The 576716-nt window shown below is 47.2% G+C and overlaps 2 protein-coding genes and 1 long non-coding RNA gene across 5 annotated transcripts; 2 read left to right on the plus strand and 1 right to left on the minus strand.

Annotated features, from left to right (window-relative positions):
• Positions 1 to 487: 487 nt before the first annotated feature.
• Positions 488 to 45711, minus strand: LOC135057546 (neuropeptide Y receptor type 4-2-like). The gene is made up of 3 exons (XM_063963391.1): positions 45414 to 45711; positions 43547 to 43609; positions 488 to 2394 (listed from the first exon to the last, which is right to left on the minus strand). Exon 3 carries the CDS (start codon positions 2384 to 2386, stop codon positions 1283 to 1285), a length of 1104 nt encoding a protein of 367 aa, XP_063819461.1. The 5' UTR covers positions 2387 to 2394; positions 43547 to 43609; positions 45414 to 45711; the 3' UTR covers positions 488 to 1282.
• Positions 45712 to 94380: 48669 nt separating this feature from the next.
• On the plus strand, positions 94381 to 94953 carry LOC135057547 (uncharacterized). Its single transcript, XR_010244195.1, has 3 exons — positions 94381 to 94442; positions 94532 to 94582; positions 94912 to 94953. It is a non-coding gene; the product is annotated as an uncharacterized LOC135057547 (long non-coding RNA).
• A 21627-nt stretch (positions 94954 to 116580) lies between these two features.
• Positions 116581 to 438155, plus strand: RAD9A (RAD9 checkpoint clamp component A). 3 transcript variants are annotated; one of them, XM_063958518.1, is made up of 12 exons: positions 116581 to 116726; positions 119292 to 119386; positions 125651 to 125721; positions 126822 to 126941; positions 127077 to 127191; positions 211739 to 211838; positions 266639 to 266748; positions 357612 to 357718; positions 385991 to 386055; positions 431211 to 431309; positions 434786 to 435002; positions 437567 to 438155. In XM_063958518.1, exons 2-12 carry the CDS (start codon positions 119341 to 119343, stop codon positions 437648 to 437650), a joined length of 1134 nt encoding a protein of 377 aa, XP_063814588.1. In that variant the 5' UTR covers positions 116581 to 116726; positions 119292 to 119340; the 3' UTR covers positions 437651 to 438155. The 3 variants fall into 3 exon arrangements, with proteins under 3 accessions (XP_063814588.1, XP_063814589.1, XP_063814591.1); XM_063958519.1 differs by lacking the exon at positions 116581 to 116726 and adding an exon at positions 117021 to 117123; XM_063958521.1 differs by lacking the exons at positions 116581 to 116726; positions 119292 to 119386; positions 125651 to 125721; ... (1 more) ...; positions 127077 to 127191; positions 266639 to 266748 and adding an exon at positions 155006 to 155392.
• The last annotated feature ends 138561 nt before the right edge of the window (positions 438156 to 576716 follow it).

The raw sequence follows: 576716 nt of genomic DNA on the forward strand, positions 1-576716 counted from the left end.
GTATGTGACTGAGTCACTGTGTATCGTTTTTTTCAGGCAGAGAACGGATATATTAAATAAAACTGCACTGTCTGGTGGTCACTGTGGTCAGTCACTAGTAAACTCTGAACTCTCTACAGTTCTACAGTACTCCTAAGCTCCAGTAAATCAGGTCAATCTCTCTCTCTCTCTCTTCTAATCTAAATGGAGAGGACGCCAGCCACGTCCTCTCCCTATCAATCTCAATGCACGTGTGAAAATGGCGGCGACGCGCGGCTCCTTATATAGAATCCGAGTCTCGCGAGAATCCGACAGCGTCATGATGACGTTCGGGCGCGCTCGGGTTAACCGAGCAAGGCGGGAAGATCCGAGTCGCTCGGACCCGTGAAAAAAAACATGAAGTTCGTGCGGGTTCGGATTCAGAGAAACCGAACCCGCTCATCTCTAATTACAATATGAAATGTAAAGCAAATGACAAAGATTTTGTAGTTATTAATAAAACTGTATTTTACATAATTACTGTACAATGTTTCAGTAAATGCAGCCTTTTCGTACTGGTATGGAGATGCTAATTTTACGACTTCCATCCACCTGAATGCTCTAGAAAGCAGGTAACATTACCGCAACCACAGGGGATGCTGTTCCTCATACCTGCAGATACGGCCAGGCATGGCACATGAAAGAAGTCTTAAAATAACTTTACTAATAAATGACAGCCATACACTTGCTATGTTTTGCTGTAGATATTGTATGTGACAGTGATTGTGAAACCATGGAAAAGCTTCTAGAAGTTCCAGTTTAAGACAATCCTGTTTTTCCTCCCACTGCAAAGCTCAGAATGATTATTTTCCTATAATTGAATTTCCTATTACACCTTGACAACAAGATTTGTTTCCAATAAATGCTGCAGATGTGAGCGAGTGGTGTCTGAAGTCACATGAGTAGCCTAGATTTCTGCTGCAATGTATGTGAGCATCCATGACTGGTAGCACATCAGTCCACCGCTAGAATGTAGTTCTAGAATGCATTATACAGCTTATACATGGTATGGTACACATCAAATCAAGAAGAACAGAGGTGTGTGCTGTCATTGTGTATTCAAAGAGAGGACCCATTGTTCAAGCCTACTGCCTGCACTTGGTGTGTCCTTAGCTGTCATGTCCACCAAAATTTCAGAGACCGGGAAGCAAAAGACGCCTTCTAAATCCCTTGTAAACGTGCCTGTATTCTCTTTGGCTTCTGCGTGAAGTTTTTACAGTATTTATATTGATTGTCCACATCGGTTTCCTCTTCACTGTTGCTGTTAACATATGTCTTGCCCAGTATCTGAACTTGGTGATCCAGGCAATACTGGACCATGCATGACTGATAGTGGCTTTTTCTCAGGCTCCTCCAGAACCTCTGGACTATTTTTTTTCTGCCCTGTGCACCTCTGTACCCATAACTTCAATTCTCGTTTCACATTGTTGTTTAGGAGGCCATAGATGACTGGGTTAATACATGTAGAAATCATGGCAAGCAGGTGACACAATGAGAAGATAAGATCGTGGTAGCACACGTTGATTAGACTGTGGTCCCATTCCACCATAATATTAAAAATTTGAAGTGGCAAGTAACAAACTGCAAATGCTCCAACCATAGAGGCTAGCATGAGATTAACCTTTCTCATATGACTGTAGCTTCTTCCAAATAGACCCTCCCTGTGACGCAAGTGCACAGAGATACGGCAGTAGCAGGCCACTATGAAACCTAGCGGTACCACATACTGCAGGAGCAGTAGAGTCACAGTGTAGGCTCTCCTCTGCTCTACTGACACCCAGTACTCAACACATAAAGACTTGTCTGCAAGGGGGTCCATGGCCACTGACATATTTTTGTAAGCACTATTATTCAAGTCTGCAGAGTAGACTAGTGGCAAAGCTAGAAGGCAGGCCAGACTCCAGACAAGCAGTACCGCTGTGTAAGCTTGAGGGACACTGGGTTTCCAGCCTGTGTGGTGTAGAATTAGTTGATGCCTCTCTAAGGCAATTAGCACTAGGATCATGATGGAAACAGTGAGCGATGCACATTGAACAAAATTAGTTATCTTGCATAGCCACCTGCCAAAAATCCAATAATCCATAATTGTGTAAACAACTGAGAAAGGCAAGCAGAAGATGCCTACAAGAATGTCTGAAAAGGCCAAGTTAGCTATAAGGATGTGTGTAACATTCCCCTTCTCCTTTCTCCGGCAGATGACATATATCAGGGAGCTGTTTCCTAGCAGGCAAAGAAATATTAGCAGACTGTATGATGTTACTAGAAAGGGGGTTATGTCAGGAGAATGCCAACATTGATTCTTCATTGAATTCTCAAACAGGAGGGCAGCAGAAGACTTGTCGAAGAATACTGTATAATTCATTTTCATCCTGGGCACTGTTTAAAAAAAATAAAAATAGAATGTATTAGGTACAAGCTTGCAAAAACATTTGTCTAATTAATATTCATCCTGCATTATTATAGTGGGATCAACCTTGCAAACGTGCAGCAAATGATTAAATGAATAATTAAAAAATCAATGAATAGCAAGATTAATGTTGAACAGTTGATCCCAGTTTACCCATAAAACCTGATAAATGACTTTTAGGCTGACAGAAGACTCGCATTACATTTGTTTTTCGCCTTTAACCTGAAAATGTTCATTAGGGTTCCTAGTGCATCCAGTACTGTGCCCCATGCAGTATTAGAGTGGGAATAGAACCTGTGGCGAGCCACCGAGCCCGCTGCATGGCGAGCTACCGAGCACGCATTTATGGCGAACGCAGCAAGCCTGCAAGGAGATTCTTTGTGCTCACCCTCCCCCGCCGGCCATCTACCAGCCAGGATTCCGGCGTCGGTATTCCGCCGGTCATACATACCCAACCCTTTGAAACTGTAGCAAATGTAAATTTGCTTCCGCCACATATACTTGCTTTGGGAATGTGTAGCTTGACCTTCAATGTTTAATATGTTTATATGCTGTTTATAATATTTATTAAAATAATATTGAAATTTACTATTTGCGCTTCTAATTGAGAAAAACATTTTATTGCCCTTTTATACAGCAGAAGTTGTCCTGGCAATGAGTAGTGGCCAGGAAGAGACAGGGGTATAATCAATTGCGGTAGAATTGCCGAAATTGTCGAAAAACGGGTCATTTTCGACACAAAAAACCTGTTGAATTTGATTCGACAATTCAATACAGTACTTTTCGACAAAAAACCTGCCGTTTAATTTTCGACTTTTTGTAATTCGACATTTTTTCAATTCGACATGTCTGCAATGTTAAAGTGCGGCTTTTCGACAAAAGTATATTCAACTGAAGAATGTCGATTCGACAACAGTGCTTTTCGACAGTCATTTAGTCTATTTCATTCCGCCTCATTTTTCTGTCGTGATCTAATACTTGGTTTGTCTATTTAGGAGCCACAAGTATTATTTCATCGATTTTTTAAAAGAATATTTTTTTTTTTTTTACTAACTACAATAACATGGAGAGATCAGTTTTTCAGTTGGAAGGGGTGTTGAAAGTATTAAAATTCCTGAAAAAAATTGCGTGGGGTCCCCCCTCCTAAGCATAACCAGCCTCGGGCTCTTTGAGCCGGTCCTGGTTGTAAAAATACGGGGAAAAAATTGACTGTGGTTCTCCCATATTTAAACAACCAGCACCGGGCTCTGCGCCTGATCCTGGTGCAAAAAATACGGGGGACAAAAGATGTAGGGGTACCCCGTATTTTTTACACCAGCACTGGGCTCCACTAGTCAGAGAGATAATGCTACAGCCGGGGGACACTTTTATATAGGTCCCTGTGGCCGTGGCATTAAATCCCCAACTAGTCACCCCTGGCCGGGGTACCCTGGAGGAGTGGCGGCCCCTTTAATCAAGGGGTCCCCCCCTCCAGCCACCCAAGGGCCAGGGGTGAAGCCCGAGGCTGTCCCCCCCATCCAAGGGCGGCGGATGGGGGGCTGATAGCCTTTTGTGACAGAAAAAAAAAATATTGTTTTTTGTAGCAGAACCACAAGTCCAAGCAAGCCTCACCTGCAAGCTTGTACTTGGAGAACCACAAGTACCAGCATGTGGGGGGGAAACGGTCCCGCTGGTACCTGTAGTTCTACTACAAAAAAATACCCCCAAAAAAACACAACGCACACACCGTGACAGTACAACTTTATTACATACATGCACACCTACATACACACATACTTACCTATGTTGACACAAAGCTGTCGGTCCTCTTCTCCAGTAGAATCCAGGGGTACCTGTAAATAAAAATGATACTCACAATAATCCTGTGTAGATCGGTCCTCTTGCTGTTTGTAAGCCACGTACTTGGTTAAAAAAAAACAACGAACAACCCGAACCACGCACTGAAAGGGGTACCATGTTTACACATGGGACCCCTTTCTCCGACTGGTGGGATCCCCCGTGACTGCTGTCAAAGAGGGTCCCTTCAGCCAATCAGGGAGCGCCACATCATGGCACTCTCCTGATTGGCTGTGCACGCCTGAACTGTCAGCCAGGCGGCGCACTCGAGATACAATGTAGCGCATTGGTGCTCCATTGTATCCAATGGTGGGAACTTTGCGGTCAGCGGTAGACCGCGAGGTTATGTGGGGTCACTCTTGTGGTCTACCGCTGACTGCAAAGTTCCTGCTAATATCACTTCCTTCAAAGTATGAGAAGTCTTTATGGAAGAAGGACACCTCCACCTAACAGAAGTCCCCTTTTCAGAAGCTACCTGGAACTCCGCCCACACAACCGCGTAATCAGACAGCGTTATAGGCTCGATCTCAGCCCTAGAGATTTGCAGAAGTAAAGCTATAGACGATAATATGTAGTCTATTCTAGACAGCCGGCCAGTCGCAGGCAACAGGCAGGAGTATTCCCTGTCAGTCGGATGCAACGTGCGCCAGGAAACCAAAAGTTGGAGCTTCTGTGAAAACTCAGGGACTCCTAGTTTAGGAAGCTCAAGTGTCGGAGGGAGTACTGTGTGTCTATCTAGTTGCGGGATAGAGACAAGATTCAAGTCTCCACACAAAACAATAGTTAAATGCAAGTATGGAAGCAGTATGGAATTAATTTTCATCAAAAATGCTAATGAATATACATTTGGTGCATATATGGAGACACAGACAAACCTCATCTTTTCATAGTTCAAATTGCACATAACATACCAACCCATTGGGTCTATAATTATATCAGAGACTTCAACCTGAACAGAGGATTTGGCTATGATGGCCACCCCTCTTGCTTTTGAATTATAGGAAGCTGACGTGAGAACCTTCCAACCCAGAATATTCAATTTAAGGATCTCGCTCTGGATAGGGTGCGTCTCCTGTAAACAAACTATGTCTAATCGCAACTTATGTAAGTACATGAGGACACATTTACGCTTCTTATGGGAGTTAAAGCCTCCCACATTCCAGCTACCTATTTTCATAGCCATGGTCCCATCTCCGGGAATATGCACAGAAACACAATGACGTATTTGGCAATATCTCCATAAAGTACAATGATTTTGGAAAACCATTAAGCCTATATTGGCTCAGGGCTGGCAGTATAAACCATGGTGGTAAGATGTGTGGGAAAAGAGAGGGAAAAGCATAAAAGGAACGCTCGCATAGAAAAAAAAGAAATAAATACGCAACAGCAACAAGAACATAATAGGTAAAACTTCAATACAAATTAAGCAGCAACATTCTGCTTAGAGTAGGATCTGCAATGCAGTTGCTCCCGCAGCCGGCCATCTATCCAGCTTTACGGAGACAATAGGGGTTGGCAACGGGTTTCTAGGGTATCTGTAGGAAGAAAAGTACAGCTGAGCCTAGAGCCTAGCAAAAGACAGTATGGGGGGAAGGGTGTAAACCCACTTCCAAAATATATCTATGTCACATATCACATATAAGCTGAAAATGGAAAAAAGGATTAGCTTCAAATTCATATATCCAACATTTAGAGATAATAAACCTCATATATTATCTTCAAAGAGAAAATGTCCGAAAGCATATGAAACAACGGTCATCATCACATGGGTAAGACATAAAACCGCCTAGGGAACGTCCCAAAAAGTATCAAGAAAAGTCAAATCGGACATCTCGTGAAAAGACCCTAATAAAACTTATCCAGCAGTGTATGAGAAGCAGCCAGAATCAGCTAGGTCCGAGGTATGCCTCTGGATCAATTATACATAGACATATAGATTGGTAAATGCTCAATTAGCTTAGTGATATCATTCAGGTGCTCGAAAGGAAGGGGTATTTCTGAGCAAGAAAAAAAGCAATTGTTTCCCCAGCACACTGAATGGATAACAGTAACCAGATATAAATCCCACATGATAATAGAATTCAGAGATCTTCGTTACACATATTTGCGCAAATGTGTGGTTAAGCCCCAAAGCCGCATCAAGGCCTCTCTGTTTATTTGGGGTCCCTAGCGCTATATCTAGGTGCAGGGTGTGGCACCCCAAAACACCAGAATGAGCCAGAAAGCACAGCGTGACATACCAGTGTAAAAAACTATAGTGTTAATAAATTAGTATTTAGGAAGCCGAAGCTATAGAGGGGGTGATACAAACATGAAATGTAATTAAAATAGAGAAATAGTGTTAGAAAATTAATAAGTGAAAAGTGTTAATAGAATGTAAAGGTATGCCACACTAAAGCCATCCAGCTCAGCCAGTCCAGAGGCACCACACCTCACACCTCCATTACCCCAATCTGGGTCTAATATTAACCAGCAAGGAGTCACATGATAATGGTAACCAGATATAAATCCCACATGATAATAGAATTCAGAGATCTTCGTTACACATATTTGCGCAAATGTGTGGTTAAGCCCCAAAGCCGCATCAAGGCCTTTATATCTGGTTACTGTTATCCATTCAGTGTGCTGGGGAAACAATTGCTTTTTTTCTTGCTCAGAAATACCCCTTCCTTTCGAGCACCTGAATGATATCACTAAGCTAATTGAGCATTTACCAATCTATATGTCTGTTGTGAGAGGCAGAGAGGTTTCTGCATTAGGAGGAGGTGCAGGCCCTGACATGCCACATGGAGCATTATGGGGTTGCTCCAAGGTAAGTAGCTCTTAGCTTAGACATATTTTAGTAAGGAGCCATTATCATGTGACTCCTTGCTGGTTAATATTAGACCCAGATTGGGGTAATGGAGGTGTGAGGTGTGGTGCCTCTGGACTGGCTGAGCTGGATGGCTTTAGTGTGGCATACCTTTACATTCTATTAACACTTTTCACTTATTAATTTTCTAACACTATTTCTCTATTTTAATTACATTTCATGTTTGTATCACCCCCTCTATAGCTTCGGCTTCCTAAATACTAATTTATTAACACTATAGTTTTTTACACTGGTATGTCACGCTGTGCTTTCTGGCTCATTCTGGTGTTTTGGGGTGCCACACCCTGCACCTAGATATAGCGCTAGGGACCCCAAATATACAGAGAGGCCTTGATGCGGCTTTGGGGCTTAACCACACATTTGCGCAAATATGTGTAACGAAGATCTCTGAATTCTATTATCATGTGGGATTTATATCTGGTTACTGTTATCCATTCAGTGTGCTGGGGAAACAATTGCTTTTTTTCTTGCTCAGAAATACCCCTTCCTTTCGAGCACCTGAATGATATCACTAAGCTAATTGAGCATTTACCAATCTATATGTCTGTTGTGAGAGGCAGAGAGGTTTCTGCATTAGGAAGAGGTGCAGGCCCTGACATGCCACATGGAGCATTATGGGGTTGCTCCAAGGTAAGTAGCTCTTAGCTTAGACATATTTTAGTAAGGAGCCATTATCATGTGACTCCTTGCTGGTTAATATTAGACCCAGATTGGGGTAATGGAGGTGTGAGGTGTGGTGCCTCTGGACTGGCTGAGCTGGATGGCTTTAGTGTGGCATACCTTTACATTCTATTAACACTTTTCACTTATTAATTTTCTAACACTATTTCTCTATTTTAATTACATTTCATGTTTGTATCACCCCCTCTATAGCTTCGGCTTCCTAAATACTAATTTATTAACACTATAGTTTTTTACACTGGTATGTCACGCTGTGCTTTCTGGCTCATTCTGGTGTTTTGGGGTGCCACACCCTGCACCTAGATATAGCGCTAGGGACCCCAAATATACAGAGCGGCCTTGATGCGGCTTTGGGGCTTAACCACACATTTGCGCAAATATGTGTAACGAAGATCTCTGAATTCTATTATCATGTGGGATTTATATCTGGTTACTGTTATCCATTCAGTGTGCTGGGGAAACAATTGCTTTTTTTTCTTGCTCAGAAATACCCCTTCCTTTCGAGCACCTGAATGATATCACTAAGCTAATTGAGCATTTACCAATCTATATGTCTGTTGTGAGAGGCAGAGAGGTTTCTGCATTAGGAGGAGGTGCAGGCCCTGACATGCCACATGGAGCATTATGGGGTTGCTCCAAGGTAAGTAGCTCTTAGCTTAGACATATTTTAGTAAGGAGCCATTATCATGTGACTCCTTGCTGGTTAATATTAGACCCAGATTGGGGTAATGGAGGTGTGAGGTGTGGTGCCTCTGGACTGGCTGAGCTGGATGGCTTTAGTGTGGCATACCTTTACATTCTATTAACACTTTTCACTTATTAATTTTCTAACACTATTTCTCTATTTTAATTGCATTTCATGTTTGTATCACCCCCTCTATAGCTTCGGCTTCCTAAATACTAATTTATTAACACTATAGTTTTTTACACTGGTATGTCACGCTGTGCTTTCTGGCTCATTCTGGTGTTTTGGGGTGCCACACCCTGCACCTAGATATAGCGCTAGGGACCCCAAATATACAGAGAGGCCTTGATGCGGCTTTGGGGCTTAACCACACATTTGCGCAAATATGTGTAATGAAGATCTCTGAATTCTATTATCATGTGGGATTTATATCTGGTTACTGTTATCCATTCAGTGTGCTGGGGAAACAATTGCTTTTTTTCTTGCTCAATTATACATAGTGCAGGTTAGGCCTAACCTGAACAACGTAGCTGCTATGTCAAGGAAAGTTATTGTCAGGACGAAAAAACATAGCAAGGAGAGTCAGGGTATCATTCACAGTCTGATATTCCAGATGTAAACATAGTGCCAGAAGACGATTATCTGAGGTAAGCTTCAGCATCCGCGGGGGACAAAAAATCCACAAATGAGATGCCATTATAGAGGCGCAGCCGTGCGGGATATAGGAGGGCAAATTTTGTATTGTCCAGGATAAGACGGGAGCATAAAGGAGCGAAATCTCTCCTGGCTTTGGACAATTCTGCCGAGTAATCTTGAAACAATAAAATCTTGTGGCCATCCCATGTAAGCTGCTTGAGTTTGCGGAATGCAGACCATAGCAATTCTTTGTGAAGGAAATTCAATGGTTTGAAGACCACAGTTCTGGGCCTGGCTCCCTCTTGTGGCCGCACTGGACCCAGTCTGTGAGCTCTCTATAATTAAATCAGAGCATCTATCTTGCACATTTAACATTTTCGGCAAGGACATTTTTATAAAATCAAACAGATCTTGACCATTATCAGTCTCTGGTTGTTAGGTGCCGCGGTCCGCGGCGCCGCTCGGTCTGCTTCCGAGCGACGCTCACGGCCGCCGCACCTCCCTTCATGCCCGCCCGGCGCCTAGCAACGCCAGGACGCCATGCGCGCTGAGCCGCCGGGTCCCTGGCAACGCTGGGACGCCGTGCGCGCTTAGCCGCCGGACTCTTAGCAACGGGGACGCCACAGACGAACCGCATTCCCCGTTGCTTCCTATCAATCAATACACCTGTCAGCTCTGGTCGTGCAGCGGGGCAGCTGCACGACATTACCAATTGAGCTTCGCTGCAGCTATTGGAAGGCTCCCTGTTATATTCTCCCTCATTTCCTGGCACAGACGCCGGTGATAGCTTCCTGTATGCTGTTCCTGCCTTGTAACGTCTGTTCCTGGTCAGCTGTATCTGGTCGATCCTGCTCCCTGTGCTCCTTAGTCCTGGAGTTCTGAAGCCGGTCCTGGGAATCCTTCTGTAACCCTACCCTCAATACCTTGAATGAGAGCTGTCTATGTATTCTATTAAGGGATGGTTACCTAATAGCTGTGCCTCCACTCAAGCTATGTGTAGTATTTAACTACCGTTAAGGCTTGCTTGAGTAAGCCTGATCTCTATCCTTAGGGGATGATTCCCTTATATCATAGATATATTATCTAATATACCTGTCTCTTTCTTCCAGGATCTTCAGATCAACTTCCAGATGGACCACACACACATGGAAAGTATAACACTTTAATGACCAGTACCAAATGGATTAAGTATACATTAACATTTCATCAATTACACATTCCCCTTTAAGTCATTAATCCATGCTAACCCCCTGTCAATTAGGCCTATACACAGTACCTGCATGCAATACAACAAATCCTTTTTCTTTTCAAGACACCCTTAGGTGTTAGAGTGACCCGGGTACTCTTAATATGATAGTGCACTATAAGGGCCCATAAACTTCCTAAAAATAACAGCAGTTAATACAGAATGCCTGACACTATGTTTTAGTATCAACTATCAGTTCTCCCTTCAGTTAAAGAGAAAGATGTTTGGCTCAGCCTACTTATGGTAGCGATTACTTTCTCCTATAAGGTTACTTATAGTTCCTCCTTGGCAGATAACAGAAAGTATCTATTTAGCTCATAGATAGTAACATCAACAGTTGATTACCAAGGAATCTGTATCCTTTCCTCAGTAAAAATGTTACCGTAGTTGTCCAGTATTAAACTAAACTCCTAAGAAGCTGGTATGATAAACCTTTGTTATGCTGCGTCCTTGTGTCCATTTGAAGTAGCTGATGCTTTCTATATTTCAGAGCATATATAGCTTTTCGATTCCTGTATGCCTCAAATTATTGTTGTCTCTTAGGATGAGTCTATATTAAATATATCTGCAAGAGATGGTTTCTCTTATCATAGTCACAGCGAGCTCAAATCCTTTAACTTTAAAACTAATAGTCTCTTACGTGTCAGTCCTTCTTACGGGTTCACGAATATACATATAACACAGTTGTATTAAAGTGCCACAAGCTAGTCCTTGAATCGGGATGATATTCTAATCCTTTGTGGCTAAGAGGCTTTAACATCCATCCAATGTCACTGTAGTATGGCTACCTTTAATGTCCTTGACTCTAATTCTGCTAATTCAGGGGCATAAATACACACATTAGGTGGCAGCTTTAGGGTGTTACTTTCTATTTAGCGCTGCGGAACAATGTCTCTGGCTCTCCTTTGACTGATGTGATGCTGATATATGGGGGAGCTTTAAAACTATTTATGAAGCGTTAAACAGTTCAAGTTTCACTCCACTCCTCCTGTTACATATATATACCCAGTGCTTTCTACCTTCTCCTTAGCACTATGATTAAGCCATACATGGAACTGTCATTATAGGTCACTCTGACTACTGTGACCTATTACTATCCTCCTGCTTAATAGCCATTATTGCGGCCTAGCCCTGGAGTCCTTAGTCCCAATATGAAATTGACTATGTACCATAGTCACCTATGGCTTGCTGTGCTTAGTGTAGGGGTAATATAAATGGCTGGATTATGCACTCACACTTCTACGATCTAGTGATGCTGCAGCAGGATGCTCCCCCGACTCCTCCCTTACACTTACAGCCACACAGAATGGAGCCTCTGCTGCTGGTCCTGGCTTCTTTGTTGTGGCTGTCAGAGTCTGTGCCGGTAATAGGAGGAACCCTCTCTGTCTCCCTGTCATAGGTGCGCCCTTCCAATACTGCTGGGTGAGTTGACTAGCCCTGATGCCGGGTTCTATGAACAGTGCTGAGTCTCAATGCTGCTGTCACCACCTTTACAGTAAGGAAGCCCTGTTCTGGCTACACACACTAAGCCCCCTCCGGCCGCCGCAATGTATACCGCTCAGCTCTAATGTGGGCGACGCCCGGAGCAGCCAAAAACTATGTCCTCTCACCAAGGGATATGCAGTCTCTCTCCCAGCTACACTCACAGCACCTCCCCACCCCTCTCTAGTAGTCACATGACCCACTCTGAGGTGATGCCCCGCCCACTGGCAATCACCCCACTAGGTGATTGACAGTTAGGAGCACAAGGACATTAACTCTTTAGATACAGTGTGAAACCATAAAATAAGCCTTAATTGTATTCACCACTACATTTACATCAATGTACATACAATTATATACATGTGAACTGTATTATTTACCTCAAAACATGCATACAGTATTACAACATCCATTAACTTTTATATGAATAATATATATGCTTATACTCCATTTTAGTCACCATATTATAACTACCTCAGTATAAGTGTTGTTTAAACCCTAAATCAGGGTTACATTTCTCCCCCTGGTGCATTGTCACTGTTTAACATCTTTAGGTGCCAATGCACCATCTACCTTACTCACTATGCTAAAATAGTATATATTCATTCACATCCATTAGCAAGCCACCTCATCTCAACCATTTTAACTGTTGGCCAAATAGGGAGGGATGGAACTACATAGCCTTCATGCCTCCCAGGGATAGTGTTCTCTGATCGTGCTGGTTTCCCTAGCTCTTCTACACCTGATTTATTGACTTCTTTTAGTACTGGACTTCGGATGGAAGATTTAAGAGATTGTGCTAGGGTAAAGTTATCATGTACCTCACTACGATTGTCACTGTGACTAGTTTCTTTCTCTGACGAAGCTTCTAAAGTTATCAAGTCTTTAGCATCTGAATTTTCCGTTTCTTGATCCTGGGACTGATTTACTCTACCATTGAATCTCGAGAGAGGTCGGTAATGTAAGGTTGTAGAAGGATGACATGGAGCTGGATCTCTCCCTTGCCTTTGTTCTGAATATGCACTTCCTTCATCAACCATTTTTTCTCGTGGTTGATAACAATAACTGTATGATCCTCGTCGGTTTGGAGCAAATCGACTCCCTTTCACTGGTACTCCACCAATGCCAGTCACATTTGCTGCATGTACACCCTTTTCCCCTTCCAACACTTCAAATTCTACTTTCTCTCCATCTCCTACACTGTACAACAGTTTTAGGGGGTTATTCTTCGTTATGGATGTCCAATGTACAAATATGTCTTCTCCGGTGTCATGCCTTTTAATGAAGCCATAGCCTTTCTTCACATGGAACCATATTACTGTGCCAGTCATTTTAAGAGACATATACTGTGTCCCTTTACTATCAACTTTATTCATAGAAGATTGTCTCAGCAATATACCATCCACTACCTCAGTCTGTAATGCTATGTCCTTAGTATCCGGTCGCATAGAAAATTCATGGATACGGTCTTCAGGACAGTTGTTTAGGAAGTTGGCATCCTTGAGTATTTTATTCTCAGATTCTAGCTGAGACAGTCTTTCTTTCATTTCATTCAGACGAATATGATCCTCCTTTTCAGTTTCTTTACCCACTTCCAATAATTCAGACAACTCAGTTATTTTTGATTCCAGAGAATGAATATTGTCTTCCTGCTGCTGGTACATTATCAACTTTTGTTGCTCCTGATCCACTCTGGTTTGTCTTTCATCAGATGCCATGGTTTCCATCTCTCTCTGTATAAACCAAAGTTCTCTTTCAAGCTCTTCGTTCCTCTCATCAATTTTGGTGTTAAACATCTGTTCTTCTTTTAGCTTCCATCGGGTTTCATCTAGAACCTCCAACAACTGATAAATATGTTTAAACCTGTCCAGTGCTATATGTCTTATCACCTCTATCGGGGTCTGTAGATCCACTGGTCTATCTCTTCTTGTTGGTTCCTCAATGGAAGTTGGAAACAGGGAAAGCAGGTCCTTCTGTTGATCTTTTGGCAGAGCTAATACTAATTGTCCATGTTTCTTATAATCCTCAGCTATTTGCTTTAGCACAGTTTCTAATTTCTGTATACCTACATCTATCTTCACTTCCCCTGGAACTCTCTCTTTCAGTGGTAGAACATTCTTATCTCCTTTCATTCCATAATCCATGTTAGCGACCAAAGTATGAGCAAGGTTGTCACTAACACCTCCCTCACTATCCTTTAGGTGGGGATCAAGTCTGACTTTCTTGTCCTTTGATTTTTTCTTTCTCTTCTCCAACTCTACAGGGACATCTAATATTTTTTCATTTTCCACACCTAGGTTATTTACAAAAGTTCCCACAAACTTGCATGTCACCTCTTCCTTTAAGCCTGGTCCCTTACGGTACTCTTGTTTGTCCATACTTTTACATTCTCTAATGGCTTCAACTCTCCCAACTGATACAGCAATGGCTTTATGTCCAACCTTCTCCCTGTTCCTTTGCTTCTTTCCCATATTTGTATTTTATTTTTAGGGATGTGAGGACTTTATCAATAATAATTAATGGCAGCTGACACCTGTGGTGTAACAGGGCCTGAGTGTAACTTCTATCTCACGCGGTGCCTCCAAATGTAACCCTACCCTCAATACCTTGAACGAGAGCTGTCTATGTATTCTATTAAGGGATGGTTACCTAATAGCTGTGCCTCCACTCAAGCTATGTGTAGTATTTAACTACCGTTAAGGCTTGCTTGAGTAAGCCTGATCTCTATCCTTAGGGGATGATTCCCTTATATCATAGATATATTATCTAATATACCTGTCTCTTTCTTCCAGGATCTTCAGATCAACTTCCAGACGGACCACACACACATGGAAAGTATAACACTTTAATGACCAGTACCAAATGGATTAAGTATACATTAACATTTCATCAATTACACATTCCCCTTTAAGTCATTAATCCATGCTAACCCCCTGTCAATTAGGCCTATACACAGTACCTGCATGCAATACAACAAATCCTTTTTCTTTTCAAGACACCCTTAGGTGTTAGAGTGACGCGGGTACTCTTAATATGATAGTGCACTATAAGGGCCCATAAACTTCCTAAAAATAACAGCAGTTAATACAGAATGTCTGACACTATGTTTTAGTATCAACTATCAGTTCTCCCTTCAGTTAAAGAGAAATATGTTTGGCTCAGTCTACTTATGGTAGCGATTACTTTCTCCTATAAGGTTACTTATAGTTCCTCCTTGGCAGATAACAGAAAGTATCTATTTAGCTCATAGATAGTAACATCAACAGTTGATTACCAAGGAATCTGTATCCTTTCCTCAGTGAAAATGTTACCGTAGTTGTCCAGTATTAAACTAAACTCCTAAGAAGCTGGTATGATAAACCTTTGTTATGCTGCGTCCTTGTGTCCATTTGAAGTAGCTGATGCTTTCTATATTTCAGAGCATATATAGCTTTTCGATTCCTGTATGCCTCAAATTATTGTTGTCTCTTAGGATGAGTCTATATTAAATATATCTGCAAGAGATGGTTTCTCTTATCATAGTCACAGCGAGCTCAAATCCTTTAACTTTAAAACTAATAGTCTCTTACGTGTCAGTCCTTCTTACGGGTTCACGAATATACATATAACACAGTTGTATTAAAGTGCCACAAGCTAGTCCTTGAATCGGGATGATATTCTAATCCTTTGTGGCTAAGAGGCTTTAACATCCATCCAATGTCACTGTAGTATGGCTACCTTTAATGTCCTTGACTCTAATTCTGCTAATTCAGGGGCATAAATACACACATTAGGTGGCAGCTTTAGGGTGTTACTTTCTATTTAGCGCTGCGGAACAATGTCTCTGGCTCTCCTTTGACTGATGTGATGCTGATATATGGGGGAGCTTTAAAACTATTTATGAAGCGTTAAACAGTTCAAGTTTCACTCCACTCCTCCTGTTACATATATATACCCAGTGCTTTCTACCTTCTCCTTAGCACTATGATTAAGCCATACATGGAACTGTCATTATAGGTCACTCTGACTACTGTGACCTATTACTATCCTCCTGCTTAATAGCCATTATTGCGGCCTAGCCCTGGAGTCCTTAGTCCCAATATGAAATTGACTATGTACCATAGTCACCTATGGCTTGCTGTGCTTAGTGTAGGGGTAATATAAATGGCTGGATTATGCACTCACACTTCTACGATCTAGTGATGCTGCAGCAGGATGCTCCCCCGACTCCTCCCTTACACTTACAGCCACACAGAATGGAGCCTCTGCTGCTGGTCCTGGCTTCTTTGTTGTGGCTGTCAGAGTCTGTGCCGGTAATAGGAGGAACCCTCTCTGTCTCCCTGTCATAGGTGCGCCCTTCCAATACTGCTGGGTGAGTTGACTAGCCCTGATGCCGGGTTCTATGAACAGTGCTGAGTCTCAATGCTGCTGTCACCACCTTTACAGTAAGGAAGCCCTGTTCTGGCTACACACACTAAGCCCCCTCCGGCCGCCGCAATGTATACCGCTCAGCTCTAATGTGGGCGACGGCCGGAGCAGCCAAAAACTATGTCCTCTCACCAAGGGATATGCAGTCTCTCTCCCAGCTACACTCACAGCACCTCCCCACCCCTCTCTAGTAGTCACATGACCCACTCTGAGGTGATGCCCCGCCCACTGGCAATCACCCCACTAGGTGATTGACAGTTAGGAGCACAAGGACATTAACCCTTTAGATACAGTGTGAAACCATAAAATAAGCCTTAATTGTATTCACCACTACATTTACATCAATGTACATACAATTATATACATGTGAACTGTATTATTTACCTCAAAACATGCATACAGTATTACAACATCCATTAACTTTTATATGAATAATATATATGCTTATACTCCATTTTAGTCACCATATTATAACTACCTCAGTATAAGTGTTGTTTAAACCCTAAATCAGGGTTACACTTCCTATTCAAGTGAACCTGTTGCAGTCATCTGGGGGTTCTCGTTTGTTGGGGTTCTCTCCCGGTTTCGTGAGTAGCGGCTACTGCCGCGTGTTGCGGCCTAGGCCGCTTAGTCCTTTTGGTACTATTTTTGTATTGGTGGTTTTTGCGGAGGTTTCCGCTTTTCACCGTCCTCCCCGGAACTCGGCGGTGCCGTGTGAGGGAGTGGACAGTGATATCTTTTGTTGTTCTTTTCCTTTGGCGGCGTGCCGCACATATATTTAGTTTTAGGGTAGTTAGTAGCCCCTAGCTTCTGTTTGCTTTAGTTAGAGGTCCCCTTGTTATTATCCTGTCTCGGTTCACGCTTTGTCTCACTCTAAGACCTGGGGGCATCGGAGTTGGGCAGACCTAATCCACCCTTCAAACGCGGCTGCCGTGGGCCCAAGAAACCATAGTCACTCAGGCGTGAACTGACCACACGGGTAAAACAACGGAGGTAGGGTGCTAGGGGCTATTCCCGTTCCATCCCTATTTCAGCGTCACGTCCTGGTGCTCTGGACTCACTTCGCAACATCTTTCTAGTTCTGAGCATCAGGAACGTAACACTGGTAAACCAATAATCCTGAGGTTCCCCCTGTGTGACCTATTTTCTAAGTCTTGTATTTTATTATGCAGTTGCAGGATATCTTTAGTGTTCTGGGAAGTAGATTTTTTAAGATTTGCGACATCTGCAAAAGTCTCCCCTAATCTTTGTTCTATGCCAAGGACCCTCTGGGTAAATTTGGACAAATTGACTGTTTATATCAGCTGTCTGTTCTTTGAACATGGGGCTAATAGCCAACTTTATAGCGGTTACCATATCACTATGGGTAAGCTGTATGGCTGCAGGGTGTAGTGCATTGTCAGGTAATGGTAACTTTGAAGCATTTGTTGTAGCCTGTGAAGCATGGAGGGAGTCCTCCTCCGAGAAATCATCAGAGTCAGCCGTGTGGGAGCCATCCCCCTGGGTGAGGGGAGCTGAGACATGCTGTTGAGGATGGGAGACGGCGTCCCGTGCCATCTTGGATAATGTGCGGCGCAGCTCCCTCTCCATCTGTCTGCGAGATTTTCCCCCAGGCATAACGGGGAAGTACCACTTCATGCGGCGGTAATTCTCCCTTACGGTCTCCGGCGGCGGGATTCGCTCAAAGAGGCTTTGCAGCCTTGAAAAAGGTGTAGGGCCGCCGGTGCTGTGGAGCTCTCAGGCTCAGCGACCGCTCATCAGGCAGCCGGAAGCAGAAGTCACCATATGAGTAATTTTTTCTAATTTAATTGTTGACATTCTAATTTGTTTGTATTAATTGTGTAACAAGCGACCTTCCACCAGACAAGACGCTGACACAGTTGTATGAAAGAAAAGCAGTCTGTTTACTTCCACAGCATAGTAAACAGACTTTCCACAGCAAGTTTCAATAGGTACCTTAATTAGGCACCAGATCACAAACAGCATGTGCACAATCACAGGCTCCCTGTCTCTAACCCACTGGCCCGCCCTCTATCACCTGGCCACTTGTTGGCATCAGGAGCCCTGAGCCCTTGCCTTAACGAGCTTTATAATAGTGTGGCAGAGGTGTGCCTGATTGCTGGGGGCGTTTGCTCCAATACCTGGACCGGACCTGCATGGATGGGATCTCATGTATGAAATTGCAGGGTATTTCTGTGTAGCAACAGCAAAACAATAATATAATTTCCAACTGCCAGATAACATACCTCCCAACATGACCCTCTCCAGGAGGGACACAATGCTCTGCTCCTGGACTTTCCTCTTAATTGATGATTGCCCTCACCTGTGTTGAACAAAGTAATGGATAGGAAAGGTGTTCCAGAACAGGTGATGGCAATCATCGATTAATAGAAAAGTCCAGAAGCAGAGCATTCTGTCCCTCCTGGGGAGGGTCATGTTGGGAGGTATGAGATAATCTTTGACAAAACATTAAATAGACAACCTGCTATATCCCAACACCTCCCTGGGCTTCCTCTTGGTCCAGCCCTAAACCCAGGTCACCTTAGCTCGGGGCACCCGAACTGTTGTGCCCTGTCCTGCAAACACCCGGGGTGGCATCCGGACTGGACTGCCACAATTGTATTATTCTTTTATCTTCAGACAGTCAGTGTTACCATGTGATTCAGTATTCTGTGCAAAGTGCCCCTGTTGCATTTAAGAACACAATCCTGGGTGCCGTCTGGATGACTAATGTCACAATCCCCCTTCAAAGTAACAGATGATTTAATTACACTATTATATTGGATGAACTTCCTCAGAACCCTTAATAAATATGAGTAAATATTTTGCAGTAATCACGTTAATAAAAAGGTATTTGTACCTAGATAGTGTTCAGTATATTTTCAATTATGTTTATCTAGAAGCACTAGTTTTCTATCAGAAGCATCCTTAACTGCATCCGACCTTATTTACTTTTAATTATAGGGTAATATCCTGTAACCAGTGTTTTCAAAATAAAATACCGAAGTAAATGGCATTCTCTTTTTCCATGCCATTCACAACTGAATAATGAAGCTCTTTTGAGTACTTAAGTCATTTTCTTTAGAATTTTTTTATTTTTTTTGCTTGACATCATGTTTTGTGCCTTTATTAACCTCTTTGTATTACAGCCAGAGGCGGAACTGCCGCCTGTGCAACCAGTGCGTTGAACTGGGACCCGCCACTGTCCAGGGGCCCAAAGCATGTAATGAGTCAAACTGACTCATTATTGCTGCTGTGTGCTGCGGGCAACCGCTGCCCGCAGCACACAGCCGTCCGCAGGACACAGGAGAGGAGCGCAGCGGTCACGGGGGTAAGGAGAAGGAGGGAGGTGGAGGAGGGAGCCGCAGCAGCACTTTGTTACTGGTTGAGGCGCTGCTGCTGCTGCTGTCCCTCTGCTTCACTATAGGCTGTCTTCCGCCGCTGTGAAGCGCATCCCAGCCATTCACAGCGGCGGATAACAGCCTATAGTGAAGCAGAGGGACAGCAGCAGCAGTGCCTCCACCAATAACACAGCGCTACTGCGGCTCCCTCCTCCTCCTTCTCTCCTGCCCGGGAATCGTGATCCATCTCTGCCAGAAGCTGCACCTTCTTTCTTTCTTTCTTTCTTTCTTTCTGCCTGCCGTGATGTGTAAAAAGGGCACACTGCCTGCCGCTATGTGTAACAAGGGCACGCTGCCTGCCGCTATGTGTAAAAAGGGCATGCTGTCTGCCGCTATGTGTAAAAAGTGCACGCTGTCTGCCGCTATGTGTAAAAAGGGCACGCTGTCTGCCGCTATGTGTAAAAAGGGCACACTGTCTGAAGCTGTGTGTAAAAAGGGGGATGCTGTCTGCCGTTATGTGTAAAAAGGGCACACTGTCTTCCGCTATGTGTAACAAGGGCACGCTGCCTGCCACTATGTGTAACAAGGGCACGCTGCCTGCCGCTATGTGTAACAAGGGCACGCTGCCTGCCGCTATGTGTAACAAGGGCACGCTGCCTGCCGCTATGTGTAACAAGGGCACGCTGCCTGCCGCTATGTGTAACAAGGGCACGCTGCCTGCCGTGATGTGTAACAAGGGCACACTGCCTGCCGTTATGTGTAACAAGGGGACGCTGCCTGCCGCTATGTGTAAAAAGGGCACGCTGTCTGCCGCTATGTGTAAAAAGGGCACGCTGTCTGCCGCTATGTGTAAAAAGGGGGACACTGTATGCCGTTATGTTTAAAAAGGGGGACCCTGTCTGCCGTTATGTGTAAAAAGGGCACGCTGTCTGCCGTTATGTGTAACAAGGGCACGCTGTCTGCCGTTATGTGTAACAAGGGCACGCTGTCTGCCGCTATGTGTAACAAGGGCACGCTGTCTGCCGCTATGTGTAACAAGGGCACGCTGTCTGCCGCTATGTGTAACAAGGGCACGCTGTCTGCCGCTATGTGTAACAAGGGCACGCTGTCTGCCGTTATGTGTAAAAAGTGCACGCTGTCTGCCGTTATGTGTAAAAAGGGGGACGCTGTCTGCCGTAATGTGTAAAAAGGGGGACGCTGTCTGCCGTAATGTGTAAAAAGAGGAATCTATCCGCCATAAGGTGTAAAAGGGTCTCTACCTGGTGTAGTGGTGCTACTGTGCGGCGTAATTTGAATAATGGAGACTACTGTGCATCGTTTTATGAATTGGTATTATTTTGTGGCCACACCCCTTCCCCACGAAGCCACGCCCCTATGTATTTTTGCACGCGACTACGGCGCGCACTACCCCTGTTTTGCATGCAGGGGTGGGGCTCCGTTGCCGTTTCTTGCACACAGTGCTAAAATGTCTAGTTACAGCACTGTTGCTAGGTATCCATTTCTCTGGCCCTGAGCAGGTCCCCCTCACCAGATCCTCTCCAGGGGTGAGGGGGTGGACTTGGATGGGATGGGGGGGGGGGGGCAAAGCATTTTGTCGCACCTGGGCCCACCGCTCGCTAGTTCCGCCACTGATTACAGCAATATGACAGAATCTGTGAAGAAACACGTTTGCAAGTGATTTACAGACAGCAGGACAGATTTCAGCATACCGCCCAACATTTAGATATCTACTTCATTTTTGTGGCACAACTGCGGCTATTGAACAGCCCCCAAAGATTTCTATGGGGCTGCAATATGGCTACATGTATCATATTGGGCCTAATTGCTAATGCCATCATTAGATGGTGTTGGCTATTATAGCCTATTACAGCCAATGGCCATACATGCACATTTCAAACATCGAGTCGGAGACCCGAAAGCAGCTACATCACCGGGACAGCTGTATATCAGAAATTGGTTGGGTAGGATATCTCATCTTTGACCATTCCGATGGTCTCAATATCGTCAGCAGAATCCTGATGGTCAAAATCCCAATGCGTATTCAAGCTCTAACCCAAACACACCCCTACCGCAGCCTAACCCTAACCGTCTCCATCGGCAGCCTACCCTTCCCCTAGTGCCTACCCCTAAATCTAATCCTAACACCACCAGTATTTCAACTGTCGGGATTCTGCAGCCAGCGACGGATGCGTGATGTCACATGCAGCCGCTGTGACCCAAAAGATGGCAGGTAGTCATCTGCCCAGGCTGCGCATGGCAGAGGGCTACCCTTATAAAGCGAGAGCTCTGCTGCTGAGTGAAGCATTCACATAATAGCGAGGGGGAGGGTAGGGCTTTACATGTGGGGTGGACTTGCCCTTCCTAGTGCTGAATTAGGCCCTACATCCCATCAGAACAAATGCTGACAAGCTGCCATTGACAGAGGGAAGATGATCGCAGTATAATCAATTATAAACACCCACCCCTGTGTATGAAGACGTAGGGATGTTCATATGCAAGAGGCATTGGCGTTTCTATAATGGTTGCAATGTGTGCAGTGCACACGGGCTCCTGGGTCCAGAGGGGGGGGTCCACTCCGCACACATTGCACCCATTTTATTACTTACCTTTCCGGAGTCCAGCGTCGGGCGCTGCGATCGCAGAGGAAATCGCCACCAAAGTGGCCACCGCACATGCGCAGTAGCCAAATTGGTCTCTGGATCATGGCGGGCGCCATGTTTCCGGAGACCTGCGCATGCGCGTAGACTCCGGCACAATGCACACGGGCCCCCTCCTCTGTTGAAACGCCCTGGCAAGAGGAGATGTTCATGAGTATGTAGAGATGGGTATAAAATTTGTCTCGTATGATGATGGTGACTACCCTGATGTTTTGTAAAATGAAAAGATAAGGGGCATATTTATCACTATTCCATACTTGCCTACTTTTGAAAAAGCATTTCAGGGAGGTTGTGAAAGCAACATCTCTAAGCGCAGAGGTAAAGTGGATGTGTACTGCTGCGTCTGAGTGGCATATTATAAAACTGATTTACATCTAGCTGTTACCTAGTTTGGCATATATATTTGCCATGAGAAACCTTATTTGAAAATGCGTGTGGCTATGGGGATCATTGTGCCTTATAATAACCAATGCAGGGAAATAGCACTGATGATCCCAGCAGGAGCATAGAGACCAGCTCTCGGACTGTTCTCACTGAATCACCAGCTCTCCGGCTGCCCTCACCGAATCACCAGTCCCTGGGTGTACGTAAATATTATTTTTATCTCTTTTCTAACTTTTTTTTTTTTACCCAGTGATCAGCCTGTGATCAATCAGGTACACATGACTGATCACAGGGGCCAGATCCAAACTCTGCCTTCACTGCTCAGCGAAGGCTGAGTGTCAGGTTCTGTTTAGTTTGTGTCCCCGGAGGGGGCGCTAGTGGGTCAGTGGAGGTAGGATGGAAGAAGTGAGGAGGCCGGATTGGATTCCTGCGCATGTGCGCAACGTTGTTTATTGAACAGTAGGTTTAAACATTATGGCAGCAGGAATACTTGATAATAACAGTAACAAATGCAATTGTGAATGTGCAGCGTGGAAGCTGAGAGTCTATGGCAAAGTCTGTATGATAAGTTCAATCGATCAGGGGATCAATGTGTCGGTATGGAAACCGATAGTTGTTGGACCGTGGAGCCAGCAGAGATGTTGGTGGGAATAGCAAGCCTGGTAGCAATTGCAGGAGACAAGTGTTAAAGTTCTCAGTGCAGTTTGAAATAACACTGGCAGCTTGCAGGCTGATGAACAGGTGTAGATGACGAGATGCACCTGGAGGAGAGTCTCTACTGCAGAGGGCTGGAGCACACTGTAGCTGGTTAAGGTGTGAAGCTTGATCTCAAGTACAAGGGTTGCTGGTGCTTGTGGTTCCACGGTAGTACAGGAACAAACTGGAAGGCAAAGCAGGAAAACGGAGGAACTGGAGAATGGAGCCAGAGACACAGGTCATAGGAGTGACACGAAGTCCAGGACAAGGACTGACTCACCCTGCTGCTCCTGATATACCCCCCGGTCTGTAGGCATTGGTGGGAAGTGAATGAGGAGGTGCGGCCAAGCTCCGGATTGGCTGGTGCGGTAGTCTGATGGAAACTGTCATGGCGGCGCCCATGCCGCGGCCCGGCGGGAACGCGGCGTGCGTGTACGCCCGCCGACAACAGGAGTGTTCCTAGGCCCAAGATGACGTCCGGCGACAAGGCGACCAGTGACAGCGAGACGTAGGGATCCCGGACGGAGACCGCACCGATGGACAGATGCAGCTGTGGTAAGTCGATTCCTGACAGTACCCCCTCCTTTACGGGTGGGCACCGAACACCCACGTGGCTTGGAAGGATGAGTTCTGTGGAAAACATGGACCAACCTTGGAGCATGAACATCTGTAGCATTTACCCAACTCCTCTCCTCAGGACCATAACCGGACCAGTCAATGAGGTATTGCAGACGACCGTACCGGCAACGGGAATCCAGAATCTTCTCTATTTCGAACTCAATGCCCCGTTGGGTTCGTACTTTGGGGTCAACTGGAAGAGCTCTTTGGAAACGATTCAGGATCAAGGGTCTAAGGAGAGACACATGAAAGGCATTAGGTATCCGCAAGTAAGGAGGCAATCTGAGCTTGTATGCTACAGGACTGATGACTTTGTCAATGGGAAAAGGACCAATGAAGCGTGGTGCAAACTTCATCGATGGCACTCTGAGACGAAGGTTCCGGGTGGAAAGCCAAACCCTATCATTGGGTTTTAGGCTGGGAACTGCACGTCTTTTGCTATCGGCAAAGAACTTGTATCGACTCGAGGCCTTTTTAAGGGAAACATGAATTTTCCTCCAAGTAGCTGAAAACTGACTTAGAACAGAAGTGGCTGCAGGAACATCGATGTTTGGTAGATCTTGGAAATCTGGGACACGAGGATGTTGCCCATATACAGCGAAGAACGGGGTGGTCTCCGTGGCAGTATGATAGTGAAAGTTATGAGCAAATTCAGCCCACGGGAGCAGGTCTACCGAGTCATCTTGGGAAGAGGAAACATAAAGTCTCAAGAAGGTCTCCAGTTCTTGATTCACCCTTTCCGTCTGTCCATTTGTCTGAGGGTGGTAGGCTGACGAAAATTTAAGCTTAACTTGTAGGGCAGAACAGAGGGCTCTCCAAAACCTTGCTACAAACTGAACTCCACGGTCAGATATGATTTCAGTAGGTAGTCCATGTAAGCGGAAAATCTCCCGTAGGAAGACTTGAGCAAGTTTTGGAGCAGAAGGAAGACCTTGGAGTGGAACAAAATTGGCCATTTTGGTAAACCTGTCGACAACTACCCAGATGGTATTGAATCCTTGAGAGGAGGGTAGATCGGAGATGAAGTCTATGGACAGGTGAGACCAGGGACGGCTGGGTACGGATAATGGTTGTAACTGACCTGCCGGAGACTGTCTGGGAGTCTTATGCTGGGCACACTTGGGGCAGGATGCCACGAAGTCCTTGATGTCAACCTTCATTTTCGGTCACCAGTAAGTTTCAGACAGGAACTTGAAAGTCTTTAGGACACCAGGATGCCCTATGAACTTAGACTGATGAGCCCAAGACAGCAACTTAGAACGAAGCTCAGGGGAAACAAAAATCTTGCCAGGAGGCGGAACAGGAGTAACTTGAGACGAGGCAAACACAACTGGATTCAAAATAGAATGCGGAACTGGATCGGAAATCTCTTCTTCGGATTCCATAGAACGAGACAGAGCATCAGCTTTGGTATTCTGAGAACCTGGACGGAAATTAAGCTTAAAGTTGAAACGAGAGAAGAACATTGCCCACCGGGCCTGGCGAGGATTAAGACACTGGGCTGCCTTTAGGTAGAGGAGGTTCTTGTGATCCGTGTAGATGTTAAATGGGAACTTTGCTCCTTCCAGGAGATACCTCCACTCCTCAAGAGCCAGCTTGATCGCCAGTAATGCTTGGTCACCGATGGAGCAATTAGCTTCCGCAGGAAGGAATTTGCGAGAGAAGAACCCACAAGGGTGAATCTTTCCATCAACCCCTACTTGGGAGAGAACAGCTCCAACTCCCACTGTAGAAGCATCTACCTCAAACTCGAATGGCTTGTTAACATCTGGTTGTGACAGAACTGGGGCGGACATAAAAGCCTGCTTGATTTTCTGAAACGCAGCCAAGGCATCTTCTGACCAGTTGGAATGATCTGCCCCTTTTCGAGTTAAGCTGGTAATAGGAGCAATGAGAGTTGAGAATCCTTTGATGAACTTCCTATAATAATTAGCGAACCCCAGGAATCGCTGAATGGACTTGAGAGTACTCGGAATAGACCAATTGGCAATAGCTTCCAATTTTGTCGGGTCCATCTGGAGATCCGATCCAGAAATTACATACCCTAGGAATGGTATGGAAGAAACTTCGAAGGTACATTTAGACAACTTGCCGTAGAGACGGTTCTCACGAAGACGTCGGAGGACCTCACGAACTTGTAGGCAATGCGAGGAGAGATCTTGAGAGAAGATGAGGATATCATCCAGATAGACTACAAGATATTTATACAGAACATCACGGAAAATTTCGTTAACAAAGTGCTGGAACACTGCTGGGGCATTACTCAACCCGAATGGCATTACTAGGTACTCGTAATGACCATCCCGAGTATTAAAGGCCGTTTTCCATTCATCACCACTTCGAATCCTGATGAGATTGTAGGCACCGCGGAGATCTAACTTAGTGAAAATGCGGGCTCCCTTGACTCTGTCAAATAATTCAGTGATGAGCGGTAGTGGATAGCTGTTTTTGACGGTAATATCGTTGAGCCCCCGGTAATCGATGCACGGACGTAATCCTCCATCTTTTTTTTTAACAAAGAAAAAACCCTCTCCGGCGGGCGAATATGAAGGGTGGATGAATCCTTTCTGTAGATTCTCCCTGATGTACTCACTCATTGCCTCGGTTTCAGGTACAGATAACGGATAAGTACGCCCTCTAGGTGGCTTCTTGCCAGGGATGAGATCGATGGGACAATCCCACTCTCTATGGGGCGGCTCTCTATGGGGCGGCAGAACATCGGCGGCCTTTTCGCTGAAGACGTCAGAGAAATCTTGGTAGGCCACAGGAAGACTTGACTGAACTTTAACTTCTGAAGACCTCACAGGATGAACTTGGGCTAGGCAGGCAGTGAACCCCAGGAAGTCAGCTGTAACGTGGACCAGTCAATCTGTGGATTATGTAGCTGGAGCCAGGGCATACCCAAAACGATCTCCTGGGTTGCCTGAGGGATGACTAGGAACTTAATTAATTCAGAATGCAGGAACCCGACTCCCAGCACCACTGGCTTGGTTTGATGAGAGATGTAACCCTTGGAAATTCAGCTACCATCCACTGCAGTGATATAGGCTGGATATGTGAGTTCGCAGATAGGCAGACGGAACTTATCAACTGCAGCTTGAGTAATGAAGTTTCCAGCAGCTCCACAGTCCACTAACGCGGTTACAGACTGGAGTCCAGCCGTAGTCTCTAAAGTCACAGGAAGGATAAGGTCTTGGTTTGAAGGAGCTTGTCTAGAAGATCCCAACTTGACTCCTCCTTTACAAGTCAGGATATGGCGTTTCCCGAACGCACTGTACAAGAGTTAATTTGGTGACCTGTAGCCGCACAATAAAGACACAGTCTCTCTCGAAGTCTTCTTGACCGCTCCTCAGGGGTTAAGCGGGACCTATTAATTTGCATAGGCTCGTCAGAAGGTGGAGGCTGAAATTGTGCCAGAGGTACCATTCTCGGCTTGCGAGGCTCACTATGAGCACGCTCACTGTTGCGTTCGCGAATGCGAGAGTCCAACTTGATACACAAAGAAATTAACTCTGATAATTGCTCAGGAATGTCACGGGTGGCTAGTTCATCTTTAATCCGATCAGAGAGTCCATGCCAGAAGGCTGCTACCAGCGCTTGGTTATTCCATTGAATCTCTGCGGCTAACGTCTGGAACTGGATGACGTATCGACCCATGCTACGGGTACCTTGACGGAGTTGGATAAGATCTGCAGAAGCTGATGTTGCGCGACCTGGTTCATCAAAGATGCGTCTGAAGGTTGACACAAATTCGGTATAGTTATTCATAAGAGGGTCAGCACGTTCCCACAGAGGAGACACCCAACTCAAAGCTGATCCAGAGAGCAGTGATATAATGTAGGCAACCTTGGATCCTGGCGTGGGGAAATTGTGTGGTAACAACTCAAACTGGATTTCACATTGATTAAGAAACCCGTGACATAGCTTGGGGCTGCCATCATATTTGCTGGGCACGGGCAGGTGCAAGCGTGACACTGGAGTTGATGCAGCCGGTGAAGGAGAACCCGCTGCACTTGCAGGAGCAGGGGTGACTGGAACTGAAGAAACGAGAGCACTGGGCAGAGATTGTTGTAGTGTATTGAGACGGGAGGACATTCCTTGCAGGAACTGGAACATCTGCTACTGCACAGCCTCTTGACCATCCAAGCGGGAGACCAGATTTTGTAAGGCCCCTGACCCCACATTCTGACCACCATCCGAGTCCATCGGTCCTGGACTTACTGTCAGGTTCTGTTTAGTTTGTGTCCCCGGAGGGGGCGCTAGTGGGTCAGTGGAGGTAGGATGGAAGAAGTGAGGAGGCCGGATTGGATTCCTGCGCATGTGCGCAACGTTGTTTATTGAACAGTAGGTTTAAACATTATGGCAGCAGGAATACTTGATAATAACAGTAACAAATGCAATTGTGAATGTGCAGCGTGGAAGCTGAGAGTCTATGGCAAAGTCTGTATGATAAGTTCAATCGATCAGGGGATCGATGTGTCGGTATGGAAACCGATAGTTGTTGGACCGTGGAGCCAGCAGAGATGTTGGTGGGAATAGCAAGCCTGGTAGCAATTGCAGGAGACAAGTGTTAAAGTTCTCAGTGCAGTTTGAAATAACACTGGCAGCTTGCAGGCTGATGAACAGGTGTAGATGACGAGATGCACCTGGAGGAGAGTCTCTACTGCAGAGGGCTGGAGCACACTGTAGCTGGTTAAGGTGTGAAGCTTGATCTCAAGTACAAGGGTTGCTGGTGCTTGTGGTTCCACGGTAGTACAGGAACAAACTGGAAGGCAAAGCAGGAAAATGGAGGAACTGGAGAACGGAGCCAGAGACACAGGTCATAGGAGTGACACGAAGTCCAGGACAAGGACTGACTCACCTGCTGCTCCTGATATACCCCCCGGTCTGTAGGCATTGGTGGGAAGTGAATGAGGAGGTGCGGCCAAGCTCCGGATTGGCTGATGCGGTAGTCTGATGGAAACTGTCATGGCGGCGCCCATGCCGCGGCCCGGCGGGAACGCGGCGTGCATGCACGCCCGCCGACAACAGGAGTGTTCCTAGGCTCAAGATGACGTCCGGCGACAAGGCGACCAGTGACAGCGAGACGTAGGGATCCCGGATCGAGACCGCACCGACGGACAGATGCAGCTGTGGTAAGTCGATTCCTGACACTGAGATAGAGTGGGGGAACCGAAGGGAAGCCTCGATAACACTATCTGAATATTTTTTATATAATAGAATTTTAGTAAATTTAGACAGATCATATTTGCTTTTTTCGATTACTAGAAAAAAATTTAATTTAAAGGCTTGGAGGAATATTTTGTGAATTATCCTCCAATTGCCCATTGGTACATTCAGGTTATACCAAAATAATGTGAAAAGTGTGTGAAACACCCATTACCACAATATTGTAGTGAAAATAATTTTGATTAATATGCCTGTAGATAAATAAAAATGTGTGCCCCCTTCCCTAATGCTTATACAACCCCAGTGCTAGACGCTCTGGACTGGTTTTAACCAACAAAAGAACAACCATGGGATCCCCTGCAAACATGATAATCAGCCCTAGTCTAGGACAGGCTGGAAAGGTCCCACTATATCAGGGAAACCCAGAGTGTAGGGCCTCCCAGTCCTAACCAGACAGGGAGGACTAGATAAATTCCTAATTGAGATAAATAACCAAGGACATAACATTAAATGATATAACATTTTATAATACATGTTGAACTTAATGGACATTTGTCTTTTTTCAACCTCAACAACTATGTAACTATGAAACCACTTGCCTGGCATGGTTACATCAGATGCGACCATGCCTGCAAGTGCTTTATCTGAACTTGTCGCACAGGATGCGACCAGCCAAATAAACTGTGTTAGCAGCGGCAGGGAAGGGAAATTTCCCTCCGATGCTGCTGTCAGAGGGACCCCTCTGCCTTCCAGCCCCCAGCCCCCAGTGTTTCCGTTCTGCCGATCATTGCTGATCACTCAGCACCGCAGGATCCCCCACCCCCAGCGGCTGCAGACAATAGCAGCTGCTGGTAAGTGTACATCATCGCCCCCAGGCCACCCCCAGACCCCTCCTGTGTACCTGGCAGCTGTCTGGGCTCTAAAAACTAAAGTTGCGATGTTACCGATGGTTGCAATGTTCCCGATCGATGTTTTGATGTTTGGGGGGGAAAATATTTGGAAAAAAAATATATGTATTTTTTTTTTTAACTAAAATCATTTTGGATAAGGTAAAATTCATGTTCTTCACCTAATTCACTCATAAAAAAAACCCAGACAATTTCTGAGTGTTTTTTGGGGGAAAAAATCATCAGTTAAGTGGTTAATGAGTATCAGTCCGAGCCAAGTCAGTTTGGGGACTATAATGTGGCTCTCCCATTGTAATTTACAGAGTGGTTATTGAACCTATTCCCTAGTCAGTTGAGGATTATGTCATTTTAAAGCAATGTACCAAAAGGAGGATATAAATGTGTTATAGGTTTATTATTTTGTATTTTATTTTCTCTGAACTAAGTCATGAACATTATTTTTAGCAAAGTAATAAAAAAGGGTTTCAGGGAGTCTTGGTTTTAAATAAAAGTTTATTTTACCCTTTGTGAGTATGAATTTATTTTTTCTGCTACTATTACCCTGCTACTCATCTATTACTTTTAGCTACAGGGCTATTCAATACAGGTGGCCTCTGTAAGCGGAACCTGCTCACTCATTTCTGGGATCAGGCTGGGACTCATTCTGATTTTCTCTTCTCTGTGGTTTCAAAGCTGGCAGACCATCTCCTTAAGAGGATATCAAAGGTTGCCTAGTGCTGGGACTGGTTAAAAATGATCCTTTTGTTCTAAATGATCATTATACTACACATTGGGGATATTCAATTGTTTGAAAAGTCAGTTGGGTATCTGTTTTTTCCTGCCTAGTAGATAGGAAAAAACAGACACCCAACCGACTTTTCAAACATTTAAATTCCCCCCATTGAATTTTAGGTGAAGTGTGTGCAGGCTCGTTTTTTTTATTTTGGTGTATTTTTGTGTCCAGCTGCAAGGGGTCAGGGCCGGCGCTTCCATTAGGCAGCTTTAGGCAGCTGCCTATGGGCGCCAGAACCTGAGGGGGCGGGTCGCTGTCGCTGGGGCATGTGGCTGTCTTTGAAAAAAAATTAAGTATGAGTGAGCGGCCTCCCCGGCAAATGTGACGGTCACATTTTCCGTCAGCTCCGCCGGCTCCCGCTCTACTGCAGTAACTGAAGGGAAGTCCCTCAAGCGCCGCCTCTGCCGTGTGAGTTAAGAGCCCCTGTAATCTGCTCTGGGCTGCTCCACTCACGCTTTCCCGGGTGCCGCTGTCCGTGTTCGCCTGCTGCCGCCCGTCTCTGCGTCCCGCTGGTAACATCTCCGGAGGGGGTGATCAGCTTGAGCTGCTCTCGGTAAGTGAGAGACAGCGGCTACAGAGGAGACTGCAGGCGGCCTCCTGCTGTTGTTGTTCCATGCGTGGATCACCAATTCCTGCAGCCTGCAATCTGTTCTCCTTGGCCTGGCCCCCACTATACATGTTCATGGGCTGATTGTAGTGATTTTGGGTGTAATATATATATATATATATATATATATATATATATATATATATAGAGAGAGAGAGAGAGAGAGCTGTGGGGATATACTGTACACACACATTATATATATATATATATATGTACAGTACATCCCCACAGCTCTATATATATATATATATATACATACATACATACATACATACATACACACACAGTGGTCGAAGTGGGGCAGTATACAGTGGTATGGTATGCCGCCACTTCTTCCACTGACCCGGAAATGAAAATGTGCAGCATGAGGCGAGGGAAGTCGCCATCCTGCTGCACATTGTGCTCCTGTCCCTGCTCGATGGCCAGCGGCTGTGTAGAGTGCTGTTGTAGCTCACAGCCGCCCAGCCGCCCTCCACCCGCCGCCGCCAGCCCGGCTCACGCGTGACACTCCACGGCTCAAAGCTGCCCAGCCGCCGCCAGCCTGGCTCCCGCCACCCTGACAGCGCAGCTGCCCAGCTCAGTCTGGAACTGATGTAAGAGAGTGTCAGTGTGGGGACATGTGTGTGTGCGTGTGTGTGTCTGTGATGTGTGTGTGTGTGTAAATCTGGCTGCGTGTGTGTGACTGTGAGTATGTAGATATGTGGCTATGTGTGTATAAGTGATATAATGTGTGTGTGTGTGTGTGTGTGTGTGTGTGTGTGTGTGTATATGGCTGTGTGTAAATGTGGCTGGGTGTGTATTTTCTCTGACGTCCTAAGTGGATGCTGGGGACTCCGTCAGGACCATGGGGATTAGCTGCTCCGCAGGAGACAGGGCACAAAAGTAAAAGCTTTAGGATCAGGTGGTGTGCACTGGCTCCTCCCCCTATGACCCTCCTCCAAGCCTCAGTTAGATTTTTGTGCCCGGCCGAGAAGGGTGCAATCTAGGTGGCTCTCCTAAAGAGCTGCTTAGAGTAAAAGTTTGTTAGGTTTTTTATTTTCAGTGAGTCCTGCTGGCAACAGGCTCACTGCTACGAGGGACTTAGGGGAGAGAAGTGAACTCACCTGCGTGCAGGATGGATTGGCTTCTTAGGCTACTGGACACCATTAGCTCCAGAGGGAGTCGGAACACAGGTCTCACCCTGGGGTTCGTCCCGGAGCCGCGCCGCCGACCCCCTTGCAGATGCCGAAAAGTGAAGAGGTCCAGAAACGGCGGCAGAAGACTCTTCAGTCTTCATAAGGTAGCGCACAGCACTGCAGCTGTGCGCCATTGTTGTCAGCACACTTCATAGCAGCGGTCACTGAGGGTGCAGGGCGCTGGGGGGGGCGCCCTGGGCAGCAATGATAGTACCTTATTCTGGCTAAAAATACATCACATATAGCCCCTGGGGGCTATATGGATGTATTTAACCCCTGCCAGGTCTCAGAAAAACGGGAGAAGAAGCCCACCGAAAAGGGGGCGGGGCCTATTCTCCTCAGCACACAGCGCCATTTTCCCTCACAGAAATGCTGGTGGGAAGGCTCCCAGGCTCTCCCCTGCACTGCACTACAGAAACAGGGTTAAAACAGAGAGGGGGGGCACTTATTTGGCGATATGTATATATATATTAAAATGCTATAAGGGAAAAACACTTATATAAAGGTTGTCCCTGTATAATTATAGCGTTTTTGGTGTGTGCTGGCAAACTCTCCCTCTGTCTCCCCAAAGGGCTAGTGGGGTCCTGTCCTCTATCAGAGCATTCCCTGTGTGTGTGCTGTGTGTCGGTACGTGTGTGTCGACATGTATGAGGACGATGTTGGTGAGGAGGCGGAGCAATTGCCTGAAATGGTGATGTCACTCTCTAGGGAGTCGACACCGGAATGGATGGCTTATTTAAGGAATTACGTGATAATGTCAACACGCTGCAAGGTCGGTTGACGACATGAGACGGCCGGCAAACAAATTAGTACCTGTCCAGGCGTCTCAAACACCGTCAGGGGCTGTAAAACGCTCATTTACCTCAGTCGGTCGACACAGACACAGACACGGACACTGACTCCAGTGTCGACGGTGAAGAAACAAACGTATTTTCCTTTAGGGCCACACGTTACATGTTAAGGGCAATGAAGGAGGTGTTACATATTTCTGATACTACAAGTACCACAAGAAGGGTATTATGTGGGGTGTGAAAAAACTACCTGTAGTTTTTCCTGAATCAGATAAATTAAATGAAGTGTGTGATGATGCGTGGGTTTCCCCCGATAGAAAATTATTGGCGGTATACCCTTTCCCGCCAGAAGTTAGGGCGCGTTGGGAAACACCCTTTAGGGTGGATAAGGCGCTCACACGCTTATCAAAACAAGTGGCGGTACCGTCTCCAGATAGGGCCGCCCTCAAGGAGCCAGCTGAGAGGCTGGAAAATATCCTAAAAAGGTATATACACACATACTGGTGTTATACTGCGACCAGCGATCGCCTCAGCCTGGATGTGCAGCGCTGGGGTGGCTTGGTCGGATTCCCTGACTGAAAATATTGATACCCTTGACAGGGACAGTATTTTATTGACTATAGAGCATTTAAAGGATGCATTTCTATATATGCGAGATGCACAGAGGGATATTTGCACTCTGGCATCAAGAGTAAGTGCGATGTCCATATCTGCCAGAAGATGTTTATGGACACGACAGTGGTCAGGTGATGCAGATTCCAAACGGCACATGGAAGTATTGCCGTATAAAGGGGAGGAGTTATTTGGGGTCGGTCCATCGGACCTGGTGGCCTCGGCAACAGCTGGAAAATCCACCTTTTTTACCCCAAATCACATCTCAGCAGAAAAAGACACCGTCTTTTCAGCCTCAGTCCTTTCGTCCCCATAAGGGCAAGCGGGCAAAAGGCCAGTCATATCTGCCCAGGGATAGAGGAAAGGGAAGAAGACTGCAGCAGGCAGCCCATTCCCAGGAACAGAAGCCCTCCACAGCTTCTGCCAAGTCCTCAGCATGACGCTGGGGCCGTACAAGCGGACTCAAGTGCGGTGGGGGGTCGTCTCAAGAGTTTCAGCGCGTAGTGGGCTCACTCGCAAGTGGACCCCTGGATCCTACAAGTAGTATCCCAGGGGTACAGACTGGAAATTCGAGACGTCTCCCCCTCGCAGGCTCCTGATGTCTGCTTTACCAACGTCTTCCTCCGACAGGGAGGCAGTATTGGAAACAATTCACAAGCTGTATCCCCAGCAGGTGATAATCAAAGTACCCCTCCTACAACAAGGAAAGGGGTATTATTCCACACTATATTGTGGTACTGAAGCCAGACGGCTCGGTGAGACCTATTCTAAATGGGAAATCTTTGAACACTTACATACAAAGGTTCAAATCAAGATGGAGTCACTCAGAGCAGTGATAGCGAACCAGGAAGAAGGGGACTATATGGTGTCCCTGGACATCAAGGATGCTTACCTCCATGTCCCAAATTGCCCTTCTCACCAAGGGTACCTCAGGTTCGTGGTACGGAACTGTCACTATCAGTTTCAGACGCTGCCATTTGGATTGTCCACGGCACCCCGGGTCTTTACCAAAGTAATGGCCAAAATGATGATTCTTCTTCAAAGAAAAGGCGTCTTAATTATCCCTTACTTGGACGATCTCCTGATAAGGGCAAGGTCCAGAGAACAGTTGGAAGTCGGAGTAGCACTATCTCAAGTAGTTCTACGACAGCACGGGTGGATTCTAAATATCCAAAATCACAGCCGTTTCCGACGACACGTCTGCTGTTCCTAGGGATGGTTCTGGACACAGTCCAGAAAAAGGTGTTTCTCCCGGAGGAGAAAGCCAGGGAGTTATCCGAGCTAGTCAGGAACCTCCTAAAACCAGGAAAAGTGTCAGTGCATCATTGCACAAGAGTCCTGGGAAAAATGGTGGCTTATTACGAAGCGATTCCATTCGGCAGATTCCACGCAAGAACTTTTCAGTGGGATCTGCTGGACAAATGGTCCGGATCGCATTTTCAGATGCATCAGCGGATAACCCTATCTCCAAGGACAAGGGTGTCTCTCCTGTGGTGGTTACAGAGTGCTCATCTTCTAGAGGGCCGCAGATTCGGCATTCAGGATTGGATGCTGGTGACCACGGAGGCCAGCCTGAGAGGCTGGGGAGCAGTCACACAGGGAAAAAATTTCCAGGGAGTGTGATCAAGTCTGGAGATTTTTCTCCACATAAATATACTGGAGCTAAGGGCAATTTACAATGCTCTAAGCTTAGCAAGACCTCTGCTTCAAGGTCAGCCGGTATTGATCCAGTGGGACAACATCACGGCAGTCGCCCACGTAAACAGACAGGGCGGCACAAGAAGCAGGAGGGCAATGGCAGAAACTGCAAGGATTTTTCGCTGGGCGGAAAATCATGTGATAGCACTGTCAGCAGTGTTCATTCCGGGAGTGGACAACTGGGAAGCAGACTTCCTCAGCAGGCACAACCTCCACCCGGGAGAGTGGGGACTTCATCGGGAAGTCTTCCACATGATTGTGAACCGTTGGAAAAGACCAAAGGTGGACATGATGGCGTCCCGCCTGAACAAAAAACTGGACAAGTATTGCGCCAGGTCAAAAGACCCTCAGGCAATAGCTGTGGACGTTCTGGTAACACCGTGGGTGTACCAGTCGGTGTATGTCTTCCCTCCTCTGCTTCTCATACCCAAGGTATTGAGAATTATAAGACGTAGAGGAGTAAGAACTATACTCGTGGCTCCGGATTGGCCAAGAAGGACTTGGTACCCGGAACTTCAAGAGATGCTCACAGAGGACTCATGGCCTCTGCCGCTAAGAAGGGACTTGCTTCAGCAAGTACCATGTCTGTTCCAAGACTTACCGCGGCTGCGTTTGACGGCATGGCGGTTGAACGCCGGATCCTAAGGGAAAAAGGCATTCCGGAAGAGGTCATTCCTACCCTGGTCAAAGCCAGGAAGGAGGTGACCGCACAACATTATCACCACATGTGGCGAAAATATGTTGCGTGGTGTGAGGCCAGGAAGGCCCCATGAAGAAATTTCAACTCGGTCGTTTCCTGCATTTCCTGCAAACAGGAGTGTCTATGGGCCTCAAATTGGGGTCCATTAAGGTTCAAATTTCGGCCCTGTCGATTTTCTTCCAGAAAGAATTGGCTTCAGTTCCTGAAGTCCAGAAGTTTGTCAAGGGAGTACTGCATATACAACCCCCTTTTGTGCCTCCAGTGGCACTGTGGGATCTCAACGTAGTTCTGGGATTCCTAAAATCACATTGGTTTAAACCGCTCAAATCTGTGGATTTGAAATATCTCACAGGGAAAGTGACCATGCTGTTGGCCCTGGCCTCGGCCAGGCGAGTGTCAGAATTGGCGGCGTTTGTCTCAAAAAAGCCCATATCTGATTGTCCATTCGGACAGGGCAGAGCTGCGGACTCATCCCCAGTTTCTCCCTAAGGTGGTGTCAGTGTTTCACCTGAACCAGCTTATTGTGGTACCTGCGGCTACTAGGGACTTGGAGGACTCCAAGTTGCTAGATGTTGTCAGGGCCCTGAAAATATAGTTTCCAGGACGGCTGGAGTCAGGAAAACTGACTTGCTGTTATCCTGTATGCACCCAACAAACTGGGTGCTCTTGCTTCTAAGCAGACGATTGCTAGTTGGATGTGTAGTACAATTCAGCTTGCACATTCTGTGGCAGGCCTGCCACAGCCAAAATATGTAAATGCCCATTCCACAAGGAAGGTGGGCTCATCTTGGGCGGCTGCCCGAGGGGTCTCGGCTTTACAACTTTGCTGAGATGATACTTGGTCAGGGGCACACCCTGACTGAGGAGGACCTGGAGTTCTCTCATTCGGTGCTGCAGAGTCATCCGCACTCTCCCGCCCGTTTGGGAGCTTTGGTATAATCCCCATGGTCCTGACGGAGTCCCCAGCATCCACTTAGGACGTCAGAGAAAATAAGAATTTACTTACCGATAATTCTATTTCTCGTAGTCCGTAGTGGATGCTGGGCGCCCATCCCAAGTGCGGATTGTCTGCAATACTTGTACATAGTTATTGTTACAAAAATCGGGTTATTATTGTTGTGAGCCATCTTTTCAGAGGCTCCGCTGTTATCATGCTGTTAACTGGGTTCAGATCACAGGTTGTACAGTGTGATTGGTGTGGCTGGTATGAGTCTTACCCGGGATTCAAAATCCTTCCTTATTGTGTACGCTCGTCCGGGCACAGTATCCTAACTGAGGCTTGGAGGAGGGTCATAGGGGGAGGAGCCAGTGCACACCACCTGATCCTAAAGCTTTTACTTTTGTGCCCTGTCTCCTGCGGAGCCGCTAATCCCCATGGTCCTGACGGAGTCCCCAGCATCCACTACGGACTACGAGAAATAGAATTATCGGTAAGTAAATTCTTATTTTTATATATGTAAGTGTGTGTATGCGTGTATATGTGGTTTTGTGTGTATACCTGAACTGGACCGAGTGGGGGGGCAATATGATCTTTTTCGTCTCTGGCCGTCCGCCACCAGCCACTCACCGCCACCAGCCAACAGCCGCCCGCTGCTCACCGCCGCCAGCCGCTCACCCGCAACAAATGGCGGTCAGAGGGACCTAACCAACCAAAGGCCTCCTTATCACTGCCGCTGCCCATGGGTGCCTCCGCCGACCACAGTCAGGTAATGTTCCCCTGCTGTCACCCTCTCTTCCTGCTATCACTGTCGTCACTCTCTCTCCCTGCTGTCACTGTCGTCACTCTCTCTCTTCCTGTCGTCACTCTCTCTCTCCCTGTCGTCACTCTCTCTCTCTCCCTGTCGTCACTCTCTCTCTCTCCCTGTCCCTGCTGTCACTCTGGCTGTCACAATTTCGGCTCATTCAGTGTGCTACAATGTGATTTTCGTCTCATTCAGTGTGCTACAATGTGAATTTGGGCTCATTCAGTGTGCTACAATGTGAATTTCGGCTCATTCAGTGTGCTACAATGTGAATTTCGGCTCATTCAGTGTGCTACAGTGTGAATTTCGGCTCATTCAGTGTGCTACAATGTGAATGTCGGCTCATTCAGTGTGCTACAATGTGATTTTCGTCTCATTCAGTGTGCTACAATGTGAATGTCGGCTCATTCAGTGTGCTACAGTGTGAATTTCGGCTCATTCAGTGTGCTACAATGTGAATGTCGGCTCATTCAGTGTGCTACAATGTGACTGTCGGCTCAGTCAGTGTGCTACAATGTGACTGTCGGCTCATTCAGTGTGCTACAATGTGACTGTCGGCTCACTCAGTGTGCTACAATGTGACTGTCGGCTCAGTCAGTGTGCTACAATGTGACTGTCGGCTCATTCATTGTGCTACAATGTGACTATCGGCTCAGTCAGTGTGCTACAATGTGACTGTCGGCTCATTCAGTGTGCTACAATGTGACTGTCGGCTCAGTCAGTGTGCTACAATGTGACTGTCGGCTCAGTCAGTGTGCTACAATGTGACTGTCGGCTCAGTCAGTGTGCTACAATGTGACTGTCGGCTCAGTCAGTGTGCTACAATGTGACTGTCGGCTCAGTCAGTGTGCTACAATGTGACTGTCGACTCAGTCAGTGTGCTACAATGTGACTGTCGGCTCAGTCAGTGTGCTACAATGTGACTATCGGCTCAGTCAGTGTGCTATAATGTGAATTTCGGCTCAGTCAGTGTGCTACAATGTGACTATCGGCTCAGTCAGTGTGCTACAATGTGACTATCGGCTCAGTCAGTGTGCTACAATGTGACTATCGGCTCAGTCAGTGTGCTACAATGTGACTATCGGCTCAGTCAGTGTGCTACAATGTGACTATCGGCTCAGTCAGTGTGCTACAATGTGACTATCGGCTCAGTCAGTGTGCTATAATGTGAATTTCGGCTCAGTCAGTGTGCTACAATGTGACTATCGGCTCAGTCAGTGTGCTATTATGTGAATTTAGTCTCGTACCGTGTGCTATAATGTGAATTTCAGGTCGTACCGTGTGCTATAATGTGAATTTCAGCTCGTACCGTGTGCTATAAGGTGAATTTCAGCTCGTACCGTGTGCTATAAGGTGAAAGGGGCACCAGTACTAGATAGTATAAAGCAGGCATGTCCAAACTGCGGCCCTCCAGCTGTTGTGAAACTACATATCCCAGCATGCCCTGACACAGTTTTGTTGTCGGAGAATGCTAAAGCTATGTCAGGGCGTGCTGGGATGTGTAGTTTCTCAACAGCTGGGGGGCTGCAGTTTGGACATGCCTGGTATAAGGGGTTCTACTACACTGGACACGCCCCATTTTAGGTGACCACGCCCCCTTTTCCTGGAGCGCGGGCGCCTTTGGCGCGCACATAATTGCATCCTTGACTTTTGCATACCCCCACTTCAAAATTTCCACTTCGACCACTGTATACACACACACACACACACACACACACACACACACACACAAACTCGCCGCAAGTGGGAATAGTCCCTGCTAGTCGGCATGCCGACTGACAGGATTTAGAGGGGGGCGGGATGTAGCCGTCGGTAATGTGATCGGCAGTCTCGTGACCACCGGTCACATAACTACATCCCTATAAATCTATCTATCTATATATATATATATATATATATATATATACACATATCTCCATATAAAAATCTGAATATACCCCCCAGTTCCTGCACACATATCTGTCTGTCTATGTATGTAATGTATGCATGCATGTATCTATCCACAGTACATATCCTGCTGAGTTGTGTTCCCCCTTTCCTCCCCCATACACCACTACTACCTGCCTGGAGTCACCGCAATATGTCACACATAGTGTGGTTTTTCTTCCATATATTTTTGGAGGGGCAGTTTGTGGGTTTGGGCAAGTGGGGGGGGGGGGGGGGGGCAGTAGGAAGACATTTTGCCTAGGGTGCCGAAAAACCTTGCACCGGCCCTGCAAGGGGTTGCAACCAATCAGATTCTGTTTTTCATTTTAAGACAAAATCTTTCAATTATAGACAAAATAATTGGTTGCTGTGAGCAACATCACCACTTTTCATTTTTAGCAGCTTTAATAAAATTACCCCTAAGGGCGGGATGCATCAAAACTAAAATTACAGTCAAACCTCTGAAAATTCAATTTTATGCGCTTTGGAAGCATTTCTCATATGCTTAGTGCATATGAGAATTGCGTCCAATACGTCTGTAGATGGTGTTGCCTAATAAAAGCCTATGGGCTTCTTATCACAAATTTCACTGGATCCCTCCCAGTGTCCCATGTAGTGCGTGTATCAGCCGATGCATATGCAGAAGGACTCCCGGATCATAAACCCAGAAGTCCTACCATCGGAAAGAACAACTCTTACTGGGAGAGCTGTCCTTTGAGATTTTATTCAAGCATAAAGCGTTACTAAATGCTGTTATGCTTGCGATGAATGGTGGGATGCATTGCTTATGTGATGCTTGACGCATCATACTTTAAATCAAGCCTACTGCATGCATAAATCCAATTCTACTTAGAACTCACAGACCTTGCTGCCTGGATTATATTTACAGGGAGACAAGGGCAAAGGTTTCAGTGGATAAGAGTTCCTCTTTTGACTCGGCAAATTATGTTTTGTATATATACTGTATATAGAGATAAGTTATTCTAACTGAAAACAACAAAGTAAACGATTTGTGCATGGTACAATATGTCTAATTGCTTATATCAGTCATTTCAATTCTATAGATTGTGATTTAATAACCTTATAAAGGATTATGTCACTTAAACAGTTGATATCTGCTTTATAACATGAATAACTTTTAGATATTATTTGGGTGTTCACAGAGCCGGCCTTAGGCATAGGCAAACTAGGCAAATGCCTAGGGCATTTGGTATGCTTAGGGGCACTAGCAGCTTCTGCTGATTAAAATGATATGCGGCATGCCTATATTCTGTATGTGACTACAGCTGTATCGGCATACGAAATACTACGTTGCAGTGTATTCCTGGAAATCACTGTAATGTAGCATTTCATATGCAGATACAGCCACAGTCGCACACAGAATATAGGCATGCTGCATATCATTTTAATCAGCAGAAGCTGCTTGTGCATCCTAGCTACATAGTAATGCAAATAATATGATGCATTTTCATAAACAAAAGGCACCCTACGTTAGCAGAGCTGCCAGCTGACTCATGTCAGGCATCTCCTGCAGAACTAGCGGCGGTGCTAGGGGGCACCAGCCAAAATCTTGCCTAGGGCATCATATTGGTTAGGGCCGGCTCTGGGTGTTCATTGCATTTATTCAATGACAATACTGTAACATACGTTTCCTATTCATATACAGTAAGACGCTTGTGGAATGACTGTTATCTATGAGTGAACAGGCGCACAGACCTGCATAATACAGTTGTCCATTAAATATCTTTTGTTCATTTTTATTCAGTCGCACGCTGTTTGCTCAATCTAGGTACACAAGATAAACCAGACGCACAGTTCAGTACAACAACACCAGTATATATTTATACAGATAATACATACGTAGCAGGGTCAAACTGGCTGCATATAAAATGACCTAGACCCTAAGCTGTTCTATTGCGTTGGGTTTGTTTGACTGGCGGCCGGGATCCCGGGGGTCGGCATACCGATGCCGGGATCCCTGCTGTCAGAATGCCGGCAGGGGGTCGAGCACAACAAAGCCCGTTGCGGGCTTGTCAAATGTCCTATTTCCACTCTATGGGTGTCATAGACACCCACGAGTGGGAATAGCCCATGGCCCCCTGCCGGCATTCTGGCGCCTGGGATCCCAGCGTCGGTATGCTGACCGCCGGGATGATAACTACATCCCGTTGTATTGCATGCATTTTAAGATGCATAACTGATTCAATCTATCTGAAAATATACGTTTTCTACACCATTCCTAATATTCCAGTTACCCTACAAAGCCGAAACTTAATTGTAACCATTTTTCAGTGTGGTGTAGTCAGTACATTTTTTCAGGACACTAGATTTGCCATTAAGGGCTAGATGTGTAAAAAATTCTAAACATGACAAGAGGCCAATTTGCTCAACCAATCAGCTTCAAATTCATTCTATAAAATTATATTCATAAGCTGATTTGCTGCTATGGAGACTTCTCCACCTGTACTCTTCAGAAGATCATAGACATCACCCCTCAAAACATAACAAATGTGCAAATTTAGTGCAAAATGAAGAAATATAAATAAGAGCTACTGATGATGTTATAAGATAACTATACTGACAGTTAAAACATAACTCCAATGTAATTGTAGTCGCCACACCACAACCTGATGTTAGCTACAGTATCCTATCAATCACAATTCCCTTGATTGCCATTTGTATAAGCACCTTTCTCCTTGTATCTAAATAGCCATTGTACCAGAAGGTCACTGGATGGCTATTTCCATTTCAGCTGGGTGCCTGGCAGGGCATGGGAAATTCTAAGCTGTGGTCACAAAATTTACGTTACTGACCCCCGGTGTGGGGAAGGACATGATGATGATTTTATGCCAACGGCAGCAAAATAATGAGTGTTCGGGACACGGTCTGGAAAGTATGATGGGAGGAGGCCTAAGATTTCAGCATATCCCAGAGGCCACAGGACTTTCCGTTTGCCAGTGACTACAGAAGTTGCTTCCCCAAATTTACTGCCCTTTCAGTACTACAGTATACTGTTCCAGAATAAGACTAGTAGTAAGGATGACCTCCTGTAAAACATGACAATCTCCTTATATTTAGTTATTACCAGTTATTTAAATAGCTCAAACATATTAAGCAGCGCTTTACAGAGAATATTTGGCCATTCATTTCAGTCCTTGCCCCAGTGGAGTTTACAATCTATTTTCCCTAATACCCATGTTGTACACACACACGCGTCTACTGCGGTATGTTAAAAGGTATGAAGCCACTGCAACACAGAAGGATTCTGCAACTTTATTATGTTCAATGTTAATCAAGAGGGAGACTATTTTGTGTGCTGCAAGAAATGTCCTTATATCTATGCAGCACCATTGCATACAGTCTGCTAGAGATTGTAAGGTAACAGTACATGAAATTGATTGAGTGCAACCAACAAGTTAAATACAGTTTTAAAGTAATAAAACATCCCAATACTGTACAGTAAGTGTCCATTTCCTTTACCTTGCTGACTGCCCTTCACTGTCAGATCCCTATCCTATTCCAATAAAAGCTGTGGATATTGACCTGTGGGAGAAGAAATACGGGATCATCCTGGTTATTTCATTTCCTTGTGGATGGTTACAATCTATGTAGCAGTTAGGATTAAAAACATTTAATAACAAAAAAGCAGAAGTTACATTTGCCCATGTATTATAATACTAATACTAATAATAATACTACTACTAAGAATAATAATAAGGGGAAATGCAGGAATACCGCAAGATCATGGTACTACAGTATATGTATTTTTAATGTAGAGCAAGGACATCATGAGAAAATGCCTAAAATGATGTTGTGCATGTATTAAATTGCTTGAATAGTCATAACAACTCTGTATCTCCACAAATAATAAGTGGATGGAGTATGTCCTCCATCCACTGTTGTCATGCAACAGGCAGGTCCTGCTATTACCATTCAAAGGAAAAAGGGGATATATATATATATATATATATATATATATATCAGGAAGCGCTCTAGTCAAAATTAATGCTTTATTACATAATATTTTAAAAACAATAATAGACAATTTAATATATCAATAGGGTAGACATATAGTTAATGTACCTATGGTAAATATCTCTCTCATTTACGTCTCCAATATTAATCCGGACTTGTATTTTTCCGGTAAGAGTGACCCGCTTTTCTTGCACCATACGACACTGGACACTGTCAGCCGAGGTCGGACGGGGGTGTAGCATAGCGCCGGGACATCACCGCTTCGGCGCCCTCCCTCCGCCCATTCCCACAGTGTGCACACAGCATCAATTCATGGAGGAAATACTGCATGTTGGTTTGCTTGCCACTACAATCCTCACGTTGTTGCTAGACTGACAAGATCAAAGGAGACAAGTGCAATACGGGCTATTTATTGTCTTATCAAGACTTCACGGCATATATATCTTCATTTCTGATTATAAGGAACACTGCTATTAAGGACTCATGGATTACTATTGGAGACGTAAATGAGAGAGATATTTACCATAGGTACATGAATTATATGTCTACCCTATTGATATATTAAATTGTCTATTATTGTTTTTAAAATATTATGTAATAAATCATTAATTTTGACTAGAGCGCTTCCTGATATATATATATATATATGTATGTATATATATATATATATATATATATATATATATATGTATATATATATATATATATATATATATCCCTTTTTTCCTTTAAAAAATAATTTTTGGTATTTCAGTAGTACCGTGTGGGAGCAGCTGTAATCTTATTGATATTATTATTATTTATTTAATTGTAGAAACGAGCAGGATAATTGACTATAAAAGCGCCAGGGAATTTTTTAGTATTGTTTGTATTACCATTCAAAAACGTTTTTTACATCCTGCCCTTTAGATCCAGATGTGATGTGCGTGTACACATATTATATTTATCATTGTTCTGCATTACGATAACCTATAATACTGCACACATCTGCTAGGTTTAAGTTCTAAGAGCTACGTCTATGTGAATTGCTGCCTAATTAACCTGAGCGTGGTAACATTGCAGATAAGACCAACAGAAAATTAAGAATATCTCATTTATTTATTAACATTTACTTATATAGCGCCAGCATATTCTGCTGCTCTTTACAATTGCAACAAAAGAGTGCTCCAAAAACTACTCTTCTTGGTAATTGGAAAAAACCTGACACTTGAGAATATAACACTGGTAGCATAAGAACAAAGTTTACTTTCAGCCATAAGTTCAATAAAGCAGAATTGGTAAAAGTCGTGTTCTGTACAAATGCATTACAGGGTGATAGGACTCTTTTAGTTAAATACAAAAATTGACTTACTGTAATACTTATTTCTCTTACCTTATAGCTAGACCAGTCTATGGATCCAGAAGACAGAAAACTGGAGAAGATTCTGGTAGATTGCTGACTCCCTGATTGTGTGTTTGTTTATACAGAGCAAGTGGGCGTAGAGCTATCAATCCCTGTCCGTCTCCATTTGTGCTATTTGCACAGTGGTAGAGCACACTCTGTTGGTGGAGACAGAATGTGCGTGTTGTGGCTATGTGTGGGTCTGTGTGACTGCGTGCAAGCATTCCAGGGACCCAGTGCTGCTACTGGATGATATAAGAGCAGGAGGCAGGTAGTGCCTTTCACCAACTTCCGAGCAGGTGTCTGTACAATATTGATCCACAGGGTGAATGTATAGAATTTTCTATGCAAAGTACAAATAAATAATTTTAACCCTCAAAGAGATCACATCACTAATTCCACCTATCAACCACTTATATTACATACATTCCCCAAATACATTCCCCAAATATTTCATTTTTATGTAGTTGAATTTTAGAGCGTTACAGAAAGATAGGCCAGTGTGATATACATATTGGTGTTATTGATGGTCATATAGCCTGTGTACGTTATATTATTAATTTATACAATGTGTAGTAGGACCAAATAATGATTACACAGTGATTTACTGATTATGGTTTGGAACAGAGGCAGAATTCTGGGAGGCAAAGGAGTCATCTGCCACCGGGCTCCTGCTCTGAAGGGGGGCACCTTTCCTGCCATTCTGTGACACCATTGAATTAAGTTAATTGATAGCTGCCGCTATCTTTTCAGTGGCCGACTTCCTCACTGGTCCCTGCACCTTACAAATCACACCCTCTTTACAGGGGTGTTTTAAGAGAGGAGGAGGCCCGTGTGCAGCCTTCTGCTTCAGGGGCCCCCTCCTCTCTGACTGATGCACAGCATTTAATACTTACCTCTCCGGAGTCCCCCGGCGGTGCCATCCTTCTCCACGGCAGCGGCAATAGAGTCGGAGACCAGACTCTATTGCGCATGCTCAAACCTCCGGGAACATGGTGCGGCGGCCATTTTCCCGAAGATTTTGCTAATGCGCACGCGGGAAACTCCGGAAAAATGGCCGCCATGCCATCTTTCCGGAGTTTTCAGCAGGCGCAATAGAGTTTGTTTCCCCTAGTGTTCAAACTCTATTGTGCTGCCGAAAAGGGATGGAATTGACGGGGGACTTCAGAAAGGTATGTATTAAGCAAATGGGTGCAGTGTGTGCGGGGTGGGCCCCCATGGACCTGGGGGCCCGTGTGCCTCGCACACACTGCACCCATTATAGAAACTCCAATGCCTCTTTATTATACTGAATACACACATTTTACAAGTGTCACACCCAGTATTGGAAACTACAACCTATTACTGGAAGCAGACACCTTACTGATGCAGCTATTTGTTCTGTATAGGAAATATGAGAATTCTAACTATATGAAGATACTTCTCTGACAATTACAAGTAACTTCATATAGTTAGAATTTTCATGCTTCCTATACAGGAGCAAATTGCTCCATTAGTAAAGTGTCTGATGTTAGTGTAACAGGTCATGGGTTCTAATCATGAGTATGACTGCTAAGAAATGTTTTATTTAAAATAAAAGACAATTAAATGTATAAATACAGTATATACAATTTTTTCAGAACACTCCACACACACATACACACACACACACACACGCGCGCACATGTGTGTGTGTGTGTGTGTGTGTGTGTATATATATATATATATATGTATATATATATATTCGCACATCTACATACATATATTTATCTTAATATAGTAAATAGGGGGGCACCAATATTTATCTTGCCTCCGGGCAACTGGGACGAACTTACGCCACTGGTTTGGAAAACTAAAACAGGAACTGATCACAGCATTTTGGAGTTTAAAGCCAGGATCCTGCACGTGCACAAAAAGGGTGTGTGGTCTCACATGAAGAGGTGTGGCCTCACATGAAGAGGCGTGGCCTCATGGCACATACCTGTTTTCAGTACTCTGGGGCGTGCCCAGAAATCGCAGAGCTGTAGGGCTGCTCCAAGCTCTCCCTGCACTGTGAACAGACGATGTGCGCATGAGCCCGGCATCCAGGGCCGGATTAACAATGGGGCTGATGGAGCTGCAGCTCCAAGCCCACCCTTTAAAATAGGCCCACTGCATCTGCAGATGTCCTTGTGCTGTAGACAGGAAAAAAAAGAAAAATCCTGCTACTTCAGCCTGCAGCATCCTAGGCCCCGCCCCCTCCGGCGTCAACAACACCCACCCCCATAAACACCCACTATCAGGCCAACTTCTCACTGCCATACCATATTTTAGCCTCCTGCTGCGGTCCTCGTACTAAGCCCCGCCCCTTCCAACATTTAGCCACGCCCTTTCGAGGTCCGCGAATCACGTCAAAAGTGGGCGGGGCCTAATGCCACAATCATGCACTCGGCGCCAGTACCCGTCAGTGGCTAAATTCTACGCTTGGCTCATTTGCTGCTGCTGCACATGCAGCACAACTATTGGTGAGTGCTCAGGTTTGTGTCCTTATTACTTTAATTCTTGGGCCAGCAATTGCCCCTTCCCTTCAAGTCCTCACTGCTAATGCGATGCGATCTCCATTATGGGGGTCATTCCGAGTTGTTCGCTAGCAGATTTCGGTCACATTTCTGCTATTAGGTGAAAAATCGGCATTTCTGCGCAGGCGCATGGTTCGCAATGCGTATGCGCAGCGGACTTTCACAACATTCTTGGTACTTTCACACATGCTCGAACGACGCTTTTCAGTCGCACTACACGCCGCAGAGTGATTGACAGGAAGTGGGTGTTTCTGGGCGGAAACTGGCCGTTTTCGGGAAGTGTTGGGAAAAACGCAGGCGTGCCAGATAAAAACGCAGGCATGCCTGTAGAAACGCAGGCGTGGCTGGGAGAACGCTGGGCGTGTTTGTGACGTCAAATCAGGAACTGAATGGTGTGAAGTGATCGCAAGGAAGGAGTAGGCTTGCAGGTACTCAGAAAATGCACAGTCTTCTTTTGCTGCCGCACTGCGATGTTTTCGGTCGTACTTTTACAATGCTTAGATAGACTCCCAGAGGGCGGCGGCTTAGCGTTTGCATTGCTGCTAAAAGCAGCTAGCAAGCGAACAACTCGGAATGACACCCTATGCCTTTTAGGGCCAGTGTGCAGTGCACGTGCAGGTCCCAATCTGCGCGTGCGCAGGCTGGCCATTGCGATCACATTCATGCAAACGCCACTGCCTGATTGACAGACAGAGGCGTTGGGGTGGTAATACAGCATTGAGAGGGCGGCAACGCGGGGGCATAATGTCGAAAATGGGGGCAGGATCGGGGGGGACTGCCTTTGCAGCCAGGCTGCGCAGGCAGGGGAGCTTCCCTTAATTAGCGATGCGATCACAATTGAATTGCGATCGTATTGCTTCCCCGCCATTAGCATGCTGGGCACTGCTATATGAACAACTAATGGTCCCCATACATTTGTGCGATGCCCTGCGACGCGACATCGCGGGACATCGCACTGGCAGTTCAAGTGCGATGAAATCACACCTGAACTGCCAAAGTGATTAACATGCGATCATGCGATAGATCGCATAGTAATCACGTGATGGGCATGTCACCGCCGAGTGGGAGCGGCCTCTGGACGCTCCCGGCAAGTGCCCATCGCAGTGCGATATATTGCATGTGTTTTTAAAAACACATGCAATCGCACTGCGATGTGATAAATATTGAGTGCAGCACTTTATATCTTGCAACGCGACATTCGACCAGCGTGCCCGCGCATCGCGTCACATGGTACCTAAAATGTGCATACATGCCTTCGATTTATCGGTCGAAATCGAAGGATTGTACCTGATATCTCACAAGTGTATGGGCTACATTAGTCCAAATGGGTATGAGTCTTGCATGGTGCCCTCCTTGGTATATCTTCATGGGTGCTATGGGGCCGATTCAGCATGATACGAAAAAGTGCTAAAATCGCTATTTGCCGATTTTAGCAGTTCTGCGTTTGCATCTGAATGCAGTCTAAGTCCCGGTGTGGCGGTGAAGGGGCGTCGACATAGCGTTTTCTGGGTGTCGAAGCACCGTTTCAGGGGCACAGTCCAGACAACGGAGGCATGTCCGGACTGTTTGCGGGGCGAGCCGCAGTGGCTGCGTGTGACATAAAATCATGGCAGCCTACCGTCTCCCTACGTGACCACTCTTATAATGCGAGTGCTTCACCGCTTAGCAAATAGTTCGCATGTTAGCGGGGGGGAACCCGGGATGCGGGGCGGACTTTACTTGTGCTGGGCGCCCCCGCATGCTAGAGACATGAGTTGTAGTTTTGTGATTTCTCGCAAAACTACAATCATTCTGAATTAGGCCCTATGTTCTGGAGGGCCGACGTACCCCTCTGGTGCATCAACTTACTCTTTCCGATGTATGTTGGCGCTTCTCCTGGTGCGCGTTGGTGTCTATGTTGCTATGGAAGGCAGTCCTCCCTTCTTTGCTATCCCAGGCTAGGTACCTGTGTGGATCGGTAGGTGCAGGATCATACACCCTGTCGGTAACCTGGGGGACCATCGGGAGCTACGAGACTTCGGGCACCTGGCCTCGCAAGATCTCCCAGTACCCGTAGATTTCTAATTTCCCCATCGACCAATCAGCAGCTCTGTATCATTTTATAGTATGCAAATTATAGATGTTACTTCAGTGCTGATTGGTTGCCATGGGCAACTTCTCCACTGGCTCACTTCTCCGCTCTTATCACTGCTTAGTAAATGTACCCCTAAGTTGGTGGGTGGTTTGCTGCAGTGTCCCAGTATGTGTAGGACGCATGTGTCTATTGATATGTCTGCTCCCTGCAATCCTTCTGACCTTTTTCAAGGGTAGCACAGTAGTCAGAATAGGAATGTCTTTATGGTAGATGCTAGAATCAAGTGGGCTAAGGGACCTTTTCCGTAAGGGGGAGGAGTTACGACGCAAGGGGGAGGAGCTAGGCCAGCGGGATAGTTCCTCTACTATCCACGCCACCAACTATTACCTTTAGTAATTAGGTGGTGAGCGAAGCGGAGCGAGCCACCGTGCCCGAAGCGTGGCGAGCGAAGCGAGCCCGCGAGGGTACTTTTCGGGTACCCTGTTCGCCCGTAGCTCCTCCCCCTGGTGACGTAGCTCCTCCCCTCAATACGTCACAAGGTCCCTTCAGCCCCTCCGATATAGAACCAACCATGTCTTTATGGGAAGTGGTATCTCATCAGGTGGCAGTGGGCGTTGCTCTGCTGAATGATTGATAGTCCCAGATGTTGGGTGCCATGTTAGAGCTAGCCTCGTATATTTGTTTTTAGATACAATGTTGGCTAAATCATCCATACAAGTTTGGCTTATATCACAAATAGTAGGTGGCGGTATTGGATAAATGCTTCTTAGGAATCTTGCCATGAGTCTTTATATTCCGGGCAGGCAATGTACCAAGCAAGCTTTATTAAGGAATGTGCAGAATAAGTAAGGGTATGACTGCTAGATGCTGGTGTGTGTGATATTAACCCTGTCTGGGTCCCTCTGGGTCTTCATATCTTCTCCTAGGTCTATAGATGTATTCAGGTCATAGGATCTGGTCATATATATTAGAGATGAGCGGGTTCGGTTCCTCGGAATCCGAACCCGCCCGAACTTCTGTTTTTTTTTACACGGGGCCGAGCGACTCGGATCTTCCCGCCTTGCTCGGTTAACCCGAGCGCGCCCGAACGTCATCATCCCACTGTCGGATTCTCGCGAGGCTCGGATTCTATCGCGAGACTCGGATTCTATATAATGAGCCGCGCGTCGCCGCCATTTTCACACGTGCATTGAGATTGATAGGGAGAGGACGTGGCTGGCGTCCTCTCCGTTTGATTAGAGTACTAGAGAGAGACACAAATTTTGGGGAGCATATTATTAGGAGGAGTACTACTTGCTGCTGATAGTGTGACCAGTGACCACCAGTTTAATTAATCCGTTCTCTGCCTGAAAAAAAACGATAGTCACATACCATATCTGTGCTCAGCCCAGTGTGCTGCATCATATGTAATACTGTATATTATCATTATCTGACTGTGCTGAGGGCTCACTGCTCACACAGCTTAATTGTGGGGGAGACTGGGGAGCAGTTATAGCAGGAGTACATATTTTAAGTACAGTGCACACTTTTGCTGCCAGAGTGCCACTGCCAGTGTGACTGACCAGTGACCACTGACCACCAGTATTGTGATTGTCTGCTGACCACCAGTATATTGTGATTGTCTGCCTGAAAAAGTTAAACACTCGTCGTGTGGTGTTTTTATAAACGCATTCTGCAGACAGTGTTCAGCAGGTCCGTCATTACATAATATATACCTGTCCGGCTGCAGTACTAGTGTGATATATATATATTTTAATTTTATCTCATTATCATCCAGTCTATATTAGCAGCAGACACAGTACGGTAGTCCACGGCTGTAGCTACCTCTGTGTCGGCAGTCGGTCGTCCATCCATAATTGTATACCACCTACCCGTGGTTTTTTTTTTTCTATCTTCTTGATACTAGTAGCTTACTTTAGGAGTCTGCAGTGCTGAGTCTGACAGACAGTGTCCAGCAGGTCCGTCATTACATAATATATACCTGTCCGGCTGCAGTACTAGTGTGATATATATATATATTTTAATTTTATCTCATTATCATCCAGTCTATATTAGCAGCAGACACAGTACGGTAGTCCACGGCTGTAGCTACCTCTGTGTCGGCAGTCGCTCGTCCATCCATAATTGTATACCACCTACCCGTGGTTTTTTTTTTTTCTATCTTCTTGATACTAGTAGCTTACTTTAGGAGTCTGCAGTGCTGACAGACAGTGTCCAGCAGGTCCGTCATTACATAATATATACCTGTCCGGCTGCAGTACTAGTGTGATATATATATATATTTTAATTTTATCTCATTATCATCCAGTCTATATTAGCAGCAGACACAGTACGGTAGTCCACGGCTGTAGCTACCTCTGTGTCGGCAGTCGCTCGTCCATCCATAATTGTATACCACCTACCCGTGGTTTTTTTTTTTTCTATCTTCTTGATACTAGTAGCTTACTTTAGGAGTCTGCAGTGCTGAGTCTGACAGACAGTGTCCAGCAGGTCCGTCATTACATAATATATACCTGTCCGGCTGCAGTACTAGTGTGATATATATATATATTTTAATTTTATCTCATTATCATCCAGTCTATATTAGCAGCAGACACAGTACGGTAGTCCACGGCTGTAGCTGTGGGAGGGCCCAAGGACAATTCCATCTTGCACCTCTTTTTTCTTTCATTTTTCTTTGCGTCATGTGCTGTTTGGGGAGTGCTTTTTTGGAAGGGCCATCCTGCGTGACACTGCAGTGCCACTCCTAGATGGGCCAGGTGTTTGTGTCGGCCACTAGGGTCGCTTAGCTTACTCACACAGCTACCTCATTGCGCCTCTTTTTTTCTTTGCGTCATGTGCTGTTTGGGGAGTGTTTTTTGGAAGGGCCATCCTGCGTGACACTGCAGTGCCACTCCTAGATGGGCCAGGTGTTTGTGTCGGCCACTAGGGTCGCTTAGCTTACTCACACAGCTACCTCATTGCGCTTCTTTTTTTCTTTGCGTCATGTGCTGTTTGGGGAGTGTTTTTTGGAAGGGCCATCCTGCGTGACACTGCAGTGCCACTCCTAGATGGGCCAGGTGTTTGTGTCGGCCACTAGGGTCGCTTAGCTTACTCACACAGCTACCTCATTGCGCCTCTTTTTTTCTTTGCGTCATGTGCTGTTTGGGGAGTGCTTTTTTGGAAGGGCCATCCTGCGTGACACTGCAGTGCCACTCCTAGATGGGCCAGGTGTTTGTGTCGGCCACTAGGGTCGCTTAGCTTACTCACACAGCTACCTCATTGCGCCTCTTTTTTTCTTTGCGTCATGTGCTGTTTGGGGAGTGTTTTTTGGAAGGGCCATCCTGCGTGACCCTGCAGTGCCACTCCTAGATGGGCCAGGTGTTTGTGTCGGCCACTAGGGTCGCTTAGCTTAGTCATCCAGCGACCTCGGTGCAAATTTTAGGACTAAAAATAATATTGTGAGGTGTGAGGTGTTCAGAATAGACTGAAAATGAGTGGAAATTATGGTTTTTGAGGTTAATAATACTTTGGGATCAAAATGACCCCCAAATTCTATGATTTAAGCTGTTTTTTAGTGTTTTTTGAAAAAAACACCCGAATCCAAAACACACCCGAATCCGACAAAAAAAATTCGGTGAGGTTTTGCCAAAACGCGGTCGAACCCAAAACACGGCCGCGGAACCGAACACAAAACCAAAACACAAAACCCGAAAAATTTCAAGTGCACATCTCTAATATATATATCTTTAGTGTGCTTAGGCTGTGTTGAAACGGCTTTATCCTGCCATATACGGCTATGTCCTGGCTTATGTGCATTCTGTGTGGAATACATATGTTTTACCGGCGGCCGGGATCCTGGTTGTTAGGATCCCGACAGCGGGATCCCGGCCACCAGTATGCTGGCAGCGGGGCGAGCGCTAGAAAGCCCCTTGCAGGCTCGCTACACTCGCCACTGGATCTATTCTCCCTCTATGGCTGTCGCGGACACCCATAGAGGGAGAAAAGTCTATGGTGCCAGTATTCCGGCAGCAGTATTTCACCGCCTGTCGGGATTCCGGTGTAGGCATTGTGACCACCGGGATCCCAACAGGCAGTCTCGTGAATGCCTCCCTTTTGTGTGCCAGATATTTTATCTGATGTGGTATGGTGTGCTCTATCGTTTGGCATTACACTACATCTATGTTTTAAATCCAACAAAATGATCCATGATGCATCTAATATAATGATTTGCATGACATGACAAAAATAGCATTAGTTACAAGAGTTATGAGCTAGCAGTCAATAAGGATTCTAGACTTTTCCATATTGTGAGCAGATTTCAGATGTGTGTGTATATATGTATAGAGAGAGAGAGAACAGGAACACTCACCAGAAATTTTGCACTTAAAAAGACATTTAATTCATACTTAACAGCATGATGATTCAAGTTATTCATTCATTCATCGACGTTACGATCCAATCCGGATCGTCATCAGGATGCACAACATATGCAGCAAATACAGCATATCTCAGCTGCCCATGTTCACCAGTACCAAATTATTTATGCCTGACGGGCCCCCTAAAATACCCCAAACAATGTAAAAAACGGCGCAAATACTTATGCACCAATCACCACGAGAATAAACCATGATGATTTAGGGGGGACACACCTTTAGTCAACATTATCACAGAGTATATCATTAACCCAGGTAACCAAAATAATCTCCCCTCTCACGCTGGTACTCACCGCTGGGTCCGGCGCCCGAGCATCCTCACACAGTGCCTGTAGCCAGCGTGCGTTCCACCGCTATCCGGTGGAACGCATAGCATTTCCTGTGACGGGCGCAGCTATGCGTCTACGTCACTTCTGGCAATCGCGTCACACATAGCAACAGCATCTAACAATAGCCGCTGCATACTAAAAGGGACCGTAATAGCGGCTCTAATGATAATACCATGGGAACCAATAACAAATGTGTATAGCAACAAAACAATATTTCCAGAAGTAATATTGTCTTCGAAATCGTTGGGAGCTTCAGGAAGCCCGTCAGGGAGAAGCAGCTTATGTAAACACATGCATATCAGGAAAATTGAAAATGGTTAAAAACTATATACATACAACCACAGACAATATAATATACTTATAAATACCACAAATGTAGACAAAAAAGTTGGAGAGTGTGCTGGCCAAAAAATCACAAAAAACAGAAAAATAAAAAATCACAAAGCTCCACTAACGCCCAGGTTTAACCCTATCCAAACTATTTACTAATGGAGAGGGTCAATTCCAGGATCAAAACACGGCAGACAACGTGGTGCAAAATCAACGAAGGAAAGCACTGAGAAAATTATTTTCATTTAAACCATGAGGTGACACAGTTCCTTATTGGAAAATCCATCTTGCCTCAAATTTCTTAAGGATCAATGCCCTGTCTCCACCTCTTGATGGTGGTGGTACCCAGTCAATGATACGGCATTGTAAAGCAGAAATTTGGTGTCCAAGTGTCATAAAATGATGGGCAACTGGTTTATCAGTTACTCCAGTGGATATAGGCTGGTGAATCGTCATCCTATGGTTGGCCATTCTCTCCCGGAAAGTGCATGTGGTCATCCCGACATAGGACAACCCACAGGGGCACGTGAGTAGGTAGATTACAAACTCCATACGGCAATGGAGCTTATACCGAATCTGAATCGGCCTTCCCGTTTGTGGATGCGGAAAACTCGTGCCTGACACCATCAAGCGGAACGTGGTGCAACCAACACATTTAATGCAGCCAGGTTTCTGTGTCATTAACCAGGTGTTATCTTTGGTATTGCTTATTCCACTGGGGTGCATCAAAAGTTGTTTCAAATTTCTGCCCCTTCTATATGACATCATTGGCGTCTCTTTACTATATAACGCTGAAAGAAGAGTCCGTAGACAAAATTGACCAGTGCTCCTTAATAGATCTAGCAACCAAAGGTGGTTTCTCATCAAATTGAGTTACGAATGTCAACCGATCACCTTTCTTGTTTAGTTGTCTGCATGTCTTTTTCCATGCTTTGGTGAGGCGACCCTCTATAGTCCTAGAATTATAGCCCCTATCCAAAAAAACGTTGTTTCATTTCTGATAGTTGAATTTCAGCAGTGTCTCGATCAGAATTGTTCCTTATCACCTGCATAAATTGTGAAATGGGAAGGCTATTTTTTAGGTGTGGAGGATGGTTATTTGCAGCATGCAATAGAGTGTTCCTGTCAGTTTCCTTTTGGAACAAGGTCGTTTTTAATCTTGAACCATCACGTGTGACGGTCACGTCCAAAAATTGAATGGATATATCTCATATGGAAATGGTCACTCACAGTCTACTCAATCAGGCAGAAGTAAATACAGACACATGGCCTAATTCAGACCTGATCGCTCTTGTGCGTTTTCGCACAGCGGCGATCAGGTCTGAACTGCGAATGCGCCAGCACATGCCAGACAGCCGACAGTCATCTCAGCTCTGCGATCGCCTCTGCCTGATTGACAGGCAGAGGCGGTCGCTGGGCGGGAGGGGGCGGGCCAGCGGCATTTGGCCGCCATTTTAGGCGCGCGGTACGGGCAATGCAGGCGTGCCCGGACCATGTGGGGGGCGGGCCGTGGCAGCTGTGTGACATCACACGCAGCCACTGCGACCCGGACAGCAACGAGTAGCCCCCTGCGAGCTCGCAGGAGCTGCGCTGATAGGGAACTACTCTTCAAGTACAAAGCATCGCCGCCGTGCGATGCTTTTGTATTTGAGCGGCGGGGCAGGGACTGACATGCGAGGCGGACTAGCCCTGTACCCCCGCATGTCAGGGAAGCTGATTGTAGATGTGCTAAATTTAGCACATCTATGATCAGGTCTGAATTAGGCACACATTCTTTACTATTGCCAACGTTGCCGATGAGATTTTGGTAATTAAAAACGTACGGATATCGCGGTTAATGATCAATGGTCATTATCACGGTATCCAATTAGAGGCCATTTTTATCGACCATAATTATACCTACAATTGCACGATAACACATGGGATCAGGGATAAGTTCACGATTCCCTTGTGTTTTCGTGGCTCTGGCGGCTGCTTATCAGAGATTATGTTGTGCGCGCCTGAAGCATACGAAGCATAGTCCACAATAAGTGACGGCATTGGGGAATAAGGATGCTGGGATCGGGGCTAGTAAGATCCTATTACGCTACCATTTCCATATGCTATTTAATTCACTGTATGGCCACCGAAGCATGTTGGTCAAATATTGAGGAGTGCCGGCCTGCAATTGTCTATATACTTTATATATAACCTCAATAACATTTATTTTATTAATAACCATAGTTCGTGTTTTCAAAAAAACAAACATTTATTCAGTGGTTAATAAAATAATAGGTGGTCTATGCTTCATATAAGCAAAGAGAGGAGGGAGATTGAGGTGGGTGAAGGAAGGTGGGTAGCTATGCCCTCCATGGCGCTAGCCACACACCACGGCATCGACCACACCCCCATATCAGTAATCACACCCCCACCATGCTGGTCACACCCCCTGCGGCAGTGCACAATAGGCCTTTTATATATTTCAGCTCCAGGCCCATCAGGACCTTAATCTGGCACTGCCGGCATCTATGCACCCGCTGCTCTGCAGTCTATTCAGAGTCTGCTGCATTAGCAAGTCTGTAGCTGCAGCTCTGACTTGTGCGTCTGAAATGTTAAGTGAAGCAGAGATGCAAATAGGAAATGTTACTTTTTTTAAATTATAACACTTGAAACTATACTGTATGTGCAAGCCCTTTCCCCAACTGAGCATGAAGCATTCTTAATTTGTGTAAAACAAGTGTGCATGTGAGTGTAATGTGACTTTTAAGACACCATTGCAGCAGTTTTAGTGCTTTTGCATAAATGGGTGTGTTTTTAATACATGTGACCAATCAGACACAGGAAGTAATCATCATCAGTGTGTAACACATACCCTCAAACCTACCTTAGTCTTTTAGGTAAAAAAATTCTCTGCTTCTAGTCTTTCCTCTTAATCTCTGATTGCCATCACCTGTGTTGAAACACCTTTCTTATGACTAAACTAGTTCAACATAGGGTATGGTAATTATAAATTAAGAGGGAAGTCCAGGAACAGAGCATTTTGTACCTAATGGAATGGATTAGAGATGAGCGGGTTCGGTTCCTCGAGATCCGAACCCCCCCCCCGAACTTCACCTATTTTACACGGTTCCGAGGAAGCCTCAGATCTTCCCGCCTTGCTCGGTTAACCCGAGCGCGCCCGAACGTCATCATCCCGCTGTCGTATTCTCGCGAGATTCGTATTGCTTATAAAGAGCCGCGTGCCGCCGCCATTTTTACTCGTTCATTGGAGATGATAGCGAGAGGACATGGCTGCGTTCTCTCAGTTTCTGTGTTCAGTGTGCTGCAAATATCTGTGCTCAGTGTGCTGCAAATATCTGTGCTCAGTGTGCTGCAAATATCTACGTTCTCTGCCTGAAAACGCTCCATATCTGTGCTGCATTGTAGTTGTGCGCAGTATATAGTAGGAGGACAGTGCAGAATTTTGCTGACCACCAGTATATATATAGCAGTACGGTACAGTAGTCCATTGCTCTACCTCTTGTGTCGTCAAGTATACTATCCATATCTGTGCTGCATTGTAGTTGTGCGCAGTATATAGTAGGAGGACAGTGCAGAATTTTGCTGACCACCAGTTTATATATAGCAGTACAGTACAGTAGTCCATTGCTCTACCTCTGTGTCGTCAAGTTGCTATACATATCTGTGCTGCATTGTAGTTGTGCGCAGTATATAGTAGGAGGACAGTGCAGAATTTTGCTGACCACCAGTATATATATATATAGCAGTACGGTACAGTAGTCCATTGCTCTACCTCTGTGTCGTCAAGTATACTATCCATATCTGTGCTGCATTGTAGTTGTGCACAGTATATAGTAGGAGGACAGTGCAGAATTTTGCTGACCACCAGTATATATATAGCAGTACGGTACAGTAGTCCATTGCTCTACCTCTGTGTCAAGTATACTATCCATATCTGTGCTGCATTGTAGTTGTGCGCAGTATATAGTAGGAGGACAGTGCAGAATTTTGCTGACCACTAGTATATATATATATATATATATAGCAGTACGGTACAGTAGTCCATTGCTCTACCTCTGTGTCGTCAAGTATACTATCCATATCTGTGCTGCATTGTAGTTGTGCACAGTATATAGTAGGAGGACAGTGCAGAATTTTGCTGACCACCAGTATATATATATATATATATATATATATATATATATATTTATCTCTGCATCATGTGATGTTTGGGGCTAATTTTTTTAAGTGCCATCCTGTCTGACACTGCAGTGCCACTCCTAGATGGGCCAGGTGTTTGTGTCGGCCACTTGGGTCGCTTAGCTTAGCCATCCGGCGACCTTGATGCACCTCTTTTTGTCTTGCATCATGTGCTGTTTGGGGACTATTTTTTTAAGTGCCATCCTGTCTGACACTCCAGTGCCACTCCTAGATGGGCCAGGTGTTTGTGTCGGCCACTTGGGTCGCTTAGCTTAGCCATCCAGCGACCTTGGTGCACCTCTTTTTTTCTTTGCATCATGTGCTGTTTGGGGACTATTTTTTTAAGTGCCATCCTGTCTGACACTGCAGTGCCACTCCTAGATGGGCCAGGTGTTTGTGTCGGCCACTTGGGTCGCTTAGCTTAGCCATCCAGCGACCTTGGTGCACCTCTTTTTTTCTTTGTATCATGTGCTGTTTGGGGACTAATTTTTTAAGTGCCATTCTGTCTGACACTGCAGTGCCACTCCTAGATGGGCCAGGTGTTTGTGCCGCTCCACTTGAGTCACTTAGCTGAGTCATCCAGCGACCAAGGACTAAAAATAATATTGTGAGGTGTGAGGTGTTCAGAATAGACTGGAAATGAGTGGAAATTATGGTTATCGAGGTTAATAATACTATGGCCTTAAAATTACCCCCAAATTCTATGATTTAAGCTGTTTTTGAGGGGGTTTTGGGGAAAAAAAACACCCGAATCCGACAAAAAAATTTCAGGGAGGTTTTGCCAAAACGCGTCCGAATCCAAAACACGGCAGTGGAACCGAATCCAAAACCAAAACACAAAACCCGAAAAATGTCCGGTGCACATCTCTAGAATGGATCGTGTTGGAGGTCTGGTATCTAGGTCAGGGTACAAGCACCCGCCAATCAGATCTTTCCAGGGAAAAACATTTGGGAATTTTTGTTGTCTGTGTTAGTTGTAATACATGACTACATCCGTATACCACGATCTTAATGTAGTTGCTCACTTCTGCACTCTCACTGCCCAGCCCCCTAGTCATATGTAGTGAAACATCAGGCATATAGTGATGATGAGCATATTTACTAAGGAAAAATACAACTTTGGCTGAAAAATAGCCAGGAATCCTGCCTATGTCTGACTCTGAATAAGGCCAATAATCTTAAATTACATAGTAACATAGGGGTATATGCAATTGCGGTCGAATTGCCGCGTAAGCCGAAAAACGGGGCATTTTCGACACAAAAAAAATATTCGACAATGCAATACAGTACTTTTCGACAAAAAAAAGGACTTTTCAGATTCGACTTTTTAGAATTCGACAGTTGTCAAATTCGACATGTCTGCAATGGTAAAAATGCGGCTTTTCGACAAAAGTATATACAATTGAAGAATGTCGATTCGACAACAGTGCTTTTCAACAGTAATTTCGTCAATTTCATTCCGCCTCACTTTGCTGGCGGAATCTAATAAAAAAAATTTAAAACATGTTTTTTTGTGTGGTTTTTTTTGTTGCTAATAGCATATCTATTTTTTATATTAGAAGGGACTATCTACTTGGTTTGTCTATTAGGAGACACAACTATTATTTATATATTTTTTTAAATAATGTTTTTTTTTAACTGACTAAAATAGAGAGAGCATGGTTTTCAGTGGGAAGGGGTGGGAATGGGTTAAAATCCAGAAAAAAAATGCGTGGGGTCCCCCCTCCTAAGCATAACCAGCCTGGGCTCTTTGAGCCGGTCCTGTTTGTAAAAATTTGTGGGGGAAATTGACAGGGGATCCCCCATATTTTTAGAACCAGCACCGGGCTCTGCGTCCGATCCTGGTGCAAAAAATATGGGGGACAAAAAGCGTAGGGGTCCCCCGTATTTTTCACACCAGCACCAGGCTCCACTAGCTGGAGAGATAATGCCACAGCCGGGGGACACTTTTATACCGGTCCCTGCTGCCGTGGCATTAAATCCCCAACTAGCCACCCCTAAGCGGGGTACCCTGGAGGAGTTGGGACCCCTTAAATCAAGGGGTCCCCCCTCCAGCCACCCAAGGGCCAGGGGTGAAGCCCGAGGCTGTCCCCCCCCATCCAAGGGCTGCGAATGGGGGGCTGATAGCCTTGTGTAAAATAAAAGAATATTGTTTTTTGCAGAAGAACTACAAGTCCCAGCAAGCCTCCCCCGCAAGCTGATACTTGGAGAACCACAAGTACCAGCTTGCGGGGGAGGCTTGCTGGGACTTGTAGTTCTTCTGCATAAACCAATATTCTTTTATTTTATACAAGGTTATCAGCCCCCCATCTGCAGCCCTTGGATGGGGGGGGGGACAGCCTCGGGCTTCTCCCCTGGCCCTTGGGTAGCTGGAGGGGGGGACCCCTTGATTTAAGGGGTCCCCACTCCTCCAGGGTACCCCGGCCAGGGGTGACTAGTTGGGGATTTAATGCCACGGCTGCAGGGACCGGTATAAAAGTGTCCCCCTGCTGTGGCATTATCTCTCCAGCTAGTGGAGCCCGGGCTGGTGTGAAACATACGGGGGACCCTACGTCTTTTGTCCCCCGTATTTTTTGCACCAGGACCGGACGCAGAGCCCGGTGCTGGTTCTAAAAATACGGGGGATCCCCTGTCAATTTTCCCCCCGTATTTTTACAACCAGGACCGGCTCAAAGAACCAGAGGCTGGTTATGCTTAGGAGGGGGGACCCCACGCAATTTTTTTTAGGGTTTTTTAACCATTTTTGTGCCGTCCGAAAGGTCGAATCCAGGACGCACTTATCCGTCAATTGGTCCGTTTTTCGACAGCGGGACTGTCGAATCCGTTTTTTTATTGAATATGTCGAATTCCGGCACCCGCCGGCCGGGATTCGACGGTCGAATTGTGTTGAATTTAAAAACGGGCGAAAAAAAGACGTAATTCGTCCAGAATTGCATATACCCCATAGTATTTGAGGTTGAATAGAGGCAAATTGCCCATCCTGTTCAACCTGTTTTAAGTTATGATGATTCTACATACTTGCTGAATAATGTTTTATGACTAGTTAGCTACTATAACTCATGTTACCCCCGGATTAACCACGTTGATATTTTAAGTATTATAACCTTGGATAGCTTTTTCATTCAGAAATGTATCCATTCCTTTTTTAAATCCAATTACAGAGTCCGCCATTACCACCTTCCCTGGCAGGGAATTCCACATCCTGATTGCCCTAACAGTGAAGAACCCTTTCCTCTGTTGCGTTCGGAACTTTCTCTCCTCCAGTCGCAGTGAGTGCCCATGTGTCCTAAACTGTGTTCTTTTAATAAATAATTCCTCTGATAACTCTTTGTGATGTCCTTTTACATATTTGAAGATATTAATAATATCTCCTCTTAGGCGCCTCTTTTCTAGTGTATACATATTCAACCTAGTAAGTCTTTCCTTATAGTCCAGTTCTTCTAGGCCTTTACACATGTACATACATCACCATCTAGTGGTATCAAAATATATTGCAACTTTAATTTATAGATTGAATCTGTTGCTTATAGAAATCTCTTTCTGCCCACTGTAAATTTCTGTGAATAGCGGCTTTGAACAGTAGGAGTTGGGGCATCAATCTCAGGTAGCCTCGCCCGCCATTGTAAAATGCTTTAAACAGCCAGGGAGGGGGGCAGGATGGTGGAGACCTTCCACTCACTGAAATGCAATTTTCTTAGCCCTGAAGGCCCTGGAGACTTTCGGCTGTCATGCTAAATTCAAAAACAGCAAAAAAGGATAGAGCACTTGAAGCGTTTCCATTGCAAATAACATGAAAAATATAAGGCAAACATGTAACTAGAACACTACTATGAAGCATAGCATTAACTAGGACACAACTGTGGGGCACAGCATTAGCTAGGACACTACTTTGGGGCATAACATTAGCTAGAACAGTACTATGGGGCAAAACAGTAACTAGTACACTGCTATGGGGCATAACATTAACTAAGGAACTACTAAGGGGCATAACAGTAGCTAGGACACTACTTTTATTATTATCATTTATTTATATGGCCCCATATAGGATTCGCGCCCAATTACAGAGTAAACAAATAAGCAAAACATAAAGACAGTGACTTACAATTCAATACAATATAGGACAAGTGCAGGGTATATAAACATAGCTGTGTTAGTAAATAGTACTGGAATAAGTATCAGGGTGGCAGAAAACCGAGGGATTTGATTCCGTCAAAGGGAGTACTGAAAAGAAGATAGGTTAAGTAAGAGACATAAAAGCACATAAGGGAAGAGGACCCTGCTCGTGAGAGCTTACATTTTAAAGATGAGGCATAACATTAACGAAGAATCTACTAAGGGGCATAACATTAACTAGGTCACTACTATGGGGCATAACATTAACTAGGTCACTACTAAGGGGCATAACATTAACTAGGTCACTACTAAGGGGCATAACATTAACTAGGTCACTACTATGAGGCATAACATTAACTAGAACACTACTGTCTGGCGTAAAATGAACAACTGCTGCAGAGAGAGGTGCCTACTACAAGAATTGGGGTTTGGGCACATTCAAAATGTTACTATGAGGCCCATAATGTTCTGGCTATGCTTTTGTAACAATACTTAATCCCCTCTCTCCCCTGAAGTGGTATATTCTCCCCTCTTTCCCCTATAGCAGTACAGTATATTCTCCCGCTGTAATACTCTCCTCTCTATTACCATGTAGCAGTATATACTGCCCTACTGCTCAGTAGCAGAATACATCCATTCATCCCATTCATAAGCACAATTCTTACCTGTCCTCCTTAAACTGGGCATACACTATACATTTATATGGCAGATAATCTGTGGTTGCAATGAAAGCCTGGTAATGGTTAAGAGCAACTGACAATCGATCATTTGCTACCAAACACTGGAAAATGGACAAAACTTGTCATTTATTCAAATTGGTTAAATCACGGACCATTTTGGTCATTTACCAGTATTTGGTAGCAAATGATCGATTGTCAGTTACTCTTATCCATTTCCAGGCTTTCATTGCAACCACAGATTATCTGCTAGATAATTGTATAGTGTATGCCCATGTTAAGTCTCTCTTGCATGGTTGAGCTCCACAATTGGACAGGGTCAGCCAGGAAGCAAATCAGACTGATCCTCGTCAGATTTGGTGTCAGACTAACCTTACTGATGAATGCCAGGTCTCACAGGTGCAAGACCAGGTAGAACAAAGGAAAGGGGTACCCCAAAACTAAGACAAAATTGTGCAGTAGTGTTTTCTGTCCTGGTGTCTCAGGCCTCCCTACATCTGCCTGTACCGATTACTACAGGCCACAAAACTTTGTAAGTCACATGCAGACCACATGCTTTGTTTTGTGCCGTTATGGTCTACATAATGTAAGGAATATGGGTGCAATTAATAGGCCCTACACACTGGCCAAGTTGCCCGACGGCCAATATGGTGGGAGGGGGTGACGGGGGCAGTGAAGTTTCTTCACTCCCTGACGTCACCCGGCCCCATAGCCCTGCATGCTGATATGGACGAGATTGTCCATATTGGCTTGCATGTACTATAAACGAGCCGGCACCAACGATGAATGTCCGCGAATCGTTCATAGCTGGTGCCTACACACTGAGCGATATGAACGATATCTCGGTCATTAATGAACGAGATCGTTCACATCGCTCAGTGTAATCCCTAAGTGTTTAGGGCATAAAAGCAACAAAATATCCTAAAAATAATGAAACATTTTTAATATTTCCACATCACAAGTGGAACGATTTTATTACTGATTATGATTATTAATATGCCATTCTGTGTTTTTTTCATCAGCCTAAGTTAATTAAAAGTAAATAATGTCTGTAGGACCATGGGGGAGATGTATCAAGCAGTGTAAAGAGTGGAGAAGTGGACTAGTAGAGAAGTTGCCCATAGTAACGAATCATCTTCGATGCATAATTTTTCAGGTAGATTTTATGAAAATGATACCTACAGATGTGTCCTTTTAAACTTGCCTGCAATGTGCTGTATCTCTTGGTATTGCGTGCCATAGCGGGGGCGTGCGTACACAGAAAAGAGTTACAGTCCATGGGGCCGCAGGCAGTGGGAAGTGATGTTCCCTCTGACCTTAACATGAAGGGGCTTCCACCACCCGTAGTTTACCATGGGACTCGGGGGCGATAGCAGAACAATAGAAAGCTGTTGGCTGCATGAGGCACACACATGCCGCGATCGCGGCAGTGCCATGGTAAGCTGCCTCCCGCAGCAACAGCATAAGAGGACACATCTGTAGATGTTGATTGGATTCTATGGGCAACTTCAACACTGGTCCACTTCTCTACTCTTTTCACTGCGTGACACATCAACAACCATGAATCCCCATATACTAGAAACTCACAGCTGTCACGATCCGGGTACTGAGACGCCATTTTCTGCCCGTTAGGTGCCTCCTGAGGTTGGCTCAGCGGGCCAGGGCCAGGCTTTAACCTTGGTTGTGGCCTGCAGCGCTGGTCTTAGCATTCACCCGGGTATATGTACTCACGGAAGTGCGGTGCTCTCAGCCCGCCGCTGCCGTCACCGCCGCATCCGAGGACCTCTCCTGGATACACGTCCTCCATGTGTCTCTGCCGTTCCTGTGGCTGCTGTGTGCGCCTGGGCGCGTGAAGCTCTGCTGTTGCGGCCTCGGCCGCCATTGTTGCATGGCTAAAGTACTTTGTTCCCCTTCTGTGTGTGTGTTCATGGGCGCAGCCATTTTGGACTTCATCACATCACATTGTTCCTCCTATCCGCAGTGCTGACAGTGCTGGAGCCTAATTGCCCACCAATCCCTGCTAAGCTGTGGGTATAAATATCCTGGATCCACACCCAGAAGAGTGTCAGTGCTTCTGTTTCCTTCAGCTACTCCAGTGTGCACTTCTCTGGGGACTCTCTCTGCAGCTCAGCCTGACTCTCCAGTGGTTCTCTCCTGCGGTGTATTCCAGCTCTCCTGTATCCAGCTTGTGGAGCAGCATGCTTCTCTGTGTTCCCGCATCCAGTGCTAAGTAGTGTGTATACTCTGGCTTCCCAGCGAACCCCAGCTGCATTTCTTATTTACCAGCGAACCCCAGCTGCATTTCTTATTTACCAGCGAACTCCAGCTGCATTTCTTATTTACCAGCGAACCCCAGCTGCATTTCTTATTTACCAGCGAACTCCAGCTGCATTTCTTATTTACCAGCGAACTCCAGCTGCATTTCTTATTTACCAGCGAACTCCAGCTGCATTTCCTATTTACCAGCGAACTCCAGCTGCATTTCTTATTTATCAGCGAACCCCAGTTGCATTTCTTATTTACCAGCGAACCCCAGCTGCATTTCTTATTTACCAGCGAACCCCAGCTGCATTTCTTATTTATCAGCGAACCCCAGTTGCATTTCTTATTTACCAGCGAACCCCAGCTGCATTTCTTATTTACCAGCGAACCCCAGCTGCATTTCTTATTTACCAGCGAACTCCAGCTGCATTTCTTATTTACCAGCGAACTCCAGCTGCATTTCTTATTTACCAGCGAACTCCAGCTGCATTTCTTATTTATCAGCGAACCCCAGCTGCATTTCTTATTTACCAGCGAACCCCAGCTGCATTTCTTATTTATCAGCGAACCCCAGCTGCATTTCTTATTTATCAGCGAACCCCAGTTGCATTTCTTATTTACCAGCGAACCCCAGCTGCATTTCTTATTTACCAGCGAACTCCAGCTGCATTTCTTATTTATCAACGAACCCCAGCTGCATTTCTTATTTACCAGCGAACCCCAGCTGCATTTCTTATTTATCAGTGAACCCCAGCTTCATTTCCCATTTACCTGCAAACCTCAGCTTCATCTTCTGTTTACTCACGAACACTTACATTATTTACAGCTTCATGAATCATCCTCATCATCACGTTAGTCCTCACCTGAGTCCTCAAGCTTTATACAGAACTTTTTATTTATTTCGGATTACTGGTCTCAACCAGCAGTATGTTCTTTATCCCTGGTGACAGTATTATTTCAATGCACCTTATATGACTTTTATTTAATAAAAACCTTCAAAGTTATTTCAGTTGTCGTGGTCACGCCTTCGGGCTTCTATTACTACTACTGTGCGCATGTCTAGGAGTCCACTCTCTCCTCCTAAATTCCGGTACCAGTCAGCCCCTACAACTGAGGCTTCCAGTCACCGTCATCAGCCCTCAGTTGTGACAACAGCATTCTGAATGAACCAAATGGCATAATATTTCATGGACAATACACCTTTATTGGGGGGATTGGTCACTATGTCCTGGCGAGGATCAAGCTGAGCTGGAAAGTTGCACACCCTGGGCGGGATGTACTAATGTACATCGCCGCCCATCGCCGCCCTGCGCCACGATGCTGTTCGCATATGTACTAACATATGCGATCAACATTGCGGAGGACAGCTCTTCCAATAAGAGCTGTCCTCCGCGATGCACAGCGTCAGCCTGACTTCCGGGATTCGGACCCAGAAGTCAGTCTGCGCATGCGCGGGGTGACGGGGGCGGCCGCAGGGCATGCTGGGAGGGATCCGATCGGATCCCTCACACAGCGCTGCGGAGAGAAGCCCATAGGCTTCTATGGACTATCGCCAGCTAAAGCTGGCGAACCCCGCCGCGGCGCTGACCTGGCGGCCGGGGGATAGTACATCAGGAAAATGCGGTAAACGGGGTTTACCGCATTTTCCGCTTAGTACATCCCGCCCCATGAGAGAGATTGCTATGCCACGCCCTTCTCTGACTGACCAAGCAGTATTCTGAATACAAACAATGAAGCATCTAAAACATCAGATTCATCCCCATTTACTTCATCCAGAAACAAACAAATATGTTTGGTTTTTTTAGCGACGCTACAGTGACATTTACAGCAGACAGATTATCAGCCATCGGCCCACTATTTTACATTAATCCCCTTGCTAATTTTAATCTATTTTTTTTTTATTTGCTCACTGTTTACCTTTTTTCTTGTTTAGTTACTAATGTTTGTGATCAACCTAAAATGGCAAGATTGGCTATGATGAGTCACCTTCCGTGACTCATCATTTAGTTTTCGTCGTCTATAACAGTAGGTTTTTTTTCGTATAAGAAAGAATTTTTATTGAAGAAGGCCGATAAACAGACATAGATAAAGTGCAAAATAGGTTACATACATCAGCGAGAAAACAACAGGAGAGTACAAAAAGCTGCCAACTAAACAACACATCAATATTATAAATCAGTAAGGCATTGATATGTCTTTAAAAACAAAAATGCCCATATGTGTGAATGGAGTAGACAAATTAAGATAAAACAGATGGATGGAAACTAAAGAGACACAGGAAGAAGAAGAGAAAGAAGAAAAGATAGAATTATAAACGTTAGGAATCAGCAGATAACGGGGATATAAAGAGAGTGTGATATGTACCAGAGGGGACCATCGCCTGAAATTTAGTAACAAAGTTATTTTGCAAAAACGTAATATACTCCAACATAAGTAGCCTTGGCCCCAATGGCGGGCGGCAGGAGGGAGAGTTGGTCCCTATTCCTTCCAGTGTTCAGCGATTAAGGATTTAACAGCATTGCAGATAAGTAGTTGTTTTATTTTTATGGTTGTAATTTTATTATTTTAACTTTAAAACTATTTTAGTTACAAATATTTTTTTATTGCCACAATATGAAATCATTATTGGGACCAACTCATAGATATTGGTTAATATGCTCATAAGCCATGTAACCTATAGCTGGAAACTTTTTTCTCTTACGAGCCGTCACATTTAAAATTAGTTTAAAATTCTTATTTCATTTTCAAACAGAGGTGCTTATCTAAAAGCAAGGTAAAACTTCAATTGCTCCTACAGTATTTAACTCAGCTTGATTACTTTCCAAATTAGGCCCACAGAAAATGTATTACAGTTATAGCATATAGATAGATAGATAGATAGATAGATAGATAGATAGATAGATAGATAGATAGATAGATAAAAGTGACTGTTAGGCCACAGACAGAGCCTACTTCATGTTTGTATGCACATGCCTATGCAGTTGTGATTTTTCAGGTTACAGACTCGCTGATGATCACAAGTGTAGCTTCTGCCCAGAAAAGAATAGAGACACCCACTGGAGTCATCGCAAAGTCCACAGCAACTGCGTACACAAACAGATGGAGCCTCCCTCATCTTTGCCGTTTCTCTGCCTAAACGGAGGTTTGTCGCACCTAGGCGATAGCTTAGGTTGCTGAGTTTATGCACGGACAGGCACGTTAAGGGACTACTACATACTCAACATGCAATACACATCACCACTGAGTGGCTAATGCTCCACTAATCCAGTACTTTAGAGCGAATAGCGGAAGATTGATCTACAAGCTCTGGCTTGTATACTGTACACACAGACCAATGGCTAGATGGAGTCAATAAAAAAAAAAAGTTTATACAGGCGCAAACGAACGTGTTAAAACACTTGTCCATTGCCATGTTACTTTATGTGAGTGTCCAAGTCCCAATAGTCTATACAGACGCAACTAATGTGCTAAAGCTATACTGTAGTGCATTGACGTTAAAGTATGCACAGTATATGTTTTGTACAATATGAGCATCCAAGTCCCGTAACAGCATAAACAAAAACCAATGAGAAGGAATCACTGATTACAGTACATTTACACATGAGCTTGTTTATAATGAGGTGTCATGTCCGAGTGGTGAAGTGTGCTGCTTCCCATGCTAAGAGTCCCAGGTTCAATTCCCAAAGTGCAAATGCATGTTTGTTTTTTCCTGACCTTTATTAAAAATATTTTTTTTTATCTATGGTAATATACTGCACTGTCACATTCAATAGAAGTGTGCATGAGCATGTTATTTCATTATCTAAAATACACAGCAGCTATGGGGATAAGCGAGCTCTATGCACCGTACGGTACACATACAGTACAGTAGCAGGCCAGACTCAATCACAGAGCGGGTTCACAAAATGGATGCCGCTCATGACCCAGTCCCTCACGGAATCCCACAGCTATATAGCGAGCGATGGCATCGGTTTTGCAAGAATCAGGGCAATGCTAAAGGAGCATCTCGATACACTAGTTAAAATATAAACAGCAGCAAGGAGGTCACGTAGAATGACTAATTAATAAAAATAATACAGAGGTTGAGGTTGAGAATGGGCCGAGAGGACCCATTTGGTTTCGGGACTAGGAACAGCGGTGAATAGTACCCCTTGCCTCTCTGAGCCAAAGGCACCTGTACTACCACTCCTGTGTCAAGTAGGGACTGTACCACCGAATGAAGAGTTTTTGCCTTCATCTGATCCGAAGGGACGTCTGTCAGGCAAAATCGATGAGGGGGACGATTCTTGAAGGATACGGCGTAACCTCGAGTGAAGACTTCCCATACCCAGGCATCGGAAGTGGTCTTCAACCATTCCTGGGTATACCCTAGAAGTCGGCCCCCCATCCTTGGATCCCCCAGAGGGAGGCCCGCCCCATCATGCGGCATCATAGCATCATAGTAACTAAGGTTGAAAAAAGATAATTGTCCATCAAGTTCAACCTATTGTTGGTCTCCTATGCAGTCTTATTAAAGGACTAGTTATTTTTATGTTAGGACTAGTTATATTAACTATAATGCATGCCTACGCACCATAACCCTGAATATTTTTATCCAATAGGAATTTATCTAACCCATTCTTAAAGGTGTTGACCGAGTCCGCCATTACTACTCTCTCAGGCAGGGAATTCCAAACACGTATTGTCCTTACTGTGAAAAAACCTTTTCACCTCAATGTGCGGAAACTCCTCTCCTCTAACCTAAGCAAGTGACCACGTGTCCTCTGTGCTGATCTTATAGAAAACAGGTCCCTCCCAAGCTCTGTGTATTGACCCCTTATATATTTGTAGATGTTGATCATGTCCCCTCTTAGTCTCCTCTTTTCCAATGTAAACATGCCTAGCCTTGCAAGCCTTTCCTCGTATTCCATCGTCTCAATGCCCTTGATTAGTTTGGTCGCCCACCTCTGAAATCTAGCTCCAGGATATCCTTTTTGTAATATGGTGCCCAAAGTTGCACACAGTATTCAAGATATGGCTTCACTAGTGATATATATAATGGGAGTATAATACTCTCGTCCCTTGCATCAATTCCCCGTTTTATGCATGCTAATATCTTATTAGCCTTCTTTGCTGCACTCCTACTTTGGGTACTGCTGCTTAATTTGTTATCTATGTGAACCATAGGTCTTTTTCCAGTACAGAATTCCCTAATATTACCCTATTTAGTATGTAGTTGTTATTTTTGGTCTTGCCCCCACAGTGCATTACCTTACACTTGTCTGTGTTGAACCTCATTCTCCATTTTGCTGCCCATGCTTCCAGTTTAGTTAAGTCGTTCTGAAGAGACTCAGCATCCCCGTCTGTATTAAAAACCTTACACAATTTGATATCGTCTGCGAAAATTGACACCATGCTCTCTAGATCTACTGTTAGGTCATTGATGAAAATGTTGAACAAAAGTGGTCCGAGTACAGACCCTTATGGCACACCACTTAGTACTTTAGTCCAATTTGAAAATGATCCATTGACCACAACGCGCTGCTCCCTATTATCTAACCAATTACTGACCCACGTGCATATTGTGCTCCCTAGCCCTATTTCTTGTAGCTTATAGATAAGACGCATGTGTGGTACAGTGTCGAAAGCTTTGGCAAAGTCTAAAAAGATTACATCCACCTCCTTACCCTGATCAAGGTTCGCACTTACTGTTTCATAAAAGCCAAGTAAGTTGGTCTGACATGATCTGTCCTTCACAAATCCATGTTGGTTCCTTTTAATGACCTATTTTGCTTCAAGGAACTTTTGAATGCTGTCCCTTAGAATACCTTCCAATACTTTCTCCACTATAGATGTAAGACTAACTGGTCTATAATTACCTGGTTCAGCTTTGCTCCCCTTTTTGAATATCGGCACTACCTCCACTATACGCCAGTCTTTGGGAACCATACCCGATTTAACCGAATCCATGAAGATCAAAAATAGAGGTCTTGCTAGTTCAGCATGCAGCTCCATAAGAACCCTTGGGTGAATTCCATCGGGACCAGGTGACTTATTAATCTTTAACTTTTTTAATTGGTCACAGACTACCTCCTCACATAAATAAGCATTTAGCAGTGGGACATTATCTTTGTTGAGATTTTGTGTTAGACCCAGCATTTGGTCCTCTCTGGTAAATACCGTTGAAAAGAAACTTGTTTAGTTTGTTTGCTATGTCATTATCATTTTTGATTAAGACTCACCTCTTGCCCTTTAAAGGGCCTATACTCTCCTTCTTTAGTCTCTTGCTGTTGATGTACTTAAAAAAAATGTTGGGATTCGCTTTGCTTTCCTTTGCTACTAGTTTTTCAGTTTCTACTTTAGCCACTTATTCCTTTTTTGCATATTTTGTTATAGTGCTGAAATGACTCCGCATCCCCCTCAGATTTGTATTTTTTAAATGCTCGTCTTTTTTTGTCCATTAATTCCTTTATATTTTTGTTAAACCACATTGGTTTGGGATTTTTATTATTTTTTTTGCTGCTGGTGGGAATAAATTTATGAGTATTATTAATTAGCACTGTTTTTAATACATCCCATTTCTCTGTAGTATTTTTTCCATGAAACAGAATTTCCCATTTAATGTCCCTTAACGCTTCCTTCATCATGTCAAAGTTGGCTTTGTTAAAGTTTAGAGTCCTAGTTGAGCCAGTATAGAACTGCTTATGAAAACTGATATTGAATGTGACCATATTGTGGTCGCTGTTACCTATGGGCTCTCCTACTTCAATATACCAATTCCCCATTGTTAGTTAATACCAGGTCTAAGATTGCATTGTACCTAGTTGGTTCCTCAATTAATTGAACTAAGTAATTATCATTTAGCGTGTTTAAAAACATATTGCCCCTAGCAGTATCACATGAATTGATTTTCCAGTTTATCATCACTACTATGTCTCCTACTCCTGCTGCTCTTTCAATTTGATTCAGTAACAATTTCTCATCAGACACATTAATACCAGGCGGCCTGTAGCATAATCCCAATAATAACTTCTTTATTCCTTTACCCCCGCATGCAATTTCTACCCATAACGCCTCAATAGTATTTACAGTCCCTTTTTGAATATCATCCCGTATAACAGGTTTAAGAAATGGCTTTACGTAAAGACATACCCCTCCACCCCGTTTATTTAGTCTGTCTCTCCTGTACAGCGTGTAACCCTCTAGATTGACTGTCCAATCGTGAGATTAGTCCCACCACGTTTCAGTAATGCCTATAATATTATATTTCTTGCTTGCTGCGAGGATTTTCTAGATCCCCCTTTTTACCTATAAGGCTTCTAGCATTTACATACATACAACTGAGATATGTATTTCCCCTTATGGTAGGGACATCATAATTCTTATGCAACAAAGATGACCCGTAATTGTCATTGGTTACTGTTATTCTAAAACCCTTTTTAGTTCCCATGTTACTACCCTTGCCGTCTGCTCTATTCCTCCCCCCTACTCCCCCCCCATTTTGTTCACTAACGCCACCCCTGCTATTCTTACTGAATGACCCGTAATTTCTTGCTAAACCCTCCCCCCAGGCACCTAGTTTAAAATCTCCTCCAACCTTCTAACCATCCTTCCCCCCAGCACTGCTGCCCCCTCCTCATTCTGGTGCAATCCATCACGACAAAAAAGATGACGCCTGATTGAGAAGTCCACCCAGTGTTCTAGGAACACAGACCCTTCTTTCCTGCACCAATCCCTAAGCCACACATTTACCTCCCTAATCTCCCTCTGTCTCCCTGGGCTAGCTCATGGCACGGGTAATAATTTGGAGAATATTACCTTAGATGTCCTTGGCTTAAGTTTCTTGCCTAATTCCCTATAGTCTTTCTTAAGGACATTCCACCTTCCACTAACTTTGTCATTGGTGCCAACGTGCACCAAGACCGCTGGATTCTTCCCAGCCCCTCCCAACAATCTATCTACGCGGTCCGCGATGTGCCGCACCCGAGCACCAGGGAGACAACAGACCGTACAGCGATCACGGTCCCGGTAGCAGATTGCCCTATCTGTCTTCCTAATAATGGAATCCCCTACCACTACAATCTGACTAGGTACCTTACTAACTTTTATCCCAACTGTGCCAAAGGGACCGCTCCTCTGGTTGCTAGATGGAACAGTCTCCTCCATCTCCGTCATTTCCTCACTATCATCCTCCGATTCCTCGTCCAGTCGTGCAAATTTATTCGGGTTTGATAGTTCAGAGATGTCGAGCCTCCCCCTCTTTTTCTTCCTTCTAACTGTGACCCAGCGAACTGCCTGGTCATCCTCATCTACCAGTGACTAAACTTCGCTCGAGATTGGGAATGTCCCTCAGTCGCGTAACGATTTGCTCTAGTTCAGTTACCTGGGCTTCCAGGGCAACCGTTTGCACACACCTCGTGCAGATGTACACTGGGACGGTTGCTCCAGGTGTGCAAACATCTTGCACGACATGCACTGAGTGAAATCCTCAATCCCAGCTCCACCCATATTTTTGTAAGGTCTAACTCCGTTACCCAAGAAGAAATAGAGAAGCAAAACAATCTAAGCAAAACACTCACTATACAATAATGAAGTTGGGCTTATACTTATCTATCCTTTGCGTCCCCTAGTCCTTCGCTTTTATGCAGCAGTAGTCACCGGTTCCTTCGCTTGTATTCAGCAGTCTCCGTCCCCTTCCGTACTCTCTTCTGATGTCTGCAGCAGCAGTCTTCCTTGCCCCCTTGTGCAGCTCAGCACTGGATTCAGACCCCACAGGCCGATTGTGGGTCCCTGTTAGTACCTGCTGGTGGCAGCAGCAGTAGACTCTTCCCCACCGGCAGTGTCCCTGGGCAGTACCTAGTATGCTCACACACAAAATAGAACAAAAACAAAGATAGAAACAAAGGCAGCCCTATACCCTCAAAATATCTGCCCCTCACACCCACACAAAATCTCAGCCCCTCTGCTACTCCAAGTTAGAGACCCTCTCACTCACTCACAAGGTCAGCCCCTTGCAGCCTCACCAGAGACTTAGGGGTATATGCAATAGCGGGCGAATTGGCAAAATAGGCGAATTCCGGGCCGTTTTCGCCTCCAAAAATCAATTCGCCTATGCAGTGCAGTCATTTTTCGCAAAAAAACGGCCCGTCAAAATTCGCCTTTTCTCAATTCGCCTTTTTCCGAATTCGCCTTTTCTGCAATGGTACAGATGCTGCAATTCGCCTCCAGCATATTCAATTCAAGTTTGGAAATTCGCCTGCAGTGCTTTTAGACAGCAAATTCGCGATTTTCACTCGGCCACACTTTGGAGGGTGAAAACAAATAAAAAAATTTTAAACATGTTTTTTTTTGTGTTTTTTTTTTTAGGAATAGCAGATCTATTTATATTAGAAGGGATTAGGTTTTTTTTTTTTTTTTGGGGGAGGCACAAATATTATTTATATATTTTTTAAAATAATATTTTTTTTTTTGTTTTTTTTTTATTGCTGGAACGGTAAAATCCGGGAAAAAAATGGCGTGGGGTCCCCCCTCCAAAGCATAACCAGCCTCGGGCTCATTGAGCTGGTCCTGGTTCTAAAAATGCGGGGAAAAAATTGACAGGGGATCCCCCGTATTTTTAAAACCAGCACCGGGCTCTGCGCCTGATGCTGGTGCCAAAAATACGGGGGACAAAACGAGTAGGGGTCCCCCGTATTTTTAACACCAGCATCGGGCTCCACTAGCTGGACAGATAATGCCACAGCCGGGGGTCACTTTTATACAGTGCCCTGCGGCCGTGGCATCAAATATCCAACTAGTCACCCCTGGCCGGGGAACCCTGGGGGAATGGGGACCCCTTCAATCAAGGGGTCCCCCCCCCCCAGCCACCCAAGGGCCAGGGGTGAAGCCCGAGGCTGTCCCCCCCCATCCAATGGGCTGCGGATGGGGGGGCTGATAGCCTTTGTGTTCAAAAAAAAAGATATTGTTTTTTCCATTAGTACTACAAGTCCCAGCAAGCCTCCCCTGCAAGCTGGTACTTGGAGAACCACAAGTACCAGCATGCGGGAGAAAAACGGGCCCGCTGGTACCTGTAGTTCTAATGGAAAAAAAATACCCAAATAAAAACAGGACACAGACACCGTCGACAGTAAAACTTTATTACACACTGCCGACACACACATACTTACCTATGTTCACACGCCGACATCGGTCCTCTTCTCCATGTAGAATCCCGGGGTACCTGAAAATAAAAGATCAATTATACTCACCTCAACAGGCTCCAGAGATAAATCCACGGACTTGGCAAAAAAAGAAAGCGCATTTACCCGCACCAAAAACGGACTGAAAGGTGTCCCATGCTGACACATGGGACACCTATCCACGATTAAGATCTGTCAGTGACAGTTGTCACTGACAGGTCTCTAAGCCAATCAGGAAGCGCAACTTCGTTGCGCTAACCTGATTGGCTGATCGCTGTGACAGCGCATCGCACAGCTCCCTCCATTATATTCAATGGTGGGAACTTAGCGGCTAGCGGTGAGGTCACCCGCCGGTCAGCGGTGACCGGCGGGTGACCCCACCGCTAGCCGCTAAGTTCCCACCATTGAATATAATGGAGGGAGCTGTGCGATGCGCTGTCACAGCGATCAGCCAATCAGGTTAGCGCAACGAAGTTGCGCTTCCTGATTGGCTTAGAGACCTGTCAGTGACAACTGTCACTGACAGATCTTAATCGTGGATAGGTGTCCCATGTGTCAGCATGGGACACCTTTCAGTCCGTTTTTGGTGCGGGTAAATGCGCTTTCTTTTTTTGCCAAGTCCGTGGATTTATCTCTGGAGCCTGTTGAGGTGAGTATAATTGATCTTTTCTTTTCAGGTATCCGTGGATTCTACATGGAGAAGAGGACCGATGTCGGCGTGTGAACATAGGTAAGTATGTGTGTGTCGACGTATGAAATAAAGTTTTACTGTCGACGGTGTGTGTGTCCTGTTTTTATTTGGGTATTTTTTTCCCAGTAGTACTACAGGTACCAGCGGGCCCGTTTTTCTCCCGCATGCTGGTACTTGTGGTTCTCCAAGTACCAGCTTGCAGGGGAGGCTTGCTGGGACTTGTAGTACTAATGGAAAAAACAATATCTTTTTTTTTTAACACAAAGGCTATCAGCCCCCCCATCCGCAGCCCATTGGATGGGGGGGGACAGCCTCGGGCTTCACCCCTGGCCCTTGGGTGGCTGGGGGGGGGGGACCCCTTGATTGAAGGGGTCCCCATTCCCCCAGGGTACCCCGGCCAGGGGTGACTAGTTGGATATTTGATGCCACGGCCGCAGGGCACTGTATAAAAGTGACCCCCGGCTGTGGCATTATCTGTCCAGCTAGTGGAGCCCGATGCTGGTGTTAAAAATACGGGGGACCCCTACTCGTTTTGTCCCCCGTATTTTTGGCACCAGCATCAGGCGCAGAGCCCGGTGCTGGTTTTAAAAATACGGGGGATCCCTGCCCGATTTTTCCCCTGCATTTTTAGAACCAGGACCAGCTCGATGAGCCCGAGGCTGGTTATGCTTTGGAGGGGGGACCCCACGCCATTTTTTTTTCGGGTTTTTCCCCGTTTTTTCCCGTTTTTTAAAATCGCGGTAAAATCCGCAAAATCGGCCGATTTTCGCCCGCGACTCTGGCGAATCCGTTTTTCATTGCATATGGTGAATTCCGGAAGCCACCTTCCGGAATTCACCTGGCGAATTTGGTCGAATTGAAAAAACGGCGATAATTGCCGCGATTTCGCCCGCTATTGCATATACCCCTTAGTGGTAATGCAAATATTTGTGTTCCTGATTGCGCATTATAAAACTCACCTTTTTCTGTATTCTAACTCACCTGCTGCTGTTCCAACTCACAATTCACTTCAAAAGCCAAGCTTCACTTTACAATGCAAGCCCTCACAATGAGCAAGCTCAAATGAGTCTAGTCACTGATTAAATAGATTCTAGGCAGCTGTTGTAATCAGCCCCTCCTCCTAATTACTTCACACCTGATTACTTCACACCTAGATTCAACCCCCTCCTCCTGGTTTCTCCTCACACCTGCTGCTGTTTTCAACTCACAATTCACTTCAAAAGCCAAGCTTCACTTTACAATGTAAGCCCTCACAATAAGGCAGGCTTGTCAGTTTTGGAAGCATGCTGACATGCAGCCCAGGCCCGCTTGGGTTTGGCTTATTGGGTTTGGAAGTGCGATCCTGTTTCGGGTACCAAAAATAACACTGCTTTACGCGCCGAAATTCAATAAGATGTCAAAGTGCAATAACTCCTAGGCGCTGCCAGATAAAGCACTGTGTATGTGCTTTAAACAGATATTGAAAAGAAAAGGAAGAAATGGCTGCGCTCAGGGTATTGCAAATGGACCATACATATGGAGAGCTGACAAGAATGTAGTATAGAAAATATTATTTATTTGGTTAAAATAAAATAAATAAGACAGTACAACAATTAAAATAATCAACTCTGAAACACCGTAGATAATATATAGACAGTATGCGCATTTGACTTGTCTAATTTAAAATGTTAATTCAATTCAGTATACAGAAGAAATACTAATTGAAGATATAACTCTAGTGTAACTGATTAGTTACGATATGTATCTCCAGAGTTTTTCACTCCACATGGATACCAGGGGAAATTGAAACTTTGTATGTAAACAAGGCAGCAAGTACTTCAGAATATTTGAAAGGGTCCCGACAATGGGCTGGTATAGCAGTTGAATTACATATAATGTTACCTCTCCTGTGGGCTAATTAACACCGAGCGTCCTCGGTGGAGTCCTCTGCAGGGCCCACTGATGTGCTGATGTAGGAGAGGAATATAGCTCAGACGCACTGGCTGCATTTGCTCCTTATAGTGGTATGTGTTTTTTAAATAGAAAAAAGGGAGCATTCCTGTACTCTCCCTAAGGGCTGGTAGATATACTTGATTGTGCCCTCTGTATTGGTGAAGGAGAAAGATGCTGGCCACTCACACTGATTGGAGGAGCTGTTGGTGACCGCTGGATAGCGGAGGAGGCGCTGAACAACGCCGCTGTTAAGAGCCGCTAATAGCGGAGAAGGTGCTGATCGGAGCCGCCGCTGGCAGCGGGAGAGGCGCTATACAGTAGCGCTAGCTGGGATCATTGTTTATGACGGAAGGTGCCCTCCAAAAGAATTCGGGGTATTAACCCGTGGATGGTGACCGCTGTTTGCGGAGGGGGCACCGGTGCAATAAAGTCAATTAGTGCTGCCGTGAATAATGGTAGAATACTCAGGTATACACGTGGAGCATCCCCATGAATGGTATAAAACCGGTGATCAGAGTCTGAATAGCGGGAGGAGCCTAACACGTTTCATCACGATTACGTGACTTTTTTAAAGGAATACCTCCTCCAAACAGTTTCCAATATTTATAGTGATTACAGGCCAGGTGAGGCTAATTCATAATAAAACAGTTAAGAAAAATAGTCAGCTCTCCACAGTTTGACATGTGTGCTTATTAAATGTACATAAAATACGAACCTAATACGTATATAAATAAATAAATAATTGAATACATCTTAAATAAGTTATATAGAAGGAAAATGAGCAATATAAAGTAAAAAGTAAAGCATGATAAAACAAATAAATAAATAAGTATTGTGTGTGTGAACTGCAATCAGCTGCAGCACAGTTAGCAGAGGAAACAGTTGATGACAGGCAGGGCCGGTGCTAGGGTGTTCGGCGCCCTCCTGCAAACTATCAATTTTGCGCCTTTTTACAAATACAAATGTGAACGATCTCATCCTCAGAGCTGTAACTACACATTTTGGTGCCCCCCTCAAGATCCATAAACATACGGTCATAAAAAAATTACCTAAAATATAGGGGCGTAAAATAATTATGTTGCACAGTAGTCTCCATTATTCAAAATTACACCACACAATAGTATCACTTACATACATTACGCCAGGGAGTGCCCCTTATATTCATTACGCCAGATACAGCCCCCTTTTACATATTGCACCAGGTAGAGCCAGTCACACATTATTCCAGATAGAGCACCCTTTTACACACTGAGCCAGGTAGAGTTCCCTCTTACACTTTGCGCCAGGTAGAGCACCCTTTTACACATGCCACTTCCCCCAAAAGGAGGAAGAGCCAAAAATATAGGGGCCGCAGAATAGTACCAATTCACATTACACTGCACAGTAGTGTTCGCTAGTCACATTACACCGCACAGTAGTGTCCGTTACTCACATTACACTGCACAGTAGTGTCCGTTACTCACATTACACCGCACAGTAGTGTCTGTTAGTCACATTATACTGCACAGTAGTGTCTGTTAGTCACATTACACCGCACAGTAGTGTCCGTTAGTCACATTACACTGCACAGTAGCGTCCGTTAGTCACATTACACTGCACAGTAGCGTCCGTTAGTCACATTGCACAGCACAGTAGCGCCCGTTAGTCACATTACACCGCACAGTAGCGTCCGTTAGTCACATGACACCGCATAGTAGCGTCCGTTCGTCACATTACACTGCAAAGTAGCACCCGTTAGTCACATTACACCGCACAGTAGCGTCCGTTAGTCACATGACACCGCATAGTAGCGTCCGTTCGTCACATTACACTGCACAGTAGTGTCCGTTAGTTACATTACACTGCACAGTAGTGTCCGGCTGGTTGTCCTTGAGCATGTGCAGAGGTGAACGCAGATCCAGCTGCATATGCAGTGATCTGCGTTCATCTCTGAGTTACCCCCTATGCCAGGTACAGCCTTCATTCCCTCCACAGTGCGGCCCCGGTACCTGCAGGAGGTCCCGACTCGGGCGCTGCTCATCCGCTCCCTTCTTCTCCGGTTTCTCGCAGGCTCCATTACTCCAGTGGCTCTGTAGGATGTTGTCAGTGACCCCGAGAGGGGGCGGAAGCGGGAACTAATTACCCGGGCCTGGGACTGATGGAGGGGTCCTGGTCCCCTGCACTCCCAACCCCCTCCCACCTTACTGGGCAGCAGCAGCTCTCATCTTGGCAGCACAGCACATGCTGCAGTGTGCTGTTCTGCAGTGGGGCAGAGAGGCTGCTGCTATTGTTATTGTTCATGTATGGGTGGGTGGGGGGAGTGTGATCACAGTGATCACACTCCCCCCTCGAATTGACCATGGCTGAGGGGCTCAGGGGCTGAGTGCTGGGGGCTCAGGGATCAGGGACTACACCTACCCTGCTCTGAACAGCCTAGACTTTTTTTTGACAACGATTTTCCCCATAAAGGGGCGTGGCCACGGCTCCCGCGATTAGGCCACGCCCCCAACCCTCTAGGCCTCTCGTGAATGGCAGCGGCGCTGTGTGTAGGCTGAGGCCACACAGGCACACACTGTGTGCACACTTTCTGGGGAGGAGGGGGAGCCGCCGTGCTGCAATCTGCCAGGGCCGCTACCTGTCATCCAGGGTGACAGGCGCAGCGGCAGCTGGCAGCAGCAGGGATGCAGAGCAGGGAGAGGCTGAGCGCCTCTTCAGTTTGGCGCCTCCCTGCACTGCATCCCTTTGCTGAGCGGCTAGCGCCGGCTCTGATGACAGGTTTACTCATGCTAAATAGTATGAGTCAGATATTTTACTTAATTTAATTAACAGAGGAATATTAAAAAATAATAAGAAAATTATAAATGTACAAATACGGAATTATTTATATTGATTACTTTAATCTATTAACCCATTATGGATTTTACAAAATATAAATAAATGGAATTAGCCTAATTTTACCCTAAATCTAAAGCAAATGTTAACCATGTTAAATGGAAACTGGGCTATATGAGAGGGATCTAATTCAGAAGATAGATTTCATTCAGAATGTTATGAACCACAGGTAGTGGTTCATTCCTATTTTATGTTTATAAGTTGTCTTGCAGGCCAGGATTTCCCGTTGCTCTGTTTAAGAATACTCTTGTTTGCTGCCGCTGGTTAGTCTGTGTAATTGCAGCTTGGTCCCATGTGTTCAGCCTCACCTGGCTGCTAATTGCATCTTGTCAGTTTGGAGTCATGCAACAGGGCAGCTGCATGACATTATTAATTAGGCCTCTCTGTTATATGCTGGCTCAGTGCAATTCACAGACGCTGGTGATATTTCTAGGTTTCCAGTCTGCTTGAAGTCTGAGCTTGTTCCTGCCAGTTCCTGAGCTCCTGTGTAGCAGTGTCTGTCGAGCTTGTTCCTGCCAGTTCCTGAGCTCCTGTGTAGCAGTGTCTGTCGAGCTGCTTCCTGTGTCGATTCCTGTTTCAGTCCCTGTGTCGATTCTGTGTCTGATCCCGTGTCCTGCCGTGAAGCGTTCCTATCCAGAAGTCTTGTGGCCTTGCCTATGCCTGGTCGAGTTTCTGGCTTCTTGGTGTCCACCGGTCTGTCGTTTGGGATTCTGCCTGTCCTCCAGTTCTGAGAGTCTGTGTCGGCAGCATTGGGGGTTCCTGTCCGTTTGCCAGTATTCGTACCGGTTCCGTGAGTAGCGGCTCTGCCGCGTCCGTCGGCCTAGGCCGCTGTATTCCGTTATTATTTCTGTCACTGGTGTTTTGCAGAGGGTTCTGCTTATGCTGTCACCGCCGGTACACAAAAGTATTGTGTCGGCGTGTGGTCAGCATTTCCTTTGTTGTTCTTTTCCTTTGGCGGCAAGCCGCACATACTTTGGTTTTAGGTTTGTTAGTAGCCCCTGGCCTTGTTGTTTAGTTAGAGGGCCCCTTGTTATCACCCTGTCTCGGTTCACTCTTTGTCTCTCATTAAGACCTGAGGGGGCATCGAAGTTGGGCAGACGTAATCCGCCCTTCAAACGCGGCTGCCATGGGCTCAAGCAACCATAGTCTCGCAAGAGTGTACTGACAGCACGGGCGAGACAACGGAGATAGGGCGCCAGGGGCTATTCCCTTTCCATTCCCCTTTCCCAGCATTACGTCCTGGTGCTCTGGACTGACTTCATAACATCTCCCTTGTTCTGAGCACCAGGAACCTAACATTATCACCAGCCCAACCACAAAAAATAAATAAAACTTTTTTTTCTTTTTTGGCCCAGTCCAGTGTCTAGTCTAGAATCCAGTCCTGTCTAGAATTCAGTGTGCAGAATCCAATCCGGTGTTTAGAATCCAGTCTTGTCTAGAATTCAGTGTGCAGAATCCAATCCGGTGTTTAGAATCCAGTCCGGTGTTTAGAATCCAGTCCGGTGTTTAAAAAAAAGATCCAGTCCGGTGTTTTTAAAAAAAAAAACAGTCTTGTTTTGTCTAGTTTAAAAATTCAGTCTTGCCTTGTCTAGTCTTGCCTTGTCTAGTCTTGCCTTGTCTTGTCTAGTTTTAAATCCTCCTATGTCTACTATGCAAGCCCTGCAGGCATCTCTCGCAGCCCTGAACTCTGCTTTCAGTGCTTTGAGACCAGAGCGACTAGAAGTTTTGCAGCAATCCCTAAAGCAACTGCAAAACCTTCTGACTAAAATCTTGCTCATCTTGCCAAAAGTCGTTGAGAGTACATCTATCTCTAAAGAGACTTTTGTTCACAGTATGGTGACAAGAGAATCCTCTGGTTTAATTGAAGAGAAAAGGTTTAAAAGTTTTCTGCGGCCCAGGCTCTCAGAAGAGGAGCGTCTGCGTCGCAGAAACTTAAACTTATGCCTATATTGTGGGGGTTTAGGCCACTATCTGCAGACCTGTGAGTTGCGCAAGCCAAAGTGTGGTGACGAGTCTTGCCCTCTGGCCAAGTTGAGTCAGGATACAAGACCTACTCCTGTCTCTACTGTGGCAGAGGTACTTGTCACACAACCCACACTAAAAAGCTCTCTGTCCTATAATTGGGGTCCTTGGGCAAGGGAGCCCCATTATAGATTCAGGAATCAAAAGAGAATGTTTCTCTCCTCTCTTGAGGTTCCTGTTGAAGCAGAGTTGCAAGCCCCAGGAGTGGTGCCCAATGCCCAGGGTCCTGGAGTGGTGCCCGATGCCCAGGGTCCTGGAGTGGTGCCCGTTGCCCAGGGTCCTGGAGTGGTGCCCGTTGCCCAGGGTCTTGGAGTGGTGCCCATTGCCCAGGGTCTTGGAGTGGTGCCCGTTGCCCAGGGTCCTGGAGTGGTGCCCGTTGCCCAGGGTCCTGGAGTGGTGCCCGTTGCCCAGGGTCCAGGAGAGGTACCCGATGCCCAGAGTGCTGGAGCGGTACCCGATGCCCAGAGTGCTGGAGCGGTACCCGATGCCCAGAGTGCTGGAGCGGTACCCGATGCCCAGAGTGCTGGAGTGGTACCCGATGCCCAGAGTGCTGGAGCGGTACTCGATGCCCAGAGTGCTGGAGCGGTACCCGATGCCCAGAGTGCGGGAGCGGTACCCGATGGCCAGAGTGCTGGAGCGGTACCCGATGCCCTAGCTTATAGAGGGACATCAAATATTATAGTTCAGGTGTCCATACCAGAAGGGGTCTCAGAAGCTGTTACCCCAGGTAGGGACTTGAAAAGCGCAACCCCAGAAAGGGTATCTAAAACCATAGTTCTAGAAGGGAACTCGAGAAGCAAAACCCCAGAAGGGATATTTGAAGTAATATCCTCAAGTGGGGTCTCGAGAGACGCAGCCTCTAAGAAGGGTCTAGAGGTCGCTTCCCCAGGAAAGAACTTAAGAGGCGTAGCATTAGTGGAGGTGCTGAAGGTTATAGCTTCAGCAAAAGTCCCGGAAGTCATAGTCCCGGGAGAAGTTTCGATAATTATCGACTTAGAGAGGGAGGCCGATGGCTCGGTCCCAGTGGGGGAGGCCGACGGCTCGGTCCCAGTAAAAGAATCCGAGGTGCTGACCACAGCGGGGTTCCCGGAGGCCTCTGCCCCAGAGGGGTTCCCAGAGGCCACTGCCCCAGCGGGGTTCCCGGAGGCCACTGCCCCAGTGGGGTTCCCGGAGGCCACTGCCCCAGCGGGGTTCTCGAAGGCCACTGCCCCGGGTGGTGTTCAGAAAGTCACTGCCCCGGGTGGGGTTCAGAAAGTCACTGCCCCGGGTTGGGTTCAGAAAGTCACTGCCCCGTGTGGGGTTCAGAAAGTCACTGCCCCGGGTGGGGTTCAGAAAGTCACTGCCCCGGGTGGGGTTCAGAAAGTCACTGCCCCGTGTGGGGTTTAGAAAGTCACTGCCCCGGGTGGGGTTCAGAGAGTCTCAGCCTCGAGTAAGGTCAATAGTGACCAGGTCCTAGCAAAGCACTCCAGTCAGTCAGATGGGAAGGAAACAGATCCTGACTCTGTTGATATCTCAACATCCATAATCTTTGATGGGGACTTAGCCCAATTTCTGGCGCTTTTCAAACACTATTACATTATTATGTTGTCTAGACCATTTCTAGGCATCACTTTAGAGAACCTTGCGCTCTATCTGATTTATTCTTTTAGAGGAGAGCCTTTTGAGTGGGCGACCAGCCTAATGAAAGCTGAAGATCCCATTCTTCAGGATCCCCCAGCATTCTGTGATGCAATTATTAAAAGATATGGTTCCAAAGAAATTGGTTCAGGTTCCTCTAAGTCACCCGTCTTGTCTGCTGAGAGTCCACCAAATACTGTAAACTCGGCACAAGAGTCTCAGCCCGTTGTTTTGACTACAGGATGTGCTTTTCTGAATTCTTCTTCTAATAGGAGTACTTTGCCAGAAAGTTCAGCTCCCAAGGGTAAGAAACCTATCTCTGATTTGAACGCAGCCTTGCTGGGTGGTACCATCAGTTCAGACAATGTTTGGGGAATTACCTTGGTCAGACCTAAAGAGCTTTGTAAAAAGAAGAAGAAGAAAAAGAAATAATTTTTGACTCTTGCCTTGATAAAAAAAAAAAAGATTTTTTTTTTCCTTGTCTTGTGTCCAGTGGCCACCGTCAAGGGAAGGGCACTGTTACAAGCTGTTGTTGCAGCTTGTTTCTGTTTTCTTGTCTGTTAGACCAGTGTGTCAGGTTTTTTTTTGTATCCCTTGTTTTGGATAGTCTGTATTTTGGGGTCCTTTGACCCCTCCTCAAGGGGGGGGGGGGTACTGTTATGAGCCACGGCTGTGGCTCATTCCTGTTTTGCATGTCGGTTAGGTATTTTATGTTATTCTTCTGTTTATGTTCCCCGTGGGTGTCATGGGGTGCTCGGAGCTCACCCTTAAGGAGGGGATACTGTTATGAACCACAGGTAGTGGTTCATTCCTATTTTATGTTTATAAGTTGTCTTGCAGGCCAGGATTTCCCGTTGCTCTGTTTAAGAATACTCTTGTTTGCTGCCGCTGGTTAGTCTGTGTAATTGCAGCTTGTTCCCATGTGTTCAGCCTCACCTGGCTGCTAATTGCATCTTGTCAGTTTGGAGTCATGCAACAGGGCAGCTGCATGACATTATTAATTAGGCCTCTATATGCTGGCTCAGTGCAATTCACAGACGCTGGTGATATTTCTAGGTTTCCAGTCTGCTTGAAGTCTGAGCTTGTTACTGTTAGTTCCTGAGCTCCTGTGTAGCAGTGTCTGTCGAGCTGCTTCCTGTGTCGATTCCTGTGTCAGTCCCTGTGTCGATTCCTGTGTCTGATCCCGTGTCCTGCCGTGAAGCGTTCCTGTCCAGAAGTCTTGTGGCCTTGCCTATGCCTGGTCGAGTTTCTGGCTTCTTGGTGTCCATCGGTCTGTCGTTTGGGATTCTGCCTGTCCTCCAGTTCTGAGAGTCTGTGTCGGCAGCATTGGGGGTTCCTGTCCGTTTGCCAGTATTCGTACCGGTTCCGTGAGTAGCGGCTCTGCCGCGTCCGTCGGCCTAGGCCGCTGTATTCCGTTATTATTTCTGTCACTGGTGTTTTGCAGAGGGTTCTGCTTATGCTGTCACTGCCGGTACACAAAAGTATTGTGTCGGCGTGTGGTCAGCATTTCTTTTGTTGTTCTTTTCCTTTGGCGGCAAGCCGCACATACTTTGGTTTTAGGTTTGTTAGTAGCCCCTGGCCTTGTTGTTTAGTTAGAGGGCCATTTGTTATCACCCTGTCTCGGTTCACTCTTTGTCTCTCATTAAGACCTGAGGGGGCATCGAAGTTGGGCAGACGTAATCCGCCCTTCAAACGCGGCTGCCATGGGCTCAAGCAACCATAGTCTCGCAAGAGTGTACTGACAGCACGGGCGAGACAACGGAGATAGGGCGCCAGGGGCTATTCCCTTTCCATTCCCCTTTCCCAGCATTACGTCCTGGTGCTCTGGACTCACTTCATAACATCTCCCTTGTTCTGAGCACCAGGAACCTCACACAGAATTCCATTCTGACCCAATACTTAAAAATAAGATATTATGATATTAAGATATTAAGGTCAGATGGTAAACATACTAGACTAAAATTATTCAGCAAAACTTGAACCGACTAGGAGGGATCTATAATAAGAATGTTAAAGGATGGATTATATAAGTGATCACCTATTAACCCAGTACTTGAAATTAAGATATTGTGAAGGCACTATAGAATCCTTATGGCGATAAGGCCTTAGGATCATCCGATCGAGCCCCACACTCTGAGTCTGACAAATAATCCCATGTGGAAAATCCCACTAGGACATAAAACCAAAAAATGTTATAGGTACTGTATATATTCTCACACATTCAGAATCTAGCAAATGTTATTATATAAATAACCACTGAAAGGACTGAGTATATCAATAGGCTACATGAAAACATTGAAATATATTATTGTTAGTCTGTATATATTGATTATGTATATAATTAGCCTATTTGAATGGGAAAAAAGAAAAAGGAAGGGACCAGACGGAGGCCATGAGATTTGCGGACCAAAAAGACAGATTGTAAGGTTTGCTTGTATGGTGTTAGAGGTCAAGTTCTATTGTTTCATTGAGTCCCTCGAGTTTTCTATATCTGTCAACCCCCCTCGGTGTGGGTGATATAGGTTCAATACCTATGAGGTGGACATCTTGTGGATTTTTTTGATGACATGCCACAAAATGTCTTGAAACACTATGAAGAATATAGCCCTTAAGGATGTTACGCCTGTGTTCTAGAAACCTGGTTTTGAGTTTATGTGTTGTGCATCCCACATACATTAATTTACAGCTGCAGACTAACATGTATATGACGAATACACTGTTACAATTGATAAAGGAATTAATGGTGTGTTGTATGTTATCTGTCGAGAAGAAATATTTGGTTTTATTCTGTATTTATGAGCATGTTAAACAGTAATTGGAACCGCATTTGTAACAACCTATTGTTTTAGTTAGCCACTGTGAGGAATTGAGAGTGGTATTAGATTGTACCGATTTTCTTCTATCTACAAAAAAACTAGGGGCAAGATGCTGTTGTAGATTAGTAGAACATTTAAAAATAACCGAGGGTTTTCCCCAATTTCTGTTTTGAGGATATGGTCCATGAGTAATATAGGAAAGTTAGCAGAGATTATGGGGGTAATTCCAAGTTGATCGCAGCAGGAAATTTTTTAGCAGTTGGGCCAAACCATGTGCACTGCAGGTGTGGCAGATATAACATTTGCAGAGAGAGTTAGATTTGGGTGGGTTATAGTGTTTCTGTGCAGGGTAAATACTGGCTGCTTTATTTTTACACTGCAATTTAGATTGCAGATTGAACACACCCCACCCAAATCTACTCTCTCTGCACATGTTATATCTGCCCCCCCTGCAGTGCACATGGTTTTGCCCAACTGCTAAAAAATTTCCTGCTGCGATCAACTTGGAATTACCCCCTATATTTCTTATTTTGCAAGAAGAGTTGTTATATTGTGAAAACAAATGTGGTTTATCTTGTTCATATTTACGATTGGCTGGTCTATATTCTAAGAGATCTTTTCTGTCTAATTGGTCAACCCGTGCGCGGGCTGATTGGACAAGTTCCAAAGGATAGCCTTTATCACATAATGAGTGAGATAGTTTGTCTGTTTGTGCCCTATAATTGTGATATTCGCTACAATTACGTCTAAGGCATCGTAGTTGGCCATACGGAATGTTTGTAATCCAGGGCTTATGATGTGAACTATTGTAGTGCAAAAAGTTATATTTATCTACCTCTTTTCTAAAGGTTTTGGTTGAGATAGCCCCATCTATTATGGTGAGGGATACATCGAGAAAAGAGATGGAAGATCTATCTAAGGTGCAAGTGAAACATACATTAAATTCATTGTTGTTTAAAAGTGAAGTAAAATCAGAAAAAAGAGTGATGTCTCCATCAAAAATTAAGAAAAGGTCATCTATGTAGCGGCCATAGTAGACGAGGTCCGTGCCCAAGTTCCGCCCCCAAACGTGTGCATCTTCAAACGCCCCCATGTATAGGTTGACAAAACTGGGCGCGAACCTTGTCCCCATGGCCGTCCCCAAAATCTGTAAACAAAAAATGGTGATTGAATAAAAAATAATTATGTGACAATATGAATTTAGTGGGAATCAAAATAAATTCTTGTAAATCCTTAAATAGGATATTTGTTTTAGACAGGTACTGAGCAATGGTAGCAACGCCTTTATTGTGCGGAATATTAAAATATAATGCCTGCACATCGCAAGTCATAAAAAAATACGAATCCTTCCATTTAATCCTTGCAATGGAATTTAAAAAGGCTGTAGTGTCTTTAATATGTGAAGGAAGAGTGGACGCTAGAGGCTGTAAAAAATAATCAACAAAATGTGATAAATTAGACGCGAGGGACCCTACATCAGAAATTATGGGTCTACTAGGGGGTGCAGTGAGTGATTTGTGGATTTTGGGTAAGTGATAGTAGGTTGGAGTGATAGGATGGGTGGGTATAAGATACCTCATCTCTTCCCTCGATATTATTCCCCCCTCAAAAGCATTCTCAATAAGTCTAGTGAGGGACTTGTGAAAATCACTAGAGGGGTCTGATGGTAACAAAGTATAAAAATATTTATCACGTAATTGTCTATAGGCCTCAGATAGATAATCATCTGTATCTTGTATTACAATACCCCCTCCCTTGTCGGCCGGCTTAATGACAAGGGAGGGGTTATCGATAAACTTACGTAGAGATAGTTTTTCTCTTACTGGTAAATTATGCTTATACTTCGATTTTTTTGTGCTCTTTACGACACAAAGTGTCTATTGGTGGACTTCTATGGTGTAGGGGGAAAAGTGGGACCTGTTTTTAAACCGTGAGCAACGATCAGTTATCTCTACTGTGGTATAGATAGGAATAGAATCTGCCAAAGAGTTACTGTATTATCCAGTAGTAGAGACTCTAACATCTCTATGCCACTCTTGTAACCGTCATCTAAGATGATGGGTATACTGTCTAATTTTTGCTGAGTGAGTTTTTTGGAGGCGAAATATCTCTTCCGTGCTAAAGTACGTATATATCTATTAAGTTCAACAAAAAGGTTGAAAAATACAGGTGGTTTTCAAGGAGCAAATTTCAGACCTTTGTTTAATAGTTTTATGTCGTTTTTCTCCAATTGGACAGAAGACAATTTATGAATATTATTATTTACGATATCAGATCTTGCTTTTTTCCTCTGTATCCGACGTCCTCCTCTGTGTCCTCTATGCTGCTTTCCCTTCCCCTTTTTAGGGTGTCTATTTGAAGGGATTCGTATTGGTTCTGTGTATGATGATAAGGTGGCGGAGTTTGGTGTCTCCTCTGGCCCTTCTCTAAAAAACCTGAGGTGACTGTCTTGAAGGTTGAATGTGATGAGTACATATTAGATAGATTCCTTAAATTGGAATCTTTGGGGCTCACTGACATATCCTCATGAGGGATAGTACATATTGTAACTAATCAGTTGCACTAGAGTTATATCTTCAATTAGTAGTTCTTCTGTATACTGAATTGAATTAACATTTTATATTAGACAAGTCAAATGCGCATACTGTCTATATATTATCTACGGTGTTTCAGAGTTGATTATTTTAATTGTTGTACTGTCTTATTTATTTTATTTTAACAAAATAAATCATATTTTCTATACTACATTCTTGTCAGCTCTCCATATGTATGGTCCATTTGCAATACCCTGAGCGCAGCCATTTCTTCCTATTCTGTTTCTGTTTCGGGTACGCCTTACCTTTTGCTTTCGCTAAGGGACGAAAGGAGCGAAAGGGAGTACTCTTAGCCTTCGGCTCCGAATGAGCAGTGCTAGGTAGACATGTTGTTTTAGCAGAAGCTAAGTCAGCCACTATCTTGTTGAGGTCTTCTCCGAAAAGAATGTCCCCCTTAAAAGGGAGTACCTACAGGGTTTTTTTAGAGTCCATATCCACAGACCAGGACCGTAACCAGAGAATCCGGCGAGCCAAAATGGACATAGTAGAAGCCTTGGCCGTCAGAATACCGGCATCAGAAGCAGCCTCCTTAATGTAAGGAGACACTGTAACAATATATAACAAGCATTGTCTAGCATGATCAGAAGTGTTGGAAGGCAACTCCACCTCCAGCTCCTGAGCCCACGCTTCAACAGCCCATGTCGCTGCAATGGTGGGCCTATGTGCAGCACCGGTTAGGGTGTAGATAGCCTTCAAACAACCCTCCACACGCTTGTCCGTCGGCTCTCTCAATGACGTGACGGTAGTTACAGGCAGAGCTGAGGATTCCACCAGTCACGCCACCTGCGTAGCCACTGGATGGGGTGTTTCCCAATTCTTACTTAGCTCCACAGTGAGGGGGCAGTGAGCCAGCATCTTCTTGTAAGGTGTGGATTTCTTTCCTGGATTTTCCCAGGACTCCTGACTTATGTCAACTAAATGGTCAGAGCGAGGTAAAACTTGTTTAACCACTTTCTGACGTTTAAACCTGTCCGGTTTCTTAGGGGCAGCATCAGGCTCCGGTTCATCATCCACTTGAAGAATGAGCCTGATAGTCTCCAACAAGTCAGGAACAGCCGCCTGTTAAACAGCTTCCCCATCAGAAGCATCGGGATCAGAATCTGTGGGGTCAATGTAAATGCCATCCTCATCAGACGAGGTGTCTGGGACATGGGTGGATTGTGAGGAAGTAATTGCCTGCTTAGAGGACCCCTTGGTCTTAGGCGGGCGAGAGTTAGACTTCTGAGTAGTCAGTGATTGGTTCAATTGCTGTAACTGAGCAGACAGTTGATCTGCCCATGGCGGGTTAACCGTGAGGACCATAAGCGGTTGCACCGGTACAGGAGGTCCCATAGGGGGCTTTAGTATAGTTACAAGTGTATTCAATAGCGTATAAAAGGTAGCCCAAGGTGGGTAATTTTTAACCCCCGTTGCTACAGTCCCACTGGGGGGTAAGGAATCCCCAGAACCTGAACCCTCAGCTGCTATGTTTTCCTCAAATGTGTCTGCAGCGTCAACACCACACAATGTGGGATCAGCCCCAGCACCGTTGCCCTTTGTAGCTGACATAATCAAAAGCTCAATGCAAGGCAACACAGTACAATATCAGCAGCACAATACCTGACAAGAATCCCCTGTGCAGTGTATTTCAGCACAAACAAGGAATTTCAGAGGTATATGGTGACTAAAAATCACAGAGAAAAATACACGCTGAGTATATCCTGTGAACTACCTATATTAATTGATAAACCTGACGCACTTAGCCCCCTCATGTTATAGAATATAGGGATAGCAATCTGAGTGAGATACACGAAATGGAGGTCACACAGCAGCTATATGCATACACGCAGTCACATTGTACAATGCAGAAATTATGACATGCAATAAAACTGCACTGGACTAGCAATACAGAGTAGTACTATGTATAGCTATACACTCAATAGATATAACAATGCACAGTAAAGACTGGATGTATGTCACTGGGTACTTATACTAAATAACCCTGACTGAATGCACTTTTTCTTAACTAACACTGTCAGCAGACATGTAGAATACTTAAGTCTCCTGTAAAATGCACAGCGCTGACAGGCAGGCGGCTTTACAGAGGAGGATTTGCCCAAACAGTCCCAGGATCAGCTCAGCTTGTCCTAATAGCGCCCAAACACTGACAGGGAGTGAGGGAGAGAGATATGCAGCTCCAGGGTGGGAACATTTACTCTAAATGGTGCCTTGGGGCTGTGGAAGGGGCTACAGGTCAAAGCCTTATCCCCCTGCTGGACTTCACCACTGGGTACTGTGGGCTTAAATAATCGGTTTTATGAGAGAAAACCGACCTGTGCCCATGACCCGGTGATCTAGTGGGGTCCCTGTACTACCACAGTGTCCACGCCAGCACGCGCCGCCCGTCTCCCACCAGCCGCGTGGGGTCGCGATTTACCTCCTCCCTGAGTGCGGCCCCGTGATCCAGGAGAACAGCGGTCATGTGTGTGACTGACATGAAGAAAACCGGAGCCTCCACTGTAAGTACCCAGCAACCAGGGCGCGGGAGTGTACAGCATCCCTGGGGGAGGTGATGGAGCTGCAGCAGGAGATATCTGACTGACATCTAGCACTTACAGTGCCTCTGCTGCAGCCCTTGAAGTCTTTATTTTTCTTTAAAAAGCTTTTTCTTAGGGCTGCTGGAGCAGCCCCCCTGTTGTATGCCTGCTTACTGCATGGCACCAACTCCAAAACTAAGCTCCTGTGCACGGAGGCGGGGTTATAGAGGAGGCGGCACTATGCATCTTTGGAAGAAGGTCAAAGCTTTGAGCCTGTTGGTGCCTTGGATCAAGATCCTACTCTATACCCCGATGTTATTTCCTGTGGTGCCCAGTGTACCCCGCAGCAGAAATGCCCCTTATAAATTATGCCCCAGTGGAGGGCTGATGGTACTGCGTACCACCACCAAATTTCTTAATGGTACTCCGTACCAACCCGTACCACCCTACTTTCAGTACTGGGCCCTATACAGTACTTAACGAACCCCTGTTGAGTTCCCGACAGACAGGATCCTGATCCTAAGGACGCCGGATGAAGTGAGTACTGCATACAGCCAGGGAAGGGAGAGTTTGGTTTAGGCACCAACAGGGGACACTTAGGGTTAAGCACCAAAGAGGAGGTTTAGGCTGCAGGAGGGGATCTTTTGGGTTAGAGGGGAGGGGGGTACACTATAAATTTTTGCATTTGGGGTGCCGTCGTCGGGGTACTGAGCGCCGGCATCCCGAATGCCGGCGATATCATATATCTTCTGCTTTATTGTTTTCATTATTTACAGTACTGTATTTAATTGTACTGTAGCTTACGTTACAGTGTTATTTTTTCCACAGTACCTCATGCCCCACCCCTCTAGGAGCATGCCGGCCAGGAGGAAGGGAGCTCCGGCAGTGGTAATCATTATTATTGTTACATACACACTATTTTCCTACAGTATTACTGTCTTTTTTATTTTACAATACTTGTTATCTTTTACACACAGACTGCCTGCTTATCGACACAGAGGCAGAGGAGGAGCCTTCTGCCAACCTCGGTAAGTACTGTAATCTACAGTACTGTACTGTACATTGTGTTCTACCAATGGGTTGGGTTCGCTTGACCCACAGCGGCATTCTGAATGCCGGGATCCCGACAGACGGTATTTTAAATACAGGTACAGTACTGTACAGAACGTCCCCTACCAATGGACAGTCATTCTGCTCCTATTATGAATGTCTCTCTGCCTCCTGTACTCTACTTCCTGTAGCACGGTACTACTGTAAAGTACTGTACAATACAGTAGTACAGTAGTACTGTAAATAACAATGTAAAATGTGACTTTTTGTTTTTGGTTTATATATATATTTTTTATATTCAACACAGATATTGTTTAAATGGAGCCGGAGGAGGAGGAGCCCCAGTGTAGTAAGTACAGTAGGAATTTATCTAGCCCATTCTTAAAAGTATTGACCAAGTCTGCCTTAACTACTCTCTCAGACAGGGAATCCCAAACATTTATTGTCCTTACTGTGAAGAACCCTTTTCTCCTCTGTGTGTGAAATCTCCTCTCCTCCAACCTTATCGGATGTCCACGTATCTTCTATGTCGATCTTATTTAAAAAAATCTTCCGCATGCTCCATGTATTGTCCCCTTATATATTTGTAAATGTTGATCATGTCCCCTCTTAGTCTCCTCTTTTCCAGTGTAAACATGCCTAGCCTTGCAAGCCTTACCTCGTATTCCAGCATCTCCATCCCCTTGATCAGTTTGGTCGCCCGCTTCTGAACCTTTTCTAGTTCCAGGATATCCTTTTTGTAGTATGGTGCCCAAAATTGTGCACAGTATTCAAGATGTCAGAAATCCATGTTGGTTCCTAACAATAACCTTATTGGCTTCAAGGACTATCTGTATACTATTCCATAAAATACCATCCAGTCCTTTCCCCACTATGGATAGGAGTCTATAGTTACCCGGCTCAGATTTACTTACCTTTTTTGACTATCGACACTACAGTACTTCTGCTATATGCCAGTCTTTGGGAACCATGCCTGATGTACTGTACTGTGAGTCATTAAAGATCAATAATTGCGGTCTTGCTAGTTTGGAGTGTACAGTACAGGTAATTCCATGAGAACCCTAGGGTGAATTCCATCTGGACCAGGTGACTTATTAATCTTATCTTATTAATCTTAATCAGTCACAGACTACTTCCTCTCTTAACTACAGTAAGCATTTACAGTAGCAGTGTGACATTATCGTTGCTGAGGTTACTGTTATGTGTTAATCCCATCATCTGGTCTTCTCTTGCGAATACAGAAGAGAAAAACTCATTTTAATTTTTCCACTACAGTATATCATTATCATCTTTGATTAAGACGCCCAACTTGTCTGTTAAAGGGCCTACAGTATACTCTCCTTCTTTAATCGTTGCGGTTGATATACAGTATTTGTAATAACTGTACTGTACAGTATTTGGTTTATAATATTTTTTTTATTTTCCACTCCACTAATTATCAGTGACACCAAGGAGGAAGCGGAAGAGGAGAAGCCTTCTCCCCAACTTGGTAAGTAATCTACAGTACTGTACTGTACATTGTGTTCTACCAATGGGTTAGGTTCACGTTACCGGTGGTCAGGATACCAGCAGTCAGGTGACCGACAGCGGCATCCTGATTACAGAAATCCCAACAGGGCGAGGTACAGTATCCTAACCTTTCTCCAATTCCCCCTAATTCCTGCCTTGGCAATTCTGAATTGCCGGGATCCCGACAGCCGGTATTTTAAATACAGGTACAGTACTGTATGTACCAAAAGCCATCTAGTGTTTATGTCTAAACTAATGAAAGATTGGGGTACTACTACTGTGTGGCATTTTTATAATTTCTAAAAAGCCACCCTGGAGTTAACTCTTGCTTAAATTAAAAAAAGAAAGAAAAAGCCTTACGCCTTATTTTTCCCCCCCACAGCTATCGTCAAAGAGGAGGAGGAGGAGCAGATGCATCCGTCTGGTGGCACCCCACTCCTACACAGTAAGTACTGTACTGTACAATTTGGAAATAGAAATACTGTACACAGTGTAAACAATGTGCAATGTATAGCACTGTATGTATATTTAATATTTTTGGAGGCTATTGTCTGTTTTAAATTTTTAGTCCATTGGGCTTTATTTAGTACAGTATGTACAGTACATTATTATTTTATTAAATGTACTGTACTTTACAGTATGCAATGTAGGGCCACAAATCCATTGTGCTTTTCAAATACTGTACAACATCAGTGTTAAAAAATGTACAGTATGCTCACACAGCAATGTGGGCCGGGGGGGTCAAGATGATGTGAAAGTGAACAATGCAAAAACGGGATGCAATTGAAAGTTTCATGTACAGTACTGTAATGTATTGTGTTGAAAAGAGTATTGAATTTACTTTTTTTGTAATTAATTTTTGTTTTCACAGGCCCTGAACTGCCAAGGCTCCAGGCGCCTCTGCACCCCCCCCCCCCCAACCAGTAAGTAATGTACTGTATAATTTGGAAATAGAAAGAGTGCTACAGCATGTACTGTACAGTATGTACTGTATACTGTATTTTATCTTTATGGGGTTCTATTGTGTGTTTAATTTTTAGCTCCATTGTTTTTTTTTTGTAACAGTATGTACAGTACACTATTAAGTTTTTTTTTTTTTTTACTCTCCTTTATGCACTGTAGTGCAACACATTTTGTTGTGCTTTTAAATTACAACATCAGTGTTAACAAATGGGTAATAACATGGAGGTGGGAGGCCCTGCTCACAAGTTTACAGTCTATAGTAAAAAAGCCATTGATTCTGTTCAAAAGGAACGGTACGGTAGGAGTTACTGTACCTATAGTACTGTATGTTATCAAATTGCAAATTTTTCATGGGCTTTATGATTGAATATGCTCACACAGCAATGTGGGCCATGGGGTCAAGAGGATGGTAAAGTGAATGAGAAAACGCGAAAATACTGTACAGCATGTGTGGACTTTACAGTGGGGATGCAAGTGAAAGTTTCATGTAGTGTACTATACTGTATTGTGTCAAAAAGAGTACTGTACAGTATTTCATGTAATGAACCTTTTTTAGAATTCAATAAACAAAACAGAATAAAAAACAGCGCTCCAAGTCAATAGTTCAGCATACAAGGCTTAAGGTGGTCACCCCCACCTCAAAAAGTCCACCGTTTCATTCAGGGCCGGTGCTAGGGTGTTCGGCGCCCTCCTGTAAAATATAAATTTGCGCCCTCCCATACTGTGGGCCCCTGAGCTGCAGGAGATCCGTGCAAGCCTATGGATGTGAACTCTCTGCCCACACACACTCTGTGCAGCGCGTTATGGCCCTGCACACAGACAGTGCCGTAACTAGACATTTTAGCGCTGTGTGCATGAGAGGGCATCGGCGGCGTCCCCCCCCCACCTGATTGTAAAATAGGGGTAGTGCGCGCCGCTGGCGCGCGCAAAAAATATAGGGGCGTAGCTTCATGGGGAAGGGGTATGGCCACAAAATAATACCAATGCATATTACATATTATAGTAGTCTCCATTATTCAAACTACGCCGCACAGTAGCGCACCTACACCAGGTAGAGCCCCTTTTTACACATTACGGCAGACAGAGTACCCTTTTTACACATTACTGCGGACAGTACCCCCCTTTTTACACATTACGGCAGACAGCGTCCCTCTTTTTACACATTACGTCAGACAGCGTCCCTCTTTTTACACATTACGTCAGACAGCGTCCCTCTTTTTACACATTACGGCAGACAGCGTCCCCTTTTTACACATTACGGCAGACAGCGTCCCCTTTTTACACATTACGACAGACAGCGTCCCCTTTTTACACATTACGGCAGCCATATACACCACAACCCTCCACCAAGCACACATATAGTACACCACAACCACCTCTCACACACTCATGTACACCAGCCCTGCACACACTACCTGGCACACGTACACATACATACATATATACATAAATACAAACACACACATACATATACATATACACACACACACACACACACACACACACACACATTTTCTCTCACACTGGCCCTCATTCCGAGTTGTTCGCTTGCAAGGCGATTTTAGCAGAGTTACACACGCTAAGCCTCCGCCTACTGGGAGTGAATCTTAGCTTCTTAAAATTGCGAACGATGTATTCGCAATATTGCGATTACAAACTACTTAGCAGTTTCAGAGTAGCTTCAGACTTACTCGGCATCTGCGATCAGTTCAGTGCTTGTCGTTCCTGGTTTGACGTCACAAACACACCCAGCGTTCGCCCAGACACTCCCCCGTTTCTCCAGCCACTCCCGCGTTTTTTCCGGAAACGGTAGCGTTTTTATCCACACGCCCATAAAACGCAGTGTTTCCGCCCAGTAACACCCATTTCCTGTCAATCACATTACGATCGCCGGAGCGAAGAAAAAGGCGTGAGTAAAAAAACTATCTTCATAGCAAAAATACTTGGCGCAGTCGCAGTGCGAACATTGCGCATGCGTACTAAGCAGAAAAACGCTGCGATGCGAAGAAAATTACCGAGCGAACGACTCGGAATGACCCCCACTCTTTTTACATCCACTTACCACAATCTTGCTGGCTAGATCTTCACAGTCTGCTAGCCTGGTCCTATGTAGCTCCGCCCCCTTTCAATAGAACGAACACTGAAACTCCTCTCACTGTCACAGGGGAGAGAGGAGAAGGCTTCCTGCTGCCGGCGCTGCTGCGGCTGCCTGTCAGTGTGACAGGCACAGCCGCAGCAGCAGCAGCAGGTGGGACAGGACGGCGCTTCAGCAGGGATGCAGAGCAGTGAAGGCGCCTCTCCTGCCCGGCGCCTACCTGCACTGCATCAGTCCACAATCGCCTATACGCGATTCAGTCCACAATCGCCTATACGCGCACCCGCTGGAATAGCAGGAATTCAATAGTTCTTCTCTCAATAAAATTCTTTGTCAATCGCTTCCAGTCATCAGTTAATTCTCAATAGAGTTCTCCTTCTCTCGTATTCCCTGTGGTGGTATTTGGTATCAATAATCTCCGTAAACACCCACCAAAAACAAAAGTGAGAGCATATATAGTGTAACACTATTTAAACAAAAATTGCAATTCTAAAAAACCTCTTCTAAAATTCAAATAGGTATATAATCCACCATACACTCAGCTGTGTGTACCAGAAAAAATTGGGGGCCAGTGCGTGCCCACCCTAATAAAGCATGTGATGTCAACACAGGTACCTCCCAGGCAGTGACGTACGGTGAGGTCAGTGGCTGGGGAGGCACGTGCAGCTAACACCCAAATCCCCCCCCCCCCCAGGGTAAAAAAAAGAAAGAAAAAAAAGTGTAGTCCCTCACACATCACTAAAACCAGCACCAAGCAGAACCAACTAGGGATGATAATGCCATAGCAGGGGAGACACTCAGTGTCGGGTCCCCCTGCCATAACATTAATCAGCCCCCAAGCCAGTCAACCCAGGACTGGAATTCCTTGGAAAGTGGGGACCCCAAAAAATAAAAACGGGGTCCCCCCTCCCGAGCAACAACCAGCACTGGTCTGATAGCTCAGTGCTATGCCCCGCACCCCTGGTGGCGGTGGGTGCGGGGTTCATTGTATGTTAAAATTGTTCTTTACAGGTGGCCTACAGGTCCCAGCAAGCCTGCCCCAGCATGCTAGCACTTAGAGAACCACAAGTGCCAGCATGCCCAGACATAAAGGGCCCGCTGGCACCTGTAAAGAAAATATTAAAATAAAACACCACACTGTCTCAAAAAAAGTTTTATTAGTCAGGATCTTCACCTGGGGGCGGCAGCCTTTAGGCTCTTTTGCATGGCCACCGCCTTCCCAGGGCTTCCGCCGTCTTCGCATGGCGGGCTGGTGGACAAATGGCTCTTTTGCGCGGCCGCCAACCCACCAGGGCTTCCACCGTCTTCGTGTGGCGGGCTGGCAGCCATATAGCTCTTTTGCGTGGCCGCCAACCCACCAGGGCTTCCGACGTCTTTGCCTGGCGGTATGGCGCCCACCAGGACTTCCGTCATCTTCGCCTGGCGGGCTGGCAGCGAAGTATCTCTTTTGCGCGGCCACCAACCCACCAGGGCTTCCGGCATCTTCGCCTGGCAGGCTGGCGGCCATATAGTTCTTTTGCGTGGCCGCCAACCCACCAAGGCTTCTGAAATCTTCGTCTTGCTGCCTGGCGCCCACCAGGACTTCCGACGTCTTCGCCTGGTGGGCTGGCGGCCATAACGCTCTTTTGCATGGCCCGCCAACCCACCGGGGTTTCCGGCGTCTTCGCCTGGCAGGCTGGTGGACATATAGCTCTTTTGCGTGGCCGCCAACCCACCAGGGCTTCCGACGTCTTTGCCTGGCGCCCACCAGGACATCCGTCATCTTCGCCTGGCGGGCTGGCAGCCAAGTATCTCTTTTGCGTGGCCACCAACCCACCAGGGCTTCCGGCATCTTCGCCTGGCAGGCTGGCGGCCATATAGCTCTTTTGCGTGGCCGCCAACCCACCAGGGCTTCTGAAATCTTCGTCTTGCTGCCTGGCGCCCACCAGGACTTCCGACGTCTTCGCCTGGTGGGCTGGCGGCCATAACGCTCTTTTGCATGGCCCGCCAACCCACCGGGGTTTCCGGCGTCTTCGCCTGGCAGGCTGGTGGACATATCACTCTTTTGTGTGGACCGCCAACCCACCAGGACTTCCGGCGTCTTCGCCTGGCGGGCTGGTAGCCAAATAGCTCTTTTGCGCTACCGCCAACCCACCAGGGCTTCCTACATCTTCACCTGGCACCCACTAGGACTTCCAGCGTCTTCGCCTAGCGGGGTGGCGGCCATATTGCTCTTTTGCATGGCCCGCCAACCCACCAGGACTTCCGACGTCTTCGCCTGATGGGCTGGCGGCCATATCGCTCTTTTGCATGGCCCGCCAACCCACCGGGGCTTCCGGGAACATCTTCGCCTGGTGGGCTGGCGGACATATCGCTCTTTTGTGTAACACGCCAACCCACCAGGGCTTCCAGCGTCTTCGCCTGGCGGCCAAATAGCTCTTTTGCGCTGCCGCCAACCCACCAGGGCTTCCGACGTCTTCGCCTGGCGCCCACTAGGACTTCCGGCGTCTTCACCTGGCGGGGTGGTGGCCATTTAGCTCTTTTTCACGGCCGCCAACCCACCAGGGCTTCCGACGTCTTCGCCTGGCGCCAACCAGGACTTCCGGTGTCTTCGCCTGGCGGGCTGGCAGCCAAGTAGCTCTTTTGTGCGCCGCCAACCCACCAGGGCTTCCGACGTCTTCACCTAGGAAGCAGCAGCCTGTAAGCTGCTGCCTCTCCCCAGGGCTTCTGTTCGGATGTCTTCACCTGGTGGGCGGCAGCCTTTAAGCTCTTTTGCATGGCCACCGCCCACCAGGACTTCCTTTCTCTTCTATCTTCAGGAACTCTTCCCTGCTCCTCCCCGGCCGACGAACTGAGTGCAACGCCTCGTGCTGGCTTCTATAAGCCAGCCTCAAGGGGCAGGTAGATGACGTGGTGAGCCGTGATTGGCTCACGGTGGCCATCTTGGATTTCAAAAATGGCGCTGCTACGCCATTATTGAAACTGGTGAATGCTTTCAAAGTGTGCTTTCACGGCTGACAGGGACTGGATCCATGATCCTGGCCTGCCACCGCCCGCCCCCGCCTAAGTCCCGCCACCATGTCGCATAAGTCCCGGCTCCCGCCGCATCAGTCCCGCACCCGCCTCCGTCCACTACCGTCCCCTATGCCGGGTCTAGTGTGGATATTAAACTAAAATAGAACTCTGCATGTGTGGAACGGGGGGTGGTGGGGGGGAAACATTAATATATAATATTGCTGTCCAGGGCTTCCATCCAGTAACTTAATAGCGCTGCGGGTGCGGCGCTATTAAGTTACTGAAAGACCTGGACAGCAGTATAGACAGTTGTACTGTAACTGTGACAGTGTGTGAGTGTACTGTAACTAAGCACTTACATGCACTGACACACTGCAGCTGACATTAACTCTCTCTCACTCCCTGTACAGCACTGACAGTGATAGCCGGATGCAGTCACTGTCAGTGTTGAAGCTGCTGCCCAGTGCCCAATCCAGTGACAGTGGCGTGCTTTCATATGGCTGAAAGCACGTCCCTGCTGCTCTGAGGCACTTTATTGGTGCCGCTTCCAGTGCTTTTTTTAATGGGCTTTTGCAGCCCTCTCCTTGTCCCCGCCCCCCGCCCGTCCCCTGCTTTCAGCCGTTTATAATGAGCAGCGAGAGGCACCGCTCTCGGTGCCGCAGAAGATGACAGAAATCAGCTTCAACAGGTATTTTCATTCTAAAATTATTACCATAATATAAAGAAGATACTTATGACACAGAATATATGTGTCATAAGAATATTCTTTGTATTATTTTAATCATTAATGACAGGGGAGGCACTGCCTCCCCTGACTGCACGTCCCTGCTTCCGGGTTATTCATACGATCTCATCACCGGATGAGGAATTCATTTTTGTTTTCACAGGCCCTGAACTGGCTGAGGCGTATTAGTACTGTGGGGATCATTCCGAGTTGATCGCTAGATAAAAATGTTCGCTGGGCGTTTCTGGGTGTCAACTGACCATTTTCAGGGAGTGTTCGAAAAAATGCAGGCGTGCCCGGAAAAACGCAGGCGTGGCTTGAAAAACGCAGGCGCGGCTGGGCGAATGCAGAGCGTGTTTGTGAGATCAAATCCGGAACTGAACAGTCTGAAGTGATCGCAAGCTAGGAGTAGGTCTGGAGCTACTCTGAAACTGCACAATATTTTTTTGTAGTCGCTCTGCGTTCCTTTCGTTCGCACTTCTGCTAAGCTAAGATACACTCCCAGAGTGGCTTAGCGTTTGCACGGCTGCTAAAAACAGCTTGCAAGCGAACAACTCGGAATGACCCCCTGTGTTTGATCTGTTGCGATCGGAGGAGCTATCCGATGTGACACTTTTCATCAGATTTTTCGTCCAGATGCGTCGAAATCGGATGAAAAGTGCACAAATCGGACTAGAGGATGGGGACTTTAGATGGGTGGTTCTTTAACTGGTGATGTTGCCCATAGCAACCAATCACATTCTACATTAATTAACATTTACTGTATTTAACTACACTTACAGTAGATAATGCTGTAGATATAATTTGATTGGTTACTATGGGCAACATCACTGGCTGTAAAAATAAGATTTTACTTACCGATAAATCTATTTCTCGTAGTCCGTAGTGGATGCTGGGGACTCCGTCAGGACCATGGGGATCAGCGGCTCCGCAGGAGACAGGGCACAAAACTAAAGCTTTAGGATCAGGTGGTGTGTACTGGCTCCTCCCCCTATGACCCTCCTCCAAGCCTCAGTTAGGATACTGTGCCCGGACGAGCGTACACAATAAGGAAGGATATTGAATCCCGGGTAAGACTCATACCAGCCAACCAATCACACCGTATAACTTGTGATCTAAACCCAGTTAACAGTATGACAAACGTAGGAGCCTCTGAACAGACGGCTCACAACAATAACAACCCGATTTTTTTGTAACAATAACTATGTACAAGTATTGCAGACAATCCGCACTTGGGATGGGCGCCCAGCATCCACTACGGACTACGAGAAATAGATTTATCGGTAAGTAAAATCTTATTTTCTCTGACGTCCTAAGTGGATGCTGGGGACTCCGTCAGGACCATGGGGATTATACCAAAGCTCCCAAACGGGCGGGAGAGTGCGGATGACTCTGCAGCACCGAGTGAGAAAACTCCAGGTCCTCCTCAGCCAGGGTGTGCCCCTGACCAAGTAGCAGCTCGGCAAAGCTGTAAAGCCGAGACCCCTCGGGCAGTCGCCCAAGATGAGCCCACCTTCCTTGTGGAATGGGCATTTATATATTTTGGCTGTGGCAGTCCTGCCACAGAATGTGCAAGCTGAATTGTACTACACATTCAACTAGCAATCGTCTGCTTAGAAGCAAGAGCACCCAGTTTTTTGGGTGCATACAGGATAACAGCAAGTCAGTTTTCCTGACTCCAGCCGTCCTGGAAATCTATATTTTCAGGGCCCTGACAACATCTAGCAACTTGGAGTCCTCCAAGTCTCTAGTAGCCGCAGGTACCACAATAAGCTGGTTCAGATGAAACGCTGACACCACCTTAGGGAGAAACTGGGGACGAGTCCGCAGCTCTGCCCTGTCCGAATGGACAATCAGATATGGGCTTTTGTGAGACAAAGCCGCCAATTCTGACACTCGCCTGGCCGAGGCCAGGGCCAACATCATGGTCACTTTCCATGTGAGATATTTCAAATCCACAGATTTGAGCGGTTTAAACCAACGTGATTTGAGGAATCCCAGGACTACGTTGAGATCCCACAGTGCCACTGGAGGCACAAAAGGGGGTTGTATATGCAGTACTCCCTTGTCAAATTTCTGGACTTCAGGAACTGAAGCCAATTCTTTCTGGAAGAAAATCGACAGGGCCGAAATTTGAACCTTAATGGACCCCAATTTGAGGCCCATAGACACTCCTGTTTGCAGGAAATGCAGGAATCGACCGAGTTGAAATTTCTTCGTGGGGCCTTCCTGGCCTCACACCACGCAACATATATTCGCCACATGTGGTGATAATGTTGTGCGGTCACCTCCTTCCTGGCTTTGACCAGGGTAGGAATGACCTCTTCCGGAATGCCTTTTTTCCCTTAGGATCCGGCGTTCAACCGCCATGCCGTCAAACGCACCCGCGGTAAGTCTTGGAACAGACATGGTACTTGCTGAAGCAAGTCCCTTCTTATCGGCAGAGGCCCTGAGTCCTCTGTGAGCATCTCATGAAGTTCCGGGTACCAAGTCCTTCTTGGCCCATCCGGAGCCACGAGTATAGTTCTTACTCCTCTACGTCTTATAATTCTCAGTACCTTTGGTATGAGAAGCAGAGGAGGGAACACATACACCGACTGGTACACCCATGGTGTTACCAGAACGTCCACAGCTATTGCCTGAGGGTCTCTTGACCTGGCGCAATACCTGTCCAGTTTTTTGTTCAGGCGGGACGCCATCATGTCCACCTTTGGTCTTTCCCAACGGTGCACAATCATGTGGAAAAAACTTCTCGATGAAGTCCCCACTCTCCCGGGTGGAGGTCGTGCTGAGGAAGTCTGCTTCCCAGTTGTCCACTCCCGGAATGAAAACTGCTGACAGTGCTATCACATGATTTTCCGCCCAGCGAAGAATCCTTGCAGTTTCTGCCATTGTCCTCCTGCTTCTTGTGCCGTCCTGTCTGTTTACGTGGGCGACTGCCGTGATGTTGTCCCACTGGATCAATACCGGCTGACCTTGAAGCAGAGGTCTTGCTAAGCTTAGAGCATTGTAAATTGCTCTTAGCTCCAGTATATTTATGCGGAGAGAAGTCCCCAGACTTGATCACACTCCCTGGAAATTTTTTCCCTGTGTGACTGCTCCCCAGCCTTTCAAGCTGGAATCCGTGGTCACCAGGACCCAGTCCTGAATGCATAACTGTGGCACTTTAGTAGATGAGCACTCTGCAGCCACCACAGAAGAGACACCCTTGTCCTTGGAGACAGGGTTATCCGCTGATGCATCTGAAGATGCGATCCGGACCATTTGTCCAGCAGATCCCACTGAAAAGTTCTTGCGTGAAATCTGCCGAATGGAATCGCTTCGTAAGAAGCCACCATTTTTCCCAGGACCCTTGTGCAATGATGCACTGACACTTTTCCTGGTTTTTGGAGGTTCCTGACTAGCTCGGATAACTCCCTGGCTTTCTCCTCCGGGAGAAACACCTTTTTCTGGACTGTGTCCAGAATCATCCCTAGGGACAGCAGACGTGTCGTCGGAGACAGCTGCGATTTTGGAATATTTAGAATCCACCCGTGCTGTCGTAGAACTACTTGAGATAGTGCTACTCAGACCTCCAACTGTTCTCTGGACCTTGCCCTTATCAGGAGATCGTCCAAGTAAGGGATAATTAAGACGCCTTTTCTTTGAAGAAGAATCATCATTTCGGCCATTACCTTGGTAAAGACCCGGGGTGCCGTGGACAATCCAAACGGCAGCGTCTGAAACTGATAGTGACAGTTTTGTACCACGAACCTGAGGTACCCTTTGTGAGAAGGGCAAATTTGGACATGGAGGTAAGCATCCTTGATGTCCAGGGACACCATATAGTCCCCTTCTTCCTGGTTCGCTATCACTGCTCTGAGTGACTCCATTTAGAATAGGTCTCACCGAGCCGTCTGGCTTCAGTACCACAATATAGTGTGGAATAATACCCCTTTACTTGTTGTAGGAGGGGTACTTTGATTATCACCTGCTGGAAATACAGCTTGTGAATTGTTTCCAATACTGCCTCCCTGTCGGAGGTAGACGTTGGTAAAGCAAACTTCAGGAACCTGCGAGGGGGAGACGTCTCGAATTTCCAATCTGTACCCCTGGGATACTACTTGTAGGATCCAGGGGTCCACTTGCGAGTGAGCCCACTGCGTGCTGAAACTCTTGAGACGACCCCCCACCGCACCTGTTTGTACGGCCCCAGCGTCATGCTGAGGACTTGGCAGAAGCGGTGGAAGGCTTCTGTTCCTGGGAATGGGCTGCCTGCTGCAGTCTTCTTCCCTTACCTCTATCCCTGGGCAGATATTATGGGGACGAAAGGACTGAGGCTGAAAAGACTATGTCTTTTTCTGCTGAGATGTGACTTGGGGTAAAAAAGGTGGATTTTCTAGCTGTTGCCGTGGCCACCAGGTCCGATGGACCGACCCCAAATAACTCCTCCCCTTTATACGGCAATACGTCCATGTGCCGTTTGGAATCTGCATCACCTGACCACTGTCGTGTCCATAAACATCGTCTGGCAGATATGGACATCGCACTTACTCTTGATGCCAGAGTTTCGCATATATAGAAATGCATCTTTTAAATGCTCTATAGTCAATAAAATACTGTCCCTGTCAAGGGTATCAATATTTCCAGTCAGGGAATCCGACCAAGCCACCCCAGCGCTGCCCATCCAGGCTGAGGCGATCGCTGGTCGCAGTATAACACCAGTATGTGTGTATATACTTTTTAGGATATTTTCCAACCTTGAGGGCGTCCGTATCTGGAGACGGTAACGCCACTTGTTTTTATAAGCGTGTGAGCGCCTTATCCACCCTAAGGTGTGTTTCCCAACGTGCCATAACTTCTGGCGGGAAAGGGTATACCGCCAATAATTTTCTATCGGGGGAAACCCACGCATCATCACACACTTCATTTAATTTATCTGATTCAGGAAAAACCACATGTAGTTTTTTCACACTCCACATAATACCCTTTTTTGTGGTACTTGTAGTATCAGAAATATGTAACATCTCCTTCATTGCCCTTAGCAAGTAACGTGTGGCCCTAAAGGAAAATACGTTTGTTTCTTCACCGTCGACACTGGAGTCAGTGTCCGTGTCTGTGTCGACCGACTGAGGTAAAAGGACGTTTTAACGCCCCTGACGGTGTTTTAGACGCCTGGACAGGTACTAATTGGTTTGCCGGCCGTCTCATGTCGTCAACCGACCTTGCAGCGTGTTGACATTATCACGTAATTCCTTAAATAAGCCATCCATTCCGGTGTCGACTCCCTAGAGAGTGACATCACCATTACCGGCAATTGCTCCGCCTCCTCACCAACATCGTCCTCATACATGTCGACACACAAGTACCGACACACAGCACACACACAGGGAATGCTCTGATAGAGGACAGGACCCCACTAGCCCTTTGGGGAGACAGAGGGAGAGTTTGCCAGCACACACCAAAAATGCTATATTATACAGGGACAACCTTTATATAAGTGTTTTTCCCTTATAGCATTTTAATATATATATACATATCGCCAAATAAGTGCCCCCCCTCTCTGTTTTAACCCTGTTTCTGTAGTGCAGTGCAGGGGAGAGCCTGGGAGCCTTCCCACCAGCCTTTCTGTGAGGGAAAATGGCGCTGTGTGCTGAGGAGAATAGGCCCCGCCCCCTTTTCGGCGGGCTTCTTCTCCCGTTTTTCTGAGACCTGGCAGGGGTTAAATACATCCATATAGCCTCCAGGGGCTATATGTGATGTATTTTTAGCCAGAATAAGGTATTATACATTGCTGCCCAGGGCGCCCCCAGCAACGCCCTGCACCCTCCGTGACCGTTGGTGTGAAGTGTGTGACAACAATGGCGCACAGCTGCAGTGCTGTGCGCTACCTTCATGAAGACTGAAAAGCCTTCTGCCGCCGGTTTCTGGACCTTCAATCTTCAGCATCTGCAAGGGGGGTCGGCGGCGCGGCTCCGGGACGAACCCCAGGGTGAGACCTGTGTTCCGACTCCCTCTGGAGCTAATGGTGTCCAGTAGCCTAAGAAGCAAATCCATCCTGCACGCAGGTGAGTTCACTTCTCTCCCCTAAGTCCCTCGTAGCAGTGAGCCTGTTGCCAGCAGGACTCACTGAAAATAAGAAACCTAAAAACTTTTTCTAAGCAGCTCCTTAAGAGAGCCACCTAGATTGCACCCTGCTCGGACGGGCACAAAAACCTAACTGAGGCTTGGAGGAGGGTCATAGGGGGAGGAGCCAGTACACACCACCTGATCCTAAAGCTTTAGTTTTGTGCCCTGTCTCCTGCGGAGCCGCTGATCCCCATGGTCCTGACGGAGTCCCCAGCATCCACTTAGGACGTCAGAGAAAAACAATTCCCATCTTACTAAATTTACCTGTGTCTCTCTCCCTGACACGGGGGTTCATTGAGATCTGATCGCTGGGCTGCTAATTTTGCTGTCCTGCATTCAGATAGTTGCCGCCACCTTGGTGAGTGTAACTTTGCCATGCAAGTGTGCGCTCCTACAGTATGTGTACACCGAGCTGCTAAAATCCACTTTGTGCAGTGAGTGCACAGTCCAGGACTTACTCCTACAGTGCAATGACACCAGGCTGATCGGGGCCGGAGCTGACATCAGACACACTCTCTGAAAACGCTTGAGAACGCCTGCGCTTTTGCCGGACAGTCCCAGTTAATGGTCAGTTACTACCCACATTATAGAATGAAAATAGAGGCGCTCATGAGAAACACACACCAAAATATCACAGGTTCAGTATCAGCCAAGGAATAATGCAGAAAATATAAAATATATATATTTATTAATAGTGATATAAAAATACTATTTCATAATGGATATTCACAATTGATATTCCTTATGATTTTAGCATGATATATAAGAAACAAAAGTTTAAAAATTACATGAATTTTATCTGAATCTTAATAGTATATTAATATACTTGAGAAATCACTGAACTATACGATTCAAGAAATGTGTATCAGAATGTTGCAGTCTCTTATAGAAAAACTGTTGCCACAGCTGTTAAACGTGATTCCTGAATGTGTCACATTGACTGCACGTATTAGTGATAGTCAGCATAAATTGATATGTGAAATACCTCTCCACAAGGGCTGGTGAACCCGAGCGTCCCCGGGTAAGTCCAAAAGTTGCCCAGTAGATAAAGAAGCTGGAGGGTACGTAGAATATCTGAATCTGTCGGCCGGCTGCACGGCTTGTTTGATTACCCTGCTTGTTTCACCTTGCAAGTGCTGTGCAGGTAAATTGTGAGCGGCAGATGTATAGCTGCTGGATCGGGTGGTATCTTAAGCCCGGGTATATGTGTGCGTTCCTTCCGAGCTACCTGGACGTGCACTACCCACAAATTGCTTCCTCCTGTCAATCACCTTGCAAATGCCCAAGCAATCAGATTTTCCGCACCATCCTGTCGCTGACCAGCGATGCCCTTTGTTACTGTGCGATGCGTGTGCGCATTGAGGTGCATACGCATGCGCAGTTAGTACCTGATAACCCACTGTGCCAAAACGCACAGTAGCGATCAGATCTGAATGACCCCCACTGCGTATGCACCTCAATGCACACAGGCATCGCACAGTAACAAAGGGAATCGCTGGTCAGCGACGGGATGGTGCGGAAAATCTGATCCCATGGGCATTTGTAAGGTGATTGACAGGAGGAAGCCATTTGTGGGTGGTAACTAGTGATGTGCACCTGAAATTTTTCGGGTTTTGTGTTTTGGTTTTGGGTTCGGTTCCGTGGTTGTGTTTTGGGTTCGGACGCGTTTTGGCAAAACCTCACCGAATTTTTTTTGTCGGATTCGGGTGTGTTTTGGATTCGGGTGTTTTTTTCAAAAAACCCTAAAAAACAGCTTAAATCATAGAATTTGGGGGTCATTTTGATCCCATAGTATTATTAACCTCAATAACCATAATTTCTTCTCATTTTCAGTCTATTCTGAACACCTCACAATATTATTTTTAGTCCTAAAATTTGCACCGAGGTCGCTGGATGGCTAAGCTAAGCGACCCTAGTGGCCGACACAAACACCTGGCCTATCTAGAAGTGGCACTGCAGTGTCACGCAGGATGGCCCTTCAAAAAAATACTCCCCAAACAGCACATGACGCAAAGAAAAAAAGAGGCGCAATGAGGTAGCTGTGTGACTAAGCTAAGCGACCCTAGTGGCCGACACAAACACCTGGCCCATCTAGGAGTGGCACTGCAGTGTCACGCAGGGTGGCCCTTCAAAAAAATACTCGCCAAACAGCACATGACGCAAAGAAATAAAGAGGCGCAATGAGGTAGCTGTGTGACTAAGCTAAGCGACCCTAGTGGCCGACACAAACACCTGGCCCATCTGGGAGTGTCACTGCAGTGTCACGCAGGATGGCCCTTCAAAAAAATACTCCCCAAACAGCACATGACGCAAAGAAAAAAAGAGGCGCAATGAGGTAGATGTGTGACTAAGCTAAGCGACCCTAGTGGCCGACACAAACACCTGGCCCATCTAGGAGTGGCACTGCAGTGTCACGCAGGGTGGCCCTTCAAAAAAATACTCCCCAAACAGCACATGACGCAAAGAAAAAAAGAGGCGCAATGAGGTAGCTGTGTGACTAAGCTAAGCGACCCTAGTGGCCGACACAAACACCTGGCCCATCTAGGAGTGGCACTGCAGTGTCACGCAGGATGGCCCTTCAAAAAAATACTCCCCAAACAGCACATGACGCAAAGAAAAAAAGAGGCGCAATGAGGTAGCTGTGTGACTAAGCTAAGCGACCCTAGTGGCCGACACAAACACCTGGCCCATCTAGGAGTGGCACTGCAGTGTCACGCAGTATGGCCCTTCAAAAAAATACTCCCCAAACAGCACATGACGCAAAGAAAAAAAGAGGCGCAATGAGGTAGCTGTGTGACTAAGCTAAGCGACCCTAGTGGCCGACACAAACACCTGGCCCATCTAGGAGTGGCACTGCAGTGTCACACAGGGTGGCCCTTCAAAAAAATACTCCCCAAACAGCACATGACGCAAAGAAAAAAAGAGGCGCAATGAGGTAGCTGTGTGACTAAGCTAAGCGACCCTAGTGGCCGACACAAACACCTGGCCCATCTAGGAGTGGCACTGCAGTGTCACGCAGGATGGCCCTTCAAAAAAATACTCCCCAAACAGCACATGACGCAAAGAAAAAAAGAGGCGCAATGAGGTAGCTGTGTGACTAAGCTAAGCGACCCTAGTGGCCGACACAAACACCTGGCCCATCTAGGAGTGGCACTGCAGTGTCACGCAGGGTGGCCCTTCAAAAAAATACTCCCCAAACAGCACATGACGCAAAGAAAAAAAGAGGCGCAATGAGGTAGCTGTGTGACTAAGCTAAGCGACCCAAGTGGCCGACACAAACACCTGGCCCATCTAGGAGTGGCACTGCAGTGTCACGCAGGATGGCCCTTCAAAAAAACACTCCCCAAACAGCACATGACGCAAAGAAAAATGAAAGAAAAAAGAGGTGCAAGATGGAATTGTCCTTGGGCCCTCCCACCCACCCTTATGTTGTAAAAACAGGACATGCACACTTTAACGAACCCATCATTTCAGCGACAGGGTCTGCCACACGACTGTGACTGAAATGACTGGTTGGTTTGGGCCCCCACCAAAAAAGAAGCAATCAATCTCTCCTTGCACAAACTGGCTCTACGGAGGCAAGATGTCCACCTCATCATCATCGTCCGATTCATCACCCCTTTCACTGTGTACATCCCCCTCCTCACAGATTATTAATTCGTCCCCACTGGAATCCACCATCTCAGGTCCCCGTGTACTTTCTGGAGGCAATTGCTGCTGGTGAATGTCTTCATGGAGGAATTGATTATAATTCATTTTAATGAACATCATCTTCTCCACATTTTCTGGAAGTAACCTCGTACGCCGATTGCTGACAAGGTGAGCAGCGGCACTAAACACTCTTTCGGAGTACACACTGGAGGGAGGGCAACTTAGGTAGAATAAAGTCAGTTTGTGCAAGGGCCTCCAAATTGCTTCTTTTCTGTCAGTATACGTACGGACTGTCTGACGTGCCTACTTGGATGCGGTCACTCATATAATCCTCCACCATTCTTTCAATGGTGAGAGAATCATATGCAGTGACAGTAGATGACATGTCAGTAATCGTTGGCAGGTCCTTCAGTCCGGACCAGATGTCAGCACTCGCTCCAGACTGCCCTGCATCACCGCCAGCGGGTGGGCTCGGAATTCGTAGCCTTTTCCTCGCACCCCCAGTTGCAGGAGAATGTGAAGGAGATGTTGACGGGTCACGTTCCGCTTGACTTGACAATTTTCTTACCAGCAGGTCTTTGAACCTCTGCAGACTTGTGTCTGCCGGAAAGAGAGATACAACGTAGGTTTTAAATCTAGGATCGAGCACGGTGGCCAAAATGTAGTGCTCTGATTTCAACAGATTGACCACCCGTGAATCCTGGTTAAGCGAATTAAGGGCTCCATCCACAAGTCCCACATGCCTAGCGGAATCGCTCTGTTTTAGCTCCTCCTTCAATGTCTCCAGATTCTTCTGCAAAAGCCAGATGAGGGAAATGACCTGACTCAGGCTGGCAGTGTCTGAACTGACTTCACGTGTGGCAAGTTCAAAGGGTTGCAGAACCTTGCACAACGTTGAAATCATTCTCCACTGCGCTTGAGTCAGGTGCATTCCCCCTCCGTTTGCCTATATCGTAGGCAGATGTATAGGCTTGAATGGCCTTTTGCTGCTCCTCCATCCTCTGAAGCATATAGAGGGTTGAATTCCACCTCGTTACCACCTCTTGCTTCAGATGATGGCAGGGCAGGTTCAGGACTGTTTGCTGGTGCTCCAGTCTTCGGCACGCGGTGGCTGAATGCCGAAAGTGGCCCGCAATTCTTCGGGCCACCGACAGCATCTCTTGCCCGCCCCTGTCGTTTTTTAAATAATTCTGCACCACCAAATTCAATGTATGTGCAAAACATGGGACGTGCTGGAATTTGCCCAGACGTAATGCACGCACAATATTGGTGGCGTTGTCCGATGTCACAAATCCCCAGGAGAGTCCAATTGGGGTAAGCCATTCTGCGATGATGTTCCTCAGTTTCCATAAGAGGTTGTCAGCTGTGTGCCTCTTATGGAAAGCGGTGATACAAAGCGTAGCCTGCCTAGGAACGAGATGGAGTCTGCAGGCTTTAAAATATCATCAAACTATAGAAATCATTAAATTACCCATTAGTGCATTAGACTAATTTATTATTATTATTTTTTTAATAAATACATAAATTATATTATACACTTGACACACACTAAAAGGTGCATACACACTTGCCGAGAAAGTAAACATTGTCGCTCATTTTCCACTTTCCTGAGCGACGCTGTTTACTTTCTCAGCAAGTGAGTATGCCGCCGCGGAGCGATGCACGGCCCTGGGGGTCTTTAACAACCCTCGCTGTTGGCCGTGCGTGCAGCTCAATTTGGACATCCAGGAGCTGCCTCCACAACCCGGCCGTGGCATGACGTCACTGAGCAATATGGTCATATGTGTGTATGGAAAGTAGAGGCGCTGATATGAGAATATTATTAATACACACGTCTATGACAATATATATATATAATTAATAATTTTTTATTTTAAGCAATAAAAACAATTATTTATATTAATATTAGTACCGGCCGGTAAATACATTAAATGCTTTACATAATTTGTATAATTCTTAAAACTGAGTGATATAAAACAAATTCGTTCCTATATAGAAAAAGAAATATTTGTCAGAATGTCCTTTATAGTAGACAATTATCAAGGCATTTGGGATCTATTGCACTGATGTATATACCCAGCTCAATGATAATAATCCCTCTTCCCGTCCGCTGGTAGCAGTTCCTTTTAGTGCGGACCTATCTGGAAGTGGGGTATATTCAAATACTGGGCTGTCTTGTGTGCAATATTTAAACTGGATGTTGGTATACCCAGTACAGTTCGCTTATAAGGCAGTCTCTTTATTTATTAAAGTGCAGGGGAGGCACAATTTTGCTTTTTTGTGCAAGTGGTGGTTTTACTTGATAGTGGGAGAGCTGTATGGCAATAATTCCATTTCTATGAGGTATATAATGAAGTGCTCACCTCGTCCTCTCCTCCGGAACACACACCACTTCCAAGCTTGGGTGCCGACGCTGCCTCCAGCGCTAATCTCTCCCACAGCCGCTTCACAGTCTGCTCCCTCTGAACTGCGGTATACATCAGTGCAATAGATCCCAAATGCCTTGATAATTGTCTACTATAAAGGACATTCTGACAAATATTTCTTTTTCTATATAGGAACGAATTTGTTTTATATCACTCAGTTTTAAGAATTATACAAATTATGTAAAGCATTTAATGTATTTACCGTCCGGTACTAATATTAATATAAATAATTGTTTTTATTGCTTAAAATAAAAAATTATTAATTATATATATATTGTCATAGACGTGTGTATTAATAATATTCTCATATCAGCGCCTCTACTTTCTTTTCACTTGTGGAAGGAAATTTTCTAGTCTTTTTGTCATTTTGTGGGAGGAGCATACCCACTTTAGAGGCTGCAGATATTTGAATATCATCAGCTTGCGCTGGGTTATCTTTCTTTTTTGATATGTGTGTATGCACTGCCGCCGACCGATCGCCCCAGAAGGGGAAAACCACTGGGCGACGTCGTTCATAGAGCACATCGCCTAGTGTGTACCCACCTTAATAGCAATCATCTGACACAAACTGAGCACTACACATATGTCACATATACTGTATACACAGAGCATATTAATGATATCACACACCTGACGCATACTGATCCCTATACACAGGTCATAAAGATATCACACACCCATACCGTCCAACTATACCTTTTTATTAGATACGGTACCTTTATTCTATGGTCTGTACCAAGTTTTTGCTCTTCAAACTTCCATTGAAAGCATAGGAAAATATCCTTTTCCCGTGGCCACGCCCCTTTCCTAATTTGTTCCGATTTTTATGTGTAAAATGTTGGAGGGTATGCACATCTGTTACTGATCCCCATACACAAGTCATACAGATATCATACTGGCATACCTCCCAACATGACCCTGTCCAGGAGGGACACAATGCTCTGCTCCTGGACTTCCCTCTTAATGTATGATTGCCGGCACCTGTGCTGAAACACCTTTCTTATCCATTAACCTGTTCAACACAGGTGCCGGCAATCATAAATTAAGCGGAAAGTCCAGTAGCAGAGCAATTTGTCCCTCCTGGAGAGGGTCATGTTGGGAGGCATGTACTGGTCACTGTGCACAAGTCATAACCGATATAATACTCCCAATACAAAATGATGACTATACACAGGTAATATCATATCACCTAAAAATTACGACACGCCATTTGTACTGATCACCATGGAAAGGCAACACAGATATCCGATCACTACACACAGGTCCCTAATAAATCCCTTATAAACACACGAGGCTGAAGTTAGCTTCTTAATTCTTATTCACGTATAGTTTGTCTTCTGATGTATCAGACCAGTCACAGCGCAAGTCTTTCTCCTTCAAACATTGGAGTTATTGTTGTCACATACATAACATACTTCTTCGTCGGCCATTATTTTGTAGACCAACTGCACCCGAAAGACGCTCACTCTCCTGCATAAAATGGCGCCTATACCAAAGACAACACGAAATCCCTATGCTATTCCCCTTTGAACTCTAATGCGTCAGATCGGGAAGCAGATGGAGCGTTTACTTTTCAGTTATCTGCTATTTCCTGGCATGGTTTCTGGTCTGTACCCCACTGAGCAGTTATAGGAGACTGAGGCTTAGAGAAGGTATATTGTCTACAGAGTCACATGTAATTGAATTACTGTACTATAATGTACTTTTGTGCTAGTTGTAAGTCAGGCTGGTGTTATAAAAAGGGTGTGCTTTAGCATTTACCTGTATTCCTGTGCTCATGTCAGTACCTAAGCTATATTACTACTAATCTTATATGATAAATGAAGTAACAGAACAGTGGACTTTTCATGTTAGTGTTGAACACGTTGTCCAACATTCACTGTCATTTATACATTTACATTTAGCAACTGGTGCCACAATCCAGGACTAATGATTACACACTGTCATTTCTCCAACACCACTCCAATGATGATGTACTCAGGTTGTGCTGCTGAAATGAGCCATACAGCCGAATGCAGAAAGTGCATTAGAGCAGACAGACCTACTGAAGTTAGTACTTTTTAAAAATGTTTAATTCCTGATGTGTCCAATAGTGCAGAAATTCCTAATCTGTGCCACATAATTACCATAATTGTGTAATTTCCCCTGGGTGATATATCTATGACGGGCTTGAGTTAAGAAGCTGTTGCATCCCGGCTTTCGGGATGCTGGCGGTCATGTGACCGACACCAGAATATATGTACAGTATTCCAGCTAGTAGGTTATGGCCGCTATTGTTCCATAGGAGACTTGTTGTATGCAGTCTTGTGGTGCGGCACTATTCTTGCAAAGGCACTTTTATAAGCGGGACATCTCAGTGGTGAAGTTAATGGGCCTCTGGACATACACCAGTAGGGGAATGTAATAGTGTTTGCATAAGTGCAGAATTTCCAAAGATTTTACCACAAGATTTAAAGTAGTGTTTGTTTTTTGGGACAAAACCAACCTGGATTTGCCAAAAAATACTGCTGCTTTTGATACCTCTACAGAATCGCCTAAAATGAGCACATTTGCAAACTGGGACCCTATTGTATCTACCCCCCTATGGGACTGATGCAGATTTGTTTGGAAAACAGAAAAATAGATTTATTCCCCCCCCCCCCCCCCCCCCCGCCACACGTGCAAAGCTGTACAGCTCTCAAGAAGCCTTCTCATCTTCAACATATGCGCTTGTTTGCGACACGTCATGATGCCAAAGATATACACCTTTTAACAGCTGTACGTGTGTTCCCGTTTCTGCAGGTCTGCATGACTGCATTTGCATAACACATATTTACTGTGCTATGGGTCTAGTTCAGGTTGGGTCGCAGTGTGCGATCAAACTGGAATTATTGAGAAAAATATGCGGGCGCATGCGCAGTGGCCGCCCTGCGTATATGCAGAAAATGCGATCGCCTCTGCCTGTCAATCAGTCAGGGCAGAGGGGGGGCGGGCAACGCTCCGTTTCCAGGGAGTAGACGGAGCGTTGCGGGGGCGGATCCGGACGAATAGGGGTGTGATCGCTCGGGAAGATGGCAGCGGGTCTCCGGCGGGCGCAGCTAAACTGTGCCGGCAGGAGGCTTCCGCTATTTCTGCTAACAAGCAGAAATTGCGTTGCGATCGCAATTTCTACTTGTTGAAGGGGGAGAGGCGGCTGGCAGCATGCTGGGCGGCCTTGCCCTGTGATGGGCGGCCCTCAGCATGCGATCCAAAGGATAGCAAATTCTGCTAATTAGGCCCTATGTTTGTGTTAGAATGCTTTTTCTTTATCCCAGTCTGCCTATCTAGATGTAGGCAGGAGTAAGTGCATTGATTACACGCAGTATACGCAAACGGGCATTCGTCTCATCAACAATTACACCTCCCCTAACCCAACCCACCTGGGGGTGGTGGCTAGGGCTAAGACCCGGGGGGAGGGGGTTGGCACCTACTGCTAACACTCCACCCCTTCTATTGCCCACCCCTCCTCCCAGGCCCTAACCCTAACAGTGACCCCAATACTTACCTTTGGGATGTCCGCAGTCGGCATTCCGTCGTCTGTCACAAGAGAACATTCCGTGAGTTCATTTTCTCTCACCATTGTAAAGGTATCTCTCTCCCTTCTACTGGGTTCACATTCTGTCACATTATGTGAAGGTATCACACTGCCATAGGAAGCATTTGGCAGTGCTATTGTTATCCAATCTTCTCCTTGGTTATATGAAGACCATGAAAAGGCAGACATGGTTACATTGGGGTCAATTCTATTCGGCAACTAAAGAATAGCGCCGGGAATTAGCTCCCGACGCTATTCAATTCAGCTAAAGTTAAGTCGGCGATGTCCCGTTCTCGCCGACTTAACAGGTTGTTTTGTCAGGAGAACGGGCATTCTCCGACTTAACTACCCGCGGCGATGCTGATTCCCGACAGAATCAGCCTCGCGTCGGCCGCGAGGCAGCACTTTTGTCGGGTTTCTTCTCTCATCCCCCGGGGATGAGAGAAGAATTCCCGACAATTGCGGGTAGCGTCGGGAGCTAATTCCCGGCGCTATTCTTTAGTTGCCGAATAGAATTGACCCCAATGTAATGTTACTGTTATTCAACATAAAGAACCCACATCACTGACACTCATTTAAAAAATAAATAAATGTAATACAAAAAGTATATATGTTTTCAATATCTTGAATATGCTTTGGTCTAATCCTTATTTCTATGTTGCAGTGGTTCCTAGTTTTAGCACCCAAGAGCTACAGAGTCCTATGTGACAAACATGGGTGCAGGCGTAAAGTGCATTATTACTGGAGCCAACATTAAGGGTGAGCTAGCTGAGATACACATGTATGTCTGTGTTATCAGTCTAAGCCTAACCTAGTAGCTGTCTTACTTTCTCTTACGTCCTAGAGGATGCTGGGGTTCCATTTCGTTCCATGGGGTATACACGGGTCCACTAGGAGCCATGGGCACTTTAAGAGTTTAATAGTGTGGACTGGCTCCTCCCTCTATGCCCCTCCTACCAGACTCAGTTTAGAAAATGTGCCCAGAGGAGCCAGTCACAGCTAGGGGAGCTCTTAGGAGTTTTTCTAGTTTTATTGTTTTCTGAGTTTGTTAGGTTACAGGAAGGCTGCTGGCAACAGCCTCCCTGCTTCGTGGGACTTAGGGGGGGAGGGGGGAGGAGTAGGAACCAACTCTTGAAGTTAATGGTTCTCTATCTCCGCTGACAGGACACTGAGTTCCTGAGGGTGCTGATCACAAGCCCACGAGGCGACCGCTCACTCCCGCAGCACAGCCGCCACCCCCTAACAGAGCCAGAATAAAGAAGATTGGGGAGTACAGCGCCGGCGGCCCGGTTAGCGGGTCGCTGACTGGAATGGCAGCACAAGGCTGGGAGCGCAGCTCTGACAGGCTGCGGTCCGGCAGGCTCAGCAACACTCTGGGTTGGCGCCTGAGGGGCGTCCTGGGCCAGCGCAATTCACCCTAACTGGTCACTTGGCTAACATGGGCTAATCCCTGCTGTAAGCAACAAACACCTGAGGCCAGTATAAACAACTTAGTGCGTGAATCTGCGAGCCATTGCAAGTGGCAGGGCTTCCTCTCAAGGCGGATCCAGCACTCATCAGCGCCTTTTTCTCCCTCCAGATCACAGTACAGAGATGCTGACGAGGAGCGCTGCCCTCCAGATAACTCCAGCTATACCTCTGCGGTGCCAGGGCGTTATAGACAGGGGAGGGGGAGGAGTATGGTAACAGTATTAACTACCCTATTAAGGTTACTTGGTCAGCGCCGGGCTTTTATCATAATAACTGCCTACTGGGGCGCTGTGTGGCTGGCTCCTTATACTCTGTGACTCTTTGAAGGTACTCTGGGGGAAACTGTGTCTGACATTTTCCTGTGTGTGTGTGTGTGTGTGTGTAAGTGTATATCTCACTTTACCATGTCTAAGTACTCTGTATCTTGTGCTGCAGAGTGTGTATCTTCTCCTGAAGAGTCTATTCCATGTACTGCAATGTGCTTTCCCAGCCTTCTGAATCCGAACCCCCATGGGTGGATTCTTTAAGGGGAATGATATCACAGATTTTAACAAGGATGTCACATAATGAGAAAGAAAAGCCGTTTTTGAGAAAATCTGTGGAGGGTTTGACATACTCAGCCCCCGCTGCTTCGTCTAAGACCCCCCTACATACCCACAGAAAAGTACACTTGCCCAGATAATACAAGCTGACACTGACACCGACTCTGATACAGGGAATGGTGACTGGGATATGCAATCACTTGCGAAGGGGGTGCAACTAATGATTGAAGCCATTAGGGACATTTTACATATTACTGAGAAAGTACCTGAGCAGGTAGAGGAAAGTAAGAATTCCTCGCTTACCTTCCCGGTTTCTAAGGAGTTAAACTCTTTGTTTGTAAAATCCTGGGAAAGCCCAGAGAAAAAAAATTCCAGATCCCAAACAGGGTTCTTATTGCTTTCCCTTTCCCTGAAGAGGACAGAAAAAAAGTGGGAAAACCCTCCTATTGTATACGCTTCTGTATCTAGATTGTCAAAGAAGGTGGTTTTACCTGTCCCTGGTTCAACCGCTTTAAAAGAGCCAGCTGACCGCAAGATTGAGACCACGCTCAAATCACTTTACACAGCTACTGGCGTAGCTTTAAGACCCACTATTGCTTGTGCGTGGATTTCTAAAGCCATAGTAAAGTGGTCAGGCACGTTACTAGAAGACTTAGATACTATGGATAGGAGTGACATTGAATTGTTTTTGCATCACATACAGGATTCTGCAGGTTTCATGGTGGAGGCCATGAAGGACCTTGGCATGCTGAATGCAAGGGCTCCTTCCATGGCACGCAGAGGACTCTGGCTACGCCAATGGACTGCGGATGCAGAATCCAAGAAAAGTGTGGAAAACCTACCCTTCACAGGTCAAGCTCTGTTTAGGGATGCACTGGATGCGTGGATCTTCACGGCAACTGCGGGTAAGTCAACCTTTCTTCCCTCAGCAGCGCCACCGCCTAGGAAATCTTCTCTTCTCTACACTGCAGTCCTTTCGGACCGCGAAAGTTAGAAAATCCAAAACCCCTTCCACTTTCTTTAGAGGTGGTCGGGGAAAATCCAGAAAACCTGCACGAACAGGTTCTCAGGAACATAAACCAGGTTCTGCTTCCTCAAGGTCTTCAGCATGACGATGGACCTCCCAGCCTGGAGATTGGGCAGGTGGGAGCGAGACTAAAGAATTTCAGTCACGTCAGGGCATCATCATGCCTAGACCCCTGGGTAAAAGATATTGTTACCCAGGGGTACATACTGGAGTTTCAAGTGCTCCCATCTCACAGATTCTTCAAATCAGGCGTACCAGCTTCACTGATAGAAAGTACTATCCTACAGGAAGCCATTCAAAAATTGTTTCAAACAAATGTCATTGATCCAGTTCCACCTCACCAAAAATACAAGGGTTATTACTCAAGCCTGTTTGTGGTACCGAAACTGGACGGTTCGGTAAAGCTGATATTAAATCTAAAGTCATTAAGCCCCTACTTGAGAGAATTCAAATTCAAGATGCAGTCTCTGAGAGCGGTGATCTCAGGTCTGGAGGAGGGGGGATTCCTGGTATCCCTGGATATCAAGGATGCGTACTTTCACATTCCGATCTGGCCGCCTCACCAGGCTTATCTAAGATTTGCGCTGCTGGATTGTCACTATCAGTTCCAGGCACTGCCATTTGGCCTCTCCACAGCACCAAGGGTGTTCACCTAGGTCATGGCAGAGATGATGCTACTCCTCCGCAAACAGGGAGTGAACATAATTCCCTATCTGGACGATCTGCTGATAAAAGCATCTTCCAGGGAGAGACCGTTACAGAGTATTGCTCTTTCAACGCGACTACTACAGGATCATGGGTGGATCCTGAACCTTCCAAAGTCACATTTGGAGCCGACAAGGAGACTGCCCTTCCTGGGGATGATACTCGACACGGAAGTGCAGAAGGTCTTTCTACTGGTGGAGAAAGCATTGGTGATCCAATCAATGGTCCGGGATGTCCTGAAGCCACCCCGGGGATCAGTTCATCAATGCATTCGCCTTCTGGGGAAGATGGTAGCCTCCTACGAGGCTCTACAGTACGGAAGATTTCATGCAAGGTCCTTCCAACTGGATCTCCTGGACAAATGGTCGGGATCTCATCTTCACATGCACCAGCGGATACATCTGTCGCCGAAAGCCAGAATTTCACTCCTCTGGTGGCTACAAGCTTCTCACCTTCTCGAGGGCCGTAGGTTCGGGATTCAGAATTGGATCCTTCTAACCACGGATGCAAATCTCAGAGGTTGGGGAACAGTCAACCAAGGGGAAAACTTCCAAGGAAAGTGGTCAAATCTGGAATCAATCCTTCCAATAAACATTCTGGAACTAAGGGCCGTTTACAACGGCCTTCTACAAGCGGCACATCTTCTGCAAGATCAGGCCATTCAGGTTCAGTCGGACAATGTAACGTCAGTGTCCTACATAAACCGACAGGGTGGAACGAAGAGCAGAGCGGCGATGTCAGAAGTAACAAGAATCCTCCTCTGGGCAGAAAAGCATGCGGTGGCGCTGTCTGCAATCTTCATTCCGGGAGTGGACAACTGGGAAGCGGACTTCCTAAACAGACACGATCTCCATCCAGGAGAATGGGGCGGAGGTTTTCACAGAGGTAACAAGTTGATGGGGTGTACCTCAAATAGACATGATGGCCTCCCGCCTCAACAAGAAGCTTTGGAGGTACTGTTCCAGGTTGAGAGACCCACAAGCAGTGGCTGTGGACGCCCTTGCAACTCCGTGGGTGTTCCAGTCAGTGTATGTGTTCCCTCCATTTCCACTCATCCCAAGGATTCTCAAACTAATAAAAAGAACAAGAGTTCAGGCGATCCTCATTGCTCCGGACTGGCCAAGAAGGGCTTGGTATGTGGATCTTCTGGAATTACTGCTGGAGGATCAGAGGCCTCTTCCTCTTCGAGAGGACCTTCTACAACAGGGGCTGTTCGCCTATCAAGACTTACCACGGCTACGTTTGACGGCATGGAGGTTGAACGGCAGATCTTAGCTCGAAAGGGCATTCCAAACAAGGCCATTCCTACTGTGATCCATGCTAGGAAAGGAGTAACGTCTAAACATTACCATCGGATTTGGAAAAAGTATGTGTCTTGGTGTAAATCTGAGAAGTTTCCTACGGTGGAGTTTCAACTAGGATGGTTTCTCCTCTTTCTGCAAGCAGGTGTGGATGTGGGCCTACGCTTGGGCTCCATAAAGGTCCAGATTTCGACCTTATCCATTTTCTTCCAGAAACAATTGGCTGCTCTCCCTGAGGTTCAGACATTCTTGAAAGGGGTTCTGCACATCCAGCCTCCCTTTGTGCTCCTACGGCACCTCGGGATCTTAATGTGGTGCTGCAGTTCCTACAGTCGGATTGGTTCGAACCTTTACAGGAGGTGGCCGTCAAGTTTCTTACTTGGAAGGCGGTCACACTGTTGGCATTGGCATCTGCTAGACGTGTGTCAGAATTGGGGGCATTGTCATGCAAGAGCCCCTACTTGATTTTCCATGAATATAGAGCTGAGCTCAGAACGCGTCATCAATTAATTCCAAAGGTTGTGTCGGCTTTTCATATCAACCAACCTATTGTGGTGCCAGTGGCTACTGACTCCTCAATTGCATCAAAGTCCTTGGATGTTGTGAGGGCTTTGAAATTATGTGAAGAGAACTTCTCGTCACAGGAAGTTGAACACTCGGTTTGTCCTTTATGATCCCAACAAGGTTGGGTGTCCTGCTTCTAAACAGACGATTTCTTGCTGGAACAGGTTTACTATCCAGCATGTTTATTCTACAGCAGGCTTGCCGTGTCCAATCTGTTCAGGCCCACTCTACTCGTAAAGTGGGTTCTTCCTGGGCGGCTGCCCAGGGTGTCTCGCCATTACAGCTTTGCCGAGCAGCTACTTAGTCAGGGTCGAACATGTTTGCTAAGTTCTACAAATTCGATACTTTGGCCTCTGAGGACCTACGGTTTGGTCAATCTGTTCTGCAGGAACTCTCCCTCTCGTACTGGGAGCTTTGGTACATCCCCATGGTACTAAATGGAACTCCAGCATCCTCTAGGACGTAAGAGAAAATAGGATTTAATTACCTACCGGTAAATCCTTTTCTCATAGTCCGTAGAGGATGCTGGGCGCACACCCAGTGCTTCGTTTCCTGCATTGTGACTTGGGGTTCCGGTATGAAAGATAGATAGTGTCTAGTTAGACAGTCAATAGATAGACACCATATGTTAGACAGACATTAGGTCGACAGGGTCAAAAGGTCGACAGGGTCAAAATGTCGACAGGAAAATGGTCGACATGAAAAAGGTAGACACCATGTTTTTTGCATTTTTGTGGTTTGTGTGGATAGTTTTGTCATCTGGCACCCCAATTGTAGAAAGGCATACCCTCGCGGGGCTCGCTTCGCTCGCCACGCTTCGGGCACGGTGGCTCGCTACGCTCGCCACAAAGTTTATAACCAACTCTATGCCGACATGGATAGAGCATGTATGAAATAATCCAAAAACATGTTAAATAAAAAAAACACATTTGTCTATCTTTTTTATGTCGACCTTTTGACCCTGTCGACCTTTTGACCCTGTCGACCTAATGTCTGTCTAATATATGGTGTCTATCTATTGACTGTCTAACTAGACACTGTCTATCTACTAAACGGATAGGGTGACTTGGTTAGTTATTGTTGGTTCAGTCTTTGCTGAATCGTTTCAGTGTGGTTAGCTTGGCTTTCCTTTTTGTTATGTGTGAGCTGGTGTGATTCTCACCACTATCTGTGTATTTCTTTCTCTTGAAGTATGTCAGTCTCCTCGGGCACAGTTTCTAGACTGAGTCTGGTAGGAGGGGCATAGAGGGAGGAGCCAGCCCACACTATTAAAATCTTAAAGTGCCCATGGCTCCTAGTGAACCCGTCTATCGTCTATACCCCATGGTACTAAATGGAACCCCAGCATCCTCTACGGACTACGAGAAAAGGATTTACCGGTAGGTAATTAAAATCCTATTTTTCTGTCTTTTAGCACTTGGTCGTGCCATTCACTCCCTCTCCCGAATCGGGGAAGAGTTATACTTTGAACCTTTAGATGATGGGGTAAGAAACATTGTGTCTGCTTTATACATTTGTTAGCTGTGTCTACACTGAGCAATTTATACAAAAGGAAGAAAAAGACTCTCTTGTGGGTGCACTCTTCAAAAATCAGTCACAAGAAGACTATAGTAATGAAATGTTAAAACATTAGCATTTAATATTTCATATTAAAAATTAAAACAGTTAATGTATCCAGAAAGAACATACATGAAAAGACAGGTACACACAGTGATTAAAATCCGTCGCACGAGTGGTCTCTCATTTTATGCCAATGCTGATATTACCCTGTACAGGGGGACCACAGTAGTGTTGACCGTGGTCAGTACCGGTCCCCAAAACCATACACACTATTCAACACTATTGTGGTCCCCATATACAGGGTAATATCAGCATTGGCATAAAATGAGAGACCACTCGTGCGACGGATTTTAATCACTGTGTGTACCTGTTTTTTCATGTATGTTCTTTCTGGATACATTAACTGTTTTAAGTTTTAATATGAAATATTAAATGCTAAAGTTTTAACATTTCATTACTATAGTCTTCTTGTGACTGATTTTTAAAGAGTGCACCCACAAGAGTCTTTTTCTTCCTTTTGTATAAATTGCTATGTATAACATTGACTCAGGGTGCACCGCCAATATATAAATCCACTGAAATTTATTCACAGTATTTAAGTTTATTTTGGTTTTCTTCTGCTGATAAGCACAATATCTTTGGTTCAGTGCGGTATCAACCCACTACTCTCATACGTGCCTACACTGAGGCAATCACCGGGGGGCAGAGAGAATACGTACTGTATGTGTAATTGTGAAATAAGACCTTAGCTAAAAATATCATCTGGGGTTTAGTTTTACCTCATTTTTCTTTCAGTGTTCAGTAAAAATAGTATTCTGCTTATTTGTGTTTCACGCATTGGTTTTATTAACCTGAGCTGCTGCTCTACTTAGGTAATATACAATATTATCAGGAGGCAGCAATGGATCCGTGTGAACACATATTGGTCACTTTGACATGCATGGCTTACTTGCCCAAAATCTTCTAGTCGTGACCCTATCCTTCCATAAGATCAGTTAATGCCATTTCCTGTATTATCTTCTCAGCTCTGTCTGCGCTCTGTGAACTCCTCACGATCAGCCTACGCCTCTTTCACCTTTGCGCCACTATTCTTCCATAGCTATGAGGCAAGTGGAGGAGCCGTTCACTGCAAGATCCACATGAAGGTAATTGGCGCTCCAGCAGGCACACGCAGAAAGCTGGGCGTTCTCTAGGGGTGTAGCTGAAAAAGTGCACCATGGTTGTGCAGTAGTAAGTAGTATAGGAATTGTCAGCTCATTTACGCTTTATTTTTCTACTAGTCCGTGGTGAGTGTCTTCCGTTCCCTTCCGTCTCTGGAGAAGACTGTAGAAAAATGCCTTATTAGCCTGAATACAGCTCGAAGTCGCTTAGTCATCCAGTTACTTTGCAAATATGGTGAGTATCTTACACTCTGTATAGGCATTAATTCATGCAAGTGCTTAGCGAAGCGGTCTAGCAAAGTGTATATTATTTTTGTAACATACAATATTTCAAGATGGGCGGTCAGGTGATCGGTTATCATTATGTTTCCAACTCCTTACCATCTGAGCTGCATTGTGTACTTCATGTGTGAGCAGAGCACATGTGCATCTTAAGCAGTGATCCATTTGTCGAAGTAAGGCCTCTAGAAAGGGATTAACAACAGTGCATGGATGGGGAAAGATGGTGCATGCTTCTTCCAGGCTCTGCTTGCAGTTTGCTTTAATGTACATGACCTGGCTGTCATCATTGTTTGTAAATCATGGCAAGTTCATCGTGTACGGGGTTACACTCATCAATGGTACATTGTGAGGTTCATTATATAGTTGACAGCATGCTGTATGGCTACGGGTTCATTTAAAGAGCATGTGAAGCCATTATTTCACATTGTAAATATATACATGTATTGTATTGAACTTTATAATGATTTTAAAATACCTATACTGTTTATACATTTCTAAATGTCTCCACCACTTTCTTTCCCACTCCTGTGTAGCAGGCAGCCGTTTTAGGAGCGAGGTGGTTCTTTTATGAAATAATCAGATGGTGACAAACAGTTGTTTCATTCGTATATATGAGTAAGCAATTCTATCACACTATTGGAATCTCTTAGGGCTTCACTTTTTCACCTGTAGCAGATCCCATTTGGAGACTGTCCTACAGATTTGGGGGGGTGGTAGGAGATGAAACTGATGGAGTAGAGTTATTGCTAAACATTGTATTTTACTATTACAGGTCATATCTTCATATCTTAAAATATCAGTTTTGGGGTTTAGAAATACTTTAACGTATTTGAAATTATTCTCGGTTCTTTTGTAAATATGCTTTTAAAAACATTTTTTTTTTCTCGTAGCAAGAGGGCTGTCATCCTTTCTTTGTATAACCACTAGATGTCACCATACCTGTGTCTTTGTTTTATGTAGTCTAGCAGGATACAAGTGTGATGTTTTTTTCAGTAAATTTTATTAACTTGTATGTATCAGATACACTTATGTTGTATTTTACTTACAGTATAAACATGTCTGCACTTAAACTGAGCCTATATAAAGGTGGGTACACACTAGTAGATATATCTGCAGATCAATTGATCTGCAGATATATCTATGTACGGATCGGGCAGTGTGCTATGCATACACACTGCCCGATCCGTCGGGGGACTGACGTCATGAACTGGGCGGGCGCCCGCCCAGTTTACCTGTCAATCACCGCCGGCCGCCGCAGCATGTGTACGGGCGGTCGGACGACCGCCCCGTACACACACAGCGACGCGCCAATATATCGTTAGATATATTGGCCGTCGGCTGTGCTGCGCAGCCGACGCGATACGTCTGTGAACGACGGAGTTCACAGACGTATCGCCCGTACACACTGGCCGACGGTCCCGCGATGTATCGGCCGCTCAAGAGAACGGCCGATATATCGACCAGTGTGTACGGGCCTTAAGTTACAGTTCCAACATCCCTAATACTAAAGGGTGCTATATTTAAAGCTTTAGTGTCATTGGAATCTTGTATAGCATCTACTCCATTTTGTACAAAGTATTATGAATTGTGTTTTTATCTTTGTGCATGTAGTTCAGGAGAACAGTTCTAAGTAGAATTTGCACCCTGTCAGATCACTTTACGCAGCTGAAGTGCAGCGTTGCCCAATAACTTGGTTGATTACATTGGTGCTTACCTAGATTCACAATAGTTAGTTTTATTTTGTGGGTTGAACCAGACTGCACAATATTCAAATCCCGCTTTCAATAAAATTTTCAGGGAGTCCATCTATAATACATCTGCAGGATTATAATTAGATATCCATAGCAAATACTCAGAAGGTAGAAATGAAAAAACAGTATTTTTGTGTCATCTGATCCATGGAGTAGGGCCTGCAAGTAGGACTTCGTTTCCATGGTATAATAAAGTATTTCATGATGCTGCTATTTTGCCCTCAAAGTATCCAAGGTGTCAAGTGCGGCAGAGGTGTACAAGCCCCCTTAAGTTCAAATGTGTCCCATATGCGTTTCCTAATTTAGGGCCTAATTCAGAGTTGATTGCAGCAGCAGATGGGGGGCAGATGTAACATGTGCAGAGAGAGTTAGATTTGGGTGTGGTGTGTTCAAACTGAAATCTAAATTGCAGTATAAAAATAAAGCAGACAGTATTTACCCTGCACAGAAACAAAATAACCCACCCAAATCTAACTGTTTCTGCACATGTTATATCTGCCACACCTGCAGTGCACATGGTTTTGCCCAACTGCTAACAAATTTGCTGCTGCGATCAACTCTGAATTACCCCCTTAAACCGCTCATTTCATGTCGTACCACAGTTGGATAAAATGATGCCTGATGAGGCTGCTGCAGTGATGGATCATGCAAACTGTTTTCAAAGGACACATTATTTCTGGTCCTTCCTATCTCGCTGAAGTTCTAAGCTATGACCAAGGAATTTCCATAAATCCTACGTCAATAAGCACAAAAAATGGTTAAAGACAAAAGCATAGATAACAGTTTCCATCTTTCTGTTGTAACATACACTTTAAAAGTAAATACATACCAGAAAACCACAACATGTATAGATACTTTCTCTGACGTCCTAAGTGGATGCTGGGGACTCCGTCAGGACCATGGGGAATAGCGGCTCCGCAGGAGACAGGGCACAAAATTAAAAGTTTGACCACTAGGTGGTGTGCACTGGCTCCTCCCCCTATGACCCTCCTCCAAGCCTCAGTTAGGTTTTTGTGCCCGGCCGAGAAGGGTGCAATCTAGGTGGCTCTCCTAAAGAGCTGCTTAGTATAAAAGTTTGTTAGGTTTTTTATTTTCAGTGAGTCCTGCTGGCAACAGGCTCACTGCAACGCGGGACTAAGGGGAGAAGAAGCGAACTCACCTGCGTGCAGGATGGATTGGGTTCTTAGGCTACTGGACACTAGCTCCAGAGGGACGATCACAGGTACAGCCTGGATGGGTCACCGGAGCCGCGCCGCCGGCCCCCTTACAGATGCTGAAGAGAGAAGAGGTCCAGAAATCGGCGGCTGAAGACGTCCCAGTCTTCTTAAGGTAGCGCACAGCACTACAGCTGTGCGCCATTGCTCTCAGCACACTTCACACCGCGGTCACTGAGGGTGCAGGGCGCTGGGGGGGGCGCCCTGGGCAGCAATGTAATTACCTTTACTGGCTAAAAATACATCACATATAGCCCCTGGGCTATATGGATGTATTTAACCCCTGCCAGGATTACAGAAAAAACCGGGAGAAGAGCCCGCCGTGAAGGGGGCGGGGCCTATCTCCTCAGCACACAGCGCCATTTTTCCCACACAGATCCGCTGGTGGGAAGGCTCCCAGGCTCTCCCCTGCACTGCACTACAGAAACAGGGTTAAAACAGAGAGGGGGGGCATATTTTGGCGATATTAGTATATATATTAAGCTGCTATAAGGGAAAAAACACTTACTATAAGGTTGTCCCTGTATAATTATAGCGCCTTGGTGTGTGCTGGCAAACTCTCCCTCTGTCTCCCCAAAGGGCTAGTGGGGTCCTGTCCTCTATCAGAGCATTCCCTGTGTGTGTGCTGTGTGTCGGTATGTGTGTGTCGACAGGTATGAGAACGATGTTAGTGGAGGCGGAGCAATTGCCTGTAATGGGATGTCACCCCCTAGGGAGTCGACACCGGAATGGATGGCTTTATTTATGGAATTACGTGATAGTGTCAACACGCTACAAGGTCGGTTGACGATATGAGACGGCCGGCAAACCAATTAGTACCTGTCCAGGCGTCTCAAACACCGTCAGGGGCTTTAAAACGCCCATTACCTCAGTCGGTCGACATAGACACAGACACGGACACTGACTCCAGTGTCGACGGTGAAGAAACAAACGTATTTTCCAGTAGGGCCACACGTTACATAATCACGGCAATGAAGGAGGCGTTACATATTTCTGATACTACAAGTACCACAAAAATGGGTATTATGTGGGGTGTGAAAAAAACTACCTGTAGTTTTTCCTGAATCAGATAAATTGATTGAAGTGTATGATGAAGCGTGGGTTACCCCCGATAGGAAGTTGCTAATTTCAAAGAAGTTATTGGCATTATACCCTTTCCCGCCAGAGGTTAGGGCGCGCTGGGAAACACCCCCTAGGGTAGATAAGGCGCTCACACGCTTATCAAAACAAGTGGCGTTACCGTCTCCTGATACGGCCGCCCTCAAAGATCCAGCTGATAGGAGGCTGGAAAATACTCTAAAAAGTATATACACACATACTGATGTTATACTGCGACCAGCAATCGCCCCAGCATGGATGTGCAGTGCTGGGGGGGTTTGGTCGGAATCTCTGACTGGAAATATTGATACCCTGAATAGCGACAATATTTTATTGACTATAGAGCATTTAAAGGATGCATTTTCTTTATATGCGAGATGCACAGAGGGATATTGGCACTCTGGCATCAAGGGTAAGTGCGCTGTCCATTTCTGCCAGAAGAAGTTTATGGACGCGACAGTGGTCAGGTGATGCGGATTCCAAGCGGCATATGGAAGTTTGCCGTATAAAGGGGAGGAATTATTTGGGGTCGGTCTATCGGACTTGGTGGCCACGGCAACAGCCGGAAAATCCACCTTTTTTACCTCAGGTCACCTCCCAACAGAAAAAGACACCGTCTTTTCAGCCTCAGTCCTTTCGTTCTCATAAGAACAAGCGGGCAAAAGGCCATTCATATCTGCCCGAGGCAAAGGAAAGGGTAAGAGACTGCAGCAAGCAGCTCCTTCCCAGGAGCAGAAGCCTTCCCCCGCTTCTGGAAAGTCCTCAGCATGTCGCTGGGGCCCTACAAGCGGACTCAGGTCCGGTGGGGGGGTCGTCTCAAGAATTTCAGCACGCAGTGGGCTCACTCGCAAGTCGACCCCTGGATCCTGCAGGTAGTATCACAGGGGTACAGATTGGAATTCGAGACGTCTCTTCCTCGCAGTTTCCTGAAGTCTGCTTTACCAACATCTCCCTCCGACAGGGAGACGGTGTTGGAAGCTATTCACAAGCTGTATTCCCAGCAAGTAATAGTCAAGGTACCCCTACTACAACAAGGAAAGGGGTATTATTCCACGCTGTTTGTGGTACCGAAGCCGGACGGCTCGGTGAGACCTATTCTAAGTCTGAAATCTTTTGAACACTTACATACAAAGGTTCAAGTTCAAGATGAAATCACTCAGAGCAGTGATAGCGAATCTGGAAGAAGGGGACTTTATGGTGTCCTGGGACATCAAGGATGCTTACCTCCATGTCCCAATTTGCCCTTCACACCAAGGGTACCTCAGGTTCGTGGTACAAAACTGTCACTATCAGTTTCAGACGTTGCCGTTTGGATTGTCCACGGCACCCCGGGTCTTTACCAAGGTAAAGGCTGAAATGATGATTCTACTTCAAAGAAAAGGCGTATTAATTATCCCTTACTTGAACGTTCTCCTGATCCAGAGAACAGTTAGAGGTCGCAGTAGCACTATACCAAGTAGTGCTACAACAGCACGGGTGGATTCTAAATATTCCAAAATCCCAGCTGATCCCGACAACACGTCTGCTGTTCCTAGGGATGATTCTGGACACAGTTCAGAAAAAGGTTTTTCTCCCGGAGGAGAAAGCCAGGGAGTTATCCGAGCTAGTCAGGAACCTCCTAAAACCAAGAAAAGTGTCAGTGCATCAATGCACAAGAGTCCTGGGTAAATGATGGCTTCTTACGAAGCGATTCCATTCGGCAGATTCCACGCAAGAACCTTTCAGTGGGATCTGCTGGACAAATCGTCCGGATCGCATCTTCAGATGCATCAGCGGATAGCCCCGTCTCCAAGGACAAGGGGGTCTCTTCTGTGGTGGTTGCAGAGTGCTCACCTTTTTGGAGGGCCGCAGATTCGGCATTCAGGACTGGGTCCTGGTGACCACGAATGCCAGCCTGAGAGGCTGGGGAGCAGTCACACAGGGAAGAAATTTCCAGTGAGTGTGGTCAAGCCTGGAGACTTCACTTCACATAAATATACTGGAGCTAAGGGCAATTTACAATGCTCTAAGCCTGGCAAGACCTCTGCTTCAGGGTCAGCCGGTGTTGATCCAGTAGGACAACACCACGGCAGTCGCCCACGTAAACAGACAGGGCGACACAAGAAGCAGGAGGGCAATGGCAGAAGCTGCAAGGATTTTTCGCTGGGCAGAAAATCATGTGATAGCACTGTCAGCAGTGTTCATTCCGGGAGTGGACAACTGGGAAGCAGACTTCCTCAGCAGACACGATCACCACCCGGGAGAGTGGGGACTTCACCCAGAAGTCTTCCACATGATTGTGAACCGTTGGGAAAAACCAAAGGTGGACATGATGGCGTCCCGCCTCAACAAAAAACTGGACAGGTATTGCGCCGGGTCAAGAGACCCTCAGGCAATAGCTGGGGACGCATTGGTAACACCATGGGTGTACCAGTCAATGTATGTGTTCCCCCCTCTGCCTCTCATACCCAAGGTACTGAGAATTATAAGGCGAAGGGGAGTAAGAACGATACTCGTGGCTCCGGATTGGCCAAGAAGGACTTCGTACCCGGAACTTCAAGAGATGCGCACGGAGGATCCGTGCACTCTACCTCTAGACTTACCGCGGCTGCGTTTGACGGCATGGCGGTTGAACGCCGGATCCTGAAGGAGAGGGCTCCGACGGAGGAATTTCAACTGGGTCGATTCCTACATTTCCTGCAAACAGGATTGTCTATGGGCCTCAAATTGGGGTCCATTAAGGTTCAAATTTCGTCCCTGTCGATTTTCTTCCAGAAAGAATTGGCTTCAGTTCCTGAAGTCCAAGCTTTTGTCAAAGGAGTACTACATATACAGCCCGGTTGTGCCTCCAGTGGCACCGTGGGATCTCAATGTAGTTTTGGGATTTCTCAAATCCCATTGGTTTGAGCCACTCAAATCGGTGGATTTGAAATATCTTACATGGAAAGTGACCATGCTACTGGCCCTGGCTTCGGCCAGGCGAGTGTAAGAATTGGCGGCTTTATCGTACAAAAGCCCATATCTGATTTTCCATTGGGACAGGGCAGAACTGCGGACGCGTCCTCAGTTTCTCCCTAAGGTGGTATCAGCGTTTCACCTGAACCAACCTATTGTGGTGCCTGCGGCTTCTAGCGACTTGGAGGACTCCAAGTTGTTCGACGTTGTCAGAGCCTTAAAAATATATATATATATTTAAAGGACGGCTGGAGTCAGAAAGGCTGACTCGCTGTTTATACTGTATGCACCCAACAAGCTGGGTGTTCCTGCGTCTAAGCAGACGATTGCTCGTTGGATTTGTAGCACAATTCAACTTGCGCATTCTGTGGCAGGCCTGCCACAGCCAAAATCTGTAAATGCCCACTCCACAAGGAAGGTGGGCTCACCTTGGGCGGCTGCCCGAGGGGTCTCGGCATTACAACGCTGCCGAGCAGCTAAGTGGTCAGGGGAGAACACGTTTGTAAAATTCTACAAATTTGATACCCTGGCTAAGGAGGACCTGGAGTTCTCTCATTCGGTGCTGCAGAGTCATCCGCACTCTCCCGCCCGTTTGGGAGCTTTGGTATAATCCCCATGGTCCTGACGGAGTCCCCAGCATCCACTTAGGACGTCAGAGAAAATAAGAATTTACTTACCGATAATTCTATTTCTCGTAGTCCGTAGTGGATGCTGGGCGCCCATCCCAAGTGCGGATTGTCTGCAATACTTGTACATAGTTATTGTTACAAAAATCGGGTTATTATTGTTGGAAGCCATCTTTTCAGAGGCTCCTCTGTTATCATGCTGTTAACTGGGTTCAGATCTCAAGTTGTACAGTGTGATTGGTGTGGCTGGTATGAGTCTTACCCGGGATTCAAAATCCTTCCTTATTGTGTACGCTCGTCCGGGCACAGTATCCTAACTGAGGCTTGGAGGAGGGTCATAGGGGGAGGAGCCAGTGCACACCACCTAGTGGTCAAACTTTTAATTTTGTGCCCTGTCTCCTGCGGAGCCGCTATTCCCATGGTCCTGACGGAGTCCCCAGCATCCACTACGGACTACGAGAAATAGAATTATCGGTAAGTAAATTCTTATTTTTTGTTCCTTGTCTTCCTATATATCTGCTTTCAAAAAAAGGTTAGAGGACACTTAGTTTTAGCATGATTGAAGTATAATAGAATATATGTAAGCTTTTGGTAGAACCTGGTTACACTGGACCTTGTGATGACTTTCTTACGAAATGCTGGAAAATTCATAATGACAATACTACGCTTCATAGCAGTCTGCCAGTAATTAATGCTAAAGTGCTAGTTTTAAACAGCCCTTTCGTGTTGAGCTTTGAGTTCCTGCGGTTGGAGGGTCTGGATCCAAATCAGGACACCGCTTCTTCTTACCCACCAGTGAGATCCAAATTAATTTCACACTTTGCAGTCTGTAAATAGCATCTTCGTTCCCAGCAGAAATAGATAATTAAGTCTCCGTAATGAATATTAGCTTTAGGTGGTACAGTATATGGCAGTATTTCTCTTTAGTATAAAATGTCAACTGTATAGGTTGTTTAATGATCTATTGAAGGATTTATATGATCTTATCTGTATTGGGGGGAAAAGACAACCCATAGTCTAACTCAGTTTTGTTTTCAAGTGGTTTTATATTATTTGTAATCTGGTCAATGTCTAGAAAACAAATATACAGCTAGTTCACAAAGTCCCTCTGCAGTAACTGTGTGCTAACAGAGTCTCCCTGCAGAGAATGTCTGCTAAGTAATATGAAACAATTTCTTTCTGCAGCGGGGTAAACTGGTATTCCACAAGGAATAACATTGGGGTGTAGAGTTGGATCTTGATCCGAGGCACCAATAGGCTAAAGCTTTGACTGTTCCCAGGATGCCTTTCACCGCCTCCTCTATAACCCCGCCTCCAGACACTGGAGCTCAGTTTACAAGTTGGTGCCTGCAGTGCTAGTCAGCCCTGGAAAGAGCTTTTCTGAAGAAAGAACACTTCAAGGGCTGCAGCACAGGCACTTAGAAGTGCTATATGTCTTTCTGACATAGCGTGCTGCGGCTCCCTCGCCTCCCCCAGCTGCGCTGTATACGCCCGCGCCCTAGTTTCTGGGTACTTGCAGCGGAGGCGCTCCGGCTTAATCAGGCACACACACGCTGCTGCTCTCCAGGATCGTGTGGCCGCAAGCTCAGGGAGGAGGTAAGAGGGTCCCCCAGGCGGGACCCGCCGAAATCGTGATACGGCGCGCTCTCCGTAGACGGGCCGCACTGCTGGCGTGAACACTATGGCTGTGCAGGGACCCCACTATAGCCACCAGAGCAAGGGGCACAGGTCGGATTTACTAAAATTAGTTTAGTATAGGCCCCGCAGTACCCGGTGGTGAAGTCCAGCAAAGGGGATAAGGCTCTGACCTGTAGCCCCTCCCCCAGCCCCAGGCGCCATCTACAGCAGATGTTCCCGCCCTGGAGCTGCATCTCTCTCCCTCACTCCCTGTCAGCGTTTGGCCGACATTACACAGAGCTGCGCTGATTCTGGGACTGCTGGGCAATGTCTCCTCTGTAAAGCCGCCTGCCTCATCAGCGCTGTGCATTTACAGGACTTTTAAGTATTCTACATGTCGTTTAGACAGTGTTAGTTAAGAACAAGTGCATAACTACAGGGATATTTCAGTACAAGTATCCTGAGATATACATCCAGTATGTACTGTGCATTGTTATATCTGCATACATACATAGCTTCACTTAGTATTGCTAGTCCAGTGCAGTTTTATTGTTGTTTGTAATAATTTCTGCATTGTACATGTGACTGTGTGTGCCAATAGCTGCTGTGTGGTTCCTATTCCGTGCATCTCACACACATTGCTTTCAGTCACCATATACCACTTAAATCCTCTGTTTGTGCTCTGCATTTGCAGTCACACTGCACAAGGGGGTTTTGTCAGGTACTGTGTCTGGCTATATTGTACTGTTATGCCCTTAGGCTACATTCCCACATAATGTCTGTTACACAGGGCGGGAGATCCGTGCCTGATCCTGCGTCATGCAGTGCTGACGCCGCGGATTCACCTGAGGAAAATATTCCAGCTGAGGGTACAGGTACCGGGGGTACAGTACCCCTCAGTCAGCCTGCAGTACCGGTGGGATACCAAGACCCACCCTGGGCTGCTTTCTAATTTGCTGACTACGTTAGTATCGAGACTTACACCCCCTGTGGGACCTCCTGTGCCATTGCAGCCACATATTGTCCCTGCGGTTAATCCGCCATGGGCAGATACTCTGTCAACTCCGTTACAGCAATTAAATCAGTCTCTGGTTAAATAAACACCTAACCCTCGCCCTCCTAGGACCAAAGGGTCATCTAAGCGGGCCATTTCTTCCTCACAATCTGCGCATGTTACAGATACTTCATCCGATGAAGATGGCGTATACACTCAGACACTGATGCAGATGCTTCTGATGGGGAATCTATTTCACAGATGGATGTTCCTGACATCTTGGAGGCTATCAAACTGATTCTTGAGATTGATGATGAATCTGAACCTCCAGATACTATAAGAAACCTTTTTAAGTTCAAACGTCAGAAGGTCACTAAATTTAGTTTTGCCCCATTCTGACCATTTAGTTGACATACGTCAGGAATCCTGGGAGTATCCAGGTAGGAAATTCTAAATGTCTAAGAAGATGCTAGCTCGTTATCCCCTCGCTGCAGAGTTAAGTAAAAATTGGGAAACTCTGCCACCGGTGGACTCACATGGCGCTCGTCTGGTGGTGTCCTCTACTCTGCCTGTCACTACCGTCACTTCTCTGAAGAAACCGACGGATAAGCACATGGAGGGTTGCTTGAAGTCTGTTTACAGCCTTGGGCTGCGAAGGCTATTGAAGCCTGGGTTCAAGAAGTTGAAGCGGAGCTACGTCCTAATTTTTCTGATAATGCCAGATAGTCTTTCATATATTTCCACAGCCTCTCATTACATTCAGGAGGCGGCCTCTGATGTCTGTGTGCTGGCAGCCAAAGCGTCTACTACGTCTATTACGTCCACTTTGGCTCACCGGATTCTGTGGTTGCGGTCCTGGTCTGTGGATCTGGACTCTAAAAAGACCTTGGAGGTGTTCCCTTTTAAGGGAAACATCCTTTTTGGGGAAGATATAAACAAGATTGTTGCGGACTTAGCGTCTGCTAAAACTGCATGTCTGACGAGTACTAATCCTTCGGCTCCGAAGGCTAAAAGTACCGCCTTTCGTTCCTTTCGACCTCCAAGTAAAGCAAAGGGTCAGGCGTACCCGAAACAGGCTCGCACTTCAAAACTTCTAAACCTAAACGTTCCTGGGCTGCCCGTCGGCCTGCTTCCAAACCAGACAAGCCTGCTGCATGACGTGGCGGACCTCCCTCTGGGGTATCCCAGGGTGGGAGGCAGACTTCTACGGTTTGCCAAGGTATGGTTACAGACCACTTCTGACGCCTGGGTAAGGGAAGTCGTTACTTACGGATACGGCATCTCTTTCAAGAAGCGTCCCCCTCACCAGTTTTGCTCGACAAATATCCCTTCGGATCTGGTAAAAGCAAAAACTCTCCATTTGGTGGTACAATCCTTCCTGGACACAGGAGTGGTAGTGCCTGTGGCTCAGAGAGGCAGGGGGTACTATTCAATACTGTTCCTAGTTCCAAAATCGAATGGTTCCTCCCGGCCCCGGTCTCTGAACAAGTTTGTGAAGGTTTCCAAGTTCTGTATGGAAACTCTTCGCTCTATTGTTCTGCCCATGGACTGTATGGTATCCCTGGACATACAGGATGCTTACCTACATATATAGCTATTGCCATATCGCATCAGCAATACCTGCGGTTTTCTGTTGGCAACTTACATTATCAATTCCAGGCCTTGCCTTTTGGACTGACCACAGCTCCGCAAATTTTCACCAAGGTCATGGCGGTTATGACTGCTCTGCTCCGCCATCAGGGTATCAAGATACTGCCATATCTGGAAGACTTGTTGATCCTGGCGAACTCCCCAGAGGTTCTCCTCTGTCATCTGGAACTGACGGCCCAATTCCTGCAAGCCCACGGGTAGCTAATTAACTGGAAGAAATCCTACCTGGTCCCTGCTCAGAGCATGGTGCACGTGGGGACATTGTTGGACACACACAACCAATGGTAGCTCTTGTCCAAAGAGAAGGTCCTGAAACTTCAGAACAGGATAAGATGCTTCCTTTCTCGTCCACGAGTGTCTGTACACTCGGCGATGCAAGTACTAGGCCTCATGGTGTCTGCTTTCAACATGGTAGAGTACGCTCAATTTCACTCTCGCCCTTTGCAGATGCTAATCCTTGCCAGGTGGGACGGCCTGCCTCACCGGATCAGGTCTCAAATGATTTCCTTGACTCCGGAAGTTCGTCTGTCACTGAGCTGGTGGCTACAGGACCAACAATTGAGCAGGGGTGGTCCCTTCTGGATCTCCAGCTGGGTCCTCCTAACAACGGATGCCAGTCTGCGGGGTTGGGGCACAGTGTTGGAGCAACAATCTCTTCAAGGTCGGTGGACCAGGGAGGAATCTCTTCTCCCGATAAATATTCTGGAATTGCGGGCAGTGTTCAATGCTTTGAAACTGGCCCTGCCTCTGGTACAGAACAGGCCTGTTCAAGTACAGTCGGACAACACCACCACGGTGGCGTACATAAATCATCAAGGCGGCACTTGAAGCCGCATGGCAATGTTGGAAGTGTAAAAGATTATTCAATGGGCGGAACGTCATATGTTCATTCCGGGAGTCCTCAACTGGGAAGCCGGCTTTCTCAATCATCAGGACGTACACGCCGGAGAGTGGAGCCTTCATCCAGAAGTATTTCAACTCCTAGTGGACAAATGGGCCTACGAGATGTAGACCTGATGGCGTCTTGACACAATCACAAGGTTCCGGAGCAAGTACAAGGGATCCTCAAGCAGCGTTCGTGGATACACTGGCAAATCCATTGAACTTTTGGCTGCCGTACGTGTTCCCTCCGGTGTCACTCCTGCCCAGGGTAATAAGGAAGTTCAAGCAAGAAGGAGGAATCCTACTTCTGATCCCTCCGGCGCGTCCCAGACGGCATAGGTTCTCAGACCTACAGGTTCTCAGACCTATAGAGCGTCCTCTTCTACTTCCTGAACTCCCAGGCCTCCTCGTTCAGGGCCCCTGTGTTTACCAGGATTTGGTGTGACTGGCTTTGAAGGCGTGGCTCTTGAAGCTTCAGTTCTGAGGGCCAAAGGTTTTTCTGAGGCGGTCATTCAAACGATGTTGAAAGCCCGTAAACAGGCCTTGGCTCGGATTTATTATAGGGTATGGAATTCTTACTTCACCTGGTGTGCGGCTAAGAATTTTGATGCATACAAGTTCAGTACTGCCAAACTCCTGGCGTTTCTGCAACAGGGCCTGGATTCAGGCCTGCGTCTGGCCTCCCTCAAGGCTCATGTTTCAGCCTTGTCGGTGTGGTTTCAGAGAAAAATTGCGACTGCCTGACGTTCATACCTTCACTCAGGGTGTTTCACGGATTCAACCTCCCTATGTTCCTCCTGTGGCTCCTTGGGATTTGTTGGTTGTTCTGGACGCCCTACAAGAGTCTTCGTTTAAACCTCTTGAGTCTGTGGACCTTAAATGGCTTACGCTTAAGGTTTTGTTTTTGCTGGCTATTGCCTTTGCTAGACGGGTGCCTTATCCTGTAGGTCTCCCTTTCTGATTTTTCACCTTGACCATGTGGTTCCTAGAACTCGCCCTGGTTATCTACCTAAGGTGGTGTCATCTTTCCACCTTAACCAAGAGATTGTGGCCTGCGAACAAGCAGACCTTGGGCAGATGGATTTGAATGGTGATTGCACAAGCTTATGTACAGGCTGGACTTCCAGCTCCTGCGACTATCAAGGCCCATTCTACTCGGTCTGTTGGACCTTCTTGGGCGGCCCGCCGTGGCGCGTCCCTAGTAAAATTGTGCAAGGCGGCTACGTGGTCCTCGGTGAACACATTCATTAGCCTTTGATACTTCCGCCTCCCAGGATGCTTCCTTTGGACGCCGGGTTCTTGTGCCCTTGTACAGTGCGTCCCCTCCTATAAGGAACTGCTTTAGGACATCCCCGATGTGAATCCTTGTGGAGTCCAGTGTACCCCGCAGCAGAAAATTAGATTTATGGTAAGAACTTACCATTGTTAAATCTCTTTCTGCGAGATACACTGGGCTCCACAAAGCGCCCCACCCTGACGCACTTAGCTTCTTTGGGTTGGTATGGCATTAGCCGCTGACACCATCCCCTGTGGTGAGTGTGTGGTCTATGTGGCTACTCATGATTGTCGTCTCTGGTACCTGCTACTGCATTGGGCTGGTTAACGAAACTGAGCTCCTGTGCACGGAGGCAGGGTTATAGAGGAGGCGGCGCTGTGCATCTTGGGAACAGTCAAAGCTTTGAGCCTGTTGGTGCCTCGGATCAAGATCCTACTCTACACCCCATTGTCCATTCCTTGTGGAGCCCAGTGTTCCTCGCAGAAAGAGATTTAACAACGGTAAGTTCTTACCATAAATCTCGTTTTATCTATCATGCCTAATGCCTGGTTGCAGCGTAGTTTATTAGCCAGTAAGGAGTCGGTTTTATCCACTTTATCGTAAAAACGTTGCCGAAGTTTCTGTAGAATCAGCGCTGCGCAGCGGGACAGAAGGGTGTTCAGCTGACCTTGCAGGGAGAAAGCAAAAGTGCGCTAGGGGCCGCCTTATGTTGAATTAATGAAGTTGAGATTTGGGACTCGAGAGATTGAATCTCTAGCGCAGCTTTTTTTCGAATTGCCGATAATTTTGCAATGAGAGAACCCCGTATGGTGGCTTTATGAGCCTCCCAAAGGACACAAAGGGGGATGTCTGGAGACACGTTCTCTGCGAAAAAATGGGTGATCGCTTGTCTTATTTCGGCTACTGCCGAAGAATGCTGTAGAAGAGAATCTTCCAGTCGCCATTTAAATCTTCCAGAGGGGTAACGGAATATATCTATAAAGAGGTAAACACCTGCATGATCTGTCCATGTCAGAGGAGTGATACCTGTATCAATGAGCAATGGGGAGAGAGTAGAAGAGATATGGATCATGTCGATCTTGGAAAAGTATTGATGTGGTGCTGAAAAATGGGTAAAGTCTTTAGTATGAGGGTTTTGAAAACGCCAGGCATCACACAGACCATGACGTTTCAAGGAAGCTATAAGGGTGCGAGATGCCCTAGGCAGAGTTGTCGTAGAAGTGTGAGGGGGAGGGTTGGACCTATCTAACAATGGGTCAATAATTGTATTAAAGTCACCACCCATAATGATTTGGCCTTGCGCCACAGTTTCCAAACGCTTAGAGAGGGAGTCAAAGAACAGGGGCTGGTCCTGGTTGGGAGCATAAACTGAAACTAAAGTGAGGGTTGTGGAGCGAAGGGTACCTATTACTATAAGAAAACGCCCTACAGAATCTTCTACAGTTTTAACATGAACAAACGGAATTTTGCGGTGTATCAAAATAGCCACCTCGCGTTTTCTGCAGGCCGCTGAGGCGAAGGATTGCGAAAACCACCTACCCCGGAGTTGGGAGTGTTGGTCAGTGAGGTGCGTTTCTTGCAGGAAAGCGATATCCGCTGATTCTCTCCTGCAGGTTCCCAGGAAAACAGTATGCTTCCTAGGAGAATTCAGACAATTAACATTAATTGACAATAATTTAAGAGGCATGGCAAGTTGTTAAAGGATGTACATAGTTTGTATCGTGAACCGATGACTCATATGATGAATTTAAGGAGGGCTGCCCCAAGAAAGAACAAGGAAAGGTAGAAGAAGAAAAGATCAGAGAGTAGCCACAAGAAAAAAGAAACAGTAAGTAGAAGAAAAGAGATCCCATACGGGAAAATACCCCTTGACAGAGGGTCCCAATACAGGACCAGCATAAAATTAATCAGCATAAACAGCGGTTTGAACATTTTAAAGGGAACACTGGGGGTAACGGTGGAACTATAGAAAGAGATCAGTACTGCCTGGGCTGCGGTGGCCAGTTCGGCAACAGTTCAATTACGTAATCATAACACCCTATATATAGGAGGTAAAGGAATGTGTCATATTGTACGAATAGGGACAAAGGTTAAGGGAGGGTATGGGGGGGGGGGGGGGGGGGGGGGAGGGAGGGAGGGAAAGAACATAATATGATGGCTAAATACCCAACATAAAATGCAAGTAATATCAAACATTAGAAATCCGTAAAGCCAACATCAACTAATATATTAAACGAACAAGAAAATTGTAGTAGACAAAATAGAGGGCATATCCTCTATCATCCAATGAACTGTAGAACGTGAAAAGGTTTTTTTTTTTTGATTTTTGCAAATGTATTAAAAATAAAAAACTAAGAAATCACAGAACATAAGTATTCACAGCCTTTCCTCAATACTTTGTTGATGCACCTTTGGCAGCAATTACAGCCTCAAGTCTTTTTGAATATGATGCCACACAGTAGCGGCTCTTGCCACGGGCAAGCAGGCTTTTTGCTAGGGGCGCCGCTACCCTGAGGGCGCCGCCGTGGCAAGAGACGCTACTATTATCCTCCCTCCCGGCCCCCGGCTGCAGCGAGCGCCGTGTGCGCCCGCTGCAGCCGGTGTCGCTGACTCTGGCTAGAGGTCAATATTGACCTCTTGTGTCTGGGCGGCGCTGCTATGGGAGAGACGTCATGACGTCTCTCCCATAGAGAGTAGCCGGCGCCCGGAGACAGCAGAAGCAGCAGAAGCATCGGTCCGGAAGCAGGAGCGAGGCTGGTAAGTATTGTGATTTTTCTTTTAGGTTTCAAAGCGGCTACAGGGGGCACATACTGGGGGCACTGCTACAGGGGGAACAGCTACTGGGGGCAAATCAACTGGGGGCACTACTACAGGGGGCACGACTACTAGGGGTACTGCTACAGGGGAAACAGCTACTGGGGGCAAATCTACAGGGGGCACAGCTACAAGGGGCAAATCAACTGGGGGCATTACTACAGGGGCACAACTACTAGGGGAACAACTACAGGGGGCACTGCTACAGGGGAAACAGCTACTGGGGGCAAGTTAACTAGGGGCACAGCTGCTGGGGGCACAACTACTGGGGGGCAAATCTACTGGGGGGCAAATCTACTGGGGGGCACAGCTACAGGGGGCAAATCAACTGGGGGGCAAATAAACTGGGGGCACAGCTACTGGGGGCACTACTACAGGGGCACAACTACTAGGGGGCACTGCTACAGAGGAACAGCTACTGGGGGCAAATTAACTGGGGGCACAGCTGCTGGGGGCACAACTACTGGGGGCAAATCTACTGGGGGGCCACAACTACTGGGGGCATAGCCAGCTATAGGGGGCAAATCTACTGGGGGGCACAACTACTTGGGGCAAATCTGGGGGCACAGCTACTGGGGGCATATCTGTGACCACGACCCTCCCCTATGAAGCTACGCCTCTGTTTTGCCGCGGGGAGGGAGGGGCGCCAGTGGAAACTTTCGCACCGGGTGCCACAAGGTGTAGAACCGCCCTGATGCCACAAGCTTGGCACACCTACAGATGGAACCATACATATATTGGCATCTCTGCTGCGCCTAGGTGCACCATGGTTTATTAGCATAAGGCTTTCATCTATTGTTCTCAGCTGCAGTACAATACAGAGAGAACAATACAGCAGGGGATTAAGCCATTACAGGAGGGGATTAAATCCGACTGCCCTGGCTTAGTTAATCCTATTAAAGGCCAAAATGAGGAAGGCTCCATCTGTATCTTTGGCCAGTTCCTTCCATTCCTCTTAGCAGCACCTCTCAATCACCATCCGGTTAGATGGGAAGCGTTGGTGCACAGCCATTTTCAGATCTCTCCAGAAATGTTCAATCGGATTTAAGTGTGGGCTCTAGCTGGGCCACTCGAGGGCATTCACAGAGTTGTCCTGAAGCCACTCCTTTGATATCTTGGCTGTGTGCTTAGGGTCATTGTCCTACTGAAAGATGAACCGTCGCCCCAGTCTGAGGTCAAGTGCGCTCTGGAGCAGGTTTTCATCCAGGATGTATCTGTACATTGCTGCATTCATCTATTCCTCTATCCTGACTAGTCTCCCAGTTCCTACCGCTGAAAAACATGCCCACAGCATGATGCTGCTACCACCATGCTTCACTGTAGGGATGGCATTGGCCTGGTGATGAGCGGTGCCTGGTTTCCTGCAAACATGATGCCTGGCATGCACGCCAGAGTGTTCAATCTTTATCTCATCAGACCAGAGAATTTTGTTTCTCTTGGTTTGAGAGTCCTTCAAGTGCATTTTGGCAAACTCCATGCAGGCTGCCATGTGCCTTTTACAAAGGATTGACTTCCGTCTGGCCACTCTACCACACAGGCCTGATTGGTGGATTGCTGTAGAGATTGTTGTCCTTCTAGAATGTTCTCTCTCCACAGAGGAATATTGTAGCTCTGACAGAGTGACCATCGGGTTCTTGGTCACCTCCCTGACTAGGGCCCTTCTCCCCCGATCGCTCAGTTTAGACGGCTGGCCAGCTCTAGGAAGAGTCATGGTGGTTCCGCACTAATTCCATTTACAGAAGGAGGCCACTGTGCTCATTGGGACCTTTAAAGCAGCAGATATTTCTCTTGCGTCCTAGAGGATGCTGGGGACTCCGTAAGGACCATGGGGTATAGACGGGCTCCGCAGGAGATAGGGCACTTAAAAAGAACTTTGACTATGGGTGTGCACTGGCTCCTCCCTCTATGCCCCTCCTCCAGACCTCAGTTAGATTCTGTGCCCAGAGGAGAAAGGGTACAATGCAGAGAGCTCTCCAGAGTTTTCTGTTTTGAAGAATTTGTTAGGTTTTTTATTTTCAGGGAGTCCTGTTGGCAACAGGCTCCCTGCATCGTGGGACTGAGGAGAGAGAAGCAGAGCTGGCTTGTCAAGTTGGGCACTGTTTCTAAGGCTACTGGACACCATTAGCTCCAGAGGGAGTCGGAACACAGGTCTCACCTGGGGTTCGTCCCGGAGCCGCGCCGCCGTCCTCACAGATGCCGAAGATAGAAGCCAGGTGAGTATGAGAAGGCAAAGAAGACATCAGGCGGCAGAAGATCTTCATGAGGTAAGCGCGCAGCGGTATGCTGCGCGCCATTGCTCCCAGTACACACACACACAAAAGCAGGCACTGAAGGGTGCAGGGCGCAGGGGGGGGGGGGGGGGGGGGCGCCCTGGGCAGCAAGTTCGCCCTGGGCAGCAAGTTTCCTCATTTTTTGGCAATATAAAGCAGGATTAGGCTGTGGGACAGTAAATCCTAAAATCCCCCGCCATTTTTTATATAGAATTACTGGGACCGAAGCCCGCCGTCGGGTGGGCGGGGCTTGATCCTCAGCACTAACCAGCGCCATTTTCTCCACAGAAACTGCATGAGATACGCTGGCTCCCTGATCTCTCCCCTGCTGAACTTCGCAGGCTGGAAAAAAGAGGAGGGGGGCACTTTGGCGACGCAGTGAGTGGGAATTAAGGTTATATATATATATAAAAAGCGCTATCTGGTCATATATATTCCAGTGTTTTAAGCGCTGGGTGTGTGCTGGCATACTCTCTCTCTGTCTTTCCTAAGGGCCTGGTTGGGGTTTTGTCCCCTTATAGGTTAATCCCTGTGTGTGGGGGGTGTCTGTACGTGTGTGTCGACATGTCTGAGGCGGAAGGCTTCTCCAAGGAGGAGGTGGAGCAAATGAGTGGTGTGTCCCCGTCGGTTGTGCCGACTCAGGATTGGATGGACATGTGACATATGTTGAATGCAAGTGTGGCATCTTTACATAAAAGGCTTGATAAGGCTGAATTAGGGGGGACATCAGGGGATCAATCCTCGGATTGGACCGACTCACAGGGCCCGTCGGGGTCTCAAAAGCGTCCCTTAACACAAGACACTACTACCGACACGGATTCTGATTCCATTGTCGACTATGACAAAGTAAAATTGCACCCTAGGGTGACCAAACCATTCAGTGTATGATTGTGGCAATAAGGGATGTGTTGCATATTGAGGATGAACCCTCGGTCCCCGACACAAGGGTACACATGTTTAAGGGAAAGAAACAGATTATTAATTTTCCCACATCTTATGAATTAAATGATTTCTTTGGAAAAGCTTGGGAGACTCCGGAAAAGAGACCGCAGATCCCCAAAAGAATTTTTTATGGCATACCCCTTCCCTAAACAGGACAGGGAGATTTGGGAATCACCCCCCACTGTGGACAAGGCCCTGACGCGCTTGTCCAAGAAAGTGGCGCTACCGTCTCCTGACACAGCGGCCCTTAAGGACCCTGCAGATCGCAGGCAAGAAACTACCTTAAAGTGTATTTATTCTCATACGGGTGCTGTGCTAAGACCAACAATTGCGTCGGCATGGGTGTGTAGCGCAATTGCAGCTTGGACAGAAGAGCTGACAGATCACTTTGATAATATGGATAAGGATACTATATTCTTAACTCTAGCCCATATAAAAGACGCAGTCTTATTTATGAGGGATGCTCAAAGGGACATTGGATTGCTAGCTTCTAGGGCCAATGCCATGTCTATCTCTGCGAGAAGATCCTTATGGACTCGCCAATCGACGGGTGATGCGGATTCCAAAAAACATATGGAAGTACTACCCTATAAGGGAGATGTATTGTTTGGGGATGGGCTGACGGACCTGGTTTCCACAGCTACAGCAAATGTTTTACCATATATTCCCCAACAGCAAAAGAAAGTACCACCCTATCAGATGCAGTCCTTTCGGTCGCACAAGTCCAGAAGAGGTCAGGGATCCTCTTTCCTTGCCAGAGGTAAGGGCAGAGGCAAAAGAGCACCTGCTTTGGCAGGTGCCCAGGAACAAAAGTCCTTCCCGGCTGCTCCAAAACCCACAGCATGACGCTGGGGCTCCCCTGAGGGAGTCCGCACCTGTGGGGGCAAGTCTTCGACTTTTCAGTCAGACCTGGGTCAGATCAGACCTGAATCCCTGGGTGTTGGAAATAGTTTCCCAGGGTTACAAACTGGAATTCGAGGAGGTGCCCCCGCGCCAATTTTTCAAATCGGCCCTACCAGCCTCCACATCGGAACGGGATGTAGTGTTAGCTGCAATTCAAACGCTGTGTATACAGCAAGTGATAATCAAGGTTCCCCTGCACCAGCAGGGAAGAGGTTACTACTCAACCCTATTTGTGGTCCCGAAACCGGACTGTTCGGTCAGACCTATTTTGAATCTGAAATCCCTAAACCTGTACATAAAAAGATTCAAATTCAAAATTGAATCACTCAGAGCGATAATAGCCAACATGGATAACAAGGTTGAGTTGAAATTTCTTACTTGGAAGGTGGTCATGTTGTTGGCCTTGGCATCAGCAAGGCGAGTGTCAGAATTGGCGGCTTTGTCACACAAAAGCCCCTACTTGATTTTTCATGTGGATCGGGCTGAATTGAGGACACGTCCGCAATTTTTGCCTAAGGTGGTTTCTTCGTTCCATGTGAATCAACCTATTGTGGTGCCTGTGGCTACAAGTGACCTGGAGGATTCCAGATCCCTGGACGTAGTCAGGGCCTTAAAGATTTATGTAGCCAGGACGGCTAGAATTAGGAAAACAGAGGCTCTGTTTGTCCTGTATGCTGCCAATAAGATTGGCGCACCTGCTTCGAAGCAGACTATTGCTCGCTGGATCTGTAATACGATTCAGCAGGCTCATTCTACGACTGGATTGCCGGTACCAAATTCGGTTAAGGCCCATTCCACTAGGAAGGTGGGCTCTTCTTGGGCGGCTGCCCGAGGCGTCTCGGCATTACAACTTTGCCGAGCGGCGACTTGGTCGGGATCAAACACTTTTGCTAAATTCTGCAAGTTTGATACCCTGGCTGATGAGGACCTAGCGTTTGCTCAGTCGGTGCTGCAGAGTCATACGCACTCTCCCGCCCGATTGGATGCTTTGGTATAAACCCCATGGTCCTTACGAAGTCCCCAGCATCCTCTAGGACGTAAGAGAAAATAAGATTTTAAACCTACCGGTAAATCTATTTCTCCTAGTCCGTAAAGGATGTTGGGCGCCCGTCCCAGTGCGGAAACTCTGCAAGACTTGTATATAGTTGTTGCTTAAATAAGGGTTATGTTACAGTTGACATCGGTCTTGGACCGTTGCTGTTATTGTTCATACAGTTAACTGGTTTTGTATGATCCAGGTTACGTGGTATGCTTGGTGTGGGCTGGTATGAATCTTGCCCTTGGATTTCTAAATCCTGCCTTGTAGTGTCCATCTCCTCTGGGCACAGTTCTCTAACTGAGGTCTGGAGGAGGGGCATAGAGGGAGGAGCCAGTGCACACCCATAGTCAAAGTTCTTTTCTCTGACGTCCTAGTGGATGCTGGGAACTCCGTAAGGACCATGGGGAATAGCGGGCTCCGAAGTAGGCTGGGCACTCTAGAAAGATTTCAGACTACCTGGTGTGCACTGGCTCCTCCCACTATGACCCTCCTCCAAGCCTCAGTTAGAATTCGTGCCCGGCCGAGGTTGGATGCACACTAGGGGCTCTCCTGAGCTATTAGAAAGAATAGACTTAGGTTTTTTATTTTCAGTGAGACCTGCTGGCAACAGGCTCACTGCAGCGAGGGACTAAGGGGAGAAGAAGCGAACTCGCCTGCTTGCAGCCGGATTGGGCTTCTTAGGCTACTGGACACCATTAGCTCCAGAGGGATCGACCGCAGGCCTAGTCCTTGGTGTTCGGTCCCGGAGCCGCGCTGCCGTCCCCCTTACAGAGCCAGAAGCAAGAAGATGGTCCGGAAAATCGGCGGCATGAAGACTCTGTCTTCACCAAGGTAGCGCACAGCACTGCAGCTGTGCGCCATTGCTCCTCTCACACTTCACACTCCGGTCACTGAGGGTGCAGGGCGCTGGGGGGGGGGGGGGGCGCCCTGAGGCAGCAATAATAACACCTTGGCTGGCTAAAATACCTCAATATATAACCCCAGAGGCTATATATGAGGTAAATACCCCTGCCAGAATTCCATAAAAAGCGGGAGAATAGGCCGCGAAAAAGGGGCGGAGCCTATCTCAGCACACTGGCGCCATTTTTCCCTCACAGCTCGGCTGGAAGGAAGCTCCCTGGCTCTTCCCTGCAATATACAGTAACAGTAAGAGGGAAAAGAGAGGGGGGGCATTAAATTTGGCAGTATATATACATATATTATATGAAAAGCAGCTATTAGGGACATAACTCAGTTAGTCCCTGTATATATATAGCGCTCTGGTGTGTGCTGGCATACTCTCACTCTGTCCCCCCAAAGGGCTTTTTGTGGGTCCTGTCCTCTGTTGAGCATTCCCTGTGTGTGTGGGGTGTGTCGGTACGGCTGTGTCGACATGTTTGATGAGGATAATGAGGTGGAGGCGGAGCAGATGCATTTTGAAGGGACATCACCCCCTGCGGGGCAGACACCCGAGTGGATGAACTTATGGAAAGAAATGAGTGCACGTATAGATTCTTTACATAAGAAATTTGACGACATGCCAAATGTGGGACAGCCGGGATCTCAGCTCGTGCCTGTCCAGGTGCCTCAGGGGTCGTCAGGGGCTCTAAAACGCCCGCTACCTCAGTTTGCAGACCCGGATGTCGACACAGATACTGATAACAGTGTCGACGACGATGAGTCAAACCTAATGCCTGTCAGGGCCATTCACTGCATGATTGAGGCAATGAAAGAGGTGTTAAACATTTCTGATTTACATCCAGGTACCACAAAAAAGGGTATTATGTTTGGGGAGAAAAAACTACCCGTAGTTTTTCCCCCATCAGATGAACTAAATGAAGTGTGTGAAGAAGCGTGGCTTTTCCCTGATAAAAAATTTGTAATTCCTAAGAAGGTACTAATGGCGTTCCCTTTCCCGCCAGAGGATAGGTCACGTTGGGAAACACCACCTAGGGTGGATAAAGCGCTCACACGTTTGTCAAAAAAGGTGGCACTACCCTCTCAGGATACGGCCGCCCTTAAGGAGCCTGCTGATAGAAAGCAGGAGGCAATCCTAAAGTCTGTATACACACACTCAGGCATTATACTTAGACCAGCTATTGCGTCAGCTTGGATGTGCAGTGCTGCCGCTGCATGGTCAGAAAAACTGTCAGAAAATATTGACACACTAGACAGAGACACTATTCTGCTAACGATTGACCATATAAAAGATTCAGTCTTATATATGAGAGATGCACAGAGGGAAATTTGCCGGCTGGCATCTAAAGTAAGTGCATTGTCTATCTCTGCTAGGAGATGCTTATGGACTCGTCAGTGGACGGGAGATGCAGATTCCAAGAGGCACATGGAAGTTTTGCCTTATAAAGGGGAGGAATTATTTGGGGATGGTCTCTCCGACCTAGTTTCCACAGCAACGTCTGGGAAGTCAGCATTTTACCCCATGTTCCCTCACAGCCTAAGAAGGCGCCATTTTATCAGGTTCAGTCCTTTCGGACCCAGAAAAGCAAGCGTGGAAAAGGAGGGTCTTTTCTGTCTAGAGGCAGAGGTAGGGGAAAAAGGCTGCAACAGACAGCAGGTTCCCAGGAACCAAAGTCCTCCCACGCTTCCTCTTCCAAGTCCGCCGCATGACGGTGGGGCTCCACAGGTGGAGCCAGGTACGGTGGGGGCCCGCCTCAGAAATTTCAGCGATCAGTGGGCTCGCTCACAGGTGGATCCCTGGATCCTTCAAGTAGTATCTCAGGGATACATGCTGGAATTCGAGGCGGCTCCACCCCACCGGTTCCTAAAAACTGCCTTGCCGATTGCTCCCTCAGACAAGGAGGCGGTGCTAGCGGCAATTCGCAAGCTGTATTCCCAGCAGGTGATAATCAAGGTACCCCTACTTCAACAAGGCCGGGGTTACTATTCCACACTATTTGTGGTACCGAAGCCGGACGGTTCGGTGAGACCCATTTTAAATTTGAAATCCTTGAACATGTACATAAAAAAATTCAAGTTCAAGATGGAATCGCTCAGGGCGGTTATTGCAAGCCTGGACGAGGGGGATTACATGGTTTCCCTGGACATCAAGGATGCTTACCTGCATGTCCCCATTTACCATCCTCACCAGGAGTACCTCAGATTTGTGGTACAGGATTGCCATTACCAATTCCAGACGCTGCCGTTTGGACTCTCCACGGCACCAAGGGTATTTACCAAGGTTATGGCGGAAATGATGATACTCCTTCGAAGAAAGGGAGTTTTAATTATCCCGTACTTGGACGATCTCCTAATAAAGGCACGGTCCAAAGAACAGTTGTTGGTGGGAGTAGCACTATCTCAGGAAGTGCTAAACCAGCACGGCTGGATTCTGAATATCCCAAAGTCACAGCTGGTCCCGACGACACGTCTACTGTTCCTGGGGATGATTCTGGACACAGTCCAGAAAAAAGTGTTTCTCCCGGAGGAGAAAGCCAGGGAGTTGTCTTCTCTAGTCAGAGACCTCCTGAAACCAAAACAGGTATCGGTGCATCACTGCACGCGGGTCTTGGGAAAGATGGTAGCTTCTTACGAAGCAATTCCATTCGGCAGGTTCCATGCCAGAATCTTTCAGTGGGACCTGTTGGACAAGTGGTCCGGATCGCATCTTCAGATGCATCGCTTGATAACCCTGTCTGCAAGAACCAGGGTGTCTCTTCTGTGGTGGCTGCAGAGTGCTCATCTTCTGGAGGGTCGCAGATTCGGCATTCAGGACTGGGTCCTGGTGACCACGGATGCCAGACTGCGAGGCTGGGGGGCAGTCACAAAGGGAAGAAACTTCCAAGGACTATGGACAAGTCAGGAGACTTCCCTTCACATAAATATTCTGGAACTAAGGGCCATCTACAATGCCCTAAGTCAAGCAAAATCCCTGCTCCTACACCAGCCGGTGCTGATCCAGTCAGACAACATCACGGCAGTCGCCCATGTGAATCGACAGGGCGGCACAAGAAGCAGGATGGCAATGACAGAAGCCACAAGAATTCTCCGATGGGCGGAAAATCATGTACTAGCACTGTCAGCAGTGTTCATTCCGGGAGTGGACAACTGGGAAGCAGACTTCCTCAGCAGACACGACCTCCACCCGGGAGAGTGGGGACTTCATCCAGAAGTCTTCCAAATGATTGTACATCAGTGGGGTCGTCCACAGGTGGACATGATGGCGTCCCGCCTAAACAAAAAACTAGAGAGGTATTGCGCCAGGTCAAGAGACCCTCAAGCGATAGCTGTGGACGCTCTGGTGACACCGTGGGTGTACCAGTCAGTTTGTGTTCCCTCCGCTGCCTCTCATACCAAAGGTATTGAGAATAATAAGAAAGCGAGGAGTAAGCACAATTCTCGTGGTTCCGGATTGGCCAAGAAGAACATGGTACCCGGAACTTCAAGAGATGATCTCAGAGGACCCGTGGCCTCTGCCGCTAAGACAAGACCTGCTACAGCAGGGGCCCTGTCTGTTCCAAGACTTACCGCGGCTGCGTTTGACGGCATGGCAGTTGAACGCCGGATCCTGAAAGAAAAGGGCATTCCGGAGGAAGTCATTCCTACGCTTATTAAAGCCAGGAAAGAGGTTACAGCAAATCATTATCACCGCATATGGCGGAAATATGTTGCATGGTGTGAGGCCGAAAAGGCCCCAACTGAGGAATTTCAACTAGGTCGATTTCTGCATTTCCTGCAAGCAGGAGTGAATATGGGCCTAAAACTGGGTTCCATTAAGGTACAGATCTCGGCTCTATCGATTTTCTTTCAGAAAGAACTAGCTTCAGTACCTGAAGTTCAGACAATTGTAAAGGGAGTGCTGCATATTCAGCCCCCATATGTGCCTCCTGTGGCACCTTGGGATCTCAACATGGTGTTGAGTTTCTTAAAATCACATTGGTTTGAACCACTAAAAACCGTGGATCTGAAATATCTCACGTGGAAGGTGGTCATGTTATTGGCCTTGGCTTCTGCCAGGCGAGTATCAGAATTGGCGGCTTTGTCTTTATAAAAGCCCTTATCTGATTTTCCATATGGATAGGGCAGAATTGAGGACTCGTCCCCAGTTTTTCCCTAAGGTGGTGTCAGCGTTTCATTTGAACCAGCCTATTGTGGTGCCTGCGGCCACTAGGGACTTGGAGGACTCCAAGTTGTTAGACGTGGTCAGGGCGCTGAAAATATATGTTTCCAGGACGGCTGGAGTCAGAAAATCTGACTCGCTGTTTATCCTATATGCACCCAACAAGCTGGGTGCTCCTGCTTCTAAGCAGACTATTGCTCGTTGGATTTGTAGTACAATTCAACTTGCACATTCTGTGGCAGGCCTGCCACAGCCAAAATCTGTCAATGCCCATTTCACAAGGAAGGTGGGCTCATATTGGGCGGCTGCCCGAGGGGTCTCGGCTTTACAACTTTGCCGAGCTGCTACTTGGTCAGGGGCAAACACGTTTGCAAAATTCTATAAATTTGATACCCTGGCTGAGGAGGACCTGGAGTTCTCTCATTCGGTGTTGCAGAGTCATCCGCACTCTCCCGCCCGTTTGGGAGCTTTGGTATAATCCCCATGGTCCTTACGGAGTTCCCAGCATCCACTAGGACGTCAGAGAAAATAAGAATTTACTCACCGGTAATTCTATTTCTCGTAGTCCGTAGTGGATGCTGGGCGCCCATCCCAAGTGTGGTTTATCTGCAATACTTGTACATAGTTATTGTTAACTAAATCGGGTTATTGTTGAGCAGGGCCGGATTTAGGGGGGGGCGAACGGGGCGACCGCCCCCCCTAACATACAGCTCCATTCCATGTGCTGCTGTGCACACAGTGTACCGGAGATCTGCATTAACCCCTCCCACAGCAGAGCGAGTCACAGCTGGGTGAGACAGATAGACGGGATTGAGCTGAGCACTTGTGCAGAGGGAGGAGAGAGCTCTCCCGAGTCCCAGCCAATCAGAGCTGGCCTTCCTCCCCTGCTCCTCCTCTCTCCCCTGGTCTCCCTGTGTGTGAGCCTGGTCAGCCTGTTGCAAAGCATTACTGGGATTTTGAGTCTCTCGCGTCTCACCAGTGTCTGCCCTGCATCATGTCTCCTGACTGAGCTGCAAGAGGAGCCCCCCTCCTCACCTTCCTTCTCCCCCCAGAAATTCCAATCTTCTTGTCTGCAGCTTGTAACGGAGGTCAGTGTCCCGTATGTGTGCACTGAGCAACTTAGCTGATGTCTGCTTACAGGTCAGACTTCAGCAATCAGTGAAGAGAGACATGCATTCTGTGTGATAGCAGCAGCACTGGGTGAAGAGAGAGGTCTGTGCAGCCTGCTTGTAACATGAGACATGTCTCCTCTCAGACAGACTATGGGCAGTTCTGTACACCTTTCTTAGGTGCAGCCACAGACTTTCACCCTGACCCCCACTGCTGCTCATTTATTAGTTAGCATCACAATACAATTTAATAAAAAATAAAATACTACTCTTATCTCACACACAAAAACAGCTAAATTCCCCATTGCTTTGAAAGTTTCATATTTTGTGTTTGGGAGGGGCTGGACTAGAAGTGGGAGGAGTAGAGAGGGGAGGAGTCCGCATTGATTCTTAAACCGCCCCCCCTAAAAGAAATGTCTAGATCCGTCCCTGTTGTTGAGCCATCTGTTGAGAGGCTCAGTTGTTTCATACTGTTAACTGGGTTTCATATCACGAGTTGTACGGTGTGATTGGTGTGGCTGGTATGAGTCTTACCCGGGATTCAAAATCCTTCCTTATTGTGTACGCTCGTCCGGGCACAGTATCCTAACTGAGGCTTGGAGGAAGGTCATAGTGGGAGGAGCCAGTGCACACCAGGTAGTCTGAAATCTTTCTAGAGTGCCCATCCTCCTTCGGAGCCCGCTATTCCCCATGGTCCTTACGGAGTTCCCAGCATCCACTACGGACTACGAGAAATAGAATTACCGGTGAGTAAATTCTTATTTTTAGGTGCCCTATCTCCTGCGAAGCCCGTCTATACCCCATGGTCCTTACGGAGTCCCCAGCAGCCTCTACGGACTAGGAGAAATAGATTTACCGGTAGGTTTAAAATCTTATTTTTTGTGTACCCTTCCTCAGATTTGTGCCTCTAGACAATCCTGTCTCAGAGGTTACAGACAATTCCTTTGACTTCATGCTTGGTTTGTGCTCAGACATGCACTGTCAAGTGTGGGACCTTATATAGACAGGTGTGTGCCTTTCCAAATCATGTCCAATCAACTGAATTTACGACAGGTGTACTCCAATTAAGCTGTAGGAACATCTCAAGGATGATCAGTGGAAACAGAATGCAACCGAGCTCAATTTTGAGCTCCATGGCAAAGGCTGTGAAAACTTTATGTACATGTGACTTCTTAGTTTTTTATTTTTAATAAATTTGCTAAATCTCAAAACTTCTTTTTTCACGTTCTCATTATGGAGTATTGGGTGTAGAATTTTGAGGGTAAAAAGGATTTGATTCCATCTTGGGACATAACAAAATGTGGAACTGAAGTGCTGTGAATTTTTTCCGGATGCACTGTGTGTGTATGTGTGTGTGTATTATAATGTAAAAAAAGGTCAATTTCTGAGCGGTTTTGTGTGGAAGAAATGGTCAGTTAAGTGGTTAAAATATATAATGTATGAGTTGCAGACAACTGCAGCAAGTTTTCCTGTAGTTGTATTTGCGACTTTCTGCTAATGCTATAATCAGCCCTTCCTCATCTGAACGTGTAAAGGCCCATACACACTGGGCGATTTTGAGCTGAAAGCAGCAGCCATTTGGTGTTTTGAGCTGCTTTCAGCACAAAGACGCCCAGTGTGTATGAGCAAGCGGTGAGCGCTGATGCGCGCTCCCGCTTCATCGCTGGCAGCCGCCGTTCATCCACTGGTGCTACCAGTAGATGAACGGCGGGGTGAGCGGCTTTCCATAGCGTCCTGCTATGGAAAGCTGCTCACCCCCGCTGACATCGCTGGATAGTGGGGAAAAGCGCTCAGTGTGTATGCACTGAGCGCTTTTCAGCCCAGCGATGTCAGCTATCATCGCTGTTCATACACGCTGGGCAAAAACGCCCAGTGTGTATGGACCTTAAGAAATGGGATGCCCACTTTCAGAGCCTTCAGACGCTGGAATACCGCTTGAAGCGTCTTTAGATGATACCATCCAAACATGCACCAGCCCTGTGGTAGGTGCAGAATCTCAGTTATAGTATGAATTTTAATATGAGGAATTAAAGCATGTGTGTACACAGCCACTTCAGAAACACCACCATGTGTCTGAATAGCCATATCCAAGTTACCGCTCAAGAACACCCAGCACATTTTAATTACATTTCTGATAATGCAACTGGCGTAAGCTTTTAGTGATTTTTGCGCAGTATCAAACATCGGCTCAGAATCAAGTCCTGGCGGACTTTTAGTGTTACACCAATACAAATAACCAAAATATAAAATCATAATTATGAGCACATATCTGATCCACATGAATCCATGTATAATCTGTGTTTTAAAGTGTCCACTGATCACCCCCTCCCCCCCCCCCATCACCTGGCCCCGTAGCACTGCATGCAAATATGAACAAGATTGTCCATATTAGCTTGCAGGTATGAACGAGCCGACACCAACTATGAACGAGCGCGGGGCCGCGCATCATTCATCGTTGGTGCGTACACATTAATGAACAAGATCGTTCATATCTTTCAGTGTGTAGGGCCCATAACTGTTGTTGAAAGTTTCTGTTTTGCATATGTTAAAAATAATTCCTTAATCAATGAGGATGGATGGTTTTCGGACCTAGTGGAGATTGGGTGGCTTCTTCCTGCTTTACTCTACACCATAGGATTCCTGTAAACTATGGAGCACCTTTTTATAAATGCCCCCTCTCCACTCGCTAAATATCATCATTAGCTACAAAACAAAATCTTATTTTTGCCTGAATTCAGATCACATGGGCATTTGGTTAGCAATGCCCTAATGCGGACAGAAGTACAGTGTTTACCATAGGGACTGTAGCTGGCTTCAAAAATAGTTTTCTGCCAAGTTGGCAGAGAAAAAAAACAAACAAAAAAACAAATGTATATGTAATGCAACGTATGTTTTATACTCCAAACTGTTCACACCTGTAAGCTGGCACAGTAAATAAGCTATTGCTGAGACAGTAGATGGCAGTACAAATACATCTCACAATGTTTAATCTTTAGGAGGCGTGGTGTGGTATCCTGAACGCTGTGATCCTGACAGCCGGCATTTAAAACTGCATCCCCTTAAAATGTTCCCATATCATAAAGACTCTGGAGTATCTTACAGGTGAATTCCATCTATGTGCATTATTCTACCAATAACTCTGTCCTTCCTACTCCTAGTAGAATAGTGAATACTATTTCCAGGACCTCAGTGGTTCAGGAGAGTCTCTTCTCCTTGTAATGGTCACACATTCCAGGCTGACAGAGGGAACATGTTTTAAAAAAATGCACTGTAGATATTCGATAGTTATCATTGAAGCTGGCTGCGTTGGTGCTGGCGCCAGTCAAAACAACCTACTTGGCCACCATCCGATGCTTTTGCAACACAGAATTATTATTTCTCTAACGTCCTAGTGGATGCTGGGGACTCCGTAAGGACCATGAGGAATAGACGGGCTCCGCAGGAGACTGGGCACTTTAAGAAAGAATTTGGATTCTGGTGTGCTCTGGCTCCTCCCTCTATGCCCCTCCTCCAGACCTCAGTTTTGAATCTGTGCCCGGACGAGCTGGGTGCGGTTTAGTGAGCTCTCCTGAGCTTGCTATAAGAAAGTATTTTGTAAGGATTTTTTATTTTCAGGGAGATCTGCTGGCAACAGGCTCCCTGCATCGTGGGACTGAGGGGAGAGAAGCAGCCCTACTCTCTCAAGATAGGTCCTGCTTCTTAGGCTACTGGACAACATTAGCTCCAGAGGGATCGTACACAGGATCTCACCCTCGTCGTCCGATCCCGGAGCCGCGCCGCCGTCCCCCTCGCAGAGCCGGAAGACAGAAGCCGGGTGAAAGAAGCAAGAAGACTTCGAAATCGGCGGCAGAAGACTCCAGTCTTCACTGAGGTAGCGCACAGCACTGCAGCTGTGCGCCATTGCTCCCACACTACACCCACATACCCCGGTAACTGTAAGGGTGCAGGGCGCAGGGTAGGGGGCCCCCTGGGCAGCAATTAGAGACCTCTTTGGCAAAAGTTTGCATATATACAGTTGGGCACTGTATATATGTATGAGCCCCCGCCAAAAATTGTACATGAAAACGGGACAGAAGCCCGCCGTCGAGGGGGCGGGGCTTCTTCCTCAGCACTCACCAGCGCCATGTTTTTTCTCCACAGCACCGCTGAGAGGAAGCTCCCCAGCCTCTCCCCTGCAGTTACACGGTAGAAGAGGGTAAAAAGAGAGGGGGGGGGGCACATAATTAGGCGCAAAAATCAATATAAACAGCAGCTACTGGGTTAACATTAAGTTACTGTGTTATTCCTGGGTTAATAGCGCTGGGGTGTGTGCTGGCATACTCTCTCTCTGTTTATCCAAAGGGCGTTGTGGGGGAATTGTCTTCAGATGAGCATTCCCTGAGTGTGTGGTGTGTCGGTACGTGTGTGTCGACATGTCTGAGGTAAAAGGCTCCCCTAAGGAGGAGATGGAGCAAATATGTGTGTGAGAGGGTGTCTCCGTCGACAACGCCGACACCTGTTTGGATATGTGTAATTAAGTGCTAAGGTGAATTTATTGCACAAAAGTTTAGAGAACAGACAGGGAATCTACCCATGTCTGTCCCTATGTCGCAGAGACCTTCAGAGTCTCTCAATGATCACTATCCAAAATAATAGACACTGATATCGACACGGAGTCTGACTCCAGTGTCGACTACGATAATGCAAAGTTACAGCCAAAATGGCAGAAAAGTATTCAATATAAGATTATTGTAATAAAAGATGATTTGCATATCACTGATGACTCATCTGTCCCTGACACAAGGATACACATGTTTAAGGGGAAGAAAGCGGAGGTAAATTTCCTTCCTCTCATGAAGAAAAAGAGCGGGAATCTCCAGACAAGAAGCTGCAGCTTCCCACAAAGAATTCTCAGGGAGTATCCTTTCCCTACTAGGGCCAGGATACGATGGGAATATTCCCCTAGGGTGTCAAGTTTGCCCAAAAGGTAGCCCTGACGTAACCGCTATCCTCAGGGATCCTGCAGATAGCGTGCACATTCTGGTACACTACTCAGACCGGCGATTGTGTCGGCATGGCTTTATAGCGCTGTGGCAGCGTGGACAGGTACCTTATCAGCAGAGATTGAGAATATATATATATATATATATATATATATATATATATATATATATATATATATATATATATATATATATATATATATATATATTCTAGAAAGACAATTCAGCCGGCACTCAAATCAGATAAGCAACATGCCTCGGTGCCATAACCATACTTAGCATACACAATTCCAAATGGTGGAAATCAGGCACTCCAGAGGCTAATTGAAAAAGAAAGCTTGTATTGACATAGAAGCGACGTTTCGGGGCTGTGCCCCTTCCTCAAGGCATACCAATACAATTTTGTATTGGTATGCCTTGAGGAAGGGGCACAGCCCCGAAACGTCGCTTCTATGTCAATACAAGCTTTCTTTTTCAATTAGCCTCTGGAGTGCCTGATTTCCACCATTTGGAATTATATATATATATAACATGCCCAAAGAGACATGAGTCTACTGGGTCCTAGAGTCAAGGCTATGTCGATTTCTGCTTGACGTGTCCTGTAGAATATGCAATGGACAGATGATGCCGACTTAAGAGGCATATGGAAGGCTGAGGATTGTGTGGAGAAGGGTTCTCAGACCTGATCTCCACAGCTATAGCTGGTAATTCTGATATTTTGCCTTATATTCCTGCACAGCCTAGGAAAGCACGACATTATCAAATGCATCCTTTCGAACAAAGAAACAAAGTCCGAGGTGCGTCCTTTCTTGGCAGAGGAAAGAAGCTGCACAACGCAGCTAGTTCCCAGGAACAGAAGTCCTCCCCAGCCTCTACAAAATCCACCGCATGTCGCTGGGGCTCCACAGGCGGAGCTAGGCCCGGTGGGGGCACGCCTTCGTAAGTTCAGCCACAACTGGGTTCACTCCCTGTTAGATCCCTGGGCAATAGATATTGTGTCTCAGGGATACAAGCTGGACTTTGAGGAGATGCCCCCTCACCGGCGGCCCTGCCAGCTTCCCCCCACGAGAGGGAAACAGTGTTAACTGCAATTCACAAATTGTATCTTCAACAGGTGGTGGTCAAGGTTCCCCTCCTTCAACAAGGAGGGGGTTATTATTCGACCATGTTGTAGTCCCGAAACCGGACGGTTCGGTCAGACCCATATTGAATTTAAAATCCCTGAACATATACCTGAAAAGGTTCAAGATGGAATCGCTAAGAGCGGTCATTGCAAGCCTGAAAGGGGGAGATTTTATGGTGACTCTGGACATAAAGGATGTATACTTTCATGTCCCAATTTATCCACCTCATCAGGCGTACCTCAGAATTGCGTTACGGGATTGTCATTACCAATTTCAGACGTTGCCGTTTGGTCTCTCCACGGCCTCGAGAATATTCACCAAGGTTATGGCGGAAATGATGGTGCTCCTGCGGAAGCAAGGTGTCACTATTATCCTGTACTTGGACGATCTCCTCATAAAAGCGAGATCAAGAGAGCAGTTGCTGAACAGCTCATCACTTTCTCTGGAAGTGTAACGGCAACACGGCTGGATTTTATATATTCCAAAGTCGCAGTTGGTTCCTACAGCTCATCTGCCTCTCCTAGGCATGATCCTAGACACAGACCAGAAAAGGGTTATCTCCCGATAGAGGGAGCTCAGGAGCTCATGACACTGGTCAGGACTCTATTAAAACCAAAACAGGTGTCAGTGCATCACTGCACTTGAGTCCTGGGAAGGATGGTGGCATCATACGAGGCCATTCCCTTCGGCAGGTTCCATGCGAGGACCTTCCAATGGGACTTACTGGACAAGTGGTCCGGATCACATCTTCAGATGCATCGGTTAATCACCCTATCCCCCAGGGCCAGGGTGTCTCTCCTGTGGTGGCTGCAGAGTGCTCACCTTCTCGAAGGTCGCAGATTCGGCATTCAGGACTGGGTCCTGGTGACCACGGATGCAAGCCTCCGAGGGTGGGGGGCAGTCACACAGGGAAGAAATTTCCAAGGGCTGTGGTCAAGTCAGGAGACTTGCCTTCACATCAACATCCTGGAACTAAGGGCCATATACAAGGCCCTACGTCAAGCGGAGTCCCTGCTTCGCGACCAACCGGTTCTGATTCAGTCAGACAACATCACCGCAGTGGCTCATGTAAACCGCCAAGGCGGCACAAGGAGCAGGGTGGCGATGGTAGAAGCCACCAGAATTCTTCGCTGGGCGGAGAATCACGTAAGCGCACTGTCAGCAGTGTTCATTCCGGGAGTGGACAACTGGGAAGCAGACTTCCTCAGCAGGCACGACCTCCACCCGGGAGAGTGGGGACTTCATCAAGAAGTCTTCACGCAGATTGCAAGTCGGTGAGAATGCCACAGGTGGACATGATGGCATCCCGCCTCAACAAAAAGCTACAGAGGTATTGCGCCAGGTCAAGAGACCCTCAGGCGATAGCTGTAGACGCACTAGTGACACCGTGGGTGTTCCAGTCGGTTTATGTATTTCATCCTCTTCCTCTCATACCAAAGGTGCTGAGAATCATAAGAAGAAGAGGAGTGAGAACAATACTCATTGTTCCGGATTGGCCAAGAAGGACTTGGTACCCAGATCTGCAAGAAATGCTCACAGAGGACCCAGGGCCTCTGCCTCTAAGACAGGACTTGTTGCAACAGGGGCCCTGTCTGTTATAAGACTTGCTGCGTTTGACGGCATGGCGGTTGAATGCCGGATCCTAGCAGAAAAAGGCATTCCGGATGAGGTTATTCCTACGCTGATAAAGGCTAGGAAGGACGTGACGGCTAAACATTATCACCGTATATGGCGAAAATATGTTGCTTGGTGTGAGGCCAGGAATGCCCCCACGGAGGAATTCCAGCTGGGCCGTTTCCTTCACTTCCTACAGTTGGGAGTGGCTTTGGGCCTAAAATTGGGTTCCATTAAGGTCCAGATTTCGGCCCTGTCTATTTTCTTTCAAAAAGAACTGGCTTCTCTGCCTGAAGTTCAGACGTTTGTAAAGGGAGTGCTGCATATTCAGCCCCCTTTTGTGCCTCCAGTGGCACCTTGGGATCTTAACGTGGTGTTGTGTTTCCTGAAGTCACACTGGTTTGAGCCACTTCAAACCGTGGAGTTAAAATATCTCACGTGGAAGGTGGTCATGCTACTAGCCTTGGCTTCGGCTAGGCGTGTGTCAGAATTGGCGGCTTTGTCACATAAAAGCCCCTATCTGGTTTTCCATGCGGATAGAGCAGAATTGCGGACCCGTCCACAATTTCTGCCAAAAGTGGTTTCATCCTTTCATATAAACCAACCTATTGTGGTGCCTGTGGCTACTACTGACTTGGAGGATTCCGAGTTACTTGATGTAGTCAGGGCTTTGAAGGTTTATGTAGCCAGAACGGCTAGGGTCAGGAAAACAGAATCTTTGTTTGTCCTGTATGCTTCCAACAAGCTTGGGGCGCCTGCTTCAAAGCAAACTATTGCTCTCTGGATCTGTAACACGATTCAGCAGGCTCATTCTGCGGCTGGATTGCCGCTGCCTAAATCAGTTAAGGCCCATTCCACTAGGAAGGTGGGCTCTTCTTGGGCGGCTGCCCGAGGGATCTCGGCATTACAGCTTTGCCGAGCTGCTACTTGGTCAGGTTCAAACACCTGTGCAAAGTTCTACAAGTTTGATACCCTGGCTGAGGAGGACCTTGTGTTTGCTCATTCGGTGCTGCAGAGTCATCCGCACTCTGCCGCCCGTTTGGGAGCTTTGGTATAATCCCCATGGTCCTTACGGAGTCCCCAGCATCCACTAGGACGTTAGAGAAAATAAAATTTTACTTACCGGTAAATCTATTTCTCGTAGTCTGTAGTGGATGCTGGGCGCCCGTCCCAAGTGCGGACTTCTTCTGCAATACTTGTATATAGATATTGCTTAAATAAGGGTTATGTTATAGTTACATCAGGGTTGATCTGATGCTCTGTTGTTGTTCATACTGTTAACTGGGTATGTTTATCACAAGTTATACGGTGTGATTGGTGTGACTGGTATAAGTCTTGCCCTGGATTCCAAAATCCTTTCCTTGTACTGTCAGCTCTTCTGGGCACAGTTTCTCTAACTGAGGTCTGGAGGAGGGACATAGAGGGAGGAGCCAGAGCACACCAGAATCCAAATTCTTTCTTAAATTGCCCAGTCTCCTGCGGAGCCCGTCTATTCCCCATGGTCCTTACGGAGTCCCCAGAATCCACTACGGACTACGAGAAATAGATTTACCAGTAAGTGAAATCGTATTTTTTTTTTTTTTTTTTTTTTTAATCAATGAAGGCATTGGGAATGTTGCTCATGCAGTGTTGCTGCATTCGGTAGAAAGCACCAATAGTTTTATGTCCCTTCCAATGTTTTTTTTTTTTATCAATGAAGGCATTGGGAATGTTGCTCATGCAGTGTTGCTGCATTCGGTAGAAAGCACCAATAGTTTTATGTCCCTTCCAATGTTTTTTTTTTTTTTTTTTACATAGAGTACGAGCTTTCGTATAGGTTTACTTTTTAAAAGTTGACTCTTCATTTTGTTTACCCATTTCTGTATCACAACAAGTTGTAGCTCTTATTTTGTAGAAATAGGGCCTGATGTGGAATTAAATGTACAGCTATTTGCGAGTGGGCTACTGATATTTACTAAGTGGGCTACTGTGCGAAAATATGCAAATGAATAACCCCAAACCCTGAACAAAATGGCCTCGTGTTCTGAGGCGCTGGCACCATGTTTTCTGTATATGGGATCACAGTTGCAGCCTGTAACATGCCCCAAAACGGTCACGTCATGCCTGCGTTTTCACCACCACTCCTTGTTGTCTCCCCCCAAACGCTTCCTGACTGGTAATCACTGATTAAATACTCTCTGCATGCAATATCGTTAAGGTACATTGGCGCTCACAGTGCGACTTAGGAGCATACGCAGTTTACTGATAATCTCTCATCACATTAAATATCATCATTGTGCACAACTCTGGTTTAGGCCCAGTGTTCTCAGTACTGCATATACTTGAGAGAGTTGCATCTACACTTGCAATTGGGCAGGGTATCCGTATGATAGATAAAGTGTCTAGTTATAATAATAATAATAATAATTTTATTTAAATAGCGTTCTTTTTCCAATAGGACTCAAGGCACTTAACAGATACATGGCATAATATCGTACAGAAAATAGTGAAGTACAGAAAAGCTTTTCATAAAATACAGAAGCATGTAGATACTAAAATGACATTATGGAAATGCTTTAGTAAACAGGAAAGTCTTGAGTCTACTTTTAAAGGATTCTATAGTTGGGGCCTCTCGCACTGTGCACTGTGCAGGGAAGTGAGTTCCATAGAGTCTGAGCCGCATGACTTAAAGCTTAACCCCTAGATGAATTACGGGAGATTCTAGGTACTGCTAAAAGTCCTTCATCTACAGATCGCAGTAATCGAGTGGGGCAGTATAGGGTCAGAAGCTGCTACAGGTACCTTGGGCCCTGGTCATGTGGTGCTTTGAAACTCAGTAAGCCAATATTGAAGATGATTCACCATCTTACAGGCAGACAGTGAAGGGAGTAGAGGATGGGTGTTATGTGGCTAGAATGGGGCTGGATGGTTAACAGCCTGGCAGCTGTGTTTTGCACCAGCTGTAAGCGGTGCAATTCTTTTGCTGGGAGACCAAGGTAGAGGGCATTACAGTAGTCTAATCGAGATGATACAAATGCATGGATGACATTTGGCAGATCATCTGAGTGAATTAAGTGCTTGATTCTGGCTATGTTACTCAGGTGAAAGAATGAAGATTTGATTGTGGTTGATATATGATGTTTAAGTGTCAAGCCACCATCCAGGACAACGCCAAGATTCCGCACACGATCAGTGGTTTGTAATTTTGAATCCCCGAGTGTAAGTCCAGTTGGTTGGCTATGCTGCAGTCTTGTCCTTTGATGTTGCGGTCCTATCATAAGGACCTCTGTTTTATACGGGTTCAGTTGCAGCCAACTGGCATACACTCCTGGAGTTCAGCTAGACAGCCATTTAGGGTTGTTATTGGGTTATCAGTGCCCGGAGCAAAGGACAAGTACAGTTGTGTATCATCTGCATAGCAGTGGTAGTCCAGCCCATAGCGCCTGATTATTACACCCAGCGGTCATGTCAACCTTTTGACCCTGTCGACCTTTTGTACTGTCTACCTTGATCATGTTGACCTTTTTGACCCTGTCGACCTAATGTCTGTCTAACATGTAGTGTCTATCTATTGACTGTCTAACTAGACACTGTCTATCTATCATCCCACACCCATAAGGCAGGCATAACTTTGAGTTCTCATATAGGCAAAATTTGGTAAGCGTACCTACGGAACTGCATGCTATACATAGCTAAGACCTAAGCATAATTAATGCCTGTACGCAGGTGTATCATTTGTGCCAACTATAGGCTAGTGCACATATACATTGCGGGTCAGAGAAGGGTGGTATGACTGTCCTTATCAGTGAATATTTACATTTATTTCTGGGCATGCCGTGTGGATGTGTTCAAATCTGCATCAATCAGGGGCTCATTGAGAGTTGAGTACACAGTATGTCTGCATACTTGCATTTTCACATCTGTATTTTGAGGAAGACACATCTTATATAATGTGCAAACTTTAATATTTCTCTTACGTCCTAGAGGATGCTAGGGACTCCGTAAGGACCATGGGGATAGACGGGCTCCGCAGGTGACATGGGCACAAAGAAAGAACTTTAGGTATGGGTGTGCACTGGCTCCTCCCTCTATGCCCCTCCTCCAGACCTCAGTTTATTACTGTGCCCAGAGGAGACTGGGTGCATTACAGGGAGCTCTCCTGAGTTTCCTGAAAAAGAAAGAATTTGTTAGGTTTTTTATTTTCAGGGAGCCTGCTGGCAACAGACTCCCTGCAGCGAGGGACTGAGGGGAGAGAAACAGACCTACTTTAATGTTAGGCTCTGTTTCTTAGGCTACTGGACACCATTAGCTCCAGAGGGAACGGAACGCAGGTCTCACCCCGCAGTTCGTCCCAGAGCCGTCCTCCTTGCAGAGCCGGAAGATAGAAGCCGGGTGAGTATGTGAAGAAAGAAGACTTCAAAGGCGTCAGAAGACTTCAGATCTTCACTGAGGTAACGCACAGCGGTAGCGCTGTGCGCCATTGCTCCCACACAGCACACACAAACGGCAGTCACTGTAAGGGTGCAGGGCGCAGGGGGGGCGCCTTGGGCAGCAATATGGACCTCCAAAAGTGGCAATAACCTTATATACAGGCTTGGCACTGTATATAAGAGAGATCCCCCGCCATGTTTTGAAATTTTAAGCGGGACCGAAGCCCGCCGATGAGGAGCCGGAGCTTGTTCCTCAGCACTCACCAGCGCCATTTTCTTCACAGCACACCGCTGAGAGGTAGCTCCCCGGACTCTCCCCTGCTTAACCACGGTGAAAGAGGGTTTTAAAGAAGGGGGGTGGGGGGGCACATAATTTGGCGCAAAATAGATATTACAGCGCTATCTAGGTAAAACATATAGTGTGTTTTTTTTTCCTGGGTCATCAGCGCTGGGTGTGTGCTGGCATACTCTCTCTCTGTCTCTCCAAAGGGCCTTTGTGGGGGAACTGTCTTCAGATAAGAGGTTTCCCTGAGTGTGTGATGTGTCGGTACGCGTGTGTCGGCATGTCTAAGGTAGAAGGCTTTCCTAGTGAGGAGGTGGAGCAAATGAATGTGGTATCTCCGTTGGCAACACCGACACCTGACTGGGTGGATATGTGGAATGTTTTAAGTGCTAATGTGAATTTATTGCACAAAAGGTTGGACAAAGCTGAAGCCAGGGAACAGGCAGGGAGTCAAGCCCTGCCTGCCCCTATGTCGCAGGGACCTTCGGGGTCTTAAAAGCGCCCACTATCCCAAATAGTAGACACTGATACAGACACGGATTCTGACTCCAGTGTCGACTACGATGATGCAAAGTTACAGCCAAAATTGGCTAAAAATATTCAATGTATGATTATTGCAATAAAGGATGTACTGCATATCACTGATGAGCCCTCTGTCCCTGACACAAGGGTACACATGTTTAAGGGAAAGAAAGCTGAAGTAACCTTTCCCCCCTCTCATGAGCGTAACGAGTTATGTGAAAAAGCTTGGGAATCTCCAGACAAGAAACTGCAGATTCCCAAAAGGGTTCTTATGGCGTATCCTTTCCCACCTAAGGACAGGATACGGTGGGAATCCTCCCCTAGGGTGGACAAAGCGTTGACACGCTTATCCAAAAAGGTAGCGCTGTCATCCCAAGATACGGCTACCCTCAGGGATCCTGCTGATCGCAAGCAGGAGGCGACTTTGAAGTCCATTTACACACATTCTGGTACTTTACTCAGACCGGCGATAGCGTCGGCATGGGTTTGTAGCGCTGTAGCAGCGTGGACAGATACCTTATCGGCGGAATTGGATACCCTGGATAAGGATACCATTTTTTTGACCCTGGGTCATATTAAAGATGCTGTCTTATATATGAGAGATGCTCAAAGAGACATTGTCCTGCTGGGTTCTAGAGTCAACGCTATGTCGATTTCTGCTAGACGAGTCCTATGGACCCGACAATGGACAGGTGATGCCGACTTAAAGAGACATATGGAGGTTTTACCTTACAGGGGTGAGGAATTGTTTGGGGAAGGTCTCTCGGACCTGGTCTCCACTGCTACGGCAGGTAAATCAAATTTTTTGCCTTATATTCCCTCACAGCCTAAGAAAGCGCCACATCCTTTCGGTCAAATAAAAACAAGAGAGCACGAGGATCGTTCTTTCTTGCCAGAGGGAAAAAGCTGCCAACCACAGCTAGTTCCCAGGAGCAGAAGTCCTCCCCGGCCTCTGCAAAATCCACCGCATGACGCTGGGGCTCCGCTGAGGGAGTCCGTCCCAGTGGGGGCACGTCTTCGACTTTTCAGCCACATCTGGGTTCACTCGCAGGTGGATCCCTGGGCAATAGAAATTGTTTCCCTGGGTTACAAGCTGGAATTCGAAGAGATGCCTCCTCTACGGTTTTTCAAATCGGCCCTACCAGCTTCTCCCCCAGAAAGGGAGATAGTTTTAAATGCAATTCAAAAATTGTGTCTTCAACAGGTGGTGGTAAAAGTTCCCCTGCTTCAGCAAGGGAGGGGGTATTACTCAACCCTATTTGTAGTCCCGAAACCGGACGGTTCGGTCAGACCCATTTTAAAGTTAAAATCCTTGAACCTATACTTGAAAAGGTTCAAGTTCAAGATGGAATCGCTCAGAGCGGTCATCGCCAGCCTAGAAGGGGGGGATTTTATGGTATCCCTGGACATAAAGAATGCATACCTTCATGTTCCCATATACCCACCTCATCTGGCGTACCTGAGATTTGCGGTACAGGATTGTCATTACCAATTTCAGACGTTGCCGTTTGGGCTTTCCACGGCCCCGACGATTTTCACCAAGGTAATGGCGGAAATGATGGTGCTCCTGCGCAAGCAGGGTGTCACAATTATCCCATACTTGGACGATCTCTTAATAAAAGCGAGATCACGAGAACAGTTGTTGAACAGCATGTCACTTTCACTAAAGGTGTTACAGCAGCACGGCTGGATTCTCAATCTCCCACAGTTGGTTCCTACAACTCGTTTGACCTTCTTAGGCATGATTCTGTATACGGACCAGAAAAGGGTTTATCTTCCGATAGAAAAGGCCCAGGAACTCGTGACTCTGGTCAGGGACCTATTGAAGCCAAAACAGGTGTCGGTGCATCACTGCACTCGAGTCCTGGGAAAGATGGTGGCATCTTACGAGGCCATTCCTTTTGGCAGGTTCCATGCGAGGACCTTCCAATGGGACCTACTGGACAAGTGGTCCGGGTCACATCTACAAATTCATCAGTTGATCACCCTGTCCCCCAGGGCCAGGGTATCTCTCCTGTGGTGGCTGCAGAGTGCTCACCTTCTGGAGGGTCGCAGATTCGGCATTCAGGACTGGGTTCTGGTGACCACGGACGCAAGCCTCCGAGGTTGGGGAGCAGTCACACAGGGAAGAAACTTCCAAGGTCTTTGGTCAAGTCAAGAGACTTGTCTCCACATCAACGTCCTGGAACTGAGGGCCATATACAACGCCCTTCGTCAAGCGGAGACTTTGCTTCGCGACTTACCAGTTCTGATCCAGTCAGACAACATCACCGCAGTAGCTCATGTAAACCGCCAAGGCGGCACAAGGAGCAGAGTTGCAATGGCGGAAGCCACCAGGATTCTTCGCTGGGCGGAAAATCATGTACGCGCACTGTCAGCAGTGTTCATTCCGGGAGTGGACAACTGGGAAGCAGACTTCCTCAGCAGACACGATCTACATCCAGGAGAGTGGGGACTTCATCAGGAAGTCTTCGCACAGATTGCAAGTCAGTGGGGCCTGCACCAGATAGACATGATGGCGTCCCGCCTAAACAAAGTATAGCGCCAGGTCAAGGGATCCTTAGGCGGTGACAGTGGACGCTTAGTGACACCGTGGGTGTCCCAGTCGGTCTATGTGTTTCCTCCTCTTCCTCTCATCCCCAAGGTGTTGAGAATAATAAGAATGAGAGGAGTACAAACAATTCTCATTGTTCCAGATTGGCCGCAAAGGGCCTGGTATCCGGATCTGCAGGAAATGCTCACAGAAGATCCGTGGCCTCTTCCTCTAAGACAGGACCTGTTACAACAGGGGCCCTGTCTGTTCCAAGACTTACCGCGGCTGCGTTTGACGGCATGGCGGTTGAACGCCGGATCCTAGCGGAAAAGGGCATTCCGGTTGAGGTCATTCCTACTCTGATAAATGCTAGGAAGGACGTGACAGCTAAACATTATCACCGTATATGGCGAAAGTATGTTTCTTGGTGTGAGGCCAGGAATGCTCCTATGGAACAATTCCATCTGGGCCGTTTCCTTCACTTCCTTCAAACTGGAGTGAATTTGGGCCTAAAATTAGGATCCATTAAGGTTCAGATTTCGGCCCTCTCCATTTTCTTTCAGAAGGAATTAGCTTCTCTCCCAGAAGTACAGACGTTTGTGAAGGGAGTGCTGCATATTCAGCCTCCTTTTGTACCTCCGGTGGCGCCTTGAGACCTTAACGTAGTGTTGAGTTTCCTTAAGTCGCACTGGTTTGAACCACTTAAAAACAGTGGAATTAAAATATCTCACTTGGAAAGTGGTCATGTTGTTAGCCTTGGCTTCGGCTAGGCGAGTGTCGGAATTGGCGGCTTTGTCTCATAAAAGCCCCTATCTGGTTTTCCATATGGATAGAGCGGAATTGCGGACCCGTCCTCAATTCTTGCCTAAGGTGGTTTCATCTTTTCATATGAACCAACCTATTGTGGTGCCTGTGGCTACACGAGACTTGGAGGATTCTGAGTCCCTTGATGTGGTCAGGGCTTTGAAAATTTACGTAGCCAGGACGGCTAGGGTCAGAAAAACAGAAGCACTGTTTGTCCTGTATGCTGCCAACAAGGTTGGCGCTCCTGCTTCAAAGCAGACTATTGCTCACTGGATCTGTAACACGATTCAGCAGGCTCATTCAACGGCTGGATTGCCGTTACCAAAATCGATTAAGGCCCATTCCACTAGGAAGGTGGGCTCTTCTTGGGCGGCTGCCCGAGGGGTCTCTGCATTGCAATTGTGCTGAGCTGCTACTTGGTCGGGTTCAAACATCTTTGCAAAGTTGTAAGCTTGCGAGCAGGGCCTTCCTACCCCTGTCTGTCTGTTTTTACCCAGTTTTGTTCTATTACTGTTGTTCTAATTGTAAAACGCAACGGAATATGCTGCGCTATATAAGAAACTGTTAATAAATAAATAAGTTCTACAAGTTTGATACCCTGGCTGAGGAGGACCTCATGTTTGCTCAGTCGGTGCTGCAGAATCATCCGCACTCTCCCGCCCGTTTGGGAGCTTTGTTATAATCCCCATGGTCCTTACGGAGTCCCCAGCATCCTCTAGGAAATAAGAGAAAATAAGATTTTAAACCTACCGGTTAATCTTTTTCTCCTAGTCCGTAGAGGATGCTGGGCGGCCGTCCTAAGTGCGGACTACTTCTGCTTGACTTGTATATAGTTTTTGCTTACATAAGGGTTATGTTACAGTTTTCATCAGTCTCGGTCTGATGCTGTGTTGTTTCATACTGTTCTGGTTCGTATATCCCTAGTTATGCGGTGTGAATGGTGTGGGCTGGTATGAATCTTGCCCTTGGATTAACAAAATCCTTTCCTCGTACTGTCCGTCTCCTCTGGGCACAGTTTCTCTAATTGAGGTCTGGAGGAGGGGCATAGAGGGAGGAGCCAGTGCACACCCATACCTAAAGTTCTTTCTTAGTGCCCATGTCTCCTGCGGAGCCCGTCTATCCCCATGGTCCTTACGGAGTCCCCAGCATCCTCTACGGACTAGGAGAAAAAGATTTACCGGTAGGTTTAAAATCTTGTATTTTGCCGTGTTATTGTGTGGTGCATCCTTTGCACTCGTTCTGTGTTGGGGCATATTGTATACTCCATAATAACATTTATGGAATGTACAGTGGCAACGCAGCTGAAAGTCCTTCCTGTCTTCTGCTAGCAAATGAATGCCTCTTATCTTTCTCTTGCAGACCGATAGGTCACAATATGTCTGATGTACTGTTGAAAACACTGGTGCAAGTTGGGCATATGTGCCTGTGACCCATAACGATGACACGCGAAAGTTGTCAGATGCTAGTATTTCAATTTGGCTCTAAATATGACCTGGGCATGATCACTTTATAAATAGATACTAATAATCTAAATCAACTGCCAACGCATTCTGAATCCCTGTACGCAGGGGCCGATTCAAGTGTTAAGCAGTTTTCCCCCAAAAAATTCTCTGATCTATGCATGTGCATATTTGTACATGCGCAGTGTGGCTCCTGTGTATGCACCAATCAGGTCTAGTGATGTCTGGCGCAAAGCTGCTGTGGGCTTCAGGTGAGTGATAGTCTGAAGCCATTTAGTGGTGTGGAGATGAACCATTCCAAAAAACAAAGGCATGTCAAAGCTACTGGGTGCATCCTTGGATACAGCTTCACTGGCCCCAGCAGCATGGATCAACCAGACATCTTCAGTAACCTGATTGGACATCCGATGTTCATAGTTGACCAGATGAAGCAATCGATCACAGAAGCCGGCATCCTGCGGCTTTTGCATAACGATGCAGCGGCTGTTCTATTAGCATACAACTATGAATCAGCCCCACAGTACGGAAAATATATGTGACATTAAAACAATTACCATTCAACATTTACACAAACTTAAAACGAGAGGAATGAGAACCTTGCTTGAAGAGCTTTCACTCCAAAGGAAAACATAGAAACGGCTGGTGAGAGAACATAAGTTTTCTGTGTACTGTAAATGAGATTGTTGTGTGAGTCACTGATACAGTAGGTCAGGTGAGTGGAACGCCAGACTTTTATAGAGGCATATAAATTCTGTCAGTAGTGAAATAGAAATTCTGGAAGTGTGAGTAACAAGTGTTTAATGGAGAAGGGAGACTATTCCTGTGTAGAGTTGATTGGCTACATAGGTGTGTGGTGTATCCTAGAGATAGTAAATACTTGCAAGGAGACTTTTATATTGCTGATTTGCTTTGTTATTGTAGGTGAAGACAAGGATTTTGATCTGAATACTTTGTGTCAACATTTACAGTGTCAGCACTGGCAGAATGTCACCATGATGTAATGTCAACATTATGAATGTCAACAAAAGTATGTTGACAGACCATTTGTTTCACAATGTTAAGATAAGGCTGCAATTATGTTCTGACAATGGGGTATATGCAATTCCGGGCGAATTGCGGCTTTTTTTCGCCCGTTTTTAAATTCGACCGTCGAATTCCGGGCGGCGGGTGCCGGAATTCTACATATTCCTTAAAAAATGGATTCGACAGTCCCGCTGTCGAAAAACGGACCAATTGACAGATAAGTGCGTCCTGGATTCGACTTTTCCGACGGCGCAAAAATGGTTAAAAAACACAGAAAAAAATTGCGTGGGGTCCCCCCTCCTAAGCATAACCAGCCTCTGGCTCTTTGAGCCGGTCCTGGTTGTAAAAATACGGGGGGGAAATGGACAGGGGATCCCCCATATTTTTAGAACCAGCACCGGGCTCTGCGTCCGGTGCTGGTGCAAAAAATACAGGGGACAAAAAGCGTAGGGGTCCCCCGTATTTTTTGAACCAGCACCGGGCTCCACTAGCTGGAGAGATAATGCAACAGCCGGGGGACACTTTTATACTGGTCCCTGCGGCCGTGGCATTAAATACCCAACTAGTCACCCCTGGTCGGGGTACCCTGGAGGAGTGGGGACCCCTTAAATCAAGGGGTCCTCCCCCTCCAGCCACCCAAGGGCCAGTGGCGAAGCCCCTGACCACGGGTGACCTCACCGCTGACCGCAAAGTTCTCACCATTGAAGATAATTGAGGGGCTGTGCAATGCGCGTCTGACAGCTCAGACGCGCACAGCCAATCAGGAGAGTGCCACGACGTGGCGCTCCTTGATTGGCTGAAGGGACCCTCTGTGACAGAAGTCACGGGGGGGTCTCAGCATTCGGGGAAAGGGGTCCCATGTGTAAACATGGGACCCCTTTCAGTGCGTGGATCGGGTATGCGGTTTGTTTTTTTGCCAAGTACGTGGATTACAAATAATAGCAGGACACTGGATTTAGGTGAGTATAATTTTATTTTCAGGTACCCCGGATTCTTGGAGACGTGGACACAGTCGGCGTGTAAACATAGGTAAGTATGTGTGTGTTGGCATGTATGTAATAAAGTTTTACTTTCAAGGTGTGCGTGTCCTGTTTTTATTTGGGTATTTTTTTGCAGAAGAACTACAGGTACCAGCGGGCCCGTTTTACCCCCGCATGCTGGTACTTGTGGTTCTCCAAGTACCAGCTTGCGGGATAGGCTTGCTGGGACTTGTAGTTCTTCTGCAAAAAACAATATTCTTTTATTTTACACAAGGCTATCAGCCCCCCATCTGCAGCCCATGGAGGGGGGGGACCCCTTGATTTAAGGGGTCCCCACTCCTCCAGGGTACCCCGGCCAGGGGTGACTAGTTGGGTATTTAATGCCACGGCTGCAGGGACCAGTATAAAAGTGTCCCCCGGCTGTGGCATTATCTCTCCAGCTAGTGGAGCCCGGTGCTGGCTCAAAAAATACGGGGGACCCCTACGCTTTTTGTCCCCCGTATTTTTTGCACCAGGACCGGACACAGAGCCCGGTGCTGGTTCTAAAAATATGGGGGATCCCCTGTCCATTTCTCCCCCCCCCCCCCCCCCCCCCCGTATTTTTACAACCAGGACTGGCTCAAAGAGCCCAAGGCTGGTTATGCTTAGGAGGGGGGACCCCACGTATTTATTTTTTCGGAATTTTAACCCATTCCCACTGAAAACCATACTCTTTTTAGTCAGTTAAAAAAAAAATATTCTTTTAAAAAAAATCTATAAATAATACTTGTGTCTCCTAATAGACAAACCAAGTACATAATCCCTTCTAATATAAATAGATAGGCTATTAGCAATAAAAAAAACACACAAAAAAACATGTTTTAAATTTTTTTTATTAGATTCCGCCGGCAAAGTGAGGCGGAATGAAATTGACGAAATTACTGTCGAAAAGCACTGTTGTCGAATCGACATTCTTCAATTGAATATACTTTTGTCGAAAAGCCGCATTTTTAACAGTGCAGACATGTCGAATTTGCAACTGTCGAATTTGAAAAAGTCGAATCTGAAACGGACGTTTTTTTGTCGAAAAGTACTGTATTGCATTGTCGAATCCAATTCGACATGTTTTTTTTGTCGAAAATACCCCGTTTTTCGACATTTGCGGCAATTCGACCGCAATTGCATATACCCCAATGTCTTTAATTGCCATGTTACCCTCCCGAACATGGGCATTTCCTACCCCGCGTCCTTCGAGTGATAGAGGCAGAGTGTAATGACAAAGAGGAGTAGTCTTTATAGTAAGGTGTATTTGTCTAGCTGCAGAGTCTAGAAAAGATTGCATTGAATCCAGCCTGTTTAGTTATAGATAACAAGGGAGAGTGTTCATTTATCCTACTAGGGTGTTAGGGAACCCTGTACTGCAGGATAAGTAACTAGAGCCCCTCAGTGGAGGGTCTTCTGCCTATAGCAATGACCCGTTGTTCTCTTAGTGTGAGCAGGCACACCGGTACTTAGGCCACCCCCAGGTCTTACTGTCTCCGGGGCAGTAGATACTTATACAACAGACAGAGAACCGCTAGGTGGTGTGAGATGGCAGGAAAAACACCACAATACAGCTGCTGAAGGTGCACCTGAAAACTAGTCACTATGATTACCCTCAATGTGGTTAATAGGATATATGCCAGAAGGCCTAAGCACAGTCACGGAATCAGTCAATGGCCGATACAGATACAACAAGACACGGCAAGGCAACTGGAATAGATGATAAATAAACCAGGACTTAGCTTGACTGGCGTAGGGAATCCCAGGACAGACACGGATGACACCGACACGAGTGATCTGGACAAAACACGGACTGGAACTATGATGAATTTTTCCACCGGGAGTTTGAGAATCTCCCTGAACAGGAATCCACCGGACCTTCCTGGAGATGTTAGCGACAGGATCCTCCAATGGACACACAGCACAAGGTCTTTCCAGAATCCTTCCAAATGGAATCTTTCACCACAGAAGCGGCAGGTATGAGGCTTTCTACTAGAGAATAAAAGGGATCTTCTGGACCAGAATCCACTGGACCTTTCTGAAGCTGTTAATACAACAGAATCCTCCAGCAACTTAGGCAAGAACAGACGTTCCCAAAGTTCACCTTGTAGAATCTCCCATACAACCACAGAAACAAATTTGGATCTTTCTCCCAAGATTAGCTTTGGAATCTTTCCTGACTGAATCAGCATAGGACCTTCTTGGAGCTGTAAATCGACAAGATTTCCCTAGAGGATGCCAGACGGAGTCTTGCCAAAGTTCTTAACAGAGTCTTTCAAGTAGTTTCCCAGGTCGAATGACACTGCCTACATGAAGCAATCACCAACACTGACTGAGCAAAAAGAAATCCTATTTATAAGGAGCTGATTAGCTGACTGGAACCAGCCGAGTGCTGCCATCCACAGAGAACTCAGCCTGCATGATTACAGCACCTGACCCAGTGCTGCAAACTTTATCACTCCAGGACTGATCAGTAGCCTGAAGCAGCCAGCTAATGACATGGCGTTTCTGTTGCTAAGCGACAGCCGCGACGACGATGCGCAACATAGGGTAATGATTTCACAAAATACATAAAATTTTTTAGTTGCATCCTGTTAATAATGTGCAAGAATGGGTTAAAGCTATAAGCAGGTGGCCATTGTTAGTAGTGGAAATGTGAAGAGTGCAGGAGACTGCAATCAGAAATGACTTCCAAACAGTGCAGAGTTCCAAGGACAGAGCCGTGTGATACACTTGCAGAGAAAAGATTAGCTGGATCCCTTCAATTTGCCGGCTGTCGGGATCCTGGCAGTCAGGATGCTGACGCCGGAATACCGGCACACAGGCTATTTCCACTCGTGGGTGTCCACGACACTCATAGAGTGGGAACAGAACCTGTGGCGAGCGCAGCTCGTCACCAAGTCCGCAAGGGGACTCGCATCACTCGCTCTCTCGCTCCGCTGCTGGCATTCTGTCTGGCAGGATGCTGCTGTCGGGATACTGACAGTCAGCATCCCGCCCGGCGGGATTGTGTATGTAATGCCTGGAATGCGAGGCACTAAAGGGCTGATATGAGTTAAGAAGTAAATGGCTGCGAAAACAAGTGAGCATTTTTTGAGTGATCGACTGTGCCAAAGGATGCAAATAGATCAAGTAATATAATTCTGGAAAAGAGAGGGAACTTGGGCTGTATCACTAAACTGTAAAAGTTTCCATAAAATATGGACAATCAGATTATAGAGGTTTAGGCAACTGGTGTACTAACAGGTTGATGGCTCTAAATGCTTTTTGGGTAGTAGTTGGAGAGGGATGATTGTGTTTTTTTTTTTTTCTCTTAGGGCTAAAACACACTGCCCGGCTTTTGCCAGCTTACCAGCGCCATTTTCTCCCTGCAGATCCGTAGACTGAGACACTGACAGGGAGCACTGTCCCTCCACATGACTCCAACTATCCTGTGCGGTACCAGGGGGTTGTAGAAGGAAGGGGAGGGGGGGGGGGGGTAGTTTACTGTGTAGTCTATTAAGGGTGCACAGTCAGCGCCAGGTATTTAATTTATAACTGCCTGATATAGCGCTGTGCGTGTGCTGGCTCCAAACTCTGTGTTCCTTTGAAGGTACTTGGGGGGGAAACTGTGTCTGACATTTTACTGTGTGTGGGTGTATGCGAGTTTCTCACATTGCTATGTCCAGGGACTCTGTGTCTTATGCTGCAGAGGAAGTATCTTCTCCAGAGGAATCTATTCCATGTACTCAGGAATGTAATACCATGTTTCAAGTTCCTGACTCTGAGCCCCAATGGCTGGCTTCTATTAAGGGAATGATATCTCAGATTTCTACTAGGGTAGCCCATACTGAGGCTGAAACTCAGGTTTTAAAGAAATCTATGGAAGTTTAGTCAGGTTCTGTCCCTATTACTTCTAAACCCCCTGGCATATCCCCAAGGAAAAGTGCACTTGCCCAGATTATGCAAGCCGACACGGATACCGACTCTGACACGGACGGTGATGGGGATGTGCTGAGGGGGGCGGCATCCCTTGCAAATGGGGTGCAGCTCATGATTGAGGCCATTAGCGATGTGTTACACATTACTGACACACCACCTGAGCAGGTTGAGGAGGTTTACTTCACAGACAATAAGAAAACCTCACTCATACCCCTTTCAGACATATGACCCGGGAATTACCCTGCTCAAGTCCCGGGATTTTCTCTCCAGCAAAAACCCGGGTTTTTCTTCAGACCCCCTTTCACACTACACCACAGACCCGGGAAATTCCCGGGTTGGCACCTTTCTTACCTCGTTCACACTGCCATGAAAAATCCGGGTTATTGCACGTGAACACACAGTAATCCGGGTTTATGTGCAGTGTGAACGGGGGTCCTGACAAATTCCCAGGAATAAAGAAGGGTTATTGCCGGGTGAATACCGGGTCAGGCGCAGTTTGATGGCAGTGTGAACGGTGTTAAGTGTTCCCGGGTCGATGCGATCCGGGACCCTTCAACACTATTGGAGCAGGCGGTGCTTGAAGATCATCTGATCTCCAAGCGCCGCCACCGCATGTGACCCGGTGACGTCATCGACACGGCAATATGCCGTGTCGGGCCGCCAGTCTGAGCGGGGTCTCAAGCGGGTTGCACCTGGGAAGGTCTCGTGCACGAGTCCCGGGTGCAACCCGCCAATTGTCAGTGTGAACATGGTATCAGACATAAGCTGGATTTTCCTGTTTTTAAGGCAGTGTCATCATTTTAAGGGGATGGTTTGCAGGCACACAATAATGAGGTCATGCAAAGGGGAGGGCAGGCTATGAATGGTCTTGGTGTGGTGCCCATAATGCATTGCTGGATTCATGGCTGACAAGCATTTGTCTAGCATGGAGAGTTTGATTGCTGTGGTGGAGTTAATTTAATTTAAATGTTAGGAATACAGTAATCCCATATTTATATACCAATAAATAGAACACCAGTTTTTCTTTTCCAAAAATGTTTATTTTAGAAAGAATAAAAGGTTTTTTTTTTTTTTTCAAGTTTTAAAACGTGTGTGCACAGCTTTTGCATCTTTAATGAGATCCTCCCAATTATGAGGACATTTATGGTATAGTACAAAAACTTTTTAGGAATGACAGGCGCATTACACCCACTTTAGCCATAACATAAAAGTGCTGCGGTATTGCAGTGCAAAAAAGTAGTTTTGCCGAAGGGCATGGTGTATCACAAGGGTCTTCAACCTTTGCCCTACAGCTGTTATGGAACTTCAGTTCCCAGCATGCCCATCCACATTTTAGATTTTAGCACATGCTAAACGGTTGCAGAAAATGCTGGGAAGTGTAGTTCCATAACAGCTGCAGGGCAAAGGTTGAAGACCCCTGTTCTACATTAAAAAAAAAAGTGTTGCGGTATTGCAGTGAAAAATACAAACGAGATAATCATAAGACCAAGGTGTATGATGTACTCATAATTATGAGCGTATGCGCAACACCTGAATTTTTGAAGACCAACATACACATTTTAAACATACGTATTTCACAAACAAAACATTAAACAAAAATAAAGTTATGGGCACAATACCCAAACAATAAACAGAGAATAAACATTTACTGTATGTGCACAGTATACATTAGAGAATTTGGTACTGTGGTTTATTGCTGACAGTAGATTCCTCTGGATAATGAATCTCCAAATTCTGGACCTCTCGGTCTATTCAATGTATTCGAGATCGAATTAAAGGATGTTGGAGACTGGGATTGCTGCGCAAACTGGTGAGAATCCCCAAAAGTGGTGGGAGACTGGGATTGCTGCGCAAACTGGTGAGTATCCCCAAAAGTGGTGGGAGACTGGGATTGTTGCGTATACTGGTGAGTATCCCCAAAAGAGGAGGGAGACTGGGCTTGCTGCATATACTGGGATCTAGGCCCAAAATATGGGGGAAACTGGGCTTGTTGCATATACTGGGATATAGGCCCAAAAGATGGGGGAGACTGGCCTTGCTGGGCATGTTTTTGGACCAAATGTGGTGTAAGAATGCGATTGAAGGTCAGTATGAGTGTTTGTAAATTGTGGTGTAGAGGTCATTTTGGAAACAAGCTGACCTAGGAATTCACGGTTCTCGCTGCTGATCTTATCCTGCATAGCTACCAATTTGCGTTAGCAAATTCCTCTGCAGTTCACGTTCATTGTCCATGAATTTTTCCAATCTTGCATCCTCTTGACTCTGCCAATCTGAATCCATCTCGCGTAGTTGGCCGCACAGGATATTTGTCATGGCTTTTGTAGTTTCCTCTATTTTGGTCTTTTACCTACGAGGCGGGACTGTGTAAACTGAAAAACAAAACAGAATTTTATTTGACCATCTCAAAGGTAACAATGGGATATGGCACAGAAGTGTAAATTGGACAAATAGATTTATAAAAAATATGAATACATCTGTGCTTGCGGTTACCATACGCTAGCACAATTTGAACGCAGCAACAGGTACAGTTTAATAATAACACCCTATTACGTCACAATATCATAGTCATTACTGTAAGTATACTACATAAAACTATTGTCATATACTATATGTTAAATATGGCTCTGACAATGATAATGCCGGAAACTTACTGTTTGAGCGTAGGGTAGGCTTGTCTCCCTGGGTCTGTGGTAGGGAATCGTCCCCCGTGCTCTGTGACGATGCTGTCACCTCTGTGGCCTTGTTTGGATCGATGATGATGGTGACATCCGAATCAACATCTGGATCATCATCAAATAGGCTCTGCGATGATGCCGGGCTCTGCTGGCTGCACTCTGGAGACGATGTAGCCGCAGCTGATGGTATAGCAGACAGCGTGCCAGCATCACCTAGATGAGGATAGGGCAACGGGATTGCTAAGTGCTGTATGGCCAAACACGTTGCTGCACAGTTCTTATAAGGGCCACTCCATCCTTCCCATACCACTGCGATTTCCATTGTGGTCATGGACCTTGGTATATTGTTTCTTAAGGGACTTTAGTTTGTTAAGAACTTGTTGTTGTGTCTTCACAATACCTCTGCTGGACAGTATCTTTGCAATGTTGCCATAGATCATGGCATCCTTAACAGTCCCTGTTATTTGTGATTTAATTTCCTCCTCACCCCTCACATGTAGTAGCTCCTGGACCACCTCCTCCTTCCAGTGAGCAATTATGAACAAAATGGCAGTCTCTTCACTGGCACACTTCTCTGCACACTTCTGCAGACTTCTCTGCACAGCTCTGTGTTACTTTGGCACCCTCTGGCACTGACACACATACATGCACAGCTCTGTGTACCTTCTGCACTCTGGCACTGCCACACTTCACAGCAAAGCTCTCTGCTTCCTCCCATGCTGCTGTGGCGTCTCTTCCCCTCCGTCTGCCGCTGATGAGGTCATCAGCAGGCATCAAGTGGCCTTTTCTGACCAATGAAAACCTTTTTCATGCAGCCAGAGAGTATATTCCTGGGTTGTGCCTTTCAGATTTAACCCGGGAAGAAGAATCCGGTAAAATCCCAGGTCACACATTCCCGGGTCGGTGCCTTTCAGACATACCAAATTCCCGGGTTGATGCGCGTTCATGTGTAAAATCCCGGGAATTTAGAGCATGTCTGAAAGGAGTATAACCTTCCCTGCATCTAAGGAATTAAACGCATTATTTGAAAAGTCCTGGGACACCCCGGAGAAAAAATTCCAGGTCCCAAAAAGGGTTTTTGTTGCTTTTCCCTTCCCTGAGGAGGATAGACAAAAATGGGAAAACCCACCCATAGTTGACGCATCTGTCTCCAGACTGTCAAAAAAGGTGGTTTTTACCTGTCCCTGGATCTACCGCGTTAAAAGAACCGGCTGATCGTAAGAATAACACTACGCTCAAATCCATATACACTGCTTCAGGAGTGGCGTTAAGGCCCACTATTGCCTGAGCAGGGCTTTCTAAAGCCATAGTAAAGTGGTCAGGCACATTACTAGAGGACTTAGATACGATGGATAGAAGTGACGTTGAACTGTTTTTACGTAACATACAGGATTCGGTGGGTTTCATGATGGAGGCCATGAAGGACCTGGGTACTCTGAATGCAAGGATATCTTCCTTGGCTGTCTCAGCACGCAGGGGACTCTGGCTACGCCAGTGGTCTGCAGACGCGGAATCTAGGAAAAGTGTGGAGAACCTACCCTTCACAGGTCAGGCTCTATTTGGGGAAGTGTTGGATGTGTGGATTTCCACGGCAACCACGGGTAAGTTGACCTTTCTTCCCTCAGCTGCTCCTTCTACGAAGAAACTCTTTTCTTCATCACCATCGCAGTCCTTTTTGGACCGCAAAGACCAAGTCCAAGCCCCATACTACCTTTAGAGGTGGTCGGGCAAAATCCGAAAAGCCTGCACCTACAAGTTCCCAGGACCAGCAGCCTGCTTCTGGTTCCTCAAAATCCTCAGCATGACGGTGGACCACACAGCCCGGAGAAAGGGCTGGTGGGTGCGAGACTCGTACGTTTCAGCCACGTCTGGGTGTCGTCTGGCCTGGATCCCTGGATACAGGATATTGTGTCCCAGGGGTACAGGCTGGAGGTTCAAGAACTCCCACCTCCCCGATTCTTCAAATCAGGCTTGCCAGCTTTACTGACGGAAAGGGCTATCCTACAGGAAGCCATACAAAAATTGGAAAAGTCAGAGTTTCATTGTTCAAGTTCCACCTCATCTGCAACACATGGGTTACTATTCAAACCTTTTAGTGGTACCAAAACCAAATGGTTCGGTCAGACCGTTTTTGAACTTGAAATCGTTAAACCCTTATCTGAGGGAGTTCAAATTCAAAATGGAGTCTCTGAGAGCGGTGATCTCAGGTCTGAAGGAGGGAGAGTTTCTGGTATCCCTGGATATCAAGGATGGGTACCTCCACATTCCGATTTGGCCGCCTCACCAGGCTTATCTCAGATTTGCAATGTTAGACCGTGATAAAGCTGATTATCTTTACAGGAATGAAAGCTAAACCTTAAACATACCTTAAATATACTTTAAACCTTTAGCCGATGCGGCCGCTATACTTAATTCACACTCTACGCACGTTTTACACTATTAGCGTACAGAGTCCCGTACAGGGTACGGACTTTGCGTACACTTGCCGCGTTGATGGTACAGAGTACTCGCAGCGCGTACACACCCAGAGATACATTTTAAACCTTCTACAGCAATGCAATGCAATAATAATGCACTTTAAACCTTAGGAGGGCAATGAGGACACGACACCAATTGTGATTTTACCGCTGAGTTCCGACACCACAGTGCATTATTTCTGAAAGGGGGTTTACAATACAAATTATACACTACAATACAAGAAAATATAACAGATTAATGGCTACAGTCAATGTACATACGTGAGTATATTCGCGTGCGCTTCCCGGTCCGGTCCTCCGTCATCAAATAGATAACGTTGTGAGTCTTGTGTCAGGCCGGGCTGCAGCAGGCTTTATTTATACAATTCTTCCAAAAGCAATACAATGGATACTGTAATCCCTTTGTCCATTGGACACAGGAATGCACTTTTACAGTACAGGAGAGGTCATAGGTTGATTTGAAAAGGTAGGCGATGTCTTTCTCAACTGCTCTGGTCGGTGGTCTCCTCTGGATTCCCGCCGCATACATAATATACAGTTTATATCTATAGTCTGCTTCTGCACATAACTATCCGCAGGAACATGCAATCTTCCGCAGACCAACACCGGAATGTTACCCTTAAAATACCCTACAGCTGGATACCAAATATCACCTTATAACCTTAGTCTGTCCCCTCTTATCCTGTAAAGGTGAATCCCCTTGTTCTGCAACCATATAAACAGCTATAACTTTCTGATGTGGTGCAAGGAGACTACGTGTACATTGTGCACTATTTGGATTAAATATGTAATGTGTTTTGATGGCTCTCTATGCGTACACAAACTCTGCCGTAAATACCCATACCACGCGCCGATGCGCAGGACCGCGGGAGCGACCATACGCAAATTGCGGATATGTGCACGCACGGCAGAACAAGTGCACGCGCAGTGGGCATGTGTGTGCAGTTTGTACGTGATGTGTGTTCTGCAATATTTTTCGACTTTGACAGTCCACCCTTTGGCAGTCACCAATAACTGCCACTATCTAATCACTAAACAGAAAAATATCAATACAATATCTACAGACGATTGGCTGGTCGGAGGAGAGTTGTAGGCGGGAAATGTATGACCTAGTGGGATAGTAAAAAGCATGTATGTATGAATCCATGTCTGAGGGGCATGTATCATCGTGCCATATATGTTCTAGATAAGCTTCCAGGTATTGTGAAGTATACATTAAATCCTTCTCATCCCATATTAAGGGTCTGTAAGTGGGCCAACAAACACTACCGAGCTCTTTTCGGCTTCTTGTTCCAACAAATGGGGTGCACTTTTAGTTGATGATACATGGAGGGGGAACATATGTGAGTGCTAGTATATGTGGATATCACCTGTCGACTATGTGTGTCATTAACTGAAGGTTGTAGAGATGAAGATAAGACACATATCTAAAATACATTCGCATAGCATTTTCATAAACATTCTTGGGTAGGGCTGATGTCTTTTCCGGATGGGTGTATCTGGGCAGAGGGGGAGACCAAGGAAAAACTGGTGAAAGAAACAGGCCATGGAATTCATTTGCAAGCCTTATCATAACACTGTCTCTATGGATGGGTCCTAAATTAAATCTGCTATAACAATGCCCTCGCTCCTTAAACTACTCAAATTTGTGCCGTGCTTGCGCCGCGTCAGAATACGAACACACCTAAATATCAAGCCAATAATTATGACGACTCCCAGGATACAAAGGAGAAACTTCCCTACACTCATAATAACATTTTGAGCCCACTCTCCTAATCCTGAGAACCAATTTTGTGGGTTCAACCATGAGACCCAGCCGGTCAGCTCATTACCCACAGCCGAAAGGGTAAGGTTGTGTCTCCTCCGGAACTCCCACTTCAACTGCAAGATATCGTCCATCTTTTGATCGATAATCTCCGTGGGGTCGTCAGTGTTGTTTGTAATATACGTACAGCACTTCATACCATATTGAGTTGCCAAAGTGACACAGTACCCACCCGTCACGGCTGTGATATAATTAAGGTCCATCCTGTGCTGGATCAGTTCCGTCTTGTAAGCTTGGAACTCCCTTCCCGTATACCTGAAGGTGTCGTCATACATCTCAGTGATATTATCTATCAAGTTCGCTAGCGCATGGATATACCTATAATTTATAATTCCTCTGGCAGTATGGGTGATGTCTAATGCGATAAGGAATTGAATCCCGGTGGATTCTTGGATCAAATCAGAGGCTACGTGCTCTGTCCTCTCTATGAGGTGTCTCTTGACGATGTGTTCATAGTGAGTATGAGTATAAGGAGCCTGAGCACTGCGGTGAACATCTTTCATCTTATCATGGGTTATGGTCATGACCTCTGGCAACACTCTTCCAACATAACACAATCCCTCTGAGCTCGGGGCAAGCCACTTGTACGCCTTCCTCCCACATATGAAATAGGCATCATCAGGGAGAACATAGAGGACAGAATATGACATTACCATATTACAAACTTTCCAAGTGAAAAACCCAATCCCTAGTTCTCCCATCTGCTCAGTACAAGTATCAGGCTGGATGATATGAGCACAGTACCCTGGTGATACTTCTCCAACCCACATGGTCTTGCTTCCTCGAGTATACCTATACCGGAAATACCTTCCACTGTTGGCTATTTGGCGTACAAGTTCAGAGTTTTAGGGTATCCTATCAGCTCTGTGCGAGAAGGTCATGGTCTGGTTATTCCACGTCACTTCCCAATTTCCCGGTTTTCGGTAATTGGAAATATTGAAACATAATAAGGATCTATCTACATGATACTGGTGGAGCTTCAAACTAGGGGGCCTAGAAATATTGAATTTCTTGTCCACCGGTCTCCCACCCCGTAATTCGAGTACCTCATCTATTGCTAAAGGGTACGGTACTAATCCTGACTTGCTCTGACCTTGAGGTACTTTTGAGCACACCCAGCATTCTGTCTGGTTTAAGACCTTAACCACTAGTGAGTGATAATCACTCAACGGATGACGGTCCATGTCGATATTAAGGCTGGACTGACATCTCTGGATGCACCCATCCTCGACTATGTTCTCACAAATGCAATTTTCCTCAGACAATAACCCTTCACAGTGCCCGAGCTCCCTGACTACCAGATCGCTTTCTGATACTCGCCTTTGCTCGAGTGATGTGTTGCTCTTGAGATTCTACAAATCCATACTCGCCATCAGAACCCATTCCAGATCCTTTCTCGACCTCTCTGGGACCCTCACCGAAACAGACTGTCCTGGCCAACAACAGGATTAACAGGAAAACCCGGAACGCAGTCTCTTGGGGTAAGTCCATCTTGTTGAGGGAAGAGAAGAGAAAGAGAAGGAGAGAGGGAGGGTAGTGGGGGATGGAGAAAATAAAAAAACTGGTGCGACAACCGCCTCTGGTCTTGTTGTTCTCCGCGCTCAGGTGCCGTCTCAACAGTACTGCCTCTCAACCTTCCTGGAGCAGACACTCCAGTGATACGATGTTCTCTACACTCTGCTCTTTGTCACGGGTTCTCTCCGGGTCAGCGACCTTCTTACAGTGGGACGAGTGGACCCAAGTCTCTTTCGGCAACCTTTAATGCTGTCGTGCTGGTTAGCAAGACTTGGTACGGTCCTTCCCACCTGTCAGTGAGGCAACCTGAGCGTAGAAAATTTTGAATCATTACATAATCCCCAGGTTCAATGTCATGACAATTACTGTTCGGTAGGTCGAGGAATCACCAGCTTTAGATTTCTATTTTGATTCCTCAGCTGCTGGCTCATCCTAACCAAATATTTTACAGTCACTTCGTTATTGAATTTCAGATCATCCTGGGGGTCTATCATTACATGAGGTTGTCGGCGAAAAAGAATCTCAAAGGGTGATAGGTTAAGGGGGGACCTGGGAGTGGTTCTGATGCTGTACAATACTAGTGGCAAAGCTTCTGGCCACAACAATCCAGTCTCAGCCATCACTTTGCTCAGCTTGTTCTTAATAGTGCTGTTCATTCTCTCCACCTTCGCACTCGCCTGTGGTCGGTACGGAGTATGCAGCTTGCTATTAATTCCCATCAGTTTGCACATTACCTGAAAGACTTCACCTGTAAAATGGATACGCCTATCGCTTTCAATTATTCTAGGGATACCATATCTACACACAAATTCCTGCACAATTTTCTTTGCAGTGAACGTAGCAGTATTTGTGGCAGCAGGGAACGCTTCTACCCAATTGGAAAATACATCAATACAGACTAACACATATTTTAAATTCCTACAGGGTGGTAATTGTATGAAATCAATTTGTATTACCTGAAAAGGTCCGTCTGTCGGAGGGATATGGGATGGCTCTGTTGGTATTGACTTTCCAATATTCTTCCTCAAGCAAGTAAGACATGTCATTGCTCTCTTACCCGCATGAGAAGAGAATCCTGGCGCGCACCAGTAGGCTCTCACCAGCTTACACATACCCTCTTTACCCAGATGAGTCAGACCGTGTGCCACCTCAACTAAGCTTTGAAGATATGCTCTGGGGGCCACTGGCTTACCGTGTCCACCTGTCCAGAGTCCTGAGGACTCCTGGTCATACCCCTTTGACCTCCAGACCGCCTTTTCCTGGAGAGAACACAAATTTTGCATTTCAATTAATTTTTGTGTGTTGATTGTGTTGAATGTCATCAGTGATGTGATGTTCGTTTGTATGGGGGTGCTGGCTGCTGATTTTGCAGCTTCGTCTGCCCGGCTGTTACCAAGTGAGATTGGGTCTTGGTTGTAAGTGTGTGCTTTGCACTTGATAACAGCCACTCTGTCTGGTTCTTGTATCGCTGTTAGAAGCCTTTTGTGGGATGCATGCGCTACAGGTATGCCAGCTGCCGTCATGAAATTTCTGAGGCGCCATAGGGCCTCGAAATCATGCACTACTCCAAAGGCATACCTAGAATCTGTGTATATATTGGCTGACTTACCCTTGGCCAATTCACACGCTCTGGTTAGGGCTTGTGCGGTGGACCCAGAGGTTCAGCTTCTATGATACCTCTGTCGTCTACAACTGCGTATCCAGTACACAAGTCTCCCGATTCTGTCTGTCTGTGGCAACTACTGTCCGTGTAAAAGGTAAAGTCTACGCCTTCCAGTGGGTTGTCACTAATGTCGGGTCTCGCAGTGAAAGTCTGATTCAGGTATTCCATACAATCATGCGTATCAGTCTCTGCACCAAATCCTCCTTCACCATCATTCTCATGCTCCACCCTTTGTGCCTGTCCAGGCACACTTGGCAAGTAAGTTGCAGGATTTAGTGCGCTGCATCTCTTAATGGTGATGTTTACAGGGGCCATCAGTGATAATTCCCATTTTGTAAACCGTGCCGATGAGACATGTCTGGTTTGGGCGGAGTTTATTAAGGCTGATACTGCATGAGGTGTATGGATGGTCAGGTTGTGTCCTTACACTACGTCTAAGCTTTTACTTACTAGCAAAGCTTTCGCTGCAACACTTCGCAAGCATGTGGGGAGAGACCGCGCTACGGTGTCCAACTGTGCACTGTAGTAAGCTACCGGCCTGCTGGCATCACCATGTCTCTGGGTTAAGACACCTGCCGCGCACCCTGCACTTTCTGTACCGTATAATTCAAAGGGCTTCCCATAATCTGGCATACCTAATGCAGGTGCCTGTGATAGGCACTGTTTGAGTCTCTTAAATGCCAGTTCGGGCTCATCTGTGTGCGAGATCCGATCTGGTTTGTTCGAAGAGACCGTTTCTTGCAAAGGTAAAGCCAGCATGGAGAACCCTGGGATCCAGTTTCGGCAGTACCCACACATTCCAAGGAAAGTGCGGATCTGTTGCTGGGTTTGTGGCAGAGTCATGTCCCGAATCGCCTGTATTCTATCAGCGGTGAGGTCTCTAAATCCTTGAGTCAAGCAATGTCCCAAATATTTTACCCTGGTCTGGCACAGCTGCAACTTATCCTTTGAAACCTTGTGTCCCGTATTGGAAAGGTGAAACAGAAGCTGTTTCGTGTCTTTCAAGGACGATTCGAGTGAATCAGAACACAGCAATAAGTCATCGACATACTGTATTAATACTGACCCGCTCTCAGGTTGAAAGGTTTGTAAACAGTCATGCAAAGCCTGGGAGAAAATACTTGGGCTGTCAATGACACCTTGGGGGAGACGAGTCCAGGTGTACTGTACTCACCTGTATGTAAATGCAAAGAGGTATTGGCTGTCAGGGTGCTGAGGGACAGAAAAGAAGGCAGAACAGAGGTCAATGACAGTGAAAAATTTAGCAGTAAGGGGAATTTGCATGAGGATGACAGCTGGATTGGGCACTACGGGAAATTGGCTCTCAACTATCTTGTTTATCCCCCTTAGATCCTGCACTAGCCTGTAACCCCTCCCCCCACTCTTTTTCACAGGGAAGATGGGACTATTGGCAGTGCTGGACGTCCAGACTAGTATGCCCTGTTGTAGCTACCGCTCTATGACGGGGTACACTCCTAATTCTACCTCTGGCTTCAGAGGATACTGAGGGATTTTTGGAGCTATCCTACCGTTTTTTACTTGCACTACTACCGGAGCTACATTCGCCATCAGTCCAGTGTCTTGTCCATCTTTGGTCCAAAGGGAACCCGGTATTTGTGAGATAATTTCCTCTACCTTTGGACACTTGTCTATAACGGCAGAATGCGACATTAGCCTTTGAGGGGTGTCTAATATATCTTGCACTACCTGAACGTGATTCTCGGGTATATCCAAGAAGACACCCTCAGGAGTACAGTATATGACACACCGCATTTTACACAATAAATCTCTTCCAAGCAGGTTAGTCGGAGCCGCTGCAGCCAGCAAAAAAGAATGCTTGGTTTGCAAGGGCCCTATCGTAATCTCTGCAGGTCTACTCAAAGGGTAGTGTTGCACTATTCCTGTTACTCCCATTGCCGAAATTGTTTTACCCGTGGTTTTCATACCTACAGTTGAATTTAACACTGACCTGGCCGCCCCTGTGTCTACAAGAAAAGGTAATGGTACACCAGCTACATCAACCGTGACCTCAGGTTCACTACCAAGGCTAGCAATCAACTTCACTGGCTGCAGACTACAGGTGTGGCCCAACCCCTATGGTGTGGTGAGACCCTCCCGCAGCGCATTGGCAGCTACGATATGTGGGGGAGGTAGCTGAGGATTTCCGGAGGTCTGCCCATCTCCCCTTGGGGGGTACCTCCTTGTTTCCCCTGCATGTGGCTCGTAACTTCTCCTATGTGGTCCCTGATCCCAATTATGTGAGTAGCAGTGTGGTTCATATTCTCTGTCTAGGGTTCTATCTTGGCTGTGCGCTCTACCACTCCTACAGTCTTTGGCAAAATGCCCTTCCTTCCTACAAATGAAACATGTTCTAGGTGTGTCCCAAACAACAGGGGTCCGGGTTTTCGGCTGATGGGGTTTTGCCATAAGGGCCTTTATACTTACCGTAATCAGTTTTTCCCCTGTGACTACCTGTGTTTAATGATGTTCCTATCATGCTCGACAGCGGACTCTCTCAATGCAGCCACTGAGATACCTCTCCAGTTTTGTAGAGAGGTCTGTACCCTTGTTCTGAGTGCCTCCTTCAACCCGTCCATTAATACTGAAACAGCTACCTGCCTGTGATGTGCATTGTCTCTAATGTCCTCGATCCCAGTGTATCTAGTCATTTCCTGCAGTGCTCGAAGGAAATATTCGGATGCCGTTTCACCTTCCTTTTGTCTTATGGAAAAGATTTTATTCCATTTCACAACAGTATGGAAATATATTCCTAATTGCAGATTGATTTGTCGTACCTTCTCCTGAGTGTACTCATCAGTGATAGGTACTTCTTCGTCTAAATTGCAATCAGTTATGAACTTTGCGGGGTCAATATTGGAGGGTAAACATACTCGTAGCACTGTTCGCCAATCTTTGTTTGTGTGTTCGGTGGCGTTACCTAACTCTTTAATGAACCTCTGGCATGCGACTAGATCCTTTCTGGGATCGGGAAATTCTGACATAATTGACCTCAATTCTGTCCGGGACCAGGGACAATGCATGGCATTGTTCCTGATGGGAGTGACTCACTGAGCGTCAGTCTTCCCATTGGGGACTGCAATCACCCTGACAGGATTTAATTCAATTACATCATTCTGGTTTGATTCTACAATGTGGGGTGCTATGGTTTCTGCGTAATGTACGGTACCGTACTTACCTGTGGACACAACCTCACTTATCCCTCCGCTAGGGGGCCTGACTACTGCTCTTGTTGGTTGGGCCGTGCCCACCTGAGTATCTTGTATGGTGGCTGCTAGAGAGTGTGCCGATATCGTGCTGGGCTCATCTTCTTGTTCGCAGTCCTGGGGAAAATTTAAAACCGGGTACAACTGGCAAGGGTTAGGGTTAGTACATTTTGCAATTACACTCTTATTCTGTACCAATGTATCATTGCCTGTAGCCATTTTCTCCCCAACAATATATGGTGGTGGTGGTGCCGTCGCCATTGTTTTCCCGCTAGGTTTGGAACCTGCTGCGCGAGCTAATTCCTTTTGCATATCCCCCTCCTGTTGCCATAAATTTAAACAGTCTGTATGTTTAATCCCTTGTTTCTTGGATTTTATCAGACATATCCTTAACCTTAAGTTCTGTAATACCTCTGGTTCAAAGCTGCCCACTCTAGGGAATGGTACCCTATCATTGTTGGTCATACATATCCACTTATTGCATAAACCTTCTGTGTGTGAACCATATTTTTCACACATGATAAACCTTGCTGAGCCTTTTGGCCACAATTCTGCCTGAACCCTGTCTAAACGCCTCTTACTTGAGCAACTAGCTCCCATATTTGTGGGTCTCTTCTAATACCTTTAAAAAATTCCCACAAACACCAAAATACTCAATATAAGTAGATGGTGGAAGTATACCTGAGCGCCTTCCACTCGCTTGCGCCCACGCTGGCCAATACAACGATACACTGTTGATAGCGGATCGCAATGTACCCAATTTAGGGCTCCTACCAGACCTTACACCGTAATTTCTCTAACGTCCTAAGTGGATGCTGGGACTCCGTAAGGACCATGGGGAATAGCGGCTCCGCAGGAGACTGGGCACAAAAGTAAAAGCTTGAACTAGCTGGTGTGCACTGGCTCCTCCCCCTATGACCCTCCTCCAAGCCTCAGTTAGATTTTTGTGCCCGAACGAGAAAGGTGCATGCTAGGTGGCTCTCCTGAGCTGCTTAGAGTAAAAGTTTATTTTAGGTTTTTTTATTTTCAGTGAGTCCTGCTGGCAACAGGCTCACTGCATCGTGGGACTAAGGGGAGAAGAAACGAACTCACCTGCGTGCAGAGTGGATTGGGTTTCTTAGGCTACTGGACATTAGCTCTAGAGGGACGATCACAGGTTCAGCCTGGATGGGTCCCGGAGCCGCGCCGCCGGCCCCCTTGCAGAGCCAGAAGAACGAAGAGGTCCGGTGAAATCGGCGGCAGAAGTCGTTCCTGTCTTCAACTAAGGTAGCGCACAGCACTGCAGCTGTGCGCCATTGCTCTCAGCACACTTCACACTCCGGTCACTGAGGGTGCAGGGCGCTGGGGGGGAGCGCCCTGAGACGCAATAAAAACAGAAATACCTTAGGATGGCAAAAGAAATACATCACATATAGCTCCTGGGCTATATGGATGTATTTAACCCCTGCCAGTTTTCCAGAAAAAAGCGGGAGATAAGGCCGTCGTGAAGGGGCGGAGCCTATCTCCTCAGCACACAAGCGCCATTTTCCCTCACAGTTCCGCTGGAAGGACGGCTCCCTGACTCTCCCCTGCAGTCCCTACAGAATCAGGGTAAAAACGAGAGAGGGGGGGGCACTATTGGCAGCTAAATTATAAACAGCAGCTATAAAAGGGAGTAACACTTATATAAGGTTATCCCTATATATATATATATATATATATATATATATATATATATATATATAGCGCTCTGGTGTGTGCTGGCAAACTCTCCCTCTGTCTCCCCAAAGGGCTAGTGGGGTCCTGTCCTCTATCAGAGCATTCCCTGTGTGTGTGCTGGGTGTCGGTACGATTGTGTCGACATGTATGAGGAGGAAAATGATGTGGAAGCAGAGCAATTGCCTGTATTAGTGATGTCACCCCCTAGGGAGTCGACACCTGACTGGATGGTTGTATTTAAAGAACTACGTGACAATGTCAGCACTTTACAAAAAACTGTTGACGACATGAGACAGCCGACAAATCAATTAGTGCCTGTCCAGGCGTCTCAGACACCGTCAGGGGCGATAAAACGCCCGTTACCTCAGTGGGTCGACACAGACCCAGACACGGATAATGAGTCCAGTGTCGACGGTGAGGAGACAAACGTAATGTCCAGTAGGGCCACACGTTACATGATCACGGCAATGAAGGAGGCATTGAACATTTCTGACACTACAAGTACCACAAAGAAGGGTATTATGTGGGGAGTGAAAAAACTACCAGTAGCTTTTCCTGAGTCAGATGAATTAAATGAGGTGTGTGATAAAGCGTGGGTTTCCCCCGATAAAAAAGTGCTAATTTCTAATAAATTATTGGCACTATACCCTTTCCCGCCAGAGGTTAGGGCGCGTTGGGAAACACCCCCTAGAGTAGATAAAGCGCTCACACGTTTATCTAAACAAGTAGCGTTACCGTCTCCTGATACGGCCGCCCTCAAAGAACCAGCGGATAGAAGGCTGGAAAATATCCTGAAGGGTATATACACACATACTGGTGTTATACTGCGACCAGCAATCGCATCAGCCTGGATGTGCAGTGCTGGAGTGGCGTGGTCGGATTCCCTGACTGAAAATATTGATACCCTGGATAGGGACAGTATATTACTAACTATAGAGCATTTGAAGGATGCATTACTATATATGCGTGATGCACAGAGGGATATTTGCACCCTGGCATCAAGAGTGAGTGCTATGTCCATTTCTGCCAGAAGAGCGTTATGGACGCGACAGTGGTCAGGGGATGCTGATTCCAAACGACATATGGAAGTGTTGCCGTTTAAAGGGGAGGAGTTATTTGGGGCCGGTCTATCGGACCTGGTGGCCACGGCAACGGCCGGAAAGTCCACCTTTTTACCCCAGGTCACCTCTCAGCAGAAAAAGACACCGTCTTTTCAAACTCAGTCCTTTCGTTCCCATAAGTACAGGCGGGCAAAAGGCCACTCATTTCTGGCCCGGGGCAGAGGAAGAGGAAAAAGACTGCACCAGGCAGCCTCTTCCCAGGAGCAGAAGCCCTCCTCTGCTTCTGCCAAGTCTTCAGCATGACGCTGGGGCTTTACAAGCGGACTCGGACACGGTGGGGGCCCGTCTCAAAAATTTCAACGCGCAGTGGGCTCACTCGCAAGTGGACCCCTGGATTCTGCAGGTAGTATCACAGGGGTACAAACTGGAATTCGAGACGTCTCCCCCTCGCCGGTTCCTGAAGTCTGCTCTACCAAAGTCTCCCTCCGACAGGGAGGCAGTTTTGGAAGCCATTCACAAGCTGTATTCCCAGCAGGTGATAATCAAGGTACCTTTCCTACAACAGGGAAAGGGGTATTATTCCACGCTGTTTGTGGTACCGAAGCCGGACGGCTCGGTGAGACCAATTTTAAATCTAAAATCCTTGAACACTTACATAAAGAGGTTCAAATTCAAGATGGAGTCACTCAGAGCAGTGATAGCAAACCTGGAAGAAGGGGACTATATGGTGTCTCTGGACATCAAAGATGCTTATCTCCACGTCCCAATCTACCCTTCTCACCAAGGGTACCTCAGGTTTGTAGTACAAAACTGTCATTATCAGTTTCAGACGCTGCCGTTTGGTTTGTCCACGGCACCTCGGGTCTTTACCAAGGTAATGGCCGAAATGATGATTCTTCTTCGAAGAAAAGGCGTTTTAATTATCCCTTACTTGGACGATCTCCTGATAAGGGCAAGGTCCAGGGAACAGTTAGAAGTCGGAGTAGCACTATCTCAGTTAGTGTTACGTCAGCACGGGTGGATTCTAAATATTCCAAAATCGCAGCTGATTCCAACGACACGTCTCCTGTTCCTAGGAATGATTCTGGACACAGTCCAGAAAAAGGTGTTTCTCCCAGAGGAGAAGGCCAGGGAGTTATCCGAGCTAGTCAGGAATCTCCTAAAACCAGGCCAGGTGTCAGTGCATCAGTGCACGAGGGTCCTGGGAAAAATGGTGGCTTCTTACGAAGCGATTCCATTCGGAAGATTCCATGCAAGAACGTTTCAGTGGGATCTTCTGGACAAATGGTCCGGATCGCATCTTCAGATGCATCAGCGGATAACCCTGTCGCCAAGGACAAGGGTGTCTCTTCTGTGGTGGCTGCAGAGTGCTCATCTACGAGAGGGCCGCTGATTCGGCATTCAGGATTGGATCCTGGTGACCACAGATGCCAGCCTGAGAGGCTGGGGAGCAGTCACACAGGGACAAAATTTCCAGGGCTTGTGGTCAAGCATGGAAACATCTCTTCATATAAACATTCTGGAACTAAGGGCCATTTACAATGCCCTAAGTCAAGCAAAACCCCTGCTTCAGGGTCAGGCGGTATTGATCCAATCGGACAACATCACGTCAGTCGCCCACGTAAACAGACAGGGCGGCACGAGAAGCAGGAGGGCGATGGCAGAAGCTGCAAGGATTCTTCGCTGGGCGGAGAATCATGTGATAGCACTGTCAGCAGTGTTCATTCCGGGAGTGGACAACTGGGAAGCGGACTTCCTCAGCAGACACGACCTTCACCCGGGGGAGTGGGGACTTCATCCAGAAGTCTTCCAAGAGATGGTAAACCGTTGGGAAAAACCAAAGGTGGACATGATGGCGTCCCGTCTCAACAAAAAACTAGACAGATATTGCGCCAGGTCAAGGGACCCTCAGGCAATAGCGGTGGACGCTCTGGTAACACCATGGGTGTACCAGTCAGTGTATGTGTTCCCTCCTCTGCCTCTCATACCAAAAGTACTGAGAATCATAAAAAGGAGAGGAGTAAGAACTATACTCGTGGTTCCGGATTGGCCAAGAAGGACTTGGTACCCGGAACTTCAAGAGATGCTCACGGAGGACCCGTGGCCTCTACCTCTAAGAAAGGACCTGCTCCAGCAGGGACCTTGTCTGTTCCAAGACTTACCGCGGCTGCGTTTGACGGCATGGCGGTTGAACGCCGGATCCTGAAGGAAAAAGACATTCCAGAAGAAGTCATCCCTACCCTGATAAAGGCCAGGAAGGATGTAACCGCGAAACATTATCACCGCATTTGGCGAAAATATGTTGCGTGGTGTGAGGCCAAAGAGGCCCCTACAGAGGAATTTCAACTGGGTCGCTTCCTACATTTCCTGCAAACAGGACTGTCTATGGGCCTAAAATTAGGGTCCATTAAGGTTCAAATTTCGGCCCTGTCGATTTTCTTCCAAAAAGAACTGGCTTCAGTGCCTGAAGTCCAGACGTTTGTCAAAGGGGTACTGCATATACAGCCTCCTTTTGTGCCCCCGGTGGCACCTTGGGATCTCAATGTGGTTTTGGGGTTCCTAAAATCACATTGATTTGAACCACTCACCACTGTGGAATTAAAATATCTCACATGGAAGGTGGTAATGCTGTTAGCCCTTGCTTCAGCCAGGCGTGTCTCAGAATTGGCGGCTTTATCTTATAAAAGCCCTTACCTGATTTTTCACACGGATAGGGCAGAATTGAGGACTCGTCCTCAATTTCTCCCAAAGGTGGTTTCAGCGTTTCACATGAACCAGCCTATTGTGGTGCCTGCGGCTACTAGGGACTTGGAGGACTCCAAGTTACTGGACGTAGTCAGGGCCCTGAAAATATATATTTCCAGGACGGCTGGAGTCAGGAAATCTGACTCGCTGTTTATCCTGTATGCACCCAACAAGCTGGGTGCTCCTGCTTCTAAGCAGACGATTGCTCGTTGGATTTGTAGTACAATTCAGCTTGCACATTCTGTGGCAGGCCTGCCACAGCCAAAATCTGTAAAAGCCCATTCCACAAGGAAGGTGGGCTCATCTTGGGCGGCTGCCCGAGGGGTCTCGGCTTTACAACTTTGCCGAGCAGCTACTTGGTCAGGGGCAAACACGTTTGCTAAATTCTACAAATTTGATACCCTGGCTGAGGAGGACCTGGAGTTCTCTCATTCGGTGCTGCAGAGTCATCCACACTCTCCCGCCCGTTTGGGAGCTTTGGTATAATCCCCATGGTCCTTACGGAGTCCCAGCATCCACTTAGGACGTTAGAGAAAATAAGAATTTACTTACCGATAATTCTATTTCTCATAGTCCGTAGTGGATGCTGGGCGCCCATCCCAAGTGCGGATTGTCTGCAATACTTGTATATAGTTATTGTTACAAAATTCGGGTTATTATTGTTGTGAGCCATCTTTTCAGAGGCTACTTCGTTTATCATACTGTTAACTGGGTTCAGATCACAGGTTGTACGGTGTGATTGGTGTGGCTGGTATGAGTCTTACCCGGGATTCAATATCCTTCCTTATTATGTACGCTCGTCCGGGCACAGTATCCTAACTGAGGCTTGGAGGAGGGTCATAGGGGGAGGAGCCAGTGCACACCAGCTAGTTCAAGCTTTTACTTTTGTGCCCAGTCTCCTGCGGAGCCGCTATTCCCCATGGTCCTTACGGAGTCCCAGCATCCACTACGGACTATGAGAAATAGAATTATCGGTAAGTAAATTCTTATTTTCTTTCGGTGGAAGTTCTGTTTGGAATATTTTCCTGAGAGAGGCAGTGAAAATTTCCTTTTCGGTATCTTTCAACTGGAATTGTTTGTAGGGTGAAAAACAGAGAAATTAGATAACTATCCTTCACCCTTTCCAGTGAAGCCCACCAGGGAGATTTCCCGAAGTTATCAAAGAAAAACCCCTTTGTCTATACAATCACGTCTGCGTATGCTCTTCCACAGCAAATGTGACACAATAATATCACGTTGCGCTATGCAGAACAAACGGACATGTGATGCAATAGCACAGCCTATAGATACTAGTTATCTATATGCCCTACGATTGCTGTAGACCACCTAGAGTTGTAAGGGATACCATTCAGTCCACCAAGACCACCTAGTTAATAACGCAGGGTTGCGATCCTTACGCCACCGGGTCTCTACTAACCCAGTGTGTCCACCTAGACCACCTAGCAATACACCTAGTCCACCTACTTCTTGGGTTCAGTATCCACTCACTCCTGCACTCGCTCACTCAAATACACTTAATTTTCTGTACAGAAAAGAAAAATAATCATTCAGACAAGCAGCTTTACTCCCAGAGGCAATACAGTAAATAAGGGTTTTATACTAAACTTTGGAAACTGGGCAATCTTGTGTTATTGTAGTGTGGCTACTATCCCACCTTTTAAACTAAACAAACTATCGTGTGGTTTTATTATGCGCACACAACGCTACGCAAGCTTGCGTAATTACGCAACCGTGCATACCTTTATGCCACGTGTGCGGCCTTGCGCTACGTGCATGTTTTGTTTACGCTGTCCTCATGTTCCGTACCACATGTACCAATGTGCGGACGCAATAAAACAACTCTCACAATTTCTATAAATGTGAGCAATATTAACTATAATCGCTCACTTAACACGCCACACAGTTTCTTTTCTGTATAAACCTTTATAACTAGGCCAGACTGCGTTTGTGTTTTACACTTACTTCCTTAATATTTATATTATGAATCTAGTAATCTGGATGTTATGGCAACAATGTGGGAGAGTATGCACAGAGTATGGGTGTACGCTTTTGTTGTGTACGCATTTGGCGCCAAAAATAAATTCACAGATTTTAAATAGCTTTTTTTTTTCCTGCTTACCGTACGAGTTCTACCAGCATCCCTACAAACCATACAGAGCAGACACCATCTAATCAGCAATTAAGTAGGGTTTTCAGTGCATCCACCGACCAAGAAAAGGATACGTAGGATCCCTCTTCACCCTTATGCTGATAGATTAAGTCTGCTTGTGACCTGTTAAGCAGTAAAAATGTGGATAACCGGAGAGCCCCCAATTGATAAAGCTGATTATCTTTACAGGAATGAAAGCTAAACCTTAAACATGCCTTAAATATACTTTAAACCTTTAGCCGCTGCGGCCGCTATACTTAATTCACACTCTACGCACCTTTTACGCTATTAGCGTACAGAGTCCCATACAGGGTACGGACTTTGCATACACTGGCCGCGCTGACGGTACAAAGTACTCACAGCGCGTACACACCCAGAGATACACTTTAAACCTTCTACAGCAGTGCAATGCAATAATAATACACTTTAAACCTTAGCAGGGCAATGAGGACACGACACCAATTGTGATTTTACCGCTGGGTTCCGACACTACAGTGGATTATTTCTGAAAGGGGGTTTACAATACAAATAATACAAGAAAATATAACAGAATAATGGCTACAGTCAATGTACATACGTGAATATATTCGCGTGCGCTTCCCGGTCCGGTCCTCCGTCATCAAATAGATAATGTTGTGAGTCTTGTGTCAGGCCGGGCTGCAGCAGGCTTTATTTATACAATTCTTCCAAAAGCAATACAATGTATACTGTAATCCCTTTGTCAGTTGGACACAGGAATGCACTTTTACAGTACAGGAGAGGTCATAGGTTGATTTGAAAAGGTAGGCGATGTCTTTCTCAACTGCTCTGGTGGGTGGTCTCCTCTGGATTCCCGCCGCATACATAATATACAGTAAATACAGTTTATATCTATATTCTGCTTCTGCACATAACTATCCGCAGGAACATGCGATCTTCCGCAGACCAACACCGGAATGTTACCCTTAAAATACCCTACAGTTGGATACCAAATATCACCTTATAACCTTAGTCTGTCCCCTCTTATCCTGTAAAGGTGAATCCCCTTGTTCTGCAACCATTTAAACAGCTATAACTTTCTGATGTGGTGCAAGGAGACTATGTGTACATTGTGCACTATTTGGATTAAATATGTAATGTGTTTTGATGGCTCTCCATGCGTACACAAACTCTGACGTAAATACCCATACCACGCGCCGATGCGCAGGACCGCGGGAGCGACCATACGCAAATTGCGGATATGTGCACGCACGGCAGAACAAGTGCACGCGCAGTGGGCATGTGTGTGCAGTTTGTACGTGATGTGTGTTCTGCAATATTTTTCGACTTTGACAAGTCACTATCAGTTCCAGGCACTGCCATTCGGTCTCTCCATGGCACCGAGGGTGTTCACCACGGTGATGGCAGATATGATGGTTCTCCGCAGACAGGGAGTGAATATAGTTCCATATCTGGATGAACTGCTGATAAAGGCATCGTCCAGGAAGACGTTGTTACAGTCCATTGCTCTCAATACTCATCTGCTCAGGGAACATGGTTGGATCCTGAACCTTCCAAAGTCACATTTGGAGCTGACAAGGAGATTGTCTTTCTTGGGGATGATCTTGGGGGTGTTTCTGCTGGTGGAGAAAGCGTTGGTGATGCAATCGATGGTCCGGGATGTCTTGAAGCCAGCCCGGGTATCTGTTCATCAGTGCATTCGCCTTTTGGGGAAGATGGTTGCCTTCTACGAGGCGCTATAGTACGGAAGATTTCATGCTCAGTCATTCCAACTAGATCTCCTAGACAAGTGGTCAGGATCTCACCTGCACATGCACCAGAGGATACGTCTGTCGCCGAAAGCAAGGATTTCACTCCTCTGGTGGCTGCAAATGCCTCACCTTCTGGAAGGCCGCAGGTTCGGGGTTCAGACCACGGATGCAAGTCTCCGAGGTTGGAAAGCAGTCACCCAAGGGGAAACCTTCCAAAGAAGGTGGTCAAGTCAGGAATCCCTTCTTCCAATAAACATCCTGGAACTCAGAGCTGTCTACAACTGTATTCTACAAGCAGCACCATTTTGCAAGATCAGGCCATTCAAGTGCAGTCGGACAATGTCACGACGGTGTCCTACATAAACCGACTGGGCGGAACAAAGAGTAGAGCTGCGATGTCAGAGGTGACAAGAATCCTCCTCTGGGCAGAAAGGCACCCGGTGGCGCTGTCGGCAATCTTCACCCCAGGAGTGGACAACTGGGAAGCGGACTTCCTCAGCAGGCACGGTCTCCGTCCAGGAGAGTGGGGCCTTCATCCGGAGGTGTTTGCAGAGGGGACAAGTCTTTGGGGTGTACCTCAAATAGACATGATGGCCTTCCATCTCAACAAGAAGCTTTGGTGGTACTGTTCCAGGTCGAGAGACCCACAAGCAGTGGCGGTGGATGCCCTGGTAACACCGTGGGTGTTTAAGTAAGTGTACGTGATCCCTCCACTTCCACTCATCCCAAGGATTCTCAAACTAATAAAAAGAATAAGAGTTCAGGCGATCCTCATTGCTCTGGACTGGCCAAGGAGGACTTGATACGCGGATCTTCTGGCGTTATTGCTGGAAAATCCGAGGCCTCTTCCTCTTCGAGAGGACCTTCTGCAACGGGCCATTCGCCTATCAAGACTTACCACGGCTACGCTTGACTGCATGGAGGTTGAATGTCAGATCTTGGCTCGGAAAGGGTATTCCAAGCAAGGTTATTCCCACCCTGATACAGGTTAAGAAGGGAGTAACGTCTAAACATTACTATCGGATTTGGAAAAAGTATGTGTCTTGGTGTGAATCCAAGAAGTTTCCTACGGTGGAGTTTCAACTTGGACGGTTTCTCCTCTTCCTGCAAGCAGGTGTGGATATGGGCCTGCGTATGGCATCCATAAAGGTCCAGATTTCGGCTTTATCCATTTTCTTCCAAAAACAATTGGCTGCCCTCCCTGAGGTTCAGACTTTTTTTTTGAAAGGGGTTCTGCACATCCAGCCTCCCTTTGTTTAGCGCCGACGGCACCCTGGGATCTTAACGTGGTGTTGCATTTCATGCAGTCCGATTGGTTTGAGCCTTTACAGGAGGCTGAGGTCAAGTTTCTCACGTGGAAGGCTGTCACTTTGTTGGCATTAGCTTCTGCTCGACGTGTGTCGGAATTGGGGGCTTTGTCCTGTAAAAGCCCCTACTTAATCTTCCGTGAAGATAGAGCTGAGCTCAGGACTCGTCAGCGGTTCCTTCCAAAGGTTGTGTCGGCTTTTCATATCAACCAACCTATTGTGGTGCCAGTAGCTACTAACTCCTCAATTACATCAAAGTCCTTGGATGTTGTGAGGGCTATGCAGATCTGTGTGAAGAGGACGGCTCGTCACAGAAAATCGAACTCTGTTTGTCCTGTATGATCCCAAGAAAATTGGGTGTCCTGCTTCTAAGCAGACGATTTCTCGCTGGATCATGTTCACTATTCAGCATGCATATTCTACGGCAGGATTGCCGTGTCCAAAATCTGTTAAGGCCCACTCTACTCGTAAGGTGGATTCTTCCTGCGCGGCTGCCCAGGGTGTCTCGGCTTTACAGCTTTGCCGAGCGGCTACTTGGTCAGGGTCAAACACGTTTGCGAGGGTCTACAAGTTCGATACTTTGGCCACTGAGGACCTTAAGTTTGGTCAATCAGTTCTGCAGGAACCTCCGTGCTCTCCCTCCCATTCTGGGAGCTTTGGTACATCCCCATGGTACTAATGTGGACCCCAGAATCCTCTAGGACGTAAGCGAAAATAGGATTTTAATTACCTACCGGTAAATCCTTTTCTCTTACGTCCTAGAGGATGCTGGGGACTCCGTAAGGACCATGGGATATAGACGGGCTCCCCAGGAGACATGGGCACTACAAAGAACTTTAGAATGGGTGTGCACTGGCTCCTCCCTCTATGCCCCTCCTCCAGACCTCCGTTAGATCCTGTGCCCAGAGGAGACTGGGTGCATTACAAGGGAGCTCTCCTGAGTTTCTCTGAAAAATAATTTTGTTAGGTTTTTTATTTTCAGGGAGCACTGCTGGCAACAGGCTTTCTGCATCGTGGGACTGAGGAGAGAGAAGCAGCAGTGAAGCACTGCAGAGAAGCTGGCTCCCCGGGCTCTCCCCTGCTGAACACGGTGACACAGGGCAGAAAAGAGGGGGGGGGGGCACTTGTAAGGCGCAGTGAGTGTATTATATACATATAATTATATAAAAGCGATTTTTATCTGGGAATTTGTTTCCAGTGTCAGTTGGCGCTGGGTGTGTGCTGGCATACTCTCTCTCTCTCCAAAGGGCCTTATTGGGGAACTGTCTCCATATAAATATATCCCTGTGTGTGTGGGGGTGTCGGTACGAGTGTGTCGGCATGTCTGAAGCGGAAGGCTCATCTAAGGAGGAGGTGGAGCAGATGATTGTGGTGTCTCCGTCGGCAACGCCGACACCTGATTGGTTGGACATGTGGAATGTTTTAAATGCAAATGTGACCTTATTACATAAAAGGATGGACAAAGCAGAGTCCAGGGGAAAAGCAGGGAGTCAATCCATGGCTTTGACTGTGTCACAGGGCCCTTCAGGGTCTCTAAAACGTCCCCTATCCCAAATAGCAGACACTGATACCGACACAGATTCTGACTCCAGTGTTGACTACGAGTGGCAAAAAGTATTCATTATATGATTATTGCAATAAAAGATGTTTTGCATATCACAGATGACCCCTCTGTCCCTGAGACGAGGGTACACATGTTTAAGGAAAAGAAGCCTGAGGTAACCTCATGAGCTGAATGCGTTATTTGAAAAGGCTTGGGAAACTCCGGACAAAAAGCTGCAGATTCCCAAGAGGATTCTTATGGCGTATCCTTTCCCTGCACAGGGTACGGTGGGAATCCTCGCCCAGAGTGGACAAGGCTTTAACGTGCTTGTCCAAGAAGGTGGCGCTACAGTCTCCGGACACGGATGCCCTCAAGGATTCTGCTGATCGCAGACAGGAAACTACCTTAAAATCTATTTATACACATACGGGTGCTTTACTCAGACCGGCAATAGCATCGGCGTGGGTTTGTAGCGCTGTAGCAGCTTGGACAGATACCTTGTCAGCTGACATTGACACCCTAGATAGGGATACCATTTTATTGACCTTAGGTCACATTAAAAACGCAGTCTTATATATAAGAGAGACGCTCAGAGAGACGTTGGGCTGCTAGGTTCGAGAGCCAATGCCATGGCGATTTGCGGCTAGGCGAGCCCTGTGGACCCGCCAATGGATGGGTGATGCCGACTCAAAGAGGCATATGGAGGTTTTACCTTACAAGGGTGAGGTTTTATTTGGGGAAGGCCTAGCGGACCTGCTTTCCACAGCTACCGCGGGTAAATCTACTTTTTTGCCTTATGTTCCCCCACAGCAAAAGAAAACTCCACAATATCAGATGCAGTCCTTTCGGTCGCATAAGTCCAGAAGAGGTCGGGGCTCTTCCTTCCTCGCCAGAGGTAAGGGTAGAGAGAAATTAATGCCTGCTACGGCTAGTTCCCAGGAGCAGAAGTCCTCCCCGGCTTCTACTAAATCCACCGCATGACGCTGGGGCACCACTGAGGGAGTCCGCACCAGTGGGGGCACGTCTTCGACTCTTCAGCCAGGTCTGGGTTCTGTCAGACGTGGATCCTTGGGCGATGGAAATCGTATATCACAAGGCTACAAACTGGAATTCGAAGAAGTGCCTCCTCGCCGATTTTTCAAGTCGGCTTTGCCAGCTTCTCCCCCAGAGAGGGAAATAGTGTTAGCTGCAATTCATAAGCTGTGTCAACAGCAAGTGATTATCAAGTTTCCCCTAGTCCAACAGGGGAAAGGGTACTATTCAACCCTGTTTGTGGTCCCGACACCGGATGGCTCGGTCAGACCCATTCTGAATCTAAAATCCCTAAACCTGTACTTGAAAAAATTCAAATTCAAGATGGAATCGCTCCGGGCAGTGATCTCCAGCCTGGAAGGGGGTGATTTTATGGTGTCACTAGACATAAAGGATGCATACCTTCATGTCCCCATATAGCCTCCTCATCAGGCGTACCTGAGATTCGCTGTACAGGACTGTCATTACCAGTTTCAGACGTTGCCGTTACCAAGGTAATGGCGGAAGTGATGGTGCTCCTGCGCAGGCAGGGAGTCACAATTATCCCGTACTTGAAAAAATCTGCAGATGCAAAAAAAAGCCAAGGCCAATCGATAAAAGCGAGATCGAGAGATCAATTGCTGAAAAACGTGTCGCTCTCCCTGAGAGTGCTGCAACAGCACGGTTGGATTCTAAATCTACCAAAGTCACAATTGATTCCAACGACTCGAGTATCATTCCTAGGCATGATTCTGGGCATGGAACAGAAGAGGGTTTTTCTCCCGGTGGAAAAAGCCCAGGAACTCCAGAACATGGTCAGAGACCTGCTAAAACCAAAAAGAGTGTCAGTTCATCAATACACTCGAGTTCTGGTAAAAATGGTGGCGGCCTACGACGCCATCCCCTTCGGCAGGTTCCATGCGAGGACATTTCAGTGGGACCTTCTGGACAAGTGGTCGGGGTCCCATCTACAAATACATCAGAAAATAAGCCTGTCCCCCAGGGCCAGGGTGTCTCTCCTGTGGTGGCTGCAGAGTGCTCACCTTCTAGAGGGTCGCAGGTTCGGCATTCAAGACTGGGTTCTGGTGACCACGGACGCGAGCCTCCGACGATGGGGAGCAGTCACACAGGGAAGAAATTTTCAGGGACTGTGGTCAAGCCAGGAGGCTTGTCTACACATCAACATACTGGAATTGAGGGCCATATACAACGGCCTACGACAAGTGGAGAATCTTCTTCGCGACCTACCGGTTCTGATTCAATCAGACAACGTCACAGCCGTGGCTCATGTAAACCGCCAAGGCGGGACAAGGAGCAGAGTGGCAATGGCAGAAGCCACCTGGATTCTTCACTGGGCGGAAAATCACGTAAGCGATCTGTCAGCAGTCTTCATTCCGGGAGTGGACAACTGGGAAGCAGACTTCCTCAGCAGACACGATCTCCATCCAGGAGAGTGGGGACTTAATCAAGAAGTTTTTGCAGAGATAACAAGGCTTTGGGGAATTCCTCAAATAGACATGATGGCGTCACGCCTCAACAAGAAGCTTCGGAGGTATTGTGCCAGGTCAAGGGACCCTCAGGCAGTAGCAGTAGACGCCCTGGTGACACCATGGGTGTTTCAGTCGGGCTATGTGTTCCCTCCTCTTCCTCTCATCTCAAAAATATTGAGAATCATAAGACAAAAAAGAGTGCAGACAATACTCATTGTTCCAGATTGGCCGCGAAGGGCCTGGTATTCAGATCTTCAGGAGATGCTCACAGAAGATCCATGGCCTCTTCCTCTCGGAGAGGACCTGTTGCAGCAGGGGCCCTGCGTATTCCAAGACTTACTGCGGTTACGTTTGACGGCATGGCGGTTGAACACCGAATCCTAGCTGGGAAAGGAATTCCGGAGGAAGTCATCCCTACACTGATAAAGGCTAGGAAGGAGGTGACGGCGAAACATTATCACCGTATCTGGAGGAAGTATGTATCTTGGTGTGAAGCCAAGAATGCTCCTATGGAGGATTTCCATCTGGGCTGTTTTCTCCACTTTCTACAGACAGGAGTGTATATGGGCCTAAAGTTAGGCTCCATTAAGGTACAGATTTCGGCCCTATCTATAGTCTTCCAGAAGGAATTGGCTTCTCTCCCAGAAGTCCAGACTTTTGTAAAGGGAGTGCTACACATCCAGCCTCCTTTTGTGCCCCCAGTGGCGCCATGGGACCTTAACGTGGTGTTACAGTTCCTTAAATCACACTGGTTTGAACCTCTTCAAAGGGTTGAATTAAAATTTCTCACTTGGAAGGTGGTCATATTGTTGGCCTTGGCATCTGCAAGGCGGGTGTCCGAATTGGCGACCTTGTCTCACAAGAGCCCCTATTTGATTTTCCATGTGGATAGAGCAGAGTTGAGGACTCGTTCAATTTTTGCCTAAGGTGGTTTCTTCATTTCATATGAACCAACCTATTGTGGTCACTGTGGCTACAGGTGACTTGGAGGATTCCAAGTCCCTGGATGTAGTCAGGGCCTTAAAAATGTATGTAGCCAGAACGGCTAGGGTTAGGAAAACAGAGGCACTGTTTGTCCTGTATGCAGCCAGTAAGGTTGGCGCTTCTGCTTCTAAGCAGACTATTGCTCGCTGGATCTGTAACACGATTCAGCAGGCTCATTCTACGGCGGGATTGCCGTTACCAAATTCGGTAAAGGCCCATTCCACTAGGAAGGTGGGCTCTTCTTGGGCGGCTGCCCGAGGCGTCTCGGCTTTACAGCTTTGCCGAGCAGATACTTGGTCGGGTTCAAACATTTTTGCTAAATTCTGCAAGTTTGATACCCTGGCTGATGAGGACCTCTTGTTTGCTCAATCGGTGCTGCAGAGTCATCCGCACTCTCCCGCCCGTTTTGGAGCTTTGGTATAATCCCCATGGTCCTTACGGAGTACCCAGCATCCTCTAGGACGTAAGAGAAAGTAAGATTTTAAACCTACCGGTAAATCTTTTTCTCCTAGTCCGTAGAGGATGCTGGGCGCCCGTCCCAGTGCGGACATATTTCTGCTTGACTTGTTTATAGTTGTTGCTTACATAAGGGTTATGTTACAGTTAAGATCAGTCGTTGGCTGATACTGTTTTGTTCATACTGTTAACTGGTTGCGTATAGTCCAGGTTATACGGTGTGGATGGTGTGGGCTGGTATGAATCTTGCCCTTAGATTAACAAAAATTCTTTCCTCGTACTGTCCGTCTCCTCTGGGCACAGTTTCTCTAACTGAGGTCTGGAGGAGGGGCATAGAGGGGCTAGCCAGTGCACACCCATTCTAAAGTTCTTTGTAGTGCCCCTGTCTCCTGCGGAGCCCGTCTATATCCCATGGTCCTTACGGAGTCCACAGCATCCTCTACGGACTAGGAGAAAAATTTTTACCGGTAGGTTTAAAGTCTTATTTTCTTACAGTCCGTAGAGGATGCTGGGCGCCCACCCAGCGCTTCGTTATCCTGCAGTGGTTACTTGGTGCAGCACTGCTTTGTTCTTCGTTAAGTACTGCATTATTACTATGTAAAGTAATGTTTTCAGCTATTGCTGAGTTTTCAGGCTAGTTAGCTTAGTTAGTTTGCCTTGTTTGTGTGAGCTGGTGTGAATCTCTCCACTATTTGTGTATTATCCTTCTCTCGAAGTTGTCCGTCTCCTCTGGTCCAGTTTCTAGACTGAGTCTGGTAGAAGGGGCACTATTAAACTCTTAAAGTGCCAATGGCTCCTAGTGGACCCGTCTATACCCCATGGTACTAATGTGGACCCCAGCATCTTCTACGGACTACGAGAAAAGGATTTACCGGTAGGTAATTAAAATCTTATAATTTTTTTTCCCATTTAAATGAGGAGTTTGATGTTTGTGGGTCTGGACGCGAATATGTCTCTAATTATGGTACTTATGGCTCTGGTCTGTAGAGACAAGAGAGCGCTTTAGCACAGTAGTGAGGGTACAGCATGAATGAAATTATAAATGGTTGGAGACTAGAAGAGTTAGTGCATTTGAGGTAGAATAAGAGTATAAAGAAAACAAACGGATCATGTTTGCTGAGCAGTGGCAGACATAATAATTAAATATACTAAATCTGAAAGCATTTCAGTTTTTGGAAGCAGATTTGTGTGGCAGTTTTGTGTCTGGTCCTTTCTAGTTTAATTCTACTTCCACATTTATAAAAAAGCAGTTAAGCCAGCGGTTCTCAAACTGTGTGCCATGGCACCCTGGGGTGCCTCGGGACACTTGCAGGGGTTTCTCAGGTTGGTGGTTGAGGACCAATTCAAACTGTTTATTGTCAATGTAATAGGCAAAACTAGTGCTTGTGGCTGCCAATCATAAAATATGTGGACAAACAGAAGCAAATCTTGTCCCTCACCACATAATTGAACCGTAGGATGACATATAAACATAATTTACTTAATTTAATATTTTTTTCTGAATAAGAAACTTTTGGCCTTGGGATTCCGTGAAAAATATTTTGATACTCTAGGGCAGAGGTCCTCAAACTCGGTACTCGGGGGCACACACAGTGCATGTTTTGCAGGTCTCCCCACAGAATCACAAGTGAAATAATCAGATCCACCTGTGGACCTTTTAAAATGTGTCAGTGAGTAATTAATACACCTGTGCACCTGCTGGGTTACCTGCAAAACATGCACTGTGTGTGCCCCCGAGGACCGAGTTTGAGAACCTCTGCTCTAGGGCACAGTGATTCAAAAAAGTTCGGGAACCACTGAGTTAAGCAATAAGCTTGATTGAATACTATTTGTAAAGCTAAACCCCAAAATTACTCTATGTATATACCACCCTTTCATAAATATAGCCACAGTTTATTCAGATTTAGGGGTATATTCAATTAAAGTCGGATCCATTCCGACATGTATTTGTCGGAATGGATCCAACAAGCCCTATTCAATCCCATCTAAAATTCGACTTTTTCAAGTCAAATTTAGATGGGACTCAGAGGAGGAGAGGGGGGGGGGCGAGCCGTGGGGGGACAGCCGGCGGGCATACAGGGAGATCTTGCAGCAGGATGTCACTCAGCCGCCCGACCTCAGGGCAGCTTTCACCCGGCTCCAGCAGCGTGCTGGAGCCGGGTGGAAGCTGCCGTGAGGTCGGACGGGTGAGTGACATCCAGCTGCAGCGCTATTGTAGCGCTGATCTCCCTCTATGCCCGCCGGCTGTCCCCCCGTCTTCCTGCGGCTCCCCCCCTTCCCCCTCGCCTCCTCTGGGTCCGCATCTCATTCCGACATAATTTTGACGTCGGATTGAGATGGTCGAAAAGGGGACCAAAACCTGTCGGATTTGGCCCCCTTTTCGACATCAACACGTGGATCGGCAGCTATTCTGCCGATCCACGTGCTTTTCGACAAGTCGAATTTATCGATTTGTCAAAAAATTTAGCAAAATATTGAATAGGTCGAATCTGGATTTCTTTTCGACAGACGCAGTTTTCGACTTCAATTGAATATACCCCTTAGTTGCATGACATCTGTGTAACATTTAAAATACTATTGGTCATATTGTAATATAGGTTTTTGTGCCATGGCGATTCTAAAGGCCCATACACACTAGAAAACTGAAAGATGAGTGATTTCCCTTAAATCCCTGACAAACAATATTGAGTGTACACACTGAGCTTTTTTTTTTTTTGTCTACAAAAGAACTGCTGGGATTGAGGGGATTGAGCTGCTTGCGTGGACGACTGACAACCTGCTTCAAACGACCACGGGTGCGCGCATCGTTCATCGTTTGCTGTGTACACACTTGAGCAATTTGATTGTTCACAACCGTCATTATTGCTCAAATCTATGGAAAAATCTTCTATTGTGTATGGGCCTTAAGGGCTGTATAACGAATAACTTTTATGTAGCAGGCGCGTATGTTGTCAGTGTCCTGCTTGTTGCTTTTGTTCTACTCTGGCTATAGTGTATATGTGTGTGTTTGTGTGTGTGTATGGGTATTTATTTTATGTATGTGTGTGTAGACTCTACAGCCAATTTAATACTCCTTTTTTTTCTCTCTTGCTTCAGGTGTTACAAAAACCCATAACTTGTCATACCAAGACTGTGAGTCTCTACAAGCTGTGTACAATCCAAACAGCTGTCCTAATGTGCTCAGAGCCCCAGCCAGGTAACCAAACTTGTCGTTATCTAATAGAAGGGGAAAAGAAAGTCAGTGTAAGAGAAACCTGTATAGCTTGTGCGTATTATTTTCCATATTGTCTAGACAACCAGTGAAAGGTCTAATAAGTTGGGAGTTGTAGTTCAGTTATTACAAAGGCTTCTAATTAGTTAGCATCATGGGTGAGCAGCATGGTTGGTGTAATGGTTAGCATTGCTGCCTCACAGCACTGCGGACATAGGTTTGATTCCCAGCAGCCCTAACTGTGTGGAGTTTGTATATTTTCCCCGTGTATGCGTGGCTTTCTTCCGGGTACTCCGGTTTCCTCCCACACTACAAAAATATACTGGTAGGCTAGTTGGCTCCTGACAAAATTTAACCCAAGTGTGTGTGTGTGCATGTGTTTAGGGCAGACTACATGGGTCAAGTGGTTCTTATCTGCTGTAAAATTCTATGTTGCTGTGTTTAAGCAGGTCTTGTTACCTGAAACCATGCTGTACAGGGATTTTTTATTTTTTTTTATTTTTTTAACAAAAAAAAACCAGTTGCCGCAAGTTTTGTATTTTTTGCATACATCCCATCATCTCAAAGTGTTTCTTCCTAAAGACATTAAGATTAGCTCTACAAAAAACAGTAAGTTAATAAGCTGGGAAATGCCAAAGGCAGTGTGAGAAATGTTTTCTCAAGCATACAATCGGGGGAGACTAGACCATGGGGATACAGAGCCACCGTCAGGACATGGGCACTTTCAGTAAAATTCTACTTATGTTCTTCCCTCCTCCCATGCATCCCCATCCTGCATAAAATTTAGAGAACCCAACATGATATTTTAAATTAGCTGCCCTGTCGATCATCTGGAGCCTCGTCAACACACACGAAGTACAAGTCATCCAGAAGGGGGTTGACCTTTCAGTGGCTTATGGTGTGCAAGGACCTGGAGAGAGGTGCATCCTCTGGTAGTATTACACCTCCTCCTTGGCAGGCTTTGGTTCACATATAGCTGCTAAAACAGGCAGAGTGTTCTGCAGCTTCAGATCTACCTCTCCTCTCCAGTGTTCATTTACTTTGTGTACTCTGTATCTGCCTCATTCCCCTCTTTGTCAGACATAACTGAGAGGGAATAATTAAAGGTAAAAGTTTGGAGTTGTCTCATCAGTAATAATGTTTTTATACTAGTGTAAAATACCAGTCTACATGGTTCCGTGATCAGTTTCTCTACTGATCAGGTGGGGCAGGCTTGGGCTAAATGCCTGTCCCAATCTACCTCTAGCTCACTGTGCATCCCAAGGAATCAAGCAAAGGGTTCCCTCCCTCCACATTTTTTGTTGATGCTTCAACTGCAGTACTGAAGCCTTGCATCTGAGTGTTTTTAGTCAGGGGTTATCTGGTCTGTCAGTGACAACACTAGTAGAGTCAATTTGGGTGTAGGGTCTGTTTAAGGTTTTCTCCTTTCTAGAGAGGTTCTTGGAAAAATCCTTTGTGGGCTAGTATTCCTCTCAGGAGAGGGTGAAGTAGTGTGGTAGTCGTTTATGGAGGACTCCATGTGCTTTATGAGAACTCTGCCAAATGGTTTGTGGGTTATTTAGTGCAGGCAGTTTACAAATACTTTGCATCCAGCTTAGCAGAGTCTGCTGATCCTGGCAGTACCCTGTTTAAGAGGAGTAAGGAATAATGAACCAAACTTGAACAAAAGTTTCAGCTTACCCACCGATTACTGACCCTTTATCCACTCCTTAAGGGGATTGTGGATCAATGGGAGAATCTTAAAGAGGGTGCCCCTAAAGCACTATTGCCCAAGGTCATTTCTATTCCAATACTGAATGCTGCATCTCTAAAAGATGGCACAGAAAGAAAGATAGAGCCTGTTTTGTGTAGCAGCAGGTCCTTTCCTGAGACCAATTTTAAGTTCCTCTGTAGGAAAGTCGTTGGAGCAACTCCTAGAGGGTTAGTCATGATTACTGAGCACATCTGAGAGGTGTCAATTGGTAGGCAGTCTTATTTTGTAAAGAACTTCAGCTTTATTGCTTGCTGAAGTTTATACTTAGGGGGTCATTCCGAGTTGATCGCTCGCTAGCTACTTTTTGCAGCGCTGCGATCAGATAGTCGCCGCCTATAGGGGAGTGTATTTTTGCTTTGCGAGTGTGCAAACACCTGTGCAGCCAAGCTCTGCAAAAACATTTTGTGCAGTTTCTGAGTAGGTCTGAACTTACTCAGCCCTTGCGATCACTTCAGCCTGTCAGGTCCCGGAATTGACGTCAGACACCCGCCCTGCAAACTCTTGGATACATCTGCGTTTTCCCAAACACTCCCAGAAAACAGTCAGTTGACACCCATAAACGCCTTCTTCCTGTCAGTCTCCTTGCGATCGGCTGTGCGAATGGTTTCTTCGTTAAATCCATCGCCCAGCATCGATCCGCTTTGTACCCGTACGACGTGCCTGCGCATTGTGGTGCATACACATGCGCAGTAGTGACCTGATCACTGCGCTGTGAAAAACGGCAGCGTGCGATCAGGTCGGAATGACCCCCTTAGTCTTAGCCTTTTTCTGGTTGTGTATTATTCGGCACAGGACTGGATAATATAATTAGTCAGGTGACGAGTGAAAAGGCTTTCTCCAGATACAACTGAACAGTTACAATGATTGATGTCCATCTGCAAGGCTGCGTGGATGACGTTCTTCGTGACTGGTTTAATGATCTGTGGTCCATGGCAAATGCTAAACATACAATCAATGTCCTAGCGTTAAGGGAATTGCTAGAATGCCAGGTACATGGTCTGGCAAAACCAAATATTAACAGTGTTCATACCATTGGTGTTAAACTGGTAGATCAATTACCTGAACTGGCACGTACTGCATTCAGTAGAATGGTTTCTCGACCAGGGTATATTTTCAGCAGATTGTGGACAGATGGAATCAGTCAGATTTAGGGCCTGATTCAGAGATGGATGCTATTTCTGCTGCGGGGTACACTGGGCTCCACAAGGATTAACATCGGGGTGTAGAGTAGGATCTTGATCTGAGGCACAAACAGGCTCAAAGCTTTGACTGTTCCCAAGATGCACAGCGCCGCCTCCTCTATAACCCCGCCTCCGTGCACAGGAGCTCAGTTTGTAAGTTGGTGCCATGCAGTAAGCAGGCAATCAACAGGGGGGCTGCTCCTGTAGCCCATATTATAGCTTAATTTCAGAGAAAAGAAGACATTTTGAAGACTTCAAGGGCTGCAGCTTTTATGTATGTCAGATAGACATCCTCTGCTGCAGCTCCATCACTCCCCCAGCGGCGCTGTATACTTCCGCGCCCTGGTTGCTGGGTAACTACAGCGGAGGCTCCGGTGTCCTTCTGTTAGTCCCACACACTCACCGCTGCCCTACGGGATCGCGTGGTCGCAGGTACAAGGGGAGGTAAGGGGTCTCTGCGCTGGCGTGGACACTGTAAAGGGCAACCGCTCCACTAGTCACCGGGGCACAGGGCACAGGTGGGGGGTTTTCTCTTATAAAAAACAGTTTTTAACAGCCGAAGCGCCACGGTGGGGAAGCCAGCAGAGGGATAAGGCCTGACCTGTAGCCCCTCCCCCAGCTCCAGGGCGCCATTTGGGTAAATGTTCCCGCCCTGGAGCTGCATATCTCCCTTCACTCCCTGTCAGCCGCCATCACACGGAGCTGCGCTATTCCTGGAACTGCTGGGGCAAATCCTCCTCTGTAAAGCAGCCTGCTCGCCAGCACTGTGCATTTTACAGGACACTTAAGTATTCTACCTGTCAAGGGACAGTGTTAGTTAAGAAAGAGTGTACCACACAACCCTGAATGTATGCAAACGCCCTGTGATATACATCCAGTATCTACTGTGTTTTGTTATATCTACTGTTTAAATATATAGCTATACTGAGTATTACCTTGTATTGCTAGTCCAGTACAGTTTTATAGTTTAGTATAATTTCTGCATGGTACGCTTGTGACTATATATGTGTGTGTGCATGTAGCTGCTGCGTGGCTGCCATCTCTGGTATTTCACTCCGCTTGCTACTCCTATATTCTATAACCTGAGGGGGCTAAGTGCGTCAGGTTTTCTTGCTGTGTATTTTTCTTTGTGATTTATATTCACCATATATATATATCTTTCTTGGATTCCCGGTTTGTGCCGACAGTCAAATCACACGACACTGGGAGTTCTTGCTAGGTATATAGCTGCTGAGATTGTACCAGGTTGCCTGATATTGTGCTTATTATTATGCTACATGAGGCAACGGAGCTGGGACTTTCCCACATTGCATGGTGGTGATTCTGCAGACACTTTTGAGGAAAATATGGCAGCAGAGAGTTCAGGTTCAGGGGGTTCCTAAACCCCCAGTGGGTCTGTAGCACCGGGGGCAACAAATGAGCCATCTTGGGCTACCTTTTCCACGCTGTTAAATACGCTAGTAACTTAATTGACGCCCCCCTGTGGACCACCTGTGCCAATGCAGCAGTTTATGGTCCCTGCAGCCAGTCCGCCGTGGGCGGATCAAATCTTAACTCAGTTACAGCACTTGAACCGGTCACTGACTAAATCTAAATCTCACTCTCGTCCACCTAAGACATCTTCTAAACGGGCCGCTACTTCCTCACAATCCACTGCTCTTCCGGACACATCTTCTGAGGAAGATGGTGCATATACTGACCCCACAGACACTGACTCAGATGCTTCTGATGGGGATGGGAAGTCAATGGTGAATGTCCCTGATTTGATTGAGGCTATCAGGCTCATTCTTCAGGTCTCTGATGAACCTGAGCCTGTGGCTGTCTCTAAAAATCCGGACAGATTTAAACGTAGGAAAGTGGTTAAACAAGTTTTACCTCATTCTCAACACCTGGCTGACATGGGATCCGGATTGAAAGTCGACAGTAACTAGGTCGACAATGTCTAGGTCGACCACTATTGGTCGACAGTAACTAGGTCGACAGGGTGCCTAGGTCGACAGGGTCTTTAGGTCGACATGTTCTAGGTCGACAGGTCAAAAGGTCAACATGAGTTTTTCACAATTTTTTTCTTTTTTTTAACCTTTTCATACTTAACGATCCACGTGGACTACGATTGGAACGGTAATCTGTGCCGAGCGAAGCGGTAGCGGAGCGAAGGCACCATGCCCGAAGCATGGCGAGCGAAGCGAGCCATGCGAGGGGACGCGGTGCACTAATTGGGGTTCCCGGTCACTCTACGAAGAAAACGACACCAAAATAACATTAAAAACTCATGTCGACCTTTTGACCTGTCGACCTAGAACATGTCGACCTAAAGACCCTGTCGACCTAGACACCCTGTCGACCTAGTTACTGTCGACCAATAGTGGTCGACCTAGACATTGTCGACCTAGTTACTGTCGACTTTCAATACCACACCCGGCTGACATACGTCAGGAATCCTGGGAAAACCTGGGAACAATATTCACACCGCATAAGAGACTGTTGGCTCTCTATCCTCTCTCTGCGGAGATATGTAAAAATTGGGAAACTCCTCCGCCTGTAGATTCTCATGTGGCACGCATGGTAGTTAACTCTGCTCTGCCAGTAACTACCGTCACCTCTCTGAAGGAACCGACCATAAACGAGATTTATGGTAAGAAGTTACCGTTGTTAAATCTTTCTGAAGGGTACACTGGGCTCCACAAGGCGCCCACCCTGACGCACTTAGCTTCTTTGGGTTGGTGTGGCATTATCCGCTGACACCCTCTCCTGTGGTGAGTGTGTGGTATAATTGGCTACGAGCGTTTGTCGTCTCTGGTACCTGCTACTGCATTGGGCTGGTTAACGAAACTGAGCTCCTGTGCACAGAGGCAGGGTTATAGAGGAGGCGGCACTGTGCATCTTGATAAGTCAAAGCTTTGAGCCTGTTGGTGCCTCGGATCAAAAGCCTACCCTACAACCCGATGTTAATCCTTGTGGAGCCCTTGCAGAAAGAGATTTAACAACGGTAAGTTCTTACCATAAATCTTGTTTTTTTTATTGCTGCCACGACACACGCCCGTTTTGTAGAACGGTGCTCGTCCCTTCCTCCACTCCCCAAATCCCACACGGCTTCAATCATGTTGCGGCTAAGGGAGGACTGCAGTGATCTTGTATAGGGAGACCACATGCGCTGTTCTCTAACATCAGGTTTGTGGACATCTCTGAATGATGCCCTTAGTCATTATTACTTCTTGACTGAAACATGCTGTTTATTTACTCTTATTACAGATTAGATATTTCTTTCTGGTGTGGGTATCATATTGTACTTGCATTCAATGTATTTCTTTGATGCTCTGCATGCACTTGTCATGCTTCAACAAAGAAGACTTTGTTTGAAGATTGATTAGGGTTTCCAGGTGCTGTTGATGACACTGAGCAGGCTAAGGCAATAGTGGTATATAAGGGGAGATGTATCAAACCTTGGAGAGAGATAAAGTGGAGAGACTATACCAATTAGCTACTAACTGCCTTTTTGATCAAAAATGACAGGCGCTGATTGGTTGGTACTTTATTTCTCTCCATTTTATCTCTCTCCAAAGTTTGCTGCATCTCCCCCATAGATTTTCTTGGAATGTCATTGTGTGTAGTATTATTATTATTATTATTATTATTATTATTATTACTACATTTTATTTATAAGCCGCCACAACTGGTTTGCAACGCCGTACATTTAGCACACATAAGAACAATACAGGGTAAACACGACATTACATTACATTTACAGTAAACAAAACTAAACAGAGCACAAGTCACAATGTGCACCACAAATCTAAATACACAATACAGCTGGGATGTAAGGTAAGCGATGGAGTAATCTGTGCAATGCTAGGAGAGTGCAGCCATTAGGAGAGTTGAACGACTATGAGCCAGAATAGATGCGGGTTAGACGGCCCCTGGGTAGATGAGGGCTGTAGTTGAAGTGTGAGAGAAGAGGGCTGTGAGAACATGAGGGAAAAGGGTCCAGCTCCAAGGAGCTTACAATCTTGGGGGAGAGGAAAGACAGACAGGTCACATGAGGTGTGAGCAAGCCTTCGGGCAGGAAGTAAGCAGGGTAGAGATGACCAGGGCAGGGGCGGGGATAGTGACCTCAAAAACTGGTTATATGGTGGAATGGTACGCTTTGATGAACAGGTGATTCTCTTAGTACAGTGTTTTACGTTATGGAACAATATACTAATCCAAGCACTGTTTTGCCATAAGGTCTTAGTGTGACTGGCAGCTGTAGCCATGATTCCTGTGAAGGTATTCTCTACGTTTTGGGAAAAAAGGTTCTAATTAAGTCTCGAATCCTTTGTGTTAACATTGAATTTTCTAACATCTGCTTTCGATTTAGCCAATCTCCTGCTGATCCTGAGGTTATAGTTTGTCGCTCTTACTTTGCAAGCTATTCCTTATAACGTGAAGGCTCATTCTACCAGGTCAGTAAACCACTTGTGGACAGTGGTGTGACATGGAGATTTGGCCGTGTAACTGTGTTCGATGGCCACTGGTCTTCTGTGAGTGTACCCACCTGGAGGAGCAGTATGGTTCAATGTTCCTCACTGGATGATTTTCTCTGAATCCAATGGGAGCACACGTTTAAAAAATGTACCAGAGTTAAATTACTTTTCTCTTACTGGGGAATACTAGGTTACCCTGGGGTATATATCGGGTCTACTGGAGCCTGGCACTTTAAGAAATGAATAGTGTGTGCTGGCTCCTAACCTCTCGTTTTACAAACAGTATAAGAGAAGCCAGTAGAAAAATAATACAGGGACCGCGTGCCATTATGGGGACGGGGCTTCCCGGAGAGCAGGACCAGAAGCAAAACGGCGCCATTTCCTGCTGCTGCTGCTGCACAGGCTGCACGTGGAGACTACTCCTCCAGGACCCACTGAATCACCATTGTACACTGGTACCAGGAGGTTACAGTGAGGGGGGAGCTCATTATCAGCGGGTTTACTGCTGTGTGGACAATTACACTCAGAGGTCACCCAGCGGGGCGCTGCTCAGTCTGTGGTGTAGTGTGCTGGTTCACCTATCTCTCTGTGTCACTCCATTCAGGGTGGTCTGGGTTAGTGTGCATATTTCACTAATACTTCTGTGTATTTTCTGCTCAAGCATGTCTGCTAATAAGTCTGTGTGTACTGTGTGCAAGGCTAGGTTTACACCTTCCTCACAGGAGTCACTTAGGTGTACCCAATGCTCAATTCCTTCACAAGGTAATGATGTGCAGGCACCAGAGTGGATGTTATCATTTCCAATATTAATTCAGTGTTTTCTACGGCTAAGCAAGAAAGGCAAACCCTGAAACAAACTATGGACGCGTTTATGGTAGCTGCTGCTGACCACAGACAGCCCCTGTTGGTCTCGCACAAACGCACTCTCCCTCAGTTGTTACAATCTGACTCTGATTCTGAGCTACCAGAGCTTGATGAGGGAGAGGCTGAGGTGGACGAGGATGATTCCCTGTCCCCGGGTGTTGAAGCCCTCATTTATGCAATTAGAGAGGTGCTTAATATCCCTAATAAGGAAGAAGAGCAGGCAGAGGAATTGTATTTCTCTTATGTCCTAGAGGATACTGGGAACCCATTTAGTACCATGGGGTATAGACGGGTCCACTAGGAGCCTTGGGCACTTTAAGAATTTTATAGTGTACGCTGACTCCTCCCTTTATGCCCCTCTTACCAGACTCCGTTTAGAATATGTCCCAGAGGAGCCGGTCACGTCGCATGGAAGCTCTTGAAGAGTTTTCTGCATTTATTTTATATGTTATTTTCAGGCAGGACTGGATGGCACCAGCCTGCCTGCTTCGTGGGACTTAGGAGGGGAACGGCCCAACCTCTTGAAGGGTTAATGGTCCCGTTCCCCGCTGACAGGACATTAGCTCCTGAGGGAACTAATCGCACGCCCCACCACGGCAAGCGTACATTTCCGCAGCATGCCGCCAGCCCTAACAGAGCCAGAAGATGGAAGAGTGGTGAGTACTAATTCCGCGTCCCGGTTAGCGGGTCGAAGGCCATTATGGCGGCATTAGGGTACAGAGATGCACATCTTCTACGGGGGGCGGCGGAGTCTCCAGACTCAGTACACCGCGCAAATGCACCGCTTCTGAGGGAGCGAACTGAGTCTAGTACACTATGGGTGTACAGAGTTCCCAAACTGGCATTACAGACTTAAAAGGCGACTGACTCCATTTTAAGCACTAAAATTTACCTCAACCAGTATTAAAAAAAGCAGGAAGACCGCTCGCCATTGACGGGGCATCACTATGAGCGGATCCAGCAGCTCACCAGCGCCATTTTCCCTACTGCAGTGGACACAGATGCTGACTGACAGGGACGTGCAGCTCCTCCGGACAGACTCCAGATTACATCAGCGGTAGCAAGGGGTCATACCAGTGGGGGAGCGCTTACTAGTGTACTAAGTCCCCAATCTGGGTACTTAGTCTGTGACCTGGCTAAGCTTGGCTCGAGGCTATCTCTGTGTCTCTCTTGAAGGGCTCTTTCTGGGTTAATTGTGCATTTAACCTGTTCGTGTGTGTGTTCGTGTGTGTGCTGTCACTGTCACAGTATGTCAGACAAAGAGTGTGTTTCATGTAAGGCACAGTGTTCCTCTTCTTCAGGGGGTTCACTACAGTGTACTCAGTGCAGTGTACCCTCCCAGGCTAGCGGGGCAGAGCCAGCTTGGCTAGATTGCATTAGGGGAATGATTTCCAATATCTCTTCTAAATTGTCCCGCAATGAAAGAGACGCAATACTTAGGACAATCGATGTCTGAGTTTATGAACAGAGACTCAGTACCCAAACCAGCGTCTCAGTCCCCTTCCATTTGTCCACAAAAACGTCCCTTGGCTCATATCCTGCAGTCGGGGTTAGACATGGAGGAGGGGGAGGTGGACTTAGAGGTGGGGGAGGCTACTCGGTCACAGGGAATAGAGGTTCTCATAGAAGCTTTCAGAGAAGTTCTGCATTTCCCTGATAAGGTAACAGTGGAGACTGAGGAATCTTATATTAATAATAATAATAATAATTTTATTTATATAGCGCTCTTTCTCCCATAGGACTCAAGGCGCTTAACAGATACATAGCATAATATAGTACAGAAAATAATGAAGTACATTTTCATAAAATACAGAAGCATGAAGATACTAAAAGGGACAATTATGGGAATGCTTGAGTAAACAGAAAAGTCTTGAGTCTACTTTTGAAGGATTCTATAGTTGGGGCCTCTCGCACTGTGCGGGGAAGTGAGTTCCATAGAGTCGGAGCCGCATGACTAAAAGCTCGACCCCCAGATGATTTACGGTAGATTCTAGGTACTGCTAAAAGTCCTTCATCTACAGATCGCAGTAATCGAGTGGGGCAGTATGGGGTCAGAAGCTGTTTGAGGTACCTTGGGCCTTGGTCATGTAATGCTTTGAAACTCAGTAAGCCAATCTTGAAGATGATTCGCCATCGTACAGGCAGCCAGTGAAGGGAGTAGAGGATGGGTGTTATGTGGCTAGAACGGGGCTGGTTGGTTAATAGCCTGGCAGCTGTGTTTTGCACCAGCTGTAAGCGCTGCAATTCTTTTGCTGGGAGACCAAGGTAGAGGGCATTACAGTAGTCTAAACGAGATGATACAAATGCATGTATGACTTTTGGCATATCATCTGAGGGAATTAAGTGCTTGATTCTGGCTATGTTCCTCAGGTGAAAGAATGAGGATTTGATTGTGGCTGATATCTGATGTTTAAGTGTCAAGCCACCATCCAGGACAACGCCAAGATTCCGCACACGATCACTGGTCTGTAATTCTGAATCCCCGAGTGTAAGTCCAGTTGGTTGGCTATGCTGCAGTCTTGTCCTTTGATGTTGCGGTCGTATCATAAGGACCTCTGTTTTATCCGGGTTCAGTCGCAGCCAGCTGGCGCTCATCCACTCCTGTAGTTCAGCTAGACAGCCATTAAGGGTTGCTATTGGGTTATCAGTGCCCGGAGCAAAGGACAAGTACAGTTGTGTATCATCTGCATAGCAGTGGTAGACCAGGCCATGGCGCCTGATTATTTCGCCCAATGGGAGCATGTATACTGCAAAAAGCATGGGGGATAGTATAGAACCTTGTGGGACACCACATGGCAATGACACTGGTGGTGATGAGTATAATCCAGATGATACTCTCTGTGACCTGCCTGTGAGAAATGATTTGAACCATCTTAGGACTGTGCCATCCAGACCACAGAAATGTATCAGTCGCTCAATCAGAAGCCCATGGTCCACGGTATCAAATGCTGCCGAGAGATCCAGAAGGATTAATATTGAACAGTCACCTCTGTCTTTTGCCATCAGAAGATCATTTAACACACACACCAGGGCTGTTTCAGTGCTATGTCTTCTCCTGAATCCTGATTGAAATGGATCATAAATATCATGGGTTGTCAGGCGGGTTTCCAGTTGATTTGCAACGACTTTCTCAATAACCTTTCCTAGGAAAGGAAGGTTTGATACCGGTCTGTAGTTGGTCATGCAGTCGGGATCTAAATTAGGTTTTTTAAGAAGCGGTCTAACAATTGCTTCCTTTAGGGGTCCAGGAAAAATGCCTGTCTGCAAAGAGCATTGAACAATTTTTGTAAAGACAGGACCAATTATATCCATACAACCTATTAGAAGCTTGGTTGAGGCTGGGTCCAGATCACAGGTGGTGGGACGCAAAATCCGAGCAATTTCAGCAGTGTCCTTTACATCCACTGGATCAAAGCTGGTCCATGAAGGCAGGTAGCTTATATTGGCGGGCTTTGTAGTTTGGCACTCCTTTGATGGCACTGTGGAGATTCCAGCCCGGATGGTGGATATTTTATCTGCAAAGAAGTTTGCAAACTCGTTGCATCTTGCCTGGGAGAGGGTCTCATCAGTCTGCAGGCATGCTGGCTTGCAAAGCATCTCCACTGTGCGGAAAAGTTGAGCTGGCCTATTGTTTGCTGCTGTGATCTCATTTGACAGGAACTGTGCTTTCTTACGAGTGATTGTCGATTGATATTCTTCGTTATGCTTTATTAGTTTTATTTTGTCATCCACTAGGTTAGTCTTCCTCCATCGTCTTTCCAGTCTACGCCCCCTTTTCTTGAGCTCACTAACACTGTTGTCGAACCATGGAGCTTGACGTTGTGGTTTACGAGGTCTTAAACGCACAGGGGTGATAATATCAATTGCAGCCATAACATCCCTATTATAATAACGGACTAGGGAACAGGGATCTTCACAGGCACCCAGTATAGCAGAGAGATCCAGATTTGCTGCAAGAGCCTGGGGAGTCATACCCCTCCTTGGACGATACCTGGTCAACTCCACGGGCAGAGATCTTATTTGAGGGGTTGCAACTGAGAACCAGAGGGAGTAGTGGTCTGACCAGATGACTGGGTTTATTTTTAGGTCAGTGACCTCTAATCCAATCTGAAAGACGAGGTCGAGAGTGTGACCACTTTTATGTGTGGCAGAGGGAATGACCTGTGTGAAGCCCAGACCATTCATTGTGCACAGGAGGTCTTGGCCAAGGCGTGAGAGCTCATCATCCACCCATGCATTGAAATCCCCGAGGATGAGCCATCTTTGATGTTCCAGAACCAGGCCAGCAACAGTGTCTGCAATTTCTTGTAGAAATATCTTTCCATCTCCAGGTGGCCGGTAAATAAGAAGTAGTCTGAAACCTAATCCTGTCGAACTCCGGGCAGCAATGCACTCAAATGAGCGAGTAGTTTCAATAGGGTGGACCCTAAGTTTAAGTTCTTTTTTGAAGCAGATAGCCACCCCGCCACCCCTGCGGTCCAGTCTTGGGTTGTGGATGACAGAGTAGTTTGTTGGTACTGCAGCCTCCAATATAGGTGCTGCATTTTCATCTAGCCAGGTCTCTGTAATACAGGCTAGATCTGCAGATTCAATAAGGTCAGCAATTGTTGCAGTCTTGTTTCTTATAGATCTGGCATTACAAAGGACTGACCTGATTGGGCATACCAGAGGGTCTTCAGTTTTCTTTATGTTAAGTGCAGGAGCTCTGGGTATGGGGGTCACAAAGTGAGAGTAGACAGTTCTGTCCTTCCAAACACAGGGCCGTCTTTTGGGTATCACTTCTATTTGATTGTTCTTTGAGTATGGGGGTGAGCAGGTGGTCAAAGGACTTAGATGGTTACCGGGGGAAATACATTTCCGGCCTGCTCGCTTCCCACGAATGCGCCTGTGTTTTCTTTTTAAAATGCCAAGGGATTGGAGAATAGAAGCCTGTGATGGTGTGATAGGAACTGCAGAGCGTGGTGGGCGGAGTGAAAGAATGAAGCTGGAGCAATACGTATACATTTGGTCATCAATGACAGATTACTATAAATTTGAACTGCATATGATGATGAGAGAGGGAGAGAAAGCAGTGTTTGTTTTTTGTTTTTTTGTTTTTCCTTTTTGTGTTTTGTTTTCCCCCAATTCGGTATGTGATCCAAAATTATAATGGGATTATGAACAAAGTTATTGCTATAACCTATTGTGTATATTTGAAGCAAGTAATAAATAAAATAACTGCTGATTTAGTCAATTATCCTAGGATAGGCAGCCTTTTGAAAAGGTGTTAGAAGCCAATTCCTACTGTGTAGGTGTGAAAAGTCTCAGTGTGAGAGGCCTTTGAAGTAGATTTTTTTTTTTTTTGTGGGGGTAGAAGTGATAACATGTCCTGGAAATGGATCCTGATTTTAAACAGTGAGCCTTCAGCAATTCAGAGCCTGAATATACTGATATTAGTAGATTAATGCAATAAGTCAGTTATTTGTAGCTCAGAGAACAGAGGTGGATGATGTCTAAGTGAGGGGCTGGATGTAGCCAAAGTTAGGTTGTAATCCACAGTACCTTATCTGGGTAATGTCCAATGCAGAGTACAGCAGCTGCTAAACTGAAGGATTTCTCAGTGGAGATATGCAGAGGATTCAGTCCAGGATTCAATCCAGTGTGTATCTCAGCGCAGGAATGCAATCCGTTGGTTTTGATGAAATGTCCGCGTAGAGTAGTACAAGTTCAAGATAAGTCCTTGGATATTTATGATGATTCATAGGTCAGTTGTGGTGAATTTAAGCTGTTTTATGGAGATGATCAGGAGCATACAAAAGGAGAGGCAGCCATCTTGGGCGCCAGTGTCATCTGGCGCCCAAGATGGCTTTTTTAATATAAAAAAGAAATCCTCAGCCACTTTTCCTGTGTCAAAGGAACTAAATACCCTGTTTTGAAGAACCATGGGTTAATCCTGATAGGAAATTTCAAATCTCTAAAAGGTTGATATCTTTTCCTTTTCCTCCTGAGGATAGGAAAAAGTGGGAAAATCCACCGATAGTGGATTCAGGCTGTCACAGAAAATTGTACTGCCTGTCCCGTGTGCAGCTTCCCTAAAAGACATGGCTGATCGTAGAATTGAGAATACACTCAAATCTTTGTATACAGCTCCTGGGGAGGCCTAGAGACCCACTATAGCATGTGGGTGGATTACGAAGGCATTCGCCAAATGGTCGGGTAACCTTGCCTCAGGGGAAGATTATTTTACTCCTGCAACATATACAGAACTCAAATTTTATGGTGGAAGAAATAAAAGAAATAGGCTTGCTTAATGCACGCACCACTGTAATGGCAGTGTCAACATGCATAGGCTTATGGCTATGCTAGTGGACTGCCGACGCGAACTCCAGGAAAGGCGTGGAAGGCCTACCCTTCATAGGAGAGGCCTTATTTGGAGATGAAGTAGACAAATTGATCTCCAAAGCTACTGCGGGTAAGTCCACGTATCTTCCTTCTGCAGCTCCCCCACCCAGGAAGGCTTACTCAGGACATAATCTACAGTCCTTTTCGGACTGCCAAGTTTAAGGGTAAAACCAGAGGTTCCTCTACAGCCGCAAGAGGCACTAGCGGTAAACCACGAAAACCAGCAACTGCAGTTTCACATGGACAGAGTTCAAGTTCTGCTTCCTCAAAGCCTTCAGCATGACGGTGGGCCGCGATGCCTGGAAAACCGGCAGGTGGGAGCCCGACTAACATTTTTCAGTCACATCTGGACAACATCATGCCAGGATCCCTGGGTCATAGATCTTATTTCCCAGGGCTACAGACTGGAGTTTCAGGAGCTCCCACCACACAGATTCTTCAAATCAGGCTTACCAGTTTTACAGGAAGCAAGTATAACTTAATAGGACATGATTCAAAACTGGTACAGACTAAGGTCACTATTCCAGTTCCACCTCATCTGCAAAACAAGGGATATTGGGGGTTGTTCCGCGTTGATCGCTAGCTAGCAGTTTTTAGCAGCTGAGCAAACGCTATGCCGCCGCCCACTGGGAGTGTATTTTAGCTTAGCAGAAGTGCGAACGGTTGTTTTGCAGAGCGGCTACAAATATTTTTTGTATCGTTGTAGAATAGCTCAAAACCTACTCAGCGCTTGCGATCACTTCAGACTATTCAGTTTCGGATTTGATGTCACAAACCCGCCCAGCCACGCCTGCGTTTTCCCTGGCACGCCTGCGTTTTTCCGCAAACTCCCTGAAAACGGTCAGTTGCCACCCAGAAATGTCCACTTCATATCAATCACTCTGCGGCAAGCAGTGTGACAGAAATGCATCCCTAGACCCTGTGTTCGTTGTGTCCGTACGTCGGGCGTGCGCATTGCGCCGCATGCGCAGAACTGACATTTTTTAGCCTGATTGCTGCGCTGCGAACACATGCAGCTAGCGATCAACTCGGAATGACCCCTATTATTCCAACCTGTTTGTAGTACCAAACTTAGACGGTTCGGTAAGGCCGATTTTGAACTTCAAGTCGCTGAACCCATACTTAAAAGTGTTCAAATTCAAGATGGTGTCTCTGTGAGCGGTGGTCTCAGGTCTGGAGGAGGGGGAATTCCTAGTGTCTCTGGATATCAAGGATGCGTACCTTCACATTCCGATCTGGCCGCCTCATCAGGCTTATCTACGGTTTGCACTGCAGGACTGCCACTACCAGTTCCAGGCCCTGCCATTTGGTCTCTCCACGGCACCGAGTGTGTACACCAAGATGATGGCAGAGATAATGTTTCTACTCTGCAAACGGAGTGAACATAATTCCATACCTGGATGATCTTCTGATAAAGGCACCGTCCAGGGAGCGGTTGATGGACAGTATTCGCCTCTCAACCAGATTACTCCTGGATCACAGGTGGATTCTGAACTTTACCAAAATCTCACCTGAAACCGACGCAAAGGCTTTCCATTCTGAGAATGATACTGCACACGGAATCTAAGAGAGTGTTCCTTCCCGTGGAGAAGGCTATGGAAATCCAGTTGATGGTTCGGGTTGTCCTGAAACCAACCCGGATCTCGGTGCATCTATGCATTCACCTTCTGGGAAAAATGGTGGCCTCTTACGAGGCGCTTCAGTACGTAAGGTTTCATGCCTTCCAGCTAGATCTATTGGACAAATGGTCTGGATCGCATTTTCACATGCACCAGAGGATCCATCTGTTGCCAAGAGCCAGGATCTCCCTTCAGTGGTGGCTACAGACTTCTCACCTCGTCGAGGGTCAGAGGTTCGGGATTCAGAATTGGAATCTGCTAACCACGGACGCAAGCCTCAGAGGTTGGGGAGCAGTCACCCAGGGGGTGCAGTTTCAGGGAAGATGGTAAGTCAGGAAGTCGTCCTTCCAATAAACATCCTGGAACTCGGGCCATTCAAGTCCAGTCAGACAATGTAACCGCAGTCACGTACATAAACCGACAGGGCGGAACAAAAATCAGAGCAGCAATGCCAGAGGTGTCAAAAATTCTCCTCTTGGTAGAAAAACACGCCGTGGCATTTTCGGCGGTCTTCATTCCGGGAGTAGACAAATGGGAAGCAGACTTCCTCAGCAGACACGACCTACACCCGGGGGAGTGGAGCCTTCACCCGGAAGTGTTCAGGTGCTTGACACGTCAGTGGGGATATCCACAAATCGACATGATGGCCTCTCATTTCAACAAGAAGCTCAAATGGTATTGTTCCAGGTCGAGAGACCCACAGGCAGTGGCGGTAGACGCTCTGACGACTCCATGGGTCTACCAGATGGTGTACGTGTTTCCTCCACTTCCTCTGATCCCAAGAATTCTATAAGAATAAGAAGGGAAAAGGTCCAAGCAATACTCATTGCTCCCGACTGGCCAAGAAGGGCCTGGTACGTGGACCTTTCTTGAGATGCTCCTTAAAGATCCGTGGCCTCTGCCTCTTCTCGAGGATCTTCTGCAAAAGGGCCCGTTCGTCTATCAAGACTTACCACGGCTACATTTAACGGCATGGAAGTTGAACAGCTGATCCTAGGTAGGAAAGGGATTCCTGACAAGGTCATCCCGACTATGATCCAAGCCAGGACACGGGTAACGTCTAAACATTACCACCGTATGTGGAAGAAGTATATGTCGTGATGTGAGAGCAGACAATATTCCGCGGTGGAATTTCATCTGGGACGTCTCCTGCTTTTTCTGCTGTCTGGAGTGGATGTGGGCCTACGCCTAGGTTCCATTAAAGTACAGATTTGGCCTTTGTCTATTTTCTTTTAGAAACAATTGGCTTCTCTCCCTGAGGTCGAGACGTTCTTGAAAGGTGTTCTGCACATCCAGCCTCCCAGTGTGCCTCCCACGGCACCTTGGGATCTCAATTTGGTGCTGCAGTTCCTCCAATTGGACTAGTTTGAACCATTACAGGAGGTTGACGTAAAGTACAGATGGAGCCACGCTTCTCTGCTGCGCCTAGGCACACCATGGTTTATTAGCATAAGCCCTTCATATATTGTTCTCAGCTGCAATACAATACAGGGAGAACAATACATCAGGGGATTAAGTCATTACGGCAGGGGATTAAGTCTGACTGCACTGGCTCAGTTAATCCTAATAAAGGCCAAGATAAAGATGGCTCCATCTGTACCTTACATGGAAGACCGTCACACTGTTGGCCTTGGCCTCAGCAAGACGTGTGTCGGAACTTGGAGCATTGTCTCACAAGAGTCCCTACTTAATTTTCCATGACGATATAGCAATTTTTTCCTAAGGTGGTGTCCGCCTTTCACATCAAACAACCTATTGTGGTTCCGGCTGTGACGGGCACCTCTGCTACTTCAAAGTCTTTGGATGTTGTGAGGTCTTTGAAGGTGTATGTAAAGAGAACAGCTCGTCACAGGAAATCTGACTCGCTGTTCGTTCTCTATCAGCCCAATAAAACTGACTGTCCTGCTTCAAAGTAGTCTGTTGCTCGCTGGATCAAGCTCATGATGATCCAGCATGCTTACTCTGCGGCAGGATTGCCGGTTCCCAGATCTGTACAGGCCCACTCTACTAGGTCGGTGGGTTCTTCTTTGGCAGCTGCCCGGGGTGTCTCAGCTTTACGGCTGCCGAGCAGCTACTTGGTCAGGTTCGAACACATTTGCACATTTGCAAAGTTCTACAAGTTCGATACTTTGGCCTCTGAAGACCTTCAGTTTGGTCAATCAATTCTGCAGGAACCTCAGCACTCTCCCACCCGGTTTGGGAGCTTTGGTACTTCCCCATGGTACTTAATGCATTCCCAGTATCCTCTAGGACGTAAGAGAAAATAGGATTTTAATTACCTACCAGTAAATCCTTTTCTTGTAGTCCATAGAGATACTGGGCGCCCGCCCGGTGCTTCATTCTTCCTGCACTGTTACTTGGTTAAGTATTCTGGTTTGTTCAGCTGTTGCTGTTCATGTTTTAAGTTTAGTTAGCGTGGCTTTCCTATTGTTCTGTGTGTGCTGGTTCGCAATCTCACCACTTTTCTTATCTATCCTTCTCTCAAAGAATGTCTGTCTCCTCGGACAGTTACCTAGTAGGAGGGGCATAGAGGTAGGATCCAGCGCACATTCTATCAAATTCTTAAAGTGCCCAAGGCTCCTAGTGGACCCGTCTGTACCCCATGGTACTAAATGGATGCCCAGTATCCTCTGCGGACTATGAGAAAAGGATTTACTGGTAGGTAATTCAAATCCTATTTTTAATTTTTTTTTTAAATATACTTTATTGGACAACTGCATAACATTCACATGTATCAGCATACGGTAGCAGGACACAATGACATGTCGGCCAACAAGCGGCCGGTATAATCAACATGGTACAGAAAAAAGAAAGGTAACTCAGGTCAGGTAAAGGTTAAGAAGCATCACTCAATAATCACTTTAAAAGGGTGGATGTCCTAGATCTAGTACTTCAAGATTATACCATGTGGTGTGAAATATGGCTTGTCGTAGGGGGGTTTTAACAGGATCATCCAGCATCTGTACATAAGGGAGCCATGTACCTCGCTATTTTATTTTCTTTATCAATTAGCATTTCCAGCCACTCCATGTGAAATAGATACGATAGTCTTGGTAGAAATAACGCTAGAGACAAGGAATCAGTAGCTATCCATTGTGACAGGATTGTTTTCTTACCAGCTGCCGCTATTTTATTTAACAACATGCGTTGGCCGATCGGTAGCTTGGGGGTATATGATGTACAATGTATATCCCAGATGACCCATTCCGGGGAGACTTCTATGGTGAGATGCAATCTTTCTTTGACAATGGTTTGTATTAAGCCCCAGAATTTACGGACTTCTGGGCAGCTCCACAAACAATGGTAAATGTCGGCATCAGTCGCGCTGCACTTTAAACATTTGTAATCAGAAGCTGCCCCCATTTGAAACCGTAATTTCGGTGTGATATAGGAACGATGTAAAATTTGATAGTTCATCTCAGCGTAGGACGCCGATATGAGTTTTTTGTTGATCCTATTAAACGCATTAAGCATGGTGGGGATAGTGATAGATGGGAAGTCAGGTAGCCAATTTGCCAATCCCGTGTGAGTGGTCTCCCAGTCAATAGATTTTTTAATAAGTGTGTAGAGCAATTCTGTGGAATGATGTACTCTAGGTGTCGATTGCAGAGTAGTGTCTAGGGCATTAGTCCTATCTTCTGTAGACATTGTAGCTATAGATTTGTTGATGTAACTACGAATTTGGAAATATACAAATAATGGGATTTTAAATTGTGGGAAACTTTCACAGAGGTTGGAGTACGTGCGAACCTGGCAGGTGTCTCTACATATCAACTGGTATAGCAACCAGGTACCCTGGTCTGGCAGGGCAGTCAGTGTGGATCGTGCAGCAGTTCCTCGAAAGTCTGGGTTATGGGCCAGGGGAAGGAAAGTCGTGTTATAACTAGAGATACCCATCTTGGAGCGTGTTTGTCTCCATGCCGTGCAGGTCGAGGTCAGCAATATGTTGCTTTTGACCTGGTGGGGAAAGGCCGACGGACGCATATGTAGTAAGCTGGCAAGGGAAAACTCAGGGCAGAAGGCCTGCTCCAAGCCGGTATTAGAGAAAAGGTCTCTGTCCCATGTATCCAGTCAACAGCGTAGCAGTAATTCACAGCCAACATGTAGCTTCTAATGCAAGGTAGATTAACACCACCCAATTTTTGCGATTGGCTCAATTTAAATAGTGAGATTCTGGGTTTTTTATACGCCCAGATAAATTCACTAAAGGCCCTATTTAAAGTCTTCATATCTATTTTCGATAACCATAAAGGCAGCATTTGAATAGGTTACAACAATCTCGGGAAGGAGAACATTTTGATTAATTGGCATCGTCCTAGATAAGAGAGGGGCAGATGTTTCCATGCCTGAAAATCGGTCAGAGTACGTGTGATAATTTTGTGGAATGTTGTGTCTATGTAAATTGGACAGATTAACAGGTATCTGGAGTCCTAAGTATGTGATTGTTTGGCTTGCCCAGCGGAAGGGGAACTGAAAATTCCAATTGTGGGCAGCATTTGGATGCAACGCCAGAGCTTCCATTTTGGATTTATTAATCTTAAACCCAGAGATCAACTCAAAGGTTGTCAGCAGTGATAACAGACTAGGAAACGCATCTTGAGGGTTTGAGAAATACAATAACAAGTCATCAGCGTAGGCCGTGACCTTGAGGTCGTAATTACCAACCCCAATCCCACGCAAGTAAGAATTTAGGTAAGAATGTCTGATGAGCGGGTCTAATGCAAGATCAAAAAGGAGTGGGGACAGGGGGCACCCCTGTCTCGTGCCTCTGTGTAGCATAAATGTATCCGTGTTCAGTCCATTCACTGTGAGGAATGTGGACGGCGAGTCATATATGGTACGGAAGAATTTGACAAAACCAGCTCCAAATCTTTGCCAGTGAAGCACTCACAACAGGTGAGACCATGACACACGGTCAAACGCTTTATCAGCGTCACAGCTCACCAGCAAGGACCTCCCACCTGGCACTTGGGTTGATATGGTCAAAGCAGCGACTAATTGTCTTATGTTATGTACCGACGTTCTCCCCTTCGCAAAACCAGTCTGTGATGGGTGTAATAACGTGGGTAACACTGCCTGTAGCCTATTTGCCATAATAACAGTTAAGATTTTTAAATCTTGGTTTAAGAGGGAGATCGGGCGGTACGATTGGACTAAGGTAGGTTCTTTCTCTGGTTTCGGCAGCACTATCACACGAGCTTGATTAAAGGTAGGAGGGGCAGTGTTCCCAGCTAAAATAGAGTTAAGCAGGGTCAAAAGATGGGGCGTGATATAGGGCAACAGCAATTTATAGTACTCTGCGCGCAGCCCATCTGGGCCTGAGGACTTTCCATTAGCTAATTGTTTAATTACCGTCAATAGTTCCAACTCAGTAATTGGGTCCATAAGAGAATTTCGATCCTCCACCGTCTGTGTGGGGGACCCTGCCGATTGAAGGAAGTTCATACCCCCAATAGGGTCGTCCGGTGGAGCCGTGTACAAATCCTTATAGTAAGTTAAAAAGGAATCAGCGATGGCAGTCGGGTCGGAGGATAGATGAGTACTAGTTTGAAGGGACAGAATGTGTGAAGTAGGGCGTTGGCTGCGAACCACATTTGCCAGGATTTTGCCGGCTTTATTTCCCCATCTGAAGTATTTATGCTTTTGAAAGTCCAAAGCATATTGGGCTCTCTCTGTACAAAGGGTATCATAAAGGTGTTTTGTTTCGGTATAAATTCTGCGATTGCCTTCTGTCGGGGAAACCAGCAACATTGCGTAAGAATTTGTCAGTGCCAGGCCCAGGTCACGAAACCGTTTACGCTTATTAGCAACATACGCAATGATATAACCCCGTACTACCGGCTTGGAAGCAGACCAGAAAAGATTTATATCGTCCATGTGTTGTGCGTTGTCATTAGCATAATTTAGAAAGTTAGTCTCTAAGTATGATTTGAAGTCAGGGGAATTGTATAGGTGAGAGGGAAACCTCCAATTAAATGAGGTCGTCTTAGGAGAACTCAGCTCAAGTGTGAACCATGTAGGTGCGTGATCAGAAATGGCAATATTTTCTATCTTTGAGTCGCATAACCTAGAGAGCAGTCCCGCAGGGAGCAGCCAATAATCTGTTCTAGTAGACGTGGCATGTGGATGCGAATAAAAAGTGTATTCTCGGCTAATAGGGTGTCGGTGTCGCCATGGGTCTATTAAATAAAATTAGGACAACAAGAATCGCAGCGATGCTGATATGGAATAATTCTGTCCACTAGAAATGCCTGACCTGTCCAGGGTCGGTTGGAGTGTGGAATTAAAATCGCCCCCAATGATCAGACTACCCTCGGCCCACTCCTGAAGTCGGACGTAAACATCAGAGAAGAAAGCGTTATGCTCTAAATTCGGTGCATATATGGTCACTAGCGTGTAGAGCTCCCCTTCTAGTTGTAATTTTATGAATAGGAACCGACCCTCAACATCTTCAAGAGTACCTAATATATCATAACTAAGGGACTTACGGAATATAATCACAATGCAAAAATGAATAGGAAAACTTTGTGCGCAAATGCAGCAGCTGGTATAGTCTCAAAGTTTCTTAGGAGGTTTTCCTTCACCCCTCACCCATAAAGTGCACAACAAGAAATAGAAACTGAGACTTAACTAGCGCGTTCTTAATTCCTGCTGATTCTTGTAGTTCCACAGAATTCCATTAGTCATAATTGGATGCCATATAGAAAAAGAAAGTGTGTATATAGTGAAATACCGTTTTAATAGTAAAACATATATGACATACGAATGAATATAATAAAATCACAAAGATATCCACAATATTGCACAATCCCTTCAAGCAAAAAATGGGAGGACACTCTAATTACCAGATGATTCTGAACTGTGGTTTAGACAGTTCTGAAAATGCATACAAGATGTAATATGGGATTTCCGGATAGTCCCACCATGCAGGTAACAGATCTTACTGAGTACTGGTCCTTACGTCCGTCCCCCGGCTTGTCAGGAAACAACATATGCGTTTCTACCCCTAGCTGGGGTCTTTCTCAAGGTTTTACAAACTGAGTGACCTCGTAGCAGCTAATCCCAGGTGACCAGTGGCTTCAATCTGCAGGAGCACAGCGAGGTGTGTGTAGGCCCAGCAGGAGTTCAATGGAGGCAACGGGTGGGGGGCATGGCGCACTCACCCGTCTCCAGGCAGCGTCTCCTCCACAGGCGGGCACACACGCCGTCTTCCGGGAACGCTCTGCAGCGGCAGGAGTACGGGGAAGCAGAGAGCCGAGCGCTCAGATTCCGGGGGAGGGAGGCGGTGGGGAGCCAGGGAGGTGGATTCCTCTTACCCACCACTATCTCCGCAGTTCCCTGTTGCAAATTCGGGGTACAGGTCCCGGTATACACCCCCATAAACAGCTCTCTAGGCAACAGGGGACGGAGAGCTCTGCTAAAATGCGGCCAGCATAGGGTCCGCCCACCGGAAGTCCCTCAAATCCTATGTCAAAGTCAAAAATATTACATAGAACATACAGACTCCACACATATAAGTCGCTATGCTTGTAAATACGCGCAGCGAGCACAGCAATATATGGTAACACGCGCATTTACACGGACATGCCACAGAGATGGATTCAACACTTATTTCATACAGCACATAATTATAACATATCAAGCACCAGACATTATAATGATTTAAAATTATATAATGGGGTAACGTCATGTATGCGTATTATTGGAGCGGAGCAAGATAGACATGACATATTTGGTATTAAAGCAACCAGATTAATGTGTAAATTCATTTGATACTTGTTATTAAGTTGTAGGACATTGCATCAAGTAGTTATGATTAAATGTATGAAAGCTAAAATTACTCTTATAAGGACAATGGACATTCCAAACAGGTGGTGGACAGGAAACTCAGGCCAGCCCTTTTGATGTCTTCAAGGCTGAACCTGGTTAGCATACGAACAGACCAGTGACTCATCATGTATGAGAAAGTTCCCTCCCTTAGACTAGATGTGTGCACTCCCCCAAACTAGATAACACATTGCTGATCAGACACACACAGGAGTTAGTTGCTGTTTTGTCCCAGACGATGGTGGAGATGTTGCCAGACCAGTTACTGTATTTATTTGCTGAGAGAGAGATATATTAAGAGGAGGATGCATTGAGGGAATGGTATGGTATGCTGGCCTGTAACTGTATGTATTAACTGCTTACCGTACAAATTGTAACCATGTAACTATATGTATACTGTGCATTGTGATATATGGAATACATATCCTTTTAATAACAAATACATACATTAATGAGCTATGGAACACAGATAATGTGTGGGTGTATTCTTTTCTCTTAAGGGATGTAGTATTTTGAGATGTACAGCATACTTTCATTGTATATGGTAATAAGATGCGCCTGGCGTCTGCAGTATATATTAGAGCGGGCATTTTAAATATTTGTTAGAAAGCAAATTGGTATTTACACCTATTTTTAATGTAAAGCTAAAGTCATCTGCAACTTTTCCGGTTTCTAAAGAATTAGATTCCCTGGCCAGGGCAGCATGGATTAATCCTGAAAATAAATGTATTACCCCTAATTCATTTCCCTTCCTTACAGAGGATAGGAAAGTCAGGGAAACCCTGCCGACAACCTCTGTGTCCAGGCTGTCACTTAAGATAGTTTTACCTGTACCTGGGGCTGTTTCCCTTAAAGACTCAGCTGATTGCAAAATTTAAACCACTCTTAAATCAATTTATACTGCAAGTGTAGCCCAACGCCCTACCATAGTATGCGGCTGGATTTCTAGAGCCATGGTAAAATGGTCTGATGAAATTTTGAAAGGGTTGCTCACACTACCTCAAGAAGAGATCGTTACATTACTACAACACATCCAGGATGCTGCGAACATTGAGTGAGGCCGTTAAGGAACTTCAGTATCATTAATGGCCATACCACTACTATGGCAGTATCCTCTCGTAGAGCCCTGTGGCTGCGTCAATGGTCAGCGGAAGCTGAATCAAAAAAAGGAGTTGAAAACCTTCCTTTCTGCAGCAGAGTACACTGTGTTCCACAGGGAATACATCGGGGTGTAGAGTTGGATCTTGATCCAGAGGCACCAACAGGCTAAAGCTTTGACTGTTCCCAGGATGCATTGCATGGCCTCTATAACCCCGCCTCCGGACACTGGAGCTCAGTTTGTCAGTTGGTGCCTGCAGAGCAGGTCACTTAGCAGGGGGGCTGTGCGAGGCAGCCCTGGAAAGAGCTTTTAGAAGACTTTAAGGGCTGCAGCACTTTATATGTCATTGTGACATACTGTGCTGTGGCTCCATCACCTCAGCAGCGCCGCATACTCCCGCTGGCCGAGTTCCCGGGTACTTGAAGCGGTGGCCCTCCGGTTCCCAGGCACACCACCGCAGAAGCTCTCCTGGATCGCGTGGCTGCTTCTTAGGGAGGAGGCAAGAGGTTCCTCCCGACGGGACCCGCCGCTTAATCGCGATCCAGTCGCTGTCTCAGGAGGCGGCCAGCGCCGCTGGCGTGGACACTGTGTCAGTACAGCGTCCCCACTGTATCCACCAGGGCAGGGAGCACAGGTCGGATTGTGTAAAATCCATTTTCTCTAACGTCCTAGTGGATGCTGGGAACTCCGTAAGGACCATGGGGAATAGCGGGCTCCGAAGGAGGCTGGGCACTCTAGAAAGATCTTAGACTACCTGGTGTGCACTGGCTCCTCCCACTATGACCCTCCTCCAAGCCTCAGTTAGATTTCGTGCCCGGCCGAGGTTGGATGCACACTAGGGGCTCTCCTGAGCTCTTAGAAAGTTATAGTCTTAGAATTTGTTCTTTTCAGTGAGACCTGCTGGCAACAGGCTCACTGCAGCGAGGGATTAAGGGGAGAAGAAGCGAACTCGCCTGCTTGCAGCCGGATTGGGCTTCTTAGGCTACTGGACACCATTAGCTCCAGAGGGATCGACCGCAGGCCCAGCCTTGATGTTCGGTCCCGGAGCCGCGCCGCCGTCCCCCTTACAGAGCCAGAAGCAAGAAGATGGTCCGGAAAATCGGCGGCATGAAGACTCAGTCTTCACCAAGGTAGCGCACAGCACTGCAGCTGTGCGCCATTGCTCCTCTCACACACTTCATACTCCGGTCACTGAGGGTGCAGGGCGCTGGGGGGGGGCGCCCTGAGGCAGCAATAAAAACACCTTGGCTGGCAAAAATACCTCAATATATAGCCCCAGGGGCTATATATGAGGTAAATACCCCTGCCAGAAGTCCATAAAAAACGGGAGAATAGGCCGCGAAAAAGGGGCGGAGCCTATCTCCTCAGCACACTGGCGCCATTTTCCCTCACAGCTCCGTTGGAGGGAAGCTCCCTTGCTCTCCCCTGCAGTCTACAAGGGTTAAAAAAAAAAGAGAGAGGGGGCACTAAATTTAGGCGCAGTATACATTATATAGATATAAAGCTATAGGGGACATAACTCAGTTAGTCCCTGCAGTATATAGCGTTCTGGTGTGTGCTGGCATACTCTCACTCTGTCCCCCCAAAGGGCTTTTGTGGGTCCTGTCCTCGTTTAGAGCATTCCCTGTGTGTCTGCGGTGTGTCGGTACGGCTGTGTCGACATGTTGAATGAGGAGGCTTATATGGTGACGGAACAGAGGCCGATATATGTGATGTCGCCCCCTGTGGGGCCGACACCAGAGTGGATAGAGAGGTAAAAGGTATTAACCGACAGTGTCAACTCCTTACATAAAAGGGTGGATGACGTAACAGCTGTGGGACAGCCGGCTTCGCAGCCCGCGCCTGCCCAGGCGTCTCAAAGGCCATCAGGGGCTCAAAAACGCCCGCTCTCTCAGATGGCAGACACAGATGTCGACACGGAGTCTGACTCCAGTGTCGACAAGGTGGAGACATATACACAATCCAATCCGTGACTTGATCCCGGCAATAAAAAATGTGTTATACATTTCTGACTTTAACCTCTATAAATGGGTTTTAGGGTTGGGGAAAAAAAACAGGCAGTGTTTTGTTCCCCCATCAGATGAATAAATGAAGTGTGTGAAAAGCGTGGGTTCCCCCGTTAAGAAACTGGTAATTTATAAAAAGTTACTGATGGCGTACCCTTTCCCGCAAGGAGGATAAGTTACGCTGGGAGATATCCCCTAGGGTGGATAAGGCGCTCACACGTTTGTCAAAAAAGGTGGCACTGCCGTCTTAGGATACGGCCACTTTAATAGGTACCTGTTGATAAAAAAAACAGGAGGCTATCCTGAAGTCTGTATTTACACACTCAGGTACTAGACTGAGACCTGCAGATAGTGCTGCTGCAGCGTGGTTGGTGACCCTGTCAAACAGGGATAATAGTTGGCAAACATAAAAACATATTAAAGACGTTGTCTTATATATGGGGGATGCACAGAGGGATATTTTGCCGGCTGGCATCCAAAATAAATGTAATGTCCATTCTGTCAGGAGGGTATTAGAGACCTGTCACTGGACAGGTGATGCTGACTTAAAAAGCGCATAGAGAGCCTTATAAGAGTGAGGAATTATTTGGGGATGGTCTCTGGGACCTCGTATCCACAGCAACTGCTGGGAAGAAATAATTTTACCTCAGGTTTCCTCACAGAAAAAGGTACAGTCCTTTCGGCTTCAGAAAAGCAAGCGGGTCAAATGGCGCTTCCTTTCTGTACCGAGACAAGGGTAGAGGGAAAAAGCTGCACCAGTCAGCCTGTTCCCAGAATCAAGATTCTTCCCCCGCCTCCTGTGAGTACACACCATGACGCGGGTGCTCCACAGGTGTAGCCAGGTACGGTGGGGGGCCGCCTCAAAAATTTCAGCAATTAGTGGGCTCGCTCACAGGTGGATCCCTGTTTCTTCCAAGTGGTATTTCAGGGGTACAAGCTGGAATTAGAGATGTCTCCCCCCAGCCGTTTCCTAAAATATGCCTTGCTGACAACTCCCTCAAGCAGGGAGGCTGTGCTAGAGGCAACTAATAAGCGGTATTCCCAGCAGGTAATACTCAAGGTGCCCCTACTTCAACAAGGACGGGGTTACTATTCCACACGGGTTGGGGTACCGAAACCGCATGGTTCGGTGTGACCCATTTTATATTTAAAATCCTTGAACATAAAAAAATTCAAATTCAAGATGGAATCGCTCAGGGCGGTTATTGCAAGCCTGGACGAGGGGGATTACATGGTATCCCGGGACATCAAGGATGCTTACCTGCATGTCCCCATTTACCATCCTCGCCAGGAGTACCTCAGATTTGTGGTACAGGATTACCATTACCAAGTCCAGACACTGCCGTTTGGACTGTACATGGCACCGAGGGTGTTTTATCAAGGTAATGGCCGAAATGATGATACTCCTTCAAAAAAAGGGAGTTGTAATTATCCCGTAATTGGACAATCTCGTTATAAGGGCGAGGTCCAAGGAGCAGTTGGTAGTCGGGGTAGCACTATTTTGGAAAGTGCTACAACAGCATAGGTGGATTCTAAACAGTCCAAAGTCACAGCTGGTTCCTATGACACGTCTACTGTTCCTGGGGATGGTTCTGGACATAAACCAGAAATAGTGTTTCTCCCGGAGGAGAAAGCCAAGGAGTTGTCATCTCTAGTCAGAGACCTCCTGAAACCAAAATAGGTAGCGGTGCATCATTGCACGCGAGTCCTGGGAAAAATGGTAGCTTCTTACGAAGCAATCCCATTAGGCAGGTTCCATACAAGAACTTTTCAGAGGGACCTGTTGGACAAGTGGTCCGGATCGCATCTTCCGATGCATAGGCTGATAACCCTGTCTCCAAGGACCAGGGTATCTCTACTGTGGTGGCTGCAGAGTGCCCATCTTCAAGAGGGCCGCAGGTTCGGCATACAGGACTAGGTCCTAGTGACCATGGATTCCAGCCTTTGAGGCTGGGGGGCAGTCGCATAGGGAAGAAACTTCCAGGGACTTTGGTCAAGTCAGGTTATTTCCCTACACATAAATATTCTGGATCTGAGGGCCATTTACAATGCCCTGAGGCCAGCAAGGCCTCTGCTTCAAAACCAGCCGGTACTGATCCAATCAGACAACATCACGGCAGTCGCCCATGTAATCAACAGGGCGGCACAAAAAGCAGGATGGCGATGGCAGAAGCCACAAGGATTCTCCGATAGGCGGAAAATCATGTGTTAGCACTGTCAGCAGTGTTCATTCCCGGAGTGGACAACTGGGAAGCAGATCTTCTCAACAGACACGACCTCCACCCGGGAGAATGGGGACTTCCTCCAGAAGTCTTCCAATAGGATTGTACACCATTGGGAAAGGCCACAGGTGGACATGATGGCGTCCCGCCTTAACAAAAAGCTATAAAAGATATTGCTCCAGGTCAAGGGACCCTCAGGCGATAGCTATGGACGCTCTGGTAACACCGTGGGTGTACCAGTTGGTTTAGGTGTTCTCCCCTCTGCCTCTCATACCAAAGGTACTGAGAATAATAAGAAGGCGAGGAGTAAGAACGATACTCGTGGATGGCCAAGAAGAGCTTGGTACCCAGAACTTCAAGAATTTATATCAGAGGACCAATGGCCTCTGCCACTCAGTCAGGACCTGCGGCAGCAGGGGCCCTGTCTGTTCCAAGACTTGCTGCGTTTGACGGCATGGCGGTTGAACGCCGGATCCTGAAGGAAAAGGGTATTCCGGAGGAAGTAATTCCTACCCTTACTAAAGCCAGGAAAGAGGTTACAGCAACTCATCACCGCATATGGCGAAAATATGTTGCATGGTGTGAGGCCGAAAGGGCCCCAACAGAGGAATTTCAACTAGGTCGATTTCTGCATTTCCTGCAAGCAGGAGTGACTATGGGCCTTAAATTGGGTTCCATTAAGGTACAGATCTCGGCTCTGTCGATTTTCTTTCAAAAAAGAACTAGCTTCAGTACCTGAAGTTCAGACATTTATAAAAGGACTGCTGCATAGTCAGCCCCCGTTTGTGCCTCCTGTGGCACCTTGGGATCTCAACGTGGTGTTGAGTTTTCTTAAAATCACTTTGGTTTGAACCACTAAAAACCGTGGATCTGAAATATCTCACATGGAAGGTGGTTATGTTATTGGCCTTGGCTTCTGCCAGACGAGTATCAGAATTGGCGGCTTTGTCTTGTAAAAGCCCTTATTTGATTTTCCATATGGATAGGGCAGAATTGAGGACTCGTCCCCAGTTTCTCCCTAAGGTGGTGTCAGCGTTTCACCTGAACCAGCCTATTGTGGTGCCTGCGGCTACTAAGGATTTGGAGGACTCCAAGTTGCTAGACGTTGTCAGGGCCCTGAAAATATATGTTTCCAGGACGGCTGGAGTCAGAAAATCTGACTCGCTGTTTATCCTATATGCACCCAACAAGCTGGGTGCTCCTGCTTCTAAGCAGACTATTGCTCGTTGGATTTGTAGTACAATTCAACTTGCACATACTGTGGCAGGCCTGCCACAGCCAAAATCTGTCAATGCCCATTCCACAAGGAAGGTGGGCTCATCTTGGGCGGCTGCCCGAGGGGTCTCGGCTTTACAACTTTGCCGAGCAGCTACTTGGTCAGGGGCAAACACGTTTGCAAAATTCTAAAAATTTGATACCCTGGCTGAGGAGGACCTGGAGTTCTCTCATTCGGTGCTGCAGAGTCATCCGCACTCTCCCGCCCGTTTGGGAGCTTTGGTATAATCCCCATGGTCCTTACGGAGTTCCCAGCATCCACTAGGACGTTAGAGAAAATAAGAATTTACTCACCGGTAATTCTATTTCTCGTAGTCCGTAGTGGATGCTGGGTGCCCATCCCAAGTGCGGTTTATCTGCATTACTTGTACATAGTTATTGTTAACTAAATCGGGTTATTGTTGAGCCATCTGTTGAGAGGCTCTATTGTTTCATACTGTTAACTGTGTTTCATATCACGAGTTGTACGGTGTGATTGGTGTGGCTGGTATGAGTCTTACCCGGGATTCAAAATCCTTCCTTATTGTGTACGCTCGTCCGGGCACAGTATCCTAACTGAGGCTTGGAGGAGGGTCATAGTGGGAGGAGCCAGTGCACACCAGGTAGTCTAAGATCTTTCTAGAGTGCCCAGCCTCCTTCGGAGCCCGCTATTCCCCATGGTCCTTACGGAGTTCCCAGCATCCACTACGGACTACGAGAAATAGAATTACCGGTGAGTAAATTCTTATTTTTCAAAGGCTCCACAGTACCGGTGGTGAAGACCTGTAGCCCCTTCCCCAGCCCCAGGCACCATTAACTACTGGTGTTCCCGCCTTGGAGCTGCATATCACTCTCCCTCACTCCCTGACTGAGATTTTGGCGCCATCTTCTCATGTAACTGTGTCTGGTCTCTGGGACTGCAGGGCAAAGTCTCCTCTGTAAATCCACCTGCCTCATCAGCACTGTGATTTTACAGTCACTTAAGTATTTAACATGTCCTTCTAAAGACAGTGTTAGTTAAGAACAAGTGTATCTATACAAGAATATTTAGTGCAAGTGTTCTGATATATTCATCCAGTCTAGCTGTGCATTGTTTTATATATATATATATATATATATATATATATATATATATATACAGGTTGAGTATCCCATATCCAAATATTCTGAAATACGGAATATTACGAAATACGGACTTTTTTCAGTGAGAGTGAAATAGTGAAACCTTTGTTTTCGGATGGCTCAATGTACACAAACTTTGTTTAACACACAGTTATTACAAATATTGTATTAAATGACCTTCAGGCTGTGTGTATAAGGTGTATATGAAACATAAATGAATTGTGTGAATGTAGATACACTTTGTTTAATGCACAAAGTTATAAAAAATATTGGCTAAAATTACCTTCGGGCTGTGTGTATAAGGTGTATATGTAGCATAAATGCATTCTGTGCTTAGATTTAGGTCCCATCGCCAAGATATCTCATGGTATGCAATTATTCCAAAATACGGAAAAATCTGATATCCAAAATACCTTTGGTCCCAAGCATTTTGGATAAGGGATACTCAACCTGTGTGTGTGTGTGTGTGTATATATATATATATATATATATATATATATATATATATATATATATATATATATATATATATATATATATATATATATATATTTCTCTGACGTCCTAAGTGGATGCTGGGGACTCCGTCAGGGCCATGGGGAATAGCGGCTCCGCAGGAGACAGGGCACAAAATTAAAAGTTTGACCACTAGGTGGTGTGCACTGGCTCCTCCCCCTATGACCCTCCTCCAAGCCTCAGTTAGGTTTTTGTGCCCGGCCGAGAAGGGTGCAATCTAGGTGGCTCTCCTAAAGAGCTGCTTAGAATAAAAGTTTGTTAGGTTTTTTATTTTCAGTGAGTCCTGCTGGCAACAGGCTCACTGCAACGCGGGACTAAGGGGAGAAGAAGCGAACTCACCTGCGTGCTGGATGGATTGGCTTCTTAGGCTACTGGACACTAGCTCCAGAGGGACGATCACAGGTACAGCCTGGATGGGTCACCGGAGCCGCGCCGCCGGCCCCCTTACAGATGCTGAAGAGAGAAGAGGTCCAGAAATCGGCGGCTGAAGACTTCCCAGTCTTCTTAAGGTAGCGCACAGCACTGCAGCTGTGCGCCATTTCTCTCAGCACACTTCACACCGCGGTCACTGAGGGTGCAGGGCGCTGGGGGGGGGGCGCCCTGGGCAGCAATGTAATTACCTTTACTGGCTAAAAATACATCACATATAGCCCCTGGGCTATATGGATGTATTTAACCCCTGCCAGGATTACAGAAAAAACCGGGAGAAGAGCCCGCCGTGAAGGGGGCGGGGCCTATCTCCTCAGCACACAGCGCCATTTTTCCCACACAGATCCGCTGGTGGGAAGGCTCCCAGGCTCTCCCCTGCACTGCACTACAGAAACAGGGTTAAAACAGAGAGGGGGGGCATTTTTTGGCGATATTATTATATATTAAGCTGCTATAAGGAAAAACACTTACTATAAGGTGGTTTCTGTATAATTATAGCGCTTTGGTGTGTGCTGGCAAACTCTCCCTCTGTCTCCCCAAAGGGCTAGTGGGGTCCTGTCCTCTATCAGAGCATTCCCTGTGTGTGTGCTGTGTGTCGGTACGTGTGTGTCGACAGGTATGAGGACGATGTTGGTGTGGAGGCGGAGCAATTGCCTGTAATGGGATGTCACCCCCTAGGGAGTCGACACCGGAATGGATGGCTTTATTTATGGAATTACGTGATAGTGTCAACACGCTACAAGGTCGGTTGACGATATGAGACGGCCGGCAAACCAATTAGAACCTGTCCAGGCGTCTCAAACACCGTCAGGGGCTTTAAAACGCCCATTACCTCAGTCGGTCGACATAGACACAGACACGGACACTGACTCCAGTGTCGACGGTGAAGAAACAAACGTATTTTCCAGTAGGGCCACACGTTACATAATCACGGCAATGAAGGAGGCGTTACATATTTCTGATACTACAAGTACCACAAAAATGGGTATTATGTGGGGTGTGAAAAAACTACCTGTAGTTTTTCCTGAAATCAGATGAATTGATTGAAGTGTGTGATGAAGCGTGGGTTACCCCCGATAGGAAGTTGCTAATTTCAGAGAAGTTATTGGCATTATACCCTTTCCCGCCAGAGGTTAGGGCGCGCTGGGAAACACCCTCTAGGGTAGATAAGGCGCTCACACGCTTATCAAAACAAGTGGCGTTACCGTCTCCTGATACGGCCGCCCTCAAAATCCAGCTGATAGGAGGCTGGAAAATACTCTAAAAAGTATATACACACATACTGATGTTATACTGAGACCAGCAATCGCCCCAGCATGGATGTGCAGTGCTGGGGGGGTTTGGTCGGAATCTCTGACTGGAAATATTGATACCCTGAATAGCGACAATATTTTATTGACTATAGAGCATTTAAAGGATGCATTTTCTTTATATGCGAGATGCACAGAGGGATATTTGCACTCTGGCATCAAGGGTAAGTGCGCTGTCCATTTCTGCCAGAAGAAGTTTATGGACGCGACAGTGGTCAGGTGATGCGGATTCCAAGCGGCATATGGAAGTTTGCCGTATAAAGGGGAGGAATTATTTGGGGTCGGTCTATCGGACTTGGTGGCCACGGCAACAGCCGGAAAATCCACCTTTTTTACCTCGGGTCACCTCCCAACAGAAAAAGACACCGTCTTTTCAGCCTCAGTCCTTTCGTTCTCATAAGAACAAGCGGGCAAAAGGCCATTCATATCTGCCCGAGGCAAAGGAAAGGGTAAGAGACTGCAGCAAGCAGCTCCTTCCCAGGAGCAGAAGCACTCCCCCGCTTCTGAAAAGTCCTCAGCATGTCGCTGGGGTCTTACAAGCGGACTCAGGTCCGGTGGGGGGGTCGTCTCAAGAATTTCAGCGCGCAGTGGGCTCACTCGCAAGTCGACTCCTGGATCCTGAAGGTAGTATCACAGGGGTACAGATTGGAATTCGAGACGTCTCTTCCTCGCAGATTCCGGAAGTCTGCTTTACCAACATCTCCCTCCGACAGGGAGACTGTGTTGGAAGCTATTCACAAGCTGTATTCCCAGCAAGTAATAGTCAAGGTACCCCTACTACAACAAGGAAAGGGGTATTATTCCACGCTGTTTGTGGTACCGAAGCCGGACGGCTCGGTGAGACCTATTCTAAGTCTGAAATCTTTTGAACACTTACATACAAAGGTTCAAGATGAAATCACTCAGAGCAGTGATAGCGAATCTGGAAGAAGGGGACTTTATGGTGTCCTTGGACATCAAGGATGCTTACCTCCATGTCCCAATTTGCCCTTCAAACCAAGGGTACCTCAGGTTCGTGGTACAAAACTGTCACTATCAGTTTCAGACGTTGCCGTTTGGATTGTCCACGGCACCCCGGGTCTTTACCAAGGTAATGGCCGAAATGATGATTCTTCTTCGAAGAAAAGGCGTATTAATTATCCCTTACTTGGACGATCTCCTGATAAGGGCAAGATCCAGAGAACAGTTAGAGGCCGGTGTAGCACTAACCCAAGTAGTGCTGCAACAGCACGGGTGGATTCTAAATTTTCCAAAATCCCAGCTGAGCCCGACGACACGTCTGCTGTTCCTAGGGATGATTCTGGACACAGTTCAGAAAAAGGTTTTTCTCCCGGAGGAGAAAGCCAGGGAGTTATCCGAGCTAGTCAGGAACCTCCTAAAACCAGGAAAAGTGTCAGTGCATCAATGCACAAGAGTCCTAAGTAAATGATGGCTTCTTACGAAGCGATTCCATTCGGCAGATTCCACGCAAGAACCTTTCAGTGGAATCTGCTGGACGAATGGTCCGGATCGCATCTTCAGATGCATCAGCGGATAGCCCCGTCTCCAAGAACAAGGGGGTCTCTTCTGTGGTGGTTGCAGAGTGCTCACCTTTTTGGAGGGCCGCAGATTCGGCATTCAGGACTGGGTCCTGGTGACCACGAATGCCAGCCTGAGAGGCTGGGGAGCAGTCACACAGGGAAGAAATTTCCAGGGAGTGTGGTCAAGCCTGGAGACTTCACTTCACATAAATATACTGGAGCTAAGGGCAATTTACAATGCTCTAAGCCTGGCAAGACCTCTGCTTCAGGGTCAGCCGGTGTTGAACCAGTAGGGCAACACCACGGCAGTCGCCCACGTAAACAGACAGGGCGACACAAGAAGCAGGAGGGCAATGGCAGAAGCTGCAAGGATTTTTCACTGGGCAGAAAATCATGTGATAGCACTGTCAGCAGTGTTCATTCCGGGAGTGGACAACTAGGAAGCAGACTTCCTCAGCAGACACGATCACCACCCGGGAGAGTGGGGACTTCATCCAGAAGTCTTCCACATGATTGTGAACCGTTGGGAAAAACCAAAGGTGGACATGATGGCGTCCCGCCTCAACAAAAAACTGGACAGGTATTGCGCCAGGTCAAGAGACCCTCAGGCAATAGCTGTGGACGCGTTGGTAACACCATGGGTGTACCAGTCAATGTGTGTGTTCCCCCCTCTGCCTCTCATACCCAAGGTACTGAGAATTATAAGGCGAAGGGGAGTAAGAACGATACTCGTGGTTCCGGATTTGCCAAGAAAGACTTGGTACCCGGAACTTCAAGAGATGCGCACGGAGGATCCGTGCACTCTACCTCTAGACTTACCGCGGCTGCGTTTGACGGCATGGCGGTTGAACGCCGGATCCTGAAGGAGAGGGCTCCGACGGAGGAATTTCAACTGGGTCGATTCCTACATTTCCTGCAAACAGGATTGTCTATGGGCCTCAAATTGGGGTCCATTAAGGTTCAAATTTCGGCCCTGTCGATTTTCTTCCAGAAAGAATTGGCTTCAGTTCCTGAAGTCCAAGCTTTTGTCAAAGGAGTACTACATATACAGCCCCGGTTGTGCCTCCAGTGGCACCGTGGGATCTCAATGTAGTTTTGGGATTCCTCAAATCCCATTGGTTGAGACACTCAAATCGGTGGATTTGAAATATCTTACATGGAAAGTGACCATGCTACTGGCCCTGGCTTCGGCCAGGAGAGTGTCAGAATTGGCGGCTTTTTCGTACAAAAGCCATATCTGATTTTCCATTGGGACAGGGCAGAACTGCGGACGCGTCCTCAGTTTCTCCCTAAGGTGGTATCCGCGTTTCACCTGAACCAACCTATTGTAGTGCCTGCGGCTTCTAGCGACTTGGAGGACTCCAAGTTGTTCGACGTTGTCAGAGCCTTAAAAAAAATAAAAAAATAAAAAAATATATATATATATATATATATATATATATATATATATATATTTTTCAAGGACGGCTGGAGTCAGAAAGTCTGACTCGCTGTTTATACTGTATGCACCCAACAAGCTGGGTGTTCCTGCGTCTAAGCAGACGATTGCTCGTTGGATTTGTAGCACAATTCAACTTGCGCATTCTGTGGCAGGGCCTGCCACAGCCAAAATCTGTAAATGCCCACTCCACAAGGAAGGTGGGCTCACCTTGGGCGGCTGCCCGAGGGGTCTCGGCATTACAACGCTGCCGAGCAGTTACGTGGTCAGGGGAGAACACGTTTGTAAAATTCTACAAATTTGATACCCTGGCTAAGGAGGACCTGGAGTTCTCTCATTCGGTGCTGCAGAGTCATCCGCACTCTCCCGCCCGTTTGGGAGCTTTGGTATAATCCCCATGGTCCTGACGGAGTCCCCAGCATCCACTTAGGACGTCAGAGAAAATAAGAATTTACTTACCGATAATTCTATTTCTCGTAGTCCGTAGTGGATGCTGGGCGCCCATCCCAAGTGCGGATTGTCTGCAATACTGGTACATAGTTATTGTTACAAAAATCGGGTTATTATTGTTGGAAGCCATCTTTTCAGAGGCTCCTCTGTTATCATGCTGTTAACTGGGTTCAGATCTCAAGTTGTACAGTGTGATTGGTGTGGCTGGTATGAGTCTTACCCGGGATTCAAAATCCTTCCTTATTGTGTACGCTCGTCCGGGCACAGTATCCTAACTGAGGCTTGGAGGAGGGTCATAGGGGGAGGAGCCAGTGCACACCACCTAGTGGTCAAACTTTTAATTTTGTGCCCTGTCTCCTGCGGAGCCGCTATTCCCCATGGTCCTGACGGAGTCCCCAGCATCCACTACGGACTACGAGAAATAGAATTATCGGTAAGTAAATTCTTATTATATATATATATATACAGTCTCTAGCTTTGCATTGTTTTATATATATATATATATATATATATATATATATATATATTTACTAGTCAGTGCAGTTTTATTGTGTGTCTAAAATAATTTCTGCATTGTCACTGTGATTGTGTGCCTGCTTCTGCTGTTTGAAATTCACTTTCAGTGTAGCACAGCAATAGCTATCACTGTGTTCTGTACCAATGGGTCCTTCCAGCCTATACTCAACCTCAAATCATTGAACAAATTTGTGAGAGTGTCCAAATTCCGTATGGAAACTCTGCGCTCTATTGTACTGGCCATGGAACACGAGGACTATATGGTATCCCTGGACATACAAGATGCTTACCTGCATATACCTATTGCTATATCGCATCGGCAATATCTGCGGTTTGCTATTGGCAACCTACATTATCAATTCCAGGCTCTGCCATTTGGACTGGCCACGGCCCTTTGGATCTGCACCAAGGTCATGACCGTGATGACGGACCTTCTCCGCCGTCAGGGAATCAGGATCCTACCATATCTGGACGAGTTGCTGATCCTGGCAAACTCCCAAGATGTTCTCCTCAGTCATCTGGAACTGACGGTCCAATTCCTACAAGCCCTGTTGATGAGCCACCCGCTCATCAACTGGAAAAAGTCCTCGCTGGTACCTGCTCCGGAGCATGGTGCACCTGGGGGCACTGCTGGATACACAGAGACAAAGACTGTTTCTATCTCCAGAGAAAGTCCTGAAACTTGAGGACAGGATCAGATACTTCCTTTCTCGCCCAAGAGTGTCGATACACTTGGCGATGCAAGTACTAGGCCTCATGGTGTCGGCTTTCGACATGGTAGAGTACACTCAATTTCATTCCCGCCCTCTGCAGTGGTTAATACTTTCCAAATGGGACGGCCTGCATCATCGGATCAGGTCTCAAATGATCTCCTTGACTCCGGAGGTTCGTCTGTCACTGAGCTGGTGGCTACAGGACCAACAGTTGAGCAGGGGCCGTCCCTTCTGGATTCCCGACTGGGTTCTACTGACTACGGACACCAGTCTGCGGGGTTGGGACACTGTGCTAGAGTAACACTCTCTCCAGGGTCGGTGGACCAAGGAGGAATCTCTCCTCCCGATTAACATTCTGGAATTGCGGGCAGTGTTTAATGCTTTGACTCTTGCCCCGCCTCTCATACAGAACAGGCCTGTTCAAGTACAATCAGACAACGCCCCCACGATGGCATACATAAATCATCAAGGCGGCACTCGAAGCCGCATAGCAGTGATGGAAGTGTCAAAAATCCTTTGTTGGGCGGAATGCCATCTGCCAGCAATATCGGCAGTGTTCATTCCCGGAGTCCTCAATTGGGAAGTGGATTTCCTCAGTCGTCAGGATGTACATGCCAGCGAGTCTTCATCCGGAAGTCTTTCAACTCCTAGTGGTCATGTGGGGCCTACCAGATGTAGACCTGATGGCGTCTCGACACAATCACAAGGTTCGGGTCTTCGTATCAAGGACCAGGGATCCTCAAGCAGCGTTCGTGGACGCACTGGCAATTCCATGGAACTATCAGCTGCCATACGTGTTCCCTCCAGTGTCACTCCTGCCCAGGGTACTACGGAAGATCAAGCAAGAAGGAGGAACACTACTTCTAGTCAGTCCAGCGTGGCCCAGAAAGGCATTGGTTCTCAGACCTACAGGGTCTATCGATAGAGCATCCTCTTCTACTTCCTCAATGCCCAGACCTCCTCGTTCAGGGCCCTTGTGTCTACCCGGACCTGTCCAGACTGGCTTTGACGGCGTGGCTATTGAAGATTACTCCTGAGGGCCAAAGGATTCTCTGAGGCGTTTATCCAAACTATGCTAAAGGCCTGCAAACCGGCTTCCGCACGGATTTATTATAGGGTCTGGAATTCTTACTTCACCTGGTGTGCTGCTAAGAATTACGATGCATACAGTTTCAGAACTTCCAGACTTTTGGCTTTTCTACAACAAGGCCTAGACTTAGGCCTTCGTCTGGCCTCCCTCAAGGTTCATATTTCTGCCTTGTCTGTGTGGTTTCAGAGGAAGATTGTGTCTATTCCTGGCGTTCATACTTTCACTCAAGGCGTTTTATGGATTCAGTCTCCATATGTCCCTCCTGTAGCTCCATGGGATCTGTCTGTTGTCTTGAATACCCTACAAGAGTCTCCATTTGAACCTCTTGAGCCTGTGGACCTTAAATATCTTACGCATAAGGTCGTTTTTCTGCTGGCCATTGTCTGTTAAGAGGGTGTCAGACTTAGGCGCTTTGTCATGTCGGCCACCCTTTCTGATTTTTCACCGTGACCGGGCAGTTCTCAGAACTCGTCCTGGTTATCTACCTAAGGTGCTGTCATCTTTCCACAAGCATATGCACAGACTGGTCTTCCAGCTCCTGCTGCTATCAAAGCCCATTCTACTTGGTCTGTTGGACTTTCTTGGGCGGCCCGCCGAGGCGCGTCCGCTGAACAAATGTGCAAGGTGGCTACGTGGTCCTCAGTGAACACATTCATTAGGTTTTATGTCTTTGATACTTCCGCCTCCCAGGATGCTTCCTTTGGACGCCGGTTTCTTGTGCCCACTATGGTGCATCCCCTCCCATGAGGAACTGCTTTAGGACATCCCGGATGTATTCCCTGTGGAACACAGTGTACCCCGCTGCAGAAAAGGAGATTTCTGGTAGACTTACCATAGTTAAATCTCTTTCTGCGAAGTACACTGGGTTCCACAGGGCGCCCACCCTGTCGCACTTAGCTTCTTTGGGTTTGTATGGCATTAGCCGCTGGTCCCTTCTGCTGTCGGGAGAATGTGGTTCTACGTGACTAACATCTGCCGTCTTTTACCTGCTACTGCATTGGACTGGTTACCGAAACTGAGCTCCAGTGTCCGGTGGCGGGGTTATAGAGGCAGGCCATACAATGCATCCTGGGAACAGCCAAAGCTTTAGCCTGTTGGTGCCTCTGGATCAAGATCCAACTCTATACCCCGATGTATTCCCTGTGGAACCCAGTGTACCTCGCAGAAAGAGATCGAACTATGGTAAGTCTAGCATAAATCTCCTTTTTAGAGGTGATGCCTTGTTTGGAGAAGAACTGAACAAGTGGATATGTCAGGCAACTGTAGGTAAATCTACATATCTGCCATCTGCTCCGCCACCTGCCAGGCATCCCTATCCTGGGCCATCCCTACAGTCCTTTCGGGTGGGCAGATTCAGAGGCAGGGCCAGAGGTGCCTCCAATGCTGCTAGAGGATCTCGCGGTATGTCCCGTAAACCAGCTGCTGCTGGACCTGCTGACCAGGCCTCAGGATCCTCTTCCACGAAGCCCTCCGCATGACGGTTGGCCCCAGCAACACTGTGACTTTCAGGTAGGTGCTCGCCTTCAACACTTCGCCCACATATGGGCAGAGTCCTGCCGGGATCCTTGGGTGAGGGACCTCATATCCCAAGGATACTGGCTGAAATTCCAGGAAATCCCTATTCCCAGATTCTTCAGGTCAGGCTTACCAGCTTCACAGGCAGCCAGGGTTTCCTTACAGCAGACAGTGCAAAAGCTGCTTTCTACAGCAATACCTGTTCCAGTGCCTCCTTGGCTGCACACAAAGGGGTTTTACTCGAGTCTCTTTGTGGTTCCGAAGCCGAATGGCTTAGTGAGCACGATTTTGAATCTCAAATCCCTGAACCTGTATCTTCGGGTGTTCAAATTCAAGATGGAATCTCTAAGAGCATTGATAGCGAATCTGGAGGAAAGGGAGTTTCTGGTGTCCCTGGATATCAAGGACGCATACCTGCATATCCCAATTTGGCACCCTCATCAAGCGTTCCTCAGGTTCGCTATTCTGGACCAGCATTACCAGTTTCATTCCTTACCCTTCGGTCTCTCCTCAGCCCCAAGGGTTTTCACAAAGGTTATGGCGGAAATGATGCTACAGCTGCGCATGAGGGGTGTTCAGATAATTCTGTACCTGGATGATTTCCTTATAAAGGCGGTGTCCGGAGAACAGCTTCTGCAGAGCATCGACTTGACTACTCGATTGCTTACGGAGCACGGATGGATACTCAATTTCCAGAAATCTCACTTGGAGCCGTCTCAGGGAATTCAGTTCCTGGGGATGATCCTGGATACGGTGTCTCACAAGGTTTACCTTTACCAGGGACAAGGCCTTGACTATTCAGTCTATGGTCCGGATGGTGCTGAAACCTCGTGTGGTCTTGATTCACCTTTGTATCCGTTTGCTGGGCAAGATGGTGGCCTCCTACGAGGTGATACAGTACGGCAGGTTCCATGCGCGACCGTTTCAACTGGATTTGTTGGACAAATGAACGGGATCTCACCTGCACATGCATCAACATATAACCCTGTCACCAAAACCATGGATATCCCTACTATGGTGGCTACAAGTTTCCCATCTGCTGGAGGATCGGAGTTTCAACATCCTATCCCGGACGCTGTTGACAACGGATGCCAGCCTCCACGGGTTGGGGTGCTGTGACTCAAGGGGCGCAGTTCCAGGGGACGTGGCCCTTTCAGGAGTCTGCTCTTCTAATCAACATCCTGGAACTCAGGGTGATTTACAACGCTCTCATACAGGCCTTATCCCTCCTACGGAATCAGGCCATCCAGGTGCAGTCGGACAACACCACGGCGGTGGTGTACATCAACCAGCAGGGAGGAACAAGAAGCAGAGCCGCAATGCGAGAGGTGTCAAGAATACTCCTCTGGGCGGAAGCCAACGCAAGAGCCATCTCGGCCGTTTACATTCCAGAAGTGAACAACTGGGAAGTGGATACCGGGGGAATGGGGCATCCGCCCTCAGGTGTTTCAACAACTCGTTCACCGGTGGGTTTGTCCACAGATAGACTCGATGACTTCTCGTCTCCACAAGAAGCTCCGTCATTACTGCTCCAGAACGAGGGACCCGCAGGCGGTTGCGGTAGACGCTCTGACGACGCCGTGGAATTTCCACTTTGTTTACCTGATTGCTCCAATTCCTCTAATCTCAAGAGTTCTGAAAAGACTCAAAAAGGAAAGGGTTCAGGCAATTCTTATTTTTCCAGATTGGCCTCGGTGGGCCTGGTATGCAGACCTCCTGACCCTGTCGTTGGAGGAACCCTGGCCTCTGCTGCTTCTCAAGGACCTTCTTCAACAAGGACTCTCCGTCTATCCAGACTTACAGCAGCTACGTTTAATGGCCTGGAGGTTGAGAGGGAAATTTTAGCCAGGAAGGGTCTTCCATCCAAGGTGGTTTCCAGTATGATTCATGCCCGTAAGGTGGTTACCTCCAAACATTACCACCGTATTTGGAAGAAGTATGTTTTTTGGTGTGAGGGTCGAAAATGTTCTCCTGTGGAATTCCATCTGGGCCGGTTTCTACTGTTCCTGCAAGCAAGAGTGAATAAGGGCCTACGATTAGGCTCCATCAAGGTTCAGATCTCGGCTACTGGTGGTACTTCCTGAAGTACAGACCTTTCTTAAGGGGGTGTTGCACATTCAGACACCCTTTGTTCCTCCCACTGCTCCGTGGGACCTCAATGTGGTGTTGACCTTTCTCCAGTCGGATTGGTTTGAACCGTTGCAGAGGGTTGACTTGAAATACCTGACGTGGAAGACTGTTATGTTACTAGCCTTGGCTTCGGCCAGGCTTGTGTCAGAATTGGGGGCCTTGTCCTGTAAGAGCCCTTACTTAGTGTTTCACGAGGATAGGGCGGAGCTCAGAACTCGCCCACAGTTTTTGCCAAAAGTGGTATCTGCCTTTCATGTGAATCAACCAATTGTGGTTCCAGTCTTATCCGACACTTCAGTTGCTCCAAAGTCCCTGGATGTTGTACGGGCTTTGAGGATTTACATCAAAGGGACGGCTCGTCACAGGAAGTCTTACTCGCTCTTCATCCTTTTTATGATGCTAAGAAAATTGGTCGTCCTGCCTCCAAACAGTCCATTGCTCGTTGGCTCATATTGACTATCCAACAGGCCTGTACTTCGGTGGCTCTGCCGCTGCAGAGTTCTGTTCAGGCCCACTCCACAAGGTCGGTGGGTTCTTCCTGGGCTGCTGCCCGCGGCGTCTCGGCATTACAGTTGTGCCGTGCAGCAACTTAGTCTAGTGTGAACACCTTTGTTAAATTCTACAGGCTTGACACCTTGGCCAAAGATGACCTTCAGTTTGGTCAGGCAGTTTTGCAGGGGTCTCGGCACTCTCCCACCCGTTCTGGGAGCTTTGGGACGTCCCCATGGTAATCTAGTATTCCCCAGTATCCACTAGGACGTAAAAGAAAATAGGAATTTAATACCTACCGGTAATTCCTTTTTCTCATACGTCCTAGAGGATGCTGGGGATGCTTCAAGAACCATGGGGGTATAGACAGGATCCGCAGGAGACATGGGCACACTATAAGATTTTGAATGGGTGTGAACTGGCTCCTCCCTCTATGCCCCTCCCCAGACTCCAGTTAGATTCTGTGCCCAGTGAGACTGGATGCACACTGAGGAGCTCTCCAGAGTTTCTCAGAAAAAGACTTATTAGGTTTATTATTTTCAGGGAGACCTGCTGGCTACAGGCTCCCTGCATCGTGGGAGTGAGGGGAGAGAAGCAGACCTACTTCTTAAGAGTTCAAGGGCTCTGCTTCTTAGGCTACTGGACACCATTAGCTCCAGAGGGTTCTATCACTTGGTACGCCTAGCTGCTTGTTCCCGGAGCCGCGCCGTCACCCCCCTCACAGAGCCAGAAGACAGAAGCCGGGTGAGTATGAGAAGATCAGAAGACTTCAGTGACGGCAGAAGACTGCGTTTGAGGTACCGCGCAGTGTGTCACACATAACTCGGCACAGCAGGGCGCAGGGGGGCGCTCTGGGCAGCATGAACACCACAAACGCCACTGGCATAAGTGATAACAGTGCCTAGGCACTAGTTAAGGGACTCCCGCCAGTATAAAGATAAATTTAAACAGGACTGAAACGCGCCGTGTAGTGGGCGGGGCTTAGCCCACACAGCTCTGACCAGCGTCATTTTCTCTTCACAGAAGCTGCAGAGACGCTGGCCCTGACCTCCACACTGCTGTACAAGTAAAAGGGTGCAAAACGGGGGGGGGGGGGGGGCACGTGAATTGGTGCTAAATTATATATATATATATATATATATATATAGAAAGCGCTAACAGGTCTGGGCAGTATTTTTTTACTTGCTTCAGTACCGGGATAGGCGCTGGGTGTGAGCTGGCAGAACTCCCTTTGTGTCTCTCTTACAGGCTTTGTTGTGGGTCTGTATCCTATAGCCCCAGTGTGGTTGTGGGTGTCGGTACGTGTGTCGACATGTCTGAGGCTGAATGCTCTTCCCAGGAAGAGGCTGGAGTGGGGACAGAAAATACTGTGAGAGTGACCGTGTCGGCACCGCCGACGGATGATTGGGTGAATATGTTGAGTGTTTTAAACGCAAATGTGACTAGGTTGACTAAGAGATTTGATAAATCTGAGTCTAAGAACCAGACATGGAGGAAATCCATGGAGGATGCTTTGTCACAAGCCCAGACCCCTTCGGGGTCACAGAAACGTGCATTTACCCAGATTACAGATACAGATACCGACGCAGACTCTGATTCCAGTGTCAACTATAGTGATGCCAGATTACATTCAAAACTGGCTAAGAGTATTCAGTACATGATTGTGGCGATAAAAGACGTATTACATATCACGGAGGACCCTGCGGTTCCTGATACGAGGGTCTGTATGTTTAAAGGAAAGAAACCTGAGGTAACGTTTCCTCCCTCTCATGAACTGAACTCACTTTTTGAAAAGGCTTGGGAAAATCCTGATAAGAAGATACAGGTTCCCAAAAGAATTCCAGTGGCATATCTGTTCCCCTCTTGGGACAGGGAAAGGTGGGAGTCAATCCTCACGGTAGACAAAGCTTTATCGCGTCTATCCAAAAAGGTGGCGCTTCCGTCCCCTGACACGGCAGCTCTAAAGGATCCTGCAGATCGTAAGCAGGAAAATACCCTAAAATCCATTTATTTCACTACAGGGTCGCTACTGCAGTTGCTTCGGAATGGGTGAGTAGCGCTATTGAAAAGTGGGCAGATAACTTGTCATCTGAGGTAGATACCCTAGACAGGGATAGTGTGCTTTTGACTCTGGGTCACATCAGGGACGCTGCAGCATATTTAAAAGAAACTGTAAGGGATATTGGACTTTTGGGATCAAGGGCCAATGCCATTGCAGTCTCAGCAAGGAGAGCATTGTGGATTCAATGGAATGCTGACGCTGACTCTAAGAAGGCGATGGAGTCTCTACCGTTAACGGTAGGGTCATGGCCTCACTGACCTGGTATCTACGGCTACCGCGGGTAAGTCTTCATTTTTACCTTATGTTCCTGCACAGCAGAAGAAATCACCTCACTATCAGATGCAGTCCTTTCGGCCCAATACATTTTAAAAAGGACGTGGGTCCTCCTTCCATGCTGTGAGGGGGAGAGGAAGGGGAAAAAGGTCACATGCTTTGGCAAGTTCCCAAGAGCAGAAGTCCTCTCCGGCTTCTACCAAATCCACCGCATGACACTGGGGCTCCTCTGCGGGAGCCCGCACCGGTGGGGACACGTCTCCAACTCTTCAGTCAGGTCTAGGTGCAATCGGACCTAGATCCTTGGATAGTAGAAATAGTAACCCAAGGATACAGGTTAGAGTTTCAAGACGTGCCCCCTCACCGATTTTTCAAATCGGCCTTGCCAGCTTCTCTTCTAGAGAGATAGTGGGGGTAATTCCAAGTTGATCGCAGCAGGATTTTTTTTAGCAGTTGGGCAAAACCATGTGCACTGCTGGGGAGGCAGATATAACGTGCAGAAAGAGTTAGATTTGGGTGTGGTGTGTTCAATCTGCAATCTAATTTGCAGTGTAAAAATAAAGCAGCCAGTATTTACCCTGCACAGAAATAAAATAACCCACCCAAATCTAACTCTCTCTGCACATGTTATATCTGCCTCCCCTGCAGTGCACATGGTTTTGCCCAACTGCTAAAAAAAAATCCTGCTGCGATCAACTTGGAATTACCCCCAGTAAGCGCTGCGATACTAAAGTTGTGTCAAAATCAAGTAATTGTCACAGTGCCCACGTCACAACAGGGAGAAGGCTTTTATTCGAGCCTGTTCGTGGTCCCAAAGCCGGATGGCTCAGTCAGGCCATTTCTGAACCTAAAATCCCTCAATTTCTTTCTAAAAAAATTCAAATTCAAGATGGATTTTATGGTGTCGGTCAACATAAAAGATGCCTACTTGCAGCTGTGCAGGATTGTCATTACCAATTTCAGACGTTGCCGTTTGGTCTGTCCACGGCTCCGAGGATTTTCACCAAAGTAATGGTGGAAATGATGGTTTTCCTGCGCAAGCAGGGAATCACAATTATCCCGTACTTGGACGAACTCCTCATAAAGGCGAGGTCCAAGGAGCAATTGCTGAAGAATGTTGCCCTTTCACTGACTATTCTGCAACAACATGGTTGGCTCCTAAATTTGCCAAAATCACAGTTTGATCCGACGACGCGGCTGTCGTTCCTGGGTATGATTCTGGATACAGAATTGCAGAGAGTTTTTCTTCCAGTGGAAAAAGCTCTGGAAATACAGAACATGGTAAAACAGATTCTGAAACCATCAAAGGTGTCCGTTCTTCAATGCACTCGGTTGCTGGGGAAGATGGTGGCGGCCTACGAGGCCTTTTCATATGGCAGGTTCCATGCCAGGGTGTTTCAGTGGAACCTGCTGGACCAGTGGTCCGGGTCTCACCTGGACATGCACCGGAAATAATTCTTTCTCTGGCTGGGTCCACATGATTATCCACAGGATAACATTGGGATATGGTTGAGCGATAGCGAAAATGGCACCAACACGGTCACGAGCTTTCTGGCCTCCCAGGATGCATCGGGGCCTTCACCATATAGTCCCGCCCACTGACTCAGTCAAATAATTTTTTTGCTTGGTGCTGCAGGAAGCCGCATGGTCACAGGGCTGCTGTGAATAAAGCAGCCTCAAGCTTTTATTATTTTATTTTTATAGACTTACTATATTTTTTTGAGCGACTTTTCTTAACAGTGTCTTAGACGCATACTGGAAAGAGTCGCTCCAACAACTCCCCACCGGGTCGCAACAACGCTTACCTTCGCGGTAATAGTGCTGTCTCGACGGGCGTCTGTGTAGGATGTTCTAGCAGGTCCAGCAGACGTAACCAGGCTGTGGCCGGAGAATGGGGGGACGGTAAGTCTATGGATTTCCTCTTACCAGGGGGGGTCCGGACACAGCTACACTGATTTGGTGGAGACTACAAACAGTGTGTTGATGCGCCGAACATCTTGAGTGCGACAGCGCTACGCTCCAGGGATCATAGGCACCAGGACTAGGTAGAGGCCGCGATCCTTAGAGTTTAAGTCAACTGGAGGATTCAGACGCTCTCCTGGCCGCCCCTCCTCTGAGTTCATGACCAGTTTCCGCGTGTCTCCCGTCCATGAACTGAATGACCTCACTTCCGTCTCAGACGCTACCACAAGGGTACTTGGTCGCAGCTTAGACGCTGCGGTTGTGTACACTAGAGATCCCGCCTAGACCGAGTCGCAGGCCTTAGCGTCTGCACACACGTGGAAGTCGCTGAGCGTCCGTGTCCGTCAGTGAGCGACTGTGTCCGTTATCAGGAGTGGTAGTGTACATCAGTAGCGTCTGAATCCACTCAGCTTCTTACGAGCGCATTTGCTTGGATATGGAAGTGTGGTGAGTCTCCCTGTATCCCGCTCTCCAGAGGAAGGGTATACGGTACTAAAAATTTTCTCTACTTGTTAGTATGAATTGTTCATTTTTAGTACCTATTGCATATGAGATCTGTATATTACTGTGTTTTCTGCATGTTATGTTGAAAAAGAACCAGTTAAAAACAGAAGTACAATTTTCCTACTTATTTATAAGTTGAAATGGGTGTTGTATTCTCATATGACAATGTCTAATGCTTTAACATGTGACTGACTGCTAGTATGAGTGCTGACTTTTCTGTGTAATGTCAGTCCTGTTTTGACCCTCAATTCAGGTGCACTGTGGTCAGATTGATTTCACTTCTATATACTCATATATAGGTGATTTTCAGTCACAAATTGTGTAGTCATTAACAGATTATTACCATGTCTGTGAGCGGCAAAAGTGACGAGGAGAATTTATCAAGCACTCCTACATCCCTAACATGCTTATCTTGTAAGACAGGGTTAATTGGTATGGACCAATAGGTCACTTATGAGGGCTTGTGTGCAAACTATTTTGCTTTTCAGCAAAGTAAAAAACAGGAGTTGGTTCAACCACCAACAGAGCCACCATGGAATATGTTCGCAAAGACTCTATCTTCAATAGCGGACAGGTTAACTCCGGTCGCACCACCTCAAGGGTTAGTTTACACTATTAACCCATACATGCAGCTCCCTTCCTACGGCTTGGTTCCAGTAGCCTCTACAAGCAACCAAGTGACAGGTAAGACTAAGACCGATACATCTATGTGGCAGACTACACAAGATGATACAACAGATGATGATACAGTATATTCAAATACTCCGTATGATGATCAGTCGCAGAGTTTTAGTTCAGAAGATGTAGCTGAACTTATTAATGCTGTGAAGGCTGTTCTCTCTTTGGAAGAACCAGCCAAGACGGTGTTAAAATCTATAGCACCTGTGTTTAAACAAACAAAATCAGTGAAAACTGAATTGCCAGCGTCAGATGAGCTGACGGAAATGATGGATGAGTCTTGGGCGACGCCCAGTAAGAAATATAAGATTCCGAAAAGATGGAATTCTTATTATCCATTTCCAGCTGTGGATTGTTTGAAAAGAGAAGTTCCTCCAAAAGTAGATGCACATGTTCTGCGACTTGTGCATAAATCTGCTTTACCACTGTCATCTACCTCACCAAATGATGTCACAGACAGAAGGGTAGATAGCTTTTTGAAAAATGTATTTTCTCTAGTAGGAGCAGTGGTAAGACCTGCTCTGGCTTCAGCCTGGGTAGCAAAGGCAATGGGCGATTGGATAGAGGAACTACAGAATGATATCTCTTCTCCTACTAGGGAGCAAGATTATCATTTAAGCCGTTTTAGACAATCTGCCCAATACTTGGAAGAAGCAGCAATTGATATGGGTACAGTTGCTTCTAAAGCTTCAGCCTTGACAGTAGCCGCTCGCAGAGCAGTTTGGCTACGTACCTGGAAAGCAAATGCGGAGTCCAAGAAAGAATTGGAAGCATTGCCTTTCATTGGTAATATATTGTTTGGGAAACCATTATCTGATATCCTAGAATCAGAGGATGAGTCAAAGAAGGTCAGTTTTCCGGCTACTTATAACCCTAAGTCCAAGGGTTCAAAGTTTCGCTCATTTCATTGGCAAAGCATGGTGAAAGCTAAAGAGGAGTCTAAGCAACCCCAGTTTAAAACCAGGGGTAAGAAGCAGTGGGCTAGCAAAAGCCAGCTTCCAATCCTGAACAGAAACCATCAGCCTGAAGAGACGGGCCTCCGCCTGGAGGATTCCAGGGTTGGGGGCCGACTCCTTCATTTTGCACACATATGGCAACAGTCAACAACAGATGCTTGGGTGCAGAAGGTGGTATCTCAGGGGTATCGGTTCCCATTCAGGAGGCAGCCTCCTCAAAGATTTTTTTGCACCAGCCCGTCTCATATAGAGTCAAAGGCCAATGCCCTGCAAGAAGCAGTCCAAAAATTACTGCACTCAGGTGTGATTGTCCCAGTACCTCCATCAGAAAGGGGACAGGGGTTTTACTCCAATCTATTTCTGATCCAGAAACCAAATGGGTCATATCGACCAATTCTCAATCTGAAAATGTTGAACAAATACATTTGGATCCCAAAGTTCCACATGGAGTCGTTACGCTCCATAATGTTGGCTATGGATCCGGGAGATTACATGGTATCTCTGGATGTACGGGATGCTTACCTACATGTGCCTATAGCACTGTCTCATCAGTGTAACCTCAGGTTTGCCATCCTCCAGGAACATTTTCAGTTCCAAGCTTTGCCCTTCGGGCTAGCAACAGAACCCAGGGTATTTACCAAGATCATGGTGGTTATGGCAGCTTGTCTGCGCAAACAAGGGGATAAGAATATTCCCATACCTCGACGACCTGTTAATCTTAGCACGTTCGCAAGATTTGCTTCTGAGCCATCTTCAACAGACAATAGTTTGTTTACAGAGACACAGGTGGCTCATAAATCGTGAAAAGTCGTCTGAATCCGTCACAGCGGATGGTTCATTTGGGGGCCATATTGGATTCAGACCTACAGAAAGTTCTCTTACCAGAGAAAAAGATAGTCAAGGTGCAGGTCATGGCTCAGGAAGCGTTGCACGCCCAGACAATGTCAGTCCATGCAGCAGTGCGACTGTTGGGTCTGATGGTATCAACCTTCGACATGGTGGAATATGCGCAATTCCACTCCAGACTATTGCAGCACCTTATTCTGACCAAATGGAACGGAAATCATCAGACAATAAAAAAGCAGATGATAAAGTTTCCAGTAAACGTAAAAAGGTCTCTAGCGTGGTGGCTACAGACAGACCATTTAAACAAGGGGAGACCCTTTTGGATAAAAGAATGGCAAGTCCTGACAACAGATGCCAGCCTGCAAGGCTGTGGTGCGGTACTCGGAAGCCTGTGGTTCCTTGGAAAATGGACCGCAAGGGAAAGTCGCCTAAATCGCTGTGGAAAGAACTGATTTGACTGAGTCAGTGGGCGGGACTATATGGTGATGGCCCCGATGCATCCTGGGAGGCCAGAAAGCTTGTGACCTTGTTGGTGCCATTTCTGCTGTCGCTCAACCATATCCCAATGTTATTCTGTGGACATAAGAGAAATCACGTTATCAACGGTAAGTTCTTACCATAACGTCTATATCTCCCAGAACCAGAATCTCCCTTCTGTGGTGGCTGCACAGTTCTCACCTTCTGGAGGGACGCAGGTTCGGGATTCAGAATTGGATCCTGGTGACCACAGATGCAAGCCTCCGAGGCTGGGGAGCAGTCACACAGGGAAGAAACTTTCAGGGAAAGTGGTCAAGCCAGGAAGCTTGTCTACACATAAACATTCTGGAATTAAGGTCCATTTGCAAAGGCATACTGCAAGCAGAACATCTTCTTCGAGGTCTGCCTGTCTTGATTCAGTCAGACAACGTGACAGCGGTGGCGTACATAAACCGCCAGGGCGGAACAAGGAGCAGAGCGGCGATGGCCGAGGCCACGAAGATACTTCGCTGGGCGGAAAGACGTGCCAGCGCTCTGTCAGCAGTCTTCATTCCAGGAGTGGACAACTGGGAAGCAGACTTCCTCAGCAGACACGATCTCCATCCAGGAGAATGGGGTCTTCATCAAGAGGTCTTTGCAGAAGTGACAAGTCGTTGGGGAGTTCCTCAAGTAGACATGATGGCGTCCAGCCTCAACAAGAAACTTCAGAGATATTGTTCCAGGTCAAAGGACCCACAGGCAATAGCGGTGGACGCCCTAGTGACACAGTGGGTGTTTCCGTCGGTATATGTGTTCCCTCCACTTCCACTCATTCCAAAGGTGATAAAAATTATAAGAATGACAAGGGTTCAGGCGATCCTCATTGTTCCGGATTGGACAAAAAGGGCCTGGTATCCAGATCTTCAGGAGTTGCTCATAGAAGATCCCTGGCCTCTTCCTCTTCGGGAGGACCTGTTACAACAGGGGCCGTGCGTGTATCAGGACTTACCGCGGCTGCGTTTGACGGCGTGGCGGTTGAACGCCAAATCCTAGCCCGAAAGGGTATTCCCAGTGAAGTCATTCCCACACTTCTTCAGGCAAAGCATTACCACCGTATTTGGAGAAAATATGTGTCTTGGTGTGAATCCAAGAAGGCTCCTACGGAAGAATTTCACCTGGGGTGTTTGCTCCATTTCCTACAAGCAGGTGTGGATGCGGGCCTAAAGTTAGGCTCTATTAAAGTACAGATTTCGGCCTTGTCGATCTTTTTTCAGAAAGAATTGGATTCTCCTCCAGAAGTTCAGACCTTCGTAAAAGGCGTGCTGCACATCCAACCTCCATTTGTGCCTCCTGTGGCACCGTGGGATCTTAATGTGGTGTTGCAATTCTTGCAATCGCATTGGTTTGAACCTTTGCGCAAGGTTGAGTTAAATTCCTTACTTGTAAAGTAGTCATGTTGTTGTCCTTGGTGTCCGCAAGGCGAGTGTCTGAGTTGGCGGTTTTGTCTCACAAAAACCCCTATTTGATTTTCCAAGCTGATAGAGCGAAGTTGAGAACTCGTCAACAATTTCTGCCAAAAGTGGTTTCATCATTTCACGTAAACTAGCCTATTGTGGTGCCAGTGGCTACTGATGCCTTGGCGGAATCTAAATCTCTCGATGTGGTTAGAGCTTTGAAAATCTATGTCGCCAGAACGGCGCATATTAGGAAAACAGAGTCTCTGTTTGTCCTCTGGGCTCCCAATAAGTCTGCTTCCAAGCAGACTATTGCGCGCTGGATCTGTAATACGATTCAGCAGGCTCATTCTACCGAAATCGGTGAAAGCCCATTCTACCAGAAAGGTGGGCTCTTCCTGGGTGGCTGCCCGGGGGGTCTCGGCATTACAGCTTTGCCGAGCTGCTACTTGGTCGGGTTCAAACACCTTTGCGAAGTCTTACAAGTTTGATACCCTGGCTGAGGAGGACCTCTTGTTTGGTCAATCGGTGCTGCAGAGTCATCCGCACTCTCCCGCCCGTTCTAGAGCTTTGGTATAAACCCCATGGTTCTTGAAGCATCCCAAGCATCCTCTAGGACGTATGAGAAAATAGGATTTTAATACCTACCGGTAAATCCTTTTCTCTTAGTCCGTAGAGGATGCTGGGTGCCCGTCCCAGTGCGGGCTGTATCTGCAGTTTGGTTTTAGTTACGCTCATGTTGCGTTGAGTTCAGTCAGTCAGTCTGTGACTGTTGTTGGTCATGCCGTTGCATGCGTTGTTTGTTGAATGCCATGTTATACGGCGTGTTGGAGGTGTGAGCTGGTATGTATCTCATCTTAGTTTAAAATAATTAAATAAATCCTTTCCTCGAAATGTCCGTCTCCCTGGGCACAGTTCCTAGGAAGTCTGGGGGAGGGGCATAGAGGGAGGAGCCAGTTCACACCCATTCAAAGTCTTATAGTGTGCCCATGTCTCCTGCGGATCCCGTCTATACCCCATGGTTCTTGAAGTATCCCCAGCATCCTCCACGGACTAAGAGAAAAGGATTTACCGGTAGGTATTAAAATCCTATTTTTTTTTATGGGTGCCGGCTGTTTTGGTGTTTCTTCCTAGTTCTGTCCTTTTGGGTCTTGGTTCCCTGAAGGATGGGGATACAGAGCATGGAGGAGCTTAAGATGTTTGGTTTTATTTAAAGTGTCAGTGTCCTGAAGGAGTCTGTATCCCCATGGTACTGTGGCCCTCAATTCATTAAGAGTAAAGGATTTAATGCAAGTGTCTGAAATCATACACATTCTGTACATGTTACGTCAAATCACACACACACACACACACACACACACACACACACACACACACACACACACACACACTGTATGCAATGAGAGTGAGGATTTCTATAAGACTTTGTTGTTATTAGAGTATTACGGAATCAGCAAATGAGTGGCTGGTTACAGATGTTACGCTGACAGTATAGTGCTAGGGATGCAAAGTCTATAGCATAATGTAATGGAAAATCAGAGGGATTACAGTAAGCAACATGGGAATCGAGCAACATCGAATCTCTTTTCTAGATTGGATAACTGGCCAGAGAACGCCCTGCTGATCTGTTCTCTTTCTATGTCTGTGCAAGATAACCGTTGTATTACTGGTGACTGTTTTTCTCCAGGCTGCTGTCAGATGCTGTGGTGCACTTCCCACTAACTCTTGCCGAAGTGACGCTAATGGCAAGCCCCTGTGGGAAGGTGACTCTTAGGAATTATGTGGAGGAAGTGATAGGTAAGCAGAGCCATTTACATGTCTGTTTCCTGATATTGCTTTTCAATACAACATGTCATTTCTGTATTCTTTGGTAAAATTTCAGCTGTCACATTTTGTTAAGTGTTTGACGTTCTCCCTTTTATTGGAATAGAAACGTTTAAGAGACTGGAAAATCATTTTGTGTGTTTTAATCTATCTGTGTGTAGTAGTTGGTCTATAATAAAGTATAATCCTGAAGCTCCCATATTCTCGCATTTGCCTCAAGAACATATTTAAGCATAATTTCTATTATGCTAATTGATGTAAAGAAAAGGCCCATGATTCTGCTGCTCATTCTGTAGCTTTGGGCTTGAACAAGGCTTGTGTAAAGGAGCACATTGTACAGCAGGGTAGACACAGGATTGAAGGGGGCTGAACTGAGGCAGAGAAGCTCTGCTTAGGCTGCTATTAGCTTGTAATGGGAACCCAATTGAGCATTTGGTATACTGCAGTCCCTCTTTGACAGCCAATTGACGAGGGTGGGGTCAGGTATCTTTTTCTACTTTATTAGTGCGGCAATCGCCACAACCCTGCGGCTGACAATGCAAATATTACCAGATTGGTGAAAGGAGCAGAAATTAGTTCAGGAAAGACGAGCGAGTTCCCCTACAGACATATATGTCGGATTTAAGCAAAAAATAATATTGATCTTCGTCAGTCATAGAAAGTGTGATTAGAATCTGCAGCAGAAACAAGACTTTTATAATTCAGGCAAAAGATTCAAAATAGTTTCCCAGCCCACACACGGTTCTCATACAATGGTGGCCTTGTAATGATGTATGACCCCTGTTCTGTTACTCTGGATGCTCTGGGCAGGCAGCCTGGAATTACAGTCCTTACAGTTATACTACATAAGTAGAGAGGCTCATTATTTACATTTTTTTATTCCTTTTGTCTACGTACCTGTCCTATATATATTGATAATATATATTGGACAGTCTTTCCACATACACATACTACAATGGATGTTTTCAGTGAAACGTTTTATGTTAAGGCTTGGTTAGACTTTTAATCTGGTAAATCAGTTAGAAAATGTTTTACCTATTACACAACTACAAATAAAGCCTGACTATCCATAGTTGCATGACTAATGAGATTAAGAAAATATACTACGAATTAAGTATCCCAATAATGGTTTTTATATATCGTAACTATATTTCTCTGACGTCCTAAGTGGATGCTGGGACTCCGTAAGGACCATGGGGAATAGCGGCTCCGCAGGAGACTGGGCACAACTAAAGAAAGCTTTAGGACTACCTGGTGTGCACTGGCTCCTCCCTCTATGACCCTCCTCCAGACCTCAGTTAGAATTTTGTGCCCGGCTGAGCTGGATGCACACTAGGGGCTCTCCTGAGCTCTTAGAAAAAGAAAGTTTATTTTAGGTTTTTTATTTTCAGTGAGATCTGCTGGCAACAGACTCACTGCTACGAGGGACTAAGGGGAGAGAAGCGAACCTACCTGCTTGCAGCTAGCTTGGGCTTCTAGGCTACTGGACACCATTAGCTCCAGAGGGATCGAACAGAGGCCCAGCCTCGGTCGTCCGGTCCCGGAGCCGCGCCGCCGTCCCCCTTACAGAGCCAGAAGCAAGAAGAGCGTCCTGGAAATTGGCGGCAGAAGACTTCGGTCTTCATCAAGGTAGCGCACAGCACTGCAGCTGTGCGCCATTGCTTCCCATGCACACCTCACACTCCGGTCACTGATGGGTGCAGGGCGCTGTGGGGGGGCGCCCTGGGCTGCAATATTAAGTACCTTGGCTGGCAAATAACACATAATATAGTCATAGAGACTATATATGTGTAAAATACCCCTGCCAGATATACATAGAAAAAAGTGGGAGAAGTTAGCCGAAAAAGGGGCGGGGCTATCTCCCGCAGCACACTGGCGCCATTTTCCCTCACAGCTCCGCTGGAAGGATCGCTCCCAGGCTCTCCCCTGCAGTTTGCAGACTACATAGGGTAAAAAAGAGAGGGGGGCACTAAATTTAGGCGCAATATTGTGTATACAAGCAGCTATTGGGAAAAATCACTTGGTTATAGTGTTAATCCCGTCTCCGGACACGGCCACCCTAAAGGAGCCTGCTGATAGAAAGCAGGAGGCTATCCTGAAGTCTGTATATACACACTCAGGTATTATACTGAGACCAGCTATTGCTTCAGCATGGATGTGCAGTGCTGCAGCTGCGTGGTCAGATTCCCTGTCGGAAAATATTGATACCCTTGACAGGGACACTATATTGCTAACCATAGAGCATATAAAAGACACAGTCTTATACATGAGAGATGCACAGAGGGATATTTGCCGGCTGGCATCTAAAATAAGTGCAATGTCCATTTCTGCCAGGAGAGGATTATGGACTCGGCAGTGGACGGGTGATGCAGATTCTAAAAGGCACATGGAAGTTTTGCCTTATAAGGGTGAGGAGTTGTTTGGGGATGGTCTCTCGGACCTCGTTTCCACAGCGACAGCTGGGAAGTCAACATTTTTACCCCATGTTCCCTCACAGCCAAAGAAAGCACCGTATTATCAGGTACAGTCCTTTTGGCCCCAGAAAGGCAAGCGGGTTAAAGGCGCGTCCTTTCTGCCCAGAGGTAGAGGGAAAAAGCTGCAGCATACAGCCAGTTCCCAGGAACAAAAGTCCTCCCCCGCTTCCTCGAAGTCCACCGCATGACGCTGGGGCTCCACAGGCGGAGCCAGGTACGGTGGGGGCCCGTCTCAAGAACTTCAGCAATCAGTGGGCTCGCTCACGGGTGGATCCCTGGATTCTTCAAGTGGTATCTCAAGGGTACAAGCTGGAATTCGAGACGTCTCCCCCTCACCGTTTCCTCAAATCGGCCTTGCCAACAACTCCCTCAGACAGGGAGGCAGTGCTGGAGGCAATTCACAAGCTGTATTCCCAGCAGGTGATAGTCAAGGTGCCCCTCCTTCAACAAGGACGGGGTTACTATTCCACAATGTTTGTGGTACCGAAATCGAACAGTTCGGTGAGACCCATTTTAAATTTGAAATCCTTGAACACTTATATAAAAAAATTCAAGTTCAAGATGGAATCGCTCAGGGTGGTTATTTCAAGCCTGGACGAGGGGGATTACATGGTATCACTGGACATCAAGGATGCTTACCTGCATGTCCCCATTTACCATCCTCACCAGGAGTACCTCAGATTTGTGGTACAGGATTGTCATTTCCAATTCCAGACGTTGCCATTTGGTCTGTCCACGGCACCGAGGGTATTTACCAAGGTAATGGCCGAAATGATGATACTCCTTCGAAAAAAGGGAGTTTTAATTATCCCGTACTTGGACGATCTCCTGATAAAGGCGAGGTCCAGGGAGCAGTTGTTGGTCGGGGTAGCACTATCTCGGGAGGTGCTACAACAGCACGGTTGGATTCTAAATATTCCAAAGTCACAGATGGTCCCTACGACACGTCTACTGTTCCTGGGGATGGTTCTGGACACAGAACAGAAAAAAGTGTTTCTCCCGGAGGAGAAAGTCAAGGAGCTGTCATCTCTAGTCAGAGGCCTCCTGAAACCAAAACAGGTGTCGGTGCATCACTGCACGCGAGTCCTGGGGAAAATGGTAGCTTCCTACGAAGCAATTCCATTCGGCAGGTTCCATGCAAGGGCTTTTCAGTGGGACCTGTTGGACAAGTGGTCCGGATCGCATCTTCAGATGCATCGGCTGATAACCCTGTCTCCAAGGACCAGGGTGTCTCTGCTGTGGTGGCTGCAGAGTGCTCATCTACAAGAGGGCCGCAGATTCGGCATACAGGACTGGGTCCTGGTGACCACGGATGCCAGCCTTCGAGGCTGGGGGGCAGTCACACAGGGAAGAAACTTCCAAGGACTATGGTCAAGTCAGGAGACTTCCCTACACATAAATATTCTGGAACTGAGGGCCATTTACAATGCCCTAAGTCAGGCAAGACCCCTGCTTCAAAACCAGCCGGTACTGATCCAGTCAGACAACATCACGGCAGTCGCCCATGTAAACCGACAGGGCGGCACAAGAAGCAGGATGGCGATGGCAGAAGCCACAAGGATTCTCCGATGGGCGGAAAATCACGTGTTAGCACTGTCAGCAGTGTTCATTCCGGGAGTGGACAACTGGGAAGCAGACTTCCTCAGCAGGCACGACCTCCACCCGGGAGAGTGGGGACTTCATCCAGAAGTCTTCCAACTGATTGTAAACCGTTGGAAAAGGCCACAGGTGGACATGATGGCGTCCCGCTTAAACAAAAAGCTAGAAAAATATTGCGCCAGGTCAAGAGACCCTCAGGCGATAGCTGTGGACGCTCTAGTGACACCGTGGGTGTACCGGTCGGTTTATGTGTTCCCTCCTCTTCCTCTCATACCCAAGGTACTGAGGATAATAAGGAAAAGAGGAGTAAGAACTATACTCATTGTTCCGATTGGCCAAGAAGATCTTGGTACCCGGAACTTCAAGAAATGATCTCAGAGGACCCATGGCCTCTGCCGCTCAGACAGGACCTGCTGCAGCAGGGGCCCTGTCTGTTCCAAGACTTACCGCGGCTGCGTTTGACGGCATGGCGGTTGAACGCCGGATCCTGAAGGAAAAGGGCATTCCGGAGGAAGTCATCCCTACGCTGATTAAAGCTAGGAAAGAAGTGGCCGCAAACCATTATCACCGCATATGGCGAAAATATGTTGCGTGGTGTGAGGCCAGGAAGGCCCCAACGGAGGAATTTCAGCTGGGCCGTTTTCTGCACTTCCTACAGTCAGGGGTGACTATGGGCCTAAAATTGGGTTCCATTAAGGTCCAGATTTCGGCTCTATCGATTTTCTTCCAGAAAGAACTGGCTTCCCTACCTGAAGTTCAGACATTTGTTAAGGGAGTGATGCATATTCAGCCCCCTTTTGTGCCTCCAGTGGCACCTTGGGATCTCAGCGTGGTGTTGGATTTCCTAAAGTCACATTGGTTTGAGCCACTTAAAACCGTGGAATTAAAATATCTCACGTGGAAAGTGGTCATGCTGTTGGCCTTGGCTTCGGCCAGGCGTGTGTCAGAATTGGCGGCTTTGTCATGTAAAAGCCCTTATCTGATTTTCCATATGGATAGGGCAGAATTGAGGACTCGTGCCCAGTTTCTCCCTAAGGTGGTTTCAGCCTTTCATTTGAACCAACCTATTGTGGTGCCTGCGGTTACTAAAGACTTGGAGGATTCCAAGTTGTTGGACGTAGTCAGGGCCCTGACAATTTATGTTTCCAGGACAGCTAGTGTCAGGAAAACTGACTCGCTATTTATCCTGTATGCACCCAACAAGCTGGGTGCTCCTGCTTCAAAGCAGACGATTGCTCGCTGGATCTGTAGTACGATTCAGCTTGCACATTCTGCGGCTGGACTGCCGCATCCTAGATCAGTGAAAGCCCATTCCACGAGGAAGGTGGGCTCTTCTTGGGCGGCTGCCCGAGGGGGTCTCGGCTTTACAACTTTGCCGAGCAGCTACTTGGTCGGGGTCAAACACATTTGCTAAATTCTACAAGTTTGATACCCTGGCTGAGGAGGACCTAGAGTTTGCTCATTCGGTGCTGCAGAGTCATCCGCACTCTCCCGCCCGTTTGAGAGCTTTGGTATAATCCCCATGGTCCTTACGGAGTCCCAGCATCCACTTAGAACGTCAGAGAAAATAAGATTTTACTCACCGGTAAATCTATTTCTCGTAGTCCGTAGTGGATGCTGGGCGCCCATCCCAAGTGCGGATTGTCTGCAATACTTGTATATAGTTATTGTTTAACTAAAGGGTTATTATTGAGCCATCTGTTGAGGGGCTCAGTTATATTTCATACTGTTAACTGGGTATAGTATCACGAGTTATACGGTGTGATTGGTGTGGCTGGTATGAGTCTTACCCGGGATTCAAAATCCTTCCTTATTGTGTCAGCTCTTCCGGGCACAGTATCCTAACTGAGGTCTGGAGGAGGGTCATAGAGGGAGGAGCCAGTGCACACCAAGTAGTCCTAAAGCTTTCTTTAGTTGTGCCCAGTCTCCTGCGGAGCCGCTATTCCCCATGGTCCTTACGGAGTCCCAGCATCCACTACGGACTACGAGAAATAGATTTACCGGTGAGTAAAATCTTATTATTTCTTATAATAAAGATAACCCATATTTTTTTAAATACAGATAGCAAATCTACCGTGACCACTGTAATTGGCTAAGCTTTTGGTAACATTTTGTTTTTATTTTTAACCATAGTTGATTGCCACTCCTGTCCTGGGTGTGTAATAAAACTACATAGATCTTTGTATTGACGAAATGTGTGTGCCTACGAAGGTTTGCTGTAATTTCTCGTTCTTTAATTTTTGTTCTCCATGTTATTCAATGTTTTAAAAAAACATTAAAAAAACTTTGTCATTTCTTCTTCATGCCATAGGGGATGCAGGCTATGACTGGGGGGTATATGCTTGAGTAGGAATCTGGGCACCAAACAGATCACTTTTTTTCTTCCAGCAGCAGCAGCCAAGGCTCCTTTTCCCCTTAAGCCCTGCCCCCAGCCCCAGGAAGGAACGTTTTTTTTATTTGGTGGCTGCAGGAGGAGGAGCTGTTCAAACAGGGGGCTGTTTTTTTTTTTTTTTTTATGTTGGCATCGCTAGGCGTCCTAAACTGGCTCCAGAACTGCCGCTCCACCACTGAGGCATCCCACCACTGGGTTTCTCCTTCTCCTCTCCCCTCCCTAGTTGAGATGCTGAGCAGCCATTTTACCTCACTGCCTGCTGCAACTAGTCTCTGGAGAGTTGGGCTCCTGGTCACCCTGTATACCTCCTCCTCCTCTGCGGTAAGGTTATACATTTTAGCTCCTTCCTGCCAACTAGGGTTTGGGCTGTTGAGCAATTACTGCCCATATTCTTGCATTGAATGTTACTGTGTGTCTGTTGTGTTTAACTGTACTTTGTTCTTTTATTTCTCTTACGTCCTAGAGGATGCTGGGGTCCACATTAGTACCATGGTGTATAGACGGGTACTGGCTCCTCCCTCTATGCCCCTCCTACCAGACTCAGTTTAGAAAATGTGCCCGGAGGAGCCGGTCACAGCTAGGGGAGATCTACAGAGCTTTCCTGGAAAAGTTTAATTTTAGAGTTTTTTATTTTACAAGGAGGCTGCTGGCAACAGCCTCCCTGCAGCGAGGGACTAAGGGTGGGAGCAGTATCCGCCGACTGTGCACTGAGCTCCAGAGGGGTCGGATCGCTCGCCCCAGCCGCATGCCGCCTACCCCTTACAGAGCTGAAGAAGTGGTGAGTGAGACATCGACCCCCCTAGTAAGCGGGGGGACGGTGTGAAGATGGCGGCAGTGGGGAGGGAGCGCAGTATTAACTGCGCTCCTGTGAAGGCTCAGCGGTACATGGTGCGGCGCTGTGAGGGGCGCCCTGGGCCAGCGCTTACCCCCCACACTGGACCAGAAGCCTGTCTGGGTCCTCGGACCTCAGCCAGCACAAATTCCTCAGGCCTGTATAATCCATAAAGAGCGGGAAGACAGCGTCATTATGGGGGCGGAGCTTCTCCATAGAGCGGACACAGCAGCGTTTCAGCGCAATTTTCCTGCGTGCACAGCGCTGAGAGGAAGAACAGGTCCATCCACAGCAACTCCAGCTATCTATACACGGTACCAGGTGGTTGTGGAAGGGAGGGGAGGCTGTAATACGACTGTGTATCCTATTAAGGTGCACAGTCAGCGCTGACAAGGGGTCTCCCTTTGCTAAAAGCGCTTTGTGAGGGTTGGCTCCAATCGCTGTGTCTCTCTTGCCATTTTTTGGGGGGAATCTCTGTCTGCTCTCACCTGTCTCCTTTAGCTATGTCCAGGGACACTGTGTCATATGCTGCAGAGGATTTATCCTCCCAGGATGATCCCATTCCATGTAATCAGGATAGCACTGGTATAGCACAGTTACCAGCAAGGGAGCCTGAGTGGTTTTCCTCTATCAGATCTTGGATTTCTCAGATTTCTGACAGGGTTGCCAGTAATGAATCTGCAACCCAGGTATTACAGAGCTCTATGGCAGTATGGCTGTTTTCTGGTATCTCAGGACGCTCCGCTATATACCCCCAAAAGCTTGCGCTTGTGCAGGTCACACAAGACGACACGGATACCGATTCTGACACCACAGACTGTGATGGGGATGTGTTGCGGGGGTCCGCATCTCTTGCAAAGGGGGTGCAGTTGTTGATAGAGGCTATCAGGGATGTGTTGAATGTTAATGATATCACACCTGAGCAGGTTGAGGAGGCATTTTTCAATGAAAATAAAAAAGCCTTGCTAACCTTCCCTGCGTCAATGGAATTGAATGCTATATTTGAGAAAGCATGGGTAAACCCTGAGAAAAAATTCCAGGTCCCTAAAAGGGTACAGGTGGTGTTTCCTTTCCCTGAGAATGATAGAAAAAATGGGAAAACCCGCCGATTGTTGACGCATCTATGTCCAGACTCTCAAAAAAGGTGGTTTTGCCTGTTCCAGGATCTACTGCCTTAAAGGAGCCGGCTGATAGAAAGATTGCTAACACACTTAAATCAATGTATACTGCTTCAGGGGCCATATTATGTCCCACTATTGTTAGTGCATGGATTGCAAAGGCAATAGTAAAGTGGTCGGCTACCTTACTTGAGGATTTGGATACGAAGGATAGGGATGATGCATTATATTTACGCAACATACATGATTCAGCAGGTTTTATGGTAGAATCCATGAAAGACCTGGGTTCCATGGCTGCGGGAATATCTTCCATGTCTGTTTCAGCTCGTCGGGGACTGTGGCTGCGCCAGTGGTCGGCCGACGCGGAATCCAGAAAAAGCGTGGAGTCCCTACCCTATACAGGTCAGGCTCTCATTGGGGATGCTCTAGACGCATGGATATCCACGGCTACAGCGGGTAAGTCTCCGTTTCTTCCCTCAGAAGCACCTGCACCAAAGAAATTCTTCTCCTCATCTATTACACAGCCCTTTCGGCCTAACAAGCCTAGAAAAGCCAGACCGTCCAATACCTTCTTTAGGAGAGGTCGAGTTAAGTCCGCTGCAGGTTCCCAGAAACAAAAGCCTGCATCAGGTACGCCAAAGTCCTCCGCATGACGGTGGGCCGCGCGGCCTGGAGGTGGGGCCGGTGGGAGTGAGACTCAGACACTTCAGGCACGTCTGGGTATCGTCCGGCCTGGATCCCTGAGTGATAGACATTGTATCCCAGGGATACAGGCTGGAATTTCAAAGTCTCCCTCCTCATCGTTTTTTCAAATCAGACTTACCAACTCAGTTGGCAAACAGCACCGTGCTACAAGAAGCTGTCCGAAAGCTGGTGGAGGCACAGGTCATTGTGCCAGTTTCTCCCCCTGTGCAGGCCACAGGTTACTATTCGAACCTTTTCGTGGTATGGAAACCGGATGGTTCTGTCAGGCCCATTCTGAACCTAAAATCATTGAACCCCTTTCTAAAGGAGTTAAAGATGGAGTCTCTCAGGGCGGTGATATCAGGTCTGGAAGAGGGGGAATTCCTGGTATCCCTGGATATCAAGGATGCGGACCTCCACATTCCGATCTGGCTGCCGCATCAGGCTTATCTCCATTTCGCATTGCTGGACTGTCCTTTCCAGTTCCAGGCCCTGCCATTCGGCCTCTCCACAGCACCAAGGGTGTTTACCAAGGTGATGGCAGAAATGATGGTTCTCCTCCGCAAACAAGGGGTGAACATCATTCCATATCTGGCCGATCTGCTGATAGGCATCGTCCAAGGAGAAGCTGTTGAAGTCCATTGTTCTCACAACACGCCTCCTCGAGAGTCATGGTTGGATTCTGATCCTTCCAAAGTCACATTTGGAACCAACCCAGAGGTTGTCTTTTCTGGGAATGATCCTTGACACAGAAGTGCAGAAGGTGTTTCTTCCGCAGGAAAAGGCGTCGGTGATGCAAACTATGGTCTGGGATGTCCTGAAGCCAGCCCGGGTGTCGGTTCATCAATGCATTCGCCTTTTGGGAAAGATGGTGGCCTCTTACGAGGCTCTCCAGTACGGGAGGTTCCACGTTCGGACCTTCCAACTGGATCTCCTGGACAAGTGGTCGGGATCTCATCTCCACATGCACCAGAGAATTTGTCTGTCGCCGAGGGACAGGATTTCTCTCGTATGGTGGTTACAATGACCTCACCTTCTGGAGGGCCGCAGTTTCGGGATTCAGAATTGGGTCCTTCATAGAAACAGAGAATTTGACGGCAGATAAGAACCACTTGGCCCATCTAATCTGACCCTTTTTTTTATTTTTTATCCTTTAGGCAATCTCAACCCTTTTTGAACCTTAATTCTTTGTAAGGATATTCATATGCCTGTCCCAAGCATGTTTAAATTGCTCTACAGTCTTAGCCTCTACCACCTCTGATGGGAGGCTATTCCACTTATCCACTACCCTTTCTGTGAAGTAATTTTTCCTTAAATTTCCCCTGAACCTCCCCCCCTCCAGTCTCAGTGTATGTCCTTGAGTTCTAATACTTTGAAGAATGTTTCCCTCCTGAACTTTAAGACCCTTGATATATTTGAAAGTTTCTATCATGTCCCCCCTTTCCCTTCTCTCCTCCAAACTATACATGTTAATATCTTTTAGCTTTCCGGGTAAGTTTTATGATGTAGGCCATGCACCATTTTAGTTGCCCTTCTTTGTACACTCTCTAATGTATTTATATCCTTCTGGAGATATGGTCTTCAGAACTGGACACAGTATTCCAGATGGGGCTGTACCAATGACCTATACAGTGGCATAATCACTTCTTTTTTTCCTGCTACTGATTCCTCTCCCTATGCAACCAAGCATCTGACTTGCCTTTCTCATTGCTTTGTTGCATTGCTTTCCTGCCTTCAAGTCACTTGAAATAGTGACTCCTAAATCCCTTTCCTCCTCAGTGGTTTCCGTTATAGTACCCTTGATACTATATTTAGCCTTTGGGTTTTTGAGACCCAAGTGCATGATATTGCATTTTTTAGCATTAAACTGTAGTTGCCACGTTCTTGACCATTTCTCAAGCCTACCTAGGTCATCAATCATTTGTTTTACCCCTCCCGGTGTGTCTACCCTGTTGCATATCTTTGTATCAACTACAAAAAGGCATACCTTCCCTTCATACCATTTGCAATGTCACCAACAAAGATGTTAAAGAGAACTGGACCAAGTACAGATCCCTGGGGTACTCCACTGGTAATATTTCCCTCCATAGATTGCACTCCATTAACTACAACTGTCTGTTTCCTATCTTGCAACCAGTTTCTTATCCATTTAACTGTTTTATAATCCACCCCCACGCTTTCAAGTTTATATAGCAGCCTGCGATGTGGGACAGTGTCAAATGCCTTACTGAAGTCTAGATATGCTACATCTACAGCTCCCCCTTGATCTATTATTTTCATCACGCAGATGCGAGCCTTCGGGGCTGGGGAGCAGTCACTCAAGGAGTAACCTTCCAAGGACGGTGGTCAAGCCTGGAAGCTGGCCTGCCCATCAACATCCTGGAACTAAGGGCCGTCTACAACGGGCTTCTTCAGACGGCCCCTCTTCTAAGAAATCGGGCCATTCAAGTGCAGTCGGACAACGTAACAGTGGCTTACATAAACCGACAGGGCGGAACGAAGAGCAAGGTGGCTATGTCAGAGGTGAGAAGAATACTCCTCTGGACTGAAAAACACGCATTGGCGCTGTCAGCCATCTTCATTTCGGGAGTAGACAACTGGGAAGCAGAGTGGGGTCTCCATCCGGAGGTGTTCAAGGAGATAACAGAACTTTGGGGATTACCCCAAATAGACATGATGGCCTCTCGTCTCAACAAGAAGCTTCACCGTTATTGTTCCAGGTCGAGGGACCCAGTGGCAGTGGACACCCTGGTGTCTCCGTGGGTGTTCCAGTCAGTGTACGTGTTTCCGCAACTCCCACTCATCCCAAGAATCTTAAAGCTCCTAAGGAGAACAAGGGTTCAAGCGATCCTCGTTGCCGCAGACTGGCCAAGAAGGGCTTGGTACGCGTACCTTCTGAATCTACTGCAAGAAGAACCGATGCCTCTTCCTCTTCAGGAGAACCTGCTACAGCAGGGGCCGTTCGCCTATCAAGACTTACCGCAGCTATGTTTGATGGCATAGAAGTTGAGCGCCTGATACTTGCTCGGAAGGACATTCCGAAGGTCATTCTTACCCTCATCCAGGCTAGGAAAGGGTTAACGTCTAAACATTACCATCGTATTTGGAAGAAATATGTCTGTTGGTGTGAATCCAAGAAGTTTCCTACGGTGGAGTTTCAACTCGGACGTTTTCTCCTCTTCCTGCAAGCAGGTGTGGATATGGGCTCTGTGAAGGTCCAAATTTCTACCCTATCCATTTTCTTCCAGAAACAATTGGCTGCCCTCCCTGAGGTTCAGACTTTTTTGAAGGGATTTCTGCACATTCAGCCTCCTTTTAAACCGCCTACGCTCCTTGGGACCTTAACGTGGTGTTGCAGTTCCTCCAGTTGGATTGGTTTGAGCCTCTACAGGAGGTTGTTGGCCTTAGCTTCTGCTAGATGCGTGTCCGAATTGGGGGCGTTATCCTGTAAAAGCCCTTACTTGATTTTCCATGAAGATAGAGCTGAGCTCCAGACACATCAGCAGTTTCTTTCGAAGGTTGTGTCGGCATTTCACATCAACCAACCTATTGTGGTGCCAGTGACTACTGGCTCCTCAATTACATCAAAGTCCTTGGATGTTGTAAGGGCTGTGAAGATATATGTTAAGAAGAGAACTTCTCGTCACAGAAAGTCGGAATCTCTGTTTGTCCTATATGATCCCAAGAAAATTGGGTGTCCTGCTTCTAAGCAGACGATTTCTCGCTGGATTAGGTTCACTATCCAGCACGCTTATTCTATGACAGGACTGCCGTGTCCAAAATCTGTTAAGGCCCACTCTACTCGTAAGGTGGGGTCTTCCTGGGTGGCTTCCCGGGGTGTCTCGGCAGTGCAACTTTGCCGAGCTGCAACTTGGTCTGGTTCGAGCACGTTTGCAAAGTTTTACAAGTTCGATACTTTGGCCTCTGATGATCTGAAGTTCAGTCAATCAGTTCTGCAGGAGCCTCCGCGCTCTCCCTCCCATTCTGGGAGCTTTGGTACGTCCCCATGGTACTAATGTGGACCCCAGCATCCTCTAGGACGTAAGAGAAAATAGGATTTTGGTTATCTACCGGTAAATCTTTTTCTCGTAGTCCGTAGAGGATGCTGGGCGCCCACCCAGTGCTTCGTTTTCCTGCAAATGTTATTTGGTTCAGTACAACTTCGTTTTAGTTGAGTACTGCATTGTTACTTGGTAAGTAATGTTTCAGCCGTTGCTGAATGTTCAAGCTACGTTGGCTTGACGTGCCTTGTATGTGTGAGCTGGTGTGAATCTCGCCACTATCGGGGTATAATCCTCCTCTCGAAGATGTCCGTCTCCTCGGGCACAGTTTCTAGACTGAGTCTGGTAGGAGACAGCCCACACTCTCAAACTCTTAAAGTGCCAATGCCTCCTGGTGGACCCATCTATACTTCATGGTACTAATGTGGATCCCAGCATCCTCTACGGACTAGAAAAGGATTTACCTGTAGTTAACCAAAGTCCTATTTTTTGTTTTATTCTATATTTCTATCGGTCTTCTCCTATACAGCTAGCCTTATGTGTACTATTATAGCCATTTTGGGTACAGTTAACTAGTATTGTAGGGTTAATTGTTATATTCCCCTCTACAACTTCCCACTTAGTTTTTAATTTGTGAGTTTTCTACATTCATTGTCTTCACAAAACTGTTAATTTAACTTTGTGGGATTGCCTTGGATTTCTGCACCATAGCCCTCATTCTGAGTTGATCGCACAAAGCAACTTTTTGCTGCTGGTGCGATCAACTAATCTCCGCCTATGGGGGAGTGTATTTTAGTATAGCAGGGCTGCTATCGCTTGTGCAGCCCTGCTATGCTAAAAAAAGTTTAACACAAAATAAAACCAGCCCTGGACATACTTACCCTGTGCGACGGGTCCAGCGATGATGGTCACAGCTTTGACGTCAGACATCCGCCCTCCGTTCGCCTGGACACACCTGCGTTTTTCTTACCACTCTCCGAAAACTGCTTCAAACTGTGATTTGATGCCCCGGAACGCCTTCCTGCAGTCAATCTACTTTCAGTCGCCGTTGCGAACGCTTTCTTCGCTGTCAGCGGCAACGACGCGCGTGCACAATGCGCATTCCAGACCCAGTCGGGTCGGAATGAGGGCCCATGTCTTTTAAAAGCAAAGCACCCTGGGAGGCCTGCGCTCCTGTGCTATGTTCCTGCGGAACTTGTCCCACTGTAATTTCTCCATAGGCTCTGGACCAAGACTATCTCAGTATCCGATGTTTCCAAGCTACACAATGAGAGCAAGGAACCGGCTTGGGCTGCCTCTCTTTTGCAGTTAATGTTGCAGTTTGTGGATCGGCTTGCTACCCCCTCTCCCTCTGCTGGTTGCTCTTCTAAGGGCCCAGCCTGCCAGTGTTGTACCATCTGGTCTGCATCCACCCACTATATGGCCACCGTGGGTGCGCTTCTTCTCGCAAACAGTGCAAGGTTTGGCATAGGTCCTGGATAACGGGTGCGCTTCCAGACGCAGATCCTCCAGACGCACAGCCTTTACTCCCCAGTCTGGCTCTGATTCAGACTCTGATACCGCTTTCACATCGCTAATGCCGGATCCCACCCGGTAAAAGAAACGTGTCCTTACCGGGTGGGATCCGGCATTTGCTCCCCTCTGCTGGCTTTCCGACCCGGCAATATACCGGGTCGGTTGCCATAGCAGCGGGAGGGCGCAGCGGGGGTGGAGGCGGCGCTGGGAGATGAGCTCATCTCCTGCGCCGCCTCTCCCTATGCTGTGAATGGGAACCGTGTCGCATCGACGCGGCTCCCATTCACACTGCACCTGACCCGGTATTCAACCCGGGTATAATCCTTCTTTTATACCGGGTTGAATTACCGGGTCAGGCGACTCGCTAATTCTCAGAAAGTGCTTTCACATTGCACACTGACCCGTGTCGACACGGCAATATGCCGTGTCGATACCGGGTTATTTGTGCGATGTGAAAGGGGTATGAGTTTACCTATGATCACAAAGAAACTGTGTCCCTGTCTCAGTTTGATAGTGGCCCTGATTAAAGCGGTCCTTTCTGCAGCAGGGTTTATTGTGTTCCACAGGGAAACATCGGGGTGTAGAGTGGATCTTGATCCAGAGGCACCAACAGGCTAAAGCTTTAGGTTGTCCCAGGATGAATTGGGGCCTCCTCTATAAACCTCACCTCCAGGCACTGGAGCTCAGTTTCGAATTGGTGCTTACAGCAGCAGGTCACTTAACAGGGCCTTCACTGGGCAGCCCTGGAAAGCTTTCTAAGAAGACTTCAAGGGCCGCAGCGCGGATATGTCAGTGTGACATTCTGTGCTGCTGCTCCATCATCTCCCAAGCGGCGCCGCATACTCCCGCGCCCTGTTCCTGGGTACTTGCGGTGGAGACCCTCCGGCACCCGGTCGCAGACGCTCTCCTGGTTCACGTGGCAGCTACGGGGAGGAGGTAATAATGGCATTCCAGTCGCGGTCTAGGGAGACGGACCGTGATGCTGGCGTGGACATGGTCACCGAGCAGGGACCCCACTAGACCACCAGGGCAAAGAAGTACAGGTCGGGTGTACGAACGCCCATTTTAATAAGACTCCGTAGTACCAGGTGGTGAGAACCAGCATAGGAGAGCTGATGCTTGACCTGTAGCCCCTCCCCCGGCCCAGGGCACCATCTACTACAGATTTTCCCACCCTGGAGCTGTCTCACTCTCCCTCACTCCCTGACTGAGACATTGGGTGCCATCTTTCTAAGCATAGTTGCGGCTGGTCTCCGGGACTGCAGGGCAAGGTCTCTCTTGTAAAGCCGCCTGTATAGAGCGCTGTGACTTTACAAACACTTGAGTATTCTACATGTCTTTATACAGACAGCGTTAGTTAAAGAAAGAGTGTTCCTATTATAAGATGTATTGTACGAGTATTCTGATAAATACTTCCGGTCTAAGACTGGGCTATATTATTTATTTATTTATATATATATATATATATATATATATATATATATATATATAATGTGTGTATATGTATGTGTGTGTGTGTATTATATGGTATGTGTGTGTGTGTGTGTATATATATATATATATATATATATGTATATAAATATATATATATATATATATATGTACTAGTCCAGTGCAGTTTTATTTTCATAATAATTATCTGCATTGCCTGTGACTTTGTGTGCCTGTATCTGCTGTGTGGTTTCACTTTCAGTGTTTTCCAGATCTATCTATCACTATATTCTGTACCCTAAGGGACTAAGTGTGTCTGGGTCATATATATATATATATATATATATATATATATATATATATATATATATATATAGTGCGTCACAGTATTTACCCGTTAAGTGTAATCTACTGAGTACTCAGTTATATAATTCTGGATTTATTTGCAGGTGTAGTGTATATTAAGTCCAATACTAACGGATTTATTTGCAGGTACTGTGCTCTGTCTGGCTTTGTCATACTAAACCGCTCTGTTGTTGCATTTGTGTACAATTTCTAACAAGAAGGACAGTAAGTCTGTGGACCTTCCTGCATCCTGCAGAGCATGCACCAAAGTTTTACCTGAAGGGGGAGTTTTGTATGATGGTCTGTGTACTGTGTGTCATACATCTCCCAGTCAGTCTGCAGCTCCTCCAACCAATGAGGAGCCACCTTGGGCTGCATTCACAAACCTACTGGGTACTCTGGTGGAACGCCTTACGCCCCCCTATGGGACCACCTGTGCCACTACAGCCACAAATTGTCCCTATGGTTAATCCACCTTGGGCGAAAAATGTGTCTAACCAGTTGCAACAATTAATTCACTCCCGTGTCTCTGGGTCATCTAAGTGGGCTGCTCCCTCCTCACAAACCACAAATCTCTCATATGTTTCATCTGAAGAGGATGGAGAGCACACTGTTCTGTCAGACACTGAATCAGGTGTTTCTGACGAGGGTTCTCCATTGCAAATTAATGTCCCTGCCCTAGTGGTTGCTATTAAGCAGATCCTACAAATCACTGATGATGAGGTTTCTACTACTGTGGCTAAGAAAACTGATATGTTTAAACGGCAGAAGGTGGTTAAAAATCTATTACCCCATTCTGACCTTTTTGTGGATGTCAGGCAGGAACCCTGGTCTAATCCAGGGAAGAAATTCCCTCCGTCTGAATAGGCCTTGGCTCACTATCCTCTCCCTGCAGAGTTGTGTAACAAGTGGGGAAAATTCACAGCTGGTGATTCTCATGTCACCCGCTTAGTGGTGTCATCCACTCTGCCTGTCACCACTGTCACTTCACTGAAGGAACTGACAGATAAGCGTGTGGAGGGATTCCTGAAATCTATTTACTCCCTTACAGGTGCTGTACATAGACCCACTATTGCAGCCTCTTGGGCTGCAAAAGGTATTGAAGCATGGGTTCAGGCATTAGAGGAAGAGCTGCCCGATGATATCTCTGTCAATCTCAGACAATACCTGTCTCACATTACCACCATCTATTACATTCAGGAGGCGTCCTCTGAGGCGGGTGAGTTGGGAGCCAAGGCGTCAACTACGTCCATCCTGGCTCCCTGTATTCTGTTGTTGAGGTCATTCAAGGTGGACCTAGACTCCAAAAAGACCTTGGAGGTAGTCCCCTTTAAGGGGGACATTTTGTTTGGGGAAGACCTGAATAAAATTGTGTCTGAGTTAGCAGCTGCTAAGACTGCTTTTATCCCAAATACTAATCCTTCTGCACAGAAGGCAAAAGGTACCACTTTTTGTTCCTTTCAGCCTCAAGGGAAAGCAAAAGGTCAGGCATACAGAGACAATCTCATACTCCCAAAACCACAAAACCCAAGGCTAAACAATTCTGGGCAGCCCATCAGCCTGCTTCTAAACAAGACTAGCCTGCCGCATGACGTGGTGGGCCTCCCCCTGGGGATCCCAGGGTGGGAGGCTGACTTCTGCAGGTCACCCATGTCTGGTTAAAGCCCACTTCAGATGCATGGGTGTGGGAAGTTGTCTCTCACGGGTACGCAGTCTCATTCAAGAGACGTCCCCCTCGCCAGTTTTGCAGGGCTTGCGCCTTCGGATCCGTTAAAGGCGCAAGCCCTGCAAAAGGTTGTAAATTCCCTCCTGAATACAGGATTGGTAGTGCCGGTACCTCTGTCCCACAGAGACAGAGGTTACTACTCGACCCTGTTTCTAGTACCGAAACCCAATGGGTTATTCCGTCCTATACTCAACCTCAAATCACTGAACAAGTTTGTGAGAGTGTCCAAGTTCCGTATGGAAACACTGCGCTCAATTGTACTGGCTATGGAACCCGGAGACTATATGGTATCCCTGGATATACAGGATGCATACATGCGTATACCTAATGCCATGTCGCATCAGCAGTATTTGCATTTTGCTATTTGCGACCTCCACTATCAGTACCAGGCTCTTGGACTGGTTACGGCTCCTCGGATCTTTACGAAGGTAATGGCTATAATGACGGCCCATCTCTGTCGCCAGGGAGTCGGGTATCTGGATGACTTGCTGATCCTGGCAAACTCCCACAATGTCATCCTCAGTCATCTGCAACTGACGGTAACCTTCCTACAAGCCCACGGGTGGCTCGTCAATTGAAAGAAATCCTTGCTGAACCCAGCTCAGAGCATTGTGCACCTGGGGGCACTCCTGGACACACACAGTCAGCGACTGTTTCTGTCTAAAGAAAAAGTCCTGAATCTTCAGGACAGGATCAGATGCTTCCTTTGTCGACCCAGAGTGTCGATACATTCGGCGATGCAAGTTCTTGGCCTGATGGTGTCGGTATTTGACATGGTAGAGTATGCTCCATTTCATTCCTGCCCTCTGCAGAGGTTAATTCTTTCCAAGTGGGACGGCCTACCTCATCGGATCAGATCTCACATGATCGCTTTGACTCCGGAGGTTCATCTGTCGCTGACCTGGTGGCTGCAGGACCAGCAATTGAGCAGAGGCTGTCCCTTCTGGATCCCCAACTGGGTCCTGCTGACAACGGACAACAGTTTGAGGGGATGGGGTGCAGTGTTGGAGCAACATCTTTTCAGGGTCGATGGACCAAGGAGGAATCCCTCCCAATAAACATTCTGGAGTTGCAGGGGGTGTTCAATTCATTGACTTTCGCCCTGCCTCTACTACAGAACAGGCCAGTTCAAATACGGTCAGACAATGCCACCATGGTGGCATACCTAAACCATCAATGCAGCACTCAATGATGGAAGTGTCAAAAATTCATTGTTGGGCGGAACGCCATCTGCCAGCAATATTGGCAGTGTTCATTCCGGGCGTCCTAAACTGGGAAACGGACTTCCTCAGTCGCCAGGACGTGCACGCAGGAGAGTGGAGTCTTCTTCCGGAAGTCTTTCAACTCCTAGTGGACAAGTGGGGCCTACCAGATGTAGCCCTAATGGCGTCTCGACACAATCACAAGGTTCCGGTCTTCGGATCAAGGACCAGGGATCCTCAAGCAGCGTTCATGGATGCACTAGCAATTCCATGGAACTTTTCGGCTGCCCTACATGTTCCCTCCAGTATCACTCCTGCCCAGGGTCCTGCAGAAGTTCAAACAAGGAAGAGGAATACTACTTCTAGTCGCTCCAGCGTGGCCCAGATGGCATTGGTTCTCAGACCTGCAGGGTCTATCGACAGAACGTCCCCTTCTACTTCGTCAGCGCCCAGACCTCCTCATACAGGGCCCTTGTCTCTATCCGTACCTTGCCAGACTGGCGTTGATGGCGTGGCTCTTGAAACATCACTACTGAGGGCCAAATGATTCTCTGAGGTGGTAATCCAAACTATGCTGAACCACCCGCAAACCGGCATCTACCTGGATTTATTAGATGGTCTGGAATTCATACTTCACCTGGTGTGCTGATAATAATTATGATGCATATAGATTCAGAACTTCCAGAATTCTGGCTTTTCTGCAACACGGCCTGGTTTTAGGCCTTCATCTGGTCTCTATCAAGGTTCATATATCTGCCTTGTCGGTTTGGGTTCAGAGAAAAATTGCGTCTAAACCTGACTTTCATACATTCACTCAGGGTGTCTTACGGATTCAGCCTCCCTATGTCCCTCCTGTGGCTCCATGGGATCTGTCTGTTGTCCTAAATGCCCCGCACGAGTCTACATTTGAACCTCTTGAGTCTGTTGGCGAAATGGCTCACAGCCAAGGTCTTGTTTTTACTGGCTATTGCCTCTGCTAGGAGGGTGTCAGACTTAGGTGCTTTGTCCAGCCATCCACATTTCATCGTGACCGGGCGGTTCTAAGAACGCGCCCAGGTTATTTACCTAGGGTGGTGTCATCTTTTCACCTTAACCAAGAGATATTGGTTCCGGCCTTTCTCTCTTCTGATTTGTCCTCCAAAGAGCGGTCTTTGGATGTGGTAAGAGCTCTCCATATATATGTGGAGAGGACTGCCTCTTTCAGGAGGTCAGATTCCCTTTTTGTCTTGTTTGGTTTCCACAAACGTGGCTGGCCTGCGAATAAGCAAACCTTGGCCAGATGGATTAGAATGGTGATTGCACAAGCTTATGCGCAGGCTGGACTCCCAGCTCCTCCTGCTCTTAAAGTCTGTTGGACCTTCTTGGGCGGCCCGCCATGGCGCATTCGCAGAACAACTGTGCAAGGTGGCTACGTGGTCCTCAATGAACACAATCATTAGGTTCTTTGCCTTTGATACCTCCGCCTCCGAGGATGCTTCCTTTGGATGCCGGGTTCTTACACCCGCTAATGCGCGTACCCTCCATTGAGGAACTGCTTTAGGACATCCCCAATGTTTCCCTCTGGAACACAATGTACCCTGCTGCAGAAAAGGAGAGTTATGGTAGACTTACCTTGGTTAAATCTCTTTCTGTGAGGTACATTGGGTTCCACAGGGTGCCCACCCTGACTCACCTAGCTTCTATGGGTTTGTATTGCATTAGCCGCTGGTCCCTTCTCCTGTCATGAGAATGTGGTTCTGTGTGACTAACGTCTGCCTTCTCTCTTGCCTGCTCCGGCATTTGACTGGTTAGCAAAATTGAGCTCCAGTGCCTGGAGGCGGGGTTTATAGAGGAGGCCCCAATGCTTCCTGGGACAGCCTAAAGCGTTAGCCTGTTGGTGCCTCTGAATCAAGATCCACTTTACACCCTGATGTTTCCCTGTGGAACCCAATGTATCTTGCAGAAACAGAGTTAACCATGGTAAGTCAATCATAACTCTCTCCTTTTTAGTTGAGGGTGCGGAGCAGACCCTAAACCTACTGCTCTGGTATTCAAGCATCCGTTGAGTTCCCTTTGTCTGCCCAGCTTGAGAATCTTCTGGTGGAAGCTTGTGCTACACCAAACAATCACTTTCAGGTCTTTTTATTCTCTTCTTGCCATGGATCAGTCCAAGTGGGATTCTCCTCCAACAGTGGACACTCGCATTGCCCACCTCATTAAAACCTGTACCCTCCCTATCACTAACACTGCTTCTTTTAAGAACCAGACGGATAGGAAGTTGGAAACTTTCCTTAAAGTCATTTATTCTCATGCTGGTGCTGTAGCGCATCGAGGCCAAGCAGCCACTTTCGAGGATGGTCTCTGTTCTGGTACCCACAGAAATCAGTTGTCTCTGTGGTGTTTATCAAGCAGGCAGCGTCCCATCTTGGTGAGATGGCAATAGACACTGGTCTAGGTTCCAGGGTTCTTCCTCCAACAGCTCCAAGTTCCGAGGTAAACATCCCTGGTGCCACAGTTCTGGAATTCTTTAGATCCATTTCAGGACCCTGGGTTTGAGCTGAGAAGTACAGAAAACAGGGAGGCTTGATTTTACTTGCACTCATAGGTTTTATAGGAGATAAAGCACAGTATTGACACACCGGAACCACGGATTGGTCATATGCAAGAATACTGAAATGGAGCCAGGGAATCACAGGTCACTCACCTGGTGATCATTTAAAACCAACCAGGCCAGAGACAAGAATAACCCCCAGAACTCAAAGCAGCATAGTATTGGCAAAATGAAACCGGAATCCAAGTCAGGAATGGAAGTCTTCTGCAACCAGGAAAGTGTTGCGGAAGTTATATCCCTGGTACTGCTCTGATGCAAGACTTGGCCCTAGAATCCAAATGAGGAACTTGGAACAGAGGTGCAGACATAGTCAAACATTACTGGGTACCTGAGTGCACAGGCCGCAACCCAACCCTGAACTCTAGCCATGGAGTCAGCACCCTATTCTGCTAGCCCAAGGCAACACACACAGTACTTGGAAACCAATATGTATCAACAAGGATATGCTGTTTATCCTGAATGAACCACAGAGCAATGCTAGAGAGCCCAGTCCAAGGACATGGGGTGTCATTCCGAGTTGATCCCACGGTAGCAGTTTTTTGCAGCCGTGTGATCAGATCGTCGCCACCTATGGGGGAGTGTATTTTAGCATAGCAAGTGTGCGATCGCTTGTGCAGGGAAGCTGTGCAAAAAGTTTTTGTGCAGTTTCTGAGTAGCTCTGAACTTACTCAGCCGCTGCAAACACTTCAGTCTGTCAGGTCCCGGAATTGACGTCAGACACCCGCCCTGCAAACGCCTGGACACCCCTGCGATTTCCATGGCACTCCCAGAAAACGGTCAGTTGCCACCCAGAAACGGCTTCTTCCTGTCAATCTCCTTGCGATTGGCTGTGCGAATGGATTCTTCGTTAAATCCATCTCACAGCAACGATCTGCTTTGTACCCATACATTGCAGTGCATGCCCAGTAGTGACCTGATAGATGTGCAGTGAAAAACAGCAGCATGCGATCAGGTCGGAATGACCCCCATAGTCAGATTGTATGCGGTGAGTACAGCAGCAGGTGAAATGAACCGCATGTACACAGGCCATGCATGCTGACGGTGAGGTGACTGTAAGCAAGTGTGTATGCAGCGTGGAAGCCACAGCGCTGGTGGATGGTAACAGAGAGAGCATGAAGTACACTGAATGCTGGCAGCGTGGAAGCCACAGTGCTGAAAGATGGGATAAAAGCAACAGGCGGAAATACAGGACACAGAGAAGCGGAGTTGTCACCTAAGAATAATCACAGAATTCACTGGAGCCTAGAACAATCTTATTTTTTTGAGTATTTTTATTCAACACGAATGAAATCAATACAGACATTTCAGTGTACACTGAGAACTTCAGTGGGTGTTATACAATGTATTCAGCCACACATTTTTCCCATACAATAGATGTATATAATACGTGTAACAGGTAGTCACAGGTCCACATAGTGTCAACCCGTAAGACGCAGATTTTCTGAAGTCTGTAAGCAAATACCAAAACACATATTGACATTTTCTACTTTCTCCCCGAGATACTTTGATAAGCCCCCCCCCCCAACTATGAGGCCAAGTACAGCCTACATAACTCCCGAGGAATAAAAAAAAAAACATGAACAAAACAAACCAAAACAAATCCATCAAGCCTAAATACACAAAGTTGTGCGAGGTGAGGTGCAATATCAATATAGTGTAGAATAAGGGAGAAGAGTCCCAAATAACCGAACTATCGTAAAGGCTCCATGCATCTCAAGTTTTACATTTTAAATTCTAAGGGCAGGGGAGGAGTATAAAGAGTTAATCCAAAAGGATCATATCTTCTCATGTTTAGAAAGGGCATCGGTTTTCATATAGCCAGATAGATCCTTCAATACCGTGTCATTCACCAGAGCTTTAAAGGCAGACATCGTTGGGGAGCGCAGAGCCATCCATGTCCGCGCAATGCACACCTTGGCGAGGGCGCAAATACTATGAGCATACATGCCCTCCCACTGAGACCCAGAGTCAGGTCCTCCCACCCCTAAAATGCAAAATCCCAGAGTCGGCATACCTCTCAGTATCCCCGTATGTTCCAGAATCGACCCGACCCCAGCCCAGAATGCCTGCAAGGATGGACACTCCCAGACCAGGTGCCAGAATGATCCGCCAGCTGCCCCGCACTTAGGGCAGGCGGCAGCGCCACCAGCCCCAAATCTGGCCAGCCCGTTCAGTGTCATATAGGACCTGTGCAATATAAAAAGTTGAATCTGTTGGAACCTAGTGATTTGGTGACCTGGCTCGGGTTCCCCAGCGCAACCTCCCAATCCTCCTCATCTATGGGGCCCAAATCACGCTCCCAGCGCTCCCGAAGGTTCGAGAGCGGGTCTCCATGAACTGTTTTAAGAAGGTACGAGTAGGTGAAGGAGATCACCTTGACTCGACCCAGTGAACATAAAAAGGTCTTTATGGGAAATGGGAGGCGCACCGGAGGAGAATCCCCGAACTGTGATTGCAAGGCATGCCGGAGCTGTAAAAATCTATAAAAGTAAGAGTTCGGGAGACCAAACTCCTCCTTTAGTTGGATTTCAGTGTACCAGTACTATACAACTGGGATATAGAAGTACGGAGCCCATACCACCCCTCCCCCCCCCCCCCCTCTAGAGACCCCAGTTCATGGAGCGATGCGGAGTGCCAGAGGGGAGTATCCGGGTCCAAACATTTGTACCCAAGCATACACGTCAAAGCCAGCCAGATCTTCATGGCCTGAAAAACAATAGGAGGGGACAGTCGAGAAGCGCTCCCTCCCACCAGAATCTGTACCGGAGAAAGGCCCGGGTAGTAACATCTGAGAAACGCCCAACATAGACCAGCCTCCTCCCCTCCCCACAACCAAATACCAATGTATGCCAACTGGGCCGCATAGTAATATAGCTGGAAGTGAGACAAGGCCAAGCCACCATCAACTGTTTGTCTAGTGAGGGTATTTAACTTTATTCTAGGCCTTTTATTGGCCCATATCAGAGATGTTACTATACTGTTTAATTTCTTAAAGAAGGGCAGAAAAATGTACACAGGGTATTGCGAAAGAACATACAGTAGTTTGGGCAAAACTATCATTTTAATAAGGCTAACCTTACCCGTCATTGTCAGCGGGAGCTTACACCAAGCCCTCGACTTGCGTACAATCAGCTGTACAAGTGGGTCAAGATTCAAGGATATAAAGTCCGAAGGGTCATTAGAAACCTGGATCCCAAGTTATTTAAACTGGCCTGTCCAGCTCAGCGGCAGGGAAATCCTCGGAGCCCGGGGAGGAGAGCCCATAATGGGCATTATAAATGATTTGGACCAGTTTATGTGGAGATCGGAAAAGCCGCCAAAGGTTTCTATGACCTGCAACACTATAGGCATATCCACAGCGTAGTCATGTAAGAAGAGCAACAGGTCATCCGCATAAAGGGCTATTTTGTCAGTGCAGGGGCCCGTGTCAACTCCCCCAATGTCCGAGTGTGATCTAACCAAGCAAGCCAAGGGTTCGATGGCTATGGCAAACAATGCCGGGGAGAAGGGGGCATCTTTGTCTGATGTCCCGAGTCAAAGTAAAGGAGGAAGAAATACAGCCGTTAACCAAGATCCTGGCGCGTGGACTTTGATATAGCAATTTGATCCATCGTATAAAATTAGGGCCGAAGCCCATACATGTCATGACTCCCCACAAATATGGCCATTCGACGCTGTCGAATGCCTTAGCCACATTCAGTGAAACCACAACCGCGTCCGAGGGAAAGTCGTGGGGAGCCTGCAAAATAGTGTAAAGCCTGCGCAAATTAATGGACGTGGATTTTCCTGGCATGAAGCCAGACTGATCCTGGTGTATTATCAATTTAATAACCGAGTTAAGCCGGACCGCAATAATTTTTGCCAGGATCTTGGCATCAGTAGGGATAAGGGAGATTGGCCTATAGGACTCCAATAGTTTGGGGTCCTTACCGGGCTTTGGCAGTACTGTAACAATGGCCTCGGACATTGAGGGAGGAAGTTGATTAGTGGCAAATATATCTGTATACATCTCATGCAACTTTAAACCAAAGAACTGTATGTATTGTTTATACAGCTCGGTGGGAATGCCATCGCTTCCCGGTGACTTACCACTGGGAGACATTCCCACCGCTGCGGACACCTCTTCTAAAGTCAAAGGCGCGTCTAGAATATCCCTAGCCTCAGGGGAAAGCCTGGGAAGGAGTATATTGGACAAGTACAGGTCCAAGTCTTCCCCGGAGCACGTCAGCTGAGAGTCATAAACCTCTTTAAAGTATAAGAGGAACATCTGCGCTATGTCAGGGGTATTATCAACTATGGAGCCGTCAGGGCCAGACATCTGCACTATTGTAGTCCCAGGACGGTCGTAATGCACCAAATGGGCCAATAAACTACCTGGTCTGTCCGCCTGCATATATATATCGGTGGCCCTAAACAAATGGGAGCGTGCATTTTTATCCGCAAGGTGAGCCAGCCAGGCCTCCTGAGCTAACAGCCAACGTGCCTTTAGCACAGAGGTACCCTCCGCCAAATAGCGGGTCTCCAGATCCCTATAGTCAGATTCAAGCTGTTTCTCCGTTGCTCTGTACTCTATCTTGCGGACAGCAGTTTTGCCGATCAGTGTACCACGTAAATAAGCTTTGAATGCATCCCATACAACCGGTGCCGTGGCCGAGGCCCCGTTATCCGCAAAGAAACCCTCCCACCTGGACGGTAAATCCGGGCACTCTCCCAGCTGAAACAGCCAGGACGGATGCAACCTTCAATATGAGTGTCCCCTCCGGCACTCCACATCAAGAGACAGCAGTAGGGGCGAATGTTCGGACACCCCCCGTGCCTCATAATGAACATCCGTTATGCTAGGTAGGAGCTTAAGCGAGACCAGGGCCAGGTCGATTCTGGAGAAGGAGCCATACGTACTAGAAAAACACGAGTATTGCCTAAGCGTAGGGTACCGAGCCCTCCAGACATCTACCCACTGCATACTATCTATAAAGTCCGCAAACTTAGATTGAGAAGTAGACGGGCCACTCCCGGATCCCGAGAAGACCTCCATCTATCCAGAGAGGCATCTAACACATTAGTAAAATCTCCTAGACAAATAACAGGAGTATAAGGAGAGGAAGCAATAAATGAGGCTGCCTTCTGCAGGACATCATACAAAAATGGGGGAGGAACATATACAGACCGCTGAGGTCTTCTAGATTAGAGACCCGCATCTCTGTTTCGCCAACCCTCTCCCGGACACGCTAGACGTCCTGACGTAACAGTGATAAGTCGCACTGCACCTTCTCCATTTTGTCCGACAGACGTTGTTCGCTGGCCGCTATGGCCTCCAGGACATGCTGAATGGAAGGAGTAGATGGCTGCATGTCCGCGCCTGAGCCGGCCCCATCCAGGGGAGTCTGTTTGGTAGAGGACGACTGCGTCGGCTGGGCCGCAGGCTGGCGGGCAAACTTCTCCAATTTAGCCGCAGCCGCGCTATGGCCACCCTTCCCCATGGTAAAAAGGCCCTAGCAGCGCTCAGAGTCCCGATATTCAGTGTCAGAAAGCAGAGCAGTAGGGGAGAGAAGCAGTATCAGCAGCACTCCAGAGCACAGGGCATCCAGCAGTAAAACTTAGAGAAGGGGGAGGGGGGGGATGCAGAGGGACCTGGGGTTGGTATTATGAGGTGTACTATGCAGCAAGAGGCAAAGGGCAAAAGGCAGGGCAGCTTGTGCTAGGGCATATCATCCAGCCCTGCAGCCCTTACAGAAGGTCAGATCCACAAAGGCAGGATATGTGTTTGATGCTGCAGCCAAGATGGCCGCCGGACCCACAGTCTCACTCCCCTCTGCACATCCACCCCGATCCCGGGCACCAGGGGGCCAGAAGCGGCCTGGCAAGGGTTTCAGCAGGTACAGGTGAAGGGCGCCGCACACCCCAGGTGCTGGATGGCTCGAACTTCACCGTGGGTTCGCGCGCACGCCCGCAGTATTACAGCGGAGCTCCGGTAATTTAGGCCGGGGATTCTCAAGCGGCCTAGGCCCGATGTTCAGGCGGCCGATGGCGCAGTCCGGCAGCTCCGGCAGGAGACCTCAAATGACGCCCGCCGCTTCCCTACATGCAGAAATGAGCCTCAGGTAGGGCCCCAGGATAATGTTAGGATTAATATGCCGGGGAGCTCCACAATTCCACTACCTATCCACTAGCTGCCGTGGCCACGCCCCCCGCCTAGAACGCCTTTGGACGGTACACGTTTTTCAGGCAATGAGCTGGTCCCTGAGACTGGTTAATAAAGAGAGTGGTGTCAGTTCATTGTTCCAGCTGATCCAGTTAACAGCCAGGTAAACAGGTGATCACTGAGAAAGTCTGAAAGGAGGTCTTGATGCAGAAATTAGTGAATGTTTAGCCCTGTATGGACAGCTATGAAAATGATTTGTGACACCTGGTCTACCAGACATCTGTCCACCATGCCAACAGACAATTAGTTGGTTGATAAGATATGAGCCCTTGATTTCTTAAAGTATGGATAAGGATAAATAAATAATAAATGAGTAATTGGATTGATGAATGGTTAATGGTTAATTGAATATAAACCCTTAAATTCAGCAAATACTGGTGCGTATGTGATAAAATGATCAATGCATATAGATTTGAATGAGAAACGAATATAAAATCAAAATCAAATAAATGATGTATCAATTGGGTGCTTGGTGGTCCTATGTTTCAGATTGAAATGTATTGAAATCAATGATGATCATAAAAATTAGGTAACAATGTATCAATTTATTGTATTTAACTAAATAACTAAATAATGTGAAGAGGAGTGCTGGATGGCACTGATACGTAATGTCACTCTTGGTCAGCAAATAGTTTCAAACTAGCGGCGTCCCGCATGCATTAATTACTGTCTCTGTTAGAGTGCACTCTAGTTTTTCAGTCTCACAAATAGCGCTTATTCTGTATGTGCCACACTTGGAATCTTCACGGTGTGGGTATGGGGCAATTACACATGGAAGGTATGATAGAGAGGCTCTGGACTAATCTTACAGGCCGGCCTCAGCTTCCCGTGGTGCGCCTTGGAACAGACACCCCCTGAGAGCCGAGGCGCCGCACCGGTAATCTCGTCTGGGGCGAGGGAAAACTCAGAGAGCGCTCTCCGGAGCCGCCTAGTGAGTGACCCTCGCCGCAACTGAGGCTCGCTTCCTACCTTCTCCTGTGTTTGCCCAGTCCCGTCACCGGCTTGTCCGTCTTCTGTTGCTCAGCAACCTGGTCCGCTTCCGGGTTTCTCCCGATCACGTGACCGGGTCTTGTTAGATGTGAAGCTCGATGTATCTGGTATGCAAAAGTAGTTCTGCAGAACTTGAAAGTTTGTATGTCTTTACTCCAACGCGTTTCAGCCTTTCCAAGGCCTTCCTCTGGGAGAATGTTTCCCTGTGGAACACAATGTACCCTGCTGCAGAAAAGGAGAGTTATGGTAGACTTACCTTGGTTAAATCTCTTTCTGTGAGGTACATTGGGTTCCACAGGGTGCCCACCCTGACTCACCTAGCTTCTATGGGTTTGTATTGCATTAGCCGCTGGTCCCTTCTCCTGTCATGAGAATGTGGTTCTGTGTGACTAACGTCTGCCTTCTCTCTTGCCTGCTCCGGCATTTGACTGGTTAGCAAAATTGAGCTCCAGTGCCTGGAGGCGGGGTTTATAGAGGAGGCCCCAATGCTTCCTGGGACAGCCTAAAGCGTTAGCCTGTTGGTGCCTCTGAATCAAGATCCACTTTACACCCTGATGTTTCCCTGTGGAACCCAATGTATCTTGCAGAAAGGGAGTTAACCATGGTAAGTCAATCATAACTCTCTCCTTTTTAGTTGAGGGTGCGGAGCAGACCCTAAACCTACAGCTCTGGTATTCAAGCATCCGTTGAGTTCCCTTTGTCTGCCCAGCTTGAGAATCTTCTGGTGGAAGCTTGTGCTACACCAAACAATCACTTTCAGGTCTTTTTATTCTCTTCTTGCCATGGATCAGTCCAAGTGGGATTCTCCTCCAACAGTGGACACTCGCATTGCCCACCTCATTAAAACCTGTACCCTCCCTATCACTAACACTGCTTCTTTTAAGAACCAGACGGATAGGAAGTTGGAAACTTTCCTTAAAGTCATTTATTCTCATGCTGGTGCTGTAGCGCATCGAGGCCAAGCAGCCACTTTCGAGGATGGTCTCTGTTCTGGTACCCACAGAAATCAGTTGTCTCTGTGGTGTTTATCAAGCAGGCAGCGTCCCATCTTGGTGAGATGGCAATAGACACTGGTCTAGGTTCCAGGGTTCTTCCTCCAACAGCTCCAAGTTCCGAGGTAAACATCCCTGGTGCCACAGTTCTGGAATTCTTTAGATCCATTTCAGGACCCTGGGTTTGAGCTGAGAAGTACAGAAAACAGGGAGGCTTGATTTTACTTGCACTCATAGGTTTTATAGGAGATAAAGCACAGTATTGACACACCGGAACCACGGATTGGTCATATGCAAGAATACTGAAATGGAGCCAGGGAATCACAGGTCACTCACCTGGTGATCATTTAAAACCAACCAGGCCAGAGACAAGAATAACCCCCAGAACTCAAAGCAGCATAGTATTGGCAAAATGAAACCGGAATCCAAGTCAGGAATGGAAGTCTTCTGCAACCAGGAAAGTGTTGCGGAAGTTATATCCCTGGTACTGCTCTGATGCAAGACTTGGCCCTAGAATCCAAATGAGGAACTTGGAACAGAGGTGCAGACATAGTCAAACATTACTGGGTACCTGAGTGCACAGGCCGCAACCCAACCCTGAACTCTAGCCATGGAGTCAGCACCCTATTCTGCTAGCCCAAGGCAACACACACAGTACTTGGAAACCAATATGTATCAACAAGGATATGCTGTTTATCCTGAATGAACCACAGAGCAATGCTAGAGAGCCCAGTCCAAGGACATGGGGTGTCATTCCGAGTTGATCCCACGGTAGCAGTTTTTTGCAGCCGTGTGATCAGATCGTCGCCACCTATGGGGGAGTGTATTTTAGCATAGCAAGTGTGCGATCGCTTGTGCAGGGAAGCTGTGCAAAAAGTTTTTGTGCAGTTTCTGAGTAGCTCTGAACTTACTCAGCCGCTGCAAACACTTCAGTCTGTCAGGTCCCGGAATTGACGTCAGACACCCGCCCTGCAAACGCCTGGACACCCCTGCGATTTCCATGGCACTCCCAGAAAACGGTCAGTTGCCACCCAGAAACGGCTTCTTCCTGTCAATCTCCTTGCGATTGGCTGTGCGAATGGATTCTTCGTTAAATCCATCTCACAGCAACGATCTGCTTTGTACCCATACATTGCAGTGCATGCCCAGTAGTGACCTGATAGATGTGCAGTGAAAAACAGCAGCATGCGATCAGGTCGGAATGACCCCCATAGTCAGATTGTATGCGGTGAGTACAGCAGCAGGTGAAATGAACCGCATGTACACAGGCCATGCATGCTGACGGTGAGGTGACTGTAAGCAAGTGTGTATGCAGCGTGGAAGCCACAGCGCTGGTGGATGGTAACAGAGAGAGCATGAAGTACACTGAATGCTGGCAGCGTGGAAGCCACAGTGCTGAAAGATGGGATAAAAGCAACAGGCGGAAATACAGGACACAGAGAAGCGGAGTTGTCACCTAAGAATAATCACAGAATTCACTGGAGCCTAGAACAATCTTATTTTTTTGAGTATTTTTATTCAACACGAATGAAATCAATACAGACATTTCAGTGTACACTGAGAACTTCAGTGGGTGTTATACAATGTATTCAGCCACACATTTTTCCCATACAATAGATGTATATAATACGTGTAACAGGTAGTCACAGGTCCACATAGTGTCAACCCGTAAGACGCAGATTTTCTGAAGTCTGTAAGCAAATACCAAAACACATATTGACATTTTCTACTTTCTCCCCGAGATACTTTGATAAGCCCCCCCCCCCCAACTATGAGGCCAAGTACAGCCTACATAACTCCCGAGGAATAAAAAAAAAAAACATGAACAAAACAAACCAAAACAAATCCATCAAGCCTAAATACACAAAGTTGTGCGAGGTGAGGTGCAATATCAATATAGTGTAGAATAAGGGAGAAGAGTCCCAAATAACCGAACTATCGTAAAGGCTCCATGCATCTCAAGTTTTACATTTTAAATTCTAAGGGCAGGGGAGGAGTATAAAGAGTTAATCCAAAAGGATCATATCTTCTCATGTTTAGAAAGGGCATCGGTTTTCATATAGCCAGATAAATCCTTCAATACCGTGTCATTCACCAGAGCTTTAAAGGCACACATCGTTGGGGAGCGCAGAGCCATCCATGTCCGCGCAATGCACACCTTGGCGAGGGCGCAAATACTATGAGCATACATGCCCTCCCACTGAGACCCAGAGTCAGGTCCTCCCACCCCTAAAATGCAAAATCCCAGAGTCGGCATACCTCTCAGTATCCCCGTATGTTCCAGAATCGACCCGACCCCAGCCCAGAATGCCTGCAAGGATGGACACTCCCAGACCAGGTGCCAGAATGATCCGCCAGCTGCCCCGCACTTAGGGCAGGCGGCAGCGCCACCAGCCCCAAATCTGGCCAGCCCGTTCAGTGTCATATAGGACCTGTGCAATATAAAAAGTTGAATCTGTTGGAACCTAGTGATTTGGTGACCTGGCTCGGGTTCCCCAGCGCAACCTCCCAATCCTCCTCATCTATGGGGCCCAAATCACGCTCCCAGCGCTCCCGAAGGTTCGAGAGCGGGTCTCCATGAACTGTTTTAAGAAGGTACGAGTAGGTGAAGGAGATCACCTTGACTCGACCCAGTGAACATAAAAAGGTCTTTATGGGAAATGGGAGGCGCACCGGAGGAGAATCCCCGAACTGTGATTGCAAGGCATGCCGGAGCTGTAAAAATCTATAAAAGTAAGAGTTCGGGAGACCAAACTCCTCCTTTAGTTGGATTTCAGTGTACCAGTACTATACAACTGGGATATAGAAGTACGGAGCCCATACCACCCCTCCCCCCCCCCCCCCCTCCAGAGACCCCAGTTCATGGAGCGATGCGGAGTGCCAGAGGGGAGTATCCGGGTCCAAACATTTGTACCCAAGCATACACGTCAAAGCCAGCCAGATCTTCATGGCCTGAAAAACAATAGGAGGGGACAGTCGAGAAGCGCTCCCTCCCACCAGAATCTGTACCGGAGAAAGGCCCGGGTAGTAACATCTGAGAAACGCCCAACATAGACCAGCCTCCTCCCCTCCCCACAACCAAATACCAATGTATGCCAACTGGGCCGCATAGTAATATAGCTGGAAGTGAGACAAGGCCAAGCCACCATCAACTGTTTGTCTAGTGAGGGTATTTAACTTTATTCTAGGCCTTTTATTGGCCCATATCAGAGATGTTACTATACTGTTTAATTTCTTAAAGAAGGGCAGAAAAATGTACACAGGGTATTGCGAAAGAACATACAGTAGTTTGGGCAAAACTATCATTTTAATAAGGCTAACCTTACCCGTCATTGTCAGCGGGAGCTTACACCAAGCCCTCGACTTGCGTACAATCAGCTGTACAAGTGGGTCAAGATTCAAGGATATAAAGTCCGAAGGGTCATTAGAAACCTGGATCCCAAGTTATTTAAACTGGCCTGTCCAGCTCAGCGGCAGGGAAATCCTCGGAGCCCGGGGAGGAGAGCCCATAATGGGCATTATAAATGATTTGGACCAGTTTATGTGGAGATCGGAAAAGCCGCCAAAGGTTTCTATGACCTGCAACACTATAGGCATATCCACAGCGTAGTCATGTAAGAAGAGCAACAGGTCATCCGCATAAAGGGCTATTTTGTCAGTGCAGGGGCCCGTGTCAACTCCCCCAATGTCCGAGTGTGATCTAACCAAGCAAGCCAAGGGTTCGATGGCTATGGCAAACAATGCCGGGGAGAAGGGGGCATCTTTGTCTGATGTCCCGAGTCAAAGTAAAGGAGGAAGAAATACAGCCGTTAACCAAGATCCTGGCGCGTGGACTTTGATATAGCAATTTGATCCATCGTATAAAATTAGGGCCGAAGCCCATACATGTCATGACTCCCCACAAATATGGCCATTCGACGCTGTCGAATGCCTTAGCCACATTCAGTGAAACCACAACCGCGTCCGAGGGAAAGTCGTGGGGAGCCTGCAAAATAGTGTAAAGCCTGCGCAAATTAATGGACGTGGATTTTCCTGGCATGAAGCCAGACTGATCCTGGTGTATTATCAATTTAATAACCGAGTAAAGCCGGACCGCAATAATTTTTGCCAGGATCTTGGCATCAGTAGGGATAAGGGAGATTGGCCTATAGGACTCCAATAGTTTGGGGTCCTTACCGGGCTTTGGCAGTACTGTAACAATGGCCTCGGACATTGAGGGAGGAAGTTGATTAGTGGCAAATATATCTGTATACATCTCATGCAACTTTAAACCAAAGAACTGTATGTATTGTTTATACAGCTCGGTGGGAATGCCATCGCTTCCCGGTGACTTACCACTGGGAGACATTCCCACCGCTGCGGACACCTCTTCTAAAGTCAAAGGCGCGTCTAGAATATCCCTAGCCTCAGGGGAAAGCCTGGGAAGGAGTATATTGGACAAGTACAGGTCCAAGTCTTCCCCGGAGCACGTCAGCTGAGAGTCATAAACCTCTTTAAAGTATAAGAGGAACATCTGCGCTATGTCAGGGGTATTATCAACTATGGAGCCGTCAGGGCCAGACATCTGCACTATTGTAGTCCCAGGACGGTCGTAATGCACCAAATGGGCCAATAAACTACCTGGTCTGTCCGCCTGCATATATATATCGGTGGCCCTAAACAAATGGGAGCGTGCATTTTTATCCGCAAGGTGAGCCAGCCAGGCCTCCTGAGCTAACAGCCAACGTGCCTTTAGCACAGAGGTACCCTCCGCCAAATAGCGGGTCTCCAGATCCCTATAGTCAGATTCAAGCTGTTTCTCCGTTGCTCTGTACTCTATCTTGCGGACAGCAGTTTTGCCGATCAGTGTACCACGTAAATAAGCTTTGAATGCATCCCATACAACCGGTGCCGTGGCCGAGGCCCCGTTATCCGCAAAGAAACCCTCCCACCTGGACGGTAAATCCGGGCACTCTCCCAGCTGAAACAGCCAGGACGGATGCAACCTTCAATATGAGTGTCCCCTCCGGCACTCCACATCAAGAGACAGCAGTAGGGGCGAATGTTCGGACACCCCCCGTGCCTCATAATGAACATCCGTTATGCTAGGTAGGAGCTTAAGCGAGACCAGGGCCAGGTCGATTCTGGAGAAGGAGCCATACGTACTAGAAAAACACGAGTATTGCCTAAGCGTAGGGTACCGAGCCCTCCAGACATCTACCCACTGCATACTATCTATAAAGTCCGCAAACTTAGATTGAGAAGTAGACGGGCCACTCCCGGATCCCGAGAAGACCTCCATCTATCCAGAGAGGCATCTAACACATTAGTAAAATCTCCTAGACAAATAACAGGAGTATAAGGAGAGGAAGCAATAAATGAGGCTGCCTTCTGCAGGACATCATACAAAAATGGGGGAGGAACATATACAGACCGCTGAGGTCTTCTAGATTAGAGACCCGCATCTCTGTTTCGCCAACCCTCTCCCGGACACGCTAGACGTCCTGACGTAACAGTGATAAGTCGCACTGCACCTTCTCCATTTTGTCCGACAGACGTTGTTCGCTGGCCGCTATGGCCTCCAGGACATGCTGAATGGAAGGAGTAGATGGCTGCATGTCCGCGCCTGAGCCGGCCCCATCCAGGGGAGTCTGTTTGGTAGAGGACGACTGCGTCGGCTGGGCCGCAGGCTGGCGGGCAAACTTCTCCAATTTAGCCGCAGCCGCGCTATGGCCACCCTTCCCCATGGTAAAAAGGCCCTAGCAGCGCTCAGAGTCCCGATATTCAGTGTCAGAAAGCAGAGCAGTAGGGGAGAGAAGCAGTATCAGCAGCACTCCAGAGCACAGGGCATCCAGCAGTAAATCTTAGAGAAGGGGGAGGGGGGGGATGCAGAGGGACCTGGGGTTGGTATTATGAGGTGTACTATGCAGCAAGAGGCAAAGGGCAAAAGGCAGGGCAGCTTGTGCTAGGGCATATCATCCAGCCCTGCAGCCCTTACAGAAGGTCAGATCCACAAAGGCAGGATATGTGTTTGATGCTGCAGCCAAGATGGCCGCCGGACCCACAGTCTCACTCCCCTCTGCACATCCACCCCGATCCCGGGCACCAGGGGGCCAGAAGCGGCCTGGCAAGGGTTTCAGCAGGTACAGGTGAAGGGCGCCGCACACCCCAGGTGCTGGATGGCTCGAACTTCACCGTGGGTTCGCGCGCACGCCCGCGGTATTACAGCGGAGCTCCGGTAATTTAGGCCGGGGATTCTCAAGCGGCCTAGGCCCGATGTTCAGGCGGCCGATGGCGCAGTCCGGCAGCTCCGGCAGGAGACCTCAAATGACTCCCGCCGCTTCCCTACATGCAGAAATGAGCCTCAGGTAGGGCCCCAGGATAATGTTAGGATTAATATGCCGGGGAGCTCCACAATTCCACTACCTATCCACTAGCTGCCGTGGCCACGCCCCCCGCCTAGAACGCCTTTGGACGGTACACGTTTTTCAGGCAATGAGCTGGTCCCTGAGACTGGTTAATAAAGAGAGTGGTGTCAGTTCATTGTTCCAGCTGATCCAGTTAACAGCCAGGTAAACAGGTGATCACTGAGAAAGTCTGAAAGGAGGTCTTGATGCAGAAATTAGTGAATGTTTAGCCCTGTATGGACAGCTATGAAAATGATTTGTGACACCTGGTCTACCAGACATCTGTCCACCATGCCAACAGACAATTAGTTGGTTGATAAGATATGAGCCCTTGATTTCTTAAAGTATGGATAAGGATAAATAAATAATAAATGAGTAATTGGATTGATGAATGGTTAATGGTTAACTGAATATAAACCCTTAAATTCAGCAAATACTGGTGCGTATGTGATAAAATGATCAATGCATATAGATTTGAATGAGAAACGAATATAAAATCAAAATCAAATAAATGATGTATCAATTGGGTGCTTGGTGGTCCTATGTTTCAGATTGAAATGTATTGAAATCAATGATGATCATAAAAATTAGGTAACAATGTATCAATTTATTGTATTTAACTAAATAACTAAATAATGTGAAGAGGAGTGCTGGATGGCACTGATACGTAATGTCACTCTTGGTCAGCAAATAGTTTCAAACTAGCGGCGTCCCGCATGCATTAATTACTGTCTCTGTTAGAGTGCACTCTAGTTTTTCAGTCTCACAAATAGCGCTTATTCTGTATGTGCCACACTTGGAATCTTCACGGTGTGGGTATGGGGCAATTACACATGGAAGGTATGATAGAGAGGCTCTGGACTAATCTTACAGGCCGGCCTCAGCTTCCCGTGGTGCGCCTTGGAACAGACACCCCCTGAGAGCCGAGGCGCCGCACCGGTAATCTCGTCTGGGGCGAGGGAAAACTCAGAGAGCGCTCTCCGGAGCCGCCTAGTGAGTGACCCTCGCCGCAACTGAGGCTCGCTTCCTACCTTCTCCTGTGTTTGCCCAGTCCCGTCACCGGCTTGTCCGTCTTCTGTTGCTCAGCAACCTGGTCCGCTTCCGGGTTTCTCCCGATCACGTGACCGGGTCTTGTTAGATGTGAAGCTCGATGTATCTGGTATGCAAAAGTAGTTCTGCAGAACTTGAAAGTTTGTATGTCTTTACTCCAACGCGTTTCAGCCTTTCCAAGGCCTTCCTCTGGGAGAATGTTTCCCTGTGGAACACAATGTACCCTGCTGCAGAAAAGGAGAGTTATGGTAGACTTACCTTGGTTAAATCTCTTTCTGTGAGGTACATTGGGTTCCACAGGGTGCCCACCCTGACTCACCTAGCTTCTATGGGTTTGTATTGCATTAGCCGCTGGTCCCTTCTCCTGTCATGAGAATGTGGTTCTGTGTGACTAACGTCTGCCTTCTCTCTTGCCTGCTCCGGCATTTGACTGGTTAGCAAAATTGAGCTCCAGTGCCTGGAGGCGGGGTTTATAGAGGAGGCCCCAATGCTTCCTGGGACAGCCTAAAGCGTTAGCCTGTTGGTGCCTCTGAATCAAGATCCACTTTACACCCTGATGTTTCCCTGTGGAACCCAATGTATCTTGCAGAAAGGGAGTTAACCATGGTAAGTCAATCATAACTCTCTCCTTTTTAGTTGAGGGTGCGGAGCAGACCCTAAACCTACAGCTCTGGTATTCAAGCATCCGTTGAGTTCCCTTTGTCTGCCCAGCTTGAGAATCTTCTGGTGGAAGCTTGTGCTACACCAAACAATCACTTTCAGGTCTTTTTATTCTCTTCTTGCCATGGATCAGTCCAAGTGGGATTCTCCTCCAACAGTGGACACTCGCATTGCCCACCTCATTAAAACCTGTACCCTCCCTATCACTAACACTGCTTCTTTTAAGAACCAGACGGATAGGAAGTTGGAAACTTTCCTTAAAGTCATTTATTCTCATGCTGGTGCTGTAGCGCATCGAGGCCAAGCAGCCACTTTCGAGGATGGTCTCTGTTCTGGTACCCACAGAAATCAGTTGTCTCTGTGGTGTTTATCAAGCAGGCAGCGTCCCATCTTGGTGAGATGGCAATAGACACTGGTCTAGGTTCCAGGGTTCTTCCTCCAACAGCTCCAAGTTCCGAGGTAAACATCCCTGGTGCCACAGTTCTGGAATTCTTTAGATCCATTTCAGGACCCTGGGTTTGAGCTGAGAAGTACAGAAAACAGGGAGGCTTGATTTTACTTGCACTCATAGGTTTTATAGGAGATAAAGCACAGTATTGACACACCGGAACCACGGATTGGTCATATGCAAGAATACTGAAATGGAGCCAGGGAATCACAGGTCACTCACCTGGTGATCATTTAAAACCAACCAGGCCAGAGACAAGAATAACCCCCAGAACTCAAAGCAGCATAGTATTGGCAAAATGAAACCGGAATCCAAGTCAGGAATGGAAGTCTTCTGCAACCAGGAAAGTGTTGCGGAAGTTATATCCCTGGTACTGCTCTGATGCAAGACTTGGCCCTAGAATCCAAATGAGGAACTTGGAACAGAGGTGCAGACATAGTCAAACATTACTGGGTACCTGAGTGCACAGGCCGCAACCCAACCCTGAACTCTAGCCATGGAGTCAGCACCCTATTCTGCTAGCCCAAGGCAACACACACAGTACTTGGAAACCAATATGTATCAACAAGGATATGCTGTTTATCCTGAATGAACCACAGAGCAATGCTAGAGAGCCCAGTCCAAGGACATGGGGTGTCATTCCGAGTTGATCCCACGGTAGCAGTTTTTTGCAGCCGTGTGATCAGATCGTCGCCACCTATGGGGGAGTGTATTTTAGCATAGCAAGTGTGCGATCGCTTGTGCAGGGAAGCTGTGCAAAAAGTTTTTGTGCAGTTTCTGAGTAGCTCTGAACTTACTCAGCCGCTGCAAACACTTCAGTCTGTCAGGTCCCGGAATTGACGTCAGACACCCGCCCTGCAAACGCCTGGACACCCCTGCGATTTCCATGGCACTCCCAGAAAACGGTCAGTTGCCACCCAGAAACGGCTTCTTCCTGTCAATCTCCTTGCGATTGGCTGTGCGAATGGATTCTTCGTTAAATCCATCTCACAGCAACGATCTGCTTTGTACCCATACATTGCAGTGCATGCCCAGTAGTGACCTGATAGATGTGCAGTGAAAAACAGCAGCATGCGATCAGGTCGGAATGACCCCCATAGTCAGATTGTATGCGGTGAGTACAGCAGCAGGTGAAATGAACCGCATGTACACAGGCCATGCATGCTGACGGTGAGGTGACTGTAAGCAAGTGTGTATGCAGCGTGGAAGCCACAGCGCTGGTGGATGGTAACAGAGAGAGCATGAAGTACACTGAATGCTGGCAGCGTGGAAGCCACAGTGCTGAAAGATGGGATAAAAGCAACAGGCGGAAATACAGGACACAGAGAAGCGGAGTTGTCACCTAAGAATAATCACAGAATTCACTGGAGCCTAGAACAATCTTATTTTTTTGAGTATTTTTATTCAACACGAATGAAATCAATACAGACATTTCAGTGTACACTGAGAACTTCAGTGGGTGTTATACAATGTATTCAGCCACACATTTTTCCCATACAATAGATGTATATAATACGTGTAACAGGTAGTCACAGGTCCACATAGTGTCAACCCGTAAGACGCAGATTTTCTGAAGTCTGTAAGCAAATACCAAAACACATATTGACATTTTCTACTTTCTCCCCGAGATACTTTGATAAGCCCCCCCCCCCCAACTATGAGGCCAAGTACAGCCTACATAACTCCCGAGGAATAAAAAAAAAAAACATGAACAAAACAAACCAAAACAAATCCATCAAGCCTAAATACACAAAGTTGTGCGAGGTGAGGTGCAATATCAATATAGTGTAGAATAAGGGAGAAGAGTCCCAAATAACCGAACTATCGTAAAGGCTCCATGCATCTCAAGTTTTACATTTTAAATTCTAAGGGCAGGGGAGGAGTATAAAGAGTTAATCCAAAAGGATCATATCTTCTCATGTTTAGAAAGGGCATCGGTTTTCATATAGCCAGATAAATCCTTCAATACCGTGTCATTCACCAGAGCTTTAAAGGCACACATCGTTGGGGAGCGCAGAGCCATCCATGTCCGCGCAATGCACACCTTGGCGAGGGCGCAAATACTATGAGCATACATGCCCTCCCACTGAGACCCAGAGTCAGGTCCTCCCACCCCTAAAATGCAAAATCCCAGAGTCGGCATACCTCTCAGTATCCCCGTATGTTCCAGAATCGACCCGACCCCAGCCCAGAATGCCTGCAAGGATGGACACTCCCAGACCAGGTGCCAGAATGATCCGCCAGCTGCCCCGCACTTAGGGCAGGCGGCAGCGCCACCAGCCCCAAATCTGGCCAGCCCGTTCAGTGTCATATAGGACCTGTGCAATATAAAAAGTTGAATCTGTTGGAACCTAGTGATTTGGTGACCTGGCTCGGGTTCCCCAGCGCAACCTCCCAATCCTCCTCATCTATGGGGCCCAAATCACGCTCCCAGCGCTCCCGAAGGTTCGAGAGCGGGTCTCCATGAACTGTTTTAAGAAGGTACGAGTAGGTGAAGGAGATCACCTTGACTCGACCCAGTGAACATAAAAAGGTCTTTATGGGAAATGGGAGGCGCACCGGAGGAGAATCCCCGAACTGTGATTGCAAGGCATGCCGGAGCTGTAAAAATCTATAAAAGTAAGAGTTCGGGAGACCAAACTCCTCCTTTAGTTGGATTTCAGTGTACCAGTACTATACAACTGGGATATAGAAGTACGGAGCCCATACCACCCCTCCCCCCCCCCCCCCTCCAGAGACCCCAGTTCATGGAGCGATGCGGAGTGCCAGAGGGGAGTATCCGGGTCCAAACATTTGTACCCAAGCATACACGTCAAAGCCAGCCAGATCTTCATGGCCTGAAAAACAATAGGAGGGGACAGTCGAGAAGCGCTCCCTCCCACCAGAATCTGTACCGGAGAAAGGCCCGGGTAGTAACATCTGAGAAACGCCCAACATAGACCAGCCTCCTCCCCTCCCCACAACCAAATACCAATGTATGCCAACTGGGCCGCATAGTAATATAGCTGGAAGTGAGACAAGGCCAAGCCACCATCAACTGTTTGTCTAGTGAGGGTATTTAACTTTATTCTAGGCCTTTTATTGGCCCATATCAGAGATGTTACTATACTGTTTAATTTCTTAAAGAAGGGCAGAAAAATGTACACAGGGTATTGCGAAAGAACATACAGTAGTTTGGGCAAAACTATCATTTTAATAAGGCTAACCTTACCCGTCATTGTCAGCGGGAGCTTACACCAAGCCCTCGACTTGCGTACAATCAGCTGTACAAGTGGGTCAAGATTCAAGGATATAAAGTCCGAAGGGTCATTAGAAACCTGGATCCCAAGTTATTTAAACTGGCCTGTCCAGCTCAGCGGCAGGGAAATCCTCGGAGCCCGGGGAGGAGAGCCCATAATGGGCATTATAAATGATTTGGACCAGTTTATGTGGAGATCGGAAAAGCCGCCAAAGGTTTCTATGACCTGCAACACTATAGGCATATCCACAGCGTAGTCATGTAAGAAGAGCAACAGGTCATCCGCATAAAGGGCTATTTTGTCAGTGCAGGGGCCCGTGTCAACTCCCCCAATGTCCGAGTGTGATCTAACCAAGCAAGCCAAGGGTTCGATGGCTATGGCAAACAATGCCGGGGAGAAGGGGGCATCTTTGTCTGATGTCCCGAGTCAAAGTAAAGGAGGAAGAAATACAGCCGTTAACCAAGATCCTGGCGCGTGGACTTTGATATAGCAATTTGATCCATCGTATAAAATTAGGGCCGAAGCCCATACATGTCATGACTCCCCACAAATATGGCCATTCGACGCTGTCGAATGCCTTAGCCACATTCAGTGAAACCACAACCGCGTCCGAGGGAAAGTCGTGGGGAGCCTGCAAAATAGTGTAAAGCCTGCGCAAATTAATGGACGTGGATTTTCCTGGCATGAAGCCAGACTGATCCTGGTGTATTATCAATTTAATAACCGAGTAAAGCCGGACCGCAATAATTTTTGCCAGGATCTTGGCATCAGTAGGGATAAGGGAGATTGGCCTATAGGACTCCAATAGTTTGGGGTCCTTACCGGGCTTTGGCAGTACTGTAACAATGGCCTCGGACATTGAGGGAGGAAGTTGATTAGTGGCAAATATATCTGTATACATCTCATGCAACTTTAAACCAAAGAACTGTATGTATTGTTTATACAGCTCGGTGGGAATGCCATCGCTTCCCGGTGACTTACCACTGGGAGACATTCCCACCGCTGCGGACACCTCTTCTAAAGTCAAAGGCGCGTCTAGAATATCCCTAGCCTCAGGGGAAAGCCTGGGAAGGAGTATATTGGACAAGTACAGGTCCAAGTCTTCCCCGGAGCACGTCAGCTGAGAGTCATAAACCTCTTTAAAGTATAAGAGGAACATCTGCGCTATGTCAGGGGTATTATCAACTATGGAGCCGTCAGGGCCAGACATCTGCACTATTGTAGTCCCAGGACGGTCGTAATGCACCAAATGGGCCAATAAACTACCTGGTCTGTCCGCCTGCATATATATATCGGTGGCCCTAAACAAATGGGAGCGTGCATTTTTATCCGCAAGGTGAGCCAGCCAGGCCTCCTGAGCTAACAGCCAACGTGCCTTTAGCACAGAGGTACCCTCCGCCAAATAGCGGGTCTCCAGATCCCTATAGTCAGATTCAAGCTGTTTCTCCCGTTGCTCTGTACTCTATCTTGCGGACAGCAGTTTTGCCGATCAGTGTACCACGTAAATAAGCTTTGAATGCATCCCATACAACCGGTGCCGTGGCCGAGGCCCCGTTATCCGCAAAGAAACCCTCCCACCTGGACGGTAAATCCGGGCACTCTCCCAGCTGAAACAGCCAGGACGGATGCAACCTTCAATATGAGTGTCCCCCTCCGGCACTCCACATCAAGAGACAGCAGTAGGGGCGAATGTTCGGACACCCCCCGTGCCTCATAATGAACATCCGTTATGCTAGGTAGGAGCTTAAGCGAGACCAGGGCCAGGTCGATTCTGGAGAAGGAGCCATACGTACTAGAAAAACACGAGTATTGCCTAAGCGTAGGGTACCGAGCCCTCCAGACATCTACCCACTGCATACTATCTATAAAGTCCGCAAACTTAGATTGAGAAGTAGACGGGCCACTCCCGGATCCCGAGAAGACCTCCATCTATCCAGAGGCATCTAACACATTAGTAAAATCTCCTAGACAAATAACAGGAGTATAAGGAGAGGAAGCAATAAATGAGGCTGCCTTCTGCAGGACATCATACAAAAATGGGGGAGGAACATATACAGACCGCTGAGGTCTTCTAGATTAGAGACCCGCATCTCTGTTTCGCCAACCCTCTCCCGGACACGCTAGACGTCCTGACGTAACAGTGATAAGTCGCACTGCACCTTCTCCATTTTGTCCGACAGACGTTGTTCGCTGGCCGCTATGGCCTCCAGGACATGCTGAATGGAAGGAGTAGATGGCTGCATGTCCGCGCCTGAGCCGGCCCCATCCAGGGGAGTCTGTTTGGTAGAGGACGACTGCGTCGGCTGGGCCGCAGGCTGGCGGGCAAACTTCTCCAATTTAGCCGCAGCCGCGCTATGGCCACCCTTCCCCATGGTAAAAAGGCCCTAGCAGCGCTCAGAGTCCCGATATTCAGTGTCAGAAAGCAGAGCAGTAGGGGAGAGAAGCAGTATCAGCAGCACTCCAGAGCACAGGGCATCCAGCAGTAAATCTTAGAGAAGGGGGAGGGGGGGGATGCAGAGGGACCTGGGGTTGGTATTATGAGGTGTACTATGCAGCAAGAGGCAAAGGGCAAAAGGCAGGGCAGCTTGTGCTAGGGCATATCATCCAGCCCTGCAGCCCTTACAGAAGGTCAGATCCACAAAGGCAGGATATGTGTTTGATGCTGCAGCCAAGATGGCCGCCGGACCCACAGTCTCACTCCCCTCTGCACATCCACCCCGATCCCGGGCACCAGGGGGCCAGAAGCGGCCTGGCAAGGGTTTCAGCAGGTACAGGTGAAGGGCGCCGCACACCCCAGGTGCTGGATGGCTCGAACTTCACCGTGGGTTCGCGCGCACGCCCGCGGTATTACAGCGGAGCTCCGGTAATTTAGGCCGGGGATTCTCAAGCGGCCTAGGCCCGATGTTCAGGCGGCCGATGGCGCAGTCCGGCAGCTCCGGCAGGAGACCTCAAATGACTCCCGCCGCTTCCCTACATGCAGAAATGAGCCTCAGGTAGGGCCCCAGGATAATGTTAGGATTAATATGCCGGGGAGCTCCACAATTCCACTACCTATCCACTAGCTGCCGTGGCCACGCCCCCCGCCTAGAACGCCTTTGGACGGTACACGTTTTTCAGGCAATGAGCTGGTCCCTGAGACTGGTTAATAAAGAGAGTGGTGTCAGTTCATTGTTCCAGCTGATCCAGTTAACAGCCAGGTAAACAGGTGATCACTGAGAAAGTCTGAAAGGAGGTCTTGATGCAGAAATTAGTGAATGTTTAGCCCTGTATGGACAGCTATGAAAATGATTTGTGACACCTGGTCTACCAGACATCTGTCCACCATGCCAACAGACAATTAGTTGGTTGATAAGATATGAGCCCTTGATTTCTTAAAGTATGGATAAGGATAAATAAATAATAAATGAGTAATTGGATTGATGAATGGTTAATGGTTAACTGAATATAAACCCTTAAATTCAGCAAATACTGGTGCGTATGTGATAAAATGATCAATGCATATAGATTTGAATGAGAAACGAATATAAAATCAAAATCAAATAAATGATGTATCAATTGGGTGCTTGGTGGTCCTATGTTTCAGATTGAAATGTATTGAAATCAATGATGATCATAAAAATTAGGTAACAATGTATCAATTTATTGTATTTAACTAAATAACTAAATAATGTGAAGAGGAGTGCTGGATGGCACTGATACGTAATGTCACTCTTGGTCAGCAAATAGTTTCAAACTAGCGGCGTCCCGCATGCATTAATTACTGTCTCTGTTAGAGTGCACTCTAGTTTTTCAGTCTCACAAATAGCGCTTATTCTGTATGTGCCACACTTGGAATCTTCACGGTGTGGGTATGGGGCAATTACACATGGAAGGTATGATAGAGAGGCTCTGGACTAATCTTACAGGCCGGCCTCAGCTTCCCGTGGTGCGCCTTGGAACAGACACCCCCTGAGAGCCGAGGCGCCGCACCGGTAATCTCGTCTGGGGCGAGGGAAAACTCAGAGAGCGCTCTCCGGAGCCGCCTAGTGAGTGACCCTCGCCGCAACTGAGGCTCGCTTCCTACCTTCTCCTGTGTTTGCCCAGTCCCGTCACCGGCTTGTCCGTCTTCTGTTGCTCAGCAACCTGGTCCGCTTCCGGGTTTCTCCCGATCACGTGACCGGGTCTTGTTAGATGTGAAGCTCGATGTATCTGGTATGCAAAAGTAGTTCTGCAGAACTTGAAAGTTTGTATGTCTTTACTCCAACGCGTTTCAGCCTTTCCAAGGCCTTCCTCTGGGAGAATGTTTCCCTGTGGAACACAATGTACCCTGCTGCAGAAAAGGAGAGTTATGGTAGACTTACCTTGGTTAAATCTCTTTCTGTGAGGTACATTGGGTTCCACAGGGTGCCCACCCTGACTCACCTAGCTTCTATGGGTTTGTATTGCATTAGCCGCTGGTCCCTTCTCCTGTCATGAGAATGTGGTTCTGTGTGACTAACGTCTGCCTTCTCTCTTGCCTGCTCCGGCATTTGACTGGTTAGCAAAATTGAGCTCCAGTGCCTGGAGGCGGGGTTTATAGAGGAGGCCCCAATGCTTCCTGGGACAGCCTAAAGCGTTAGCCTGTTGGTGCCTCTGAATCAAGATCCACTTTACACCCTGATGTTTCCCTGTGGAACCCAATGTATCTTGCAGAAAGGGAGTTAACCATGGTAAGTCAATCATAACTCTCTCCTTTTTAGTTGAGGGTGCGGAGCAGACCCTAAACCTACAGCTCTGGTATTCAAGCATCCGTTGAGTTCCCTTTGTCTGCCCAGCTTGAGAATCTTCTGGTGGAAGCTTGTGCTACACCAAACAATCACTTTCAGGTCTTTTTATTCTCTTCTTGCCATGGATCAGTCCAAGTGGGATTCTCCTCCAACAGTGGACACTCGCATTGCCCACCTCATTAAAACCTGTACCCTCCCTATCACTAACACTGCTTCTTTTAAGAACCAGACGGATAGGAAGTTGGAAACTTTCCTTAAAGTCATTTATTCTCATGCTGGTGCTGTAGCGCATCGAGGCCAAGCAGCCACTTTCGAGGATGGTCTCTGTTCTGGTACCCACAGAAATCAGTTGTCTCTGTGGTGTTTATCAAGCAGGCAGCGTCCCATCTTGGTGAGATGGCAATAGACACTGGTCTAGGTTCCAGGGTTCTTCCTCCAACAGCTCCAAGTTCCGAGGTAAACATCCCTGGTGCCACAGTTCTGGAATTCTTTAGATCCATTTCAGGACCCTGGGTTTGAGCTGAGAAGTACAGAAAACAGGGAGGCTTGATTTTACTTGCACTCATAGGTTTTATAGGAGATAAAGCACAGTATTGACACACCGGAACCACGGATTGGTCATATGCAAGAATACTGAAATGGAGCCAGGGAATCACAGGTCACTCACCTGGTGATCATTTAAAACCAACCAGGCCAGAGACAAGAATAACCCCCAGAACTCAAAGCAGCATAGTATTGGCAAAATGAAACCGGAATCCAAGTCAGGAATGGAAGTCTTCTGCAACCAGGAAAGTGTTGCGGAAGTTATATCCCTGGTACTGCTCTGATGCAAGACTTGGCCCTAGAATCCAAATGAGGAACTTGGAACAGAGGTGCAGACATAGTCAAACATTACTGGGTACCTGAGTGCACAGGCCGCAACCCAACCCTGAACTCTAGCCATGGAGTCAGCACCCTATTCTGCTAGCCCAAGGCAACACACACAGTACTTGGAAACCAATATGTATCAACAAGGATATGCTGTTTATCCTGAATGAACCACAGAGCAATGCTAGAGAGCCCAGTCCAAGGACATGGGGTGTCATTCCGAGTTGATCCCACGGTAGCAGTTTTTTGCAGCCGTGTGATCAGATCGTCGCCACCTATGGGGGAGTGTATTTTAGCATAGCAAGTGTGCGATCGCTTGTGCAGGGAAGCTGTGCAAAAAGTTTTTGTGCAGTTTCTGAGTAGCTCTGAACTTACTCAGCCGCTGCAAACACTTCAGTCTGTCAGGTCCCGGAATTGACGTCAGACACCCGCCCTGCAAACGCCTGGACACCCCTGCGATTTCCATGGCACTCCCAGAAAACGGTCAGTTGCCACCCAGAAACGGCTTCTTCCTGTCAATCTCCTTGCGATTGGCTGTGCGAATGGATTCTTCGTTAAATCCATCTCACAGCAACGATCTGCTTTGTACCCATACATTGCAGTGCATGCCCAGTAGTGACCTGATAGATGTGCAGTGAAAAACAGCAGCATGCGATCAGGTCGGAATGACCCCCATAGTCAGATTGTATGCGGTGAGTACAGCAGCAGGTGAAATGAACCGCATGTACACAGGCCATGCATGCTGACGGTGAGGTGACTGTAAGCAAGTGTGTATGCAGCGTGGAAGCCACAGCGCTGGTGGATGGTAACAGAGAGAGCATGAAGTACACTGAATGCTGGCAGCGTGGAAGCCACAGTGCTGAAAGATGGGATAAAAGCAACAGGCGGAAATACAGGACACAGAGAAGCGGAGTTGTCACCTAAGAATAATCACAGAATTCACTGGAGCCTAGAACAATCTTATTTTTTTGAGTATTTTTATTCAACACGAATGAAATCAATACAGACATTTCAGTGTACACTGAGAACTTCAGTGGGTGTTATACAATGTATTCAGCCACACATTTTTCCCATACAATAGATGTATATAATACGTGTAACAGGTAGTCACAGGTCCACATAGTGTCAACCCGTAAGACGCAGATTTTCTGAAGTCGGTAAGCAAATACCAAAACACATATTGACATTTTCTACTTTCTCCCCGAGATACTTTGATAAGCCCCCCCCCCCCCCCCCCCAACTATGAGGCCAAGTACAGCCTACATAACTCCCGAGGAATAAAAAAAAAAACATGAACAAAACAAACCAAAACAAATCCATCAAGCCTAAATACACAAAGTTGTGCGAGGTGAGGTGCAATATCAATATAGTGTAGAATAAGGGAGAAGAGTCCCAAATAACCGAACTATCGTAAAGGCTCCATGCATCTCAAGTTTTACATTTTAAATTCTAAGGGCAGGGGAGGAGTATAAAGAGTTAATCCAAAAGGATCATATCTTCTCATGTTTAGAAAGGGCATCGGTTTTCATATAGCCAGATAGATCCTTCAATACCGTGTCATTCACCAGAGCTTTAAAGGCAGACATCGTTGGGGAGCGCAGAGCCATCCATGTCCGCGCAATGCACACCTTGGCGAGGGCGCAAATACTATGAGCATACATGCCCTCCCACTGAGACCCAGAGTCAGGTCCTCCCACCCCTAAAATGCAAAATCCCAGAGTCGGCATACCTCTCAGTATCCCCGTATGTTCCAGAATCGACCCGACCCCAGCCCAGAATGCCTGCAAGGATGGACACTCCCAGACCAGGTGCCAGAATGATCCGCCAGCTGCCCCGCACTTAGGGCAGGCGGCAGCGCCACCAGCCCCAAATCTGGCCAGCCCGTTCAGTGTCATATAGGACCTGTGCAATATAAAAAGTTGAATCTGTTGGAACCTAGTGATTTGGTGACCTGGCTCGGGTTCCCCAGCGCAACCTCCCAATCCTCCTCATCTATGGGGCCCAAATCACGCTCCCAGCGCTCCCGAAGGTTCGAGAGCGGGTCTCCATGAACTGTTTTAAGAAGGTACGAGTAGGTGAAGGAGATCACCTTGACTCGACCCAGTGAACATAAAAAGGTCTTTATGGGAAATGGGAGGCGCACCGGAGGAGAATCCCCGAACTGTGATTGCAAGGCATGCCGGAGCTGTAAAAATCTATAAAAGTAAGAGTTCGGGAGACCAAACTCCTCCTTTAGTTGGATTTCAGTGTACCAGTACTATACAACTGGGATATAGAAGTACGGAGCCCATACCACCCCTCCCCCCCCCCCCCCCCCCCTCTAGAGACCCCAGTTCATGGAGCGATGCGGAGTGCCAGAGGGGAGTATCCGGGTCCAAACATTTGTACCCAAGCATACACGTCAAAGCCAGCCAGATCTTCATGGCCTGAAAAACAATAGGAGGGGACAGTCGAGAAGCGCTCCCTCCCACCAGAATCTGTACCGGAGAAAGGCCCGGGTAGTAACATCTGAGAAACGCCCAACATAGACCAGCCTCCTCCCCTCCCCACAACCAAATACCAATGTATGCCAACTGGGCCGCATAGTAATATAGCTGGAAGTGAGACAAGGCCAAGCCACCATCAACTGTTTGTCTAGTGAGGGTATTTAACTTTATTCTAGGCCTTTTATTGGCCCATATCAGAGATGTTACTATACTGTTTAATTTCTTAAAGAAGGGCAGAAAAATGTACACAGGGTATTGCGAAAGAACATACAGTAGTTTGGGCAAAACTATCATTTTAATAAGGCTAACCTTACCCGTCATTGTCAGCGGGAGCTTACACCAAGCCCTCGACTTGCGTACAATCAGCTGTACAAGTGGGTCAAGATTCAAGGATATAAAGTCCGAAGGGTCATTAGAAACCTGGATCCCAAGTTATTTAAACTGGCCTGTCCAGCTCAGCGGCAGGGAAATCCTCGGAGCCCGGGGAGGAGAGCCCATAATGGGCATTATAAATGATTTGGACCAGTTTATGTGGAGATCGGAAAAGCCGCCAAAGGTTTCTATGACCTGCAACACTATAGGCATATCCACAGCGTAGTCATGTAAGAAGAGCAACAGGTCATCCGCATAAAGGGCTATTTTGTCAGTGCAGGGGCCCGTGTCAACTCCCCCAATGTCCGAGTGTGATCTAACCAAGCAAGCCAAGGGTTCGATGGCTATGGCAAACAATGCCGGGGAGAAGGGGGCATCTTTGTCTGATGTCCCGAGTCAAAGTAAAGGAGGAAGAAATACAGCCGTTAACCAAGATCCTGGCGCGTGGACTTTGATATAGCAATTTGATCCATCGTATAAAATTAGGGCCGAAGCCCATACATGTCATGACTCCCCACAAATATGGCCATTCGACGCTGTCGAATGCCTTAGCCACATTCAGTGAAACCACAACCGCGTCCGAGGGAAAGTCGTGGGGAGCCTGCAAAATAGTGTAAAGCCTGCGCAAATTAATGGACGTGGATTTTCCTGGCATGAAGCCAGACTGATCCTAGTGTATTATCAATTTAATAACCGAGTTAAGCCGGACCGCAATAATTTTTGCCAGGATCTTGGCATCAGTAGGGATAAGGGAGATTGGCCTATAGGACTCCAATAGTTTGGGGTCCTTACCGGGCTTTGGCAGTACTGTAACAATGGCCTCGGACATTGAGGGAGGAAGTTGATTAGTGGCAAATATATCTGTATACATCTCATGCAACTTTAAACCAAAGAACTGTATGTATTGTTTATACAGCTCGGTGGGAATGCCATCGCTTCCCGGTGACTTACCACTGGGAGACATTCCCACCGCTGCGGACACCTCTTCTAAAGTCAAAGGCGCGTCTAGAATATCCCTAGCCTCAGGGGAAAGCCTGGGAAGGAGTATATTGGACAAGTACAGGTCCAAGTCTTCCCCGGAGCACGTCAGCTGAGAGTCATAAACCTCTTTAAAGTATAAGAGGAACATCTGCGCTATGTCAGGGGTATTATCCACTATGGAGCCGTCAGGGCCAGACATCTGCACTATTGTAGTCCCAGGACGGTCGTAATGCACCAAATGGGCCAATAAACTACCTGGTTTGTCCGCCTGCATATATATATCGGTGGCCCTAAACAAATGGGAGCGTGCATTTTTATCCGCAAGGTGAGCCAGCCAGGCCTCCTGAGCTAACAGCCAACGTGCCTTTAGCACAGAGGTACCCTCCGCCAAATAGCGGGTCTCCAGATCCCTATAGTCAGATTCAAGCTGTTTCTCCGTTGCTCTGTACTCTATCTTGCGGACAGCAGTTTTGCCGATCAGTGTACCACGTAAATAAGCTTTGAATGCATCCCATACAACCGGTGCCGTGGCCGAGGCCCCGTTATCCGCAAAGAAACCCTCCCACCTGGACGGTAAATCCGGGCACTCTCCCAGCTGAAACAGCCAGGACGGATGCAACCTTCAATATGAGTGTCCCCTCCGGCACTCCACATCAAGAGACAGCAGTAGGGGCGAATGTTCGGACACCCCCCGTGCCTCATAATGAACATCCGTTATGCTAGGTAGGAGCTTAAGCGAGACCAGGGCCAGGTCGATTCTGGAGAAGGAGCCATACGTACTAGAAAAACACGAGTATTGCCTAAGCGTAGGGTACCGAGCCCTCCAGACATCTACCCACTGCATACTATCTATAAAGTCCGCAAACTTAGATTGAGAAGTAGACGGGCCACTCCCGGATCCCGAGAAGACCTCCATCTATCCAGAGAGGCATCTAACACATTAGTAAAATCTCCTAGACAAATAACAGGAGTATAAGGAGAGGAAGCAATAAATGAGGCTGCCTTCTGCAGGACATCATACAAAAATGGGGGAGGAACATATACAGACCGCTGAGGTCTTCTAGATTAGAGACCCGCATCTCTGTTTCGCCAACCCTCTCCCGGACACGCTAGACGTCCTGACGTAACAGTGATAAGTCGCACTGCACCTTCTCCATTTTGTCCGACAGACGTTGTTCGCTGGCCGCTATGGCCTCCAGGACATGCTGAATGGAAGGAGTAGATGGCTGCATGTCCGCGCCTGAGCCGGCCCCATCCAGGGGAGTCTGTTTGGTAGAGGACGACTGCGTCGGCTGGGCCGCAGGCTGGCGGGCAAACTTCTCCAATTTAGCCGCAGCCGCGCTATGGCCACCCTTCCCCATGGTAAAAAGGCCCTAGCAGCGCTCAGAGTCCCGATATTCAGTGTCAGAAAGCAGAGCAGTAGGGGAGAGAAGCAGTATCAGCAGCACTCCAAAGCACAGGGCATCCAGCAGTAAAACTTAGAGAAGGGGGAGGGGGGGGATGCAGAGGGACCTGGGGTTGGTATTATGAGGTGTACTATGCAGCAAGAGGCAAAGGGCAAAAGGCAGGGCAGCTTGTGCTAGGGCATATCATCCAGCCCTGCAGCCCTTACAGAAGGTCAGATCCACAAAGGCAGGATATGTGTTTGATGCTGCAGCCAAGATGGCCGCCGGACCCACAGTCTCACTCCCCTCTGCACATCCACCCCGATCCCGGGCACCAGGGGGCCAGAAGCGGCCTGGCAAGGGTTTCAGCAGGTACAGGTGAAGGGCGCCGCACACCCCAGGTGCTGGATGGCTCGAACTTCACCGTGGGTTCGCGCGCACGCCCGCGGTATTACAGCGGAGCTCCGGTAATTTAGGCCGGGGATTCTCAAGCGGCCTAGGCCCGATGTTCAGGCGGCCGATGGCGCAGTCCGGCAGCTCCGGCAGGAGACCTCAAATGACGCCCGCCGCTTCCCTACATGCAGAAATGAGCCTCAGGTAGGGCCCCAGGATAATGTTAGGATTAATATGCCGGGGAGCTCCACAATTCCACTACCTATCCACTAGCTGCCGTGGCCACGCCCCCCGCCTAGAACGCCTTTGGACGGTACACGTTTTTCAGGCAATGAGCTGGTCCCTGAGACTGGTTAATAAAGAGAGTGGTGTCAGTTCATTGTTCCAGCTGATCCAGTTAACAGCCAGGTAAACAGGTGATCACTGAGAAAGTCTGAAAGGAGGTCTTGATGCAGAAATTAGTGAATGTTTAGCCCTGTATGGACAGCTATGAAAATGATTTGTGACACCTGGTCTACCAGACATCTGTCCACCATGCCAACAGACAATTAGTTGGTTGATAAGATATGAGCCCTTGATTTCTTAAAGTATGGATAAGGATAAATAAATAATAAATGAGTAATTGGATTGATGAATGGTTAATGGTTAATTGAATATAAACCCTTAAATTCAGCAAATACTGGTGCGTATGTGATAAAATGATCAATGCATATAGATTTGAATGAGAAACGAATATAAAATCAAAATCAAATAAATGATGTATCAATTGGGTGCTTGGTGGTCCTATGTTTCAGATTGAAATGTATTGAAATCAATGATGATCATAAAAATTAGGTAACAATGTATCAATTTATTGTATTTAACTAAATAACTAAATAATGTGAAGAGGAGTGTTGGATGGCACTGATACGTAATGTCACTCTTGGTCAGCAAATAGTTTCAAACTAGCGGCGTCCCGCATGCATTAATTACTGTCTCTGTTAGAGTGCACTCTAGTTTTTCAGTCTCACAAATAGCGCTTATTCTGTATGTGCCACACTTGGAATCTTCACGGTGTGGGTATGGGGCAATTACACATGGAAGGTATGATAGAGAGGCTCTGGACTAATCTTACAGGCCGGCCTCAGCTTCCCGTGGTGCGCTTTGGAACAGACACCCCCTGAGAGCCGAGGCGCCGCACCGGTAATCTCGTCTGGGGCGAGGGAAAACTCAGAGAGCGCTCTCCGGAGCCGCCTAGTGAGTGACCCTCGCCGCAACTGAGGCTCGCTTCCTACCTTCTCCTGTGTTTGCCCAGTCCCGTCACCGGCTTGTCCGTCTTCTGTTGCTCAGCAACCTGGTCCGCTTCCGGGTTTCTCCCGATCACGTGACCGGGTCTTGTTAGATGTGAAGCTCGATGTATCTGGTATGCAAAAGTAGTTCTGCAGAACTTGAAAGTTTGTATGTCTTTACTCCAACGCGTTTCAGCCTTTCCAAGGCCTTCCTCTGGGAGAAGAGGAAGGCCCGTGAAGATTCCAAGTGTGGCACATACAGAATAAGCGCTATTTGTGAGACTGAAAAACTAGAGTGCACTCTAACAGAGACAGTAATTAATGCATGCGGGACGCCGCTAGTTTGAAACTATTTGCTGACCAAGAGTGACATTACGTATCAGTGCCATCCAGCACTCCTCTTCACATTATTTAGTTGTTTAGTTAAATACAATAAATTGATACATTGTTACCTAATTTTTATGATCATCATTGATTTCAATACATTTCAATCTGAAACATAGGACCACCAAGCACCCAATTGATACATCATTTATTTGATTTTGATTTTATATTCGTTTCTCATTCAAATCTATATGCATTGATCATTTTATCACATACGCACCAGTATTTGCTGAATTTAAGGGTTTATATTCAATTAACCATTAACCATTCATCAATCCAATTACTCATTTATTATTTATTTATCCTTATCCATACTTGAAGAAATCAAGGGCTCATATCTTATCAACCAACTAATTGGATAAACAGACCAATCACCCGGATTGAGCGCAACACCATTCCCAATTATCCATATAGTCCCATCAGGTCAGTCACCTGAAGGTGTAGCAGCTCGTCCACACAAATAGATCCCAGTGCGCAGGTTATCACATTTCTAATGCCAACAGACAAGCCTACCGAATGCCTCCACCTAGGGAATCCCAGCATGGGAAGCCGACTTCTGCTTTTCTCCAAGACCTGGATGGCGATCACATCAGGGTATGAGGTGTAGTCTCCCACGGTAACACTCTATCCTTCTGGGAGCATCCTCCGACTCAATTTTTTTTCCACAGTGCTTCCAGAGAATACGGAAAGAGCACAAGTACTGCAGGAGTCCTTTCACTCCCTTCAGGTATCCAAGGTAATTGTTCTTGTCCCCCATTCGCAGTGAGGCACAGGCTTCTATGCCAAAGCTCCTTCCAGCCAATCCTCAACCTAAAGACCCTCAACCAGTATTTATGGGTCCCCAGGTTCCGCATGGAGTTTTTGCATTCCATCATTCTACCCCAGGAGCCGGGGGATTTCATGGCCTCTTTGGACATCCAGGATGCCCAATTTCGGGCATTGCCATTTGGTCTTTGCACAGCTCCTAGTGTCTTCACAAAAGTCATGGCAGCTCATTTTTGTTGCAGAAGTATATCCTAATTCTTCCTTACCTGGACGATTTTCTTATTCTGGCCCAGTCACCGGATGTCCTCAGGAGGATCACCTTTGTCTCATGATAGATCTTCTACAGTTCCACAAATGGATCATCAATTGGAAGAAATCCTCCTTGATTCTGGCTAAGGATATGCTCCATCTGGGGCTCAAGGGTTCAGCGGGTCTTCCTCCCTGCAGACAAGGACTTCCAAGACACCCACTGAGTGTCCATACACTCTTGCTTGCAAATCCTGGGCTCTCTAGTCTCCACCTTCGACATGATGGAGTTATGTCCAGTTTAATTCCCAGCCTCTTCAAATGGAAATTCTCACCCGGTGGAATAAATCCCATTAACTGATTAAAGCACAGACCATCATTCTTTCTCAGTTCAGCAATCCATTTTCTGGTGGCTCCAGGTATCCCACGTGGACCAGGTCTGCCCTTTTTGCATTCAGGATTGGGTCTTCCTCACCACTGATGCAAGGTTGTAACCTGACAGCAGTCCTTTCAGGGTTGGTGGAGTGCTCAGGAGAGCATACTGGAACTCTGAGTGATCTTCAGGGCTTTGTCCTGCTCGGCCACTCCTACAGCATCATCCAGTCAGGTGACAGTGGTTGCTTACATAAATCCTCAGGATGGCATTCCTAGTCACCGCACCGTGAAGGAGGGGAGTCGCATTCTCACCTGGGCCGAGCCCATCTTCTGGCTGTTTTAACATTTCCAGGGTCCAAATTTGGGAAGCGGACTTCCCAAGCGTCCAGGACATTTACTTGGGCAAGTGAACTCTTTATCCTTTATCCTTATACCTTTCAGATATGTTCATTGCTAAGCCTGTCCGACATCGACATGGTATCAGTACAGCCACAAGCTGCCAAGGTACTGCTTACGCACCAATCACCTGGGAACTCTTCTGGTGGATGCCTTTAGTGATTTGGTAGACCTTCCCTCTCATGTACATCTTTCCACTGATCTCGCTGATTCCTGCGGGTCCTCTGCAAGTTCAAGTTGTGATGGTAGCTTCTGATTGGCTGCAGCAGCCTTGGTATGCCCATCTCCTTGACCACCAATCATCACTGCTTCTTCCTTTATGACCAGATCTTCGGTTTCAGGACCTGTGCTTCCATCCGGATCTGGCCCGTCTCGCTTTGACAGTTTGGCTCTTAAAGTATCCATCCTGAAGGCTAATGGATTTTCAAGGTTGGTTTTTCAGACCATGTTACGTGCTCGTAAACCCTCTTCTGCACAAAATTATCACAGAGTTTGGCGGACTTACTTTTCCTGGTGTTCGGCTCGGAGTTTTAACCCCCGTTTGTTTTTGTTTTTCGACTCTCCCATGTCCATTACTTTCTACAGACTAACCTGGACATGGGTCTCCGTCTTGCTTCTTTGAAGGTATAGGTGTCAGCCCCATCTGTCCTCTTCCAGCGACAGATTGCATTGATGCCTGATGTCTAGACTTCCATGCAGGGTGTCCTCCATGTGCAGCCCCCGTTTTTGTTCATTCAGAGGCTCTGTGGTATTTGGCTTCAAGCATCACCCTTTGAGTCTTTGGATTTGGTGGACATTCTTGACTTACGTGGAAGACTCTCTACCTCATTGCCATAGCTTCAGCCCACAGTGTTTCAGACTTGAGCATGCTGTCATGCTGCTCTCTATTTCTGGTCTTTCACTTGGACCAGACTGTTTTTTGAACACAAGGAGATCATTGTCCCTGGCTTTCACTCAACTGACTCTTCGCCAGAGGAGGCCTCTTGGATGTCGTTGGGGCTCTCTGGATATATGTGGACAGAACTAGAGTCATAACAGAGAAAAGACGAAGGTTGTTGCCCTTCAAGAGACCCACTTTTTGTTTGTAGCTATATTGTTTCACAGATCAGTACAATTTGAACTCTTATCTCAGATTGCCAATAGGGATGGCCATTATTTGATCCTAGTCGGGAAGCTTGAGGATAAAGAGATGTCACTGGTCCCTGTATATACTCCTAACACATGCCAAGTTCCCTTTTTACAGAATTTACTAGAAACCCTTCTTAGGGTACAAAAGGATTATTTAGTGCTCATGGGTGATTTAAACTTGGACGAAAAGCTTGATAAGTTGTCAGCTGCTAGAGGCTAAGAATCAGGTCAGAGTTCGCCGGCAAGTTTATGCCAGTTGCTTTCAGAATTTGATCTGTATGATGTATGGCGTATTTACTCCACATTTGCTAATGATTATACCTATTTTTCCTATGTACATAATTCCTATTCATGTATTGATCTGTTTCTGCTCGACAAATGGACGCTCCAACATACTCGTCACTCTACTATTACCCCTGTAGTGTGATCTGACCATGCTGCAGTGACTTGGATGTGGGATTGCTATCACTCCAGTGTCCCCCCTTGCCCTTGGCGGTTCCCAGACTATTTGTTGATCTCCGCTGACACACTTTCTGCTCTATCTGATGCCCTGACCACCTATTTGGCAACTAACTCCCGCTTAACACATCAATTCCTACATTCTGGTGTGTTCTTAAGGCGGTGTTGAGAGGTGTAGCTATTCAGACAGGAGCCAGGCTGTGGAGACAATACCTCAGACGCAGAAGGGTTCCCATAAGTCTGAGTCCCTCCGCTATGACTTTAACAAATAAGCTTTGCCCGCTGGAAAACAGACCGCTGCGGTGGACCTATATTCCTCGGACGTGGCGAATGTTAATTCGACTAGGTCGTTGGGAACTTCTTGGGCAACTCGACGTGGTGCCTCTGCGGAGCAACTTTGCAAGGAGTCTACGTGGTCCTCTGCCACACGTTTCTCAAATTCTATTCCTTTGACACCTTTGCTTCTGTGGACGCAGCTTTCGTGGCGAAGGATTCCTAGCTCAGCGCAACTCAGGAGAATAGCTTTGGGAAGTCCCATGGTCAAAGCCTGTCTCTCCTATGACAGAGATTTATGCACTTACCTAGTTAAATCCTTTTCTTCAAAATCCATAGGAGACACAGGGCACCCACCCTGATGCACCTGGCTTGCATGTTTTTGCTCAGCTTCTGGTTCTTCTGTCGGGATCTTGTGGTTGCTTGGACCTGTGTGTGTGCTGATCTTCCTTCTCCTTCATCTTGCTCCTGCCTTGGTCTTGCTAACTTGGCCTGCCTGGGGCTTAAGAAGAGGGGGAGAAGGAGCCTGGGCTGCTGCTGGGAGAAAAAAGTAACTGTTTGGTGCTCAGACTTCCACTCAAGCCTATAGCCCACAGTCGAATCCTGTGTCTGTATGGATTCTTAAGAAAAGGAATTAACCAGGTAAAAAACAGCAAAATAGGAATCCATGCTAAATTAGGCTTCTTTAGAATTGATGTTGCAGTTTTAAAATTATCGGTCAAAACGTCTGGCTTTGACAAACCATTCATTAGCGACTACAGAATGCTGCACCCACTTTTCATCTGTAGCGACCCTCTCAAACTTTCCTTTAGCCAGAAGCCTATCATGTACATTTCTCTGACGTCCTAGTGGATGCTGGGAACTCCGTAAGGACCATGGGGAATAGCGGCTCCGCAGGAGACTGGGCACATCTAAAGAAAGCTTTAGGACTATCTGGTGTGCACTGGCTCCTCCCCCTATGACCCTCCTCCAAGCCTCAGTTAGATTTTTGTGCCCGACCGAGCAGGGTGCAATCTAGGGGGCTCTCCTGAGCTTCTTAGATAAAAGTTAGTTTTAGGTTTTTTATTTTCAGTGAGACCTGCTGGCAACAGGCTCACTGCATCGAGGGACTAAGGGGAGAAGAAGCGAACCTGCCTGCTTGCAGCCAGCTTGGGCTTCTTCGGCTACTGGACACCATTAGCTCCAGAAGGATCGAACATAGGCCCAGCCTCGGAGTCCGGTCCCAGAGCCGCGCCGCCGGCCCCCTTACAGAGCCAGAAGCAAGAAGAGGTCCGGAAAATCGGCGGCAGAAGACATCAGTCTTCATCAAGGTAGCGCACAGCACTGCAGCTGTGCGCCATTGCTCCTCATGCACACCTCACACTGCGGTCACTGATGGGTGCAGGGCGCTGGGGGGGCGCCCTGAGCAGCAATATTAACACCTTGGCTGGCAAAAATACATCACATATAACCCCCAGGGCTATATGGATGTAAATTAACCCCTGCCAGAATCCATAAAAATGCGGGAGAAAAGTCAGCGAAAAAGGGGCGGAGCTATCTCCTTCAGCACACTGGCGCCATTTTTCCCTCACAGCTCCGTTGGAGGGAAGCTCCCTGGCTCTCCCCTGCAGTTAATACACTACAGAAAGGGTTAAAAAGAGAGGGGGGGGCACAATTTAGGCGCAGTATACAATATATATGCAGCTATAAGGGAAAACACTTTTTTATAGGTGCTATCCCTGTGATATATAGCGCCCTGGTGTGTGCTGGCATACTCTCCCTCTGTCTCCCCAAAGGGCTTTGTGGGGTCCTGTCCTCTATCAGAGCATTCCCTGTGTGTGTGCTGTGTGTCGGTACGGCTGTGTCGACAGGTATGTGGAGGATAATGAGGTGGAGGCGGAGCGAATGCCTGTAAATATGTTGTCACCCCCTGCGGGGTCGACACCGGTGTGGTTGAACTTATGGAAGGATTACGTGAAAGTGTCAACTCCTTACATAAAAGGTCGACGACACGGAACAGCCGGCTTCTCAGCTTGTGCCTGTTCCAGCGTCTCAAATGTCATGGGGGGCTCTAAAATCGCCCGCTACCTCAGATAACAGACACAGATGTCGACACGGATACTGACTCCAGTGTCGACATCGATGAGACTGGTGTACCCTCCAAATAGGTCCACCCGTTACAGGATTGAGGCAATGAAAAATGTATTACACATTTATGATTATACCCCAGGTACCACATAAAAGGGTATTGTGTTTGGTGAGAGAAAACTATTAGTAGTTTTTCCTGCATCTGAGAAATTAAATGAGGTGTGTGAGGAAGAGTGGTCTTCCCCCGGTAAGAAATTGATAATTTCTACAACGGTTATTGGCAGCGTACCCTTTCCCGCCAGAGGATAGGTCACGCGGGGAAACACCCCATAGGGTAGATACAGCGCTTACACGCTTATCAGAAAAGGTGGCACTACCGTCTCCGGGTACGGCCGCCCTGAAGGAACCTGCTGATAGAAAGCAGGAGGTTACCCTATAAGATATGGTCACACACTAGGGCATTATATTGCGACCAGCCGTTGCTTCGGCATGGATGTGCAGTGCTCCCGCTGCGTGGTCAGATTCCCTGTCGGAAAATAACTATGGATAGGGACAATATTTTGCTGAAAATAGAGCATATAAAAGACGTGGTCTTATACATGCGTGATGCACAGAGGGATATTTGCCGGCTGGCATCAAAAATAAGCGCTAGGTCCATTGCCGCCAGACGGGGGTTATGGACTTGGCAATGGTCAGGCGATGCCGACCCGAATCGGCACATGGAAGTTGCCCTATAAGGGGGTAAAACTGTTTGGGGATAGTTTTTCAGACCTCGTTTCCACAGCTACTGCTGGGAAATTGATTTTTTTGCCACAGGCTACCCCACAACAAAAGAAAGCACCGTATCATCAAGTACAGTCCTTTCGGCCCCAGAAAAGCAAGAGGGCTAGAGGCTTATCCTTTCTGCCGAGAGGCAAAGGTAGAGGAAAAAGCTGCAACACACAGCTAGTTCCCAAGAGCAGAAGTCGTCCCTGCGTCCGGTAGGTCCACAGCATGGTGCTGGGGCTGCTCAGGCGGACCCGGGTACGGTGGGGGCCCGTCTCAGATATTTCAGCGGACAGTGGGCTCTCTCACATGGATCCCTGGGTCCTTCAAGTAATATCTCAGGGGTACAGGCTGGAGTTCGAGACTTTCTTCCCCCCGCCGTTTCCTAAAATCTGCCTTACCGGCACCTCCCTCTGCCAGGGAGACGGTGTTGGTGGATATTCAACACTATAATCACAACAAGTGATTGTCAAGGTGCCCCTCCTTCAGCAAGGAAGGGGTTACTATTCCACAGTGGTTGTGGTACCGCAACGGTTCGGTGAGACCCATCTTGAAATTAAAATACTTGAACTTTTATATCAGAAGATTCAAGTTCAAGATGGAATCGCTCAGGGCGGTTATTACGAGCCTGGACGAGGGGGATTACAGGGTCTCCCTGGACATCAAGGATGCGTACCTGCATGTCCCCATTTACCCCCCTCACCAGGAGTACCTCAGATATGTGGTACAGGACTGTCACTATCAGTTCCAGACGCGGCCGTTGGAGTTGTCCACGGCACCGAAGGTCTTTACCTAGGTAATGGCCGAAGTGATGATACTCCTTCGCAAGAAGGAAGTTTTTATTATCCCGTACTTGGACGATCTCCTGATAAAGGCGAGGTCCAGAGAACAGTTGGTAGTGGGGGTAGCACTCTCTCGGGAAGTGCTACAACAGCACGACTGGATTCTCAATATTCCAAAGTCACAGCTGGTCCCGACGACACGTCTTCTGTTCCTGGGAATGTTTCTGAACGCAGACCAGAAAAGAGTGTTTCTTCCAGTGGAAAAAGCCGAGGAGTTGTCATCTCTAGTCAGAGACATCCTAAAACCAGGACAGGTGTCGGTACATCAATGCACACGAGTCCTGGGAAAAATGGTAGCTTCGTACGAAGCATAATTCCATTCGGAAGACTCCACGCAAGGACGTTCCAGTGGGACCTGTGGGACTAATGGTCCGGGTCCCATCTACAGATACAACAGCGGATAGCCCTGTCAGCAAGAAACAGGGTGTCGCTGCTGTGGTGGCTGCAGAGGGCTCATCTACTAGAGGGCCGCAGATTCGGAATACAGGACTGGGTCCTGGTGACCACGGATGCCAGCCTTCGGGGCTGGGGTGCAGTCACACAGGGAAGAAATTTCCAAGGAGATTTCGCTTCACATAAATATTCTGCAGCTAAGGGCCATTTACAATGCCCTAAGCCAAGCAAGGCCCCTGCTTCAGAACCAGCCGGTACTGATCCAATCAGACGACATCACGGCGGTCGCCCATGTAAACAGACAGGGCGGCACAAGAAGCAGGATGGCGATGGCAGAAGCCACAAGGATTCTCCGATGGGCGACCTACACCCAGGAGAATGGGGACTTCATCCAGAAGTTTTCCAAATGCGGGTAAACCGTTGGGAATGACCACGGGTGGACATGATGGCGTCCCGCCTCAACAAGAAGTTGAAAAGATATTGCGCCAGGTCAAGGGACCCTCAGGCGATCGCTGGGGACGCTCTAGTGACACCGTGGGTGTACCAGTCGGTTTATGTGTCTCCTCCTCTACCTCTCATACCCAAGGTACTGAGAATAATAAGAAGGCGAGGAGTGAAAACCATACTCGGGGTTCCGGATTGGCCATGAAGAGCTTGGTACCTGGAACTTCAAGAGATGCTGGCAGAGGACCCTTGGCCTCTGCCGCTCAGACAAGACCTGCTGCAGCAGGGACCCTGTCTGTTCCAAGACTTACCGCGGCTGCGTTTGACGGCATGGCGGTAGAACACCGGATCCTAAAGGAAAAGGGTATTCTGAAGGAAGTCATCCCTACCCTGATCATAGCCAGGAAGGATGTCACCGCAAGACATTATCGCCGCGTTTGGCGAAAATTTGTTGCTTGGTGGGAGGCCATGAAGGCCCCGACGGAGGAATTTCAACTATGTCGATTCCTGCACTTCCTGCAAGCAGGGGTGACGTTTGGGCCTCAAAATGTGGTCCATCAAGGTCCAGATTTCGGCTCTGTCGATTTTCTTCCAGAAAGAACTGGCTTCACTGCCTGAAGTTCAGACTTTGGTTAAAAGGAGTACTACATATTCAGCCTCCTTTTGTGCCTCCTGTGGCACTTTTTGGATCTCAACGTGGTGTTGGATTTCCTAAAGTCGCATTGGTTGAGCCACTTAAAACCATGGAGCTAAAGTATCTCGCGTGGAAAGTGGTCATGCTGTTGGCCTTGGCCTTGGCCAGGCATATGTCAGAATTGGCGGTTTTGTCATGTAAAAGGCCTTATCTGATTTTCTATATGGATAGGGCAGAGTTGAGGACTCGTCCTCAGTTTCTCCCGAAGGTGGTCTCAGGTTTTCACTTGAACCAACCTATTGTGGTGCCTGCGGCTACTGGGGACTTGGAGGATTCCAAGTTGCTGGACGTAGTCAGGGCCCTGAAAATTTTATTTTTCCAGGACGGCTGGAGTCAGGAAAACTGACTCGCTGTTTATCCTGATGGCACCCAACAAGCTGGGTGCTCCTGCTTCTAAGCAGTCTATTGCGCGCTGGATTTGTAGCACTATTCAGCTGGCGCATTCTGCGGTAGGATTACCGCAGCCTAAATCGATAAAAGCCCATTCCACAAGGACGGTGGGCTCATCTTGGGCGGCTGCCCGAGGGGTCTCGGCTTTACAACTTTGCCGAGCAGCTACTTGGTCAGGGGCAAACACGTTTGCAAAATTCTACGAATTTGATACCTTGGCTGAGGAGGACCTGGAGTTCTCTCATTCGGTGCTGCAGAGTCATCTGCACTCTCCCGCCCGTTTGTGAGCTTTGGTATAATCCCCATGGTCCTTACGGAGTTCCCAGCATCCACTAGGACGTCAGAGAAAATAAGAATTTACTTACCGATAATTCTATTTCTCGTAGTCCGTAGTGGATGCTGGGCGCCCATCCCAAGTGCGGATTGTCTGCAATACTTGTACATAGTTATTGTTAACTAATCGGGTTCTTGTTGTGAGCAATCTATTCAGAGGCTCCTCTGTTATCATGCTGTTAACTGGGTTTCATATCACAAGTTGTACGGTGTGGCTGGTATGAGTCTTACCCGGGATTCAAAATCTTTCCTTATTGTGTACGCTCGTCCGGGCACAGTATCCTAACTGAGGCTTGGAGGAGGGTCATAGGGGGAGGAGCCAGTGCACACCAGATAGTCCTAAAGCTTTCTTTAGATGTGCCCAGTCTCCTGCGGAGCCGCTATTCCCCATGGTCCTTACGGAGTTCCCAGCATCCACTACGGACTACGAGAAATAGAATTATCGGTAAGTAAATTCTTATTATTTTTTAAAAATATACTCAATTTTTTTTTCATCAGCTACGGTATGGCCTGTGTTCTTTTAAATTGTGATATAACCAATTTATCTGAATGAGACAGGTTTTGTCCATTTTCCAGTGTTTGGAAAACAAACCATACCTTTATACCTTTCCCACTTACATCTCTGCGTCTCCAGGTGTGGCAGCCAGGCGGGTCCGGATGATGTCGTCAATCGCGTGTGCGGCGCGCTCCCTGCCCCGTCACTGCGCCAATAGCCTCTCAGCATCTCCGGCACGGCAGCCTGGTGGGTCCGGATGACGTCACTCCGCACACGTATGGCGCACTCCTTGGTCCGTCATGGCGCCGGTTACCTTGGAGACATGAATACAAAACATTTAATCACCATGGTGAACACAATAAAATATACATAAAAATGGAAGAACTAGAATCTGTAGGAGTCTAGGGACACAATCAGAGTACATGCCTCAGAAGAAGCAATAACAACTTGACAACATTGATGGATCGATGTCGTAATGATATTATAGATCTCTATACATATAATTTATAAATAACAGTGGAGACCTAATTGTTCATTTAACCCCGCCGGGACTAGGGTATTAAGGCGATGGATCCATTTAGCCTCCCTCCTCAACAGGGCCTGATTTCTATCACCACCCCTAATGTTAGCAGGTTGTTGGTTGATGATTTTATATCTCATTATGTTATAATGGTCGTGATGTAATGTTTTTTATTGAGCTGTTACAACTAACTTCGGTTAGGAATTATTTCTTATTTGACAACAAGTGGTTTGAACAATGTCAGGGCTGTGTGATGGGAAGTTGTGTTTCCCCAGTGTTTGCCAATTGTTTTATGTTTTAGCTGGAGAAAGACATATTTTTTTTCAGATAGAGAGGTGTCTAGTAATATCATCTTCTTTGTAAGATATATAGATGATTTATTTTGGATTTGGCAAGGCACCGAAACAGCCTTAGATCAATTGTTGGAAAACATAACTAGAGTTGATGAGAATATCAAATTCACTGCTAATGTAAGTAAGACAAATGTGAATAATGTGGATGTGGAAATTTCAATATCATATGGTTTACATACTAACCTGTATAAAAAACCGACCGACCGACAAAAATACGGTACTACAGGCATCAAGTTTCCATCCCCCCGCAACCAAATATAGTCTATCTTATTCTCAATTCTTGAGGATACACCATATCTCAGATGATTGGCCCACACAGAGATTGAGATCACTAAGATGGCCTTAGATTTTAAGACAAGGGGATATGATTGGTCCATGCTGATGGCTACTAAGTAGAAGGTACTAGTTATGAATAGGAAGGAGGTTTTACAGTGCTCCCAACCTAAAACTAATACTTTGATGCATAAAATTCCTTTTCTACAGAAATATAGTTCCATTAGTAAGGACATTAATAAGGTAATTAAACAAAGCTGGTCATTATAGCCTCTGACAAAGATCTGCCAATGTTTAAAACAGAGACTTTGTAGCCTTCATATACACACAATAGAAACCTTAAAGATTTATTGGTCCATAATGATATATCAGGATATAAACCAGGACCCCCTAAGACATTCTTATCTAGAAAATCAGGTTGCTATAAATGCGTGGGCTGCACTACATGCAGCTATATGGAGACAGGTACTGGGTTCCCACACCCACATACGGGTAAAGTCATTAAGATTGACAAAATACTTACCTGCACTAGCACACGTCATCTATTTAATCAGGTGCCCCAGTGGACTATACTATGTTGGGAAAACCTCCAGGCAGTTCCATGAGAGGATGACGATGCCATTCGGGCTGCTCTGGAGGGGGACCAACAAGCTCAACCGGTAGCCCGACATTTCAAAACTCACAAATATAATCTAGCCTTTCTGAGATATAAAATCATCGACCAACAACCTGCTAACATTAGGGGTGGTGATCGAAATCAGACCCTGTTGAAGAGGGAGGCAAAATGGATCCATCGCCTTAATACCCTGGTCCCGGCGGGGTTAAATGAACAATTAGGTCTCCACTGTTATTTATAAATTATATGTATAGAGATCTATAATATCATTATGACATCGATCCATGTATGTTGTCAAGTTGTTATTGCTTCTGAGGCATGTACTCTGATTGTGTCCCTAGACTCCTACGGATTCTAGTTGTTCCATTTTTATGTATTTTTTTGTGTTCACCATGGTGATTAAATGTTTTTTGTATTCATGTCTCCAAGGTAACCGGCGCCATGACGGACCAAGGAGCGCGCCATACGTGTGCGGAGTGTCGTCATCTGGACCCGCCAGGCTGCCGTGCCGGAGATGCTGAGAGGCTACTGGCGCAGTGACGGGGCAGGGAGCGCGCCGCACACGCGATTGACTATGTCATCCAGACCCGCCTGGCTGCCGCACCTGGAGACGCAGAGATGTAAGTGGGGAAGGTATGTATGGTTTGTTTTTTGTATACTTTGTTCTTTTGTTCTGACGAAAGTTGAAAGACTGAAACGTTAACAACTGACAGGGACGTTTGTCTCTTCATTTCTGCATGATTGAAAGTCCCCGCGGAGTGCCGCTGTTTGGAAATACACGTGTGTGTGTGTGTGTGTGTGTGTGTGTGTGTGTGTGTGTGTGTGTATATATTTATATACACATATATATATATATATATATATATATATATATCTGTAGCAAAAAGGATGGAGAAGGACAAGCGCCTATGGTGTAGTAAGTTTTTTAGAGTGTATGGTGACACTAAAAATAAGTAAATGCGTACCGGATGAAATCTTTAGCAGCAGCCTTGTGCTTCCTGTGTGATGTGTAGGAGGAGCCCGGGCTGTACACACTGACTGTGTGTGATCACACAACTTTCTGCAGCAACTTCATTACACATTGTGTTCTCCTGCATGTTGGCCCGGAGCGGCGAGATGGTGAGAAAACATCACGTGTTATAAAGATTTCATCCGGTACGCATTTACTTATTTTTAGTGTCACCATACACTCTAAAAAACTTACTACACCATAGGCGCTTGTTCTTCTCCATCCTTTTTGCTACAGAATTTATGCCATATACCTATGGTACACATTGTGTTCTCCTGCATGTTGGCCCGGAGCGGCGAGATGGTGAGAAAACATCACGTGTTATAAAGATTTCATCCGGTACGCATTTACTTATTTTTAGTGTCACCATACACTCTAAAAAAACTTACTACACCATAGGCGCTTGTTCTTCTCCATCCTTTTTGCTACAGAATTTATGCCATATACCTATGGTACACTGAAGAACTGAGCAGCCACCCTGAAGAGTGGAAGGTGTTGACAAAGACTTATTAAAGCCTTGAAAGACTTTGTTTTCAGCCACTTGTGGCTACCATATTAGCAAAATATAAATTGTTCAGATAAGTATTTTATTACTGTCGATTCCTAGATAAGCGCACTGGTCTACACATCTTTCTATATATATATATATATATATATATATATATACTGCAACAACGGCTTGGCACTCTGGACAATATAGGAATAAATGTGGTGCCCTCCCCACATGCATAGACAGTTCCTTGGTTCTTATAAATAAGAATTAAGGGCGGCACTCCAATTTCTTCAATATAAATAAATTCCTTTAGTGAAACTTCATATTAAATAGTCGTCAACGTTTCAAGGCCCTCCGGCCTTTTCGTCAGGACGTAGTTACAAACGTGCAGAATAGTGAATATACAGCATTGCAAACAGATGTACTTTAACATACCTTTTATAAGATGCAGGTGTACCACAGGTGTTGGCGTCCGTCGTCCTCCCGTTCGGCCAGCGTGACGTCCTCCCGGATCTGACGTCATCTCAGCACCCGTCCGGCCGGTCACCAGGGTTTCCATAGCAACCAGTCGCGGCTCTCTCACTGCCTCCCGGGAGTGCGGTGTGCGCCCTCCTGTGGTCACTGCAAAAATACATAATCATATCATATGTAGTAACAAACAAACTTAAATCAAGTGAAAAAATTATACTCAAATCGGTGAAACAAAAGTGTGACACAAAATAGTGATGATATGGTAGTGCATATTGTTAGTCTAAAAACAAAAGATTAAAAACAATGCTAGAGATATAATCGATGTTATAATTAATGCACAATCTCTCTCTACTCCGATGCCTGAAATCAAAACATTCTTATGTCATTATATCTAAACCTCTTTATATCATAATCTCCTACCAAGAAAACATTGAATAAGGCCATGTGGAGAGCCTAAGGTAAATAGGGTCCACTCCACTATTCTATTTCATAGGAATATACTCCACGAGATCTTCTCATTGAGACCCCTTGGAGCTATGGTGTCCAAAATGTGAATCCACTTGGATTCACATTGACTCAATCGTCTCTTTCTATCACCTCCTCTAACATCGAGGGGGACGTGGTCGATGATCTTATATTTCAAAGAAGTCAGTGGATGGTGTGCTTTCTTAAAGTGGCGTGCCACCGGTTGGTCGCAGTCTTTATGTTCTAATGCGGCTCTCCACATGGCCTTATTCAATGTTTTCTTGGTAGGAGATTGATATAAAGAGGTTTAGATATAATGACATAAGAATGTTTTGATTTCAGGCATCGGAGTAGAGAGAGATTGTGCATTAATTATAACATCGATTATATCTCTGGCATTGTTTTTAATCTTTTGTTTTTAGACTAACAATATGCACTACCATATCATCACTATTTTGTGTCACACTTTTGTTTCACTGATGTGAGTATAATTTTTTCACTTGATTTAAGTTTGTTTGTCACTACATATGATATGATTATGTATTTTTGCAGTGACCACAGGAGGGCGCACACCGCACTCCCGGGAGGCAGTGAGAGAGCCGCGACTGGTTGCTATGGAAACCCTGGTGACCGGCCGGACGGGTGCTGAGATGACGTCACGCTGGCCGAACGGGAGGACGACGGATGACAACACCTGTGGTACACCTGCATCTTATAAAAGGAATGTTAAAGTACATCTGTTTGCAATGCTGTATATTCACTATTCTGCACGTTTGTAACTACGTCCTAACGAAAAGGCCGGAGGGCCTTGAAACGTTGACGACTATTTAATATGAAGTTTCACTAAAGGAATTTATTTATATTGAAGAAATTGGAGTGCCGCCCTTTATTCTTATTTATAAGAACCAAGGAACTATATATATATATATATATATATATATATATATATATATATATATATATAAATTTCTCTAGCATTCATAAGGGATATTGGGGACAGAATTAGTATGATGGGGTACAGATGGGTCCAAAGGAGCCAGTGCACTTTAAATTTCTTCAACTGTGCTGGCTCTTCCTCTCTGTGCCCCGTCCCACAGGCAGTTTAGAAAAGGAGAGGATGGACAGCTCCAGAGGTTTTTTTCTTCAATTTCATTTAAAACTTTTGTTTGTTTCGGTATGCTGTTTGGGCAACAGCATACCTGCACCGTGGGAGTTAGGGGGGGAGACGGTCACCGGCCTCATGAGGTGCAGAGCTGCTTCTCCGCTGCAGGACCACCGTCCTGAGGGGCTGTTTGTTCAGTGGGGCACTGCGCCTTGGCTGTCGCAGCCGCGGCTTGCCGCACACCCCTAACAGAGCCTGAAGGTGATCGTCGTGGTGAGTACAAACCCGGGTCCCTGCTAGGGGGGGCCCCCGGTTCATTGTGCGGCAGACGTGTGGGTGAGGCGTACGGGTCCCTCCTGTGTGGGACCCGCGGGTGCCCCTGCTTGAGACTGGCGGAAGGTATGTTGTACCAAGCATTTATTTGAGGCTACACAGCCTGTGGAGACATTGCCAGTATAAAAACCTTATAATAGTTCCGGCGCCATAACGGGGGGCGGAGCTATATCAGAGCGGGCTTAGCGGCCTTTTGGTGCCTTCCTCAGCATAAGCGAGCAGCAGCATCCTCATACAGCTCCTCAAAATGGTCACAGGAACGCTGGTACCAGGTGCAGAGGGGGAGAGCCGCTATTAGTGCACAGTTTACAAATGATCTTTACAGCAGTATCACTGTTTTATTGTACTACATAAAACGCTGACAGTCTCACTGGGGCTGTGCAGCATTGGGTGCGCTGGGGTCCTCTCTTCTGTGTCTCCTCTCACATGCAATAGGGCAGGCTTGTTTTGTATTCAGTCTGTGTTGTATATGTATATTGTCTGTATTTCATTATGGTGAGACAGAAGTTATCCGGTGTATGTAATGACAGATTCTCTCCTATTTTATCTGGCTCCATATCATGTGAGCAGTGTAGTCAGTCATCACAAAATGCTGATAACAATATGGGGGAGAGTCCAGAGCCTTCCTGGCTGGGGGGGGGGGCTATAAAAACTATGATTCGGATATGTCATCTCAGCTCACTGCCAATGCCAATCAAACACAAGAACTGCAACAAGCAGTGGCTAACCTAAGTGCTAAGGCTAATGCTTCCCATCCCCCGCTGTCTACAAGTGCACAAAAACGTGCTTTACCTGCAATCCTATCCGATTGTGATGATGATGTACATGTGGATGGGGATGATGGGGACCCCATTAGTGGGGATTCCACCCCTACACAGGGTATAGAATCCCTCATATTGGCTATACGGGATGTGGTAAAGCTCCCCCTGGAGGACGCTACTAATCAGCAGTCATTTTTCCTACCACAAGACAAACTGACTGTCACCTTTCCTGATTCCAAAGAATTGGATGTTTAATTTAAATTAGCCTGGAAAAATCCAGATAAAAAATATCAGGTGTCCAAAAGGTTTTTAAATACCTTCCTATTGCCCCTGAAGGCAGAACATTCTGGGAAGAATCTCCAGCAGTAGACGTCTCTGTCTCTTGCCTTTCTAAAAAGGCTCTTTTACGGTGAAGGACCCGGGGGATAGGAAAATAGAGACCACGCTAAAATCTATCTACACTGCTGCAGGTATAGCGCAAAGGCCGGTCATTGCTGGTTGCTGGATGACGCATGCCATTCATACGTGGGCTCCTCAGATTCAGGATGGTCTTTTGGGGGATATGACATTGGTTACTACTGTAACTTTCCTGAAACACATTCAGGACCTGGCAAGAGTCCTCTGTGACTCTCTTACAGAGAATGGCAATATAAGTGCTAGAACCACTGCTATGGCTGTGATAAAGAGGAAAAGTGAACTCTGGCGCAACGGGACCAGTCAGCCCAATCACACCCCTAAACCTGCCCACAACACAGGTAGAGATACAATGAGAAAAGGAGTGAGGGAGTGTGATCAAAGGCGCCTAATAATTTAGGAGGAAAGTTTAGAAGTGATATACATAATAAAATATTGAATGAATAAACAAAGTTGCAATTATACTTAGGGGTTCTTTTAGATGCTCTCAATCAGTTATCCGTCTGTGGTATAAATCCTCAGAGAGTCCTCAATTGATATGTAGAAACAAAAAAATTTGAGAAAAAACAATGTGTAATACAATTAATGAGTAAATGTCTTATAAAAATGGTGTCCAGAAAATGAGGCCCTGGTGAATGAGGGACTTGATAGTAGGAAGGATAGAATCTCGCCACCAAATTTTCCTAGAGTTCAAGACGTACCGAAACTCACATAGTGTATAGTAGGAGCAAACATATAACGGTATCTTTATTCGATCAAGTAATTTTAGGTACAGCGTACCTCACTCACATGTCCAGTAGATGTTCTCCACATATAAAGGTATCTTTCAAGGTCTTTTAGAAAAAGTGGTCTAACGATGTAGATTTAAAATAAAAAGTTTTTATTTGACATGAGTCAAAATTAAAATTACAATTGATTACACTTGGACCTTATTCATCAGGTAAGAAATAGGGGTATAGGGAGATGTGATTGAAAACACTCCAATACAAGAGGGTAGTCCGGAATCCCCTCTGTAAAGCAAATACCTCCAGAAAATACCTTTAGATGGTCAAAAACTAATTTAAAAGTGTAAAATCCACTCTCAGCATGCACCAACGCCGTTTCAACCGTGTCGGTCTTTTTCAAGGTGTGACCTTGAAAAAGACCGACACGGTTGAAACGGCGTTGGTGCATGCTGAGAGTGGATTTTACACTTTTAAATTAGTTTTTGACCATCTAAAGGTATTTTCTGGAGGTATTTGCTTTACAGAGGGGATTCCGGACTACCCTCTTGTATTGGAGTGTTTTCAATCACATCTCCCTATACCCCTATTTCTTACCTGATGAATAAGGTCCAAGTGTAATCAATTGTAATTTTAATTTTGACTCATGTCAAATAAAAACTTTTTATTTTAAATCTACATCGTTAGACCACTTTTTCTAAAAGACCTTGAAAGATACCTTTATATGTGGAGAACATCGACTGGACATGTGAGTGAGGTACGCTGTACCTAAAATTACTTGATCGAATAAAGATACCGTTATATGTTTGCTCCTACTATACACTATGTGAGTTTCGGTACGTCTTGAACTCTAGGAAAATTTGGTGGCGAGATTCTATCCTTCCTACTATCAAGTCCCTCATTCACCAGGGCCTCATTTTCTGGACACCATTTTTATAAGACATTTACTCATTAATTGTATTACACATTGTTTTTTCTCAAATTTTTTTGTTTCTACATATCAATTGAGGACTCTCTGAGGATTTATACCACAGACGGATAACTGATTGAGAGCATCTAAAAGAACCCCTAAGTATAATTGCAACTTTGTTTATTCATTCAATATTTTATTATGTATATCACTTCTAAACTTTCCTCCTAAATTATTAGGCGCCTTTGATCACACTCCCTCACTCCTTTTCTCACTGCTATGGCTGTGTCTGCACGCAGAGCCATATAGTTGCGTCTATTGCAGACACTGATTCCAAACGTAATGTGGAATCTCTTCCCTTCACAGGTGAATGGCTCTTCGGAGGTAAATTGGACGCATGACTCTCCAAAGCTACTGCTGGGAAATCCATGTTTCTCCCTTCAGGGGCTCCGCCTGCTAGGCGTACAAACCCGAGACCGTCTACTTAGTCCTTTCGGTCCTCCAGATTTCGATCTAGGGCCTGGCGTGCCTCCAATGCAGCTTAGAGGCTTCAGAGGTAAGCCTAAGAAACCATCCGTTGCCGGCTCTCAGGAACAGAGCACCAGTTCAGCTTCCGCAAAGACTTCGGCATGACGATGCCCATCCACCAGGAGATAATCTCGTGGTGGGAGCTCGGTTACGTCACTACAGCCACATCTGGGATGGTTCCTGCCAAGATGCCTGTGTAAGGGACCTTATCTCTCAGGGTTACAAGCTGGAGTTTGACGGTGCTTCTCCCCAACGATTTTTCAAATCAGGCTTGCCGGTTTTGGGAAATATGCGTGTTATGCTACTACTGGCCATCGACAAGTTGGTCCAGTCCCAGGTCATTGTTCCAGTACCCCTGCTACAGCGAGGACATGGTTACTACTCCAGTCTGTTTGTAGTGCCAAAACCAGAAGGGTCTGTGAGACCCATTTTGAATCTGAAGTCCTTGAATCCTTACCTGAAGGTTTTCAAATTCAAGATGGAATCTTTGAGAGCGGTGATCACGGGCCTGGAACAACAAGAATTCATTGTCAGAGCCGTAACTAGGGGGGCCAGGGGGACAGGCGACCGGCGCGCCGGACTGGAGGGGGCGCCGAGACCCCTAACATGCTCTCCCTATGCGGCAACGTAGCAGCTTAGAGCCGTCAGAGCTGCCGCATTTCTGTGAGTAAACTGAAAATAAACTACAGCTCCCAGCAGCCCTCGGGAGCTGTAGTTTACTTTAAATTTCCTCTCTGCAGTGTGCTGTGCGCGGTGTAGCAGGAAGTCTCTCTCCTCTGTAGCAGAGCCGGCTGGCTGCTGACATCCCCTCTATTGTGACCTCCCCGTGCTTGTTCTGCGCTACTGGGGTAAGCAGGACACGGGGTGGAGGGGATGGAGGGCTGCTGCCGAGGCACAAGTGAAGGAGTGAAGGAAGGGCCCGTGCAGCTGCTGCCTCATGAAGGAGTGAGGTGAGGAGGCACATTCACAGCGGGCACAGCCATGGGGACAAGCTGAAAAGAGAGGGAGGGCCCCCTTGTCTTAAGTACCGCAGGCCCCCCAAAGGCCTAATCCGGCCCTGCTCTGTAGGTGGGGTGGGAAGCTGTGCTGAAGTGCCTCCAATCCTTCCCCCTTATACTTCTTCCCCAACAGCCCGGCCTGTGAGTGGGGTCAATCCCCTGGGATCCCACTGCACACCTCCTCTCACGGAAGTGCGACTTCCTGTCCCAGCCGTGCAGTAACGTGTGTCTGTGTACTGCCAAGGATGCACCTGCCGCCAGCCGGAGAGCCGGACGGGAGGAGAGAGATCCTGCAGAATGGGAGGTATGTGTGCACCTACCACCCACACATGCAGGTCCCTGCTAAAATTGCTAAGGCAATTTTTCATGTCAAAAAGTTCTGATATATATATATATATATATATATATATATATATATATATATATTTATAAAAATATAAATATACTTTTTATACATTTATATATTTTTTTATTCTTATATAGATTTATTTTATTTCTTTATTTATTTATTTATTTTGGGGGGGGGGGGGGGCAAATGACTACCTTGCCCTGGGTGGCAGAAATCCTACTTTCGGCCCTGTCCTTGTGTCCCAGGACGCCTACCTCCATATCCCGATTTGGCCTCCTCATAAGGCCTATCTACGGTTCGCCCTATTGAACGATCACTACCAGTTTCAGGCATTGCCCTTCGGCCTGTCTACAGCTCCGAGTTTGTTCACGAAGGTGATGGCAGAAATGATGTTCCAGCTTAGTCTAGGGAGTCAACATTGTCCCTTACCTGGACGATCTCCTAAGAAAAGCAAGTTCCAGGGAGCTTCTACTACTCCATATAGATTGCACTATCGAATTTCTGTCTCACCACGGGTGGATCCTCAGTCAACAGAAGTCTCATCTGGAACCGTCACAAAGTATGATACTGTAGTTCAGAGAGTGTTCCTCCCAGAGGACAAGGTGAGAACACTTCAAGAGATAGTTCGCAGTTTCCATTCATCTTTACATAAAATTGTTGAAGAAAATGGTGGCCTCGTACGAGGCAATGCAGTTCGGCAAGTTCCATGCCAGACCCTTCCAATAGGACGTCCTGAACAAGTGGTCCGGTTCACATCTTCAGATGCACTGAATGATTCAGCTGTCACCCCAGGCCAGGATTTCACTCCTGTGGTGGTTACAGCCTTCTAACCTGCTGGAAGGTCGAAGTTTTGGGATTCAGGATTAGATCCTCTTTACGACTGATGCGAGCCTGAGAGGATGGGGAGCTGTCGCCCAAGGGGCGCAGTTCCAGGGCAGGTGGTCTGCCCAAGAGGCCCTACTTCCGATCAACATTCTGGAACTTCGGGTTATCTACAATGCTCTAATTCAGGCCTCCCCTCTACTCAGGGATCAGGCGATCCAGGTTCAGTCGGACAACGCCACAGCAGTGGCATACATCAATCGACAAGGAGGGACAAAAAGCAGGCCCTGCATGCGAGAAGTGTCAAAAATACTTCTCTGTGCGGCAAGAAAAAATGCAAGAGCGCTGTCCGCAGTTTTCATTCCAGGAGTGGACAACTGAGAAGCGGACTTCCTGAGTTGCCGCGACCTCCACCCTGGGGGAGTGAGAATTACAGTACATCCTCAGGTGTTTCAGCAGATTGTTGTTGACAGGTGGGGATACCCGCAAATCGACATGATGGCATCTCGCCTCAACAAGAAGCTTCGCTGCTATTGCTTGCGAACCAGGGACCCTCAGGCGAGTGCAGTGGATGCACTGACATCGCCTTGGCCTTACTGGCTGGTCTACCTATTTCCTCCAATTTTGTTGATCGCAAGGGTGCTCCAACGGATCAGACATTAGTGTCCAAGCAATCCTGAATCCCGAAGGGTGTGGTACGCAACGCTTCTGGACATGTCCATAGAAGACCCTTGGCCTCTGCAGCTAAGAAAGGATCTTCTCCAGCAAGGACCATTAGTCTACCCGGACTTACAGCAGTTTCATTTGACTGCATGGATGTTAAGCGGAATATCCTAGCTCACAAAGGGCTTTCCAAAAAGGTCATTGCCACTATGGTGCAAGCCAGAAAACTGTGACGTGAAAACATTATCATCATATCTGGAGGAGATATGTCTCTTGGTTCGAAGAATGCGCGTTTCCGCCTGCGGAGTTTAATTTGGGACGTTTCCTGCAGGCTGGTGTGAAAAAAGACTTACGTCTGCGTTCCGTTAAGGTCCAGATTTCAGCTCTCTCAATTTTCTTTCAGAAGAAATTGGCTGTGCTGCCAGAAGTTCAGACCTTCTTACAAGGGGTACTCCACATACAACCTCCCTTTGTGCCGCCCACAGCACCCTGGGCTTTGGATGTAGTGTTGAAATTTCTGCAGTTCTCCTGGTTTGAGCCTCTGATGACGGTAGAAGACAAGTACCTCACATGGAAGACAGTGATGTTATTGGCCCTGGCTTCTGCTAGACGCATCTCAGAATTGGAGGCCTTATCGTGTAAAAGTCCATATTTGGGGGTATATTTACAAAAATTCGTATTTTTCAGAATGAGATTAAAGTTCAAACACGAATGACATCGAATGTGTAATTTTGCAACTTTTTGAATTTATTACGACTCATTTACTAAGCTGTCGTTATTTACATTTTCGAGTTTTCCGATGTCAATGTCATTCGTATTTTTTGGCAGTGTTTTACGGGAGTGAATAGTAAAACACTGCCGACATTAAAACAATGAAACTCGGCCGGATCTGTGAGATCCGTGCAGGGTTTCATTGTGCATCTTTAAAAAAAAATTAAAAATAGTTTAAAGTCGAAAAAAAAAATGCGTGGGGTCCCCCCTCCTAAGCAAAACCAGCCTCAGGCTCTTTGAGCCGGTCCTGGTTGAAAAAATATGAGGAAAAAATTACTGGGGTTCCCCCATATTTAATCAACCAGCAGCGGGCTCTGCGCCTGGTCCTGGTGCAAAAAATACGGGGGACAAAAAGCGTAGGGGTCCCCCGTATTTTTTGCACCAGCACCGGGCTCCACTAGTCAGAGAGATAATGCCACAGCCGGGGGACAAAAAGCAAGGGGTCCCCCCCTCCAGCCACCCAAGGGCCAGGGGTGAAGCCCGAGGCTGTCCCCCCCCCCCCCCCCATCCATGGGCTGCGGATGGGGGGCTGATAGCCAAGTGTAAAATAAAACAATATTGTTTTTTGCACAAGAACTACAAGTCCCTGCAAGCCTCCCCCGCAAGCTGCTACTTGGAGAACCACAAGTACCAGCATGCGGGGGTTAAATGGGCCCGCGGGTACCTATAGTTCTTCTGCAAAAAAAATACCCAAATAGAAACAGTAAACACACACCTTGAAAGTACAACTTTATTACATACATTCCGACACACACATACTTACCTATGTTCAGCTGCCGACTCGGCCCACGTCTCGACGTCGATTCCAGGGTACCTGAAAATAAAATTATACTCACCTAAATCCAGTGTGTCCTGTTCTTTTTTTATAATCCACGTACTTGGCAAAAAAACAAACCGCATACCCGATCCACGCACTGAAAGGGGACCCATGTTTACACATGGGACCCCTTTCCCCATCTGCAGGGACCCCCCCTGACTCCTGTCAAAGAGGGTCCCTTCAGCCAATCAGGGAGCGCCACGTCGTGGCACCCTCCTGATTGGCTGTGACCTCCTGTAGTGTCAGTGAGGCTGTGCAGTAAAGATACAATGTAGCGCATAGGTGCTCCATTATATCCAATGGTGGGACCTTTGCGGTCAGTGGTTGAGGTTACTCCAGTGGCGTAACTACTGCCCCCGCAGTCCTCGCGGTGGCTTGGGGGCGAGGGGCTGCGGGGGCGCAACTGACTTAGAACAGATTGACATGCGGACGAGCGTCCGCATGTCAATCTGCTGTCTCCTCTCCCTCCCTGCTGTGTTGGAGGGACACGGAACGCACATCGCGCGTCTCTCCAGTGTCCCTCCCTGGCTCTCCCCCGGCCGGTCTAAGGAAGTGCCGTTCGTGAGCTCTGATTGGCTCACGAACCGGCACTTCCTTTATTAGACCAGCCGGGGGGAGAGCCAGGAGGGACGCAGGAGAGACGTGCGATGCGCTCAGTGTCCCTCCAACACATGGGGGGGGGAGCAGGCATTGTGGGCATATACCTGGCACTGTGGGGGGAAGATCTGGCACTTGGGGCATATACCTGGCACTGTGGGGGGCAGATCTGGCACTGGGGGCATATACCTGGCACTGTGGGGGGCAGATCTAGGACTGGGGGCATATACCTGGCACTGTGGGGGGGGGGAGATCTGGCACTGGGGGCATATACCTGGCACTGTGGGGGGCAGATCTGGCACTGGGGGCATATACCTGGCACTGTGGGGGGCAGATCTGGCACTGGGGGCATATACCTGGCACTGTGGGGGCAGATCTGGCACTGGGGGCATATACCTGGCACTGTGGGGGCAGATCTGGCACTGGGGGCATATACCTGGCACCGTGGGGGCATATACCTGGCACCGTGGGGGCATATACCTGGCACTGTGGGCATATACCTGGCACTGTGGGCATATACCTGGCACTGTGAGGGGAAGATCTGGCACTTGGGGCATATACCTGGCACTGTGGGGGGAAGATCTGGCACTGGGGGCATATACCTGGCACTGTGGGGGGCAGATCTGGCACTGGGGGCATATACCTGGCACTGTGGGGGGAAGATCTGGCACTGGGGGCATATACCTGGCACTGTGGGGGGAAGATCTGGCACTGGGGGCATATACCTGGCACTGTGGGGGCAGATCTGGCACTGGGGGCATATACCTGGCACTGCGGGGGCAGATCTGGCACTGGGGGCATATACCTGGCACTGTGGGGGGGAGATCTGGCACTGGGGGCATATACCTGGCACTGTGGGGGCAGGTCTGGCACTGTGGGCATATACCTGGCACTGTGGGGGCAGATCTGGCACTGGGGGCATATACCTGGCACTGTGGGGGCAGATCTGGCACTGGGGGCATATACCTGGCACTGTGGGGGGAAGATCTGGCACTGGAGGCATATACCTGGCACTGTGGGGGCAGATATGGCACTGGGGGCATATACCTGGCACTGTGGGGGCAGATCTGGCACTGGGGGCATATACCTGGCACTGTGGGGGCAGATCTGGCACTGGGGGCATATACCTGGCACTGTGGGGGAATATCTGGCACTGGGGGCATATACCTGGCACTGTTGGGGAATATTTGGCACTGGGGGGAGCAGGCACTGAGGGGGCATATGTGGCACTGTGGGGGAATATTTGGCACTGGGGGGAGCAGGCACTGAGGGGGCATATGTGGCACTGGGGGGGGGGGGTATATGTGGCACTGGGGGCATGTACCTGGCACTGTGGGGGAATATCTGGCACTAGGGGCATGTACCTGGCACTGTGGGGGAATATCTGGCACTAGGGGCATATACCTGGCACTGTGGGGGAATATCTGGCACTGGGGGCATATGTGGCACTGGGAGCATGGCCCTAGCAACAAGCACTACCCCCTAGCAACGAGCATGACACCCAGTGCATGAAACCCCTGGCAACGAGCATGACACCCTGAGCATGAAAACCCCTGGCACCGTGCATGGAACCAAGAGCATGAAACCCCTGGCAACGAGCAGGTAATTTAAAAGTAATTAGAACCCTTACTGTAGAACTTAATGTGTAATGGGCATTACGGTGTGTGTCATAATGTATCAGGCATTACGGTGTGTTGTATACTATATCACGGGCATTGTGGTATGTGGTATAATGTCTCAGGATCATTGTGGTGTGTGTCATATTGTGTCACAGACATTGTATGTGCTATAATGTATCAGGGGCATTGCAGTGTGTAGCATAATGTATAACGGGCATTGCGATTCCTGTCATAATGTGTCACAGGCATTACGGTGTGTGGCATAATGTGTCTGGGGCATTACAGTGTGTGCATATTGTGTCATGTGCATTATTGTGTGTGGAATAATGTCTAAGGGCCATTGCAGTATATGGAATAATGTATACTGGGCATTACTATAAGGAGGAAAAATGACAAATAATGTAAGGGGTATGAATCAGGATTATTTTTCTTTCCTGTGGTGGCCAACGTCTGGGCGTGCAGGTTGCAAAACTGGGGTATAAGGTAGTCTTTTCCTGCAATGCCACGCCCTCCACGCAAAGCCACGCCCATTTCGACAAAGCCACACACCCTTTTTGCGCAGGCGCGCGCGCATTTTTCTACCTTTGCTAGTGCCAATTACGGGGGGTATGGGGGGGGGGGGGGGCGCCGAAGGATTTTTTGGCTTGGGGGAGAAAAATTTCAAGTTACGCCACTGGGTTACTCGCGGTCAACTGCTGACCGCAAAGTTCCCACCATTGGATATAATGGAGCACCTATGCGCTACATTGTATCTTCACTGCACAGCCACACTGACACTACAGGAGGTCACAGCCAATCAGGAGGGTGCCACGACGTGGCGCTCCCTGATTGGCTGAAGGGACCCTCTTTGACAGGAGTCAGGGGGGGTCCCTGCAGACGGGGAAAGGGGTCCCATGTGTAAACATGGGTCCCCTTTCAGTGCGTGGATCGGGTATGCGGTTTGTTTTTTTGCCAAGTACGTGGATTATAAAAAAAGAACAGGACACACTGGATTTAGGTGAGTATAATTTTATTTTCAGGTACCCTGGAATCGACGTCGAGACGTGGGCCGAGTCGGCAGCTGAACATAGGTAAGTATGTGTGTGTCGGAATGTATGTAATAAAGTTGTACTTTCAAGGTGTGTGTGTGTACTGTTTTTATTTGGGTATTGTTTTTGCAGAAGAACTATAGGTACCTGCGGGCCGTTTAACCCCCGCATGCTGGTACTTGTGGTTCTCCAAGTAGCAGCTTGCGGGGGAGGCTTGCAGGGACTTGTAGTTCTTGTGCAAAAAACAATATTGTTTTATTTTACACCTGGCTATCAGCCCCCCATCCGCAGCCCATGGATGGGGGGGGCAGTCTCTGGCTTCACCCCTGGCCCTTGGGTGGCTGGAGGGGGGGGACCCCTTGCTTTAAGGGGTTCCCACTCCTCCAGGATACCCCGGCCAGGGGTGACTAGTTAGTGATTTAATGCCAGGGCCGCAGGGACCTATATAAAAGTGTCCCCCGGCTGTGGCATTATCTCTCTGACTAGTGGAGCCCGGTGCTGGTGTAAAAAATACGGGGGACCCCTACGCTTTTTGTCCCCCGTATATTTTTTGCACCAGGACCAGGCGCAGAGCCCGGTGCTAGTTAATTAAATATGGGGGAACCCCAGTCATTTTTTTCCTCATATTTTTTCAACCAGGACCGGCTCAAAGAGCCCGAGGCTGGTTTTGCTTGGGAGGGGGGACCCCACGGATTTTATTTTTCCGACTTTTACACTATTTCCCACCCCTTCCCACTGATAACCATGCACGGATCTCATGGATCCGTGCATGCCTATCAGAACACGGTAAAAAAAAAGCAGGTCTGTTTTGAAACTGCTTTTTTTACGATTTGTATTTTTTCACGGCAGTGTTTGGCTATTGCCGGCAGTGTTTGTGAAATACACTTTTTAGTAAATTACCGAGTTGTATCAAAAAACAGTCGTATTTGACCGATGGTGTATTCATTCGTATTTTTAATACACAGCCGTAAAAAAAATACGAATGCCCTCATCACTGCCGTGATTTGAGTTTAGTAAATTCCCGAGATGACACTTTGAAGAAAAAACACCATCTCGGTCAAAATCGGGAGCTTAGTAAATATACCCCTTGGTCTTTTATGAGGACAGAACAGAGCTCCAGACTAGACAGCAGTTCCTGCCGAAGGTTGTCACCGCGTTCAACCTATTGTGGTTCCGTTTGTTCTGACGCTTCGGCTCCTCCGGAGTCTTTGGCTGTTGTGGTGCCTTGAAGATCTGTGTCAGGCGCACAGCTCGGGTCAGGAAGACGGATTCTTTATTCGTGCTTTATGATGCGCAGAAAAAGGGTTGTCCTGCTTCAAAGCAGACCAATGGTCATTGGATTAGGCTTACTATCCAACAGTGTCGGCAGTCTTACCTGTTCCTCAGTCACTGAAGGACCACTCTACAAGGTCGGTACCGAGCGGCTACCTGGTCGGGAAAGAACAGTTTTGTGAAATTCTACAAATTTGATACCCTGGCCAAAGAGGATACCCAGTTTGGGCAGGCGGTGCTATAGCAGTCTCTGCACGTTCTGGAAGCTTTGGGATGTCCCCATCATACTAATTCTGTCCCCAATATCCCTTATGGATGCTAGAGATAATAGGATTTTAATACCTACCGGTAAATCCTTTTCTCATAGTCCATAAGGGGTACTGAGCACCCGCCTCTGTGCTGTGACCTCTGCCAGGTTATCTGTTCTGTGTTTCCTTTTCAGCTGTTGCTGTTTTTCTGTTGCCAGCCATTGCTGGCCCGGTTATGTTATGGTGTGCTAGTGTGAAAATCTCACCACACTTCTTGTTGTCATGTTTCCTTCTCTTATGTATGTCTTTTCTCCTTCGGGCACTGTTTTACCTATAACTGACCTGTAGGAGAGGGCATAGAGAGGAGGAGCCAGAACACCAGTTGAAGAAATTTAAAGTGCACTGGCTCCTTTGGATTTGTCTACACCCCATCGTACTAATTCTGTCCCCAATATCCCTTATGGACTACGAGAAAAGGATTTACCAGTAAGTATTTAAAATCCTGTTTTACCATTCCGAAAGAAACCTATTTAATTATTCTATTTATGCTATTTTTTATTTGGTGTTGAAGACTTGAGAAACCTTATTGGAGATCTGTAATATGAAGTGAATACTATAATCTTTATATACTGATTTGTGCTCGCCCAGCTGTCGGTATGCCGGCGGTCGGGTTTCCGGTGCCGGTATCCTGGCCGCCGGCGTACCATACTACACCGCTATTTGACATCCCAGTTTCTCTAACGTCCTAGTGGATGCTGGGGACTCCGTAAGGACCATGGGGAATAGACGGGCTCCGCAGGAGACTGGGCAATCTAAGAAAGATTTAGTACTACTGGTGTGCACTGGCTCCTCCCTCTATGCCCCTCCTCCAGACCTCAGTTAGAATCTGTGCCCCGGACAGAGCTGGGTGCATTTTAGTGAGCTCTCCTGAGCTTGCTAATGTGAAAGTATTTTAGTTAGGTTTTTTATTTTCAGAGAGCTTCTGCTGGCAACAGACTCTCTGCTACGTGGGACTGAGGGGAGAGAAGAAAACCTACTAACTGCGGCTAGGTTGCGCTTCTTAGGCTACTGGACACCATTAGCTCCAGAGGGATCGAACACAGGAACGTTCCCGGAGCCGCGCCGCCGTCCCCCTCGCAGAGCCAGAAGACAGAAGCCGGCGGGTTGAAGCAAGAAGACGTCAAAATCGGCGGCAGAAGACTCCTGTCTTCACATGAGGTAGCGCACAGCACTGCAGCTGTGCGCCATTGCGCCCACACTAACCCACACACTCCGGTCACTGTCGGGTGCAGGGGGGGGCGCCCTGGGCAGCAATTGATTACCTCCTGGCAAAAGCAGCATATATACAGCTGGGCACTGTAATATGCATGAGCCCCTGCCATTAATTTTACACAAAATCGCGGGACAGAAGCCCGCCGCTGAGGGGGCGGGGCCTTCTTCCTCAGCACTCATCAGCGCCATTTTCTCTCCACAGCTCCGCTGAGAGGAAGCTCCCCAGGCTCTCCCCTGCAGACTCACGGTAGAAAGAGGGTAAAAAGAGAGGGGGGGCACATAAATTTAGCGCTTTACTCATATATACAGCAGCTACTGGGTAAACACTAAGTTACTGTGTGATTCCTGGGTCATATAGCGCTGGGGTGTGTGCTGGCATACTCTCTCTCTGTCTCTCCAAAAGGCCTTGTGGGGGTCCTGTCCTCATATAGAGCATCCCTTGTGTGTTTGGTGTGTCGACATGTTTGACGAGGAGGGCTATGTGGAGGCAGAGCAAGTGCAGATGAATGACGTGTCTCCGCCGACACCCGATTGGATGGATATGTGGAAGGTGTTAAATGATAATGTAAACTCCTTGCATGAAAGGTTGGATAAAGCTGATGCCTTGGGACAGTCGGGGTCTCAGCCCATGCCTGTCCTCATATAGAGCATCCCTTGTGTGTGTGGTGTGTCGGTACGCGTGTGTCGACATGTTTGACGAGGAGGGCTATGTGGAGGCAGAGCAAGTGCAGATGAATGACGTGTCTCCGCTGACACCCGATTGGATGGATATGTGGAAGGTGTTAAATGATAATGTAAACTCCTTGCATAAAAGGTTGGATAAAGCTGATGCCTTGGGACAGTCGGGGTCTCAGCCCATGCCTGATCCTACATCTCAGAGGCCGTCAGGGTCTCAGAAGCGCCCACTATCCAAAATTGTTGACACAGATATCGACAGATTCTGACTCCAGTGTCGATGACGATGATGCAAAATTGCATCCTAAAATGGCTAAAGCCATCCGCTACATGATTATAGCAATGAAGGATGTATTGCACATATCAGAGGAAAACCCTGTCCCTGACAAGAGGGTTTATATGTATGGGGAGAAAAAGCAAGAAGTGACTTTTCCCCCTTCACATGAGTTAAATGAGTTATGTGAAAAGCGTCGGATTCCCCCGATAGGAAAGTGCTGATTTCCAAAAGGTTACTTATGGCGTACCCTTTCCCGCCAACGGACAGGATGCGCTGGGAATCCTCCCCTAGGGTAGATAAAGCTCTGACACGCTTATCTAAGAAGGTGGCCCTGCCGTCACAGGATACGGCCGCCCTAAAGGATCCTGCAGATAGGAAGCAGGAAAGTATCCTGAAGTCTGTTTATACACATTCAGGTACTCTACTGAGGCCGGCGATTGCGTCGGCCTGGATGTGTAGTGCTGTAGCAGCATGGACAGATAATCTGTCTGAGGAGCTGGATACCTTAGACAAGGATACCATTTTACTGACCCTGGGGCATATAAAAGACGCTGTCCTATATATGAGGGATGCCCAGAGGGACATTTGCCTACTGGGCTCTAGAATAAATGCAATGTCAATTTCTGCCAGAAGGGTCCTGTGGACTCGGCAATGGACAGGTGATGCCGACTCCAAAAAGCACATGGAGGTTTTGCCTTACACGGGTGAGGAATTGTTTGGGGACGGTCTCTCGGACCTAGTTTCCACAGCTATGGCTGGGAAGTCAAATTTTTTGCCATATATTCCCTCACAGCCTAAGAAAGCACCATATTACCAAGTGCAGTCCTTTCAATCACAAAGAAGCAAGAAGGTCAGAGGTGCGTCCTTTCTTGCCAGAGGCAGGGGTAGAGGAAAGAAGCTGCACTATACAGCTAGTTCCCAGGAGCAGAAGTCCTCCCCGGCTTCCACTAAATCCACCGCATGACGCTGGGGCTCCACAGGTGGAGCCAGGAGCGGTGGGGGCACATCTCCGACATTTCAGCCACCAGTGGGTTCGCTCACAGGTGGATCCCTGGGCTATACAGATTGTGTCTCAGGGATACAAGCTGGAATTCGAAGTGATGCCCCCTCACCGTTACCTCAAATCGGCCCTGCCAGCTTCCCCCATGGAAAGGGAAGTAGTATTAGCGGCAATTCACAAGTTATATCTCCAGCAGGTGGTGGTAAAGGTTCCCTTCCTTCAACAGGGAAGGGGATACTATTCCACAATGTTTGTGGTACCGAAACCTGACGGTTCGGTCAGACCCATATTGAATTTAAAGTCCCTGAACATTTATCTGAAAAGATTCAAGTTCAAAATGGAATCGCTCAGAGCGGTCATTGCAAGCCTGGAAGAGGGGGATTTTATGGTGTCTCTGGACATCAAGGATGCTTACTTGCATGTCCCTATTTATCTACCTGATCAGGAGTACCTCAGATTTGTGGTACAGGACTGTCATTACCAATTCCAGACGTTGCCGTTTGGGCTCTCCACGGCACCGAGAATATTTACCAAGGTAATGGCGGAAATTATGGTGATCCTGAGAAAACAAGGAGTCACAGTTATCCCATACCTGGACGATCTTCTCATAAAGGCGATGTCCAGGGAGCAGTTGCTGATCAGCGTAACACACTCTCAGGAAGTGTTGCAGCGGCATGGCTGGATTCTGAATATCCCAAAGTCGCAGCTGGTTCCTACGACACGTCTGCTCTTTCTGGGCATGATTGTGGACACAGACCAGAAGAAGGTGTTTCTCCCGACGGAGAAGGCTCAGGAGCTCGTGACTCTAGTCAGAGACCTCTTAAAACCGAAACAGGTGTCGGTGCATCACTGCACGCGAGTCCTGGGAAAGATGGTGGCGTCATACGAAGCCATCCCCTTCGGCAGGTTCCATGCGAGGATCTTTCAGTGGGATCTGTTGGACAAGCGGTCCGGATCGCATCTTCAGATGCATCGGCTGATCCCCCAGGGCCAGGGTGTCTCTTCTGTGGTGGCTGCAGAGTGCTCACCTTCTCGATGGCCGCAGGTTCGGCATACAGGACTGGGTCCTGGTGACCATGGATGCGAGCTTCCGAGGATGGGGGGCAGTCACTCAGGGAAGAAACTTCCAAGGGTTGTGGTCAAGTCAGGAGGCTTGTCTACACATTTATATCCTGGAACTAAGGGCCATATACAACGCCCTGAGTCAAGCGGAGCCTCTGCTACGCAACCAACCGGTGCTGATTCAGTCAGACAACATCACCGCAGTGGCTCATGTAAACCGCCAGGGCGGCACAAGAAGCAGAGTAGCGATGGCGGAAGCCACCAGGATTCTTCGTTGGGCGGAGAATCACGTGCAAGCACTGTCAGCAGTGTTCATTCCGGGAGTGGACAACTGGGAAGCAGACTTCCTCAGCAGGTACGACCTCCACCCGAGAGAGTGGGGACTTCATCAAGAAGTCTTCACGCAGATTACAAATCGATGGGAACTGCCACAGGTGGACATGATGGCATCCCGTCTCAACAAAAAGCTACCAAGCTATTGCGCCAGGTCAAGAGACCCTCAGGCGACAGCTGTGGACACACTAGTAACACCGTGAGTGTTCCAGTCGGTCTATGTGTTTCCTCCTCTTCCTCTCATAGGAGTGAGAACAATTCTCATTGTTCCGGATTGGCCAAGAAGGACTTGGTACCCGGAACTACAAGAAATGCTCACAGAGGACCCATGGCCTCTGCCTCTCAGACAGGACCTGCTGCAACAGGGGCCCTGTCTGTTCCAAGACTTACCGCGGCTGCGTTTGACGGCATGGCGGTTGAACGCAGGATCCTAGCGGAAAAAGGCATTCCGGATGAAGTTATTCCTACGCTGATAAAGGCTAGGAAGGACGTGACGGCAAAACACTATCACCGTATATGGCGAAAATATGTTGCCTGGTGTGAGGCCAGGAAGGCCCCTACAGAGGAATTCCAGCTGGGCCGGTTCCTGCACTTCCTACAGTCTGGAGTGACTATGGGCTTGAAGTTGGGATCCATAAAGGTCCAGATTTCGGCTCTATCCATTTTTACTTTCAAAAGGAACTGGCTTCTCTTCCTGAGGTTCAGACGTTTGTTAAGGGAGTGCTGCATATTCAGCCCCCTTTTGTGCCACCAGTGGCACCTTGGGAACTCAACGTGGTGTTGGGTTTCCTGAAATCCCACTGGTTTGAGCCACTTAAGACCGTGGAGCTGAAGTATCTCACGTGGAAAGTGGTCATGCTATTGGATTTAGCTTCGGCTAGGCGTGTGTCAGAATTGTCGGCTTTGTCATGTAAAAGCCCCTATCTGGTTTTCCATATGGACAGGGCAGAATTACGGACTCGTCCGCAATTTCTGCCGAAGGTGGTGTCATCTTTTCATTTGAACCAACCCATTGTGGTGCCTGCAGCTACTCGTGACTTGGACGATTCCAAGTTGCTTGATGTAGTCAGGGCTTTGAAGATCTATGTAACCAGGACGGCTGGAGTCAGGAAAACTGACTCGCTGTTTATCCTGTATGCATCCAACAGGCTGGGTGCTCCGGCTTCAAAGCAAACCATTGCTCGCTGGATCTGTAACACGATTCAGCAGGCTCATTCTGCGGCTGTATTGCTGCATCCAAAATCTGTGAAAGCCCATTCCACAAGGAAAGTGGGCTCTTCTTGGGCGGCTGCCCGAGGGGTCTCGGCATTACAGCTTTGCCGAGCAGCTACTTGGTCGGGTTCAAACACATTTGCCAAGTTCTACAAGTTTGATACCCTGGCTGAGGAGGACCTTGTGTTTGCCCATTCGGTGCTGCAGAGTCATCCGCACTCTCCCGTCCGTTTGGGAGCTTTGGTATAATCCCCATGGTCCTTACGGAGTCCCCAGCATCCACTAGGACGTTAGAGAAAATAAGATTTTACTCACCGGTAAATCTATTTCTCGTAGTCCGTAGTGGATGCTGGGCGCCCGTCCCCAGTGCGGACTTTCTGCAATACGTGTATATAGTTATAGCTTTATAAAGGGTTATGTTATGTTGGCATCCATTGTTTGATGCTCTGTTGTGGTTCATACTGTTGACTGGGTAAGTTTATCACAAGTTGTACGGTGTGATTGGTGTGGCTGGTATGAGTCTTACCCTGGATTCCAAAATCCTTTCCTTGTAATGTCAGCTCTTCCGGGCACAGTTTCCTTAACTGAGGTCTGGAGGAGGGGCATAGAGGGAGGAGCCAGTGCACACCAGTAGTACTAAATATTTCTTAGAGTGCCCAGTCTCCTGCGGAGCCCGTCTATTCCCCATGGTCCTTACGGAGTCCCCAGCATCCACTACGGACTACGAGAAATAGATTTACCGGTGAGTAAAATCTTATTTTTGTTGTCGTTGAAATCTGAACTTGTTTCTGTAACATTCAATAGAATTGTACTTTTAATAAAGGAGCTTATTCACGATCCCTTATGGGCACATTACACATATGGAAACGCCAATTTACGAATGTTTTTAGTAACTGTATTCATTATTAGGGACCTGATAGAGCCACCTAACCATCAGACTTTTAAAACGAAAACTTTTCAGATGGAGTTGGTTCCAGGAGCCCGCTCCTTCCTATGGGGAGAAGTACTGGATCCGATTGGATCCCTCCATTGTCTCTGCACTGTGTGCCCTGCGGCCGTCCGCAAGCATGTACTCAGGTAGCACTATTAGGGATTGCAGGGACAGCTGTCCTTGCACCGGGTCAATACTGAATTGCTTTGATACTTAAGTATCCATTGCTGCAACTTGCTGCATGTTGGATATTAAATTATCTATTTATTCATTTAAATGTGCAGTTTATATACACTTATTTCTTTAACAATTTATATAGCACTAGTATATTTTGCAGCGTTTTCCAAATGTGATATAAAGGGGATGTAGTTAATATCCGGAGGTCGGAATCCCAGCGGTCAGAATACCGAAGCCGGGATTCTGACTGCTTAGAATGTGGACAGCTGCGCCCACTTGTGGGTGTCCATGACACCCATAGAGTGGGAATAGAACCTGTGGCAAGCACAGCAAGCCACCAATCCCGCAGCATGGTTAGCGCAACAAGCTCGCAAGGGGCTTTCTAGCCCTCACCCCGCTGCCGGGATCCTGGTGTTGGTATTCTGACCTCCGGATTCCCGACCGCCAGGATTCCATCTCCAACCCATATAAACATAGTAATAAAACAAGACATTATAGTAACATAGATAAGACAGCAATGTAGAAATTCTGATAAAGTAAGTTCTCAATCGTTTCTGGTTTACAGAACAGTCCATGTACCTACCAAGGTAATGGTGTGCAGTAGACTCAACAATATGGAGTATTCCATTAAACAGAGAACATACTGTATGTATGCTCTTACAAGTAAATCACAGCAAGCACGTACAGTTCACTGCCTACAGCGGGATCATAATTCTTAAATAACTCTTCTTTAGCTGTATTTTAAATGTAAAATTGATATCTTGTTCTCTGTGTTCATTTTATTTTTTTGTACGTTTCAGAGAGTGGATCTGTAAAAGGCTTTTTTCATAACTTTGCATGCACTACAACAACATTGTGTGAGTGTGTATTTTTAGTAATGTTTATATCTTTTTCTTTTTTTCTTTTTTTTTTCCCTCCAGACCCCAGTAAGGCAATGCTGACAGAACTGTCCCTGAGCAGGGAGGAATTCCTGGACTTTCAGCTACAGAAACCGAGTGAGATCACTTTTTGTCTGCGTGAGTTCAGGGTGAGACGTCATTCAGACTTTATTCAGACATTAACTACTTAAACATCCTACCATCTCTCTTAGTCGCATATGTCCCCATTCCTTCCAAATGTCCCACTGACTTGAAATTTATATTTTAAACTGTAGTGTTAATTATTTAAGATCGGCTACTCTGTATAGGATTTAATCACAGAGGAAAAAAATAAGTAACTATCAAGACATTGACCTAAACCTGGCTAGCTTTTTATTACAATACAGTATCGGAATTATTAGTGATCTTTAGTTTGTGTATCGGCTTCACAAATTTAAAAGGAAATTTACATTTTAAGTGTCTGTAGCCAGGCGTTTTCCCAGCCACATAACAAAAAATGCTGCTTAAAGCCGGCAAAGTCCTAAACCAATTCAAGCACTTAGGCACATACCTGATCAGTGTAATGTCATCTGGCTAATAACACCCTCTCCCTGTCACTGTTTGTGTATCTTCTGTGCCTTATCCGGGTCTTGAATCTCACCTCAAGCTCCTTCTTTTATATACATTTACACTTATAAGACTTAGCCCAGTCTGGTCCTTCTATAAATAAATTAAAAGAACACCCATTGTTAGCATAGCTGTTCCATTAGGAAGAAAACTGTTTCCCATTTGAAAATGTGATTTGCTGTGTCTTATTGATTCCGAGCTACAGGCTTAATGATAACTTTTTAACTTTAATGTTGGCTAGTTTTCAATCTTTTGTACTCCCAGCCCAGCCCAGTGCAGTGTTACACACATCTTTATACTTCTGATTGTACCAAAGGCTAAACATAGTATCAAGGGTACTATAATGGAAACTACTGAGGAGGAAAGGGATTTAGGAGTCACTATTTCAAGTGACTTAAAGGCAGGGAAGCAATGTAACAAAGCAATGAGAAAGGCAAGTCAGATGCTTGGTTGCATAGCCAGAGGAATCAGTAGCAGGAAAAAAGAAGTAATAATGCCACTGTATAGGTCATTGGTACGGCCCCATCTGAAATACTGTGTCCACTTCTGGAGATCATATCTCCAGAAGGATATAAATACATTAGAGAGTGTAAGGGCAACTAAAATGGTGCATGGCCTACATCTTAAAACTTACCCGGAAAGGCTAAAAGATCTTAACATGTATAGTTTGAAGGGAAAGGGGGGACATGATAGAAACTGGATTTAACAAAGTTCAGGAGGGAAACATTCTTCAAAAAAAGAGGAGTATTAGAACTCGAGGACATGCACTGAAACTGGAAGGAGTCAGGTTCAGTGTATGGTTTAAGGAAAACTTACTTCACAGAAAGGGTAGTGGATAAGTTGACTAGCCTCCTGTTGAGCAATTTAAACATGCATATGAATAGGCATATGAATATCATTTAAACATGCATATGAATATCCTTACAAAGAATTAAGGTTCAAAAAGGGTTGAGGTTACCTAAGGATAAAAAAAAGGAGCAGACTAGATGGGCCAAGTGGTTCTTATCTGCTGTCAAATTCTATGTTTCTATGTTTACCACTCCCTTAACTATATGTCTCCGTCAGCCACTAGGGGAAACTGGAACATGCTGACACTGGGGTATAGATGGGTGGTTATAGGGAGCCTGGCACTTCAAATTTTAAAGATGTGTAAAAGCTCCTCCCCCTCTATCCCCCATTAGCCCCCAGTTTTAGAATTGTGCTGAGGGAGCTGGTCACACTTGGCCGAGCTCCAGCCTGGATTTATTTTTATATGATTTTATTTTCTACTTTTTGTTTCTTGGCCTCAGGATAACCCTTCCCCACTTATGTGAGAAGTGGGGTCCGGGTGCCTGGTTTTCCTCGGAGCGCGGGAGAGGGATAAACAGTGCTTATATGAGAAGCGCTGCTACCCACACCAGACAGCCTCAGCCCTGAGGCTTTCAGAAGAGGTTAGTAACTTTCTCTTACGTCCCAGAGGATACTGGGGTCCACATTAGTACCATGGGGTATAGACGTCCACCAGGAGCCTTGGGCACTCTAAGAAATCAATAGTGTGCACTGGCCCCTCCCACTATGCCCCTCCTACCAGACTCAGTTTAGAAAATGTGCCCGGAGGAGCCAGTCACGTTTGAGAAGCTCCTGAAGAGTTTTCTGCATTTATTTTCAACTTTTTGTTTTCAGGCCGGTCTGGTTGGCACCAGACTGCCTGCTTCGTGGGACTTAGGGGGGGGGGGGGGGGGAGGAACGGACCAACCGCCCTAGGGTTAATGGTCCCGTTCCCCGCTGACAAGACACTGAGCACCTGAGGGTCCTATTCGCAAGCACCACCATGGCGAGCGTACAGACCCGCAGCACGCCGCCTCCCCTAACAGAGCCAGAAGTAAGAAGAGTGGTGAGTAGGTGGCCGGCGTCCCAGTTAGCGGGTCGCCGGTTGTAATGGCGGCACAAGGCTGCGGCTCCAGGCTTCATAAACATGCAGGGTGCTGCGTGGTCCGCTGTGAGGGGCGAGCTGAAGCCATAACTATTAATACCCACACTGGCAATACCTCTTACAGTGGTTTTAACACACTGTAGAGCAGAAATATTACCTCAGCCAGTATTAAAAAACGGGAAAATCGCGCACCATTAAGGGGGCGGGGCTTCACTATGAGCGGATCCAGCCGCTCACCAGCGCCATTTTCCCTCTGCAGCTATACACAGGCAGGCTGGCAGGGAAGCGCTGCTCCTCCACAAAGACACCAGAACACCACAGCGGTACCAGGGGGTCATAGCAAGGGGGGGGGGATCAATAATAGTATACTAAGCCCCTATTAAGGGCGCTTAGTGTGCTACCCAGCTAACCTTGGAAATTAGCTATAGGTGCTCCTTCATACTCTGTCTCACCCTGGGGGGGCTCTGTGTGGGTTAAATGTGCTTTTAACCTATTGTCCTGTGTGTGTGGGTTCTTTCACATTTTACTATGTCAAAGGAGTGTGTCATGCACGGCAGAGTGTTTTTCTCACTTGGGGGGATCACTGCAGTGTACTCAGGATAGTACACATTCTCAGGCTAGTGGATCTGAACCTGTATGGTTAGATTCATTGAAAGGGATGATCTCAAATATTTCCCATAAATTATCCCAAAATGAGAAGGAGACGCAATACTTAAGACAGTCGGTGGATGACCTGATGAATAGAGATTCAGTGGCCATTCCGGCGTCTCAGACACCTGGCATTTGTCCACAAAAGCGTACACTGGCCCAAATCCTGCAAACTGATACTGATGATGATGTATCAGACGTTGAGGAGGGTGAGGTGGACTCGGGAAGGGGGTATGCAGCTTTGTCACAGGGAATACAGGCCCTGATAGAAGCTATTAGAGATGTCCTGCACATTCCTGACAAAGCGACAGAGGATGAGGAGGAATCTTATTTTAATGTAAAAAAGAAATCCTCTGCTACTTTCCCTGCATCTAAGGAATTAAATTCCCTATTTGAAACAACTTGGGTTAATCCTGGCAAGAAGTATCAGATCCCTAAAAGTTTACTGACATCCTAAACTTTTCCTCAGGATGATAGGAAAAAATGGTGAAACCCACCGATTGTTGACGCATCGGTATCTAGATTGTCCCGAGGGCAGCCTCCTTAAAGGATTCGTCTGACCGCAAGATTGAGACCACTCTCAAGTCTGTATACACAGCTGCGGGGGTGGCCCAGAGACCCACTATAGCTTGTGCTTGGATCACTAGGGCCATAGTCAGGTAACCTAATTGAGGGATTAGATTCCTTACCAAGAGGTGAGATACTTTTACTCCTGCACTATATACAGGACTCTGCAAATTTTATGGTGGAATCCATAATAGAAATCGGATTGCTCAATGCACGCACCACGACCATGGCAGTGTCTGCATGCAGGGTCCTATGGCTACATCAGTGGATGGCGGATGCGGATTCCAGAAAGGGGGTGATTCTGCTCCAACTCTGTAGTCCTTTCGGACAGCAAAAATTAAAAATAAAGCAAAGGGTTCTTCTATTGCCTTTGAAGGCAATAGAGGTAAACCCAGAAAACAAGCAACTGCAGGTTCACAGGAACAGAATTCCGGTTCTGCTTCCTCAAAGCCTTCAGCATGACAGTGGACCTCTCTGCCTGGAAGACGGGCAGGTGGGAGCCGGTTAAAAGATTTCAGTCACATATGGGCGACATCATACCAGGATCCCTGAGTCAAAGAGCTCATTGCCCAGGGATAGAGACTGGAGTTTCAGGACCTCCCACCTCACAGATTCTTCAAGTCAGGCTTTACCAGCTTCTCAGGAGGCAAGTATAAATGTACAGGATGCAATTCAAAAACTGATACAGACTCAGGTCATTGTTCCAGTTTCACCTCAGCTACAGAACAGAGGGTATTATTCCAACCTGTTTGTGGTACTGAAACCGGACGGTTCGATGAGACCCATTTTAAACCTCAAGTCGTTGAATCCGCATTTACGGGTGTTCAAATTCAAGATGGAGTCTCTGAGAGCGGTGATCTCGAGTCTGGAGGAAGGGGAATTCTTGGTGTCTCTGGATATCAAGGATGCATACCTTCATATCCCGATCGGCCGCCTCATCAGGCTAATCTCAGGTTTGCCTTACAGGACTGTCACTACCAGTTTCAGGCTCTGCCTTTTGGCCTCTCCACGGCTCCGTGGGTGTTCACAAAGGTAATGGCGGAGATGATGTTCCTCCTCCGCAAACGGGGAGTGAACATAATTCCATACCTGGACTATCTGCTGATAAAGGCACCATCCAGGGAGCGCTTGTTGGACAGCATTGCCCTCTCAACTCGGCTTCTCCGGGATCACGGGTGGATTCTGAACCTATCGAAATCTCACCTGGAACCAACACGGAGGCTTCCGTTCCTGGGGATAGTACTGGATACGGAAGTACAGAAGGTATTCCTTCCATTGGAGAAGGCAGTGGTGATCCAGTTGATGGTGCGGGATGTTCTCAAACCAACCCGGATTTCGGTGCATATCTGCATTCGCCTCCTGGGAAAGATGGTAGCCGCTTACGAGGCACTGCAGTACGGAAGGTTTCACGCCAGACCCTTCCAGCTGGACCTGTTAGACAAAAGCCAGGATTTCTCTGCTGTGGTGGCTCCGGATTTGACCGAGGGCCGGAGGTTCGGGATTCAAAATTGGATCTGTTAACCACAGACGCAAGCCTCAGAGGTTGGGGAGCAGTTACCATGGGGGAACACTTCCAAGGAGAATGGTCAAGTCAGGAAACCATTCTTCCAATCAACATTCTGGAACTAAGGGCCATATGCAACGCCCTTCTACAGGCAGCAAATCTTCTTCAAGATCAGGCGATCCAGGTTCAGTCGGACAATGTGACGGCGGTAACGTACATAAACCGACAGGACGGAACGAAAAGCAGAGCAGCAATGTCAGAGGTAACACAGATTTTCCTTTGTGCAGAAAGACACGCTGTGGCGTTGTCTGTGATCTTCATTCCGGGAGTAGATAACTGGGAAGCAGATTTCCTCAGCAGACACGACCTCCACCCAGGAGAGTGGGGCCTTCACCCGGAGGTGTTCGGTTGCGTGACACGTCAGTAGGGAACTCCACAAATCGACATGATGGCCTCTTGTCTCAACAAGGAACTCAGGCGGTATTGTTCCATATCGAGAAACCCTCAGGCAGTGGCGATGGACGCTCTGGTCCATGGGCCTACCAGATGGTGTATGTGTTTCCACAACTTCCACTGATCCCAAGAATTCTCAAAAGAATAAAAAGGGAAAAGGTTCAGGCAATTCTCATTGCTCTGGATTGGCCAAGAAGGGCTTTGTACGTGGATCTACTGGACATACTTCTGGAGGATCCGTGGCCTCTACCTCTACGTTGTCTCACAAGAGCCCCTATTTGATTTTTCATGAAGATAGAGCTGAACTCAGAACTCGTCAGCAATTTCTTCCAAAGGTGGTGTCTGCGTTTCACATCAACCAGCCTATTGTGGTTCCAGTACTTACTGACACCTCTTCCACTTCAAAGTCCTTGGATGTTGTACAGGCTTTGAAAATCTGTCAGACAGCTCGTCACAGAAAATCGGACTCGCTGTTTGTATTCTATGATCCCAATAAAATGGTGTGTCCTGCTTCAAAGCAGTCTATTGCTCGCTGGATCAAGCTTACTATCCAGCATGCTTACTCTAGGGCAAGTTTGCCGGTTCCTAGATCAGTACATGCCCACTCTACTAGGTCGGTGGGTTCTTCCTGGGCGGTTGCTCGGGGTGTCTCAGCCTTACAGCTCTGCCGAGCAGCTACTTGGTCTGGGTCCAACACGTTTGCTAAGTTCTACAAGTTTGATACTTTAGCCTCTGAGGACCTTCCCTCTATCTCCTGCCTAGCTCTATATCTACAAAACTCTACTATGTTTGGTTGTGTTTCGTAAGTGTGTGTTCTCAGCCTTTACAATGACAGGCAGGGGAACAACTGCAAAGGCAAAACAAAAATTGTTACATTGGTTTCCACAGGGAAATTTTGGGGTGTAGAGTGAATCTTGATCCAGAGGCACCAACAGGCTTTAGGCTGTCCCAGAATGCATTGGGGCCTCCTCTATAACCCCGCCTCCAGGCACTGAGAGTTCAGTTTCGAGTTGGTGCCTGCAGCAGCAGGTAACCTAACAGGAGGGCTGCACTGGGCAGTCCTGAAAAAGCTTTTCTAAGGAGATTTCTTCTCTGGGCTGCACCGCTGTATGTCAGGGTGACACTTCAGTGCTGCAGTTCCATCACCTCCCAAGCGGCGTTGCATACTCCCGCAGCTCAGTTCCCGGGTGCTTGCAGCGGAGACGTCCCAGCTTTGGCACAGAGTCGCAGACTGCTCTCCTGGTTCGCGTGGCTGCTACGGAGAGGAGGTAAGAGGGTCCCCCAGGCGGGACCCGCCATTAAATCGCATTACGTCCGCGGCCTAGGGAGACCGGTCGCGGACCTGGCGTGGACTCTGTCACCGAGCAGAGAACCCACTAGACCACCAGGGCATCTGAGTACAGGTCAGGTGTACTATCACCCCATTTAATAAGACTCGCTAGTACCTGGGGTGGAAGTCCAGCATAAGGGAGCCGGCGCTTGACTTGTAACCCCTCCCCTGGCCCAGGGCACCATCTCCTCGCAGATTTCCCGCCCTTGAGCTGCCTCATACTCCCCCTCATTCCCTCACAGAGACACTGGGCGCCATTCTGTAGCATAAGCAGCAGCAGCTGGTCTCTGGGACTGCAGGGCAAAGTGTTCCATGTAAATCCGCCTGCATACAGAGCCATAACTTTACATTCACTTGAGTATCCTACATGTCTTCACACAGACAGTGTTAGTTGAGAAAAAGTGTACTGTTTACAAAATATAATGTACGAGTATTCTGATATATCCTCCGGTCACGGACCGCGCTGTGATATATACTGTATATATGTATAATTATACAGTGCAGCTTTATTGTGATAATAATTTCTGCATTACCGGTGACTGTGTGCCTGTATCTGCTGTGTGGTTTCACTCTGTGTTTCCCATATATAACTGTCTCACTATATTCTGTAACCCATGGGCTAGGTGCGTCTGGATCTCATAATATAGTAATACACAGTATTTATCCAATACATATATTCTTCTGTGTACTCAGTCACATAATACCGGATTTATTCGCAGGTATTGTACTTTGTCTGGTTTTATCATACTAAGTTGCTCTGTAGTTGCATTCTCACGTAATGTCTAACAGAAAGGGCAGTAAATCAGTGGAAGCTCCTGCATCATGCAGAGCATGCTCCAAGGATTTACCAGAGGGGAAATTGTTGTATAATGGTCTGTGTACTATTTGTCATACATCTCCCAGTTAGTCCGCAGCTCCTGCATCTACATAGGAGCATACCTGGGCTGCGTTCACCAACCTACTGTGTACTCTGGTGGAATGCCTAGGGCCCCCTATGGGACCATGTGTGTAAGTACAGTCTCAAATTGTCCCATGGTTAATCTGCTTTGGGCGTAAAATGTGTCAAACCAGCTGCAGAAAAATCAGTCATTGGTAAGACAAAAATCGGCCCCAGGTCACTCCTGTGTCCCTGGGTCCTTTAAGCGGGCTGCTTCCTCCTCACAATCCACAGTCCTCTGATCTTTCATCAGAAGAGGTGGAGGGAGCATCCGGTCCTGTCAGACACTGAATCCTGTGTTACTGATGAGGATTCTTCCTTGCAGATTGATGTCCCTGCCTTAGTGGTTGCTCCAAAGCATAATCCTATAAATCAATGATGATGTGGATTCCACTACTGTGGCAAAGAAAACTGATACAGTTTTAACCACCTTCTGCTGTTTAAACTTAATACCCAACTCTGACCACGGACATCAGATGGGATCCCTGGCCTTATCCATAAAATAAATTTCCTCTGCATAAACGGGCCTTGGCTCGCTATCCTCTAGCAGCAGAGTTGTGTAGCAAATGGAAGATTCCACCGCCGGTGGACTCTTAGGTCACCCGCCTCGTGGTGTCGTCCATTCTGCTCATCACCACTGTCACTTCACTGAAAGAACCGACAGGTAAGTGTGTGAAGGGATGCCTGAAATATATACTATCTATCTATCTATCTATCTATCTATCTATCTATATATATATATATATATATATATTTCTCTAACGTCCTAAGTGGATGCTGGGGACTCCGTCAGGACCATGGGGAATAGCGGCTCCGCAGGAGACAGGGCACAAAAATAAAGCTTTAGGATTAGGTGGTGTGTACTGGCTCCTCCCCCTATGACCCTCCTCCAAGCCTCAGTTAGGTTTTTGTGCCCGTCCGAGCAGGGTGCAATCTAGGTGGCTCTCCTAAAGAGCTGCTTAGAAAAAGTTTTTTAGGTTTTTTATTTTCAGTGAGTCCTGCTGGCAACAGGCTCACTGCATCGAGGGACTTAGGGGAGAGAATTTCAACTCACTTGCGTGCAGGATGGATTGGATTCTTAGGCTACTGGACACCATTAGCTCCAGAGGGAGTCGGAACACAGGTCTCACCCTGGGGTTCGTCCCGGAACCGCGCCGCCGACCCCCCTTACAGATGCTGAAGATTGAAGGTCCGGAAACAGGCGGCAGAAGGCTCTTCAGTCTTCATGAAGGTAGCGCACAGCACTGCAGCTGTGCGCCATTGTTGTCACACACTTCACACCAAGCGGTCACGGAGGGTGCAGGGCGCTGCTGGGGGCGCCCTGGGCAGCAATATTTAATACCTTTATGGCAAAAGAATACATCACATATAGCCATTGAGGCTATATGTATGTATTTAACCCATGCCAGATATCTAAAACTCCGGGAGAAATGCCCGCCGAAATAGGGGGCGGGGCTTATTCTCCTCAGCACACAGCGCCATTTTCCTGCTCAGCTCCGCTGTGAGGAAGGCTCCCAGGACTCTCCCCTGCACTGCACTACAGAAACAGGGTAAAACAGAGAGGGGGGGGCATTTTTTGGCGATATTTTGATATATTTAAGCTGCTATAAGGAACAACACTTATATAAGGTTGTTCCCATATATATTATAGCGCTTGGGTGTGTGCTGGCAAACTCTCCCTCTGTCTCCCCAAAGGGCTAGTGGGGTCCTGTCTTCGATAAGAGCATTCCCTGTGTGTCTGCTGTGTGTCGGTACGTGTGTGTCGACATGTATGAGGACGATGTTGGTGTGGAGGCAGAGCAATTGCCGATAATGGTGATGTCACCCCCCAGGGAGTCGACACCGGAATGGATGGCTTTGTTTATGGAATTACGTGATAATGTCAGCACATTACAAAAATCAGTTGACGACATGAGACGGCCGGCAAACCAGTTAGTACCTGCCCAGGCGTCTCAGACACCGTCAGGGGCTGTAAAGCGCCCTTTACCTCAGTCGGTCGACACAGACCCAGACACAGACACTGAATCTAGTGTCGACGGTGATGAAACAAACGTATTTTCAAGTAGGGCCACACGTTATATGATCACGGCAATGAAGGAGGCTTTGCATATCTCTGATACTGCAAGTACCACAAAAAGGGGTATTATGTGGGGGGTGAAAAAACTATCTGTAGTTTTTCCTGAATCAGAGGAATTAAATGATGTATGTGATGAAGCGTGGGTTAACCCAGATAGAAAAGTGCTAATTTCAAAAAGGTTATTAGCATTATACCCTTTCCCGCCAGAGGTTAGGGCGCGCTGGGAAACACCCCCTAGGGTGGATAAGGCGCTCACACGCTTATCAAAACAAGTGGCGTTACCGTCTCCTGATACGGCCGCCCTCAGGGATCCAGCTGATAGGAGACTGGAAACTACCCTAAAAAGTATATACACACATACTGGTGTTATACTGCGACCAGCCATCGCCTCAGCCTGGATGTGCAGTGCTGGGGTCGTCTGGTTGGATTCCCTGACTGAAAATATTGATACCCTGGATAGGGACAGTATTTTATTGACTATAGAGCAATTAAAGGATGCTTTCCTTTATATGCGAGATGCTCAGAGAGATATTTGCACTCTGGCATCGAGAGTAAATGCGATGTCCATATCTGCCAGAAGGAGTTTATGGACGCGACAGTGGTCAGGTGATGCGGATTCCAAACGACATATGGAAGTATTGCCGTATAAAGGGGAGGAATTATTTGGCGTCGGTCTATCGGATCTGGTGGCCACGGCAACTGCCGGAAAATCCACCTTTCTTTATCATCCACTAGGGGGCACTGGAGTACTCTTGGGATATGGACGGGCTTCCGCAGGAAACAGCACTGAATATTCAAATTAGTAACACTCCACCCCTCCATATCCCTGAGCACTTACCCAGTGTTTTTTCTGTGCTGAACGTGGTAGCAGCTTAATACCTGAAGTCACGGTTTTGTTGAAGAAACTTTTATTTTTATTTTTATTTTTTCTACTATTTGTACACATCCCTTTCCCCCTTCCAAATGGCAGGGTCAGGGATCGTGCAGCTGCTGATAGCAGCACGGGCGTGTCGGGCCTCTCTGAAAGAGCTCCCTCACAGCCCTCACATCCTCCTGCACTGGCTAGCCGGCGCTTACTGAAAAGCCCCGTCGGAGCCTCCGCACGTCTGCGGGAGTAAGGTATGTGAAACGGGGCGGTCAGCTCCCGCTGCCGCCCCGACGTGTGGGGACATAGTGCTTGGTGACGGCAGAGGGATTGTTACGCGGCTCTCCCCTCTCAGCCTCCGGCAGGTACCGCGCGCCCGCACGTTCGACCGCGGTTCTCCCCGCTCAGGCGCCCGCACGGTCGGCCACAGACCTCCGTGCAGGCACCGCGGCTCTCCCCGTTCAGGCGCCCGCACGGTCGGCCACAGACCTCCGTGCGGGCACCGCGGCTCTCCCCGCTCAGGCGCCCGCACGTTCGGCCACAGACCTCCGTGCAGGCACCGCTGATCGATTCTTACAGGCCGCAGCGCTACCTTGATTAGCTGACGCCGCTATTATACACGAGGCCACCGCTGGGACACACGAGGCACATAGCGCTCTACGATACCCGCTGGGGGCCCACACGCTGCGCTGCCGCTGTAATAAGCTAAAAGAGCAGGCAGCCATTACAGGGGGGACAATAATAATGTCGCAGAGAAATACTGCAGCAGCAGAGGAGATTGTTACAGTATAATCAGTGAAAGTTGTACCAGCACGGTGATTATATGTATAAGTTAGCAGGGCAGACATTTTTAACATGCTTCCTGTGTTTTCCTGCTGTGATTCCAGAACGTTCCTGCCTTACATCTCTACACCACCGGAAGGCGCAGGGGTGTTAGTGGGAATTTGGGATCAAATTTCTTAGTACTGGCCACGTGTATTGCACTGGGCCAGATATATATACAGAGCCACCTTATTGCTATTTTACTGAGTCGTGCAGGTGTCTGTTTTTTGTGTATTGTATTGTCTGTCGCCATGAGTAAGGCACCAGCAAAAACTAAAAAGCATATTTGCAAAGTATGTGGCAGTGTGTTACCGGATGCATCTACCACATGTAACGTATGTTTTGTGGATTCCGTTCAGAATACCATTTCTGCTCCGGTTTTGCAACCAATTTCCTCACCGGACCCTCCGTGGGGTATGTTAGTAAATGTACTGGAGAAATTTCAGACAGAAATGACTGCTGCTCGTCTGGAGCGAGAAACGTTAAGATCTGAGTCTAGGGTGAGACCGCCAGAACTACCGGAGGCGTCTCAGCCTTGCGTACGGTCCAAATCCATTTTGGGCAAACGGGATAATTTTCATATGTCTTATGATTTTCCAGTGTCTGCTATGTTGCATTCTGACGATTCCATCCCAGACCTCACGGAACACGATGAGGGGGAGGAGGGCGAAGTGGAGTCAGATGGCGAGGATGTTAACAGTTCCGGCATTGATGATCTCATCAGAGCGGTACGGCAGTCGCTAAGGTTTCCTGAAGCTGAGCAGCCTCTCACCAATGATCAGGTCGTATTTACTAAACGACGGAAGACGCCAGTAAGTTTTCCTGTGTCGGATTCTCTAAATCAGATGTTAGTAGAAACAAGACAGAATCCAGATAAACGGTTTTCTATACCTCGCAGATTTAAGTCTAGTTATCCGTTTCCAGACTCGGTAACGTGTACATGGGAGAATCCACCAATAGTTGATTCTTCAGTGTCAAAGCTTACCAAGAAATTAACCATACCAGTGCCATCAGCTACTACGCTTAAAGATCCTTCAGATCGTAAGATAGAAACTATGCTAAAATCCATGTATGTAGCAGCAGGTGTGATGCTAAGACCTGGATTGGTTGGCATTTGGGTCACTAAGGCGCTCATAATATGGCTTACAGAACTCAAATCTGCTTTACATGACGAAAACCTGATAATTCAGGTAAATCAAATGATTGAGGCTGTAGAGTATCTCTGTACAGCGTCTACTGACGTCTGTCAGCTCACTTCTCGTATTTCATCTTCGCTAGTTACGGCACGAAGAGCACTCTACCTGCGTACTTATCAAGCGGAGGCAGAGGTCAAACGAAGTATAGAGGCGTTGCCTTACGATGGCAAGAAGTTGTTTGGTCCAGAATTGGACGCATGGATTAAGGAGGCTACGGGAGGTAAGTCTGTGTTCTTACCAGTGCCTCCACCTGCGCCAAGAAGAAGGTACGCTGGACCTTCGTTCAAATCCTTTAGATCTCAGCCCTTTCGAGGACGTGGCAGAGGATCAGCCACGCCTGCTAGACGTGGTCGAGGACGTGGTTTCCATCAAACCAACACAACTCGCCAAGACGCTAAGGTTACCGACAAGCCAGTGGCATGACGGCCTACCAGCCCATCTCGGTTCTCCAACTGTGGGAGCACGCCTTCAGACGTTCCATGGGGCGTGGTTCCACACATCCGCGGAGGGCTGGATTCGCAATTTAGTGTTAAAAGGTTACAAAATAGAGTTCGACTGTCTGCCGCCTCTGCGGTTTTTCAAGACAGGCTTGCCTCTGTCGGACGACAAGAGGACAGTTTTGCAAATTGCCATTCAGTCCTTACTGGATTCGGCAGTGTTGATTCCGGTCCCTGTACACCAACAGGGTCAGGGTTATTATTCAAGTCTATTTGTGGTCCCGAAGCCGGATGGCTCAGTCAGACCAATATTGAACTTAAAGGGCCTCAATCAGTACGTAACTTACTACAGATTCAAAATGGAGTCTCTACGGTCGGTGATTGCGGGGTTAGAGACCAAGGAATTTATGATTGCGCTAGACCTCAAGGATGCGTACTTACACATTCCAATTTGGCAGCCTCATCAGAAATTCTTACGATTTGCAATACGCCAGAACCATTACCAGTTTCAGGCTCTGCCGTTTGGCCTGTCATCAGCGCCTCGGGTATTCACCAAAGTAATGTCTGTGATGATAGCTCACCTCAGATCCCTGGGAGTGACAATAGTTCCGTATTTAGACGATCTGCTCATCAAAGCTCCGTCTCCACAGATACTTACCCAACATGCGCTGCTAACTTACAATGTACTGGTTCACCACGGTTGGATTGTAAATTTCAAGAAATCACATCTGATTCCGTCTCAACGCCTTCAGTTCCTAGGTATGATTCTCGATACGGTCAATCAAAGGATTTACCTACCACAACAAAAAGTACAAATGCTACGCCATCTAGTACAATTAGTACTCAAACCACGCACAGTGTCGGTACACTTGTGCATTCGCCTGTTAGGCACAATGGTGGCAGCTTTCGAGGCGCTTCAGTTCGGAAGATTTCACTCTCGTCCATTTCAGCTGAACGTGCTTGCCCAGTGGTCGGGCTCGCATCTGCAGATTCACCACAGAGTGAGGTTGTCACCAATAGCAAGAGTTTCTCTGCTATGGTGGCTCAAGGAACACAATTTAACCGCAGGAAGACGGTTCGGAGTTTGCAATTGGATAATTCTAACTACGGACGCCAGTCTCAGAGGTTGGGGAGCGGTAATTCAAAATTGTCAGCTCCAGGGTCTCTGGGCGGATCACGAGAAATTGCTGTCTATAAATGTTCTAGAACTCCGCGCAATTTACAATGCGCTACGACAAGCAGTGCACATGATTCGCTCTCAGCCTGTCCAAGTGCAGTCAGACAATGCGACGGCGGTCGCATACATCAACAAACAAGGAGGAACGAGAAGCCGCATGGCAATGCGGGAAGTAGCTCGAATCCTCAATTGGGCGGAATGCCACCAGGTGATATTGTCGGCCGTGTTCATTCCGGGAGTGGACAACTGGGAAGCGGATTATCTCAGTCGTCGGGATTTTCACCCAGGCGAATGGTCATTAAATCCAGAAGTGTTTCACATGTTGGTTCAGCGATGGGGTTATCCTCAGGTGGACCTGATGGCATCTCGACACAATCATCAAACGCCCCAGTATGTGTCCAGAACAAGAGATCCAAAGGCAGTCGCGGTGGATGCTCTCACTGTCGCGTGGCCGTACAGTCTTGTGTATCTGTTTCCACCGTTTCCGCTGCTCCCTCTGGTGCTAAAACGGATCAAAAGAGAGTCGCTCACAGTCATACTAGTGGCGCCTCATTGGCCTCGGAGAGCTTGGTTCTCGGATCTTCGAGGATTACTCGCAGACGATCCGTGGCCGCTCCCGATACGTCCAGACCTGTTACAACAGGGTCCGTTTCTTTACCCCGATTTAGCGCGGCTGCGTTTGACGGGGTGGCTGTTGAGACCGCCCTCTTAAGAAGAGAGGGCATTCCAGATTCAGTTATACCAACCATGTTACGAGCTAGAAAGCCGGTTACGGCAGCTCATTATTACAGAATATGGCGTGCCTATATAGGTTGGTGTGAAGCTCGGAAATTTCCGACATCAGCTTTCAAGTTATGCCGCCTTTTGTTGTTTCTACAAACAGGCTTAGATGGAGGATTGCGTTTATCTACACTAAAGGTGCAGGTATCTGCTTTGTCAATTTACTTTCAAAGACGATTGGCTCTATTGCCGTCTATACGCACTTTTCTCCAAGGTGTACTCAGGGTACAGCCTCCATTCATACCACCTACAGCGCCATGGGACTTGAATCTGGTTTTGGAGTTCTTACAGTCTTCATATTTTGAACCCTTACAACAAGTGGATATAAAGTTTCTCACTTGGAAAACAATTTTTCTCTTAGCCTTAGCTTCCGCAAGGCGTGTTTCGGATTTGGGTGCCTTGTCATGCAAGCCACCGTATTTGGTGTTTCATGATGACAGAGCGGAACTTCGGACGAATCCCGCCTTCTTACCAAAGGTAGTGTCATCTTTTCACATCAATCAACCAATAGTAGTTCCTGTGTTGACAGCACATTCTGGAACTCTGGATGTGGTTCGCGCATTACGCGTTTATGTATCCCGAACGTCTTCAGTTCGTAAGACGGATACGTTATTTGTTCTCTATGATGCTGCCAAGATGGGTTGGCCAGCATCTAAACAAACTTTATCCAGATGGATAAAACTGACCATACGCCAGGCTTACCTTCATGCTAGGTTACAACCGCCTACGTCAGTAACCGCTCATTCCACACGTTCTGTGGGAACTTCATGGGCAGCTGGTCGTGGGGCTTCTGCGACGCAGCTTTGCCGGGCGGCTACATGGTCTTCCGTGCACACGTTTGTGCGCTTTTACAAGTTTGATACTTTTGCGGCATCAGCATCTAGCTTTGGCCGCCTAGTTTTACAAGTGCCAAACAGCTCTCCCGCCCACGGGGGAAGCTTTGGTACGTCCCAAGAGTACTCCAGTGACCCCTAGTGGATGATAAAGAAAATAGGATTTTGGTACTTACCAGGTAAATCCTTTTCTTTGAATCCATAGGGGGCACTGGACGCCCACCCAGAGCAGTTTTACCTACTTGTGGTTAGTTCTGAGGATCTTATGGTAACACACTTTCACCGGCTGGTTCAAGTTACAAGTGCTGGTTAGGGTGTCAACTGTTAGTTGTCAGTAACGTTATGTGTTAACTTCGTTATTGTCAGTTATGTTATATGTAATACTCCATTATTAACCTCTCTTAATTCCTGTTCGGCTCAGTAAAAAAACACTGAGTAAGTGCTCAGGGATATGGAGGGGTGGAGTGTTACTAATTTGAATATTCAGTGCTGTTTCCTGCGGAAGCCCGTCCATATCCCAAGAGTACTCCAGTGCCCCCTATGGATTCAAAGAAAAGGATTTACCTGGTAAGTACCAAAATCCTATTTTTTACCTCAGACCCCCTCCCAACAGAAAAAGACACCGTCTTTTCAGCCGCAGTCCTTTCGGTCCTATAAGAACAAGCGGACAAAAGGACAGTCATATCTGCCTCGGGGCAGAGGTAGGGGTAAGAGAGGGCAGCAAGCAGCCCCTGCCCAGGAACAGAAGCCCTCTCAGGGTTCTGCAAAGCCCTCAGCATGACGCTGGGGCCTTACAAGCGGACTCAGGAGCGGTGGGGGGTCGACTCAAGAATTTCAGCGCACAGTGGGCTTGCTCACAGGTGGACCCCTGGATCCTGCAGGTAGTATCTCAGGGTTACAGGTTGGAATTCGAGAAGTCTCCCCCTCGCAGGTTCCTAAAGTCTGCTTTGCCAACGTCTCCCTCAGACAGGGTGACGGTATTGGAAGCCATTCACAAGCTGTTTTCTCAGCAGGTGATAGTCAAGGTACCCCTCCTACAACAGGGAAAGGGGTATTACTCCACGCTATTTGTGGTACCGAAGCCGGACGGCTCGGTAAGACCTATTCTAAATCTGAAATCTTTGAACCTGTACATACAAAAATTCAAGTTCAAGATGGAGTCACTCAGAGCAGTGATAGCGAATCTGGAAGAAGGGGACTTTATGGTGTCCCTGGACATAAAGGATGCTTACCTGCATGTCCCAATTTGCCCTTCACATCAAGGGTACCTCAGGTTCGTGGTGCAAAACTGTCATTATCAGTTTCAGACGCTGCCGTTTGGATTGTCCACGGCACCTCGGGTCTTTACCAAGGTAATGGCCGAAATGATGATTCTTCTGCGAAGAAGAGGCGTATTAATTATCCCTTACTTGGACGATCTCCTGATAAGGGCAAGGTCCAGAGAACAGCTGGAGGACGGAGTAGCACTAACCCGACTAGTGCTGCAACAACACGGGTGGATTCTGAATTTTCCAAAATCTCAGTTGACCCCGACGACACGTCTGCTGTTCCTGGGAATGATTCTGGACACGGTTCAGAAAAAGGTGTTTCTTCCGGAGGAGAAAGCCAGGGAGTTATCCGAACTTGTCAGGAACCTCCTAAAACCAGGGAAAGTGTCTGTGCATCAATGCACAAGAGTCCTGGGAAAGATGGTGGCTTCTTACGAAGCGATTCCATTCGGCAGATTCCACGCACGAACTTTTCAGTGGGATCTGCTGGACAAATGGTCCGGATCACATCTGCAGATGCATCAGCGGATAACCTTATCGCCACGGACAAGGGTGTCTCTTCTGTGGTGGTTGCAGAGTGCTCATCTGTTAGAGGGCCGCAGATTCGGCATACAGGACTGGGTCCTGGTGACCACGGATGCCAGTCTGAGAGGCTGGGGAGCGGTCACACAGGGAAGAAACTTCCAGGGAGTATGGTCAAGCCTGGAGATGTCTCTTCACATAAATATACTGGAGCTAAGAGCGATTTACAATGCTCTAAGTCTGGCAAAACCCCTGCTTCAGGGTCAGCCGGTGTTGATCCAGTCGGACAACATCACGGCAGTCGCCCACGTAAACAGACAGGGCGGCACAAGAAGCAGGACAGCAATGGCAGAAGCTGCAAGGATTCTTCGCTGGGCGGAAGATCATGTGATAGCACTGTCAGCAGTATTCATTCCGGGAGTGGACAACTGGGAAGCAGACTTCCTCAGCAGACACGATCTACACCCGGGAGAGTGGGGACTTCATCCAGAAGTCTTCCACATGATTGTGAACCGTTGGGAAAAACCAATGGTGGATATGATGGCGTCCCGCCTCAATAAAAAACTGGACAGGTATTGCGCCAGGTCAAAAGACCCTCAGGCAATAGCTGTGGACGCTCTGGTAACACCGTGGGTGTTCCAGTCAGTGTATGTGTTCCCTCCTCTGCCTCTCATACCAAAAGTACTGAGAATTATACGGCAAAAGGGAGTAAGAACGATACTAGTGGCTCCGGATTGGCCAAGAAGAACTTGGTACCCGGAACTTCAAGAGATGCTCACGGAGGATCCGTGGCCTCTACCTCTAAGACGGGACCTGCTTCAACAGGGACCGTGTCTATTCCAAGACTTACCGCTGCTGCGTTTGACGGCATGGCGGTTGAACGCCGAATTCTAAGGGAAAAAGGCATTCCGGAAGAGGTCATTCCTACACTGGTAAAAGCCAGGAAGGAGGTGACTTCACAACATTATCACCGCATTTGGAGAAAATATGTTGCGTGGTGTGAGGCCAGGAAAGCCCCCACGGAGGAATTTCAACTGGGTCGATTCCTACATTTCCTGCAAACAGGATTGTCTATGGGCCTCAAATTGGGGTCCATTAAGGTTCAAATTTCGGCCCTGTCGATTTTCTTCCAGAAAGAATTGGCTTCAGTTCCTGAAGTCCAGACTTTTGTAAAATGAGTACTACATATACAGCCCCCGGTTGTGCCCCCAGTGGCACCGTGGGATCTTAATGTAGTCTTGGATTTTCTCAAATCCCATTGGTTTGAGCCGCTCAAATCGGTGGAGTTGAAGTATCTTACATGGAAAGTAACCATGCTACTGGCCCTGGCTTCAGCCAGGAGAGTATCAGAATTGGCGGCTTTATCATATAAGAGCCCATATCTGATTTTCCATACGGACAGGGCAGAACTGCGGACGCGTCCTCATTTTCTGCCTAAGGTGGTGTCAGCGTTTCACCTGAACCAGCCTATTGTGGTGCCTGCGGCTACTAACGATTTGGAGGATTCCAAGTTGTTGGACGTGGTCCGGGCATTGAAAATATATATATTTCAAGAACGGCGGGAGTCAGAAAGTCTGACTCACTGTTTATATTGTATGCACCCAACAAGATTGGTGCTCCTGCTTCTAAGCAGACGATTGCTCGTTGGATTTGTAGCACAATTCAACTTGCACATTCTGTGGCAGGCTTGCCACAACCTAAATCTGTCAAGGCCCATTCCACAAGGAAAGTGGGCTCATCCTGGGCGGCTGCCCGGGGGGTCTCGGCATTACAACTCTGCCGAGCTGCTACTTGGTCAGGGGCAAACACGTTTGCAAAATTCTACAAATTTGATACCCTGGCTGAGGAGGACCTTGAGTTCTCTCATTCGGTGCTGCAGAGTCATCCGCACTCTCCCGCCCGTTTGGGAGCTTTGGTATAATCCCCATGGTCCTGACGGAGTCCCCAGCATCCACTTAGGACGTTAGAGAAAATAAGAATTTACTTACCGATAATTCTATTTCTCGTAGTCCGTAGTGGATGCTGGGCGCCCATCCCAAGTGCGGATTGTCTGCAATACTTGTACATAGTTATTGTTACAAACAAATTCGGGTTGTTATTGTTGTGAGCCGTCTGTTCAGAGGCTCCTACGTTTGTCATACTGTTAACTGGGTTCAGATCACAAGTTATACGGTGTGATTGGTGTGGCTGGTATGAGTCTTACCCGGGATTCAATATCCTTCCTTATTGTGTACGCTCGTCCGGGCACAGTATCCTAACTGAGGCTTGGAGGAGGGTCATAGGGGGAGGAGCCAGTACACACCACCTAATCCTAAAGCTTTATTTTTGTGCCCTGTCTCCTGCGGAGCCGCTATTCCCCATGGTCCTGACGGAGTCCCCAGCATCCACTACGGACTACGAGAAATAGAATTATCGGTAAGTAAATTCTTATTATATATATATATATATATATAGAGAGAGAGAGAGATGTATATAATATTAAACATTTTATATATATATATATATATATATATATATACACTGCTCAAAAAAATAAAGGGAACACTTGATCAACACAATGTAACTCCAAGTCAATCACACTTCTGTAAAATCAAACTGTCTACTTAGGAAGCAACACTGATTGACGATCAATTTCACATTCTGTTGTGCAACTGGAATAGACAACAGGTGGAAATTATAGGCAGTTAGCAAGACACCCCAATAAAGGAGTTGTTCTGTAGGTGGTGACCACAGACCACTTCTCAGCTCCTATGCTTTCTGGCTGATGTTTTGGTCACTTTTGAAAGCTGGCGCTGCTTTCACTCTAGTGGTAGCATGAGACGGAGTCTACAACCCACACAAGTGGCTCAGGTAGTGCAGCTCATCCAGGATGGCACATCAATGCGAGCTGTGGCAAGAAGGTTTGCTGTGTCTGTCAGCGTAGTGTCCAGAGCATGGAGGCGCTACCAGGAGACAGGCCAGTACATCAGGAGACTTGGAGGAGGCCGTAGGAGTTCAACAACTCACCAGCAGGACCGCTACCTCCGCCTTTGTGCAAGGAGGAACAGGAGGAGCACTGCCAGAGCCCTGCAAAATGACCTCCAGCAAGCCACAAATGTGCATGTGTGTACTCAAACGATCAGAAACAGACTCCATGAGGGTGGTATGAGGGCCCGACATCCACAGGGTGGGGGTTGTGCTTACAGCCCAACACCATGCAGGACGTTTGGCATTTGCCAGAGAACACCAAGATTGGCAAATTCGCCACTGGCGCCCTGTGCTCTTCACAAATGAAAGCAGGTTCTCACTGAGCACATGTGACAGACGTGACAGAGTCTGGAGATGCCAAGGAGAACGTTCTGCAGCCTGCAACATCCTCCAGCATGACTGGTTTGGCAGTGGGTCAGTAATGGTGTGGGGTGGCTTTTCTGTGGGGGGCCGCACAGCCCTCCATGTGCTCGCCAGAGGTAGCCTGACTGCCCTTAGGTACCGAGATGAGATCCACAGACCCCTTCTGAGACCATATGATGGTGCGGTTGGCCCTGGGTTCCTCCTAATGCAATACAATGCTAGACCTCATGTGGCTGGAGTGTGTCAGCAGTTCCTGCAAGACGAAGGCATTGATGCTATGGACTGGGCCGCCCGTTCCCCAGACCTGAATCTAATTGAGCACATCTGGGACACATCTCCATCCACCAATGCCACTTTGCACCACAGACTGTCCAGGAGTTGGTGGATGCTTTAGTCCAGGTCTGGGTGGAGATCCCTCAGGAGACCATCCGCCACCTCATCAGGAGCATGCCCAGGCATTGTTGGGAGGTCATACAGGCACATGGAGGCCACACACACTACTGAGCCTAATTTTGACTTGTTTTAAGGACATTACATCAAAGTTGGATCAGGCCTTTAGTGTGTTTTTCCACTGTAATTTTGAGTTGACTCCAAATCCAGACCTCCATGGGTTAATAAATTTGATTTCCATTGATAATTTTTGTGTGATTTTGTTGTCAGCACATTCAACTATGTAAAGAACAAAGTATTTAATAAAAATATTTCATTAATTCAGATCTAGGATGTGTTATTTTAGTGTTCCCTTTATTTTTTTGTGCAGTGTATATACATACATACTCCCTTACAGGGGGCTAATCATAGACCCACTATAACGGTCTACAGGGCTGTAAAAAGAGCGTGGGTTCAGGCACTAGAGGAAGAGCTGCCCTAGGATATAGCTGTCATTGCCAGACAATACCTGCCTCGTAAGCTTGCGAGCAGGGCCTTCCTACCTCTATGTCTGTCTGTTTTTACCCAGTTTTGTTCTATTACTGTTGTTCTAATTGTAAAGCGCAACGGAATATGCTGCGCTATATAAGAAACTGTTAATAAATAATAAATAAATAATAAATTACCACCGCCACCTATTACGCTCAGGAGTTGTCCCGTGAGATGGGTTTAATGGCAGCCAAGGCATCGTCCACATCTGTCCTGGCTTGCCACATACTGTGGTTGAAGTCGTGGAAAGTGGACCTGGACTCCAAAAAGAAGGTATAACCCTTCACTGAGGACATTTGTTTAGGGAAGACTTCAATAAATTAGTGTCTGAATTGCAGCCGCTAAGATGGTTTTTATCCCCACTATTAGTACTTCTGAACAGAAGGCAAAAGGTATCACTTTTCGTTCTTTTCGGCCTCAAGGGAAAGCAAAAGGTCAGGCTTACCCGAGACAATCTCGTGCTCCCCGTACCACAAAGCCCAAGGCAAAACAATCCTGGGCAGCCCATCAGCCTACTTCAAAACATGACAAGCCTGCTGTATGACGGTACGGGCCTTTCCCTGGGGGACCCCAGGGTGGGAGGCCGACTTCTACAGTTTGGTCTGGTTAAAGACCACTTCAGATACATGGGTACTGGAAGTTGTCTCTCACGGGTACTGACGTCCCCCTCGCCAGTCTTTACCAAGATCATGGCCATGATGAGGGCCCATCTCCGTCACCAGGGAGTCAGAATCTTGCCGTATTTGGACAACTTGCTGATTCTGTCAAATTCCCACAAAGTCCTCATCAGTCATCTGCAACTAACGGTAACCTTCCTGCAAGCCCACGGGTGGCTTATCAATTGGAAGAAATCCTCGCTGGTCCCAGCTCAGAGTATGGTGCACCTGGGGGCACTCCTGGACACACACACACAGTCAGAGGAATGATTTCTCTGGCTGTAAGTTCCATGGAACCGCCAGTGCGTCCACAAATGCTGCTCGAGGATCCCTGGTCCTTGATCCGAATACCGGAACCTTGTGATTGTGTCGAGACGCCATGAGGTCTACGTCCGGTAGACCCCACCTGTCCACTAGGAGTTGAAAGACTTCTGGATGAAGACTCCACTCTCTGGCGTGCACTCTCTGGCGAATACTTGCCTGCTCCTGCATTCGACTGATTAATGAAACTGAGCTCTCAGTGCCTGGAGGTGGCTTTATAGAGGAGGACCCAATGCATCCTGGGATAGCCTAAAGCTTTAGCCTGTTGGTGCCTCTAGATCAAGATCCACTCTACAGACCGATTTTTTTCCTATGGAACCCAATGTGCCTCACAGAAAGAGAGTTATGATAAGTCTACCATAACTCTCCTTGTTTTTCCAAATGCAATAAAAAAAAACCACACTGATGATTCTTCCTTGTGTGAGGCTTGTGATGCGGAGATTGGTCAATCTGGCTCCTCTCAGGACACCATTTTCCCCCCTTGGGCAGTAGCTCTCTCAGGTACTCTGTCACAAATACATAGTGAACTTGCTGCAATGCATAAGTATTGTGAGGCTGCTGATCTCACAGAGGTGTCCAGATCACCTTCCACTTCTGTTGCTGCCGAACCGCCCTGGGTTGCTGGTCTTGCCAAGGTGGTAGAAGGTCTGTCAAAGCTTCTAGATCCTTCTACAAAACAGTCTAAGGCATCTTTACGACAGAAAAGGAAAAGGCCCTTGTTTCAGGTCCTACAATCGGATGAGTCAGGGGAAGAACTATGGGGGTAATTCCAAGTTGATCGCAGCAGGATTTTTGATAGCAATTGGGCAAAACCATGTGCACTGCAGGGGAGGCAGATATAACATGTGCAGAGAGAGTTAGATTTGGGTGTGGTGTGTTCAATCTGCAATCTAATTTGCAGTGTAAAAATAAAGCAGCCAGTATTTACCCTGCACATAAATAAAATAACCCACCCAAATCTAACTCTTTCTGCACATGTTATATCTGCCTCCCCTGCAGTGCAGATGGTTTTGCCCAATTGCTATCAAAAATCCTGCTGCGATCAACTTGGAATTACCCCCTATGTCCCAAGAGTAGATGAGGACGATCGTGAGTCAGGTGAGATCTCAGAATCTGAGGATTTATCTTCTCATGATTCCGCACATGAGGTAGAACCCTTTATTTTGGCAGTGCGGCAGATATTAAACATATCTGACACAGTAGCACCGGATTCGCCAGACACAACCTTGTTTGGGAAAAAGCAGTGTTCATCAGTCACTTATCTTTTCTCTCAAAAACTTGATGATCAACTGTCAGAGGCTTGGAAAAGCCTTAAAAAGCATTTTCAGATGCTGAGGAGATTACAGGCAAATTACCCTTTTCAGCCTCGATGACGGAAAAATGGGCACACACCCCTCCCCATCCCCCCCCCCCCCCCCCCCCCATCATCCTCCCTTCCTCTACACCCACATACACACAGATGGATTCATCATTTTTAAGGCTGCTGAAGAAGACTGTGTTACCAATCCCGGGGGCTACTACTCTGAAAGACCCGTCTGAAAGAAAATTAGACACTACTTAAAAGTCCATCTTTATGGCGGCTGGAGTGCCGCTTAGGCCAACACTAGTCAGCTCCTGGGTCAATAAGGCAGAAGAACACTGAACAACAAAGTTAATCAAGGATCTACAGGCAGGGGTTTCGGTTGACGAAGTGATTATTTTGGCCGAACTAATTAAAGAATCTGCAATTTACTTTGGTCAGGTTAATTCCAGATTATCTGCATCTACTATCGCAGCTAGGAGAGCATTGTGGCTGCGTTCATGGCAGGTGGAAGCTCTTCCACTTGCCAGAGAGATCCTTTTTGGTAAGTAATTAAATGTATGGACTTCCTTTTGTTCCCTTCGGCCACACAGGCCTTTCTAGGAAGAGGAAAGGCTACACCTCAGAGAAGTAGAGGACGTGGTAAACTGCAACCAGGTGCCCGACAACAGGACCTAAACCTGGAATGAAAAGACTGTGGCATGATGGGCTCCCCTCCCACCTGGGAGTATCCACAGTGGGGGCCTGTCTTCATAATTTTCCGGACACTTGGTTTCTCATGTCCACAGATCTGTGGGTTCGCAATCTCGTATCCATGAGATACAAACTAGATTTCGAAGTTTACTGCCAACCAAGTTCTTCACAACAGGTTTGCCCATAGCGCAAGACAAAAGGATTGCCCTCCAGGGAGCAATACAGTCTCTGGTGACCTCAGCAGTATTAATGCCGGTTCCCCTTCACCAAAGGAAGCAGGGTTTCTACTCAAATCTTTTTGTAGTTCCAAAACTGGACAGATCGGTAAGACCAATCCTGAATCTAAAGTCCCTGAATCTGTTTCTGGCTTATTACCAATTCAAGATGGAATTTATCACTTCGGTCATCACAAGCTTAGAACCCATGGAATATCTAGTATCCCTGAATATAAAGGATGCCTATTTACATATCCTGATCTGGGAACCACATCGAGCGTCAGATTTGCAATACAACAGGACCATTCTCAGTTCAGAGCCTTACTCTGTAGACAGTCCAAACGGTATTTACCATAATCATGTCAGTCATGATTGCTCATTTCAGGTCATTGGGATTTACAATAAGCCCTTACTTGGACAGTCTGCTAATAAAGGCACCATCCGAAGTTCTTATCCAGGAGCATGCTCTGTTAGTTACAACATCTTAGTAAAACACGGTTGGATAATCAATTTCAAGAAATCCAACCCTCTACCGTCATAGCGTCTTCAGTTTCTAGGGATGATACTGGACATGAATACTCTGTATTCATACCGGAGGACAAAGCACAGAGTATTTGCGTTATGGTTCAGAACCTACTTAAGCCGAGGACAGTTTTGGTACACTTGTGCATCTGCTTGTTGGGGAAAATGATTGCGGCCTTCGAAGCCCTACAGTTCGGTCGATTTCATTCCCATTCTTTTCAACTGGACCTATTGGGTCAGTGGTCAGGGGCTCCCTTAACCCTTCATCAATTGATAAGTTTAACTCCCCGAACCAGAGTGTCACTCCTTTGGTGGATTCATAAAAACAACCTCACAGCCAGCAGGAGATTGGGAATATTGGGTTGTACTGACAACATATGCCAGTCTCCGAGGATGGGGTGCAGTGGTACTGGATTTGCAATTTCAGGGTCGTTGGTCGCCTCAGGAATCTCAGTTATGGATAAATGTGTTGGAAGTGTGAGTGATCTACAATGTGGTACTGGATGGCGCCCACGTTCTCCGCGGTAAGAATTCAGTCAGACAGCGTGACTGCTGTTGCTTATGTACACAAAAATAGAGCTGTACTCGCAGTCGAGCAGCAATGCAGGAAGTTACACGGATTCTACGTGTTCCCGAACGCAACAATGTCATTCATTCAGGGTTCCCTGCGCAGCGATAGAGAAAGCAGAAGCAAGCTCCTCTCTTTATTTTCAAAGTGGAAGTGTTTGATGTCTCTCTCATCCTGTATTTGATGTTATAACAGATACAGAACAGCAGAAGACTCATCACTCCCATACACTCTGGTTTCCATTGTCTCCTTTCAAACACATAAGCTGCACTATTGTGATCATATCCAATGTGATGTGGAATGCATTCTGCACTAACCAATGCTGTTATTGATGACTTAATATTGATTTATAACTGCACTGCTTAAGCTATACTTCATAGACAGCTGTCACAATTTGTGCTTTATAAATCGCGCCAGTTCTTGGTTATATTTTTGCATTTTCTATGCTGTATTTTAGATGCATGTATTCTCAGTGAGATCAGACTGCCGTCTGGATATTGAGGTTTTTGGTAAAATAAAGCTGTACCATTTATGCTATATCCAAGGCAAATGAAATACTTTCTTGATTTTATGCTATCATTTGGAAGGATATATGGAATGTATGTGTTTTGAAGGACACATACCCAGCCTGTCTATGAAAGGGGTCTGTTTATCTGCCTTATATAGGGTGGTGTGTGTCACCCACATGACTGATTGGTGTTGTGCCCTACACACCTTATTGCAAACACTTATTTAAAGTGATAAAATTTAATATTACAGAGCATATCTTTGAAAGGGGTTGTTTATCTACTATATATAGGGTGATGTGTCATCGACACGATTGATTGCTTTATTACCTTTATTGTAAACACTTATTTAAAGTGACAAAATCGAAAAAGGGAGTACATACAAACTCTAATATTTCCTCCTTTTTTATTTAGTAATTTATGATGTGGTGAATAGAGCGACCAGATTTCCCAACATTATTCTATTCATAGATGAATTTGTGGAAACAATAACTTTTATTATTATTTTCGCTACTTTTACAAGCAAATTGATGCTAGATTCACTATCTATTTCAGTATTAACTTCTATATGTCAGGTAAGCCTAGGAATTTAAAAGAAACAATTAAAAGCTAATTTTTAAACTAATGAATTCACAAGTGTGCCCCAGAACAGGCATTTAGTCTGTCTCTTTTCTTTTACGTCTTTGTAAAAAACCCTTTATCTTATTATCTTCAAAAAGCTCAACGGCCGCTGGTGTGCATTTCTGCTCACTCTACGCGTACTGTAGTGGCGTCATGGGCTGCCAGTCGCTGAGCCACCACGACTCAACTCTGCCGGGTGGCAACTTGGTCTTGTATTCATACTCTTTTGTTATGTTTATCAAGTTTGACACGTTTGCGGCTTCTGCTTCTATATTTGGCCACCTTGTGTTGCAGGTTCCTCTCTTTCCAGGGGGGGAAACTTTGGGACATCCCCAGTGTCAGCATGTTCCAGTTTCCCCTATTGGCTGACTGAGAAAAATGGGATTTTGGTACTTACTCATAAATCATTTTCTCTGAAGCCACAGGGGACACTGGATGCCCGTCCAGCGCTGTTCATCTGCCTCTATTGTTGTGTTCAAGTTTGAAAGTGTTAATTGTTCATGTGTGTTTTTTCTCTCTCGTCGTTCTAGTGTTTTCTACTCATCTTCGTCCCGTCTCCTCTCGGCTAATTCTTAACTGAGGGCTGATTGGGGATAGATGGGGAGAAGCTTTCACACTTCTTCAAAATTTAAAGTGCCAGGCTCCCTATAGCCACTTGTCTATACCCCAGTGTCGGTATGTTCCAGTTTCCCCTGTGGCTTCAGAGTAAAGGATTCATCGGTAAGTACCAAAATCACATTTTTACCCAGACATTGCTTGTGTTCTTTGAAAATCAACTTTGAATGATCAGTCTCCACTTTATTTGTATTTGATTTCTTTTTTTATTGCACTTCTCAGGGTCTTTTGGGTTTTGCCGAGTCCACCAGCCTCCCCATCTCTATACACTTTGACCATGCGGGCTGGTAAGTTTGTACATCCCAGTATGTGTGAAATCCCCAGCACACCTGCTGATGAAATGCAAACACTCAGTCGGATCTCAGAAGGCACTTGGGTCATGGGTTAGTGAGTAGGTGCACTTTGGATCCTGATCATTTGTAGCACATAAAATACAAGGTCTTTTAAACCTTATGTAAATGTCAAGGAATAGTTAAATAAAGACAAAAGTGGTTATTAAAAGTTGATTTGTTCAAGTTATGTAGAAAGGTTAATGGGTATTATATCTGTTTCACAGTAATCATTTAAGCTAATACAGAGTTAAAGGGTGTTCCATAAAATGGTCCAATAATGTATTTAATGAATGACCATTTCTACAGAGATGCAATAGGGGAATTTGCTCCACACCAGAGAGTATATGCAAAGCCTACTGAAAGTACATCAGGAATACATTACATGGCTATCTGAGTTTTAGTGTGTTGTAGAAAGTGCATGAACTCTCATGGTTGTGTGTCTGTCCCAAGAAAGAGGCTCACATGTACTGGTGGTTAGCATGCCATGGGCTTGCTGGTTATACAATCACCTGTCGTAAGCAGGGAGAGGCTACGGCACTGATGTTATGGCATAACAAAAACAACATTGTATACTCAATAAGTCAGAGGACGGCAGCACTGGCAGTATCTTTCCATCGAGTAGGAAAATATCTCCCCAATGAGCAATTGTTTCATGTGTGCAAGCATCCAATCCATGGGCCGTTCTGTTGCACACTTATCTGAACATAAATGTGTTTTTAATGCTTTGTACAAATTGAAGGTGACATACAGTAAATTGCTTATTGTTAAAGGAGTTGCCCACTTTTCTTGTCATCCAGTAGATAACATTGTCATTCATTATCACCTGCACCCATATGGCGTTGTTAGGAATAACATCCTAAGTAGACTAAACATTGTAACAGCATGCTAGGAGTAACATTAGTAACATAGTATCTGAAGTTGAAAAAAGACAATTGTCCATCGAGTTCAACCTATTTGTGGTCTCCTATGCATGATGATTTGACTAAAATTTCTGACTGATGCTGCTGTCAGCCGTTGCATTTTATCCCTATTTATAGTAACTATAATGCATGACTATGCACCATACCCCTGGATATCCTTATCCATTAGGAATTTATCTAACCCATTCTTAAAGGTGTTGACAGATTCCGCCATTACAACTCCCTCGGGCAGGGAATTCCAAACACGTATTGTCCTTACCGTGAAAAAGCCTTTACGCCGTATTGTGCGGAATCTCCTCTCCTCTAACCTGAGCGAGTGTCCACGAGTCCTCTGTGTTGATCTAACCAAAAACAGGTCCCGCGCAAGCTCTGTGTATTGTCCCCTTATATATTTGTAGATGTTGATCATATCCCCTCTTAGTCTCCGCTTTTCCAATGTAAACATGCCTAGTCTTTCAAGCCTTTCCTTGTATTCCATCGTCTCCATGCCCTTAATTAGTTTGGTCGCCCTCCTCTGTACCTTTTCAAGCTCCAGGATATCCTTTTTGTAGTACGGTGCCCAGAATTGTACACAGTATTCAAGGTGTGGCCTCACTAGTGATTTATATAACGGGAGTATAATACTCTCGTCCCTAGCATCAATACCCCGTTTTATGCATGCTAATATCTTATTAGCCTTCTTTGCTGCAGTCCTACTTTGGGTACTACTGCTTAGCTTGCTATCTATGAGGACACCTAAGTCCTTTTCCAGTACAGAATCCCCTAATTTTACCCCATTTAGTAGGTAGGTGTAATTTTTGTTCTTGTTACCACAGTGCATTACCTTACACTTGTCTGTGTTGAAGCGCATTCTCCATTTGGCTGCCCATGCTTCTAATTTAACTAAGTCGTTCTGAAGAGACTCGGCATCCTCCTCTGTATTTTATAGCCTTACACAATTTGGTATCATCTGCAAAAATTGACACCATGCTCTCTAGACCTTCTGTTAGGTCGTTAATGAAAATATTGAACAATAGCGGTCCTAATACTAAGCCTTGCGGCACACCACTTAGCACTTCAGTCCAAGTTGAAAAAGATCCATTAACCACAACGCGCTGCTCCCTATTATCTAACCAGTTTTTGACCCAAGTGCATATTGTGCTTCCTAGCCCTGATTGTTGTAGCTTGTAGATAAGTCTCATGTGTGGTACAGTATCGAACGCTTTGGCAAAGTCTAAAAAGATTACATCCACGTCTTTACCCTGATCTAGGTTTGCGCTTACTGTTTCAAAAAAGCCAAGTAAGTTGGTTTGACAGGATCTGTCCTTCATAAACCCATGTTGATTCCTTTTAATGACCTTATTGACTTCAAGGAACTTCTGAATACTATCTCTTAGAATACCTTCCAATACTTTCCCCACTATAGATGTAAGACTAACTGGTCTATAATTACCTGGTTCAGCTTTACTTCCCTTTTTGAATATAGGCACTACTTCCGCTATACGCCAGTCTTTGGGAACCATACCTGATATAACTGAATCCTTAAAGATCAAAGATAGCGGTTTTGCCAGTTCAGAGTGAAGCTCCATTAGAACCCTTGGGTGAATACCATCGGGCCCTGGTGATTTATTAATCTTTAAACGTTTTAATCGGTCACAGACTACTTCCTCGCTTAAATAAGTACCTATCAGTGGGATATTCTCATTATTGAGATTGTGTGTCAGTCCCTGAAATGGGTCCTCTCTAGTGAATACTGTTGAAAAAAACTCATTTAGTGTGTCCGCTATGTCATTATCATTTTTGCTTAAGACTCCCAACTTGTCTTTTAAAGGGCCTATACTCTCCTTCTTTAATCTCTTGCTATTTAATCTCTTGCTACAGCTGCCCGGCAGTGTAGCATGTCAAGTCCATTGCATTTTTGACAATGTTAGCACCTGAACGGAAAAGACAACATGAGAAATGATTAAAAGCATCTGCTTATAAGAAAGTGTGTGCACGGTTCCAACACTTACAATACATTATTTCTGCTGCGGGGTACACTGGGCTCCACAAGGATAGACATAGGGGTGTAGAGTAGGATCTTGATCCGAGGCACCAACAGGCTGAAAAGCTTTGACTGTTCCCAGAATGCATAGCGCCGCCTCCTCTATAACCCCGCCTCCCTGCACAGGAGCTCAGTTTTGTAGTTGGTGCCGCAGATTGCAGGCACATAACAGAGGGGCTGCTACAGGCAGCCCTAAGAAGAGCTTTTGTGAAGACTACAAGGCGCCATTTCCCGCAAATGTTCCTGCCCTGAAGCTGCATATCTGTCTCTCCCTCACTCCCTGTCAGTGTCTGGGCGCCATTTCTCTCAGCTACACTGTTACTGGGACTGCTTGGGCAAATCCTCCTGTGTAAAGCCGCCTGGTTGTCAATGCTGTGACTTTACATGACACTTGTAAAGTCATGTATTCTACACTATTACAAGTGTCACTTTACATGACACTTGTAAAGTCATGTATTCTACCTGCCTTTTAGACAGTGTTAGATAAGAAAGAGTGCATTTAGTCAGGGTTTTCTAGTACAATTACCCTGTGATATACATCATCTATTGACTACATAGCTATATATAAGCTAGTCCAGTGCAGTATTATTGTTAGTAATAACCTCTGCATTGTACAAACAGTGACTAGCTGTGTGTTCATTAGCTCGCTGAGTGGTGTCCATTTCGTGTGTCTCACTCATTTTGCTATCCCTATATTCTATAACCTGAGGGGGCTTGGTGCGTCAGGTTTTATATTTATATAGGATTTTCACAAAGATGTAAATTTAATACATATTTTTCTCTGTGATTTTAGTCACCATATCTCTCCTTTATCTCTGCTAGTGCTGACTACACTGCGCAGGGGTTTGGGTAAGAGGTATTGTGCTGCTGCCAATTGTACTGTGATACCTGATACTGCAAGTTTATATCATGACTGCTTCTGAGGGTAACGGTTCTGGGGCTGAACAAACTGCCGGTGTTGCTGAAGCCACAGATCCCTATGAGGAGAATATAGCAGCTGTGGGCTCTGGTTCTGTGGGCTCCTTGCCCCACAGTGGGACTGTGGCAACGGAGGTACATAATGACCCACCGTGGGCCGCTTTTTCCACGCTTCTACATACGCTAGTTAATAAACTGACACCCCCTATGGTACCCCCTATGCCGGTGCAACCGTATGTGGTCCCTGCAGCTAACTCGCCGTGGGCGGACGATTTATCTTCTTAATTGAAGAAGTTGAACTAGTCCCTGACTACTAAAAAGTCTGTCGCTCGCCCAAGCCCAAGGGGTCCTCTAAGCGAGCTCTTATCTCCTCACAATCCACTGCTGTCACTGACACCTCGTCTGATGAAGACGGCACTTACACTGACCCCACAGATTCTGACACAGATACTGCTGATGGGGAGGGTAGTTCACATGTGGATGTTCCTGATCTTTTGGAGGCTATTAAGTTGATTTTACAGATTACGGATGATCCCGAGCCATTCGTCCCTCCTAAGAAACCAGATAGGTTCAAGCGTCAGAAGGTGGTTAAACAAGTTTTACCTCACTCTGACCACCTAGTGGATATACGTCAGGAACCCTCGGAAAACCCAGGCAAGAAGTTTGTGCCTCAAAAGAAGATGCTGGCTCGCTATCCCCTCGCACCAGAGCTGTCTAAAAATTGGGAAACGCCTCCTCCAGTAGACTCACAAGTGGCTAGGATGGTGGTTTCCTCAGCTCTTCCTGTCACTACCGTCACGTATCTTAAAGAGCCTACGGATAAACGTGTGGAGGGTTGTCTTAAAGCGATTTACACCCTTACGGCTGCTGCACAAAGGCCCACTATTGCAGCAACATGGGCTGCAGAGGCTATTGAAGCATGGGCCTTGGAGTTAGAAGCTGAAATCTCTTCTGACCATGCTAGACAATGCTTGTCATATATTGTCACAGCTTCTCGATATATTAAAGAGGCTGCTTCTGATGCCGGTATCCTAGCAGCCAAGGCCTCTACTACGTCAGTCCTGGCTCGCCGGATATTGTGGCTGAGATCCTGCTCTGTGGATCTGGACTCTAGAAAAACCCTGGAGGTACTCCCTTTCAAGGGAGATATTCTGTTTGGGGAGGACTTAAATAAGATTGTGGCTGATTTGGCTACTGCCAAAACTGCCTGTCTGCCAAGTACCACTCCTTCTGTGTCGAAGGCTAAAGGTACTTCCTTTCGCCCCTTTCGTCCTTCAGGTAAAGCAAAAGGTCAGGCGTACAACAAGCAAGCCCACACTTCCAAACCTGGTAATCCAAAGCCCAAAAGAGCCTGGGTGGCCCGTCAGCCAGCTTCCAAGAACGATAAGCCTGCCGCATGACGGGGCGAGCCTCCCCCTGGGGGATCCCAGGGTGGGGGGCCGGCTTCTAGAGTATACCCAGGAATGGTTGAAGACCACTTCAGATGCCTGGGTACGGGAAGTCGTCACTCGAGGTTACGCCATAGCCTTCAAAAACCGACCCCCTCATCGATTTTGGCGGTCAGACGTCCCGTTGGACCAGACAAAGGCAAACACTCTCCATTCGGTGGTACAGACCCTCCTGGATACAGGAGTCGTAGTACAGGTGCCTCTTGCGCAGAGGGCCGTGGGTACTATTCTCCCCTGTTTCTAGTCCCGAAACCGAATGGGTCCTCCCGGCCCATTCTCATCCTCAAGGCATTGAACAGGTTTGTGAAGGTTTCCAAGTTCCGTATGGAAACCCTTCGCTCTGTAGTTCTGGCCTTGGAACCTGGGGACTACATGGTCTCCCCGGATATACAGGATGCTTACCTGCATATTCCTATAGCAGCGTTACATCAGCAATACCTGAGGTTTGCGATTGGCAACCTCCATTACCAGTTTCGGGCGTTACCTTTTGGTTTAACTATGGCTCCGCGAGTCTTCACCAAAGTCATGGCGGTGGTGACGGTGGTACTCTGCCGTATCTGGACGACTTGTTAGTCCTGGCAAATTCCCCAGAACTTCTCCTACGTCATCTGGATATGACGGTCCGGTTTCTACAAGCCCGCGGGTGGCTCATCAACTGGAAGAAATTCTCCCTGGTCCCTGCTCAGAGCATGGTGCACCTGGGAGCGCTATTGGACACTCACAACCAGAGGTTGTTCTTGTCTCAGGAGAAAGTCCTGAAGCTGCAGGACAGGATTTGTTGCTTCCTTTCTCGTCCGCAAGTGTCGACACATTCGGCGATGCAGGTGCTGGGCCGGGCCTCATGGTCCCACCATTCGACATGGTGGAGTATGCTCAATTCCATTCTCACCCCCTCCAGAAGCTAATTCTAGCCAAGTGGGACGGCCTGCCTTACCGGATCAGGTCTCACATGATCTCATTGACTCCGGAGGTTTGTCTGTCGCTGCTCTGGTGGCTCCAGGACCAACAATTGTGCAGGGGCCGTCCCTTCTGGATATCCAACTGGGTCCTGTTGACGACGGATGCCAGTCTAAGAGGTTGGGGTGCCGTGCTGGAGCAACACTCCCTTCATGGTTGGTGGACCAAGGAGGAGTCCCTCCTCTCAATCAACATTCTGGAATTGCAGTCGGTCTTAAATGCATTGAACCTGGCCCAGCATTTAATTCAGAACCGTCCTGTTCAAGTACAGTCGGACAACGCCACCACAGTGGCTTACATAAATCATCAAGGCGGCACTCGAAGCCGTTTGGCAATAAAGGAAGTCTTGCGGATTGTACATTGGGCGGAACGCTATCCACCGGCCATATCGGCAATATTCATTCCGGGAGTCCTGAATTGGGAAGCGGACTTTCTCTGTCGCCAGGACGTACATGCCGGCAAGTGGGGCCTCCATCCAGTGTTTCAACTCCTAGTGGAAAAGTGGGGCCTTCCAGATGTAGATCTGATGGCATCTCGACACAATCACAAGGTTCCGGTCTTCGGAGCAAGGACAAGGGATCCTCAAGCAGCATTCGTGGATGTGCTGGCAGTGCTGTGGAGGTTTCGGCTGCCGTACGTGTTCCCTCCGGTGTCACTCCTGCCCAGGGTAATTCGGAAGTTCAAGCAAGAAAAAGGAATTCTGCTTCTCATAGCTCCAGCGTGGCCCAGACGGCACTGGTTCTCAGACCTGCAAGGCCTATCGTCAGAGCGTCCAATTCTACTTCCACAACGCCCAGACCTCCTCGTTCAGGGCCCCTGTGTCTACCAGGACCTAGCCCGGCTGTCTTTGACGGCGTGGCTCTTGAAGCTTCCGTCTTAAGGGCTAAAGGGTTTTCTGAGGCGGTCATTCAAACTATGTTGCGGGCCCGGAAACCGGCTTCGGCTTGGATTTACTATATGGTCTGGCATTCTTACTTTGTTTGGTGCGCATCTAACGATTATGACGCTTCCAAGTTTAGTATAGCCAAGTTGTTGGCTTTTCTTCAGCAGGGCCTGGACTTAGGCCTGCGTCTGGCCTCCCTCAAGGTTCAAATATCTGCCTTGTCGGTGTGGTTTCAGAGAAAAATTGCGACCTTACCTGATGTGTATACCTTTACTCAGGGTGTGTTGCGTATCCAACCTCCCTATGTCCCGCCTGTGGCTCCTTGGGACTTGTCGGTGGTTTTGGAGGCATTACAAGAGTCTCCGTTTGAACCTCTTTGTTCAGCTGATCTTAAGTGGCTTTCCCTTAAGGAGTGTTTCTGCTGGCTGTTGCCTCAGCTAGAAGAGTGTTGGATTAGGGTGCCTTGTCCTGTAGTTCCCCATATCTGATATTTCACCGTGACCGGGCGGTTCTTAGGACTCGTCCCGGATACTTACCTAAGGTGGTTTCTTCGTTACACCTTAACCAGGAGATTGTGGTTCCGGCACTTGTTTATCCTGATCTGTCTTCCAAAGAGAGGTCTTTGGATGTGGTACAGGCTCTCCGTATCTATGTGAAGAGAACTGCTTCTATTAGGAAATCTGATTCTCTCTGTGCTGTTTGGATTTCACAAACGGGGCTGGCCTGCTCACAAGCAAACTTTGGCCAGATGGATTAGAATGGTGATTGCACATGCTTATGTGAGGGCTGGCCTCTCTGCTCCTGCTCACATTATGGCCCATTCTACTCGGTCTGTGGGACCTTCTTGGGCGGCCCGCCGTGGTGCGACCCTTGAACAATTGTGCAAGGCGGCTACGTGGTCATCTGTGAACACGTTCATATGGTTCTATGCCTTCGATACTGCCGCTTCCCAGGATGCTTCCTTTGGACGCAGTGTTCTTGTGCCCTCTACAGTGCATCCCCTCCCATAAGGAACTGCTTTAGGACATTCCCTATGTCTATCCTTGTTGAGCCCAGTGTACCCCGCAACAGAAAACGAGTTTTATGGTAAGAACTTACCTTTGTTAAAACTCTTTCTGCGAGGTACACTGGGCTCCACAAGGATAGACATAGGGGTGTAGAGTAGAATCTTAATCCGAGGCACCCACAGGCTGAAAAGCTTTGACTGTTCCCAGAATGCATAGCGCCGCCTCCTCTATAAACCCGCCTCCCTGCACAGGAGCTCAGTTTTTAGTTAACCAGCCCAATGCAGTAGCAGGAAAAGAGACGACAACAGTTAGTAGCCACATACACCACACTCTCACGACAGGAGAAGTGTCAGCGGCTAATGCAATACCAACCCAAAGAAGCTAAGTGCGTCGGAAAAATGAGAGGCGCCGCCAATATACAGGAGTAGTGATCAGGGCCGTCCGGCCAATAACGCAACCTACGCAGCTGCATATGGCGCTGAGCTCTTAAGGGCGCTGTTTCCCACCGCCACTGCGCAGTGTCTCACCCGTGGTGACTGCGCCTCCTGGTCACGGCAGGTGCCACTGATACATCTTCTTGTAGCAGCATAGCTGTCTGCTGCTGCATGCCTCTCCGTGTCCCAGTGTCTGTCACCTCTGCTACGCTTCCCCCTTCTCCTACCACCTCTCCCAAGGCCAAAGCAATCCATCGTGAATGGCCAATACATGAGGCATGGGCCTCAGTGATCGGCAGTTTTGGCTTGATCTCCTCCTTGTCTGGTGCACGCTGCTCCTGGGAGTCTGTGTCCTCCGTTCCGCTCCCCGCACCCAGCCATGGCCAATGTCTGTGGCTGAGCCTACTGCAAGAAGTGCAGGGACAGCCGCGGTTGAGAGAAGGAGGAGGAGGAGAAGCACCACGGCGTTGGGCGTCGGCGTGTAGCTCAACACATGGCTGTCCACCCACAATCATCACCCGATCTGCAGCAGCCTGCCTGAGTCCCTGGCCCTGAGGAGACACGTCACCCAGGCAGTCCCGGGTCCTGGCCCCTAGCAGCAGGGCCAGCTGCAGCATCAGCAGCCTGAAATAGGTCATTATCAACTGGGAAAAGAGATCTGCCAGGGTGCTCTCTCTCTCTCTCTCTCATATAACCCCTCTCTAGCCTCTCACCAGTGGCGGATTTAGCGGGGGGCAATGAGGGCGATCGTCCACCCATACCATACATGTACAGCCACGCCCATTTGATGCTGCAACAGCTATGAGCAGTCAGCGCTGTCAGCCCGCCGCTACTACAGTAATGTTCCCGGGAGCGGCTGCGGTTCTGTCAGTACCTGGCAGTGCAGTGCCTACTAAGGAATGACTAAATGATAGGAGGCCATTCCCACTTGACGGAGCCGCTGTACAGCTTTCGGTTTCAGCTTGTGAGTGACAGAGGCTGGTTCTCTCCGCCGCATCCCGGCTCCGGCCAGGCCATCTTCTGCACAAGTGTGAGAGCTCCCTTCCTCTGCCTGCACTCCCCCCTCCTGCCTTTGCCCCTCTGTACCTGCACTCCCACTCCTGCTGCTGCTGTGCTCACCCGTCCAGTAGCAGGGGAGAACTGACACCGGCTACACAGCGCGCAGGACGCACAGCTGCTAATTGATATTTGTAGTCCTGATATGCAGACTGCAGGGAAGCTGCTCATTAGCGACAATAAGGGAGGAGCTCTCACATGTGTCAATCACCCCTCCTTCTGACCAATCACAGCCACATCACTAACCCATTGCAGGACCTACTGCCAAATTAGGCTTTGCTGTTTCAGGGGAAGCCAGGTGACAGGTAATGTAATGACTTACTGTGTGCTGTTTGGGAGAGACCCAGGCCACTGATTGTACAGTATCTGACAAAATAGCTTCCCTAATTGTATTAGAAAATGAATCTCTTTGTTTTCCCTTGAGGTAGAAGGGAAGGATTTTTTAATTAGCATCAATGATTTAACCCTTTTTGTTGAGGACTGATTTGCAGAGAACCTTAACCCTTTTTAAGCCAGATTTGAATAGGCAAGTGTGTTCTCCAGGGCCGGAGTGAATGTAATGGCAAAAACAATAAAAAAATTTCCACCATTACACAAGTATTCTGTACAGTACAGTACCTGGTATCCTGCATTTATCATTGTAATAGGTGGTACAGTTTAGGCTCATCTTTGTAAATTTGATTTGCTGTAAAGCCGTAAAAGTCACACAAAAAACTATCTTCAGTTTGCTCTTTCCTGATTCCATAGCGCCCATTCAGACTTCTTTCATCATGAGCAGGTAAAATAATTATTCCTGACAACTGAGGCAAACCAAAATATAGTATCAAAGCCTGCAAAGATCATTTTCCATATCAGATGACAATTTTATCAGATTATGGATTTCACGGCCAAAATAGCTACCTTTATTGCACAAAGTCTGCATATGTACTTTGATCCAAAATATGGAAGGTGTAATAGTTAGCATTATTGCCTCACAGCACTGATGTCCTGGGTTTGGTTCCCACCACAGCCCTAACTGTGTGGAGTTTGTATATTCTCCCCGTGCTAGCATGGGTTTCCTCCGGATGCATCGGTTTCTTCCAGTAAACCAAAAATATATTCATAGGTTAATTGGCTCCTGACAAGTGCAGTTGGTTAGAGTTAGGGATATTACTGAAATTTGCAGGTTATTATGGTGTTAATGTAATGCATGTGATGAGGGTTTTGATGTAATGTGTGTAGAAGTCAATAAAGTCATGTGGTCATATAGTCACTACATTGTAGACACAAGGGGCAGATGTAAGAGGGTAGGCTGCCTCATGGAGCTACAGGGGAGACTGTGTAGGGTGCTTAGGATGATGTCATAATGACAAGGGAGAAAAGAGGGATAATTGAAAAGAAAGGGAGACAAAATGGATAGAAGAAGCAAAAAGATAAGTAATGAGTGGGGATAAGAATGAACACACAAAGCTATGATTTGAGCTCACTGCCTAAAAATGGGAGGAGTTCGGACTGGAAGTGGGAGGAGGAATGATTAGAGAGGGGAGGAGTCACAATTCCTAAACGGCCCCCCCTTAACGAAAAGTCTAGATCCATCCCTGCCTCTCATCCACTTCTCTTTCTAACATAGTAACATAGTATTTGAGGTTGATTAGAGGCAAATTGCTCATCGTGTTCAACCTATTTTCTCATACGTCCTAGAGGATGCTGGGGTCCACTTCATGACCATGGGGTATAGACGGTTCCGCAGGAGCCATGGGCACTCTTAAGACTTTTCAATGGGTGTGAACTGGCTCCTCCCTCTATGCCCCTCCTCCAGACCTCAGTTTTAGAAATGTGCCCAGGCAGATTAGATGCACTCTGAGGAGCTCTACTGAGTTTCTCTGAAAAGACTTATGTTAGGTTTTTTATTTTCAGGGAGAACTGCTGGCAACAGTCTCCCTGCTTCGTGGGACTGAGGGGGGCAGAAGTAGGAACCAACTTCCTGAAGAGTTTCATGGCTCTGCTTCTGGCTGACAGGACACCATTAGCTCCTGAAGGGAACTGAACGCTAGCCGTGTCTAGATGCTCACTCCCACAGCATGCCGTCACCCCCCTCACAGAGCCAGAAATTAGAAGACAGCTGAGTGTAAGAAGACAGATCTTCAATCAAGTAAAGTGACGGCTGAGGTACCGCGTGGCTGGCGGGAGCGCAGCGCGCCATTGCTGCCCACATATACACAGGCACTGCAGGGCGCTGGGGCGCCCTGGGCAGCAAATAACCTCGTAAACTGGATAAAAGGGGGCATAAGATGCCAAGGCACAGCCCTACCCCCGCCAATATAAATATTATGTGAAAAATATCTGAGGAGAAACGCGCCATTGCGGGGTCGGAGCTTCCTCCTCAGGCAGCCAGCACACTGTTCAGCGCCATTTTCTCTCATTCACAGACTGCAGAGAAGACGCTGGTCCTCCTCCACTTCTGAACAAGTATCAGGGTGACAAAAGGGGGGGCCTGGGTGCTAAATCATATTGTTCATAATATAATGGCGCTTACAGGTTTCTGTGTACGGAGTACGCGACACAGGGATTTTGTCTCTGTGTACAAAGTATGCTGCACGGGATTTTTTCTATGGCGCTGGGTTGTGAACTGGCTGCTCCTAAACTGTGTCCCTCTGACAGATTTTACTGTGGGTCTGTCCCCTATAAGTCCCAGTGTGTCTGTGAGAGTGTGTTGTACACGTGTGTGACATGTCTGAGTTGTAATGTGGTGGCGCTGCCGGCACACCAAGAGTCTGCCAGGGTGAAAGAAATACGTGATAGTATGCATCATATCAATAGATTAGATAAGTCTGAATCTCATGCTGAGTGCTGGAGAAAATCTGTGGAAGATGTGATTTTTCAGGGCTCTGTTCCTCCATCCGCAGGCGACCCCTCTGGGTCACATAAGAGACCATTTGCGAATATTGTGAATACTGATACCGACACGGACACTGATTCTTGTATCGACGATAGTGACTCCAGAGAAATAGATCATAAATTGGCAAAAAATATACAATATATGATTGTAGCTATAAGGGAAGTGCTGGAAGTCACGGAAGCCACCCCTGTACCTCAGGAGAAGGCTTATTTCTATAGAGAAAAGAAATCCAAGGTCACCTTCCTTCCTTCCCATGAGCTTAATACTTTCTTTGAAGGGATGTGGGTGAATCCCGAAAAGAAATTTCGTATTCCCAATAGAATTCAGATAGCTTATCCTTTCACGGTGGAGGACATGAAAAAATGGGAGACACCCCCTGTGTTAGACAGTGCACTGTCCAGGTTGACAAAGAAGGTAATTCTCCCTGCACCTGGCACGGCTTCACTAAAAGAACCGGCAGACCGAAAGATGGAAACTACATTGAAATCCATTTATGTTGCGTGGGTGAGTCGCGTTATCGAAAAATGGTCAGAAAGCGCGTCATCAGAAATTGACACGATTGATAAGGATGAGATACTCCTTAAGTTAGGGAATATCAAAGACGCTGCCGCATACATGCTAGAAGCGATGAAAGATATTGGACTTTTGAGTTCACAAGCCGCTACCATGGCAGTATCGGCTCGGCGGGCGTTGTGGATTCACTAATGGAACGCGGATGCAGATTCCAAAATTAAATATGGAGGCTCTCCCATATAAAGGTGAGGCCTTATTTGGCGATGGACTGGATGCGTTAGTCTCGGCAGCTACCGCAGGTAAGTCGACATTTTTGCCCTATGCACCTGCATCGGCAAAAAAGACACATCACCCACATATGCAGTCCATTCGGCCCTATAAATACAAAAAAGCAAGAGGTTCCCCCTTCTTTGCAGGAAAGGGAAAGAAGTCCACAGCGACTCCAGGTTCCCAGGAGCAGAAGTCTACCCCTACTTCTGCCAAATCTTCAGCATGATGCTGGGGCTCCTTTGCGGGAGGCCGCTCGGGTGGAGGCACGTCTCAAACTGTTCAGCCAAGGTTGGATTCTGTCTGGCCTGGATCCCTGGGTATTGCAAATAGTGTCCCAGGGATACAAGCTGGAGTTTCAAGACGTTCCCCCATGCCGATTTTTCAAATCGACCTTGCCAGCTTCTCTTCCGGAAAGGGAAGCAGTAACAGCGGCAATCCAAAAATTATGTCAGGATCAGGTCATAGTCCTGGTACCTTTGTCACAACAAGGAGAAGGGTTTTATTCAAGCCTTTTTGTAGTTCCGAAGCCGGACGGCTCGGTCAGACCGATCCTAAAGCTAAAAAATCTGAATCTCTACTTGAAACGATTCAAGTTCAAAATGGAATCACTGAGGGCAGTGATTTCCAGTCTAGAGGAGGGGGACTACATGGTGTCTGTAGACATAAAGGATGCTTACCTGCATGTTCCCATTTATCCTTTTCACCAGGCTTATCTGAGATTCGCGGTTCAGGATTGCCATTACCAATTCCAAACGTTACCTTTCGGTCTCTCCACGGTGCCGAGGGTATTCGCCAAGGTGATGGCGGAGATGATGGTCCTCCTTCGTCAAAAAGGAGTCAATATAATTCCTTATCTGGACGATCTCCTGATAAAGCCGAGATCCAGGGAGCAGTTGTTACAAAACATCACACTCTCCCTGTCGATACTCCAACAACACGGTTGGATCATAAATTATCCAAAGTCACAGTTGGAACCGACAACAAGATTGTCTTTTCTTGGAATGATTCTGGACACAGAAGTTAAGAGAGTTTTTGTTCCGGTGGAAAAGGCTCTGGAAATCCAGAAAATGGTAAAACAAATATTGAAACCATTAAGTGTGTCGATCCATCAGTGCATTCGGTTGTTGGGGAAGACAGTGGCGGCCTACGAGGCCATACAGTTTGGCAGGTTCCATGCCAGAGTATTCCAGTGGGACCTGTTGGACAAGTGGTCGGGATCCCACCTTCACATGCACCGGAAGATAATCCTGTTGTCAAAAGCCAGGATTTCGCTCCTGTGGTGGCTACACAGTTCTCACCTACTAGAGGGACGCAGGTTCGGGATTCAGGACTGGCTCCTGGTAACCACGGATGCAAGGCTCCGAGGCTGGGGAGCTGTCACTCAGGGAGAAAGCTTCCAGGGAAAATGGTCAAGTCGGGAAACCTGCCTTCACATAAACGTGCTGGAATTGAGAGCCATTTACAATGGCCTTCAACAAGCGGTACATCTTCTTCAAGATCATCCCGTGCAGATCCAGTCGGACAATGTAACTGCAGTCGCGTACATAAACAGGCAGGGCGGAACGAAAAGCAGAGCGGCAATGGCAGAGGTGAAGAAGGTCCTCCTCTGGGCAGAAAGACATGTAAAGGCTCTGTCGGCAATTTTCATTCCGGGAGTAGACAACTGGGAAGCAGACTTCCTCAGCAGACACGATCTCCATCCAGGAGAGTGGGGCCTACACCAAGAAGTCTTCACAGAGGTTACAAGTCTATGGGGAGTTCCTCAAGTAGACATGATGGCATCTCGTCTCAACAAGAAGCTTCACAAATATTGTTCCAGGTCGAGAGACCCTCAAGCAATAGCAGTGGATGCGCTGGTGGCCCAGTGGGTGTTCCGGTCGGTGTATGTCTTCCCTCCACTTCCGCTGATCCCAAAAGTGCTCAGGATCATAAGAAGAACAAGAGTTCGAGCAATCTTCATTGCCCCAGACTGGCCAAGGAGGGCTTGGTACCCAGATCTTCAGGAGTTGCTCATAGAAGATCCTCGGCCTCTTCCTCTTTGCGAGGACCTGCTGCAGCAGGGGCCGTGCGTGTATCAAGATTTACCACGGCTATGTTTGACGGCATAGCTGTTGAGCGCCGGATCCTAGCCCGAAAGGGTATTCCCAAGGAAGTCATCCCCACCCTTATTCAGGCCAGGAAAGGAGTAACGTCGAAATATTACCTCCGTATTTGGAGAAAATATGTGTCTTGGTGTGAATCCAAGAAGGCTCCTACGGAAGAGTTTAAGTTGGCGTTATCGACGTCGGTGAAGGCCCATTCCACTAGGAAGGTGGGCTCATCCTGGGCGGCTGCCTGGGGGGTCTCGGCATTGCAACTTTGCCGAGCAGCTACTTGGTCGGGGTAAACACCTTTGCAAATTTCTACAAGTTTGACACCTTGGCCGATGAAGACCTCAAGTTCGGTCAATCGGTGCTGCAGGGTTATCCGCACTCTCCCGCCCGTACTGGAGCTTTGGTCATGAAGTGGTCCCCAGCATCTTCTAGGACGTATGAGAAAACAGGATTTTGATACCTACCGGTAAATCCTTTTCTCCTAGTCCGTAGAGGATGCTTGGGCGCCTGTCCCAGTGCGTCCTTTACCTGCAGTTTTGTTATTAGAGTTACACAAGTTGTGTTATATTCGTTTCAGCATGTTGCTGTACTTGGTTCATGCCTGTTGGCGTGTGTTATGTTGAATGCCATGTTGTGCGGCATGGTTGAGGCGTGAGCTGGTATGTATCTCACCACTAGTTTAAAGTAAATCCTTTCCTCGAAATGTCTATCTCCCTGGGCACAGTTCCTATAACTGATGTCTGGAGGAGGGGCATAGAGGGAGGAGCCAGTTCACACCCATTGAAAAGTCTTAAGAGTGCCCATGGCTCCTGCGGAACCGTCTATACCCCATGATCATGAAGTGGACCCCAGCATCCTCTACGGACTAGGAGAAAAGGATTTACTTGTAGGTATCAAAATCCTGTTTTAAGTTGTGAAGATTCTACATACTTGCTAAATAATGTTTTATGACTAGTTAGCTACTATAACTCATGTTACCCCCGGATTAACCACGTTGATATTTTAATTATTATAACCTTGGATAGCTTTTTCATTCAGAAATTTATCCATTCCTTTTTTAAAAGGGAGGGAATTCCACATCCTGATTGCCCTAACAGTGAAGAACCCTTTCCTCCGTTGCGTTCAGGACTTTCTCTCCTCCAGTCGCAACGAGTTTTCACGTGTCCTAAACTGGGTTCTTTTAATAAATAATTCCTCTGATAACTCTTTGTGATGTCCCTTTACATATTTGAAGATATTAATAATATCTTCTCTTAGGCGCCTCTTTTGTAGTGTAGACATATTCAGCCTAGTAAGTCTTTCTTTATAGTCCAGTCCTTCTAGGCCTTTAATCAATTTAGTAGCTCGCCTTTGAACACTTTCGAGTTCACTGATGTCTTTTTTTTATACAATGGTGCCCAAAACTGAACACAATATTCCAGGTGCGGACGTACCAATGCCTTATACAGCGGCATGATTACATCCAAGTCCCTTGTCTCAATTCCCCTTTTCATGCACGCTAGCACCTTACTTCTTTACTGCTTTTGACATTGTGTACGGTTATTAAGCCTATTATCAATGAATACCCCCAAATCTTTTTCCAACTCTGTTTCCCCTAAGCGTTCCCCATTTAATATGTAGGATGCAAGTTTGTTTTTAGTCCCAAAATGCATAACCTTGCATTTGTCTATATTGAACCTCATTTTCCATTTAGACGCCCAGAGTTCAAGTTTAGATAGATCATTCTGCAAGGACTCCACATCCAATTCTGAATTAATTACCTTACACAGTTTAGTATCTGCCTTCCTAATGATAGAGTCCCCTACCACCACCATCTGCCTGGGCGCCTCTCTAGCTTTCATCCCATCTGAGCCAGAGGGACCACTCCTCCGGTTGCTAGAGTGCGCAGTCTCCTCCAGCTCCGTCATTTCGTCGCAATCATCCACCGAATCTTCGTCCAATCGGGCAAATTTGTTCGGGTTTGATAGATCCGAGATGTCGTGCCTCCCCCTCTTTTTCTCCCTTCTAACTGCCTACCTGATTTTCCTCATCTACTAGTGAGCCCTGCTGCAACTCCTGTACTGTTCTATCTAAACTTCGCTCGAGATTGTAAATATCCCTCAGTCGCGTAACGGTCTGCTCTAGATCAGTTACCTGGGCTTCCAGGGCAATCGTTCGCTCACATCTCGTGCATATGTATTCGGCCTGGGTCGGCTGCTCCAGGTGCGCATACATCTTGCACGACACGCTCTGAGTGAGACTCTCAATCACGGCCCCTCTTATTGTTTGAGAACTCAACTCCCTATTACCTTTCGAAAGTACAATAAAGAGAATAAAAACCAACTAACCAATACAATCAACACACAATAAGTAAATAATCAATACTTCTCTGAGTGGGACCTCTCCTACGGCACCGATACTCCACCTAGCAGTTGCAGTTGTTCCAGCTCACTGCACCTCCTTTTCGCTCGGCTTCCGGCTCCTTCTGCTGATTCCAACTCACATACACTTAAAAATCCAAGCTACACTTTTAAATACAAGCTCCCATACAATGAGCAACTCTCTCTCTCTCTCTCTCTCTCGTCCTCACCCCTCTCTCTCTCTCGTCCTCACCTCTGTCTCTCTCTCTTGTCCTGTCTCCCCCTCACCTCTCTCCCCCAATCACTTCCCTCTCTCTTTTTCTCTCTTGTCCTTATCTCTCTCTCTCATCCTCACTTCTCTTTCTTTCTCTTGTCCATTCTCTCCCTCTCTTGTGCTCATCTCACAGCTACTTCCATAGTGGCTCTACTGTAGTGTAACGTTCATAAGGGGCTCTACCATGGAATAATGTGTACAAGTTGCTCTACTTTAGCCTCACGTGTAATCGGCTGTACTCTGGTGTAATGTATATAAGGGGCTCTACTGTGATGTAATATGAATAAGGGTCTCTACTCTGGTATAACTTTTTAATGTGACTCGTGTTTTATTATTCTTTCTTTGATCTATAGATTCCCTTGTATCATTGTTACATTATTACCTGTACTCCCAATACAATGAGTAAATGACAATTCTGTAAATATATGAAGGTTTATTACACCAAGGGGCACCCAAATCTATATCCGCTTACCAAGAAATTTAGGCTTGGGCCGGCCCTGGGAGCGATGTGCGGTCAGCTGAAAGGCCGCACATCACAACCTCCGTGTAGGGACTGAGCAGCAGCAGGACGTGGCTGTGCAGCCCTTCCTGCTCCCAGGGGATCAGTACGATTTACCGCCGTTTAAATAGCCGTCACTTGAGATCCCGTCATCAAGATACCGAATGAGTTCATATCCCGATGCATAAAATGCCGACAAAACCGCAATACAGACAGTGCAAATACTGACAAGTTATATACCGAATGTATTGTAATACCGACATGTTTAAAATAGTACATGAAACCGACATGGCTAATTACCGACAGTTTCTAATACCGACAATGTAAATATGCCGACAACATGTAATACCGATATGGACGAAATACCGACAGATATATAATATAGGCACATATAATCCCGGCAGTTCATATCCCAACATGGACGATATACCGAAGCAACATAATACCGGCAGACCCTAAGGTAGTCGGAATACCGACAGTTGCAATACCGACAACCACAATGCCGAAGCAACATAATACCGGCAGACCCTAAGGTAGTCGGAATACCGACAGTTGCAATACCGACAACCACAATGCCGAAGCAACATAATACCGGCAGACCCTAAGGTAGTCGGAATACCGACAGTTGCAATACCGACAACCACAATGCCGAAGCAACATAATACCGGCAGACCCTAAGGTAGTCGGGATACCGACAGTTGCAATACCGACAACCACAATGCCGAAGCAACATAATACCGGCAGACCCTAAGGTAGTCGGAATACCGGCAGTTGCAATACCGACAACCACAATGCCGAAGCAACATAATACCGGCAGACCCTAAGGTAGTCGGAATACCGACAGTTGCAATACCGACAACCACAATGCCGAAGCAACATAATACCGGCAGACCCTAAGGTAGTCGGAATACCGACAGTTGCAATACCGACAACCACAATGCCGAAGCAACATAATACCGGCAGACCCTAAGGTAGTCGGGATACCGACAGTTGCAATACCGACAACCACAATGCCGAAGCAACATAATACCGGCAGACCCTAAGGTAGTCGGGATACCGACAGTTGCAATACTGACAACCACAATGCCGAAGCAACATAATACCGGCAGACCCTAAGGTAGTCGGAATACCGACAGTTGCAATACCGACAACCACAATGCCGAAGCAACATAATACCAGCAGATCCTAAAGAACGGCTTCACCCATCAGGTGTCTGACAGCGGGGTGGCTGGCGTGTTGGGCATGTGCTGGAGCGCAGCGAGGGAGTGAGCGGCAGGCTGGGATCTGTAGTGCCACAGCTTCAAGTAGCGGAAGGGGGTGCGCTACTGTCGGGGAGCGCCTTACTTGGGATGAAGAGGCGCCTAGGTTTGGGCGTCTACAATTAGCGGGTTGAGGGAGCCTCAGAAGAGGGGGTGCAGGGCTGCAACTGGGGCTGGCCATCCCTTCAGGTGTCTGACAGCGGGGTGGCTGGCGTGTTGGGCATGTGCTGGAGCGCAGTGAGGGAGTGAGCGGCAGGCTGGGATCTGTAGTGCCACAGTTCAAGTAGCGGAAGGGGGTGCGCTACTGTCGGGGAGCGCCTTACTTGGGATGAAGAGGCGCCTAGGTTTGGGCGTCTACAATTAGCGGGTAGAGGGAGCCTCAGAAGAGGGGGTGCAGGGCTGCAACTGGGGCTGGCCATCCCTTCAGGTGTCTGACAGCGGGGTGGCTGGCGGGCCGGGGCAAGTTCCCAAAACAAGTTGTAGGGCTTGCACAGAAGGTGGAACATAGGGGGTAATTCTGAGTTGATCGCACCAGCAAGTTTGTTAGCAATTGGGCAAAACCAAGTGCACTGCAGGGGGGGGGGCAGATATAATATGTGCAGAGTTAGATTTGGTTGGGATATATTGTTTCTGTGCAGGGTAAATACTGGCTGCTTAATTTTTACACTGCAATTTAGATTTCAGTTTGAACACGCCACACCCAAATCTAACTCTCTCTGCACATGTTATATCTGCCTTCCCTGCAGTGCACATGGTTTTGCCCAAATGCTAACAAAATTCCTGCTGCGATCTACTTGGAATTACCCCCATAGTCCTTCGTGAAAAAAAAAATAGGGCTCTACAAAATTATAATGGCTTATCACAAGGAGCAAAAAGTAACAGAGAGCCTTATAGAAAAAGTTACTTGTAATGTTGTCAAAACCCCACTAAAACGAGAACACAAAGCTCTGAAGAAGCTCCCCAGAAATGCATATCTCAGGTTGGGATCATGGATTTGGTGTAATATCTATGTTCCATAGCCTTCTATCTTCATTATGACTAAGTCCTTATTCACTCTCAGTTTTTTTTATTTTATTTCAAGTTTCCACTTCAAAACTCAGTTTTCTCTGACGTCCTAGTGGATGCTGGGAACTCCGTAAGGACCATGGGGAATAGCGGCTCCGCAGGAGACTGGGCACAAAAGTAAAAGCTTTCTGACTAGCTGGTGTGCACTGGCTCCTCCCCCTATGACCCTCCTCCAAGCCTCAGTTAGATTTTTGTGCCCGGCCGAGAAGGGTGCATGCTAGGTAGCTCTCCTGAGCTGCTTAGAGTAAAAGTTTTAAATAGGTTTTTTTATTTTCAGTGAGACCTGCTGGCAACAGGCTCACTGCATCGTGGGACTAAGGGGAGAAGAAGCGAACTCACCTGAATGCAGAGTGGATTGGGCTTCTTGGCTACTGGACATTAGCTCCAGAGGGACGATCACAGGTTCAGCCTGGATGGGTCCCGGAGCCGCGCCGCCGGCCCCCTTACAGAGCCAGAAGAGCGAAGAGGTCCGGAAAAATCGGCGGCAGAAGACGTTCCTGTCTTCAATAAGGTAGCGCACAGCACTGCAGCTGTGCGCCATTGCTCTCAGCACACTTCACACTCCGGTCACTGAGGGTGCAGGGCGCTGGGGGGGGAGCGCCCTGAGACGCAATAAAACATGTTTTAAACCTTATATGGCTAAAGAAATGCATCACATATAGCTCCTGGGCTATATGGATGCATTTAACCCCTGCCAGTTTTCCTAAAAAAAAGCGGGAGAAAAGGCCGCCGAAAAGGGGGCGGAGCCTATCTCCTCAGCACACAAGCGCCATTTTCCCTCACAGCTCCGCTGGAAGGACGGCTCCCTGACTCTCCCCTGCAGTCCTGCTACAGAATCAGGGTAAAACAAGAGAGGGGGGGCACTAATTGGCAGAAAATACATATACAGCAGCTATAGAAGGGAGAAACACTTATATAAGGTTATCCCTGCATATATATAGCGCTCTGGTGTGTGCTGGCAAACTCTCCCTCTGTCTCCCCAAAGGGCTCGTGGGGTCCTGTCCTCTATCAGAGCATTCCCTGTCTGTGTGCTGTGTGTCGGTACGATTGTGTCGACATGTATGAGGAGGAAAATGATGTGGAGGCGGAGCAATTGCCTGTAATAGTGATGTCACCCCCTAGGGAGTCGACACCTGACTGGATGGTAGTATGGAAGGAATTACGTGACAGTGTCAGCACTTTGCAAAAAACTGTTGACGACATGAGACAGCCGGCAAATCAGTTAGTGCCTGTCCAGGCGTCTCAAACACCGTCAGGGGCTCTAAAGCGCCCGTTACCTCAGATGGTCGACACAGACCCAGACACGGATACTGACTCCAGTGTCGACGGTGACGAGACAAACGTAATGTCCAGTAGGGCCACACGTTACATGATCACGGCAATGAAGGAGGCTTTGAACATTTCTGATACTACAAGTACCACAAAAAGGGGTATTATGTGGGGTGTGAAAAAACTACCCATAGTTTTTCCTGAATCAGATGAATTAAATGAGGTGTGTGACAAAGCGTGGGTTTCCCCCGATAAAAAACTGCTGATTTCTAATAAATTATTGGCATTATACCCTTTCCCGCCAGAGGTTAGGGCGCGTTGGGAAACACCCCCTAGGGTAGATAAGGCGCTCACACGCTTATCAAAACAAGTGGCGTTACCGTCTCCTGAAACGGCCGCCCTCAAGGAACCAGCTGATAGAAAGCTGGAAAATATCCTAAAAGGTATATACACACATACTGGTGTTATACTACGACCAGCTATCGCCTCAGCCTGGATGTGCAGCGCTGGAGTGGCTTGGTCGGATTCCCTGACTGAAAATATTGATACCCTGGATAGGGACAGTATATTATTGACTATAGAGCATTTAAAGGATGCATTACTATATATGCGAGATGCACAGAGGGATATTTGCACCCTGGCATCAAGAGTAAGTGCGTTGTCCATTTCTGCCAGAAGAAGTTTATGGACACGACAGTGGTCAGGTGATGCGGATTCCAAACGGCATATGGAAGTTTTGCCGTATAAAGGGGAGGAGTTATTTGGGGTTGGTCTGTCAGACCTGGTGGCCACGGCGACGGCTGGGAAATCCACCTTTTTACCCCAGGTCACCTCTCAGCAGAAAAAGACACCGTCTTTTCAAACTCAGTCCTTTCGTCCCCATAAGGGCAAGCGGGCAAAAGGCCACTCATTTCTGCCCCGGGGCAGAGGAAGGGGAAAAAGACTGCAGCAGGCAGCCTCTTCCCAGGATCAGAAGCCCTCCCCCGCTTCTGCCAAGTCTTCAGCATGACGCTGGGGCTTTACAAGCGGACTCAGGCACGGTGGGGGCCCGTCTCAAAAATTTCAACGCGCAGTGGGCTCACTCGCAAGTGGACCCCTGGATCCTGCAGGTAGTATCACAGGGGTACAAATTGGAATTCGAGACGTCTCCCCCTCGCCGGTTCCTGAAGTCTGCTCTACCAACGTCTCCCTCCGACAGGGAGGCAGTATTGGAAGCTATTCACAAGCTGTATTCCCAGCAGGTGATAATCAAGGTACCCCTTCTACAACAGGGAAAGGGGTATTATTCCACGCTGTTTGTGGTACCGAAGCCGGACGGCTCGGTGAGACCGATTTTAAATCTGAAATCATTGAACACTTACATAAAAAGGTTCAAATTCAAGATGGAATCACTCAGAGCAGTGATAGCGAACCTGGAAGAAGGGGACTATATGGTGTCTCTGGACATCAAAGATGCGTATCTCCATGTCCCAATCTACCCTTCTCACCAAGGGTACCTCAGGTTTGTGGTACAGAACTGTCATTATCAGTTTCAGACGCTGCCGTTTGGATTGTCCACGGCACCACGGGTCTTTACCAAGGTAATGGCCGAAATGATGATTCTTCTTCGAAGAAAAGGCGTCTTAATTATCCCTTACTTGGACGATCTCCTGATAAGGGCAAGATCCAGGGAACAGTTAGAGGTCGGAGTAGCACTATCTCAGGTGGTGCTACGTCAGCACGGGTGGATTCTAAATATTCCAAAATCGCAGCTGATTCCAACAACACGTCTACTGTTCCTAGGGATGATTCTGGACACAGTCCAGAAAAAGGTGTTTCTCCCGGAGGAGAAGGCCAGGGAGTTATCCGAGCTAGTCAGGAACCTCCTGAAACCAGGACAAGTGTCAGTGCATCAATGCACAAGGGTCCTGGGAAAGATGGTGGCTTCTTACGAAGCGATTCCATTCGGAAGATTCCATGCAAGAACTTTTCAGTGGGATCTGCTGGACAAATGGTCCGGATCGCATCTTCAGATGCATCAGCGGATAACCCTATCTCCAAGGACAAGGGTGTCTCTCCTGTGGTGGTTGCAGAGTGCTCATCTTCTAGAGGGCCGCAGATTCGGCATTCAGGACTGGATTCTGGTGACCACGGATGCCAGCCTGAGAGGCTGGGGAGCAGTCACACAGGGAAGAAATTTCCAGGGCTTGTGGTCAAGCATGGAAACGTCTCTTCACATAAATATCCTGGAACTAAGGGCAATTTACAATGCCCTAAGCCAAGCAAGGCCTCTGCTTCAGGGTCAGTCGGTATTGATCCAATCGGACAACATCATGGCAGTCGCCCACGTAAACAGACAGGGCGGCACAAGAAGCAGGAGGGCAATGGCAGAAGCTGCAAGGATTCTTCGCTGGGCGGAAAATCATGTGATAGCACTGTCAGCAGTGTTCATTCCGGGAGTGGACAACTGGGAAGCAGACTTCCTCAGCAGACACGACCTCCACCCGGGAGAGTGGGGACTTCATCCAGTAGTCTTCCACATGATTGTAAACCGTTGGGAAAAACCAAAGGTGGACATGATGGCGTCCCGCCTCAACAAAAAACTAGACCGGTATTGTGCCAGGTCAAGGGACCCTCAGGCAATAGCTGTGGACGCTCTGGTAACACCGTGGGTGTACCAGTCAGTGTATGTGTTCCCTCCTCTGCCTCTCATACCCAAGGTATTGAGAATTATAAGACGGAGAGGAGTAAGAACTATACTCGTGGCTCCGGATTGGCCAAGAAGGACTTGGTACCCGGAACTTCAAGAGATGCTCACAGAGGACCCGTGGCCTCTACCTCTAAGGAAGGACCTGCTCCAGCAGGGACCTTGTCTGTTCCAAGACTTACCGCGGCTGCGTTTGACGGCATGGAGGTTGAACGCCGGATCCTGAAGGAAAAAGGCATTCCAGATGAAGTCATCCCTACCCTGGTCAAGGCCAGGAAGGATGTAACCGCAAAACATTATCACCGCATTTGGCGAAAATGTTGCGTGGTGTGAGGCCAAGAAGGCCCCTACAGAGGAATTTCAACTGGGTCGTTTCCTGCATTTCCTGCAAACCGGACTATCTATGGGCCTAAAATTAGGGTCCATTAATGTTCAAATTTCGGCCCTGTCGATCTTCTTCCAAAAAGAACTGGCTTCAGTGCCTGAAGTTCAGACGTTTGTCAAAGGGGTACTGCATATACAGCCTCCTTTTGTGCCTCCAGTGGCACCTTGGGATCTCAATGTAGTGTTGAGTCTCCTAAAATCACATTGGTTTGAACCACTCACCACTGTGGAATTGAAATATCTCACATGGAAAGTGGTCATGCTGTTAGCCCTGGCTTCAGCCAGGCGTGTCTCAGAATTGGCGGCTTTGTCATATAAAAGCCCTTACCTAATTTTTCATTCAGACAGGGCAGAACTGAGGACTCGCCCTCAATTTCTCCCTAAGGTGGTTTCAGCGTTTCACATGAACCAGCCTATTGTGGTGCCTGCGGCTACTAGGGACTTGGAGGACTCCAAGTTGCTGGACGTAGTCAGGGCCCTGAAAATATGTTTCCAGGACGGCTGGAGTCAGAAAATCTGACTCGCTGTTTATCCTGTATGCACCCAACAAGCTGGGTGCTCCTGCTTCTAAGCAGACGATTGCTCGTTGGATTTGTAGTACAATTCAGCTTGCACATTCTGTGGCAGGCCTGCCACAGCCAAAATCTGTAAAAGCCCATTCCACAAGGAAAGTGGGCTCATCTTGGGCGGCTGCCCGAGGGGTCTCGGCTTTACAACTTTGCCGAGCAGCTACTTGGTCAGGGGCAAACACGTTTGCTAAATTCTACAAATTTGATACCCTGGCTGAGGAGGACCTGGAGTTCTCTCATTCGGTGCTGCAGAGTCATCCGCACTCTCCCGCCTGTTTGGGAGCTTTGGTATAATCCCCATGGTCCTTACGGAGTTCCCAGCATCCACTAGGACGTCAGAGAAAATAGGAATTTACTTGCCGATAATTCTATTTCTCGTAGTCCGTAGTGGATGCTGGGCGCCCATCCCAAGTGCGGATTGTCTGCAATACTTGTATATAGTTATTGTTACAAAAATCGGGTTGTTTATTGTTGTGAGCCATCTTTTCAGAGGCTCCTACGTTTATCATACTGTTAACTGGGTTCAGATCACAAGTTGTACGGTGTGATTGGTGTGGCTGGTATGAGTCTTACCCGGGATTCAAGATCCTTCCTTATTATGTACGCTCGTCCGGGCACAGTATCCTAACTGAGGCTTGGAGGAGGGTCATAGGGGGAGGAGCCAGTGCACACCAGCTAGTCAGAAAGCTTTTACTTTTGTGCCCAGTCTCCTGCGGAGCCGCTATTCCCCATGGTCCTTACGGAGTTCCCAGCATCCACTACGGACTGCGAGAAATAGAATTATCGGCAAGTAAATTCCTATTATTGCTTTATTTTTTTTAAAGCAAAAGTTCCATTTAAAAATCAAAAATAGTTTGGATCATACAATGACTGGATCACATCATCGCTGGTAAGTATTAAATCAAGTAACAAATATGTTATATTTAACATTACAAAATATTTCATAATTTCATAATCTCTAATTATTAAAACAATTGTTTATAATTTTTACATTTTTGGGTGTAGATATTTAGCATGGTATGTTCTACAAGGAATGTTCTTCACGATAAAAGGAGGATGACTATAATCAATCTTCAATCAATCCTCCTTATTTGGTGATATAATTCCTATTTGTCAACTGTTTTACTTATAAAAAGAAATGATATATATAATAAAACATTCAATTTCAAAATAAAATTTAAATCAAAATTTTTATTCTTGTTAAATGTAATAGTTATAAACCTGTTTTAAAGTTCACCATCATATAATCTTACCACATCATCTTCACAGCAGATTACATTAAGGATGCTATTGCTAGGGAATACATGCGTGTGTGTATGTATTTAAAATATGCCTGGGACATGATGATGGCGTCTTTTGGCCATATAGTTCAGTCTATGAAAGAGCCTAATTAATGCTAATCTGAGCACAGAACCTATTTAATGAACTGTTATTCCAATTTTTACTATCAACTTTGTTACCTAAATCAGAAATATATTTTAATAAAACTAAACGGTGACACACACACACACACACACACACACACACATATATATAAAAGACACATAATCAAAATACAGTTTAATAATTTATTTAAAGCAACCTTAGGAAGCACAATCTGTTTTAAAATTGAAAGCACATATATCATTACAAAAACTAATCCGAAATCACAAAATATTTATAATTTACTTCAAAGTAAATGTTAAATTTATTTAGAAATACTTTAAAAATGTTTATTAATGTATTCATTTCTAAATCTTATATTTTTGTCGCTTCTAAGTCTTTTTGCCTTCTTTCTTTATCCATGTTGAGTATACCTAGATGTATTTTTCCAAGGATGAGTCTGCCAGATGTTCCTAGTTGAAAGTCTAGGAAGGTAAAAGAGAAAACGTTACTGCGATTTTGACAGCCACTTTCTGCCTGATTATCTGTCCCTGTATGCTTACATGTCTGCGTCCATCCAGGCACTGACCCTAATGCATTTATTTTAATGCTAAACATAAAAGGCATCTCCTAATGCCCCCCCATCCCCCGCAAGAGTAAAAGAATCAATATTATGCCCCACCAGCTTACCTGATATTCCGCAACTTTAAAGCTCGATGCCAGCCACTCGCTTAGTTAACTTGCAGGCTGAGCCCTAGTACTGTGATTTGAGACTCTCCATCTTCCTCCAGGGTGATGTCGTTTTCCAAGGATGAGGCTGCCAGATGTTCTAGTTGAAAGTCTAGGAAGGTAAAAGAGAAAACGTTACTGCAATTTTGACAGCCACTTTCTGCCTAATTATCTGTCCCTGTATGCTTACATGTCTGCGTCCATCCAGGCACTGACCCTAATGCCTTTTATTTTTAGCATTAAAATAAATGCATCTCCTAATGCCCCCCCCCCCCCCCCCCCCTCCAAGAGAAAAATAATCAATATTATGCCCCACCAGCTTACCTGATATTCCGCAACTTTAAAGCTCGATGCCGGTCTCTTGATTTAGTTGTTGTCCTCTGAATTTTCTCCTTGTGGTCCTTGCTGTGATACTTGCTGCTCTTCCCCTTCCATAATGTCTGGATCCGTTACTTGTATCTCCTCATCTTGACTTATTTGATGCTCCTGTTGCGTTATTTCAACATTTGGTGGGGCATATCTTGCAAAATCCAAGATAGAGGAATTAAGGTTACTTTGCATTTCCATCATCTCACTTTGTGTGTTTATTGTTTGATCCTCTGGACTTGATCTTCTTTGTTGAGATGCTTGTCCCATGTGGGATTCCCCTTGTGGATGTTGTGTGCTTGTTCCAGAAGGTGGAGGTCTTGCGGTATACATTTGTCTTCCTTGATCAGTCATTAGCTGAAGGAGGTTTGCTATCATTCTGGAGTTGGTCACAGAATCATATTGCCAAACCACCATGTGTTGGATACTCTGCTGAATTTGTTGTGATTGCAAATTAAATATATTTTGATTTACATTAATACGGTCCAATAAAGACATAAGAGAAACAAGATCACTTCCGTGTGCCAACTGTGTTGTAGTAATCTGTTCCAAGCTGTGCTGCATTTGTGTCATGGTCTGTTGCATGTTGTCTAATCGATTATTATTTTCTGTACATCTTCGAGCCTTTGTTGCTCAATTTGCCGCAGTCTTTCAATGATCATACCAAATCCATCTGTATGTTATAGAACTAAAATCATTACTAAAATATGTAAATAAAAATCAAGATTTTCAATTAGTAATTTTTAGTTTATAATACCTGTCCCATGCGATGTTGCTGTGTTTTGCAGTGTTGGCCTGGTTTCCTGCACTGTGTCCTCCTGATTTGCTGGCATGGTCTCCTACACTAACTCCCCCTGTGCTATTGTCCCTGTAACATGCACTGAATCCTCCTGCTGTGTTGGCCTGGTCTCATGCACAGTGTCCTCATGCCCTGTTGACACAGTCTCATGCAGTGTTTCTTCTTGCGCAGTTTGGGTGGGCTCCTGCACAGTTTCCTCTAGCGTTGCGGTTATGTTCTCCTGCTCTATGTTTTCCTCCAAAGTTTTCTCTAAAAGATACTCTTCTGCGTCTCTTGCTTCCTGATTCTTTAAGAAAAGAAGATGTGTGACATATTGTTCACATAAGCATTATGAAAAGCACACCAATGTTCCTGATTTTAGGTATTTTCAAGGCTCACCACATATTCTTCAATAATATTAACTGAGTGACTTGGTTTTAGGCATGTATATATTTAGAATCTTCGTTATTGGCTTGCTCTCAGGACTAAATTTTGAAATAGTCACTCACATTAACCTATTTTATTTAAATAATCAGGAAGCAAGACAATCGAACTATATAAACAATATACTACCTTCGGTATGTGACAATGCTGTTGAAGATGTCTTTCTTGCTGATTGTTGCTTTGTCGGAGTAACCTTTTTCGGTGTGGAGACTGTTTTGCTGCTTTCCTGAGGTGTAGCTGTTCCTGAAAAGTATTATTTAAAAAAAAAAAAAAAAATATATATATATATATATATATATATATGTATTCACACACACACACACTAAAATGCTAAAATAAGTTTGGGGGATATTTACCTGTACCACTAGGTCCAGCCCTTTCTTCCTCTCTGACCAACCTAAAGTATTTCTCAAACTTTTTCTCCCATACTTTCTGTAGTTTCTGTCCAGCCTGTATTTTCTTTTTGGTCACCCTCCTGCAGTCTCTGTCTTTTTTTGCAGCTTGATATTGTCCGCTCTCTATTCCCAGCAACAGACACATTCCTTGCTATCTTCTCCCATGTTGTGTTCTTGAAGCTTTGGTGGACATTTGTTGCTTGTGGACCAAAAAGCTGCAAGCTAAAGGTAATTACTGCATCAATCAGAGCTTCTGTCTCTTCATCTGAGAATTTTGGTGCCCTGGTGCTTGTTCCCTCCTCTGCAGATTCCTCTTCGTCATGTGATCCTCCAGTAACCTGTTCCTGCGATCTTGTTTCTTGTTCATCCTCACTCCGTGTCATTTGTTGGGGTGTAGTTTCCTCTTCCTCTGTTGAAGATAGCGAACGTCGCCTTTTCTCTGCAGCCATTTCTTCAAAGTGCTTCAATTAAATTGAAAAAAATATTATATTTTAAATAATTATTTGAATTATACAATTAGCATATTTACAATATCTAAATTATTTAGTTAATTATCAATTGAAAGTGTAGAACAAAGATGTAAAAACTAGTCCCAAATTAGGAATATGGTTTACAGACAGTATTAAGTACAAACGAGGATCAAATACAGTTAAACACATAATATGTGACGGGTATATTTGGATAATTATTTAAATTTGTGGAAATGTTGATATTGACCATAATAACCTAGCAGCTATTATCACGATAAAAATAACCACCTCTATAGTCCCATTTACACATGCTGCACCATAATATCAATATATTTAAAATAAAAGCACCACTATAGTACCTTTTAAACATGCTGCACCATTTATCTATTTGAAATAATTGCAACACTATAGTACCTGATAGACATGCAGCTCCATTTAATCTGTCATTTAAAATATATATTTTTTAAATTGTACCGTTTGTAAATAAAGCACCTTCATATCTAGTAATTTACTATAAAAGCACCACTACAGTACTATTTAGACATGTTGCACCATAAATTTATTTAATAAAAAAAAAAAAATCTACTGACCGTTATACAAGCAGCACCATTATAGTAACCGGTGTAAATGCTGCTCCAATATCATTCAAACTCTTATTATCTTCGCAAGTAATCTACATAACAGTTGAGATTAGCATGATAAATCTGGGGGGGGGATGTCACAGCCGTCGCTCACAGTAGCGTCCACCCGGCTCCAGCAAGCGAGACATCACTTGCTTGAGACGGGTGGACGCGTGACACATCCTCTTGCTACGCTGCTGTAGCGCGGTTCTCCCCGTCTTCCCACGTCTCTCCCCCGTCTCTGCTTCAGCATCTCTATTAGACTTTTTTTTTTAAAGAATGTACAGTAGGAATGGATCGGACTTCTATTGAATATACCCCATATAGACAAATGCATATTTACGTTAGGACGGGCTTTGAGTTTTCAAGGACGGTTCTTTGCACAAACTTCTTTTCAGGAACAATGAAATAAACAATGAAGAATGTAGATCACAGGCGGTCAAGGGTGATGATCAAACAGCAGCCGGTCATCAGTGGGGTGCCTCAGACAGCAACCGATTCTCATCAGCCAGAAGCCAATTCCCTAAGTCTGCCACGCTCAATGTCAGGGGACGGAAAATGGCGGATAAGGAAGGGCGTGACAGGGATCTTTAAAATGACAAAAAGTGCGCCAAATATTTAACTATGGCATTATTTGAAATGGTATGATGTGATTGGATTGAAAAATGTCACCACAGGAAGTGGGCAGGAAATTTCACAGGAAGAATATTGATCACAGGAAATATGTCAACAGGAGGGTGTGGACATTTGATATTCAAAGTTTATTGCTGTAGTGATTCATGGGTAAATAAAATATGGACTGTGTGTCGCAATGGTGTTAGGTGGCATATTAACTAGCGCTACCGTCTAAACATAGGCGCAGACCGATACAACCGGTTCTAGGCCAGGACGCCCCCAGCCGGACCCCAGTTGTAACTGTCACCCGCCGTGGGGGATGAGCCCAGGTCTAGATGTGCAGCGAGGTCTGGGTGTAGTCGGGTAGTCCTGTCGAACTACAAGTGTCAGCAAAAACACACTCATTTCCAGAATACTAGACAATGCACAGCAGGCAACATGTTTGTTTTTATGCTGCCGAACTGACATTATCCTTCCTACAACGGCATTTGCTGGAGTGCAGTGAGTGAGGGGAAGGCTGTGACCTGTAGTGCCACAGCTTCAAGCAGCGGCGGGGGTGTGCTATTGTCAGGGGGCGTCTTCATTTAGACCTGTATGTTTTAATGGGATGAAGAGGCGCCTAGGTCTGGGCGTCTAGAATTAGCGGGTAGGGGACCTGGAGGAGAAGGGGTGCGGGAGTGTGACTGGGGGTGCCCATCCATTCAGATGTATGACTGCAGGTTGGTGGGCCCTGGCATTTGCTGGAGCACTGTAATATTAGTCAGTTTCAATCTAACTTGTGCCTGACATTTACCTTGTCAATCTAGTTGCTGTCAAATCTATGATTATTTGATATCACAAATCATGGGGCAGGTACCCTACTATGGGGTATATGCATAGGGAAAGGGGCACAGGTCGGATTTTCTAATATACATTTGGTATAGGCTCAGCAGTACCCGGTGGGGAAGTCCAGCAGAGGGGGTAAGGCTCTGACCTGTAGCCCCTCCCCCAGCCCTAGGCGCCATTTAATTCAAATTTTTCATCCCTGGAGCTGCATCTCTCGCCCTCTATTCCAAAATTATTTTGAAAAATGGCGCAGCAACAGCAGCAACTACCAAACATACCATGCAAACTTGTACCCTCTCAGAAAGGAGATATGCTTTTAAACATACAGGGATATTTGTTTGCAAAAAACAAACAACGTGGAGATGTACGTTATTGGAACTCCGTGGAGAAAAAAAGTGGATTTTGTTCCTCATATGCCAGCACAATCGAATTCGGGACACCCGTTGTGAGATCTCACGAGAACACAATCACGCCCCATGTGCTGAACAAACCGACATAGCTTTTGCAAAAGCAGAATTAAAGCAACGTGCTAGAAATACAGCTGAAACACCCGCTCAAATAATTCATACAGTGACCTCCAACATGCCATCAACGAGTGCTGCATCTATGCCAAATCGAGATGCTCTAAGACAAATTGTTAAGCGTGCGAGAATGGAAGGTATGCCAGCGGAAGCTCAAACATTACATGATCTAAATGTTCCCGAACATTTAAAGGACATTGATGGTGAATCTTTTCTTGTGAAAGACTCATCATTCTCAGATAATCGGATTTTAATTTTTACAACCAAGGAAAACATTATAAAATTACATGAAGCCCCATACTGGGTAATGGACGGCACTTTTAAGACGTGTCCAACCATGTTCAGGCAATTGTACACAATATATGCTGTGGTCGGGACTGATCAATCGACGCAAAGATTTCTCCCCCTTGTTTATGGGTTACTATCCAGTAAGAGCGAGGAGTGTTATAAACAATTTTTTTCAGACTTACAAGATTATGCCGAGGATAACGATATACAGCTCGCTCCCCAGTATATACTTACAGATTTTGAATTAGCAGCAATAAATGCTTCAAAAATGGAATTTGCAGGCAGTGTGCATAAATGCTGCCTTTTTCATTTACCACAGAACATTTGGAAATGCATTCAAAGCGCTGGTTTAGTTGACCAATATGGAGCTGACTCTGAATTCTGCAAACAAATGAGATTGTTACAGGCTTTGTCATTCTTACATGACAGCGAGATACCTGCAGCATTTTTGGAAGTAAAAGCTAATATGCCCAGTATTGCTTCCCCAGTGATTCAATATTTTGAGGAAAACTATGTCCTTGGGAAAAGTCGAACTGGGACAAGGAGCAAATCATTGAGAGTTCCTCCTTCTTATCCCCCCTCACTTTGGTCGGTCGCTGAAAATAATCAACTGGGTATACCCCGTACTCAAAATAAACTGGAGGCATGGCATAGAACACAGGTTATCAAACTCGGTACTCAGGACCCCAAATGGTGCATGTTTTGCAGGTCTCCTCACAGAATCACGAGTAAAATAATTATCTCCACCTGTGGACTTTTTAAAATGTGTCAGTGAGTAATTAATACACCTGTGCACCTGCTGGGTTACCTGCAAAACATGCACTGTGTGGGGTCCTGAGGACCGAGTTTGAGAACCTGTGGCATAGGAAATGGAACACTGTTCTGGGCCAAAGAAAACTAGGAGTATATCATCTGATTACCTATATCATTAAGGAGCAGCGCAATACTGAAATCCAATTCCAAAGAGTGATTGCAAATGTGGCAAGGACACCTCCACGTAAATCCACTGAAATAAGAAAAAGGGCATTGGAGACATGTATACGCACCAGGGATTCAGTGGACACCATGACCTTTCTGAGAGGCATCGCACATAATCTGAAAAAATAACTTATACACTTCCAATTTAAAAAAAAAAATATATATATATATATATATATATATATATTTTACCTTTTTTTGTGTATTTTCGAAGATTGGTTTCTCATTGAGAATGGCAGCAATTTTATGTTCTATTTTTCATAATCTTTAATGTTTATAAGTTTGTACTTTTATTAAATATTTGGATCGTTAGTACATATGTGTTAAATAAAAACAGAAGAATTGAGACAGCGCTATTCACTTTGTAAAAAATATATATTTTTAGTTTACTTTTCAATAAAAATAATAAAAACAATAAAGACTATAACATACAATTGTACAATACACACTTTGAACTATAGTGCCGGCCGGTACTAATGATATACTAACAATATATTTAAAACTATACCATATCAACACTGAATGTTGCCACTCTAAATCACCTTTCTAATCACCTGTGTTACCACACTCTTGGTCCCTTTAATGGGAGTTTTTAATCTCAGAGTCAATATCACACAGTGGCTAGAAAACTGATCTATTTGGATAAAGCACAATCTCAACCAAACATACTATATAAAATAAAAATTATAATTTATAAATGGCATCCATTTATCACAACAATTTAATTTATTAAAACACCGAATATGTAATGAATGATGCAGCTGATAATCAATAATCAGCTACTATTGAGCAGAGTCCATATATTCCAATCCAGATATTTGCCATAGGTAAGTATAATTAATACCACAGATGGAACTCATTTAATTATTGTCCATATATGTCAATCAATCTGATTGTTAGTATTTTATAAGATGATTAATAATTCGGCTGTTAATAAAGCAGTTAATTAGTGTAGAATTGAAGATAAATTGATTTTAGTTAATATTTCAGCTGTTGTTAAGACCACAGATTAACTGATTAACGGATTATATTCCAAATGTCCCAGTCTCCACTCAGCATACCATACACTTTATATTCAGTATTTTACCTCTCCTTAGATCGTTGTAGGCATGGCAGCCGCTCCAACAATTTGAGATAATGTTCAAAATATGTGCACCACTTTCCAGAATAGAGGTTTTCTCTCCCGGGTACAGCTTCGGACAAGTGCTTCAATCAGCTACCGCAACTGCTGTATGATGTAATGTCTGTCCCGGCAACCACCTTTATTAACCACTCTCCTCAGTACAGCATGTATTGGTAGGTAGCTTTAACAAGCCACACTGCTGTAACGTATTGAGGTGCACGGTATCCTAAGTCAGCCGCAGCCGACGCTGTATGATAAAGTACTTGTCCCGGCAATTACCTCCACTCTCCACTCTCCTTTACACAGCGTGCGCTGGTGAGAGTGCTTTAGCAAGCCACGAGACAGTGGCACAATGAGGTAAAGAGTATCCACAGTGATCTCTCCGAGTCTCCAAACGCGTTTCTCCGCCTACCCTCCGGCTTCGGCAGCTTCCTCAGTGTAATATATTCCCTCTATCCGTTTATCCTTAAATACCTAATTTTCAAATTGACACATGCGCAATGATGTATGTGGTTCAAGCCTCATTATCATCCATACTGGCTAGACATATATTAACCTCTAAAGCTCCCTCTATTATAATATATTGGCCAGAACATATGATTAACTTTAATATTCTGAATATATTTCTCAAATAATTTAACATCTGTCCACAACATATACAATTATTATTTATTAAATAAGAAAAAAAAAATTTTAAAAAATGTTTTAATTAAAATTAAGAAAAAAACATAAGTTTTAATATTTTAGATTTTATCAATAACCTTATGACCCTTACTGTCAAAGTTAACTATGGCACAACTGGCATCCATTACATAGCCGTATCTATTCGATATGGCGCATCATTATTAAATTTAATTTAGTTTAGATTCCATTAAGTTCAACTGTATCATTCAATCCATTTGGCACAAGTGTATCCATTTTATATATCCAGTAAGCTTCTCTCCTACATAATCGATTAAATCGATCCCCTCCTCTAACAGTATTTTTAATTTGTTCTATTGCTATCATAGTGCATTCATCAAGATTATAAGACTGACAATGTGCAACATGGCTAGACAATGGATGTTTCGCTCCTTTTAGAACGTTTCTTCTATGCTCCATATATCTAATATGCATGGTACGTGTGGTCCTCCCAATATATTGTCTACCACATTTACACGTAATTAGATATATAATATATGTCGAGCTACAATTAAGAAAGTCTTTTATTTGAAATACCTCATTGGTTTTATTCGAAGTATAGGTCATAATTTTTCTCGGTGTATTTTTACATGATAAACAATTAGATTTACCACACTTATGAAATCCAGGTGGTTTTTTCAGGTATCCACATATCAGTTTTAGATTTTATTACCCCTCTCTTAAAATGACTTGGTACCAAAATGGAGCGTAAATTCTCTGCCTTACGAAAAATCATAGTTCCCCTATGATTTAATTGTGGCTTGAGGACTTCATCTAACATCAATAAAGACATATTTCGTTTTATAGTTTGTTGAATCTGATGTGCACAGCTATTATATTGAGTAATGAACATCATATTTCTATTAGAGTCACTTATCATCCTATCTTTTCCTTTTTCTTTTGGTTTAAGTAGTACAGCTCTATCAAGCTGTTCCACTTCCAACATTGCTTCCTCTAGCAATGTAGGTGGATATCCCTGTTCTAAGAATGATGCTTTGAGAATATTAGCTTGTGTTCTATACATTGTCACTGATGAACAATTTCTTCGAATCCGGACAAACTGACCCCTAGGGATATTTTCCTTCCATTTCCTTTTATGGGAACTACTGAACTGCAAATAATTATTCTGATCCACCTGTTTAATAAATGTTTTGGTAGTCAGATTACCATCCTCCACCGCCAGTGCCACATCGAGGAAACTTAATTCCGTATCACTATATGTGTAAGTGAATTTTAATCCATATTCATTCTTATTTAGACCCTCAGTAAAGTTAATCAAGTGCTCTAACGTGCCCCCCCAAATTATAAATAAATCATCTATAAACCGGCCATAGTATACCAGATCCCCACCATATGTGTTAAATTATGTTATCGTTTGGAGTTAAATGGAGTCTGATATTTAAGCAAGTAACAAGTTAGGAGATATTCCAATATAATACAGTTAAATAATTTTTTGGTTATTAAATGTTTCATTTTTATTTTACTTAATTGCTATCTACCTAGTGATGGTCATATTAGCTCCTTATAGCTATGTTTATTATCAATATTTTTGTCCCATCTATGCTTTTCATAATCGTTGGTCAGCGCATGCGTCTGGCCTTCATGAGGATTAGGCTATTTCAGCATGGTAATAGACAGCTGTGTCTTTCAAGTCCACTATACAGTTACACCGAATGTTAACATCATTCAGGAAATCTGTGCGTTTTTCACTCATATACAGTGTTATGGAATGATGATGTCCGGTGTCAAACTAAAGCTGGCTTGTTATGCCTATATGTCTATCAGTAGTATAAAATATTTATAGTGAAATTATTAATAACGCTTGTCTCTTGGATAGTGTTAGAAATGAATATTGTTATCGCCATCAGTTCATCCCATTACAGAAATGGACTACCGTCAGCCCCCCCCCTTCCTCCGCCCTAATATGAAGATGCCATGTTTTATATTGGACATAGGTCCAATATAAAACATGGCATCTTCATATTTCCTGTATTGTGATGTATTATGGTGCCACACTACCAACCAATTATAATGCAAAATGCTATAAAGAGGGGGGATTATATTTTGCCTTGGGGAAGAGCGCTATGAGTGGGTCGTTTCGCGGCTTACACTGGGCGTCTGATGAATGCAGGGGTGACGGCGCCACCTTGATGAGGGCGCCCTGACATGGCGGGGCGCAGGGGACGCACACACACCGCCAGACCCACACTACTTGTCCCATGTAGTGAGGCAAGGAGCGCATCCAAACCTTGGGGGCTGTGAAGGATGTGAGCGGGCAGCCTGGGACATGTAGTGCCATGCCTTGGGCAAGAGCGCTATGAGTGGGTCGTTTCGTGGCTTACACTGTGGGCGTCTGATGAATGCAGGGGTGACGGCGCCGCCTTGATGAGGGCGCCCTGACATGGCGGGGCGCAGGGGACGCACACACACCGCCAGACCCACACTACTTGTCCCATGCAGAGAGGCAGGGAGCGCATCCAAACCTTGGGGACTGTGAAGGATGTGAGAGGGCAGCGTGGGACATGTAGTGCCGTGCCTTGGGGAAGAGCGCTATGAGTGGGTCGTTTCGCGGCTTACACTGGGCGTCTGATGAAAGCAGGGGTGACAGCGCCGCCTTGATGAGGGCGCCCTGACATGGCGGGGCGCAGGGGACACACACACTGCCAGACCCACACTACTTGTCCCATGCAGAGAGGCAGGGAGCGCATCCAAACCTTGGGGGCTGTGAAGGATGTGAGAGGGCAGCGTGGGACATGTAGTGCCATGCCTTGGGGAAGAGCGCTATGAGTGGGTCGTTTCACGGCTTACACTGGGCGTCTGATGAATGCAGGGGTGACGGCGCCGCCTTGATGAGGGCGCCCTGACATGGCCGGGTGCAGTACACACACACCGCCAGACCCACACTACTTGTCCCATGCAGTGAGGCAAGGAGCACATCCAAACACAGCCCCTGTGAAGGATGTGAGCGGGCAGCCTGGGACATGTAGTTCGCGGCTTACACTGGGCGTCTGATGAATGCAGGGGTGGTGACGCCGCCGCCTTGATGAGGGTGCCCTGATATCGCGGGGCGCAGGGGACACACACATACACACACACCCACCCACACACCCAGACCCACACTACTTATCCCATGCAGAGATGATTAATATCGGCGTCTTATACTTTGCTCCCTGATAAGGATAAGAGCGCGTGGGTATGTCGTCGAAGTATAGGTGTTTAATTGACGAGTGGCATATACCTGGGCACGGTTGAAAGGGCAGGTAGGGATATGGGTGTGTAGAGGTGTATGCCTTGGACATGGTGGGTATGGGAGACATGCATGGCGTGGATTTAACGGGGGGGAGCGTCTTCATGCATGATGGATGGTGATACTTGTTTGGCTTTTGGATATTGGAGGTTGTCTGTGTTTTTGTTGTCGGTATTGCGATCGATCCCAGTACTGCCGTAGTTTTGGTTGTCGGTATTGCGTGTGTCTGTGTTTAGTTTTTGACGGTGTTTAATAGTTATCGGTATTGTTTCTTGTCGGTATTTGTTATTTGTCGGTATTTCGTATTGTCGGCATTTGGTCCATGTCGATATTTCGTATTGTCGGTATTTGGTTCATTTGTTATTTGTCGGTATTTCGTATTGTCGGTATTTGGTCCATGTCGGTATTTCGTATTGTCTGTATTTGGTTCATGTCGGTATTGTGATCGATCCCAGTACTGCTGGTATTATGTGGTGTCGGTGTTTTGGTTGTCGGTATTGTGTGTGTCGGTGTTTCGTTTTTGACGGTATTTAATAGTTATCGGTATTGTTTCTTGTCGGTATTTGTTGTTTGTCGGTATTTCGTATTGTCGGTATTAGGTCCATGTCGGTATTGCGTATTGTAGTTATTTGGTCTATGTCGGTATTTCGTATTGTCGGTATTTTGTTGGTCTGTTTCATGTTGTAGTCGGTTTTGTGGTTTTGTCTGTATTGTGGTTATCTGTATTTGTGTTGGGTCGGTATTTTATTTGTCGGTATTCTGGTGTCGGTATTTGATCCGTCGGTATTACATCTAGCGGTATCTTGACCGCATCCCGCTCCCAGACCCAGTTCAATAGGACTGCGCTTCCCCCATGGCCCCCTCCTTTACCAGGGCCTGCTCACGGCCCCAGAGAAGTGCCGCGATTCATGGGTGATTAGGGGGCATAGCCTAATGCCGATAAGTGCCTGCCTTCATGACAGACTTGTGGCTGTACTGTGTGTAAGGTAAGAGTCTCTCCCGCTCGCTCCCTCTCTCTTTCCCAGTTCCCCTCTCCAGAGGCAAGCGCAGGTTTTGTAAGGGGGGGGGGGGTTCCATATATGTGCGGCATAAAAAAATATTTAAATAAGTGTGTGTGTGTGTGTGTGTATATATATATATATATATATATATATATATATACACATACTGCCCTGCAAGCGGCGGCACTCGGAGACTGGTTTCAGCAAATAGACAAGTACAAGTGCAAAAGTGTCTTTAATCCATTCCAACGTTTCGGGTCCGTGACGCCCCTTTTATATATATATATATATATATATATATATATATATATATATATTTAAAATGCAAGCATATGGAAACCCCCTGAACCCCTGCAAATATTGTGTGTGTGGGGTATGGTGTGTGTGTGTGTGTGTGTGTGTGTGTGTGTGTGTGTGTGTATATATATATATATATATATATATATATATATGTGTGTGTGTGTGTGTGTATATATATATATATATATATATATATATAAAGACAGGATTAAGACCCTTTTGTGCGCTAAACCCGGAGAAGCTCAAACCACTGAGAAAATACCTCCTGTCAGAAAAGGTACAAGAAATAAAATAGAAGAAAACAGAATTCTCATGGGAGCTGAACCACTTCAAATTATCAAAATATTGAAATTAAAAATTGTTTATTCATAAAATTAACAATGAATCTTATAACATTGTTATAAACATTTGTAACACAAATGAATAAAAATTATTTCATAAGATCATGTACTGTACATCAGATGAACAGAGATATGTTGTTTATCAATGAGCTGATGGATTAAATTCAGATGATATCTATTGTTGCGTAAGATATCAGATGCATGATCTAATCCACATACTTGAAGAAACCCAACGCGTTTCGTCCGCTAGAACTTCATCAGGGGTTATATAATCAGATATCAATAATAGTGAATTTCAATATCATATCCAGACTATGCCGTTGATATAAGCAAGATATCAGTTTGGCTTCACCAACAAATATCAATAAATAGTGTGGAAAGTAGTGCTGTGAACAATTCCTTTTAAATGCATCAATTGGTCACTTCACAACAATATGTGAAAATTAAGTAATTCAAGGACAATTAAGTAACCTCCTTTACAATGCCTCAAGGGTTCACTTCACAGCTATATATATAAATATATATATATATATATATATATATATATATATATAATATACAAGAAATCCCTGCACTCTCACAAATACTACAGCCAACAGCTGGGGTGCCAATCAGAGTCCTGCCCTTTTTGGGGCGGGGCCCATAGTACAATACAGGTTATCCCACACTAATGGGAAAAGATAGCACTCTCCAGACTTAGCATCCAATAAATCAAAATAGTAAATTTTAATGTAAGGGTAATCTCACAGTTCCAAAGTGGTTTCAAAAACGATTTCCAACGTTTCGGTCCCCAGCGGGACCTTTTTCAAGGAATATACAGTCCAGTCAACAGGATCAGCAATACAGCATATATCAGCATGGCAGGAAACCGGAGACACAGATATTGCCTCACCGGCCCCTGCTAAATACCCATCCTAAAGGCGCCAAACACGCCCCCAACACGGCCGTTGGCCGTGTGGAACGCATAGATGGAACGTAAGCGCGTCACTTCCACCGGAAGTGGGCTGCGTCCAAAGATGTGGCCCATACACAGAATCAAACTAGCGGTCACCATTCGCGAGTGAACCACAATTGGAACGCAACGCGTCACTTCCGGTATTACCGGTGACGAGCTGCGTCCATGGCAACCGATGTCCACAGTCCGCACAGTCTCGGTTGCGGACATCACTTCCGCCATCGTCACAGGTTGCGGCGCCGGGTAATCATAATGTAGCACAAAGTTTGTGAACAAAGGGTAACACCATTAGTAATATTATATTGGGGCTCTTTAGTGAATATTGTTAATAGGGATCAGAACAGCCTGCGCTCCACAGGCCGGAAGTGAGTTGATCCGGTTGCCATAGCGATCCTTAGGTAATATTGCACACAATTAGGGTATAGCAGAGGCCAGTGAGGTCACTCAAATGGGAAATATACACTACTAAGTAAGCATAGAACCAAGGTTAGAGTATAATGAGACAATCAAAATTAGAAAAACAATCAGAAAATAGAAACAGTATTATAAACTCATACAGATACATTTTAGTGAAATCAGAAAGACATCATATATTTCAACAATTCCTGGTTCCATACTCAGCAGTGCGAACTGTGAGATTACCCTTACATTAAAATTTACTATTTTGATTTATTGGATGCTAAGTCTGGAGAGTGCTATCTTTTCCCATTAGTGTGGGATAACCTGTATTTTATATATATATATATATATATATATATATATATATATATATATATATATATAATATTATACAAACATACACACATGCATATACACACATGTAAGGAATACATATGTACGACAGAATGCCAGCAGGGGGGAGCGCAACGAAGCCCCTTGCGTGCTCGCTGCGCTCGCCACAGGTTCTATTCCCACTCTGTGGGTGCCAAGGACACTCACGAGAGGAAATAGCCCCTGTGAGCCGGTAAATATATGGCCTCCATAGACCGACAGCGCAGGCACCAAGACTATCCTCCCCCACATATTAAGACAGCACACAGGCACCATGATAATCCCCCTTTCCCTCTAGGGACTGATAGCACACAGGCACCACGACCATCCCCCCACTACCCGACCACATACACAGTACACAGGCTGGCACCATGATCATATCTCACTATCCCCCCTCCCCTGCCGCGGTCCCCGCACTCATGCTGGTCAAATAGAGCTTAATTCATTGTTAAATACCGGCATCCACCTAATCCCGGCATAGACACATCACCTTGCTGCTCTGAAGTGACGATAAGGAAGACTGCACCGCTACCATGCGCCAGGCTCTCACCTCTCAAGCTCTGCCACGGGAGATCAGCCTGAGAGGAACTGCTTGGATTCCCCCTACATGCCAGCAGCCAGCCTCTCGGTGTGTATGTGATGCAGCTGCTGCAGCCGCACGGGGAGCCTCATACTGCCTGAGGCTCAGAGATCCGGCAGGCGCAAAGTATAAAAAAGAATAATAAGCAGTATGCTGCTGCACTATGATCGGCGAACAGGGAAGGTTTCCAGGTACTCAGAAACCCCCCCCCTGCATGCGCGTATACTATCTCTCCCTAATACTCTCCCGCCTCTTGCTCCTCTCTCGCTGACACTCTCTCTCCTTTTGCCCCTCTCTCTCTGACACACTCTCCTCTTGCTACACTCTCTCCATCAACCTCTTTGTTTCTCTATAACCCCTCACTCCTCCCCTAAGGGGAATTGTAGCGGCAGTGGATGGAGGGATGTGTGGGTATGGGGTCGAGGTGGGGAGAGAGGCCCAGAGATATCTGCATACTGGGCCCCAATATTTCTGTTGCCGGCCCTGCCTGCTCCCTGGAGGTCCCGGTGGCCAGCCTCACCTACACGATGGTGCTTGCTGGCACAGTGCTGTAGTCCCAAGCTCCTCCTTCCCCATCACAGCACCTTCGTCAGTGGGACTCCTGGTCTCCATCTACATGGTGTGTCCGACTCCCCACCATGGTGCTGCCTCCTTTCCATCCCAATAGTATCACATCCTCCTCCCTGGTGGCTCCGCCCCCAGGGGTGCCAAAATGAGGCTCTGGCTTGTCCCTCCAACCTATAAATGTTCTGACGCCCCTGGTCCTTACCTATATAGTTATGGACAGTTTCAGAAGCGCCTCAGGATGTTATATGAAGGAGCTTCTCCTCTTCCACTGTTCTTTTACGTTCTCTAGCTATAGAAAAGCAGATAGTGTTTGTTTTTCGTGGGGAGGGGGGGGGTTATTAAACCCAATTTATACATGTATACTATACACTACTTATAGAAATAACCTTTCCATTTTTTCCTTTATTTTGCTGCTCTTATTTTGATACCATGGGTTAGAAATGTTTTAATAAACGTCAAGTATTAATTGGAAAGTTATAGGCAGATATTGTTGTAAGCATTTGGGCGTTGAGATTCCGGTTTGACTTTTAGTGCAGCACTTGGGAAAACTCACCTTTTCCCTAGATACTATTTTTGAGCCTTTGTAGATCTGCCAGGATCACAATTATCGGGGGAATGTACCATGCTTACTTGATATTGTCAACAAGTAATTGAGCAAGGTATTTGAAACATTAATACTCCTATTTTGGTCAGCAAAATGCTCATTTATGAACATTATAAAAAAGAGAAATGTAAAATGTTACAGTATATGCCTGATGATATCTCGTAGCTGTGCCATATAGGCTTTTCTATAATGGCTACTGTAATGTTCTTGGTGGCAGCAGTGCCGTGAATTTTGGGCCAGATTCAGAGATGTACACCAACCCAATTGTTAACATACATCTCCTGCGCAAGTGCAGATCTCTGCGACTCCTGTCGCAGTGCCCCCTACCCCCCTCCCTTGGTGCAGGGACAGGACGTCAACAACCAATGTTTAGAAAAAGGAGTGTTGTCCCTATTGCCTTGGCATGCCTAGGCCAGCGACCACATCCTTGGACGCAGCTTCACTTTAGTGAAAACACTGGCTATCCTAAGTATCCTGAGGGTCACTCAGATGACCAATGTTCACACAGAATGATCAGAAGCTTTGGACGTAGCAGCGGATCACAGAAGTTGGCTGGAGAGATGTCTGTTTACACAAGATGCCTCCAGCGGCATTAATACATTTTAGCACAGCCGCTGCATTTGCCTCAAATTTTGACCAACGAACCTATGGTGAAACCAAATCTCTGATGCAGTCAAAATCCACCCCTTTCCACAACAAGAGTTCTGAAATACTGATTGATAATTTGGCAGATTAGGCATTGTAAATATGTTTGATGGGGTTTGATCCAACATTGAGCAGTGTCATCTGTTTGTTTGTCTTTCAGCCCAGCAGTTTTTAGTGTAGACGACACAGTGCTTGAAGTGCACTTTGTTCTCGCCACCCTATCGGATACAGATAACACGTCGCAGTCCCTAAGCCAAAGGTAATGCTACAATGACATTAGCTTTCAAGCATGTATGTCTCGTTTTTAGTGTTGCTAACCTGGGTCTGACGATGGCAGCGATAAAAAAGGAAAGTGACTGCACAGAACAATAGCTTTCCACTGGCCTGCACAGTCGTGCCCCTCCTAGACTGTCCATGTAGCAGCAGCTTTTGGCAAAGGTACGCACACAGCCTAGTTTAGTCTGTGCAGTCTGTACCCTGAGGCATTTGCCAAAAGTTCATGCAAACCACTTTGCCAGCGTAAGTATTGGAGGAACATCATATCTGTCTATTTAAGGTCTGACTTTTGAGTATATATGGATAGACAGATGGATCGCGCAGATATTTATATTTCTTTCTCTCCGTTAAAACACACCTTAAATGCATTGATGAGCAATAAAATAATAAAACTGGTCTTAATTGCTCTATCAAAGCTACGTGACTCTCCTAGCCATTACTAAAACCTGTCATTCCCAATCTGACACCACTTTTCCTGCAACTTTCTCCTCTCTGGGCCTCACATTCTCTCACCCCCTGTGCCAGTGGTCACCCATAGTAGTGCTTCTTCCAACCTGCCCACTTACGAGTAGCTGTTATTCCCTTGGCCCTCCCTCCAAATTCCTGGTTCACTCACTTCCTCTCTTCATATCTTCCCTTCATCATCTTAGGTGACTTCAATATCCCTATCAATATCCCCACACAATCCTCTGCCTCTAAACTCTTTACCTCACCTCATCATTTGGTGTCTACCTATAGACCTTTCCATATGAGTGTGCACTCTCTTGATCTGGTCTTCACTCACCATTCCCCCTCTCTGAATATCACCTACTCTATTTAATGGAATGTCGGTCACAAAACCGACCCCTACATCCCGCCCACTCAAAATCCTGATAGTCGGCATGCCGACTAGCAGGGACTATTCCCGCAAGGGGCTTCGTTGTGCTTGGCGTTGGCTGAGCCTTGTACATGATTGCCGCTTTAAAAATCGTCCGAATTCGGCCGGCATCTTGCATGGCTGCCGAACTCAGACTTCATTACATCGCGCCCATGGTCATCATCCAATACCCCCACCCTGGCTTCTCCGCTACCTCTCTTCTTTTGCCTGTTCCTATCTCTTGCCCACCTCTTAAATCTTTCCATCTCATCAGGCGCTGTCTCCTTTTCATTCAAGCATTCCTTCCCCTACCCTGTTCTCAAAAAAAAAACCTTGATCCTAACACTGTCTCCATTTACCGGCCCATCTCTCTCCTCCCTAGTGCCTCCAAACTCCTCCTGAAAATTATATACAACCACTTTTATTTCTTCCCACTCCCTGCGTGACCCATTTTAGTCTGGCTTCTGTCCTTTCCACTCCAGTGAAACTGCCCTCTCAAAAATCAACAGTGACCTCTTTGCTGCCAAATTCAAGGACCTCTACTCTGTGCTCATTGTTCTCATCCTCTCTGCTGCTTTTGAAACCGTGGACCACTCTCTCCTCCTGCAAATCCCTCACTTCCTCGGTCTAAGTAATACTGCCCTCTCCTGCTGTACTCCTGTCTCTGACCGCTTCTTCTCTGTCTCTTCTCATGACTCCACTGCTCCCCCCACTTCCACTAACAATAGGTGTCCCCCATGGTTTTCTTGGATATCTCCTATTCTTCCTTTATACTTCCTTTTCAGGTGAACTAAGCAGCTCTTTTGGCCTCCAATGTCATCTCTATGCTGATAACACTCTCAGATATACCTTTCCTGACCTCCGACTCTCTCCTCACTTATATCTCCAACTGTCTCTCTGCTATCTCTTCCCAGAAGTCCCAGTGCTTTCTTGAACTTAACATGTCTAAGAAGGAGCTGATCATCTTCCCACCTTCCACAATAACTTCACCTACCACAGTTTTTTTAATCTATTGACAGCACAACAATCTCCTCTGCTCCCCAAGTGCGCAATCTTGGAGATATCCTTGACTCCTCCCATTCCCTCAAACCACACATTTAGTAGTTTTCGCAGTCCTACCGTGTCCATATCAAAAAAAATATCCAGGATCGGATCCTTTCTCACCCTGGATAGAACTAGGAACCTAATCCACTCATTGGTCATCTCTAGACTAGACTAGACTACTGTAATCTCATATCTGACCTCCCTGCCTCCATACTTTCTTCAGTCCACCTTGTCCTCAATGCTGCTGACCGGCTCATCTTCCACTACAAACATCTCCATCTGCCTCCCCTGTTTTACAAGCCCAACCCTACCACTGGTGAACCCAAATCAAGCTTATTCCATTCACTCACTTACTCCCCTAAAGCCTCTCCAATTTACCTCTCTGATCTTATCTCCCTTCACACTTCCACTCAGTCTCTTCACTCCACAAATGAATGGCTCCTCTTTTGCCAACTGATTACTTAATCCCACTTCCGCCTCCCAAGATTTTGCGTGTGCTGCTCCCTACCACTGGAATTCTCTTATTCTCACTATCAGACTCTCGACTTATCTACTACACTTCAAACTGGCTCTCAGGACCCACTTTTTCATCAAAGGGGTATATTCAATTGTAGTTGAAAGCTGCCGTCTGCCGAAAAGACGGCAGTTTTCGACTTTTTTAGGTCGGAAGGGGTTCCGACCTCTTCAGTATAATCCCAAATTATTCGACAAGTCGAGGAATTCAACTTGTCGAAAAGCACGTGGATCGGCAGAATAGCTGCTGATCCGCATGCTTCTGTCGAAAACGGGGCCAAAACTGACCTTTCGACCATCTCAATCTGACTTTAAAAACAGTCGGATTGAGATGAGGGAGCCGAGAGGGGGAGACAGGGTAGAGCAGCACTACAGCAGCGGCTATAGCAGCGAAGCCGGAGAATGTGTCACAGCCGCCGCTCACGGCAGCGTCCACCCGGCTCCAGCAAGCGAGACCTGTTGCAGCTGGGTGAACGCTGCCGTGAACGGCGGCTGTGACACATCCTCCGGGTACGCTGCCATATCCGCTGCTGTAGCGCTGCTCTCCCCCGTCTGCCCGTAGCTCTCCCCCGTCTCAGCTCCCGCATCTCAATTCGACTTTTTTAAAGTCGAATTGAGATGGCATTTAATAGCCCTTGTCGGATCCATTCCGACAAATGAATGTCGGAATGGATCAGACTTCAATTGAATATACCCAATAGTCGTACAGCTCTGATCTTAACCCACTGCCCCATGCTCACTGTCTACCCCTCCTCTTTAGAATGTAAGCTCTCACAAGCACAGCTCTCTACCCTCATGTGCTTTTCTTTTGCATACTTATACTAGTATCTACTCCATACTCCCTATCAGCACCTAACCTTTGGTTTCTGCCACGTGTTGCTTATTTGAGTTATGATAAACCATGTACTTGTCATGCATTGTCATGTGCTGTAAGTAACTGCTTTCTTGTTTTGCTCCTTTGTTTATGTTCTTTGGTAGGTGCTGTGGAACTCTTGTTGCACAATATAAATAAAGAGTAACAATAATTCATTTTAATATTGTTCTAGACCTTGCTTACCTAATGATGATGATGACTTTCTGGGTGATGACCTTGATTACATGATCGCCATGGAAACTACTCTTGCAGGACCTTCCTCTCCTCCACGCAGCCCAACCTTCTGCAGCCGCCCACTCCCAAGTCCTGTACAGGAAGAACCAGCTGTGTATTCAGGAAGTGAGGATGAGCCAGAATTGGAGGTTCCTGGTACTCCCCCTAACAAGAAGGTAGAATGCAGAATGCTTCTTAGAAGGGTTTAAAGCATGGAATTAAATGGTCAGAGTAATAGAGATTTCGGACACATTATGGGGCAGATGTATTAATCCTGGAGAAGGGATACAGAAGTGATAAAGCAGTAATAAGTGCAAGGTGATAACGCACCAGCCAGTCAGCTCCTTACTGTAATTTTTGAAATCCGTAATGAGTGGCTGGTGAATTATCACTTTGCGCTTATCATTGTTTTAACACTTCTTTTTCTCTTACGTCCTAGAGGATACTGGGGTCCACACTAGGAGCCATGGGCACTTTAAGAAATTGTTAGTGTGGGCTGGCTCCTCCCTCTATGCTACTCCTACCAGACTCGGTTTAGAAAATGTGCCCGGATGAGCCGGTCACGCTTGGGAAGCTCCTGGAGAGTTTTCTGCATTTATTTTCTTTTTTGTTGTTTTCAGGCAGGTATGGCTGGCACCAGACTGCCTGCTTCGTGGGACTTAGGGGGGAACGGCCCAACCTCCCTAGGGTTAATGGACCCGTTCCCCGCTGACAGGACACTTAACTCCTGAGGGTCCTATTTCCAAGCCTCACCATTGTGAGCGTACTGACCCGCAGCACGCCGCCACCACTAACAAAGCCAGAAGTAAGAAGAGTGGTGAGTAGGTCGCCGGCTCTAATGGTGGCACAAGCGGTAGGAGCGCAGCGCTGATGAGCAGGCTGCGGCTCCAGCCTTCAGAGGCATACAGGGTGCTGTGTGTTCCTCTGTGAGGGGCGAGCTGAAGCCACAACAAACATATATCCACATTGGCACCAATTCTACAGGGGTTTTAACCCACTGTAGAACAGAAATTACCTCAGCCAGTATAAAAAAAACTGGGAAGACCGCACGCCATTAAGGGGGTGGGGCTTCACTATGAGCGGATCAAGCAGCTCCCCAGCGCCATTTTCCCTCTGCAGCTATACACAGGCAGACTGGCAGGGAAGCGCAGCTCCTCCACAAGGACTCCAGAGCACCTCTGCGGTACCAGGAGGTCATAGCAAAGGGGGGGGGAGCAATATTTGGTGTACTAAACCCTATTAAGGGTACTTAGTTTGCGACCCAGCTGAACTTGTACTTTAGCTGTAGGGGCGCTGTGTGGCTGGCTCCCATTATACTCTGTGTCTCCCTAGAAGGGCTCTGTGTGGGTTAGCTGTGTTTTACCCTATTTTTCTGTGTGTACAAATAATGGGTACAAAGTACTAGTTATATACTGTTAAAATTGAGCATCTCTATAATAGAGAAGTACCATTGTTTCAATTGTCAAGAAGATAAACCTATAGGGGGAAATGTAATTGGAGTTTGAGAATCAAAAAATGAGAGATTTTGTGAGAGTTCTCATGATATTTTAAAGTGGCAATCATTTACATGGCAGAACCAGGTTGATTTTCCCATTTAAATGATTGCCCCTTTAAAAGATCAGGAGAACTCTCACAAAATTTCTAATTTTCTGATTCTCACACTCTATTACATTTCCCCCCCCATAACTTCAGATTAATCGGGTCAGTGCTCCAAGTGTTGTTTTGCCTCGGCATAATTTATGGGAATGTGGAAAGATAAGCAAATTCTGAGGTTAAGGAATTTCTTTAAAAAATAGATTATTTTCTCTCTTTCTGACCCATTTTAACGTTGATAATTGGTCTCATATAAAAAGACTATTTTAAAAAGGCTACTTACCGCCATAATAACAGTGACCAAAAATGTTGTTATGCAAAATGAGATAGTGAAAACCCCCTCCTTTCTTCACTCAGTTAAGCTGTGCAATTATAGTTGTTGTATTATGACAGATGTGCCACACTGCCTGATATAGAACATGGGGTTGTGAGTTTTATAATAAATGGAGATACCTTGGACCTCTCACAACAATTTAATTACTTGAGACCACCACTTGGTGTTTATATAAGCAAGTACATCCTAGCTCACGATACAATTAACGTGCTTTACTATTATGTTAAGCCTCCTGCTGTTCTGCTCCTAGACGTTAATGAGAGGCTGTTCTGCATTCGTTCTATGTTGGCTTTGAGTTGTTGAGACATGCCCGGAGACTTCTTTCTTATCCTCCTCTGTCTTCCCTATTATTTCTATTTTTTATTTCAGAACTTCTATGGTTTATATGATGGTATGATAATGGCTTTATTGTATCTTCATTTTGTTTACATTTTTGGGGTACAAAATGTATTGACAATGTACTGTCTCGTTTATCAAGCTTCAGCTTTGGGTGTTTACTGATGTATGTTTTCATTGCTCTAAGCTGTAATGTTCTGATTTTTTACTTTTGAAATAAAGAAAATTTTTGTTTTTTAAATTGGCAAGAGGAATACAAATTTGAAAGCTTACTTAATTATTTAATATTATTTGTTAATCTTTATAAAGCACCAGTATGCTCTGCAGCACTTTACAGTTGCGATCAAACACACATTAATGAACAATTGTGCCAGTCTTGTACTTTCAGTGATTCCAAAGATATTTCCTGCCTTTAGCCAGTTACTTTGATTCTATCCTAATTCCGTTCTTTTCTTTTTTTTTTTCTCCCTAATCTAGTTTCGATCTCTCTTCTTCGGATCTGTCCTTCAAAATTCAGGCCGGACAGCGGAAGAAGTTCTGGCTGAAGACAGTGATGGATAGTGGCGAAAAGGAAATTTCAGTTTTCATCCATAATATGTACTGACTCCACATAGTAAACTGTTACTTGCGTGACGCCATGACTGTACGCTGATCACTGAGAAGCATGTACTTCATAAACTTTCTCCCTTACAACTCCTGCAAGAGTGTTCACGCACTTAGAAGACAACTTTAACCTTTGCAGAAACACAGATTAAAGCAGCCATATGTTCTATTTATTATTAACATATGATTCATTACATGGCTTCAAACTATAAATTCTTCTATCAACTGCCTGACATAACCATGAATCAGTGGGGCAATTATGGCAGCAGTTCCTCATTGTATAAGGAATTAGTTGGACTGGTTGAGCCATCTCCCGGTGTGTAATATGCTTTGAGGAAACGGTCCGTGTGTAGGTAGTTTTAGCATTGAATCGTGAATCTGCCAGGAAAGTAAGTACTGAGAACACTTCACACTTATGAAAACTGTGCTTGATTTTAAATATATTATCCATTTTGTATAGAAACATATTTGGTCAAAGCTCTATGTTTTATTTTTGGCATAAATGACTCCACAGAGTGGAGCCGCTGTTGCAGTATCCGTTTTATATCTCTGCCTTTGTGAACGGATGCAAAACAATAGGTAGGTCTTATTACATGTAACTTGCTACCAGTGTTGTTTGTACATTGGTGGCAGCACATTTACTAACTAGAGCAAGAGGTGTTTTATGTGTTTAAACTTTCTCTATCGTCCTAGTGGATGCTGGGGTTCCTGAAAGGACCATGGGGAATAGCGGCTCCGCAGGAGACAGGGCACAAAAGTAAAGCTTTCCGATCAGGTGGTGTGCACTGGCTCCTCCCCCTATGACCCTCCTCCAAGCCAGTTAGATTTTTGTGCCCGGCCGAGAAGGGTGCAATCTAGGTGGCTCTCCTAAAGAGCTGCTTAGAAAAGTTTAGCTTAGGTTTTTTATTTTACAGTGAGTCCTGCTGGCAACAGGATCACTGCAACGAGGGACTTAGGGGAGAAGAAGTGAACTCACCTGCGTGCAGGATGGATTGGCTTCTTGGCTACTGGACATCAGCTCCAGAGGGACGATCACAGGTACAGCCTGGATGGTCACCGGAGCCTTGCCGCCGGCCCCCTTGCAGATGCTGAAGTAAGAAGAGGTCCAGAATCGGCGGCAGAAGACTCCTCAGTCTTCTAAAGGTAGCGCACAGCACTGCAGCTGTGCGCCATTTTCCTCTCAGCACACTTCACACGGCAGTCACTGAGGGTGCAGGGCGCTGGGAGGGGGGCGCCCTGGGAGGCAAATGAATACCTATTTTGGCTAAAAATACCTCACATATAGCCTCCGGAGGCTATATGGAGATATTTAACCCCTGCCAGAATCCGTTAAGAGCGGGAGACAAGGCCGCCGAAAAAGGGGCGGGGCCTATCTCCTCAGCACACAGCGCCATTTTCCCTCACAGAAAGGCTGGAGGGAAGGCTCCCAGGCTCTCCCCTGCACTGCACTACAGAAACAGGGTTAAAACAGAGAGGGGGGGCACTAATTTGGCGTTAGAAATATATAAAAAAGATGCTATAAGGGAAAACACTTATATAAGGTTGTCCCTATATAATTATAGCGTTTTTGGTGTGTGCTGGCAAACTCTCCCTCTGTCTCTCCAAAGGGCTAGTGGGTCCTGTCCTCTATCAGAGCATTCCCTGTGTGTGTGCTGTGTGTCGGTACGTGTGTGTCGACATGTAGGAGGACGATGTTGGTGAGGAGGCGGAGCAATTGCCTGTAATGGTGATGTCACTCTCTAGGGAGTCGACACCGGAATGGATGGCTTATTTAGGGAATTACGTGATAATGTCAACACGCTGCAAGGTCGGTTGACGACATGAGACGGCCGACAAACAATTAGTACCGGTCCAGACGTCTCAAAAACACCGTCAGGGGTTTTAAAACGCCCGTTTACTTTAGTCGGTCGACACAGACACAGACAGGGACACTGAATCCAGTGTCGACGGTGAATAAACAAACGTATTCCTTATTAGGGCCACACGTTAAAGGCAATGAAGGAGGTGTTACATATTTCTGATACTACAAGTACCACAAAAGAGGGTATTATGTGGGATGTGAAAAAACTACCATAGTTTTTCCTGAATCAGATAAATTAAATAAAGTGTGTGATGATGCGTGGGTTCCCCCCGATAGAAAATTATGGGCGGTATACCCTTTCCCGCCAGAAGTTAGGGCGCGTTGGGAAACACCCCTTAGGGTGGATAAGGCGCTCACACGCTTATCAAAACAAGTGGCGGTACCGTCTATAGATAGGGCCGTCCTCAAGGTCCAGCTGACAGGAGGTTGGAAAAAATCATAAAAAGTATATACACACATACTGGTGTTATACTGCGACCAGCGATCGCCTCAGCCTGGATGTGCAGAGCTGGGGTGGCTTGGTCGGATTCCCTGACTAAAAATATTGATACCCTTGACAGGGACAGTATTTTATTGACTATAGAGCATTTAAAGGATGCATTTCTATATATGCGAGATGCACAGAGGGATATTTGCACTCTGGCATCAAGAGTAAATGCGATGTCCATAACTGCCAGAAGATGTCATGGACACGACAGTGGTCAGGTGATGCAGATTCCAAACGGCACAAAGGTGTATTGCCGTATAAAGGAAGAGGAGTTATTTGGGGTCGGTCCATCGGACCTGGTGGCCACGGCAACTGCTGGAAAATCCACCGTTTTTACCCTAAGTCACATCTCTGCAGAAAAAGACACCGTCTTTTCAGCCTCAGTCCTTTCGTCCCTATAAGATCATATCTGCCCAGGGATAGAGGAAAGGGAAGAAGACTGCAGCAGGCAGCCCATTCCCAGGAACAGAAGCGTTCCACCGCTTCTGACAAGTTCTCAGCATGGCGCTGAGACCGTACAGGACCCCTGGATCCTACAAGTAGTATCCCAGGGGTACAGATTGGAATGTCGAGAAGTTTCCCCTTCGCAGGCTCCTGAAGTCTGCTTTACCAAGGTCTCCCTCCGACAAGGAGGCAGTATGGGAAAAAATTCACAAGCTGTATTCCCAGCAGGTGATAATTAAATTACCCCTCCTACTACAAGAAAAGGGGTATTATTCCACACTATATTGTGGTACTGAAGCCAGAAGGCTAGGTGAGACTTATTCTAAAAAAATTTTTTTGAACACTTACAAAGGTTCAAATCAAGATGGAGTCGCTCAGAGCAGTGATAACGAACCAGGAAGAAGGGGACTATATAGTGTCCCGGGACATCAGGGATCCTTACCTCTATGTCCCAAATTTGCCCTTCTCACTAAGGGTACCTCAGGTTCGTGGTGCAGAACTGTCACTATCAGTTTCAGACGCTGCCGTTTGGATTGTCCACGGCACCCCGGGTCTTTACCAAGGTAATGGCCGAAATGATGATTCTTCTTCGAAGAAAAGGCGTCTTAATTATCCCTTACTTGGACGATCTCCTGATAAGGGCATAGTCCAGGGAACAGTTGGAGGTCGGAGTAGCACTATCTAGGATACTGCTACAACAGCACGGGTGGATTCTAAATATTCCAAAATCGCAGCTGATCCCGACGACACGTCTGCTGTGCCTAGGGATGATTCTGGACACAGTCCAGAAAAAGGTGTTTCTCCCGGAAGAGAAAGCCAGGGAGTTATCCGAGCTAGTCAGGAACCTCCTAAAAACAGTGCATCATTGCACAAGGGTCCTGGTAAAAATGGTGGCTTCCTACGAAGCAATTCCATTCGGCAGATTTCACGCAAGAACTTTTCAGTGGGATCTGCTGGACAAATGGTCCGGATCGCATCTTCAGATGCATCAGCGGATAACCCTATTTCTCTATCGTCCTAAGTGGATGCTGGGGTTCCTGAAAGGACCATGGGGAATAGCGGCTCCGCAGGAGACAGGGCACAAAAAAGTAAAGCTTTACTAGGTCAGGTGGTGTGCACTGGCTCCTCCCCCTATGACCCTCCTCCAGACTCCAGTTAGATTTTGTGCCCGAACGAGAAGGGTGCAATCTAGGTGGCTCTCCTAAAGAGCTGCTTAGAGAAAGTTTAGTTTAGGTTTTTTTCTTTACAGTGAGTCCTGCTGGCAACAGGATCACTGCAACGTGGGACTTAGGGGGAAAGTAGTAAACTCACCTGCATGCAGAGTGGATTTGCTGCTTGGCTACTGGACACCATTAGCTCCAGAGGGATCGAACACAGGCCCAGCCGTGGAGTCCGGTCCCGGAGCCGCGCCGCCGACCCCCTTGCAGATGCTGAAGCGTGAAGAGGTCCGGAAACCGGCGGCTGAAGACTCCTCAGTCTTCATAAGGTAGCGCACAGCACTGCAGCTGTGCGCCATTTTCCTCTCAGCACACTTCACTGGGCAGTCACTGAGGGTGCAGAGCGCTGGGGGGGGGCGCTCTGAGAGGCAAATATAAACCTTATACAAGGCTAAAAATACCTCACATATAGCCCATAGGGGCTATATGGAGATATTTAACCCCTGCCTGACTGGAAAAATAGCGGGAGAAGAACCCGCCGAAAAAGGGGCGGGGCCTATCTCCTCAGCACACGGCGCCATTTTCTGTCACAGCTCCGCTGGTCAGAACGGCTCCCAGGTCTCTCCCCTGCACTGCACTACAGAAACAGGGTAAAACAGAGAGGGGGGGCACATTAATGGCTATATATATATATATTAAAGCAGCTATAAGGGAGCACTTAATATAAGGATATCCCTTGTATATATAGCGCTTTGTGGTGTGTGCTGGCAGACTCTCCCTCTGTCTCCCCAAAAGGGCTAGTGGGTCCTGTCTTCATTAGAGCATTCCCTGTGAGTTTGCGGTGTGTGTCGGTACGTGGTGTCGACATGTATGAGGACGATATTGGTGTGGAGGCGGAGCAATTGCCAAATATGCAGATGTCACCCCCCAGGGGGTCGACACCAGAATGGATGCCTTTATTTGTGGAATTACGTGATGGTTTATCTTCCCTTAAACAGTCAGTTGAGGACATGAGGCGGCCGGACAATCAATTAATGCCTGTCCAGGCGCCTCAAACACCGTCAGGGGCTGTAAAACGCCCTTTGCCTCAGTCGGTCGACACAGACCCAGACACGGGCACTGATTCCAGTGACGACGGTAGAAATTCAAACGTATTTTCCAGTAGGGCCACACGTTATATGATTTTGGCAATGAAGGAGACGTTACATTTAGCTGATACTACAGATACCGTAAAACAGGGTATTATGTATGGTGTGAAAAAACTACAAACAGTTTTTCCTGAATCAGAAGAATTAAATGACGTGTGTGATGAAGCGTGGGTTGCTCCTGATAAAAAGTTGATAATTTCAAAAAAGTTATTGGCATTATACCCTTTCCCGCCAGAGGTTAGGGCGCGCTGGGAAACACCCCCTAAGGTGGACAAGGCGCTCACACGCTTATCCAAACAAGTGGCGTTACCCTCTCCTGAGACGGCCGCACTTAAGGATCCATCAGATAGAAAGATGGAAGTTATTCAAAAGAATATATACACACATGCAGGTGTTATACTACGACCAGCTATAGCAACTGCCTGGATGTGCAGTGCTGGAGTAGTTTGGTCAGAATCCCTGATTGAAAATATTGATACCCTAGATAGGGACAATGTTTTACTGTCGTTAGAACAAATAAAGGATGCATTTATCTATATGCGTGATGCACAGAGGGATATTTGCACACTGGCATCTCGGGTGAGTGCTATGTCCATTTCAGCCAGAAGAGCCTTATGGACACGACAGTGGACAGGCGATGCGGATTCAAAACGTCACATGGAGGTTTTGCCGTATAAAGGGGAGGAGTTATTTGGAGTTGGTCTATCAGACTTGGTGGCCACGGCTACTGCCGGGAAATCCACTTTTTTACCTCAAGTCACTCCCCAACAGAGAAAGGCACCGACCTTTCAACCGCAGCCTTTTCGCTCCTACAAAAATAAGAGAGCAAAGGGCTTGTCGTACCTGCCACGAGGCAGAGGAAGAGGGAAGAGACACCAACAGGCAGCTCCTTCCCAGGAACAGAAGCCCTCCCCGGCTCCTGCAAAAACCTCAGCATGACGCTGGGGCCTCTCAAGCGGACTCGGGGACAGTGGGGGGCCGTCTCAAAAATTACAGCGCGCAGTGGGCTCACTCGCAGGTAGACCCCTGGATCCTGCAGATAATATCTCAGGGGTACAGGTTGGAATTAGAGACGGATCCTCCTCATCGTTTCCTGAAGTCTGCCTTACCAACCGTCTCTTCCGAAAGGGAGAGGGTGTTGGAAGCCATTCACAAGCTGTACGCTCAGCAGGTGATAGTCAAAGTACCCCTATTACAACAAGGAAAGGGGTATTATTCCACTCTATTTGTGGTACCGAAGCCGGATGGCTCGGTAAGGCCTATTCTAAATCTGAAGTCCTTGAACCTCTACATAAAAAAGTTCAAGTTCAAGATGGAGTCACTCAGAGCAGTGATAGCGAACCTGGAAGAAGGGGACTTTATGGTATCCTTGGACATCAAGGATGCGTATCTACACGTTCCGATTTACCCCGCACACCAGGGGTACCTCAGGTTCATTGTTCAAAACTGTCACTATCAGTTTCAGACGCTGCCGTTCGGATTGTCCACGGCGCCTCGGGTCTTTACCAAGGTAATGGCCGAGATGATGATTCTTCTTCGAAGAAAAGGCGTATTAGTTATCCCATACTTGGACGATCTCCTAATAAGGGCAAGGTCCAGAGAACAGCTGGAGACAGCTTTAGCACTATCTCAAGAGGTGCTAAGACAACACGGGTGGATTCTGAATATTCCAAAATCCCATTTAATCCCGACAACTCGTCTGCTGTTCCTAGGAATGATTCTGGACACGGTTCAGAAAAAGGTTTTCCTTCCAGAGGAAAAAGCCAAGGAGTTATCCGATCTGGTCAGGAACCTCCTAAAACCAGGAAAAGTGTCAGTACATCAATGCACAAGAGTCCTGGGAAAAATGGTGGCTTCTTACGAAGCAATTCCATTCGGCAGATTCCATGCAAGAATATTCCAAAGGGATCTGTTGGACAAATGGTCAGGGTCGCATCTGCAGATGCACCTGCGAATAACCCTGTCACCAAAGACAAGGGTGTCACTTCTGTGGTGGTTGCAGAAGGCTCACCTATTAGAAGGCCGCAGATTCGGCATTCAGGATTGGATCCTGGTGACCACGGACGCCAGCCTGAGAGGCTGGGGAGCAGTCACACAAGGAAGAAACTTCCAGGGAGTATGGACGAGTCTGGAAAAGTCTCTTCACATAAACATTCTGGAACTAAGAGCAATCTACAATGCTCTAAGCCAGGCGGAACTTCTCCTGCAAGGAAAGCCGGTGTTGATTCAGTCGGACAACATCACGGCGGTCGCCCATGTAAACAGGCAGGGCGGCACAAGAAGCAGGAGTGCAATGGCAGAAGCTGCCAAGATTCTTCGCTGGGCGGAGAATCACGTGATAGCACTGTCAGCAGTGTTCATCCCGGGCGTGGACAACTGGGAAGCAGACTTCCTCAGCAGACACGATCTTCATCCGGGAGAGTGGGGTCTACATCCAGAAGTCTTCAACATGTTAATAGACCGTTGGGAAAGACCAATTGTAGACATGATGGCGTCTCGCCTCAACAAGAAACTGGACAAATATTGCGCCAGGTCAAGAGATCCACAGGCAATAGCTGTGGACGCACTGGTAACTCCTTGGGTGTACCAGTCAGTGTATGTGTTTCCTCCTCTGCCGCTCATACCAAAGGTATTGAAGATCATACGGCAAAGAAGAGTAAGAACAATACTAGTGGTTCCGGATTGGCCGAGAAGGACTTGGTATCCGGAACTTCAAGAGATGCTCACGGACGAACCGTGGCCTCTACCTCTGAGAAGGGACCTGCTACAGCAGGGTCCCTGTCTTTTTCAAGACTTACCGCGGCTGCGTTTGACGGCATGGCGGTTGAACGCCAGATCCTAAAAGGGAAAGGCATTCCAGAAGAAGTCATTCCTACCTTGATTAAGGCACGGAAGGAAGTCACCGTGAAACATTATCACCGCATTTGGCGAAAATATGTAGCGTGGTGCGAGGATCGGAGGGTTCCGACGGAGGAATTCCAACTGGGTCGTTTCCTACATTTCCTGCAATCAGGATTATCTATGGGTCTCAAATTGGGATCCATTAAGGTTCAAATTTCGGCCCTGTCAATATTCTTCCAAAAAGAATTGGCCTCTGTCCCTGAGGTCCAGACTTTTGTCAAGGGAGTACTGCATATACAGCCTCCTGTGGTGCCTCCGGTGGCACCGTGGGATCTAAATGTAGTTTTAGATTTCCTCAAATCCCATTGGTTTGAACCATTGAAAAAGGTGGATTTGAAATATCTCACATTGAAAGTGACTATGTTACTAGCCCTGGCCTCTGCCAGGAGAGTATCTGAATTGGCGGCTTTATCTTATAAAAGTCCTTATCTAATCTTCCATTCGGATAGGGCAGAACTGCGGACTCGTCCGCATTTTCTCCCTAAAGTGGTATCAGCATTTCATCTGAACCAACCTATTGTGGTGCCTGCGGCCACTAGCGACTTGGAGGACTCCAAGTTGTTGGACGTTGTCAGAGCCTTAAAAATATACATTGCAAGGACGGCTGGAGTCAGAAAATCTGACTCGCTGTTTATATTGTATGCACCCAACAAGTTGGGCGCACCTGCTTCTAAGCAGTCGATTGCTCGTTGGATTTGTAACACAATTCAACTTGCACATTCTGTGGCAGGCCTGCCACAGCCTAAAACTGTAAAAGCCCACTCCACAAGGAAGGTGGGCTCATCTTGGGCGGCTGCCCGAGGGGTCTCGGCATTACAACTCTGCCGAGCAGCTACGTGGTCGGGGGAGAACACGTTTGTAAAATTTTACAAATTTGATACCCTGGCAAAGGAGGACCTGGAGTTCTCTCATTCGGTGCTGCAGAGTCATCCGCACTCTCCCGCCCGTTTGGGAGCTTTGGTATAATCCCCATGGTCCTTTCAGGAACCCCAGCATCCACTTAGGACGATAGAGAAAATAAGAATTTACTTACCGATAATTCTATTTCTCGGAGTCCGTAGTGGATGCTGGGCGCCCATCCCAAGTGCGGATTATCTGCAATACTTGTACATAGTTATTGTTAACTAATTCGGGTTATTGTTAAGGAGCCATCTTTAAGAGGCCCTTTCTGTTGTCATACTGTTAACTGGGTTTAGATCACAAGTTGTACGGTGTGATTGGTGTGGCTGGTATGAGTCTTACCCGGGATTCAAAATGCCTCCCTTATTGTGTATGCTCGTCCGGGCACAGTACCTAACTGGAGTCTGGAGGAGGGTCATAGGGGGAGGAGCCAGTGCACACCACCTGACCTAGTAAAGCTTTACTTTTTTGTGCCCTGTCTCCTGCGGAGCCGCTATTCCCCATGGTCCTTTCAGGAACCCCAGCATCCACTACGGACTCCGAGAAATAGAATTATCGGTAAGTAAATTCTTATTATCCAAGGACAAAGGTGTCTCTCCTGTGGTGGTTATAGAGTGCTCATCTTCTAGAGGGCCGCAGATTCGGCATTCAGGATTGGATGCTGGTGACCACGGAGCCCAGCCCGAGAGGCTGGGGAGCAGTCACACAAGGAAAAAATTTCCAGGGAGTGTGATCAAGTCTGGAGACTTTTCTCCACATAAATATACTGGAGCTAAGGGTAAATTTATAATGCTCTAAGCTTAGCAAGACCTCTGCTTCAAGGTCAGCCGGTATTGATCCAGTGGGAAAAACATCACGGCAGTCGCCCACGTAAACAGACAGGGCGACACAAGAAGCAGGAGGGCAATGGAAAAAACTGCAAGGACTTTTCGCTGGGCGGAAATTCATGTGATAGCACTGTCAGCAGTGTTTCATCCCGGGAATGGAAACTGGGAAGCAGACTTCCTCAGCAGGCACGACCTCCACCCGGGAGAGTGGAAACTTCATCGGGAAGTTTTTTCCACATGATTGTAAACCGTTGGGAAATACCAAAGGTGGACATGATGGCGTCCCGTCTGAACAAAAAACGGGACAGGTATTGCGCCAGGTCAAGAGACCCTCAGGCAATAGCTGTGGACGTTCTGGTAACACCGTGGGTGTACCAGTCGGTGTATGTGTTCCCTCCTCTGCTTCTCATACCTAAGGTGCTGAGAATTATAAGACGTAGAGGAGTAAGAACTATACTCATGGCTCCGGATTGGCCAAGAAGGACTTGGTACCCGGAACTTCAAGAGATGCTTACAGAGGTCTTATGGCCTCTGCCGCTAAGAAGGGACTTGCTTCAGCAAGTACCATGTCTGTTCCAAGACTTACCGCAGCTGCGTTTGTCGGCATGGCGGTGGAAAGCCGGATCCTAAGGGAAAAAGGCATTCCGGAAGAGGTCATTCCTACCCTGGTCAAAGCCAGAAAGGAGGTGACCGCACAACATTATCACCACATGTGGCGAAAATATGTTGCGTGGTGTGAGGCCAGGAAGGCCCCACAAAGAAATTTCAACTCGGTCGTTTCCTGCATTTCCTGCAAACAGGAGTGTCTATGGGCCTCAAATTGGGGTCCATTAAGGTTCAAATTTCGGCCCTGTCGATTTTCTTCCAGAAAGAATTGGCTTCAGTTCCTGAAGTCCAGAAGTTTGTCAAGGGAGTATTGCATATACAACCCCCTTTTGTGCCTCCAGTGGCACTGTGGGATCTCAACGTAGTTCTGGGATTCCTCAAATCACATTGGTTTAAAACCAGTCAAATCTGTGGATTTGAAGCATCTCACATGAAAAGTGACCATGCTCTTGGCCCTGGCCTGGACCAGGCGAGTGTCAAATTGGTGGTTTTTTCTCAAAAAAGCCCATATCTGTTTGTCCATTCGGACAGGGCAGAGCTGCGGACTCGTCCCCAGTTCTCTCCCTAAGGTGGTGTCAGTGTTTCACCTGAACCAGCTTATTGTGGTGCCTTGCACCTACTAGGGACTTGGAGGACTCCAAGTTGCTAGATGTTGTCAGGGCCCTGAAAATATGTTCCAGGACGGCTGGAGTCAGGAAAACTGACTTGCTGTTATCCTGTATGCACCCAACAAACTGGGTGCTCTTGCTTCTAAGCAGACTATTGCTAGTTGGATGTGTAATACAATTCAGCTTGCACATTCTGTGGCAGGCCTGCCACAGCCAAAATATGTAAATGCCCATTCCACAAGGAAAGTGGGCTCATCTTGGGCGGCTGCCCGAGGGGTCTCGGCTTTACAACTTAGCCGAGCAGCTACTTGGTCAGGGGCAAACACGTTTGCTAAATTCTACAAATTTGATACCCTGGCTAAGGAGGACCTGGAGTTCTCTCATTCGGTGCTGCAGAGTCATCCGCACTCTCCCGCCCGTTTGGGAGCTTTGGTATAATCCCCATGGTCCTTTCAGGAACCCCAGCATCCACTAGGACGATAGAGAAAATAAGAATTTACTTACCGATAATTCTATTTCTCGGAGTCCGTAGTGGATGCTGGGCGCCCATCCCAAGTGCGGATTATCTGCAATACTTGTACATAGTTACAAAAATCGGGTTATTATTGTTGTGAGCCATCTTTTCAGAGGCTCCGCTGTTATCATACTGTTAACTGGGTTTAGATCACAAGTTGTACGGTGTGATTGGTGTGGCTGGTATGAGTCTTACCCGGGATTCAAAATTCCTCCCTTATTGTGTACGCTCGTCCGGGCACAGTACCTAACTGGCTTGGAGGAGGGTCATAGGGGGAGGAGCCAGTGCACACCACCTGATCGGAAAGCTTTACTTTTGTGCCCTGTCTCCTGCGGAGCCGCTATTCCCCATGGTCCTTTCAGGAACCCCAGCATCCACTACGGACTCCGAGAAATAGAATTATCGGTAAGTAAATTCTTATTTTTTCATTCCATACACTTGTAAGTAACATAAGTGAGGAGCAGCATACATATTACAACTCAAGGCCATCCACAAGCTAATGGGATAATTACAAAAATAGCATCCCAGTATGTTCATGGTCGTGAATAAAAATGTGTGACTTTCCTGATACAGATGGAGCCATGCTAGCCATGGCTCCGTCTGTGACTAGGTGTGCCCGCCTCGGCGCACCTGGACGCTGTGAGCGTCTCCGTCACAGCGGAGAAGCTGGTTGATTACTATGGGCCGTATTCAATAGCTGTCGGAAGCTGCTGTCTTGTCGGAAAGACTGCAGCTTCCAACAGATTTCTGTCGGAAGGGGTTCCGACCTATTCAATATGGCGGGGGTTTTTTCCGACAAGTTGGAAATTTCCGACTTGTCAGAAAACACGTGGATCGGTGGAATAGCCACCGATCTGCATGCTTCTGTCGGAAACGGGGCCAAAAAAGTCGGATTGAGCAAGGCTTCTCCCGACAGCGCCCCGCCGCAGACATCTCCCCCTGCAGCTGACAGCGCACCCCCGCCGCAGACATCACCTCCCCCCCCCTCCCCCCCCCCCGCCACTGACAGCTCACACACCTCCCCCACCCCCTGCTGACATCAGGATCCCGGCCGCTGCCAGGTCCCTCCCTGCTGCAGGGATCTTGTCCCGCTGTCAGCTCCTGCTGCTGCGCATACCTGCCCCCCACGCTACAGACATCATGATCCCGGCCGCTGCCAGCTCCCGCCACCCGCCGCAGAGATCTTCCGCCGCTTGCAGCTCCTCCAACTGCCAGCGCATCCCCCACCGCAGACACACGATCCTGGTTCCCCCCTGCTGCAGAGATTTCCCGCTGCCAGCGCACCCAGCAGCCGATGACAGCAGGATCCAACACTTACTGAATATACCTGTATGTAGGCTTACCATACCATCCCTTTAAACTGGGATGCTCACACAGGTTCTGTGGCTGATTATAACCAGGTGAAATGCATTTGCAGGCTTGAAGTCAGCCAGTCACAGTACTTGTGTAATTAATTATCGTCCCAGATGAAAGGGATAGTATGGTAAGCCAAACTATGGGCAACTTCACCTGTCCTCTTTTTTTCATGCATCTCCCCTCTAAGGTGTGTACACACGGTGAGATCCTTGCTATGCCCAATTTTCACTTTGCTATTTCCCCTGAACTCCCCGGAGCCTAGCACCACCAATTTTGACTAACTTTTCTTGAGATATGGACTATGTGTTCTTACGATTTTGGCTTATGTGAGATGTCATTGACATGTGAGATGAACTAGATAGTACACCGATCTAGCAAGGATTGACTTGCCTGCACAGTCTATCTTTTCTTGTGATACCGACCTGGCGGGATCGCGCATCGGGATCGAATCGGGATCGCAAGTGGCATAACACCTTGCGATTTGCACTGACTTTTCTTGCGATTTTGACTATATACTCAAAATCGAAAGAAAAAATCTCACCATGTGTACACACCATAAGACAGCTTAACTTTCTGATGTTTCACTGGCAAGTATGTCTAAACGTGTTAACCTGGGAGAGACATAACAAATTGCTATTATTATGTAGGATGAAAATCTAATTTGCTAGTTGTCTATAGGGCCATACATACTGGGAGATGTGTGCTGAGCGGTCTAGCACAGCGCGAGGGGGGACGGACAGGGGGGCTGCTCATATAAACCAGCGGTGAAATGAGCGACCTGCTAGATTGTGTCTGCATGCAGGCCAATCTAGCACCGGTGATAGAGACTCGTTGGACCGCGCATCGCTGTCGCTGGCACCCCTACACATGGAGCAATGTGTTTCTAACTTCTAAGCAATCTATGCACAAAATGGCAAGCTGCTCAATCAGATTGTGATGTCACTCAGGTGCTAAAAGGGAGGGGTAATTCTGTGTAAGAAAAAACAATTTGTGTTCCCTAATGCACACTAAGTGAAAAATAATACTACATAATAATCAGATAATACGGAGATCTTAGTTGCGTATATCTGCAGATATAGGGTTAAACCCCCAGGCCGTTCGGCAAAGGCTTCTCCGTCACTGGGGGTCCCTAATACTAGGTATGGGTCCGGGGTGCAGGACCCCATCACGTCGGCACAGTTCGGCTACCCCAGGTCAGCACACAGGTGAAAGTTAATAAGGGTTAATAAGAAGCACATAAGTGCTATATAAGTAAAGTGCGATTAAAAGAATACAAAAATATATATACAAAGTGATAGGGAAAATCATAAGTGTTATTAAAGTGTTAGGGTTTGCCGACCTGAAGCCGCCCAGCCATACCGACACAGGGGCCACCGCACCCCATAAATAATTACATATATGTCTGGGTCTGAATGCCCATGGCTCCTACAGAATATAAGAGCCAGTTTACCTGGAGACACCCCTAACTTCTCCAATGGCACTCTGGAGTCAGCAATCCCTCTTAATGCTGACCCATCCATGCCTCTCTAAATACAGTGCACAAAATGGCAAGCTGCTCAGTCAGACTGTGATGTCACTCAGGTGCTAAAAGGGAGGGGTAATTCTGTGTAAGAAAAAACTATTTGTGTTCCCTAATGCACACTGAGTGAAAAATCTAGTCAGATTGCTTAGCAATTAGGTTAACATCGCTCCGTGTGCACCCCCCTTATCGTGTGCTGGAGGAATTTGTGTTTTGTTTTGTTTTGTTTTTCTTGTCTAGATTAGCCCCTCCCTTACATGCACCTGGGATGGACCAATACATTGATTAAACAACTACGTTTCTGTGTATCAAGGTACATAGGGGTCTGTTTACTAAGCCTTGGATGGAGATAAAGTCCCAACAAACCAGCTCCTAACTGTCATTTTTCAAACAGAGGGGCAGATGTATTAAGCCTGGAGAAGGCATAAGGAAGTGATTAACCAGTGGTAAGTGCAAGGTGATAAACACACCAGCCAGTTAGCTCCTCATTGTTAATTTACATATTGAAGCGGATTGGCTGGTGCGTTTATCATTTTGCCCTTATCACTGGTTTATCACTTCCTTATGCCTTCTCCAGGTTAATACATCTGCCTGTAACATGGCAGTTAGGAGCTGATTGGCTGGTGCTTTATCTCCATCCAAGGCTTAGTAAATAGACCCCATAATCAGTTAGGGATAACAGTAGGTGGAAGCATGTACTTCAAAATCATAATACTCAAATAATAATTTGAATGTGCAAAGCAAAACAGTTGAGCAATGTCCAAGCGCTTGACTGAAGCTTTCAACCAGTGGTCGAGCAGGTTTTTTAGAAGTTTTGTCAAAACAGGAACATTTACAGAGTGCAATCAATCAAGTGGAATAAGTTTAGCAGGAGCAGGCATGAGAACCAAACAATCCAACACAGTTGGTCATATAAATGTCAAAACTAGTTATAGATTACAGATTAAATCCCATGCCATCAGTAAATTATATAATATACCCAGCAGGAAATAGAGATTGGGACCCACATCAGAACACACCACCTCATATCACACAAACTATACAAGGATTCATTCCAACAATTACAGGTGTGTCCTCATATAAGAGGACAACTCCAGGAATCTTTCATGTCCATACGTGTCATTCTTTAAACCTTGAGTCATGTAAAGTGATATCACTAGTGGCCAACCAAGTTCTCACTATACAGAAGTTAGCCAAAGAAGAATAAGTATTAAGAATATACTGGCAAGTTGTTCTGTTCATTCTTAGGCTGATTCGGAGTTTGGAGCAAAGCAAAACAGAGCAAGGAACTTTGTATCCTGGCAAAACCATTTTGCACTGCAGGTGGGCGGATTTGAAATGTGCTGAGAGATTTAGAAGAGAGGGGAAATCTTAATTGTAGTGTAATAATAAAGCTGCCCAGCATTTGTGGGCTGTAGCAAAATCAGCCAGTATTTACTCTGCATCCACACAAAAAAATAAAAAAAACACTTTGTATGTTAATTAGAGATGAGCGGGTTCGGTTCTCAGAGAGCCTAACCCCCCCCCCAGCACCCCCCCCCCCCTTCTTCCCCCCCCCCCCCCCCCCCCATCCCTTCCCGAACTTCACCTATTTTACACGATTCCAAGGCAGCCTCGGATCTTCCCGCCTTGCTCGGTTAACCCAAACGTGGCCGAACGTCATCATCCCGCTGTCGGATTCTCGCGAGATACGTATTCTATATAAAGAGCCACGCGTCGCTGCCATTTTCACTCGTGCATTGGAGATTGAACAGAGAGGACGTGGCTGCGTTCTCTCCTTGAAAAGCTCCGTATCTGTGCTCAGTGTGCTGCAAATATCTGTGCTCAGTGTGCTGCAAATATCTGTGCTCAGTGTGTTGAAAATATCTACGTTCTCTGCCTGAAAACGCTCCATATCTGTGCTCAGTGTGCTGCATTGTGGGGACTGGGGACCACCAGTATATAATTATAGTAGTACAGTACAGTAGGCCATTGCTGTATCTTGCAGCTCTGTGTCAAGTATACTATCTCTGTGCTGCATTATTGTGAGCAGTATATAGTAGGACAGTGCAGCATTTTGGTGACCAGCAGTATACATATATAGTACAGTACAGTAGGCCATTGCTGTATCTTGCAGCTTTGTGTCAAGTATACTATCTTTGTGCTGCATTATTGTGAGCAGTATATAGTAGGACAGTGCAGCATTTTGGTGACCAGCAGTTTACATATAGTACAGTACAGTAGGCCATTGCTGTATCTTGCAGCTCTGTGTCAAGTATACTATCTCTGTGCTGCATTATTGTGAGCAGTATATAGTAGGACAGTGCAGCATTTTGGTGACCAGCAGTATACATATATAGTACAGTACAGTAGGCCATTGCTGTATCTTGCAGCTTTGTGTCAAGTATACTATCTTTGTGCTGCATTATTGTGAGCAGTATATAGTAGGACAGTGCAGCATTTTGGTGACCAGCAGTTTACATATAGTACAGTACAGTAGGCCATTGCTGTATCTTGCAGTTCTGTGTCAAGTATACTATCTCTGTGCTGCATTATTGTGAGCAGTATATAGTAGGACAGTGCAGCATTTTGGTGACCAGCAGTTTACATATAGTACAGTACAGTAGGCCATTGCTGTATCTTGCAGCTCTGTGTCAAGTATACTATCTCTGTGCTGCATTATTGTGAGCAGTATATAGTAGGACAGTGCAGCATTTTGGTGACCAGCAGTTTACATATATAGTACAGTACAGTAGGCCATTGCTGTATCTTGCAGCTTTGTGTCAAGTATACTATCTTTGTGCTGCATTATTGTGAGCAGTATATAGTAGGACAGTGCAGCATTTTGGTGACCAGCAGTATACATATAGTACAGTACAGTAGGCCATTGCTATTGATATATTACTGGCATATAATTCCACACATTAAAAAATGAGGAACAAAAATGTGGAGGGTAGAATAGGGAAAGATCAAGATCCACTTCCACCTCGTGCTGAAGCTGCTGCCACTAGTCATGGCCGAGACGATGAAATACCATCAACGTCGTCTGCCAAGGCCGATGCCCAATGTCATAGTAGAGAGCATGTAAAGTCCAAAAAACTAAAGTTCAGTAAAATTACCCAAAAATATAAATTAAAAGCGTCTGAGGAGAAGCGTTAACTTGCCAATATACCATTTACGACACGGAGTGGCAAGGAACGGCTGAGGCCCTGGCCTATGTTCATGGCTAGTGGTTCAGCTTCACATGAAAATGGAAGCACTCATCCTCCCACTAGAAAACTGAAAAGAGTTAAGATGGCAAAAGCACAGCAAAGAACTGTGCGTTCTTCTAAATCACAAATCCCCAAGGAGAGCCCAATTGTGTTGGTTGCGATGCCTGACCTTCCCAACACTGGACGGGAAGAGGTGGCGCCTTCCACCATTTGCACGCACCCTGCAAGTGCTGGAAGGAGCAGCCACAGTCCAGTTCCTGATAGTCAAATTGAAGATGTCACTGTTGAAGTACACCAGGATGAGGATATGGGTGTTGCTGGCGCTGAGGAGGAAATTGACAAGGAGGATTCTGATGGTGAGGTGGTTTGTTTAAGTCAGGCACCCAGGGAGACACCTGTTGTCCGCCGTGGGATGAATATAGCCATTGACATGCCTGGTCAAATTACAAAAAAATCACCTCTTCGGTGTGGAATTATTTTAACAGAAATGCGGACAACAAGTGTCAAGCCGTGTGTTGCCTTTGTCAAGCTGTAATAAGTAGGGGTAAGGACGTTAACCACCTAGGAACATCCTCCCTTATACGTCACCTGGAGCGCATTCATCAAAAGTCATTGACAAGTTCAAAAACTTTGGGTGACAGCGGAAGCAGTCCACTGACAACTAAATCCCTTCCTCTTGTAACCAAGCTCCTGCAAACCACACCACCAACTCCCACAGTGTTAATTTCCTCCTTAGACAGGAACGCCAATAGTCCTGCAGGCCATGTCACTGGCAAGTCTGACGAGTCCTCTCCTAACTGGGATTCCTCCGATGGATCCTTGAGTGTAACGCCTACTGCTGCTGGCGCTGCTGCTGTTGCTGCTGGGAGTCGATTGTCATCCCAGAGGGGAAGTCGGAAGACCACTTGTACTACTTCCAGTAAGCAATTGACTGTCCAACAGTCCTTTGTGAGGAAGATGAAATATCACAGCACTCATCCTGCTGCAAAGCAGATAACTCAGGCCTTGGCAGCTGTGTTGGTGTTAAACGTATGTCCGGTATCCACCATTAATTCACAGGGAATTAGAGAATTGCTTGAGGTAGTGTGTCCCCGGTACCAAATACCATCTAGGTTCCACTTCTCTAGGCAGGCGATACCAAGAATGTACTCAGACGTCAGAAAGAGAGTCTCCAGTGTCCTAAAAAATGCAGTTGTACCCAATGTCCACTTAACCACGGACATGTAGACAAGTGGAGCAGGGCAGACTCAGGACTATACGACTGACAGCCCACTGGGTAGATGTATTGCCTCCCGCAGCAAGAACAGCACCAGTAGCAGCATCTCGCAAACGCCAACTCGTTCCTAGGCAGGCTACGCTTTGTATCACCGCTCAGGCGCACAGCTGACAACCTCTTACGGAAACTGAGGAACATCATCGCAGGATGGCTTATACCAATTGGACTCTCCTGGGGATTTGTGACATCGGACAACGCCACCAATATTGTGCATGCATTACATGTGGGCAAATTCCAGCACGTCCCCTGTTTTGCACATACATTGAATTTGGTGGTGCAGAATTATTTAAAAAACGACAGGGGCGTGCAAGAGATGCTGTCGGTGGCCCGAAGAATTGCGGGCCACTTTCGGCATTCAGCCACCGCGTGCCGAAGACTGGAGCACCAGCAAACACTCCTGAACCTGCCCCACCATCATCTGAAGCACGAGGTGGTAATGAGGTGGAATTCAACCCTCTATATGCTTTAGAGGATGGAGGAGCAGCAAAAGGCCATTCAAGCCTATACATCTGCCTACGATATAGGCAAAGGAGGGGGAATGCACCTGACTCAAGCGCAGTGGAGAATGATTTCAACGTTGTGCAAGGTTCTGCAACCCTTTGAACTTGCCACACGTGAAGTCAGTTCAGACACTGCCAGCCTGAGTCAGGTCATTCCCCTCATCAAGCTTTTGCAGACGCAGCTGGAGAGATTGAAGGAGTAGCTAAAACGGAGTGATTCCGCTAGGCATGTTGGACTTGTGGATGGAGCCCTTCATTCGCTTAACCAGGATTCACGGGTGGTCAATCTGTTAAAATCAGAGCACTACATTTTGGCCACCGTGCTCGATCCTAGGTTTAAAGTCTACGTTGTATCTCTCTTTCCAGCAGACACAAGTTCAAAGACCTGCTGGTGAGACACTTGTCAACTCAAGCGGAACGTGACCCGTCAACAGCTCCTCCTTCACATTCTCCCGCAACTGGGGCTGCAAGGAAAAGGCTAAGAATTCCAAGCCCACCCACTGGCGGTGATGCAGGGCAGTCTGGAGCGAGTGCTGACATCTGGTCCGGACTGAAGGACCTGCCAACGATTACTGACATATCGTCTACTGTCACTGCATATGATTCTGTCACCATTGTAAGAATGGTGGAGGATTATATGAGGGACAGCATCCAAATAGGCACGTCAGACAGTCCGTACGTATACTGGCAGGAAAAAGAGGCAATTTGGAGGCCCTTGCACAAACTGGCTTTATTTTACCTAAGTTGCCCCCCTCCAGTGTGTACTCCGAAAGAGTGTTTAGTGCAGCCGGTCACCTTGTCAGCAATCGGCGTACGAGGTTACTTCCAGAAAATGTGGAGAAGATGATGTTCATCAAAATGAATTATAATCAATTACTCCGTGGAGACATTCACCAGCAATTGCCTCCAGAAAGTACACAGGGACCTGAGATGGGGGACAAATTAATACTCTGTGAGGAGGGGGATGTACACAGTGAAAGGGGTGATGAATTGGACGATGAGGAGGAGGTGGACATCTTGCCTCCGTAGAGCCAGTTTGAGCAAGGAGAGATTGATTGCTTCTTTTTTGGTGGGGCCTAAACCAACCAGTCATTTCAGCCACAGTCGTGTGGCAGACCCTGTGGCTGAAATTATGGTTTTTTTAAAGTGTGCATGTCCTGTTTATACAACATAAGGGTGGGTGGGAGGGCCCAAGGACAATTCCATCTTGCACCTCTTTTTTATTTATCTCTGCATCATGTGATGTTTGGGGCAAAAAATTTTAAGTGCCATCCTGTCTGACACTGCAGTGCCACTCCTAGATGGGCCAGGTGTTGGTGCCGCCCACTTGGGTCGCTTAGCTTAGTCATCCAGCGACCTCGGTGCAAATTTTAGGATTAAAAATAATATTGTGAGGTGTTCAGAATAGACTGGAAATGAGTGGAAATTATGGTTATTGAGGTTGATAATACTATGGGATCAAAATTACCCCCAAATTCTATGATTAAAGCTGTTTTTGAGGGTTTTTTTTTTTTTTTAAACCTCCCAAATCCGACAAAAAATTTTCAGGGAGGTTTTGCCAAAATGCGTCCGAATCCAAAACACGGCCGCAGAACCGAATCCAAAACCAAAACCCGAAAAATTTCCGGTGCACATCTCTAATTTTAATTCCTTGCAGTGCATCATGCTTTGTCTGTGTGCAGTGTTACCTTGCTCTTGCTTTGAGTCAAACTCACTCTACTCGTAAGGTTTCTCTTACGTCCTAGAGGATGCTGGGGTCCATTTTAGTACCATGGGGTATAGACGGTTCTGCAGGAGCCTTCGGCACTTTAAGACTTAACAGTGTGAACTGGCTCCTCCCTCTATGTCCCTCCTCCAGACCTCAGTTTAGAAAATGTGCCCAGGAGACTGGATGCACACTAGTGGAGCTCTACAGAGCTTTGCTGTGGAAAAAGACTTTCTTAGGTTTTTTATTTTACAGGGAAGCTGCTGGCAATAGCTTCCCTGCTTCGTGGTACTTAGGGGGGGAAGTAGGAACCAACTTCTCAATTAGTTAATGGCTCTGCTTCCGCTGACAGGACACCATTAGCTCCTGAAGGGTACTGAACACAGCCCAAGCCTGGCCAGCATTCACTCCCACAGCACTGCTGCCACTCCCTAACAGAGCCAGAAGTCAGAAGGCTGGTGAGTATATTACCGGAGTCCTGCAGAGAGAGGATCCTCCGGTCATCGTTGGCGGCATACAGGTACATGCGCAGCGGCGGGACGCTGCGTGCCATGTCTCTCAGCACAAGGGTGCAGAGCGCGGGGGGGCGCGCTCTGAGGGCATGTTTTAAAACCTTACTCTCACTGGCAAAAAGGGTACATACATGTACAGCCGCTGATGTGCCATCCCCAGCCAGTATAAATATTACATTGCTGAGGCTGAAGGGCGGGGCTTCTCCTCAGACTTGCCAGAACACTCACTGGGTGCCATTTTCTCCTGCAGAAACTCCAGTGTGAAGCTCCTGAACGCTGTTTCTCCTCATGACAACGCTGATACAAGTACAGGGTGTTATAGAAGGGACAGAGAGTGTTCATTATAATTAGGTCTGTGGGCCTATTATTGGTATATGCGCTGTAAGTGGGTAATATTTCCACAATTCACAATAAAGGCACGGTGTGTGGACTGGCAAATCCCTCTGTGTCTCTCTGACAGACTTTAGTGTGGGTCTGTCCCCAATAGATCCCGTGTGTGTGTTTGTGTGTACAAGTGTGTAACATGTCAGACATTGGGGAGGGTTCTTCCAAGGAAGAACCCATTTTAGATACACAAGAGGGTAATGTGTTGGCCCTTCCCTCTCAGAAGGAGCCGGAGTGGGTGAGAATGTTGCAAAATAATATGTCAATGCTTGCAAAGAAATTCTCTGAGTCTGAACAACAGACTAAATATTGGAGGCAGTCTGTGGAGGATGCACTGTTTACTGACCCCTCCATATCATCCACTCGGGTCCCATCCAGTTCCCAGAAAAGGTCTCTGGCCCAGATAATGCAAGGGGACACAGATTCCGACTCTGACGTCGACACTGGGGATTTGAGTGGGGTAGACCCCCAAATTAGCCAAAAGCATACAATGTATGATAGTTGGTATAAAGGAAGTGTTGGAGTTTCCTGAAACAACACTGGTCCCAGAGGAAAAGGATTATTTTAAATTAAATAAAAAACAAGTGACTTTTCCTTCTTCAAAGGATTTGAATGCGTTCTTTGAAGAATCCTGGGCTAACCCTGAGAAGAAATGTACCCTTCCCAGAAGGATACGTGTAGCGTACCCTTTCCCTGAGGAAGACAAGCACAAATGGGAGACTCCCCCAATAATAGACACCTCAGTTTCTCGGCTGTCTAAGAAAATTGTTTTGCCAGCCCCTGGTTCAGCCCTCTTAAAAGATCCATCTGACCGTAAATTAGAAACAACCCTGAAATCCATATATTCGGCTAACGGAACGGTGCTCAGGCCCACCAATGCTTGTGAGTGGGTGGGTAACGCTGTGGAAAAATGGTCTGACAACTTGCTTGTTAACATAGACACAGTTGTCAGGGATGAAACAGTCCTAACTCTCGGTCATATCAAAGATGCTGCAGGTTACTTAGTTGAAGCTATGAAGGATATTGGGTTGCTGAGTTTAAGATCCTCCGCTATGGCAATTTCAGCCCGCAGGGCGCTGTGCATCCGCCAATGGAATGCTGATGCGGAATCAAAAAAGAATATTGAGGCGTCCCTTACAATGGAGAAGCCCTCTTTGGAGACAAGCTGGATGCCATGATTTCAACAACTACATCAGGCAAGTCAGCATCTCTGCCTTCCGCAGCTGCTCCACCTAGGAAACAATATAATTCTCATACGATGCAGTCCTTTTGGCCCAACAAGTCCAAAAAGACAAAGGGTACCCCCTTCTTCGCAGGAAGAGGGCGAGGAAGAGGTAAAAAAAAAATCTACAACACCATCAGGCTCGCAGGAGCAGAAGTCAACAGCTACTTCTGCTAAAACCTCAGCATGACGCTGGGGCTCCCCTGCGGGAGTACGATCGGGTGGGGGTACATCTACTGTTTTTCAGCCAGGTCTGGATTCACTCAGATCTGGATCCTTGGGTAATGCAGATAGTATCCCAAGGGTACAAATTGGAATTTCAGGACCTTCCCCATGCCGATTTTTCAAATCAGCCTTACCAGCTTCTGTTCAGGACAGAACAAAGGTGCTGAACGCAATGCAGAAATTATGTCAAGACAACGTAATTTCCTTAGTTCCTGTGTCACAACAGGGTTTTATTCAAGCCTGTTTGTAGTGCCGAAACCGGATAGCTCGGTCAGACCGATTTTAAACCTAAAGACTCTGAACCTCTATTTGAAAATGTTCAAATTCAAGATGGAATCCCTGAGAGCGGTGATCTCCAGCTTGGAGGAAAAGGAATTTCTGGTGTCAATGGACATCAAAGATGCTTATTTATATGTTCCCATCTACACTCCGCATCAGGCATACCTGAGGTTTGCGGTGCAGGACTGCCACTACCATTTCCAAACATTGCCTTTCGGGCTCTCCACGGCTCCGAGAATATTCACCAAGGTGATGGCGGAGATGATGCTTCGCAAGAAAGGAGTCAACATAATTCCTTACCTGGACGATCTCCTCATAAAAGCGAGATCCAGGGAGAAACTAGTGCAGAACATTGCACTTTCCCTGACGGTGCTTCAACAGCACAGTTGGATCATAAACCTTCCAAAAATCACAATTGGAACCCACAATGAGGTTATCATTTCTGGGAATAATATTGGACACGGAAGCACAAAAAGTATTCCTACCGGTGGCAAAGGCTCTGGAGATCCAGAGAATGGTCAAACAAGTTTTGAAACCAGCACATGTATCGATTCATCAGTGCATCCGCCTGCTGGGGAAGATGGTAGAGGCCTACGAGGCTCTACAATTTGGCCGATTCCACGCCAGGGTCTTCCAATGGGACCTACTGGACAAGTGGTCGGGATCGCACCTACACATGTAATGGAGGATAATCCTGTCAACAAAAGCCAGAATTTCACTCTTGTGGTGGCTTCAAAGTTCTCACCTCCTGGAGGGATGCAGGTTCGGGATTCAGAATTGGATCCTGGTGACCACAGATGCAAGCCTCCATGGTTGGGGAGCATTCACGCAAGGGGAAAGCTTCCAAGGAAGATGGTCAAGTCAAGAAGTACTCCTTCACATGAACATTCTGGAATTGAGAGCTGTGTACAACAGCCTTCATCAAGCAGCACACCACCTTCAAGGTCGTCCCATACAGTTCCAGTTAGACAATGGGGTATATTTACTAAGGTTCCGATTTTGACCGAGATGGTGTTTTTTCTTCAAAGTGTCATCTCGGGAATTTACTAAACTCAAATCTCGGCAGTGATGAGGGCATTCGTATTTTTTGGAAGTCAAAGAAAAAAAATTACGAATGAATACACCATCGGTCAAATACGACTGTTTTTTGATACAACTCGGTAATTTACTAAAAAGTGTATTTCACGAACACTGCCGGCAATAGCCAAACACTGCCGTGAAAAGATACAAATCGTAAAAAAAAGCAAATTTAAAATAGACCTGCTTTTTTTTACCGTGTTCTGAAAGGCATGCACGGATCCATGAGATCCGTGCATGTTTATCAGTGGGAATGGGTGGGAAAGTGTTAACTTTTCTGGAAAAAAATGCGTGGGGTCCCCCCTCCTAAGCAAAACCAGCCTCGGACGCTTTGTGCCGGACCTGGTTGAAAAAATATGGGGGGGGGGGGAAATGTCAGGGGTTCCCCCATATTTAATCAACCAGCACCGGGCTCTGCGCCTGGTCCTGGTTCCAAAAATACGGGGGACAAAAAGCGTAGGGGTCCCCCATATTTTTGAAACCAGGTACATAATGCCACAGCCGGGGGACACTTTTACCTAGGTCCCTGCGGCCCTGGCATTACATACCCAACTAGTCACCCCTGGCCGGGGTACCCTGGAGGAGTGGGAACCCCTTAAATCAAGGGGTCCCTCCCTTCAGCCACCCAAGGGCCAGGGGTGAAGCCCGAGGCTGTCCCCCCATCGAAGGGCGGCGGATGGGGGCTGATAGGCTTTTGAAAAAAATGTGAATATTGTTTTTAGTAGCAGTACTACAAGTCCCAGCAAGCCTCCCCCGCAAGCTGGTACTTGGAGAACCACAAGTACCAGCATGCGGTGGAAAACCGGGCCCGCTGGTACCTGTAGTACTACTACTAAAAAAATACCCCCAAAAAAACAGGACACACACACCGTGACAGTATAAGTTTATTACATACATGCACACCTCCAAACATACATACTTACCTATGTTCACACGAGGCTCGGTCCTCTTCTCCTTTGTTACTTCAGTGGTTGACCGAAAGTAACCTCACCGCTGACCGCAAAGTTCCCACCATTGGATACAATGGAGCGCATAGGCACTACATTGTATCTCTGCCGTGTGCAGCCTGACAGACACTACAGGAGCACACAGCCAATCAGGAGAGTGCCATGACGTGGCTCTCCCTGATTGGCTGAAGGGACCCTCTTTGACAGGAGTCAGGGGGAGTCCTGGCAGTCGGGGAAAGGGGTCCCATGTGTAAACATGGGACCCCTTTCAGTGCGTGGTCGGGTTTCCGTTTTTTTGTTTTGCCAAGTACGTGGATTATACAAAGAACAGAAGGTACACTGGATTATGTGAGTATAATTTTTTTCACAGGTACCCCTAGGATTCTACATGGAGAAGAGGACCGAGCCTCGTGTGAACATAGGTAAGTATGTATGTTTGGAGGTGTGCATGTATGTAATAAACTTATACTGTCACGGTGTGTGTGTCCTGTTTTTTTGGGGTATTTTTTAGTAGTAGTACTACAGGTACCAGCGGGCCCGGTTTTCCACCGCATGCTGGTACTTGTGGTTCTCCAAGTACCAGCTTGCGGGGGAGGCTTGCTGGGACTTGAAGTACTGCTACTAAAAACAATATTCACATTTTTTTCAAAAGCCTATCAGCCCCCCATCCGCCGCCTTTGGATGGGGGGGACAGCCTCTGGCTTCACCCCTGGCCCTTGGGTGGCTGGAGGGGGGGGACCCCTTGATTTAAGGGGTTCCCACTCCTCCAGGGTACCCCGGCCAGGGGTGACTAGATGGGTATGTAATGCCAGGGCCGCAGGGACCTAGATAAAAGTGTCCCCCGGCTGTGGCATTATGTACCTGGCTAGTGGAGCCCGGTGCTGGTTTAAAAAATATGGGGGACCCCTATGCTTTTTGTCCCCCGTATTTTTGGAACCAGGAGCAGGCACAGGGCCCGGTGCTGGTTGATTAAATATGGGGGAACCCCTGACATTTTTTTCCCCATATTTTGTCAACCAGGACTGGCTCAAAGAGCCCAAGGCTGGTTTAGCTTAGGGGGAGGACCCCACGCATTTTTTTTTTAAAGATTTGTAACAATGTTATTTTTTATACGAAAGGTGCACAATGAAGCTCTGCACGGATCTCACAGATTCGGCCGAGATTCATTGTGTTAATGTCGGCAGTGTTTTACTATTCACTCCCGTAAAACACTGCCAAAAAATACGAATGACATCGACATTGGAAAACACGAAAATGCAGAATACGACAGCTTAGTAAATTAGTCGTAATAAATTCAAAAAGTTGCAAGTTTACACTTGCAATGTCATTCGTGTTTGAACTTTAACCTCATTCTGAAAAATACGAATTTTAGTAAATATACCCCAATGTAACGACAGTAGCTTACATAAACCGTCAGGGCGGAACAAAAAGCAGAACGGCAATGGCAGAGGTGACAAAAAATTCTCCTCTGGGCTGAAAGACATGCGAAAGCTCTATCAGCAATTTTCATTCCTGGAGTGGACAACTGGGAAGCAGACTTCCTCAGCAGACACTATCTCCATCCATGAGAATGGGGCCTCCACCCAGAGGTCTTTGCGGAGGTAGCAAGTCGTTGGGGCATTCCTCACGTAGATATGATGGCATCACGTCTCAACAAGAAGCTTCAGAAATATTGTTCCAGGTCGAGAGACCCACAAGCAATAGGAGTAGATGCACTGGTGACCCAGTGGGTGTTTCAGTCAGTGTATCTGTTCCCTCCAATTCCACTAATACCAAAAGTTCTCAAGATCATCAGAAGAACAAAGGTTCGAGCAATTCCCATTGCTCCAGACTGGTTAAGGAGGGCTTGGTATCCAGATCTTCAGGAGTTGCTACTGGAAGATCCTCGGCCTCTTCCTCTTCGCGAGGACCTGCTTCAGCAGGGGCGTTAGTTTATCAACACTTACCACGGCTACGTTTGACGGCATGGCTGTTGAGCGCCAGATCCTAGCCCGTAATGGTATTCCCAATGAAGTAATTCACACACTTATTCTGGCCAGGAAAGGGGTAACGTCCAAACATTACCATCGTATTTGGAGAAAATATGTATCTTGGTGTGAAGCCAAGAAGTTTCCTGCGGTGGAGTATCAATTATGACTTCTCCTATTTCTACAGGCGGGTGTGGATGCTGGCTTGAGCTTAGGGTCTATCAAGGTCCAGATATCGGCCTTGTCCATTTTCTTATAGAAACAGTTGGCTTCCCTTCCTGAGGTCCAGACGTTCGTGAAGGGGGTTCTGCGCATCCAACCTCCCTTTGAGCCTCCTGCGGCGCCATAGGATCTTAATGTGGTGTTGCAGTTCCTTAAATCGGACTGGTTTGAGCCTCTGCAAGAGGTGGAGTTGAAGTTTCTTACTTGGAAAGTGGTCATGCTGTTGGCCTTGGCTTCAGGCAGATGAGTGTCTGAATTAGGGGCTCTGTCACACAAGAGTCCTTATTTGATTTTTCATGAAGATAGAGCTGAACTGCGGACGCGTCAGCATTTTCTTCAGAAGTTTGTGTCTTCTTTCCATATCAACCAACCTGTGGTGGTGCCAGTGGCTTCTGACACCTCAGCCGTTTCAAAGTCCTTGGATGTTGTCAGAGCGTTGAGGACTTATGTTACAAGAATGGCTCGGATAAGGAAAACAGAATCCTTGTTTGTCCTCTATGACCCCAACAAGATTGGGGGTCCTGTTTCTAAGCTGACTATTGCGCGCTGGATCAAGGGACCATTCAGCATGCTCATTCCACGGCAGGATTGCCGTTACCGAGTTCGGTAAAAGCCCACTCTACCAGGAAAGTGGATTCATCCTGGGCGGCTGCCCGGGGTGTCTCGGCATTGAAAATCTGCCGAGCTGCTACTTGGTCAGGGGCAAACACGTTTGCTAAGTTTTACAAGTTTGACACCTTGGCTGCTGATGACCTTCAATTTGGTCAGTCAGTTCTGCAGGAACATCAGCACTTTCCCGCCCGTACTGTGAGCTTTGGTATATCCCCATGGTACTAAAATGGACCCCAGAATATTCTAGGACGTAAGAGAAAATAGGATTTTTATAACCTACCAGTAAATCCTTTTCTCATAGTCCGTAGAGGATGCTGGGCGCCCGCCCAGTGCTCATTTTTCCTGCGAATTACGTTTTGTCTTTTTACACAGGTTCTCATGTGTTAAGATGTTCACAGCAGTTGCTGTTGCGTTATGCATGCACGTTAGCATGGGTTATGTTAAAGGCCATGTTAGGCGGCATGTTTTGTGTGGTGTGAGCTGGTGTGAATCTCGCCACTAGTTTAATGTAAATTCTTCTCTCGAAGATGTCCGTCTCCTCGGGCACAGTTCCTATACTGAGGTCTGGAGGAGGGGCATAGAGGGAGGAGCCAGTTCACACTGTTAAAAAGTCTTAAAGTGCCGAAGGCTCCTGCAGAACCATCTATACCCCATGGTACTAAAATGGACCCCAGCATCCTCTACGGACTACGAGAAAAGGATTTACCGGTAGGTTATAAAAATCCTATTTATTCCATCATGGGCAGCACAACGTGGTGCTTCAGCAGAACAGATATGTAAGGCAGCCACATGCCGCTGTTGCTTCGTCTATGGCCCCCCCTCCTCTCTATGGGAGAGACGTCATGATGTCTATCCCAGGGCCGGTTCAAGGGCGCTCTGCGCCCCGGGCAGGAAATGGGGCGTGGCCTAATACAGGGGGCGTGGTCAATTATGCCCCCTGTACATTAAAAGCGCCGCTTGAATGCTGAGCGGTGCGCGATGACGTCATCGCGCACCGCACAGCAAAAGGTCCTCTCCACGAAGGGAAACTAGACGCTATGAGTCTAGTTCCCTTCGTAGAGAGGACCTTTGCTGTGCGGTGCGCGATGACGTCATCGCGCACCGCTCAGCAAAGTTACTCTCCAGGAAGGGAAACTAGACGCATAGCGTCTAGTTCCCTTCAGGAGGGGGACGGGGATGGCAGCGGAGGCGGACATGGACACAGCGGGCAGCAGTGGCGGATCTTGCCACGGTGTGGCGCCCTCCGCCACTGGTCTATCCCATAGCGCCACATAGGCACTAGAGGTCAATTATGAACTCTAGCGTCTGACAATGGCGCCGGCTGCAGCGAGCGCCCACAGCAGGTGGGCGGCGGGTTGACTGTTGGCCACAGGGCACCGGCCCTGCTTGCATGTGCCTAGATCCACTCCTGTCTCCTGCCACCGAGTGGAAGCTCTTTGTGGCTCCAGTAAAACTATTTTCTCTTACGTCCTAGAGGATGCTGGGGACTCTGTAAGGACCATGGGGATAGACGGGCTCCGCAGGATACATGGGCACTAAAAAAGAACTTTAGGTATGGGTGTGCACTGGCTCCTCCCTCTATGCCCCTCCTCCAGACCTCAGTTTGATACTGTGCCCAAGGAGACTGGGTGCATTACAGGGAGCTCTCCTGAGTTTCCTTAAAAAGAAAGTAATTTTGTTTTTTATTTTCAGGGAGCCTGCTGGCAACAGAGAAAGCAAAGCATCAGATGTCCGCCGGCAGACGTGGTGTGGTGCTCTAGCATCAACTAGTTTCGCCTGTCTAGCAGGCTTCGTCAGGATAACTGAGTGCACCCTCTGTCCTGCTTTTATAGCTCCCTCTGATAGCGGTTCCCATGGAGACGGATAGACACTTCCGCCCCTCTGATAGCGATTCCCATGGAGACGGATAGACACTTCCACCCCTCATCTCACTTTTATCGTAGCTTCCGCCCTTACTCCAGCTTTGTATATCGCCTTCACTGCTTACAGCTTCCGCCATTCTTTCATAAGGTCCTCCTCCACTGGACGCATCACTTCCGTCCTCGTTCTTACCATATGTTGTTTACCGTTGTCACGGCTTTCTTTGATACTTAAGGATTTACAAGTAAGTTGCGGTGATTCCCAACTTCTAGAAGTGACTTCCAATTTATGTTTATGAATGCCCTTGAAGAATTTATGGACTTTTATGAGTTTCATTTGTTAGAAAGTTCCTAATAAGGACACTGCAAGATTTTGGGACTTCTCATACTGCACGTCATAAAGGATTAATTATCCTCTAAGGTGAAAGATTTGCTAAGGCATTTCACCCCCCAATATATGTTTTATGTTGTATTGTTTATATGTAGTATACCGGTATTAGGACTCACTTTTTTCTAGATATTAAATAAATGTGCATCTTTTTGTGCCTATATAGTTTTTAATAAAATATTCTTCATAAAGATGTATGATCAATAATTTAAGTAGAAGTGTTAATATCTGATATCATAGCGCTTGGAGGGCTTTCTTTGGTTTCTTAACATAACATTGGGAAAAGTGGATTCCCTTCATACTCCTATAGCAGCTTGGTTTATCAGATAGCGTTAAGCGCAGTCCTTTCATTTTGTTTCTTTAAGCCTGCTGGCAACAGACTTCCTGCATCGAGGGACTGAGGAGAGAGAAACAGACCTACTTTAATGTTAGGCTTTGTTTCTTAGGCTACTGGACACCAATAGCTCCAGAGGGAACGGAACGCAGGTCTCACCCTCGCCGTTCGTCCCGGAGCCGCGCCGCCGTCCTCCTCGCAGAGCCGGAAGATAGAAGCCGGGTGAGTATGTGAAGATGGAAGACTTCAGAGGCGGCAGAAGACTTCAGATCTTCACTGAGGTAACGCGCAGTGGTAGCGCTGCGCCCCATTGCTCCCACACAACACACACACGGCAGGCACTGTAAGGGTGCAGGGCGCAGGGGGGGCGCCCTGGGCAGCAATAGGAACCTCCAATCTGGCTAAAAACTATATATACAGGCTAGGCACTGTATATAAGAGATTCCCCGCCAGTTCTTTGAATATTTTCAGCGGGACCGAAGCCCGCCGCTGAGGGGGCGGAGCTTGTTCCTCAGCACTCACCGGCGCCATTTTCTCCACAGCACACCGCTGAGAGGAAGCTCCATGGACTCTCCCCTGCTTACCACGGTGAAAGAGGGTTTTAAAGAAGGGGGGGGGGGGGGGCACATAATTTGGCGCAGATAGATGATAACAGCGCTATCTGGGTAAACATATTGTGTTTTTCTCTGACGTCCTAGTGGATGCTGGGAACTCCGTAAGGACCATGGGGAATAGACGGGCTCCGCAGGAGACTGGGCACTCTAAAAGAAAGATTAGGTACTATCTGGTGTGCACTGGCTCCTCCCTCTATGCCCCTCCTCCAGACCTCAGTTAGAATCTGTGCCCGGCCAGAGCTGTGTGCTCCTAGTGGGCTCTCCTGAGCTTGCTAGAAAAGAAAGTATTTGTTAGGTTTTTTATTTTCAGTGAGATCTGCTGGCAACAGACTCACTGCTACGTGGGACTGAGGGGAGAGAAGCAAACCTACCTGCTTGCAGCTAGCTTGTGCTTCTTAGGCTACTGGACACCATTAGCTCCAGAGGGTTCGAACACAGGGCCTGACCTCGATCGTCCGTTCCCGGAGCCGCTCCGCCGTCCCCCTTGCAGAGCCAGAAGAGAAGCGATGAAATCGGTGGCAGAAGACTCCTGTCTTCATTAAGGTAGCGCACAGCACTGCAGCTGTGCGCCATTGCTCCCACAGCACACCACACACTCCGGTCACTGTAGGGTGCAGGGCGCTGGGGGGGGGGGGGGGGGGGGGTTTGCACCCTGGGCAGCAATTATAATACCTTTTGGCATAAAATACACATAATACAGTCTGTTAACTGTATATGTGTAAAAACCCCCGCCATTAAGTTACAGAAAATGCGGGACAGAAGCCCGCCGCTGAGGGGGCGAGGCCTTCTTCCTCAGCACACCAGCGCCATTTTCCCTTTACAGCTCCGCTGGAAGCAGCTCCCCAGGCTCACCCCTGCAGTATCCTGATACAAGAAGGGTAAAAAAGAGAGGGGGGGCACATAAATTTAGGCGCAAATAAGATATTTAAGCAGCTATTGGGTAAATCCCTTTTTATAGTGTGAATCCCTGTGTTATATAGCGCTGTGGTGTGTGCTGGCATACTCTCTCTCTGTCTCCCCATAGGACTTTGTGGGGTCCTGTCCTCAATCTGAGCATTCCCTGTGTGTGTGCGGTGTGTCGGTACGGCTGTGTTGACATGTTTGATGACGAGGGTTACGTGGAGGCGGAGCAGGGGCAGATAAATGTGGTGTCGCCCCCGATGGGGCCGACACCTGATTGGATGGATATGTGGAAGGTCTTAACCGACAGTGTCAACTCCTTACATAAAAGGTTCGATGACGCAGCAGCCTTGGGACAGCCGGGGTCTCAGCCCGCGCCTGCCCAGGCGACTCAGAAGCCGTCGGGGGCTCATAAACGCCCGCTAGCTCAGATGGTAGACACAGATGTCGACACGGAGTCTGACTCCAGTGTAGATGAGGATGAGACAAATGTACAGTCTACAAAGGCCATCCGATGCACAATGAAAGATGTCTTGCACATTTCTGACATTAACCCGGTTACCACCAAGAGGGGTATTATGTTTGGGGAGAAAAAGCAGCCAGTGACTTTTCCCCCATCTGATGAATTAAATGAATTGTGTGAAGAAGCGTGGAGTTCCCCTGATAAGAAACTAGTGATTTCTAAGAGGTTACTGATGGCGTACCCTTTCCCGCCAACGGATAGGTTACGTTGGGAAACATCCCCTAGGGTGGACAAGGCGCTCACACGCTTATCTAAAAGGGTGGCACTGCCGTCTCAGGATACGGCCGCCCTAAAGGAGCCTGCGGATAGAAAGCAGGAAGCTATCCTGAAGTCTGTGTATACACACTCTGGTACTCTACTGAGACCTGCTATTGCTTCAGCCTGGATGTGTAGTGCTGCTGCAGCATGGACTGATACCCTGTCAGACAACATTGATTCCCTCGACAGGGATACTGCTTTGCTAACCCTCGAACATATAAAAGACGTCTTATATATGCGGGATGCCCAGAGGGACATTTGCCTGCTGGCATCTAGAATTAATGCAATGTCCATTTCTGCCAGGAGAGTATTATGGACTCGGCAGTGGACAGGTGATGCTGATTCTAAAAAACATATGGAGGTTTTGCCTTATAAGGGTGAGGAATTGTTTGGGGACGGTCTCTCGGAACTCGTATCCACAGCAACAGCTGGGAAGTCGACTTTTTTGCCTCAGGTTCCCTCACAGCCTAAGAAAGCACCATATTATCAAGTGCAGTCCTTTCGGCCTCAGAAAGGCAAGCGGGTCAGAGGAGCATCCTTTCTGGCCAGAGGCAAGGGTAGAGGAAAGAAGCTGAACCAGGCAGCCAGTTCCCAGGAACAAAAATCCTCCCCTGCTTCCACGAAGTCCACCGCATGACGATGGGGCTCCACAGGCGGAGCCAGGTGCGGTGGGGGCGCGTTTCCGAAACTTCAGCAACCAGTGGGTTTGCTCACAAGTGGATCTATGGGCTGTACAAATTGTAACTCAGGGATACAAGCTGGAGTTCGAGGCGACTCCCCCTCGCCGTTACCTCAAATCTGCTTTGCCAGCTGCTCCCAGGGAAAGGGAGGTAGTACTGGCGGCAATTCACAAGCTGTACCTCCAGCAGGTGATAATCAAGGTCCCCCTCCTTCAACAGGGATGGTTTTACTATTCCACAATGTTTGTGGTACCGAAACCGGATGGTTTGGTGAGACCCATTCTGAATTTAAAGTCCTTGAACACTTGAATTTCTTTATATAAGTTCAAAATGGAATCGCTCAGAGCGGTCATTGCAAGCCTGGAAGAGGGGGATTTTATGGTGTCGCTGGACATCAAAGATGCTTACTTGCATGTCCCCATTTACCCACCTCACCAGGAGTACCTCAGATTTGTGGTACAGGACTGTCATTACCAATTCCAGACGTTGCCGTTTGGCCTGTCCACGGCACCGAGAATATTTACCAAGGTAATGGCCAAAATGATGATACTCCTTCGGAAGAAGGGAGTTATTATTATCCCGTACTTGGACGATCTCCTCATAAAGGCGAGGTCCAGAGAGCAGTTGTTGGTCAGCGTAGCACTCTCTCAGGAAGTGTTGCAACAGCACGGCTGGATTCTGAATATCCCAAAGTTGCAGCTGATTCCTGCGACGCGTCTGCTTTTCCTGGGCATGATTCTGGACACAGAACAGAAGAAGGTGTTTCTCCCGGTGGAGAAGGCCCAGGAATTGTCATCTCTGGTCAGGGACCTCCTGAAACCAAAACAGGTGTCGGTGCATCACTGCTTGCGAGTCCTGGGAAAGATGGTGGCTTCTTACGAAGCAATTCCCTTCGGCAGGTTCCATGCAAGGATCTTTCAGTGGGATCTGTTGGACAAATGGTCTGGATCGCATCTTCAGATGCATTGGTTGATCACCCTGTCCCCAAGGGCCAGGGTGTCTCTGCTGTGGTGGCTGCAGAGTGCTCATCTTCTCGAGGGCCGCAGGTTCGGCATACAGGACTGGGTCCTGGTGACCACGGATGCAAGCCTCCGAGGATGGGGGGCAGTCACTCAGGGAAGAAACTTCCAAGGACAGTGGTCAAGTCTGGAGACTTCACTACACATAAATATACTGGAACTAAGGGCCATTTACCCTGACGCAAACAGAGCCCCTGCTTCAAAACCAACCAGTACTGATTCAGTCAGACAACATCACGGCGGTCGCCCATGTAAACCGCCAGGGCGGCACAAGAAGCAGGATGGCAATGGCAGAAGCCACAAGGATTCTTCGATGGGCGGAGAATCACGTGCTAGCACTGTCAGCAGTGTTCATTCCGGGAGTGGACAACTGGGAAGCAGACTTCCTCAGCAGACACGACCTCCACCCGGGAGAGTGGGGACTTCATCAAGAAGTCTTCACACAGATTGTAAATCGCTGGGAACTGCCACAGGTGGACATGATGGCGTCCCGCCTCAACAAAAAGCTAAAAAAATATTGCGCCAGGTCAAGGGACCCTCAGGCGATAGCTGTGGACGCACTAATGACACCGTGGGTGTACCAGTCAGTTTATGTGTTCCCTCCTCTTCCTCTCATACCCAAGGTACTGAGGATAGTAAGAAAGAGAGGAGTAAGAACTATACTCATCGTTCCGGATTGGCCAAGAAGAACTTGGTACCCAGAACTACAAGAAATGATCTCAGAGGACCCATGGCCTCTGCCTCTCAGACAAGACCTGTTACAGCAGGGGCCCTGTCTGTTCCAAGACTTACCGCGGCTGCGTTTGACGGCATGGTGGTTGAACGCCGGATCCTAGCGGAAAAGGGCATTCCGGATGAAGTTATTCCTACGCTGATAAAGGCTAGGAAAGACGTGACAGCAAAACATTATCACCGTATATGGCGAAAATATGTTGCTTGGTGTGAGGCCAGGAAGGCCCCTACAGAGGAATTCCAGCTGGGTCGATTCCTGCACTTCCTACAGTCAGGAGTGACTATGGGCCTAAAATTAGGATCCATAAAGGTCCAGATTTCGGCCCTATCTATTTTCGTTCAAAAAGAACTGGCTTCACTGCCTGAAGTTCAGACGTTTGTTAAGGGAGTGCTGCATATTCAGCCCCCTTTTGTGCCTCCAGTGGCACCTTGGGATCTTGACGTTGTGTTGGATTTCCTGAAATCACACTGGTTTGAGCCACTTAAGACCGTGGAGCTACAGTATCTCACGTGGAAGGTGGTCATGCTGTTGGCCTTGGCTTCAGCTAGGCGTGTGTCAGAATTGGCGGCTTTGTCATGTAAAAGCCCGTATCTGATCTTCCATATGGACAGGGCAGAATTGAGGACTCGTCCCCAATTTCTCCCAAAGGTGGTATCAGCGTTTCATTTGAACCAACCTATTGTGGTGCCTGCGGCTACTCGGGACTTGGAGGCTTCCAAGTTGCTGGACGTAGTCCGGGCTTTGAAAACTTATGTTTCCAGGACGGCTGGAGTCAGGAAAACTGACTCGCTATTTATCCTGCATGCACCCAACAAGCTGGGTGCTCCTGCTTCAAAGCAAACTATTGCTCGCTGGATCTGTTGCACGATTCAGCTGGCACATTCTGCGGCTGGACTGCCGCATCCTAAATCGGTAATAGCCCATTCCACAAGGAAGGTGGGCTCTTCTTGGGCGGCTGCCCGAGGGGTCTTGGCTTAACAGCTTTGCCGAGCTGCTACTTGGTCGGGTTCAAACACATTTGCTAAATTCTACAAGTTTGATACCCTGGCTGAGGAGGACCTTGAGTTTGCTCATTCGGTGCTGCAGAGTCATCCGCACTCTCCCGCCTGTTTGGGAGCTTTGGTATAATCCCCATGGTCCTTACGGAGTTCCCAGCATCCACTAGGACGTCAGAGAAAATGAGAATTTACTCACCGGTAATTCTATTTCTCGTAGTCTGTAGTGGATGCTGGGCGCCCGTCCCAAGTGCGGACTCTCTGCAATACATGTATATAGTTATTGCTTCACTAAAGGGTTATTGTTATGAGCCATCCGTTGAGTGAGGCTCAGTTGTTGTTCGTACTGTTAACTGGGTAGGTCATTCCTACTCTGATAAAGGCTAGGAAGGATGTGACAGCTAAACATTATCACCGTATATGGCGGAAGTATGTTTCTTGGTGTGAGGCCAGGAATGCTCCTACGGAAGAATTCCATCTGGGCCGTTTCCTTCACTTCCTACAAACTGGAGTGAATTTGGGCCTAAAATTAGGCTCCATTAAGGTTCAGATTTTGGCCCTATCCATTTTCTTTCAGAAGGAATTAGCTTCTCTCCCAGAAGTACAGACTTTTGTGAAGGGAGTGCTGCATATTCAGCCTCCTTTTGTACCTCCGGTGGCGCCTTGGGACCTTAATGTGGTGTTGAGTTTCCTTAATTCGCACTGGTTTGAACCACTTAAAACGGTGGAATTAAAATTTCTCACTTGGAAAGTGGTCATGTTGTTAGCCTTGGCTTCGGCTAGGCGAGTATCGGAGTTGGCGGCTTTGTCTCATAAAAGCCCCTATCTGGTTTTCCATGTGGATAGAGCGGAATTGCGGATCCGTCCTCAATTCTTGCCTAAGGTGGTTTCATCGTTTCATATGAACCAACCTATTGTGGTGCCTGTGGCTACGCGAGACTTGGAGGATTCCGAGTCCCTCGATGTGGTCAGGGCTTTGAAAATTTACGTGGCCAGAACGGCTCGGGTCAGAAAAACAGAAGCACTGTTTGTCCTGTATGCAGCCAACAAGGTTGGCGCTCCTGCTTCGAAGCAGACTATTGCTCGCTGGATCTGTAACACGATTCAGCAGGCTCATTCTACGGCTGGATTGCCGTTACCAAAATCGGTAAAGGCCCATTCCACTAGGAAGGTGGGCTCTTCTTGGGTGGCTGCCCGAGGGGTCTCGGCATTACAATTGTGCCGAGCTGCTACTTGGTCGGGTTCAAACACCTTTGCAAAGTTCTACAAGTTTGATACCCTGGCTGAGGAGGACCTCCTGTTTGCTCAGTCGGTGCTGCAGAGTCATCCGCACTCTCCCGCCCGTTTGGGAGCTTTGGTATAATCCCCATGGTCCTTACGGAGTCCCCAGCATCCTCTAGGACGTAAGAGAAAATAAGATTTTAAACCTACCGGTAAATCTTTTTCTCCTAGTCCGTAGAGGATGCTGGGCGCCCGTCCCAGTGCGGATTACATCTGCAAGACTTGTATATAGTTTTTGCGTACATAAGGGTTATGTTGCAGTTTGATCAGTCTTGGACTGATGCTGTGTTGTTTCATACTGTTAACTGGTTCGTATATCCCAAGTTATACGGTGTGGATGGTGTGGGCTGGTATGAATCTTGCCCTTAGATTAACAACAAAAATCCTTTCCTCGTACTGTCCGTCTCCTCTGGGCACAGTTTCTCTAACTGAGGTCTGGAGGAGGGGCATAGAGGGAGGAGCCAGTGCACACCCATACCTAAAGTTCTTTTTTAGTGCCCATGTCTCCTGCGGAGCCCGTCTATCCCCATGGTCCTTACGGAGTCCCCAGCATCCTCTACGGACTAGGAGAAAAAGATTTACCGGTAGGTTTAAAATCTTATTTTCTCTTACATCCTAGAGGATACGGGGGTCCACATTAGTACCATGGGGTATAGACGGGTCCACTAGGAGCCATGGGCACTTTAAGAAATCAGTAGTGTGGGCTGACTCCTCCCTCTATGCTCCTCCCACCAGACTTAGTTTAGAAAATGTGCCCGGAGGAGCCGGTCACACTTTGGAGAGCTCCTGAAGAGTTTTCCACCTTTATTTTAAATGTTTTGTTTTTTTTTTCAGTCAGGTTGATTTTGGCAGCAGTCTAACTGCTGCGTGGGACTTAGGGGGGAGAACCGCCCAACTTCCTTAGAGTTAATGGTCCCGTTTCCCTACTTACAGGACACTGAGCTCCTGAGGGAGCCATTCGCAAGCCACACCACGGCACAGTGTACCCTCCCGGTTAGTGGGTCGCCGGCGGGAATGGCGGCATAAGGGTGGGAGCGCAGCTCTGAGTACAGACTGGGCTCCAGGGTGATCAGAAGAAACACACTGCCGTGTGTCCCACTGTGAAGGGCACGCTGAGCCACCATTGATACCCACACTGGCCACAACTATCTAACAGGGGTTTTAACCCTTGGTTGGACATTATATTACCTCAGGCCAGTATAATAAATGTGGGTAGCCGTACGCCATTACAGGGGACGGGGCTTCAATCAGCGGATCCTACAGCTCTCCAGCGCCATTCCCTCTGCAGCTCATACAGGCAGCATTCTCGGGGAAGCGCAGCTCCTCCACAAGGACTTCAAGTCTCCTCAGCGGTACCAGGGGTCTTAGTGAAGGGGGAGCAGTGTTAAGATTATAAGCACTACTGAGGTGTTAGTTCTTGCGACCCAGCTAAGTTTCACTTTTGCTAAAGGGGCGCTGTGTGGCTGGCTCTGACTTCTGTGTCTCTCTAAAGACCCTGCCTACATATACTGTGTTTTCACATGGTGTCTGTGTGTGTGTGTGGGTGTCCCTTCACAATCATGTCCCCTGGGGACTCACTACTGTACCCAGGATAGTGCTCACTCCTAGTCCAGTGGGGCTGAACCCCCATGGTTAGCTTCCATAAAAAGGATGATTTCTAATATTTCCACTAAACGGTCTCATAATGAGAAGGAGACGCAATTCTTACGGCAGTCTATGGACGACCTGATAAAGATTCAGCTCACATGCCTGCGTCTCAATCCCTCGCTATTTGCCCACAAAAGCGTACTCTGGCCCAAATCATGCAGGATGATACTGATCCTGATGCATCAGATCCAGAGGAGGGTGAAGTGGATGCGAGTGGGGGGGGGGGGATGCTGTCCTGTCACAGGGGATTCAGGCCCTCATTGAGGCTATCAGAACTGTCCTGCACATTCCTCACAGGACGGAGGAGGAATCTTATTTTCTCTAACGTCCTAGTGGATGCTGGGGACTCCGTCAGGACCATGGGGAATAGCGGGCTCCGCAGGAGACAGGGCACATCTAAAAAAGCTTTTAGGTCACATGGTGTGTACTGGCTCCTCCCCCCATGACCCTCCTCCAAGCCTCAGTTAGGTTTTTGTGCCCGTCCGAGAAGGGTGCAATCTAGGTGGCTCTCTTAAAGAGCTGTTTAGAAAAGTTTTTTTTTAGGTTTCATTCAGTGATTCCTGCTGGCAACAGGATCACTGCAACGAGGGACTTAGGGGAGAGATCTCCAACTCACCTGCGTGCAGGATGGATTGGGATCTTAGGCTACTGGACACTGAGCTCCAGAGGGAGTCGGAACACAGGTCAGCCTGGGGTTCGTCCCGGAGCCGCGCCGCCGATCCCCCTTACAGACGCTGAAGAAGACGGCAGAACGGAGGTCCGGAAACAGGCGGCAGAAGACTTCACAGTCTTCATGAAGGTAGCGCACAGCACTGCAGCTGTGCGCCATTGTTGTCACACGGCTCACTGACCTAGTCACGGAGGGTGCAGGGCGCTGCTGGGGGCGCCCTGGGCAGCAATATAAGTACCTTATTGGCAAAATAAATACATCACATATAGCCATTAAGGCTATATGTATGTATTTTAACCCAGGCCAGTTCTTAAAAACCGGGAGAAAAAACCCGCCGAAAAGGGGGCGGAGCTTATTCTCAGCACACAGCGCCATTTTCCCTCACAGAAAGGCTGAGGGGAAGGCTCCCATGCTCTCCCCTGCACTGCACTACAGAAACAGGGTTAAAACAGAGAGGGGGGGCACTGATTTGGCGATATAAATATATATTAAATGCTATAAGGGAGGAACACTTTTATAAAGGTTGTCCCTGTATAATTATAGCATTTTGGTGTGTGCTGGCAAACTCTCCCTCTGTCTCCCCAAAGGGCTAGTGGGTCCTGTCCTCTATCAGAGCATTCCCTGTGTGGGTGCTGTATGTCGGTACGTGTGTGTCGACATGTATGAGAAAAATGTTGGTGAGGAGGCGGAGCAAATTGCCTGTAATGGTGATGTCACTCTCTAGGGAGTCGACACCGGAATGGATGGCTTACTTGTGGAAGTACGTGATCATGTCAACACGCTGCGAGCCGGTTGACGACATGAGACGACCGGCAAACAAATTAGTACCTGTCCAGGCGTCTCAGACACCGTCAGGGGCTTGTAAAAACGCCCATTTACCTCACGGACACTGACTCCAGTGTCGACGGTGAAGAAACAAACGTATTTTCCTTTAGGGCCACACGTTGCATGTTAAGGGCAATGAAGGAGGTGTTACATATTTCTGATACTACAAGTACCACAAATAAGGGTATTTTGTAGGGTGTGAATAAACTACTTGTAGTTTTGCCTGAATCAGATAAATTAAATGAAGTGTGTGATGATACGTGGGGTTCCTCCGATAGAAAGTTATGGGCGGTATACCCTTTCCCGCCAGAAGTAAGGGCGAGTTGGGAAACACACCTTAGGGTGGATAAGGCGCTCACACGCTTATAAAACAAGTGGCGTTACCGTCTCCAGATACGGCCGCCCTCAAGGAGCCAGCTGATAGGAAGCTGAAAAATAGCCTAAGAAGTATATACACACATACTGGTGTTATACTACGACCAGCAATCGCCTCAGACTGGATGTGCAGCGCTGAGGGGGCTTGGTCGGATTTCCTGACTGAAAATTTTGATACCCTTGACAGGGACAAGATTTTATTGTCTATAGAGCATTTTAAGGATGCATTTCTATATATGCGTGATGCGCAGAGGGATATTTGCATTCTGGCATCAAGAGTAAATGTGATGTCCATATCTGCCAGACGAAGACACGACAGTGGTCAGGTGAGGCAGATTCCAGACGGCACATGGAAGTATTGCCGTATAAAGGGGCGGTCCATCGGACCTGGTGGCCATGGCAACAGCTGAAAAATCCACCTTTTGTTCCCCGAGTCACATCTCAGCAGAAAAGGACACAGTCTTTTCAGTCTCAGTCCTTTCGTCCCCATACGGGCAGGCGGGCAAAGGCCAGTCATATCTGCCCAGGGGTAGAGGAACGGGAAGAAGACTGCAGCAAGCAGCCCATTCCCAGGAACAGAAGCCCTTCACAGCTTCTGCCAAGTCCGCAGCATGACGCTGGGGCAGTACAAGCGGACTCAAGTGCGGTAGGGGGTCATCTCAAGAGTTTCAGCACGCAGTGGGCTCACTCGCAAGGGGACTCCTGGATCCTACATGTAGTATCCCAGGTGTACATTGGAAATTCGAGACGTCTCCTCCTCACAAGTTCCGGAAGTCTGTTTTACCAACGTCTACCTCCGACAGGGAGGCAGTATTGGAAACAATTCACAGGCTGTATTCCCAGCAGGTGATAATCAAAGTACCCATCCTACAACAAGGGAGGGGGTATTATTCCACACTATATTGTGGTACTGAAGCCAAACGGCTCGGTGAGATCTGAAATATTTGAACACTTACATACAAGCGTTCAAATCAAGATGGAGTCACTCAGAGCAGTGATAGCGAACCAGGAAGAAGGGGACGAGATGGTGTCACTGGATATCAGGGACATTTACCTACATGTCCAAATTTGCCCTTCTCACCAAGGGTACTTCAGGTTCGTGGTACAGAACTGTCACTATCAGTTCAGACGCTGCCGTTTGGATTGTCCACGGCGCCCCGGGTCTTTACCAAGGTAATGGCCGAAATGATGATTCTTCTTAAAAGAAACTTGGACGCTTTCCTGATAAGGGCAAGGTCCAGAGAACAGTTGGAGGTCGGAGTAGCACTATCTTTAATAGTTCTACGACAGCACGAGTGGATTCTAAATATTCCAAAATCGTAGCTTTTCCGAGGACACGTCTACTGTTCCTAGGGATGATTCTGGACACAGTCCAGAAAAAGGTGTTTCTCCCAGAGGAGAAAGCCAGGGAGTTATCCGAGCTAATCGGGATCCTCCTAAAAACAGGAAAAGTGTCAATGCATCATTGCACAAGAGTCCTGGTAAAAATGGTGGCTTATTACGAAGCAATTCCATTCGGCAGATTTCACGCAAGAACTCTTCAGTGGGATCTGCTGGACAAATGGTCCGGATCGCATCTTCAGATGCATCAGCGGATAACCCTATATCCAAGGACAAGGGTGTCTCTCCTGTGGTGATTACAGAGTGCTCATCTTCTAGAGGGCCACAGATTCAGCATTCAGGAGTGGATGCTGGTGACCACGGAGGCCAGCCTGAGAGGCTGGGGAGCAGTCACACAGGGAAAAAATTTCCAGGAAAGTGTGATCAAGTCTGGAGAATTCTCTCCACATAGATGGAGCTAAGAGCAAAATTATAAGGCTCTAAACTTAGCAAGACCTCTGCTTCAAGGTCAGCCGGTATTGATCCAGTGGGATAACATCACGGCAGTCGCCCACGTAAACAGAAAGGGCGACACAAGAAGCTGGAGGGCAGTGAAAAAACTGCAAGGATTTTTCGCTAGGCGGAAAATCATGTGATAGCACTGTCAGCAGTGTTCTCTCCGGGAGTGGACGACTGGGAAGCAGACTTCCTCAGCAGGCATGACCTCCACCTGGGAGAGTGGGAACTTCATAGGGAAGTTTTTCCGCATGATTGTGAGCCATTGGCAAAGACCAAAGGTGGAAATGATGGCGTCCCGCCCGAACAAAAAACGGGACAGGTATTGCGCCAGGTCATGAGACCTTCAGGCGATAGCTGTGGATGTCCTAGTAACACCGTGGGTGTAACAGTCGGTGTATGTGTTCCCTCCTCTGCTTCTCATAACCAAGGTATTGAGAATTATAAGACATAGAGGAGTATGAACTATACTCGTGACTCCGGATTGGCCAAGAGGGACTTGGTACCCGGAACTTCAAGAGATGCTCACAGAGGACTAAGGGCCTGGGGAGCTAAGAAGGGACTTGCTTCAGCAGGTACCATGTCTATTCCAAGACTTACCGCGGCTGCGTTTGACGGCATGGCGGTTGAATGCCGGATCCTGAAGGAAAAAGGCATTCCATAAGAGGTCATACCTACCCTGGTCAAAGCCAGGAAGGAGGTGACCGCACAACGTCATCACCACATGTGGTGAAAATATGTTGCGTGGGTGAGGCCAGGAAGGCCCCACGAAGAAAATTCAACTAGGTCGAATTCTACACTTCCTGAAAACAGGAGTGTTTTGAGCCTAAAATTGGGGTTCTTTAAGGTTTTAAGTTTCGGCCCTGTAGAATTTCTTCCGAAAAGAATTGACTTCAGTTCCTGAAGTCCAGATTGTCAAGGGAGTATTGCATATACACCCCTTTTTGTGCCTCTAGTGGCACCGTGGGATCTCAACATAGTGTTGGGATTCCTTAAAATCATATTGGTTTGAACCGCTCAAATCTGTGGATTTGAAATATATCACATGGAAAGTGAACAAGCTGTTGACCAATATCTCACATGGACAGTGACCATGCTGTTGGTCCTGGCCTCGGCCAGGCGATTGTCAGAATGGGCGGCTTTGTCTTACAAAAGCCCATATTTAAATTTCCATTCGGACAGGGCAGAACTGGGACTCGTCTCCAGTTTTCTTCCTAAGGGGGTGTCAGGTTTTTCACCTGAAACAACCTATTATGGTGCCTGCGGCTTCTAGGGACTTGGAGGACTCCAGGTTAATAGACGTTGTCAGGACCCTAAAAATATATATATATATATATATATATATAGTTTAGGACGGCTGGAGTCAGAAAGTCTGACTTGCTGTTTATATTGTATGCACCCAACAAGATGGGTGCTCCTGCGTCTAAACAGACGATTGCACGTTGGATCTGTAGCACAATCCAACTTGCACATTCTGTGGCAGGCGTGCCACAGCCTAAATCTGTAAAGGCCCACTCCACTAGGAAAGTGGGCGCATCTTGGGCGGCTGCCCGAGGGGTCTCGGCATTACAACTTTGCCGAGCAGCTACGTGGTCAGGGGAGAACACGTTTGTAAAATTTTACAAATTTGATACTCTGGCTAAGGAGGACCTGGAGTTCTCTCATTCGGTGCTGCAGAGTCATCCGCACTCTCCCGCCCGTTTGGGAGCTTTGGTATAATCCCCATGGTCCTGACGGAGTCCCCAGCATCCACTAGGACGTTAGAGAAAATAAGAATTTACTTACCGATAATTCTATTTCTCGTAGTCCGTAGTGGATGCTGGGCGCCCATCCCAAGTGCGGATTGTCTGCAATGCTTGTACATAGTTATTGTTACAAAAATCGGGTTATTCTTGTTGTGAGCCATCTTTTCAGAGGCTACTTCGTTTTGTTATCGTACTGTTAACTGGGTTCAGATCACAAGTGGTACGGTGTGATTGGTGTGGCTGGTATGAGTCTTACCCGGGATTCAAGATCCTTCCTTATTGTGTACGCTCGTCCGGGCACAGTACCTAACTGAGGCTTGGAGGAGGGTCATGGGGGGAGGAGCCAGTACACACCATGTGACCTAAAAGCTTTTTTAGATGTGCCCTGTCTCCTGCGGAGCCCGCTATTCCCCATGGTCCTGACGGAGTCCCCAGCATCCACTACGGACTACGAGAAATAGAATTATCGGTAAGTAAATTCTTATTTTAATACTAAAAAGAAATCCTCAGCTGCTTTTCCCACATCAAAGGAATTGAATGCCCTCTTTGAAGAGGCTTGAGTAAACCCTGAAGAAATTTCAGATCCCTAAAAGGTTGATTTCTTCCTTTCCCTTTCCATTAGATGATAGGAAGAAATGGGAGAACCCGCCGATTGTGGACGCATCGGTGTCCAGGTTGTCGCGTAAGATAGTCTTACCAGTTCCCGGGGCTGCATCCTTTTCTTAAAGTGCCCATGGCTCCTAGTGGACCCGTCTATACCCCATGGTACTAATGTGGACCCCAATATCCTCTACGAATTACGAGAAAAGGATTTACCCGGTAGGTTATTAAAGTCCTATTAGCTGGTGCTGCCGGCAAGCTGTCTCTGCACCTCCTGATACCACTCTGATGCAGGAGGCTGCAGGAGAAGACATTTTGGTACTGGGGGGGGGGGGGCATGGACTGGAGGAACCAGCAGCCCACGAAGGGATCAAGGTCCCCCTAAACCACCAGGGAAAAAGGTAAGTGCCAAATTATACATTTCGAACATTTAAATACAATGTGAGCTATATAATCTCACTAGGCTTTACTTACACAATCAGTGCTCTACAGAAAAATATATTTTATTTTATTAAGTATGTAAAATTTTGACCCTTTCTAAATCCACAACCCCCTGGTCCCCAGCGTACAGCAGCTCATATCCATGCAGTCTGGGATTAGACTACTGGCCGCAGTGGCTCTCCCTATGCACTCCCCCTGTAGAGCGGGGCACCAAGAGCAATCTATCAAAACCATTTTTAAAAAGTTTTCTATTTCTGACATGGCTTGGTGTAAGTGTATCTGGGTATACTTGTGCCTGACATATACTACTGGTATAGAGAGGTTCACATGACCCTGACTGCATTTGCACTGTAGCATACCCTCCAACATTTTACACAGAAAAATCGGTACAAATCCGAAAAAGGGGCGTGGTCGCGTGTAAAGGGGGCGTGGCCACGCCCCTTTTCCTATACTTTCAATGGAAGTTTGGAGAGGCAAAAATCGGTACAGACCATGAAAAAAAGGTACAGTTGGAGGGTATGCTGTAGTACTTACTATGTTTTATGTGCAGCTTATTAGAGCTTTTTGGGTGCATATGTGTCCAACTCTGCACGAGCCCTATAGTGTTTATGTGACATAATAGGATGGAAGATGTGAATACTGGAGTAAGGAAATATAGGTTTGGAGTTTACAATTTTAGTAGGCAAAACTGAAAATGTTAGTGAAGTGATCACAAGCAGGGCCTTGTTTTCTCAGCACCCTAGGAAAACACTTCAGCCTACTGCCCCCAACCACCACCAATACCCATTTCTCCAGATAAAAATGTGACTTATAAGTTCCACATCCACCACTTGCATTAAGCACAACAAGGATGCTTCTTTCAGAGACATCCTTAATTTGTGACCGGCATTCTCAGTAACAGGGGCAGCTGCCTAATGGTAGAGCCGGCCCTGATCACAATGGTGTGAGAAAAGAAAGTCAAAAGGTCTAATATGTAGAAGACCTCTCTCTCTCTCTCTCTCTCTCTCTCTCTCTCTCTCTCTCTCTCTCTCTCTCTCTCTCTCTCTATATATATATATATTACACACACAAAAATGCATATAGTCCGGCACTCCCTATAATGAGCAAATCACCCCGGTGCCCTCAGAGAAGCTGTTGCTAATAGAAAAAACAAATGCTGCTGCACTCAGGGACTTCTGAAACAACGATGTATTGAAAAGGTCACATAAAAAAGGATGTCCTTTTCTATGTGACCTTTTCAATACATTGTTGTTTCAGAAGTCCCTGAGTGCCGCAGCATTTGTTTTTTATATATATATATATATATACACATATATATATACATATACATACATATATATATATATATATATATATATATATATATATACTGCTCCAAAAAATAAAGGGAACACTAAAACAACACATCCTAGATCTGAATGAATGAAATGTTCTTTTCTCTAACGTCCTAAGTGGATGCTGGGACTCCGTAAGGACCATGGGGAATAGCGGCTCCGCAGGAGACAGGGCACAAAATAAAAGCTTGAGATATCAGGTGGTGTGCACTGGCTCCTCCCCCTATGACCCTCCTCCAAGCCAGTTAGATTTTTGTGCCCGGCCGAGAAGGGTGCAAACTAGGTAGCTCTCCAGAGCTGCTTAGAATAAAAGTTTAGTTAGGTTTTTTTATTTTCAGTGAGTCCTGCTGGCAACAGGCTCACTGCATCGTGGGACTAAGGGGAGAAGAAGCGAACTCACCTGAGTGCAGAGTGGATTGGGCTTCTTAGGCTACTGGACGTTAGCTCCAGAGGGACGATCACAGGTTCAGCCTGGATGGGTCACCGGAGCCGCGCCGCCGTCCCCCTTACAGAGCCAGAAGAGACGAAGGTCCGGTGAAAGCGGCGGCAGAAGACATCCTGTCTTCAAGACTAAGGTAGCGCACAGCACCGCAGCTGTGCGCCATTGCTCTCAGCACATTTCACACTCCGGTCACTGAGGGTGCAGGGCGCTGGGGGGGAGCGCCCTGAGACGCAATATAACACACATATACCTTAGCTGGCAAAAGGAATACATCACATATAGCTCCAGGGCTATATGGATGTATTTTTTCCCCTGCCATTTTACACAAAAAAGCGGGAGTTAAGGACGTCGTGAAGGGGCGGGGCCTATCTCCTCAGCACACTGGCGCCATTATTCCCTCACAGCTCCGCTGGAAGGACGGCTCCCTGATTCTCCCCTGCAGTACTGCATCTGATTCAGGGTAAAAAAGAGAAGGGGGGGCATTTTGGCAGCAAATAACTAGATTAACAGCAGCTATAAAGGGATTAACACTTATATAAGGTTATCCCTGTATATTTATATAGCGCTGGGTGTGTGCTGGCAGACTCTCCCTCTGTCTCTCCAAAGGGCTAAGTGGGGTCCTGTCCTCTATCAGAGCATTCCCGGTGTGTGTGCTGTGTGTCGGTACGCGTGTGTCGACATGTATGAGGAGGAAAATGAGGTGGAGGCGGAGCAGTTGCCTGTGTTAGTGATGTCACCCCCTAGGGAGTCGACACCTGACTGGATGATTGTGTTTAAGCAATTAAGTGATAATGTCAGCAATTTACAAAAAACTGTTGACGACATGAGAAAGCCGGCAAATCAATTAGTGCCTGTTCAGGCGTCTCAGACACCCTCAGGGGCCCTAAAACGGCCGCTACCTCAGTGGGTCGACACGGATCCAGATACAGATACTGAATCTAGTGTCGACGGTGACGAGACAAACGTAATGTCCAGTAGGGCCACACGTTACATGATCACGGCAATGAAAGAGGCATTGAACCTTTCTGACACTACAAATACCTCAAAGGCGGGTATTATGTGGGGTGTGAAAAAACTGCCAATAGTTTTTCCTGAGTCTGAGGAAATAAATGAGGTGTGTGATAAAGCGTGGGTTTCCCCCGATAAAAAACAGCTAATTTCTAATAAGTTATTAGCACTATACCCTTTCCCGCCAGAGGTTAGGGCACGGTGGGAAACACCCCCTAGGGTAGATAAGGCGCTCACACGTTTATCTAAACAAGTAGCGTTACCGTCCCCTGATACGGCCACCCTCAAAGAACCAGCTGATAGGAGGCTGGAAAATATCCTGAAAAGTATATACACACATACTGGTGTTATACTGCGACCAGCAATCGCATCAGCCTGGATGTGCAGTGCTGGAGTCGCATGGGCGGATTCCCTGACTGAGAATATTGATACCCTGGATAGGGACAATATTCTGTTAACTATAGAACATTTAAAGGATGCATTGCTATATATGCGTGATGCGCAGAGGGATATTTGTACCCTGGCATCAAGAGTAAGCGCAATGTCCATCTCTGCCAGAAGAGCATTATGGACCAGACAGTGGTCAGGGGACGCAGATTCCAAACGGCACATGGAAGTATTGCCGTATAAGGGGGAGGAGTTATTTGGGGCTGGTCTAACAGACCTGGTGGCCACGGCAACGGCTGGAAAATCCACCTTTTTACCCCAGGTTACTTCACATCAACAGAAAAAGACACAGTCTTTTCAAACTCAGTCCTTTCGTTCCCATAAGTACAAGCGAGCAAAAGGTCACTCTTTTCTGCCCAAGGGCAGAGGAAGAGGAAAAAGGCAGCACCATGCAGCCGCTTCCCAGGAGCAGAAGCCCTCCCCTGCTTCTGCCAAGTCTTCAGCATGACGCTGGGGCTTTACAAGCAGACTCAGACACGGTGGGGGCCCGTCTCAAGTATTTCAACGCGCAGTGGGCTCACTCGCAAGTGGATCCCTGGATTCTACAGGTAGTATCACAGGGGTACAAACTGGAATTCGAGGCGTTTCCTCCTCATCGGTTCCTGAAGTCTGCTTTACCAAAGTCTCCCTCCGACAGGGAGGCAGTTCTGGAAGCCATTCACAAGCTGTACTCCCAGCAGGTGATAATCAAGGTACCCCTCTTACAACAGGGGAAGGGGTATTATTCCACACTATTTGTGGTACCGAAGCCGGACGGCTCGGTGAGACCAATATTAAATCAAAAATCTTTGAACACTTACATAAAAAGGTTCAAATTCAAGATGGAGTCACTCAGAGCGGTGATAGCGAACCTGGAAGAGGGGGACTATATGGTGTCGCTGGACATCAAGGATGCTTATCTCCACGTCCCAATATATCCTTCTCACCAAGGGTACCTCAGGTTTGTAGTACAAAACTGTCATTATCAGTTTCAGACGCTGCCGTTTGGATTGTCCACGGCGCCTCGGGTCTTTACCAAGGTAATGGCCGAAATGATGATTCTTCTACGAAGAAAAGGCATCTTAATTATCCCTTACTTGGACGATCTCCTGATAAGGGCAAGAACCAAGGAACAGTTAGAAGTCGGAGTGGCACTATCTCAGGTAGTGCTAAGTCAGCACGGATGGATTCTAAATATTCCAAAATCGCAGCTGATTCCAACGACACGTCTACTGTTCTTAGGAATGATTCTGGACACAGTCCAGAAGAAGGTGTTTCTCCCGGAGGAGAAGGCCAGGGAGTTATCCGAGCTAGTCAGGAACCTCCTAAAACCAGGACAGGTCTCAGTGCATCAGTGCACAAGGGTCCTGGGAAAAATGGTGGCTTCTTACGAAGCGATTCCATTCGGAAGATTCCATGCAAGAACTTTTCAGTGGGATCTACTGGGAAAATGGTCCGGATCGCATCTTCAGATGCATCAACGGATAACCCTGTCGCCAAGGACAGGGGTGTCTCTCCTGTGGTGGCTTCAGAGGGCTCATCTACTAGAGGGCCGCAGATTTGGCATTCAGGATTGGATCCTGGTAACCACGGATGCCAGCCTGAGAGGCTGGGGAGCAGTCACACAGGGAAGGAATTTCCAGGGCTTGTGGTCAAGCATGGAAACATCTCTTCATATAAACATTCTAGAACTAAGGGCCACAGAGCCGGCCCTAACCAATATGATGCCCTAGGCAAGATTTTGGCTGGTGCCCCCTAGCACTACCGCTGGTTCTGCCTCTGACCTTGCACCTCTTTCCCAGCACCATCACCCCTCACCCATAGCAGTCCTTGTACCCCCTATATTTTAAATAGGAACAGTTCACACATTTGACACACAGCCGAAAAAGGGGCATCTTCTTGCTGGGAAGGGGCATGGCCACACAATAGTAACCCCAATTCCAATTACGCCACAGAGTGCTGCAACTTTATTCACATTTTATCTTGCGATAGTGTCCATAATTCATATTATATCCCACAGTAGTACCACTTTACCTTATAAACATAACTCCTCACAGTAGAGCCCCTTATTCACATTACATCACACTGAATTGCTCCTTATTCACATTACACCACACCTTATTGCTCTTTATTCACATTAGACGACACAGTAGTGCCCTTTCTATATGCAACGCCACATAGTAGAGCACCTTATACACATAATGCCACACATTAGTAATGCATTTATACACAATTCCACACAGTAATGCCCCTTACACATATGAGACACATTAATGTCCTTATAAACATAATGCACCTTACACATTATGATCACCTTTATTAATGCCCTTTTACACATAATGTCCCTTACACATATGCCGCACATTATTAATGCCCTTATACACATAATGACACACATAGTGCCCCCTACACATTAGCTGCACATTATTAGTGCCCCTATACACATAATGACACACATACAGTAGTACCCTGTTACACATATGCCGCACATTATTAATGCCCTTATACACATAATGACACACATAGTGGCCCTTTACACATATGTTGCACGTTATTAAAGCATTTTTACATGACACACATAATGCTCCTTACACATATTCTGAACACTACTGCACAACCAATTCACCCACACACAGCACTCACACTGCCAGTAACACTGACCTCTGCCTCTGCTTGGATACAGATGTGTCCTCACAAATCTTGCATCAATGCTAACGTCGGGCACCTTTTTTTAATGAAAATGCATCTTATTTGCATTACTATGTGGCTAGGATGCACAAGCAGCTTCTGCTGATTAAAATGATATACAGCATGCCTATATACTGTGTGAGACTGTGGCTGTATCTGCATATGAAATGCTACACACAGTATATAGGCATGCCGCATATCATTTTAATCAGCAGAAGTTGATGATGCCCCTAGGCATATCAAATGCCCTAGGCAATTGCCTAGTTTGCCTATAGCTATGGCCGGCTCTGAAGGGCCATTTACAATGCCTTAATTCAAGCAAAACCTCTGCTTCAGGGTCAGGCGGTGTTGATCCAGTCGGACAACATCACGTCAGTCGCCCACATAAACAGACAGGGCGGCACGAGAAGCAGGAGGGCAATGGCAGAAACTGCAAGGATTCTTCGCTGGGCGGAAAATCATGTGATAGCACTGTCAGCAGTGTTCATTCCGGGAGTGGACAACTGGGAAGCAGACTTCCTCAGCAGACACGACCTTCACCCGGGAGAGTGGGGACTTCACCCAGAAGTCTTCCACCAAATTGTAAACCGTTGGGAAAGACCAAAGGTGGACATGATGGCGTCACGTCTAAACAAAAAACTGGACAGATATTGCGCCAGGTCAAGGGACCCTCAGGCAATAGCAGTGGACGCTCTGGTGGCGCCGTGGGTGTACCAGTCAGTGTATGTATTCCCTCCTCTGCCCCTCATACCGAAAGTATTGAGAATCATAAGAAGGAGAGGAGTAAGAACTATACTCGTGGTTCCGGATTGGCCAAGAAGGTCTTGGTACCCGGAACTTCAAGAGATGCTCACGGACGAACCGTGGCCTCTACCTCTAAGACAGGACCTGCTACTGCAGGGGCCTTGTCTGTTCCAAGACTTACCGCGGCTGCGTTTGACGGCATGGCGGTTGAACGCCGGATCCTGAAGGACAAGGGCATTCCAGAAGAAGTCATCCCTACTCTGGTAAAAGCCAGAAAGGAAGTAACCGCAAAACATTATCACCGCATTTGGCGTAAATATGTTGCGTGGTGTGAGGCCAAGAAGGCCCCTACACAGGAATTTCAACTGGGTCGTTTCTTGCATTTCCTGCAAACAGGACTGTCTATGGGCCTAAAATTAGGGTCCATTAAGGTTCAAATTTCGGCCCTGTCGATATTCTTCCAGAAAGAACTGGCTTCAGTACCTGAAGTTCAGACATTTGTGAAAGGGGTGCTGCACTTACAGCCTCCTTTTGTGCCTCCAGTGGCACCTTGGGATCTCAATGTTGTGTTGAGATTTCTAAAATCACACTGGTTTGAACCATTGTCTACGGTAGATTTAAAATATCTCACGTGGAAGGTGTCGATGCTGTTGGCCTTGGCTTCAGCTAGGCGTGTGTCAGAATTGGCGGCTTTATCATGTAAAAGCCCTTACCTAAATTTTCATTCTGACAGGGCGGAATTGAGGACTCGTCCTCAATTTCTACCTAAGGTGGTTTCTGCATTTCACATGAACCAACCTATTGTGGTACCTGCGGCTACTAGGGACTTAGAGGACTCTAAGTTGCTGGACGTTGTCAGGGCCTTGAAAATATATGTTTCCAGGACGGCTGGAGTCAGGAAAACTGACTCGCTGTTTATCCTGTATGCACCCAACAAGCTGGGTGCTCCTGCTTCAAAGCAGACGATTGCTCGTTGGATTTGTAGTACAATTCAGCTTGCACATTCCGTGGCAGGATTGCCACAGCCAAAATCAGTAAAAGCCCATTCCACAAGGAAAGTGGGCTCATCTTGGGCGGCTGCCCGAGGGGTCTCGGCTTTACAACTTTGCCGAGCAGCTACTTGGTCAGGGGCAAACACGTTTGCTAAATTCTACAAATTTGATACCCTGGCTGAGGAGGACCTGGAGTTCTCTCATTCGGTGCTGCAGAGTCATCCGCACTCTCCCGCCCGTTTGGGAGCTTTGGTATAATCCCCATGGTCCTTACGGAGTCCCAGCATCCACTTAGGACGTTAGAGAAAATAAGATTTTACTTACCGATAAATCTATTTCTCGTAGTCCGTAGTGGATGCTGGGCGCCCATCCCTAGTGCGGATTGTCTGCAATACTTGTATATAGTTATTGTTACAAAAAATTCGGGTTATTATTGTTGAGCCATCCTTTCAGAGGCTCCTTTAAATTTATCATACTGTTAACTGGGTTCAGATCACGAGTTGTACGGTGTGATTGGTGTGGCTGGTATGAGTCTTACCCGGGATTCAATATCATTCCTTATTATGTACGCTCGTCCGGGCACAGTATCCTAACTGGCTTGGAGGAGGGTCATAGGGGGAGGAGCCAGTGCACACCACCTGATATCTCAAGCTTTTATTTTGTGCCCTGTCTCCTGCGGAGCCGCTATTCCCCATGGTCCTTACGGAGTCCCAGCATCCACTACGGACTACGAGAAATAGATTTATCGGTAAGTAAAATCTTATTATTAAATACTTTGTTCTTTACATAGTTCAATGTGCGGACACCAAAATCACACAAACATTATCAATGGAAATCAAATTTATTAACCCATGGAGGTCTGGATTTGGAGTCACTCTCAAAATTAAAGTGGAAAAACACACTACAGGCTGATCCATCTTTGATGTAATGTCCTTAAAACAAGTCAAAATTAGGCTCAGTAGTGTGTGTGGCCTCCACATGCCTGTAGGACCTCCCTACAAAGCCTGGGCATGCTCCTGATGAGGTGGCGGATGGTCTCCTGAGGGATCTCCTCCCAGACCTGGACTAAAGCATCCGCCAACTCCTGGACAGTCTGTGGTGCAACTGACCTCCAGCAAGCTACAAATGTGCATGTGTCTACTCAAACGATCAGAAACAGACTCCATGAGGGTGGTATGAGGGCCTGACGCCCACAGGTGGGGGTTGTGCTTACAGACCAACACCGTGCAGGACGTTTGGCATTTTGACAGAGAACACCAAGATTGGCAAATTCGCCACTGGCACCCTGTGCTCTTCACAGATGAAAGCAGGTTCTCACTGAGCACATGTGACAGACGTGACAGAATCTGGAGACGCCAAGGAGAACGTTCTGCTGCCTGCAACATCCTCCAGCATGACCGGTTTGGCAGTGGGTCAGTAATGGTGTGGGGTGGCATTTCTTTGGGGGGCCGCACAGCCCTCCATGTGCTTGCCAGAGGTAGCCTGACTGCCATTAGGTACCGAGATGAGATCCTCAGACCCCTTGTGAGACCATATGCTGGTGCGGTTGGCCCTGGGTTCCTCCTAATGCAAGACAATGCTAGACCTCATGTGGCTGGAGTGTGTCAGCAGTTCCTGCAAGACGAAGGCATTGATGCTATGGACTGGCTCGCCCGTTCCCCAGACCTGAATCCAATTGAGCACATCTGGGACATCATGTCTCGCTCCATCCACCAATGCCACGTTGCACCACAGACTGTCCAGGAGTTGGCAGATGCTTTAGTCCAGGTCTGGGAGGAGATCCCTCAGGAGACCATCCGCCACCTCATCAGGAGCATGCCTAGGCGTTGTAGGAAGGTCATACAGGCACGAGGAGGCCAAACACTACTGAGCCTCATTTTGACTTGTTTTAAGGACATTACATCAAAGTTGGATCAGCCTGTAGTGTGTTTTTCCACTTTAATTTTGAGGGTGACTCCAAATCCAGACCTCCATGGGTTAATAAATTTTATTTCCATTGATAATTTTTGTGTGATTTTGTTGTCAGCACATTCAACTATGTAAAGAACAAAGTATTTAATAAGAATATTTCATTCATTCAGATCTAGGATGTGTTATTTTAGTGTTCCCTATATTTTTTTGAGCAGTGTATATGCACAATATACTACCTGTATATTTGTTACTACAGGAAGGCATACTTTGAACAAGATAGTCAAGATTGACTTGCCTGCACAGTGTATTTCTCTGACGTCCTAGTGGATGCTGGGAACTCCGTAAGGACCATGGGGAATAGACGGGCTCCGCAGGAGACTGGGCACTCTAAAAGAAAGATTAGGTACTATCTGGTGTGCACTGGCTCCTCCCTCTATGCCCCTCCTCCAGACCTCAGTTAGATTTCTGTGCCCGGCCGAGCTGGATGCACACTAGGGGCTCTCCTGAGCTCCTAGAAAGAAAGTTTATTTTAGGTTTTTTATTTTACAGTGAGACCTGCTGGCAACAGGCTCACTGCATCGAGGGACTAAGGGGAGAAGAAGCGAACCTACCTGCTTGCAGCTAGCTTGGGCTTCTTAGGCTACTGGACACCATTAGCTCCAGAGGGATCGACCGCATGGAACTGGCCTTGGTGTTCGTTCCCGGAGCCGCGCCGCCGTCCCCCTTACAGAGCCAGAAGCAAGAAGAGGTCCGGAAAATCGGCGGCAGAAGACATCAGTCTTCACCAAGGTAGCGCACAGCACTGCAGCTGTGCGCCATTGCTCCTCATGCACACTTCACACTCCGGTCACTGAGGGTGCAGGGCGCTGGGGGGGGGCGCCCTGAGCAGCAATAAAAACACCTTGGCTGGCAAATATATCACAATATATAGCCCCAGAGGCTATATATGTGATAAATACCCCTGCCAGAATCCATAAAAAAGCGGGAGAAAAGTCTGCGAAAAAGGGGCGGAGCTATCTCCCTCAGCACCCTGGCGCCATTTTCTCTTCACAGTGCAGCTGGAAGACAGCTCCCCAGGCTCTCCCCTGTAGTTTGCAGGCTCAAAGGGTTAAAAAGAGAGGGGGGGCACAAAATTTAGGCGCAATATTGTATATACAAGCAGCTATTGGGAAAAATTCACTCAATATAGTGTTAATCCCTAAATTATATAGCGCTCTGGTGTGTGCTGGCATACTCTCTCTCTGTCTCCCCAAAGGGCTGTGTGGGGTCCTGTCCTCAGTCAGAGCATTCCCTGTGTGTGTGCGGTGTGTCGGTACGGCTGTGTCGACACGTTTGATGAGGAGGCTTATGTGATGGCAGAGCAGATGCCGATAAATGTGATGTCGCCCCCTGTGGGGCCGACACCAGAGTGGATGGATAGGTGGAAGGTATAAACCGACAGTGTCAACTCCTTACATAAAAGGCTGGATGACGTAACAGCTATGGGACAGCCGGCTTCTCAGCCCGCGCCTGCCCAGGCGTCTCAAAGGCCATCAGGGGCTCAAAAACGCCCGCTCCCTCAGATGGCAGACACAGATGTCGACACGGAGTCTGACTCCAGTGACGACGAGGTTGAGACATATACACAATCCACTAGGAACATCCGTTACATGATCCCGGCAATAAAAAATGTGTTACACATTTCTGACATTAACCCAAGTACCACTATAAAAGGGTTTTATGTTTGGGGAGAAAAAGCAGGCAGTGTTTTGTTCCCCCATCAAATGAGTGAATGAAGTGTGAAAAAGCGTGGGTTCCCCCGATAAGAAACTGGTAATTTCTAAAGAGTTACTGATGGCGTACCCTTTCCCGCCAGAGGATAAGTTACGCTGGGAGATATCCCCTAGGGTGGATAAGGCGCTCACACGTTTGTCAAAAAAGGTGGCACTGCCGTCTTAGGATACGGCTACTTTGAAGGTACCTGCTGATAAAAAGCAGGAGGCTATCCTGAAGTCTGTATTTACACACTCAGGTACTAGACTGAGACCTGCAGATAGTGCTGCTGCAGCGTGGTCTGTAACCCTGTCAAACAGGGATACTATTTTGCGAACATAAGACGTTGTCTTATATATGAGGGATGCACAGAGGGATATTTTGCCGGCTGGCATCCAAAATTAATGCAATGTCCATTCTGTCAGGAGGGTATTAGAGACCCGACACTGGACAGGTGATGCTGACTTTAAAAGGCACATAGAGCCTTATAAGGGTGAGGAATTGTTTGGGGATGGTCTCTGGGACCTCGTATCCACAGCAACAGCTGGGAAGAAAAATTTTTACTTCAGGTTTCCTCACAGCCTAAGAAAGCACTGTATTATCAGGTACAGTCCTTTCGGCTTCAGAAATGCAAGCAGGTCAAAGGCGCTTCCTTTCTGCACAGAGACGAGGGAAGAGGGAAAAAGCTGCACCAGTCAGCCAGTTCCCAGAATCAAAATTCTTCCCCCGCTTCCTCTGAGTCCACCGCATGACGCGGGGGCTCCACAGGCGCAGCCAGGTACGGTGGGGGGCCGCCTCAAAAATTTCAGCGATCAGTGGGCTCGCTCACAGGTGGATCCCTGGATCCTTCAAGTAGTATCTCAGGGGTACAAGCTGGAATTCGAGGCGTCTCCCCCCCCACCGTTTCCTCAAATCTGCCTTGCCGACAACTCCCTCAGGCAGGGAGGCTGTGCTAGAGGCAATTCACAAGCTGTATTCCCAGCAGGTGATAGTCAAGGTGCCCCTACTTCAACAAGGACGGGGTTACTATTCCACACTGTTTGTGGTACCGAAACCGGACGGTTCGGTGAGACTCATTTTAAGTTTGAAATCCTTGAACACATACATAAAAAAATTCAAGTTCAAGATGGAATCGCTCAGGGCGGTTATTGCAAGCCTGGAGGAGGGGGATTACATGGTATCCCTGGACATCAAGGATGCTTACCTACATGTCCCCATTTACCATCCTCACCAGGAGTACCTCAGATTTGTGGTACAGGATTGCCATTACCAATTCCAAACACTGCCGTTTGGACTGTCCACGGCACCGAGGGTCTTTACCAAGGTAATGGCAGAAATGATGATACTCCTTCGAAAAAAGGGAGTTTTAATTATCCCGTACTTGGACGATCTCCTTATAAAGGCGAGGTCCAGGGAGCAGTTGTTGGTCGGAGTAGCACTATCTCGGGAAGTGCTACAACAGCACGGATGGATTCTATACATTCCAAAGTCACAGCTGGTTCCTACCACACGCCTACTGTTCCTGGGGATGGTTCTGGACACAGAACAGAAAAAAGTGTTTCCCCCGCAGGAGAAAGCCAAGGAGCTGTCATCTCTAGTCAGAGACCTCCTGAAACCAAAACAGGTATCGGTGCATCACTGCACATGAGTCCTGGGAAAAATGGTAGCTTCTTACGAAGCAAAATTCCATTCGGCAGGTTCCATGCAAGAACCTTTCAGTGGGACCTCTTGGACAAGTGGTCGGGATCGCATCTTCAGATGCATCGGCTGATAACCCTGTCTCCAAGGACCAGGGTATCTCTACTGTGGTGGCTGCAGAGTGCTCATCTTCAAGAGGGCCGCAGATTCGGCATACAGGACTGGGTCCTGGTAACCACGGATGCCAGCCTTCGAGGCTGGGGGGCAGTCACACAGGGAAGAAATTTCCAAGGACTTTGGTCAAGTCAGGAGTCGTCCCTACACCATAAATATTCTGGAACTGAGGGCCATTTACAATGCCCTAAGTTTGGCAAGGCCTCTGCTTCAAAACCAGCCGGTACTGATCCAATCAGACAACATCACGGCAGTCGCCCATGTAAACCGACAGGGCGGCACAAGAAGCAGGATGGCGATGGCAGAAGCCACAAGGATTCTCCGATGGGCGGAAAATCACGTCTTAGCACTGTCAGCAGTGTTCATTCCGGGAGTGGACAACTGGGAAGCAGACTTCCTCAGCAGACACGACCTACACCCGGGAGAGTGGGGACTTCATCCAGAAGTCTTCCAACTGTTGGTAAACCGTTGGGAAAGGCCACAGGTGGACATGATGGCGTCCCGCCTAAACAAAAAACTAGATATTGCGCCAGGTCAAGGGACCCTCAGGCAATAGCTGTGGACGCTCTAGTGACACCGTGGGTGTACCAGTCGTTTTATGTATTCCTTCCTCTGCCTCTCATACCAAAGGTACTGAGAATAATAAGAAAACGAGGAGTAAGAACGATACTCGTGGTTCCGGATGGGCCAAGAAGAGCTTGGTACCCAGAACTTCAAGAAATTATATCAGAGGACCCATGGCCTCTACCGCTCAGACAGGATCTGCTACAGCAGGGGCCCTGTCTGTTCCAAGACTTACCGCGGCTGCGTTTGACGGCATGGCGGTTGAATTCCGGATCCTAAAGGAAAAGGGCATTCCGGAGGAAGTCATTCCTACACTGATAAAAGCCAGGAAAGAAGTAACCGCAAACCATTATCACCGTATTTGGCGAAAATATGTTGCGTGGTGTGAGGCCAGGAAGGCCCCAACAGAGGAATTTCAGCTGGGTCGTTTTCTGCACTTCCTACAGTCAGGAGTGACTATGGGCCTAAACTTGGGTTCCATTAAGGTCCAGATTTCGGCTCTGTCGATTTTCTTCCAGAAAGAACTGGCTTCACTGCCTGGAGTTCAGACATTTGTAAAGGGAGTGCTACATATTCAGCCCCCTTTTGTGCCTCCTGTGGCACCTTGGGATCTCAACGTGGTGTTGAGTTTCTTAAAATCACATTGGTTTGAGCCACTTAAAACTGTGGATTTGAAATATCTCACGTGGAAAGTGGTCATGTTATTGGCCTTGGCTTCGGCCAGGCGTGTGTCAGAATTGGCGGCTTTGTCATGTAAAAGCCCTTATCTGATTTTCCATATGGATAGGGCAGAATTGAGGACTCGTCCCCAGTTTCTCCCTAAGGTGGTATCAGCTTTTCACTTGAACCAACCTATTGTAGTGCCTGCGGCTACTAGGGACTTGGAAGATTCCAAGTTACTGGACGTAGTCAGGGCCTTAAAAATGTATATTTCCAGGACGGCTGGAGTCAGGAAAACTGACTCGCTTTTTATCCTGTAGGCACCCAACAAAATAGGTGCTCCTGCTTCTAAGCAGACTATTGCTCGCTGAATTTGTAGCACAATTCAGCTGGAGCATTCTGCGGCTGGATTGCCGCATCCTAAATCAGTAAAAGCCCATTCCACGAGGAAAGTGGGCTCATCTTGGGCGGCTGCCCGAGGGGTCTCGGCTTTACAACTTTGCCGAGCTGCAACTTGGTCAGGGGCAAACACGTTTGCTAAATTCTACAAAATTGATACCCTGGCTGAGGAGGACCTTGAGTTCTCTCATTCGGTGCTGCAGAGTCATCCGCACTCTCCCGCCCGTTTGGGAGCTTTGGTATAATCCCCATGGTCCTTACGGAGTTCCCAGCATCCACTAGGACATCGGAGAAAATAAGATTTTACTCACCGGTAAATCTATTTCTCGTAGTCCGTAGTGGATGCTGGGCGCCCATCCCAAGTGCGGATTGTCTGCAATACTTGTATGTAGTTATTGCCTAACTAAGGGTTATTGTTGAGCCATCTGTTGAGAGGCTCAGTTATATTTCATACTGTTAACTGGGTGTAGTATCACGAGTTATACGGTGTGATTGGTGTGGCTGGTATGAGTCTTACCCGGGATTCAAAATCCTTCCTTATTGTGTCAGCTCTTCCGGGCACAGTATCCTAACTGAGGTCTGGAGGACGGGCATAGAGGGAGGAGCCAGTGCACACCAGATAGTACCTAATCTTTCTTTTAGAGTGCCCAGTCTCCTGCAGAGCCCGTCTATTCCCCATGGTCCTTACGGAGTTCTCAGCATCCACTACGCACTACGAGAAATAGATTTACCGGTGAGTAAAATCTTATTTTTTTCTTGCAATACCGATCCTGCGTGGCCACTCATCGGTATCGCAAGCTGTGTACACACGGTGCGATTTGCACTAAGTTTCCTTACTATTTTGACTATATAGTATGAGGAGTATAAGGTTTTATAAGCTACCATCGGAGCTTTCAGACCAGAGGAGAGAAAGGAGAGGAAGATAGCTACTTCTCCTCCCGCCTGGGTCCTGTGTCACTTGTTATCTAATATTAGTTTTAATGTAATATACACCATTGGTTTAAAATTAATATACACAATCCATACCTCCCAACATGACCCATTCCAGGAGTGACAAAAAAACTTCTATCTGGATTTCCCATCTCAATTTATGATTGCCATCACCTGTGGTGAAACACCTTTCTTATCAATTAAATAGTTTAACACAGGTGACGCCAATCATATATTAAGAGGGAAGTCTGCAATTTGTCTCTGCAGGAATGGGTCATGTTTGGAGGTATGCACAATCTAATATACATCTCCCTCCCCCTGGACCCCCTGCCTTAAGTGCCCCAGAGCCCTCCAAGGTTTAATCCAGCCCAGCTAGCATTCCCTAATATCAAAAGTATGACCAGGCATGCTGGGATATGTAGTTCCCCAGCAGCTGGAGGGCTACATGTTGAATACCCCTGCTGGATCTGGTATGGAATACCAGCTGACGGGATGCCAGCTGTCAGTATCTCGACAACGGCATCCCGCCTGCCAGAATACCAGCGTGGACTCACCAACTGAGTGGGAATAACGGGCGGGTGTTGGTATCTGACCGTCGGTATCCCGACAGCCGGCATTTTTACTGCATCCCCCTTGCTATATAGTCTTCACCAGATATCTGCTCCTGCAGTTTGCCCATTTCCTCTGTAAGATATGACCATTCCAGTAATTTTGGAGAACCTTTAAAAATAAATATATTTACTTGTTTATCTTAAAATTCTTTAAAAAGCTGAAGCTATATTTTTCTGTAAAGAACTCATGAGAAAGTGAAAGAAAAATGCCAAAAGCTATTGTGTACATCTTATAAGGGAATCCGGCGCTCACCATGCCAACTAACGGCGTGGGAATAGAATCTGCGCGAGCCACCGAGCCCGCTGCGTGGCGAGCGCAGCAAGCCCGCAAGGGTCTTTGTTGTGCTCCCCCCCCCCCCCCACCGGCATTCTGCGGCCAGGAACCCGGGGGGTTGGTATACGGACCGCTGGGATCCCCACCACCTGGTCACCCATCCCCTACCTCTTTAACAGTAAGCATTTGTCTACAATGCAGCATTGATTTTAAAATACAAAACACATTCATATTTCTATTACGTCCTAGAGGATGCTGGGGTCCACATTAGTACCATGGGGTATAGACTGGTCTGCCAGGAGCCATTGGCTCTTTAAGTGTTTGATAGTGTGGGCTGGCTCCTCCCTCTATGCACCTCCTACCAGACTCCGTTTAGAAAATGTGCCCAGAGGAGCCGGTCACAGGTAGGGGAGCTCTACAGAGCTTTTCTATAAAAGTTTATTTTTAGAGTTTATTATATTACAGGGAGGCTGTGGCAACAGCCTCCTTGCAGCGAGGGACTAAGGGGGGGGCGCAGTGTCCGCCCTGCGGGGTCTGAGCCACTGTCTCCGCTGACAGGACACTGTGCTCCAGAGGGGTCTGATTGTTCTCCGCCACAGGGGATCGCTCACCCCAGCAGCATGCCGCCACCCCTTGCAGAGCTGAAGAATCAGTGGCGAGTGAGACACCGACCCCCCTAGCAAGCGGGGGGGTCGGTGTGAAGATGACGGTACAGGGTAGGCCCGGAGATGGCTCAGCGGTACATGGTGTGGCGCTGTGAGGGGCGCCCTGAGCCAGCGCGACACCCAACACTGGTCCTGTCGGGGTCCCCGGATCTCAGCCAGCACTAATTCCTCAGGCCAGTATAATCCATGAAGAGCAAGAAGACCGTTATTAAGGGGGCGGAGCTTCTCAGAGCGGACCCAGCAGCGTTTCAGCGCCATTTTCCTGCCTGCACAGCGCTGAGAAGGAGAATCAGGTCCCTCCACAGCAACTCCAGCTATTTGTAAATGGTACCAGGGGGTTGCCGAAGGGGTAGTGGAGGCTGTAATACGACTGTGTGTCCTATTAAGGTGCACAGTCAGCGCTGACAAGGGGTCTCCCTTTGCTAAAAAGTGCTGTGTGTGGGTTGGCTCCAATCTCTGTCTCTCGCTTGCCATTCTTGGGGGGGAACTCTGCCCTCACCTGTGTGTGTAGAGTGTTTGGTGGTCTCCTTTAGCTATGTCCAGGGACACTGTGTCATATGCTGCAGAGGATTTATCCTCCCAGGATGATCCCATTCCATGTAATCAGGATTGCACTGGTTTAGCACAGATACCAGCAAGGGAGCCTGAGCGGTTTTCCTCTATCAAATCTTGGATTTCTCAGATATCTGACAGGGATGCAAGTAATGAATCTTCAACCCAGGTATTACAGAGCTCTATGGCAGTATGGCCGGTTTCTGGTACCTCAGGACGATCCGCTATATACCCCCATAAGCGTGCGCTTCTGCATGTCACACAAGACGACACGGATACCGATTCTGACACCACAGATGGTGAAGGGGATGTGTTGCGGGGGTTCGCATCTCTTGCAAAGGGGGTGCAGTTGATGATAGAGGCTATCAGGGAATGTGTTGAATATTAATGATATCACACCTGAGCAGGTTGAGGAGGCCTTTTTCACTGAAAATAAAAAAGCCTCGCTAACCTTCCCTGCATCAAAGGAATTGAATGCTATATTTGAGAAAGCATGGGAAAACCCTGAGAAAAAATTCCAGGTCCCTAAAAGGGTACAGGTGGCGTTTCCTTTCCCTGGGGAGGATAGAAAAAAATGGGAAAACCCACCGATTGTTGATGCATCTGTGTCCAGACTCTCAAAGAGGGTGGTTTTGCCTGTTCCAGGATCTACCGCCTTAGGGGCCATATTACGTCCCACTATTGCTAGTGCATGGATTGCAAAGGCTATAGTAAAGTGGTCGGCTACCTTACTTGAGGATTTGGATACGATGGATAAGGATGATGTTGCATTATTTTTACGCAACATACTATGATTCAGCAGGTTTTATGGTAGAATCCATGAAAGACCTGGGTTCCATGGCTGCGGGAATCTCTTCCATGTCTGTTTCAGCTTGTCGGGGACTGTGGCTGCGCCAGTGGTCGGCCGACGCGGAATCCAGAAAAAGTGTGGAGTCCCTACCCTATACAGGTCAGGCTCTCTTTTGGGAAGCTCTAGACCAGAGGTTCTCAAACTCGGTCCTCGGGGGCCTACACAGTGCATGTTTTGCAGGTCTCCTCACAGAATCGCAAGTGAAATAATTAGCTCCACCTGTGGACCTTTTAAAATGTGTCAGTGAGTAATTAATACACCTGTGCACCTGCTGGGTTACCTGCAAAACATGCACTGTGTGTGCTCCCGAGGACCGAGTTTGAGAACCTCTGCTCTAGATGCTTGGATATCCACGGCTACAGCGGGTAAGTCTCCGTTTCTTGCCTCAGCATCACCTGCTCCGAAGAAATCCTTCTCTTCACCTGCAACACAGTACTTTCAGCCTAACAAGCCTAGAAAGGCCAGACCGTCCAATACCTTCTTTAGGGGAGGTCGAGTTAAGTCCAAGAAACCTGCCGCTGCAGGTTCCCAGGAACAAAGGCCTGCTTCAGGTACGCCAAAGTCCTCCGCATGATGGTGGACCGCGCGGCCTGGAAGTGGGGCTGGTGGGAGCGAGACACTTCAGTCACGTCTGGGTATCATCCGGCCTGGATCCCTGGGTGACAGATATTGTATCCCAGGGATACAGGCTGGAATTTCAAAGTCTCCCTCCTCATCGTTTTTTCGAATCAGGCATACCAGCTCTGTTGGCAGACAGCACTGTACTACAAGAAGCTGTCCAAAAGCTGGTGGAGGCACAGGTCATTGTGCCAGTTCCTCCTCCTGCGCAGGCCACAGGTTACTATGCTAACCTTTTCGTGGTACCGAAACCGGATGGTTCGTCAGGCCCATTCTGAACCTAAAATCATTGAACCCCTTTCTAAAGGAGTCCAAGTTCAAGATGGAGTCTCTAAGGGCAGTGATATCAGGTCTGGAAGAGGGGAAATTCCTGATATCCCTGGATATCAAGAATGCATACCTCCACATTCTGATATGGCTGCTGCATCAGGCTCACCTCCGTTTCGCATTGCTGGACTGTCATTTCCAGTTCTAAGCCTGGCCATTCGGTCTCTCCACAGCACCAAGGGTGTTTACCAAGGTGATGGCAGAGATGATGGTTCTCCTCCGCAAACAAGGGGTGAACATCATTCCATATCTGGACGATCTGCTGATAAAGGCATTGTCCATGGAGAAGCTGCTGCAGTTCATTGTTCTCACAACACGCCTCCTCAAGAGTCATGGTTGGATTCTGAACCATTTGGAACCAAAAGTCACATTTGGAACCAACCCAGAGGTTGTCCTTTCTAGGAATGATCCTGGACACAGAAGTGCAGAAGGTGTTACTTCCACAGGAAAAGGCGTTGGTGATACAAACTATGGTCCGGGATGTCCTGAAGCCAGCGCGGGTGTCGGTTTATCAATGCATTCGCCTGTTGGGAAAAATGGTGGCCTCTTACGAGGCTCTCCAGTACGGGAGGTTCCACGCTCGGACCTTCCAACTGGATCTTCTGGACAAGTGGTCGGGATCTCATCTCCACATGCACCAGAGAATTTGTCTGTCACCGAAGGCCAGGATTTCGCTCCTCTGGTGGTTACAATTACCTCACCTTCTGGAGGGCCGCAGGTTTGGGATTCGGGAATGGGTCCTTCTAACCACGGATGCGAGCATTCAGGGATGTGGAGCAGTCACTTAAGGAGTAACTTTCCAAGGACGTTGGTCAAACCTGGAAGACTGTCCGCCCATCAACATCCTGGAACTAAGAGCAGTCCACAACAGTCTTCTTCATGCGGCCCCTCTTCTAAGAAATCGGGCCATCCAAGTGCAGTCGGACAACGTAACAACAGTGGCTTACATAAACTGACAGGGCGGAATGAAGAGCAGAGCGGCAATGTCAGAGGTGACAAGAATACTCCTCTGGACAGAAAAACACACGTTGACGCTGTCAGCCATCTTCATTCCGGGAGTAGACAACTGGAAAGCAGACTTCCTCAGCAGCCACGATCTCCATCCAGGGGAGTCGGGTCTCCATCCGGAGGTGTTCAAGGAAATAACAGACCTTTGGGGATTACCCCAAATAGACATGATGGCCTCTCGTCTCAACAAGAAGCTTCGGCGTTATTGTTCCAGGTCGAGGGACCCACAAGCAGTGGCAGTGGACGCCCTGGTGTCTCCGTGGGTGTTCCACTCAGTGTACGTGTTTCCACCACTCCCACTTATCCCAAGAATCCTAAAGCTCAGAAGGAGAACAAGGGTTCAAGCGATCCTCATTGCTCCAGACTGGCCGAGAAGGGCTTGGTACGCGGACCTTCTGAATCTACTGCAAGAAGAACCGAGGCCTCTTCCTCTTCGGGAGGACCTGCTGCAGCAGGGGCCGTTCGCCTATCAAGACTTGCCGCGGCTATGTTTGACGGCATGGAAGTTGAGCGCCTGATACTTGCTCGGAAGGGCATTCCGAAGAAGGTCATTCATACCCTGATACAGGCTAGGAAAGGGGTAAAGTCTAAACATTACCATCGTATTTGGAAGAAATATGTCTCTTGGTGTGAATCCAAGAAGTTTCCTACGGTGGAGTTTCAACTTGGACATTTTATCCTCTTCCTGCAAGCAGGTGTGGAAATGGGCCTGAGGTTGGGATCTGTGAAGGTCCAGATTTCGTCCCTATCAATTTTCTTCCACAAACAATTGGCTGCCCTCCCTGAGGCTCAGACTTTTTTGAAGGGAGTTCTGCACATCCAACCTCCCTTTGTACCGCCTACAGCGCCTTGGGACCTTAACGTGGTGTTGCAGTTCTTCCAGTCGGATTGGTTTGAGCCTCAACAGGAGGTTGAGGTCAAATTTCTTACATGGAAGGCGGTCACGTTGTTGGCCTTAGCTTCTGCTAGACGCGTGTTCGAAATTGGGGGCTTTATTCTGTAAAAAGCCCTTACTTGATCTTCCACGAAGATAGAGCTGAGCTCCGGACACGTCAGCAGTTTCTTCCGAAGGTTGTGTCGGCATTTCATATCAACCAACCTATTGTGTCAGTGGCTACTGACTCCTCAATTACATCAAAGTCTTTGGATGTTGTAAGGACTCTGAAGATATATGTGAAGAGAACTTCTCGTCACAGAAAGTTGGACTCTGTTTGTCTTATATGATCCCAAGAAAATTGGGTGTCCTGCTTCTAAGCAGATTATTTCTCGCTGGATTTGGTTCACTATCCAGCACGCTTATTCTACGGCAGGACTGCCGTGTACAAAATCTGTTAAGGCCCACTCTACTCGTAAGGTGGGGTCTTCCTGGGCGGCTGCCCAGGATGTCTCGGCATTGCAACTTTGCCGAGCTGCAACTTGGACTGGGTCGAACACTTTTGCAAAGTTTTACAAGTTCGATACTTTGGCCTCTGATGATCTGAAGTTCAGTCAATCAATTCTGCAGGAGCCTCCGCGCTCTCCCTCCCTTTCTTGGAGCTTTGGTACATCCCCATGGTACTAATGTGGACCCCAGCATCCTCTAGGACGTAAGAGAAAAGAGGATCCTTTTCTCGTAGTCCGTAGAGGATGCTGGGCGCCCGCCCAGCGCTTCGTTTTCCTGCAACTGTTATTTGGTTCGGTACTACTTTGCTTAGTTATGTATTGCATTGTTACTTGGTAAGTAATGTTTCAGCAGTTGCTGAATGTTTCAAGCTAGTTAGCTTTATGTGCCTTGTATGTGTGAGCTGGTATGAATCTCGCCAATATCGGTGTTAAATCCTTCTCTCAAAGATGTCCGTCTCCTCGGGCACAGTTTCTAGACTGAGTCTGGTAGGAGGGGCATAGAGGGAGGAGCCAGCCCACGCTCTCAAACTCTTAAAGTGCCAATGGCTCCTGGTGGACCCGTCTATACCCTATGGTACTAATGTGGACCCCAGCATCCTCTACGGACTACGATAAAAGGATTTACCGGTAGGTAACCAAAATCCTATTTCTCTAACGTCCTAAGTGGATGCTGGGGACTCCGTAAGGACCATGGGGAATAGCGGCTCCGCAGGAGACTGGGCACATCTAAAGAAAGCTTTAGGACTATCTGGTGTGCACTGGCTCCTCCCCCTATGACCCTCCTCCAAGCCTCAGTTAGATCTCTGTGCCCGAACGAGAAGGGTGCACACTAGGGGCTCTCCTGAGCTTCTTAGTGAAAGTTTTAGTTTAGGTTTTTTATTTTCAGTGAGTCCTGCTGGCAACAGGCTCACTGCATCGAGGGACTAAGGGGAGAAGAAGCGAACTCACCTGCGTGCAGAGTGGATTGGGCTTCTTAGGCTACTGGACATTAGCTCCAGAGGGACGATCACAGGCCCAGCTTGGATGGGTCCCAGAGCCGCGCCGCCGGCCCCCTTACAGAGCCAGAAGGCAGAAGAGGTCCGGAAAATCGGCGGCAGAAGACGTCCTGTCTTCAACAAGGTAGCGCACAGCACTGCAGCTGTGCGCCATTGCTCTCAGCACACTTCACACTTCGGTCACTGAGGGTGCAGGGCGCTGGGGGGGGGGCGCCCTGAGACGCAATAAAAACACCTTGGATGGCAAAAAATGCATCACATATAGCTCCTGGGCTACATGGATGCATTTAACCCCTGCCAGAATACATAGAAAAACGTGAGATAAGGCCGCCGATAAGGGGGCGGAGCCTATCTCCTCAGCACACTGGCGCCATTTTCCCTCACAGCTCCGTTGGAGGGAAGCTCCCTGGCTCTCCCCTGCAGTCACTACACTACAGAAAGGGTTAAAAAAGAGAGGGGGGCACTAATTAGGCGCAGTATTAACTATACAGCAGCTATAAGGGGAAAAACACTTATATAAGGTTATCCCTGTATATATATATAGCGCTCTGGTGTGTGCTGGCAAACTCTCCCTCTGTCTCCCCAAAGGGCTAGTGGGGTCCTGTCCTCTATCAGAGCATTCCCTGTGTGTGTGCTGTATGTCGGTACTTTTGTGTCGACATGTATGAGGAGAAAAATGATGTGGAGACGGAGCAGATTGCCTGTAATAGTGATGTCACCCCCTAGGGGGTCGACACCTGAGTGGATGAACTGTTGGAAGGAATTACGTGACAGTGTCAGCTCTGTATAAAAGACAGTGGTTGACATGAGACAGCCGGCTACTCAGCTTGTGCCTGTCCAGACGTCTTATAGGCCGTCAGGGGCTCTAAAGCGCCCGTTACCTCAGATGGCAGATATAGACGCCGACACGGATACTGACTCCAGTGTCGACGGTGAAGAGACGAATGTGACTTCCAGTAGGGCCACACGTTACATGATTGAGGCAATGAAAAATGTTTTACACATTTCTGATAATACGAGTACCACCAAAAAAGGGGTATTATGTTCGGTGAGGAAAAACTACCTGTAGTTTTCCTGAATCTGAGAAATTAAATGAGGTGTGTGATGATGCGTGGGTTTCCCCCGATAACAACTGATAATTTCTAAAATGTTATTGGCATTATATCCTTTCCCGCCAGAGGTTAGGGTGCGTTGGGAAATACCCCCTAGGGTGGATAAAGCGCTCACACGCTTGTAAGGGCTCTACCTTCGCCTGAGATGGCCGCCCTTAAGGATCCTGCTGATAGAAAGCAGGAGGTTATCCTAAAAGGTATTTACACACATACTGGTGTTATACTGCGACCAGCAATCGCCTCAGCCTGGATGTGCAGTGCTGGGTTGGCGTGGTCGGATTCCCTGACTGAAAATATTGATACCCTAGATAGGGACAGTATATTTTTGCCTATAGAGCATTTAAAAGATGCATTTCTATATATGCGTGATGCACAGCGGAATATTTGCCGACTGGCATCAAGTCTAAGCGCGTTGTCCATTTCTACCAGTAGAGGGTTATGGACACGTCAGTGGTCAGGTGATGCGTATTCCAAACTGCATTTGGAAGTATTGCTTTATTAAGGGGAGGAGTTATTTGGGGTCGGTCTTTCAGACCTGGTGGCCACGGCAACAGCTGGGAATTCCACGTTTGTACCCCAGGTCGCCTCTCAACATGAGAAGACGCCGTATTATCAGGCGCAGTCTTTTCGTGGACAAGCGGGCAAAAGGTTCCTCATTTTTGCCCCGTGACAGAGGGAGAGGAAAAAGGCTGCAGAAATCAGCCAGTTCCCAGGAACAGAAACCCTCTCCCGCCTCTGCCAAGCCTTCAGTATACGCTGGGGCTTTACAAGCAGAATCAGGCACGGTGGGGGGCCCGTCTCAATGAATTTCAGCGCGCAGTGGGCTCACTCGCAAGTAGACCCCTGGATCCTTCAGGTGATATCTCAGGGGTACAAATTAGAATTCGAGACGTCTCCCCCTCGCCGTTTCCTAAAGTCGGCTTTACCGATGTCTCCTTCTGACAGGGAGACAGTTTTGGAAGCCATTCACAAGCTGTATTCCCAGCAGGTGATAATCAAGATACCCCTCCTGCAACAGGGAACGGGGTATTATTCCACACTGTTGTGGTACCGAAGCCGGACGGCTCGGTGAGACCGATTCTAAATCTAAAATCTTTGAACACTTACATACAGAGGTTCAAATTCAAGATTGAGTCACTCAGAGCAGTGATTGCGAACCTGGAAGAAGGGGACTACATGATGTCTCGGGACATCAAGGATGCTTACCTTCATGTCAAAATTTACCCTTCTCACCAAGGGTACCTCAGGTTTATGGTACAGAACTGTCACTATCAGTTCAGACGCTGCCGTATGGATGGTCCACGGCACCCCGGGTCTTTACCAAGGTAATGGCCGAAATGATGATATTCCTTCGAAGGAAGTGAATTTTTAGTTATCCCTTACTTGGACAATTCCCTGATAAGGGTAAGATCCAGGGAACAGTTGGAGGTCGGTGTAGCACTATCTCAGGTAGTGTTGCGGCAGCACGATTGGATTCTCAATATTCCAAAATCGCACCTGGTTCCGACGACGTGTCTTCTGTTCCTAGGGATGATCCTGGACACAGTCCAGAAAAAGGTGTTTCTCCCGGAGGAGAAAGCCAGGGAGTTATCCGAACTAGTCAGGAACCTCCTAAAACCGAGCCAAGTCTCAGTGCATCAATGCACAAGGGTTCTGGGTAAAATGGTGGCTTCCTACGAAGCAATCCCATTCGGCAGATTCCACGCAAGAACTTTCCAGTGGGACCTGCTGGACAAATGGTCCGGGTCGCATCTTCAGATGCATCAGCGGATAACCCTGTCACCAAGGACAAGGGTGTCCCTCCTGTGGTGGTTGCAGAGTGCTCATCTTCTAGAGGGCCGCAGATTAGGCATTCAGGACTGGGTCCTGGTGACCACGGATGCCAGCCTGCGAGGCTGGGGAGCAGTCACACAGGGAAGGAATATCCAGGGCTTATGGTCAAGCCTGGAGACATCACTTCACATAAATATCCTGAAGCTAAGGGACATTTACAATGCTCTAAGCTTAGCAAGACCTCTGCTTCAAGGTCAGCCGGTGTTGATCCAGTCGGACAACATCACGGCAGTCACCCACGTAAACAGACAGGGTGGCACAAGAAGCAGGAGGGCAATGGCAGAAGCTGCAAGGATTCTTCGCTGGGCGGAAAATCATGTGATAGCACTGTCAGCAGTATTCATTCCGGGAGTGGACAACTGGGAAGCAGACTTCCACAGCACGACCTCCACCCGGGAGAGTGGGGACTTCACCCAGAAGTCTTCCACATGATTAAAAACTCGACAGGTATTGCGCCAGGTCCAGGGACCCTCAGGCAATAAGCTGTAGACGCTCTGGTAACACCGTGGGTGTGCCTGTCAGGGTATGTGTTCCCTCCTCTGCCTCTCATACCCAAGGTACTGAGATTGATAAGATGGAGAGGAGTAAGCACTATATTCGTGGTTCCGGATTGGCCAAGAAGGACTTGGTAACCGGAACTTCAAGAGATGCTCACGGAGGATCCGTGGCCTCTACCTCTAAGAAGGGACCTGCTCCAGCAAGGACCCTGTCTGTTCCAAGACTTACCGCGGCTGCGTTTGACGGCATGGCGGTTGAACGCCGGATCCTGAAGGAAAAAAGGCATTCCGGATGAAGTCATCCCTATCCTGATCAAAGCCAGGAAGGATGTAACCGCAAAAACATTATCACCGCAATTGGCGAAAATATGTTGCGTGGTGCGAGGCCAGTAAGGCCCGACGGAGGAAATTCAACTGGGTCGATTCCTACATTTCCTGCAAACAGGAGTGTCTATGGGCCTGAAATTGGGGTCCATTAAGGTTCAAATTTCGGCCCTGTCAATTTTCTTCCAAAAAGAACTAGCATCAGTCCCTGAAGTTCAGACGTTGTAAAAGGGGTACTGCATATACAGCCTCCTTTTGTGCCTCCAGTGGCACTTTGGGATCTCAATGTAGTTTTGGGTTCCAAAAGTCACATTGGTTTGAACCACTTAAATCTGTGGAGTTAAAATATCTCACATGAAAAGTGGTCATGATGTTGGCCCTGGCCTGGTCCAGGCGCGTGTCAGTATTGGCGGCTTTATCCTGAAAAAGCCCTTATCTGATTTTCCATTCGGACAGGGCGGAATTGAGGACTCGTCCTCAGTTTCTCCCCAAGGTGGTTTCAGCGTTTCACCTGAACCAACCTATTTGTGGTGCCTGCGGCTACTAGGGACTTGGAGGCCTCCAAGTTGCTAGACGTTGTCAGGGCCCTGAAAATATATGTTTCCAGGACGTCTGGAGTCAGGAAATCTGACTCGCTGTTTATCCTGTATGCACCCAACAAGCTGGGTGCTCCTGCTTCTAAGCAGACTATTGCTCGTTGGATTTGTAGTACAATTCAGCTTGCACATTCTGTGGCAGGCCTGCCACAGCCAAAAATCTGTAAATGCCCACTCCACAAGGAAGGTGGGCTCATCTTGGGCGGCTGCCCGAGGGGTCTCGGCTTTACAACTTTGCCGAGCAGCTACTTGGTCAGGAGCAAATACGTTTGTAAAATTCTACAAAATTGATATCCTGGCTGAGGAGGACCTAGAGTTCTCTCATTTGGTGCTGCAGAGTCATCCGCACTCTCCCGCCCGTTTGGGAGCTTTGGTATAATCCCCATGGTCCTTACGGAGTCCCCAGCATCCACTTAGGACGTTAGAGAAAATAAGAATTTACTTACCGATAATTCTATTTCTCATAGTCCGTAGTGGATGCTGGGCGCCCATCCCAAGTGCGGATTGTCTGCAATACTTGTACATAGTTATTGTTACAAAAATCGGGTTATTATTGTTGTGAGCCATCTTTCAGAGGCTCCTCTGTTATCATGCTGTTAACTGGGTTCAGATCACAGGTTATACGGTGTGATTGGTGTGGCTGGTATGAGTCTTACCCGGGATTCAAAATCCTTCCTTATTGTGTACGCTCGTCCGGGCACAGTATCCTAACTGAGGCTTGGAGGAGGGTCATAGGGGGAGGAGCCAGTGCACACCAGATAGTCCTAAAGCTTTCTTTAGATGTGCCCAGTCTCCTGCGGAGCCGCTATTCCCCATGGTCCTTACGGAGTCCCCAGCATCCACTACGGACTATGAGAAATAGAATTATCGGTAAGTAAATTCTTATTTTTTTTTCTATTAAAATGCATCCAAATAAATTATATATCTAATCTATATGTATATAATGTGTTCCAATTACACCACATTTCCCTTTCTTTACAGTTCTGTCATCTGTAAATGTGTTTTAACATATATAATAGTGAAGGATCAATAAAGTAAGTCAATAACCTTATCAAACTGTAAATAGAGCACACCTAGTAGAAATGCATTTTCAGCCAATGCATCATGCAACCCTAAATCCACCTTCTGTCAATAATATAATCACTGTAACTAGACTGTAGGCGGGCACATGCCCTTCATCTTTTTTTTTTTTTGTTCTCACCTTGCACCATCCTGGTCTTCAGCGCACCCCTCACGCAGCAGCTCTGATCTCACAGGGCACTGGGCAACTGACAGCTGTTGTCATTATCTGTCACTATAGAAAGAAATCCAGTTTGTTTTTCTCTCTGTGAATATACAGTACTGTATTATTTGTGTGTTTTACAGCCCCGTAATAGAGTGGCAGTGTGCAATGTGCAGGCACCACCCACACCACTGAGCACATGCAGTCATAAAACTGTGCCTATCAGGGCGGGTAGGCAGGACTGCTATCACTGGAATACTACTGCACGGCTCAGAGCGTCCTAGGGATGCTTGAAAGTGGCTGTACAGGCTGCAGGGTGCGTGGTCGGAGAAATAAAAATGTGGTTTAGTGTAGGAATGTTGGGGGTCATTCCGAGTTGATTGCTAGCTGAAGATGTTCGCTGCGGCGCAGTACGCACGCGTGACGTACTTTCACAGCGGCCGATGTGTTTTTACACAAGATCTAGCGAAGCTTTTCAGTCGCAATGGCAGCCGCAGAGTGATTGACATGAAGGGGGCGTTTCTGGGTGTCAACTGACCGGTTTCAGGGAGTGCTCTAAAAAACGCAGGCGTGCCAGAAAAAACGCAGGCGTGGCTGGGCGAACGCAGGGCGTGTTTGAGATGTCAAATCCGGAACTGAATGGTCTGAAGAGATCGCAGTAGGTCTGGAGCTACTCTAAAACTGCACAATTTTTTTTGTAGCCGCTCTGCGATCCTTTCGTTCGCACTTCTGCTAAGTTAAAATACACCCCCAGAGGGTGGCGCCTTAGCGTTTGCACGACTGCTAAAAACTGCTAGCGAGCGATCAACTCGGAATGACCCCCGTTATTGGCAGTTGACATGAGAAGTATTTAGCATCGAGTATATACATATCAGATACTGTATGATTTACCTAGCACTTTTTTTTTTATTTGAAAAAGGTTTCAGTACTCACTTTAAAGGTACAAGCTGATTTAAGATGTATAGTAGCTTCAGTTTTATGGATGTGTGCAGAAACTTAAATAGAAACAAAGAATTTGATGGCAGATAAGAACCCTTTTGAGTTGACCCATCTAGTCTGCCTTTTTTCTTGTATCCTTATGGCAACTTTAACCCTATTTCTGCTGCGGGGTAAACTGGGCTCCACAAGGATTAACATTGGAGTGTAGAGTAGGATCTTGATCCGAGGCACCAACAGGCTCAAAGCTTTGACTGTTCCCAAGATGCACAGCGCCGCCTCCTCTATAACCCCACCTCCTTGCACAGGAGCTCAGTTTGTAAGTTGGTGCCATTCAGTAAGCAGGCATACAACAGGAGGGCTGACTTTTGCAGCCCATAGATAGCTTTATTTGAAGAAAAAGAAAAGAAGATATGCTTTTACAGGCTTCAATGGCTGCAGTGTTAAAGGCACATAGACTTTCTTTGCTGCAGCTTCATCACCCCCATCGGCGCTGTCTACATCCGCGCCCTGGTTGCCGAGTAACTACAGCGGGAGCACATACACGCCGCTGACCTCCGGGATCGCGTGGCCGCAGGTACGGGGGAGGTAAGGGGTCTCTTTGGCTGCACTTTACCGCAATCCAGCGTGGCCGTGGGAGGCGGGCTGCGTGCGCGCTGACGTGGACACTGTTATTGGGCAGCCGCTTCACTAGCCACCAGGGACTTTAGGCACAGGTGTGGGGGTTTTTACTCTCCTAAATCCCTGTTTTCAGAGCCCGCAGAGCCCGGTGGGAATGTCAGCAGGGGGAGAAGGCCTAACCTGTAGCCCCTCCCGCAGCCCCAGGGCGCCATTTCTGTGAATGTTCCCGCCCTGGAGCTGCACATATCTCCCTCAGTAGCCATCACAAATGGAGCTGAGCTGTTCCTGGGACTGTTGGGGCAAAATTTCCTCTGTAAAGCCGCCTGATCGCCAGCGCTGTGCATTTTACAGGACACTTAAGTATTCTACCTGTCACTGGGACAGTGTTAGTTCAGAAAGAGTGCATACATTCAGGGTTGTGTGGTACAAACGCCGTGTGATATACATCCAGTATCTACTGTGCTTTGTTATATCTATTATTGACTGTACCACCAAGGGGACCCCCCTCTTCAGCTCATCACCCCCAAAGACAAGCATCTTCCAACCCGGGTGCTCTTGGCCAGCAACCGCACCGCAGCGTCCCTGCAACTGATCAGAGATCATCGGTGCCACGACTGGAGAAGAAGTGCTACGGCTGTGGGAAAATCGGACATCTGAGGATGAACTGTCCTGCATCCCAAGCACCCCAGACTCGTGCCCCAAATCCGAGTGCTGGAGCCCGGATCGCTTGTTTGACGAGAGGAGATGAGCCTACAGAGACTGTTCCCCCTCCAGTCAGTCCGATGGAGTGTGGCGAGAGACAGGTGCACTCTGCGGAGAGAGTCACCTGCATGGCCAAACAGCCCCTACACAACATGTGGAGGCACCTGCAGCCAGTCCACGTGGGACCCCTGCAGGGAGAGGGCCTAAGAGACTCTGGGGCCTCAATCACTGTGGTGAGCCCCCACCTTATAGATCCTGCTGCAGTATTGCAGGGTCGCACTGCCATGGTCACCCTGGCAGAAGGAACAGAGAGAGCGGTTCCCATGGCAAGAGTCTACCTGGACTGGGGAGCTGGACCAGAGTTGCGAGAAGTTGCCGTCATGGATGGTCTCCCAACTGATGTGGTCCTAGGAAATGATCTGGGTGGTGGGATCGTCACTACGTTTGTTGGCGCCATTCCCCGGAGTCAAGTTCCGAAACCACCGTTGACATCAGCTACTCCAGCACAGCCCAGCCCAGAGGAAAAGACTACAGCTGCTAGACAACTGCCAGCACAGCCAACTACAGCATCAACCAGCCCAGAGGAAAAGATTACAGCGGCTAGATCAGCACATCGACCCCGCATGCCTTTTGCCTCTGGTATGCCTACGTCCCCTAGCAACGCAGAGGATGTCGGTTCCAGCTCGTTTGATCCTGTGGGGGTGCCCAATGATGCTCCTGACCCAAGTGGTTTGCCAACTCCGGCGGTGAGTATGAGAAACCACACTGACTTTTCCATGACTGACCCCTACCAGACTGACCCTAGTAGTCCCCACCTAGATCCCCCTGTAGAGTGTCCCAATTTAGGAGAGATTGAGGGCCACAGGCAGGAGTTTAGGGAGGCTCAACTCTCTGACCCATCCCCGAAAGGCATGAGGCGCCACTCTGGCAGCGGCCTTGACAGGGTTGGGGCGGGAAGTTTGACCTGGCGGGAAGGGTTAAGGTACAGGGTAGCCAGGAAAGTGGGAGGGGATAGACCAGATAGGGAATGTGTCCAACTGGTCCCCTCAGGGAACGTTCCTGCGCAACCGGTGTCGGTTGCCAGCGAAACCCCTTTGGACAGTAACCCGGAGACGGACCGTACCCTGAAGTGCCTGCCACAGAGCTTACCCTGGTCTGGAATGTCGGATGACGCCCAGACCAACTGTAAGGCTGGTGCCATGCGTTGGCAGCCGGGGCACTCCAGCATTTGTGTTGTCTCTGGGCCTCTGCCCATAGGAGAACCCTTGCAGCAAGTTGCTGTGGACATAGCAGGTCCCCTGCCTGTGCACAGTAGATCGGGGAAGACACGCAGCCTCCCTGTAGTGGATGCCACACAGGATCCAGAGGCTGGTGGTCTGGCCGCCATCACTGTGGCACAGATAGCGGACGAGGAGGAAGGAGTAGGCCTAGGTGACAGGGTAGGTTTCCCAAGTCATAGGTCGACAGAAGAGGATTGGAGGGCAGGTCTGGCAGTTAGGGCAGACAGTTGCCAGATAGGTATGACGGAGGTGCAGTGCCTGGGGCACCATGTGGGAGGAGACAGGGGTAGGCCCAACCCAGAGGGGGTGGAGGCAACCAGAGGCTGTCCCCGACCCACATCACCCAGACCGGTACTGACCTTAGAACCTGTAAGGCCCTACGGACACGTTGTCATTGACTTTAGTCCTGTAGTGAACCCCTTGACAGAGATGGCTAGGAAGGGCATTCCCAAGTCAGTGGACTTTGCACCCGCTTGCGAGTTGGCATTCCAGTCATTGAAAGAGGCCCGGGTACCCGCTCCAGTGCGGATGGCGCACATTCTTGACCAGGACTGTGTGTTACGAACTATTGCGCCACTGCACGGACTGGGAGCAGTACCAAGCCAGAAAGAGCCATATGGTCAGGAGCATCCTGTGGCCTGTTTGAGCAGTATACTGCTATTGTGGGAGGTGGGGTATGCCACAGTTGGGACACCGTGGGTGGCACTTGTTTGTAACCGGCCCCCCACCGTGGTGACTTACCACCTACCTGTTAGGTGGCTGCAGCCTACCTTGGGGGAATTGGACAGACTTTTGTGGTGGCGCCTTGAACTTGGACTTCAGGTGGACTATCTGAACATTGTGCACCCACGAAGAGAGGCCCACTACACTATGGATGAACTGTCTAGGCCAGAGCCTACAACCCCCAGGTAGCGTCCCCTTCACCCCAACGGACTGCGGGACCAGGACCCAAATCGTTGGGACATGGGTCCCTGGTTGACCCGCTTGAATGGGGGGGAGAGGAGTGTGGCCGGAGGGACCCCAGCCACGAGGAGAATGGCCGCCTGCGGCACTGAAGGGGTTAACCCCTAGTGCCCGGCGCCATTCTACAGGACAATGGGCGCTTGGCGCCATATTTAAAAAGTAATGGGCGCTAGGCACCGTGTTTATAAAATGTTTAAAAACATGTATTTTTTAAGTGTGCCGTGGTCCCGGACCCCTCCGGAGACCACGGCAGTGAGGGCAGCCCCCGGCGCGCTCAGCAGAGTGTGCGCGCCGGGGGAGAGGGCAGCCGCTGACCGCCGGAGTCCGGGAGCTCCGCTCCCGGAAGCGGTCGGTGAAGCCCCGGGCGCACTGGAGTGTGCGCGCCGGGGAGAAGGGAGAGCCGCCGCTGGGGGCCTGGGAGCTCTGCTCCCGGCGCCTCAGCCCAGCACGGGTGGCCAGCCGCAGCAGCCGGGACGGACGTCCCGGGCTGCTAGCCGGCGAGGGGGGGTGCGCCGCAGCCCGGCTTCCCGCCGGACGCTGCGGCGAGGCACCACGGATCAGCGCCGCACACAGGGGACCGGGCTAGCCGGCTCCCTGCGTGGCGAGCCCACCACAGGCGCCGCTCATGGGGGACCGGGCTAGCCGGCTCCCTAGCGGCGTGGGTGCAGTTAGGCTGGTAAGCGCTGGGGTCCGGGAGCTCCGCTCCCGACGCCTCAGCGCTGAAACGAGCCAGAGTCACGGCGGCCGGGACAAGTGCCGGGCTTCAGTACAGGGGGGTGCGCCGCTGCGTGCGGCGAGGCCACGGAGTTAGTGCCACACTGGGGGGACAGGGAGAGCCAGTTCCCTGGACCCCAGTGGCAGGCAGGCAGGGTGGGGGAAGCCAGCCCCATACCTCCAGCACTGAGAGAGCCCTAGCAGCCAGGCTGCAGGGCTAGGGGAGCCAGAACAGACAGGGTCCTAGCAGCCAGGCTGCAGGACTAGGACAGTATTCCACAAACCAGACATTGTGTAAAATGTAGAAAGTACAGTGTGTTGTAAGGCACTGCAGTGCCTAGGTATGTGGAGCCTGTGCAGGCTCAGAGTGTATTTAAATGTATAAACATGTACAGTGTGATTTAAATGTAATGTATTTAAAGGTAAATTGCACTTACTTGGTTGTGTGTCCCAGGAGGGGGGAATCCATGGCTGTGCAGGCTGATGGATTCTCCCAGACCTTTTCCCCAAAAACGGAATGCTTTCCCATCCAGCCTCACACTTCCAAGGGGCACAGGGAGAGAGAGAAGCAGCTCAGCTATGAAACAAGCTGAGTGGTTTCTTGGAGCTCCATGGAGATCACTCGTAGTGGCCAAGGAAACCTGGACCGGGGAGCCAGGCTGCCCAGCTCTGGAGCCCAAATCCAGGCTGCAGGCAGTGAGATGGGTCCCGGGCAGGTTTCTGGAAGTCAGTTTAGGAGGGAAAACTTTCCCCCAGCCAGACTGAACGGCACCGGGGAGTATCCTGATTCTCCAAGGTGGGAGAGTCAAAGGAGACCGACCACTCCCCACTGTCCATAGGGGACAATGTTAGGTGTGCATGAGACCAAGGCATGCACAGCTCATGGGTAAACATTGATTGGTTGTGCACCACAGGGCGGGCTTACCCCCTGTGGTAAGGGGTCTTGGAGAGGGATAAAAGGAGGGCAGTTGGCCCATAGGAGGGTGTATTGTAACATCTTATTCTGCTGAAAACATCTGATTGTATACTGTTGCCCCTAGCAATAGGGAGGAGCCTTTTTAAAGGTTATCATTGAGCAATAAACATCTTTGCCTCAAGAAGACTGCTTCATCTTGTGACCAACAGGGTTAGGCCAAACCTAGCCCCGTCCTCCGGCTGTCCAGGGAAGCACCTAGCGTCTCCAAGTTCCGCCTTCCGCCAGCTACCGGTAGAGGCCTAGCAAGTGGCTAGTGGGGATTCGTCAGCACCACACAGGGGTGGTAAGGCAGTGCGTCGGCACATACAGAGCAGAACTGTGGTTCCAAACGCCACGGCAGGTTAGGAGTTTGGTGGTGGCAGCAAGAACCCGCCCACAACGCAGTGGGTGGAGTCAGTAACAGGCGGTTACTGACGGTAAGCGGGAATCCCCTATGTGGTCAGGCCTCGTGCGGCTTGACCTTCCAGTCTGTGCGCAGTCAACGGGACGCGAAAGCGGCGAGTGCTTTCGTACGGTACCGTCCTGTCACAGGCATACTCGCATTCTCCACCATGGTGTAACACATACTTGCCTACCTGACCCTCTCCATGAGGGAGAAAATGCTCTGTTCCAGGACTTTCCTGGTAATGTATGATTGCCATCACCTGTGTTGAACAGGTTAATTGATAAGAAAGGTGTTTCACCACAGGTGATGGCAATCTTACATTACCAGGAAAGTCCTGGAACAGAGCATTTTCTCCCTCATGGAGAGGGTCAGGTAGGCAAGTATGGTGTAACACTGTAAGGGTACAAGGTGCCGTTTCCTGGGATAAATGGCAGCCTGCAGCAGCTGAGGAACCACACAAGTCCAGTTTCCGGTACAACTGGCCCCAGCCAGTTTTATTATACAGGAAATAAAACAAACCGCAAAAGAAAATACCTTGCCTGTCCGGCACTAACTAAACACAAGATGTTCCTAACTATCACTAAACAAAAACACAGAGTTCTCCAGTAAACACTGTATAGCTCACTTGTATCAGGAAGCGTGTTTCTCTCACAGAGATCCTGCAGTCTTCCCAGGCAGTCTGCACACCCTAATCAGGCCAGCAGCTCTATAACACTCTTACACAGCTGAAAGCCTGATTAGCCTTCTGTGAGGCCAAAGACCCGAACTGGGCCCAATGTCTGGAACTTGCCCCATCTCTCTTTCAGGGCCCTTACCCAGCTTTTCCAACAAACTGAAAAGGTTCTAACAAAACAAAACATATTCCTAGAAGTTTTCATTTTTCTAATACATGTAAGACAAGAACCTGGGACAAACATACCTGCCCTCAAACACTATCCCAGTGTTCTTGTCACATATCCCCCTCCCCTGTTTCGACCTAGGGGCCGGAACACTTGTAGCCCCCAAACAGAAGATGCGGGACAATGCATCTGCGTTGGCCAATTGTGTACCCGGTCTATGTTCGACAGTAAACTTAAAATCCTGCAACTCTAGAAACCATCTAGTTACACGAGCATTCTTGCCTCTATTTACATACATCCATTTTAAAGGGGCATGATCCGTCACTAGTCTGAATGGTCTACCCAAGAGGTAATATCTCAAGGTATCTAGTGCCCACTTAATGGCCAAAGCCTCCTTTTCCACAATGGCATACCTTTTTTCATGCTCATTGAGTTTCCTACTCAAATAAATGATAGGGTGTTCGTCCCCATCTCTGGTTTGGGACAGCACAGCGCCTATCCCTACCTCTGAGGCATCTGTCTGTACCACAAATTCTTTTGAAAAATCTAGTGTTATCAATACAGGTTGTGAACACAAAGCCACTTTTAACGCTTGGAACGCTTTTTCTGCATCAGGGTTCCATTTCACCATATTTGACTGCTTCCCTTTGGTAAGGTCTGACAACGGCACTGCTGTGGTCGCAAAATTGGGAATAAATCGTCTATAGTACCCAGTTATTCCCAAAAAAGCTCTTACCTGTTTTATATTCACTGGACGAGGCCAGTTTTGAATAGCATAAATTTGTTTCAATTGGGGCCTAATTAGACCTCTGCCTATGGTGAAGCCCAAGTATTTGACCTCCTCCATTGCGAGGCAGCACTTCTTTGGGTTAGCAGTTAACCCTGCCTCTCTGATTGAGTCCAGTACTGCTTGTACTTTAACCAAATGGGACCCCCAGTCTGTACTGTGAATTACCACATCATCCAAATAGGCAGCTGCATATTTTCTATGGGGCCTCAAAATGTTATCCATCGCCCGTTGAAAGGTTGCTGGAGCCCCATGCAACCCAAAGGGTAACTTCTTATACTGGTACAGCCCCTCCGGAACCGAAAAGGCTGTTTTTTCTTTTGCGCTATCAGATAAAGGTATTTGCCAGTAACCTTTGGTCAGGTCCAATGTGGTGAGAAACCTGGCTGTTCCCAGCCTTTCTATAAGCTCATCCACACGGGGCATGGGGTACGCGTCAAACTTGGACACCTCATTTAACTTACGAAAGTCATTACAGAAGCGTATGCTACTGTCGGGCTTCGGGATGTGAACTATGGGACTGGACCACTCACTGTTAGATTCCTCTATGACTCCAAGTTCTAACATGGTTTTAACTTCTTTAGAAACAGCTTCTCGCTGAGCTTCAGGAATCCCATATGGCTTTAAATGAACCCTGACCCCTGGTTCTGTGACAATGTCATGTTTTATTATGGTCGTTCGGCCAGGCAGCTCTGAAAATATCTCCCTATTTTGGATGAGAAATTCTTTAACCTGATTGTTATGATCAGCTGATAATGTCTCTGACACCTTTACTGCGGGAAGCAACCGAGGTGAAGACACCGAAGGGCAAGGCTCCGCTGACAGAGACAACCTATCTTTCCAGGGTTTGATTAAGTTAACATGGTAGATTTGTTCGGGTTTTCTCTTTCCCGGCTGGTATACTTTGTAATTAATCTCATTCACTTTTTCCCTAATCTCAAATGGACCCTGCCATTTAACTAGGAATTTGCTTTCCACAGTGGGTAGCAAAACAAGAACTCTATCTCCAGGAGCAAATTCCCATATCTTGGCACTCCGGTTATATACCCTCTGTTGACCACTTTAAGCCTGTTCCATGTGCTCTCTGACAATAGGTACCACGGCTGCAATCCTATCCTGCATTTGTGATACATGTTCAATAACGCTTCTATAAGGAGTAGGCTGTCCTTCCCACGTCTCTTTGGCAATGTCCAACAGCCCTCTGGGGTGTCTACCATACAACAAATCAAATGGAGAAAACCCCGTAGAGGACTGAGGAACTTCTCTGATGGCCATTAACAAGTAGGGCAACAAACAATCCCAGTTTTTCCCATCTCTCTCAACAACCTTTTTTAACATACTTTTTAATGTTTGATTAAACCTTTCCACCAACCCATCAGTTTGGGGATGGTAAATGGACGTCCTGAGGTGAGTGACCTTAAATAATTTGCACAATTCTTTCATGATCCTTGACATAAATGGAGTACCTTGGTCAGTCAAAATTTCTTTTGGTATTCCCACTCTACTAAAATCCTGCACCAGCTCCCTAGCTATCGCCTTGGTTGTGATAGTGCGTAAAGGGACAGCCTCAGGATATCGAGTGGCATAGTCCATAATTACCAGGATATACTGATGGCCCCAAGCAGACTTTAACAAGGGCCCCACGAGATCCATGGCTATTCTGTCAAACGGGACCTCTATAATAGGCATGGGAACTAGTGGGCTCCTGAAATGGGGTTTAGGGGCATGATACTGGCATTCAGGACAGGAAGAACAATATTCAGACACTTCTTTATAAACCCCTGGCCAAAAGAACCTTTGTAAAACTCTTTCAGTGTTTTTTTCTGCCCCTAAATGTCCTGCGGTAACGTGACTATGAGCTAAATCTAGTACCGTTCTCCGATAAGGCTGGGGAACTACCAGCTGTTCCACCACATCCTCACCCCTTTTGACAATGTGGTACAAGAGCTCATTACAGATGGCCATGTGGGGATACGCAACCCTGTCACCTGGTACCACAGGTTCCCCATTAACAACCTTAACATTCTCCCTAGCCTTTATTAAGGTAGGATCCTTTAACTGTTCAGATGCAAACAGATACTTCTTTACCTCCAGGTCAGGCACGCTTTCAGTTCTAACTACTATGTCTCTGTTCCCAGCAAGAGGGTCCTCACTGGACTCCCCATCTGTCACTTCCCCAGCCAAACTAGCAAAAGTCAAAGGGTCAGAAAGTTCCGAAGACACACGTACATCCATAAAATCACAGGTATTATCAACTGGCTCTTTACTTCTCACATCTGTTAATAACCGTGATTCCCACAGTTTCCAAAAATGAGGAAAATCCCTCCCTATTATGGCCTCATGCACCAAGGTGGGGACCAGTCCTACTTTAACAATTGCTGACCCACAACAAGTTTCTATATTCACTTCAGCAGTGACATAATGTTGGGTATCCCCATGTATGCAAGTTACCCCAATAGGTATTTGCTGGACCTTTAAGGTGTTCACTAACCCAGCTTTCATGAGGGTAACTAAACTTCCTGAATCTAGCAAGGCCTCTACCCGGTTACCCTCTAAGAACACATCACACATTGGTTTTTCCAGCTCAGGTGAAGGTACCACAGTACAGGCTAACCTAGCAAAGAAAGACATTCTGCGACATTCAAAGGCAGCATCACATTGCATGGGTTCTTGCGTGACTGGGCAATTGGCAATAACATGACCTGGCATACCACACCTAAAACATTTAACCACACGATTATCAACCCGTTTGGGCAGCATAGACCGTTCTAGCCCCATTGGCCTGTCTCCAGGGCCAGTGTTTACAGTCTCTCCAGCCTTGCGTTCTCTTATCCGCCCAGCAACATTTTCCCAAGGAACAGTCTTACCAGTCTTTACTGAAGGGCGCTGTCGAGGATCTATGGGTTGCTGGGTGGTCATCAGTAGTTCCTCTGCTGCCAAATACCTCTCTACCATGTCCACTAATTGGTCAGCAGTACCCGGGTTTCCATGGCTCACCCACTTGCGCAGGACCATGGGCAAAGATCTCAAGTAGCAGTCCATGACAACTCTTTCAACCATCTAGGGACCAGTTAATGTCTCTGGCTGTAACCATTTTTTTGTTAGCTGAATAAGGTCGTGCATCTGGGAGCGAGAAGGCTTCTCCATGGCGTACACCCAACGGTGCACCCGTTGTGCTCTTACTGACAGCGCGACTCCCAGGCGGGTCACGATCTCAGTCTTTAGTTTATCATAGTCCCGAGCCTCAGCAGGGCTTAAATCAAAGTACGCTTTTTGGGGATCACCTGACAGAAAAGGTGCCAGCAGACTGGCCCACTGTGCTTTCGGCCAGTTCTCACGCTTGGCAGTCCTTTCAAACATGGTCAGGTAGGCCTCCACATCATCAGCCTCTGTCATTTTCTGCAGGAAGTGACTGGCCCGTATAGAACTAGAGCTGGTCGGAGCACTGACGGCCACATCTCCAATCCGGGCTGCAAGGCTCTGCACCACTTCTGTTAAGGCCTCTCTATCCTGACGCTGTTGCCTGTAAAGTTCGTCAACAGCTGCCTGCTGTTGTCTCCTATTTTCCTCCATTGCCACCTGCTGCTGTCTGTTGGCCTCCTGCTGAGCCGCTGTAGCTTGTAGCAAGGCTTTAAGCAGTTCCTCCATGTCGACAGATTTTTCAGGCGGCTTTGAAGCTGCTTTCACCCAGGACATATATCAAATTCTCAGGGCGAGTCTCAGTAACTTCACACTGGGCTGTATCTGCATAAACCACCGTTTTCTGCAGGCCTCATAAAGCTGCTGCTTTCACTTATGCGCAGAACGGCATACTCGCATTCTCCACCATGGTGTAACACATACTTGCCTACCTGACCCTCTCCATGAGGGAGAAAATGCTCTGTTCCAGGACTTTCCTGGTAATGTATGATTGCCATCACCTGTGTTGAACAGGTTAATTGATAAGAAAGGTGTTTCACCACAGGTGATGGCAATCTTACATTACCAGGAAAGTCCTGGAACAGAGCATTTTCTCCCTCATGGAGAGGGTCAGGTAGGCAAGTATGGTGTAACACTGTAAGGGTACAAGGTGCCGTTTCCTGGGATAAATGGCAGCCTGCAGCAGCTGAGGAACCACACAAGTCCAGTTTCCGGTACAACTGGCCCCATCCAGTTTTATTATACAGGAAATAAAACAAACGGCAAAAGAAAATACCTTGCCTGTCCGGCACTAACTAAACACAAGATGTTCCTAACTATCACTAAACAAAAACACAGAGTTCTCCAGTAAACACTGTATAGCTCACTTGTATCAGGAAGCGTGTTTCTCTCACAGAGATCCTGCAGTCTTCCCAGGCAGTCTGCACACCCTAATCAGGCCAGCAGCTCTATAACACTCTTACACAGCTGAAAGCCTGATTAGCCTTCTGTGAGGCCAAAGACCCGAACTGGGCCCAATGTCTGGAACTTGCCCCATCTCTCTTTCAGGGCCCTTACCCAGCTTTTCCAACAAACTGAAAAGGTTCTAACAAAACAAAACATATTCCTAGAAGTTTTCATTTTTCTAATACATGTAAGACAAGAACCTGGGACAAACATACCTGCCCTCAAACACTAATTATATTGAGATCACTAGTGGGGAGAAGCACTGATCTATAGCTGTAGAAGCATATAAGTGAACATCAATTATCATTCACTTAAAGTGACACTGACTTCAGGTATTACCTGCTGTAAATTGATTAATGAACAGCCAATTACATTGAGATCACTAGTGAGGAGAAACACGGATTCATAGCTGTATAAGCATATGAATGCATATAAGTGAGGGGTCATAGCGCCCAAACAGATTATTCACTTAAAGTGATACTGACTTCAGATATTACCTGCTGTAAATTGATTGAGAACAGCTAATTACATTGAGATCACTAGTGAGGATAAACACTGACTCATAGCTGTACAAGCATATGATTGCACATAAGTGAGGGGGAGCTTTCTATTGGAATATTGCACTTTACAGTACCCTCAGTAAGCCTATCTAGTACAACTGATCAGTGACTTCAAAGCGCCATTGGGCACTCAGCCTAACAACACATATAATTTGATTCAAGGGTCATAGTACCTATAATATATTATATATGTGTAGCACTACACAGTTAGAACAGTGTGTGTTTTTATTCACACATATCACACTTTGTTTTGTCAATTTATATGTTTTAGGTTTTAATATTTCACAGCTACAGGTCTTTTTAACAAATATACTCTAATAAAAGTTATAATTTATGTATCAATTTAATGTTTAAGTGCGCCACTTCAAGTCCAATCCTTCTCTGTTTCTTTTTGTGCATAACTATATATTGGCAACAATATATTCAATGGCAGCACCCCCTATATAATTCAAATATCTGATATAGAATATAACTAGGGGGTTCCTTTGTTCTAATTTGGAACTTTTCTATAATATGCTAGTGCAGTAGTACCCCTTTCCCTGCTAACCTATGAAAAGGGTATAACTCTGCAGAAGCGGGTGTGCCACAGAGCTCCATTGGAAGAGCAGTGGTCACACTTTGATCCCACTGTGAACTACACAGGTGCTGCTGTACATGCAGACGCCCCTTCAGGGTTTGGAGCCCAGAGGCAGGCATCTGCATTGCCTCTGGAAATTGCGCCTTCTCTCCTCCTGTTTTCTGTACTTAATCTTCTACAGTATATTGAAATGAAAATGAGTGACACAAAAGAAACAAACACTGTGTTCCTGATTCTGATTGTAAGGTAGGGAAGCGGCTGTGCAATACCATACAAACCAAATTAAAAAGCAGCAGGAGGCGTCTCTTGGAGATAAGACACCTCCAGCATGCATGTGAGAGATCTTAGTGCTGCGTCTGAAGCTTTCTCAGACTGGCCGTCGGAACTGGTCAGCCATTGTAAAGAAGTCTGCTTCCAACAATGCAAACTGCTTACAAAATGAGGATGATATGCCCCCGTCTTCTAAAACGTACCCAGTCATCGTCGCATCCCCTTCCCTGGGCTAAGGAGGACTGCAAGCCATGTCTCAGGATCCATTCTGCACATGCACAGAGCCCAAACCATAGAATCCGACCCTGTGTCTGCTGAAAACCCAGAAATGGTGATATCACTGTTTTCATATTTCCACGTATTAAGTTACAGTTATAAGATTTAACACATAAATAAATATGGACAACTGATCTAGAGAGTGCACTGCTCTGCCAACCCGCTGTCACCTTCTTCCACCTTGTACATTCACTTACAAGAGAGAAATTAGACTAAAGGAAAATAAAAGTAGGTCTGGCTAAGTGATTTATTTATTTATTTATAATGTGCATACTATACAATTGTACGGAGCAGCTGATTGGTTGCCATTGGCAACTTCTCCACAGGCTCACTTCTCCACTCTTTTCACTGCTTCATGAATAGACCCCAGAATCTTTTTACCAAAATTGAAATTTATTACAAGGGATTCACCAAACTCTTATTCCTATGAATCATGTAATGAACCAGAGGCATATATTAAGCCTTGCCTATGGTCATGGAGTAAATGAAAATACTTCTGGAAAAGTGTTCACGATTGCGCAGGCTCTGAAGGTTTCAATTGTCAATGCGTGTGAAAGGATGTTTTGGAGTTGGTATGTCAGATGGGGTGAAGGCAAGATAGCAGCAGCTGCTACAAAGCTATTTTGTCACAATGGCTACCAACTGATAACCCTAGAGTTACATTAGGGTTATCTAGGGTTACCACCTCATCCCTTTAATTCTGGACACATATTCATTGCACAGGTTCTGTGGCTGATTAAAACCAGGTGAAATGGAGCCTTGAAGTCAGCCAGCAACATAACCTGTGTGTGAAAGGATGTACAGTATGTATGTGTCCAGAATTAAAGGGATGAGGTGGTAACCCTAGATAACCCTAATGTTTTATTATGTTTTCCAGAATCTACAGTATTTACTATGTATGGGAAGAAATCGTCTATAAATAAAGAAATCCTAGCTGAATAATTATTTTCCACCTGACTTCTTCTATTCGCCCACTGCCACCTCATGTAAAGCATTCTCCTAATTGCACTTGCAGGTGACCTTGTGGCTTAATAATGGATTCTAATTTGGATGTTTTTGGGCCCAGAAAATACTGCGAGTTATCATTATGGGATTCCAAACACAATGGGGGAAATTCAAATGTTTGAAAAGTCAGTTGGGAGTCTATTTTTTCTCATCTAATAGATTGGAAAAAACAGACACTCAACCGACTTTTCAAACATTTGAATCTCCCCCATTGTGTACTGTGCTGGAGAGCTTCTCTGATTCTAGGCACGTCAGGTCCTCTCAGTCTCTCCCAGCTGCCTGCGGTAGAATACATAGGGGGAGATTCAAATGTTTGTCTATTAGATAGGAAAAAACAGACTCCCAACTGACTTTTCAAACATTTGACTCTCCCCCATAGAGTCCCATGATGCAGCTGCTCACAGTCACGGATAAGCTAGGAGCCCTCCGCACATGTCGTGCTCCCAGTCAATCAGTGACTCATAGCAGTCACATCATAGGACTCCAGCTCTTATACTGCAGCTGGGCCTGCAAGATACAGGACAAAACACCCGCAGATGAGAGATGCCTCTTATGTGCCTCAATAAGGTAAGTTTAGGGAGAGGGAATAAGGATGTAAGGGGCAGAAGGCGGATAAACAGCATGGAGGACAGGAGGGGGAGAAGGATGGCAGAAGGAACAGGAAGGGGGGGAGATGTATAGGGTATCCGTTTGATAGCAAATATAAGGGAAATGGGTGGTCAGGGATGTCCTCTGCACCAGACAGTTATTAGTATTCCTAATTACAGTAAAGAATTCCCCAAATTATATGATTACAGAGAGTTTTTTTCATTCATCATAGGGGGTGCTGCCATAGACAATAAGATTGAAGAACAACATGGGACAGAAAAAGATTGTCTCTTTGTTGGCGCACTTAGAAGAAAAGAGAGAAATTTTTGTCTATTATCAATATTAATATTAAAATATAACTTTTATTAGTACTTAACTAAAATGTATAGCAATTGAGAAACATAAGTGAAAAATAACCTATTATGTGAAATATGTGAATAAATTCAGTGATACAAAATATTAAAATGATAAAAACTGTTTCACTGTGCCTGAATTTTTTCTTAATTCACTGTGTTGTGTATATACATGTATATACCTTTGCGGGACTATTAATTGTATATAATGCTTATACTAGATATAGGGTAGGACAACATATATTCCACACATAAACGGCAGGTATGGGTATTTAAGGTATATGTCTATGAAAGGATACAGGTATCACCTGATGAGACTGAGTGTCAGAAATCCACCTAAGATGATCGCACCGACTCTGCTGACAAATGACCCTTTTAGAAGACCGATTGATTTTTCATGAGCAATAAAACCATAGCTACCTTATAGGTCTAGGCCTGACCCAGTTTGCTAATAATGGTCTCTGAATAATTTGCTCCGACTCTTGTGTACCAATTGGGTCACGTCTATTATGCAGATTAGTCTTATTGACAGAATTCACATGTCAAATAGACATATGCATATGTGCACGGTGGTTTTTATTATAGACATCCACTGTTATTATCCGTGTTTGGGATCCCCATCAGCAATTAGAGGGTTATTATGTCCAATTTGTGGTTAAAAGCCGCAACGGCTTTATTTGTCACCACTCCCTATGATGAATCTGCTATATCACATCAAATGATTATCCGTATCACATGCTGGAGGGATAAACCACCAATATCAGCCTTTTATGATGGTTTTAACTTCATAAACATAAATAACAATTCAAGACAAAACCTATCTACTCATTTAATGTGTGTGTTATAAGATTTCTATTTCCACAAAATTTTTCATCAATTTTTCAGGACTCTAATATACCGATCCACTCATTATACACAGAAATGTGGTGAGCTTCTGCTTCTACCCTTGGGTTGCTTCCCGATATTACAAAAGAAGTTTGATATCCGTTTGATAGACAGTGTCTATTTAGACAGTCAATAGATAGACACCATATGTTAGACAGGCATTAGGTCGACAGGGTCAAAAGGTCGACATGAAAAAGGTAGACAGTACTAAAGGTTGACATGTCAAAAGGTCGACATGGTCAAAAGGTCGACATGAAAATGGTCGAAATAAAAAAGATAGACAAATGTTTTCTTTTAATGTAACATGTTTTTGGACTATTTCATACTTTCTCTATCCATGTCGGCATAGAGTTGGTTATAAACCTTGTGGCGAGCGCAGCGAGCCACTGTTCCAGAAGCGTGGCGAGCCACGCGAGCCCCGCGAGGGTATGCCTTTCTACAATTGGGGGTCCCAGATGACAAAACTATCCACACAAACCACAAAAATGCAAAAAGCATGGTGTCTACCTTTTTCATGTCGACCATTTTCATGTCGACCTTTTGACCTTTTTCATGTCGACCTTTTGACCCTGTCGACCTAAGGTCTGTCTAATATATGGTGTCTATCTATTGACTGTCTAACTAGACACTATCTATCTTTCATACCGGAACCGATGTATAGTATGGAGGACTGATAGGGAAATAGTGGGTGACGGAGGAGGCAGTGGTGATGGAGATAGTGGGTGACTGGGGAGGCTGGGGTGACAAGGAGATAGTGGGTGACTGGGGACGCAGTGGTGACGGGGAGATAGTGGGTGACGGTATCCGTTCACATGGTCGACCATGTTATGGTCGACAGTCATTAGGTCGACCACTATTGGTCGACATTGACATGGTCAACATGGACACATGGTCGACACGTGGAAATGGTCGACACATGAAAAGGTCGACATGATTTTTTTTACTTTTTTTTTCTTTTGGGGAACTTTTCCATACTTTACGATCCACATGGACTACGATTGGAATGGTAATCTGTGCCGAGCAAAGCGGTAGCGGAGCGAAGGCACCATGCCCGAAGCATGGCGAGCGAAGCGAGCCATGCGAGGGGACGCGGTGCACTAATTGGGGTTCCCAGTCACTTTACGCAAAAAACGACACCAAAAAAAGTTAAAAAACTCATGTCGACCTTTTCATGTGTCGACCATTTTCATGTGTCGACCATGTGTCCATGTCGACCATGTCAATGTCGACCAATAGTGGTCGACCTAATGACTGTCGACCATAACATGGTCGACCATTCATACCGGAACCGTGGGTGACGGAGGAGGCAGTGCTGACAGGGAGATGTGTTTTTTTGGATGCAGCAAATTAATAGAGGTGTAAGAGCATTGGGATAGCAATGTTCCTGTGATGCTAGAAATTAAGGTGGTTATTCAGAGTCCGTAGCAGTTTTTGCTAAAATAGCAAAAACTGCTACGGATAAAATTGCATGATGGGGTCCACACAGTACGGGGCAAGACCGCCCAGCATGTGTAGCGCCACGAGCGACGAGATCGTAATTCAGTTGCAGTTGCATCACAGAAACCTCAAAGTAGAGGTAGGCACCTGTATATGCAGCCAGGTTGTGTATGCAGGCGCATCACCGCCTTGTTTCCTTTTCGTAGGAAATGCAGGTGACGTCATCCGGCTGCCCCAAAAATGGCCATGACACCTGTATTTCCTACACCACTCCCCCTTCCAACATCGCAACCGCCAGCTGCCTGTCAGTCACTCTGCGATCCAGTGGCGTAACTAGGGGGCCGCAGCCACTGTGGTCGCTTGTAGGCACGCAAGGCTGCGGGGGTGCCCCCTCCGCCACTGATTGAGGATGTTTTGTGAAGGAGGGACACGGAGGGCACAGCGCGCACCTCTCCTGTGTGTCCCTCCTGGGTTTCCGGTGGCAACGGCGTGTCTATTAAATGAAGTGCCCGTTTGTGAGCTCTGATTGGCTCACGAACCAGCACTTAATTTGATAGACACGCCGGAGACCCAGGAGGGACACATAAGAGAGGCGCGTGCTATGCCCTCCGTGTCCCTCCTTCACAAAATGCACAGCCACTGGGGAGCCAGTGCCAGTACCTGGCACTGGGGGTGCATATTTGGCACAGGGGGGGCATATTTGGCACTGGGGGGTATATGTGTACCTGGCACTGGGGGGGGGGGCATATTTGGCACTGGGGGTATATGTGTATATGTGTGTGGCACTGGGAGCACAGCCCTAGCAACAAGCATTACCCCCTGGTTACAAGCACAACACCCAGCTCATGAAATCCCTGGCAATAAGCATTACCCCCTATCAACGAGCATGACACCCAGTGCATGAAACCCATGGCAACGAATATTACCCCCTGGCAACAAGCTTGAACCCCAGCACATGATACCTCTGGCAACAAGCATAACATCTACCGCATGAAACCCCTGACAACGAGCATGACACCCTGTGTGGCATAATGTATCACGGACATTGCGGTGTGTGTCATAATGTGTCACAGGCATTACGGTGTGTGGCATACTATATCACGGGCATTGTGGTATGTGGTATAATGTCTATGGGGCATTGCGGTGTGTGGCATAATGTATAACGGGCATTGCGGTGTGTGGCATAGAGTATAACGGGCATTGCGGTATGTGTCACAGGCATTACAGTGTGTGGTATACTATATCACGGGGATTGTGGTACAATCCTTCGATTTCGACGGCATCTGTGAGATAAATCGAAGGATTGTATGCAAATTTTAGGTACCATGCGACGCGATGCGCAGCCACGCCGGTTGAATGTCGCGTCCCAAGATAGTATGTGTTGCACTTAATATTTATTGAATCGCAGTGCAATCGCATGCTGTTTTTTACCAATTTCAATTTATCACACTGCGATGTGCAATCAGTGAAGATAGGAGCTGACTTCCTGGCCACTCCTCTTCCCCCCCCCCCACTGCGCACATGACTGGAGAGGAGGCTGGAAGCACGCTGCTGAGCTCCCAAACAGCGGACAGGCTACACCACTGGCCACCAATGATTATTATGATGTTTTAACACCATTGCCCACCATTATGCTGCTGCCCCCACCATTATACTGGCCCACTGTCCAAAATGCTGCACCACTGCAAGCCCCTGGCCGCGCCCTGTCCTCCATTATGCTGCCCCACTGCCCCCCATTATACTGCTGCACCCACCTTTATACTGGCCCACTGCCCAAAATGCTGCACCACTGCAAGCCCCTGGCCGCGCCCTGTTCTCCATTATGCTGCCCCACTGCAACCACTGCCCCCCATTATGCTGCTGCACCCACCATTATACTGGCCCACTGCCCAAAATGCTGCACCACTGCAAACCCCTGACTGCGCCCTGTCCGCCATTATGCTGCCCCACTGCAAGCCACTGCCCACCATTATACTGGCCCACTGCCCAAATTGCTGCACCACTGCAAGCCCCTGGCCGCCATTATGCTGCCCCACTGCAAGCCACTGCCCACCATTATGCTGCTGCACCCTGCACACCAAAGTATTAGCACAACATATTTCAGATAACTCACAGCAGTAACTAGAAAACAAAGTTTATTTAACCAGGATAATACTAGAAAACAAACTTTATTAAAACAGAATAATGGAACTTTTTTCATGTTTATTCACTTTCCTTTTTTTGCATTCTGCAGATGTCCTATGAGAGCCGCAAATTTCTATTAGGCTTTATCAGCCTGTACCATGAGGAGGAGTGTCTCTGGCTGACTTACTCACCGGACTACAGCAACAAACAGAAGAGGGAGGCTGCATATAACCGCCTGGTGGAGTACTCCAAGCCCACCTTCTTTGGGGCCTCGGTGGCCTGGGTCCGGAAGAAAATTGTGAATATACGGACAGTGTTCGTAAAAGAGAACCGCTAGGTGGAGGAGTCCAAGAGGTCAGTGGCCGATGCAGACAAGGTGTATGTGCCGCAGCTGTGGTATTACAAAGAACTAAACTTCCTCCTGGAGAAACGGTCAGCTAATGAGTCCCTAGTGGTGATGGCAGAGTCGGAGGAGGGAAGTCTTGATGTGGAGGAGGCCGAATGAGTAAGTTGCTTTTAAATTTTTCTTAGCTGATATATTCCTCCTGCCATGCCACAGCTCCTTCCCCATTGAAAAAGGCATTATATTTTTCACAGACCTCTCTTGCCCTTGCAGTGCTGCGTAAGGTTACTGCAGGCAGTCCCAACAAGGAAATCGGCACTTTCACCACTGGCTGGTTGGGGTCTTCCAGTCCTGCTGGGAACAAAGGCATTTGCCTCGTGGCCTTGCGTCGGAGCATGTTGTGCATTATACAGCATTACTACACAGTCAGTTTTGTCCAGCCTCATGTTGATGGGTCGGTGGGAGATCCTGAACCAATTGCTGAGAATGCCAAATGCATTCTCAACAACCCGACGTGCCCTAGAAAGGCAGTACTTGAAAATGCGCCTATCGTGGTTCTGGACTCTTTGCGGGTAGGGCTTCATTATGTGTTTGTGCAGTGTGAAGGCCTCAACTGCCACGAACACAAATCCCAGGCCATTCTTTGTTTGCTCAACAGGTGGCAGATGAATGGAGTTGGTGGTGAGCCTATCATAGAAGCACGTATTTTTCAAGGATCTACCATCTGGGCAACGACCATTTTTCCCAACATCCAGGAATATAAATTCATAGTTTGCATTGACCACCACCATGAGAACAATGCTAAAGTAGCCTTTATAATTGAAGTAGTCCGACCCGCTGTTGGTGGGTTTGGTGATGCGCACATGTTTCCCGTCTATCGCACCACCACAGTTTGGGTAATTAAAGCGCCTGTCAAAGTCCTCTGCAATAGCCTTCCATTCTTCCACACTTGTAGGGAGCTGTAAAAGAAAAAAAAATGTTTGAATATTTACTAAATATGTTTTTTTTACCCTACAGACACCTGAAGACCTCAGCCGTATCCCTGACCTCAACAACACATCACCAGAGGAACCAAAATCTCCACAGCTACAGAGTTCCAGGAGGAAGCCACGGAAAATCAAATTTGTTGAAGACCCGCTACTATTGGAGGCCCGTTCACATCTGCTCCGGAAACCTGATGAATTTGATGACTTTGCGTCATAGGTTAACAAAACCATGCGTAAGGTTTCCGAGCAGCAGCAAGTAGAGTGCCAGCGCCTGGTGTCACAGGTTTTGTACAAAACAATCACAGGACAACTGACACCAGAGTGGAACGTTCATGGGCCAGAACCTCAAGCACCTGCTCCTCATCTCCCATTGACCTTCAGTTCACCACCCACCTACCCTTCCTCCAGTACCCATCCTCTGCATCCCAGCTACCATTCCGGTTATCCCCAACGCAGACCCCATCCACCTACCCTTCCTCCACTTTCCATCCTCCTCAAACCCCTCTTCCTCAAACCTGCCACCCTACCCGTTATCGTCAACACCGACCCTTCCCCCACTATCCAATCTCCTCCTCAACCCAGCTACCCTTCCCAAGCCAGCCACACATCCACCGTCCACTCCACAATTTTGACCTCCTTGATGTCACAGGGGGGACGAGTAGGTGGAGGATACAAGTCTCTTTCAAATGTAGTATGTATGTTATACATACCAACAGATGTGGTGCATTCTGATACTATGGTGAGTGTCAATGCTTTCAGGCGGACAATGCACACATGTTGCAAGGGACAGGCTGATGGTACCGGGGACCCATCTTCCTGACCCTAGCTGCATGTGTGCATTGCGCTCCTGGCACCGGTGACACTCAACACCGTAGTATCAAAATGGGGATCGGTATGAAATCCCGATGGTCAAAATCCCGACAGCAATTGACTGACGGTCAAAATCCAGACAAGGACAAAATCCCGACGTGGACAAAATACCAACATTTAAAATACCGACAAGGTCAAAATACCGACATGTAAAATGTCGACAGGTCAAAATGGCGACACAAGTTTTTCATTGTTTTTTGGTGTGTATGTATACATAGGTCGACGTGGACACCATATAAGTGTACCGCGTCCCCTCGCATAGATCGCTGCGCTCGCCATGCTTCGGGCACCATGTCCACTGGGATGGTAAAGTATGAACGAGTCAGTTTCAATTAAAAAATCATGAAAAACTTATGTCGACTTTTTGACCTATCGACATTATAAATGTCTGTATTTTAAATGTCGGTATTTTGACCATGTCAGGATTTTGACCTTGTCGGGATTTTGACCGTCGGTCAATTGCTGTCTGTATTTTGACCGTCGGTATTAACACCCCCCGACACTCCCGCGAAGCTCTGCCCCCGGGCTGTCGTTGGCTCACAGACTAATGGAGTGTAAGACATAGGTGACCATCGGTGGGTGAATCCATATTGGGGGTAATTCCAAGTTGATCGCAGCAGGATTTGTGTTAGCAGTTGGGCAAAACCATGTGCACTGCAGGGGAGGCAGATTTAACATGTGCAGAGAGAGTTAGATTTGGGTGTGGTGTGTTCAATCTGCAATCTAATTTGCAGTGTAAAAATAAAGCAGCCAGTATTTACCCTGCACAGAAATAAAATAACCCACCCAAATCTAACTCTTTCTGCACATGTTATATCTGCCTCCCCTGCAGTGCACATGGTTTTGCCCAACTGCTTAAAAAAATCCTGCTGCGATCAACTTGGAATTACCTCCCATTGTGTTTACCTAAAAATTAGGAAATATAATTTTTTTCGGTAAATAAAAGTATTAATTATAGATATAGTTGTGTGTGTGTGATTTGCTCAAGGATGCTAGTAGACTGCTGTATTGTATTTTGAACTGAATAAAAAGGGCTCTAAAAGCTGAAGAGAATACCGCCTGAACTTCTAAGGCACTTGTATGCTGTGTATTTCTGAGACCTTGAAATGGAAATATATACGTTATGGTAAGAACTTACGGTTGATATCGGTATTTCTCCTAAATCCACAGGATAACAATGGGATATGATGAAGCGACAGCGGATTTGCACCAATTGGTCAAAGCTTTCCGGCCTCCCAGCATGCAACAGGCCCGTCCATATATCCCCGCCTCCTGGCTCAGGCAAATCAGTTGTATTCCAAAGCTCAAGGCAGGAGCATCATAGATAGCCCTAATCAGGCGATAAGAACACACATGCACACCCTTCCGTACAAGAAGGAAGAGGTTAGTGAGTAAAAGGATCCTCAAATTAGGTGCATCAGGGTGGGGTCCCTGTGGATCCTGTGGACTTAGGTGAAATACAGTTATCAACGGTAAGTTCTTACCATAACGTATATTTCTCCGGCAGGGTCCACAGGTTATTCACAGGATAACAATAGGATTTCCCAAAGCAATTTAGTGGTGGGGACGCTCCTGATTGGACAGGAGAATCCTTCGTCCGAATTCAGTGTCATGAGAGGCAAAGGTATCCATGGCAAAATATTGAATGTGTTAATGGGAGACCATGTGGCTGCCTTACATATCTGTTCTGCTGAAGCACCACGTTGTAGTGCCCATGATGGACCTACCTTACGAGTAGAGTGAGCAGAGACATTAGCCGGAACAGGGAGATCAGCTTGAGAATATGCTTCTGAAATCGTCATCTGAAGCCATCTTGCCAGTGTCTGCTTATCAGCAGGTCATCCTCTCTTGTGAAATCCGTAGTGTCAGGTTCGGTCTGGTTTGTGTCCCCGGAGGGGGCGCTAGTGGGTCAGTGGAGGTAGGATGGAAGAAGTGAGGATACTGGATTGGATTCCTGCGCATGTGCACAATGTTGTTTATTAAGCAGAAAGATAAAACAATATGGCAGCAGGAATACTTGGAGAAATAAACAATAATAAATGCAATGGGTATGATGCAGCGTGGAAGCTGAGAGTCTATGGCAAAACAGTGAGAGTCTATGGCAATACAGTGAGAGTCTATGGCAATATGCTGGTATGGGAACCAGAGATGATAAACACGTGGAGCCAGCAGAGGTGATGATAATGGTAGCAAACCTGGTAGCAGATGCAGAAGACTTGATGCAGGGTTCACAGTGCTATTGGAAAGCACAGGCAGCTTGCAAGCTGATTCACAGGTGAGGTGATGAGCTGCACCTGGAGATGGAGTCTCTACAGCTGAGGCTGAAGCACACTGTGTTGGAAATTGGTGTGAAGCCTGTAAATGAATGCAGGAATTGCTGATGCTTGTAGTTCCACGGAGCTGTAGTAGGATAACCAGGAACACGGAGTAACAAGCAGGTAACCAGGAACACGGGGATCTGGAGACTGGAACACAGGGAACCACTGGATGCAGCAGGAGAGCTGGAGTGGTTGCTGGAACTTGTAGTTCCACAGAGATGCAGGAGGATAACCAGGAACACAGGGGATCTGGAGACTGGAACACAGGGAACCACTGGATGCAGCAGGAGAGCTGGAGTGGTTGCTGGAACTTGTAGTTCCACAGGAACACAGGAACTTGCACACGGAATGTCGCAGGAGAGCTGGAGGGGTTGCTGGAACTTGTAGTTCCACAGGAACACAGGAACTGGAACGGAACTGGAACAGCTGGGACCTGTTGTTCCACAGGTCCACTACACAAGGATATCTCTGTAGACAGAGGATTGCAAACAGGAGCCACCTGTTCACGGGATGTGACGTGTTGTCCAAGGCGATGTGAGAGAGCCACAAACTGGAAGTTATACCACCTGCCCAGCAGTGATTGGACACAAACTGCAGGCGGAGATACTAGCTGGATTGGGTGTCCAGATCAGCTGTGAGTTAGTTGAAGCACTATGTACTCCAGGCTGCAGAGGACTGAAAACGAGAACTGGAACAGAACTGAACTGCTGGAACCTGTAGTTCCACAGCAGTGATGTGATGGAAAATGCAGATTCCTGACAGTACCCCCCCTTTTATGGGTGGGCACCGAACACCCACGCTGGAACTTGGAGGAACCTTGAAAAAGAACTTAGAAATACACAAAAGCAGAGGTCCTCAAAAGTCTTCCCAACTTTCATCTTCAGAAGACAGATTTTCCCCGTCGGAACAAGTAGACCATTCATGGTCATTTGAGACAGAATTTACTTCCTGGGAAAAGGCATAGCTAACACTTACATCAACAGATGGTAGACTTTGAGCTGGTTTTTGAGCTCTCCAATTCTTGTAATTCTTGAAATCTCTGATACATTGATGCAACAGAACCTGTTCATGTTTGGAAGGAGTTGAGTCGAAAAACTGAGAACTGGAAGACTTATCAGATGTTGAATCCGGGGAGTCAATACTTTCAGAAGTGTTGCTGTAGGATGGAGACACGGGAGTATATGCAACTTTCAAATCTGTAGTCTGAGAACCTTGTCTTGACTTTACAGCTTGGAAATCTTTAATAGCTTGGTCTAATGTATCCTGATCTTGCACAGACAGAGATGTTGGAGAGGATTTAGCAGTAGACAAACTGTTGACAAATTGGCCAGAATGCCCAGATGACTCTGAATGCATAAACTTTGGAGCAAACTCCTGTTTTACGGCTTCGCAGAAAGCGGGAAGATCACTCAGTAGCGGATCTTTAGATTCAATGAGAGGATTCGCCCAGTCCAGTGCTCTACCTTTGAAGAACAGGAGGAAGTATCTGATTGCATTGGCTGGAGAAATAGTCACTGAAGGTTCAGACTCAGTAAAAGCGAGGTATTGGCTCGCCACTGCACGAAACTGAGCATAGTCACCATCAAAGTAGACTGGAGCTTTTGTATCTGGTGGACACTTGGAAGGCTGAATGTCAGATGAAGTCTCGGAAGACAATGTAGGACACTTGAGAGTTGAGGACTGGAATAAGCATTCAAAAGCAGGAGTAGAATCAACTTGAAATGCTCGAGGGTGGAGAGAGGACGTCATCTCCTGGATTGACTGACGGGAATTCTCTGCTGAGGTTGACAGAACGGTAGAAGCTTCATCTTGGGGTGAGATGCGTAGAGCCTCCATCTGGGTTGAGGCAACTGCAACATCTGCAAGAACTGTAGACTCTGGACATAGCGACAGGAGTTGTTTACTTGAAGCACCGGAGAGAACCACACCGGGTTCAGAGGAACTGGAATCGGTAGGGACCGATGGCAACTTTAGACAAATGGATGGACCTGGAACTTGTACAGGACTATTTGAATTGACTTGAACCGAAGGAGGCTGATCTGGACAGACGGATGGGACCGGATTGGGTCCAGAAAAGCTTGAACCGGCTGGAACCGGAGGAGTCTTCGGACTGACGGATAGGACCGGATTTGATCCGAAGAGACTGGAATCGGCTGGAACCGAAGGAGGTAGCTCAGCATTGGAAACAGAGCTACTCGGGCTGGCTGGAACCAGTGGAGACTTTGGACCGACGGCTGGAACCGGGCTAGGTCCATTGACACTTGACTCTGTATAGACAGAATCCGGATGTTCTGATGATCCCTCTTGGAGTGGTACTGAGCTGGTAGCACTCTCAGAAGTTGGCAAACAAAAGTTCATGTCTGTATCTGTGGCTTTAAGAATTCCTCCTGGGATCTTGGCCCTGGATTCCTCACTTGAGGATGAAACTCCAAAGACCCCTCCTGGGGTTAATAGATCAGACACACTTCTTTGAGTTGCATGCCCGGATGCCACTTCTGGAACCTGAACATCAGATACCCCTACTGGGGTCACCACATCAGATGCCCCACCTGGGGCTGTAGACACAGACGCCTCTTCTCGGGCTGTAGGCACGGACGCCCCTTCTCGGGCTGTAGACACGGACGCCCCTTCTCGGGCTGTAGACACGGATGCCCCTTCTCGGGCTGTAGGCACGGATGCCCCTTCTCGGGCTGTAGGCACAGATGCCCCTTCTCGGGCTGTAGGCACAGAAACTATTTTAGTTATGGGTAACGTAGATAGTCTCTGTTGATTTCTGAACTTGGGATTGGGTCTATTTGTCACAGGACCCCAATCGTATACTTTTTGGACACTCCTGTCCGGGGTAAAGGAACTTGAAACTGTAGAGCATACGTTGGAAGGTTTGCAGGTGAAAACACTGTGATGCTGGGACCTGTCACCAACTTTTGAGTTGCGGAAGGAACAGTCCTTAATAAGATGACTAGAACTCCCACAGTAAAAGCAGAGGTGAAGCTGCCTGCGATGCCGGCGTTCAGCTTCCGTGAGTTTGGAGCGCGGATAGCTCTGGAATCTGCCCTCTCTTTGCACAGGAGGAGAGACTTTAGTTTGAAAAAAAGTTGACACGGAGGTCGCACTAGTCTCAATACTTTGAGCAGTACTCTTGACTGCGTTTAAAGCACCACCTAGGATTTCTGGCATTATTGGAATGATTTTTGTTAGGAGTCTTTGAAGTTGTTCCAATAGATGATAAAGTGTGCTTATTGGTTCAGAGTTCACAGCAGACAACAAAGGAGTCTTGAAGCTTTCAAAGGAGGAAGTTGCTTTCTCAGGAGAATTAGCTGTGAAGGGAATGCCATAGGCCTGACTTGAGCAAGATCCATCCACAGGAACGGATTGTGCAGGGAAAGTTGAAATGACTGGAGCAGGAGTGACTTGAACAGGAACTGGAGAAACAACAGAACTTGGAAGGGATTGCTGCAAGGTATCCAAACGGATAGACATTCCCTGTAGGAACAGGAACATCTGCTGCTGCGCAGCCTCTTGACCATCCAAACGGGAGACCAGATTTTGTAAGGCCCCTGACCCCACATTCTGACCACCATCCGAGTCCATGGGCCTTGGACAAACTGTCAGGTTCGGTCTGGTTTGTGTCCCCGGAGGGGGCGCTAGTGGGTCAGTGGAGGTAGGATGGAAGAAGTGAGGATACTGGATTGGATTCCTGCGCATGTGCACAATGTTGTTTATTAAGCAGAAAGATAAAACAATATGGCAGCAGGAATACTTGGAGAAATAAACAATAATAAATGCAATGGGTATGATGCAGCGTGGAAGCTGAGAGTCTATGGCAAAACAGTGAGAGTCTATGGCAATACAGTGAGAGTCTATGGCAATATGCTGGTATGGGAACCAGAGATGATAAACACGTGGAGCCAGCAGAGGTGATGATAATGGTAGCAAACCTGGTAGCAGATGCAGAAGACTTGATGCAGGGTTCACAGTGCTATTGGAAAGCACAGGCAGCTTGCAAGCTGATTCACAGGTGAGGTGATGAGCTGCACCTGGAGATGGAGTCTCTACAGCTGAGGCTGAAGCACACTGTGTTGGAAATTGGTGTGAAGCCTGTAAATGAATGCAGGAATTGCTGATGCTTGTAGTTCCACGGAGCTGTAGTAGGATAACCAGGAACACGGAGTAACAAGCAGGTAACCAGGAACACGGGGATCTGGAGACTGGAACACAGGGAACCACTGGATGCAGCAGGAGAGCTGGAGTGGTTGCTGGAACTTGTAGTTCCACAGAGATGCAGGAGGATAACCAGGAACACAGGGGATCTGGAGACTGGAACACAGGGAACCACTGGATGCAGCAGGAGAGCTGGAGTGGTTGCTGGAACTTGTAGTTCCACAGGAACACAGGAACTTGCACACGGAATGTCGCAGGAGAGCTGGAGGGGTTGCTGGAACTTGTAGTTCCACAGGAACACAGGAACTGGAACGGAACTGGAACAGCTGGGACCTGTTGTTCCACAGGTCCACTACACAAGGATATCTCTGTAGACAGAGGATTGCAAACAGGAGCCACCTGTTCACGGGATGTGACGTGTTGTCCAAGGCGATGTGAGAGAGCCACAAACTGGAAGTTATACCACCTGCCCAGCAGTGATTGGACACAAACTGCAGGCGGAGATACTAGCTGGATTGGGTGTCCAGATCAGCTGTGAGTTAGTTGAAGCACTATGTACTCCAGGCTGCAGAGGACTGAAAACGAGAACTGGAACAGAACTGAACTGCTGGAACCTGTAGTTCCACAGCAGTGATGTGATGGAAAATGCAGATTCCTGACACGTAGACAATGAAGAGAGAATCTGTCTTTCTGATGGCACTGGTACGATCCACGTAGATCCTTAATGCACGGACCACGTCCAGCGATGCATCTCCCGCAGAAAGGCCTGGTACCTGGAAAGCAGGGAGTACAATTTCTTCATTAAGGTGGAATTTAGACATCACCTTCGAAAGATACCCAGATATAGTTCTGAAAACTGCTTTATCTGGATAAAAAATCAGAAATGGGGAACGACATGATAATGGCCCTAAATCTGATACTCTTCTAGCTGACGCCATAGCCAGTAGAAAGAAAACCATTTAAGATCCACTTTATAAAGTGGTTCAAATGGGGCAACTTGAAGGGCTTTCAGGACTAGACCTAAGTCCCAAGGCACTGCAGGAGTAAGTGTGTGTGTGTGCAGTAGCGGATCTTGCCACGGGCAAGCAGGACTTTTGCCCGGGGCGCCGCCTTCTGGAGGGTGCTGGCGCCATCCGGAGGGTGCCGCACCGTGGCAAGATCCGCCACTGCTGCCCGCTGTGTCCCCCGTCCGCCTCCGCTGCCCGCTGCCGTCCCCGTCCGCCTCCTGTGAAGGGAACTAGACGCTATGCGTCTAGTTTCCCTTCGTGGAGAGTAACTTTGCTGAGCGGTGCGCGATGACGTCATCGCGCACCGCACAGCAAAGGTCCTCTCCACGAAGGGAACTAGACGCATAGCGTCTAGTTTCCCTTCGTGGAGAGGACCTTTTGCTGTGCGGTGCGCGATGACGTCACCGCGCACCGCTCAGCATTCAAGCGGCGCTAGCAATGTACAGAGGGCGTAACTGACCACGCCCCCTGTATTAGGCCACACCCCTTTTCCTGCCCGGGCTTGAACCGGCCCTGTGTGTGTGTGTGTGTGTGTGTGTGTGTGTGTGTGTGTGTGTGTGTGTGTCAATCTGCGCTCCACAGCCTTGAATCTACAGCATTCTGTTCCAGTTTTCTGCAAGTTCCTAGAATTCCAGGCTTCTTCACTTCACTGACTGAATCCTCAGTTCTCAGCTCCAGCATAATCCTCTCAGAAGTCCTATGAAAAAGACTTTTATCCAGCCTGCCCGGTTTATCCTGTGGAAAGCTACCGACACCGAAACCCAAGCCACAACTCCGGATATTCAAAATCCAAGCCCCGTGACAGTTTGCACTGGCCCAATGGATCCGGAGGGAGCACAAGGTTCCGGTACGGACCTTCTACAGAGTATCGCTTCTCGTCTCGAGAGTCTGGAGGAGTCCCAGCGTCAGTTGGCGCAATTTTTTCAAGGTATATCTACTCGGCAAGATTCCATGCAGGGCGACATCGCCAACATGGCCGCCAGTCGACGAACTGAACCTCAACAAGTTGCGCCTCCTCCAGTGCCGATGGTTGCGTCACCCTCTTCCTTACGCTTGCCCACGCCCACCAAGTTCGACGGGAACCCGAAGATGTGTCGTGGGTTCTTGAATCAGTGTGAGATTCATTTCTCTCTGCAGCCTTTCAACTTCCCGTCCCAGAAAGCTAAAGTTGCTTATATAGTATCTCTCCTGGCAGGCTCTGCTCTGGACTGGGTGTCACCTCTGTGGGAAAGAGCCGATCCCCTACTTGATAATTACTCTGAATTCCTAGTCTCCTTCCGGAAGATTTTTGACGAACCCGGAAGGACCACATCGGTCAGTACGCAGTACAGTTTCAGACCTATGCCTCTGAACTCAGGTGGAACGAGGAAGCATTAGTAGCCGCCTTCTGGAGTGGTCTAGCAGAGAAAATTAAGGATGAACTGGCTACAAGGGATTTACCACCCAAGTTGGACGATCTGATTTCCCTGTGTACCAAGGTGGAACTGCGCTTCCGAGAGCGACAATTGGAAAAGAATTGAGGGGAACGTCCGAGATTCCGTCCTCTGCCACCTCCTTCTACCTCTCCACCTGAGGTGACTCAAGACGAGCCTATGCAAGTTAATAGGGCTCGCCTCACGCCTGAGGAACGTCAAAGGAGACGCAGGGAGAACTTGTGTCTGTATTGCGGAGCTTCCGGCCACTTGGTGGCTTCCTGCACTCAGCGTCCGGGAAACAAGACCTCCTAACCAGCCGTGGAGACACTAGGTTAGGAGTGTTGAATTCGTCTCCATCTCACTCTGAACCAGCCTTTGAAGTTACCTTGACCTTGCTGCAGGGTCCTAAAAATTTCCATTCTCTTCTAGATTCGGGAGCCGCTGGGAATTTCGTCACAGCAGATGTGGTGCAGCAATTTCAGATACCTACAGTCAAGCTTCCTCGTCCGATTTCTCTTTCCGCTGTGGACGGTAGCAGAATATCCAGTGGAATTGTCACCCAACAGACTCTCCCTCTTCAGTTATGTGTAGAAGCACTCCATAAGGAGTTACTTAATCTCTTAGTTATTCCAAAGGCTACTCATGATATTGTTTTAGGGCTTCCTTGGCTCCAGAGGCACAACCCAAGAATTAATTGGGAAAATATGCAAGTTTTGGCTTGGGGAGAGACCTGTTCCCGTTCCTGTCTTCCTTGTATCAAACCTCTGAATAAATGCAACCTGGAATCTCCTCCTCTAATTCCGCCTCAGTATTCTTCTTATTCCGATGTCTTTAGCAAGCAAGCAGCAGAGGTTCTTCCTCCTCACAGATCCTGGGACTGTCCTATTGATCTTCTACCTGAAAACACCTCCTAGGGGGCGAGTATACCCTCTCTCGGCTCCTGAGACAGAATCCATGTCGTACATTAAGGAAAATCTGGCCAGAGGGTTCATCCGGCCTTCCACGTCCCCGGCCGGTGTAGGGTTTTTCTTTGTACAGAAAAAAGATGGAGGTCTTCGCCCTTGCATCGATTACCGGGGTTTAAATGAAATAACAATCAAAAATCGTTACCCATTACCCCTGATCTCGGAGCTTTTTGATCGAGTTAAGGGTGCTTCAAACTTCTCCAAATTAGATCTCAGAGGAGCATATAATCTGTTCCGGATTAGAGCGGGTGATGAATGGAAAACGGCCTTTAACACTCGAGATGGGCATTTCGAGTATCAAGTTATGCCCTTCGGCCTTAGTAATGCGCCAGCTGTTTTCCAGAACTTTGTGAATTAAATCTTCAGAGATCTACTGTCTAAATCGGTCGTAGTGTATCTAGATGACATCTTGATTTTCTCGTCCTCTATGAAAGACCATCGTTTGCAAGTTCAAGAGGTGCTTAAGAGACTGCGGCAACACCACTTGTACTGCAAGCTTGAAAAATGTGTTTTCGAACAGCCTTCTATGCCTTTTCTGGGGTACATAATTTCAGGCTCTGGGTTGGAGATGGACCCAGCCAAGGTACAAGCGATCCTCAATTGGCCCAAACCCAACACTCTTAAATCTATACAGCGATTCTTGGGCTTTGCAAACTTCTATTGAAGATTTATCAAGGGATTCTCTGCTATAGTGGCTCCTATCACCGCTCTAACCCGGAAGGAGGCTAATCCTAGGGAATGGTCACCAGCGGCTGAAGCAGCGTTCCTACACTTGAAACAGGCCTTCACTACGGCTCTGGTTCTAAGGCAACCTGATACCAACAAAACCTTTGTATTGGAGGTTGACGCTTCTGCCGACGCTGTGGGAGCAGTCCTCTCCCAGAGGTCGGAGGATAACAAGTTGCATCCATGCGGATTCTATTCCAAAAAATTTCTTTCAGCGGAGAGGAATTATACTATAGGGGAGCAAGAACTTTTGGCCGTAAAGTTAGCTCTAGAAGAGTGGCAGTATCTCTTGGAGGGAGCCAAATTTCCCATCTCTATTTTCACTGATCATAAGAACCTAATCTTCCTCAGAAATATCCAGTGTCGGAACCCTCACTTAGCTCGGTGGGCTATGTTCTTCACCAGATTCAACTTTGTTCTTACTTTTAGACCCAGGGCTCAAAACCAAAAAGCAGATGCTCTCTCCCGGTCCTACTTCTCAGATGACTCTAAGGACTCACCTCCTCCTCAGCCGGTATTAGAGACTCGAAATGTTGCTTTGACTAAGATTCAACCCCCAGTGGGGAGGGTGTTCGTTCCTCTCTCTCTCCGGAAGAGGTTGTTATCCTGGGCTCATTCTTCACGGTTTTCCGGTCATGCTGGAGTCCACAAGACGACTGAATTTATTCAGCGCTCTTATTGGTGGCCTTCTTTAAAGTCTGATGTCTCTACCTTCATTGCCTCCTGTACCAAATGTGCACAACACAAGATCCTTCTAAACGTCCCGTTGGGCAATTGTATCCGTTAGCTGTTCCCAAGTTGCCTTGGACACATCTTTCTATGGACTTTGTCACAGATTTACCCGCCTCTAAAGGGTACACAACCATTTGGGTAGTTGTTGATCGCTTCTCCAAGATGGCTCAATTTGTACTCCTCAAGGGTCTTCCTTCGGCACCTGAATTAGCACAGCTCTTCATCTCAGAAATCTTCAGATTCCATGGTCTGCCAACCGAGATAGTTTCCGATCGCGGAGTACAGTTCGTGGCCAGGTTTTGGAGAGCTCTCTGCACAGCTTTACAAATTCAACTAAAATTTTCGACAGCATATCATCCTCAGACCAAAGGGAGCACGGAAAGAGTCAACTAGGATTTGGAGACCTTCCTGAGAATTCATGTCTCGTCCTCCCAGGACGACTGGTTCGAACATCTGCCATGGGCAGAATTTGCTCATAACAATTCCTACCACTCTTCCACACGTCATACTCCCTTCTTCACAGTATATGGGTTACATCCCCGGGTTCCTCAGTTCTTGGCTCTACCCAATCTGGATCTTCCTACAGTACAAAAAACTTTTAAGGAACTCTCCAGAATTTGGAAAATAGTTCATCAAAATCTACGAAAGACATCCATCCGTTATAAATTCTGGGCGGATAAGAAAAGAAGAATTGCACCTAAACTATCTGTAGGTGATCAAGTTTGGCTCTCAACTTGTAACTTGAGGTTACGTGTTCCATCTATGAAATTTGCTCCTCGCTACATCGGTCCCTTCCCAGTGGAACAGGTGATCAGCCCAGTAACTTACAAACTTAAGTTACCTTCCTATTTAAGAGTCTTCCCAACCTTCCATATCTCGCTTCTAAAACCCCTAATTTTTAAACAAGCAAAATTCTTCCCCGTTCTCCAAGAGTGATCACAGACCGCGGGGTCGAATTCGAGGTTAAGAAGGTCCTTGATTCCCGGATGCGACACGGTCGTCTACAATATCTCCTGGACTGGAAGGGGTATGGTCCTGAAGAGCGTTCTTGGGAGGATCCATCAGATATACACGCCCCTGCATTGCTTCACAAGTTTCATGAAGAGAATCCTAGCAAGCCTGGTGGCTGTCCAGTGGCCATCCCTAAAAGGGGGGGTAATGTCACGGTCCGGCGGATCGGGTTCCGGGACCAGCGGTACTTACCTGTCCGGACGCTCTAGCGCGGTCCTTCCGGTGGGGGTGCGGACTGCTGGCGAGGGGCACGACTTGCAGGCATATCTGGGAGGAGAGGTCTCAGAGGCAGCAGCAAACGTTTGTGCAGCTTCCAGCTGCAGAGGTATGGGATGGGCGTCACCGCCTTGGAAGGATCAGCTAATCTAAAACACTCAGTCACCTGCAAGGTTTGCAAAACCAATGGGAAACAGTCTGCAGGTATAAATCTGGGGATTTCTGGGTAAGAAATCGCCAGTGCAACGTCTCTCACACAGTACTGTGTGTGTGTGTCAATCTGCGCTCCACAGCCTTGAATCTACAGCATTCTGTTCCAGTTTCTCTGCAAGTTCCTAGAATTCCAGGCTTCTTCACTTCACTGACTGAATCCTCAGTTCTCAGCTCCAGCATAATCCTCTCAGAAGTCCTATGAAAAAGACTTTTATCCAGCCTGCCCGGTTTATCCTGTGGAAAGCTACCGACACCGAAACCCAAGCCACAACTCCGGATATTCAAAATCCAAGCCCCGTGACAGCAATTTTCTTTAGGAACCATACAGTCAATGCCAACACATGCACTCTCAAGGAAGCTACCGTCAAACCTTTATCCATTCCTGCCTGAAGGAATACTAAGACCCTGGAAATTCTGAAAGACTTAGGGTCCATTTTTCATTCACTGTACCAATGAATATAGGTTTGTCATATTCGGTGATAAATGCGAGCTGAGGAAGGTTTCCTTGCTCTGGGCATAGTTTGAATTACCTGTTGTGAGAATCCTCTTGACTTCAGGAAAGAGGTTTCAAGAGCCACGCCGTCAACAGTCGATCCAGATGTCTGTGATAACAAGGATCCTGCATCAGTAGATCTGGACGTTGAGGGAGCAGAAGTGGAGCATCCATCGACATTCTTTGCAGATCTGTGTACCAATGCCTTCTGGGCCAAGCCGGAGCTATTAGTATCACGACACCTTTCCCTTGCTTTATCTTTTTCACCACCCTGAGTAATAGGTTGATTGGAGGAAATACATAAGCCAGATGAAAGTCCCATCTCACCGACAGGGCATCCACAAAGCTCGCTCTGGGATCCTTTGTTCTTGACCCATGTGCGAGCACTTTGTTGTTCAGACAGGATGCCATGCGATCTATGTCTGGCAACCCCCATTTGTCTACTATAGTCTGGAAGACCTCCGGTTGTAGAGCCCATTCACTTGCCTGAATGGCGTGTCAACTGAGAAAGTCCACTTGCCAGTTTAGGACTCCCGGCACGAACACTGCGGACAAGGCTGGATGATGAAGTTCTGCCCACTTAAGAATGTGACTTACCTCCTTAATTGCTTTTCGGCTGCGAGTTCCTCCAGGATGGTTGAGGTACGCTACTGCCGTCGCATTGTCTGAGCGGATCTGGACTGGTATTCCCCGAAAAATGTCCTTTGCCTGAATCAGTGCCATGTATATAGCCTGAAGTTCCAATATATTTATTGCCAGGCAACCTTCTTCCTTGGTCCATTGCCCCTAGAAACACAACCTTCCTGACACTGCTTCCCAGCCCTGGAGACTGGAATCTGTCATGAGAATTTCCCAATCTGATATCCAAAAGGGTCTCCCCTTGTCCAGATGGGATGTCTGTAGCCACCAGGCTAATGACCTTCTTACTTCTATCATAAGAACCATAGTCAGTGTTTTTATAATCTGATGCAACTCATTCCATTTGGCAAGAATCAGATGCTGCAGAGGCCTTGAGTGGAATTGTGCATACTCCACCATGTCGAATGTTGACAGCATCAAACCCATTACACACATTGCTGCGTGAATGGATAACTTTTGACTGTGTAGCAAGTCCTGAATCCTTGACTGAACCTTGGATATCTTGTTCAGAGGTAACATTACTCCCTGAAGACTTGAATCCAGTACAGCCCCCAAGTGAGTCATCTGCTGTGACGGAACCAGAGATGATTTTGCCCAATTTATGAGCCATCCGTGCTTCTGCAGACACGTTATTGTCTATTGCAGATGACATAGGAGCAATTCCTGCGACTGTGCCGGGATTAAAAGATCGTTGAGGTATGGAAAAATTCTTATCCCCTGCTGGCGGAGATAAGCTGCCATTACCACCATGATCTTGGTAAATGCTCTGGGGGCTGTAGCTAACCCAAAAGGTAGGGCCTGGAACTGAAAATGCTGTTGGAGGATAGCGAACCTGAGATTGCACTGATGGGACAGTGCTATAGGAAGCATCCTGTATATCCAGGGATACCATCAGGGGCGGATCCAGAACAAAATGACAGGGGGGGCACCACAATAGGGGAAGGAAGGGGGGGGGTTCGGCACATGTGCTCCTGTGAAAGGGGTGTGGCTTTGTAACAAGGGGTTTGGCCTCACAGAGAATGCCGTACCCATGAGTCACGCCCCCGTTTTCTTCATGCTGGGGGCATGGAGTACAAGGAGAGTGGGTAACAGGATGAGAGTGCGGGGACGGTGAGTGAGCGGGGACAGGCCTGGTAGGGGACAGGGTGTGTGTACAGGGACAGGCCTGGTAAGGGACAGGGCGAGTGTGCGGGGACAGGCCTGGTAGGGGACAGGGCGAGTGTGCGGGGACAGTCCTGGTAGGGGACAGGGTGAGTGTGCGGGGACAGGCCTGGTGGGGGACAGGGCAAGTGTGCGGGGACAGACCTGGTAGGGGACAGGGTGTGTGTACAGGGACAGGTCTGGTAGGGGACAGGGTGTGTGTACAGGGACAGGTCTGGTAGGGGACAGGGCGAGTGTGCGGGGACAGGCCTGGTAGGGGACAGGGTGAGTGTGCGGGAACAGGCCTGGTAGGGGACAGGGTGTGTGTACAGCGACAGGTCTGGTAGGGGACAGGGCGAGTGTGCGGGGACAGGCCTGGTAGGGGACAGGGCGAGTGTGCGGGGACAGGCCTGGTAGGGGACAGGGCAAGTGTGCGGGGACAGACCTGGTAGGGGACAGGGTGTGTGTACAGGGACAGGCCTGGTAGGGGACAGGGCGAGTGTGCGGGGACAGACCTGGTAGGGGACAGGGCAAGTGTGCGGGGACAGACCTGGTAGGGGACAGGGTGTGTGTACAGGGACAGACCTGGTAGGGGACAGGGTGTGTGTACAGGGACAGACCTAATAGGGGACAGGGTGTGTGTACAGGGACAGGTCTGGTAGGGGACAGGGCGAGTGTGCGGGGACAGGCCTGGTAGGGGACAGGGCGAGTGTGCGGGGACAGGCCTGGTAGGGGACAGGGCAAGTGTGCGGGGACAGACCTGGTAGGGGACAGGGTGTGTGTACAGGGACAGACCTGGTAGGGGACAGGGTGTGTGTACAGGGACAGGTCTGGTAGGGGACAGGGCGAGTGTGCGGGGACAGGTCTGGTAGGGGACAGGGCGAGTGTGCGGGGACAGGCCTGGTAGGGGACAGGGTGTGTGTACAGGGACAGGTCTGGTAGGGGACAGGGCAAGTGTGCAGGGACAGACCTGGTAGGGGACAGGGTGTGTGTACAGGGACAGACCTAATAGGGGACAGGGTGTGTGTACAGGGACAGGTCTGGTAGGGGACAGGGCGAGTGTGCGGGGACAGGCCTGGTAGGGGACAGGGCGAGTGTGCGGGGACAGGCCTGGTAGGGGACAGGGCAAGTGTGCGGGGACAGACCTGGTAGGGGACAGGGTGTGTGTACAGGGACAGACCTGGTAGGGGACAGGGTGTGTGTACAGGGACAGGTCTGGTAGGGGACAGGGCGAGTGTGCGGGGACAGGTCTGGTAGGGGACAGGGCGAGTGTGCGGGGACAGGCCTGGTAGGGGACAGGGTGTGTGTACAGGGACAGGTCTGGTAGGGGACAGGGCAAGTGTGCAGGGACAGGGCAAGTGTGCGGGGACAGACCTGGTAGGGGACAGGGTGTGTGTACAGGGACAGGTCTGGTAGGGGACAGGGCAAGTGTGCGGGATCAGACCTGGTAGTGGACAGGGTGTGTGTACAGGGACAGGTGTGATACCCTGAAACTGCAGCCCAAATCAACTGTGGCACTACAGGTGCCAGCATGACTTTAATAAAAGTAAAATGTTTGCTGGAGTTGCATAGCACTGTGCCAGCAGCCTACAGCTTGCAGCACAGAAGGAGTTAACAGCACAGCTCATAGCTATACAGATTAGTCTGCAAAATGCAAAGGGCATGACTCACTCATTTGCAGACACAGAGCGGGAAACTGAGAGCGGGAAACACAGAGCGGGAAATCCCAGATAGAATGTGTACCTGGGAATGCAGGGTTATAAAAAGGTTGTCCTGCAGCAGCCTAGAGAGAGGACAGTCAGTGAGGAGAGTGAGCAGACAGTGAGGTGGATTAGCCAGAAAGATGTAGCCCCAGTGAGGGCTCCCCACATGTTTAGGGGGGGAGTGATGCCAGCCACAGCAACGCACTTGACGACAGAGGGAGACATCGCAGTGTGAGAGCAGCAGTATGCAGAATCCAGTGAAAGGGTGATACCAGGAGAAAAGTGTGCTAATGGTGTGAGTCTCAAGAGGTATCTGGGTGAAGTGGTCGGAAGCCACGCGGCGTGAGCAAGCGCCCCCATGGAAAAGTATCTCGAGAGGTATCTGGGTGAAGTGGTCGGAAAGCCACGCGGCGTGAGTAAGCGCCCCCAAGGAAAAGAATCCTCGCTAAGTAAGAGAGAGAGAGAGACAGTAACCTGATGTGTAGCACTACTGGTCACAGAATGCCCTGGTATGTACTGATGTTCGCTATATATATGCCGCTGCGACTAAGCGATGCGCTGGAGGAGGTGCCCTGATATGGGATCCACTGTAACTTATGCTTTGTGCTGGAGGAGTGTTCACAAGTTATCCCTGCAATATCCCTGTTTGATGTTTAAATAAACTTTATGCTGTTTTTCTGAGATGGCCTGGCGCCCATTTCTTTATGCGCTGCACCGACACCTGTAGTCCACACCCACAATGTACTTGTAGTTAAACACCTGATTCTTCAGGGGACCCTGTGGTAACTGTGCCTGAACCCATGACAAGCTGGGGCAAAGTAAGTGTGATGTACTATACACAGTGACTGCAGATTTTGCATACCTAGTAGCAGTGGACTATCACACAGGTCTGGTAGGGGACAGGGCGAGTGTGCGGGGACAGGTCTGGTAGGGGACAGGGCGAGTGTGCGGGGACAGGCCTGGTAGGGGACAGGGTGTGTGTACAGGGACAGACCTGGTATGGGACAGGGTGTGTGTACAGGGACAGGTCTGGTAGGGGACAGGGTGTGTGTACAGGGACAGGTCTGGTAGGGGACAGGGCGAGTGTGCGGGGACAGGTCTGGTAGGGGACAGGGCGAGTGTGCGGGGACAGGCCTGGTAAGGGACAGGGTGTGTGTACACGGACAGGTCTGGTAGTGGACAGGGCAAGTGTGCGGGGACAGACCTGGTAGGGGACAGGGTGTGTGTACAGGGACAGGTCTGGTAGGGGACAGGGCAGGTGTGCGGGGACAGGTCTGGTAGGGGACAGGGCGAGTATGCGGGGACAGGCCTGGTAATGGACAGGGTGAGTATGCGGGGACAGGCCTGGTAGGGGACAGGGTGTGTGTACAGGGACAGGTCTGATAGGGGACAGGGCGAGTGTGCGGGGACAGGGCAAGTGTGTGGGGACAGACCTGGTAGGGGACAGGGTGTGTGTACAGGGACAGGCCTGGTAGGGGACATGGTGAGTGTGCGGGGACAGACCTTGTAGGGGACAGGGTGTGTGTACAGGGACAGGTCTGGTAGGGGACAGGGCGAGTGTGCGGGGACAGGCCTGGTAGGGGACAGGGCGAGTGTGCGGGGACAGGCCTGGTAGGGGACAGGGCAAGTGTGCGGGGACAGACCTGGTAGGGGACAGGGTGTGTGTACAGGGACAGGCCTGGTAGGGGACAGGGCGAGTGTGCGGGGACAGACCTGGTAGGGGACAGGGCAAGTGTGCGGGGACAGACCTGGTAGGGGACAGGGTGTGTGTACAGGGACAGACCTGGTAGGGGACAGGGTGTGTGTACAGGGACAGACCTGGTAGGGGACAGGGTGTGTGTACAGGGACAGGTCTGGTAGGGGACAGGGCGAGTGTGCGGGGACAGGCCTGGTAGAGGACAGGGCGAGTGTGCGGGGACAGGCCTGGTAGGGGACAGGGCAAGTGTGCGGGGACAGACCTGGTAGGGGACAGGGTGTGTGTACAGGGACAGACCTGGTATAGGACAGGGTGTGTGTACAGGCACAGGTCTGGTAGGGGACAGGGTGTGTGTACAGGGACAGGTCTGGTAGGGGACAGGGCGAGTGTGCGGGGACAGGGCAAGTGTGCGGGGACAGACCTGGTAGGGGACAGGGTGTGTGTACAGGGACAGGTCTGGTAGGGGACAGGGCGAGTGTACGGGGACAGGTCTGGTAGGGGACAGGGCGAGTCTGCGGGGACAGGCCTGGTAGGGGACAGGGTGAGTGTGCGGGGACAGGCCTGGTAGGGGACAGGGCGAGTGTGTGGGGACAGACCTGGTAGGGGACAGGGTGTGTGTACAGGGACAGGCCTGGTAGGGGACAGGGTGAGTGTGCGGGGACAGACCTGGTAGGGGACAGGGTGTGTGTACAGGGACAGGTCTGGTAGGGGACAGGGCGAGTGTGCGGGGACAGACCTGGTAGGGGACAGGGTGTGTGTACAGGGACAGGTCTGGTAGGGGACAGGGTGTGTGTGCGGGGACAGAGCAAGTGTGCGGGGACAGACCTGGTAGGGGACAGGGTGTGTGTACAGGGACAGGCCTGGTAGGGGACAGGGTGAGTGTGCGGGAACAGGGCAAGTGTGCGGGGACAGACCTGGTAGGGGACAGGGTGTGTGTACAGGGACAGGCCTGGTAGGGGACAGGGTGAGTGTGCGGGGACAGGGCAAGTGTGCGGGGACAGACCTGGTAGGGGACAGGGTGTGTGTACAGGGACAGGTCTGGTAGGGGACAGGGCGAGTGTGCGGGGACAGGCAAGTGTGTGGGGACAGACCTGGTAGGGGACAGGGTGTGTGTACAGGGACAGGTCTGGTAGGGGACAGGGCGAGTGGGCGGGGACAGGGCAAGTGTGTGGGGACAGACCTGGTAGGGGACAGGGTGTGTGTACAGGGACAGGTCTGGTAGGGGACAGGGTGAGTGTGCGGGGACAGGGCGAGTGTGCGGGGACAGGCCTGGTAGGGGACCTGCCACACACACATAGCCACAAGTACATACATAGCCACACACATAAATAGCCACACACACACAGTCACATATGCACACGCAATCTCATATACGCAGCCACATACGGACAGATACAGACACACATACAATACACAGTCACATATGCACGGACTGTCACATACAGTATACACACACAGTCACATATACACAGACAACCAGATACAGTAAACACACTGTCACATATAGTCGCATATACACACAGCCACATATGCACAGTCACTTATACACAGACAGCCACATACAGTGCACACACAGTCACATACAGTTTACGTGTACACAGACAGCTGCATATGCACACACAGTCACATACTGTATACAGACAGCCAGATACAGTATACACAGACAGCCACATATGCACACACACACACACACACACACACACACACACACACACACAGTCACATATACAGACAGCCATATACAGTACACACACACACACAGTCACATATACAGACAGCCATATACAGTATACAGTCACATAAGCACAACCAGCCACATATACACACACAGCACATATATACAAACAACCACATATGCACCCACACACATATACACACAAACACAGCCACAGAATGTTAAAACATTAATACACTATCCCCCCTTCCCACTGTATTTTGGGCCACCTAGTTACAGACTCTTCTATGCACCCTGCTGCGCGGCGCCTGCTGCTCTCCCGCCCACCTGCACAATGACAGCCGCATCCTCCCTGCACTCCTGAGTCCCGCACGCACTGCACAGCGTAGACGGCTCCCCAGTCAGGCTCTGTGTCGCGGCCGGAAACCACGTGACATCCGCGGGACCGCGACCAGAGCACGGAGATCACCACCGGCACCAGGTCACACAGCAGGAGGAGCCAGCGCGCTGATGCTGAGGGGCACAGCGCTCGGTGGCTCCCGAATCCTCGGCTCTCAAAGTAGAGATGCTGAGGGGCACAGCGCTCGGTGGCTCCCGAATCCTCAGCTCTCAAAGTAGCTGAGTGGAACTTGTACAAGCGGAACGGGAGACAACGGAGGAGGTACCCGTGGCACCTGACTCCGTTGAATCTTCTAAATGACAGGGGGGGCACGTGCCTGGGTGCCCTTCCCCCCCTGGATCCGCCACTGGATACCATATAATCCCCTGGCTCCATGGCAAAAATGATGGAACGTAAAGTCTCCATGTGAAGCCGAGGTACCCAAATGTATTTGTTCAGCACTTTGATATTGAGAATCGGCAGAAATGACCCATTTAGCTTCTGAACTAAAAACAGGTTGGAGTAAAAACCCTGTCCTCGTTGTGCATGAGGAACTGGAATGACTACTCCTGACTGAAGCAATTTCTGAACTGCCTCTTGCAAAGCCCTGGCCTTTGTCTCTACCCGAGACGGGCTGATTCAAAAAAACCTTTGAAGAGGGTGCTTCTTGAAGGCAAAAGCATAACCTAGAGATACCGCTTCCTGCACCCAGGCATCTGTTGTAGACTGCTGCCAGATCTGTGTAAACTGAAGAAGTCGGCACCCACCCGGGGGTTCCCCTGGCAGCGATTGTTGAAGCTGATGCCCTGGAGGCAATAGTACCCATATCCAATGCTGCTTCTTCCAAGAACATTGCAGCCTGTTTTATATGTGCTATATGGGATTTTTGCTCTCTAGATGCTATTGAAAAATCCCCCTCCAATGCATCAGCCCAGGCAGCCACTGCCTTTGCCATCCAAGCTGAAGCCATGGCTGGCCTTATGACTGCCCCAGACAGGGAAAAAATGTTTTTTAGAAAACCATCCACTCTGACATCCACTGTGACATCATTTAATGATGTTGAAGGCAAAGGTAATGTAGATTTTCGCACTAATCGAATCACATGCATATCTACTTTAGGAGCCACCTCCCTTTTTAAACAATCCCCAGCTGGAAGAGAATAATTGGAATTCCATTTCTTAGGAATTCTAAACTTCTTATTGGGCGTAGCCCAAGCCTCTTCCATAATTTCCATCAGCTGATCTGACCCTGGAAACTCAGTCTTAATGGGTTTGGGACATTTAAACACACGTGCCTTGGTTTTTAACACAGGCTCTGCTGAATCCTCTAAGGATAGAATGGCTTTCATTGCTTTAATTAACTCAGTTATATCCACTGAGCTGAGACCTTCCTCCTTAATTGAGCTTTCATCCTCCGATAAATCCTCATCTGAACCATGTGTAGCCTGTGAGGATGAAGATTTACTTACCACTGGCTTATCAGCCTATTTTTTTTTGAGAGGCAGCTGCTGGAAGTGATACACCACAGGTGTGAAGCTGCATGTAAGGGTTAATCATGTAACCTATCCCCGGTACAGGAGTTGGAGGAATTATCTGTTCAGCTATACTGGATAAAGTCTGTGCAAACATAGGCCAAGGTGGATCAACCTGCACCTTAATTTGCTTTGTATTTTTCAAGAACACCTGGTGAAAGCTAAAACAATTTGCACACAAACCATCCTGAACCAGATCCCGAGAGGGTAACACAGCTTTGCAAGACAAACATGATCTGGGTGTTGGTGTTACTGTGAATGTATCTTCCTCACCTTTGCCGCTCTTAGACGTGATAAATAATCAACACTTCCTCAGTGTACTACGCAATTTGTGACTGTAATTACTTTAAGCTTTTTAAAGTGACATACAATCTGACCCTACCCGTGCACCAGCATTGAAGATCGGAATAGAACAACACTGACAGAATATAGGCCCTCATTCCGAGTTGATCGCTCGCAAGGCGATTTTAGCAGAGTTACACACGCTAAGCCGCCGCCTACTGGGAGTGAATCTTAGCTTCTTAAAATTGCGACCGATGTATTCGCAATATTGCGATTACTAACTACTTAGCAGTTTCAGAGTAGCTTCAGACTTACTCTGCCTGTGCGATCAGTTCAGTGCTTGTCGTTCCTGTTTTGACGTCACAAACACACCCAGCGTTCGCCCAGACACTCCCCCGTTTCCCCGGCCACTCCTGCGTTTTTTCCGGAAACGGTAGCGTTTTTTCCCGCACGCCCATAAAACGGCCTGTTTCCGCCCAGTAACACCCATTTCCTGTCAATCACATTACGATCGCCGGAGCGATGAAAAAGCCGTGAGTAAAAATACTATCTCCATTGTAAAATTACTTGGCGCAGTCGCAGTGCGAATATTGCGCATGCGTACTAAGCGGAATTTCACTGCGATGCGATGAAAAATACCGAGCGATCAACTCGGAATGAGGGCCATAGTAAAGTCAGCAATCACACTAGCAGTTAGTCACATGTTATACATTAATATAATAAGCAATATGAGCACATCATCAACTACAACTACATTTCAAGTATGTAGGAGAACATATTACTGATTCATGTTTAAACAGATCTACAGTATTCAGACTCATTGTGAAAGAAACAACAGTAAATGTATACAGCCTCATATGCAATAGGCACTTATCTAACTATTCATACTTAAATAGGTAGATACGTAGTGCTGTATTACCCGTACTCAGTAGAGTGGGATACAGGGAGACTCACCCCTCTTCAAGGACCGATCAATACGTTAGCGAACGATGAGTGGATCCAGACACTACTAGTGTACACTTCTACTCCATGAACCAATACTGAACACAGACGCTCAGTGAACACTGACGCACCAGTCACACAGCTGCCTATACTGCGACTGGGTCCCCTTCATGTACAGCATCTGAGACGGAAGCGGGAAACCGTTCATGGCGGGAGACTCGGAGGAAACTGGTCATGAACTGGGAGGAGGGGCGACCAGAAGAGCGTCTGACTCCCCACTGCTGACATCAACCCTAGGAATTGTGGCTTAATACTATTCCTGGAGCCAATGATCCCTAAGGCCTAGCGCTGGTGCACCCGAGGTGGCAGCCGCGTCAGCAACTGTTTGATAGTCTCCTCCCAAAACAGTGCGGCTGTGTCCATATTCCCCTTCTAAGCGGAACCAATGCCTTACCTTCTCCCTGTGCTCCGGCCACAGCCTGGTAACATCTGCTGGACCTGCTTGTTTATCCGACACAGACGCCCGCCAAAACAGCACTGTACTCGTGGGTCACAACCCGGCGGAGAGTTGTTGGAGTGACTCTTTCTAAGGTACGTATAAGACGCTGTTTAGAAAGATTGCTCAGAAAAAATAGTAAGACTTTAAAAATAAAATAAGAAAGCTTAGGGTTGCTAAAAACCAGCAGCCCTCTGACCATGGTCTGGCTCCTGCTGCACCAAACAAAAAACTGATATGCCTGAGCCAGGAGGCGGGGATATATGGATGGGGCCGTTGCATGCTGGGAGGCCAGAATGCTTTGAACAATTGGTGCAAATCCGCTGTCGCTTCATCATATCCCATTGTTATCCTGTGGACCCTGCCGGAGAAACTGTCTTTTTCAGTACATTTTGATGACGCTGATAAACATCTGGTAGATTCCAAAATGCCTGCACCTGCTTATATTCTGTGACCACCCGATAAGTAACAAATATTTATCTATTCTCCAAACTCACCTTCTGCTTAATACCAAAGCAGAGCTAGTTAAAAATCTGCAGGTAGTGGGAATTAGTCATCACCATTCAGGGAGTGCAGCAGTGTCACCACACTGCACCACCCAGAAGTAAGTGGTTTTAGACGCCATGAAGAAGCCATGTGGTGGCAAGCTACTTATCCTCTTAGTATGGATGGTCAAGGGGAAAATGAAAGCTGGAGTAAAATATGATTTCTAAGCTTAATACTACTGTACCTAAGCAGTTTTGTGTTTCGTGAATGGACTTTGTACAAACTCATGTGTTTACACAATAGCCAAGTCAATATACAAAGGAATGTCATCATGTGCATTTTGTTTTATGTTAAAATATATTGAGCCACAAAATGTAATAATTAAATCTTTGTTCTAAAACAAATAAAAGCCTTGCAGGCTCTGTATTTCAGCTTTCATGCTCAGTACTTGCATGTACATTTAAATAAACTTGTTTATAACAAGAAGCCTCGTCATTCTGTTTCTAAGGGAATTACCTTACAAGGAGGTTCCACAGAGATTTATCCATGATCACCAGCACAAATAAAAAGATGATGCATGGAATCTGAGTATTAAAGTCAACAGGTGGCCACAAAGGTAAGAGCTTTATATTACTCTGCTGCAAATACTCATGATGACTTACTCCTGATTTGTGCTGTGCTTCATGGCGTGCAGCAGAAGTGTTGAAATGGTTTTTATTTCATTAATTTGTCCATGTAAGGTATGGGTATTGGTTATAAGTGACACTCAAATGTTCCCTTTTTCTTGTATGATTGTAATAAGAGATATGTATTTGTGAGTGAATGAGCAGCCTTGATGGTGCCTGATTCTGAGCAGGTTCCAGCCAAGAAAGAAGCTCTGGTGACCCTCTCTGTACTGGTGGCGTTAGGGATATTCCCTAAAGCTAAAAGTAATTTAGGGAATACGAACTTCAAATGGAAATCACAGTCTGATTTTGCTTAATGGGTGGAGATATACTGTATTGTAATGATCAATAGGTCAATCAGGAACGGTGATTCCCTGTACAGTGTACTAGATTAACACAAAAGTATCTCAAGACTAAGTATTAACAGACAGACAGAGAGATCAGCGGTCCCTTCCCACAAGCTTACAATCTATAAAAGTATAATAGGATACAATGGTATATAAAGTAAAATAACTATTAAGTAAATTCTTTATTTCCTTTTTTTTCAATTAAGAAAAATCCTGTACAATTAGGACAAAAGATATGCATTACTGTATGTAAATTACTTTCTGGTCCCAGTCTTTATGCCAGCTTCCCATAATTCAACATTCCATAAAATTAATGAAACTGAGATAAATTATACAAAAAAAGTATAAAACACACTCTAAATTAGAGATGAGCGCCGGAAATTTTTCGGGTTTTGTGTTTTGGTTTTGGGTTCGGTTCCGCGGCCGTGTTTTGGGTTCGACCGCGTTTTGGCAAAACCTCACCGAATTTTTTTTGTCGGATTCGGGTGTGTTTTGGATTCGGGTGTTTTTTTTTAAAAACACTAAAAAACAGCTTAAATCATAGAATTTGGGGGTCATTTTGATCCCAAAGTATTATTAACCTCAAAAACCATAATTTACACTCATTTTCAGTCTATTCTGAATACCTCACACCTCACAATATTATTTTTAGTCCTAAAATTTGCACCTAGGTCGCTGGATGACTAAGCTAAGCGACCCTAGTGGCCGACACAAACACCGGGCCCATCTAGGAGTGGCACTGCAGTGTCACGCAGGATGTCCCTTCCAAAAAACCCTCCCCAAACAGCACATGACGCAAAGAAAAAAAGAGGCGCAATGAGGTAGCTGTGTGAGTAAGATAAGCGACCCTAGTGGCCGACACAAACACCGGGCCCATCTAGGAGTGTCACTGCAGTGTCACGCAGGATGTCCCTTCCAAAAAACCCTCCCCAAACAGCACATGACGCAAAGAAAAAAAGAGGCGCAATGAGGTAGCTGTGTGAGTAAGATAAGCGACCCTAGTGGCCGACACAAACACCGGGCCCATCTAGGAGTGTCACTGCAGTGTCACGCAGGATGTCCCTTCCAAAAAACCCTCCCCAAACAGCACATGACGCAAAGAAAAAAAGAGGCGCAATGAGGTAGCTGTGTGAGTAAGATAAGCGACCCTAGTGGCCGACACAAACACCGGGCCCATCTAGGAGTGGCACTGCAGTGTCACGCAGGATGTCCCTTCCAAAAAACCCTCCCCAAACAGCACATGACGCAAAGAAAAAAAGAGGCGCAATGAGGTAGCTGTGTGAGTAAGATAAGCGACCCTAGTGGCCGACACAAACACCGGGCCCATCTAGGAGTGGCACTGCAGTGTCACGCAGGATGTCCCTTCCAAAAAACCCTCCCCAAACAGCACATGACGCAAAGAAAAATTAAAGAAAAAAGAGGTGCAAGATGGAATTGTCCTTGGGCCCTCCCACCCACCCTTATGTTGTATAAACAGGACATGCACACTTTAACCAACCCATCATTTCAGTGACAGGGTCTGCCACACGACTGTGACTGAAATGACGGGTTGGTTTGGACCCCCACCAAAAAAGAAGCAATTAATCTCTCCTTGCACAAACTGGCTCTACAGAGGCAAGATGTCCACCTCATCATCATCCTCCGATATATCACCGTGTACATCCCCCTCCTCACAGATTATCAATTCGTCCCCACTGGAATCCACCATCTCAGCTCCCTGTGTACTTTGTGGAGGCAATTGCTGCTGGTCAATGTCTCCACGGAGAAATTGATTATAATTCATTTTAATGAACATCATCTTCTCCACATTTTCTGGATGTAACCTCGTACGCCGATTGCTGACAAGGTGAGCGGCGGCACTAAACACTCTTTCGGAGTACACACTTGTGGGAGGGCAACTTAGGTAGAATAAAGCCAGTTTGTGCAAGGGCCTCCAAATTGCCTCTTTTTCCTGCCAGTATAAGTACGGACTGTGTGACGTGCCTACTTGGATGCGGTCACTCATATAATCCTCCACCATTCTTTCAATGGTGAGAGAATCATATGCAGTGACAGTAGACGACATGTCCGTAATCGTTGTCAGGTCCTTCAGTCCGGACCAGATGTCAGCATCAGCAGTCGCTCCAGACTGCCCTGCATCACCGCTAGCGGGTGGGCTCGGAATTCTGAGCCTTTTCCTCGCACCCCCAGTTGCGGGAGAATGTGAAGGAGGAGATGTTGACAGGTCGCGTTCCGCTTGACTTGACAATTTTCTCACCAGCAGGTCTTTCAACCCCAGCAGACTTGTGTCTGCCGGAAAGAGAGATCCAAGGTAGGCTTTAAATCTAGGATCGAGCACGGTGGCCAAAATGTAGTGCTCTGATTTCAACAGATTGACCACCCGTGAATCCTTGTTAAGCGAATTAAGGGCTCCATCCACAAGTCCCACATGCCTAGCGGAATCGCTCCGTGTTAGCTCCTCCTTCAATGTCTCCAGCTTCTTCTGCAAAAGCCTGATGAGGGGAATGACCTGACTCAGGCTGGCAGTGTCTGAACTGACTTCACGTGTGGCAAGTTCAAAGGGCATCAGAACCTTGCACAACGTTGAAATCATTCTCCACTGCACTTGAGACAGGTGCATTCCACCTCCTATATCGTGCTCAATTGTATAGGCTTGAATGGCCTTTTGCTGCTCCTCCAACCTCTGAAGCATATAGAGGGTTGAATTCCACCTCGTTACCACTTCTTGCTTCAGATGATGGCAGGGCAGGTTCAGTTGTTTTTGGTGGTGCTCCAGTCTTCTGTACGTGGTGCCTGTACGCCGAAAGTGTCCCGCAATTCTTCTGGCCACCGACAGCATCTCTTGCACACCCCTGTCGTTTTTTAAAAAATTCTGCACCACCAAATTCAAGGTATGTGCAAAACATGGGACGTGCTGGAATTTGCCCATATTTAATGCACACACAATATTGCTGGCGTTGTCCGATGCCACAAATCCACAGGAGAGTCCAATTGGGGTAAGCCATTCCGCGATGATCTTCCTCAGTTGCCGTAAGAGGTTTTCAGCTGTGTGCGTATTCTGGAAACCGGTGATACAAAGCGTAGCCTGCCTAGGAAAGAGTTGGCGTTTGCGAGATGCTGCTACTGGTGCCGCCGCTGCTGTTCTTGCGGCGGGAGTCTATACATCTACCCAGTGGGCTGTCACAGTCATATAGTCCTGACCCTGCCCTGCTCCACTTGTCCACATGTCCGTGGTTAAGTGGACATTGGGTACAACTGCATTTTTTAGGACACTGGTGAGTCTTTTTCTGACGTCCGTGTACATTCTCGGTATCGCCTGCCTAGAGAAGTGGAACCTAGATGGTATTTGGTAACGGGGGCACACTACCTCAATAAATTGTCTAGTTCCCTGTGAACTAACGGCGGATACCGGACGCACGTCTAACACCAACATAGTTGTCAAGGCCTCAGTTATCCGCTTTGCAACAGGATGACAGCTGTGATATTTCATCTTCCTCGCAAAGGACTGTTGGACAGTCAATTGCTTGGTGGAAGTAGTAAAAGTGGGCTTACGAATTCCCCTCTGGGATGACCATCGACTCCCAGCAGCAACAACAGCAGCGCCAGCAGCAGTAGGCGTTACACGCAAGGATGCATCGGAGGAATCCCAGGCAGGAGAGGACTCGTCAGAATTGCCAGTGACATGGCCTGCAGGACTATTGGCATTCCTGGGGAAGGAGGAAATTGACACTGAGGGAGTTGGTGGGGTGGTTTGCGTGAGCTTGGTTACAAGAGGAAGGGATTTACTGGTCAGTGGACTGCTTCCGCTGTCGCCCAAAGTTTTTGAACTTGTCACTGACTTATTATGAATGCGCTGCAGGTGACGTATAAGGGAGGATGTTCCGAGGTGGTTAACGTCCTTACCCCTACTTATTACAGCTTGACAAAGGCAACACACGGCTTGACACCTGTTGTCCGCTTTTCTGTTGAAATACCTCCACACTGAAGAGCTGATTTTTTTGGTATTTTCACCAGGCATGTCAACGGCCATATTCCTCCCACGGACAACAGGTGTCTCCCCGGGTGCCTGACTTAAACAAACCACCTCACCATCAGAATCCTCCTGGTCAATTTCCTCCCCAGCGCCAGCAACACCCATATCCTCCTCATCCTGGTGTACTTCAACACTGACATCTTCAATCTGACTATCAGGAACTGGACTGCGGGTGCTCCTTCCAGCACTTGCAGGGGGCGTGCAAATGGTGGAAGGCGCATGCTCTTCACGTCCAGTGTTGGGAAGGTCAGGCATCGCAACCGACACAATTGGACTCTCCTTGTGGATTTGGGATTTCGAAGAACGCACAGTTCTTTGCGGTGCTTTTGCCAGCTTGAGTCTTTTCAGTTTTCTAGCGAGAGGCTGAGTGCTTCCATCCTCATGTGAAGCTGAACCACTAGCCATGAACATAGGCCAGGGCCTCAGCCGTTCCTTGCCACTCCGTGTGGTAAATGGCATATTGGCAAGTTTACGCTTCTCCTCCGACAATTTTATTTTAGGTTTTGGAGTCCTTTTTTTACTGATATTTGGTGTTGTGGATTTGACATGCTCTGTACTATGACATTGGGCATCGGCCTTGGCAGACGACGTTGCTGGCATTTCATCGTCTCGGCCATGACTAGTGGCAGCAGCTTCAGCACGAGGTGGAAGTGGATCTTGATCTTTCCCTAATTTTGGAACCTCAACATTTTTGTTCTCCATATTTTAATAGGCACAACTAAAAGGCACCTCAGGTAAACAATGGAGATGGATGGATACTAGTATACTTATGGATGGACTGCCGAGTGCCGACACAGAGGTAGCTACAGCCGTGGACTACCGTACTGTACTGTGTCTGCTGCTAATATAGACTGGATGATAATGAGATGTAGTATGTATGTATAAAGAAGAAAGAAAAAAAAAACCACGGGTAGGTGGTATACAATTATGGTGGACTGCCGAGTGCCGACACAGAGGTAGCTACAGCCGTGAACTACCGTACTGTGTCTGCTGCTAATATAGACTGGTTGATAATGAGATGTAGTATGTATAAAGAAGAAAGAAAAAAAAAACACGGGTAGGTGGTATACAATTATGGATGGACTGCCGAGTGCCGACACAGAGGTAGCTACAGCCGTGGACTACCGTACTGTACTGTGTCTGCTGCTAATATAGACTGGATGATAATGAGATGTAGTATGTATAAAGAAGAAAGAAAAAAAAAACACGGGTAGGTGGTATACAATTATGGATGGACTGCCGAGTGCCGACACAGAGGTAGCTACAGCCGTGGACTACCGTACTGTACTGTGTCTGCTGCTAATATAGACTGGATGATAATGAGATGTAGTATGTATAAAGAAGAAAGAAAAAAAAAACCACGGGTAGGTGGTATACAATTATGGATGGACTGCCGAGTGCCGACACAGAGGTAGCTACAGCCGTGGACTACCGTACTGTACTGTGTCTGCTGCTAATATAGACTGGATGATAATGAGATGTAGTATGTATGTATAAAGAAAAAAAAACCACGGGTAGGTGGTATACAATTATGGATGGACTGCCGAGTGCCGACACAGAGGTAGCTACAGCCGTGAACTACCGTACTGTGTCTGCTGCTAATATAGACTGGTTGATAATGAGATGTAGTATGTATAAAGAAGAAAGAAAAAAAAAACACGGGTAGGTGGTATACAATTATGGATGGACTGCCGAGTGCCGACACAGAGGTAGCTACAGCCGTGGACTACCGTACTGTACTGTGTCTGCTGCTAATATAGACTGGATGATAATGAGATGTAGTATGTATAAAGAAGAAAGAAAAAAAAAACCACGGGTAGGTGGTATACAATTATGGATGGACTGCCGAGTGCCGACACAGAGGTAGCTACAGCCGTGAACTACCGTACTGTGTCTGCTGCTAGTAGACTGGATGATAAATAATGATATAAAAAATATATATATATCACTACTGCAGCCGGACAGGTATATATTATATAATGACGGACCTGCTGGAGTGGACACTGTCTGTCAGCAGAATGAGTTTTTAATTTTTATAGAATAAAAAAACACCACACAAGTCACACGACGAGTGTACTTTTTCAGGCAGACATTCAATCACAATATACTATACTGGTGGTCAGTGTGGTCAGGTCACTGGTCACAGTGGTCAGTGGTCAGTCACACTGGCAGTGGCACTCTGGCAGCAAAAGTGTGCACTGTTTAATATGTACTCCTGGCTCCTGCTATAACCTATAACTGCTCCCCAGTCTCCCCCACAATTAAGCTGTGTGAGCACAGTCAGATATTATACATAGATGATGCAGCACACTGGGCTGAGCACAGATATGGTATGTGAGTGTGACTGAGTCACTGTGTATCGTTTTTTTCAGGCAGAGAACAAGAACAGAACGGATTATTAAATAATAATAAATTATAAAACTGCACTGGTGGTCAGGTCACTGGTCATCAGTCACTAGTATAACTCCTCCTAAGCTCCAGTAAGTAAATGAAGTGTCTCACTCTCACTCTCCTATCTATTTTAATTTCTAAACGGAGAGGACGCCAGCCACGTCCTCTCCCTATCAATCTCAATGCACGTGTGAAAATGGCCGCGACGCGCGGCTCCTTATATAGAATCCGAGTCTCGCGATAGAATCCGAGCCTCGCGAGAATCCGACAGCGTGATGATGACGTTCGGGCACGCTCGGGTTAACCGAGCAAGGCGGGAAGATCCGAGTCGCTCGGACCCGTGTAAAAAAACATGAAGTTCGGGCGGGTTCGGATTCAGAGAAACCGAACCCGCTCATCTCTACTCTAAATCAGATATATCCCAAGTGCAAAACTGCAACATTCTAGACATATCTAAACACCAGCAATCTCACTTACTGATGATATATCCTACTGCAGGTGAAAGATCTAAAGAGGGAACAAAGTACTGTACAGGATTTAAACATATGGGTCACGTATACATTAGATGTGACCACAAACCTAGCCATACCTACTCAAAACAGCACTTCAGAGCCTCATTGATCTCCTATCTCCAGTTGATTGATGCTGGTTTTATGCTTTCTATCCTTCTGATTATAAAAGTTTAAGCACTAGACACCAGCATATTTTTATTAACATTTATTCTTTTTTTATACTACTGTATAAACAAAATCTGGTAAAACAGGATAAATATGTATTTTTTTTTTAAAACGTAATTTATAAAAAATCTCTTATAAGATTAGATTTTTTTACTATACAGTATTTAGTGACAAATGGAATCTCTTGTTTATCACTTGCTCTATTTTTTTTATTTTCCAATACCAATAATGGTTGCTTCTACATTTGTTTTACATAAGTATATGTCTTGTAAAGTTTTAATTGTATGCTCTCAAATCTTGAAATGTGTTAGGGTCTCCTGCCCTGTGCTGCCACGTCGTCATGGCAACCGGGAGACAAGTGCTAGCGGAGTAACCTGAGCGCAGCTGATACTCCGGTTCAGGTCTTTTGCTGTGCAGTGGTTATAGGCTCTGTGCACGGCAGGGGATCCGGTGCTGGTTTTTGTGCTCACAGTCTGTGAGGTCTGAGTGGGGCGTGGACAGCACCTGCTTTATAAGGCCTCTTTCCAGGTTAAACAGATGCTGCTGAATCTTTGTTGGTTAGTCAGTTTCTGAAAGTTAGCCAGTACTGTGTAGCTTTGTATTTGTTTGTTGCTTACTGCAAATAGGCCTGGGGATTTGGTATTACACTCTGCCAATCCAGACCTAGCAGTAAGACTGGAGTCAGTCGTTTAGCTTGCTGGGGTTCTGTTACTACTCTGTGAACTTAGCAAGTTTGCGGCTGTATTCTAAGACTTGCCTGTCTAATCCTGTCTCACTGTGCTAGGTGTCAGGGGTCAGTTAAGTGGCAGTAAGCTGAACCTGTGCACTGCAAGTGAGAATTAGGATTGTGGAGACTCTCCTTGTGTCTATCATTCCATCTCTGACCAAGGAGTTTACTGCCACACCCGTTGGTAACCCTTTAGGGTTTTGCTGTTGCCCTTAGCAACAGCATTTCGGGTTCTCTATGTATTAAAACACAACATCTTGCTTTTCCCATCTGAGCATTTCTTATACAAGGGAGATACCCAGTTCCTTAGCCTCTGGTCTTCTCTGTTCACTTTGTGTGTATTTTGTTACCCTATCACCTTCTGTGTACGTTATGTCATATTCCCCAGTCTGTCTGTGAGTCCATTTGGTGTGCATAACAGTTCAAACACCAGTACATTCCTGCAGGCACTGGTGTGCATAACAAAATGTTTTAGAATTTGAGCCACTTGGACTTCAAAAACGTTAGTCTTTGTACAATTACATTTTAGTGTATTAAATTGGTTCCTACAAATGTTTTTAATTAATGGTTTATAGTATGCACTATAAAAGTTTTATTGTAAGTAGATATGATTATCTCTGTGCCCTCCAGCAACACGGTGACATCCAGGAAGTTAACTGGATATTGATTAAAACAAGTGTGAGTGCACTGTAATGACAAAATCCAGTACAAAGTTAACAATCCGTCATAAATTATACAAATATAATATATAGCAGCCACAGAAAACCAAATTTGACCTAAATGGGTCATTCCAGATATACCTCAAACTGGCTTATGTACAAGGTGGCATATCTGGTGCCCATGGTTGTCCCAAGTATTTGCAAAAATAAAATCACATTGTTCCACTACTATACTGGTATTAGCTTTGTTTTTATGAAAGACTTTATGTATATGGGCAAAAATGAAATTGTTACTTACTTGATGAAAAACCTCTGTGTGTTTTGTGTTCATTTTGAAATGGTTTAAACCATGTGACTGTGTTAATCATTTGAAGCACCACTACAGTTCAGGGCTACCAACGATTTAACCGCAGTCAAAATATGTGCAACCAGTTTTCATGAGACTTTGGCAAGATCCTGGGGCAGGTAATATAACAAATACCAGAAAGGAATATTAACGGGCAGGTTCAACAGCAGCAGTCACAAACCCACCAATAGGCAGGCGAGGAAGAAGGAAACATTTTGTGATTTCTCAAGGGAGTATAGTACCAGCGATAATAAATTGAATAAATATGAGGTTTCTTTTATTTTATTGAGTATAGCTATCCCCAGTCTCATATGTGGGCAGAATCTTTGTGTTCATAAATGGCACCACATTTAATATATTGTTCAATCAATGATAGATTTAGCAGTATTGGTCAACATAGAAAGAAACAAATTTATATTGGGTCCTAAATATAAATAAATTATGTATTAATGTGTGTGCAACATACAAGCAGATATCCACAAAAGAAGGACTGCACAGTTTTAAAATAATGGCACTGGAGAGTAGACAAATGGACTGCACTAGATAATTGTACTTCTACTATAAACAATATAAAAAAATAAATAAAAGTAAGTTGTGTGGCCCATATCTCTGCAATAGTTTACACTTATTCCCCATTCTGCCGACTCTAATCAGCAAATCAGGGATTTTTAAAATGCAGAATTTTCCTGATTTCCTGACAGATCACCAATCATTGATAATGTAATCAGTGTTTGTGATCTTCAGATCAGGTCTGGGAATTGCGGCACTAATGTATATACGCATTAGACAATGCAGAAACCAGTATAGATCTGAAATATATGGAAATAATTTAGTGCAAGTGTAACATAGAAGTCTAAAAGCTACAGATGTGTCCTCCTACATCCAGCCTCAATATGCCATACAGTGCATGATACCCGGTGCAAGTCAGCTGCCAGGTCCCATGCAACTATTCCAGCTTCTGGTGTCTTTTGTTTTGCTGAAAATGCATCTTAGTCACAAAGTGATGTGAATAGGATGTAGCAGGAGACACCTTTATATCTGTGTGTGACTAGTCTGCATATAAAGCCCAATAGAGGTTTGCATGGAAAAAGCCCCTTACGATCCATTCCCGCAGGCAGCCACATCCCCTATAGGTTTCTATGGGGGAAGCAATGCAGCCAGATTTACCAATATCTGTACTGCGAAGCATTCTCAATATTGACTACCTCCAGATAGCGGTAGCCTGTTGTAGCATGTAGGCTACTCATCACGGATGTATGTCTGGCTGGTTTCCCCAGGAGCGCTCTGCTGGAAATGGCCAATGCCATAGAGGCAAAGGAGAATATACAATTACCTGAGACAACGTTCAATTTAACACCGATGTATGTTCAGCAGCATAACTAATTGGAATTAATGGAAATAAGTCTAGGATCATGCCCTGTTTAATGGAAACAGTGGGCCTAATTCTGAGTTGATCGCAGCAGCAATTTTGTTAGCAGTTGGGCAAAACCATGTGCACTGCAGGTGGGGCAGATATAACATGTGCAGAGAGAGTTAGTTTTAAGTGGGGTGTATTCAAACTGAAATCTAAATTGCAGTGTAAAAATAAAGCAGCCAGTATTTACCCTGCACAGAAACAAAATAACCCACCCAAATCTAACTCTCTCTGCACATGTTATATCTGCCCCACCTGCAGTGCACATGGTTTTGCCCAATTGCTAACAAACTTGCTGCTGCGATCAACTCAGAATTACCCCCAATGTTCAATATTGCCTAAATTACATTTAGTTGGTGGAATTCAACAAGATTAGTAATTTGAACACATATTGATAATTTTATTTGTCTTCATTGGATAGTTAAATAATATTGAGTTTCTGATTATATTTATAATATTACCTGACCTCTGTTATGCAAACAACATTATCCAATTGTTATCATATAAATAACACTACTAAACCCTATAAGCAGTGAGAATTATAAAATCACTATGTACCACCCATAGAGGAATATACCTGCGGTATGATTTGAGTATTACCAATTCAGGTGGACGCAATAAGATTGAGAATAGAAGGTCAGAGATTTAGTGCTCCACGAGTGGGCTAATATAGTCCCAAATATATAAGAAAATATAAAACCTTGGGATGTAACTTCTGTGAGGGCCATTAGATATTTTTTCTGGTTCGGTTACCTACAAGGCTGCATGAATAATCTGTGTGCATATTTCCCCTGAAGGAACAGTATATCATTCCAATTTTCAAACCATATTGAGAATCACCTGCCCTTTACTCTCCTCTTAGTTAGGAGAGGTTTGGCACCTATCCATAAAGGAAGACAATACACGGCTGACATAAGGGAATTGTCTTTATTAGCACAAGTCAAGCAAGAACACACATAAACATAAACATGCAGTTGTGTAATATTCTCTGTTGTAACAATTAGTTTGAGGAATTCTAAAAAGTACACCGACAGGACCCCTGCCGCAGTTTTTAATATTCTCAATTTTCCTACTTTTTTCCTATCATTTTAATATTTTGCTTTATTGACCATCTTGAAGGAAGAGGAGGGAGGAGTGATCTGTTTTTAATTAACTCTATTAAAAGTCATATTTTATGTGACTATCTTTATAGACTATCGGATGGGCTTCACATCACTGATGTATGTCTGTCTGGTTTCCCAAAGAGCCACCCGCTGGAAATGGCCACATGGTGGTCTCTGTGACAGCGCATGCGCAGAAGCCTCGGCAGCCCTTACAGCACATCGCAGAAAAAGAGCCCCTTAATGTAATCACATTCTGCAATGCGATCCTAGGTGCTAATACAGTGTCGGACTGGGGCACGAAGGGCCCACGAGGGAAATGTAATCACAGGGGCCCACTAAGGGGCATTGCCATATGCTGGAAGGGGTGTGGCCACATGACCAGAGGGGAGTGGCCAGCCATTATAGGGGCCACCTAGCATAGAATATATAGAAATAGAGCTGTACTTTGCTGCCCAGTTCAAGCTGTTGTGTATGTGCCTGGGTTACACCAGGAGATAGCAGTAGTATATGCGCCTGGGTTACACCGGGAGAGAACAGTCGTATACGTGCCTGGGCAGGGGTATAACTATAACTGTGTTGGCCCCATAGCAAATTCATGAAAGCCCTCCCCCCCTCCCCCCTTGTCACTACAATACTGCTTAGCAAGAGAAAGTGTGCAAGGGAAGTGAAAGAGAGACAAAGAGGGTGTCAGGGGGTGAAAGAGATAGAGGAAACAGAAAGAAAGAGAGTGAAGGGCTCATGGAAAAATAGAGAATGAGAGAAAGAGAGAGAAGCAAGAGAGAAGTTGTCAGGGAGAAAGCAAAACAAAGGGATGAGAGGGGGTGGCAGGGTATCAGGGAGAGGGTGTGTGAGAGAGGTGTTAGGAGTTAGAGCGAGAGAGGGAGGGGAGCGAGTGGGAGTGAGAGAGTGTCTCAGGGAGGTAGGGAAAGTGACAAAGAGGGGAAAGAGAGAGATCAGTGGGAGACAGAGAGGAAGAGATAAAGAGGGAGGGGAGAGTGAACAGGAGAGAGAGAGAGAGAGAGAGAGGAGAGCGGGAGGGGGTGAGAGAGAGTGGGAGTGAAAGAGAGGGGGGAGAGAGGAAGGAAGAGTGAGCAGGAGAGAGTGACAGGGGGAGAGAGAGAGGAGAGAGAGATGGAGTGGGAATGAGCAGGGGAGAGAAAGGGGAAGTGAGCAGGAGAGAGGGGGAGAGAGGGGGAGCAGGAGAGAGGGGGGAGTGAGCAGGAGAGAGAGTGGGAGAGGGGGAGTGAACAGGAGAGAGACAGAAAGGGAGAGAGATGGAGTGAAAATGAGCAGGAGAGAAAGAGGCGGGAGTGAGCAGGAGAGAGGGGAAGGGGGGAGTTAGACATTACCTATTATTGTACAGTGTACACTACACAGGCCTCTGATGGGGACGGGCACTTTGCAGCATTAGGCCCCACCCCCAAAATACCCTTAAATCGCGGCACTGGACTTCCTGCTGATGGCCAGTTAGAGGGTGGGGGATAAACGGACTGCACAGGCTGGGACAATGTTTACTGTTGTGTGGGCCCTGCTACATCCCCCATGGCTGTTCTTCCCTGCAGCTGGGAGTGAAGGGGGAGCGGCGGGCCTTCAAGGTACCCAGTGATAGGGTGCAGAGATAGCTGCGGGCCCTGTAAGCAGCCAGGGTCCCCTAGCAGCTGCACCCTCGGTAGTTAAGCCACTGCGCCTGGGTTACACCGGGAGAGAGCAGTAGTGTATGGGTAGTTAAGCCACTGCGCCTGGGTTACACCGGGAGAGAAGAGTAAATACACATAAAGACCCCAGTATAGTACCAGATACAAATAATGACCCCAGTAGAGTGCCAGATACACATACGCCCCCAGCAGTGCTATATATGCATATGCCCCCACAGTGCCAGATACACACATGCCCCCACAGTGCCAGTTACACATATGCCCCCACAATGCAGAATGCACATATGCCCCCACAGTGCCAGTTACACATATGCACCCACAGTGAAGGATACACATATGCTCCCACAGTGGCAGTTATTGAATGCTGCCACCCGGGCTTTGCTGTTTCTCCTGTGTCTATGGGCTGGGGAGGAGAGCGCAGCATGCGCCTCTCCTGCCTCTCAGTCCGACTCTGCTTGGGATAAAATCACCACCGCCGCCCATGCTCTGCTGCTGCTCCTGTGTCAGGGCCAGAGAGGAGAGCACAGCACGCACCTCTCCTGCCCCTCAGCTGACTCTGCTGGTGTGTGCTGCCTCCCTCCCTCCCTCCTGGAGCCACTGATGCATCGCTGCTCCCCTGGCACCACAATACTGCAGTAGGACCCACCCTCAAACAAAAGAGGGCGTGGCTAAGAATCAGTGGGGCATACCAGTGATTTCACCGGCTCCCCGGTGTCCCAGTCTGAGCCTGCACTAATATCACACTCAGATTGGGCCCCTATATGTAGGAAGAAGCACAAATACGCAAGGAGCTGAGAATTACTGATGGTTAGTTGCTGGTCAAGCACAGAAAGAAGATGTTACCGCAGTTTCATTGTGTTAGTTTAGGTGCACCGTATAGATTTATCTCAGCATAAAGCAATTGTAGTTGCACAAGTAACTATGTGAATCACTGAATGTCAACATTCATATAATGCAATCAGAGATAAAGGCTATATATACAGCTGCAATATGGTGACATTCCACTGTGTGGATAAGTGCCTCTTCTCACTGTACATAGCTGAGTACCATAGGTGTGCGCAGGGGGGGGTGCCTGGTGCGCACAGGCACCCCCTAATGTCTGGCACCCTGATCTCACATGCCTGATGTAGCGATCGCTGAGCAAGCTGATTACTGTCTCCTCTGCGCTGCACCCTGTCAGGACTGTATTACTGACCAGACGCCTGGGTTAATCAAGGGTGCCACTGCCAGCGGCTTTCAAACTCCCACCTCCACCTCCATGTACAAAAACAGTATGATGTGATGTGATTACGTCATGCTGCTCGCACGCCCACCCGCCACATGCCCACCTCTCTCCTTCTATGCTATGCCAATGCCAGCCACTGATGAGGATCAGCATGCAGCCAGTGTTCCTCTTAGGAAGACAAATTCAATACTGGCAGGCGGTCGGCAGCAACATTGACACATCACTCATTTTTCCAGCAGCAGCAGTACTAGTCTGCGACTCTCAGTGTCAGTGAGTGAGTGACTTGTAAGTAAGCTGCTGCAGCTTGCAGAGGAAAGAGAGGGGGAGCCAGACCAGGCTGAGGAGGAGCAGTGTAATTGCAGTGAGTGCCATCAGGGGTGTTTGTTTGGCGCACACCACAACATCTGACAATGTACCTGCTTTATTAGGATTGGTACAAGGGTGGACATTTTATATTGCATTGACCGTCAATAGATGGTGCTAGACACGCCCAAAAGGCGGTGCTAGACACACCCCTCCGACGGTGCACCCCCTAATAAAATGTGCTGCGCACGCCTATGCTGAGTACACAACTATACTGACATCTTGGTATATTTATTACAAGGGAAGGGGTAGTGCGTTTAACTAGAGGTGTATAACGTAGTGCTTGCATGAAAAATGACGCAGGTTGTACAGTATATGGTATAAACAGTAATCATAATTAAAGGCTATTTAGCAAACATTACTAAACAATGGTTAAATGCACAGTAAAGATATGAGACAAAGGGTAAAACTGTATTTATGGCGTTTCAATCTTTATAGCGTATAAAGTACTTTTTATTCCATTTGTTCCATTATCTATTTGGCTTGTGTCACTATTACCCCATGTAATAGTGTTCATTCGTTAGCCTATATATTCTTTACTATAATCTTACTCGGGTAAATACAGGTGTGCTGCGACCTGGCACCTAGTACTGTCATGTTATGCTATTGTAGGAGGATGCCATTCTGTGTATGAGGTTACAAGTTATCATGGATAATCCTGTTTAACCCATCTATTATCCTTATATGGTCACACAGGAAACAGATTTGAGGACCACAGGGGACAATTAGGACTTAAACCAATTTCCCTGTCATTGTTCCTTCTGTTTACTGTCCTTTGTTAAACCCTGGGCTCTGACAGACAACTCGGAGCCTGACCCAGCATGTGGTCTGCATGAGAAGGCCAGCCCTGGGAGGGAATAGGTAAATGTTTCCAATCGCATGAAACGCGGGCAACATCATTGGCCGGCCCCGAAAACAGCCATGACACGCCTGCATTTCCCGTGACACTCCCCCCCCCCCCCCAAATGCCGTAATGCTGCCCCCGGACACCCGCCGTCTGTCAATTATGATGCGACCGCATCATGATAGCATACGCAGATGGCTGAAAATCGGTTGTTTGCGTTTATTTTTGCCCATCTGTGTCAGGGTCTGAAAAAGGCCCATAATATCTACCACAGACTGGAGGGGATGTAGTTAACCCAGCTGTCGTGATTCCGGCGTTCAGGATCCTGAAGCCGAAATCCTGACGGACGAGAATGCCAACAGCACTCGCCATGGGTTTTCCCACTCGTGGGTGTCCACAAGACCCACAGAGTGGGTATAAAACCTGTGGTGAGTGCAGCAAGCTACGAGCCCGCAAGCGGACTCTTTGCGCTCTCATCGCTGCCGGTATTCTGGCTGCCGGGATTCTGCTCTTGGTATATTGACAGCCAGCATACTGTCCGCCGGGATATCATTATCATCCCGCCTAGTGAACCAGATACCAGAAGAAAAAGTTCAAGAAACCGAAAGCTATCCACTTGACTTCAAGTTCCAGAAGTTGTCTTCAGTCCATCCAGCAGCACCTGAGATAACACTGAGTAGTAGCCAGACATAGCACTTATAATTATATGTATTTTAATTAGAAAAACTAAAAACTTAAGTTGGGCTTTTTGGGGGGCTTTTTTAGGAATGGTTTGGGCTTGTTTTGGGCTTATTATTTAGTCACCAGT

Source organism: Pseudophryne corroboree, chromosome 3 (assembly GCF_028390025.1).
Source record: "Pseudophryne corroboree isolate aPseCor3 chromosome 3, aPseCor3.hap2, whole genome shotgun sequence".
Taxonomy (NCBI): Eukaryota; Metazoa; Chordata; class Amphibia; order Anura; family Myobatrachidae; genus Pseudophryne; species Pseudophryne corroboree.

Excerpts from the sequence above, each read along its gene's own strand:
- LOC135057546 (XM_063963391.1), bottom strand. The coding sequence starts at position 2,386 with ATGAAAATGAATTATACAGTATTCTTCGACAAGTCTTCTGCTGCCCTC.
- RAD9A (XM_063958518.1), top strand. The coding sequence starts at position 119,341 with ATGGGTGCAGGCGTAAAGTGCATTATTACTGGAGCCAACATTAAGG. Across the intron at positions 266,749-357,611 it reads TTATGTGGAGGAAGTGATAG|ACCCCAGTAAGGCAATGCTG; the intron begins GTAAGCAGAGCC and ends TTTTCCCTCCAG. Across the intron at positions 386,056-431,210 it reads CACTTTGACCATGCGGGCTG|CCCAGCAGTTTTTAGTGTAG; the intron begins GTAAGTTTGTAC and ends TTTGTCTTTCAG.